At 35.3% G+C, this 552134-nt stretch overlaps 39 protein-coding genes and 1 non-coding gene across 61 annotated transcripts; 17 read left to right on the forward strand and 23 right to left on the reverse strand.

Moving 5' to 3' along the window:
• Nucleotides 1–65920: 65920 nt before the first annotated feature.
• TRNAP-AGG (transfer RNA proline (anticodon AGG)) lies at nt 65921–65992 on the forward strand. The gene has a single exon. It is a non-coding gene; the product is annotated as a tRNA-Pro (tRNA).
• Nucleotides 65993–69644: 3652 nt separating this feature from the next.
• On the reverse strand, nt 69645–102563 carry Cht5 (chitinase). Its single transcript, XM_073077270.1, has 11 exons — nt 102474–102563; nt 86747–86810; nt 85426–85595; nt 82606–82771; nt 79140–79362; nt 77777–77900; nt 76956–77153; nt 76228–76524; nt 73587–73778; nt 72142–72219; nt 69645–69860 (listed from the first exon to the last, which is right to left on the reverse strand). The coding sequence occupies exons 2-11, from the start codon at nt 86802–86804 to the stop codon at nt 69744–69746; spliced, it is 1623 nt and encodes a 540-aa protein (XP_072933371.1). The 5' UTR covers nt 86805–86810; nt 102474–102563; the 3' UTR covers nt 69645–69743.
• Nucleotides 102564–118331: 15768 nt separating this feature from the next.
• Nucleotides 118332–213575, reverse strand: kmr (pleckstrin homology domain-containing family A member kramer). 3 transcript variants are annotated; one of them, XM_073077273.1, is made up of 23 exons: nt 193501–193655; nt 140556–141835; nt 140262–140469; nt 139885–139930; nt 139563–139654; nt 138635–139454; nt 137853–138560; nt 137559–137754; nt 132838–133067; nt 132577–132693; nt 131952–132122; nt 131393–131637; nt 131058–131215; nt 130546–130664; nt 130150–130288; nt 129409–129531; nt 128951–129175; nt 128118–128830; nt 127586–127750; nt 127173–127268; nt 126408–126504; nt 125124–125389; nt 118332–124685 (listed from the first exon to the last, which is right to left on the reverse strand). In XM_073077273.1, exons 1-22 carry the CDS (start codon nt 193623–193625, stop codon nt 125352–125354), a joined length of 6111 nt encoding a protein of 2036 aa, XP_072933374.1. In that variant the 5' UTR covers nt 193626–193655; the 3' UTR covers nt 118332–124685; nt 125124–125351. The 3 variants fall into 3 exon arrangements, with proteins under 3 accessions (XP_072933374.1, XP_072933372.1, XP_072933373.1); XM_073077271.1 differs by lacking the exons at nt 118332–124685; nt 125124–125389; nt 126408–126504; ... (9 more) ...; nt 131952–132122; nt 132577–132693 and adding exons at nt 133426–136824; nt 213088–213575 and having other exon boundaries at nt 132926–133067; nt 193501–193706; XM_073077272.1 differs by lacking the exons at nt 118332–124685; nt 125124–125389; nt 126408–126504; ... (10 more) ...; nt 132577–132693; nt 193501–193655 and adding exons at nt 133426–136824; nt 176249–176832 and having other exon boundaries at nt 132926–133067.
• A 3946-nt stretch (nt 213576–217521) lies between these two features.
• Nucleotides 217522–220492, forward strand: aurB (aurora kinase B). Its single transcript, XM_073077276.1, has 6 exons — nt 217522–217731; nt 218065–218256; nt 218740–218896; nt 219263–219399; nt 219608–219839; nt 220277–220492. Exons 1-6 carry the CDS (start codon nt 217622–217624, stop codon nt 220364–220366), a joined length of 918 nt encoding a protein of 305 aa, XP_072933377.1. The 5' UTR covers nt 217522–217621; the 3' UTR covers nt 220367–220492.
• Nucleotides 220493–220721: 229 nt separating this feature from the next.
• On the reverse strand, nt 220722–223874 carry Gip (hydroxypyruvate isomerase-like protein Gip). Of its 2 annotated transcripts, XM_073077277.1 has the most exons (5): nt 223790–223874; nt 222887–223021; nt 222097–222381; nt 221178–221308; nt 220722–220904 (listed from the first exon to the last, which is right to left on the reverse strand). In XM_073077277.1, exons 1-5 carry the CDS (start codon nt 223857–223859, stop codon nt 220848–220850), a joined length of 678 nt encoding a protein of 225 aa, XP_072933378.1. In that variant the 5' UTR covers nt 223860–223874; the 3' UTR covers nt 220722–220847. The 2 variants fall into 2 exon arrangements, with proteins under 2 accessions (XP_072933378.1, XP_072933379.1); XM_073077278.1 differs by lacking the exon at nt 223790–223874 and having other exon boundaries at nt 222887–223239.
• A 540-nt stretch (nt 223875–224414) lies between these two features.
• On the reverse strand, nt 224415–303742 carry shd (cytochrome P450 family 24 subfamily A member shade). Its single transcript, XM_073077274.1, has 9 exons — nt 303307–303742; nt 254920–255133; nt 253500–253698; nt 248954–249144; nt 236137–236332; nt 233948–234110; nt 232588–232821; nt 229276–229473; nt 224415–228776 (listed from the first exon to the last, which is right to left on the reverse strand). The coding sequence occupies exons 1-9, from the start codon at nt 303355–303357 to the stop codon at nt 228672–228674; spliced, it is 1551 nt and encodes a 516-aa protein (XP_072933375.1). The 5' UTR covers nt 303358–303742; the 3' UTR covers nt 224415–228671.
• A 3434-nt stretch (nt 303743–307176) lies between these two features.
• LOC140745429 (pseudouridine-5'-phosphatase-like) lies at nt 307177–309766 on the forward strand. Its single transcript, XM_073077279.1, has 4 exons — nt 307177–307356; nt 307437–307655; nt 308157–308389; nt 309317–309766. The coding sequence occupies exons 1-4, from the start codon at nt 307293–307295 to the stop codon at nt 309491–309493; spliced, it is 693 nt and encodes a 230-aa protein (XP_072933380.1). The 5' UTR covers nt 307177–307292; the 3' UTR covers nt 309494–309766.
• Nucleotides 309767–310617: 851 nt separating this feature from the next.
• On the reverse strand, nt 310618–312571 carry LOC140745432 (pseudouridine-5'-phosphatase-like). The gene is made up of 4 exons (XM_073077284.1): nt 312287–312571; nt 311576–311794; nt 311085–311317; nt 310618–311001 (listed from the first exon to the last, which is right to left on the reverse strand). The coding sequence occupies exons 1-4, from the start codon at nt 312339–312341 to the stop codon at nt 310822–310824; spliced, it is 687 nt and encodes a 228-aa protein (XP_072933385.1). The 5' UTR covers nt 312342–312571; the 3' UTR covers nt 310618–310821.
• A 323-nt stretch (nt 312572–312894) lies between these two features.
• Nucleotides 312895–326960, forward strand: asl (chromosome segregation ATPase asterless). Of its 2 annotated transcripts, none has more exons than XM_073077281.1 (19): nt 312895–313241; nt 313348–313456; nt 313645–313866; nt 314147–314223; nt 314560–314704; nt 315342–315499; nt 316192–316241; nt 316339–316405; nt 316631–316849; nt 317572–317710; nt 318093–318195; nt 318593–318815; nt 319902–320072; nt 320503–320767; nt 321172–321282; nt 321687–321886; nt 322209–322784; nt 323468–323641; nt 324106–326960. In XM_073077281.1, the coding sequence occupies exons 1-19, from the start codon at nt 313122–313124 to the stop codon at nt 324187–324189; spliced, it is 3213 nt and encodes a 1070-aa protein (XP_072933382.1). In that variant the 5' UTR covers nt 312895–313121; the 3' UTR covers nt 324190–326960. The 2 variants fall into 2 exon arrangements, with proteins under 2 accessions (XP_072933382.1, XP_072933381.1); XM_073077280.1 differs by having other exon boundaries at nt 312896–313241; nt 318090–318195.
• A 10-nt stretch (nt 326961–326970) lies between these two features.
• Nucleotides 326971–328528, reverse strand: LOC140745431 (aminomethyltransferase, mitochondrial). The gene has a single exon (XM_073077282.1). It carries the CDS (start codon nt 328195–328197, stop codon nt 326971–326973), a length of 1227 nt encoding a protein of 408 aa, XP_072933383.1. The 5' UTR covers nt 328198–328528.
• Nucleotides 328529–328674: 146 nt separating this feature from the next.
• LOC140745433 (protein Abitram) lies at nt 328675–329261 on the reverse strand. The gene has a single exon (XM_073077285.1). The coding sequence runs from the start codon at nt 329259–329261 to the stop codon at nt 328728–328730; it is 534 nt and encodes a 177-aa protein (XP_072933386.1). The 3' UTR covers nt 328675–328727.
• Nucleotides 329262–329282: 21 nt separating this feature from the next.
• LOC140745434 (COX assembly mitochondrial protein 2 homolog) lies at nt 329283–329829 on the reverse strand. The gene is made up of 2 exons (XM_073077286.1): nt 329625–329829; nt 329283–329468 (listed from the first exon to the last, which is right to left on the reverse strand). Exons 1-2 carry the CDS (start codon nt 329703–329705, stop codon nt 329283–329285), a joined length of 267 nt encoding a protein of 88 aa, XP_072933387.1. The 5' UTR covers nt 329706–329829.
• An 823-nt stretch (nt 329830–330652) lies between these two features.
• LOC140745436 (uncharacterized) lies at nt 330653–342614 on the reverse strand. Of its 5 annotated transcripts, none has more exons than XM_073077288.1 (11): nt 342495–342614; nt 342083–342237; nt 338115–338201; nt 335539–335886; nt 334762–335414; nt 334346–334667; nt 334084–334256; nt 333637–333828; nt 331878–332141; nt 331473–331636; nt 330653–331377 (listed from the first exon to the last, which is right to left on the reverse strand). In XM_073077288.1, exons 2-11 carry the CDS (start codon nt 342162–342164, stop codon nt 331167–331169), a joined length of 2496 nt encoding a protein of 831 aa, XP_072933389.1. In that variant the 5' UTR covers nt 342165–342237; nt 342495–342614; the 3' UTR covers nt 330653–331166. The 5 variants fall into 5 exon arrangements, with proteins under 5 accessions (XP_072933389.1, XP_072933390.1, XP_072933394.1 ...); XM_073077289.1 differs by having other exon boundaries at nt 342083–342269; nt 342495–342600; XM_073077293.1 differs by lacking the exon at nt 342495–342614 and adding an exon at nt 342397–342414.
• A 2431-nt stretch (nt 342615–345045) lies between these two features.
• RpII18 (RNA polymerase II subunit RpII18) lies at nt 345046–346779 on the reverse strand. The gene is made up of 2 exons (XM_073077287.1): nt 346430–346779; nt 345046–345892 (listed from the first exon to the last, which is right to left on the reverse strand). Exons 1-2 carry the CDS (start codon nt 346638–346640, stop codon nt 345705–345707), a joined length of 399 nt encoding a protein of 132 aa, XP_072933388.1. The 5' UTR covers nt 346641–346779; the 3' UTR covers nt 345046–345704.
• A 359-nt stretch (nt 346780–347138) lies between these two features.
• Nucleotides 347139–350709, forward strand: RpS27 (ribosomal protein S27). Its single transcript, XM_073077295.1, has 3 exons — nt 347139–347264; nt 347589–347808; nt 350391–350709. The coding sequence occupies exons 1-3, from the start codon at nt 347196–347198 to the stop codon at nt 350417–350419; spliced, it is 318 nt and encodes a 105-aa protein (XP_072933396.1). The 5' UTR covers nt 347139–347195; the 3' UTR covers nt 350420–350709.
• Rfk (Riboflavin kinase) lies at nt 350591–353490 on the reverse strand. The gene is made up of 3 exons (XM_073077294.1): nt 353070–353490; nt 351629–351780; nt 350591–351338 (listed from the first exon to the last, which is right to left on the reverse strand). The coding sequence occupies exons 1-3, from the start codon at nt 353152–353154 to the stop codon at nt 351135–351137; spliced, it is 441 nt and encodes a 146-aa protein (XP_072933395.1). The 5' UTR covers nt 353155–353490; the 3' UTR covers nt 350591–351134.
• Nucleotides 353491–354107: 617 nt separating this feature from the next.
• LOC140745439 (uncharacterized) lies at nt 354108–368401 on the forward strand. 4 transcript variants are annotated; one of them, XM_073077299.1, is made up of 13 exons: nt 354109–354520; nt 356204–357825; nt 358259–358375; nt 359409–359569; nt 360546–360811; nt 362296–362385; nt 363341–363429; nt 364406–364516; nt 365103–365149; nt 365282–365381; nt 366926–367143; nt 367547–367675; nt 368088–368401. In XM_073077299.1, the coding sequence occupies exons 1-12, from the start codon at nt 354394–354396 to the stop codon at nt 367668–367670; spliced, it is 3072 nt and encodes a 1023-aa protein (XP_072933400.1). In that variant the 5' UTR covers nt 354109–354393; the 3' UTR covers nt 367671–367675; nt 368088–368401. The 4 variants fall into 4 exon arrangements, with proteins under 4 accessions (XP_072933399.1, XP_072933400.1, XP_072933397.1 ...); XM_073077298.1 differs by lacking the exons at nt 367547–367675; nt 368088–368401 and having other exon boundaries at nt 354108–354520; nt 356204–357660; nt 366926–367173; XM_073077296.1 differs by lacking the exons at nt 367547–367675; nt 368088–368401 and having other exon boundaries at nt 360546–360739; nt 366926–367173.
• On the reverse strand, nt 367922–369578 carry LOC140745440 (uncharacterized). The gene is made up of 4 exons (XM_073077300.1): nt 369205–369578; nt 368961–369106; nt 368426–368537; nt 367922–368187 (listed from the first exon to the last, which is right to left on the reverse strand). The coding sequence occupies exons 1-4, from the start codon at nt 369468–369470 to the stop codon at nt 368034–368036; spliced, it is 678 nt and encodes a 225-aa protein (XP_072933401.1). The 5' UTR covers nt 369471–369578; the 3' UTR covers nt 367922–368033.
• A 1071-nt stretch (nt 369579–370649) lies between these two features.
• Nucleotides 370650–374656, reverse strand: LOC140745442 (F-box/WD repeat-containing protein 4). The gene is made up of 8 exons (XM_073077301.1): nt 374363–374656; nt 374147–374222; nt 373617–373852; nt 372862–373103; nt 372197–372320; nt 371641–371782; nt 371153–371287; nt 370650–370888 (listed from the first exon to the last, which is right to left on the reverse strand). Exons 1-8 carry the CDS (start codon nt 374548–374550, stop codon nt 370718–370720), a joined length of 1314 nt encoding a protein of 437 aa, XP_072933402.1. The 5' UTR covers nt 374551–374656; the 3' UTR covers nt 370650–370717.
• A 213-nt stretch (nt 374657–374869) lies between these two features.
• l(3)05822 (SH3 domain-containing lethal (3) 05822) lies at nt 374870–396117 on the forward strand. 2 transcript variants are annotated; one of them, XM_073077302.1, is made up of 4 exons: nt 374870–375166; nt 377613–378547; nt 382107–382355; nt 393795–396117. In XM_073077302.1, the coding sequence occupies exons 1-4, from the start codon at nt 375145–375147 to the stop codon at nt 394107–394109; spliced, it is 1521 nt and encodes a 506-aa protein (XP_072933403.1). In that variant the 5' UTR covers nt 374870–375144; the 3' UTR covers nt 394110–396117. The 2 variants fall into 2 exon arrangements, with proteins under 2 accessions (XP_072933403.1, XP_072933404.1); XM_073077303.1 differs by lacking the exon at nt 374870–375166 and adding an exon at nt 375323–375633.
• Nucleotides 396118–396746: 629 nt separating this feature from the next.
• LOC140745444 (cysteine-rich hydrophobic domain-containing protein 2) lies at nt 396747–402522 on the reverse strand. The gene is made up of 3 exons (XM_073077304.1): nt 402275–402522; nt 399224–399434; nt 396747–398831 (listed from the first exon to the last, which is right to left on the reverse strand). Exons 1-3 carry the CDS (start codon nt 402391–402393, stop codon nt 398664–398666), a joined length of 498 nt encoding a protein of 165 aa, XP_072933405.1. The 5' UTR covers nt 402394–402522; the 3' UTR covers nt 396747–398663.
• Nucleotides 402523–406411: 3889 nt separating this feature from the next.
• Nucleotides 406412–408842, forward strand: LOC140745450 (larval cuticle protein A2B-like). Its single transcript, XM_073077311.1, has 3 exons — nt 406412–406554; nt 407201–407468; nt 408318–408842. The coding sequence occupies exons 1-3, from the start codon at nt 406549–406551 to the stop codon at nt 408518–408520; spliced, it is 477 nt and encodes a 158-aa protein (XP_072933412.1). The 5' UTR covers nt 406412–406548; the 3' UTR covers nt 408521–408842.
• Nucleotides 408843–416171: 7329 nt separating this feature from the next.
• Nucleotides 416172–419480, reverse strand: LOC140745453 (cytochrome c oxidase subunit 5B, mitochondrial). The gene is made up of 3 exons (XM_073077313.1): nt 419325–419480; nt 416980–417153; nt 416172–416408 (listed from the first exon to the last, which is right to left on the reverse strand). The coding sequence occupies exons 2-3, from the start codon at nt 417140–417142 to the stop codon at nt 416233–416235; spliced, it is 339 nt and encodes a 112-aa protein (XP_072933414.1). The 5' UTR covers nt 417143–417153; nt 419325–419480; the 3' UTR covers nt 416172–416232.
• Nucleotides 419481–420062: 582 nt separating this feature from the next.
• On the forward strand, nt 420063–421121 carry LOC140745448 (cuticle protein-like). Its single transcript, XM_073077309.1, has 2 exons — nt 420063–420151; nt 420484–421121. The coding sequence occupies exons 1-2, from the start codon at nt 420140–420142 to the stop codon at nt 421036–421038; spliced, it is 567 nt and encodes a 188-aa protein (XP_072933410.1). The 5' UTR covers nt 420063–420139; the 3' UTR covers nt 421039–421121.
• A 2803-nt stretch (nt 421122–423924) lies between these two features.
• LOC140745454 (uncharacterized) lies at nt 423925–429190 on the forward strand. Its single transcript, XM_073077314.1, has 4 exons — nt 423925–423943; nt 424333–424860; nt 427883–427909; nt 428493–429190. The coding sequence occupies exons 1-4, from the start codon at nt 423932–423934 to the stop codon at nt 429132–429134; spliced, it is 1209 nt and encodes a 402-aa protein (XP_072933415.1). The 5' UTR covers nt 423925–423931; the 3' UTR covers nt 429135–429190.
• A 384-nt stretch (nt 429191–429574) lies between these two features.
• Nucleotides 429575–431809, forward strand: LOC140745445 (outer dynein arm-docking complex subunit 4). Its single transcript, XM_073077306.1, has one exon. It carries the CDS (start codon nt 429686–429688, stop codon nt 431465–431467), a length of 1782 nt encoding a protein of 593 aa, XP_072933407.1. The 5' UTR covers nt 429575–429685; the 3' UTR covers nt 431468–431809.
• On the reverse strand, nt 431810–432646 carry LOC140745449 (larval cuticle protein A3A-like). The gene is made up of 2 exons (XM_073077310.1): nt 432619–432646; nt 431810–432376 (listed from the first exon to the last, which is right to left on the reverse strand). The coding sequence occupies exons 1-2, from the start codon at nt 432628–432630 to the stop codon at nt 431873–431875; spliced, it is 516 nt and encodes a 171-aa protein (XP_072933411.1). The 5' UTR covers nt 432631–432646; the 3' UTR covers nt 431810–431872.
• A 1207-nt stretch (nt 432647–433853) lies between these two features.
• On the reverse strand, nt 433854–436419 carry CPR69 (cuticular protein RR-2 motif 69). The gene is made up of 2 exons (XM_073077312.1): nt 436378–436419; nt 433854–434394 (listed from the first exon to the last, which is right to left on the reverse strand). The coding sequence occupies exons 1-2, from the start codon at nt 436387–436389 to the stop codon at nt 433948–433950; spliced, it is 459 nt and encodes a 152-aa protein (XP_072933413.1). The 5' UTR covers nt 436390–436419; the 3' UTR covers nt 433854–433947.
• A 2872-nt stretch (nt 436420–439291) lies between these two features.
• On the reverse strand, nt 439292–440984 carry CPR68 (cuticular protein RR-2 motif 68). The gene is made up of 2 exons (XM_073077307.1): nt 440468–440984; nt 439292–440260 (listed from the first exon to the last, which is right to left on the reverse strand). Exons 1-2 carry the CDS (start codon nt 440477–440479, stop codon nt 439307–439309), a joined length of 966 nt encoding a protein of 321 aa, XP_072933408.1. The 5' UTR covers nt 440480–440984; the 3' UTR covers nt 439292–439306.
• Nucleotides 440985–453637: 12653 nt separating this feature from the next.
• LOC140745636 (uncharacterized) lies at nt 453638–454912 on the forward strand. Its single transcript, XM_073077572.1, has 3 exons — nt 453638–453868; nt 453971–454147; nt 454889–454912. Exons 1-3 carry the CDS (start codon nt 453638–453640, stop codon nt 454910–454912), a joined length of 432 nt encoding a protein of 143 aa, XP_072933673.1.
• Nucleotides 454913–457650: 2738 nt separating this feature from the next.
• CPR67 (cuticular protein RR-2 motif 67) lies at nt 457651–458510 on the forward strand. The gene is made up of 2 exons (XM_073077308.1): nt 457651–457741; nt 457827–458510. The coding sequence occupies exons 1-2, from the start codon at nt 457730–457732 to the stop codon at nt 458385–458387; spliced, it is 573 nt and encodes a 190-aa protein (XP_072933409.1). The 5' UTR covers nt 457651–457729; the 3' UTR covers nt 458388–458510.
• Nucleotides 458511–460620: 2110 nt separating this feature from the next.
• On the forward strand, nt 460621–479069 carry msl-3 (male-specific lethal 3). Of its 4 annotated transcripts, none has more exons than XM_073077318.1 (14): nt 460621–460650; nt 460909–461084; nt 461602–461780; nt 462787–462911; nt 464000–464114; nt 464831–465025; nt 467380–467505; nt 472960–473123; nt 474064–474400; nt 475449–475550; nt 476230–476341; nt 477836–477926; nt 478013–478097; nt 478246–479069. In XM_073077318.1, exons 2-14 carry the CDS (start codon nt 460983–460985, stop codon nt 478316–478318), a joined length of 1806 nt encoding a protein of 601 aa, XP_072933419.1. In that variant the 5' UTR covers nt 460621–460650; nt 460909–460982; the 3' UTR covers nt 478319–479069. The 4 variants fall into 4 exon arrangements, with proteins under 4 accessions (XP_072933419.1, XP_072933416.1, XP_072933420.1 ...); XM_073077315.1 differs by having other exon boundaries at nt 460630–460818; XM_073077319.1 differs by having other exon boundaries at nt 460630–460818; nt 476233–476341.
• Nucleotides 479070–480648: 1579 nt separating this feature from the next.
• On the reverse strand, nt 480649–492288 carry Hat1 (histone acetyltransferase 1). Its single transcript, XM_073077320.1, has 8 exons — nt 491969–492288; nt 491721–491890; nt 483562–483733; nt 482931–483090; nt 482494–482659; nt 482031–482179; nt 481532–481700; nt 480649–481212 (listed from the first exon to the last, which is right to left on the reverse strand). The coding sequence occupies exons 1-8, from the start codon at nt 492027–492029 to the stop codon at nt 481042–481044; spliced, it is 1218 nt and encodes a 405-aa protein (XP_072933421.1). The 5' UTR covers nt 492030–492288; the 3' UTR covers nt 480649–481041.
• Nucleotides 492289–494527: 2239 nt separating this feature from the next.
• Nucleotides 494528–504565, reverse strand: Kcmf1 (Potassium channel modulatory factor 1). 5 transcript variants are annotated; one of them, XM_073077325.1, is made up of 9 exons: nt 504358–504565; nt 504021–504188; nt 503102–503238; nt 501781–501900; nt 500369–500463; nt 498423–498597; nt 496177–496333; nt 495170–495411; nt 494528–494596 (listed from the first exon to the last, which is right to left on the reverse strand). In XM_073077325.1, the coding sequence occupies exons 1-9, from the start codon at nt 504371–504373 to the stop codon at nt 494543–494545; spliced, it is 1164 nt and encodes a 387-aa protein (XP_072933426.1). In that variant the 5' UTR covers nt 504374–504565; the 3' UTR covers nt 494528–494542. The 5 variants fall into 5 exon arrangements, with proteins under 5 accessions (XP_072933426.1, XP_072933423.1, XP_072933425.1 ...); XM_073077322.1 differs by having other exon boundaries at nt 498423–498621; XM_073077324.1 differs by having other exon boundaries at nt 503090–503238.
• Nucleotides 504566–505026: 461 nt separating this feature from the next.
• LOC140745460 (SAP domain-containing ribonucleoprotein) lies at nt 505027–506305 on the forward strand. The gene has a single exon (XM_073077326.1). The coding sequence runs from the start codon at nt 505152–505154 to the stop codon at nt 505956–505958; it is 807 nt and encodes a 268-aa protein (XP_072933427.1). The 5' UTR covers nt 505027–505151; the 3' UTR covers nt 505959–506305.
• Nucleotides 506306–507269: 964 nt separating this feature from the next.
• On the reverse strand, nt 507270–508922 carry Samtor (S-adenosylmethionine sensor upstream of TORC1). Of its 2 annotated transcripts, none has more exons than XM_073077327.1 (2): nt 508825–508922; nt 507270–508379 (listed from the first exon to the last, which is right to left on the reverse strand). In XM_073077327.1, exon 2 carries the CDS (start codon nt 508299–508301, stop codon nt 507342–507344), a length of 960 nt encoding a protein of 319 aa, XP_072933428.1. In that variant the 5' UTR covers nt 508302–508379; nt 508825–508922; the 3' UTR covers nt 507270–507341. The 2 variants fall into 2 exon arrangements, with proteins under 2 accessions (XP_072933428.1, XP_072933429.1); XM_073077328.1 differs by lacking the exon at nt 508825–508922 and adding an exon at nt 508563–508581.
• Nucleotides 508923–508954: 32 nt separating this feature from the next.
• On the forward strand, nt 508955–511308 carry LOC140745464 (abasic site processing protein HMCES). Its single transcript, XM_073077332.1, has 5 exons — nt 508955–509084; nt 509158–509398; nt 509751–509951; nt 510301–510513; nt 511010–511308. The coding sequence occupies exons 1-5, from the start codon at nt 509065–509067 to the stop codon at nt 511271–511273; spliced, it is 939 nt and encodes a 312-aa protein (XP_072933433.1). The 5' UTR covers nt 508955–509064; the 3' UTR covers nt 511274–511308.
• Nucleotides 511309–512145: 837 nt separating this feature from the next.
• Nucleotides 512146–514670, reverse strand: LOC140745462 (uncharacterized). Its single transcript, XM_073077330.1, has 5 exons — nt 514360–514670; nt 514097–514285; nt 513270–514022; nt 512726–512957; nt 512146–512367 (listed from the first exon to the last, which is right to left on the reverse strand). Exons 1-5 carry the CDS (start codon nt 514486–514488, stop codon nt 512267–512269), a joined length of 1404 nt encoding a protein of 467 aa, XP_072933431.1. The 5' UTR covers nt 514489–514670; the 3' UTR covers nt 512146–512266.
• Nucleotides 514671–514994: 324 nt separating this feature from the next.
• Nucleotides 514995–518234, forward strand: LOC140745463 (uncharacterized). Its single transcript, XM_073077331.1, has 4 exons — nt 514995–515462; nt 515643–516031; nt 516212–516302; nt 516943–518234. The coding sequence occupies exons 1-4, from the start codon at nt 515208–515210 to the stop codon at nt 517288–517290; spliced, it is 1083 nt and encodes a 360-aa protein (XP_072933432.1). The 5' UTR covers nt 514995–515207; the 3' UTR covers nt 517291–518234.
• A 384-nt stretch (nt 518235–518618) lies between these two features.
• Nucleotides 518619–535579, reverse strand: LOC140745465 (uncharacterized). Of its 2 annotated transcripts, none has more exons than XM_073077334.1 (17): nt 535287–535579; nt 534781–535194; nt 534447–534474; nt 533694–533814; nt 533137–533171; nt 532905–533050; nt 532452–532569; nt 531737–531867; nt 531163–531279; nt 530750–530827; nt 528953–529113; nt 523601–523714; nt 522772–522898; nt 522135–522264; nt 521423–521507; nt 521120–521232; nt 518619–520459 (listed from the first exon to the last, which is right to left on the reverse strand). In XM_073077334.1, exons 1-17 carry the CDS (start codon nt 535404–535406, stop codon nt 520251–520253), a joined length of 2247 nt encoding a protein of 748 aa, XP_072933435.1. In that variant the 5' UTR covers nt 535407–535579; the 3' UTR covers nt 518619–520250. The 2 variants fall into 2 exon arrangements, with proteins under 2 accessions (XP_072933435.1, XP_072933434.1); XM_073077333.1 differs by having other exon boundaries at nt 521120–521235.
• Between the last annotated feature and the right edge of the window lie 16555 nt (nt 535580–552134).

Raw genomic sequence — 552134 nt, forward strand, 5'->3', positions numbered from 1 at the left:
GAACAGAGCGAAATCGGCGAACAAGTTGAACATTTCCGAGGCTTTGCTTCCAAGCGAGTTTTCATTCGTATTACCTGATATTTTGCTTTGACAAAGTTCTCGGAAGTTGCGGCGACTCATAATCTAGTTGTGATAAGCCGTGGCCGCTAAAAGTCTACATAATATGTGGTCATTTTTGAACGAGTTACTCTTATAAACGATATCTAAGTTTCTCGGAAATGGTTTTCAATCATTTAGATTTGGGTGGTAGAACTCGTTGCGGTTCGTCTCCGGCGGTCACAGATGCGCCACTAACCCTGAGGACTAAGCTGGAAGGCCTCGGAAAAGAATGTATCACTTGTAACACCCTTCGAACCAGAACACAGCAGCCCTTAACAATGCTGTTTTTAGGAAGAAATAGGTTTGACGGTGGTGACGCCGGAGTTTAACCACAAAGGGTTCTACCACCTTTGAATGAATACTTATACAAAATAAGTATTTCATTTCAACTATTTATACTTGTTAATTCAAATAATGTAGAGGTAAAATATGATAATGAAATAAGATTTTCATAGATATCGAAATTAATGAAATGTTTCATACACCTATGGTAGTGTAGTTTGCAGATACACATAGTTCAATAGACAAAGCGTCGATAATAATTTCGTGCCTTATCTAAACCAAGTGAGCACCGCGTGATCTTCACACTAAGGGCGTGCTAAAAGGGACTCTCGTTTGCATTCTGTTATTTGGCGTGTGACTTCCAATATTTGTAATTTACTGTATAATTCTGCTTACGTAGACATTATTTTTGTGATTATTAGACTTAGTTGTTACCATATAAAATAAATCGCTACTGATATTGTTGAAAGTAAGTAAATATTATAATCTTCATTTAAGTAAAAAATAGTAGTAACCAACGATGATCGAAAAAGTATTATCATAGGTTACTAAACTCTTTGGTAATGTTTTCTGATTTATTCTTCTTGTCAAATATTTGAAGAAATAAAGATGTGTCTGAGCTAAGAAAATAAGATTTTATTTAAATAATTTCACGATCCTATATTTTAACAGATATAATTATGGTCATATTATTTTATATACTTACAATCTATTTTTTGTTGTAACCATTTTTTTTGGTTAATAAATAGATTCGGCGTAAAACCAAATTATTTTACAGTAACAATGCGTTTTTTAAGATTTATTTCTAGAAACATAATACTGTGTTACTAATTCGATGTGAGGTTGTAAGGGTTTCTTATGCTATTATTTTATAACGTATTTTTTTTTCTTTTCTTTTATGTTTGTACCGCTTTTATTATTTTCTGCACAGTCCAAAGGTTGGCTGGGAGATAATGATTTTAGCATTAAGCCCGCCTTTTGTTCCATAATTATGTTTTGGTTCAATAAAGTATAAAAAAATGTATGTTTTATTGAGAAAAGGAATGTTCTATATATGTAGATTATTTTTCTATTTTTTTATTTACAGCGTAAAAGAATTAAACGATGCATTTCCATATTTTGCATAGTAGCTCTAGTAAAACAAAGCTCGTCCGCATAATACTTCAAAAACAATCCCACATTAATACTTACTAGTAAATTGTATCGTGAATTACGTTACCCGTCGGTTGCCGGTATCAAAGCTTTGAACACATAAATCGTGTTCCGGAAGTTAGGATACAAATGATCGAAAATAACAAGCTCGCTCCGGACTACCTTTTGGACACTTTGTTACGATCGAATGGCAGTTTGTGTATTACAATTTTAAGTCGAAGCCTCACGCATTGTATTAATTGAACAGATTTTTAAATCCTAAATATATGGCTTCTCTGTGTTTTAATGTGTGGTTTAATCAATAAAATAGTTCTGAAAAGCAAAAAATAAGCTCATTATTTATTAAGCTTTGAAAGTCTTTTTTAATTAATCCGATGTGTCATCCTTAGGTCGAAGTTTTATTTCTCACGCACCTACGGTTTTTTGGTAAAAAAATTCAGTGTTGGAAGTAGTCCAAAAATCCAGGTTTTTTAACCCATATCAAAATTAAATAATGTATTAGTTTGTGTACACTGACTCATGATAATTATTTAATTGTATTACACGCATATAATTCTGCTGTACTTAAAAACAATGCCAAATCATTACTTACTAGTAAATTGAATCGTGAATTACGTTACCCGACGGCTGATGGTATCAAAGCTTTGAACGCATGAAACGTATTCCGGAAGTTAGGATACAAATGGTCGAATATAACAAGCTCGCTCCGGAGTACCTTTTGGACACATTGTTACGATCGAATGGCAGTTTCTGTATTACAATTTTAAATTGGAGCCTGATGGATTGTATTAATTGAACACATTTTTAAATACTAAGAATATGATGTCTCTATGTTTTAAATTTTTGAAGTACAAAATATTTGAAAAAAAAAACTACAATGTTAGTTAAGCATTGCAAGCCTGCTTTAATTATTTCCGATGTCCCAAGGGTACAGGTCGAAGTTTTAACCACACGCACTTTCGGTATTATTTTATTAGTAAAAATTTCAGTGTTGTAAATAGGTAATTCCAGTATTTTGTTTTTACGCATATCAAAACTAAATAATGTATTATTTTTCAGCACACTAACATTATAACAATTATTCAATCGGATTACAAGCACATAATTACTCTACTTCAAAAACAAAACGTCAAGTCAATAAGTGGTAAATTGAACAATCGTGAATTACGGTACCCGTTGGCTGCCGGTATCAAAGCTTTGAACACGTAAATCGTATTCCGGTAGGATACAAATGGTCGAAAATAACAAGCTCGCTCCGGACTACTTTTGGACACTTTATTACGATCGAATAGTTTGCGAATTAGAAGCCTCACAGATTGTTTCAATTGCACATTTTTAGGTCCTTATATAGGTTATCCACGATTTAAGAGGCATCTGCATAATAGTTTCCTCTATTACCTACATATTAAACAATGAATTACATGCCCATGAGGCAACGGATTAAGTAACTGGATAGTAACTTGAGCGAAAACAATAAATACCTTTTTTATAATATTAGAGTAGCAGACAAAAGCATGCAGTCCACTTGATGGTAAGTGCTTACTGCCACCCATGGACATCTGTATCCATCAACACCAGGTAAGATCAGGCTTTTACCCGAGGTCGGCCACAGATGCGCCGCTACCCCTGAGGACTAAGCTGAAATACCTCGAAAAAGCATGTCTCCCTCCTTACCACACCCCTCAAATCAGAACACAGCAGCGCATAACACTGCTGTTATTAGGCAGAAATAGTTGCGGTTGTGCCGCCGGAGTCGAACCACAAAGGATTCTACGACCTGGTAGTCTACCATCAGGTGGACTGCATGCTCGTCTGCTACTCCTATATTATATAAAAAATGAAATTATCGCCTACGCGATGGTAGTCAGTTGGCGGTCAGCCTAAAGATTCTGAGCTAAGAAGTTCAAATAATGCTAACTAAAATGCTAATCAATGATGAGCAAAAATATAATACCGGATTAATCTAGATATTGGAAAATGCGTGGGAAGCTTTCAAATTCAAATCAATTTCACATAAAGAATTCTATTTCTCACCCGAAGTATCAAGTATTCCATTTTCTTTTCAAATAACGTCACGTCACTACGGATCAGTGTTATTAAAAAGTATATTTCTTGTAGGCATAATAATTTCTCTCGCGCGAAGGTAACAAATTACTCTTGAGGAATAATGCGAGCTAGGAATTGTTCAGTGCAATAGTAATTTCGCTTGAGACATGTTATGAATTTTATTTTAAGCTACATATTTTAAGCTTAGGAGCTACAGTAAATATCATATTGGTAATGTAATTAGGGTTTACTTTCGCGTGAACGGTGTTTGTATTAAGGCAAGGCGTTTCCTTAGCAAGCATTTAATTGCGACTGTTTTTACATTACACAAATCGTCTAAACACATATGAAAAATATAATCATATGTTAGTTTCAGTAGTATATTTTAGTGCTCCTAAGAAAATAATAAATGTTATTATTAACTTAGAAAAAGTGGGACTTAGATTAAGACATATGACGTACATGTAATCAGTCCTTTATTCAATAAAAAAGATTTACTTAAATAATATCCAAATAATTAATTAATTAATTTAATTGGTGAAAATCGGTAAAGCCGTTTCGGAGGAGTACGGTAAGTAACATTGTGACACGAGAATTTTATATATAAGATTATATTTATCATACGTCAATGTTTGTATAAAATTTTACAGTAAATACTGAAACCACTAGATACAAATGACCACAAAACGTATTTAATATCTAGTTTACCGATCTTAATGTTAAACGTTTGTACAAAATAAGTGTTTAGTACGAGATAAAAGAGCAATAAAATAAAATCTAACATCACTTTATCATTCTATTTAGACATTACGCAAATGAATGGATATTTGATAAAGGATCAAATCAAATCAAATCATTTTTTTTAATCAAAATAGGTTCTTTACAGAGCACTTTTTGAATGTCAATATAACTACCACCACTTCACAAGGTGTTTCGTTATGGAGAAGAAGCGGCGAAAGAAACTCCATAACACACATCTTTAAAAAAAAAAAGTTTTTGACAATGTCAACTTAACGTAATGGTACATGTGGAACTGGAGCTAATTCAGACCACACCGTTTTGTCAGTCAAATAATCACTTAGTTTATAGTAAGCTTTTTTACATAGCTTTTGTTTAACGACATGTTTGAACTTTTTTTCTGTGAGATTCAAAATGTGGTCGGGGATAAGGTTTAAAACCATGTACATAATATTTTTGCAAGTTTTTAGTTAACTTGCTATGGTCGTTCGTATGTATGTGAGGGTAAAGTCTTTGAACTAAAAATAAAATAAACCAGTTAAGGCCAATGAAGCAGACATTTTGCAATCATTCCGTGCGCCATTTTAAATCCAAGATGGCGGATCAATTATTATTATCACTTAAAAAGTTATTCTGCGAAGAATTCTTACTTGTTTTTCAACATTTTAATTATAGATATTTTTTATTTGTCAACTCTATAACCGCAAAGATTTTCATTTCACAGATTTTTGCCACATTCCTTTTTGAACTTGCCGTTTTTACATACAAATGTGAATGTTATTCTGAAATTATGAGTAAAGAGTAATCTTTTTCATGTTAAAGAAAATTTTAGTCCCAGTGAAATATGTTATCGGAAAAAATAAATTTATGCCGATAGAAAAATATATGACGTAATCACTTTTCGATGTTTTCATAAATTCTTTAAATGTATATTTTTCATGTTCTTATTATGAATGATAAAATATAAATTCTCCGTTTTAGATTGTTACGAAATATAAAAGTATTGTAAGCAAATGTATTCATGTAATTCTAAAATCATTCCTATTATCTTTTCCTAACAAAAGGGCAAATCTTTGCCTAGATTATTTCAATAATGACGTAATAAATGTATTTTCTTGTATCAGCCAGTCTTTTTGTCAAAGTAAAACGGCAAAACTGTTCTTGTTTAAACATTTATGCTCCAAAAGGTCATAGTCATGCAGATACTCGTAGTATGGTAATAGGATTACGGATGTGTACTACTCCTGCATCGTTAACAAAGCGTCCGAACGTTAATTCTTTTTTTTTATAATATAGGAGTAGCAGACGAGCATGCAGTCCACCTGAGGGTAAGTGGCTACCGCCGCCCATGGACATCTGTAATCAACTCCAGATAGGATTAGATATTCCTATCTGAGGTCGGCCACAGATGCGCCGCTACCCCTGAGGACTAAGCTGGAACGGCTCGGAAAAGTATGTCTCCCTTACCACACCCTTCAAAACGGAACACAGCAGCGCCTAACACTGCTGTTATGAGGCAGAAATGATTGTGGCCCACGAACCACAAAGGGTTCTACCACCTTCAATTCGATTCGAATTCGAATTCGAATCGGAATGCACCCGTCTCCTACGTGGCTTATACCTTATAATAAGAGCCTGTAAAAATTCAATTTATTTGTGATAATTATTGTCAAAAACCATTTTACTAACTAAGTAAAAGTGTTTACATAATAAGATGTATGTACAAAACGGAATTTATTGTTTAAGTGCTTTTAACAAATAAAACCACAACATTGTACTTGTTCAAAGCTTTACGCTTCAAAAAGTTAATATTCATGCAGATATTACAGTAATATGATTACGGATATGAACTAAACTTGTATTATTACTTCTGCATCGTGAACAAAGCGTACGAACCATTAATTCACAGTTTTTCGCTTTAAAACCGAAACGGAACGGACCCGTCTCTACGTGGCATCCGTTGTGTACAAAATTGCAAAATTATTTCATTGCACATTAATTTTGTGCTTATGCATACAAAAGCTTAAAATCCGCATAATTTTGAGTAAATGTTTCTTAATAGACATTAATTATGAACACCACTTGGTACAAACACCATCTTTTTTGTACTAAATGGGGTTCATAATTTAACACAAAATTATTCTATTTCAGCGAGAAATTTGTTTTTTAGAATATAGGTATTGCTTTCAAGATTTAGACAGACAGTTGGATAAATTGGACAGATAGAGAGATATATCGGGAGAGATATCAAAAATACTTTGTAGGTTTAATTAGTTCTAGTTAGTTCTAATAGCTCTGTCCCTTATAGGACATTTGTCTATGTAACATGTAAGTAAAATGAAAAACGTGCATGTGTGTGTCAATGCGCTCGCGTCTCGCTCACTTTGTGTTGTTTAGTGGTCATATAACGTACCTATCGTTTTATATATCATTGTCCAAGAGTATATTATTGTTCTGACAAAAACTAAACGCTTATCCCGAACAAAAACTAAGAGACAATAGTGCTGAGTCAGAAAGTATGTCATTTGCGATATACGCATTGTTTAGTATCCCTCACTCGCTATAAATAGGATATGTTTAGGGTTGGCGATTCTTTCCAAAAATATCGATTTAGAAATCATTTCGAATGAAGTCTAAAAGATCAATAGGAGTAGGAGATCGATTCCTTAGAAATCGATTTCTCCATTTATTTTTTATTTCTGTTCAGATAATCGTCGAAAACTGTTTTTTTATATTAAAAGAGTAGGAGACGAGCATGCAGTGCAGCTGATGGTAAGTGGCTATTGCCGCCCATAGACGTCTGTAATCAACCCCAGATGGGAGTTCGTGAGAGATATTCCTATCTGAGGTCGGCCACAGATGCGCCGCTACCCCTGGGAATTAAGGTGCAACGCTTCGGAAAAGTATGTCTCCCTTACCGCACCCTAAAACACATAACACAGCAGCGCTTAACGCTGTTCTGAAGCAGAAATAAGTGTGGCGGTGGTGCCGCCGGAGTCGAACCACAAAGAGTTCTCATACTAGTTTACCATCAGTTGGACTGTATGTTCGTCTGCTACTCCTATATTATAAAAAAAATATAAATAAATTGCAAGAAATTGGTCAGTCAGGCTTTGAAAAAACAAATGTGGTGGTAGATGTAATGACATTAAAAAATGCTGTCCAAAGAAACTATTTTTAATAAAAAAAAATGATTTGTTTTGTTTTGATTTGATATATTCGACAGCCATGATACAAAGAATATGAGTATTGCCGGTAGAAATATCCCATCGTTCTCTAATACGCCGACGCAAATATTGTCTAGGAGACAGAGTCGATACAAAAATTGGTCAAGTGCGAGTCGAACTCGCGAACGCACGGTTCCGTACCATCAACTTTTTTTTTATAATATAAGAGTAGCAGACGAGCATGCAGTCCACCTGATGGTAAGTGTCTACTGCCGCCCATGGACATCTGTAATCAACCTTAGATAGGATTAGATATTCCTACCTGAGGCCGGCCACAGATGCGCCGCTACCCCTGAGGACTAAGCTGGAACGCCTTGGAAAAGTCTGCCTCCCTTACCACACCCTTCAAAGCGGTACACAGCAGCGCCTAACACTGCTGTTATTAGGCAGAAATAGGTGTGGCGGTGGTGCCGCCGGAGTCGAACCACAAGGGTTCTACCACCTTCAAATTGTTATTTGTTATTATTTTTTATTATTTGATATCATAGCTAGTACTACTACTATGACTAGTAGTAAATGCATTTTGAAATTTGGACTGCCTATCTATTACATTTCAATAGATAAAACGCCGAAAAACAGTAGTTTCTTATAACGTGACTTCTTTTTTTATTTTTTTGTATTTTTAGTGTTTGTTGTTATAGTAGTCACTGTAACATATTTTGTAAATAAACCCTGTGACAGACGGACAGACAGCGGGCGCTTAGTAATAGGGTTCCGTTTTACCCTTTGGTTACGGAACCCTAAAAATGTTCACGTAGGCAAGCGGTTAACCTTTCAGCGCATATGAGTATTTTTATATGAAGGACGGATGTACTGGGCCCTACCGAGTTTTATGAAATACGATCGATAATATGAGGGTTATTGTATTTTTATTAATACATAATATATACAGTGTTTTATAAATTAGGAATGAGCTGTGATTATGTACTGTGCATATTTGTAATTTTACATCATCATCATCAACCCCATTTTGTCTCACAGCTGGGCACGGGTCTCCTTTCAGAATGAGAAGGATTAGGCCACAGTCCACCGCTAGCCAAAAGCGTATTGGTAGACGTCACATACCTTTAAGTTTTTAAATAAATCCTCTCAGGCGTGCAGGTTTCCTCACGATGTTTTCCTTCACCGTTTAAGCAGGTGATAATTAATTTCTAACACGCACATAACTTTGAAAAATCAGAGGTTGGGTTGAGCCTGGGATTTGAACCTCGGACCCCTTAAACAAGAGCCCGAGTTTATTAACCATTCACCTCACCTCACTATAAACGCTGCTGTGTTCTGGTTTGAAGTGAGTGGTAAGGGAGATATAATTTTCCGAGGTGTTCTAGCTTAGTCTTCAGATATGATAATATCTAATCCTATCTGGGGTTGATTACAGCTGTCCATGAGCGGCAGTAGCCCCTTACCATCAAAAAGACTGCACGTTCGTTTGCTACTTTTAAAATAAATCTACATCTTATGTTATATACAGGATATTACGTGATATAAAATTATGGACTTTTAAGTGAAGCTCTAAAGCATCTTGCTCGACTGTTCTTAGAAACTTCCAGCTACGAAATTGTGTTAAATATTTCTTAGAGGCATTCCGCTAACTTTGTAGCTCATACTATATAAAGTACTCACATTTTACGTAATAGTTCTAAATCTCTTAAGTGCTCTGAATTCGTCATTTCATCATCAACCCATTATTGTCCCACTGCTGGGCACGGGTCTCCTCTCAGAATGAGAAGGATTAGGCCATAGTCCACCGCGCTGGCCAAGTGCGTATTGGTAGACTTCACATACCTTTAAGATTTTTTTTTTTATAAATCTCTCAGGTATGCAGGTTTCCTCACGATGTTTTCCTTCAACGTTTAAGCAAGTGATAATTAATTTCTAATACGCACATAAATTTGAAAATCAGAGGTGGGATTTGAACCTCGGACCCCTCGATCGAGAGGCCGCGTTTCTTAACCATTAGGCTATCACTGCACCTTTCGTCATTACTTCATAAAAAGGCTTTTATATTTCCGCCTTGCAATTCAAAATCTTCTGACGAGAGAATAAAAATGTATTTACTACTTATACCTTATCTTTTTCACATAATTATACTAATGATTTTGTGGCGACTTCCGCCTACTCGTAAACAGATGGCGCCACGAGTATTCTGAATCACGCTATCGAAGTTTTATAAATATCTTGCATATATACAAGCTCGGAACTGAACTTGGAGCACGGCCGTTTCTCGGGCATGATTACCTAGTCCGGCGGGAGATCTCCCTTTGCCAAAATGTATTCAGACATTCGTTTTGCACATTTATATTGTAATAAAAATCATATTATTTATAAATCCACACGATAAAATATCAGCCGAGTACAAAGTATTATTTAAACATGGTAGGTGCTTCATGTAAATGTTTCTCAAAGTGAGCGATAACGCAACTTTTGAGCGCTGTAGCCCTGTAGAAGGGCGAGGAAAAGGCTCAGCTAAAAAGTTGCTGCTTTCGTTTTTTTAGCTTTGCAAGGCACGAAAATAAGCGTTTCGCCAAAATTTTCAACGAGATAATACTTTTATAGAAGTCTTCTTTTTTGCCAACCTAAAGAGCGAGAAAAGAGAGACGCTTGAATTTAAAAATATTTTGAAAATATGTTTTTTTTTATAATATGGGATTAGCAGACGAGCATGCAGTCCACCTGATGGTAAGTGGCTACTGCCGTCCATGGACATCTGTAATCAACCCCAGATAGGATTGGATATTGCTACCTGAGGTCGGCCACAGATGTGCCGCTACCCCTGAGGACAAAGGTGGTACGCCTCGGAAAAGCATGTCTCCCTTACCACACCCTTCAAACCGGAACATAGCAGTGCTTAACACTGGTGTTATGAGGCAGAAATAGATGTGGCGGTGGTGCTGCTGGAGTCGAACCACAAAGGGTTCTACCACCTTACGTGATAAACGATACAGGTTTGACAAACTCTGGACTAGTATTTATTAGTACCTTCCTACTTAGTAAATTAATAATTTTATACAGTCTAATATTGGATATGAAAGGCTATAAAGTAAGCTGTAAATGTATATTTAAAGTGGCTATTTTACGTAATAAACTGTGGTATATATGGTTTTTAGGTCTGATAAATCGGTCTGAAAAGATCAAGAGGGAATCCTTTACCGGGTCATTAAGTATTAAGTGAATGTATAATTCGATTCAATAAATATTGTATATAAAATAGCAGCATGTGTTTTAACTCTGCCTTGTTATTTATAATGTCTGAGGGAGAAGATTAAAAAAGAAGCTGTCATTTTGGATTTTTTTTTTTACTGAAACAAGTAATACGTATAATTGTCTTATAACAGTACTTAGCTTAGTCTAATTGCTAAGCTCTCAGGTAAATAAAGTACGTTTAATTACGTACAAATTAGGACGAAGAAATATAGAATGTATTTTTCGCGAGACACAAGTAAATAAGTAATTCTTTCTTACGGTAAAGGTATACAATTGGAATCTCAAATTTGCCATTTTCATTCCTTTGCTGGGCACGACTCTCTTCTCAGGAAAGGGTTTTAAACCATAGTACACGTTATTCTTATAATATAGGAGTAGCAAACGAGCATGCAGTCCACCTGATAGTAAACGGCTACTGCCGCCCATGGACATCTGTAATCAACCCCTAATTGGTTTAGATATTCCTACATGAGGTCGGCAGAAGCACCGCTACCCATGAGGACTAAGCTGGAAAGCCTCGGAAAAGTATGTCTCCATTACCACACTCTTCAAACCAGAATACAGCAGCGCTTAACACTACTATTTATAGGCAGAAATAGGTGGTGGTGCCGCCGAAGTCGAACCACAAAAGGTTTACCACTTCACTTATCTGAGGCATTCCAATTTGGCCCTCACGGATAGGTGGTAACTTACAGGTAGGAATCTAGTCGTTTTCGGGTTTATTACAGATCTCCGTGACTAAGTAGCTAAATATCAAGTGGACTAAAATAAAATGTACATGATATAATTAACAGAATTACCGATGTTACTATGGATGAGGTGTGCCGAGAATACGCACAGAATTATTCGCTCGAGTGAACCTTTTCTAATGAGCGTCGGAGCTCCCCGAGGACATTAGGAAAGTCGATAACCCTCGTTACGGTATGATCCTAATTACGTCAATATTCTGACCGCGGAGAATATTGAATGTTCTCCAAATACCAAAGTGTAATAGATCGAGCCGTTAGTCATAATCAATCTTAACCAACTTTTGCCAACAAAATCAGACAATTTTGTAGACACAGACGTTGCCACAAACGCAAGACGTGGAAAGAATTTCCTTCTGAGGTATTCCTGGAGCGCTATGCCTTGGGGCTCTGCAGAGCCCGTCTCCCGTGGTAGCACGTCTGCTTTATAGTTAGACTTAAATATAAAAAAAAATGAACAAAAAAAGACAAAGTTATTGATAATTAGTAACGAATTCCATTGATTTCTAAAAATACTTTAATGGTTAGTTTAGTTTCGTTCTGTTATAATATAATGTAGAAGCCACAAATGAGCAGCCGGTATCTTTTATTCTAAGTGGGCCTCCCATGGATATCAGTACTCATCCTGGATAGGAAGATAAGTTTAGTCTTATGTGAGGTCAGCCACAGATGAGCTGTTAGCTCTGAAGACTGAGGTGGACTTGTATAAGCTTTCGCTTACCACACCCTTGACATAAGAACACAACAGTGCTTTTCCTAACACCAGGCGGAGAGAATTTTTTTTGGGCGTATGTATGTATGTATGTCATTCCTTAACACATCCGATTTTAACATATGAACTATCGTTGGAATTGTCTACACTTTAGGAGCGACTTGAAGTATATTTTTGAGCAATCAGATTTTTTACTTTTATCAACAATAGCTAGTTATACGTAAAATAGATATAGCGGTGGTCTAGGTCTAAATAGATATAAGTGTGGAGCTAAGGCGTCCTAATATAAGATAGGTTTACAGTAATATTAAGTTAGTTACAATAAAGCTGTCACCCAAGAAATAAGTTCTCCTTTAACTCGAACCTGCTTGCAATATCACTATAGTGGTTCCTCCGATTCGAACTACGAAAGGTTTTACCTCCTTCAAGGGGTAATATAGACGGTTTCTGGGTATTATAATGCGGAAGTTTTAATTTGTTCGTCCTTCCTGTTCATATTCTGATTAAATCGTATGAGGGTCGAGGTTCATTTTAAAGCATACGAGCATGCAGTCCACCTGATGGTAAGTGGCTACTGCCGCCCATGTACATCTGTAATCAACCCCAGATAGAATTAGATATTCCTACCTGAGGTCGGCCACAGATGCGCCGCTGCCCCTGAGGACTAAGCTGGAACGCCTCGGAAAAGTATGTCTCCCTTACCACACCCTTCAAAACGGAACCCAGCAGCGCTTAACACTGCTGTTTATTAGGCAGAAATAGGTGTGGCGGTGGTGCCGCCGGAGTCGAACCACTTCTTCATAATCCAACTAATTATGTCATAAAATATTTTAAAATAATTCACCTTCATTTTTATTACCCCCAAACAGTTTAAGTAAAGTTTAAAATCTCAAGTTCCCGTTCGTAATAGAAAATAATTGCTTTCATTCCACACAAACTTTCGCCTATGCACCCATTTTCGTAGCTAGTAAAATTTAATTGTTCAGATTTCGTTTTATGGCACATGGCAAAACGCCAGAGCGGAGTTTAGTTGCAAATCGTTTCAATAACGAAAGAGAAATTATGGAGTAATTAAAAAAAAGTTATGAACGAAGGCTAATAGGGCAGTGTAGTGCTGGGTCAAAGTTAAGTTATTGCCGATAACTGATATTTTAATTACGTACTACAAATAAATATTATATTATTACATAATAAGTCAATATCATCTTAATTCTATCTTCATAGTGTATTTACCTAAATACAATTTGCCTATTTTTTTTTTTGTAAAATAAGGCAAAAAAATCAAAATAACCTATTATTTAACAAGTACAAAAATATACGATACTAGTTTTTGCCCGCGGCTTCGCCAGCGTTTAAAAGAAAATTATCTTTGCTAAAGATCATCACTTGATCAAATGCATAGTTTACGATTCTCAATCCTTACTAATATCGATTAAAATAATCGATGTTTTGGGTCCAAAAGATCGATTCTCCGATTAATCGATCTTAGATTCCCATTCCTAGTTCCCGTGGGATTTCCGGGATAAAAACTATCCTATGTCCTTTCTCGGGTCTCACACTATCTTTGTACAAAATTTCATTAAAATCGGTTCAGTGGTTTGGGCGTGAAGAAGAGACAACCAGACAGACAGACAGACAGAGTTACTTTCGGATTTATAATATTAGTAAGGATTATACTATAATACATCGAGATACATGCAATAGATGACGATATTTTGTTGAGTTCAGTAATTTAAGAAGGTTATTAACGAGGGCTAATAGGCTAGAGATATTATCAGTCGGAGTAAAGGACCTAGTGTTGGGTGAATGCTACTTTTTTGGTATTAGGACACACGGTAGTGCTCGGTCAAAGGTGAGCTGATTGGTATCACAAACTATAAATATTTTAAAACTAGTAGTGTCCATGTCTTCACCTTTGAAAAACAACCATGACATACATACGAGTATAACTGAAAATTTGGTTGAGTTGGTTAAAATGTTACAAATTAAATAAATAAATAAATAATGATTTTCTATTAGTACTATATGTACAATTAAATGTTAAATGAACTATCTAATGTTAACGATACTTCCCTCCAATCATAACAGAAAAGTGAAGTCTGTATTCCAATATTTACTCATATTCATATTCAAACTAAAATGTAAAAAAAAAACATGCTTGTTAGTAAAAAATGTGTTTCAACAGAGAATTAGGAGTATGACAGTTGTCTGTGATAAATAATATGTCATAAAACTGTGTAAAGAGGCCGTTTACAGCGAACCCTTCAAGATAAAGAGTCGTAACAAACAATAAATTTCTAGTTTTATTGCCTACAATAAATAAAGATAAGTAGAAAGACTTTTAAGAAGTTTAATAAAAAAAACTTTTTACCCGGAGGGTAATGTTTATCGAGCGTATTTGTGTTTTCTTTGACACGCCCTTCAGCGAAAACGGCTTGACGGATTATAAATTTAATTTTATATAATGTAATTTCATTTCATTTAATTCAATTCGCATGCTTGAAAAGGCTGAATAAGAGACTATTAATATTGTATGTAACAACTTTTCTCACTGTTCAAAGCAAATAAATTATCTTTATCTTTATCTTTAAAGTATTACAGGTGAGTTGCATCATGTAACTTTAATATTTACAGAAGCCTAACCAACCGTCAAATCAATGGTTAAAAAAATTATTCGTTGCACCATTTTAGTTGAGGTTGAAATTACGTCATAACTAATACTTAACTTTAACTGCTCGATTTCGATCGGTTAAAGTTATTGTATTTGTCAACTTCCCCATCTGTCAATTTCGACTAAAAATTGCGGTGACAGCGACACAAATGACTTTAATGACAAATTCATTGGTGCAACATAGAATTCTTACATTCCATCGCTACCGTCAATGTTACTGGGGGGCTAGCCATGTTACAAACTTTGCATTCTATTCGTTTTCTATTCTATTCGTTAGCAAGTTTCATTCTACATATACGATAAGTCTATGGTTAGCGATCACATTTAATATCAATGAGCCGTCAAATACAATATCGTCTGGTTTCTACACCAGCCAAAATACCTACATGGTAATGATTAATTATTCAATAGTAATATTAAAATATAACAACATAATATACATAAACAATATACCATATTTTATAGTACATGTATTTTGTTAATTAAAACTATTTGCAAAAACTAAACTTAATAATGTCTATGAACGGTAACTATGGTGATTGGTGATTGTTTACAAAGAGCATACAAATTATTGTTTATAGCGATATTACTAATGACAGTAACAGCGATTGCATGTAATTTGTGATGTGATGTGATGACCAAAAGAAAATATCTGGACGTCCAACTTCGTAAAATTTACTGGCTCATGGCACGAATGTCTCTCAGCAACAAACTTGACTACTACAAAGTCATACTAAAACCGATATGGTAATATGGATCTAAGCTTTGGAGAACCGCATCCAACTCAAACTTGGACATCACACAACGCTTCCAATCGAAAATGCTTCGCATAATAGCTGAAGCCGCAGAGACAACAGGGAAAGAGGAAGTGACAAATAAACTAAAATCATATACTCGTCATATAAGGACACCCCAATGGGCTTGCTAGTGAGCTTATGAAATCCACCCGCACTTTTAAGCTCATCAAAAGGAGAGCTACTCAGGATCTTCTCCCATCGTAGGAGCGGCTTCCAAGGAGGCAATAATTATAAATGGGTATGTCACTGGGTGTATACCATACATGCCATCTCAACAAATAAACCTCATAACCACCAGCGTTATGCCTAGACAGGGAGATTGCAGGGAAACAGGAGATAATAATGAAAAAAAGGATACGGATATTAATATTATATTTTTCTTTTAAGATTTAAATAAATTGTTTAGTTACAAGTAAAGTTATTATGAGAAGGATTAATAATGATTCAATAAAACAGTTCAACTGAGACAATATTTTTATTTAAGCACTGGAATAACTCTAAGTTCTATCCTATCTACTTATCTATTACATTATATGTTCATATTAATTTAAAATAGAAAAACGGCTGTGCAATTCATTTCTATAATATTTTAGGATACACTAGTTATAGAGAGCCATATTCAAATTTCAACAAATTTAAAGTAGGTATACATTTTCAAATGATCAAAAGTAATTAAAGTCTATAATGCAGTGATAGCGCGTAGTGAAGTGACAAACAGCTGATACAGAATTCGCCATTTTATTAGCGTTTACGTTTTCTACAGGGTCGGCGCGATCGCTCACTATGACATTTATCTTAGAATACGCTTCGCTAACAAATTTGACAAAAAAATCAAAAGGTTGTCAAAAGGTTGTCAAAGGTTGTCATTTGTATGGAAAAAAGCAATGACATGGGCATTGTAGAATCGCTAGCGTTCTATTCTATCGTGTAACTTGGCTACGACTTTTCTACTTCGCTATTTTGATCACGTGATCATTGATAATTTCATACATTTTAGCGTTTCTATAGCGTTTCTACAGCGCAAGCGACTGTAGAATGTCAACTTGGCTAGCCCCCCTGTTATATTTAACTTTAACGCAAACTTTAACCGGGCTTTCGATGCAACGCACCCTTACAAAAGCCCAACAGACCGTCAAATCCATGGTTAAAATTAATAGTCGCACTATTTTAGTTGAGGTTGAAATTACGTCATAACTAACTCTTAACATTAACCGCTCGGTTTCGATCGGTTAAAGTTACTATATTTGCCAACTTCCATATCTGTCAACGTCGACTAAAAATCGTGATGACAGCGACACAAATGACATTAATGACAAATAAATTGGTGCAACAAAGAATGGTTACATTCAATTGCTACAGTCAAAGTTACTGTTACATTTAATTTTAACGCCTGGTTAAAGTTTTAACCGGGCTTTCGGTGCAACCTACCCTTATAAGTTATCGATAGCGTTTAAATTGAAGGATTGTTAAAGCAAAATATTTACGTAGTCGTTTTTTTTTGTTTTTATAACAAATCTCAAATTCAATCTCACTCAATTCAAAAAATCAATTCTCAATTGTCAAAACAAAATATTAAAAGCATTTTTTTTTTGTATTTGAGTGCGATGCTCACATTATAAGAATAGTAACCCTAAATGAAAGTCTTGAAAGTATAAAATATTACTGTGTAAAATAAAAATTGATTAATTGTTTTAAACTAGAAAAAATGAACTTTTCTTTATATATTTTTAACATAATTTATTATATCAAAAATTACCTAGGAATCCCTGAAGAAGTTACAGTAACAATCAGTAACTATGTCAATCTCATAGCTTAATAGACATTTTAAATCAAAATTTCTGTGAACTTTAGCTACCTATGACCTTTATAAAGAGCTGTCGATGGATTCCTTATACCTTTACACTTCTCGATTGAATTATTATTCTTTTGTTATAAAAGTTTCATTCCAAAATTTGCCTTTAGCCTGAAATAATGCTGACTAAAGGTCACTGGTATATTTATTGTCACAATTGCCGAGCCTAAGCCTCTGACCCTCTTTAAGATCCTATCGACGGCGTCCCGGAGACCTTATTTGAGTCTGAAAAATTACGCCTATCTAAATGGATTACGCTTTTAATCTTATGTTATATAACTATTGGTAAAGATAATAAAGTTTTATTATTTTATTACCGATAGCCAAAAATGCTGAATACGATTATTGATTTGTGTTACGAATCCATTACGTTTTAATAAATTCAAAGCAAGAAAAACACACGTAAATTAGACAAAAAGAGGGAATGTACTTAATACTAACTCAATCGTAGTCAGCAATTAATGATTATATATAAATTTCTTGCTTACCAAAGATCTAAATTTGACCATTTCTAGAAGGACATTTGAAGGTGGTAGAACCTTTTCTGGTTCAACTCCAGCGGCACCTCCGCCACACCTATTTCTTCCTATTAACAGTAGTGTATTAAGCGCTGTTGTGCTCTGGTTTGAAGGGTGTGGTTAGGGAGACATGCTTTTCCGGGGCGTTCCAGCTTAGTCCTCAGGGGTAGCGGCGCATCTGTGACCGGCCTCAGGTAGGAATATCTAATCCTATCTGGGTTTGATTGCAGATGTCCATGGGCGGCAGTAGCCTCTTACCATCACGTGGACTGCACGCTCATCTGCTACTCCTATATTATAAAGACGGTAAAACATTAAACAGTTCATTTGGTTGCTAGAAGTATTGGTTGGTAATATATCAATTGGATCGAGAATGACCTTTATGTTTCAACTTAAGGCCTAAATGTATATTGAACAATTCGGATTGTCAGATACAGATTGAGATTAGATGTTCCTGATTGATAGATGTCTTTAAATCGAGATAAATTAGGGGACAAAATACTAAAATTTACGTTGTTCATAAAATTTCATATAGCCGTCTACCTTGAGATGTCCATGTGTGGCTTCTGCCGCTCATGGATAACTGTAGTTAACCCCAGATAGGATTAGATATGCCTTCCTGAGGTCGGTCACAGTTGCACCGCTACCCTTGAGGACGAAGCTGAAACGCCTCGGAAAAGTATTTCTCCCTTACCACACCCTTCAAATCAGAACACAGCAGCGGTTAACACTGCTGTTGTTAGGTGGAAATAGGTGTGGCGGTGGTGCCGCCGGAGTCGAACCACAAAAGAGTCGCACCACCGTCAAAACTGACATAAAGCTAATAAAATGGGATGAAAATTTTCTGGGCAAATCGGCCACGTGAAGCAGAAGTAGTTTTTGCCGATCCGGGCCGGTTGGCCGAACACATTTCACTTATCAGATCCCCTTCTGGCTATAAGGCTAGCGTACACTTTATTCGTTTATCAGTGAAATATTGGACAGTCAAGTAGTTTTTGCTATTTTTGTGGGTTATTACTGTAAGGGTATATTTTCATTACAACGTTTTTTAGTTAATTTACGTTAATAAGAGTCTATTTAATTGCTGGTGTGAAGCAATGTAGCGGGGACTATATAAAAAGAAAGAAGGATATTATGTTTTTTTAGAAAAATAAGATGTTATGGAATGAATTGTCAGAGAAAATAAATAATGGAGTTGTAATTGAATCTTGTGTTATATAAAATAGTATTTCAGGAATAAAGAGCTTACATTACTAACATTACATGTGTTATTAGGGCAATTTAGTTTTGTTTGATTTTTTGATGTGTAACATTAATTGGCGCGTCTTGATGGTATGACCGTTATGTGTGCGGCAGCAAACGGCATGATGCTTTCTTACTCCCTAATTACCTTCTTATATTAAACGAGCTTTTGCCCGCGGCTTCGCTCGCGTTACGAAGTAATATTTTCATACCCTTTTTTATCCCCTTGGGGGTAGAATTGATCAAAATCTTTCTTAGCGGATGCCTACGTTAACATCTACCTGCATGCCAAATTTCAGCCCGATCCGTCCAGTGGTTTGAGCTGTGCGTCGATAGATCACTATGTCAGTCAGTCACCTTTGAGTTATACAGGGTTACTGATAATTCGATACATTCCCTTGGAGGGGTAAAAGTAGAGCTCATTTGCAATAGGTTTTGTCATTAAGTACCCTAGCCGATAGTGATTTGTTTTTGAGATATTCAAGTTTTTGTGTTTCTATTTCTAAGTACCGATTTCAGGCAAAAAATAAAATGCTCCTAAGTGAATGTCCTATTTTGATCCTATTTTTGTGCATAATCTTATACCTAACATCGCAACACTTCCTTAAAATGACAATACGCTGTAATAATACCCTTAAACTTTACGTTATGGAGGTCAATTTGCTAGGGTTCAATAAAAACACCCTTATTATTTCCACTTCAGAGTGAATTTGGAGAAAAAAGATGTATGGAATGTATTGTACAAATGATTAAAATAATAGCCCTATTTTAAACGATTTTTATCAACTAACTTGTAATACACCCTTATACAGTTGGGTGTTTTTCAGCAACATCCACGCATGAATTGGCAATATCTGACGCGCACGATTGCGAACTCGCCGCAAAATTGCGAATTATTACTGATGTTCCACGGGAACATATTGGGTATTAGAGGAATGAGTTTGTCTTTCGTGTATGTACAACGCTTTGCTGGTATTATTTCGATGATATTTGACGTTAGCACTTGTTAAAAGTGAATAAAATTATATTTGTTTATTTGTAATTATCGAAACGATCGAACATGATGAAAGAAATAATAAATGGAGTCATGAGATTAGTCATATTTTTCTTCATAAATAAAATTTTACCGCTAGCCACCTTTTTTTTCGAGGGGGAAGCCTTCAAAAGGTACCCGACGACGTGGGAGCGACGCCGGGTTATGTGGGATTTTTACCGCTCATAAATGCCCCCGGTGGCCGTCCTCGGCGCTGCGTAGAGGGCTCGGGGATGCCCCGTCGGGCTCTGCCCAGGTGAGCTCCAGGACTTACCACACCGTCTGGTGGTTACGACGGTATGCGACCACACACACCGCAGTCCTTCCCGGAGTTGCTTACCGGACGGCTCGACCTCCCAATCTTGCCGCCCGCAACCCCAGAAGCTTCCTTTTAGTCACCTCTTACGACAGGCAGGGGATACCGTAGCCCTATTCTAGTCCCGGAACTATAGGAACACCAGGGCCACCTCTAGCCACCTAGCGTCATGTGGATTGCTTACTCGTAAATAAAAATAAACAGATCAACTACTTAAAAATTCGTTCTAGAACTATAAAACGTATTTTGCTCTCATTTTAGGCATTTAGATAAGACATTAAGGGCAGCCCTTGTTCCGTCTAAAATTGGCCGGCCGTTACTCCGTTTATGTTTGTCGAAACGATCCGACATGAAGGAAGAAACGACGAATTGAGGCGTTCCGTTAACGTTCCAGATCGGAAAGTTTACGAGGAGGAGGATGTTAACACCATCTGACTTGTTCAGACAACCTTGAAAGTTAGTATCTATACGTTTACAAAAACATTTTTAAAGTGAAACCTTCTACAGGCGCGTGGGGCGTTTTTTGAGATGGGAAAACGATTGAACTCGCGATACTGTTACCGTAATCGATACATCTATATATCTTATATACAAATTCTCGTGTCACAATGTTAGTTACCGTACTCCTACGAAACGCTTTACCGATTTCCACCAAATTTTATATCCATACTAGTTTTTGCCCGCGGCTTCGCTCGCGTTTAAAAGAAAATAATATGACATACTAACATACATAAAACTGATAATTCGTACCTTCATTGGAATGGCAGTGGCGCCACCTGGCGAAAATTGTTCGTACCAACTATAAAACCTTCGTGGGCTCATGGACAACAACTTTGCTAAAGATCATCACTTGATCAAATGCATAGTTTACGAATCAATTTTTACTAATATCGATTACAATAATCGATTTATTTGGTCCAAAAGATCGATTCTCCGATTAATCGATTTTAGTTCGCCATCCCTACTTCCCGTGGGATTTCCGGGATAAAAACTATCCTATGTCCTTCCTCGGGTCTCAGACTATCTTTGTACAAAATTTCATTAAAATCGGTTCAGTGGTTTAGGCGTGAAGAACAGACAACCAGACAGACAGACAGACAGACAGACAGAGTTACTTTCGGATTTATAATATTAGTAAGGATTCAGTAGGTCTGATAATCGGCTACTATCTATTTTTCACACCCCTTAGTGATAAGGGTTGTTCACCCTTAACATTTTTTTATTTATATGGCAACACAACGTTGGCCGGGTCAGCTATTAACAAATAAAATTTAATTAATTAACAAAATAATAAAAATCAAAAAAATATTAAATTAATTTAATTCCTTATTAATTATTGACGATTCGAAAAATAGACACAGAATTGTTCAAGTTTTTACTTCCGTCGGCACTTCCGGAGAGTCACCGGTTTTTGCAAAATTTTCTATCGTTTTCTATACGGCTTTTTTTGCAAATGTTCATAGGTGGCAGTGACAGCTTGTATAAAAAACTTAACTAATATAGTATGAAAAAGTTAATTAATATTAAACCAAAGGAAATGATTAATTCAAGAAAATTTCGTCGAGCGTAAGATTGCTATCAGGATTTGAATAAATTGTGAGACAAATTGTGATATAAATGTATCGCACCTTCAATCGTCCCTCGATTTACATAATACTAATTATATTTATGAACTATGATAGCAAATTGAGGTCACCGGCGGTATAAAGAGTCCAAACTTTGAGAATCCGTTGCTTAATAAACAAGTATAAATAGCAGATAGTTAAGTGGTTTAAAATTTTGTCTCAATTTGGAAATTGGATTCAAATTCATGGTGCCAACTGTGATATTTTAAAATTATGCCTGTATTATAAATTAATTATGACTTGCTTTAACGGTGAAAGAAAATCATGAAGAAACTTATACATGACATATGATTAAATTAAGAAATTTCTAAATGAAGAATTTTAGATACACGACAATTTCGTTTAGTACTTATCAACAGAAATATTTTTATACTAAGGCCACTTAATTAAAGCGCCGTTTTTTTACTAAACTTAAAATTTATGAACAGTACTTATAGTTCTAAGTTATAAATCAGTTTTGAGTATCAATCTAATACCAATATTTAAAGTTGCAAAGTCGTAAAAATATTTTGTCTATCTATTACGGTTCCGGAGATATAGGCATGTGACAGACGAACAGACGGACAGACAGCGAAGTCTTAGTAACAGGGTTCCGTTTTTACCCTTTGGGTACGGAACCCTAAAAATCAAAGGACGGTTTGAACGAGAGTGGACCGGTTCTAGAACGACATAAGTTTCAAAGTAATTAACCTACTGCTTAAACAGAGATATTAACCGACATACAGTTTGGTAAGTGAGGTTCATTAAATTGTATTACATCACTTTATAAGCACGTATATGGGCGCCTAAACCAGAATGGTTAATATAGTAAATTTATCGCGGTAGGTGGAATGCCGCGAGCTTATCTTCATTTGTACGACACGACACGGCACGACACCGGCAGACGTTTTGTCATTTTGGTCGACATCGACACAACACGACAGGATTTTGACTCGTAATTTTTTTTTTTTATACTATAAGAGTAGCAGACGAGCATGCAGTCCACCTGGTAGGTGGCTACTGCCGTCCATGGACATCTGTAATCAACCCCAGATAGGATTAGATATTCCCTGAGGTTGGCCACAGATGCGCCGCTACCCCTGAGGACTAAGCTGGAACGCCTCGGAAAAGTCTGTCTCCCTTACCACACCCTTCAAACCGGAACACGGCAGAACCTAGCACCGCTGATATTAGGTAGAAATAGGTGTGGCGGTGGTGCCGCCGGAGTCGAACCACAAAGGGTTCTACCACCTTCAAACCTTAACATATTATTAAATAAAGGACAATATATTCATTTTGTTTTGTGAATTTATTTACTACGTACCAAGTTATATCCTCACACATGGTAGCTAACATGTGTAACACACTCATTCACTGTCCGTGTAGGAGTCGTGATCGTCGTCGTAGGAGGGCTAGTGAAACCGCGTGCCCCCTCATTCTTAGATACCCGTTCCCAGCAGTCGAACAATAATGGTTGACGGCAGTGACATTGCCGTTGTCGTGCCGGTATCGTGACGTTTAAACGAAGAGCCCAAACAGGGAGGGTCACATTGAAGGTAATTAATGAGGTCTTTGAGGATCCTCACTTTATTGTAGCTACATCACCATTTCCATAATCGAGTTTCCTCAATCTCGGGATACATTGAGGAAGGAAAATGTGCTTCGTAGATGACAGGCTATGATACATTTTTCAAATTAATTAACTTCGTTAATCTCAACCATCTTTGTGCATTTATGGGATGTTTCCTTTTTCTTTTTTTTATAGGAAAGAAAAGATCATTTACCTACTCGACTGAGGAGGGTAATCTTTTTGAGTGTAGGAATGTCTAATTCTTGGCCCCTACAGCCTACGCCGTGCAGTTCAAACGGCTTGACACATTTAAACACATAGAAGTGTCGTTAAAGTCGTCTACATTTTTGTAAAGATCGCTCACTACACGCTCCATTGCTTGCCTTTTCTGAAATTTGTTTTTAAGCAGCCGTTTGTTTGTTTTTATGATAATAGTTAGTAGTAATAATAGTTTTCTACCTGTGCCTCCACGTGTCTGTAAAGTCATATAATTATTTTTGCGTACCTTAATACCTTTCTACAGCTATCTCTTACTAGAAAATTGCAGTTATTTTGAAATTTAGTGTAGAATTTCCTTCAATTTTATTTAATTGACCTATCACTCTTACTTATAAATATAGTAAAAATGTGTATTTTTAAACTTGATATTGTTAGTTGGAAAATCAGAAAGTTCCCACGTACGGAAAGTTGACGAAACTTTAGACAAAGCTTTTAGGTTTTTAACTTTATATTATAAAGTTATGATAGCTAAAAATAACTGACCTTTTAAGGGAGACACTGTCTTCACCCACGCTAATAATAAATATGTCATGGTTACTTTTGACACTCATTTTTCTCGAAGGTCCAGGCTCATTCAAGACATGGGCGGTGAAGCAGATGTCACTTGCTTCATCTCACACTAAATTGTTTTTTTTTTTGTGAATATTCCTTTATTTCAATTTATTGAAAATATCGGTGCCATGCCGTGATGTTATCGTCCCAATAAGTCCTAGTGTGGGTGTGAGGTTTATAAGTGTAGAATGATAGGCTTTTTCACTATTGATTACAGTGATAGCCTAATGATAAAAGCAGTGGTTAAGAAACGCGGCCTCTTGATCGAGGGATCCGAGGTTCAAATCCCAGGTACGCATCTCTGATTTTTCAAAGTTATGTGCGTATTAAAAAATATTTATCGTTTGCTTAAAAGGTGAAGGAAATCATCGTGAGGAAACCCGCATACTGAAGAAATCTGAATTAAAAAAAGTTTTCAAAGATATGTGAAGTCTACCAATTCGTCTTGGCCGACGTGATGGACTATGACCTAATGCTTCTCATTAGAGGAGACCCGTGCCCAGCAGTGGGACAGTAATGAGTTGATGATGATGACTATTAAGTATATTGTTAAAGCATTGTACATAAAGTCAAAATAACGTTTATTGTAACTTAACTTACCTACTTTTAGTGCTGTAAAAGTCCCACATAACCCGGCGTCACTCCCATGGCGTCGGCTACCTTTTGAAGGTTTCCCCCTCGTCAACAAAAAAAAATAGGAATCTCTGATCCTATTTGGAGTAGATTAAAGATTCCCAAGGGCGGATGTACCCACTCACCATCAGATGGACTGCATGATCGTCTACTACTCCTATATTATAAAAAAGTATCTAATCCTAATATTTGTTCATATCATATTATACATTATTTATACATATAATCATATTAAAAAATAGCAGTTTGTATACGGACACAACTAACATGAATCTAGAAGCAATAAGAAACTTTAAGCCTCTTGTTCATTAAAATATTGCAGTACTAATACTTATTGCGCAGAAGAAATAAACTCGGTTCTTGTTTATTATTATATAAATGTTGATTACAGGTATTCCTAGCGTGAAACTTTTAAGTTCAAAGAAGTGTACGTTAACAGAGCGCATTTTATTTGAAACTCGTCGGAAATTATGAAAAGCTGTTGAAACTAAACAGTACAGAATAATTCAACATTTATGTTGCTATAAGGAAAGAATAAAGTGAATGTGAGGGTATTGAACACTATACACAGCACCTCCGCCACATCTACTTCTGCCTCATAACAGCAGAGTTAAACGATACTGTGTTCTGGTTTGAAGGGTGTGGTAAAGGAGACATACTTTTCCGAGGCGTTCCAGCTTAGTCCTCAGAGGAAGCGGCGCATCTGTGGCCGACCTCAGATAGGAATATCTAATCCTTTCTGGGGTTGACAGATGTCTATGGGCGGCAGTAGGCACTTAGCATCAGGTGGACTGCATGCTCGTCTGCTACTCCTATATTGTAAAAAAAAAGAATCCAATGGTACCTTGGTAGAGAACCTTGGTAGATTCCTTCCATATTAGTCCATACAAGGATATACAAATATTTTCGCGTGTACACATATTTTCTAACTTTATTATAGATACCAATTTGTAATTAAGCTCGTATTAACAGTATTATCATTATATTTTGGCAACAATCACCCACAAACCTCAAAGCATCCTATTAATTAGTGACAAATAATATAATTAGGGCTCTATGGTAGCCAACTTTGTAATCACTGTACAGTTAATATTGTTATTGAGTGTGTTTACAAAGTAAATATTAGGTTGACGACGAAATAATTATATGTAAAGAGATTGTTCATGAAATAGTAGGCAGAAATTGTTACGAGTAAAATGTGGCGCCAAGATTACGTTTTTCCGCTTTCTACGAGTAGGTAGACGTAGTCGTTTTCAGTTTTATTTTAAAAACGGTTACGCTACCGATATTCGGTTTAGATATCGATATAAAAACAGTTTCGTTATAATATAAGAAACGGATTGTAACGCAGTGGTTTAACTGTTAACTATTTAATTGTTTGAAAGGAAGATTATCGTATAATCGATACATCTTTCGATATATCGATTGTATTGTATTGTATTCTAGCTCAATCGTCTGAAGTAGTTAAATTACGTTTTATAATACACGATAAGCAAGGGAATAAAACAATACATTTTTTATTACTTTAATGTTACAAATACATACCTATATCGCACAAGATATTGTTTCTCGAAGCTTTGATCCAGAAAAAACACGCGTATCTTCTCGATAATTCCAAAATTTATCTTTATTCCATGTCATAACTCCTACGCTTCAGAATCCAAAAATATTCAACAATTTTCTTATAATAAATTGGGTGGTTGTTATATTATTCAGTGGATATTATTGCGGTTAACCGGTATTGACGTCATCATTATAATTTAGTTACGAAAATAATGTTAATACGTACACGGTATGAATGTACCGCCTACGGTGTCCTAATTTCCTTTCCTTTAAATAACTTTCTCCTGAATAACAAGCTTCACCTTTTGTTTGGTTTTATTTACGGATCTCTCTTAGATACTTGAGGACTAAATTGGAATACGTCGCTCCCTTAATTCACTATTATTATAGTAGGTTTTTTATTATAGCAGTGGTTAAGAAACTCGGCCTCTTGATGAAGAGGTCCGAGGTTCAAATCCCAGACGCACCTCTAATTTTTCAAAGTTATGTGTGTATCAGAAATTAATTATTGCTTAAACGGTGAAGAAAAACATCGTGAGGAAACCTGCATACCTGAGAATGTTTAAAATAAAGTTTTATAAGATACGTGAAGTCTACCACTTCGCACTTGGCCAGCACGTAGACTAGGACCTCATCATCAACCCATTAACGTCCCACAGCTTGGCACAGGTCTCCTCTCATAATGAGAAGGATTAGGCCATGGTCCACCGCGCTGGCCGTGTGTATTGGTAGCCTTCACATTCCTTTGAGATTTTTTTTATTTTTTTCCAAATCTCTCAGGTATGCAGGTTTCCTCACGATGTTTTCCTTCACCGTTTAGCAAGTGATAATTAATTTATAATACGCACATAACTTTGAAAAATCAGAGGTGCGCGTGCCTGGGATTTGAACCTCGGACCCTTCGATCGAGAGGCCGAGTTTCCTAACCACTAGGCTATCACTGCCACGACTATGGCCTGATCCTTCTCATTCTGGGAAGACACCTGTGCCCAGATGGGGGACAGTAATGGGTGATATCATATACATGCATGGGTGCACTTTACATATGGAAGCCGCATAGCGTTACAGTGTTTTAATTATTCAGCCTCCACTCCCGATGAGATCGATTGCCAAACTATAGTTCATCACAGCTGTAGGAGGCTATTGTAACTATAAAGTGAGCATAAATTGTTCTAGCTATATCCACCTATCCAGCTAGTCTTAGACATAAAGTTAAAGCCTTAAAATAGCTATGAATTCCTTATCTAGGTAATGTCCATGGACGGATTTATGAACAGTCTTCTACCGATAACTGTCCAACTGAAAGGTACGGGTGTCCTCTCAGGATAAGAGGCGTTATGATTATGGCTTAATCGTTCTCGTTTTGAGAGAAGATCCGTGCCCAGCAGTGAGACGGTAATAGCTTATATACGATGTATGCGTTGTGACATTTTCATGTTTCAAACATTTTTACAATTTTTATAATATAAGAGTAGCCGCCATCTGTAATCAAACCCAGCTAGGATTAGATATTCCTACCTGAGCTCGACCACAGAGGTCCATCCTTGAGGGCTAAGCTAAGACACCTCAGAGTACGTCTCCCTGACCCTTCCCTTCAGACCAGAAGACAGCAGCGTTTAACACTGCTGTTATTGTAGAAATAGTGTGGCGGTGGTGCCGCCGGAGTCGACCGTAAAGGTTTCTACCACCTTTAAATACGTTAACACAGTGGGCCAGTGACGAATTAACGGCAATTACATAATAACTAAACAGTTATTAGGTATATTAACTTAATCACAATACCTTAGTCATCACTTTTCGTATCAAAAACTAGATTGCGAAAGTTTGAAGTTGAAAAACCTTTTTGTGGTCATGTCTTGAAAAACTTATATCAGTTCTGATGCAACACAACTGCATTATGACCGCATTCGAACTGCAATCTCTTGAAGATAATTATTTTATCACACGAGTGTCTTTACACAAATTACCATGTCTTAGATAGGAAGGGATATAGGCCATTTTCTGGTCAAGTGCGATTTTTTTTTATAATATATGTATAGTAGACGAGCATGCAGCCCACGTGATGATAAGTGGCTACTGCCGCCCATGGACATCTGTAATCAACTCCAGATAGGATTAGATATTCCTACCTGAGGTCGGCCACAGATGCGCCGCTACCCCTGACGACTAAGCTGGTACGCCTCGGAAAAGTCTGTCTCCCTTACCACACCCTTCAAACCGGGACACAGCAGCGCCTAACACTGCCGTTATTAGGTAGAAATAGGTGTGGCGGGGTCGTCGCCGGAGTCGAATCACAAAGAGTTCTACCACCTTTGTTAGACTTCACACATTTTTGAGAACTTTTTTAACTTTAGGGCGGGAACTTTACCTCACAATGTTTTGTTGTACCTTGAGAGTAAGTAACAATTATTTTTGCAATACTAACATAATATTGAAAAATCAGGTGCTTGCCTGGATTTTGAACCGCCGCCGCTGAATTTTGGATTTTGAATTTTGGATATTTGGATTTGAACCTGGGACTCATTAATAAGGCCGAGTTATAACCAGTAGGCTATCACTGTATTTTTAATACATTATAAAAAATTTTATGTTCGTGTCTGATATTTTAAAGGTCTTAAAGCTTAACTTACTCGTATCATTAAGCTTTGCTTTATTATAACCAGAATAATTATTCTGTAACAAAAGTCATGAAGAATGTGACCTTCAATTTGACATCCAGCACTTAGCGTCCCTTGACAAGTAAATTTCTAAAAAAGTTCGAAAGGCTGCCCCTAATGGCTCGCCGCTCTAGGCAAATCTTGGTGGCCCTTAGGCAAATACGCCAGAGCCTAAGCCAGTTCAAAAGGATCGCTTGCAAACTACCTACTCTAGGAAAATTGCAAACTCGGTCAGTTGACTTATCGGAAAAATATGCTGAGTGTAAATGTTGTCCACACTTTCGTCCCCTACTCTAACCCATTAGGGACGGAATATTTTAAAAATACTTTCTTAGTGGGTGCCCACGTCATCAAAGAAACCCACTTTTAAGAGATTTTTTATATTATTTACGAACATGTTGTTTGAACAATTTGTTTTTCTTTTTTTAATTTGTATTTTTATTTTTATAGGCCTATAGTACCGGATCGAAACGCGACCTCAACTGAGAAGACCCGGTAAGATAAAATGATATGATAATAGATTCTTCGCAAAATTATTTTGTTACCGACAACTTCTTTAAGTACCTATTAAAAATAAGCTGCAACAGCACATTACTATTTACCACACAGGCCAAGTGCGAATTGGGCTCGTAATTTATAATCAATCTATCCAATGTTTGGCGTATCATAGATTGACATTTGACATTTTCTTCCTGCTAGGAAGTTCGATTATTAATAGGCCTATAATGAACACAATGAATATGACTTCAATCTTTAAGAAAAATATATAGATAACAGTAACTCTTAGGCGTGTAAGCTTCTTCAAGATATTTTCTTTTACCATGAAAACATTTTAAAATTGACATCAAATAATAAATATAACTTCATGACATCTCTCAACATCTTGACCTGTCTGAAGTAAGGCTCAAACTCCAAGTAAGTATGTACGAGTAGTAATCTTTCATAAAATTTCAGAATTTCATAAGTAAGTCACGTACCCACTAGACTAGACTTGGGCGTCTCTAGAAATTCTTGGTCGTGTTTTAATTTATAAGTACTCTTAATCATACCTCGGAATGGAAAATGTCCGTTTAGATTTATAAAACATTATCGTAATTTAAGAAGATAAGAAGGTGGTAGAGAATCCTTTGTGGTTCGACTCCGGCGGTACTACTGCCACACCTATTTCTACCTAATAACAGCAGTGTTAGGCGTTGCTGTGTTCCGGTTTGAGGGGTGTGGTAAGGGAGACAGACTTTTCAGAGGCGTTCCAGCTTAGTCCTCAGGTGTAGCGGCGCATCTGTGGCCGACCTCAGGTACGAATATCTAATCCTTTCTGGGTTTGATTACAGATGTTCATGGGCGGCAGTAGCCACTTGCCATCAGGTGGAGTGTATGCTCGTCTGCTACTCCTATATTATAAAAAAGATAAAAAATAACTTCATTAAAAACCAAGCCTTACGCGTTATTTTTTAATAAATATATTTATACCTAAACGACAAGGCAGACGAGCTACAAGCAGTCACCGTCGCCTATGGACATTTGCAACACCAGAGAAGTCGCCAATGTAGCGTGGACTTTGACGAGTGTTCTTTTTGCACCTATTTTGAAGAGCCCCATGTCATAGTGATCCGGGAATACCTCAGGAGGAAGTTAATTCCACACCTTTCACGTTCGTGGCAAGAACGTCCGTGCAATCGTGCAGTCCTTTTGATCTTGGGTCAAAAATTAAAACGTCAACGTAGTGCTATATACTCGTATATACATTGCTAGCTTTTGTTTGATTTTTTAAAGCGAGAAAGTAACATTGTAATTCCAAAAGCAGAAGCTGTAATAGCCTAGTGGTTAAGAAACTCGGCCCATCGAACGAAGGGTCCAAGGATTAAATCCCAGGCACATACCTTTGATTTTTCAAAATTACTTGCGTATTGGAAACTAATTATCACTTGCTTAAACGGTGAAGAAAAACATCATGAAGAAAGCTATAAACAAATCTGATAGGTATGTGAAGTCTACCAATACGCACTTGGCCAGCATGGTGGACGTGGAGAGAAGACCCGTGCCTAGCAGGGGGACAATAATGGGCTGATAATAATGATGATGAATTCCAAAGGTGCGATAATTCTATTGAAATTATAGAAACTAGGTATTATAAAAACGCCAAGCATAGCATAATAAGTAGCAACAAAACCAAGGCAGATCTATTTTAGTATTCCCAAGTCTTCAATCATAAGAAAAATAATAGAAGTACGTTTTTAATCAAGATGTGAAACTCAGTGCTGTGTACCGCCATGACCCCGTTTTCCCCATCGGCGATGCAAAATGAGAAAAGTCTGTTCAAATACCTATTAAATACCATGTGCTTAAAACGGAACAGTTTTGCATCCATAGTTTGCATCGTACCAAAAGGTATTAACTAGTTTTTATCTGACCGCGTTGGGTAATGTTTCTTTCTACTTTTTATAGGAGTAGCAGACAAGCGTGCAGTCCATCTGATGGTAAGTAGCTACTGCCGCCCATGGACTTAATGAACCCCAGATATGATTACATTCCTACCTGATGTCGGCCACAAACGTGCCACTGAAGGCTAAGCTGGAATGCCTCGCAAAAGTATGTCTCCCTTACCGCACCTTCCAAACCAGAACATAGCAGCGCTTAACACTGCTGTGTTCTGGTTACGCAGAAATAGGTGCGGTGGTGCTGCCGAAGTTGAACCACAAGGGGTTCTACCATAAGATATAATAATTATAAGTAGGCTACCACTACAAAAGTTCTTAGAAATGCCATTGTAAGCACCCTACGTGATATCGATTATATCATTTCTTTCTTTAGTTTTATCTACAATAATGTCTTTCACTGTGAATTATGTAAGTGCTAAAACTATTTAAAGAAGCCGCAAGATTTTCTTTATGCAACGATAAGTAGTGATTTATTCTGAACTTAAAAAGGCATACATTATGTAGAGTGCGAAGTGAGTCTTCTATTTTTTGGTGACCTTCAAGATTAAAAGACTGAAATTTCAAAGTGGAAAAAATTCAGTACTGTATAGACTCAGTAGTGTGACAATGGTACCAAATTCTGATTAGATGTTACAACTATGTTTATAGAAATTCCTTGATTATTTTTAATATTTCTTAAGTCAAAATTTCTGTTAATCAATGCTACAATAATTTGTCTTGTCACATTAAAATCCCACTAGTGGGCACAGATCTCATATTTGAGTGTAAACTTAAGCCTAATCTTCCACGCTGGTAAATTAGAAAGGTTCACACATCTCTGAGTACATTATGGCAAATTCAAGCACCGAAGGTTCACTCCGAAATTCAAGAGAGGGCGAGTTTTAGTCCTCTTAAGTTTTTTATCTTTCACTACTTCATCTTATTTATTTTTTTGAGAATATTTGCACTACTTAACAGAAAACTAATGATTCAACTAACGTAATCAACATTTGTAAAAGCACATTTACGTAAAGTTTTGCAAAGGTTTTTAAAGTTATAGTGGATTTTATTTAAATGTTTTAAAATAGTGCTTCAGTTTTATCAGTAGCATAAATGTTTTGATGTTTTCACAGTTATAAAAATAACTCTTTTGACTTACATCTCAAATAGGGTTCTCTATTTGCAAAAGCAAACTAATACATACATAATTTGCATGTACAGAGATCAGATGCCAGATTTATGTTGTTTATTTTCTACAGCTATACCAAACAAAGCTCTTGTTTAGTAGTAAGTATGGGAGCTGGGCGTCGAGGAAAGAATCGAAATAGTCTGTTTCGCGAACGAATTAATATATTTATTTAATTTTTTACACAACTTGTAACAAAAATTATATGATGTGATAGGTAGAGTCACTTTCCGCGATGGAGGTGAACTGTTCCCATGGCGGACGGTTACCTGCACGTGAGACCGCCTCGTCAGCGTTGACCGTTCCGCGAAGGCAGTGCAGCGTGAGCACGGTGTAGGGCTGGCGCGATGCAACCTTAACTTTTAGGGCTGTCCCTTACACGTAACTAGTATAAATAGTGTCAACAATATTGTTTTTTACTCCTCTAGTATCCCTTCTTTCATTCGATCCACAAATGTGTGTGTAAGTGTCTAACTATTACGGTTTAGATATTACGGTTTAAGACAGACGGACAGACAGCGGAACCCTAAAAACATAATCCAGCTTTCTTGACCTATCATACATATGACACTAGATACTATAGACAGGTCAAGTTGCTTCTCCCGTTTCAAAATGACAATTTTAGTTAATTATACCCTCAAGCTTTCCTAGGTTTCAAGAGAAGATTTCTTCAAAATTAATAAGTACTTTCACTTTCGTGTTCAAAGATTCCATCACCCTAATAATATTACTACTATATAAAAACAAACCTCCGTAACTTCTTTGTTTGAATGACATTTAAAAATATTTCACAACTTCTACTGCCTCTAAAATAAATTTACATACTAAGTATAGGGTGGATTCCCGAAATAAACAGCAAAAGGTTACACGTGGCAAAGTTATATTAATAACATGCAAGTTTATTTTACTTTTACGAGTTATTTTTTTACTTTTCATAAACAATTTGAGGATTTATATATGTATATCACGTCTTAAGGGTCATATTTATAAGCCATCAAGGACATAAGGACATACGAAGAAATAAAAGCAAATTTTGCTTACTAATTTCATAAAAATGTTATGTATCATTTGCAAAATCGAGGGGTCCGAGGTTCAAATCCGAGACCTCTGATTTTTCTGAATTATATGCGTATTATAAATTAATTATCACTTCCTAAAACGGTGAAGGAAAACATCGTGAGGAAACCTGCATTCAAGTTCTACCTGAAGACGATCAATTAAATGTCACAAATATGGTATTTATTAAGTCAATTTTTAACCTAAACATCACTAAAATGGGCGCATGATTGTAATAACATTTGACTGCGCGCGTATTTTTAGTTCATAAATTAAAAATGTACAGATAAATTTCCGGATCAAAAGGTAGACGAAATAACTTCCCTGTACTCGTTATACTAAGCCCTGAGGTGTGTCTACTATATGTATAATGTATATTATTAACGGCGCGAGTCATTATTTCAATTAATTTTAGTTAATTTTGAGTTGAAGCTATTCAATTTTATTTTATGATTTCCATTTAAATTAGTTCCTTAACAATTATTTTAGTAGACTATATTTTTGGAGCGGGTAATTCCAGATGGGGTTGCAAGTGTCGCCTTTTTATTATAAGAACTATGATTATTGTCTCGTTTTTTGAGAGTGAGTTGACAATTGACGCGGATTGCGTGTCGACTTGTAAGTCCATCGGCTCCGAATTTATTATTTTCTTGTGTAGGTACTTCTTTGTTGGCACTGAAAACAGGTGCACTGTGGAAGAACGCCATCTGGCGTTTCCATATCGTGCAGACGCGAGGCTCGACGATCTGACGTATTTATTTTTTAAATATGTAAAAAGTAGCAAACTTTCATGCAATTAACCTGATATTAAGCAGCCACTACCGCGCAAGGACATGTATGACCAACTCTATATAGAGCTAGCAAGTCTACTGAAGACACTCCTGAGGTCTAATATGGTCATCTCCCATGTAAGTAAACCAGAATCACACTCTTCCACCCAAACGTAGAACTATATTACGCTAGAAATAGTGTGACAATGGTACCTCCCCGATCAAACCATACGGGCTCTAACCACCTTTCAAATAAATCTATGCATGTGCCCAATTAGAAAAAACTAGAATTATGTGACACAATTTAATAGATGGTTACAATATATTATTATTTTCTGTCCGTCTGACATAAACTTTAAACAAAGTTAATATTTTTCCTAATAATATTTACGAATACACTTAAATCTGTATGATATGAATTTCCAAAAAACAGCGAAGGTAAATGGAACTGTATAATTAGCAAATCCTCTAGGCTACAATAACAAAAGTTAAACTCGGGGTATATTTGGGGCAAACCTGTAAAAATATAAACCACATAAGCCGACCTTTTTACTGGACCGCCCACGTTAGAAACTTAACATAGATGATGTTGCTTTGGTCCATTTTATATTAAGATTAACGAATACCCGTGACTTTGTCTGTGTATTTCAGATTTGTGTGCAGAAAAATTAAAAATGTACAAGTAACTAGGAAAGTCATTAGAATACATAGTTTTAATATTTTCCATAGTTATCGTAAATAAATATATTTGTAGAGTAAAATAAATACTTGAAAAAATGGTAATTAAGTCTTTAAAAAATAGTAAAAACAAAAGTCTCCACTGTTTAAAAATATAGCATATGTCACTCATACTAACATTATGAACGATTCCAACGACACCTCATATGTTAAAATCCGTTCAAGCTGTTTGCGCTGCAGCCTCAAAAAACATTACCCCTCTAGAGTCGGGTTATAAAATAATACCTAATCACAGTGTTATTATTATGATCACAGACTACGGTATCCTCTGCCTGTCGTAAGTAAGATATCAGTATCAGTATAAGGATCAGATATATAAATAACAGTTATTTCTATATATAATTTTGATAAAATAATACATTGGTACAGTTTTCATACTTACCAATAAGTGAAATCAGATCATAAATATATTTTTATACGATTTGAAAAAATATGTATAGAACATGGTTCTTGTAACATTGGTATGGAATTTTGTTTGTTTTTCTGTAAATACATGAAAATTTTGTTTCTAGATTAAAATTTATCACATTCTTAACTCTACTTACTGGATCAAACAAAAAAATTCAAAGTAAAATAGGGACCGGATAGAACATCGTCTTTAGTGTTATTCGAATTTTTTCACATAGGTATAGATTAGTAAAGATTACTCACTCCTAACAAGAAAATGTAACCGGTTTTGACAATTGAAATTGTCACTGTCATCTATTTTCGCGTTTGAAAAATATTAAGTAGTTTTTAGATCATTTACGAATGAAACGATATTTCTCCGCACTTTTTCTTCGATTTCGTGTCTTATGACAGCCATTAAATAGCTGACACATTTGTCAGCCGTTTAAACCATTTAATGACTTCTTCGATTTACAAGGCGGTGATATATATATACTTATCTATGCACATAGGTATAACATATTTTATACGTAAAACAATAATGACTAAGCAAGCATATAAACTTAAAACCAAATCAAAAATACAAACAGAACGAGCAAATTAAAACGTTCAGCGGAAAACAAAAAGATAAAAGAAGAGCATTATTTTCTCGCAAAGATAATTAAATCCTGGCCAGATACAATCTTTTATACCCTGGGAAAGGTCTGAATTCGTTCCAGAGAATTAATCTTTTACAGTATTAACTAACATTGAAACAAAGCTTGTGTCATGACTAAATTAATTTGAAAATCTCTTTCAATTTTATTCGTAACAAGTACTTTAAATTGTAATAAGCATGAAATAATTATGGTTTTACATGTACCATAAGGACCTTAGATTAAAAATAAGCTTATGGTGAAGACCATTGAGAGAGTTTCAAGAAACTCTCTCTCGATCATGTCACCTTCCAAACGAAATAAGTGTAATCAAATTAAGTTCAGTCGTTTCAGTACCATTAGTATAAGATTTTACGTTTTTAAAAAAATTACGGTTTTGGTATTTTTTTACGTATTTCCCACACTATTCCAATCAGTTCTGATACAATCCGCTAGGGGCGCTGATTGGAAATATATGGGCAAAAACGTAAAAAAATACCAAAACAGTAATTTTTTTAAACGTAAAAACTCATTCTAATACACATACAATACCTACATCTTATGTTCATAGATTATATCGATCATATCTGCTTAATTGATTATGAAAGAGAAATCAGACTCAAATATATACTTATCTACCTGTAAGGCCGAGAACTAAGCCTAAACTTTGCAAATAAAAGTCTGTTAAACTTGTATGGTTTGCCTGAGGAGGGACCACTGACATACCTAATTCTAGACTAGAACATTTCGTGCTTTTCGACCATCGACTAGGATGGTTCAGGATTTTTTTTTTATAATTATACCTAACGACAGGGCTACCTGATGGAAAGCAGTCTCCGTCGTTTATGGACATTTGCAACACTAGAAGAGTCGCCAATGCATCGCCGGCTTTGAAGGAGTGCACTTTTTGCACCTTTCTTGAAGAGCCCCATGTCATAGTGGCAACGCAACTTCAATCGGTTTCAGATAATACCCCTGTTCGAGATGAAGTTACTGATCATTACCCTTACCATGAGTGTTCAAAACATCCCACAATTTTACGTTACGTTTACTCAATCCAATATTCTATTCCGTTTGCTTCAGTAGACTGAGTAAAGGCATCAATAAGTAGGTGTTCAAGTCTTTTTGTCTACCTCACATGTTCGCAAAAAAGAGAAACAAAACATAAAGCGCCTTTTTGGCAATTTAGACATTTAATGTTACGTTACTGACACTATAGTTCTGATACAATCCGCTAGGGGCGCTGAGTGGAAATTGTGTGGGCAAATACGTAAACAAATACCAAAACAGTCATATTTGTCAAAATGAAAAACTCATGGTAAGGTTACAGGTAGACTGCCTACTCGTTTGTTAATATATAATATATTATTTATTACTGAAAAGTACTATAGGTGGAGGAAATAATTGGATAAAAAGCTGTAATCGGGTATTCTTTGTTCCTTTGTCCGTCATTACCAACAATTATTCTTTTAAGCTCCTATTTAACTTTGCTTTTAAAGCTTTTTTAACTTAATTTATATGAATACAAATAATTTATAGGGAAAGTTGGATTCGACTTTGGAATTCTATTCGAATGGACTAACAATAATATCTTCTTTCATTCATATTTTCAGTGACTCCGGTTGCGTTCCGTCGGAGATCCCGGAGTTCTCCAACAAGCGTTGAGGATGGCCACTGGGGGGGTTTTAGTGCGGTAAAATCCCACATAACCCGGCGTCGCTCCCACGTCGTCGGGTACTTTTTGAAGGTTTCCCTCTCGGAAAAAAGTATAAAAGTAGTAAATGAACATGCATGCATACCTGATGATAAATGACCAACGTAATCTACGCCTGAGGGCTAAGTTAGAACACCTTGTACGGTCACTTTGTCCTTACACCCCTTAAACAAAAACACAGCAGCGCTTAACTCTACTGCAATTAGTAGAAATAGGTATTCTACTGCCTTGAACAATTCATAATATTTTAAAGTATTTTAACAGTACCGGTACTAGATCAATCAATCAGTTAAAAGTTGAGCAAAAACCTCCTGAAAAATGTACACACTAAAATAAATTGACGTGTGGCGGTGAAAATAAATCTCCATAGAATAATGTCCGGAGCCATTCCGTAGCTGAGCCTAGGGCTGACGATCTGAGATCGATTGATCAAAGAATCGATTTTTTGGATCAAGAAAATCGATTATTTTAATCCAACTTCAGTAATGGAATGAAATTCTATTTTTTCGAAGTTGATTGAACATTGTTATAGACATATTTTGCTGATACGTATTTTAGTGATTATTTGCACCTGATGACCTTTTTTCGCTGGCTTCGCTCCTTTAAACTAAATAGATCCAAGATCGAAGTTTGAACAATCGATTCTTTGGGCGTCGATTTTTTTGTAAATTGTTTTGTCACACTTCGATTCGATTCAAGAATCGATCTTTTTGGAAAGAATCGCCATCCCTAGCTGGAACGGACTAGTTCGCTATTCAAAGTTCGACTGCAGATCAATCGTTCAATTGAACTGGCCACATGTTTTCGGTTTTGGTAATCGCCTGACGTATGGGCATTCATGTAGTTAGTTTTACGAGTTACTTCCAACGTTAAAATGTTTGGATAGCTTTGGTTAGGATTTATTAACAAAGTTTTACAGCGAAATGTTACGTGTAAGTTGTTATGGCACTTAATCGTTGCTATTTTACTAGTGGGAGAAATTTATAAAATATGGTTCAAATGAGGGGTTTCCTTACTTATTCTTACTTATCTAAATATATATAACTCAAAGGTGACTGACTGACATAGTGATCTATCAACGCACAGCCCAAACTACTGGACGGATCGGGCTGAAATTTGGCATGCAGGTAAATGTTATGACGTAGGCATCCGCTAAGAACGGATTTTGATCAATTCTACCCCCAAAGGGATAAAATAGGGGATGACAATATTACTTCGTAACACGAGCGAAGCCGCGGGCAAATGCTCGTTTTCATATATAACCGAAATATGACCATAAGTAAAAAGTATACGAATAGGAAAAAAAATAATTTGACAAGACAAGAATAGGCAATACTTTAGATAGATTGATTATTGAAAACGGTCGTTACACAATATGAATGACATGTTTTATACTTTTAAATAAAATATACCAACACAATTAATGAACAGCAAAGTTAAGTAGAATATGTTAGGCTTTTTTTAAGCTATTGCATAGCTTTTATCGCGGGCTTTGAGCGCGGCGACCGAATCGAGAAATTCCGTAACGAAAATAAGTAACACCTTTCAACAACTCGGTTGCCTGGAGACTTGATATCCAACTATCAAGTCTCCAGGCAACCGAGTTGTTGACTGTCAATAGAAAAATATGGATATAATTGAATAAAGTATTATTTTACATTCCTTATTATTTTATTTGATAACCTTAATTCGTCAACTTGAACACAGATGGCAGTAATACACATTTTTTTATAATCCGTGCAGAAATCTTAAAATTGCGTGAAGTATATTTTATATTCCCATTATAAAATTCAAAATTATATTACCATATTATCAAAATAATATGTTTTATCAACATAAGCTATGTTGAATTCTGGATTGATAAAATAACGTAAAAGAGTGTTTGTTATTTTTAAACGTACAATTACAACTGACAGACTTGACAGCACAAAATCAAAACGCCATTATGATTTATGGTACAAATAATTTGTGTACAAAGTGTTTTAAATATGAATAAACAAAGTGCATTTATTAATGAAAAATGCGATGTACCTGTAACATTCGGCCAAATGTCACAGGCACATCGCATTGATCCATTTATATTGCTGGTTGTTAATACTTTACGTCACTTATTAAATACTTTTCTATTTTATATTTTAGAATGTTCAGTCTTGCTTGGAGTTATAAAATGTTAGCTGATATTTGCAATGTCTTATATAATGGAGATATGATAAAATAGTGGATAAAGATGTATTAATGTAAATGTTAATGATTATGGAAGAATAAATTGTATTTCTGGAATTCCTTCTGAGCGTTTTCATAGCATAAAAAATGCTATGCAATAGCTTTACCGCGGCAGTCTCCGAGTGCCACACGTATTTTTTTTAAAATGTTTTCTATAATTTGAACGAATATTTTAAACATAAACATTAATAAAGAAAAGAAAATAAAAAGTAAGAAATATTAAGCTATCTGCCTATATAATATACGATCTCATAAATATTTCCTGTTTCAAAATTTACTTTAAAAAATTGCAATGCCGATATGGGTAAACTGTTATGACGCTTTGTATCACAAATGTCACCATTGTATTATAATTGTAACAGTTATGGCAATAAATATTATTATTATTATTAAATAGTGATAACTGAACATTATAGAACACAAGAACAATGTGTCCACTCCCTTACTTGATAGGACAAAGAAGTGCAGTGTCGATTATTTAGCAGTTTAAGTTAGCGTAGAATTACTCATTAGTCTTAAATTAGGCTAGATTGTAATTAATATAAAGTACCGTACTCCCTTGGTAATTTATATAAACAAAAAAAACTAAACAAACATAAAACAAGGAGCTACATAACTAACACCAAACTACCAAAATTAAGATTCCTTCAACTATTAAACCCGGGATCAATACGTCTTTCTACGACATGACCATTGAACTATAGGGGTCATATTAATGGATTTAATTATTCCCTATTGTATCGAAAGAGGCGAATTTTGGGACCATTAAATCTAAGGAAAGGTGTGTTATATGTCTATTTCTTTATAACATAGGAGTAGCAGACGAGCATACAGTCCACCTGATGGTAAGTAGCTACTGCCGCCCATGGACTTATGTAATCAACCCCAGATAGGATTATATATTCCTAAATGTGACCGGCCACAGATGCGCCGCTACCCCTGAGGACTAAGCTGGAACGCCTCGGAAAATTATGTCTCCCTTACCACACTCTTCAAACCAGAAGAGAAGAACTTTAGCGATGTTTTTATGAGGCAAACGACCAAAAATTAAGATTCCTGTTCATCTATTAAACCCGGGATCAATACGCCCTTCTACGACATGACCATTGAACTATAGGGGTCATATTAATGGATTCAATTATTCCCTATTGTATTGTAAGATAAAAAAGCAGTGATAGCCTAGTGGTTAAGAAACGCGGCCTCTCGATCGAGGTGTCCGAGGTTCAAATCCCAGGCACGCACCTCTGATTTTCAAATTTATGTGCGTATTAGAAATTAATTATCACTTTCTTAAACGGTGAAGGAAAACATCGTGAGGAAACCTGCATACCTGAGAGATTTATAAAAAAAAATCTTAAAGGTATGTGAAGTCTACCAATACGCACTTGGCCAGCGCGGTGGACTATAGCCTAATCCTTCTCATTCTGAGATGAGACCCGTGCCCAGCAGTGGGACAGTAATGGGTTGATGAAGATGAAGAAAGAAGTATTGTAAGAGGCGAAATTTGGGACCATTAAATCTAAGGAAAGGAGTGTTATAATTTATTATTCTGTTGGAAACACAGCCTACATCGATTCGCAAGATTCCGCGAAAGCCTTCGCTTGGATTTATTGCCTTGCGATTGCGATTCTAGCATATTTGGCAAAAATAATTTGGAATGCGGCCAAAATTTAAGCCTATGCCGCCTACATCGATCGGCGATGGAATAAATCTACGTGACGTAGAACATGTGAGCAGTTTGAATAGGAGGACCAAGGTTACATAAGGTTTACATTCACATATCAGAATATGTTATATGTGGTGGTTTGAAGGTGGTAGAACCCTTTGTGGCTCGACTCCGGCGGCCTATCTCTGTCTAATAACACCAGTGTTAGGCGCTGCTGTGTTCTACTTTGAAGGGTGTGGTAAGGGAGACATACTTATTCGAGGCGTTCCAGCTTAGTCCTCAGGGGTAGCGGCGCATCTGTGGCCGACCTCAGGTAGGAATATCTAATCCTATCTGCGGTTGATTACAGATGTCCATGGGCGGCAGTAGCCACTCACCATCATATGGACTGCATGCTCGTCTGTTACTCCTATATTATAAAAAATATATTTGTTTACGTATTTGCCCATACATTTCCAATCAGTTCTGATACAGTGCACTAGGGGCGCTGATTGGAAATGTAATGGCAAATACGTAAAAAAATACAAAAACAGTCATTTTTGTAAAAACGTAAAACCTCATACTAAGGATACAGTTTGAATAGAAGGACCAGTTATCTGGTCCTTATGGTTTGCATTCACATGTCAGAATATGTTATTTGATCTTAGTTTGTCGAATTAACACAGGGAGGTAACTCATGAGCGATACTGACTTACTACCGCCGGTCATAAGTATCTTTTTGTTAACAATTTAATTTTTTAGGATTCCATACCCAATATGAATTAAAGATATGAATGAAAGATATGTGCCGATCGTGGATGGGTTTGTGACCCACGTTGGCATGCTGTATGTACGAGTTAGCTGACAACGGATCACACGTCCAAAAGTCCGTGGTCGAGGTCCACCAGACAGCCGCCCGCTACTTTGCTATCTTGAGAGACGGCTACTAGCGTCTAGTAGGTCAAATACTGCAACGTCGCTCACAACAGCCAGGAATACCGGTAAACATCTTACTAAGGACAGACTCCTCAAGGCTCGTACACCCTTTGCCTCAATAAATTAACTATTCCTTTAAATACTTAATACATGACCAGAGACACACACATTATATGAAGGTACATTTGAAAGTGGTAGAACCCTTTGTGGTTCGACTCCCGCGGCCTATCTCTGTCTAATAACACCAGTGTTAGGCGCTGCTGTGTTCTACTTTGAAGGGTGTGGTAAGGGAGACATACTTATTCGAGGCGTTTCAGCTTAGTCCTCAGGGGTAGCGGCGCATCTGTGGCCGACCTCAGGTAGGAATATCTAATCCTATCTGGGGTTCTAATCCTATCCATGGGCGGCAGTAGCCACTTACCATCAGGTAGACTGCATGCTCGTCTGCTACTCCTATATTATAAAAAAATATATATTTGTTTACATATTTGCCCATACATTTCCAATCAGTTCTGATACAGTGCACTAGGGGCGCTGATTGGAAATGTAATGGCAAATACGTAAAAAAATACAAAAACAGTCATTTTTGTAAAAACGTAAAACCTCATACTAAGAATACAGCTTGAATAGAAGGACCAGTTATCTGGTCCTTATGGTTTGCATTCACATGTCAGAATATGTTATCTGATCTTAGTTTGTCGAATTAACACAGGGAGGTAACTCATGAGCGACACTGACTTACTACCGCCGGTCATAAGTATATTTTTGTTAACAATTTATTTTTTTAGGATTCCATACCCAATATGAATAAAAGATATGAATGAAAGATATGTGCCGACCGTGGATGGGTTTGTGACCTACGTTGGCATGCTGTATGTACGAGTTCGCTGACAACGGATCACACGTCCAAAAGGTTCCTCATCCAAGTCCGTGGCCGAGGTCCACCAGACAGCCGCCCGTTCCCTTGCTATCTTGAGATTCTGCTACTAGCGTCTAGCAGGTCAAAGACTGCACCGTTGCTCACAACAGCTAGGAATACCGGTGAGCATCTTACTAAGGACAGACTCCTCGAGGCTCGTACGCTCTTTGCCTCAATAAATTAACTATTCCTTTAAATACTTAATACATGACCAGAAACACACACATTATATGAAGGTGGTACATTTGAAAGTGGCAGAACCCTTTGTGGTTCGACTCCGGCGGCACCACCGCCACACCTATTTCTACCTAATAACAGCAGTGTTAGGCGCTGCTGTGTTCCCGTTTGAAGGGTGTGGTAAGGGAGACAGACTTTTCCGAGGCGTTCCAGCTTAGTCCTCAGGGGTAGCGGCGCATCTGTGTCCTCACGTAGGAATATCTAATCCTATCTGGGGTTGATTACAGATGTCCATGGGCGGCAGTAGTCACTTACCATCAGGTGGACTGCATGCTCGTCTGCTACTCCTATGTTATAAAAAAAAAGTGGAATTTCAAGATCTGCAAGAAATAGCCGAAGAAGATGTCAATAACATTGGTCATCCTAAAATTAATACAAAAAGTAATTGCACCTTAAGTAACGGTAATTAGATACAAGAAGACAAAAATAAGACAAAAGTTGCCTAAATATTACAAAAATGATAAATCATATCGAAAGATTTATTTTTCTAAACAGATCTTGATACAACATCGTGATTAATCACACATCACACAATTGGAAAGGTCATGCTGATATTACAATGCGCCGATATAATTGAAATAAATGAATCACAGCAGAATAATAAAAACTGGCCAAGTGCGAGATTTACTCGCATACGAAGGATTCCGTACCGCTAGACGTTTGTACGAGTATTACGAATTACGATCGACCAACAGCAAAAAGGATAAAAACTTGTGTTTTAAATTAACTTTTATCATTGTTATTCTGGCAATTACTTGATTTTTTATAGTTTGTATAAGAACAAGAAATCGCTATAAAAACAATTATTTATTTTTTGAGTGTTTATTTCTTATAGTGGCCATAGTTATCCACACTATGTAATTCCAAGTGTCTCGTCATCAACCCATTATTGTCACACTACTGGGCACGAGTCTCCTCTCAGAATGAGAAGGATTAGGCCATAGTCCACCGGCGCTGGCCAAGTGCTTATTGGTAGACTTCATATACCTTTTTAGTTTTTTTAACACGCTTTTATTAGCTTGGGTTGTATGTATGTATGTATGTATGTACGTAAAAGTAACGGAATCATTGAACCCGATTTCAAACCTGATAAATGGAGCACCCCACGCTTTTTCCACAAATATACTATTTACTGTACCTTAATTGATTCTTAGATTGAAAATTATTTTCTACTTTTTAGTTGATTTTCTCATAAAAGCGTTTTTTTAGTTTTTTGAACTATAATTATTCTTATTGTTATGCAGGTTTCCTCACGATGTTTACTTCACCGTTTTAAGCAAGTGATAATAAATTTCTAATACGCACATAACTTTGAAAATTCAGAGGTGCGTACGTGCCTGGGATTTGAACCTCGGAGCCCTCATTCGAGAGGCCGAGTTTCTTAACCAGGCTCTAGGCTATCACTGCTATCTGTCTACATATTTAAAACAAAACCTTCGCAATCGCTTAAGTTGGCTCCGTTTACTACGGAATCCTAAAACATAAGAAAATATTTCTAAAACTTTCTTCCAAAGTAATCGCTCCCACGACGCCTGTGATTTTGATATTACAGCAGATAAAACTAAACTTTTTCATGTCTGATATAATATCGTTGAATAATACAGCTGTAATACTAACAGCTTTATGATTAATATGAAACAGATTCAATTTGTAACCTGACTATTATAAATTGGATTTGATACCCACAAAATCCCTTTGTGATCAAAATACATGAATGAGATACATTAGTTATTTTTATAATATAGGTGTAGCAGACGAGCATGCAGTCCTGACAGTGAGTGGCTACTGCCGCCCATTGACATCTGTAATCAACCCCAGATATGATAAGATTCCTACCTGAAGTCGGCAACAAATGCGCTGCTACCCTGAGAACTAAGCTGGAATGCCTCGAAATAGAATGTCTTCCTTACAACACCTTTAGACCAAAACACAGCAGCGTTTAACACTATTGTTAAAAACAGAAATAAGTGTGGCGGTGGTGCCGCTGGAGTAGAACCACCTTAACAGTCAGTTTATTTATTAATAATATTATTAACAATAATTTTATAGGGAATACGTAATATACGTATAAACTATAAATAGACATTTTCAATCCGCGGTATTTGTAAAGAGCTTTACTATAATTCTGTATACCTAATTTACGCAAATTTGCCATAATCTGTGGGAGTTATGAATTTACTTCCTACAAAATTATAATATTTATCAAATATGCAAATTTATAAGTCTTTGTTGGTTAAACAGGTAATCATTTACATTTTAACATACTGTTCCGAGGCGTTCCAACTGAGTCCTCAGGGGTAGCGGCGCATCTGTGGCCGACCTCAGGCAGGAATATTTAATCCTATCTGGGGTTGATTACAGATGTCCAGGTGCGGCAGTAGCCACTTACCATCAGGTGTACTGCATGCTCGTCTGCTACTCCTATATTATAAAAAAATACTTTTCAGAATAGTCCGAAGTATTCACAACGTTTCTATCTCTAGAAACGAACAGTAGCACTACCATGAGTTTACAAAAGTATTACTCGCTAGCGACTGCGTAAAATAAATGTATGAAAAATTGTACAGCGCCTCTGGTGGTTACTCGTAGAACTAAAATCCGTAGTGGCGTAACTCGATACGTAAAAAACCTATCGAAATCAAATCGCTAGCTAATGTCATTATGATCTATTGCCATACAAATTTGGTCCCATGAGTCATTAGTTTGACAGACGCTCTCAAGAAATACCGTAACGATAGAAGTTATGTTATTCACTAGCAAAATGACAATAGTTTTCTATTTACAATTTCTATAGTGGCGTTTCTATGCCAACTCATGGTAGTGCTACAGAGTTCTAAATGAGTTTCATAATTACTAAATGACATGTAGAAGCCAACGACTTTAGGGTCTAAATTATTGTTTCTAAACTGCGAACTAATAGGCCATTAGAATCACTTTGAACTAAACTAAAACTCATTAGGGCTCAATAACTCGAACATTTCGTTACCAAGACAGATAGCGGGCTCATTCGGTTTAATATATCACACCTGTAGAATTACAATGCGTAAAAGCAAAGAAACTTATTTATATACATAATAATTTGAAGGTGGTAGAACCCTTTGTGGTTTGACTCCGGCGGCGCCACCGCCACAACTATTTCTGCCTCATAACAACACTGTTAAACGCTGCTATGTTCTGGTTTGAAGCGTGTGGTAAGGGAGACATACTTTTCCGAGGCGTTCCAGCTTAGTCCTCAGGAGTAGCGGCGCATCTGCGACCGCCCTCCGGTAGGAATATCTAATCCTATCTAGGGTTGATTACAGATTTCCATGAGCGGCAGTGGCCACTTACCATCAGGTGGACTGCATGCTCGTCTGCTACTCCTATATTATAAAAAAATATCTTGGTCGACCGATAGGTTTCTTTACCTTGTCCCTGTAGTTCCGGGACTAGAATAGGGCTACGGTATCCCCTACCTGTCATCGGAGGCGACTAAAAGGGGGCCTACGGGGTTGCGGGCGGCAAGAGTGGGAGCTCAAACCGTCCAGCAAGCGACCCCGGGAAGGACGGCGGTATGTGTGGTCGCATACCGTCGTAAACACTACATGGTGTGGGAGGAGCGAAATCTGCTCCCCCAGGGTAGAGCCCGTTGGGCATCGCGCTTGGAGGGCTCCGGTTGTGTTCCGTCGGAGATCCCGGAGTTCTCCAACAAGCGTTGAGGACGGCCACCGGGGGGGTTTTAGTGCAGTAAAAATCCCACATAACCCGGCGTCGCTCCCACGTCGTCGGGTACCTTTTAAAGGTGTACCCTCGAGAAAAAAAAAAAAATTCTTTACCTCTACTTTACTTACTTGAAGACCTTTAAACTAATGGAATATAAATCTAGAAAACTAAATCAAAGATGCGATGATTTTCTTCGACATTTTTACATTTACGCAATCCAATCCTAAGCGTGAATAAAATCTCAAGTCAATTCAAAGTTTTCAGAAGTTTCAGAGGAAAATTAGAGAGGAATTTGCTAAAGGCGTGAAGTAGATGCCGAGTTACTGGAGTTATTTGATAGGTAAAACTTTACGGTACTTATTATTTCATTATTGCATTTATTTATTTCTTAAATCGTGGATTTCGATAACTGGATGGTAAAGTTAAAGGGTTTGTAGATTTATTTTCCAAATCCAATAACAGCTTTAAAGACAATATGTTAAGGGAATGAACGAATTGGAAATTGTAATATCATTATATCATTGTAATATTGTAGTATCAATTACATGTAGTTTTCGATCGTTGTTGAATTATTAGGCGGAATTAGGTGTCGCAGTAGTGTCCCCGTGGTTTCGGGACCAGAATAGGGCTACGGTATCCCCTGCCTGTCTTAAGAGGCGACTAAAAGGGGGCTTCCGGGGTTGCGGGCGGTAAGAGTGGGAGCTCGAACCGCCCGGTAAGCGACCCCGGGAAGGACGGCGGTATGTGTGGTCGCATACCGTCGTACGCACCAGATGGTGTGGCGAGCGTCAAGCTCACCTGGGCAGAGCCCGACGGGGCAATGCGCTAAGAGGACTCCGGTCGGTTCCATTGGAGATCCCGGAGCCCTCTACGCAGCGCTGAGGACGGCCACCGGGGCGGTTTTAGTGCGGTAAAAATCCCACATAACCCTGCGTCGCTCCCACGGCGCCGGGTACCTTTTGAAGGTTCCCCCTCGTGAACAAAAAAAAAAGGTGTCGCAGTAGTGCCTCCGGAGTCGAAACATAAATTTAATATTGTTGATTAGAAGGAACGAAGGAAGGAACGGTCTAAATTTCTTTGCTATCGTATATTAAGTATAGACAAAATATAAGTAAGTACATTTTATTTTTAGTATCGTGAAAATAAATCTATTAAATTCTGAATAGTCTGTTATCCCAACAAACCCGGTATTTTATGCTCACATTACCACGTTTTTAACAGAAGTCACAAATACTTCTTTTTTATTGCCTTGTGTTTTAAAAGTTCGAAACATTATGTGTTTATTCGCATTTTGACACAACAATACCAGATGACCGCACTGTAAATCATCAACCCATTACTGTCCCACTGCTGGGCACGGGTCTCCTCTCAGAATGAGAAGGATTAGGCCATAGTCCACCGCGCTGGCCAAGTGCGTATTGGTAGACTTCACATACCTTTAAGATTTTTATAAATCTCTCAGGTATGCAGGTTTCCTCACGATGTTTTCCTTCACCGTTTAAGCAAGTGATAATTAATTTCTAATACGCACATAAATTTGAAAATCAGAGGTGCGTGCCTGGGATTTGTACCTCGGACCCCTCGATCGAGAGGACGCGTTTCTTAACCACTAGGCTATCACTGCTTGCACTGTAAATATAAAACGATAAATGTAGCATAGAGTGTGAATTTATCTGAATGGCGTTGTGGATCGCATAACAGCCTGAAATATGGCACGCTCGCCGTGGAGACATTCTGTCGGGAATGTTGCTGTACAAAACAATGTGGATTAAAACGCTTAATACATGTTTTCAGTGCCTATTTAGTTAAATGGCTATTAAGTGTTTACATTTTCAAAAAATCTTTGTTTCTCTTGTAATTGTAATGGTTGATGAGAAGTCTTTATTGTCATTTTTAATCGAAACCATATAGAACATAGGTTCTCCCTGAAGTCAATCACAGATGCTTTCCCACTCTCACATGTTTTGCTACTGAGCACTGAACTTTCTGGATTTAGTTGGAACTAATTCATAGCAGCACTTAACACTGTTATTATAAGGAATAAATAGACATAACTGTGATCCCTTCAAAATCAAAAGAAATCAAATAAAAAATATTTAATGGAAATCTCATAATTAGGAAATTAATTGAGACAAACTATGAAGGATTTTATTACCTTGTCTTACAATTTACATATCATACTTTCAGGCCCAGAGATTTAAGCTGTGCATTGTCCATTACAGTCAATCTGGGTAACTTAAACCTTCGATATAACATTGGCCCGATTTTTTTTCGGCGTTTTATTTTTTTTTCGCTTCAATTTTATTTATTTCAAACTAACTACCTAAACACTATGCAAACACCAACTTCGTAAATGCACCAAACCCGCGAAACAATCGACATGTGTCATTGTTTAGACGTCAGATGTCATTTTTAGTTGAGAGTAAATTGGTGCGTAATCGGAGTGCTGCAAAAAGTTATTTGCTGTATCATTATTTTTAATCGTTAGAAGGTAAGTGTTGTTTTAATTGAGTAGTATATGTTTATCTGTAAATATAGATCAGTTTTACTCAGTTAAGTTAACTTATTTCAACGATATTGTAATAAATTTGGAACAGTGAAATATTTATCGGTAAATCAGGGTAACTTTGGCCCGCGGGCCAAAGTTACCAGGATATTTATAACTTTCAAATAGAAGTGTAATATTGCTACATCATCAATCATTGTTACAGTTTAAAGTTCATTACGGACGCAGTTGCGTGATTGATACCGTTTATACAATGCCTCTGAAATATACTACCAAAATGTTTTACTACTAAACAGTGAGTGGTTTGAATTATTAAGGTATCTTGTTACATCGTAGTTATTTTCCAATACATAAAAAACCGAAAAGAAAACCTCAGAATTCGAACCACAAAGGGTTTTACCGCGTTCAAGATTTAATTAATAACATCTATTATAGGGTAAGTAGTAATCTTTTAAGCAAACACCAAACACAAAATTTAATTAAAATAGGATGAACGGTTTCAAAGATTAGCGTGTACGAACACAATGACACGTGATTCACGTCATCATCATCATTATCAATCTATGAATGCCTCACTGCTGGGCACGGGTCTCCTCTCAGAATGAGAAGGATTAGGCCATAGTCCACCGCGCTGGCCAAATGCGAATTGGTAGACTTCACATAATTTAGAGATTTTTCTGTGTCTCACGTATACCTACGGGTTTCTTCAAGTTTTTCTTTGCCGTTGAAGACAGAGATAATCAATTTAAATATATACATTTATAAGTGACTGTGAGTTATATATTAAGATAGACATACATTTAGGGAGACATACTTTTCCGAGGCGTTGCAGCTTAGTCTTCAGGGGTAGCGGCACATCTGTAGCCCACCTTAGATAGGAATATCTAATCCTATCTAGGGTTGATAACAGATGTCCATGGACGGCAGCAGCCACTTACCTGCTAGTCTGCTACTCCTATACTATGAAAACTGTTAATGGACCTATAATACCATGTTACCTAAAATAGCATAAAATAGCAAGCTTAGTGATATATGAAGACAATCAGCGGAATGGTAGTTATCTAATCTGGGCTAGAGCGGCTAAATCTAAGCTGACAGTAAAACCTTTATATAGATCCCTTCAGCTTTCCAGATTTATATCCGATCTATTCCGGGTATCTGTACTATTCTATAAAACTATCGAGATTAATGACGCAAGCTGATATAAGATTGGTTTTAACTTGTAACTTTTTACAGTATAGTAATTTAAGAAAGCAAGAAAATTACTCTTGTACTTTGAGCATTGTAATAGGTTTCATAAAGGTTAAGAATTATTAGTTTGACCCTTCCCAGGATGTCCGAAACATGGAAGGAATTGTGGCCTAGAGAAGAAAAAATACTACTGTTGACCTTAATTCTCTCCATCGCAATAGATAAATAAAAAAATCAGGGATATATTTTAGGGATAATATATTTTTCTTACCACCTGGATCCCTGAATCCAATCCTTTGAAAGATAGAACAAATGTAGGACTCCCATCTTATCTGGGTTTGACTACAGATGCCCATAGGTGGCAGTAGCCCCTTAACATTATGTGGATTGCATGCTCGTTTGCTTTTACGCCCTAATAAAATACTACGATATACATGAAATGAAAGATAATGTACTAATCCACAATCTCTACCACATTATATAGCAGAATTTCCTTCACAATCCTCTAGCCCTCACTAAGTTAGAGCTTATCAATGACCACCACACAAAAGCCTTCAAACATCGCTTTAAACAGACGTCAATAAGGCTTTTACTTAAGACGAACTGCACACTTTCGGCACTAACCTAAGAATAGTATACTTCTACTTTATTTTTATTGCCTTACGCTACTTACTGACCACACAGTTCGAAATTGTGCACACAATTGTAATGTTACAATGTCGAACATAAATGACATAACGTAACATATTTCTTTTTATAACATAGGAGTAGCAGACGAGCATGCAGTCCACCTGATGGCAAGTGGCTACTGTCGCCCATGGAAATCTGTAGTCAACCCCAGATAGAATTAGATATTCCTACCTGAGGTCGGCCACAGATGCGCCGCTACCCCTGAGGACTAAGCTGGAACGCCTCGGAAAAGTCTGTCTCCCTTACCACACCCTTCAAACCGGAACACAGCAGCGCTTAACACTGCTGTTATTAGGTAGAAATAGGTGTGGCGGTGGTGCCGCCGGAGTCGAACCACAAAGGGTTCTAACCACCTTTACAACCTTTACCTAACATAACATAACGAAACATCGTAACATAATGCAACGTAACGTGACAAAAGATAACATAAACGTAATGACTGTGACAGTAAGCCCAGTGTGATATAAAACATTATTTTTGTATTGTGGACAAAATGTTAACTTAAATAAAAATCCATATAAATGTTCGCCGATTAGTACATGTCAGCTACATGTAAGACTCGAAGCCAATCTGTCACAAAGGCAAATGTTTTCCCAGTCAGTAGCTTCCATAACACTTATTTTTATATTGTAGAAGTAGTCAATGAGCATGCAAGCCGTAATTTCGCAATCGTTAATGGCCACTGCCCATGGATATCCATAATTGATCCAGATATGACATTAACCCCAGATAAATTCCTCTTGAGGTGAAAGAAAGAAAGAAGAAAGAAGTGTATCTCATTTACCCCCTTCAAACCAGAACACAGTAGTGCAGAACTTTGCTCTTATTAGGCAGAAATACGAGTAGGTGTGGTGGTGGTGCCACCAGAATCGAACCACAGGTCTTACCACCACATTTGAGATCTTTTTAAAAGAACTCTCAATATGTATGTTCCCTCACGAAAGTTTTCTTTCACCGTTATAGCAAGTTATAATAAATTAAAATCAGTATCCTTTATAAAACGGTCGAACGTTGACACAACTTGCCTACTATTTAAACCAAGATTTAAATAACTTACCCGACTTTCTTAATTATAATTTTATTTACTGTCGCTTAATATTTAATTATTGTATCCAAGTATTTAAAACGATCAAAGGCATTTTGAAGCTTCGCATCTATTTGAGCAAGTAACCGATCCAGATTAATTACTTGAAACTCGTTTATCTTAAGCTGTTAATTAATTTTGGTACATCTTTCAATGTATCCGACCCTTTATGGATCACGGCCGGATATTCAACATTAAATAGCTGTATATAAGTGTTATCTTGAATATTTTTTGTTAATTAATCTAGCTAGGTAATGGTTAATCATTTACTAACCTATCATTAATTAAAAATATCAAAGTTAATTTAATGTTAAGTAAATAATATGTTGCCATAACATATCATTAAGTGTTGCTTTAAAAATATATTTTAAGTATCTTAAATAAAATCTTTATATTTTCACACTGATAATCCCACGAAAGGGATTGATATTTTGGGGACACCTTAAACACACCCAAAAACACCCAGTCACCCATGCTCTAAAAAGTATATGTATATGTATATGTTATATTTATATACATTCATGATTAGGATAATAAAGAATTTATTGAAGGTTTTTTTTATTTCAATATTTAAATTACGAAGAGAAATACAACAACTATTACAGAATAATAATTATTTAACAATTACGGATAGAGTAACAAATATATACAAATCATTTCGATTACAATATACCAATGAGTAGGGACATATTTCTTTTAGTTTGACATTAAAACCGCAAATGATCGTTGTCGCGCAATTAGATCGTCTAACGGTCTAATATGCTTGCTATCTTACTAATGCTATTATTGGGCAGAGTTCCATCTACATTCTACAGTAAAGGCCTGAATCACACTTATTTTATATAATATAAGGGTAGCAGACGAGCATGCAGTCCACCTGATGATAAGTGGCTACTGCCGCCCATGGACATCTGTAATCAACCCCAGATAGGATTAGATACTCCTACCTGAGGTCGGCCACAGATGCGCCGCTACCCGTGAGGACTAAGCTGGAACGCCTCGGAAAAGTCTGTCACCCTTATCACACCCTTCAAACCGGAACACAGCAGCGCCTAACACTGCTGTTACTAGGTAGAAATAGGTGTGGCGGTGGTGCCGCCGGAGTCGAACCACAAAGGGTTCTACCACCTTCAAAAACCTTACTTACCTATGCTTCTCCAATACGTAGTAGTCATCTTATATATTTAAGTTAACTCTGAATTAGGGGAAAACTCACATCTCCCACACACGTATTAAAACGTGAAATTGTGAAAAATTGCCACCAATCCAGATGTGATCTTAAAGTAATGCGTTGGAGGAAGATCTGAATAGAACGTTCTTTAACGCGTTGGAGGATGACGTACGGTAAGATATGACGTACCTAGCTACGTCATCCTAGCTACGTAACAGCTTACGATAGTCAATAGGGAGGGAATTGAAGGTCTAAGGTCTACTTGTGTCTGCCCATGACTGTCACTACACAATACATAAAAAACTGATACAATACATAACGTAAATCAAAGTATACAAGCATAGATTAGTAAAGATGCTTCGCCGCCTTGAAATTGAATGAAGCCCCAAACGGCTTATTAGTAAGTTCTTTTTTTGAATTCTTGACAAATAAAAACATTTTAGAGAAAATTTACGAATAAATAACTAATACTGCGTAATTTACATAATAAATAAATAAGTATTTCAAATATTTTAGGGACATTTTAGCACGGAGACGTGGCAAAACTTTTTTACGCAACTATTTCAATTTTTAAAACTGGGTACATTTTCTTATTAGAAGTGATAAAGCAAATTTGATAGAAATTATCTAACTCACGTATTTCCATAAATGTCACTCATATTTAAATCTTGAAAGACTAATAAAATAATCTCTCTAGTAATATGAAGTTAAAATAGGTAATCTCTACTTACCTTAAGGGATTTTAATAGGAACTTTTATAATTAGCTGGTAATGCTTAAGATTTTGCACTTGTATTCATAGATTTTCTTTAGAGACCTAATTTCTTGTAGACATAAATATTAAAAAAAAGAATTTGCTATACATAAAAACGAAATCGATTTAACTAGATTTTAAGAGGCATTAATAATATACATGAATCTTAAGCAAGAAATAAAACCTTATACTACAAATCCGCCTTCTTGTCACAGGATCTTTCTGCGTTCTTATGTACCCATCCTTTCTTACGTTTATACTTAAAAGATAATAATAAATTATCGTAGTCATTTTCTACCACTAATTAGACGTACATGTACACATCTATGTAATGTATATACGAATTAAATCAATCTTATATATAAAATTCTCGTGTCACAGTGTTAGTTACCGTACTCCTCCGAAACGGCTTTATTGATTTTCACCAAATTTTATATGCAGATTCAATAGGTCTGAGAATCGGCTACTATCTATTTTTCATACCCCTAAGTGATAACATTTTTTTATTTATATTTGCACAACATTTGCCGAGTCATCTAGTTATAATATAAACTCGCAAATATCTTGAATGAAACATCAATATTAATCCTTTTACGCAAAATTTATAACTTTTATTAAAATTTTCATTTATAATAATTTGGTATGTCTTTTCCTGACAAATCCCAGAGGAATAATCTGAACATATTCTTGGCAGAATTTTGGCGTATGTTTGCCAAAACATTCCTTTATTTAAATTTGAAGACCGTGAAATTGATCTAAACTTGACCTCAAAACACGCTGTGACATGCCATATGTTGTTATTAAGCCTTTGTTTAGTATTACATTTGATCCTTGCATTTTATAGAACACTAGCTGACCCGGCAAACTTTGTACCGCCTCAAAATCTATTTATCAAATATATTTCATATAAAAATAGCCTAGTTACTCGTGGATAATGTAGCTTTCGAATGGTGAAAAAAATTTTAAAATCGGTCCAATAGTTTTTGAGCCTATTCATTACTAACAAACATACAAACAAAGTTTTCCTCTTTATAATATTAGTGTAGATTGTGGTGAACCCAAAACTGTCCCGTTTCTGGACACTTATCTCATAGGGTTAGGGCTTTTGAGAACTTATTTTAAAGAACCCTTTCGTAAGCTGTGTGTTTCTAAGGAACTGCTAATGTACATTTCCTTTATACTACCTATCTATACTTTTAATAAATTTGGATAGGAGTCCTAGAAATATAGGACAATCAACAGTGGATTCTAGATAATCTTAATTTTTATAGTTCAAGATTTTTGGCTTGGTCAGTACATAAAAGCGTTAAAATTGTTTTTTCTTACTTACTCTACTTCCTTAAATTTATTTTTAATAATAATTATACTATAATAAAATCAGTAAATACTTTTATATCACGGCGTGCGTAAATGGACGTTTTACGCACGCTTCGCGTGCTCAAAACCCCCATTTCCGACCCCGTAATATAAAATTTTATACAACACGCGGACGAAAAATGTTTTTCTGACTCGTGTGATTGCAGTCCTCGCCTGCGGCTCGGCCTGCAAACTCACACTTGTCAGAAAAAAATTTTTCGTCCTCGTATTGTAATGTACTATTTTTCATATTCATATTCATTTATTTGCTTTTAAATGTGGTAGAATCTGGGTTGGTAGGAATATTACAATTTTTCTCACACTTAGCATCAGGGAAACATGCAAAATTTTAACATTACATTATAACTTGAGTCCGTACAGTTTATAGGACGCTTATTCAGCTCAAGAAAGCTCCCTTGTTCAATTCACCTACGTAGGTAATTTGTTTTAAAAACAATATTACATTTCCAAAAAAGAAAAATTTACTTACCTTTTGTTACGCACCCTTACACCATCAAGGTCAATTATATAAACGCACTTTTTCAGTACAAAACTACATACACTCACACAGCTTTCAATAGAACTGTAGATTTTGGTTCCACACCACTAACTATATAAAAAAATCTGTTAGACACAAAACCTATTAAGATATTTTCATACTACTTCACTCTTCTCAACCCATATTTTCATTTTCTATCATCTTTCTACTTAATGTTTATGCAATAGTTTACACAGACACTTATCATTGTTATTACTTTGGTCTATTTAAATACTGTTTTAATTTATTTATTTTTGATAATTATAATTTACTTGGCTGTATAAATCTTACGGCTTTGGCCAACAAGTTTTCGCGCGAAAACGCGGGATTTATGATGGCATCGGGCAGTGACGCTTCGACCGCGCGTTCTGTAACATACTAGCGCGGCAAATACTCCGCTGGCGGTCGCCTAGTGCGCCGAAAGATGCGCAACGCATAGGACATCTTGGGATTTTTGTGGAATAAAAATCAAATTAGTAATGAAATTATCTGAGTTATTCATAGATTAGTAAAGATTACTCACTACTAACAAGAAAATGCACCCAGTTTTGAGAATTGAAATAGTTGCGTAAAAAAGTTTTGCCACGTCTCCGTCCTAAAACGTCCCTAAAATATTTGAAATAATTATTTATTTATTCTATAAATTACGCAGTATTAGTTATTTATTCATAAATTTTGTCTAAAATGTTTTTACTTGTCAAGAATTCAAAAAAAGAACTTACAAATCAACCTTTTGTGGCTTCATTCAATTTCAAGGCGGCGAAGTATCTTTACTAATCTATGGTTATTGTATAAGATTTTTTTGCATTCATAACCGTTGTTATAAATTGTGCAATTCATAGGCATGGCATAGGAATGTGATTTACGCGCAGTAAAACTATTCTTACACGTATGTACGTCGTATCGTATCTATGTGTACAGAATATTTTGTTATTAATAAAATGCAGTTTTAGGATTTCCTGCGTTGTGGTTGCTATGACTGCACAAAAAGGCTGAGACTAAAAATTTCAATCCAAAATTATGATTTTGCCAGTGGATCGAACTTCAAGATGTATTGGAGATTTCTCTCCATGTGAGTATTGATATAGTAATCACTTATCGCGGGTCTTTAATAATAAATAAAAATTTTCGAATAACTCATAAGATCTTCCGGATGAAACATGACCATGAGCTTTATTGTATAAATACTAGACAGGGCTGATCCAAGGAATTAAATATGCATAAAAATATGCTGTGTTAATATACCTAGTTTACTGTGTTGTTATAAAGTAGGTACATGATGACTAGTTGTTCTTTATTCGCTTTACGGTTAAACTGTAAAAGGGTTAAATTGTGTACCTTTTTTCGTGGGGAAACCCTTCATGGATTTCTCTGGGCTGCGAGGTAGTGGATATACCGGACTCTTACCGGCTAAAACCCCACGGTGTTCCTCTGAACACCCTTTGTCGGGACCACGGGTATGCTAATAGCACTCGTCCAGGGTCCTGACAAAATGATGTACCTAAATGCTGAATTTAAATTTCTGTCTTAAGATTATTTATTTGAATCTATTCGTCTATATGTACGAAAAACAACTACTATGAAGAGGTTCTTTAGCGTGGAGTTTCCAGTATTAGAGGACGTTATTTAAAAAAAAAGCAGTGATAGATAAATAGATATTCTTTATTGCACACATCAATAGATCATAACAATAGTACACAATTATATAGGTTAATTGTATGCAATATGCAATAGGAGTGAGATAGCCTAGTGGTTAAGAAACTAGGCCTCTCGATCGTGGGGTCTGAGGTTTAAATCCCAGGCACGCACCTCAGATTTTTCAAAATTATGTGCGTATTACAAAATAATTATCACTTGCTTAAACGGTGAAGGAAAACATCGTAAGGAAACCTGCATACCTGAGAGATTTATAAAAACAAAATCTCAAAGATATGTGAACTCTACCAATTGGCTAGCGCACTTGGCCAGCGCGGTGGGCTATGACCTAATGCTTCTCATTCTGAGAGGAGACCCGTGCCCAGCAGTGGGACAATAATGGGTTGATGATTATTTATTTTTGATTAATCCTATGCAGAGCGCCGCAAATATAACTAAATCAATCATTAAATTTTTGCTGAACATTTTAAACCAAAATTCAATCTCAAACTTAACCTACGCCTTTGTAAACAAACTCGAAAAGCAATTTTCATTACGGCCTCTTACAATAATAGCTAATTAATTTAGAACTAAAGCGAGTTCAACAAAGAGATGATAAGAGCTAACTCAGGCCATCGTCGACTTGTCGTATGACATTTTCAATTTCACTCAAATATTAGTTTTAGAACGAACATGTTTATCGAAGTTAAGCAATCTGAATCAATTTAAATCAATTATCTAATATTAACCTCTTAAAACCTAGACATTCGATTTATTGAGTTAGACCGACATATTATTTGATGTTACAGAAATTTAATTAAACGTGCAAAGAAAATACAAAACGCATTATGTGAGATGATTTCTATAGTATAATTTTATTTTATTTTATTTATTTTATTGTGTAAATCATTTAGTACAATAGGTCAATAAGGATACATAAAGTTCAGTTAAATGCTACCTTTACAGCTTCAACGTCTGACGCAAGAATAATAATAAATTTATAATATTGCTGCCTACAAAAGATAGAAAAGTGGATCTTTCGGCAAAACATTGGATAGATTAGTAATAATAAGGGTTTTAATGCCCTAACCAAACGAGATATTGTTAAAAGCAGACGACAATTCGAAGCACAATATGTTAATCTGTTACTTTTCACATTTATTTGTTACGCCATTCACCAGATTGCTCTCCGAATAAAAGGATCATTAAGATCAGATATCGTTCCCTCGTTCGAGATTTGATAAATCAAACAGTTACGCCGTATTGTTTTCCCTGCATTTATTATTGAATACGACAGAAAAATATTTGTCTTTCGCTTTCGAAGAACTCATTCATAAGTAAAGTAAATAAGTAGAATCGTAATCGGTAAGAATATTCCGTAACGTGGAGTTTGGTACAGAGTTGTGAACAATATTTGTACAATTGTACATGTTGGAACTTTTTATTTCATTTAAGATTTACTCTACCAGTGTTATATAAAGTGTATGTCATGTTAATTTTTTTTTATAATAAAGGAGTAACAAACGAGCATGCAGTCCACCTGATGGTAAGTGGCTACTGCCGCCCATCCTGTGATCAACCCCAGATAGGGTTAGATATTCCTACCTGAGGTCGGCCACAGATGCGCTGCTACCCCTGAGGACTAAGGTGGAACGCCTTGGAAAAGTATGTCTCCCTTACCACACCCTTCAAACCGGAACACAGCAGCGCCTAACACTGCTGTTATTAGGTAGAAATAGGTGTGGCTGTGGTGCCGCCGGAGTCGAACCACAAAGGGTTCGACCACCTTCAAATTTATGTTTGTAATTAAAAAGAGTTCATCAATGAAATGCTTATATACATCCAGATCACTATATAAATAGTGTATGTCTGGACCAATCCAACTACATACATGTCATAAGTTAAAATCTATTAGCCGTTTGGGCTGTAGTTCGTGCCAAAGAATGAGACATACCCCCCCCCCCCCCCAGTTGGGTAACAACACTAAAGACATACGTAGTTGGGTAAAAATACTAAAATTACTCTTTTAATCCATATGTATGCAAAGGTAAATAAATGGAAAGAACCCATTAATTTTATCCAGATTCAATAAAGAACTAAAAAATCAATTTAAACACAATTTAGTTACCCCAGTAATGACATAAAAACACGCATTACTTAATAGATAATAAACTATTATAAAGCCGTAGGATATTTTCATAAAATATTATAAAAGCACATGAATTACCTACGTTTCATTATACTCTCCGAATATTGCAGTTCCCGTTCTACTACCCTCGTAACCTAAATCGTATCTACAGTGTACTCCCCTACTTAAGGGAGACATTGTGGTCTTATCAGAAAGTTCCACCAAGAGCGTGGTATAAATGGGATATTATCTATGTATATAAAGTAAGCTTCTATCTCGTTGATTTGTTCATATTATTAATTTTATAAAAAAGGTATTTTTATCAATGAAGATCTTTTTATGGGAGGTCGTTGAAGTCTCTGTGGTTCGATTTCTGAGGCACCATAGCCACACACTATTTTAGCTGAATAACAGCAGTGTTAAGCAATTCTGTTCTAGTTTGAAGAGTATGATAAGGAAGACATACTTATCCGAGGCGTTCCGATTTAGTCCACAAGGGAAGCGATGCATTTGTAGACGACGAGGGGTAGGACCAGAAGTCCTCAAATCAAAACATTTGTGACCGAAAATAAAAATAATCTTTTTTTTTTTTTAATAATATAAGAGTAGCAGACGAGCATGCAGTCCACCTGATGGTAAGTGGCTACTGCCGCCCATGGACATCTGTGATCAACCCCAGATAGGGTTAGATATTCCTACCTGAGGTCGGCCACAGATGCGCCGCTTCCCCTGAGGACTAAGGTGGAACGCCTCGGAAAAGTATGTCTCCCTTACTACACCCTTCAAAACGGAACACAGCAGCGCTTAACACTGCAGTTATAAGGCAGAATTAGGTGTGGCGTTGATGCCGCCGGAGTCGAACCACAAAGGGTTCGACCACCTTCAAATTTATGTTTGTAATTAAAAAGAGTTCATCAATGAAATGCTTATATACATCCAGATCACTATATAAATAGTGTATGTCTGGACCAATCCAACTACATACATGTCATAAGTTAAAATCTATTAGCCGTTTGGGCTGTAGTTCGTGCCAAAGAATGAGACATACGTAGTTGGGTAAAAACACTAAAATTACTCTTTTAATCCATATGTATGCAAAGGTAAATAAATGGAAATAACCCATTAATTTTATCCAGATTCAATAAAGAAGTAAAAAAACAATTTAAACACAATTTAGTTATATACTGTCCCTCGAAACTTCCATATTTTTTACGACTTGAAGCGACTACTTTTCCAAGACTGGCTATTTAATATTTTAAATTTTATATTTAAAATCATTTCTTCGAGAATCGGGGGACTCCAGTAATGACATAAAAACACGAATTAGTTAATAGATGAGAAACGATTATAAAGCCTCTTCCGTAGGATATTTTCATAAAATATTATAAAAGCACATGAATTACCTACGTTTCATTATAATCTCCGAATATTGCAGTTCCCGTTCTACTACCCTCGTAACCTAAATCGTATCTACAGTGTCCTCCCCTACTTAAGGGAGGCAATGTGGTCTTATCAGAAAGTTCCACCAAGAGCGTGGTATAAATGGGATATTATCTACATATGTACATAAAGTAAGCTTCTATCTCGTTGGTTTATTCATATTATTAATTTTATAAAAAAGGTATTTTTTATCAATGAAGATCAATTTTAAAATTGTCTTTTTATGAGAGGTCGTTGAAGTCTCTGTGGTTTGATTTCTGAGGCACCATAGCCACACACTATTTTAGCTGAATAACAGCAGTGTTAAGCAATGCTGTTCTAGTTTGAAGAGTATGATAAGGAAGACATTCATATCCGAGGCGTTCCGACTTAGTCCACAGGGTTGGCGATGCATTTGTAGACGACGAGGGGTAGGACCAGAAGTCCTCGAATCAAAACATTTGTGACCGAAAATAAAAATAATCTTTAATACAATAATGAAAGCAATATATAATAATACTCATAATAGTGATATTGTTATTTAGAAAAAAAAATACGTGGTTGGAAATGGGGAATACATTTATTGTGTTTTCATATTTAAGTAGGTTTAGTTGAAACATTAAAAGCATGTGCCGCCAAAAATATTTGAAAGGCACTTATAAAACCGTTAAGATTTTATCGGTTATAATTTGGTGACTGGCGAACAATATTATATGTCATTACACGCTTTATATTAGCTTCACTTGTATGTTTGTCAGTGAGTAACTCCATTTTTCAGTAGAAAGAGATCAACATACATCCTTATCTTACCCTGCATGTATAAAAGAATGAAAAAGAATACCGAAAGCTTTTTAGTCAATTTTATCATAAAAGCGTGTTTTTTAGTTTTTTGAACTAAATTTATTTTTTATTTTTGTCTCTAAACCCTTTAACTTAGAGTTATTGAGCTATTATGGAATTATTTATATTTGTTTTCGTAAAAAAATACAGTGATAGTCTAATGATTTGAAGTAGGCCTCTCAAACCTGGGTGGTCCTAGATTCAAATCCCAGGCAACCATTTCTGATTTTTACAGTTATGTGCATATTTATTATATTTTAAAATTTATTTATCACTTGCTTGATTACGAAGAAAAATCGTACGAAAAAACTTTTTTTAAACGTTCGGACGTTTAAAAAAAGTTCTCCAAATTGTGATGTTTACTAATCCGCAGTATACGCCGTGCTGTGCTACGGCGTAAATCTCTTTCAGTGAGAAAACCCAACAGGAATAATCAGTTGACGATACCAAAACTATTTTTTTTTTGTATATATAAAGTACTAAGTGAATAATGAGGTACTTTATATTAATTACAATCTAGCCTAATTGTAGACTAATGAGTAATTCTACGCTAACTTAAACTGCTAAATAATCATATAATGAAGGTATCGTCCTCTGAGACTGCACTTCTTTGTCTTATCAAATAAAGAAGTAGACACATTGTTCCTGTGTTCTATAATGTTCACTTATCACTATTTCACTAACACTACACTGTGTCATGTCACTAACTCAAAGGGTTTAGTCCTTTTGAGTATTCTCACTAGGTCCGTCGTATCGAGGAGCTGGATCGCCTCGATATTGTCGTGATGATGGAGTCTTTTTTGATGACCTTCCGCATAAGCATTAATCACTTTTTTAACAAGTTCTACTTGAAAGTCCCGATGTAGATCTTCGTTTCTTATATACAAAGGTGCATAGGCAATACCCCTAAGTACTTTAACCAAGACTATATAGCAAAAGAGTATTATTAACAGATATAAACAAACACAATTTGATATAGTAACCAGCTAAAGTTTACGAGGGTGTAGAAGTGGGAATTTGTTCTAGTTTGGATCACTTTTGGAGCCGCGGGCGGACGGTGCTTTCGCAAGTTATTTGGGTTTCAACAGTTTATTGGAATTTTCGCGCAGAATCTGTTTAATAAAGTAGAACTTTTACGTCTATTTTGTGACCTCTGTGATCGGATACAAAATACTTAAATAGATACAACTTTCGAAATACATATTTTGAAAACAGGTTTATTACAATGAAAGTGTCATTATAATGTTTACATATTTCTATTCTCATAAATACATTTCAAATCATCATAATTAAGTTTATTTGAAACTAAGAAAATTCAAATAATGCTACACCACGTCCTAAATTATGTTGTCGTTGTAATTAACATATTTTTGCAATGAATAATGTACACGAAAATGTCATATTCAGTAATAAATATTTACTTAACAGAGCTCAACGTACTATTAAAAGCGCTATTGTCATGCAATTCTAGAATATGTTACCTATTTTAAAAGATGGTAGAACCCCTTGTGATTCGCCACCACACCTATATCTGCCTTATAACAATACTGTTACGGACATTGTGTCCTGGTTTAAAGGGTGTATGTAGTAAGAGAGATATTGGGCATTCCAAATTTATACTTTGGTCATATTTTATGTGCCCGTCTTTAATTAGGACTCAAACTATCTCGTGTCGATTAAACATATCCTTGAACGACAATTGCTACATTCCATCAAGTATCTGTATACTCGTTTGCTACTTATATAACAATAAATATGCTAGTCTGTTCGCAGTCTAGACAACATAAACATGCTATTTATTTGCTGTGAGAGCATTTCCTAGGTCAAGGTGAAACTGTAATTCAACATCTACCTAAAACGAAGTTTTGCTTGTTCGCCAAATAATAATAATAATACTCTTTATTGTAGCCAGATATTGAACAAAAATAAAAAAAAATACAATTTAGGACGACACAAAAGGCGGTCTTATCGCTAAAATAGCGATTTCTTCCAGACAACCTTAGGGTGAGGAGTTAAAGAGAGTATGAATTACAATAAAGGTAGGGTGCAAAATAATTAAAATTTTAACTACTAATATGTAAAATGAAGTGTAAATTAAGGGATAGCATATAGTAGGAGAAGAATAAATAAGTAAAAGGGAAAGAAGCTAATAATTAAATTTAGAAACAAAGTAACAGTTTTTTTTAGGTGTATGTAATATGTAGGTATATGTAATAATCCACACGTTTGAAAGTTTTATTTAAAAGGCATAATAATTATATTTTATTTACTTATATATATATTTCATTACTTTATTTTGAGTAAACTTCAATAGCAAACGTATTTGCAGTCCGACTGATATTTTGTAGGCGAAATATTGAATAGATTTATTATTAATAATGTCATTTAAAGAAATAAATAGTATCTTTAATTTATTTTACAGCTTTAGGCCTTACTATGCCAGCTACCTACATAACACACTTCGTGCCTTTACGTCACGTATTCACGTACGTCACCTTTCACTGCCGAATAGAAACTGAACTGATCTATTATTTCGACGCTAACTTCAACCGGCTCGTTGGTCTAGGGGTATGATTTTCGCTTAGGGTGCGAGAGGTCCCGGGTTCAAATCCCGGACGAGCCCTTTCTTGTGATGTGGCTTGTTTTATTATTTAGTTTTTACACAAGTATTTTTATGAGGTAACAAAAGACGTGAATAAAATTATGGATACTATCATTTTACTTTTTTTAAATAATAAGATACTTACATAACACATTTAAAAATAAAAAAATTGGCAAAAGAACAACATTTCAAAATAATTTCAACAAGCGTTGATAAAATTTACCTAAATTTGAAGCGCCTTTTATTTTTAGACGCTCAAAATTTCTCAAGCACGTAATTTATTAAGAATGCTCAGGCATTTAGGTTTAGGCAGCCTTTACCAGGGCAGTGTTTTTCTTAACGGGCCGTGACCCCCTGGGGGGTCGTAATGACTCTATATGCTTCGAACCCTCAATAAAAAGAAAAAGCAGTACCTAATAACGATGTACGATTGTAGGTACTCATTAATCTTATATATAAAATTCTCGTCTCACAGTGTTAGGTACCGTTCTTTTCCGAAACGGCTTTACAGATTTTCACCAAATTTTATATGCATATTCAGTTGGTCTGATAATCGTCTACTATCTATTTTTCTACCCCTAAGTGATAAGGGTTGTTCACCCTTAACATTTTTTTATTTATATGGCAACACAACGTTTGCCGGGTCAGCTAGTTGTTTCTAAAATAATAAACTATAGGTTTAAGTTACAAAAAATATTTTACAAGGAAATTTGAAATTAACGGAAATTGTGTAAATATAAAAATAAATAAAAAGTGTAACATAATAAAAAAACAGGTTATTAGTAGGGCATCGAAAAATATTGTCACAAATAAGGAGTCATGCGATGAAATAGATTGACAAACACTATATGAGGCATATAAGTACTAAAAATAACAGAGACCATATAGAATTATTATATTCTAGATCAGAACATCCTCTCAAGTTGTTATAACATGTTTGCTCGACCAACCTACCTCGCTCGTATGGCAGGGGTTACGATAACAGTCATGTTATGATAACTCCTTTAGTTTGTATTCGTCAGTTAAATAATAATCCAATTATTATCCACTTATCCAGCTGTTCTCATAATAGTGTAATTTTTAGGGTTCCATTCCCAAAGGTTTAAAACGGAACCCGTTTAGTAAGCCTGTCTGTCTATCACAGGGCTCTATATAAACCGTAATGGGTAGACACTTTAAATATATATTTTTTTAATGTGGAAGTAGCAGAAGAGCATGTAGTCCACCTGATGGTAAGTGGCTACTGCCGCCCATGGACATCTGTAATCAACCCCAGATAGGATTAGATATTCCTCCCTGAAGTCGGCCACAGATGCACCGCTACCCTCAGGGACTAAGGTGAAACGCCTCGGAAAAGTATGTTTCCCTTACCACACCCTTCAAACCAGAACACAGCAGCGCTTAACACTGCTGTTATGATGCAGAAATAGGTGTGGCGTGTGTGTTTATGTATGAAATTATACCTGCTATGATAACAAACATTAAAATTAAAAACTATAAATTGGTGGCACAGAACCCTTCTTTAAAAAAAAACAGAGATACATCCAGTGGTAGAGCCGCTGCCGTCAGACTCTTAAATCTTTGGCAAAGGGAGATCTCCCGCCGGCTTGGTGACCATGCCCGGGGAGCGGCCGTGCTTCGACAGTCTCACTTCGGAGCTTGTATATATACCAGATGTTTAGAAAACTTCGATAGCGTGATTCAGTAGCGCCATCTCTTGACGAGTAGCGGGAGGTCGCCGTAAATCTTTAATGCTCTTAAATCTTTATCCCCTCTATTAACTACGTATCGTTATTCAATAAATTAAGCCTTACATTCCATTGCTTTAAAAATAGAAAGCAATTGCATGTATTAGTCTATTAGCTTCGTTTATTTAATGAAATGTTAGAACTGAAGGAGGTCTGACGTTCCGCGGGAAACTAAGTCAATTTAAATTGATTGAAAACCGATTTATAGGAAAAGAAGTTGTTAAGTGGAAATCAATTGCTCTACTTTAAATACTGTTATATATTTTCTCTATCTATAAATAACTTAAAAGAGCGCTCTAAACAGTAACACATCCAATGAGTTATCTCCAAAAAAGAATTATTAAAATCGGTCCACTAACAGCGGAGTAATTCGTGTACATACATAAAAAATATATATATACCGGCCGAATTGATAACCACCTCCTTTTTGAAGTCGGTTAAAAACATAGACAATTAATGTTGCGTACATTACATTTTAATACTATATAGGTACTCTATTTTTGTCTTCTGTTTTAATTAAAAAATCTTTGAGAATCAAACTTTTTTTAGGTAAACATTCTTACTAAGAAATATGAATTAACTTCAAATCAAAATACATTTTTTTTATTAATAAAGAAATAAAATTTACTCCAGATTAACCTGTCCTATATTAAAGCGATTACTTTATTAACTTTGGGTTAACTGAACTGAACCCATGTTGGGAATTTAATTTGCATTATTTTTTAATATATCGGACATAAAAACAGTAAATAAAACAGCATACATTTTTAACTGATTTATTAGCGTTGATTAAAATAAATAAAATAAATCTAAGTTCGTATGCCGGTTAGCTCAGAAGCCGCGAAGTCATCTAAATCAACCGGAAGCCGAGTTTTAATTGGCCAGTGATTGAAAATAAATTGCTTTACAAAAGATTGGATATAACTTTCCAAAATCCATATTTCTTCCCACGACGAATGTCTGGCAAATAAAAAATATTTCATAATAAGATATCTTTCAATGCTATAGAAGAAATATTTTTCTTGAAAAGCCAATTTAACCTCATATGTTTATCAATTTTTAAACTTACAATATAATATTTTTAAACATTTTTTTCAGTCTCTTCACACATACATTTCCGATTGAGTATTTTCTATTCAGAACATTCAATATAAAACAATTCCAAAAATGCAAAAATGAACAAAAAAATCCAATTTATGTAACATGATTGAAACTGTTTTAGACTATTATTTACATTAAATAACTTATGTAATAGAAAAAAGAAAATGAAAAACATATGTGATGCTTAAAATAACTTTTAGGCTGATCGCCCAGTGGCACACATGTATCGCGTGATAGCTGCATAGTCCACCATTTTGTCGTTTAAGCTACTAAGCAGTTGCTTAAGCCACTGCCGCTCGGTCCCATTTGTTGTTTGAACAACCAACAAGCGACACTCATTTCTTATTGTTAAAAAAACTGTCACAAATTGATGGTCTCCGCGTCTGTAAAGATAAAACTACTAAATTGTTTGTCTTGCAACTTTTGTTCCAGTGATAGTTGCTCGAGCGATAGTAGCCAATGTGTGATCAGCCTTAAATGCACACATATTAACTTAATCAGTTCAAATGTACATTCTTTAACAATGTCCCTATAGTATTCCAAACATTTTCTGTACTTATTTTCTAACTTACATTACTAAACGAAAGAAATGAACTCTGCCATTTACTGGACCATACGTTGCCATATAACTAACCATTTTTTTTCTCTTACTTCGTATAATATTATTTTGTACCAATTTCTAATAATTAATTCTTACTCGAAACCTTAACAAAGTAAGGTGTGCTAATTATAAATGTCTTTTTTCGCGAAGGAATAGTAAATTTATATTAAGTTCTTGCTGCAAATAAAACTTTAACTATCTTCAAACAGGCAAGAGTTCCCAAGAAAATTCCTTTCATTTACTAAGCTTCCAACTATGTTATAACTGGTTTAATCCAGTATGATCCAGTACAGCAGCTTCATACACAATAGGGATGTGGACATCAGCATTCATCCCGATCAGCGTTATCGGGCCAGTCGCACACATTCAGCTTGGTGTTAAACACGGTACCATGTTGGCATGTGAACTCCATCGCCTCTCCGTTCACGCATCGCCAGTACTGTAAAAAATATGCGTGTAAAAATATGCATGTAAAATATGCGTGTTAAAATACGCGTGTAAAAATATGCGTGTACAAATATGCGTGTAAATATATGTGTGTATTTATGCGTAGGAAGTTATTATAGTTCAATGTTTGTGGGTATTTTATTGTACTTTAAAAAAAGTTAGTGATTGTTGTATTACTAAATTGAATAATATTAAACGAAAATACAGTGAATACGGAAATAAATGCATGACGACGTGCGTGCTAACATTAAAAGTTCAACCTGCATTTTCTCCATGGCAACTAAAAAACTTTTAATCTTCTAATGAAATTGCTTCTAATGAAACCATAACATGAAAAAAAATGAATACATAACTTAAAATACAATAAAAATAAACAAGTAAAACTTAATCAAATATGCGTATAACATTTTTATACGAACAGAAAAAATCATATATCTAAAATGAATACAAAAAAATATGTGTTACATTTCAATTTTTCCAAACACGTCGTAAAGAGGTATAACTCCAAGTCTTATATTTTGCATTAAACGTGAAAACAAAATAAGTTTTTATTCAGTTTTGCGTAAAGAGCATTTAACAGCACACCCACAGACATGTATACTAGTATAGTGGTATATTAGAAATAGCGTTAACGCCTAATGATGCGTTAACAGCAAATGGTTCTCGAAACGCGTTGCTCTCATCAATTAGAGCTCTGCTTAGCTTCTTAGGGAATATGTTTAACTACTGAGACTCTATGCTCTCTCTGCTCTACGTTATCTGCATAGAGCACAGAGAGCATAGCTAATTGAAGTATTAGAAAGCATTTATAAAATTATTGTTGAGGAAAGAAAATTTATGGGTTTATCTTTTTTATGTCTTTTTATATACTTTATAAAGATTCCGCTATTTTTATAATAATCAATTTTACCCCATCAAACATCGAAATTGAACAATTTATAGATTCTTCTTGTATTTTCGAAATTCTAGTATTAGAAAATCTATTGTTAGTATGTGAGTTTTACCACCTTTTATTCTCAAGAATTGAAAAATGATTAAAAGGATTTAAAATAATTTCCTAAATAAAGTACGTTCCTATGATTAATTAAATAGAACTCATTAAAATCCAGAGGCTGTATCATTAATTTTAATGGACTGTATAAACATGGCTGCTTTTTTAAAATAAATTGGATAATTATCGGTTTTAGTGGAGGAGTGCTGGTCTAATGGGAATCCATTAGGAGCCAATTTGCGCCAACGTTTGCGCATACACTTGGCGATCGTAACCAAATAGTTCCATTAGGATGTATAAAATTTACTTAGTTTTGTTTATACTTATATTAAATAAAAAACTTTTTTAATGTTTGTTAAAACTACTCACTTTTTGTAATAGTGGTAGCAGAATAACTTACAGTCCGGGAACATTTCAACTACAAATTATAGTAGAACTAGCTGACCCGGCAAACGTTGTGTTGCCATATAAATAAAAAAAAAATGTTAAGGGTGAACAACCCTTATCATTTACGGGTTTGAAAAATAGATAGAATATTTGAAACTGCGTTGGTAGCGAAGTCTGTCGAATCCAATGTGAAATATTCCAAAATCAACAACTACTTACGAATTAAAAATTAATTAAAGAAACCTTTTCCCACGCACTAAATTGTGAATCTAAACCATTCTCAAGTCCCCGTGAACACACACAACAAATTTCATCAAAATCAGTCCAGTCGTTTAGGAGGAGTTCAGTGACATACACATGCACATAAGAAATCTAATACATAAAATTCTCGTGTCACAGTTTTCGTTGCCATACTCCTCCGAAACGGCTTGACCGATTTTGATGAAGTTTTTTGTGCTTATCCGGTATCTATGAGAATCGGCCAACATCTATTTTTCATCCCCCTAAGTGATAAGGGTTGTTCACCCTTAAGATTTTTTTATGTATATGGCAATATAACGTTTGCTGGGTCAGCTAGTATATATATAAAGATTTACTACCGGAAATCGGTCGATTGAAGGACTTATACCCACGCACATTGAACGATATCTAAGGTTCTATGACTGAATGAATACGTTCATACACATTATATAAGAATATACAATTTTGCCTATATGCATTATTATTATTATTTTGTAAGTGATATCGTAGTATAAGTAGTTTAGTTAAATAGTAAACCGGAATTCCTATTATCATATTCGAATTTACTATTCCAATTACCTATTTTTGTAGTATATGGATACATTTCGTCATGTTTAATAATTATTTTAAATTAAATGTAGGATATTAATCTTACCTTATCACATCGCTTCTTGTCCGCCATGTAATCTCCTTCGCTGGTGCACCTGGGCAGCTGACTGTCGACTTCATTTTCCTAAAAAAAATATATATAAATAATGAATTGACATGACGCGATTTTATTAGATAATGTCACATTATTCCACCTCACCTCATTCGAAAATGTCACATAATTCCACCTCTCATTCGAAAGGTTGTATATTTTATAACATATGCCTCCAAAACAAAAAGTACATAGCTTAGGTATCTTATATGTACCACCAAATACTTAGCCATCTTAAAGAAAAAATATTGTCACCTTCATAGATTAGTAAAGATTACTCACTCCTAACAAGAAAATGTACCCAGTTTTGAGAATTGAAATAGTTGCGTATAAAAGTTTTGCCACGTCTCCGTGTTAAAATATATCCCTAAATTTGAAATACTTATTTATTTAGTATGTAAATTACGCAGTATTAGTTATTTATTCGTAAATTTTCTCTAAATTGGTTTTTTAATTGTCAAGAATTCAAAAAATAACTGACAAATCAGCCGTTTGTGGCTTCATTCAATTTCAAGGCAGTGAAGTATCTTTATTAATCTATGGTCACGTTAATAAAATATCTAAATATTGTGTATTTTATACCACCTTTTAAAAAAAATAAAATGTATAAATGTCAATATGTTTTCGGCCTTATCCTTCTCATTCTGAGAGGAAACCCATGCCCAGCAGTGGTACAGTAATGGGTTGATGTTGGTGATAAACTCCAAATGGGTTGTCAAAAATAAAACGTCGAAAAATATAATAATCCCCATGTCTTTACGCACTAACGTACATACACAAAATTGGCTTTCAGACTTCAATTACCAATTCGCTAAGGTGAAGTTCAGTTAGTGATAAAAATCACATCACGACTCAATATAAATGTCAATTCTAATACTAAAACCTGCCTTTTACTGGAATTACTAAAACACATTGTCCTAGCAGAAATTTATAATGTGTATTATTGTCTCTCAATTTGAAAAATAATTTACGAAGGACACTTGACAAACTTTTTGATAAACCGCTAAGTATGTGGTCACGCCGTCCACTCATATTTGTCGTAAATTAAATATAAGTTCAATGTCCTATCAATAGTCTTGTCTCAATAATATTGTCTACCTATTTTAATTTGAAACCAGAAGACACCATGATTTAACCCGGCATGTTAATAGTACCAAGAATAATCTCGGTCGTGAGATCTGTGCTGTTTACACTCAAGGGATTCCACGAAGAAGATACAATTTTAAGTCAAATACCTTTCTCACAATAGTTGGAATTGATTAGTAAAGAATTGTACTAGACATTAAGTTAGTCCTTAGTAATCTTAAGGTGTACAATTAGTTTAATCATTCGGTTGAATTTCACTTCGGGAACGATAAGAAAACGAAGAAAAAATATAAAGAAATAGTTCAAATACTTACCGCTGGTGGTTCTTCAATGTCTGGTTTCGAAGGCTCTGCAGGGGAAGGCTCTTCTACGGAAGCTGTAGTCGAGGTCTGTGGTTTCCGTGTAGTTGTACTTGGACGAGGTGCAGATGTCGTTGTAGTTGTTGTCGGGATTGGGGACCCCTCGGACGGGTCAGCGGGTGTGGATGGTGGCTTCGCCCACTCCGGCTGTAAAAATCGTGTAATTAAAAAATGGAGAGCTATTTGAAAATATGGATAGTCCGATAATATAATTTTTCACATCCTTCGCTGATATAGTACATAAATGTTTATGTATTATGATTATGTGTATGAACTACTATTTGTGTAAAAATACAAAATATATATGTAAATAAGAAATGCCAACCAATCGAGGTAATATGTTACGAAAGTTGAAAATACATTTTTGAGTCCCCGCGAGGCTGCAGTTACTATACCACTTTGCCTAAAAAGTTCTGTCTCAGCCTGTCTAAAAGGCTCTGTCCTCAGCCTGGTAAATGTGAATAAAAAATTAGATATTTGCTATTTTAGGTATTTTAACAATTTCGTATGTAATCACTAATCATTTATTGCACCTTCGATAATGAAAAATGCATTTGTGGGCAGGTAATTTTTGAGCACACCAAATACTCCATATTTCTTTCTCAAAATTTATTTATTTCACAATTCACTGTTGCTAACGAATTTCCGTACATTTTATTTATTAGACTAACGACCCACACTAAAAGTAGCTCACGTAGATAATCCAAGGTAAGTTTTAGCCGTAAACCTTACTTTGACGTCATAAGTAACTTTGCGAACTTGTTAGAAACTAAATAAATCTTAGTGTCGTCAAGTTTGGCAATATCGGTTTATGGGACCTAAACTTTGCGGATATTAGGGCCTTGTCGCGTAAGTGAGTGGAGAAATATAAACAGACCTAAACAGAATGACAGTACGTAGTATGTATCTAATTTACACTATGTAGCTTTTCTATTTGGTCAAACTTTTGGTGGTTTTACAGTGAGATATCTCCAGTCAGGTTAGGTGATCTTACGGGGTTATTCTTTAGTTTTAGGACCAGTACCCTTACCATGAGTTTTCTAAACATCCCACAATTTTACGTTACGTTTATTCAATCCTATATTCTGTTCCGTTTGCTTCAGTAGACTGAGTAAACGTAACAATAAGTAAGTGCTTAAGTGACGATGAACTTTTGTCTACCTCACATGTTCGCAAAAAAGAGAGACAAAACATAAAGCGCCATTTTGTCAGTTTAGACATTTAATGTTACGTTACTGACACTATAGTTCAGATACAATCCGCTAGGGGCGCTTATTGGAAGTTGTATGGGCAAATACGTAAACAAATACCAAAACAGTAATATTTGTCAAAACGTAAAAACTCATGGTAAGGGTACAGAACTATAAACTATTTGTTGTAAAAGGTAACTATAAAGGGGCTTCCAAGATTGCGGACGACAAGTGTACTCCTGAGTAGAGGCCGTGAACTCCGGAATAGCAAATATTTACGTAGAGTATCTTTAAAGAGTATAGAGCATATAAATTGTAGAGACATTTGAAGTTGAAGTTTGAAGGTGGTAGAACCCTTTGTGGTTCGACTCCGGCGGCACCACCGCTACACCTATTTCTACGTACTAACAGCAGTGTTAGGAGCTGCTGTATTCCGGTTTGAAGGGTTGGGTAAGGGAGACAGACATTTCCGAAGCGTTCCAGCTTAGTCCTCAGGGGTAGCGGCGCATGTGGCCGACCTCAGTTAGGAATATCTTATCTTATCTGGGGTTGTATACAGATGTCCATGGGCGGCAGTAGCCACTTACCATCAGGTGGACTGCATGCTCGTCTGCTACTCTTACATTATAAAAAAAAGACAAATATTATACACTAATAATATATTTGTGTTACTTTTTCCGCGAAAAACTCCTTTATCACTTGCATTTTCCTGCTCGTATCAGGAGAAGGGTGCGTTGAAATAACTCAAACTTCTTTATTGATTGTACGAAGACATAGTATGAAACAACGCACAAACATCACGGCTAATATGGAAACGTATTGGTTAAGTTTTCCCCTTCACATTACTTTATTATTATTTAAGTACGAGGAGTATTTTATTTTATATTTATTGCATTTTATAAACAGTAAGAATATAAAAACTTGCCAGTTCTAACAAAAAAGTACTAAAAGTTACATAGTTAGTTAATTTAAAGAAAATGCATAAATTTTCTTTAAAATTCTTTAAAAATGCCTCAAAATTTAAAACTTACTATTTTTTTTTTTATTTTTGACAAGTTTAAAATAGAGGGCTACTCACTTTTCAAACCTACGGACACAACAGAAACGAATGTTTATTTTTATAAATGATTGGAGGTTTTTGTACAGATTTTCGTTTATATTATAGAAACAAACAAGTATGAGATCTCCTGAACATCTGTAAATAAATAATCAACCCTACATAGAATTGCAATCCTACTGACGTTGGCCACAAATAAATGGCTATTCTTCAAGCCAAAGCTAGACTGCCACTTATAAATGTCTCACGTTCTTCAAATACAGCAGAGTTTAACTAGGCTATATATGTAATTTATGTATTTAATTAAAACTAATTATCCATATTCTATAATCTAGATGATTATACGTACCGTTGGTGTAGTATTTCCAGTCCTGGGTGGAGGCACAGTGTACGAGCTCATGTGCTTATGCAGCAGCTTCATCAGAGGGTTCACTTCACCGCACAGGCCCTTGAAGTCGTCCATGTCGATAGCCCAGGTCATAGCTCCCAAGTAGCCCTTCTCCTTGATCCAGTTCATCTTGATCTCAACACTCTGGGGGTCCTCGTAGCCGACCCATTGAGTGCCCTTGTATGCGTAGGGACACTTGCCATGCTCATCCCATTTCTTGGTCCAGGCGGATTCCTCTTTGTCTACTTCAGTGCAAATCTGCAAAGTGAGTAAACTTAATAAATGTGATTCTTCAGGCGAACAGCAATATTTGCATATATTTAGGACCGTTAACAATTTATATTTCGATATAAATAAATTAGCAAATATTGAAGAATATTTAAATATTTATTCGTATTATAAAACTATTTGTAAAGCTATCAGGCATGGTATTTTTTATATATTCACTTCTAATATCTACTAATACAATTGCGAACAATTTTCAGCATTCTATGCCTATCAGCCTTGAGCAAATTTGATCAGTCAATCACAACATGGTGATTAAACATTCAATAATCAATTGCTGTCAAAACCGATGCAACATTGTGAACTGTATAAATAGACAATAATATTTTCTGATCAACTATTTTAACGTTTCATATTTCAAAACACAATTTACCTACGGTCAGAAGCTTAGAAACAAATCTTACCTCATAGTACGCCCAGAAACCAGTAGCGTTCGTATACGGCGCAGGGTCCCCACCACCTGCTTCCTTATTGATATAAGTTCCCAAGCCATAGTTATTGTTCCCGGCTGACAGAGTGAAAGACCGCCCATAGAACGGTATTCCAACGACCAACTTGTTGGACGGGCAGCCCTTTTCTTCCCAGAGGTTCAGGCCGTCGTTCTGAAAGTTTTAATTTGACACCGGATGTGGTGATAAATTGGATTTCGGATGTTGTGTAACAAAGTATTGGGGACATTTCCGGGTAAAGTGATTTGTTTGCGTATTTTGTACGTTTACGACGGGTTGCTTTCCATAATAAGTGAACAATAATTGTAGAATATTGCATATAATACTTTAGTTATTCTAGTATGAGAATAATAGTAAACTATATTGTAGTTAAGATCAGTAACACCCAGATCGCGATTTAATTTTTTTTGCTCTCCATAAAACGCCGCAATATTTTTTAGTATCTTCAGCACTAATATAATAAATATAGTAATTGCCAGTCGCCATAGTAAAGTGACAAATTAGATAGGAAAAACGCAAATAAGAAGATATAAATACGTTCATTTATATTATATAGATTATGCGACTAGCTCAAATTTGTCAGTTGCACTGTCATGTGTCTAGATTTTCTTACATTTCATTTAACGTTACATGTACAAACACGATAGATATAAATGCTCATTACTAAAATAAATGAAATTTTGCTTAGGCCGGTGTAGGCACTAACAAACTGTCACTTAAAATTTTATACTACTACCGGATCGGTAGTATAACTAATATGAATATAATGTACATACCACATTAAGCTTTTCATACGCCCACTGGTCATGAGGACGCTTGTAAAGCGGGGAGTGGACGTCAGCAAAGCCAGCCCAGTTGCCGCGGAGATCGTATGACATCACGTGAATAGCATCCAGTTCCCTGTAAACAACGTTCAATATTTCAGAACCAAGTTAATAATTGGCCAAGTGTGAGTCGAACTTGCATTCGGAGGGTTTACCACGATTTTTTTTTTCTATTTAGTACTTTTTATCATAGAAGCCATAGAAGTGGCATTGTGAAAAATTGACTACATATTACGGTTCAGTAGATACAGCGGAAAATGCCAAAAAATAAAGGTTTATCATATTTATTCACTATATATATCAGCTCCATTTATTTTCAAGTTTTTTAATTTTACTATTAGTTGTTATAGCGGCATTATTCACTGTAAAAAGTTCACCAACTACGTTTCAAGAGATTGGACCTCAGGGTTCCATTTTAAACTTAGGGTACGGATCCTACGGAACCTTAAAAAGGAATTTATTTAATATTTTATTATTTATTTCAACAAACAAATCAAACATAAAGTCTCATAATTCAGTCAGTAAGGTTCAAAATTGTCAAAACTTAGCCAAAGAGTTGGCGGAACAGTAATGAAATATTTACAATCAATTGATTCAGAATCAAGATTCCCCTCCGACGATAAAATAATCCATCGCCTCGAATTGTGTAATTCAATGAAGGCGTCGCATTCCGGTTCGATCGATAGCAAATATTCTCGATTGCACTGAACTTTACGATGGCAATAACTGAAGTTTAATGGAACGTTTTAGTTCTCGAGTATTTTGCTAACGCACATCGTCAATATGCTGATAATTTAATACCAATTCGGCTTACTTACACATGAAGCGAGCATCTTAGTCTTTAGTGATCGAATGATCGAATCGATCGAGTATGGTCGAATTTAGGTAGAATCCCTATTATAAATGTAGCTTGGTAGAGATGTCCATGAACGCATGTTTGCTATTTAATTTTCATTAAAAATGCCAGACAAACTCATGCAGACATGCTCCAACCATTGTAGGTTCAAACGTCTCTAAGGTATTGACAGTCTCGTAAATATTAGCGATTCAAATCTGACGGTATTTTATGACGCAATAAGTTTGCTGTGGTAAAGCACACATACTATTCCGAGACGTTGAAACGTTGATTACAGATGTCCACGGGCGACAGTAGCCACTTACGATCAGGTGGACTGCATGCTCGTTTGCTACTCCTATATTATAAACAAAAATGACCGGATATCTTTAGTATTTAAAAAGAAATTCGACTCCAGATATTACTCTACTAAATGCAATGAGACATTTCCACGAAAAATCTGTTTCATGGTCAACTTACTGGCAAAGATCAGGTACATGGTACCCTTCCATCAGTCTGAAGTTAGCGAGTGGCACGGCGGCGGTAAGCTCCCAGTTCCTTCCAACTCTGATGAAGGCTCTCCTGAGCTCTTGGACGAAGTACAGGAACCGGTCCTTGTCGGAGAAGGAACCGCCGCGGTCTGCAGCACCAGGGTACTCCCAATCCAAGTCAAGACCGTCAAAGTCGTACGTTTTCATAAAATCTGTAACAAACATTTTTTTATGTTATTTATGCAATCTATTAGATGTGAACATTTAGCTCATGGTTATGAGTTTATGGGTTTGTCTTGGTGGGCAGTCAGTCCACGTAGCCCCTCGTGTTTACATATACATATTCTGTGAAAATTTCAAGTGCCCTATGACAGACGGATAGACAACGGAGGCTAAGTAATATGATATTTTCGTAATTTACACAAAGTCTAAGCTTCGTGCATAAATCATTACATATTCAATAGTTACTAAATGTTCTAGATGTATGCAATAAAACCAACATTTATCTCGAATAAGGGAAGCAACACACCAGCAACCCTGCGCTACTAGTGTATTTACTTACTGTCGCTCATCTGTACCCGCCCTTAGCCATATTTCATGTTTCGGTTCGAATTACATACGGAATTCTGTCAAAAGATACGATGGTACGGCCTTCGTCATGACCGCGAAGTGACCTACTAAACCCTATGAACGACGTGAATGACTTTCAAAAGCTACTGATAAATACGTTTGTAGGAATCAAATATGTACGAGTAATTTGACAATCTATACTAATATTATAAAGAGGAAAACTTTGTTTGTTTGTTTGGTTGTAATGAATAGGCTCAAAAACTACTGAACCGATTTTAAAAATTCTTTCACCATTCGAAAGCTACATTATCCACGAGTAACATAGGCTATATTTTATATGAAATAAATTTGATAAATACAATTTAAGGTAGTACAAAATTTACCGGGTCATCTAGTAATCTTATAAAGGGTCGAAAAATGGCAATAAAGTTTTTATTTAACTTTAATGCATGAGAATTTATTACATTTAAGCATATTGTCAACCGATTAAATGCTTTAAAGTTGTTATTAATCCATTGTTTTACCTATCATCCATCGAAATTTAAATTTCTAGTATGAAAAAAATCTATGTTTAGGAGGGAAAACTTGGATAGAGTATTAGCAACGGACGAAAATCAATTTGAGACAAGTCTTAAACTAGATTTAATAATCTACTTACTAACTCAAGCAATGTTTTAACCCTACCCCTGAGGATTAAGCTGGAATGTCTCGGAAAAGTATATCACCCTTACCACACCCTTCAAACCAGAACACAGCAGCGTTTAATACTACTGTTAATAATTAATATAATACCTACACAAGAATGCCATTATTACAATTCATGCCGACATTATTCAAAATGGTGCGATGTATCCCTTGAAAATATTATTTGCATACTCGAAGCCGGCTAACGGAGGAATATAATATAACTCCCGCTATACTAACGGGGATCGCCACGTCTTAATGCAAATTCTATCAATATTTAATAATCATATTAGAAGTTAATTTATCCCTTCAAAGTTCTAGACTACAAATAATGTAGGTATATGAAATGCACTCTTCTAGAATTATTATATTATACTAACTGACCCGGTAAACGTTGTGTTGCCATATAAATAAAAAAATGTTAAGGATGAACAACCCTTATCACTTACGGGTTTGAAAAAAAGATAGAATATTTGAAACTGCGCTGGTAGCGAAGTCAGTCGAAGCCAGTGTGAAACATTCCAAAATCAACAACTACTTACGAATTAAAAAAATATGAAAAAAAACCTTTTCCCACGGACTAAATTGTGAATATAAACCATTCTCAAGTCCCCTTGAACACACAACAAATTTCATCAAAATCAGTCCAGTCGTTTAGGAGGAGTTCAGTGACATACACACGCACATAAGAAATATATATTATAAAGATTAGCTGTTAAGTACACATATTATCCCATTACTCTCTCACAGCTGGGCACTGGTCTCCTCTCAGAGTGAAACAGTTTTTAGGATATAGTCATCACGCTAGCCAAGTGCGGATTAGTAGACTTCGCACACCTTAGATTTTTTAAAGGTGACAGAACGCTACATGTTTGTTTGCTATTTGTTTCAGAAAATACTTATTTTAGACAACTCGTTGACGTGTAGAATTTTCCCTCGATGTTACTGTCGCCATCAAATCATATGATGATTAATTTATAATACGCAATAACTTATTGAAAACAAAAGCGCTGACTTGTATTTTGTGTACCGAAACTGTGTAGCTAGAATTCGAACCTTGGCCCTCTTGACTGAGAAGCTGAATTTCAACTACAAAGCCTCTATTATAAAACAAAACAAATGACTCGTCAGTGCCACCGTATTCAATCTCCTATATCCTCTACCACCTTCAAAGCTACCTCGAAAAACAGTATCTTATTTTATTGATTCTATCCTTCTATCCTATCACTAATTCTATATTACAATATGTAGATAGTACCTTTGTTTAACAGCGATAGTTGTATTATCTTACACGGTACCCGGAAACGCCATTACAAACTCTTTTCACGTACTCGACACGTAACTCGATGTCAAGGGTTCACCTTTGTTCAATATATTAGTTCAAGAGCCTACACATTTGTTTCCCTGTCATAGTACACGTATGTACGATATTTAACGAAAATAATCTCTTTAAAATAACTTAATGTAAAGGTAATGTATTTACCTTATAGTATGAACAACATTTATCGAAAATAATCTATTAAATTAACTTAATGTATAAAGTACACGACAAACATATTTGAATCATTAAAATATGCTCGTTATGTTTTTTAATAATTTTGAATTACCAAATGACATCTCAATGCATATGATGGTAAGGGGAAACTACCATGGAAATCTACAATAAGAATCAACCCCAGAAAGGCTCTTAATCTTACCTGACATCGACTTCAGATAAGTTGTTACTCCTGAAAAGAACCCTTTAAACACACCATAGTTATTAGCCAAAATTGGTGTGGCGGTGGTGACTCCATCGAGTTAGGAAAAATCCTCTTAAGAGTATATCAATCCATCCATAACTCAAAAAGTAGTACCACTATTGCTAAGAACATAGCCATGCTAACACCGATGGTGTTACACTATAGTTAGTAACCAAATCAATATAGTTTAAAAAACTAAAAAACACGCTTTTATAATAAAATCAACTAAAAAGTAGAAAAGTATTCTATTTCATTCTTTAACACATGTAGGGTAAGATAAGGATGTATGTTGATCTCTTTCTACTGAAAAACGGAGTTACTCACTGACAAACATACAAGTGAAGCTAATATAAAGCGTGTAAAAATAGGTGTGGAGGTGATGATTCCATCGAATCACGAAAGGTCCCGTTAAGAGTATCTCAATCCATCCACAGCCCAAAAAACTAAAACACTATTGCTTACCAACAACACTGTTGACGAAGATCATCCTAGTGGACTTCTGAGCGACCATCTGGGAGTACTTGGTACCACCCTCGGCCCAGCCGCCAACAGCCACCATAAACTTAACGTCAGGATGTTTTGAACGCAGCGATGTGAAGTTACGGAACCCATTCTGTTCTACGTCCAACTGTAAGAGAAAATATTCGTTTTTATATGTATTTTTTTTCTTTCTGTTCAAGGATGACTATAATCTACCCTAGATACGATTGGATCCTATCTTAGATCAGACACAGTTGTATTGCCGTCCTTAGGCCTTTATTTTCTAATATAAGAGGAGCAGACGAGCATGCAGTCCACCTGATGGTAAGTGGCTACTGCCGCCCTTGGACAACTGTAATCAACCCCAGATAGGATTAGATAGTCCTACTTGAAGTCAGTCACAGATGCGCCGCTACCCTTGAGGGCTAAGGTAAAAGGCCTCGAAAAAGTATGTCTCCCTTACCACACCGACCATGTATTTAATAACCACTCTACAATTTAAAGCAACAGTTTATAATATAAATAATATCTAAAATATATGTAGCAAATGAACATGCAGTTCACGTGATAGTAACTGACCACTTAGTTTATGGACGTCATTAATCTACCCTGAATAAGATAAAAGTCCTGCCTGAAGTCACACACTGGTGTATTGCCATTCTTAGTACTTAACTAAAGCGCGTCAAAGTGCCTACCCCTTCCTACACCTTCCAAATTCGAACCAATTGTAGCATCCAGTAACCTTAGTATGAGTTTTTACTTTTTTACAAAAATGATTATTTTTGTATTTGTTTACGTATTTGCCCATACATTTCCAATCAGCGCCCCCAGCGGACTGTATCAGAACTGATTCATTTATGTAAAAAAGTAAAAAATCGTACTAAGGGTACAGTAAACATTTACAGGGAACAAAAGTTCTGACGTACCATACCAAACTCAAAAAAACACACATAAATAATTTAAGGAATATTTATGAATATTTTTTGCATGTTTACACAGCAACCCCAAATGATTTACAAGGTTAATGCGCATAAAACATCCCTCTGAGACAAATCACAAAAACAAAAATGTCTACTCGAGGGAATGTTTTGGGAATTAGTTTTCCTCATTCCCTTGAAAGCGTAGACGTATTTTTTGCAAAATCATGGAACAATCTCTTTGGTAAACAATCAATCAAAGAGTGTCCTATCCTAGATAAGGGCAAATCACGATTCACGGAAGATATGACATTTAAGAATCACTCTCAATGTTCACTTAATTGAAATATTATTGAGTTATTTAACTATTTTTGTTTATAATATAGGAGTATGGATGGAAGTGGCTACCACCATGGACATCCATAATCAACCCCAGATAGAATTAGATTCATACCTGAGGTCGGCCGCAGATGCGCCACTACCCCTCAGGACTAAACTGGAACACCCCGCATAAATATGTCTCCCTTACCACACCTTTCATTCCAGAACACAACAGCGCTTAGCACTGCTGTTATTAGACAGAAACAGGTGCGGTGGTGCACCGGAGTCAAACCACAAAGGTTTCTACCACCAAACCTATTTATTTGTAAATAAACCCAATTGTTACGTTGCTACCAAGTCAATTATCTATGGATTAAAAATCTATTGTCACATCGATTCTTCTCTAAATATTAATTCTTTTGTTATTTTTTAGTTTTAGTTAGTTTTCAATTTTAATATTAATTCTTTAGCCAATGGATTATTTTCAAATTTCTTTGCTAATGAACCCTTTCCAAAATCAAATTGCCAAAGGATTCTATACAAATTCAGGTTGCTAGAGGATTCCAAAAAAATACACAAATCTATCGGCATTCCAAATTCTGTTATTCACAACCCATTAATAATAAACATTAAGGTTAAAATTAATTAAAATTTCAACTATAGTTTCATAGCAATGTGTTAAACATTTTAACATTCCACTTATCACTGGGAGCTTATGTAAATGTTCCCGACGGCATATGAGCGGGGAGTGTACATAATATTTGCATTCGTTTTACCACCTCCGCGAACAACACATTTACCCTCTTAAGCTTTTACGAGGAAACTATTTGAACATATCTTAGTTAAGTTCGTTCGTTTTTTAATTCCAACTTAGATGTGATATTACTAATTTGATATTTTCTTTTTTTTTCATTTCTTTTATTTTATGTAATATTTTAACCTAACCTAACCTACACTTTGTTGTAAAGCTATAATACGATGAGTGTTGTATATATGTGTTGTCCTGTAATGGCGAATCCCACTGAACCAAACATATTGTAATATTCATATTAAGGAATGTCTAGTGATAAGTTGATGGTGTATCTAAATAAATAAATAAATAAGTTTTGGGTAAAAATATTTTTAACCTACGGTCTAGAGTCTAAATAATGGCAAATAAAAATTTGATTAGTAAACCTGTTTTAAGGTGGTAGAGCCTTGTGTGCTTCAACTCCAGAGGCACCACTACCACACCTATTTCTCCCTTATAACAACAGTGTTAAACGCTGCTGTTTTCCAATTTTAAGGGTGTGGTAAGGAAGACTTACTTATCACAGGCATTCCAGCTTAGTCCTCAGGAGTAAAGGTGCATCTGTGCCCGACCTCAGGTAGAAATAGCTAATCCTATCTGGGGTTGATTACAAATGTCCATGGGCTGCAATAGCCACTTACCATCAGGTAGACTGCGTGCTACTTGCATATTATAAGAAAAAAAGAAACAAGGAAAATATAGCCCAATTTTACAATCCTCATCAATCCTATAATCCTATAAACTAATTAAGACAATTAACTGCAATTGACTTACCTCTGGATCTATAATAAGGACTTTGAAGGTCTTCTCTTCAACGCCGATGAACGAATAGATGATATGTGTACACATGTCAGCCGGAATGTCTTCTATGCCATAACGCCCCACACCAGGTCGGTAGACCGCCCAGTTGCTGAAGTAGCATACTGTACGGGATTTTGTGTGCGCTGAAACAAAAATATTTTGTAGTAAAGATAGATATGGACTCTATTTTGTAAGTTGGTGTTATATCTGATGACGTAGCTTCGATAAGCAGATTCAACTAAAATAGTGTGTAATTTTTTAATCTCTTTGAGATTGATTAATAATTTGGTACTTTATTGACATTCGGAAGCAAAAATATTACAAAAGTTGATATAATATAAAAAATATATTAAATATTTTAAATCATATAGGTATTCAAAATTTCAATTTTATTTTTTTAAATATTATACATAAAAATAAGTGTACCTATATATATTTGTCGAAATATAATATTTTAGTAAAAGTACTAATTTAAATAAAATTCTCTATCTAATGCACGAAAAAATCATTAAAAAGAATCGAATACAGCAAATGTATAAAACCAATATGATTTTAAATTCAAATACAAAATTTACTTCATATTATTGTACATAGTAATACCATTTTGCCAAGTTTATTTTCTACTTAAAGTGTAAATTTAAATTCACGTTTTACCTTTCAAAACGTTAACAAAATTATAAAAGGAATATTTATATTTAATAGCATCTTAGTATGAATAATCCCAGTGTTTCTCAAAGTATTATATTACCGCAACGTTTTATTTGTTTAACGATCCCGGCTATTCCGACTGCGGAAACAATTTTATTCACCAGTTTTATCCATATTTTCCTTACTTTTCTCTTGTTTTCGCATTTTCACGAGAATTTCATAGTAAGGATAATAACTGGAATACTTTGGGTATTCTTTTAGATTTTAAAAATATATGAAAAAAAGAATTTAAAAATACAGTGTGAATTTGTGATTGTTTCAAGTTTTAAGCAAAGAAAGACATAATTAATTTTATAAATATGTATTTTTAGAAACCCATCACTGTCCCACTGCTGGACACTAGTCTCTTTTCCACTATGTTGGCTAAGTGCTGGACTACACGTATCTTTGAGAACTTTTTATGTCTTAAATATACATATACAAGTTTCTACACATGTTTTCCTTCACATTATGCCATGTGAATATTAACACACATATTAGAAAATCAACGGTGAGTGTCTGGTATTTGTACCTTTGGCATTAGAGAAATTATCCCTAAAGACAGAAGCTAAAAACAATATGTAGGATAATATTATTTCATTCTTACATTGCACTGTAGTTAATGTGACTGCTAGGACAGCCAACGCCGATAGAAGCCCTCGCATTTTGACCTGAAACAAAGAAAATAAATAATTAAAAATATAGATAAACATACGATGTTTTAAGCTTGAAAAAATGAAGAAAAGAAACTTTTTAAAATATCTTAGGCTTGTCAGTTTCCTTACTAAGTCCTATACCTTAATGAAGACTAGTTAATTTTGAATCCGTACATTACTTCGAAAAACCTTGCCAAAAGCCTTGAATTCAAATCCTGTACGCTTAACGTAAAACCCTTAGAACAAAAGGAGAGTATTTCACCCCTACAATACCTTCATTAGAAGATAATTATTGTTGAAGAAAAAAAGTATGTAACATTCGTCATGTTTTGTTGTTAAATAGACATTTTGTTGTTCAACAAATTTAATACATTTCATTCATTCACGCATAAAACTTATCGCATCGTAAAACTGAACAAACTCAATTTGAAACACATTCGTGAACATATTCCGCGAATTTGGTCTGTATTTGTTTTAAAGTAGAAAACAAATACACTTGAACATTCGGAGTAAATCCTAGGAGATAGAAGATTAAATTCCAGAGGAAAGCTCCTCCGGGACGCAGTTTAGCAATATTTGCATCTGGATAATACCGGTTTTCTTTCTTAAGCTCTGTTTAAACTTGCTTCGTTTTATGAAGTTTGTGGCTTGAAAATACGTAAGTTAAGATATATAGCTCAAGTTCTAGCTCACTATTTTACACGCCTAGCTCAGCTCATACAGCATTTTTTATTATTATATTTAAAGGTGGAAGATCTCCTTGTGGTTTGATTGGAAGTGGATGTGGAAGCACCACCGCGACACCTTTCAGCCTCTTAACAGCAGTATTGAGCACTGCTGTTCAGCTTTGGAGGGTGCAGCAAGGAATACATAATTTTCCGAGGCGTTCCACCTTAGTCCTTAGGGTAGCGGCGTATCTGTGGCCGTGGCCTCAGGTAGGTGTATCTAATCTTATCTGGGGTTAATTATAGATGTAAGCCAGTAAGTGGCGGCAGTAACCACTTACCATCAGATAGACTGCATGCTCGTCTGAATAAAAAATTACTATCAGGTGAAGTGCAAGCCCTTTTTTGCTTCTATTTAATGAAAATAATATCTCGAATCCTTCAGGAAGTCGCGTAATATTGTCTAAGAGGCTTAAATATAATATAACAGACATTAATAACTGCCTTAACATATTTAATTCTCCCATTAACATACCTTAAGACTTGTCTTAATGAAATGAAGTATTGGGTTCAAATTGCTTATAATAATTTATAAGATCTTGGAGCTAGGTGAGATGAATTATTCTCTTAAAAGTTGTGTACGATGTTAATATTTTATTCGTGTTCATTCAGTAATCAATTTAAAAGATAAAGACTAAATGTACTTAATTTACAGTGATTTGTATAAAATTGTCCTAAATATTTATAATTATAAGTATTCATTACGAGCTTTTGCCCGCGACTTCGCTCTCGAAACAGAATTAAATATAATATCAATGTCATTAATATTTCATTTCATTCATTTGGAGTATATTCTAGTATTTCTATATTCATAATTAATTCATGGGATTTGGAACCCAAAGCAAATCAAGCAAATATGTTAAATAAAAAGGAAAGTGAATAATTAACTTGTTTCGAAAATAACAGATAAAGAACGATTAAGGCCGAGTTTTAATCTGTCAACATGTCGGTCAAAATTATTTTCTTTACAATACTTTGCCCCTGACTCCACAGCTTTGTTATGGTAGAAATAAATACATTAATACTCATTGTATAGTAAAATATTATTTTGTCTATCATGGTGCACGTTTGATACGCTATCTGTTAATTTTTATGATTATGAGAGTTGCAGACGAACATGCAGTCCACCTGATCGTAAGTGGCTATTGCCGTCCATGGGCGTCTGTAATCAACAGATATTATTAGATTCCTATCACCCACAAATGCCCCGCACCTTTGCGGACTAAACTGGTATGCCTCGGATAAATATCTTCCTTACCATACCCTTCAAACCAGAACACAGCAGCGTTTAACACTGCTGTTATTTAAGGCAGAAATAGCTGTGGTGGTGGTGGAATCGAAGTACCACCACAGCCCACCACCGGGTCCTACCACCTTCAAACCTAGATGTGAATTGACCTTAGTGCATCTACATGCATTGTACGAGTCAGACACGATTCGTGCCAAATAAAATCATACTATTGTATGTATGTACGCATTTATATCTTCCGTAACGCAACCCCACAGACATGGGCAGTTCCAATCAATATATTGTATAAAAAATATATTTTTTTTAACACGACACGTTCAATATCTGTAAGCACAAACGCCTCACAAGCCCGCTTGTGATATTCGCACAACTTTCTGTATCTTCCTAAAGATGTCACCTCAACCTTGGCCGAGACTCGAGCTTGGTTTTGTCGCGTTAAGAGGTTTTTTGCATCAACACAATAGAGGCATGGGGTCAGTGGGCGACACAACTGGAGCGGGTCCCGTTAAAGATTCGATGCCGTTACACGTTATGTGACATCTCTTTCACATAACTAGTTTTTAATCTTCATCTCAATATCGTGTGTAATTTGCGTTCGAGTTAGTATTGACTTTGAGCTGTCGATTGTCATTTGTTTTTATTATATTGAAGTAGCAATTAAGCATGAAGTCTACCTGGTAAGCGGTTTCTGTCGCCCATGGATATCTGTAATAAACCCCAGATAAGATTAAGTCCGTAATTCAGAGTCCTAACTGAGGTCGGCCACAAGTGCGTTGGTACTCGTGAGACGTGGTTGGAACGCTTCTCTTGCCACATCCTTTAAATAGGAACACAGCAGCACTTAACACAGCTGTTATTACACATAAATAGGTACGGCGGTGGTGCCTCTGGGGTCACATGACAAAGGATTCTACCACTTTCGACTACCAAAAGACGTTATAGCAGCAAAGTGACATAGATTACTATTAACTACGTATTAATGTTATGGTCCGCACTAAACTAATATATTGTGTTTTTTTATACATTTCTAGGAATCCTAAATATTAAGTTCTATATAAATAGTATGGACAATAGATTATAAATATAAGTTATAGATTTGTTATGCATGAAAATTTGAATAAACATGTAATCTAGACAAATAAATGGTGCTCTGTAATCTTAAAATAAATGGCATCTTGCCAAATATTTAGAAACAAATATTATTTCTAATTTTGTATTGTTTTCTATTTGTTATTTGACAAGAACTGAGGCAATACTTTACCCTCGGGTTATTTAAGATTTCATCATAAAAGTCAAAAGACTGGGTAATGACATAACTAAAGAAAATAATCCCATAGACTTTATAAGTTTGCTTACTTTTTACAAGAATATTTAATTTCGCTAGTTCGTATGTATGTAAAGAACAACTCAACTGAATTTTAAGCAAGTTAATAGGAATGGCGATCTGGGATCGATTAATCAAAGGGACGATCTTTTGATCTCCAGTAATGGACCGATTCGGTGAATCGATATTTCATACTAGATTTAAATTTGATTTTATCGAAGTTGATTGAATATTATCAAATGTGTTATAGACATTTCTTGCTGACGGATAAATATTTCATGTTTGGCCCTTGTTTTTCGCTAGCTTCGCCCCTAAATAGATCGAAGGTCGATGTTTGGAGAATCGATACTTTAGGCATCATTTTTTTTTTGAATCGATTTATCACACTTCGATCCAAATCGATTAAAGAATCAATCTTTTCCAAATGAATGACCATCCCTACCAGTTAATCCCAACTAATTAAGCTGAAATTTCGAATACACATTTGGTTCTGATGATAAAGCGTGATTGGCTTAGTGACGTCATTCTAAATCCACTATATCTGACGCCCTATTATTTTGGACCAATTATTTAAGCGTAATAAGCCCTTAAACAAAATGACGTCTAAAATATTGATTAAAAAAATATTTATCAAAATATAATAAATTCATTATTTTTATTACTGACATAAATATTATAAAATAAAGAATTAAGTGTTGTTAATTTTATTTTTGAGTTTTTGACCTTTTTGAACTTTAGATTACTTATCTAATAAGTAGAATAAGGAATTCATATTTGACACTATACCCTACCAAATGGCGTCTGAATCGCGCAAGGCATTTTTCTATGTACACCAGGAAATTGGAAACAAAAATGACCGCGTAAAAAATATGATCAAAGTTTCAGGAAATTTAACCAAAAACAGGTGTAGGCATAACATTTTTTCAAGAATATTTATTTCTTTGTTTTTTTTTACATTTCTTTTCAAGACTTGCGTCATCTATTTTATAAATAAAAATAAACAGGTAATCAAATGATTTTACATAGATCTTTAATTGATTTGATAAGAATTTCTGCAAAATACATTGTGTTATAATACTATAGTTGTATATATTAAATAATTCGCGAAGTACGAGTCGAACTCGCACATGGAGGCTTCCGTACCATCAAATGTTCACTATTTTTACTTGTTTTTATTCATTTTAATACTTTCAACAATACTTAGTTATATGAAACAACAATAGATGGCGTTGAGGTGATGATGAATGATACGTAATTTTTCAAAAAATATGTTTTCAAGAAAATTAATGAATGATACGTAAAGGTACTTGTAAACCTTCATAAATTGCTTTAAACAGTTCAAAATAATAAAAAAATGTTTAGGCACTATTACTTAACGGGAAAAACCTACTATCACCTATATTGTCTAATCTACCCTTGATAAAACATTACAGATTTTCCTACACATAGGTATTTGCAATGAAAACAACTAGATAATCGTTTATGCAAATCTGTATGTAAACTAAGAAATGCTGTAATTAATAAGCAAACCACGTTATAATGCGACTTGTTATCCGTATTAATTAATTTATGTTTAATGAAGACGTTTATAGTAAATAGAGACGTTCCATTTGTAATGGCTGGCAATCCTTGGGAAGCTGTTATCTGAACATCTTTTCTGGGTTTTATACATGTTAATAGGAAACGATGATAAAAATATAGCTAAAAGTGTGTACTCATACCAAGTCATGCAATAGTGATGTAGTCAAAACATTTTCCTACGATGGTTTTCATTATAATGTTTACTTTTTAACTAAAAAAGAAAGAGAGTAAGCCTCGCGAAATAAATATTGAGGCAAGCCAAATTTTATAATCAACCCCTTACTCTACATAAGATGATTTAACTTTACTTTGAATATATCTATACCTATTTATGTTATCTTTTATATATCATAACTTAAAATTAACATCAGAAACGGTGCAGTTAATGATAAATTTTGTTATCAATAAAGAAATATATGATTATGGTCGAATATCGATCAGTGGTTAAATATAACAAACGTAATGTAGAGAATGCTCTACATAAATAGGAAAAGGAAATTATTCAGTAACGGTCAGTAGAACAAATTCAAGTTACTGCGTATTGCCTAACAATAACGCATTGCGTTTCCGGTTCCGATGTATGACATGAGTTATAACTTTTTTAACATGAGTTATATCTTTTTTTTTACAGTTATATAATTTTTATTTTCAGTTATTTTGTAATGTGTGATAAGAAGCTAAATACAAGTATATTTTATTGTGTAGTATGATAATGCTAAAATATTTAAAAAAATGTTGATTCTCAGAAGAAACATGGGATACATTATCGCTAAGGAAGCGATGTAGTAATAAAAGTGAAAAGAAGTAGATATTAAATATTTATTCAAGATTTGAATCATGGGCATGTACTTTTGATTTTTCAAGGTTATTTGCGTGGAAATATTATGACAATAAATTTTCATAATTTTGATTCTTTTTGGCTTTTGAAAATGTATTATTATTTTCTTACTTGAGAAAAGACACATCGTAAAAAAATAAAAACAACCCCAGTCATATTGTAATTATACAGATAATATGATGTAAATAATATAAATACTCGTACAGTGCAGTGTAAATGTACATAATATAGATAAAGATAATATAAATAAATACGGTAATGATAACTTAATCATTATTATCTAATAAAAGTAAATCTTTACTTTTATAAAAAGTCAAGTAAAATAACAGTTTATTAATTACAAGTAATAATACATATTTAATAATTACAAGTCACTTACCTTAGCCACTACAATAACATACAAAGTAAAAATAGATTTGTCTTTTTATATATAAATAAACAACAGTTTCTACAAAATAAAAATAGTGTTTCCATTTTAACAAATCAATTTACTGTTAATACTAAGCAACACATAATTACCATAACAGAAGATTTCTATTTAGTTCACTTAAGTTTCATCCGAAATATGCCATAAAAACGAATTGTGACAGTTTTAATTTATTTCTCAAGTATTAGAAACTGTTTTTTATAAACAAAATGAACAAGAAATGTTTGTTTTGCGCAACTTTCACGATACATTTTTGGATAAAGAAGCCACCGAGCTGTTTTTATTTAACCCAAATTTCACAGTGAATTAATTTGAGTTGCTATTGAATTGCTATCATTGGCAGTAAAATGTACCTCTTTAAACTACAAGCTCAGGAGCTTGTAACTTAAAGAGGCAGATTTTACTCAATAACAGGTTATTGTGCTGATGGACATAAATTACACTGAGCATGCAGTCCTGATGATAAAAGATTCCTAACACCAATGGAAATCTGTCGCAGATAGGATTGAGATCCAACCTAAGGTCAGCCACGGTTGCGTTCTTTTTATAATATAAAAATAGCAAACGAGCAAGCAGTCGACTTAAGAGCACGTGGTCAATAATTGACAAATGGACAGTATTTGTCGTTTGTGATCATTACAGACATTTGTATTTCCTATATATTATTTTAAATAATATCTTAAATAGAAGTCCTAGATACGGTTAGCCACAGGTGCATAACTATTCCTGATAACTGATAAAGTTAGAATGCGTCGTCTCATAGTCTTATCATACCCTTCAAATAAGAACATTGCAGTGCTTGATAACTGCTATTATTAGACAGAAATACGAGTATATGACGGCAATATTAATAAATCATAATGAGAAGGATTTGGCCATAGTCCACCGCGCTGGCCAAGTACGTATTGGTAGACTTCACATATCTTTGAGAATTTTACAAATCTCTCAGGTATGCAGGTTTCCTCACGATGTTTTCCTTCACCGTTTAGCAAGTGATAATTAATTTTTAATATGCACATAACTTTGAAAAATTTGAATTGCTTGGGATTTGAATCTCGGACCCGTCGATCGAGAAGCAGAGTTTCTTAACCACTAGGCTATCACTGCTTTTAATAAATCCATGGTTCTAATTAGAAAGTATGTATAAAGCTAAACCAAATTAGGTGAAGATATTACCGGGATCGCATAACTGACTCAATATAATTCACTATCAATAACAGTCGATACGCATGACGTCATTAATGACATTGGGTTGAAAGTGGGTACCCAAATTTGATTGGCGTTGCCTTAATTGCATCCTATTATAAAGTTGGTCGCCATTTCGGTTTTAATTTTCAGACATCAATAATTAAGAAGAGTTTACGCTCCCATTATTCCAATTTTAATTACGATTGTACCTCCACGCAATATTTATTTTGTTTGCTGTGTAATTAAACTTTATTTCGTAGCTGTAAGAATATGGTTGATTGCTGTAGGCACATGCTATCGCCCCATAATGTAAAATGTAAAGTAGGTATATCCGGAGAATTGTAGACAATTACAAGAAGACCGCAATAGACACATAAATTACTAAAGATTACTCACTCCTAACAAGAAAATGTACCCAGTTTTGAGAATTGAAATAGTTGCGTAAAAAAGTTTTGCCACGTCTCCGTGCTAATATGTCCCTAAAATATTTGAAATAATTATTTATTTATTACGTAAATTACGCAGTATTAGTTATTTATTCGTAAATTTTCTCTAAAATGTTTTTATTTGTCAAGAATTCAAAAAAAGAACTTACTAAAATAAGCCGTTTGTGGCTTCATTCAATTTCAAGGCGGCGAAGTATCTTTACTAATCTATGAATAGACACAACAGGAGAGAATATTGGTGTATTAATAATCGGCTGAGTGACATATTAGGCGACCTTCCACAGGATTGGTAACGCTTCTGTTAGCGGCTTCAGAGCGTACCTATGTACCTTATAGAATTATTTACAGATATCCACGAGTGGTGGTGGCCACAATATTACAATAAGGACTGCAGAGTTGCTTCCTACTTCGATATTATACAAAATAGAGATGTCGAGCCTCTCTACATGTGATTGGAACAATAATAGGAATAATAGAGTATTGTAGGATCCACAAAAAAACAATGTATTTTACCTAATATTTTAACATCACTGATCATTCAAATAAATCTATAAGACCTGAACTTGATTTGAATTACCTTACAACTAAACCGTGCCTTGAAATCAGAACACTTTAATTGGATCTGGACTACTAGACTTAAAACTACATAATTAGAACATAGCTTTATAACTGTAGCTATAAAACAGAAATAAATGTCTAGTGAATCACAAAGCATAACATTAAGTCAGTAACAAGTGATTCACAAATACCTACCTGTTTAAGAGTATTTTGGTATATGCAAGACGAGCTTTTACCCGCGGCTTCGCTCGCGTTACGAAGTAATATTTTTATCCCTTATTTTATCCCCTTGGGGGTAGAATTGATCAAAATCCTTTCTTAGCGGATGTCTACGTCATAACATCTACCTGCATGCCAAATTTCAGCCCGATCCTACCAGTGGTTTGGGCTGTGCGTTGATAGATCACTATGTCAGTCAGTCACCTTTGAGTTATATATATTTAGATATACAGAGAAAGCTTTAAGAAGCCGCTTTTTACGCATTTTTATGGCAATTCAAATACCGGTTAGACATCTGCGAATCTGAATCCATTTATTTTAATATATTGTGTAAATATTTATAATCTGATTCTCTTTATTTAAACCACATTAATGATGAATAATTTATTTGGTCTCAAACGTGACTTACATTAAATATTACCTATGTATTTTCTTTCATGTTTCCTGTGAGATCGCTTAAAACTTGGAAGACTAGGAATATATCGCCTTATATTCTTATATCTAAATTTTAAATAATTTATAACTTTATAACTTTTTAAAGTTTATAACTTTTTGCACTTGTTGTTATTGTAGGGGAGCCCAAGAGGGGCTTTCGCGAGTGAATCGAGCGCGGCAGATTAAGATATGGAAGATACCTTAAATCCTCTAGAGTATCATAAACTATATAATAATATGAGCTTTCTATATAACGGGGTTTTCAAACGGGCTCCCCCGTCAGATTGGTAAAAAAGTCGATGACTGGATAGTAGATATGCTCCGGCTTAGTCTTCAGGGGTAGCGGCGCATCGTCAACCTCAAGTAGGAATATCTAATCCTATCTGTGGTTCATTACAGATGTCCATGGGCGACAGTAGCCACTTACCATCAGGTGGACTGCATGCTCATCTGCTATTCCTATATTATAAAAAAATGCTCAAGCGCGTCAAATTAAGATATAGTAGGTAAGGTATGGTAAGTGGCTACTGCCGCCCATGGAAATCTGTAATGAACCTCAGATAGGATGAGATATTTCTACCCAAGGTCGGCCACAGATGCACCGCTACCTTTGAAGACTAAGCTGGAACGCCTCGGAAAGTATCTCTCCCTTACCACACCCATGAGGCAGAAATAGGTGTGGCGGTGGTGCCGCCGGACTCAAACCACAAAGGGTTCTACCACCTTCAAAAACCTTCGTATATTTTATTCAATTCATTGAATTCAAGTCTTAAATGTTTGAACGTGACATCTAACGGATCTGCATCAGTCCCACTGAACTTTTGAAACTTTATGGTTAGCATTTAGGTATTCGAATTAACAGAATCTCAATGTATCTTTTGTGGCTAAAACTAATCGAAAACAGAATTGAAGACACGAATCTTATTATCCACGAATCTTATTTGCTTAAATATAGAAATATCGTACAGTATTCGTATTACTCGATGAATGAACAAGTAATTTTCGCCTAATGGTCGAAATTCGACCATAATCTAATAATAAATAATAATAATAACTTGCTTGTTATAAACATTGTCCTTTTTTATATAGAAACAATCCATTTCCAAAACTTTTATTAGTAAAGGACTTCGTTACCAAACACCGACAAAAAATAAAAAGTTTCTGAATTATTTTATCTTCGCATATTTATATTACTTTGATTTAGTCTGCTGTATCACAATCACATCTTTAAAATATCATTGCTGTATTTATGGTTTATGGCTAAAAGAAGTCATTTCTTTAGTCGGCCTAAAGGTATAATTAATTATGCTACTAGCCAAGTTAAAGTTTTTCTTTATAACATTGAGGTAACAAAGGAATATGGAGTCAGTGTCAGCATTTTTAGCGGCAGTGTCACATTTGTAACCAACTCCATTAAGATCATGAGGTCTACCTGAAGCCAATCATAGATACGTTGCTATTCATAAAGTCTAAGATGGTCAATCAGCGGACATAGTAGACATCACATAAGTATTCAGCCACGTCACTTCCCTCATAACGTTTTCCTTAACCAAAACAAATGACAATTAAATTCCTCAAACATTTACGTTATTAAAACTGTTCATCAAGACATCCATACCAAAGAATAACCGGTCAGTTAGAAACACTGAACGTAATTCCGCGTGTGCGAGACTCATTGCGACTGTCAATGAGTTTTGCCGCGTTGCAGTGAGACTCACTAGAATACTAATAGCCCGATGAGTTCACCGATAGGTGTCGTTATCCTGTCAGCTAAGGTCACCGCCCGAAAGTGAAATCTTGTTGACAGTCTCATCACGATCGAAATGTTTGATTTTTAAGAAAGGTCAGCTTAATTTACGAGGGGACTGTACATTTTTTTGGATTTTATTGATTTAAAGAAAGTGCTGACGTCTGGAAATTCATTTGAAAAGTAATGATAGCATGTAAACTATGATTAGATATTCATTTCTAATTAAACGTATGCGTGTTGATAGATTGTTTAAGAAATTAATTATCACTTGTTATAACGGTGAAGGAAAACATCGTAAGGAAACACACACAAACACACTTGAGTTCTTAGAAAGAAATATTAGAACATTGCATGTGAAGTCTACCAATTCATACTTAGCCAGCGCGGTGGACTATGGCTTAAACCTCTCTCTCTCTTAAGAGACCCATGCCCAACAGGAATGGACAGGAATAGATTGATGGCGTGTTAAAAGTACCAAATGAGGTCTAAAATCTAATAATTATGCACGTTACTATATTATCAGCAAAAACTATCTATTGCTTCTATTGTTTCCCTAAAAGGAACCGTTTGTTTTTATATTTTAAAATAATATTTTCTATTAGAATTTTTTAAGATATTTCGTTTGCATACTTAAATATTTAAGTTATTAGCAATCATTTTCAGTTTAAATTAATTTGCGTATAAAACTTAGGTATAACACGATACACCTAAAATTTAATAACTTCTTAAACAAGATCAGAATTATAATACTCTTCATTTTAAGTTGGTTAATTAACAATCTACTTTAGGTAAAGTTTCATAACTCCGTTATAGAACTTTAAATTAGTTTTCAATCAGATGACTGGCATAGGTCATTGATCTTGAGTTATAAATGCAGTAAGTGTGCGGTCAGGACAACAAACAAATGCATTTTTATGTCTACGACAAATGGTATGACGTCACGAGGAAAAGGTCACATTAAAATGTAACTTACAAAACAATATATTAAAATAAAATGTCAGGTCGATTTAGATTAATTCACAAAAAAAGATATTTGTCTTGGAACTAGAACTTGATCGTTTTGTACTAACTACTAATAATCGTATAATTTAATATAATTTCATTAAAATATATTTTTATACAGTACTTTGCTGCAGCCGAAATAAAATTATTTATTATTGAATAATTGCCAAAATAAACATTCTCAAAGTAAACATATTTTTTCCTTTTTTAGTATCATATTCAAAATAGGAACACGTTTATCCAAATAAATTAACAATTTCCATCAATCTTAAATTCGAACACGCGACAAAATCAAAAGAATAAGTCAAGAACAAAGACAAATCGTGACATTTGCGTGATCTGTCGCGTGACATGCGACTCTTTCGTCGATGTCACGTTAATGACTGCGGATTTTTGGCTATCATTAACTTATGACATTTTGTAAGCTGACCTAAGTGAGAAATGGTAAAAATTCTCAATTTGGATGAGATATGCGTATTGGAAATTAATCACTAGAAAAAACTTGTGCTCCTTAGAACCCTATGAAATAAAATCTCATTAATTAGTTCAACTTTGTGATTTTTACAATCCGACTAGCGCGATGGAAACTGAACTAAAATCCGAGAGAAGACGCATGCCTAGCGGTGGGACATTTATCTATGACGATATTGTTGAAAAGCTTAAAAGAAAAAAGCTTAAAACAAAAAAGGTACCAAATATCTAAGCAATATTTTCTTTCTTCTAACATATTTTTTACAATCCGACTATCATTCACACATTCATTTATACATGATTTTCATTTCCTACTTAAATATTAGTTTAAAAATGTTACAACCACCAAATTTAATGTCATTCGCACCTATAAATATATGCTTACCTAATTAAAATTCATAAGAATAAATTAAAACAAGAAATGCAAATAGACCGATAGAGTTTAGAGGCTATCATTAGATTATAAACCATTTTTAAGAAGCAACTTTTGTGATGAACAGAGAAATATTGAACACATTCATGTTAGAAAAAAGTTTACTCCATTTTTTCTCCAATTTCCCTACATATGTAAACTAAGTATATTATTAAATATAAATAAGGAAAGGTATTTTAGTTTTTTCTTTGTCAACAGATTTTCTTTTAAATTAGTAGCTAAAAACGAGGTGTAGTGTTAACATTAAAAATATTTGTATACATGCATCTTCATGTTTTTCTTATGTTCGAACTTCGACCATCAGGCGAATACTAGTAACTATTAATCTTCCTTTTTTATGATTCTTATAGTTTCTAGCTTATTGTTGTTTACAGAATCATCTGTCTCATAGTCATCATCTCTATTTATTCTTATCAACTTTAGAGATGTATAATTTCTAATTCGATAAATACACGCCTACTATAAAACAGAGATCTATAAAATATTCTGCGCGAGAAAAAAATAGAAATTAATACTGATCATCATAATATCAAAATAATAAAATAGATTTGGTAGAGATAACTTAAGATCAAAAATCTAATAAACACGTGCTACAGAACATAAATTGTCTCCGAGAACTTTAAATATTAATTAGAAATGAGGGCACACGATTTAGTTATCAAAATTCTCGTGCCTATATTAGTGCCTGAGTAATTAATATCAGATAGCTCGCATTAATACGAAATACCCAGTACGTATCGATTTTCATTATCAAGGTAAGTCAGACGTTGTGGAGATGAAATATATTAATAAGAACATTCTATGAAACTACGAGTATTTTAATTGATGTACTATCAACTGAAAGCTTAGTTCGAGAGCTTATTGCAATTAAAAATACGATTTATTAAATCATACTGTGAATGTGAACATATAAAACGTAACCATGATTTTAATATGACATTTACAATATATCTATGTTTTTCTTTTAATCTTTAGATAAGAATCAAACGAACATTTAATTCCCATATAATACTAGCTGACCTGGCAACGTTGGGTTGCTATATAAATAAAAAATGTTAAGGGTGAACAACCCTTATCACATAGGGTATGAAAAATAGATAGTAGCCGATTCTCAGACCTACTGAATATGCATATAAAATTTGATGAAAATCGGTAAAGCTGTTTCGGAGGGGTACGGTAACTAACATTGTGACACGAGAATTTTATATATACTCGTAAGATTATGATAAATGATATTGTCCCTATGGACATCTGTAACTACAGATGCGTTCCTATCCCTGATGACTAAGTTAGAATACATCGGGTAATCTCTCCCTTACCTACCTTGAGACTAAAATTCAGCGGGGTTTAATACTATTATTATTAGGTAGAAAAAAGTGTGTTACCTCAAAATAAATAAACAAACAGATATCAGAGACTTCTTAATAAAGTAAATCACGATTAATATTGTCTCATAGTAATTAATGAACTTAATCGACGGAACTTATTAATTCGGCTACAGACCAAACACAACGGGGTATTTATGAATCCTTATCCTTACTAATATTATAAATCCGAAAGTAACTCTGTCTGTCTGTCTGGTTGTCTCTTCTTCACGCCCAAACCACTGAACCGATTTTAATGAAATTTTGTACAAAGATAGTCTGAGACCCGAGAAAGGACATAGGATAGTTTTTATCCCGGAAATCCCATGAGAACTAGGGATGGCGATCTAAGATCGATTAACCGGAGAATCGATCTTTTGGACCCAAAACATCGATTATTTTAATCGATATTAGTAAGGATTGAATCGTAAACTTTGCATTTGATCAAGTGGTGATCTTTAGCAAAGTTGAAGGTACGAATTTTCAGTTGTATGTTAGTATGTTATACTATTTTCTTTCAAACGCGGGCAAAGCCGCGGGAAAAACTAGTTTACTAATAAAACACATATTATTCATTCCGTCCGAGTGAATCTTATTCAGAATGTTTTTGTCAAATTTTCCTCGATGACCTAAAAGAAATATATTGTAACTATATAAATGTGAATCATGTAACTATGATTAATCCGAACACACACAATTGTTATTACTGAAGGCTGTTACCGTTGTAAAACAATGGTAACACACCATCACAGGACTTTTTATACAGTTACTGGGTTGATTATAAAAAGTAATAATTTGTAAACTATGAATGTTAATAAAATTACTGTAAGCCTTTATTTAACTTTACACGAGGATATTTGGTTTTGGAAATAACATTGAATATTTTAAATGAATGTATTGTTTTTAATTCTAATTAAGGGTCCAAGATTTAAAATTGAAATCATGTAAATGTTTTGTGTCCAGAATTTTGGTATGGATAGCTCTAATTTTGTAATATTTTATGTTCATACCTGATATTTCTGGCAAAAATGATTTTGTGTAATTATTTTAAATGAACTCATGCACAAAAACATCACTCGTTTTCGTTCGATTTTGAATTTTCTTTAAAAGCATTAAAATTAAAATATTAATAGTCCACGTGATAGTGATTTAAAAAATATAACTATTTTATTTTTCCTAATTTTGGAATCCTGATTTAATCACTTTAATATTTAATGTCGATTGTTTACTAAGTTTTTAATAATTATTGTATTTTCAATCTACTGCCTATGTCTTAGTTATGTAATATTTATTTTATAAATTACAAAAAATATAACAGTTATATATCATATTATTTATGTTTTTACACACACAATAAAAATTCGTACTTACGTGTGCAACACCAATTCACTTTTTATGAAAAATCGTTCGACACTAATATTATCAATAAATTGCAGTCAATATTGCTCTTATATTTACAATATATCAATAAATTTCGATCAATATCATAGTATATTTTTTACGAATAAAATATTTATCGTTAAGGTAATTAAAGAACTTAAACTAAATTAAAAAAAAAAAAACTAAAATTATAAATAAAATAAATGAGCCAGATCGCAGCCCCGCGGTATATATGTATTGTATATTTGAATAAAATCGCGTGTTTTTAAATATTGCAGCAATACTTACGTGTTCCGCGGCGCCGTGCGTGCGTTTGCGCTGGATCGTCGGCGGCGCGCGGTTTTATGCGCGTGCGCACTGTGCATAGGGTGCGCTCAATTCACAAACTGAAACGCTTCCGTTACCTCTTATCGGTATCTTTGTCACAGCAATATAGGAGTATGGTTGTATTGACAGCAAAATAATTGTACAATATCAGATATAATTGTGTTGACTTATTGTCTTAATAGAAATTATCTCAATTAAAAAAATGTGTGACAAATTCTTATGTATTTTTTTCATGGTAAGAACACGTACTCTGTTTGGAATAAGTCTATCAATATAACATTTACATGACTATGTAATCATTTTATTTTAATAGATATAATGGAATTCTTCACGCAAATAATAGATAAAATGATTGGGTTACTACGTTTGAAATTTGTGTTGCTATTTAAATACAATAAAAATTTGGAAAGAATTAGGATGAAAAATATTTTTGTTTGTATACTAGAACTTGTACGGAAACAAAAATATTTTTCATTCAAAAGCTATTTATGCAGATAAAATGAACCTAATATCCGATATATAAACAGAGTCTCTATGGAGAGCTAGAAAAATGCAACCCTATAGAGGCGATCAAGATAACGCTAAGTTAACATCTAAGATGTCCCCTGTAAGATGTTACACAAGCTTGTGTTCTTTATTGTTCACAAGCGGATCGAGCAAACACACAACTTAGACAACTTTTGCATGCATCATGATATGCAAAATTACAAGCAAAATAGCGTAAATTTATGCTGGTCGTATACATTTGTGGTTCTGCAACACACTAATCAACCCGATATTGAAGTCAACACCACTCCCACAGAGAAACAATAAAAAAGGAAAAATAAAACTTATGATTCAATTTAAAAGGAAAAATAAAACTATGGAAATGTCTATATATAAAAATATACTGATGTAAAAATTGAATTGTCTGAAGTTACATACATTTGAGAAACGGTTGTTATATGTTATTAATTTATTTTCACTTGTAGTGATTCTGTTATATTAAAATCTAAAACTATAAACGTGTGTTGAATACGATTTTTTTCTACAATAAAGCTGTTAAAATAAAACATTTACCATATTTATTTATCTGTTACTAATGTCATAACATTACTAAATCTAATCGACTAATAACATAACATTACTAAATAAATCATCTTTCTTTCTAAATTTATCCGTGTATCCTTGTGGTATCATGGTTCCATCAATATTAAATGGATTCGTGGCAGTCATGAATTCTTTTACACGTATTGCTTTGTACGTGTAAAATGTGGAACGATTTTCCTCCAGAGTACCTCCCTGCCAATAATAGCTTACTTTAAAAGCTTGTGTAGAAAATATTTTGTGAAACCTTAAGGGAACATCTTGCTCGCCACTACCAAAATATTTACTACCAGTTATATCTAATATAGACATATTCAAACTCGAATACGGAGAAGCCAAAAGAAGAATTGTTTTAAAGTTTGAGATAAACTAAATAAAAAGTATAATTTTTTTTTCAATTTTCAATATAATAATGTTTTTTACATATTTTCTTCAATATTGACGATGCACTGATGACTGTCCGGTTTTGAAAATGTCCATATATGATATTGACTAACTACTGCTATCAAAAAGTCCGTCTGCGTTATCTTTAAGCACTCATTATTTAGAAATGTCTATGAGTTACATTGATTACTCAGCATTAGGTATGTAAATTCTATACAAAAATACATAAATCCTTATTAGAAAACGTAAATTTTTACTCAAACTATTTCATGGCTAACTAATTACCGCTTTGATTGATGTTATCTCGAGTTTTTCAATAGTAACACATTTAGCGGCATTACATAAGTACCCGCATCATTTCTATCATATCTTTGCGATGTTTTGTATGCATAACTATTGCAAATACATTTTTGCTCAGAATATTCTAGCTTTTAGATGATTTGTGGCTTAATTAGGTAAATACCGGCGCGTGCCTGCTTTTCAACGGCATAACTAATATAGATATGTAGACATATTTTGTTATTCCACAAACGTTTTACCATTTAATTATTTTATTTTCCTGTTCATTTATAACAATGATAAGTAGAAGATATCACTACCTTTTGTTTGATAGAGATACGAAGATGTATATTGTATATATTATGTCACGTAGGTACCAGCTTTATTCACTTCTTGTGAAAAAGAATCGCTGTGACTTTTCTCGTCTCCTGTATATAAAATATTACTAGAGATAATTTCTATAAAGTTTATACTCACGAAAATGTATAGGTATATACCTAAATAGACAAAATCAAAACCATTTCATACCTATTTCTTTTTTGTTAATAAATTGTTTTTTTTTTATTTGGTAGCAATTCACGGGCTTTAAATAAAATGAAAACATTACAAAATGTACATTGAATTAAAATTTTTACTACTCGGTGTTCAATTCGTAATCACAAAACAAAAATAATTTCTGTAAAAAATATACCAAATTGCGAAATAAAATACTATTTCGTTTACATTTAACGCCACTCTGTATACAGATCGCTGATCAATGACAGTGAGCGAGTAACAATCCCGAAAAGTGCACCGCGTCAAACAATGAGATCGGTTGGGGTCGACCAACGGTCCGGAAACCTGTATGTGTGGGGAGATTTTAATTTCTTCGCGACATTACAAACAACTCATTATCATTCAAATCTTATTCAGTACGAGCGTTTACCCGCGGCTTTACACACGTGTTTATACTGTTGTGTACTTTCCAGGACTACTTTAATTAATAGGACGACTAGAACTTTAATTAATTTAATTTAGGTAGTGTAGTTTAATTTAATTTGGTTCAATTTAATTTAATATAATCTGATTTGATTTAATTTAATTCAATTTGCAAGCTTATGGAAGGCTGAATAAGAGACTATTAATATTGTATGTAACATCTTTTCTCACTGTTCAAAGCAAATAAATTGTCTTTATCTTTAAACTTTTATAACTTTAATAGAAGTACCAAATAAAAATGCATTTCACCAGATGGTAAAAGGCAACTCCCGTCTATGAACATATATAAATAAACTTCACACAGCAATTCTACCAGAGGTCAGCCATAAATCCATTGTCCTAAGGACTAATTTGAAACACCTCGTGTAAATGTCTCCTTTACCACATACTTAAAAGCAGAACACAGCAGCGCAACATTGTCCCTATGTGTTGTTGTTGCTTAAGTTCTTGAAATAAATAATCTATCTATCTATCTATCTATCTATCTATCTATCTATCTATCTATCTATTTATCTATCTATCTATCTATGAAACAGATTTACATTTGGCAGAATTTATCACCTGTTATTTCTTTTAATACTTTAGGGAAAAAATAATATAATATTAACTAAAACAACATAGTCTCAAATAGGCTGCTACTCCATAAAAGTATTTTCGAACAATTTCGATTTTACATCAAAAAAGAAAAAGAAGGACAAACATATGTAAACACATACACAAGACAGACATAAAATTGACTTTTATACATATATGTATTTGTATTGTACTAATAAGCTTAGATATTGACAATTATCTTGTAGACATCTCACAGAGCACAGACCGATTTCGATCATTTGAGCTCATAGTTTTACCAAAACTTTGTCAAATATGTAAGAAACTCTACAATTTTTACCATCGTAAATCTGTCTGTCTGATCTGCCATCATTTAATTGTCTAATATATACTTCCTAACCAACACCAAATAAAATAGCATTTCTTCATAAAATCCGCCACAAATGCGTTACTCTACGGAATACCACCTCATAAGCTAATGAGTTCTGTCTACAATATGGTTCGAACAAAACATTAGCGGTAACGCATAGAATAAGATAACGTTTTAGCCGCGATTCCACAGCTCAGTGTGGTAAGGGAGACATACTTTTTATAATATAGGAGTATTAGACGGGCATGCAATCCACCCGATGGTAAGTGGTTACTGCCGCCCATGGACATCTGTAATCAACCCCAGATAAGATTACATTCCTATTTGAGGTCGGCCACAGATGCTACCCTTGAGGACTAAGCTGGAACGCCTCGGAAAAGTATGTCTCCCTTACCACACCCTTCAAACCATAACACAGCGCTTAACACTGCTGTTATTAGGTAGAAATAGATGGGGCGGTGGTGCCGCCGGAGTCGAACCACAAAGTGTTTTACCATCTTTAAACCTACTGACTTATCCGATCCGGTAGGACTCTTATCTTGTCTAGTGTTGATTACAGATGTCCATAAGCTTCAGTAGCCACTGATCATCAGGTGGAATGCCTGCTCATTTACTACTTCTATATGAACCTATTTATATGAATATTCTATGTGAATCCATAGATTAGTAAAGATACTTCGCCGCCTTGAAATTGAATGAAGCCGCAAATGGCTTATTATAGTAAGTTCTTTTTTTGAATTATTGACAAATAAAATCATTTTTAGAGAAAATTTACGAATAAATAACTAATATTGCGTAATTTTCGTAATAAATAAATAATTATTTCAAATATTTTGGAGACATTTTAGCACGGAGACGTGGCAAAACTTTTTTACGCAACTATTTCAATTCTCAAAACTGGGTACACTTTCTTGTTAGGAGTGAGTAATCTTTAATAATCTATGTGTGAACCATGCAGTAATTCTGGTACTTGTCCCCAATCCCCAAAACCCAATCTTATAATTATTTTGTGGATTCTATGTCTATATTCTGTTCAGCAAAGCACAGTGCTCAGTTCAAAGGTCTGATTCGTAACTTCCAGGTTCGATCTCTCGTGAGACAATGTGATGTAATATAAAATATTTTATTTGAATTTGAAAAAAAATTGTAAATTAAAAAATGATTTATAAAATTTAAAAATTATGCCAAAGGGTCCAAAAGGGTCAAAAACCTCTTCGAAGCTTCAATGCTTGGTTACACTCCATCAAAGTTTAATAAATGTCACCTTATACATGATGTATCATTATGACTGTTTATACGCGATATAAGTTGCAGAACAAATGTGTAGGTTCACGAGAGTTTAAGACAGTGTTTCTCAAAGTGGGTGATATAGCCCTTAAGGGCGTTAGAGGTCGGCAGGGACAGTTAAGGGCCTAGAGAAAATATATCTGTAGTAGCGCTTTAGGATGAGGTTGGTCATTTGTGTTTTTTACCAATGTTTTAAACTAAAATCAAAACCTACGTACAAATTGATTGTTTCATTCTGATTCCTATCCTGTTGAAAATGTTTCATTCTGATTCCTATCCTGTTTAAATCAAAAATTGAAATTGTTAAGTTTGGGAACGGGGGAGCACTAGAAAATAGTTCACGATGTTTTCCTTCACCGCTGCAAGTGATAAGTCTAATACGCACATAACTTTGAAAATTCAGAGGTGCCTGGGATTTGAACCTCGGATACCTCGAACTAGGGGCCGAGTTTCTTAACGATTAGACTATCAGTATCTATATATTTTTGATATCTTTATAGACCTGTAACCAGTCCATATAGAACAGGGCTTCTGAAGTCTACCACAGTTGCGTTACCACTTCTGACGACCAAGATAGCTTAATTTGTACGTCAGTGTCACTCACACCCATCCAACAAAATAAAAAGTCTGCTTTACGCTAGGTGTTTCGATCGTGAGGACTCCGGTTGCGTTCCTTTGGAGATCCCGGAGTCCTCTACTCAACGCTGAGGACGGTCACGGGGGAGGTTTTAGTGCGGTAAAAGTCCCACATAACCCGTCGTAGCTCCCACGGCGTCGGGTACCTTTTGAAGGTTTCCTCCTCGTCAACAAAAAAAATAATAATAAGGTGTTTCGATGGTACATCACCAGCCGAACCATACCAGTTCTACCTTTCAAAACTATAATGTTTAGCCACAAACCATTAAATTTTGTCATAAAACTATACAGCCTCTTGTTTATTAATTAGCATAAAACTTTCTGACAAGCTAGACCACTATTTCTTGCCTACTTTCCTTTTTATATTTTCTATGTCTGATTAATGACAATTTCTATGTTGTTATGTATATGAAACTATTTGCTTTCGTGTTCCTACTTTATTTTTAACACGGTTTTATTATTTATTTTATCATTTTTTTGTTGTTTAAGTAATACATTAGTCAGTTATACTTTAATTATACAAGATTAAAACAAAAAAATAGGTAACTCAAAAAAAAACAAATTAAGTTAAAAACAGAGATAGCCTAGTGGTTAAGAAACTCGACCACTCATTCACGGAGGCGAAGTTCAAATCCCAGACGCAGCTGTGATTTTTCAAAGATATGCACGTATTATAATGAATGGTGAACAAAATCGTAAACCTACACGCCTAACTTTTTTCAAAAAAATCTCAAAATGGAATAAGTCTACCCAGTCGCACTTGGCCAGTGTGGTTTACCCTGGCCTTACCCATAATTGGACGTAGTTATTCAAAATGGATCCAACCCACAAAAACCATTTTTTTAGTTTCTATCACAATTGGCATCTCCACATCAACTTTCGTATATGCAATAAATATTCAAGCTGCATGGTACATTTTATCTTTTGAAATATACAGATATTAGTGATACCAGCCATAAATTAAGCAATTTAACTTTTACTAAAACACCTATTTTCACAAAAGCTACTTTTTGTGGTTGGATCTATTTTGCATGACTACGTCCAATTTTAAGAGAAGATCCATATCCAGCAGTAAGGTGATGGTATAGGTGTAGGTTAATAGGTTGACGACATAGATTAGTAAAGATACTTCGCCGCCTTGAAATTGAATGAAGCCACAAACGGCTTATTTTAGTAAGTTATTTTTTTGAATTCTTGACAAATAAAAACGAATTTACGAATAAATAACTAATACTGCGTAATTTAAGTAATAATTAAATAATTATTTCAAATATATTAGGGACATTTTAGCACGGAGACGTGGCAAAACTTTTTTACGCAACTATTTCAATTCTCAAAACTGGGTTCATTTTCTTGTTAGGAGTGAGTAATCTTTACTAATCTATGGTTGACGACAACGATAAATAAATAATTAATTAAAGCACAAATAACTGCAATGTAATTTAACAATGACACTGTTACAATCATGTCAACGAACGTTTAAAACCGGTTTATTATGCGGAGAGGGAATTAAATTTCTTTGCGACACTTATAAACGATCCGATATTATCTGATTGTATCTGTTGTAATAAAAATACAAGCCAATAAACATACAAACCAGCTTTTTGGTAAATCAACATTTTCCGTAATATTTGCACCATCAGAGAAGTCGTCAATATATTGCTCTGAGATTTTTTTCTAAAGCTTTATTTCTGGAAAATATAGAGCACATAAACATGCGATTTACCTGAAATGGCTTCGCCGCCCATGGTTGTCAATCAACCCCAGATAAGCTTACCCCCTAACAATCCCTAGTTGAAAACAAATTAATACCTCATACCATTAACCCATCTCATAAAGTCTATCGGCTTACTTAGGTTTTAATGCATACAAAGGGAATAGGCATTTGTTATATATACCTACGTTCGTAAAACATTTCTTTCCTAAAGTAACCGGGTAATATTAGTGGATGAAAAATATGAATACCATTGCGTCGCGCGGCTCATGCAATAAAACAGTATTATAGAGATATTTTAAAGAAATTGCGCACCTGAGATAATCTTACAAACTACTAGACAGATACTAATAATTCTTCCTCTAAATAAAGCTATAAACAGATGGGATAGGCTCAATATAAGTTATTACTTAAGTTAAATCGCGGGTATGTATTTTTAAAAATAACAGTGCAGGTCAACCAACGGTTCGGAAACCAGTATAAGGTTTAATTCGGTCCTTCGTAACATTTCGTTGCACCTGACGTTTTATCCAATTTATACTGAGACTAGTGATGCCCGCGGCTTCGCCCGCATTTTAAAGAAATAATATGACATACATAAAACGGAAAAATTGTACCTGCATTGGAATGACAGTGGTGCCATCTGTTGAAAATTGGTCTTACCAACTCCCAAACCCTCGTGGGCTCTTGGATAACAACTTTGCTAAAGATCATCACTTAATCAAATGCATAGTTTCCGATTCTATAACTACTTACGAATTAAAAAATAAATAAAAAAACCTTTTCCCACGGACTAAATTGTGAATCTAAACCATTCTCAAGTCCCCTTGAACACACACAACAAATTTCATCAAAATCAGTCCAGTCGTTTAGGAGGAGTTCAGTGACATACACACGCACATAAGAAATATATTTATGCTGAGATAAAAATATCCCGTTTTAAAACCATACACAGATTTAAGCGTTTTTAAATCCGAAATGTGATAACGTTACTCGTAAAATTAAATATCCCATTCGGTCCTGTCTTTTAAGCCTAAATGAATAAAATGTAAATTATGTATACAATTTAACTTCGAAATTTATGAATATTTTAATGAACACAATTAAAGTTGAATGCAAAGGAACTCACAGCATCCAGCAGTATAAAAGTACATGACAAGACTTTGCATCTTTATTTTTTATGATTTAGTAACAGACGAGAATGCAGTGCACCTAAGGGTAAGTGGATATTGCCGCCTATGGACATCTGTAATCAACCCCAGATAGGATTAGATATTCCTACTTGACGTCGATGCGCCACAGATGCGCCGCTACCCCTGAGGTTTAAGCTGGAACGCCTCGGAAAAGTATGTCTCCCTTACCACACCCTTCAAACATGAACACAGCAGCAATTTAAAATTAATAACGTTGAAATTATTATAATTATTAACTTTTGTGTTACTTTAGCGCTACAATGATTTAAAATTGGCAACGTTGTTTTCTTTACGGTCAATGTAACAAAATAATTTGGCAATCAACTACAGCGGGTGTAATCCATAACGTTAATCTGACGTTAGTGACCACGACGCTGTTGGACATCCACGAGCGTGAAGTTGTTCGAGGTTAATCGCTTTCATTGCCCAAAAATGCGTATCTACTTTCATACTATCTTTATAAAATAAGAGGTATTTTGACCGAGTTCCCAAAGGAGAGAGGCTCTTCATCGTTTGTATTTTGTGCAATGAAAGTGGAAAATAGGTATGTTATCCGTTTCTTTTATGGTCACTGCGGCACTTACACACCTTTTGCTATATCTAAAGCAAAAAATAGTTGAAGGCAAATATCTTAGACCCCAGGTCTGGAACCCGTCTATACTTAGCTTCTTTCTCAAAAAAAAAGTGGTGACACCAAAAATTATATAAAATTTTACAAAATGATTATGTAGCGTAGGTATGTAATCATCTATTATTGTATATAAACAACTTGTACATTTAGCAAAACTTGGTCGTCTTTAATAACAGATAAAATATTTAGGTTAGCCAAACAAATAACATGTTAAACACATACGGATATTGTGGTCGCAAAGTGTTTGCGGTTGTATTAATGGTACCGTTTTTAACACGCTTTTATTAATATAAAATTTTGAGGCTCTGATGATTCCATATGTATAGTAACTCAATGAAAATAAATTGGAACTAATTAGCGAAAAACGTTTCACATACAGATAGTCATTAGGTTTCATATATACGAGTAAGTTCTTAATCTTCTTAAAGTTTTATCGAAAAATCTTTTCGTCTTCTATATTCTATCCATTGGCGGCAGCAGCCATTTATCTACCACCAGCTGGATTGAAATGCATCTTCGCTTCTTCTAAAGTAAAACTTAATATTTGAACATTACCTATTGTATTATTAAGCTTTTTGTTAAGTAAAATAAAAATTAAAAACAAAATACCTCTCAATTTAGTTGTTTCCATCAAAGCTATAATATTTAAACGTGCTAACAATTCATCATCATCATCAACCCATTACTGTCCCACTGCTGGGCACGGGTCTCCACTCAGAGTGAGAAGGATCAGGCCATAGTCCACCGCGCTGGCCAAGTGCGTATTGGTAGACTTCACATACCTTCAAGATTTCTTTTTTTTTAATAAATCTCTCAGGTATGCAGGTTTCCTCACGATGTTTTCCTTCACCGTTTAGCAAGTGATAATTAATTTCAAATATGCACATAACTTTGAAAAATCAGGGTTGCGTACCTGGGATTGGACCTCGGACCCCTCGATCGAGAGGCCGAGTTTCTTAACCACTAGGCTATCACCAACATCTGTCCCTGTAGTTCCGGGACCAGAATAGGGCTACGGTATCCCCTGCCTGTCGTAAGAGGCGACTAAAAGGGGCTTCCGGGGTTGCGGGCGGCAAGAGTGGGAGCTCGAACTGCCCGGCTAGTGACCCCGGGAAGGACGGCGGTATGTGTGGCCGCATACCGTCGTGCCCACCAGACGGTGTGGCGAGCGTCAAGCTCACCTGAGCAGAGCCCGATGGGGCAACGCGCTAAGAGGACTCCGGTTGCGTTCCTTTGGAGATCCCGGAGTTCTCTACGCAGCGCCGAGGACGGCCACCGGGGGGGTTTTAGTGCGGTAAGAATCCCACATAACCCCGTGCCGCTCCCACGGCATAGGGTACCTTTTGAAGGTTTCCCCCTCGTAACCAAAAAAAAAAAAAAAAAAAAAAAAGGCTATCACCAACATTGTCGCTAACAATCATTGTACACATATTATTAGACAACTTCCGAAAACGTGTAATAGCAAAATTAATACGCTTAGCTTAATTAGCCTGTCGTGACACAAATTAATGGATAGACCTTCGATTAACCTAGTAAAACTAAAGGGGGTTAATATCTTACATCTATCAGAATTAGGTTGAAGACATTTCTCTTGCAAATCGTTTATTATATTCTACACTTCGAAGATACTCGTATATTTCAACAGTAAACTATCTCAAAATTGTTTATTATATTTTACACGTCGAAGACATATTTCTACAGTAAACTATATCATAAAAGTGCAAAGTACCATGTTTGACTCGTTGTAAATGTATTTAATATAGCATTTTCAATGTTAATTATTTTTACCTTAATACATGATGTGGTCGGCATCTTGAATCTCACAGAAAAAAGTTTCAACTTGTTAAGCAAATGCTATGTAAAAAAGAGAACTGAGCTGAGTGATTATTTGACTGATAAAACGGTGTGGTCTGAAGTAGCTCCAGCTAATGTACCATTAGGGTTAGTGCCATTAGTATAAAACATTTATTTAAAACAAAAGATGTGTGTTTTGGAGTTTCTTTCGCCGCTTCTTCTCCATAACGAAACACCCTTTGAAGTGGTGGTAGTTGTATTGATATTCAATAAGTACTATGTAAAGGACCTATTTTGAATAAAAAAGATTGATTTGATTGATTTCTATTAATTCAGAGAAGCTTTATATAGTACGTATATAGAATATGCATTGTGAAAATTTCAAGAGTCCACCTATAGGTAGGTATAATAGATAAATCGAAAAAGAACAATTTCTTTTTCATGTTAACATTTTCCTTATTTAAGTATTTGTTCTAAAACTCTGTTAAAATTATTCTTCGAATTATTATCGAGCGGTTATGAGATAGAGGTCTATGACAGAGGGTTAGGCGGCAGAGAGACAAATAGAGTCCCGAATTTACTTAGGCAAGGATCCACAGACCTGTATTTGTACCCGGTATGTCCCAAGGAACCCTAACAACATGTTATTATGCACCGTTAACATTGATTTTACACAAATATTTTGCTCTAAATCAAAATAAAACAACTTTATTTAAATTATAGGTATCTTTTCTACTAAGTTAGCATATGATTCATATGTTCTATGAGGAATGTCCCCGTCTTCCTCAGTATGACATTTTAAAACAGTATTTTTAGGTATAAACTAGTTTTTGGGGTCAAGGTTCAGGGTAAACATAACCACCTGTATTTATTTAGCTGTCTACTTTCCATAATATTAATAAAGGTATAAATCTTGTATTTGAAATAAGTTATTAAAATTTTATAAGGAGGACACATATAATAATATTATACTACATCACTTTGTACAAAAGAGCTATATATGTGTTGTTGAAAAAATACATATAGCCGAACATTGTATGTATCTACTCCTACTCCTTCTATTCGAAGTAGGTATAGTCCGCGCTATACTGCAAGTCCGCTCTGAAGTTGTTGCGCACAACTATAAGCATATACTCCGTAGCAACGTAAGGGGCTAAGGCGTATACTAAGGTAGCTAATAGCTATGTACCCTTTGGCGAGAGCGGGCAGCGAACGGCTGCCTGGAGGGGGCCCGCACTGTCTTCGTCCCGCTAATATCTTCAATTTGCTATTCGACGCGATTCGTTTCTATATTCAGAGCGGACTAGCAGTTTGGCGCGGTCTATTCATAGATAAAAAGAAGAATTCAGCCAAAGGATCGTAAGGTAAAGTTCCGTGATATGCGGTGAGTTTCTAAGAATTTCGGAATTCTACTGAAGTCCTATATTTTGGCAGCTAAGTTAAACATCCGATAATTATGTATTTACATATAGTACTTTGTTCTTATATTTATTTGTTTATTTATTGCATCAAATATAGTACACTAGATGGTATACTTTGACAATGTTCTGAACATTTGGCCAATATCGGCATGCAATGATATAAAAGTAATGTTAAATAAACTAAACATAAATTTAAATACAACAATTAAAAATATAATAGATTAAATTATTAACTTTTTTTAACCAAAAGTTTTAAAGTAATGAAACAACTTGCTTCTCGTTATATCAATAAAACGCTACAGTAGTATATTTAAGTTGGAATTTATAACTTAAAAGATTTGGACTGTGGGTGTATAAAGTGCACGATCAATTCGTCTTCAATTTTATTATCTTGGCATCTCCAGATAAGCCTTTGGCACCGCTGTCAGCATGCATTTCGGAATATTATTGTAACGGATTATTAAATTGATAATTTATTTAAATTTTAAACCGGTTGATATTAAATTGTTTGGTCGCAATTTTTGGACTCTTAATCAGATTACAAAAATACTTGGTAATGCTAAATGAGAACAAATAATATTACAATGTATGCATTTCACTGTAGCAAGAGAATTATAATATCGATAGATATACTTAGAATGCCATAGCAAAAAGTCTTAAGTCTATGATAATACCTCATACAAACAGACAGACCAACATATTTATTATAATAAAACATATGTGTCACGGACAGACAGAAAAACGAACACACAAACACCACGACCCAGATTTATCATCATTATGATATCTGTCTAGCCGGGGATCGAACCTGGAACCCACTGACTGCTGAATCGATATGGTAACTCTCTGCCCACGTAGTTCAATAGAACAGCGTAACGTTTACAGTCAGCGACTAACAATACAGTATACAACTAAAGCTTAGTCACATACACAAAAAAAAACAATAGTAAAAAAACATAATTAAACCAGATAATTTATAAACCGGTTTGGAGATGTCAAAGTAACGGAAGGAACTGATCACTGATGTAGAGCACGCGTCGAATACCAATTATCCTCATCACAATGGATGCAGGACAAAGATCGGCCATTTGCATTTTATTCGTGTCAACGGAAACGTTCGAATAGATTCTGGTCTTCCCAGAAGCTTTATTGCTTTTATTATTACGTATAGCGCATTTTGTTTGTCATCGAAAATGTTTCCTTTATTTTTGTTACATATAAAGCGACAATTTTTGTCCTTAGGAGTGGCAAATCGGCTTTAGGTAAAACCTTTGTCACACTTACGATCAGGTAGACGTATCCTCGACTGCTACTCCAATCTTGTAATAAGCATTAAGAAGTTATTTCATTTTCTAAAGTTAAATTACTCATTGTGTACTATAGGTAAATACCAATACTAATTTTAATAATTATTAGCACGTATATCTGAATTTAATGACGTTAATGGCACTAGTAAGTTCATCGCTAGTATTATTTAAAATTAAATAGAAGGTACCTATATGTAATATACTAATTTTATTATTATATTGTTTAGTAAACGTAATAAAATACTGTCCAAAAGGCAACGAATGGGTTTAAATTACTTTTTAGTAAACGCAACTGCCCAAAATGCAACGAATGGGTTTAACCCTATACTTGACATTGTGCACTTAAATGCACATTCAAATTAGATATTTTTTTTCGAAAATGCAACATAGAATCTTATTAATAATAACTCAAAGCGACTTAGCAAACGTTTCTTTATGTCAGAAAATGAAATCTATATCTGTCTCGTTCGCACACTGTCAGTGGTAAACAAAATAGCGAGCCGTCGGTCAGCGCCTGCACAACGCTCTCTAAGTATCTTATGTTAGCTGAATGAAATTAAGTTTTATGTACGAAATTTATATAATCTTACTTTCTGCAAGCTTTATTCAATGTTTTAGTGATATTTTTTTGGGATATAATGGTTTGAATATATAGTAATTCATGACTTTTGTTATGTGTGCATTAAAATGCACACTGCCAATGACATACAATATTACTGTTTGTCAATATTGTGTCTTTAAATGCACGCTGCCAACTTTGCTACTATATACTAAGGTTCTGCACACAAGGTAGGGGTAGCGTGAACAAAGTTCAAACAGAGTTTTTTTTTATAATTCATGACTGAAATTAATATTTCCCCGTTTCCACTAAATTCCCAGTCCTTAGCTTGCAATATTTTTTTCGGATGACTGGAGGCCGTAAAATTCTAGCTTTGGTATCTAAATTGCGTAATTAAATCTGATGTAGAATCCAGCAAATCTTAGAAAGATGAATTCCAGATGTCTAGGGCTCATCAAGACGTCCCTGAACTCAAGTCCTGTCCAATCAATAGCGTCTTCTGTCAAAAATGTAAACATCTCCAATAATGACGATTCCAGAAAATCTGCAATATCAATCCCAGATAAGACCAAATTCCCACTTGAGGTCGGGCATAGATGCGCCACTAGCCCTGAAGACTAAGCTGAAATGCCTCGGAAAAGTATATCTTCTTACCACATCCTTCAAACAAGTGTAATAAAGTCCAATCACATGCTTAAATTTAATACAACATTCTAACGGAAACATAGATGAAGGTCTAAACAGACAAGTCGCTTTATAGCGTACAAATATGATAGGCCATCGTTAGTATTGTCTTCACAGATCTTGGACATCTTCGTTTGCAATTCCTGGTTGCTGTTTCGTCATGGGAACAGCGGTAAACAAAAATTATTGCCACTCAAAAAGTTTTGAGTCGCTTTATGTGAGAACAGCTTTTTTTTGGGAGGAGGTCTTCTAATCTCTGAACTCAACTAAAATATCTCAAAACTTGTTGACATGTCATAACTTCCGAGACTTTTATCTTTAGTATTTTCAAAATGTATGATATTTTTTAATTTTTTTTATTTTTTCTTAGTTTAGTGAGTACTTGGTGGTGTGCATTTAAAGACACATATTTTTTTCTTGTGAACCTGGCAGTGTGCACTTAAAGACACTAAAGACACTTAAAGATACTATATTCTGAAAACTGAAATTCAGAGATTTTTATTTTATTTTTCCTAATATCCTTGTAACCCAATTAACGCAGGGAAGTAGCAAAAGTATATTTTTTTTAGGATAAAATTCTCTGCCAAGTATAGGGTTAAATTACTTTGGGAATTTCTGTAAGTACCAATGTCTGTAAGTCTATAATTCGAACGACGTAAATAAGAATTCAAAAAACAAGTAACCACATGCCGATAATAAAGAAGTCATAATCTTTGTAATTGAGTGTCTAATTGCGCTTTATGCAATTTAAGCTCGAAAGAAATTCGTCGAAAAGCAATTATTGTACTGGAATCATTTATAAAAATTTAAGCAAATTTGAGTTTTGAATTCTTTATGGACTATATGGTCTATATGGACTAGTAGTTAACGAGTACCAGTGATTTAGAAAACTTAATTGAATTAAAGAATTACTTAACAAAAAAGGAACGAAATGAGACACATAATGATATAGCACGTTTTATTAGTTTTGTTTGTGAACAACATACACTCTATAATTACAAGGTTTGCTGTGTATAAAGGATAGAATTACAAAATATGAAATAAATTATATGCACAATTCCCTGTAGGTATTTACGCAAAAACTCATTGAAGGCAAAGTCAATATCTCAGAGTGATAAAGTATAGAGCGAGTTTATGTCGACAATGTATTGGTACGACTAGTAGGCAAAGTTGCGTTATTAAATATTATTTAAGGTGTGTCATATATAGTTTTATAGCAAATTTTACCAGAATTTCAATATTTAATTTAAAAACACCTAGTTCACTCAATTTATGCTTAAATGATTATTTGTTCTATGTCTACACATAATGCAAGTGTTCTCATCTGTACCTTATGTTCGTACCTAAAGTGGCTCGCTCTATACTTTTAATTACTCTGAGGTCAACATATTTGTGTAGGACCTGCATATATAAGGGGACCTACAGATTAAAACTTGAAGCTCGAGTACCAAGTTCGATAGGTTTAAGGGTATTACTAATACATAGGAGATTAAACATTCCTTATATAAATCGATTTGAATTGACTAATCGTCGTAACATATGTACTTATTATTATTTGTTCATATGGGTAATATAGTATTACAAACTTTTATATTCGTAAGTAATATATTTAAGTTTTTGACAATTTTGCTCCAAACTTTTGTCGTAGCTTTTTTATCAAACTTTTATATCATCAACTTTATCTTCTACATCAATATACTATCCACGCAATAAAGAAAAGCTAAATATCTGATTTTTTTTAACATTGAAGCGTGCAGTTTACCTGATGGCAAGTTAACTACCTCTCACGGACCATCCAATCCAACCATCTCCATATAGAACAGGGATTTTCTACCTGAAGCCGATCACAAATGCGTTCCCTGAGAACTAATATGGTCGATTCATAATATGTAAGTCGTATAAGCAGTGATAGCCTAGTGGTTAAGAAACTCGGCCCCTCGATCGAGAGGTCCGAGGTTCAAATCCCAGGCACACGCACCTCTGATTTGTCAAAGTTATGTGCGTATTAGAAATTAATTATCACTTGCTAAACGGTGTAGGAAAACATCGTGAACCTGCATACCTGAGAGATTAAAAAAAGAAAATCTCAAAGGTATATGAAGTCTACCAATACGCACCTGGCCAGCGCGGTGGACTATAGCCTAATCCTTCTCATTATGAGAGGAGACCCGTGTCCTCTGCCCAACAGTGGGACAGTATGTTGAAGTCGAGCATCCTAAAAACCTGAATACATGACTTATTTTGTTTAGTATTTCTTTAAACCCTCCCTAAAATCTCCCCTACTTATTCCTCTAACTGGAACAATTCATGTCATTTGCTTTATTTTTCCCCACACTTCAAAATCAGAAACACCGTTTAGATCCATATTATCGTTATAATAATGGGGATAACACCACTTAAGAATTTTACATCAATTGTTCTATCATTCATATAAATTTTGAAACACAAATAAAGGATTAACATCATGAACACCTTTACCATTAGATAAGTTTCGAAACGTGAGTTACCCGATTCGGAATAAGTTCTAAGTGTATTGTCGACCTTTGAAGATCCCGAGTTAACGGATCGAATATCGATAGGTATTTAAGGTCGCGTGTTTGGTATGCGTTCATTTCTATGCTCCCTTCAGCGCCCTTCACATGTACCATAACTATACTTAACTATAAAGTGCATGATAATATAAAAAATAATGAATAATGTCTTCGTGGTTGAAATTTGGTCTCCCAATCGTGGGGTCCGAAGTTCGAATCCTTGTAACGCACTTCTCATTTTTGAAAATTATGAGCGTATTAGAAATTAATTATTACTTGCTATAACTGTGAGATAATATGGAGAGAAAACGTACAAGCTTAAGAGTTCTTAAAAGTTTTCTTGTAGTTGTGATACGTGTGAATAACTTTATTTTACATAATGTCAGCCGTAGATTGCAACATAGTACAAATTGTATAAAACTGATGATTGAACACCAAGTCAGTATTGAGATTATAGAGTCGCATATCCCCACTGTATTTACCGTTAACCTGCCGAAGTAGGCATCTATATAATTATATCATTTTCCAGCTTAAGTATGGCCGTCTTTGTCACGACTTTAAGTATGGAGACAAGTCTATAATAATTATAAATTTAAATGTAAAGTTTGAGTCACATTTCATCCCCTACACACTAAATATCAAACAATGTTTTAGTTATAAAGTTATTAGTTATTACCAGTTTATTTTATCTAGAACCTAGCCCAAAATTAAAGGTAGGATTAGTATGGTTCCACTGAGTAGGTAGCACCGAATACCTTTTTCTAGTTTAAAGTAGTTCTTTTGTATCGGTGAAAAGGTGTGGATGACGGCTGACTTAAATGTGAGTCTCACTCTTCAGGAGTGGTAACGTTTGTATGATCGGCTTCATACAGAACCCCTGATCTACATATCGATACCTTAATTCGCAAATCAACCAACTTTTTGTCAAAAAAAATTTTTGATACTAAATGGTGTTGAACAAAATCAAAATAAATAAAAAAAACATTTTGAAAAAAGTGGAGTTGGCTAATTTGCGACTTAAGGTATCGATATATGTAATTGGGTACAGATGTCCACGGCAGTGAATGACTAAAGTTGATGATATAGGATACGGTTTTATTTCGTACAAACTTTTAAATAAGTGAGTTATGGTCAATATAAATAGAAGATAATATTTTAGGATACAGATGATTAATATTTTGGTTGCCCAGTTTACCCATAGATTTCTTTTGAAAACAATTTATATATAAAACAATGTATATATTTATTTAGGACAGGTTAAGTACATAATTGACTATACAAGATTAATAGAAAGTTTAGTAATCCGCTGAGAGGACAGACATAAGGCAAAAACTAACTCAGTCTATAGTTTCTAGAAAATTATAAATTATATACGTGTACATAGTATTCATATAAGATAGTTGTCTAATCTAATTGGTATAGTAAATATTAACACATTGAAGTCACAACTAGGTAGGTATATAAGTAATATATAGGTGATAGTCATAAGTTTCTCTAAGTAATATATTATACATGTTTTCTAAGAATTTGATATACAATTGTATTTACTACGAAAATTTAAAAACTAAAGGCGATATTTCATATGGCGTCATAGCTAAACAAGGTAGAAATAGTAAAAAATCGCATACTTTCTATAAATGCAAAAAATAATGTCGACTTTTTTTATGAGACGGTTTTCTTTGCACAAGGAACAGAAATGGGAACGTTGTTTGTTTCCATGGTCATTATGTTGTTCTTAACCAACGCCTAACTCAATTAATTAACTATTTTGTCAAGTAATGTAGCAATTATATAAAAAAAATATATAAAAATCCATCAAAACAGAACTTTTGTACGCTTTTTCATATTATTTTGAGAGCAAAGCATGTACGACGTACGTTTATAAAAAAAGGTGCACGGCAGAGCACAGGCCAAGTTAACACGCACAAACTTTAGTGCTCATTTGCAGATTTTTTATTTTAGGCTTTTTGGTAGGAACAACACCAATTTGTTAATAACAAAAACATGTTAAACGTTAAACAAACTCACATCTTAGAGCGATTTTATATTTAAAGCTTTTTATAGGCAAAGAGTAACAATACTACCCTAATACCACATCAAAATACACTTTAAATGAACCAAACTGAAGTAAGCAGGCAAATATTTACGAATAGATATATCACAAACGTTACCAATTCGTTGCTTTCACGTCTATACTGTGAAGCATCCAGTCAAACCTACATACATACGACAGTGTAAACTTTTTATAATATTCATAAGAAGATCTAGGTTATTTGTACCTACAATTGACAAACTATTTACGTGCATTATATACTATTTTGTACAAAACGAAATTAACAATCAAATCATGTAACTTATAGTGTTATTTAAATAAAATACTATAATACAAAAAAAAAACGAAAAAATACTAAAACGCATTGTAATTCGTTTCAAAATTAATCTCTATATATTACAGTAAATATAATAAAGAATACCTCTAATTTCTAAGTTACTTGTTTATCATGGCATCGTCGTATTTAAATCTATAAGAAAGTGCTTCGTCAATTGTTTAAATTTTCCTCATAACATAATCTTCTATAATTAAACATTAATTTAATTAACACATAGTTTTGAATTCAATTAATAATAAACATTTCACAGACAATTCATTAATCATACATAATTATTTTTCATTAACTGGCCATACATTCAAAGATCATGTTAGAAATAATAAAAAATAAATAATAATTACTATCGATGTTGCAAATAATTATTTAAAAATAGTAAATTGAATCAATTCTATTTCATTTTATATCTAACAAGGAATGTTTTTCATTGAGCAAAAAATTTCGAAAGAACGTATTTGCAGAATATAATTATTAACAAATAATTTCAAATTTAATTAAATTATTTTCGAACAATTCTAATAACATTGAATCATGGCTACAGGACACACATAGAACTCAAGCCAAAGTATTTGCAAAAAGTATACCTATCTTAACTTTGTTTCTATACTGTTCAACAATTTATATTGAAAGAAAGGTTTTGCATGAACCAACAACATATTATGACAATTAATTCTCAGACGCTATTTATTTTTTAATCTGGGGGCACGGCTGTGCCCCCGCCAAGTCGAATTTTAATATTTTTTCAACCAAATAAAATAAATACTTTCTGCAAATACAATGACACATAATCTAATAACAATCTACAAAGATATGATATTAGATATGCCAATACAGCGTTTTTACCCAGAATCAGAATTCTTCTAATTGGCAACTTGCCGACAAGAATAAAACATATGAAAAGCAAAGTTTTCAGGCACAAAACAATTGAAATTTACACCGATCGGCTCATTACAAAATATAACGATTAAAAAAAACAATCACTTTATACGAGCAAATGAACGAAACATCACATCACACTCATCCGTTCGTTCGTGAACCTTTTACATCATCAAACATAAAATTACAGTTAAAAATCTTGTCATATACTAGTATAACTTCTTTAACGAGTACATGATAAAGCTGGTATACTAAAACTAAGGAGTTTTAGTACATAAGACAGTTCACTACTTCATTGGAATCTACGCATAAAGCCCATAGCATTTGATTACACTCAGTTCTATAACAATCCAGTAAGAGTTAGCGATTCTTTCCGAAAAAGATCGATTCTTGAATCGATCCGACTCAAAGTATGATAAATCGATTCACAAAAAAAATCGAGGCCTAAAGAATTGATTCTCCAAAAATCTATCTCCGATCAATTTAGGAGCGTAACTAGCACAAAAACGGCGTTAGGACCAAACAATCCGTATAAATATCCGTCAGCGAAAAATGTCTATATAACAGATTTATAAAAGTTTGTAATACTCAATCAACTAAGAAAACATCGAATTTCGATTTTCTATGATGAAATATCGATCGATTACTGGAGATCGATAAAATAATTTTTCGACCAAAAAAATTGATTCTTCGATTAATCGATCTCAAACCGCCTTCCCTATCCAGTAATATGCCAAAGAATTTGGCAAGCCATTTATTCTAATTAAAAGTCATACGTTGGGGCAATCCTTTGCACAATTGGCAAGTACATATACAAGCAATCAACACAAATCCAAAAATCCACTTAGAATAACACACGATAGAATAATTAGAAAACCTTAACTTTAGATAATTTATTTGTAGGTCCAAATGTGCGAATAGGTATCGTAAATCTAGTAAAACCTATAATATTATTATGGCAAATAATAAAAGTGTTTATAATAAATTTATGTACTATAAAAAGTATAACATTATTCATAGTAAAAAGTTGCTCTTGGCAGTTGTGTTGTACTTCGATAATCGTCACGGAAATTTCAATTTTAATTCTAGTCCAAACAGTAATATTATTAGTGAATATTCATATGTGCGCGGATATCATTAGTATTCAAAACTAAAACTAGCATACAGGTAGATGATCTACCTCATAATATATGGTCAAATTTCGATATTAACAATGCCAAAGCAAGTGTTAATTCGTTACCGTCATTATAAGGTATTTCGGCCTTCAAGAGCCTCATACAATTGTCTTTTCAAGTATTTCACGATTTGTGCGTTCTCGTAAAATGCATGTTACAATATCAATTCTTCTTTATACTTTTACAAGTATGTAGATAGCGTCATTTCCTGTTAAGTTTTTAAGTGAAGAAATTGTCTCTTTGTTGATATATGGGTAACTCGACGTCTGGAGAGCGGTCATCATAGTCCTCCGTGTTGTTCTGCGTCGGCAGCTCTTCTAGTGCTTTAACTGGCAAATAGAATTAACAATTACGATTCATGTAATAAATACTTGAATATCATGTTTTGAAAACGATACCAATACAATAAATATTCAATTTAAAATCTGGCGTTATTTTAGCAAATTTGTATTTTTTACGATTTAGGTGCGCTTAGTAGTATCTCGTATATGGGGGCACGACGGTGCTCCGCCAAGTCGAGCAATTCATGATTTTATGAAATTATTCAATAGATAAATTTATACATTTTATGTACTCCCTTTTAGAAATGATTTCATAATATCATTAGTTACAACCTAAGTGTAAAATATTTTAAAATTTGTAAAAAGAAAATAACGACGATTATAAATAACATTTAAAAAATAAAAATGCAATCAAATAGCAAAAGAGTAAACGTTAATCAAACAACAGAAAAAGTATAAAATAAAATAAAAACAATTGCTACTCACAACAAAATGCATAAAACCAAATCATGCTGCACACTTCATGGAAGACGTCTCAAGGGCCGCCGTGTTGGCTATATTACTTTGTTCAATGATATTTCTAACATTACTGAACAGTGATCGTGAACTAGAGAATTTGATTTGGGGAATGGTAGAAATTGTCGTGGATGTTGCTAAAACAAGCTTGTGAATGCTAAAAAACAGTGTGAGGGATATAATTTAGTAACTAGCCAATCAGTTGTTCGAAGACGGCCCTTGCTCAGTGTTGGTTCCTGCAGAAGAGGGACAAACGACTTCAAGCATTATTGTTACATGCGTGGACACACGTGATCGTTAGTTACAATTCATTGTTAAAATAATTGTCATAGTAGGAATGAAATAACATTCGAACAGAATGTATAATATAACTCAAATCGATTTGAGAATATAAGATACGTTGTTATAATTATTGCCAGATTTTTAAATTATACTGACCTTATTCATCAAATTGACAATTCTCTTAACAAAGAAAAGTGGAAACGGGTAAGGTGTGCAAAACACACAATCACAATAAAATATGTGCACTTTTGACTAACCACAAGTGTTATCTAAAAATATTTATTGTACATTAAAAAAAGATTGACCAAAATTATAATAACAATCACAATTCTGAAACTAAAGAATTCTTATTGTAAACACAGGTGCTTAACCAGAAGTGCCATTAAAAAAACGGGGTATTTAACAAAATTGGAAATGCTGCTAAATAAAGTGAAGTTAAAACTAGCAAGATAAGGTAAACGTTAAAACATCATCTGCATTAAGTTCGACCGGTGTATCAAATTTCAGTATGTACGAGTACGAGTACTTTAATCGTACATTTATTATTTTATTTTTTGGGAAAATAAGAACAGGTGTTCAAATATACTATTAATTATAGATATTTATTTTAGAAGGCATGCTAGAAACTTCAAAAATAAAATAAGCAATATTTTATAATTGTCGATGTAATCAAATACGAGTAATAATAACAAAAGACAGAAATCTCCAGTCATAAGATTTGAAATAATTAAAGAAATAATCGAATTGAGTAATATTAAAGCGAAACCTTTGGATCATTTTCACGGGAAGTGTAAAGTTAAGCATAATTAAGAAATTTACAAATCACTCTAAATTAACACAGACGTAGAAATACATACGCGTTTTTAGAAAATAAAACATTAATAATCAATCATTATCCTAAACAATTTGATACATCAGTCAGTTTGAACTAAACATTCAAAGGGAATACTAGCTATATTAGCAAGGTCTTACCGGCTATGATTTTGCTCATCTCGGTGACTTGTTTCGCGAGTATCTGGTTCATCTGCAGCAAGTGTTCCCGTTGCCGCTTCTCTTCGCCGTCCGGGCTCTAATGTGTAAGCACACGTATGACTGTGTTCTTTACATATGTACAGCCAACATTCGAAGCTGCTATTTCGAACTAAGTTTTATGGTGTGTTTGTAGATTGTTTCTTAACTCTTTATTAAAAGTAAGATCTCTAACAATTTTTGTTTTAATATTTATATCTTGATTTATTATTTTCGAATCATGATCAAAAAGCTACAGACTTCCTGGTTTAAGAATTTTGTTATATCTTAAATTTAATATACTTGTATAATGTTTTATTATTTAATCTACAAACACTGGTTTCTATTAACAATGTACATATTTTCATGATAGAAGGTTTAAAAGTGATACAGAAATTGAAAAAGCCATGCAATATGATAAATTATGTGAGACATTCAAAACAATGAAAGCAGATCTAGACCAAGATGCAAGTGTTTATGACGGATTTAAAGATGTGCATTCAGATATGAAAGATTGATTTCATGAGATAGGGTAGTACTAATTTAAAGAACTTTTTGAAATTTCTAAAGATGAATTAAATGGCGCTGAATTAGTATTTCCAAATATGATTTTAACACAGTGAATAATTTCTCATGATGGCCTTAAACTTATCTTCGTGTAAATCGGTAGATACGATCAGTGACTTAGAGATTCTATAGCATAAATAATACCATAATAAATTAGCCCACCTTATTTGGATCTGCTGAAGAGCTGGTTAGCATCTTCTTGATCGATTCGACTTTCTCTTGTCGTTTCTGCTGTTCTTCAGGGGACAGTTCAGGTGGCTATAAAACACAATAGGGAAATTGACTTTTGATGTTAAACATAATAACATAAAGATTCATCTTTAAAAAATGTATTTCATTGTAATATTATAAGTAGCAAACGAGAATGATGTCCATCTGATGATCGGAGACCAATAATCATTGCCCTCAATGTACATTTCTAATCAGCCTCAGAAACGATTTGAGTCCAACCAAAGACCGGTCATTGACCACCACCAACCCACCAACCAACCAACTAAGTCGGAATGCCTTAAATGTCTTTCCTATGTTCGCTCCTCGTAAAGTTAGCTCTTTGAAAGCGAAGCTAACGAATTTACCTTTTCCGGGATATATCTCTCAGGGATGACGATCTTCTGGGGAGCAGCTAGCAGTTGATCGATGGAATCCGGTCTTCGAGCTGGTAAAGCTGAGCGCACCACATCTGGCGCAGCGCCGCGTAAAGCTCGCTCCATATCAGCATCGTCTAAGGAACGACCCATTGCCTGAAAAATATATTTTAAATTAGATATGTTTCACCCGCTTATAACAACAGAGTTCAGACAGGTTTTTCAAATATTTCACTATCCCTACTCGGCCTTGATCTATTATCTAAGCTCTATTTAAAGAAAAAGCTAAATTACCGATTTATATTGATCTCCCGTGTATAGGATGACGCATACTCAGGGATAGGGAGATCAAGACAGATAGATACTTCCAATCCGCAAAATATCAAACCTTGGTCACGTTTTTCGTCCAGAGTTTAACTTTCAAATATAATATATAAAAATCAGATAAAAATGTTGGATTACACAACTACCAACAAAGCTACTGTAAATTACGTGCCATGCAATGCTATAGAAAAATACTCACGTCCTGATTATAAGTTTCCTTGGGTATTTCGTTGAGTGTCTTCGCGCTCAGGTGATGGGGAGCGGTATAGTGCCTTCGCTTTTCTTTTGGAACTTGTCTTCTATGTAAGGAACCATTCTTCGGTCCATCTCCAGACATCTCAGTTATTATTTGTTTAGCAGCCTCGCTCTTGAATATTGGCGACAACTCCATATGAGATCGGGTCAAACTAGCAATGCTACTAGTTTTAGATATCGGATCATTGGTCAAAGTTCTAGAACTGTCGGTGGGACTGTTCAAGTACTGTGTGGATAAAGACATGGTCTTATCGTAACCAGATCGATCATAACTCTTATGGTAACTGCTGCTTAGAGACGAAATGTCGCGCGAGTAGTCATAGTTGGAGAGTGACGGACTAGATGGGTACTTGGGACTCAAATCAATATTTTTGTCGTTCATTCGCAAATAAGTAGGATTTTCCGGAGCTTGTGGCTTTGTGTAGTATTCTTCAAATTTGCTGAAATCAGTTCGTGGCACGGATGACGCTCTCGCGTAATTTATCGGTTGTACTAATTCCTCCTCTAAGAACTGATCCAAGTTGGCTGTGATGTTGTTTGTCGTCCAGTCCGTCATTGGTTGCAATGAGCGTTCCCTATCTCTTTGACGTCTCTCGCTTTCTCTCTTCACAATTCGAACAGTTTTGATTTCTTGCTTCTCTACATTAGACAAGTTACCTAAAACAATTGTTTTAAATTCACACTTTACTACATTTTGATATATCACAAATATTTACAATATATTATAATCTAGTTCAATCGTTTATTCGTCTTAAAACAATATAATATTATACATACCGAAGGCAGAATGTTGTAGATCCTCACTCGTTAAAGGCGAGGTGATATCATTACCAGTAGGTCTGGTATCTACATACAAAGGTGTTTCAACATTTGTCTGTCCATAGTGACCAGGTGGCAAAACTTGCCCAGTGATGTCATAATCATACTCTGAATAACCATGGTCAATTGTATGTCCAGTGTCTAAATTAGTTTCTTGCCAAGATGAAGTTGGACGACGTTTTCCTGGAAAAATTATAATGATTGGTAAATTTAAGTATGTTGTGGATGAAATCACTACAAAAATATAGTATTGATTATACTGGTTGTTTAATCGTTACAAAATCTTTATGAATTCAAACGACCGAGTTTAATAATATTATTACGAGGAATTCCATAAACATAATCTGTTAAGCATGTTCCCCCAGCACTCGGTAAAAGTATATTTTTCTACTGGTGTAGAAAATTTTTATACATACCAGGCATGGAGTCATGAGTAATTTGCAAAGCTTGTGATTGCTGCGTTAGATGCCTAACTGCGCGACTTAGTTCTTGACGCTGGCGCTGTAAAGCTGATACTAGTTGCTGAACTCTGGACACTTCTGGAACGATGAAAACAAATGACGATTATTAAAGGCTTGAGTTATGTTTTGAGACAAAAACATTGAGTAGATACGAACATTATATTCGTTAATTAGACGAATATTTTAAGTTATGTAGTTAGAGACTTCCATATTTACTAAATTTACAAAAAAAATCGCGCTCCAAAGGTTGTGCTTCAATTCTTCAATTCAATCAAAGTAAGTCACTCACACGTCCTCCAACAGAGTAAAAGTATGTGAAGGTGGCAGCTGCTGCACCTCACATTGTCCGTCACTACTGCAGCTGCGTCATCCTGCGTGCAGTGCTCACCGTCCTCCAGCGTGCAGTGCTCACCGTCCTCCAGCAGTACCGTGCGGCAGCGCATGATGCGGCGCGGGTTAGGGACCCTGTAGCACGCGCCGCAGCTGCTGCAGCTCGCGCTCCAGTCGCGCGTTGTCTGCTACTGTCTGGTCTAGCTACACCGGCGTGCGGTACTCACAGTCTTCCAGCGTGCGCAGGGTGTGGCAGCGCGTGATGCAGTATAACGCCGCGATCCGCTAGTGCACGCCGCAGCTGACGCTTTAAGCGCTCGTTGTCCGCCCTCGCCTATTGCATATGCACCAGCGTGCGGTACTCACCGTCCTCCAGCAGCGCGGTGGCGTGCGCGGGGTGCGGCAGCGCGTGGTGCGGCGCGGAGCGGCGGGCCTGCAGCGCGCGCCGCAGCTGCTGCAGCTCGCGCTCAAGACGCGCATTGTCCGCTACGGTTTGCTCCAGCTTCTGCACCAACATACAATGCACGTACAGGTTTCGTACACGTGGAGTGAATTACAGTAGATTTCGGAGATAAAAAAGTAAAATTAAATCTTAAGATGATCGAATGGCGATAAAAGGGCGGTTTTATAGGACCTTTTTTTTAATGGGAGAATTTAGGGAAACTTTCAATGAATAGGTGCTCAAAGTTAAAAATCCTATTTCAAAATTCTAATACGATAAAAAAATAAAAAGTGCATGATATAGATGAAAACCTTATAAACCTTAGAATTATGCGCCAGCATTGCGTGCACACGCGCTAATTCTGCTTCAAGAGCGTCACCCGAAGACCGCGTCGTGCGCTGCTCGGCCCTGTTGACGCTGTCGAGTTTCCCTCGTACACCTTAAAAAAAACATTCGTTATGTAATATGCATGTAATGCTATAGTACCTACACTCTGTAGTACTTGTCCCACTCCTTTACTATCCCCACTCCCACTCTCATCAATCTCCCAGCGCGACAAATGCTTATACCCATTTTCATTAACCTCCCACGTATAAGACACATACTAGAGGGGTTAAAGTATATTAGTTGGTTGCTATTTCGCCGATCGTCAAAACTTCGCCGATTTTGTTCTCATGGGTTCACTAGGATGGTACTAACCTATCGTTGGATCCGGTAGATTGAACAACAGTTTTTTAAATTTTTACATAGATTCGATTTTTTAATTACTTAAATTTTCTTAAAATCAATTTTAAGATATTCATCTTACAACCATGAACCCATAATGACATACCCGTAAGCAATGATTCGATAGCATCTTTGTCCGTCTTCAATCCTTGCAGAATAGCTGCCTCATCAGCCAATTCTTGTTCCAGTGCCCAAAGTTCAGCCACTCTAACTCTAGCTGCCTCCGTTTCCAAAGGTTTCCCTGCTGCAGCGCTTTCAAGCCACCTAAACATTTTTTTTTACATAATTTTCAAATAATCATCAACTACTTCATCGTATTTTTATATTTAGACACTCGCTAAGTATCTTTTTTTTATTTACATGTAAAAGCAAATCCATCGGTAAATATCGATGAAAAATGTAATTTGAAATCCAGTTTCCAGAACTCAGTCATTTCTTTACCTTTGCTGCTCCAACGCATGCTCCGCCAAAACTTTCTGCCTGAGCCTCTGGTTTCTTTCCAAACGTTCTACTGTAGAACCTGGTCTATTGTACAATGACCCTAATTTCACCATATTGTCGACCAATTGCACCAATGGCTTGCTCTTCTCATATTGGTGTTCCAGATTCATTAGTTGCATCTTTAGCTGTTCTAACCTTTGGAGACTTTCCTCACGCTCCATAGCTTTTAGGGAGCTTAGACAATCCTATAAATAATACAGACTAATTTGATTAACTTGTTAAGAATCATCCGTGATATTTTTAACAATATATAAGTTTTTAAATTACATCTTAATAATTTTAAGAATTCGATAGAACTTCTAAGTAGTATATAGATTGCCAAATTATTTATAGATGACTAGTTGAAGTACGAGCAAACATAAATAATGTGGTTGCAACAAAAAATTACATGTTTTCAACAAAAATGGGGTACACTACTAGTGCAAACATAACGATAGCAAAAAATATAATGAAGCAACTAAGACAATGGTACAAAACGAAAAAAAGCTTAAACAAGCACCTCTATACTATTGATTTGCGCACAACATTGCTCTATGGATCGATGTGTGGCTGCATGACGACGCCTCAACTGTATAAGAAGCAACACCAACTCCTCGTGACTTCTACCAAGAAGCTCTCCAGCAGTTGGTACTTCTTCCATCTCTTGACCGGACTGCTGAACTTCCTTAGGCTAACACGCAAGAATGAACAAAAATCAACGCAACATAAAATGATAAACCTACTGCTGTAGCGAATATGGGTGACTATCCACTATAATCAGGCAAACAGGATGGAATAGTTGGAAACAGGAATGATGGAAATAATATATTTATCTAGACTAGCGAGCACACACATCAAAAAGTTCCATATCGCCCGTTAGTTACAATCAATCATTGGTTAAATGTTTCCTTAGAAAATTTGACAATTTTTCTATGCAAAAATCGAAATAGTTAAGATAGATTATTACTAACCGGAGCGTATTTTTTTGTTTCGTTCAAATTTAAAATATAACTAATAACACAAGCAAATAAATCACTATAAACAATTGACAGTTTTTGAAATTCTCATGCTAGTGCTAATATTTACTAAAAACTACTTATACACAAGCAATGTTTATTTTACTATTCTGCGGTAATAGCACTTACCAGGTCGTCGTTTTCTGTATTCCTTCGTACTCTTGGACTTACAGCTCTAATAGGCTGTTGCATAGCTCTCGATGGAGATCTAGCCCATGTCTCTTCATTTGTTGATAACGCATGAATCTGTTAAAAATAAAATAATCAAATTAATAAACATCTTCCTTAGGACCCAAATCACATAATTTTATATTTATAAAGTTAAATAAGACACTTTTATGTCACATAATAAGAAACAAATGAAAAAGAAAATTATATAAAAATCCTTACGTTTTGTTGTGATGTCATAATCTGCTGAGTGCCATAAGGATCATTATTAGATTTATCCTCCACCCATCTCACTCTTGGACTAACGGCCCGAACTGGTATGTTACCCTCCCTATTGCTACGTCCGATTGAAGTATTACTTCCGAGAAATGCTTTCTTTGACAATGATTGTTGGTTTTGTGTGTTATTGTTTGTGCCTGATTCAATATTTGTGCCTGACATTGACATTGAAGCTGAAAATAATAACAATATAATAAGTAGTTACTAAAATTATGAATGTAATCAAATTAATGCAGCACTTTAATTTAAATATAAAACTTTATAATACTAGATGGTAAACATGATAAAGTGTGTTCTCGGTGATTAGTAATAAATTAACAGTTGCATTCAGTGTAGCATACTATATACAATGTATAATCCATGTTAAGTTTGTGCATGCTTAACAATTGTACACCTTATCTTGTTTAAACCCATCAATCAGACCGAAATTTTAAACAGTATTTATAGATTGCACATAAAAATGCCAAATTATTTACAAAAACTTAAATAATGACTTTGCTTTGCTGAAATTTTAGTAGAAATGGAACTTACATAGTGTACCTTACGGGACCATAGAATGTTAGATACCTTCATTGCTTGCACTGTCATTCCTGGTGTCCGTACTACAGAGAGAGTCGGCCGTCCCCACACCCACACCCCCACCCCGCACGCAACCTGCACCACCTTTCATGAGACCGCTAGACATAAGATCCCACTGTCTAAGTTTTTCCCTATCTATCTCAAACTGTTTTTTGTCAATTTCTTTCTTCCTACATTTATTGTTACTTGTATCTAGGGCAAGTGAGTTTTCTGATGACTCAATGGTCAACTGTTCATATACACCTTCATCTGATTGATCCTGAGGCACGTCGGTTGTATTAGCTAGACTTACATATACATCGTTCTCATCTAGTTTCTCATTTTCTTCATTGAACGCACAATCATAATTAATACTGTTTTCACGACGTCTTTGTATTTCACTTTGTATATCACAGTTTATATAAGTTGGAGTCCTGCTTATTTTTCCAACAATATTTTTCTTCACTCTTTTTATACTATTAAGACAAGATTTATCGGTTCCAGGTCGATCAGACATCGAAGGATCAGAAGGTCTAGCATCCAAGTCATCCATGGATCGAGCATGCCGATGAGATACACGCCTTAAATTATCCCTCCATAAAGCATCTTCATCCCAATGTTTTTCCCCTGGACAAATAACATTCTCATATGCACTTGCTTCAGCTTCGGCATCATAATACACGGTATTTGAGGAATTACCACTACAATGTGATGACATACTCCCAGTAGAGACTTTCATCGTAGAACTGACATTTAAATTACTACGGTGAATGCTATTGGAATCCGGTGAAGAATTACCTTCGCTATTATTAAGATTACAGCTCCTTTTACAGCCAAGGCCTGGTATAAGATTCATTGATTCTGGAATTTTAGAACCTTTAAACCCAGTTGACTCGTATATATTTTTAAGGTCTATATCCGGGTCTTTTTCTGCCGCACTCAAAAATTCAACTGATACACTTCTTGCTGATGAAGCAAATTCATAAGAGCGGTCAGACATTAGTACGTGATTATTTCTTATAGGATTATGAATATGTGAGATCTCGTTTTTCTTATGTAATGGACCCTTACGTCTTTGGTTATTCAATTTACGGTGTAGATTAGTATTCTTTAGGAAATGAGATGTAGGCAATACATTAATATATTCTTGCGATGAAAGATCTGAATAATAATAAGGGGCACTATGTTCTGCAGAACTTTCTCTACTATGAAAACCTGTCGTTGAAGAAGAAACGTTAGTTTCATTTCCAGATTTAAGTGTAGATTTATCACATTCAAATTCTTTTATCTTGTCGGCCAATATCTCATTATTCAGATTCTTTCTTAAAAGCGTTCCTTCGTTATTTTTAGTGTAAAAAGATATAGGAGATCTTGCCATACCCACTGAACTACACGAACTCTGCGAGTCCATATAGCATGACACTTGCGCATTCATTCTATTTATCGGAGATGATATTTTATTTTCTAACGTGACGCCCTTCATTGCGTTATTAATAGGAGAACTAGAACAATGCCCGTGTGCATCGAGCGACAAATAATTCTTGCTTAAAATGTCATTATGGAAAATTGATTCGAGATGAGGAAGACAAATTTGTGAATTTTCATAGTTACCACTACATAGTACTTCACTCGTGCTTGGTTGTGACAGCTCCAAATACCTACTTATTTCTTTATTAAAGCCCTCTTCGTTTGAAGTTTGAATATCGGTTTCAGTAAACTCGAATAATGAATCGTCTGATAATGGTCGCCTTTTCAACATGTTCTCCAAATCTCGATAACTCGAATGCCGTAAGTCCACAATAGATCCAGAATCCCTCAAACTGGTGATATCGGAAGATATGTTAGACACCGCCATTTCGAATTTACTGCTTAAATCTGATTCTAAGGATAGTCTAGAAGATCCTCTGTCGGCATTATAGCTTTGGAGAGAGTCGGTCTCAATACTACTACAGTTTTGTAGTTCTTGTATAGAATCATGCAAACAGTTTGATGTATCATTTACCTTATTTTTATCATTTACTAAACTTGCTCTATTATTACGTACTTTTTCACCCCTAGAAAGAGTATCATGTATAGAAGTTCTACTTCCATATATCATTAAGGAAGTAGTCTTCTTTTTTCCAAAATTCATTTTTTGGTTTTCACTTGTAAGCATTTTTAGTATTGAATTATCTTGAGGTATATCCGATTTATCCAATTTGTCCAAAATATACTTAGATAAAGCTTCAGCTGATAATTCATGATCAGGTGGTGAAGTGTCTGGTACAGGAGGAGGTGGTAGTATTTCACTATCAGAACTATCTTGTCGTTCTAAAATAGTTCTACTACCGCTAAGATAATACGAAGCTGGCCTAAATGTATCAGATATACTAAATCTACTAAATGGCGCATCTACAAGTGAAGTTTCCTGTAAACATTCATCGTCTACATCCGAATCTAACTTATCTTTTACTGATTTTTCAGTCTTTGATGCCCTTTTAACAGTTTGGTCTTTCGTTTCTGCAAAATTTGAAACAGTGTCAGACAAAAATTTCGCTTTTGTTGCCGCATCTTCGGATTCTTTTTCGTCTTTTTCTGTAATATTATTTAATTCCATATAAACGGGTTCCACTTTACCATTATTCACACACACAATCTCATATGTCTGCATGTCTTCATCATCATTTCCTAAATTCATTTCTACATAAGGGTTATCTTCATAATGGTGTGCTGCTAAATTACCAAATCCACTTAAATTTTTCAATATTGTTTTATGTGCAGGTTCAATAATAGACGTCTTACGTGGACTCATGGGCAAATAATGATCTTCACCCAATTGTGGTAATGGTGGTGTTTCAGAATCAATGTCGTCTAGCTTATCGCCTTCTACTTTAGTAGGATTTTTCAGATCTTGCTCTTCAGAAGCCTGAATTTCGTATATTTCTTTTCTTTTTTCAACTTCACTGTCTGATTCTAACAATACTTCATCTAGATCATAATCAGTATATTCCAATTGTGTTTCAGATTCAGATTCGCTATCATGAGTTTCATAACCATCAGTTGTTTTACATTCTTGTGTATCTAATTCAGCAACGCTCTTTGATACATGTGAGTTTTCTAATTCTCTTAACTCACAATCCACGTCTTCGTTTTCACAGTGTACTTTTGGTATCGATATAGTGCATAAAATATTTTCATAAGTATTTTCTGTAGGTTCATGAATATTTTTATTTCCTGCCTCACTGTTGATGTTAGTTTTTTCGTCTGATTGAGGGAAACAGTGTGCGTGCGGGGTTGTTGGTCGCATAACAATAGGACTCGTTATGTTCACATTATGGGACCTTCCTGCCTGCATATCTCTCGGTTTTTGCAGATCAGTGTCCGACGTTTCCTCTGAGGTGCAAAAGCGAAACCAATGTTTTATTGTCTTTTAATTACAAATATCGAAGTAAAATAGTTTTACGTAAAGGTTATAATTATTTTGTTAGTAATGTTACTTATATTCTTTAAAATTTATAAAATGTTAGAAGTTCACTAAACCATTATTCCCAAATCACCAGAACATGTCGAACTAAAACCCACCACCGATAACTAAATGAATCTTATTAGTAATACAATGTCCCAGCAGGCAGGAAGGTACCTTTCCGCAAAGCGAAGTCGTCATAATGCTACTGCGAATTTTGAATATTAAAATATACAAAATAAATAAAATCGTAATAATTAATGATGTTATATATATGGCATTTTTATATTTTACAATAATGATACACACTTAGAAATAAAAAATATATTTCCCAAATTAATTTATTAATTATAAGAGTGTTGATGATCCACGAAAAAAATATGAAACCATTATTTTTAACTGAGCTACATACATAAAACATGTTTACTTATGATAAATATATTCTTAATTTTATTATGTAAGACAATATGGAATCTATGTCCATGCAATTCAAAAATTTATTGATCAGCATGCTTAAAAAAAATTAATCTCTTTATTTTTGAGCCCTTAATGTACGTCTTATAATTAAAACATAAAACATAAACTAACATAGAGCTGAACTAATCCTCATGCTATCCAATCTACTATGTATTATGTAGTTTCTCAAAATACATAAATCTCATACCTTCGTCATCAGAAGAGTAGCTATTGTAGGATGCATTGGTGTAAGTTTTGGATTTGTACTGTTCGGATCTTAAAGACTGCCGACTCTGATTAAGTGAACGTGCAAGAGATATAGCAGCTGGTGTACTTTTGCGTGTCAAAGGTGATTGCAGCATTCTCTGCTTCCATTCAAGTAACCTTTTCATTGACTCCTCACGCTAGAAATAATAGAATACAAAATTTTCACAAATATGAAACAAAAATATCTTATAATTATTGACATAACACTGGTATTACATAATCGCTAGTTTTATACCTGCTGAACTTTCTTTTCGCCCTCTCTTTCATTATTGGTTGAAGGCAATCTTGCACTTGCCGACCGCATAAAACTATCAGCGTTCTGCTCAAGTCTACTCATTTCCTTAACGTAAGCACTAACATTTGAGCCGTCGCTCATTACACTACCACTTCTATTTAACTGCTCTTTTTTTGTTTCTAAAGCTTTTTCTCTAAGAGTCCAATTAGAATTTAAACCTTCTAGATCACTAAACTTTGAGTGGTAACTAACATTGTCACGATTATTTCTATTTAAATTGAATTCTGTTTCATAATTGTTGTTAGTAACTTGAGAATAAGGAGAATGTAATTGTTTTTCAGCCAATCCACTTGCATATTTTTCCAAAGGAATTTGAATGTTCCGAGGCCCTACAACTTGCTTTTGTTGTTGTTGTTGTTGCAAGTATTGAGCAGACTGTCGCATCTTTTCGGCATAGCTCTCTTCCGAATAATACCGATCGGAGCTTGGATCATAATACGAATTAATATCAAGACTGGATTTAGGTCGCTGCGGTTGCTTAGGAGGTGCAACATTTCGAACTGGCATTGTTTTATTTAACGCCTCGTTTTTCGACTCATACTCAAGAAAATCAGCGCTGTGTGGTCGTGGCATTGGCGGTTGAATACCACTTGATTGCATTTTCTTCCTTCTTAAAACAGACGGACCACTGAAATGTTTTTCTGGAACCTGAAATTGATTGATTAATGCAGTATGTTCTTAATAATAAAACTTTAAAGAATAATTTATTATGTGAGACTTACAGGGTTGGAGATGTGGTCTTGAGCTTGCTTGTGACTGGAGATACTAATATTGTCTCGAGATTGAGATGCATTTGGAGACTTCGGATACATTTTCGTGTTGTCAGTATCATTCGTGTATGCATTGTAGATATCTTCGTAATCTCCTATTTTCCCTTTACCGTAACCAGACGCAGTAGTTGATCTACCATAAGCATCTGGAGTACGTCTTTCTGCCATGCGATCGTTTGTAGTAGTCCTAGTATTTCTGACATTAAGTTCACCATATACGTTTTTGTTATAAGCAGTTTGTTCTGCATGAGTCATGGTGTTTGTACGGGACTCAGGATAAGATTCATTGTAATTTTGCTTAGGAATATCTTGCTCTGTCGCTTGACGATTTTTCTTTCCTTGAACTTCATTCGTTTTCGGAGATATATCCGTCGGAGGTGAAAAGTCTTGTAAAAAGGGATTACGTTGTGGCTGTCGCTCGTATGCCTGTTCTTTTGGAGTATTTGGCGTTACTTTTTGTTCCTGTTGATTTCTATTCCTATTATCAAAATAAGGAGACTGTGGATTAGACTTATACATTAATAAAGAAGCGGACTGATCTAGGTTATCGGTGTTTGTGTTTGTTAATGGCAGAGAAAGATGGTGCGTATCGTACGATCGTTTCGTCTGATATTGTGACTGCTGTAAAGATGGTGACTGCGGACTGCGAGTGTATGTGCCTTCCAGATTTGTACTGCTTTGGTAATTCATGTGATCCTGATAACGAGTGTGATTAGTGCCTTGACTGTAGTGTGATGCTGGTTTTTTGAGTAGATCGTAGTTTGGATCGTACCTGCAATGTTTTAAAATGGTAATGAAATGACTTTTAAGTATCAAATCATCGGTCATCATACTAAAATATATGTAAAAATTTAATAGTAAAATATTTTGTAAGACTTACATATCAGGACTTGGTGAATTGTAACCATCGTTTGACCGTCTTGGTTTAGGTGGAGCATTTGCATAAGTTGGGCCAGGAACTTCATCAGAATCCTAAAACATGAATCAATTTATATTAAATTAATAACTAATTTACAAAGAAACTTTTCTATTATAAATTGATATTGATTATAGCTAGATGGTAGACCTATATGATAATAGCATACGTTTTTGATACGAGCAGAACAAGCTACGTAAAACTGTCCTTGGTTCCGCTCTGGCACACTAATTGTCGGTCACCTGCACCGCTACAGTAATACGATCGTGCACACAATAATACCCACCTCTGTTTTTGCAGCTGGCCGGTCGCTCTGCTTTTGCGGCTGCTCACTGAAAATAGAATGCATAAAAATTAAATGCTTGCAGTTTATTATTGAAATTTATGTTGGTATATTGAAGAGATAAATCAGTAAGGTCGATAGGGAAAGTACCACAGCTACACTAATCTAGTATGAAACAGCTCTGCATATATGTGGACGAGTGTAGATGTAGGACACATATCATCTTAGTCCTCAGAAGCAACGCATCTGTAATCGACATAATTAAGTAGAACTTGTTATACCTATATAGTGACCACTTGCCATCAGATGGAATGCAAGCTCGTTTGCTACTCCAATCCTTGAACATTCTAAGTTAAAATAATAGTAAAAATATATCTTACGTTTGACCCTGCATGAGAGCGGCCATTGTAAGCGCTTTGACCCATTTCAACATTGCTTCCTGATCTAAAGCCGCTAGAACGTAAGTCCTCATATTTGCATGTTCCAATTTAAATGCAAATTTCCGCATTACTTTATCTTCGGCAGTGCATGCAGACACCTTGTATGATGGTAGAAGCACAGAGCCTAATAGCTTTTCTTCATCTTGGCCTAGAAGTCAATAAAAGATGACATTACATAAAAGTAATATAAATGTGTTTTATATATAAAAACTTTACATTTTAATTTTTACTTACTTTTATAGTAAAAGAGACAATACTCCGATAACACAAACCATCTCTTTCTCCATACTTTTAGGCCATCAGATCCCTGTTTATAAAGTATTCCGGCAATCGTAACAGGAGCTGAAGGGATCCTCTGCGCTATCGGTGAACGCAGTGCTTGATTTCCACCGCTATTCCTCCGAGTCTCTGATGATGGAGATTTCATGCTTGGAGTACTCGATTCACTTGACTTCATCGGTGACATTACGCCAGTGCTAGTCTTCTGCGACTGATTACTAAAATCGGAAGGCGGCGATTGATTCTTTGCTTTATCTTCATCAAGTTGTTTTCTATATCGTTCAATTTCTCTAGCATCAGCTGCTTGATTTGCCTGCCACTGCGCTTCTTGATATTGTCTATTTTGCCTTTCCATTTCTTTATACTCATTGTTTTTAGCATACCTATCAGTTTCTTTCTGTATATCTGACATAGAATAATCTTTGAAGTCATGTTTGCTACTGTATCGATCTAAATCTCTGTAAGATCCATCCGAATAAATACTATTTTGTAGATTCGGGGGCGGCTGAACGCCATGAATTTGCTGGAGTAGAAGTTGTCGTTCAGCGAATTTTTGCTGTTGATGCATTTGAGCTTGGTTCTGATAGTGCAGCTGCTGTTGCATTTTCATTTGCTGAATTTCATTGTATTGTTTTCTTAACAATTCAGTGTTGCTCTGAGGTCCTATTCTATTTGAATATGGAAGATACGGTTTTGAACCATATTGATTTACATTAGGCCTATACATTGGTTGATGATTTTGGTATATTTGATTACTATCCTTCGGTGGGTTACGTTTAAGATAGTCGTGATAGACTTCAGCATTATATCCCTTTGGAACGTTGTGTAGTATTTCATGATTAACGTTTTGGTCTGGAGGGAGATCCGTTCTTTCTGTGCGAGTTGGAGACTGTGGATAATTATTATAATTATCATTAGTTCCGTAATGTCTCGCATATTCATGGTTATGACCGGTACCATACACTTCATGTCTATTTTCTAACAGCGGCGATCGTGCGTTCATGTTCGATTGATATTGGCTTTGTAGTAGTTGATGCATGACACCATTTGGTTGGATTTGGTTTGGCTGAGCTGAATTTAGGTAGGTAGTTATTTGAGGATGTTGTGGTGAGTATATTTGGTCTGGATGGACATGTTGTGCCATAATGTGTTGCTGGGTGATCGGCTGTTGAGTAGCCGGCGCTGTCTTTTTGTTCTCCATTGGAAATTGGTCTTGAGAAGCGGGTGGATCAAGCCTGAAACAAGAAAGATTAATTCAAATTACAATTCGTAACAAACTTCTGTAATATAACAAAGTTTTATAATGTACATAACCATTTTTATTTATTCACAAATCGCGTGTTCGTCACACGTAGACCGAAACGACTTAATTCAAATTGCTTAGTCGAAGCAGCGTTATCGTCGACGGTTTGATAACGTGTGTATTTGAAGAACTGAGGGTAAGTTAGCATTGCGTACTGTCACGTAACGTAAGAAATGTTATATAAAATAAGATTACGTTTTCATTATCTTTAATTTCTATGAAATAACTTAAACAAAGGCTGTACTATGTAAAGTTTTTGTGTTTTGTTAATTTCATAGTTGATCTTAGATTAGCAAAATACATATATTGATCACTCCTAACAAGAAAGTGTAACCAGTTTTGAGAATTGAAATTGTTGCGTAAATAAAGTTTTTCCACTTCGATGTTAAATGTCCCTAAAAGGTTTGTAATACTTATTTATTTATTACGTAAATTACGTAGTATTAGTTAGTTATATGTAATCCTTATCTGAAAATGTTTTTGCTTGTCAAGAATCCAGAAAATAAATGATAAAATCATCCTTTTGTGGCTTCATCCAATTTCAAGGCGGTGGCAATATTTTTATTTTACTTATCAATGTAGTTGATATTAACTCCACACGAGAAATAAATTCTGTATTCAAAAAAAAAATCTTACACCAACTTATCAAAGAAAACTATTTTCCCACAAGAATAATCTTAAAGAAATAATTATCTAATACAAGTTATATATAAGTGTAAGGAACAAGTTGCTTACATCGTCTAACGAGCAAAAAAGTATTAACTTACGCGAAGGGAAATCTTGTTGTAACCTCATTAAAATGTAATTGCCTTCTAAGACCTATAATGGTGGAATATGATGGGAGCCATCTTAGTTCTTATTAACTTTCTGACGCATGGTCATCTTGGATTATGCTGTCAGTGCAAACTTTATGATGATAGATTTGATGTTTTATAGTAGAAAATAATGTTACACATTATATTAAGTTATAATTTGTTACATCTGAAAGATATATAAGTATACGTTACCGTAGCCAGGGCTGAAAGTTTTGGTTGAAAATCAAAATCTTCGTAATCTCATCTGAAAATCAAAAACTCGATATATGTAGCGAAAAAAGTTTCAATTTCCTTTTATTTCGATATCTTTCGAGAAAACAAACCCCTGTGCACGAAAGGAATAAACAGTTAAAAAAAATTATAAATGTAATGAAGCTGTAAATTCGATAAATTCAGCAGATAATTCTATCATAAACATTGCGTTATATATAAGTGGTAGAAAGTTTATTAATACTGATGAGTATACACATTCATTGAATGTAATTTAGCAGTGCAAAGGTTCGTAGGTCATGAATGTATTATGCTTGCACTGCACAATAGAATAACATACATAACATCAATATGAATTTATTGCGAACGGCTAATGTTTGCTTCACACGAAGTTCCCACGCATATCGTTGTCGGAATTATGTATAAAAAGAAAGACTGTCTAGGCGAATCGAATATATTTTAGCAAAATAGCCTCTCAGAAATTAATTTTAATCTAGGTAATCCCAAGCTGTAATCATTAGTAGAGTATTTGGTGTAAAACACTGCTGTGTTCAGGTTTGAAAGATGCATGATATTTTTAATCGAGTCGTTAACTTATTAAGTTATCCAACTTATTAAGTTATCATATTGGATAGCAATGTATCTGTGATCAACCTCAGGAATTCCAGCCGTCCATGGGCGGCAGTGGCCACTTACCATCAAGACAGCAAATACAAATAACAAATACAGAGAACTTGTTATGTTTCGGTTTGTATAAATTAGAATAACCGACAAAGGAATTTATTTTATTAGAAAATTCTATTAGTCATTCAAGTGATTCATTGAATCGGTAATATTTCCTTCTGCGGCAATGACACGGATGTAAAAGTGTATTAAAAATTACGTAGTTTTCACAATTTTACATAATTGATTAGAGAGAAGTGTAAGTATTTTTTAGGATATTGGAGGATATAGAAGTAGCAGATGAGCATGCAGTCCACCTGATGGTAAGTAGCTACTGCCGCCCATGGAAATCTATAATCATCCCCACATAGGGTTAGACATTCCTCTCTGAGGCCGGCCACAGATGCGCCACTACCCCAAAGGACTAAGCTGGAACATCTCAGAAAAATATGTCTCCCTTGAAACCAAAACTAGAAACCAAAACCAACCACATACTTGAAACCAAAACACAGCAGCCCTTGACGATGCTGTTATGAGGCAGAAATAGGTGTGGCGGTGGTGCCGCCGGAGTCGAACCACAAAGGGTTCCACCACCTTCACTTTAATAAAAACAGACGTAGTTTTCTCAATTTTGCATAATAGATATATATAATGTATGGTAATGACCGGAAAACTCGATATAAACACAAACTGTCACTGCATCCGTCTGTCCGTCGCGACCACTTCCTAACACGGTAATGAGCTCAATCATTAGGTTTAGTTCCACAACGGAAACGCGCTAATGACTATGTTATTTTCAACTTTTCTTAGAACTACCAATGCAGTTCACAGGAAAACCGGCAATAGGCGGTAGATCAATTATTCCTAATTTCTTTACACACGAAGATATGGCATTTTAATATGTAACTGGTATCTACGGTTTTTTAATTTTTTTTGAGTTCCGCCCTAACCATGAATCATACAACTAGTACGAAATAGAAACTAAAAAACTGTGTATCGTAAGTACCCGTTACATATTAAAATATCGCAATGCAGTGATAATATTAGTCTAATATCAAATATCCCAAATTATATACATATATATACAAGTATTTATTCTTAAAATAAAATAACGAAGCTATAGAAATAATTATATTATTGATTAATGTGCTGCGCACCTTAAAATTTTCATACGTAAACATTTCTTACATAATTACCATAAAAATAAATTAAAAATTGCTATAACCAAAAAGAAATTGAAAAGTATCCATATTGACTTAAATGTCTCTCTTTAAGTTTTAAAATGCTTTTAAAGAACACTTGTTGCTTTGTCACTCACAAAAATCGAAAATTGTTCATTTTTACTAAGATTTATGTTCTTAATCAAACTGAACAAAAACTGTACCAAGAGCACGTCCGCTTAAAAATAAACAAAAGAATGTGCTAAATGTGGTTTAAACGCTAAATTATCCATAAAACAATTGACGCTTCGCCAACAAATACCAGACTTCATAAGCACAAAACCAACCTCAAAGTCCTCGATTTCACGGAAATTTCAAGCATTTTTTTTATAATATAGAAGTAGCAGAAGAGCATGCAGTCCACCTGATGGTAAGTGGCTACTGCCGCCCATGGACATCTTTAATCAACCCCAAATAGGATTAGATATTCCTACCTGAGGTCGGCCACAGATACGCCGCTACCTCTGAGGACTAAACTGCAACGCCTCGGAAAAGTATGTCTCTCTTACCACACCCTTTAAACCAGAACACAGCAGCGTTTAACACTACTGTTATGAGGCAGAAATAGGTGTGGCGGTGGAGCCGCCGGAGTCGAACCACAAAGGTTCTACCATCTTCCAAAACATTTGGAAGCCGCGTGGCGGAGCGGCCACCATACCGGTCTGACGCGCAAAGGGTCCCGGGTTCGATCCCCGGCCAGACAGATATCTAAATGATGAATTTAGATTTCTGTTTCTGAGTCTGGGTGTTTGTGTATTTGTCTATGTGTGTCCATGGCACCCACGACACAGGGAATCCTAGTGTGGGGCTGTGAGTGTAGAAGGCGTTTATTCATTTATTTATTTATTTATTTATTTAACACGGACATTTCAAGCAATTACCACTATCGCGATGTTTAGTCTGGATCGTTAAAAATATAATGCGATAATACATTACGATTTACGAAGCACTCGACCGAAGATGGCGGTCTACTTGGCACCCCGCCAGAACCCAGCACACATATAGACCACAAGACGTCCCAATGTCAATCTACAGTGGATTGACCTACATTAAACCTAAATGAGTTCTAGGCGGTGCTAACCGTAATGCGGCTTGCCCTCGTTGACAATACGATACTTAGTAAGATTTGGTTGCCCGAAGATCTGAAACCTGTGGTGAGATACGTAACACTTTGAAGAAGGTGTCAGTTTTATACCTATAGGGACCTATAGGAATCGAGTCGAAAATCATGAAAAAATATTGTATATGTTGTATATTTTTTAATGATTTCTTAATCTTATCATTCATTCGCGCATATTAGGGCAATGAATTCTATAGGTTAACGTTTCAAAAATATCGTACATGATGAATAAACACATTTATTATATTTTTTTTATAGTTGATAAACATATTTTTATACATGGTTTAAGATTGCTCACACAAATTATATAAAAAGAACTTTCCATTAAACTTCAAGGTGGTATTCTAAATTACATAACCTTATCACGAATGAATGTTGATGGCGAAATAAAAATCAAAATGTGATTGACAAACCATTTTACGAAAATACTTTCGGCTTACATAATAATCTCTTAACACCTGACTCGATCGAGTAGCCATTTTATTTTTACGATCCCTTCACGACATCCACAACCTACTTAAACACTTGCTTAATGGAATTAAACTACATAATATAAGCAATCGCGGACCGGCTTTAACTTAGGATAAAAATTGGTGACATTTCATATTTATGGAAAATTGGAAGACCTTTTTTTCGTTGACCTTTTTCTCAAGATATAAGATAGGCGGCAGAGATTTCTTTTTCATCTACTTCATTATTTATTGCAGGGTACATCTAATGCCCTAACATTCTAAAAGGCTCACAAAATTAAAAAAAAACGATACCTGACTTAAACATTTAAAACTCGAATTCACGAACCATTAAAAACTTTCGATGTGAAAATACATATGACGATAAGACAAAAATAGCACTTGAATACGTAATAAGGCAAAAAGCTTGATTATCTACATCTTAGATCAACACACGAGTACACAAGATTATGTTCAAAGATAAAACAAGAAATAACCATTACTGCGGAAACGTTCAAGACAGGTGAGAAACGTGCAGTTAATTTATGCACCAAGTGACTCCTTATGTTAATATGAGTTTATCTATATCATCTAGCATTAACTACGATATAACCGATTAATCTGCATCGGTGGTATCCAAGGAAGGAAAACGCTAATTAAAGTAGATTACAAAGTAAATGTTTACTCAACGCTCGAGCGCACGACTGCATCAAAAACAATATCAGATGAAAAGAAGACAAGTTCACACGTTTTACGAGCTATTTCTAAGTTATCTAATGCTCTGAGAGTGATGATGTATGTATGATGTGGATATGGGCAAAACGTACTAATTATAGCAGACTAGTTTTTGCCCACGGCTTCGCCCGCCTTTAAAAGATAATAATATGACATACTAACAATACATAAAACTGAAAATTCGTACCTTTATTGGAATGAAAGTGGAGCCATCTGGCGAAAATTGGTTTTACTATCTCTGAAACCTTCGTGAGCTCATGGACAACAACTTTGCTAAAGATCATCACTTGATCAAATGCATAGTTTACGATTCAATCCTTTTTATATCGATTAAAATGACAGACAGACAGACAGAGTTACTTTCGGCTTTATAATATTAGTAAGGAAGTAAGGATATCGTTGACGAATTACTCAATCCGTTGAACAATTTAATGAATTTTGAATTGTTATTTTTTTTTTATAGATAGTCCTAAGCCAACAGACTCATTTATGAGGCGACCTTACTAGTGTATGACCTTATCACCTGAGGGGTGACTACGCAAACTTTATTTATAATATAGAAGTAGAAGACGAGCATGCAGTCCACCTGATGGTAAGTGAATACTGCCGCCCATGGACATTTGTAATCAACCTCAGATAGGATTAGATATTCATACCTGAGGTCGGCCACAGATGCGCCGCTACCCCTGAGGACTAAGCTGGAACGCCTCGAAAAAGTATGTCTCCCTTACCACACCCTTCAAACCGGAACACAGCACCGCCTAACACTGCTGTTATTAGGCAGAAATAGGTGTGGTGGTGGTGCCGCCGGAGTCGAACCGCAAAGGGTTCTACCACCTTCTAACCGTCTTCAGGTAGAACCAACAGGGGTTCTGTAAAAAGATTACAGATGTCCAATGTCTATAGCCGGCAGTGACCAACTATCATCAGATGAACTATATGGTCATTTCCAACCTTAATGTTATAAAAAAATAGAATCGATATACGAGGTCATAACCATAAACATACAAAGAGATCTTGAAACCACAATATAACATGAGCTATTTAGGTATAAAGCCTGTTGCATTGAAATGCATGCAATGCTTTGAATATTTATGTATTATATAAAATGAAATATGAGCAATGTCGCTTTGAAATAAATACTTATTTGTATGAAACTTCGTGTTAATAATATAATATCATATTTGTACATTATTCTAAAGTTGGTAGAACTCTTTGTGGTTCGACTCCGGCGGCACCACCGCCACACCTATTTCTACCTAATAACAGCAGTATTAAGCGCTGCTATGTTCCGGTTTGAAGGGTGTGGTAAGGGAGACAGACTTTTCCGAGGCGTTCCATCTTCGTCCTCAGGGGTAGCGGCGCATCTGTGGCCGACCTCAGGTAGGAATATCTAATCCTATCTGGGGTTGATTACAGATGTCCATGGGCGGCAGTAGCCACTTACCATCAGGTGGACTGCATGCTCGTCTGCTATTCTTATATTATAAAAAAAAAAGAGTTGGTAATATCGGCTTCAGTACAAAATCGGGTATATGAAATTACAGGTTAATTTGATATTTTTTTAAACTTAACCTAATATACGCTTTTTAACCAACTGCCGGAGAATAATGTTAGGTAAGCGTATGTATGTAACTAAATTTAAATTATTTAATTTTAATTAAAAATTATTACCAATTTTGTCTTATTCTTTTGGCCCGCCTTGCAGCCCAAACGGCTTAACGGTTTTAACATATTTGGTATTTAAGATGTATTTTTTGGAAAAAAATCTAATATCCATTAATATCAATATCATAATGTCAATCTTTCGAACAATGAACTAGTGATTTTAAGAAATAGAGATAACGATCTGTTTGTCAGCCCACAGAATAGTTCTATTTCATAAGTCATTAAGGCCTTTGATATCGATTACACTTGCACCGAATTTCGACATATTGGTCTGTGGACACAGATCTTACTAATATAGGGTTGCCTCATGTAGTATTATGTACTGTGTCTTAATATGTTTTGGTAAATTGGACTATTAATTGTAGAAAAATAATAAAGTACGCAAAATTCGATAATTCGATTCCTCTTCGGATTCGATTCCTCTTCGGAATCAGGAAAAAATAATACCCACACATTTACATAGTAATATTTTTACATTTGTATTACTTTTTCATAGAGATCTCATAAGTAGGTACTGCACTTAATCAACAATTTGGGATAGAATCTATTTATTGAATTAAAAAGTGGCAACCCTACGCTCATATTACGGGAATATAAAAGTAAGTATTGACAACATAGATTAGTAAAGATACTTCGCCGCCTTGAAATTGAATGAAGCCACAAACGGCTTATTAGTAAGTTCTTTTTTGAATTCTTGACAAATAAAAACATTTTTAGAGAAAATTTACGAATAAATAACTAATACTACGTAATTTACATAATAAATAAATAATGATTTCAAATATTTTAGGGACATTTTAGCACGGAGACGTGGCAAAACTTTTTTACGCAACTATTTCAATTCTCAAAACTGGGTACATTTTCTTGTTAGGAGTGAGTTATATTACTAATGAACATACAAACTTCTCACAGGATCACCTGCATTTAACTAATTCACGGTTTTATGTCTTTGCGTTAAAGGCTGAGTTTTAGTCTGTATTAGTAAGACAACAATTTATTTTTATTTTAGACCTAACGGAAAAAAATCTTAAAAATAAAGCTCTTTAAATTTACAAACACTTAAATTTTATACACTCATTTGTATAAATGCGATTTTATAATTTGGTGACATTTCGTTCTTTACAAAATCATTTAAAAACATTTGAAAAAATTCACTCGATTTAAGCAACCATCAGCTGTTTTCAATTGCAACGTTAACAACATTATGATCACTTACCCATAATACCTACGTTAGCGTTATTGCAAAAAGAAAAATCTCGACCTCCGCACGGCTTACTATATTCACATACAAACAGGTTCTCACATGGGATGCGGTGTCGCCTTTTTATGGTATTCTAATAGGTATTTCATGCGATTCACCGCAGCTGACACCGGTCCTGCGACCGTATTAGGGATGCTAATTTTACACGATATCGATATAAATATCGGTAATTATTGAACTCGAAAAATTACATAGATTGCTTGAAAATTTTGAATGACCAATAATATAAAAAAATCACGCAATATTGTCGATAATTCATAAATTAATCGAGTAAGCCTTTGTTAATGATTTGACGACCTTTTTTTGGACATCATTAATCAAAACAAATATTTTTTTGCGTAAATACAGCTGTTACAACATAAAATATCTTCTATTTTCCCCCTATAGAGCGACATAAAATATTTAAAAACTTCGATATCCATATATCAATACTTTCGATATGATAATATCGTATTGGCATCTATATCGATATTTACACCTGATGTTATCGATATATCGTCACATCCCTAACGCAGTTCCCTGTTCCCGCGCATTCTTGTGCGAGGTGAACAACCCGCGCGCACGCCGTCGTCCTTGGAGCCGCGTGCTCCTTTCTAGACTCCATCTCGCATGGACCCTGTTCACACATCCGACACCGTACGTTTACTACGCACCTACTATTCGAGCCGGCAATTTTATTAACCGACTTCGAAAAAACGAACGAATAGATTACCTTCTTTGGGAAGTCTGTTAAAAAGAGGACATTCTATGTACGTTGTAGACAAAATCAGCAACAAAAGAGCGGACAGTCTGCTACGATTTCCGTTTTACGCGTTCTGATTCAGTTAACCGACAAGAAATTAGTTATTTGGATAAAAACGATATTACTTAATAGTTAATTTATGAAATGAAAACCTCTTTAAAATGTCTTTTGCGAATAAAACTATGGAAAACATCTTTGAAAAAAAAAATTAAAAACAAACAACTAAATCCGACATAGCCGAAATGTAAAATTTACATTTTTAATAACATACTTGATTGGTCGCTTTTACCTGTTCCCGTTATTCGCTACTAGATGTCGATATACACAGATAAAAATCTATTATCTTACCTATTATTGCCTATTATGGAAATTCACCCTTCTATCTTTATGAAATGACTTGTACTGACGCCTTATCAGTCAGTACCTATGATGTCATAGTAGGTACGATTACTATCGGAAAAGTAATAGGCAAACGCAATCAAGGCTGTAACAGGTTGCGCATGACTCGTAGGTACATAACTGTCGTGTTTTCCTATAAGGTTTTTACGCGATCGATCATATTGACTTACTGTAATATATGATCGATCGTTGAAACGAAAAGTTTTGTGATTCTAATAATGTAGTAAAGTTTTTCTGATTGATTGTACCCACCCACATGCTTTTGAATGTTTAGATGTTAGGATCCGGATTCGGTTCTGTGTCGCATAAATTATCACTTATCTATCGACTTACATATAAGGCAACCATCCTAAGAGTCCTTTTTTGTTGACGAGGGGAAAACCTTCAAAAGGTACCCGACGCCGTGGGAGCGACGCCGGGTTATGTGGGACTTTTACCACACTAAAACCCCCCCGGTGGCCATCCTTGGCGCTTGGTGGAGAACTCCGGGATCTCCAACGGAACACAACCGGAGTCCTCCTAAGGCGATGCCCTTCTATCGGGCTCTGCCCTAGGGGAAGCAATTTACGCTCCTCTCACGTCCCCTGGTGACTACCGAGATATGCGACCACACAAACCGCTGTCCTTCCCGAGGTCGCTTGCTGGACGGTTTAAGCTCCCACTCTTGCGTCCCGGGAGCCCCTTTTAGTCGCCTGTTGCGACAGGCAGGTACGGTATCCCCGTAGCCCTATTCTGGTCCCGGGTCTACAGGGACAATCCTAAGAGTCCTAACTCTCAAAAGTGGTCATGCATCTGTAATTGACTTTAGATAGAAACCATGTTCTATATGGAATTGGTTATTCTTGTCCATGGACGGAAATCACCACTTACCATCAGTTGAACTACATGCTTGTTTGCCATTTTAATCTTACAATAATTATAGATAAACAAATTAAAAACCACGCTTACGATCGCACAAGGAAATTAATCCTGATTCTTGACGATCCTGATAAGGTGAATGGTATAAAATTATTAAAATCGTGTATTTTCATGAGCTCTTGATAAGTGTTCAAAAATTTAATTCAATCGGATTGTTGAAAGTGGGTAAAAATCGAGTTTAAAGATTCCGTTACATACATACAGGTCAAGCTAATAAAAGCGTGGTAAAAATGCGTTTTATTGCACCTATTTGTCTTTATATTTGTCTACAACAAAATGTATTCTAGTGTAGATCTACCGTGCATCAAAGATTTATGAACAGGCTATTATTAGAACCACACATTAGTAAGCCCTCAGAACCTTCCATTCATTAGAAGGCAATTCCCGCAGGTTGCAATGGGCCGACGTGCAGGTATGCATTCGAATCTTTTAACGGACAATGATCACTACCGCAGCGGGTTTCAACTTTACTGCTATTTCTATACAGTACCGACAACATACTATGAATTGATTTTAAGTATGGAGAATACATTATAATAATAGTATTTAACACCGAAACAAATGTGACATTGAATAAAAAACAAAGCAATACACAACGAATGTACTATATTTTTTCTTACGCACTTGTTAAATGTCAAAGCAAATGTTTGTCATTTAACAAGAAAGTAGCTAACGAAACGTTTAGCACAAGTGTTTAATAATGAATCATCTTTTTTTTTATAAATTAAAAAAATTTAAAAAATCGATAAATTTTATGCAAAGTAATTTGTTAACTGATCTCTTTTTGGACGTCAATAACCTGCGACCACTTCGCAAGATGTTTCGTTTGTGGAGACTAACCTTCAAAAGAAACTCTATAAAACACATAAATACGAGTAATTCCTACTTGTAAAATAGTATGAGACTTCCCATAACATTCCCCTTACCAAAGCTACCATGGGGTTGAATAATGTTCACAAACGTTCAGCAGAGCGTAAAAGAGTTCACAGAGAATAGTTTGTTTCTGTGGTAAGGACCTGCACTCCAGTATTGAATTACGTTACGGATGGTAACATCATAAAACAACAAGTTAAGTTCGCTAAACGAAAGACAAAAGCGGTCTAGTAAAACAACGGTTTTGTTAAAAAATGAAAATAAATGTAAGTACGACACCACAAAACGTAATAACAGATTACGGTTTTATAGAGCGGAATGTTTCTTCCGGAAACTTGTCAATTATTCTTGGAAAGCAATGGTCCATGGTTAATGGTAATAGTAGATTCGGTAAAAAAATCAACGGATTGCACTCCGGGAGTGCCCGCGAAGTGAAAACTTTCGAAACCTAATCCGAATAATAAAATATAGGAAATAAGAATGAAACTGACGACCATTGACATATTTTTTCTATGCTGACACCGGATGACATCATGACTTTTGCAGTTTGCGCTGCCGTCTTACGGATTTTCGATCAGGTCACGTGTCCTGACGCGAGTTTAATATTTTTTACGCATCTCAAAAAGTGCACAACGCCGCTAAAAAGTTTTCACTTCAAAATTGTACTGAAAAAAACTGCTACGATTTCCCTTGTATTTTATTTGATAAATGTTCTGTAGCTTGTTCATTAACAGTGTTTTTCAGAATCACAGAATAGAATTGGAAAACAATAGACGCGTGTATCCAATCTAGATCCATTATTCTGTTTGGAAAAATGGGTTTGTACGTATAAAAATTAGTAAAATTTTATCTACACGATTATTACTCTACTTATTAATCTCTTTTACTGTTGACTCGATTTTGAAAATTATCACCATGTGACACTGTCCTAAAGGTATTTTTTCATGAAGAAAAAATCTGTAAGAAATTGCAAAAAGTGTCGTCAAAATCAGCGTAACTTTGAAATCCGTTAAAAGTTTATAATTTACATAGATACTCTTAATAATAATTTTGATAAAATATATTTAGCAAAACTTAACTAGTTTTAATCTGATTAGTTAATCTTTACCTACATTTATGCTAAACAAAGATAATTTGTAATGTAACTAGCCGTAACGCATTATGAGCTAGTAATTTGAATGCGAAATTGTCTTAAACTACGCTTTAACATAATTTTGACAGCTGAGATTTGCTATTGCTTAAATTTATCAAAAATCCTAATAAGCAAGCAAAGCAAAAGCAGAATATTTCATCCGTATATTCTTAAGTCCGTGGTAAATGGAACACATCTCTAAGTTTTCAGAAATATGCGCAATCTATTTATATTCTTTCTTTGAAGCTTTAAAACGGTTACGATTTTAACCGTAATTGCCTCCAATCGTAGAGAATCTTCCGAATAAATTTAGGGAACCAGTTTAAAAATACCTCGGCATTGAACCTCAAACCCCAAATAATAGTTCTCCCTAAAGTTACGGTTGCGTTACCACCCCCTGCACCCTGTTAGTCGCATTCTCATACCAAAACAAACTAAGTATTAAGTATATAAATAAGAGATAGTATAATGAAATTGCCACACCTGTAGTCTCTGATGCTTGGGTATTTTGGGGTTGGTTTACAGATGCCCATAAACGGTAGTGACCACTTAACAATCATGGAGTGCTTGTAAGTTTAACACTTATGTAAAACCGTGCATAGATTCAAAAATTGTGTAGAGATCGTAACTGTACAAATTCCAATCAGCGCCCCTAGCGGATTGTGTCCGAACTAGAAAATCCTATGGGCCAAGACGTAAACAAATACCAAACGGTCATATTTGTCGAAACGTAAAATCTCCTGGTAAGGGTACTGATGTACAATGTAGAATAACATCGGACGCGGTCAGGAGCTAGTAGAATGACCAGTAGTGGTTAAATTTCACGCGCACTTTTCAGATAGTTTTCTAAACCATTGACCCCCTTGTTAAAGTTAAATGTAACAATCTAATAGGAGAATTATAGGTAGTTCGAAAACATACAAATTCGATGCCTGCTAGGCCAAAATACGCATGAGTTCTTTACGCGATATCTCTATCATAAAAGAAACATACATCGATTTTCCTTGTACCTAATAAACAAAGAAACGAGATATTTTATTCTGTACATTTTTACCTCCCAAGTTACGAACAAGTTAGTCGAGTAAAGTTCAAACAGCGTCCGTCCTCTTATCCTTCTTTGAAGGGCATTGAGGACGCTTAAAGAATTTTAAACGCATTTAGCTTTAGCAAACGTTTATCTAAAGGCTTTTTGTGTTATTAATCACATTGCTAACACACTTCTGCCTATTAACAGCAGTGTCAAGAGCTGTTAAGACTTGAAGTGTACTAACACTAAAAAAGGATATACTAACACTAAAAAAAAACACTAAAGAAGGTTATGGGTATTAAGATCAATGATATTAGGAAATAATTATACAAAAATATAATAAAAGTGTTAGAATCCTTCTTGGTTCGACGTCAGAGGTACTACTCCCACGTCTATTACCACTACAAAACATCAGTGTTAAGCGCTTCTGGTTAATCTGGTTTGAAGGATGTGGTAATGGAGAGACACTTATGGAGGTTTTCCTTACTTAGTTCTCAGGCGTAGCACCGCATCTGCGATCGGCCAAATATAGAAATCCTATCTGGAATTGGCTGCCCATGTACAGGTTACATGTATCAAGTATAGTTCGCGCCAAACTGCTAGTCCGCTCTGAATATATAAATAGGTCGCGTCGCCATACAATATTGCGGACTAGCAGTTTGGCGCAGATTATACTTACATAACAGAAGGTATTTAAAAATACCTATACTAATTTTTGACAGATTTCTAAAATTATTATACATTTCCAGAAATATATAAACGGTCCGTACTTATATCACTGAGGAACCCTCATTATTTTAGTCTGTACAAATGCCGGGCAAAAAAGTAGCCTACACGTACACAGAGACCCAGATCAGATAACAAAATTCACTTATAAAACCAGAATGTTTGGTTGGCAGCCTGGACCGTACTTAGAAACGTACCTAAGCCTAACGATATATGTGAAATATATAACGATTGTCGTACGTGCTCTACATAACTTTTAATATCACTCGATATCTCGATAATCTGAGTTCTAATTAATTTGAATACGTACCTGCATAAAGTAATTTATTAATGTAGATTAAATTTTACGCTGATTTCTGATTTTTATCGGCACTCTCCATCACTACACTTAATAACCACTAAAACACAGATAACTCTTTAATTTCATTTCCCGCCAAAACACTACGCCGCCATTTAATGGCGTTGCAAAACAGATAATAATATAGGAACGGCGGCGATTCATGGGGCATTTAAAATTCGAATAATAGCTGCGTGGGATCCAACCGTTGATGCATTCCATTCCCGCCTGCCTGATGTCACGTTCCAGAATGTCAATGGATCGAACCTCATAAACCCATCGCATTAAATTATTTATGTAGACCTTCTTTTGATATTACATTATTCGCCTCTCTTTATACAAGTAGAATTTTATTTTCATGAAGCTGTTGTTTATTTTTTTTAATAAAAGAAGTGTGATTGTTACATCAAAAAAGTATAGAGCGCTATCTGTCATCATATTAAAAATAAACTAAGTATGATCACTATTTTTGTTTTGAATCTTTACCTGTATAAGCGAGAGGACAGAAAAAACTAAAAGTATACAAGTGGGTAAAATACAGGTTTTTATAATTTAAATATTTTTGCAAACCATAAATGAACAAAATGTTCCATGATTTTTTTACCTGCTACAAAAACATTGCGTTCTGGGGACACGCACAAGAAAAGCCTATAGTTTTGTTGAAAAGAGCACTATTGTAGTACAAACAATACAAGTAAAAAATATAGTAGCACAGCCAGTAGTTTTTCTACAAGAGAGCAAACATTTTATTATGTACGGATATTTCTTTTGAGGGTCATTTTATTTAAATCCAGCGGAATACTTAACTTAATGATCTTTGGAAATACTTTATTGTTTGTCCTTAACATTTCAATAATGTAGGCATTGACACGAAATACACTTGAACGCTAAATATATAGACACAAATTTGTTTCATTATTACATGAGCATTTTAATTAAAATTTATTTGATAAGACATTATTTACAATTTGTTTTATTTGGAATATAAAAAAATATCATAGTACGATATTAATAGATATATGGAATCTATAAAACATGTACTAAAACTGTTTATGGTTCCCATTTTTGTCTATGCAATAAAAATAAACAGCTAAAATAAAAAATCACCGTGGCATTCACAATTACGTCACAATTATGTAATTGGTTAAGAAATTAAAAATATTATATATTTTTTAAATTACGTTGTCTGTGCACGTTTTATACTATAATATTTATCTTTTACTACGCAATATTACTATTTTCTAGGTATTTGTCACACTATTCTGTAATGATTAGACACGTACGCCAGGAACTTGTGTCACTGAGTAATGCAATATAGGTTTCTATGGTTATTTACGACAACCATCGCCTCGAAACGTGATTGCGCGGTTAATGGAACTTTACAGTTAACTCAATTAAATTTCTATATTAATTTTCTCATTTACGTTCTGTACTGGATAGTGGATCTTCCTGGTACTTTGAGAAGCTGTTTTTTAATAATTCAAATAAGATCACGGTGTCTGGATGGCTATAAAAAATAATTATATAGATATTAATGGTACTATAATCCTTTCACATACCTAGGTAGCATAGATTAGTAAAGATACTTCGCCGCCTTGAAATTGAATGAAGCCACAAACGGCTTATTAGTATGTTCTTTTTTTGACTTCTTGACAAATAAAAACATTTTTAGAGAAAATTTACGTATAAACAACTAATACTGCGTAATTTACATAATAAATAAATAATTATTTCAAATATTTTAGGGACATTTTAACACGGAGACGTGGCAAAACTTTTGTACGCAACTATTTCAATTCTCAAAACTGGGTAAATTTTCTTGTTAGGAGTGAGTAATCTTTACTAATCTATGCTAGGTAGAAGAAAAATTGGCACGAGGTATGCATGCACTCATTTTAAAATTTCACAAAAAAAGCAAATATTTCCTGCAACGTCATAAGCTTAAAAAGTTAAATCTAGTCATTTCATAAAGTTATCTGTAATTTTCAAAATGGGTGTCTAGGGTGCAAATTAGGTGATACATGTTAGTTTACCTTCAAGCAAACACATTTTTAAATATTTTGAATCCATTATTTAGGTCACATGTTTTTTGAGTCAGTATGTTATTTTGAGTGTGCGATTAAATATAAATTGATAAAATGATGACCGACTTTGATACGATCTTATCGTTTTAGTGTGTAAACATTAACTAATTTAACATCGACAGAATAAATATGGAAGAGAGCGGCTCTTCCTTTTGGCTTTTAACAAGCTTTTTTATAGTCATAGATAATAAAATGTCTATTTTTGTAATTATATCTCTCGCTAATATATAAACATTTTTAAATATAGGACAAACAAACATACATTCCACATGGTAAGTGGAAACGGATGCCTATAGACTACTATAATCAACCCCAAATAAGATCAGAGTCCTACCTGACGTCGGTCAAGATGCGTCGGCCGTCGCTACTAAGGACTGAATTGGAACGCCTTGTTCACACCAACACCTATTTCTACCTAATAACAGCAATGTTAGGCGCTGCTGTGTTTCGTTTTGAAGGGTGTGGTAAGGGAGACATAGTTTTCCGAGGCGTTCCTGCTTAGTCCTAAGGGGTAGCGGCGCATCTGTGACCGACCTCAGGTAGAAATATCTAATCCTATCTGAGATTGATTACAGATGTCCATGGGCGGCAATAGCCACTTACCATCAGGTGGACTGTATGCTCGTCTGCTACTCCTATATTATAAAAAATGTAACCTTTCAAATCATAATAAGTACACAGATATAAGGCAGAAATAGAATAATAATACTATTAAAATTAATATAGCAACTTAACTAATAACGGAGTATGGTATTAGCGCTAAATGACATCGTAAAGGAATTTACTATTAGTTTTTCATCTTAATATACGTGTAGCACATGAACAGTTAAAATTGCAATATAACAGGATCTTGGCTACTTCATTACTGATCAATTTACTATTTTATGTATATGAATATTAACTTATTTCATGCCAGTCAGGGTGGCCATATTTAAATCCTTACTAGTCCTTACTAATATTATAAATCTGAAAGTAACTCTGTCTGTCTGTCTGTCTGGTTGTCTCTTCTTCACGCCCAAACCACTGAACCGATTTTAAAGAAATTTTGTACAAAGATAGTCTGAGACCCGAGAAAGGATATAGAATAGTTTTTATCCCGGAAATCCCACGGGAACTAGGGATGGCGATCTAAGATCGATTAATCGGAGAATCGATCTTTTGGACCCAAAACATCGATTATTTTAATCGATATAAGTAAGGATTGAATCGTAACCTATGCATTTGATCGAGTGATGATCTTTAGCAAAGTTGATGATACGAATTTTCAGTTTTATGTATGTTAGTATGTTATATTATTTTCTTTTAAACGCGGGCGAAGCCGCGGGCAAAAACTAGTATGTAATAACGAGTTGTTATTCGAGAACATCTTTCTTATTGTTATTTACATATTTTTAGTATTACCTATAAGTAATCTGTATACATTTTTTTATTTTATTTTAAAGTAACAAAACAATTGAAACATATTTAATTTATTTGTTTTTAGCTAAAATTGTCATATTTTTTTTCTTATTTCACATAGAATTAAATATTATGTACCTAATAAAATACCATTTAATAATAACAAATACGACAATAACATAAACGTTTAAGAAAACATTTAGATGCAATTAAGTAACTTATTGCATACGGCATTGTGTTGGAGAATCAAGTTTTTAAATTTGGCAATTGTACTAACCTATTATTTTATAGATGTACCATGACCCCACCACAAGTGTATATGGTGGTAGCCATTTACCGTTTCCTTGACCTATATGGGAGAGGAGCAAAACTTGGCAAGTGCAGCCGCAGACACACTTTGCAGAATGCAGTAAAAATAAACCAAGCCCCAAATAACACAACATACTGTGTTAACAGCATACTCCGATACACGTGGAACTAAAAAGAATAATTTCTTATTATTATTTTCATGATATGAGTTCAGAATCAGCAAATTTTAAAAAAATAAATAAATATAAAAAGCATATGCAATATGCATCCCATCGTATTTGTTTAGTGAAGTCCTTGACTTTTGGAGACGACTTCTAAAGGCAAATGAGTCCGCCTGAAGATTATAATATTATGCCTTGTTTTCCCATGAAACTTAGACGAAACCGAAACTTCTTTTGGTCTCTATTAGTTCCTATAACAGTTGAGAGTGTGAATTTACCATAAAAAAATGATGATTCTTTACCTCGTTATCGATGTCGCCCGTATCCTTTAGCGAGGACACAGAGCTAAAGAATAGATTATTAAAAAAAAACCTAGCCTAACCTAACCTACCTCGTTATCGACTAGGTACACATCTGTGCTACTTTTAATTAAAAGAAATGCCCAAAAATCGCGAACTTTGTCGCGGTTATAAACAATGGAATGGGGTTATTAAACCAGTGCTTGCTTCTCAGCTGTTATACGCACTCGTAATTACACTATATCTTTATTTTACATCTTATTAGGGTTCAGTAGCCTGATGGCAAAACGAAATAACTATAAATGCATTGTTTGTACGCTCGTTTATCTGTTCGCTTGTATGTCTATATGTCACAGCTATTTTACTTGACTATTGACATTTTGTAAATGAAATTTTATATTTTGCAATGAACAAATATACATAATATACATACTATACTCTAATGAAACAGCGTTTTATGTAAAGATATTGTATTAAAACCCATTTTGTGGCGTAAACCGGTATAATGATGCGTAGTTTTCGAAATATGGGATATCCTCGGTTAGGCACTTGCAATTTCAAGATTAATGACTGTACTGTTTGTTTTTCCTAATTTTCAGAAAATACTACAGATTAATAACTTATTTCCGTTACCGATAAAATTCTAATTTCATCTGAAGAACTCCTGTACGTAGCCCGATACTCACTTGGCCGCTTTTTTATTTTGCAAGAGACCTGTGTCCGCTAATTCGTCTGATTAAAACAAATGATAATGTGATTATGTATATGATATTACATAACAATATAGTTTTATACTTCGTGAAGAACTATTACTTAAGTGATAAATCATCGCGACCTCAGAGTTGTGTCAAGGGATTTTATTATTTTGAAATATTTTTTTAAAATATGATTTTTAACTATTTCGAGAAAAGACTTTTAATGTAAGCCACCATCGATTTAAAAACTAAGTAAAAATGAAAAAATAAATGATCATTATAAATAACAATAAAAATTGAACACATTTTCAAGAAACCTATACACATAAATAATATATAAAATTATTGAATGTTATGTCCGAATACAGTACAAATTACATCGAAATATCCACAAAGAAGTAAAACATCACAAACACACATTAAAAAGTAATTCATACATCACACACACATCTATAAATCTAAATAAAGTAAAATCTGCTTTCTATTAAACAGAAATAGTTAAATTGGAACAACATTATATTATTGGCTATTAAACATGAACTAAATGTCCTCAGTGTCGTCTGTACCCTTACCATGAGTTTTACGTTTTGACAAATATAACTGTTTTGGTATTTGTTTACGTATTTGCCCATACAATTTTAAATCAGCGCCCCTAGCGGATTATATCATAACTTGGAAATAGTATGGGCCAATACGTAAACAAATACCAAAACAGTCATATTTGTCTAAACGTAAAAACTCATGGTAAGGGTACTGGGTACGTTTTATCTCCGATCGCGATTTCACGACACGACGCGCCTACTGTGTTAACTAACCTTGAATTAAACACTTAGGTATATGGGTACATTATGCAAATTCAATGCAGGTTTGCAAATAATGTGGCAAACGGTTTGAACGCGCTTGAGGTGACAATGGATCTGTATGACATTATACGTATTTATAAAAATAAATGAAATTGTCTGCAAATAAAGTGTTCTTTTAAATAAGTACATTTGTACAATGCAAAAGCATTTTGAAATCAGTATCTTTTTATTATTTAGTTGTCTAAGTATGTGTACGAATTTATGTTAGAACTAGAATCAGGTTCAAGAAATAACGTAGGCTACTTATCCACATTTTAAATTTCTACATAACAGTTACAATTCAAAATCTGTAAGTCATTCGAACATGAATTGAATGAATGAATCATTCAAACATTCAACTTAGGTATAGCATATGAACTGGTAAAAAACTGCGATATGACTGTCTAGAACACAGTCATATAGTCCTTTAAACAAATGATAATCAGTTTCTAATAGGCACATAACTTTGAAAAATCAGAGGACCGGGCCTAGAATTTGAACCTCGGACCCACCGTTTGAAAGGGCAAATTTCTTAACCACTAGCCTAGTTGCATGTTAATTGAATAAAAAGCAAATAAAATAATGTTTAGGTTTCTTTAAAATAAAAATATAAACAGAAAATAGGTGAAAATGTAGCAGTAGTTGGCAGAAAAGGCACATTAACAAGTTGAGAGTAAGCATTTCAACTGAGAGAGGAGAGGCCTTGGCCTTGCTACATTATAATTGGCTACTTACTCCACTTTTATATTTTTAGCTGTGAAAATGCAAATAATGCATGTTGTCTTTCTGCGAACGTAGTCTACAACAGAGGTTCTCAAATTTCGTATTATATTGTATACCGCACTTTTGGATTGTATTATGATTAGCGTCCCCAAAACAAAACAAACAGATTTTTCTATTAAAATGTCTCCGAAATTTGGCGCAGAAGGTATTGCTATTTCTGGCTCGGAAAAAATTCCTCACAAGTCGACGTTCACATATGGTCTATTTAATAAAACAAATCAACTTTCGCACCTAACCCACTTCAACGCCACCCGATTTCCTGTAAACCCTTCTCCCTGTACCCCTCCAGCGCCAACAAGAGGACATTTTCGCTCACTTTGAGAATCACTAGCTTACAATATTCTAGTTGTAATACTTCTGACAAAGACTTTCTTTTCCCACGGCGTCTCTCGCACACCCGCGCTGTCTTCTGATTAAGACGTTAAAGTATTACGATCTCAATGATCGCATGATCAAACGAAAGTTCACACTCACTCTCAGTCAATAAAAATACGCTACTGTATACAAATACACACACCAGTACAGAGGTATGGTATAAAAATAAATAAAATTGAAGAGTCTTTGAGGTAAAGGAAATGCCAGTTTCTATACTCATATTCCTATATCTACGTTAACCCATAATTTTTGTGTCTGTCTCAAGAATAATGCTGGACTTCCGAAGCAATGTGGACAGCACTTTTAAGCGAAAATACAGATATAAAATACTTATAATAAAGATGAATCTAAACGCCTTAAACATATTAATTAATTGATCATTAATAAACTCTACATTATTACCATAAACATTCACCCATAAACGGTTCAATATATATGTTATTAATTTTAATATACATTTTTTAACAAGTAATTCCTATACCGCACAAATTCGGCACCGCATTCGATCTTTGGTACGCAACATTGCACAGATTGATTATTGCTAACGGGCGTAAGTGATAATAGAAATTACTGTCATTAAACTCAAACTAGGTCATCTGTCTACACTTGTAATAGTTCTGTAACTTTTTAAGATAACGTAATTTAATCACTTCATGCGTTTAAGTCGCAGCCAAGTATGTGCGACCCAAATACCTAATCACGGATCGACCTTTTTGGAGTATTGCAAGATAAATCGAGTATCTGCGACATAATTTTTGGAATCGCCGTATAATTAGTCGATTACGCTCAGATTGGAAATTTGACCGACATTCTTTATCTTCGAATTAGGTGCGTGAAAATAAATACTGTAAATTAAAATTCGAATAGGATTGCGAAAGGTTTAATTGAAAAGCATATGGCCTACATAAATGTTAATACTTCTTTCAAATGACAACAATTTGAACATGAGTATCTCGTTGACAAGTCCTACTTAATTTTTTTAATGACATTGACTAAATCGATTATTTCTATTATTTTGTCTGTTTTGAGTATAGGCCATTACAAGAAAATATTTTTATTAGTGCTGTCATGCAATTTTATTATATAATTATTAGATTAATATGAAGATTTAATGTTATTATTGTATCCTTTGTCCTGTTTTAATTTAAATAATTTAGGTTAATTTTAATTACAATTTATGTAATTTATATACTTATGACATATTTGCATACCCTTTGGGTTAGGATAGGAGCACAAAACTTATGTATTTCACGCATGTACACCACCTTATCCTGCAATAAATGAATTGAATTTGAACTTGAATGGTGCCTATTATATTCGTATTTAACAAATAATTAAATTGTCATTTTAATAAATGTTTGATATAAACTACGTATGAAATACATGCAAAACTTATTCATACATAGTTTTGAATACACTATGTAATTTACAATACAATACAATACTCTTTATTGTACACCAGATTTATAATAACAAGTACAAAATAAACATGTAATTTAATGTTAAAATAAAATTATTAAAAGAAAGAATAAACTCAAATATAAAGAAGATCTCACCTAGCAAATATGTACACAACAATTAATGAATAGGCATTTGAAAATTCATATGAAGTGAACTATCAATATTCAGGCTTGTTAGAAGAGCTTGTAAAAGCTTTGTAGACTTAAGAATGTGCTTGACTTAAATGCAATATGGATATGAAGTATCATATATTATAACACTGAGAACAATATGCCTAACTTAAGCATAATTAATATGCAACCATAGCTAGAAACGGATATCTGAAATGGCTGAAAGCGAAACTTAGTTTCAAATAGAAGCACCGCATACGTTCATTGTACCCTCCTGTTGTTCATTGTAGTGTTGTGTTGTAGTATTGTTGTTGTGTTCATTGTAGTCTCCTGTTCTACTTGAATTCACTAACTTCAATCCGTAACTTCATGTAAGGTCGTTTATTACTAACATCCATGGTTTAAGATACTTTTTTCTTCACTTACATGAGAACTTATGTTTTACCCTTTGTCAATTATATCATCATGGTATATTAATGTTGCATTCATACCCCTCACACGAACACCAACATATACGAGTACTAGCGGTGCAAACTATTAAAGTGTTTTACTACTTTGGTGTCTCGACTATTATGTATACATAAAATTACGATGTAGACTTTAAAAAGTAACACCTGTTATCGAGTTTAGAGTAATATCAACAGACAACATAATTACAAGTTACGGCGAAAAGAAGCGGCGAGCGTTTAAATGCAAACTAGGTTCGATATCCCGTTATTTACTAAGCAACTAGTTTTATTTCGATAACATCTTGTAACTCGGCTCTAACCAGATGTTAATCATCTCGATTAATGTAGGCATATCTTACTTTTTTTATAATATAGGAGTAGCAGACGAGCATGCAGTCCACCTGATGGTAAGTGGCTACTGCCGCCCATGGACATATGTAGTCAACCCCAGATAAGATTAGTTATTCCTACCTGAGGTCGGCCACAGATGCGCCGCTACCCCTGAGGACTAAGCTGGAACGCCTCAGAAAAGTCTGTCTCCCTTACCACACCCTTCAAATCGGAACACAGCAGCGTCTAACACTGCTGTTATTAGGTAGAAATAGGTGTGGTGGTGGTGCCGCCGGAGTCGAACCACAAAGGGTTCTACCACCTTCAAATTTACTATAGGTATCGTGTTTTTATGCGTGCGACTAATATTGTGAGAACGAAGTTCCTGAATGCCTACAGTAGGAGTTGAATGATAGAAAATACACGTAAGGAAAAAATATTATACATACTTCTTAACTACAAATAAATATTCACACAAGGAAAAAACGTTATGCTTCTACAGTAAACCTCTTGCTAATTTCTCTCTTTGTTTTTATCCCTTTGTATTAAATAGGAGCGTGTGTGTGTGTGCGAGTATCGAGATTCAAGTAGACGAGCATCGTACGCGGTCCGTTTTCCTAGCCTCTAAATTAATCGCAAGATCTCAAGTTATAATGTTTCATTATTGCAATTTAACAATGAAGATGAAGAACTTCGTTTCTCATAATAAACGTATTACAATTCGTTAGCTCTCTGAAGGGTATAACATGGGTATGATCATAATAAAGAATCTCTTTTAAAATCATTAAAAAGAAATGTTTTTCCAACTAATACACAAGATTTTTGTACATACAAATGTACCTGTTAGGATTCTGTGTTTTAGAATACTTGTTATTACGAATTGCAAAAAACATTTTACATTTATTACTCGAAGTTTATTACGGTAAACAAAATGAGTAACAACTATATAGTAGACTAGTTTTTGCTCGCGGCTTCGCCTGCGTTTAATAGAAAATAATATGACATACTAACATACATAAAACTGAAAATTCGTATCTTCATTGGAACGACAGTGGCACCATCTGGCAAAAATTGGTCGTACCAACTCTGGAACCTTCGTGGGCTCATGGACAACAACTTTGCTAAAGATCATCACTTGATCAAATGCATAGTTTTCGGTTCAATCCTTACTAATATCGATTAAAATAATCGATATTTTTTGTCCAAATATGAATTCTCCGATTAATAGATCCCGTGGGATTTCCGGGATAAAAACTATCCTATGTCCGTTCTCGGGTCTCACACTATATTTATACAAAATTTTATTAAAATCTGTTCAGTAGTTTAGGCGTGAAGAAGAGACAACCAGACAGACAGACAGACAGAGTTACTTTCGGATTTATAATATTAGTAAGGATATTAGTATCATAATACTTAATATTCTTTCAATGACATCAATAAAACAGCTACATTCCATTACAATTATTTCATCGCAATTAGTCTTATACAAGGCGTTTAGTTTCAGCATAATCATTAGATTCCGGGTCAAGTAACCGTGGTTAGCAACTTAAGCCGTGTTATCAAGTACTAACCATCTCCAAATGCGTAAGCTAAGAGCTTTAAAGCTTTATTATGGTAAGTAATGCTTGAGCCGATCTTCCACGAAATGTCTTGTTGATTGTTAGAGACTTTGCCGTCATAATTCCTCAAAGTGTGCACCCCCTGGGGTACGTTTGTTAATCGTAGGGGCACAAAAAGACGTAGTAACGGCTGCTTAGCTAAATCTTAATCTGAATTGAAATTAAGCAAAATTGCTCCTAGAATCGATTTATTATTTATTTTATTACTATATGAAACAAGACCAACCATTGCATTAATTAATAACACATACATACATATATTGCTTTTTGTGACTGCATTAATTTTTAAGAAAATTACTAAAATTAATTTGTTAAGTTTGTAGCCGATGTTGTTAAAGGGTCGGCTATTGTTTTGAAAATGTTTAATAGAGGTACTACGAAACTATGTGTAACTTTGAGAAACTGTGACTTAGCTGACAGAGGTAGTACCAGGAATTTCACTGCTGATTTTTGATACGTGTACGAAATTGGAGATGGAATTAGACGGGATTAATGTGTTGAAGCCCTAAAGTTGGTGTACATTTGAGTGGACAAAGCCTAGAACAAATGCTTAGGGTGTTAATTGGTACTTTAATTCATACATTTTCATGGTACCAAAGCATTTTAATAAAGTAATGACTAACTATATATTTTTTTTATATGTAACCTAACGATAAGACAGACGGGCAGCCTGATGGAAAGCAGTCACCGTCGCCTATGGACATTTGCAACACCAGAGGAGTCGCCAATGCATCGCCGGCTTTGAAGGAGAGCTCTTTATACACCCCTCTTGAAGAGCCCCACGTCATAGTCCTGAGGGAATACCTCAGGACTAACTATATGAGGTTGCTATCTTAGTCCACAAGATGGTCTATATGGAGTCTATATGGGTCTTGGTCTATATGGAGTTCTAAATCAGCAATGTCCTCTTACCTTGACATGAGATGCATGCCTGTTTGCTATTTCAATCTTATAAATACAGATAAAATCACGGATAAACATAGGTCAATAAAAACTGAATTTTCTTTATCATCAAAGTAACAAAAACCAAAGAACATTCATCTTAAAAATCAAACATCTCCAGTTGCAGACGATTTCTAAAAGATAAATAGTATTTATGAAACTTAAAAGGCAAAATCCATTTAGTGACACGAAGGGAAAGTTAAGACAGAAACGTAAACATATTGATTTACACCGGCGTCAAAACCAAATAACACTACATTAAACATTACGTTAACTAAAGTTCAAACGAAGACACGAACGCCAACATCACGACGTGAAGAAAAAGAGTATTAATGATCCAATATGCAGGAGTACTTAATTACAAGAGAAAAATTCAACACAAAGTCGGCGCGACTGAATAATTGATTCATTTATCTGATAGATGCGACGCGACTGAATCTATTGCGGCTCGTAAGCGTATTTTGAACCCAAATCTTCAAAAACTAAAAGGGGATGTGCAAGTTGTTTGTCAACAACATTGGCTTCGTTTTAAGCGAAAAAAGCGCATCCTGTTTACAAAGGAAGCTATTCGCCCGATCGGCACGTTCTGCCCCTTATTGAACTTAGGTTAAGCGTACAATGCAGGATTTAACAAAAAAATCTCTAGCGTCAAATTGGTGCCAAGTGACATATTGACTTGGTTAACATTATCAACCTATTACTGTCCCACTGTTGGGCATAGGTATCCTCTCTGAGTGAGAAGGTTTAGGCCAATCGTCCAGCCTGCTGGCCAAGTGCATATTGGTACTAATTGGTAGACTTCACACACCTTTGAAATCATTTTGTTTTTAGATTTATAAGGTATGCAGGTTTCCTTATTATATTTTCCTTGAACATTTAAGCAAGTGATAATTAATATCTACATAATTTGAAATCTAATACATAATTTGAAAAATCAGAGCATCATGCCTAGGATTTCAACCTCCGACTCTTCGATCGAGAGGTCGCGTTTCTTAACCACTAGGCTGCCTGCTTTTACTTATTTATGACTTGGTTAACAAATAAACGCACATTCCAATCTTCGCTCAACTTTTGTCAACAGTACGCAATGCCCTAGAAAGTTCGACTCATCGGATCCCTTGCCACGTGTGACCGCGGAACCTAGTTCGGTGTTTGTCTGTAAACAAGCTTGTTAGTGGGTGTGAAGGCACGCTCTAAATGTTTCGATACACCTAGAGCCCTCTAGATGTCGTGCAGGTGTTACGCAAGCGAATGCCGCAGCCTGCAATCTATCGACCGGTCACCTAACTGCATAGCTCCTCAATTCTCTATGGCTTTGCGTTCAAACAAATGGGCGTTTGGCAGGGTGATCTGGTTAGGCCACCCGTCAGTGTACGGCGACATTTTTCAATACATTCCGAACGCGACCTACATTCGACAGGCTTATTTGATTTTTGTATTTGAAATTGGATTTTGCAGTTTGTAAATTTAATATGAACGAGTACTTTACAAGAACTTTAGCATGAGCTATAATTGAAAAATTGGGCAGGATTTTTTATGCATAAAATTTCCAAAATTCTTCTCGCGTAAAGGCAGCCAAATTCTATGTTATTCCAATTTAATTTTACCCAATGCTTTTCAAATATATTTATTAGAATATGTTAGGGTCGGAAAAGTGGGTCACTTATATTTTAGAAGTATGGGTTTACTTCTAAATCTTATGCTAGACTTCCTCACAAACTTTTCAGCTCATATCAAAGCGAATTATTTAGCTTTCGATTAAAAACAGCAGTGGCCATTAAGCTCGAAGGAAGTCATATTGCAGAAGTTGCACAAGTCTAAGGTACGGACGGAAACCTCACATTCCGTACTACCTTTCACAGCGAATACCTCCTCACCTTTCCAGAACGTAGTTAAATGTCGATGAGCGGTTGGTTCGAGTGGTTTGCTCATATTGCAACTCAAACGTCGGAAATTCATGCATAGCATAGCTCAATTTGCCTAGTATTGCTTAACGTAGGCATATTCTCAGTAGCACCGCGGTTTCTTAACGTAGAAATACTCGATATTACATCGGTGAGCGAGCTTTTCAAACAAAAACAAAGGCATACAAAGGAAGTTTTGTATAACAGTAAGGCTAAGGAGGATCAAATGTGTAATTAGGTTCTGTTCCGTAAAAATCACATGTTTTATCAGTGAATGAAAACTTTGATTAATTAATATCATGACGTTCCCATATTGTAAATGCTAGCTACATGATTCAGGCAATATGACACACGGTATTGTATCGCCAGTTCTTGTTTTCCGATATTTTTCCTGACATGCTGCCACGTGCTTCGATCAACTCTTACTTGGCAAATTTGACGAATGACGCCTGAATAGAAAATCGTTATGAGAAGGGATGATCAAACTACGCTTCTTGCTTCCTTCAGCAGTGGAGAAAGGTCCAACGATTGGACATAAAAGGATTGCGGCCGTGATAAAATACTTAAACCTAAACTGCAATAGCTAATGCTTTTCCCAGAACGTAATTGCGTGTCGATGAGTGGTTTGACCGTTTCTCTCACATTGCAACGTAAACGGGTTAAAATTGAACCATTTTGCGTAGCATTTTCTGCATGCAAATGACACTACGTAGCGGGTTTCTCACGTATACATTACGTAAAAGAAAATAATACTTACATAGTTATTTGTACTAATAATGGGTCAGAATGTAGTATAGTCAATTCAAAGGGGAAAAGGGAAAATGATAGAATACATAAAAAACTTAAAGCACACTTTTAAAGCTTTATCCATAGTATGAGTTTTTACGTTTTTACAAGAATGACTGTTTTTGTATTTGTTTACGTTTTTGCCCATACATTTCCAATCAGCACCCCTAGCGGACTGTATCATAACTGATTGGAAACGTATGGGAGATACATAAAGAAATACAAAAACAGACATTTTTGTAAAAACGTGAAAACTCATACTAAGGGTAGTAAAGTCACTAATGAGTAAGAAATGAAATGCCGCAATATTGTAAGTATGTATGTACGTAAGTATTATCCAGATTGTAACCGATAAAAACTTCAATAATGCTTCGAAAAATTATAGAGAAGTCAGTAAAACATTTTTCTCTAAAATGTTATACGAGTAAAGTTTCTTCCAGTTTTAGTAGTAATATATTACTCCACATAATATTACCAGGCTGTTACCTCGTTTATACTGCACTTGAGAAACTTATCTAATATTTTATCAACTATCTCGACGTCGATGAGCGGTTGGTTCGAGTGGTTTGCTCATATTGCAACTCAAACGTCGGAAATTGATGCAAAGCATAGCTCAATTTGCCTAGTATTGCTTAACGTAGGCATATTCTCAGTAGCACCGCGGTTTCTTAACGTAGAAATACTCGATATTACATCGGTGAGCGAGCTTTTCAAAGAAAAACAAAGGTATACGAAGGAAGTTTTGTATAACAGTAAGGCTAAGGAGGATCACATGTGCAATTAGGTTCTGTTCCGTAAAAATCACATGTTTTATCAGTGAATGAAAACTTTGATAAATTAATATCATGACGTTCCCATATTGTAAATGCTAGCTACATGATTCAGGCAATATGACACACGGTGCTGTATCGCCAGTTCTTGTTTTCCGATATTTTTCCTGACATGCTGCCACGTGCTTCGATCAACTCTTACTTGGCAAATTTGTAGAATGACGCCCGAATATAAATTGTTATGAGAAGGGATGGTTAAACTACGCTTCTGGCTTCCTCCAGCAATGGAGAAAGGACTGTATCCAGCGAGTGGACATAAAAGGATTGCGGCTATGATAAAATACTTAAACCTAAACTGCAATAGCTAATGCTTTTCCCAGAACGTAATTGCGTGTCGATGAGTGGTTTGAGCGTTTCTCTCACATTGCAACGTAAACGGGTTAAAATTGAACCATTTTGCGTAGCATTTTCTGCATGCAAATGACACTGCGTAGCGGGTTTCTCACGTAGACATTACGTAAAAGAAAATAATACTTACATAGTTATTTGTACTAATAATGGGTCAGAATGTAGTATAGTCAATTCAAAGGGGAAAAGGGAAAATGATAGAATACATAAAAAACTTAAAGCACACTTTTAAAGCTTTACCCATAGTATGAGTTTTTACGTTTTTACAAAAATGACTGTTTTTGTATTTGTTTACGTTTTTGCCCATACATTTCCAATCAGCACCCCTAGCGGACTGTATCATAACTGATTGGAAACGTATGGGAGATACATAAAGAAATACAAAAACAGACATTTTTGTAAAAACGTAAAATCTCATACTAAGGGTAGTGAAGTCCCTAATGAGTAAGAAATGAAATGCCGCAAAATTGTAAGTATGTATGTACGTAAGTATTATCCAGATTGTAACCGATAAAAACTTCAATAAAGCTTCGAAAAATTATAGAGATGTTAGTAAAACATTTTTCTCTAAAATGTTATACGAGTAAAGTTTCTAACAGTTTTAGTAGTAATATATTACTCCACATAATATTACCAGGCTGTTACCTCGTTTATACTGCACTTGAGAAACTTATGTAATATTTTATCAACTATCTCGACTTACGGCGAGTTCAGAATTTCGTCCCTAAACGTTATATTACACAATTTGAAGATCTTAATGAGTTTGCATACTTATCTTTAGCTTATTGTTCGATTATGTTTAACAATTTCCACTATTCCTTCTTAAAAAAAAAAGGTCGATTGCACCATCATCAAACCCATTATTGTCCCACTGCTGGGCGGGGCAGGTCTCCTGTCAGAATGAGACGGATTAGACCACAGTCCACCGCGCTGGCCAAGCCAATCGATTGCACCAAGATGCGTCAAATAATTTAGCTTTTACAAAGAAAATTGCCTGTAATATTGACTAAGTAATAAAATATACGCAACGAATAGATAACCTCTCTTCTTTGGGAAGTCTGTTAAAAATTAAGAGATTTAAAGAAAAAAATAAAGCGATTAATGTTACTTTAATCTTTGTAGTCTTCCTTTTTTAACCGCAAAACTGTTCTAACTTAAAAGAACTAAGCAAACATTTTATCCATTTATTTCTACAAAAGAAACCGTTAGAACGTCTGTTCAAAGCGATAATCCCAGAAGTAAAGCTGGATTAAGTATATCTCGAAGCGAATTTCAAAAAGATTTCTTATTACTTTTCCAGTGTTTAAACATAGGGAAAGAGCTAGAAATAACATAGCAATCTAAAGTAGCGGTATTAAGAAGTAACAACGGTAAATAAGCGACTGAAAGGTTTCAGATTTTCCTTTGACATCTCCAAGCGATTCCCATTCAACTGTAACTGACGGCTTTTGAAAAGCGATAGGAAGATGATGAGAAATAGAAAATGCCTTTGAATGCACAGACCATTTTGGAAGTAGATTCTTGATAAGCCGTCACAAATATCTATAAATAAATCGCTTCAATCTATTTGATGTTATGTTGTTGGAACCTAGTGTTGCTTTTGTTTAGCACCGAAAGAGAAACTTTTCATATAGTATCATGCAAGTTTGTTTTGAAGAGGAGGGCAGTTTATAATGTTACAGCAGAATTCCTTTGTGAATCATACCATTTTAACAAACTTTACATAATGTTACCAACTCAATATTGACGATTTGTTTTGACTCGCTTCGCATACCGATTGGCATAATAATTATGAAGTGCATACGTCATCTATGAGTCAGCTTAGCTCTCTAGTCATCTCTATCAACTATCGCCCATTATTAATACTCAATCTATCCAAATTTTGCCAACCAATGACCTAAATTTGACTATTTGTAGTATCAAGAAATTTTCAAATTTTTGATTATTTGGTTATTATTAATAACGGATGGGTAACTAATGAAGCCGCAAAATCAAATAATCTATGTAACAATTATTTTCTAATAACAAGAAAATTTCTTTATACCACAAAACAAACTAAGATTCTACGAAACAATTACCGTAATGATAAGAATACTATTTACGAGAAAGCAACAAACAATAGTTCGACTTTAGTAATAAAGCTACATAAATATATAACTGGAATGAAAACAAAAACTAATCTTCTAATCCATTGTTCAAATTGGAAACAAAGTGAAACCGTAACACTAACTGCAAATAGATAAGAGAGTATAAGCCCTATACAATAAACAATAAAATCTGTCCATTGAATCATAAAAGTATTTACATAATTAGAGATTGTAAAAATTCAGTGCAGCTAATCTTTTTACCCGTAATCCTAAACCAAATTACAGTTGTCTGACAATAACTGTAGAAGAATGAAAGAATATTAAAAACAATGGAAATATTACCCCAATTAACAAGAATAAAGGACCCTAATCCCTTTCAAAGTTTTTTCAACATTAGCCATAAAAACATGGGTTTTGGCGATCAATGCAAGAACTTAAGGGCTCTGAACTCAATAGCAACAAGTGCTTGTAGCTCTTTGTATAGGCCTACCACATTTTGAAAATAAACTCGGATATTTCTATGAAATATAAAACTTTTCTAATATTAACATTTAATACGCTGTACGTCCTAGTTTTCACAAAAGCATATGATTAAGAACTTATTCATAACATTTTATATAACGTTGTTGTATCGACATAGAAATTCCTTTTGCAAAGAGAATGTTCTGATTAAAAATGGTTATTTACTGTAGAAATGTTTTGAAGTATGCTTCTTAACAATCCATGGAAACAGGGTTCAAAGAATATATTGTTTTACATATACTTACTGCAAAAGTAGATCTTATTACATAATTATCATCTTCAAAATTAATCAGTTAAGACTTTGATTTAAAAACATACGAATTATTTTACACTTATGGACATGAGACTGATATTAGATTTATAAAATGAGACATGATGGTTCAAATAGAATTCTAATTTAAGTAAGCCATCATGACATTTAAATAATTCTTCATAAAAGTAAACAAAAAATAAAAATACAAAAAAAAATGGACAGTCCAAGCTTCACACATGTGCATGGAAGTCCTATTTTTTCTTGAACGACCATTCAGCTTCCCTACCACAAGACAAAGGCTCGGACAAAAAATATTCTTTACGGAAAGGTTCGGCTACCTGACCAAAGACGGGTCGCAAAGCCTCGCCGAGGATTTAGCGATGTCGATGACACATCGCCCCCGCTCTCGATGTATATTGTAAATCTCATAACAAAGAAAGATTTAACCAATTTCAAATCTTATAGTGATATTTATAAAGATAACGAAACGATTCGTGATGTGAAGAGCGTAAAAATCGCAACTATGTTTATTTCTGCAGACGATCTGTCACGATATATGACTCATGGATTAATACATTGGAATATTAAAGTCCAAACAATCCGGTCCATGAATGGCGGTGACATTAAACATGTAATAGATTTAAAGATGATGCAAATAAACCTAGTAATTAGTATGAGACATCAATTAAATTGTAATTCAAATGACCCAATTAAAAGGATTGATACAAACATTGCTTAATTAATGATCGATGTAATTAATTTTAAAGTAGTTCTGTAATCGAACAAACAGTTGCAAAACTACTGTTGTCATTACTATTTACGTGATGTATTATAAATAATGTTATTATGAAACTAAAAAAATACTCATAATATTATTAATATAACAGTTACACGTGCTAGTAAAAGAAATAACATCAAAAATATAAAATTAAAGTTAAAAAATGTCGTTACTGATAAAACTTACTACTTATGAAGTTATTATTAACGTATAAAACGTTCATGCGTTATCTTCACACGATCTCAGACCTCTCTTGAAAGATAAAGCTAATAAAATAGGTACATCACTATACCTAAGTATTTTATATCACGAAAAATGTACAAGTGAAGTTATGATAACACGGCGTCGATTCAAACATTCATGACCTGCTTTCGTGTATATTCACTTGGTAGGTACTTTAGTACCAGTAAGGATCTAATTAAAAAGTAAACTTACGTTTACGTCCACCTGTTGATTTACACCTGGCCCTAGTAAGAAGCGTGCTACAGTGATCCCACAATGTTTATCCTCAGCCCCAAATATTTAAATCTTGCGTGACCGCCCCAAGACGAATAGCCTTACAACTTTTTACAGTCCATAACGAATAAAGAAACCCTCTTAAAGCTCACCTTTATTACACTTATCTATAATTATAGAGCTTAAACTAGTCAAACGACTGTCTAGTACAATATCCGGTTTGTCGTACCTTATTCGTTGGCAGCTACCAATCCTCTTCAGTTGCACTTATCTTGTCTTAGACCTTTGTATCCTATTCTGATATCATCCAATAAACTCAATTGGACCACAATACACTTTACACAAAACACAAAAACTTTTGTACAACTTGGATACATTGAAATCTAGGGAAATCGCTAATATTGCTACTAATTTTCATTATAAAAGTTTTAAAATTTAGTTCGTCAACTTTCAAGGGTATTGTAATTCAGAATTTTCACTTAAGTCTAGTTTTGTGTCGGTGGTAAGTGTTAACGTTAAATTTGGACCACATCGAATATCGAAGCACATGACCGACCGTTCGTCGACGACTGGTACAGTAGTAGCATACCTACATTAACCTAGCGCCGAGCGCGCCTGCAACGCTTGGTGGGAGGAGGCACGCGCGACAGACATACGAAAATACTAGAGTGCAACAGAGACGGAATTTCACGTCATCACCGGTACATGAGTTACTTCTATAAAGCAGCTAATGAAAACTGTCTCCTGAATCAATGAATCTGCCCACAAGCCACGGTGTTCGTATTTTCACAACGTAATACTGGTTTTACCTGTACACGGCCGCGTGCCGATAAGGTAATTTGAATTCCTACGGAGTGAAAAAGACGGAGGTTTCTGTCAGAGGCTCTATGCACATACTTATAAGTTGAGCGATACGCAATACGAAAAGAAAACGTTAAATTTAATTTAAATACTGGACGTGGTAACGGTCGTCACCGGTCATTCGACCCAAACAACTTCTACAACTGTGTACAGGTGAGCTTATTTTATTCGCAATAGTATAAAAGCTGATTGGAAAACTTTCTAATGCGAATAACAAAAGGGAGACTGTATTAATATGCGTAATTGAAAACTTAAACGCTTCCACTGTTATTCATTGAGTAACCGAAATGCGTACTCAATGCGTTATTACTAGTGATTCAGAATCGGGGAACGCGTTTAGTCTTTTGTTTGGCTTTCTTATTCTCAGTGGACAAAGAGAAGCTACACTTTTACCAATTAGCTGGCTAGCGTAGTCAGTCGCCGACAGAGCGGCATTGTTTCCCAAAACAAGTGAAAATAGTTACTCGATATCGACACACTTCCACACCTGTGGTTCCGTCTTCGAAACTGGGTACTTAGAATTGACAAAGAGTTTATTCACCTCTGACTTGAAAACATCCTCTTATTTCGTTAAAAACAGCTTTAAACGGAAGTAGTGACCTAGGTTTTAAAAAGACTTAATGTAAGATAAGATAAGTTATAAAATAAGAAGAAATTAAAACTTAAATATATGTCGGCGCAAATACGGCAGTTCTCCTATTATAAAATGAAATGATTAAACACCTGAGGTAAACTACCTGCATCTTAAAATAGGAAAACAAGTGCACTTGTTTGAACTGCCGTATTTGCTCCGACGTACATAAATAAAGTGAGTAAGTGTAACACATAGTTGAGTTATATTTGATAGCAGGATAGGTAATTTTACGTTAGACGGCCATAATATTATTTCTGGTGACTATATTGGAATGCCTGACGAGCCAGCACGTCAACAACCTTCACATAAAAATACCACGAGGACGATTAAAATTCGAATCCTAGCAAAAACACTTATGTCGATAAGGGCCAATTGAACTTAACTCGTATCGTATAATACATATCTTTTTTAGAAGACTATATTGGAACGCCTGACGTACCAGTACACGCTACCTTTAGATAAGTTACTGCACAATGAGTACAACGAATTAAATTTTAATAGTAGACACTCGATTATCGGGACCTCGATTATACGGATTCGCGATTATCCGGAGTACCAATTGCAACCAATTACATATGTACCTATGTATATAATCTAAGAAAGTATGCATGAAGAATACATTTGTAAATGTAGCTTTTAATAATTTCTTAATAAACGTTGATTTTCATTAATATGTAATTGTTTTTAGTAAACACGTGACCTACTACATGTGCTCAAAACCGGCTGTTTGTCATACATTAGATTATCTGGATTTTTTGATTATCCGAATGCTTAACAGTTAGTTTACTCTAATTTAAGTTATACAACGAATATATATGTGAAGTTATTACTATTATTTAAACAGTAAAAATGTTAGTTGCACTTATGAAAACAAAAACACAAAAGAATAAAGAGGAAAATTAAAATTATCACCAATTAGAACTTCCGAAGGAGAGCGTGCTAACTCGTTTTACGCTAAGTAGCGCCATCTAGGAGAGCTTTCATGAACTAATGAGGTCATTCGTCAAAATGAGAATTCATTTACTTTTTGCTAGTGTGTATTAGGCTTTATTTATTTGGAATGTAAGTAGGTTTTAATAATAAATAGTAATTTTATAATATAAACTGTGTATAAAATATTTATTTTGATATTCTTGTAATATATATTTCCTGAAAATAAAATAAAAAATATGGGCTTAATTTTTTTTATTACTTAATATGTTACCCAACCACCTACACTATAAAGCTTAATTACATAATGCAGTTATTACCAATGTTTAAAGAATTTGTTAAATTAAAAAAAAATGGAATTAATTAATTTCCGCCCTTTCAATGAGGCTCGCATCATAAACACCTTTCATTTTTCTAAATTATGTGCGTATACGAAATAAATATATCACTTCTATTAATAGTGAAAGAAAACCCTGCGAAGAAACTTACTGGGTTATGAGTTCCTTAAAAAAGCTCCCAAAGGTATATCAAGAAATCCAGCAATCCAGTATTAACGACAACTCATTAATCAACAAAAAAGCACATTTAAACTCTACAATAAAAATACGAGGTAGTAAGTAGGTTAGTCCTAATTATACATGTCCTGTGGAGCCTTAGCCTCAAGGACTTGGCACACTCGTGGAAATTGTCGGCAATGGAACGAAGCGGAAGCTGGAGGGCTCTACACCTGGAATTTCACGAGAGGAAATAGGCCGTTGGTACGGAAATTTCACAATTTCTCTCTACAGCTGTTTTTCCTGAAAATTTCTACCTGGTTTGTTTATTCAACTCTAACATGTCGTGTGTAAATTTCAAATTAGTAAATTAGGTGGTAGAACTCTTTGTGGTTCAACGCCGGCGGTACCACCGCCACACCTATTTTCCCTATTAACAGTAGTGTGAAGCGCTGCTGTGTTCTGGTTTGAAGGGTGTGGTAAGGGAGACATTCTTTTCCTAGGCGTTTCAGCTTAGTCCTTAGGGGTAGCGGTGCATCTGTGGCCGAAGCAGTAGCCACTTACCATCAGGTCGACTGCATGCTACTTCTACTCGTATATTATAAAAAAAATAGGGTTGTTTAGTAGTAATGATCGTAATGACCACATGTTTATAAGGAAATTAAACGTATTTAATTAAACATATATGTTATTTTGTACTTTAATTTTATGCCGATTTGAACCACGGACCCGTCGATCAAGAGGGGATTCTTAACCACTAGGCTATCTGAGAGATGCCATGTTAAGAACATAGACTACTCCTACTACAGGAGCTACGCGCGAAAGCTTCATCGCAAGCAGCTGAGTTCCGTGTGAAAAAGTGAAAATAATTTTCGTGTAATTTTGAAAGTTGTTTTATTCGCTGTGTGAGCAATACTTCCAGTTTTAACTACCAAGCCAGTTTGTTTCTGCTGCATAATGAAATTTAAACTTTCACTTGTCCGCTTAGAAAATTGTCAATAAAAACACACCATAAACATTTACATTTTATAGTAGTTTTTGTTTGATGTTTTGATAGTTTTTTTGTGGACAGTGACACAATTGTTATGGGTTTGCGATCGAATAGGTTTATTTTTTAGCTGTCTACATTTTTTGAAACAGTAGTAGTTATCTGGGGTGCTATTTAACTGCAATACGACAGTTAAAGTTACAAAAAAGTTTGAAGGTTGAAGGATAGAACCCTATGTAGTTTAACTCCGCAGGCACTACCGCTACGCCTATTTCTACCTTATTACAGCAGTATTAAACGCTGCTGTGTTGTCGTTTGAAGGGTGTGGTAGGGAAGTCATACTTTTCCGAGGCATTCCAGCTTAGTCCTCAGGGCGGCGTATCTGTGGTCGACCTCGGGTAGGTTAGTTTTAACTTATGTAGTAATAACTTATATTATGTAGGTATTTAATCTTATCTGGGGTTAATAACAAATATCCATGATTGGCAGTAGCTACTTGCCATCAGGCGGACTGCATGCTCGTGTTACTCCTATATTATAAAAAAGGTCTATTATTATTACTGCAATTCTATCATTTCCCATATTATTTACCAATTTGACTCAAAAGTAAAACAAAGAAAGTAATCTCTACCAGATGTGGCGGCGTGTCTCGAATGGCTTAAGACAGTAGAAATCGAACCAACAACTGACCCCTTTTTACGGCGAATAGTAATGACCCTACTTGGGCCGTACCCCGCACGACTTACAACGACACATTGTCAAGGCTACGGTGACCATCTTTCGAGAAACCGAAGTGGGACATGCATAAATGAATAAAGCAATTTCCTATTAGTTTGTGTCTGTACCTAGTGTACTATTCATGTTTGCTATAAGGCAATCTAGTTATAGCAGCAAAACACATAGTTAACTATGGATTTGTTTTTTTTTTTTGCTTTTTATGTTTCTTGACTTACATATACCTAAGGCGATCATCTTAACCCTTAGGAATGGCAACACATCTGTGATCAACTTCAGGAAGAGCTCCTAGTCTACACTGAGTTTTTCCATCAAAAGTGTTGCACGCTAACCTGTTACTTTAATCTCATAAAGTGAAATATAAGTTTACTTATAAAATATCATTAGTCATTAAAAATAACCACTGAGACTAAACCACGAGCCTCATCACCGTAATCAGCATGACTATCTGCGTTAAATAAACTTACCATAAAACGTGAATTTTAAATTAAACGAATCTTTTTCACTAACCTTTTTTTTTAATATAGGAGTAGCAGACGAGTATGCAGTCCACCTGATGGTAAGTTGCTCCTGCCGCCAATGGACATATGTAATCAACCCCAAATAGGATTAGATATTCCTACCTGAGGTCGACAGATGCGCCGCTACCCCGGAAGACTAAGCTGGAACGCCTCGGAAGAGTAAGTCTCCCTTACCACACCCTTCAAACCCGAATACAGCAGCGCTTAACACTACTGATAATAGGCATTTTGCATCACATTGAAATCATTAGGCTGAAATTTTCATCTACCTACTCGTAACTCCTACTTTTTAAAAGCTAAAAGTAACACACAACGTTCATTCAGTGCACTTGATGCTAAGTGCCAATTCCCGATAGAAATCTCCGCTGAACTCGACTGCAAATACGTTGCTACCCCTCAGGAATAAGTCTGGAATTATTGTGTATCTGCCTTACCAACCTTCAGTCTAAATAAGCACGATTTTGAACTACGGCCTTTAAAATGTTTTTACGATATTTTTTTACAAGATTTATACAGCAAACGAGCTTGCTATCTTAACAGTAAGTGGCCTCTGCCGTCCACGGCCATCTGCAATGTACATAAAGAATAGGAGTTCTTCCTGAAAATGTATTGCCTCTAAGGAGTTCATATGGTCATCATAATCAACCCATTACTGCCCCAATGCTGGGCTTGAGTCTTCTCTCAGAGAATGTACGAGCTACCACATCGTATATGGTGGTATTGCTGATGGCGCATTTCTTACTGCATATATGTACGTACATATGTATTGCGCACACATACCTACTCATTATTTAGAATAAGCATTTTACTTAATAAAATTTTGTGTTCAAACTGCACTCGTTGGGTTTGGTTATTTTTAACGACTTTACCTCACCTCTCAAAACTGTACACACACACTACAGAGAAGGATCGGGGCATAGCCCATCGCGATGCCCAATTGCGAATTTGTAGACCACACATACCTTGAAAACTTTTTTTAAGATTTCTTAGGTATGCAGATTTCCGTGCGATGTTTTCCTTCACCGTTTAAGTTAGCGATAATTAATTTCTAATACGCACATAACTTTGAAAAATCAGAGATACTTGGCATTTTAACCTTTGACCCCTCGATCAAGAAGCCGAGTTTTTTAACCACTAGGGTATCACTACTTTTTTAGTAGATGGTCGCATCATAATTATATGAAAGTATAAATCATGGTGATCATAGTTATAGTAACAGTAGATCATAGTGTCGTGCGTATGAATTCGTCATCGGACCCCGTTGAACACTCATAATCGATTTAGTCCGATTGATTCATCCACATTAACTTACCTCTACTACTACGCTCTACGAATATAGATATATATACTCGTACTTCATAACTTTTTTTTTATAATATAGGAGTAGCAGACGAGCATGCAGTCCGCCTGATCGTAAGTGGCTACTGCCGCCCATGGACATCTGTAATCAACCCCAGATGGGATTAGATATTCCTACCTGAGGTCGGCCACAGATGCGCCGCTACCCCTGAGGACTAAGCTGGAACGCCTCGGAAAAGCGTGTCTCCCACACTCTTCAAACCGGAACACAGCAGCGCCTAACACTGCTGTTATTAGGTAGAAATAGGTGTGGCGGTAGTGCCGCCGGAGTCGAACCACAAAGGGTTCTACCATTATCACGAACTTAATTAGCGTATCACAGAAACGTATGTAAATATTTGCTTGGTCGGGTATCGAACCCAGAACCGCGTGGCTGAATTCTAAGGTATCACTGCTCTACGAGAAATGGCTCATCGATCCTCACATTGAACGAAAATTGCTTTTTGAGAATATTTTTAGAGTAACCTGTCATTTGCCTATTTTTAAATAGGCACTGCCCTTAACAGTATGAGGAGATGCAATTGAGGAAAGATGCAATAATGACTTATACCTTTCAAGAATAATTTGATGACGGTTCCTTTCGATATACTTCAAACCTGAATTCAGCTGTGCAAGTAAATAAATAAAAATGGCATATTAGTAAAACTTTACCAGGGTTGTAATAACAATAATTCACTCTACCATTATTTATATCACATACGGAAATAATCGATATTGATTAACAGTTCCATCTGATAACAAATGAACCACAAAAGCACAATTATAATGTCATTATCATTAGTATAAATATCATAGACAATTTCCCGTTATAGCCAGAAAGCCACCAAGTCGTCATTAAAAGAATATTACAGTTAATTAATGAAGTTTTACGACTTTTTGTGGTTTCATTATTATTTCGTGTATACATTTTGAAAGTATTCGTGTCGTTTAGTACATTATTAATTACATAAGTCGCTATTTTCGAGACATATATTTTCAACGTTTTCGTATACATATACAATAAAGCATTTTTAATATGATATAAAAACAAAATCTTTACTATCCCTAATATAGCAGACGAGCATGCAATCAACCTGATGGTAAGTGGCTACTGCCGCCCATGGACATCTTTAATCAACCGCAGATACAAACCCCTCTGAAACCCCTTAACTCTGCTGTTATGAGGTAGAAATAGTTGTGGCGGTGATGCCACCGGAGTCGAACCTCAAAGGGTTCTACCACCATAGAAACTTATTCCTCAGATGTACACATCTGGCTGAATTTAGGTAGAAATCCTAATTTGGGGTATCATGAAGTACAAGAACATGTAGTACCTACTTATTAGGTACAAGCTCATTTGCTTCCTCCATTTGCAAAAAAAAGAAAAATTATGTTTCACAAAGACAAATTTTTGATAAACCTTTAACTTTTGAAAAATTATCGAATATAACCGATAAATTTTAAAAATAAATCTTTTTATTTTTACCTAAATTTGTTTTCGCGACATTATAAAATGACTGGTTAGGTAGCGGCGCATTGACGTAAACGAAAGCAAACTGCGGTCCGTTGCCAAAATCTTTCGATCTAAGATTAGATTAACGGCACCCAGTGTACCAATTCAAGATGTGATTGCTGGGATACGAATAAATGTCGTGAATAAACCAGCTGTACGTAATTACAAAGTAAACGCGTAAAATTTAATTTTAGACGCGAGTTACTGTTTCTGTTATCAAATTTGTGTATGGTGAAATTTTGATTTTATTTTAGTGGGTCTGATAAAATTTATTCGTTAAATTTTTTTAATCTTCTTATATTGATTACGTTAATTCTTTCCCGGGCATACTTGTATTATGACAAAGTCATCATGATCAACACATTACTGTCCCACTGCCGGGGACGGGTCTCCTCTCAGAATGAGAAGGATTAGGCCATAGTTCACCTCGCTGACCATGTGTGTATTAATAGACTTTACATTCCTTTTAAAACATTTTTTAAGATTTCTCAGGTATGCATATTTCCTCACGATGTTTCCTTCACCGTTTTAAGCAAGTAATAATTAATTTCTAATACGCACATAACTTTCAAAAATCAGAGGTGCCCGGGATTTGAACCTTGGACGCCTCGATCAGGTTTTCATTATAACAAAGTATATTATTATAATTAGTTACTACAAAGATATGGAGCTATATACAAAAGTCAGCTAATTATTTATATTACCTACCTCTTTCCCGCTATTTAAGTAAGACTTGGTAGCACTTATGTCTGAAAATTAATAACCAGAAATCACGAACTTTAACGCGATTAAAATAGTACCTACGTATACGGAGATTTAATAAGAATAATTAATAATTAAAGGGCGTAAACAGTGGTGGGTTAAAAAAAGCTTTCACTTATAACTTTTCTCAATTGCAAAATAACTTGTGTTCTAACCGCCTTAATATCTAATCATCTAATTCCACTGAATAGTTTATTTAAAGGTGGTAGCTAGTGAGTATGGTTTACCCAATTCAATTCGTTTTTTACTATAAAAAATACGATTGGAGTCGTAGGTAATAATTGTCAAATAATTAGACAAAACATTAGATAGATTTATTATTAATAACGGTGATAGTAAACATTGTCAAATTTGGTAATCTTTGGGGAGTAAAAAATGGATAAATTATAATTGCCCACCTAATAACCGGGCGTTGGTCAGTGGATACATTGCGTGAACAACTTCATGTACAACACCTATCATTCAAAACCAACATCAATTTCATGGCATACATCCATGGGGTGCAATGTCCACTTATCTAAGGTCCACTTATACATTCCGATACCTTAATTCGCAAATCAGCCAACTCCACTTTTTATCAAAATGTTCTTTTTTTATTTATTTTCATTTAACGCCATTTACTATCAAAATAAATAAAAAAAAACATTTTGACAAAAAATGGAGTTGGCTGATTTGCGAATTAAGGTGTCGATTTGCTACTTTCGCTATGAAAAACCTTTTGCCTGACAATAGATGGCGCTGTATACTTAAAACTACATTTATGAATAATTATAGCTAATGCAGTAATTACTAAACGATGAACTAGCAACCTTTGCAAGAACGAGAAAGTTTACAAAAATCGTAAAAGGTTTTTAAAATTGATCGTGATTCAACTCCAAAGGTACCATCGCCACACATATTTCTGCCTTATAATTAACAGTGACACGCGATGCGGTGTTCTGTACCCTTAGTATGAGTTTACGTATTTGTTTACGTATATGCCCATACATTTCCAATCAGTACTGAATTCCTGATAGTCCGCTAGGGGCGCTGATTGGAAATGCATGGGCAAATACGTAAACAAATATCAAAACAGTCATTTTTGTAAAAACTTAAAACCTCATACTAAGGGTAGGTACTGGTAGAAAGTCTTGGTAAGGAACAGATGCTGACAGGGCGTTTACAACTTAATCCTCAATGGTAGCAACTCATCTGAAGCCGAAATCAAATAGTACCTACTCCACTCCAATCTGGAGTTGATTATTGATATTCATGGGCGGTAATAGCCACTTAACATAAGTAGAATGTATGCTTCTCTAGTACTAATTATAAATCTAGCTGACCCGGTAAACGTTGTGTTGCCATATAAATAAAAAAAATGTTAAGGGTGAACAACCCTTATAACTTAGGGGTATGAAAAATAGTAGCCGATTCTCAACCTACTGAATATGCATATAGAATTTGGGGAAAATCGGTAAAGCCGTTTCGGAGGAGTACGGTAACTAATATTGTGACACGAGAATTTTATATATAAGATACACATAGTACGAGAATTTTATATATAAATACATAGTAAATCGTATGTCCAACAATAGATGGCGCTGTATGTACAATGCATATTTAAAACTACATGTATAAACGAAAACCTAATGCAGTAACTACTAAACGATTAATTCACAAACTTTATACGAACCAAGGTTTCGAACAATCACAAAAGTTACATTATGGAGTGCAGCGACTCCATATTGTAACTTTATTATCGCGAGGGTGATTAATTTTACAGCATTTTCCTTGTGACTTTCGTTAAAGCGTCAGTATATTAAGTAAATTATTTCTTATTGTGAAAAAAATTATTAATTAATTACCCAGCGAATAAACCCTTTATAAATTAAAATAAATAAATAAATTTTAATGTACCTATAGATGTGCCTGACCGAGGATCGAATCCTAAACTATGCAAACAACTAAATAACACGATCATCACCGTCTTACGACTAATGAAAGTACCATTACTTTATTTTTATAATATAGAAGTAGCAGACGAGCATGCAGTCCACCTGATGGTAAGTGTTTACTGCCACCCATGAAAATCTGTAATCAACTCCAGATAGGATTAGATATTCCTACCTGAGGTCGACGACAGATGCACCGCTACCCCTGAGGACTAAGCTGGAACGCCTCGGAAAAGTATGTCTCTCTTACCACACCCTTTACTTTACTTGATAATGTAACTCGAACATATAGTACATTCTGTACAGATCTCTTTTTGCACGTGTTATAGTGATGTGTCAGTGCGTATGTGTGTAGTGCATAGAATAAGAACACTCTCGGACTCGCTCTCTTACTGTCAATACATGTATTAAATTGTGTCAAGTTACAAGTAATAAATACCACATATTTCTACATATCGTCTTTGCATCTTCGTCGAAGGACCCCAAAAATCTAACACAACCATAACAACTATAACTCACGTCAATAACTGACCACAGCCTGGAAAGGATGTAAGATTTACATACCCATGACATGAATGTTATTGAGTATTTTATAATATAGGAGTAGCAGACGAGCAAGCAGTTCACCTGATGGTAAGTGGCTACTGCCACCCATATACGTCTGTAATCAACCCCAGATAAGATAAGATACCCTGAGGTTGGCCACAGATGCGCCACTATCCCTGAGGACTACGCTGAAATGCCTCAGAAAAGGTTAAGTAAGGAATCCTGTCCATCTAATGGTAGTTATCAACTGCTGCGCCTGGACAGAATAGAAACATCTTATATACGACGATAGATGGCGTTGTATGTGCATATCTAAAACGTGCTGTCAAAGTCTTAGGAACCTTGCCCAAAGACAGCGATGGTGACAATTTTTTATGGTATTGTTTTTTCCTTTTTTTGCAAATGTAAATTTTGTAAATAAGTTATTTTTTATTTTGTAGTTTTATTTATTATTTTTAATTTTTAGTAAGTAAATGTAATTATATAGAGTCCTCAGAAACTACATTCATAAACGAAAAGGTATAAAGTACCTAGTACTAAACTCGCACTTCCTAACAGTTCGAAACCATCGCAAGTTACAATATGCACTCGTTGCATGAGAGTGGTTAATTTTAGAGCGTTTTCCCGTTTCCCACAATACGTCTAGACTTTCAATCAGCGCCCCTAGCGAATTGTATCAGAACTCATTGGAAATATATGGGAAATACGTAACTACAAATACCAAAAATTTTTGTAAAAACGTTAAAACTCATACTAATATAAGGGTACAGTACGTTCTTTATGGAACCTTTTTTACGACAATAGCCTGCCACCGTTTCTGTTATCTTATATCTGACAATAGATGGTCTTGTATGTACTACCTTTATTGCTACATTACAAACCTCATTCATAAACAAAAAACCAGAATATAGGTACATAGTATAGTTCGCGCCAAACTGCTAGTCCGCTCTGAAGTTGTTACGAGCAAGTAGTCATACAATTTGCTATGTCGACACGATTCATTTCTATATTCAGAGCGGACTAGCAGTTTTACGGCTATACTAAACTCGCACTCCTAACCAAAAGCTCGAAACAATCGCAACTTACAATTTGGAGTCGCTGCATGAGAGTGGTTAATTTTAGAGCGTTTTCCCTGTTTCCCACAATACGACTAGACTTTCTATCAGTGCCCCTAGCGGATTGTATCAGAACTCATTGGAAGTATATGGGACATTAGATGGCGTTGTATGTCCATTTAAAACTACATTTCAAACTTCATTCATAAACGAAAAGCCAGAATGTACATACTATAGTTCGCGCCAAACTGCTAGTCCGCTCTGAAGTTGTTACGAGCAAGTAGTCATACAATTTGCTATGGCAACGCGATCATTCTATATTCAGAGCGGACTAACAGTTTTACGGTTATACTAAACTCGCACTCCTAACCAAAAGTTCGAAACAATCGCAACTTACAATATGGAGTCGCTGCATGAGAGTGGTTAATTTTAGAGCGTTTTCCCTGTTTCCCACAATACGTCTAGACTTTCATTAAGGCGAACGTAACTAGCTAGGTTTCTTTTCAAAGCCGCTTGTTTACAAGGTGGACAATGCTTCGCGACGTTTACCGTAAGAAAAGTTAAGATACACGATATACCTAAGAATATGTTACTACCAACATACGAAAGTTTTAATGTGTTGGTTAGATTATATTAAATTAATAAATCACTACATGGAATTACTATTATTATTTATTACTATTACTACTACTACTTCTAAGAATTACTATTACTACTTCTACGGATGATAGAACTCGATGTGGTTCGATTCCGGTCACACCTTTTTTGCCATATCGCTGCAGTACCAGAACATAGTTTTGAAGGGTGCGATAAGGAAGACATACCTACATTCGAAGAGTTCTAACTTAGTCTTGAGGGGTAGTCACGTGTCATGAGAAAATGGAAGCCATGAAAAAACCTGGACGACTCACAGTTCATAAGAAAAATCTCAAAGCCTACCAATTTGCCCTTGGTCATCTGATGCGCATTCTGGGAGTCTCCCAGAATGCGCATCACCCGTGCTTAGCAGTGGGACATATAATTAATTTTATCTTGACTATGTTACGATTGATATAATTATAACTATTAATTTTAAAATATTTATTTAATAATGATAAAGACAATTCGTGTTAAAAAATAAAATAGTAAATATTAAATTGCAACCTGCTATGGCAGGTAATTGCACCCTGCTAGGGCAGGGTGCATGCTTGCACTATATTTAATTTGTAAGACCTATGATGATAAGCATGAGCAACAAATAATTTGAATTTGAATTTGACATAATAGATTGAGGACGATATTTTTTCCTGCACATACAACACATAAATGTTCCTATATTACATACGTATTCAGGTAAGGTTCCTATTATGCTCACCGCAAAGCAAACTCGGTACAATGTATGTACATATTTCCCTGGCACAGGAAAAGCTTTGTGGGGTGGCATTCATTTTAAATAGCCCAGGTACAAAGGAGATTCTAATGTCTACCGAGTTTTACGCGAAGCATTTCCTAAAGGTGGTAATAATGAATCTCCATAGTTATCCTTTATACAAGTTATATGTATTTTTATGTTATAAAAGTAGCAAATGAACATGCACTTAATACTAGATAAGTGACAACTACCGCCCATAGATATTTAGTAATCAAACCTGGATAGGATTAGAGTAGTACCTTTTTTTTCTCGAGAGGGAAACCTTCAAAAGGTACCCGTGGCCGTCCTCGGTGCCGCGTAGAGGACTCCGAGATCTCCAAAGGAACGCGACCGGAGTCCTCTCAGCGCACTGCCCCGTCGCCGCCGTCCTTCCAGGGGTCGCTAGCCGGGCGGTTCGAGCTCCCACTCTTGCCACCCGCAACCCCGAAAGCCCCTTTTAGTCGCCTCTTACGACAGGCAGGGGATACCGTAGCCCTATTCTAGTCCCGGAACTACAGGGACAATTAAAGTAGTACCTACTTGTGATACAGCATTATTGTTAAGTACTTGTGTTTTCTTAATTAAGAGTATTTGAAGTGTACGAGGCGTTCAAACTTAGCCCTCAAGGGTGGCAATATGTATAATATTATATGTATGTATGTATGTAATACATCTGTATGTACATAATATAGATGTATTGCTACTATAAATGTATGGCTACAGTACTAACCTCTGATAAGACTATTTTATCTTGAATTGATTGTAAATGTCCATAGGCGACAGCTGCCACTTACCACAATATACCACTCGTTTAATAGTAACATAACTAAAAATTGGTTTTAACAATCCGCATGGTGGAGCTATAACCGATTTAACACGCAAAGGATTCCGGGTTCAGTCCCCGGCCAAACAGATATATGAATCATGAACTTAGATCTGGGTGGTGGATATGGGTGTCTGTTTTTTTTTATAATATATGAGTAGCAGACGAGCATACAGTCCACCTGATGGTGGCCTGATAAGTGGCTACTGCCGCTCATGGACATCTGTAACCAACCCCAGATAGGATTAGATATTCCTACCTGAGGTCGACCACAGATGCGCCGCTACCCCTGAGGACTAAGCTGGAACGTCTCGGAAAAGTCTGTCTCCCTTATCACACCCTTCAAACCGGAACACAGCAGCGCCTAACACTGTTGTTATTAGGCAGAAATAGGTGTGGTGGTGGTGCCGTCGGAGTCGAACCACAAAGGGTTCTACCACCTTCAAAATACGCCATGTTTTTTTACAACATTAAAGGAAATCCTAGAATGGGGCTGAGCTGAGTGTGACTTTTTTGCCAGTATGCCTGTAAAGGCTAATCTTGTAACCTATTACAATAATCCTCAGTACTTGTTCCATATAATAAGGAAGCCTGTATAATAGAGATATCCTGGCAATGCTTACATTGTTTTCTATGCAGTGACTGACCTGACAATTATAAGCATTTATAAGTACCTTGTTAATATAATTATTAGATCATATGGCTTTCGTTTTGCAGGAAGCCAATTGGCGCTAATTCTTAATAGTTTTGGTCAAATGGATCGTACAATTTATATTAAAAGTATTTGATTTCTAATTTATGAAAATAATTTGATTGTCTAATAACAATACTTTTTATACATTATTTTATAATATAAGAGTAGCAGATGCATGCAGTCCACCTGATGGTAAGTGGCGACTGCCGCCCAAAGACATCTGTAATCAACCCCAGATAGGAAAAGATAGGATAGATAGGATGAGATTCCTGTGAGGTCGGCCACAGATTCTACGGTACCCATGAGGACAAAGCTGGAACGCCTCGGAAAAGTATGTCTCCCTTACCACACCCTTCAAACCAGTAGCGCTTAACACTACTGTCATTAGGTAGTAATAGTCGAGGCGGTGGTGCCGCCCGAGTCGACCCACAAAGGGTTCTTCCTAGCACCACCTTCAAAATGTCAACTAATATATCAATGCTACTTTAAAAAATCTTAATTAAATTCCATTTCAGTGTTACTTTCTTGAAGAATATTGTTTCAAATTCATCTGATATTCCATACATCTAAAAATAACTTAAAACAAGCCGGAATTGCTAGCCGTCCTTCCTCGGACGGATATTAAAAATGCAACAATTCATAATAAATCCGCTACGTTATAAAGAGATTTGTAGTTTCACGAAGCGCTGTCGACAACAATAGTCATCGCTGGCGGACGTTAACAACTGACATGTTAGATAGTTAACAACTGACATGTTAGATATTCATATTTCCTACGAGCGTTGTGATAGTTTTAATACTAAAACTTTTTCCATATTTATAATGAATGTAGCTTATTTGTTTTATAGACAGAATACACGTGTCCCTGTAGTTTCGGGACCAGAATAGGGCTACGGTATCCCCTGCGGTATAAGAGGCGACTAAAAGGGGGCGTCCGGGGTTGCGGACGGCAAGAGTGGGAGCTCGAACCGCCCGGCCAGCAACCCCGGGATGGGTGTGGTGAGTTCCAAACTCTCCTGGGCGGAGCCCGACGGGGCAACGCGCCAAGTGGACTCCGGTTGCCTTCCGTTGGAGATCCCGGAGTCAGCTACGCAGCTCCGTGGACGGCCACCGAGGGTGTTTTAGTGCGGTAAGAATCCCACATAACCCCGTGCCGCTCCCACGGCATAGGGTACCTTTTGAAGGTTTCCCCCTCGTCAACAAAAAAAAAGACAGAATACACAAATAATCACTCATTTATTAACAACATTAAGAACATGACTGAAGTCCACTTGTGTTTTATCAAAGTTACATTGCTAATATTAGTTTCTATACCTATCACCATCATAACCACAACGCAGACAAAGTCGCGTATTTTTATTGGTGTCAATAAATCCGCTATCTTATAAAGAGACTTCTAGTTTCACGAAGCGTTGTCGACAACACAATAGACATCGCTGGACGAAGTTAACAACTGGCATGTTAGATAGTTAACGACTGGCATGTTCAATGTGCAAGCAGTGATAGCCTAGTGGTTAAGAAACTCGGCCTCTTGATCGAGGGGTCCGAGGTTCAAATCCCAGGCACCTCTGATTTTTCAAAGTTATGTGCGTATTAGAAATTAATTATCACTTGCTAAACGGTGAGGGAAAACATCGTGAGGAAACCTTCATATCTGAGAGACTTAAAAAAAAATCTCAAAGGTATGTGAAGTCTACCAATACGCACTTGGCCAGCGCGGTGGACTATGGCCTTATCCTTCTCATTATGGGTGGAGACCCGTGCCCAGCAGTGGGACGTTAATGGGTTGATGATGATGATGATCAATGTTCATATTTCCTACGAGGAAACTTTGTGATGGTTTTAATACTGTGCTCTGAAACTATTCTCATATTTAGAATTAAAAGGATCGCTACATAATTATATTAAACTTTTAATATTTTCAGCTGCTTTCAGAGTGCTTGTCCCGTAACACATGTTTAAACACGCACGCATGTTTTACCATTAATACATGCGACAAGATAAAGATCCTAAATGTCTTTTTTTTAATCACACGCCTTATCTAGAATTTTCATCAATTGTCATTAGCGCAGTTTTGTGGCGTACCCTTCAGTCTCCCCCGGTTACCTAATTTCTGCAGCCATTTATGCAATTCTTCTATCTTCGATCAAAATTTTTGAAGATAAAGGTTAGAATCCAATAAAACTTTAAATTGGATTTATAAAACAAACGAAACTCACTTACGAAAGTGTGACTTATAAAAATAAGTAGAAGAAGTATGACTTACCACTCCCAAAGATGTACAAGACAATCGAACATGACGCAGCCATGCTCCGTGCTGATGCACGACGCCGCTGGAGCCGCCGCCATCTTGGAATCCTCTCCCTCGTAGTTGTTATTAAAGAAGTACATCCAAATGTCCAATCTTGTACTTCGTGATCAAATATCTACGCCATTACAGCGAGCTGGTGACCCGCGAGTAATCGAAGGTTACTGGAAAGAGAAAAGTGCCAATTAAAGATTTGATAAGGTGTAGATCAACTTTTGAGTCGTACTAAAACGAAAGCGAAAATGTTTATTAAAACGGCCTGGTCAAACTGACTTAAAGATGAGGCGGCCATTAGTCCTTGTGAGTAGCAACGGACGAGCAGCTTCTGCTAGAGCCTGATCCATATGGATTTGATCACAGACTTACATGGGTGGCAGAAACCATTTATTTATTAAAAAAATCAAGATAACAGACACTGAAATACAGAGCTAATACATGCTAGAAACATACGTGGCGGTGATGACGCCGTGGTTGAATTATACGGTCTGTATATACAATCGTACATAAAATGTAGTAGAGCCAAAAAGACTTGACTCAGATTTAGCCCCTGTTCAGCGTAGTCTTATATATAAAATTCTCGTGTCACAATATTAGTTACCGTATTCCTCTGAAACGGCTTTACCGATGTTCACCAAATTTTATATGCATATTCAGTAGGTCTGAGAATCGGCTACTATCTATTTTTCATACCCTAAGTGATAAGGGTTGTTCACTCTTAACATTTTTTTATTTATATGGCAACACAACGTTTGCGGGGTCAGCTAGTAATATATATTAGAGTTGGTTACAGATGTTCATGGGCCGAAGTGACCTCTTACCACCAGGGTGATTGTGTGTTCATTTGGTACTTTATTCTTTGAAAAAACTGCAAATGTACCTACACAAACACAGTTACTTCGACATAGAATCATATTATAGGAAACATCCGTTAATTTCGATTACGTCTGAAAATTGTCAAAGCGACGGCGCTACGGCGCCGGTGTAACCGTTTTCACCTACTACTATATTATTACTATACACCATTGATCCAATAATAGGTGTTCGCGTGTGGAAAATTGTATGTTTTGGATCTCAAACGTGGTTTTTAGAAACAACATGGTTTCAGAAAAAAATTGTACTTGGTGAATCTTGGGATACAAAGGTGTCTTATAATTTGTCTGAATTATACAGTAGGTGGTGGTGGGTTTGGAGGTGGTAGAACCCTTTGTGGTTCGACGCCAGCGGCACCACCACCACACCTATTTCTGCCTAATAACAGCAGTGTTAAGCGCTGCTGTGTTCTGGTTTGAAGGGTGTGGTAAGGGAGACATACTTTTCCGAAGCGGTCCAGCTTAGTCCTCAGGGGTAGCGGCGCATCTGTGGCCGACCTCAGGTAGTAATATCTAATCCTATCTGGACTTAATTACAGATGTCCATGAGCGGCAGTAGCCTCTTACCATCAGGTGGACTGCATGCTCGTCTGCTACTCTTATATTATAAAAAAAGGTATGTTTCAAAAATATATAACTTTATCAATTTTATCATAACACTCAAAGTAATACTTGTTTTACAAACATACATCGCAAGAAATGCAATATTTTTATTTACGGAAATAATCGAGTACGATATGTCACTTAAGATAATATTTAGAACTTATTTGCATTGTAATAATTCATTGAAAATAAATGCTAATTGATATATTTAATGAGTATTGTTTAAGAAAGAAAAGCCTGAAGAAGTATGGTATATAAATTTTACTGCCGTATTAATTAATAAGAATTATCATCTTAATCTTAAAAACCCTTGGGAACATCATTGACAAATTTCAGGATAGCTTCCTTTAACAGGTTTCTTCGTAGAACAAAGACGCGCTGGGGATTTGAACCCAATTTAGGAATACGTGATTCATGAAGCAATCACAGCTATTAAATTTAATTATCAAATCAGATTATGGAGATAGTAAAAATGCTAAGTCTAAGTAAATAAGGTGTCGAACTCTACATATGGAATTCACAAAAAAATGATGTAAGGTATCTATGTAGTATTAATAGACCGGACACAGGAAGCAAATGTTTTACTTATTACCAATTGGTAATAAGTCGTTCTGAAATATATGTCAAACAAAATCAATCAGAGATTGAGTCTATGAAGTGGAAAAAAAAGCTTTTGTATGAAAATTGTAGCAATGGCCGCTCTACATCCCTAGTATTTAATCTGCAAAAGCTTATAAGAAAATATATAAGTACACTAGTGGTGCCCGCGGCTTCGCCCGCATTTTAAAGAAATAATATGACATACATCAAAAGGAAAATGTGTACCTGCATTGGAATGATAGTGGTACCATCTGTCGAAAATTGGTCTTACCAACTCCCAAACCCTCGTGGGCTCTTGGACAACAACTTTGCTAAAGATCATCACTTGATCAAATGCATAGATTCCGATTCTATAACTACTTACGAATTAAAAATTAAGTAAAAAAACCTTTTGCCACGGACTAACTTGTGAATCTAAACCATTCTCAAGTCCCCTTGAACACACACAACAAATTTCATCAAAATCAGTCCATTCGTTTAGGAGGAGTTTAGTGACATACACACGCACATAAGAAATATATATATAGAGATTTCTACTTCAATACATTCCACGTTATTACAGATTGCTGAAATAATTGCGCCGGGAACGATCAAAGTTCACGTCTCGACGTTGAAAAGTTCCCGCTCCCAAGAAGTTTTCCTTTGATAACGAATTCTCAGATCTACGCAATTACGACCTTATTTCTACTTAATAATATCTTTGAAGTTACATTTTTATGTCTTCTAGTACCACGTAACATAAAAAGGAAAAACATTTCTATGTATCTTATGAAATAATATTTCCATGTTTACCAAATGTCGTCGTCTTTGTCGTTAACCTGTTTGTCCCACTGCTGGGCATGGACGTCTACTCCACTCAAAGTGCGAGGAGTTAAGACCGCACACGCTGGTCAAGTACAAATTACCTTCTTGAGACATCTTTTGAGAACTTTTTATTTTAAAGGATTCTCAGACATGGAGATATTTACTATAATTATAGATTACGTTACTATCGTTAATACATTTATATATATATATATATATATATATATATATATATATATATATATATATATATTCACTCTTCCTAAACGACTGGACTGATTTCGATGAAATTTGTTGTGTGTGTTCAAGGGGACTTGAGAATGGCTTAGATTCACAATTTAGTCCGTGGGAAAAGGTTTTTTTAATTAACTTTTAATTCGTAAGTAGTTATAGAATCGAAAACTATGCATTTGATCAAGTGATGATCTTTAGAAAAGTTGTTGTCCAAGAGCCCACGAGGGTTTGGGACTTGGTAAGACCAATTTTCGACAGATGGCACCACTGTCATTCCAATGCAGGTAGAAATTTTCCGTTTTATGTATGCCATATTATTTCTTTAATTTGCGGGCGAAGCCGCAGGCACCATTAGTTATATATATTAACAAAAATCCCTATACACATACCTATACTTTCTTCAAAAAATAGAGGTAGTATCCGAGATTCGAAACCCCGGATTTCGTTTAAAAAACAGCTTAAAATTCAACCATACGTTCTATCCATCATAACCCATCCATTATCATCCAGACTGACGTGGTAGTGCCTATAGACATATGCATGAGGCTTTTATCTTCGGTATCATAGGTGCGTACTACCCTGAGGACAAAGTTGGAACGACGCATACATTCCTGTCAGCGTAAGTACTCCATGAAAGCATACGAGTAATAAGGCATCACAAGCACTTCTATTTTACTGCAGAAATGACTAGATAAGGCGACGGTATATTCGCTTAAAATCTTATGAAGAGGATTTGTTCAAATTCAAATCAAATTAATTTATATAATGTCAAGAAACACGGAGTTATCCAATTCCAAAAATATGTATATTTGAATATACTACACGAAACGTTTCAGATATTTTCACCTGATATAATTTCATTATGATCGCAATTGAAGGTTGAAGGTATGATATTTGGGATGAAAATTCACGTAGATTATTTACATAATTCTTTCTGAACATTAATAACCACCACCTACCACACCTTTCAAGGTGGTAGAACCCTTTGTGGTTCGACTTCGACGGCACCCCCGACACACCTATTTCTGCGTAATAACAGCAGTGTTAAGCGCTGCTGTGTTCCGGTATGAAGGGTGTGGTAAGGGAGACATACTTTTCGGAGGCGTTACAGATTAGTCCTCAGGGGTAGCGGCGCATCCGTGGCCGACCTCAGGTTGGAATATCTAATCCCATCTGAGGTTGATTACAGATGTCCATGGGCGGCAGTAGCCACGCAGGTGGACTGCATGTTCGTCTGGTACTCATATATTATATAAAAAAATACCTTCACAAGTTTCGTTTATATAGAGAAGAAGCGGCGAAAGAAACTCCATAACACATATTTCCCATTAAAGATTTTTCATAGGCTACCTCAGTCCTCAGGAGTGGAAACGCAACTGAGAACGGCTTCAGGTAGTTCCATTGTTATGGTATATGTATATTTTTTTGTTAACGAGGGGGAAACCTTCAAAAGGTACCCGGTGCCGTGGGAGCGACACAGGGTTATGTGGGAATCTTACCGCACTAAAACCCCCCCGGTGGCCGTCCTCGGCGCTGCGTAGAGGACTCTGGGATCTCTAACGGAACGCAACCCGAGTCCTCTTAGCGCGGTGTCCCGTCGGGCTCCGCCCAGGTGAGCTTCTCGCCACACCGTCTGGTGTGCACGACGGTATGCGACCACACATACCGCCGTCCTTCCCGGGGTCGCTGGCCGGGTAGTTTGAGATCCCACTCTTGCCGTCCGCAACCCCGGAAGCGGCAGTGACCACTTACCATCAGTTTAACTGTATGCTCGTTTACTATTGCAATCTAATAAAAATATCTGTAAACACACCTACAAATTTTCTTCACATTTAAACGAAACAAACAGCGATTTAAATAGTAACAATATTACTGATAGAGCGTTCAGCAAGATCTTTGTGAAATAGCTCCGAGAAATGAAATTCTAGCCAGGCCGGAGTTATTTCAGAGGTCCTTTGTATTGATCAGACACTAACGGCCGAGACAAAATAGGTCATCCTCCCTGCTGGCTACACAGTATTTAATATTTACTAGATTTACATAGTCGACAGTTAGTGGATACAGTGATGTGTGATTTCTTTACATATTCGACACTATTACTGCCTTATAGCAGCAATTTGACGTTGTTGTATTTTGTTTTGAATACTGTGGTGAAGGTGGTAGAACCCTTTGTGGTTTAACTCCGGCGACACCACCGCCACACCTATTTCTGCCTTATAACAGAAGTGTTAAGCGCTGCTGTGTTCTGGTTTGAAAGGTGTAGTAAGGGAGGCATACTTATCCCAGGCGTTCAGCTTAGTCCTCGGAGGTAACGGCGCATCTGTGGCCGACCTCAGGTTGGAATATCTAATCCCATCTGAGGTTGATTACAGATGTCCATGGGCGGCAGTAGCCACGCAGGTGGACTGCATGCTCGTCTGGTACTCATATATTATATAAAAAATACCTTCACAAGTTTCGTTTATATAGAGAAGAAGCGGCGAAAGAAACTCCATAACACATACTTCCCATTAAAGATTTTTCATATACAATATTGACTTATGAACCATTAATCTACATGTTGGCTTACATTATAATAACACATCATAATCTATACATAACGTGTATTTAGTAAACAAAATTTGATAAGTGATAGAACCAGTATGTTTCGACCGAAGAGGTACCTACTTCCGCCACACCTATTTATAGCGAAAAACATTTTTTGCGTTTATATGCAAGGTCGAGAATGCCGGATGACTTTTTTTTATAATATAAGAGTAGCAGATAAGCATGCAGTCCACCTGATCGTAAGTGGCTACTGCCATAGACATATGTAATCAACCCCAGATAGGATTAGATATTCTTACGTGAGATCGGCCGGCATGCGACGCTACCCTTGAGTACTAAGCTGAAACGCCTCGGAGAAGTATGTCTCCCTTACCACACCCAGAATACAGCAGCGCTTAAGACTGCTGTTATTAGGTTTCTAACACTTTCAAATACATACATACCTATAAGGCTACCTCAGGAGTGGCAAGGCAACTGTGAACGGCTTTAGGTAGTTCCATTGTTCTATATTAATTTCATAGATAAGTATAGATATCTCACCGTCTTGTAATTGAAGGAAGCCATTAAATGGCCTAAACGGCTGACAAGTCTGTCAGCCATTTAACGGCTGTCATGGTGTAATTTACGCGGAACAGTGCCGACATGCGCAGTTATTAAGTATTTTATACAATACGATAAACGCTTTCTACACTCACAGCCCCACACTAGGATTCCCTGTGTCGTGGGTGCCATGGACACACACAGAGACAAATACACAAACACCCAGACCCAGAAACAGAAACCTAAATTCATCATTTAGGTATCTGTCTGGCCGGGGATCGAACCCGGGACCCTTTGCGCGTCAGACCGGTATGGTGGCCGCTCCGCCACGCGGGTCGTCAAAACCAAAGTCGTCAAAGGCAAAGTCTTCGTCGTCAAAGTTATGTGGTGCAAAAACACGAAATCGAAGAAAAAATACGGAGAAAAATGCGTTTCATTCGTAAATTATCATAAAAAAACTAAATTTTTTAATAGATGCAGTTAGAATTTCAATTGTCAAAACTAAAAGTAATTTTTACTAATCTATGATATGATAAGTTGAACTACATCCTCGTTTTCTATAGCAATCTAATAAAAATATCTGTAAACACACCTAAATACTCATTTCTTAAAATTTAAATGAAACCAATATCAATTTAATAGTAACAATATTAGTAAGCGCAAGATCTTTGTGAAACAGCTCCGAGAAATGAAATTCTAGCCAGGCCGGAGTTATTTCAGAGGTCCTTTGTATTGATCAGACACTAACGGCCGAGACAAAATAGGTCATCCCTGCTGGCTACACAGTATTAAATATTTACTAGATTTACATAGTCGACAGTTAGTGGATAAAGTGATGTGTGTTTTCTTTACATATTCAACCCTATTACTGCCTTATAGCAGCAATTTAACGTTGTTGTATTTTGTATTGAATACTGTGATGAAGGTGGTAGAAACCTTGTAGTTCGATTCCGGTAGCACCACCGCCACACCTATTTCTGCCTAATAACAGCAGTGTTAGCGCTGCTGTGTTCTGGTTTGAAGGAAGACATACTTTTTCCAGGCGTTTAGCTTAGTTCTCGTAGGTAGCGGCGCATCTGTGGCCGATTTTAGGTAGGAATCTAATATAATCCTATCTGGAGTTGATTATAGATGTCCATAGGCGGCAGTAGTCACTTACCATCAGGTGGACTCCATGATCGTCTGCTACTACTATATTATAAAAAGGACTACTATATTTATAACGGAGGAACCTTGAAAAGATTCCGGTGCCGTGGGAGCGATACTAGGTTACGTGGATCTTTTTCCTCCTAATACTCCCCCGATGCTCGTCCTCAACGCTCCTCTCTTAATTTTTTTAGTCAGTAGTGATTCATATCGTTTAAAAATCGACGTGAATTCTATCGTCACTCGACGTAACCGGTCGATTGGTGTGGTAACTGACGATCGACGTTAAATAGTCGATCCTAATATCAATCGATAACGTCAACGTAGTGTCAAGGGATGACATCGATGCAAAATCAATTAATTTGTGTCTGTACCTAACATGATTTAGCAATAAGCCAACAACCGGACAAACAGACATTTTTTAAAGAACTTTTTAGCATTGAAATACCAAGAAGCAGCTTCGCTTACAAAGATTAAACATCGCTACAACTCAACATACAACAATAGTCGCTGAGATTCAACGGCAGACGCCATCTGCAAGTAAAATTGCATTTCCTTACCAAAGGAAAAGGTATACCTATGTTTCACGACATCTATTACATAAATGTTTATCAAGGAAGAAGGCAAATCTCTGTCTAGCTCTCTTTTTAATATGTTTATACAATATAGAAGTAAGTTTCAAACCAGCATGCAGTTTATCTGATACAAGGTAGTTACTAGAGTACGTAGTTAAGGACGTACATTGTTTTTTTTTATAATATAGGAGTAGCAGACGAGCATGCAGTCCACCTGATGGTAAGTGGCTACTGCCGCCCATGGACATCTGTAATCAACCCCAGATAGGATTAGATATTCCTACCTGAGGTTGGCCACAGATGCGCCGCTACCCCTGAGGACTAAGCTGGAACGCCTCGGAAAAGTATGTCTCCCTTACCACACCCTTCAAAACGAAACGCAGCAGCGCCTAACACTGCTGTTATTAGGCAGAAATAGGTGTGGCGGTGGCGCCGCTGGAGTCGAACCACAAAGGGTTCTAACACCTTCGAAGTACAATTTGTAGTAGATTTTAGAATTTCAGAATATAAATGTTATAAAATTTCACTCATCATTTTTACGAAGCGCCAATTTATAACTGCAAATTCACGTATTCATAAGTATTCATTATAAAATATGCCAAGGGCGGTAATGCTCGCCAAATGTTGCAAAACTTTTTAATCACTCAGCGCGACTGCACCGGCGCTGGTACGGGTGACACTTGTGATAAATGGACGGCCTGATACACTTCGACGGTATATAAATCGATATATGAAACTTCCATTATTAACATTATTTTTGTGAAGCAAAATATGGTAAAGGATTTTGAGGAAAGATTACGATATGTCTAATGTCTATACTAATATTATAAAGAGGAAAACTTTGTTTGTTTGATTGTAATGAAAAGGCTCAAAAACTACAAGACCGATTTTAAAAATTCTTTCACCATTCGAAAGCCACATTATCCACGAGTAACATAGGCTATATTTTATTTTATATGAAATATATTTGATAAATAGATTTTGAGGCGGTACAAAGTTTGCCGGGTCAGCTAGTTATAAATACAGTGATAGAATATATACCTTTTATCTAAAAATAACAAATGAACGTACAGTACACCTGATAGTACTCGTAAGTGACCACAACTTCCATGGACATCTGTAATAACTAGAAAAAATTAAATTCCTACCTAAGGTTGGGCACAGATGCGTCATTACCCCTGAGAACTAAGTTGGAACGTCTCGAATAAGTATCCCTCCCTTATTCTTCAAAGCAAACTGCAGCAGCTTAACACTATTGTTATAAAGCAGAAAAAGATATGGCGGTGGTGCTTCTGAAGTTAAATTAAAGAGGGTTTTACTACCCTCAAATACCTTCTTTAAAAATATTACCAATAGACATACCCTTCAAACCAGAACGCTATATCAATAAATTCACTTTAATGTCCAAGGTTAACCTTCCAACTCCAAATCAAGAAGAAAATCTGAAACAATTTTATATTATCTCTTTTAAGATATTCCCACGACGAAGTCTCTTCGAAACTGTTTTCCGATACGTTAAAAGTATTTGCAAGAATAAAATTTAGTAGAGATTTTTGCCTAAAAGTTGTAAAAGCGGATCCCAAGCTGAAATAGAATCACTCTCGGAAATTCCTGGAAATGGGTCATAGAAATGGGCGAACATTTCGTTCATCTGAATTTTCAGATGTCCACAACGAAATGTTACGTACATTCGTATATCTGTCTGCCATACAAACTCATACTATATGTAGGTGTTGTATGCCTAAAACGTTTTAAAAATTGCATTTGATCATAAATGCAAGTCGGTACTTTACACTTATCGTCATCTTCATGTTACTGTCTCACTCGGAGCCCGAATTTTTTTTTCGAATGGTTTTTATTTTAGTCTACCACTCAGTACCCTTACCAGGAGTTTTTACGTTTCGACAAATATGACTGTTTTGGTATTTGTTTACGTATTTGCCCATACAAATTCCAATCAGCGCCCTTAGCGGATTGTGTCAGAACTAGGAAATCGTATTGGCCCATACGTAAACAAATACCAAAACAGTCATATTTGTCGAAATGTAAAAACTCTTGGTAAGGGTACAGGCCATGTGGAGTGTGTGGCATACGTCGACACCTTGACACCGACACACGTCATATTCGATCAACAATACTAATGTTGATCGTAGGTCTTCATACACCTACTAAAACTTCAAAAAAAACTTTTGGTATGAAAATGTCGGTTTCCTCGTGTTGTTTTCCTTCACTATTTAAGGAAATTTAAATTCCGAATCCTTTCGAATAATCAGACTTTAATAGGTTCAAATCCCGGACTCTTGGTTGCTGGATTCTTAGAGACGTTCATAGAGACGGTATTGAAGAAATCAAAGACGCCATTTTAATTTTTCGAATTTATGTTTAGTCCATAGAGTGTGCCAAACATAGATATATTATACTAATCAGTAGGATAATATATCTATGGTGCCAAAGAATTGGACATACATACATACTCGAAAACATTACTCTCCTTCTGTGACAGTCGGGTAAATACAATTTTTTTCTTCGTAGCTATTAAAATACCTTAAAATCGGTTCAATCTTCGTTGATGCGTTACGATCATTATGAACGGTACGCACCCCACTGTGTACAAAGGGCATTACAGTTAAGCAGTGAAAGTGTCCCTTCCGGTTGCTCTCACTACCGATCAGACGATCGATCTCTGACAGCTTCGCACGTGGTACCACAATCTTGTATTGGATTAAATAAGTGTGACGGGACGTCATAGAAATCATCGTGAGATCGCTAGTGTCGCTGATATGATTATGACGCCCCGTCAAGAATTTATGCATTACATTCTTCGATCACTATCGAAGATTACATTAAATAAATGAGCTTTCTATTCATAGCTTTTATTGTGAGCCACACAAACACCATTATATCAAATAACATCCAAATTAGTTTTATTAATAATATAAATAATAAGTATAACTTATACATTGCATTGAATAAAAGAGCTTTCTACACTCACGGCTTTTATTGTGAGTCACATGCAAGGCACAAATACTCAATATGTAAAATAATCCAAATTACTGTTATACATATTTAGCGGGAATCGAATCTGGCAATCTGGGAACCTTCAGCAAGGTTTTTCACGAGTATTATAAAGGCTCAACATGTAGGCTCAATTTTTATTGTTATTTTTCAGTTTACATTGGCATCAAAAAATGGTGTTGAAATTACAACATAAGTTTATTAACATCGCTTTATCAGTTCAACAAAGGGTATCCTTAAATAAATTCGAAAATAAAGTTAATTAACAAGGATTCCATAGTTAGTCCACCGCGCAGGCCAAGTGCGAATTGGTAGAGTTCATACCTTTGGAAACTTTGTTCTTGTTTTTAAGATTTCTCAGGTATGCAGGTTTCCTCACAATGTTTTCCTTCACCACCTAAGCAAGTGATAATTAATTTATAATACGCACATAACCCTAAAATATTTGAGATGCATGCCTGGGATTTGAACCTCGGACCCCTCGATCGAGAGGCCCGTATATTTTATTGCAAAGTCATCGAAGCGTCGTTCACAGAAAAATATGCAGTGAAAGTGTCCCTTCTCAGTTAGGTACTTCAACTCACACCCACATATCATTAGAAATGACGAGGACCGTGACGAATTTACACACAATAATGAATATGAGTGATTGTGATTGTGATTTATGACAATTTCGGTTTCGTCATGTAGGTAGCTGTTGCAATAAGGTTGGATGCATGAACTCTTGCACCTTCATCCAATTTGAGTCACATTTTGCTGACTTAGCAACAAAATATGGATGTAACAAGAAATACTGAATAAATCGCTCAGTTGTTACTTAATCGTCTAGAACACTTTAAAATGACATCTCTACACAAACGTCGCACACTTGCAGACATATTATTTTTCAAAAAACTTTTGAGTGGAGTCATAGTTTTCAGCAGTCTACTGAACGAAGTTAAACTGAACGTCCCATCTCGGTACCCACGCCATCAAATTAGTAAACTTTTCCACATTCCTGCGTGTAGAACAAACCTCCTCAAACACTCCCCTCTTCCTCGAATTTGCGCCGAATACAACCGACTGCAATATAGATAAGGAATTCGACATTTACTTTGATACATTATCTTCTTTAAAAAATAAAATGTTAGCACATAAGTAGCACTTATCATCATCATCAGCAACCCATTACTGTCCCACTGCTTATATCACTAGCACTTATATCATAGTTAAATGGTACAGATGGAAACTAGTGGGCAACAGTTGCGGTTGTTTCATTATTACCATGCTCAGTCAGCATTATAATGGTTGCGTATGGTTCGATTTGTTCCATACAAATTAAAAATACAGACTAATAGGGGAAACTGGCGACACTTGATCCTTACGGGAGACTTGGTACACTGGATTTACAGAGCTTCTGTGAACACTATATGATTTTAGTGTGGCGACATTGGTTGTCTATGATACGTTATAACTTTCTAAACATGGTACTCTTGTCCAATTTTATATTTAAGCAGATGGCGGATGATTGTGTGTTTCGTGTCGCAGGAAAATAGTTTTCGTAAGTTTTTATTTTGATTAAATAATTGGTTAGTAAACTTATTTTGGGTAAATAACACTTTTAAACTATTCATTATCTATGTTTTTAAACGTCTGTTTCATAGAATAGTGTTAATAGTAGTCGATTTTTTTACAATATATTTTTATAACCACAGTATAGCTAGGGTACACTTGGTACACTTTCTTATGGGAGATATGATCCCCCCGCATCAAGCATCCACTAATGTTTATTTTTGAATAATTTCAGGGTTTAATATGCCTAGAGTATATAAAACAATAGAAGGTGCAAGAAAAAAAATAACAACCATAACATTCTGTGATAATAGGAACATTAACTAATGTTAGCTGAAAACATAGTTACTCGTATATGTGATTTATCAAAACAGTGGATATGTTGTTGTTGTTGTTTCTACTTTATCTAGTAAGCAAATAAATCAATGATAAATCAGTTTTAACATATTTTTTTTTTCATTTTGGTATCATATGAAAATATAGGAGACTTATTTCCCTCGGGATCAAGTGTTCCAGAGGGGGGGGATCAAGTCAGACATATATATGGGACACATGGTATCATTCCCTATACAAAGTTTTCGTGGACTGGTTTCAAAATTTATATACCGATATCTTTAGCTTTTATACTTAGTATAGCCAATGAAATTCCACGTATTTCAGTACCAATATATCTAAAATCGGATCAATATTTACCAAATAGTTGTCAAAAAACAAAAGGGGGGATCAAGTGTCCCCAGTTTCCCATATATAAACGTTGTTCATGCCTATAATTGGCACTCATACGAACCTTATTATTATTAATACTACTATAGTGTACTTCTAAGTACTATATAATGTATTGTATGTGTTGCTGTTGGCATGTAAATAAATAAATAAAATAAAAATAATCACAAATATGCCACGTTCAAAGATGAGAACTTTAAAAAAGCAGCCGTTTCATCATTGACTTACTACCTATTATTTCGTCCTACTATATATGTATTTACAGTATATTTTAAAAAACTATCAGGATTCAAGGGAATTGAACCTTCCTTAATAAAAGAAAATAATCTAACCTTATCACAGCAATATTACATGCTACTGTGTTCTGTTTCGACGGGTGTTGTAGGAGATACATTTATTTGAGACATTCTGACAACAAGACAACTTAGTCCTTAAAAAGTTCAACGTGGCCGTACGAAGGTAGGACTAATTCTAACAGAGATTTATTACAGATGCTGATCATCAGATAGACTGCTTGTTTAATAAAATTATAAAACTAAACAAAACTTGTAACTCCATTAGCAATTACGTACGTCCACATAAGCTTTCTACCATAACTTATAATTGCTTAACACAGTACGAAGTTATTTTACACGCTCATTTCTTCTGGCTATGTCGACAAACTGCTTTCCAGCGATTATACTTAGTGGTTACCACCATCGCTGCTTTCGATCATTCTTTTTTACGAGTGACATTTTGGTACCGGTTTATAAGTGAATGTAATGAATTACGTGACCGCTGCCGATCAGAAAGGTTCTGGGATGAAAGTGCATCTAATTATGGAGTTATGGGGGAACTAATGAGTTTTCTTTATTAAAGTGCAGTAGCAAACTAAGGTGTAGTCCATGTGACGGTGAGTACTTCTTTTTTTTATAATATAAGAGTAGCAGACTAGCATGCAGTCCACCTGATGGTAAGTGGCTACTGCCGCCCATGGACATCTGTAATCAACCCCAGATAGGATTAGGTATTCCTACCTGAGGTCGGCCACAGATGCGCCGCTATCCCTGAGGACTAAGCTGGAACGCCTTGGAAAAGTCTGTCTCCCTTACCACACCCTTCAAAACGGCACACAGCAGCGCCTAACACTGCTGTTATTGCGCAGAAATAGGTGTAGCGGTGGTGCCGCCGGAGTCGAACCACAAAGGGTTCTACCACCTTCTCAAGCCAAGTTCTGTAGCCAACCTGGATTTAGCTTTGCACGAACCCCTCGACGTCAAAAAAATAAAATTGCGTCCTTAGGCTATTGCAACTATTCATAATTCATAATTCTTTATTTGCAGAATAAGGTTAACAAAGGACTTAAAGCTAAAAATCTTTTCTCATTATGCCGTACATTTTGTATCTTCTCTCATCCTACCGTGTCGGCGTGCAAATTTTGTACAATTAGTAAGGAAAAACAATTTACTAACATTGTTGCTACGTGATTGCAACCCAAAGTATAAATTCAACAATTCAACAGACTATAAACAATTAGTAAGGAAAAACAATTTACTAACATTGTTGCTACGTGATTGCAACCCAAAGGATAAATTCAACAATTCAACAGACTATAACCGTAGGACGGAAATAAGTAGTGAAAACAGTACACAATCGCGATTCTACTGAAATAAATCACGCCTTAAAACGACATTAATGTAAATAGTAGATAATGCTAGCTGACCCGACAAACGTTGTGTTGCCATATGAATAAAAAAATGTTAAGGGTGAACAACCGTTATCACTTAGGGGTATGAAAAATAGTAGCCGATTCTTTGACCTACTGAATATGCATATAAAATTTGGTGAAAATCGGTAAAGCCGTTTCGGAGAAGTAAGGTAACTAACATTATGACGCGAGAATTTTATAAATATGATGGAGATATAGATAAAAATCTACATTTTCCAACTTCTAGGCATGTTGCGGTTTTGCGTCGGTATCCGTAGACGAAATAAAAACGCTCCATAAGTTCTAAAAAGTGTTAGAACTGCAAGAAACTATAGTCCGATTCATAATTAGGTGTCCAAAATGTAAACAAAGAAATGTCACTGTCAAAATTAACAAGAAACAAAAACTTTAACAAACTCAACAAAAAACTAAAACTAAAAACGCGTTATGTAAACGAGAAAACATTCGAGTTCGATCACAGTCATGAAAATGAATAATATCAACTACGAAACTTAAAAATGACGGCGCAAGAAATGTTTTGGATTCCGATTGTGTTACCATTATCACATTTTAATTTTCTACCATAAACTTTGTTTTTTATTATTATTACTGTATGTAACGAAATTGAGGTGATATAAATATTAGAAAATGTCAATTAATCTTAATTTACTTAAATTACAATTTTATTATTGTTGTATTATTTTAATATCGACAAAAATAAGAAACTACCATTTGAAACATATTTTCTTGATAGGTCAACACCTTTTTTTACATTTTGGACACCTAATTATGAATCAGACTATAGCATATTAATTTGTAAGTTACAAAATGATGTAAGCAACTCTGACAACATTACGTTACTATTCCTTATGTCGCGCCTCTAGTTGCCTAATCTTTCAAATAAATCCTTATGGCATAGCGTAGGGATTTGGCACGCACCCTAAGCGTGTTTCGTGCCAAACCGAAGGGCAATGACTTTATCAACAACTAACTACTATTTCTTTATTTGTTTAAATCTTAAATGTCACAACTCTGTTAATCATTATTCCTTCCTTCTTTAATTTATTCCTAAATTTGTATTTAACGGCAATCTTAAATCTGTTATATGAACCTTACCTATCATTCTATTTTTTTTTACTTTAACCCCGCACCAGGTTTTGTTGAAGAAATCGCTGCTTAGCGATAAGACCACCTCGCCTTTTGTATTTTAAAATTTTATATATCCGTGAGTATATTTCTGTTTATGGGTACAATAAACTATATTATTATAATCGTTCACTACAGAATCTACGTAGAATTCAAAAATTTATAGGCCTTTTCATGAATAAATTAGATTTATAACAACTACTCATAAACATTGCCACCGATTTGAAAATAAAAGTCCGTAGTAGGTAATATGGTCGGTGTAACATCTGTAGAAGTAGATTTTGAGTTCAAATTTAAACAAATGACATCGTTGGCCTAACCGGTCGTAAAAGAAAATATTTGTGAAGAAAATTTACGGAAAATGTAAGTGGTCCGTACCGCCCTTGGAGATTTATAACTAAGTTTATATAGAACTGAGGTTCTACCTGATAATCTCAGATGCATTGCCAGACTTATCAACCCTGTATCCTATGATGGTCGAACGATATGTAAGTCGGCCGGTAATAATAATCTTCCACTAAAATTTAAGAATCTAGATGCTAGAAATACGTAGGTATAGCAGTGGTACCTCCCCAAACGAATCCTACTAGTTCTACCTTCTTACAAATATCGCGTACCATTTCCAGGTACAATTTCCAACTGGGTAACCTAATAGATAAATTTATCATGAATCTGGACTGGAGTATTTGTATTTTGTATGTGTTTTTGATCTCCATTAATCAGGAAACCTCATACAAAGGGTTATAAGTGTAGAAAAAGTTATAACGTAGCTCTTATTAATGCTTCATCGCATAGATATACTACTAATCGTCTTTATTAGTAGTATATCGATGCTTCATCAGCTTTATACAGGTCAATTGAAAACGGTTTTCCATTAACACTGCAATGTCTAATCCTTGGATATGCACAAGTTTATCACGTTTCATATCGTATCAATGAATTTATATGTGTATCTATGTGTATAATGTATGTATCTTCTAGCTGACCCGGCAAACGTTGTGTTGCCATATAAATAAAAAATGTTACGGGTGAACAACCCTTATCATTTAGAAGTATGAAAAATAGATAGTAGCCGTTTCTCAGACCTATTGAATATGCATATAAAATTTGTTAAAAATCGGTAAAGCCGTTTCGGAGGAGTACGGTAACTGACATTGTGACACGAGAATTTTATATATGTATTTATGTACGTGCGTCTGTTATAAGTGCTATGGAAGACAGATGTGGCAATGCGGTCAATCAATATACTCGTAGCAACAAAAACAGAGAATTCTGTTTCTAAATAACTCAACACGTTTCCAGCACTAGGCACGAGCTCCTAATAAAATAGTAATGAAATAAAATATAATAATGACATATTAAAAGGGTATAGACTTCGATCACTAAGTTCTTATTAGTGATCGAATGGTATAGACCTAAAATTAAGAAATGAAACCATTGTAACGATCTAACTGCGCAATAGTAGTCTTCATATTGTAAAAAAAGATCCTAAACAGCTGACTCTACATGTATTCGTAACAGATTTTCTGTAAAACTGTAAAGGTATAATAAATTCCATAGATCCGAATAGATGATATCGTGGTTCATAATATAGACCCGCGTTTCCCAACCTGTGGTCCGCGGACCCCTGGGGGTCCGCGAGTATATGTATGGGGGTCCGCGGTGTCATCTCTGGACCATACATAAATCGCTGATTAAATGCAAAAGGGCCGCTTTACTGCTTTTTTCAACCACATACCTATGTGAAAAAGCATTCTCTACTCTTGTTTATACAAAAAACAAATACAGAAACAGATTACAGCTTAGTACCAACATCAACCCGAATATCCCTGATTTAGTTGCAAAAAAGCAACACCAACCTTCACATTATTTTTTTTTTCATATTTTTCGTAATAAACAGTTAAAATTACCTTTTGTATTGGCTGTTTTTTGCATCTGTAATAACTAAAATAAATACCTAATCCGTTTTTTTTGCTATTTATTTTAAGGGAGTCCGTGAAAACTGTGCTTGATTTCGTAAGGGTCCGTGGACTGAAAAACTCTGATATAGACGCTATATTATAGGCCTCTGAAGTTTTTTGTTATTAGCATAGATTAGTAAAGATACTTCGCCGCCTTGGAATTGAATGAAGCCGGCAAACGGCTTATTAGTAAGATCTTTTTTTGAATTCTTGACAAATAAAAACATTTTTAGAGAAAATTTTACGAATAAATAACTAATATTACTAATTTACATAATAAATAAATAATTATTTCAAATATTTTAGGGACATTTTAGCACGGAGACGTGGCAAAACTCTTTTACTCAACTATTTCAATTCTCAAAACTGGGTATATTTTTTTTGTTATGAGTGAGTAATATTTACTAATCTATGGTTATTAGTAGGTATAAAGAAAATCATACGTAACTAGAAACCAAGAAGTTAAACTGTCGTGCTTTATAATTAAAACGAAATAAAGTGTCTATTAAAGTGAAAATTCGTGCCTCCATAAGCCTTCTCAGCCGGCTTCTTCAAGACGGAATAACGCGTTGGCACGAAGGTGGTAGAATCCTTTGCGGTTCGACTCCGGCGGCACCACCGCCACACCTATTTCTGCCTAATAACAGCAGTGTTAGGCGGTGCTGTGTTCCGGTTTGAACGGTGTGGTAAGGGAGACAGACTTTTCTGAGGCGTTCCAGCTAAGTCCTCAGGGGTAGCGGCGCATCTGTGTCCGAACTCAGGTAGGAATATCTAATCTTATCTGGAGTTGATTACAGATGTCCAAGGGCGGCAGTAGCCACTTACCATCGGATGGACTGCATGCTCGTCTGCTACTCCTATATTATAAAAAAAAATAAAACGCAATATATTGCCAGTCTCTGAAAGTGAAAATTCATGCCGCCGTAAGCCTCTCAGCCGGCTTCTTCACGACGGAGTAACGCTTTGGCACGAACTACTTTATGTGCCATTTCTTAGGGCACAGTAATTCAATTAAAAAGCAATATTGCGTCTCTGAAAGGAAAATTCGTTCCGGCGTAAGCCGTCTCAGCCGGCGCCCTTAAGGAGAGACATTTTGGCACGCACCACCCTATGTTATGAGCCAAACGCAATGTCAACGACCACTTGAAATTTTCTCCAAAATATCAGAGACAGTACTGTGCTTTCAAAAGCACGGGTAAGTTCCGCGGATGCATGTTTTTTTTTTTAAAGAATATTCCCCGATTTTACTATAACGTGAGTAGAAATACAAAACGTAATAAACAACTACTAGTTTTACTACGTTCTTTATGTGCCAGTATAATAGTAATAGTATACGTAGTATTTATGTAGAACGGCTACTATATTGGTAGTAGCTTCGTTTGTAAAGACCGGAATCAATAACATATAATTAAACCGAACCATAAAAGCGATTTAACAGTAAACTGAAACAAAACCTGCTAATACAATAGACGGCAACCCTTCCTCGGAAATCAAAGCGGTAAGTAGGTCATCACTACGTGCCAATAATTATATATTACACTTACCTATTCCTAAAACTATTGCGTCGCACTTCGTTCGCAACAGTTACGTTTTACTTCACTACAATGTCACGGTCACGAATCTAGATGCACACCCGTTGGTTGTATCATGTATAAGTGTTTTAAGAGGTTTTTGATTTAATTTATAAAGCCGCTGTGTATCGATTGAGCGGCGCGCGGCCGCGCGCTCCACCACGGAATGAACGCCACCCCGTGTGCGCGCGTTTTCCAACATTTCCCGCCACTGACGAGCTCGCACAGGGGTTGTTCGGAAACTCGTTTCGCGTTCCGCTGCGCTGAACTTGTACTTTGCTTGTTAAACGATAGCCCAGCGTCACGTTACATGAATTACGTCGACAAACAGTAAACTACTTACAAACGTGTCTCCGATCTACTAAGTACTCCGATACTTGTGATTCAATAAAAAAATCAAGGTCAGAAAAATGTAAATTTTCTTCGTCAACTCATAAATCTTTACTTAGTTTTCTCTCGTTTCTTGACTATCGCGTTTCTTATTCAGTTTCTGCTCTTGAAGTAGTTTCGAACAAGCTCTCGACTACCACTTACCTGAAGTTGATACCTGAAACTAAAATGTAGAGCCAGTTTTTGTAATAAACTTACTAAGAATAAAAAAATGCTTAACAGACTCATATTTCTTACCACGTCAATTTTCTTTTACACAAATCAAATAAACAATATCTAAAATAAAAGCCAAAAGAAAAGCAGTAGGCTGAATGTAATGAAAACAAACTCCTTCATACATAGATACCTATATCTACATATGTTCGTATTTCTTGAACTTGCCGGTATAGATCGACCCTTAAAGTTGGGGTTGGTTAGGGCCTGGGGTGCATACCCCCGCCCACTCCACCGGAGTGTTTCCACAATGTCGCTCCCAGGACACTATAATACGTTGATATAATCACGTAACCAATGTACTTAAGTATTCAACTCCTTAATTTTCTTGATAACTAAGTAGACACTTAACATGAAGTGTTAGAAAAACAAACACATATTTTCTAAGGACAGTACGTGTTTAGTCATTTAATCTTTTAAAATAATATTAATTTGCATACTGATATTATTTTTTGTTATATGAGTAGGTATTAATGGAATTATCTTTTACACACATATAGATTAAAGCATATTCAGATCAAATTTGTAGATAGTCAATCGTTCGTCAAAGGTTGTAATGGTATTTTAACCTGATGGTTGGCACTGCCGCCCATGGATATCAATAACCAACTTCATGTAGATGAAGGTTCCTATCTGAATGATGATAAATGCATTGCCACCTCTGAGAACTAAGTTGCTCGCCTCATATGTAAATTATTTGCCTTTCACACCCTTTTATACTATACGAGCTTTTGCCCGCGGCTTCGCTTGCGTTACGAAGTAATATTTTCATCCACTATTTTATCCCCATCGGGGCAGAATTGATCAAAATCCTTTTTTAGCGGATGCCTACGTCATAACATCTACCTGCATGCTATATTTCAGCCCGATCCGTCCAGTGGTTTGGGCTGTGCGTTGATAGATCACTATGTCAGTCAGTCACCTTTGAGTTATATATATTTAGATTGGTTCCTCAACCCTTCAAAGTAATATAAGAATATTAATGTGAGTCTCCTATAAAAGTGACATCGATTTAGGCTTCAATATATAGCAATGGCCAAGTGCGAATTGGTAGACTTCATATAACCTTGAGATATTTTTCAATTGTATTATTTTAAATTATGTTTATCCTTCACCGTTTAAGCAAATTATAAAGTTTTAAAACGCACATAAGTACAATTTAAAGTTAGGAGAAATCAGAGGTGTGCCTGGGATTCGAAGCTTGGACCCCCGATTGAGAGGCCGTCCTTTTAACCACTAGGCAACCAAGTATCTGGGTATTATGGACGATACTTTAATACCAGTTTAATACGAAGGCGGATTACGACCTAGCACAAATAATTGGATTTGAGCCAAAAGATCTTAATTACAGATTATTAAAACTTAATTAACTTTTACATTATGTCGCAGACAAACTACAGCTGTAGATTATTTAACAATTGATTGTAAGTTTAGAAACTAAATCTCATTTACAGTCTGTTTACCTTAGCCCAAAAATACAAGAACAAGATCTTTAGAGAAAAGACATTTTTTTATAATATAGGAGTAGCAGACTAGCATGCAGTCCATCTTATGGTAAGTGGCTACTGCCGCCCATGGACGTCTGTAATCAACCCCAGATAGGATTAGATATTCCTACCTGAGGTCGATCACAGAGACGCTCCGCTATCCCTGGGGACTAAGCTGGAATGCCTCCGAAAAGTTTGTCTCTCTTACAACCTGATATTAATTTCAATTTCAAAACGATATTATTGTTCCAGATTCCAGAACTTTTTAATTTGAGGTTGAGGACATTAAAAATTTAGTTACCCTACATTAAAACAGTCGTAGTAGCGTAGCTACTTATTAAAACTCAAATAATTACTTGATAGAGCAATACTGTATTCTAGTATTAGATAGATAACAACACTCATAGTTACGTAGACACGTCTAATGTATCAAATATTTAGATTCGCCTTTTTTTATGAATTTATTCTTAGGTACACATTCGTCTGTCCCTGTAGTCTCGGGAATAGAATAGGGCTGCGGTATCCCCTGTCGTAAGAGGCGACTAAAAAGGGGGGTTCCGAGGTTGCCGGCGGCAAGAGTGGGAGCTCGAACCGTCCGGAGAGCAACCCCGGGAAGTACGGCGGCATGTGTAGTCGCATGCTGTCGTAAACACCAGGTGTGCGGGAGAAGCATGAAGCTGGGGGAGCCCAGGGCAGAGCCTGACTGAGGCATCGCGCTCGGAGGACTCCGGTCGTGTTCCATCGGAGATCCCGGAGTTCTCCACCAAGTGCTGAGGACGACCACCGGGGAGGTTTTAGTGCGGTAAAAATCCCACATAACCCAGCGTCGCTCCCACGTCGTCGGGTATCTTTTGAAGGTTTCCCCTCGTAAAAAAAAAATAGGTACACTTTCGTTACTCTCCTATTTCAGAAAGTTACTAAGTATTACAATAGAAGTAGCATTCAAAACTGAATATCGCCCTTCGTTCTGGACTTGTGGACTTATCCAATGACAAATCCGTTGACCAAGCGGGTCAAAATGGACTGTGACCTTGGAAAATCATGATTTAACATATTATGATAAAATAAATAGTTATTTGGTTGTTACCCTTTGAAATAATTAAGTAAAAAATATTAATTAGTATGTTAAAAAATATACCTATATAAGTCATTTTTGCTCCAAACTGGCGAGCCATGTTATTGCGCTATGGTTATTGATAAAATAATCGAATATACTATTTTTGAACAACAGAGAGCTTGTAAAAGTAGATATAAACATAACTGTTGATACTTAACCATGCAAAACTATGAACAATCTAAGTTGTTATTTAAAAATTGGATAAGAATGACGCGATATGTTCAAAGTATAGGAGGACCTGTGCTTGTGTCGCCGTCGTCAACCCATTACGCTGTTTGTCCACCGCCACCGTCACCGAACCGATACCGACGGCGCCGAAGTAGCGTACATACATTTACTATAGCCGCTTGTCCACCGCACGACCTCCACCCGAGCAGCGTCATCCCAGCCGCCGCTATTTTGAGTAGATCAGCGTTACCGCTAGATCAGCACCGAGATTTTGACGGGCCGATGTGCCGGCAATATAAAACACATTGGAACTTGTCCACCCACACTGCCGTCAGACGCGTGACAGCTGGAACACAATAAAACGTCGATACCGGTCGCAGTGGACAAACTATTGCTGTCACAACATATTAAAATCGGCCCGAAATAATCTCGTTCTCGGTATCGGCTCGGTGACGGTGTGGTGGACAAGCGACCTTACTGTCCCATATTAAATTATTATTGCATTTAGCTAACGATAGTATCGACACTATCGATAGTCCTATTCTCAATATGTCCTAGTCCATGTCTCCATATTCCTTACCAAAGAGTATAGTAACCTATAAAGGGTCCTAAACTCCTAATCCTAACTCACGGAACAAGAAATTTTTTTTTTTTGATCCGTGTCCTAAGTCTTATGCAATATTAAAATTTGATAATGAACATATGTATTTATTATTATAGTTTACTAGTACAGAATATATTATAAGGTATGTTATACATATATAATAAAATATACATAGATGGTGTTGATGCCTAGGGTACACATTTCATACTTAAATGACATAACGTCCTAAGTTATTTACTTAGGACATTATAATAGGATAATTTTGATGATTGGCTGTATGAAAAATAGCGAAGATCAATAATATCTATTTTTCAAAATATTTATTATACTTCTCATTGGCTGTATAGATTCATATCTTTGCCGTAGTACAAATTTATAACGAATTATATCTGTCCATAGACATTTAAATTTGAAGTTGTCTATGGTATGATAGATGAGAAACGGTTTTTGTTTGATTTCATCGTATTCTACTTTGGGCTACTTGTGTTGTATTTACTGGAAGTATTGCTAAAAATAGTAAATATACGTATGAGTAAAGTTATTTTATCGTTTTCAAGCATTTCTAACATGCAGACTGATTTAAATGATGTGATAGATCTTGAAACAAAAATAACTAATCATGAAGCCTATGGAAAATCGTAAGTGTTTTTAAAATAATGCTTTAGTATCAATCGTATTTGTTTATAACTTTATATATATATTCTGGAAGTGGCAATATGAGCATGGAGCTAATGGTAATTGCCTACTGTCGCCTTTAGTTTGTAATCAATCCAAAATGGGACTAAAATCCGTTCTAAAGTTCGCCACGAATGTCTGGACTGCCTTACCACCCGCTCAAACAAAATCAAAACACAGCAACACTAGACTCTGTTATTATCAGACACAAAAATATACACCAGTTGTCCTTTGGGAGTAGAACCACAAAATTTACCACCATTTGTATTATGTGCATTAATTAATTAAAATTTCAGATACAAATGGTCTCCAAGAGACTTTGAACTGGGATCAGCCCTTGGGCAAGGGAAGTTTGGCCATGTACACGTCGCTAAGGAAAAGAAAACTGGATACTTAGTAGCTATAAAGACGCTATTTAAATCTCAAATCACAAAATCAAGATGTGAGCGGCAAGTCATGAGAGAGATTGAGATACAGTCACATTTGAAGTAAGTATAACATTCTATAATATAATGTTATTATATTACAATAACTTGCTGTACTGTGTACTTTCATCAGTCTATGTGTAAATCTTGGACCTATCTTGACAGTATAGTAATGTTTGTTACCCATATCCTACCTTACATCCTGAATCTAGAACCCACTGTGTGTTATGTCAGCTTGGTGACCACTCTGGCACGGTGTTTGTCAATCATCAACCCATATCTCTTCCAATACGGGGCATGGGTCTGCTCTCAGAATTGCTAAACTTGACATACCTTTAAACACTTTTTTTTTAAGATTTCTCTAATTACCTAACAATATTTTCCTTCACCATTTAAGCAAGTGATAATTAATTTCTAATGCTCACATAACTTCAAAAAATCATAGGTGCATGCCTGGGATTTGAACCTCGGGGCCTTCGATCAAGAGGTCAAATTTCATAACCACTAGGCTATCAGTGGCAATAAATTGTTAATTTTATTACACAGACACCCAAATATACTGCGACTCTTGACATGGTTCCATGATGAAAGGCGAATCTACCTGGTTATTGAGTTTGCTGCTGGCGGAGAACTCTATAAGCATTTAACTAACTCACCAAGTGGCCGATTCCCTGAGGCTAAAGCGGCAAAATATATTTATCAGGTAAATTGCTCAACTTTTGCCTATCTTATTACTCATTATTCTTATAATATAGGAGTAGCCAATGAGCATGCTGTCCACTTGATGATAAGTGGCTACTGTCGCACTTGGAAATCTGTAATCAACCCTAGTTAGGAGTACATTCCTACCTGAGGTCGGCTGCAGATGAGTGGCTACCTCTGAGGTCTAAGCTGGAATGCCTCTAAAAAGTATATGTCCCTTACCACACCAAACCATAACACTGCAGCATATAACTCTGTTGTTATTAGGCAGAAATAGGTATGGTGGTGGGTTTGAGCCACAAAGGGTTCTACCATTTCCGAAATTCATTTAAAATGTGGCCACAAAATTATTATAATATTTTTTTAGGTTGCAGATGCTGTGGAGTACTGCCATAAACACCATGTGATACATAGGGATATAAAGCCTGAGAATATCCTAGTTGCGTTCAATGGAGACCTCAAATTGGCTGATTTTGGATGGTCAGTGCATGCCCCTTCAGAAAGGTATAAAAAATCATTTTATTTATGATGTCCAACCACTCAAGTTTTGATGAAATAATATTTCCTATAATTATAATTATTATAATTAGCTTCCTATATTATAATTAGCTTTTTTTTATGTTAATTTCTGCTCACGTAATTGTTAAATTACCTTAAAGTGCAAAACAATAATTACACAAGAAATTGCATTATAAAACAATTAATTTTCTAGACGAAAAACAATGTGTGGAACACTAGATTATCTCCCACCCGAGATGATAAAAAGGGAAGTTTATGATGTATCAGTTGATCATTGGTGTATTGGAGTCTTGCTTTATGAATTCTTGGTCGGTAAACCACCTTTTGAGAGTGAAGGGCAAGATAAAACTTATGCAAGAATTCTAGCTTTGGATATGACTTATCCTGAGTATGTACCTGAAGGAGCCAAGGACCTTATTTCTAAGGTGAGTTTTTTTATATCAAACTAGTTTTTGCCCGCGGCTTCGCCCGCGTTTAAAAGGAAATAATATAACATACTAACATACATAAAACTAAAAATTTGTACCTTCAACTTTGCTAAAGATCATCACTTGATCAAATGCATAGTTTTCGATTCAATCATTACTAATATCGATTAAAATAATCGATGTTTTGGGTCCAAAAGATCGATTCTCCTTAATCGATCTTAGATCGCCATCCCTAGTTCCCGTGGGATTTCCGGGTCTCTGACTATCTTTGTACAAAATTTCATTAAAATCGGTTCAGTGGTTTGGGCGTGAAGAAGAGACAGACAGACAGAGTTACTTTCGGATTTACAATATTAGTAGGGATTAGTAGGGATAATGAATTTACAAATACTATAAACTGTGAGGTGACATACTTATTGATTTGGAATTTTCAGCTGCTGCGGCATTCAAGCAAAGACAGATTATCACTGGATGCTGTAAAGAAACATCATTGGGTGCAAGCATTCCAAACCAATTTAGCATAGGTTTAGTTTTATTAATGGAAAATGTTAAATTTTTGCAATTTTATTAAATAAACTGACATCATTAACATAATATATACATACATAAACAACAATAGACAATTTTAATAAATAATTGACAATTGTAAATTTGTTTCATTTTAAATATCAGTTTTATTTCTGTTGGGCGTTTGAGAAAAATGGTGAGGGAATTTTGCAAACAGTAAAATGGATAAGTTTATTAATAATAATAATAATATTGCAAGATTTGTAGAAAACTTATTCATGTTTGTATCATTTTGTAGTAATTCATTATGTAATTGTTCAGCTTCCTGCATTTGTAAACATTGAAAAACATTTTTGTACATTTTTTTTCATATTAATATCAAAGTGTGTATCCATAGTTATTGATCCATTTAAGGCCCTCTGCACTTCCTCCAGCAGGTTTATATTCGAGACCAATCCAGTCAGTGTAGCCACAGTTTTCTATGTGCTGCAGTACATATTAATAATTGATTTCTCCTGGTGTATCTGGCTCATTACGATTTGGCACTTGGGCTATCTAAAATGACAAAAACAACACTTGTAACAATGCAATAAGCACTTATGATTAATCTTTGATAATTACATTACTGAATAATTCTAGTGAGTAAGTCAGTACTTTAACATAATGGTCAGAATTGGAATTATGGATTGTTACCGTCATTACGAGCAAATTTCTTGGTGATAGATAGTATTCATCAACTACACAGATTAATAATTTTGTCTGTGACTTTATTTTTTAGTTTTCTTGCTATTCTTATAGCATTATTATTTAAAAAAAAAATGAACATACCTGAACATGACCCACATAGGGCATAAGATTCTTGATATTATGTGATAGATCACCACAGATATGTTGTAAATGGAACACATCAAGTTGCAGCTTCAAATGTGAGCTGTCGATTTTTTTTATAATATCCACAGCTGAAAAAAATTACCTGTCATATTTTTACAATAGAAAAGGTATGCATTTCAACCTTCGATCACTAAGATTTCAACTGATGAAAAGTGAACTATACAAACAAACATAATCTAATTTCAAATTCATTTTCATTATCTTCTTCTTAGTTGAATCCTCATGGCTGAGGGTCATGACGATCAAGAACAGCCTTGTCTACAATAGTCTTCCAAGTATTGCGATTCTGTGCAATGTGTATGGAATAATAAATAATGGTTCATTATCTTATTAATTCATAATTTATGACAATGGAAGTTTTTTTTTTTTTTTTTTTTATAATATAAGAGTAGCAGACGAGCATGCAGTCCACCTGATGGTAAGTGGCTACTGCCGCCCATGGACATCTGTAATCAACCCCAGATAGGATTAGACATTCCTACCTGAGGTCGGCCACAGATGCGCCGCTACCCCTGAGGACTAAGCTGGAACGCCTCGGCAAAGTCTGTCTCCCTTACCACACCCTTCAAACCGGAACACAGCAGCGCCTAGCACTGCTGTTATTAGGTAGAAATAGGTGTGGCGGTGGTGCCCGCCGGAGTCGAACCATAAAGGGTTCTACCACCTTCAGAATATCTAGTCTTCTATATATCAACAATCTATCACCACTTCAGGTGTTTCAACGCTGCAGGAATAAAGACAGCTCAAGAAACTTCATACATGTGAATAATTAAAGAATATATGTTTATGTTTACATAAGCTGTAAAATTGTTTGGTAGATTATTAATGTAGGTTTTACAAAAAACCTGATTCTCACCTTTTCCAAAATCACTCAGGAAATATTTGGGAACAGAATGTTGATTTATCGGTTCGATTACTCCAAGCAGATCCTCATTCTTAAGCACACCGGCTGCATACTTCAGGTTACTTTCGTATGTCTCCCAATTCTTTGGTGTGACAGTCTCCAACTTCCCAGCCATAATGTGGATCTTCCGAGCTCCCACTGCTTTTGCATAGTCAATAGTTACATGCAAGTTGTCCTTGAATTCATTCTCTTTGCCTGGTACTGCCGTCACTCCTAATTCTCCTTTGCTTACATCTCCTGTGAAAAAGTATAAAGAAGGAATTTAATTTGTTAGTCTTATAGACTATAAAAGTTATAATTGTTGTTTCAAGCCCTAGGTTTCTCACACACTTAATTCAATCTGTCCGTAGTAATTTGGCATAATCCGTCTTGATTATGCCAAATTACTTAAGTCTATTTCACATTCTTGCATTTTCGATTCTTCCTAATATTATAAATGTGAAAGTTTGTGAGGACGAATTTTTAATACTGTTTCACGCTAAAACGCCTGAATGAATTTCGATGAAATTGGAACACCTACAGTTTCTGACGAGAACACATAGGTTACTTTTACCTTGGAAAAAGAAGCCCACACTGACACAAAAACTAGTAGTAGGTAAAAGCTATTACTAAAACGTTATGTAATATACATTTCGTTTAAAGATACCGGTTTGCAAGTCTCCGATATGTCCTTAAAATAGCTCTTAATCAACGTTTAAGACTATTAATATTTACAAACAATAATAACATTTAATAAGCTTACCGGTCTTCAAATTAATCAAAACCTGATCCACTCCAGCCTTTTCTTTTGCCTCTTTCACTTGTTCCAATGTGTGACCAAAGGGAAATCCTGTTTCAACAGCTTTAAATCCCGCACTTTTAGCCAATGCATATCTCTCTAAAATTGAAGAACCCTCCGTAAACATAAACGCAAGATTTGCACAAAACTTCATTGTGTACAAGATTCTACCTCTTCAGTAAACGAAACGATGATATTTCCTATCAAATTTTACTTATATAGTTACCACTTTACCAAAACAAGTGTATGTAAATGACATTTTATCTTATCACTTTGACAAATTGATAACACCATTTTTAACATAAATATATAATGTCATTTATGTCATGTCATTATCAGTAAGTGCCAGTTCAGATTAGGTCGGCCCGACAATTTTAACTTTTAGCCACAGAGTATTTTAGACATATTATAATGAAAATACTAATGATAATGAACGGAAGTTTTAACGTTCTCCATAGGTTACTCTTTTGTTCTCCTGTTGCCGAAATGTGAACAAAACTCGCTTATATCGCATATTGTAAACTGCAAAATCCGGCAGTTGGGTGAACCGTTGTTTTACTGTCGGTCCAACCTAATGTGACGCGACTAAACGCGCGTAAAAACGTTAAAGTTAAAAAGGAATATAACTAGAATTTAAAAATTACATCTTTTTTTAGCATTGTTCAGTAAAATTACATTAAAGTAACCCCAATTGAAACAAAGTAACATATAAACATACTTATTTTTACGAAGAAACAAAATTTATGTGAGTAATACTCGTAATTGCAAAAAACAAACACACGCATCTCCACATCACACTGGTGATGGTGATGGTCATGGTGATAATGGTCACGGGATCTGGTGTTTCAACATGTTACGACTACTTACTAAACAGCCCTCTACAGGTTATTGTTAGAACCAATATGTATGTAGTTTCATAGAAAAGCGAGTGTGTCATTTTGTACGCCTTTCCCCTATAAGAATATTCCGGATGCCGATAGCTGATAATATTCAAGATAAGTAACCAAACCACACCAAGTAACCACAGACGCCAATAAAATAACATAACATAATGATAAATTTAAAGACGGTCCCTGCCAGAATGAGAAAACCCACAAACATTAATGAAATTAAATTATAATTGCGCTACACTTGACACATTATTATAGTCCGCGTAAAACTGCTAGTCCGCTCTGAATATAGCATTGAATCGCGTCGCCATAACGACAACACATGCTCGCAGCAACTTCAGAGCGGACCTGCAGTTTGGCGCGAACTATACCCAGTAGTACGGTAATGGCATAAAACTTGGTTAAAACTTCAGTACCATACGTATTGCCAAAAAGATGGTGCATCAAAATTTCTCGCAACTCTACAGGCAGACTTTCAATGGAAACATCCATTGAAAGTCCATAACTAGATATAACAATATCTAATCATGAGATATCGTCTTAGTAATTTACATAACTTTATTTTTCGGTGCGTTATAATATTAACAAAATAAAACACGGAGAACTGTAATAATTTATATTATAATAAATTTAAATGTAATTACAAAAGTTATATCACTATATTTTCCCTGATTACAGCTTAATATTATTAACAATAAGTAAGTTTCTTAAAATCTAATAAAGTTGGGACTTTGTGGATTACCATAAGAGGAATGATAATTAATAATTATACTTGAAAAAATTAAAATTGCTCCACAAATAGCTAACATTGGATTTATGACTAAAATAACATTTGATTACAGTGGGATTACATGACACGAAATGCAATTTACAATAATATAAAGATAATTAACAATAAAACGGCTAAGCTCGAAGCCGAAGTAATAGCACTTAAATAATATTTTAAATTAAAATCTATAACAAACCAACACTGGTAGGTATTTTAATTATATTTGGATGGAGCAGCACAAATATTAGGAATCGTTTTGGCTGCTAATATGAAATACAAAATATTAATAACTAGTAATATGGATAATCACTGAGTGAAGACAAATTAACCTTAAATTGATTTAAAAATGGTGTCACCATTCATATGTGAAACTTTTTTAATTTTTTAAACTTGAGGATTTATATATGTTTTTTTTTTGTCTTATTTTTCAATATCAAACAAAGATTTTGTATAGTCCAGATTCTACATTGAGGAATAGTATTAATATACTTGACGACATAAATAATGCTAAATGTTTAATGATATCTCTTATTTATCAGTTTATTATGTGTCTGTCTTTGTGTTCGAGCGTTGTAAATACTAGTTAATCCTAATATTTCACCTAGACATGTACAAAATCTTTGGTCTTAAACTATAATGGAATGATATTTCTAAAACCGAGTTCTGATGCTTTAATAATAGGTACTAAGTTGTAAGAATGAATTTAATATAGGTATAAGGATGATAAAGTTTCACCATCAAATACACAATAACTTAACTTGAGGAAATAATTAGATTTGTCGAAATGCTGACTGGGTAGGTAATAGGTATCTATGACCTACCCGCATATAGTACATATAGCATAATAATTATCATATCTTCGCTTATAGGGCTCGTACACAAAACTGCGATGCGACGCGATACGAATTCGCAACACAGAAAATTGCGACACGAATTGCTGCGATGCGATATCGTGCGGCATAGCGTCTCCCAGGGTGACAAACAACAACAACAACTGTGACGAAACATCGCAAGAATGCACGATGCGAATCAATTCGCAAGTTCTTGCGATGCATTGAGGGAGCTCGCAAATTTTTACGATGCCACGACGCATCGCAGTTTTGTGTACAAGCCCATAATTATAATGAAATTTTGAATACAGACATAATATAAAATATTGAGATAGGTATACACTTAGGCTTGAGCTCACGGAGCGTTTTTAGGGTTCCGTACCCAAAGTGTGAAAACGGAACACTATTACTAAGACCTGTCTGTCCGTCAGTCCGTCTGTCACAGGGCTATATCTCCAAAACCGTAATAGATAGACACATGATTTTTTTACAGATGATGCATAACGGTGGCCGCTATAACAAACAAATACTAAAATAAAGTAAAGTTGAATATTAAAGGGCGTCTCCATACAGCAAACCGGATTTATTCGGCATTTTTCAATCTAACTGTTAAACCGTACTAGAAAGACGGTTGAAATGTTTACCACCGTTTACTACTGGTATAACTGGTATTATAATAAATACAAATAAGAACCATAAAACATATTAAAATATAGTTATTTTAATATTATTATACGTTGTTTACGTATCATTCATCACCACCCCAACGCCATCTATTTTTATGTGACATAATTAGTAATGTCACACAAAAATAGATCGCGTTGTTGAAACTGACAATTATCTGTTTTCATTCCCTACGCGTGCACGTTTTTCAAAACAAAACGCTGTGGGTTCTAAGCCTTAAGGTACCTACGATCCGGAACAGTATCAGTATATTAAAGCATCAGAATCCAAGAAAACAATGTCTCCCACAATACATTCGTTAACTATAATAAAAATGCGAGCGATTGCGTGTGCGTGCAGTCTTCATTAGAAGGAGGTATTCACGGTTCATAATATTTATATAAATTATGATTTTTGATATTAACACAGCCATATTTTACTACGATGTAAAGTTATAACTAACTCTGCTAGAGTTACTACTATGTACTCGTAAATACAAAAATACTTAACTATGAAAATAATTTGTGAACAGTTCTTTCAAACGTGGAAAGAAGTGTGCATATTGAGCAGACTGTGCCAGTACCCTGTAAGACTTAGGCTATTCACACACGGAGCTACCATATGAGTAATTGAATACTTCATAGTGCGCCAAACTTCCGCTTTGATGTTACAAATGGGTGTTTCCATAACTCTTAACAACCCAATACAGTTAATACAAAATTAGGATATTATAAATACTGAAAAACTGTAAATATTTCGTTTTAGTTAAAGTTTCAGTTTCTGTTATAGAAAAATAATGGTTTTGTTTGTATTTGTAAGTAAATTGTAAATGAGATACAAATTATACACCAGATTAAATTATAATTAGTATTTTACAGTACAGTACAGTACAGGTTAACTACAGTAAATAAGAAACATCACAAAGCGATCCTCATTTTGCACCGAAAAAATTAGCGTTACAATTAAAAATCATTTTTTATTTCTTTGGAGCAGATATTTGAACCCATATTCATAACTGCGCCAGTCAAAATGCTAAGTATTATATTTTAATTAAATAGCAATAAAATATTTATTAATGAAGTAAATGATTTACTGATTACATAAATAATAATTATTATCTTGTCCCTGAGAGCTATGAAAGAAATATGTTTTGGTAATGTAGCTCTGTATGTGAATCGCCTTATTCAACCTAAATCGAATTCTGTCATGGCAACCTTCGATGGCATCATGCTATACAAACATTATTCATATAGTGACAACACCTTTATCTTTTCTTAGATCTAAATGAAAAAGCATGCGGAAATAGTATACTGACCAGAAACATGTTTGTTATGAATAGTGTCAAAAGATATTTTTAACTGATAATTCAAACGCAATAAAAAACAATTCACTATTAACATAGATAAGTATAGATATCTCACTGCCTTGTAATTGAAAGAAGCCATTAAATGACTTAAAAATGGCTAGTAACTGTCATGGTGTAATTTACGCGGTAACAATGCCGACATGTGCAGTTAAGTAGGGCAAAATCACGAACTCGAAGTAAATGATCTAAGTAAACACTACATTTTTTTAATATTTTTTAAACACGAAAATAGATGACAGTGATAATTTCAATTGTCGAAACTGGTTACATTTTCTTGTTAGGAGTGAGTAATCTTTACTAATCCATGACTTTTAATTTCTACGCGTTATATAATAGAATCCTTCGTGAAAAGGCGCCACGCCATTTTGTAAATATTGTCTGTGCTTATTAAAAAAATGAAACTGAAATATTTTCGACACTATTCATAGCATACGGGAGACATAATACATTACTTACAAGTTAACAAACTCTAGTTTAACCATTAATACATGTATTTTAAAATAATATGCGCTGAGCCACAGATAATGTATCTAAAGCTGGAGCCATTATGAATGCGACGTACCTAATCAGTTCAGCAGGGACGTATCTAGCAAATATTGGCAAAACAAAATTTGTTAGGCGTCCATCGATTGATAAAATATAATTAAAAATTGTATGATTACTTTATTTAAACTACTGACATTGAATTGGAAAAATTGCTATGTGTATCAACCACTTTAAGTTTATGTATTAAAGTCAAGATTAGTTAAGATAAAGTATGAAACAGAACAATGTCATAAAATGAAATAGAGGTTTGGCAAAGGGAGATCTCCCGCCGGGCTAGGTGATCATGCCCGGGGAGCGGCCGTGCTCCGACAGTCTCAGTTCGGAACTTGTACATATGCCAGATATTTAGAAAACTTCGATAGCGTGATTCAGAATACTCGTGGCGCCATCTCTTCACGAGTAGGTGGAGGTCGCCACAGAGGTATCTTTTAACAATGTGTTTTTTTCTTTTAAATGTTTTTGTATTAATTGTCTTAACCGTTAAACCTTTACAGGGTGTATGAGGATTTTGCGTTTAAAACTAAGGATTGCGCGAATAAAGTAAAAATCGTGCACAAAAATAGCGAAGAGAATTTCATTGAAATTAAATATTCAGTTAGGTATATTATAATGTACGGATTTTATAATTCGAATTTCAAAAATGTTCTGTTCAATCGATGCACGCCTAACTTAGGGACTGCAACGACTACCACTCGACTAGTCGCAAGGACACTGGTAACTTTGGCGATAGCAGGAAGTCGAACTGTATGTCCAGTTCACCGTCGAACTCCACTCGCCATTGTTGCATTATCTGTAATGAATGACAAGAAAGTTACAATAAGATTTAAATTGTTTTAACGCTAAAGGAAAACATCGGGAACAAACAGATCTGTGGACTAAACCTTAAGATTTATACATGTTGCCTAAGATGTATGTCTACCATCTCCACATTGTAGCCTGGTGGATTATAACTCTTCATGCATCCCTTCATAAAAGTCCGCAGGAGAAAATAGGCTTTTCGAAAGAGAGATTTCGCCTAGTTATCCATGTCAATGACTAGATTTACTGTCCTTTACACCAAGCATATTGTAGCCGCTGTCTGTGAGCGACCGAGAGAATTACGCTATAATTTTCTGCGTTCCTACAATATTGAACTTTGTTCATACTTCGTTACCCATTTCACTCTAAAATGGACGATGACAACATGTTTCATTTGAACGCACACCCAAACTTCTCCAACAACTATGCTCCTAGCACGTTTCTCTCTCGCAAGACTGGGACGATTGAAGATTTTTAATAATACACCGTACCTTAGCAAGAATCAAGTGCAATTCGAGTTCAACGAATCTTTTCCCCGGGCACATTCGACGTCCGCGGCCGAACGGCGCCACGAGCGACGCGGCGTGCGGCTCGCGGACGTTCGTCCACCGCTCCGGGAGATACTCTTTCGGCCGCCAAAAGTTCTCTTCACGACGACATGCGGCCCCCATGTGTGCTAGCACGAATGTCTAGAACAAAATATTAACGCTATATTAACGTTATATTAACAACGCCATATTCCACGTGTTTAAATTAAAACCATAGATTAGTAAAGATACTTCGCCGCCTTGTAATTGAATTAAGCCACAAACGACTTATTTGTAAGTTCTTTTTTTGAATTATTGACAAATAAAAACATTTTTACGAATGACGAATAAATAACTAATACTGCGTAATTTACATAATAAATAAATAATTATTTCAAATATTTTAGGGACAGTTTAGCACGGAGCCGTGGCAAAACTTTTTTACGCAACTATTTCAATTCTCAAAACTGGGTACATTTTCTTGTACGGAGTGAGTAATCTATGATTGAAACTTAAAGAAACAATTGAAGTCGGTCTCAAAAAAATTAAATTAATGGATATAATGCTTAAAAATTTTAGTATGTATAAGTGCTGATAAAATACTAATATTAAATAATAATAATAGTCTAATTTAAAAGTTGTTTTGAAAAACACAAAATTGAAAAGTTTTACTGAATAGTACTAACTGCAGTAGTAGTTTACTGAGTAGTAACTAAATCATCGTACCTTATTTATTTTTTAACATTTTGGTTAAAGTTTTTTTTTTCACTTTTTTTGCCACAGAAATTTTACTAGGCGTTTTCGAATTAAACAGTAACTTGTGTGGAATTTAAATTGTTTTAATACCTCCAAAAATCAAAATGAGTGTAAAATATTGTATTTTGATAATATCTAAACAATATCCACAACTTCCAAGACACGTTCCTCTTTTCTTTTAACATTTTATAAGAATAATTAGGAAGACCGGTGTGGTCATAATGACCACAATGCGAGCTCCAATTGTCGGTTAATTTACTCATCAATGTCTTTCATTTCGACACTCTTGACACACATATTAAATCAACTTGACACACATCTGTTATCAAGTACATGTTTTGTACATCTAAAAATCAATTGGAACCCATCTGTAATGTTTTAGTCTAAGTGAATCACTTTCGTCACACTTTTTATTAATATTATGAATGATTAGACTTACATATTGTTCGTTGTTACGAACAAGTTTTTAGAAAATATTAGATATATCTTCTTCTAGGATAAGAAAGATTAGGATAAGAAGGATAATATATTTTAATAAATTAATTGTAATAATGATGTTATTTTGTAAGAATATAATGATAATTTGCACACCTTATAAAGGTAGAATAAGAGACGATGTAATTTATAAATTTAGATCATTTTATGTACCTTATCCTTATGCAAATAAAGAAATTGAAATTGAAATTGAAATTGAAATAAGGTTTTTTGGGTAATGTCGAAACTGGGATGGGGTAAAGATTGACATAATTTTAAAAATTGGCGCCACCGCCCGTAAACATAATATACATGCACAATGTTGCCATTTGCTTAGTGCTTATTTGCGTTAGTTTGCCAAAATTCCTTTCTGATATTACCTTAACTGACTTTATCATGGCCATGGTAATGACTACTTAGACCCTGTTGATAAATTATATATAAGTATTTGTAAACTATTAACTTTGCTTACTTCTTTCCGTGAAGTTAAAGCAAATGATAAATATTACAAATGTATTCGATAAAGTCCGAGCAACAACGTCTTAAAATTGAATTATGACTCTATTCGTTCCAGTAGGCCAGGCACAGTAAAATACACATTCAACTCTAAAATACCGAACATTTAATTTTGTCTTAAATAATTAAGCAACTATAGTAAGAAACTACAGAATAGATAAAACTGTTAGTTTAAATTTCTACTTCTATTATAAAATAAAATATTATCGTATTTTTCAATAGTCAAACCATATTAACCACCTTAAACCATTACATATTATTATCTATAACAAACCTTTTCTAGAATTTCCTACTCGTATGACATAATATTATAATATAGTCATTTCATTATTTCCGTGAATTCATTTTGTCATGGCACACGGAAATGTCATTAACTGCACAAATAAATTTCGTTATGAGTAACAGTGTTCTGTAGTTAAAATGACTTTCAGGGGAACAGTAGAGTCATGCCTCCATCATATCCCTGCCACTGCAAATTCTGTATAGATAGGATCAATTGTGAGTATTTATGCGAATAGGGATGAGGATACTTTGTGAAGAGGATCGATTTTAGAATCGATTGGAATCAAAGTCTAAAGAATGCCTCTTGACCTTGGGATTCGAGGTTCAGATCTCAGACACGCCTCTGATTTTTCAAACTTATGTGCATATTACAAATTAATTATCACTTGCTTAAACGGTGAAGGAAAACATCAGTGAGGATACCTGTATACCTGAGACATATTTAAAAAAAAGTTTTCAAAGTCTGTCAATTCGCACTTGGCCAGAGCGGTGGACTATGGCCTAACCCTTCTCATTCTAAGATGAGACCCGTATCTAGCAATGGGACGGTAATGGGTTGCTGATGATATCTTAATATAGAATAAAAAAATCTACGTTTATACTATAAAAAAATGTTCTTTGATTTATTAGATCTCAGATCGCAATCTCTGAATGAGATATTATGATAACATTTTGAATAATCTTAAAAAAAGCTACCTTTTAGTACGGTTACATTAAATAAAAAATGACTATTAATAAACTTAAATAATAAATAATATTAAATCGTAATAATTATGAACAAGGCCACCAATTATCACGATGTTTCCCTTATTTTGTTGAAACTATAAGATAATCTGTACAAATAAATTGAAGTGTTTGTCTTTGATTATAAAATAACTGTTATTTTGTAGTTCATGATACGAAACAAAATAAATATAGTTACAATTATTGAAATACGTATCGATATCGTCACCTTTTTTATCAACGCCACGTAGGACTACCTACGGTCTACCGTGGGTCGGCTAAATGCGTTACTACGTGAGGACTAAGTTATAACGCCTCGGACACAAGCCGAACCCTTCAAACTAGAACACAGCAGCCGGTTTATTGCCGGTCTACGACAGAAGTGTTGCGGCAGTGCTGCCTCCGAATTTGAACCACAATAAATTCAACCACTTTCAAAATACTTTTAACTATAATATATATCTATATGTATATATACTTCCTTATAACTACAATATTTATTATTAGGTAATTAATAATACATACCCCAGCCGGCAGCCTGTGACTTCCAATCATCATTGGCGCATCTAGAAGTCGGGCTAAGAACGGTGCAGTTGGTAACAGTCTGAACGCTTCATTTGTGGCCGCTTTGATAGACGGCGCGGTGGCTAACTCCTCAATACGCAGCTCCCCACACGATGGCAACTCCGACCGGATTCTCTGTTGCCAGTCCGGTCTACCACTCAACAGGTATAATAGAAAGACGAGGCTATTCGCCAACTGTAAATAAATGATAATATATTGATGAATATTAATTTTAAGGCAGCTAGAATAGAGCTCAAAGCTCTATTCTAACTTGAACCAAGTGAACCATTTGAGCTTTGAGGTAACTTTTTGAGATATCAAGTAGGATATGGTTTATTTAAAGTTAATCGCAGTCGTATCGGCACCTGTTAACTGATATCGAGAGCATTCTCTATTTAATAGTTTAAGCCTACGCATTTAATAAATCTCAAATTTATAACTACAGAAAACAATAGACTGCAAGTATTCGGAAATCATGGATAATAATAATAATATAATATTAATCATTCGAACCGTATACCAAATCATACAATATCGGTTCATTTTTTATGTAATTTATTCAAAAATTCATCAAAATGAAGTCTAAATTTATTATGACACTAATAATCATAATATGCGCAACATCAAATAAATAATAGGCTTATCATTAATTTATAGATTTATATTAAAAATCAAACAATAAAAACACGGAATCTCCGCATTATCATACAACTGCCTAATGTCGAACTTGCCAAGGTAAATGACGTCATAGGCCATGTTACGGAATCTATGAGGTCAGTATAGCCGACTTGAGGTTATCCCCGAAATTATGGGTAACCTATTATTTATAGATTATAGTAAAAAGTTTAGTTTACACCATCATGAAAAACTTTACTATTTTATTTATAACTAGCTGATGCGGCAAACTTTGTACCGCTTCAAAATCTATTTATCAAATATATTTCATATAAAATAAGCCTATGTTACTCGTGGATAATGTAGTTATCGAATGGTGGAAGAATTTTTAAAATCGGTCCAGTAGTTTTTGAGCCTATTTATTACAATCACAGAAACAAACAAACAAAGTTTTCCTCTTTATAATATTATTATAGATAAAATACCTACTTACAAAAAGAAGGGTAAAAAATAAATTATAAAAATCAGACTTTTGATCTAACAAAAATTGACATCTGTAAAAAGACGACAGAAGAAAATTTCTGAGCATATGTAACTTTTACATATTTTTACTTTGACACTAATTTATTATTTTAGGCAGAAACAGCTGATGTAGTTGGCAACCCTGTTTGCCACAGAATTCATAGCACACTCGTATCATACTGACCGTTTCAATGCCGGCGGTGATGAAATCAATGACTGCTGCTTTTTTATCGCGAGTATCAAGTTCAGGGTTGGCAAGTATTTTGAGGAAGATCTCTTGCATGCCGTCGTCTTGCGCGGAGCCTCGTGTCCTCGACTTGGCTTCTTCCATCAACTCCGAAACTATCCTACCGGAACATAACTATAAATATTATCAATACAGATAAGTTAAACTCAAAATTACAGACAGATAATAAAAGTAAGGCTTAAATAAAGGGGCTCTTGTTAAATTCTGAAATAGTAAGGTAGGTAGGTAAATGTAACACATGATGAAGTTCGTCTGTAATACCCGTATAATTTATATTAGTATAGGTATATAAAGAGAATTACTTTTGACTAGTTAACTATTTCGTAAATGTTCTTAGGACATAACAGATGACCATAGAAGGTCTACGTACATGTACTTAGATTTAAACATTGTAAAGATGAACAATATTTTAAAATTCCTATTCCATTTCGATTTCCTTGAACAAAAATTCATAGACACACCTACGATCTACTTAATTTCCTTACAAATTTTCAAACTCCTTAAATTAGGAATGTAAAGTAATTTGATTACTTATTCACTTTTAATAACATTTTGTAATATGTAAATGTTTCTAATTAAAACTGTTTGCAAATCTCGGTAGTTTAAGATTGCTACTTTATAAAGGAATAGGAACAGCCTAATTAGTTAATACTCGTAAGATTATATATTAACTGGTTTTATGTATGTATATATGTTAATTTCTCATAAATTAAAGTAGGTTTTTACAGAGATTATTATTAAGTCCCTACATGAGAATAGATTATAATTATTATTGCATATTTTTTCCATAGCTGTTTTAGCCTATTGCGTAAGCCTATGTTTAGTAGTATCCATTTTAAGACTTTTTATTAGTTTCGTCCTCATAAGTAGCAATACCACACATTGAGTCAAGTCTAAAGAGTCAAATTCAAGAAAAAAATAACACATACTACCTACTCCTAGATTTCCACGCCCCGGCGTCGTAAATTTACACGACGTCGCAACGTGCTGCGATACGACGTCGGATCGTAATTTGAAATTGACTACAGATGTAGTAATAGATACAGTACATAACCATAGGCCGTAGTAACTACTTCACATCAAGACCACACGCCCGTGTGCTAATTCTATCTATTCTATTACAATAAATTAAATCATACGTTCCGATTTAGCTTCCAAGGGTAGCAACTCCTTTAATATGTATGTATACGAATATCTACACATATATAACTCTGGTTAGGAAATATTAAATTTCAAAATGACGGTTTTCGTATATGTTTCTCACTAATTTATAAATAAGAAAAATGTTAAAACGCCGCCATATTTGAAACCCTATTATACTTGAATATTAAAACAAATTTATTTAAACATATCAAAAATCGTATTTTTTGTTTTTCCTTGAATTAACTGTGGTTTGCTTGGTTATGCTTAGACAATGAATTTAACTTTATGATATTACCCGTAAGGTCTTAAATACATATGGTGGGTTCAACGAGTTTTTTTAGAGTTCCGTACCCAAAGGGTAAAAACGGAACCCTATTACTAAGACTTCGCTGTCTGTCCGTCTGTCCGTCTGTCACATGGCTCTACCGCTTAAACCGTAATAGATAGACACATGAAATTTTGACAGAGGAGGCATAACGGTGGCAGCTATAACAACAAATACTAAAAAAAAAATAAAGTTGAATATTAAAGGGGATCTCCATACAACAAACCGGATTTTTTCGGCATTTTTCGATCTAACTGTTAAACTGTACTAGGAAGACGGTTGAAATTTTTATAATACGTTTACTACTATAACTGGTATTATAATAAATACAAATAAGAACCATAGAACATATTTTAATATACTTATTTTAATTTTATTATACTTTGATTACGTATAATCGTTGTCCCATTGTCACCCCAACGCCATCTATTTGTGTGTTATATAACTAAGTATTGTTGAAAATTTACGTATCATTCATCATCACCCCAACGCCATCTATTGTTTTTTTCATATGACTAAGTATTGTTGAAAATCATAAAATGAATTAAAATAATGAACATTTGGTAGTACGGAAGCCTCCATGTGCGAGTTCGACTCGTACTTGGCGAATTATTTATTTTAAATTTGAATAAAGAAAAAAAATTAAAATTTAACTCACATATGAATAGTCTCCTCACTTTTAACGAATGTTTTGTATAGCGTCGTAGGTAGGAACTTCCAGAGTGGTGCACCATAGTACGAGTCCCTTTGAGCTCGGAAATGGGCTTTTACCGCCGACGCGAGGGTCGCCGCCCGCCCTGACATCCAGCGCTCGAGGAAGCCGAGTCTTGTACCTAACATTAGGCCACAGACCGCTGAAAAAAAAGGAAATCTATATAAATAATTTAAATTGTAGTGTATATTTATAACACAAAAGACACGTCTGCAATTCCAAAATAAAGTAGTAACGTTTTCATTATATATGATAACATAATATTTTACAGCTGTATTGTACGAGCATTACTATTTATATAAGATGATCGTTGTATAAATAACAGTGCTCGTCCAATACAGGTTCATATTATCTAAATATTTTATATATATTTGGATAAAATGAACCGATTTAAATAGAAGTTTTGGTTAAAATTGTTTCTGAAGCTTTATAGTGAATACCGTATCCTTATAACTTCATATCAATGTCAAGCAATGTCATTGCTTCGAATTAATATTTTTTTACAGCTTATTATCGTCACAAACTCAGTATTGACGAGCTTTAAGCTCATCAATGACTACCAAACAAAACAAAAACGAAGAAAATCGTTCTAAACCGTTTTGAAGCCTATTTATATCATGATGATAGTAAGGTGCCTAATGTTTAAACCATAGATATATTATCCTACTGACGTAGGGGTTAAACCAATTAAAAGACTTTTTATTATAATGTCTCTTACTAATTAACTCCCCCTTCGAATAACTACCTATTACATCACATCTAAATATTATACATCCTTAATTCCGCTGAATAATGAAATTTGGTATCGTCATTAACCATAAGTAACTTAATTTTCTACATATTGCTACAGTCCGCTAACTTTACTGCACCCTATATTCCAGTAAGTTTGTCCTATTACCTACTCTAGGCGGCCTTGTTATGTAAGATAACCCTATTTATAGATATAGAACTGGCATATGTTGACTACACTCGTAAAGGTTAATAATTAAAGTAAAATATTTATAATTAGGACAAATATTTTGATCAGCCTCAATTAAAACGAAAATAATGAATTAATTTAAGAATATTTTTATTGTATTTAAATAAAACAGTATTTATTTTTATAAATAAATAAATAAAACTGCAAACGTATTCAGCTACAATTTCGAAAATAGCCAAATTAATTTGAACAAGCCATGTACGAATATGATGTAGGTAATTGTACAACTTTTTACCCAGAAAATATGAACGGATTTTGCGTTAAAAATAAAAAAAGTGCAATCATAAAATAAATACTAATTTATTCGTACTAAATCATAAATTAAAATAGATACTAAAAGGAAAAGGATACAAAATAAATTCTTAACGAATAGAAAAGCCAATTGCATCATAACTAACAGGACTTGAATACCAAACTTGATTTTCTTGCATGTACTCAATTCACGAACTTAACCTACATTATTACCATGTACAGATATCGGCCTCGACACACATAACTGCTTATGTATTATATTTATAGGCGACCGAAATAGACACATTCATAGTTCAGCCTACAAGAGAATCGATAAGTTATCAGTCCGCATTTTCTAAATTGTTGGTTTAATTTGTGCTAATTGGTCCTTATTAGTAGAATAAACAAATTGTCTATGGTATTATGAATTGAAGAATATATTTACGACTTAAAAAAAACAATGTGAGCCGTCACGGGACGCCTGGCAGATGTGAAACATCGACATTATTTTGTAAAAGTAATATGCAGAAAAGAACATATTGTGATAGGAACTAAATATGTCATAATGATAAAATAAAATATTACGATTTTTGCGCATGGCGACGCGTCGCCACACCGTACACACTACTGCATATAGACTGTATATATATACCATCGTATAGCGTGGCACGGCACGTACCACGGCATGCGTCGCCACGCCAGAAATCGGTTTTACGTGCGGCTATAGATGTTTCACATCAAAATCATACCAACCATAATTTTAAGTAAATACAAATAAAATATTAGTTGGTATCTAATATTTTAAAAGGATGTTAAAAAAAATACTGCTAGAAATTAAGTTTTTTTTACAATATAGGAGTTGCAGACGAACCTGAAGTCCTGGTCTAACATAGGATTAGATATTCCTATCTGAGGTCGGCCACAGATGCACCGCTGCCCTTGAGGACTAAGCTGGAACGCCTTGGAAAAGAGTCTCTCCCCTACCACACCAAATTAACCCAAGTCTTCTTTAGAATAGATATATGTAGATCATAGATTAGTAAAGATTACTCACTCCTAACTAGAGAATGTACCCAGTTTTGAGAATTGAAATACTTGCGTAAAAAAGTTTTGCCACGTCTCCGTGCTAAAATATCCCTAAAATATTTAAAATAATTATTTATTTATTACGTAAATTCATGTAAATTACGCAGTATTAGTTATTTATTCGTAAATTTTCTCTAAAAATGTTTTTATTTGTCAAGAATTCAAAAAAAGAACTTACGACAATAAGCCATTTGTGGCTTCATTCAATTTCAAGGCGGCGAAGTATCTTTACTAATCTATGATGTAGATATAGAAATCTTTAGAATTCAGCGTTTCTGAACGTCCGCGGACCATAGAGGTCCACAGCGGCATAAAAAGTATTGACTAGAAATGACTACTTGTATTTTTATACTAATTTGGATGTCGGCGGATCGACGGACCTTTTTTGCCGATTAATTTAATGCTAATGTAAACGTAATAAAAACAGGAGGACCTTTTTACAGGCGTTTTTTTCAAGCTGCAAAAGGATTTGCTAAATGGCAGGGCAATAAAAAAGTGTTAAAAAGTCTATTTAATAAGTAAATATAATGGATATAAAAAAATGTCTTAATTCCATCATTTCAGTCTGAAAAGATTCGTGTTAATGAGAATAATTATTCTAATAATGAGTTTTAAGTCGTCTTTTTACAGTTTTCCATTATTTCGCTTAAGGAATTATTTTGCTACTAATCGAGTTTTATAATAAAAAGGTTTACTTTTTGTCTTAGAAAAGTCGCAAAGGTGTAAAAGTCAATTGATCTTTTCTACAAGCACAATAGAATTAACAACTTTTTCTTGCACACTTCAAACTTCTATGTCATTTGATAAGCAGGCATTTTTTTCAGTACTTATTGAAAGTATCATAAAACCTACCTTTTTATAATATAGAAGTAGCCAACGAAAATGCAGATCACCTGATTGTGAGTAATCGATGCCGCCTATGGAATAAATCCATCGGACTCTACCTAACTTTTCAAAGCAGAATACAGCCACGCTTCAATTGCTGTGTGATGATGATGATATATAAGTTCAAAGGCGCTATATGCGTTTTTTTATTACGGAATTAATAAGAAATTTCACATGTTTAACGTCATTAATATACGTTAAACAAAAACCCATACGAATTGACTTAAGCTACCCCGACTTACGCGAATTAGGAGTACCTACGCGATTTTCAATCTCGTCGATTTGTCTTTTGTTTGAGCGTCCTGCAATTATCAGCTATGGATAAAAGCTTGCTGACCCCTATTTGTTGCGCAGTGTCAATACATGCGAAATCATACCATACGATGTTATTTACATGTGTTCCCCTAATTACGCGAATTCGACTTACGCGGTTATCGCTCGATCCCACCTATCGCGTAAGTCCGGGGTACAGACTTCGAAGTGCAGATCAAAAGCGTGTCAATATTGCAATGTTATCTGATCGTATGTGTGCCAAGTTTCAGGTCGATATGATATGCTAAATGGGCCTTTATCTCACAATTAATTTGCCCTAAATATCAAGTGTCGGAAGAGTGACATAATGAAGTTATACTCGTATCTAACGTCAAAACCTAAATTTAGTTTTACATCTATTATTACTCTAATTAATGTAATTTAATTAGTAAAATTATGCCATTGTCTTAAATGAAGTAGGTATGATTATTTCTTAAGTTATACTTATTTGAACGTGTTTTATTAACCGACTTCAAAAAGGAGGAGGTTATCAATTCGGCCGGTATCTTTTTTTTTTTTTTTTTTTTTTTATGTATGTACAGCAATTACTCCGCCGTTAGTGGACCGATTTTAATAATTCTTTTTTTATTGTGTAGAGACGAGCTGCGAATTGGTCCCATTTAAATATGGTTAGGATCCATCGATTGGTTCTGGAGAAAAAGAGGGGAACTCCTCCACCCAAATATAACAGCCATAACTTCGCCATTTATGAACCTATTTTAATGCCTTTCATTTCGTGTGTGGACAATTGCTACAAGTTGGTCCCATTTAAATATGATGAGGATCAGAGTGGGTTCTGGAGACAAAATATGTAACTCCTCAACCGATGGGTATAATTGAGTTTTGTTTGAAGATATTTGGTGTAGGTTCTAATGAAATTGAAAAACCAGTTTATCTTTGACTATTTAAGGGTCTGATAATGTGGCTCGGAGTCAAAATATGTAACTCCTCAACCGATGGGAATAATTGAGTTGTGTTTGAAGATATTTGGTGTACGTTCTAATAAAATTACAAAGCCAGTTCATCATTGACTATTTAAGGGTCTGATAATGTGGCTCGGAGTCAAAATATGTAACTCCTCAACCTATGGGAATAATTGAGTTGTGTTTGAAGATATTTGGTGTAGGTTCTAATGAAATTACAAAGCCAGTTCATCATTGACTATTTAAGGGTCTGCTAATGTGGCTCGGAGTCAAAATATGTAACTCCTCAACCGATGGGAATAATTGAGTTGTGTTTGAAGATATTTGCTGTAGGTTCTAATGAAATTGCAAAGCCAGTTCATCATTTACTATTTAGTTAGGTTAGGTTGGAACATATAAGACAATATAAAACTAAGCGAGCAGGGCGCGGTAGCGCCCTGCGAGCGGGCGGTTCCAATCAATGTAAATTCAGACCTTACTTTCATTCATGATCACGTTTATACAATTTTATATTGTATTAATGTAAAAGTTAGTATGTCATCACTAAAAAGGGTGAAAAAAAATTTTTAACAAAAAATACAACCGACTTCTATGTCACTACAAAGTAAAAAATAATTCAAATAAATGTTGGTTTAGTACATATTTCTGAAGTCGGCGCTCAAGATATTTCGTTGGATAACGATGTAAACAGCGTGTCTAATATGTGTGCGTGTCTAAGTCGGCGCTCAATATATTTAGTTGGATAACGATGTAAACAGCGTGTCTAATATGAGCGCCGACTTCAGAAATATGTACTAAACCAACATTTATTTGAATTATTTTTTACTTTGTAGTGACATAGAAGTCGGTTGTATTTTTTGTTAAAAATTTTTTTTTAAAAAACTGTCGTTCAGATTCGATCTTTCGTATCATAGAAACGACGTATATTCGTTATAAGTAAAATGAAACTTTCCATTTTTTTGCCAAACTGATAAATTATTTAAGAGAATTTTTTCTTTACTTACGTATTTATATACAAATTATGGACATGAGTGTCTTTTTATAAACGACCTTATCCCGAATTCCCGAATTGAGAAATACATTTTTAAATTAATAACATTCGATTTAATTTTCCATTTCACACAGTATCCACACGTAATTTCAAATCCACGCTGTATATTATAAACTTTGAGACATAATCCACATCATACATTATTAACTGATTGATACCTAAGATTAGAACTAACTATGGAAAGAAAACGATACTATTTGAGGGAGTACAGCTACATAATAATTTACCTAACCAAATAAAAAATTGTGAAAATATAAAAATGTATAAAAATAAACTGAAAAAATTTGTATTAACTAGAAAAAATATATAATAATGTATCCTAAGTTAACTTACTACATATAGGTAAAATTTACTGCTCCAGAGGCAGAAGCTTTTTTGTAACCAGTTATTTCTTTTTGTATCTCATTGTTAATGAAACTCTGTTTTGTATAAAAAAAATCTTTAAACCTAACTTTATAAAACAGATGGAGTCACGTCACAGCTTGCATTAGTGCATTTCTTGCATACAGTTCCAGTGCCAATTATAATAGTTTTATAACTGACCTAGATTGTGTTATCAGCGCGTCATATTACCAAAGGCTGCTGATTAATGTTTACGTTATCACCCTGAAAGAAATAGCATTATTATTTTTCTATAGAATTCCTTACCACTTGTTATCCGTCGCGCACAGTCACTAGATTCTTTTAAAAGACAAGTGAAGGAATTCTACCTGACACATTAACCTGCTGCATATATAAAACATTATTATTATTTGTATGTATTTACTTTATCGTTCTTTCCTATTCTCTGTATTACCACTATTTCTATCCCTTACTTTCTTCACCTTCTACACTAGCTGTTGATATGTTCAAAGGTAATTTTCGAGTCGGTATGTATTACATTTGTACACCTCTACCTGTATTTCTTGCATCTATATTGTTTCTTTCAACAACTCTAAGGTTGTCTGGAAGAGATCGCTTTTAAGTGATAAGACCGCCTGTTGTACCGTTCATTAGGTTTATGTATATTTTTCATGTATTCTTTGGTGTTCAATAAAACATTTTTGTATTGTATTGTATTGTATTAATATTTTTCAATGGATAATTGTCTTATCTTGGAATTTGTTCATTCTTTATTAATTACCATATGTATATAATAGGTATATTCTAATTGTAGATATATATCTACCATACTAACTTAGGAAGTACGTCTCCTTTGTCTAGAATCTAGATTAACTCATTTGTATCTATATTTTTTGCCTAGATTTTAATTTTATGTCTCACTACAATACAAGCAAATCCATAAGTTATTTAACCCACCAAAATGCGATCATTTCTCATATTATTTATTTATTTATGTTTTCATTTGGTAAAACCAAGAAATTGACTCAGTTTTTAAGTTAGAGGCTTTTACGTAGATGACGTTTTTTATATAATCTTATATATAAAATTCTCGTGTCACAATGTTAGTTACCATACTCCCCAGAAACGGCTTTACCGATTTTCACCAAATTTTATATGCATATTCAGTAGGTCTGAGAATCGGCTACTATCTATTTTTCATACCCCTAAATGATAAGGGTTGTTCACCCTTATTTTTTTTTTTATTTATATGGCAACACAACGTTTGCCGGATCAGCTAGTTGTTATGTACAAGATGCAATAACTGTTATCTACGATGGCAAGCACAAGTGTGCATAGGTGGCCTAAATGAGAATGTATGGCCTAAATGAGAATCACTCTTTAAAGTAGGTATGCCTAAATATCTTCTTAAGTATACCTAACTACCTAGCTACATCTGTATTAAGATTTTTGTCGATCCTGACGTAATCATCTCAAACTATAGGTCGACCTCGACAGATATAATTGAACAGAACATTATCAGAAAACAGGAAAACGTAGAGAAAATTGTGAATAATATCTGCTTATGTTCTCCTCTTTGCGAATATGAAATAAAAGTTATTTAATCAGTATACATTTTATATAAGGTATAGAAATAGGAATCAAGTATGCATTCTCCTGATGACCACTCCCGCCCATAGATAACTGTTACCACTATGTAATTTAGCATCCCCGAAGTCAGTGAATATGTGATCAGTGATCACAGATGCATTATTTATCATCCCCGATGACTAATAATTACGACAATTCACTCTTAAAATTTTTGTGCTAAAAGTATAATCGAGCCAGTAAACTCCACAAATATGATTGCATATGATTACCAGTAAAAAAATGCATAATAAAATGACGTAATAACACTGAGTTTCTAACGTTGCATGCAATGCGGGTGCAAGCTATTTCTACAACTGACCTACATCGTTATCAGCACGTCATATTTTAACCGATGCACCGTCTTCTATCACACACGGAATCTACTTGGCACCAGGAGTCTTCTCATTTAGACGAGACGAGACCGGCACGACACGACATCATTAGACACATTCTATGAAATTGTACTCAATGCACGCTGTTTCGCTTGCACGACACAAGACCGATACGATTATTGCTGCTGACGTCATTTCACGTCTTTATAATATGTGTTGTATGCATTTGTCAGGATATTAGTTGACATACGTAACTCTTTATTAAATACCGTGCCGGTGTCGTGTCGTATCGCCCCAATGAAGAAGAGCCCTATGACGCAAGGCCGAGATATTATGACTATTGTCATTTTAAGTTATTGCTTTCACGATAACTGCTTTCTAATGTGACGATAGAATTTACGAAGTAAACATTAAACGGACCTTATTTTAGATGCTCAGTGACAGTGGAGAATTAAATAATGTGGTCACTGACCCTCATCATCAGATAGTGCGTAATTAGTAACTGTATATCGATCTGAGAGCGTTCGTAGTAAGGACTACTTCAAATATATATGAACAATGCAAACCTTTTGTCATAATCCAGAAATAGAAATAGTGATGTTGCTGCAACAAAATTACATATCTACCTATGTATTGTCCCCAAAATTATGGGGTCATTCTATAGAGGTAGAAAGAATCCCTGTATCCAATTATTCAACCTAGGAACTTGACTCTCGATGACTTCCTAACTCATAGATTGCAAAAGTAGAGTCAGACTCAGAAAAAATTAAGTTAGTTTCAAAGAGATATGTGCACGATTGACGGTTAAATGAGCGAGTCTTTATAAAAAAGTAAATCTATCAATTTCATAGCCTACTCCTTTTTAATCTTTGCTAAAATACAGTAAATCTGTTCACGTATAGGCATAAATAAATACAAGGTTACAATATTATTCTGCACATAGGAGATAAGGACTTATACAATGAATGTGTTATGCCTTATTAATATTCATTCATCCATGTTACCGGAGCCGTATCTAAATGTTCTGACATATAATATAATCGATAAGTTTATTTAAATAATCAAAACATAACATTCGCGAACAGCTTAACCTAAAATATATAAATTTAGATCCAATGGGCATTGAATACGGAACTGGTTTTAAACACATATTTTTTATAATTAGAATGAATGATAAGGCAGATACGCTTACTGATGGAAAGTAATGGTCGCATACGAACATTTGCAATACCAGAGAAGTTGTCAATGCGCTGGCTTTGAAAAGCTCTTTTCGCCTTTCTTTTTCTCTGCCATCATCTAGTACGCAAATTGCTTTAATGATCAACCATTTTGATTTTGATGATCAAATTACTAACCCACTGGACACGGATCTCTTCTCAGAACAAGAGGCATAGTCAACATTTTCCGTTAACAGACTTAATACACATTTGAGAACTACGGAACTGTCACGGATAAAGGATATTTCACAATGTTTTACGCCATCAAAGCCAATGATAACTAATTTTAAATACATTTTTTATGGAGATAAAATTTCCTCAAGCCAATCAAAATCTGTAGGTACAACAACTATTTAGCTAGTTGTAAAAAAATTGGTCTGTGATACCCTGACTAAATCGATAATTAAATCTGCGATAATTTTTTTGCGACCAAAAGAACAATACGCTAACTATTCCAATGTTATTTTATATTAATACGTGTAATTTTTTATCCAAATGTACTGTGCCCCACAGTTTTACTCGCGTTTCGGTGTTTTTGACGTCACTATATTATAGATATGGGTAACTCATGCTTTATTTTCTTCAATTAACGATCATTTTAATGGACCTCACTCATGTATCAGACTCCGTGATTCAGAGACGTCAAGCTGAATCACTAGTTCTAGATTACTGATTGTTATACACTATTACTTAAAACCTTCTTCAATTAATAGAATATGAAATTCAAAAATACTTTTTCAAAACAGTCTTATATTTGCTAAGATAATCACGATCAAACATACAATCATTAGATGTAGAATTAAAACGTGATGAAATAAAAAAGTCAAACAATGAACGACCAGCGGTAAACCATTATATATGGCCTTCACCTTGTCAACACCAAGGCCACCATGTTCAGCTCCATTTTAGATCTCGCGAGCTTATCTGACATTTAATTTTATACTAATAATGTTATCACAGCAATCACGTTTTGCGTGTGGAATATTTATTCTAAGAAAACTATTTGACGTAACTTATATTTTACAGAATGTTAGTTACTGTAACACCTACAGTGTATGAATTTTGAGTAAGAGGCACACAAAATTCATACACTTTCTTTTCAAAAACATTTTTTTTAAATCTTATAAGAAAACAATTGTCACTTATTCTTATGATGAAACAAAAACATCGTGAGGAAAGCTCTCAAAGGTGTGTGAAGTCTATCAATCTATCTATTATTCTATCCTAATTGACTAGCGTGGTGGAGCAATGAATGGAAGAGCAAGATATAGTTAGTATAACGGAGAAGACTTTTGAAACACTGTCGACCTGTGAGGTATTACCGCCACACTTATTTATAGGGTGAAGCAGTTATTGCTTTTTGGTGCCAGGGTGTCAGTAGATTTACATATGAGACAACAATCCTAGTCCTCAAGAGTAACAATGCATATGGTTGAATTCAGGGAGAGCCCATATTTCAAATGTTAGACAATGTTACTTTATTTATATGTGTATATTTGAGCCTAGCGATAAAGCAGGCGTGCTACCTGATGGAAGGTAGTCAACGTCGCCTGTGAACATTTGCAACACCAGAGGAGTCGCCAATGCATCGCCGGCTTTGAAGGAGAGCTCTTTTTGCACATTTTTTGAAGAGCCCCATGTCATAGCGCTCTGGGAATACTTATTATAATACATATATACAACAATCACAATATAATAATATTGTGATTGTTGTATATATGTCCATAATAATAAGCATTCTTAATATTAACACGTTCATTTATCACTTCAATAACTTTTCAAATAACACAAAACTAAGTAAAGTTCGTACGTTCTTATCTGCACGGTATTAAAAAGTTATTTACAGTATTAATCTAGAATAGCAAGTAAGCAACAACATTTGTTTCCGAGACTTATCGAGTAATTCATTAGACTATTAAGATAAGTGAAAAAGTCAACAGTCGTTAGGAGTTTATCTGACTACAAAAATGTCAAATAAATACCAAAATATTGAGCACTGTTAATTGTTGTTTACGTAAGTTTATCAGAAAAAGTGATAGTTTGTGATTTTGGACATCCGGTTATGTCACGTAGACAATGAAAAAATACGCATTAAGAACACGTGTATAGATAATTTAACTAATATTATACTCTGTTGAACTTTTCGATTCGGTCAAGGCATCTTCGCCTATTACTTGGTATAGCCATAGAGTAACCGTCTTTGTTTTTTATTTTACCTACGACATATTGTAGAGATATTTACAACTATGGATACGTATTTACAACTATTTATGGCTTGCATATTCTATGACTTTATCAGTTATGTCATCAATCTTAGCCAATTTTTGCCTACAACGCACTGCACCTACGACACAGTATCACGGGTAAATAAGAAGTAAATGATTGCACATGGTATGCACGTGAATGAAAGCATTATCCGATTGAGTAGGTATTGACCAACTTTTATCGAATGTTTTAAGTTATCAAATAGGTACGAAGACAAAAGTAATAGCAACAAGCACATACTCGTAACTACTTTATTTCTTTATAAATACTTAGTAGCAACTGCCACCCAAGGATATCTGTAATCAAGCGCAGATAAGTTAGAGCCCTACCTGAGGTCGGTCGCAGTGACTTTTGTGACAATTTGGCTACCCCTTAAAATTAAATTGCCTCGAATAACTAGGTATGTTTCACTTACAACACCCACCAAACTAGAACATAGCAGCGCTTAACACTGTTATTTGACAGGTCTGGCGGTAGTACCTATGAAGTGGAACAACAAACGATACTACCACAGTCAAAAACACTAAAAAATATTTCTTATAATCGACACTTTCGTACGACAAGTCTACATTAGGTAGCCTTGAGTAGCAGATACTATTAATTACAATGGCTATATAAATACGTATGATACTGTCGGCCAGACACTCCTCTGGATGGATTTATTTACCTAGTAAATAAAAACAAAGCGGTTACTTGAGTGTTGTTTACTTATACTCATTCTAAAACCATTCACAGGCAAGCTAGTCGCATTTACCGCAACGATAGGAAAAAATCGACGAGCACTGCTTTATTTTATTTGTGTCTCAAGAGGCAATGCGAAAACAGAAATAAATAAACCACTAAATTAAATAAAACCGATTGTGCATTCCGGATCAGTTCAAAAAGAAGGGAAACGCATCTGTTTCGAAGCTAACTTTGAACGATTATTTTAGTTCAGCTTTTTGGACTGTTAAGGATTTCAAGGCACGTGTTTCACAAGGCGATACGTTAGGCCACATTTTTTTCCTAGATAGCTAATTGAATGGCGATTATTAAGCTTTAATGAAATAGGTACCTAATTATTTTATTTTCGTATTAATGAAATAATATCTTCAAAGTCTGATTAATGACGTTATTAAATACAAGTTATTATAGGAAATACTTAAAAAGTGAAGATTGTACTGAAATAAAAAGGTGTTTTACAGAATTTCTTAAATAATATGATTAATTTTAGTGCCGCAATAGGATGAACATTCATTCTATTACACTATTTTGTTTTAAATTCCTAAAGCATTTAAGCTTTAAGGGCCCAATGCGCCTATATTAAATTATCATAACCGTCAAAATATATATTGTTTTTAAATAAAATAAATAGGTTTTTCATTTATATTCCAGACTTCAGATTCCAGCCTTGTTAATTAATTAAATATGCACAGTTGAACACAAATAAACAGTTTAAAGATTTTAGACATAAACAACTTAAAAACGGACAACAAAATCAAAAGTATTTTTAAGAAAATCAAAATACTTACATTCCAAGCCCATTCTATTGGTGAGCTGGTCAAAGCCGTAGACGGTGCCATCAGGCTGTCGACAGGAACTTAGGAGTGTTAGGAAGTCATCACAGATGCTGTTGAGCTCCGGAATGAACCCTTGGATGGTGTTGGGACTCGTCAGGTCCGCTGTGAGGTGACGACGCAAGTGGTGCCATTTTTCGCCTTGTCTAGAACAAATAATAGTTATCGTTAAGTTTGAAGGTTAGAACCCTTCGTGGTTCGTTTCAGAGGCACCACCGTCAGACCTGTTCCGAACTTGTAGTCTTATATATAAAATTCTCGTGTCACAATGTTAGTTACCGTACTCCTCCGAAACGCCTTTACCGATTTTCACCAAATTTTATATGCATATTCAGTAGGTCTGAGAATCGGCTACTATTTATTTTTCATAAGTTCAGTGATAAGGGTTGTTCACCCTTAACATTTTTTTATTTATATGGCAACGCAACGTTTGCCGGGTCAGTAGTGTTATAAATATTAAGAATAATAAGTGTCGCTGATTTAGTTTGATGAGAGATAGATGGTAGAGATGTGTCAATGCGTTACCTCTATTGAACTCATTCATTATTTTATTCTCACTGAGTATTATCCTGATAAGAGCAATGCTAGCCTAGTTTATTGCAATTCGACCTCACTGACCGGGGTCCGAGGTTTGACTCTCAGTCCCACCATATTTGATTATGTGCATGTTTTCGAAATGAGCACTTGTTTAATGGTGAAGATTAAACATCGGGAAACTTCCACAGCCGAGAGTCATAGATCTATCACAAAATGTCATTGCCGGGAGTGCTTTAAAAAATTGCGTGTAAAGTCTACAATTCGTAATTGGCCCACCTTTGTCCGGCGAGGGACAGTGTTGGCTTAACGATGATATTTTAAATCATAAATGTAGAGTTTATTCAGTTATAACATTGCCGTAGAATCAAGAATAAGTTTTTCTTTTACTTATTAAGTTAAGTGCGCCGTATAAAATTACAAAACCACAAAAATATGAAGTACAAACAATTTGTCTAGGTTTATAAATAATTCTAAGGTGCACTAGACATAGCAGGAAGTGGTTATTCGCACAAAAAACTAGTAATCTATTCAATGGCGTTAACCTACGTGACCAGACGGTATAACGAGTTGTCAAAATATCTAAATAGCGTTACCATATCATTTTCCTGTCCCAAATATAAGGACAAAGCAAATATTACCGTCAAAATGAACAAAGCGCCTAATAATAGATTGCCTATAACAATACACCTAATATTTCAATGCATGTCGCGATAACCGATCGGTTTTGGATAAGGTAGCGGCGGTCTACTCGTGGATTTAATTTTAAGGGTATTTACACATGAGTTAAGTTGATGTATGTGTGGCCTGTCACTTGTGATAGTAGTGAGAAGCTACGGTAAGCTGGGGTAAACGCATCTTTATGAGACTATATAACTAAAATAGGCTAAAAGTGACGGAATATGCGGATAGGTGATATATGGAAAACAAATATTATTTTATCTGAAAAAAAATATATAAAAAGAAAAATAACAACGCAAGACCTGTACCTACTATAAAAATCATACCTCCAAAACCTATTACAAACCTGACTTTCTCTTTCATCTATTAAAAATCAGCACTGATAGTGTCGAAAGACAAACAAATTGTTAAACTTGGAGCATACATGTCAATTAATTTCACGCGACTAGTTTTTAAAACAGCCAGTCTAGACTAGACTGGCTTTCACCTATCACGGAACTTTGTACGAACAAACCTTAGATGAGTAAAATACATAGATTGATCACTCCTAACAAGAAAGTGTAATCTGTTTTGAGAATTGAAATTGTTGCAAAAATAAAATTTTGCCACGTCTCCATTTTAAAATGTCCCTAAAATGTTTGAAATACTCATTTATTTATTACTAAAATTACGTAGTATTTGTTATTTATACGTAAACTATCTCTTGAAATATTTTTTATTAGTCAAGAATTCAAAAAATAAATGTAAAAATCATCCTTTTATGGCTTCATTCAATTTCAAGGCGGTGAAGTATCTTTCTATTTTACTTATCAAAGGTGCTAGCCCGATAAAAACTAGCTCATAAACATTAAGTTTTTTCACCATAGATGCGCAGCAATAAAAACGGGTCATTATCATTTATGATACTGTCGAGTAGCCAGTCGGCTGCACCACTGCTCTCAAGTTAATGACGTAACAAACGCCCATAGTAAGCGGTCTGTATATAATAAATCTGCACGCATTTTTTGTGTTTATCCTTGTGTCTGTCTATGAGGTGATTTATGTTATTTTATAAGGTTAAATGTTTATTAGCATAATATGGCAACTTTAAAAAACAGTTTTAGAATTATAGTAATTTTCTTGTATTTTTTTTACTGTAGCCTTTTTTTGCGATATCAGGTGTATTGAAAATAGTAGAAAATGTTTTTTTTCTGTTTTTTTTATTGATATTTTGTATTCGTCTAACACTTAAAAATATTAAATTCAAGCAGACATCCACTTCGTCGTTTTTTTTTATAATATAGGAGTAGCAGACGAGCATGCAGTCCACCTGATGGTAAGTGGCTACTGCCGCCCATGGACATCTGTAATCAACCCCAGATAGGATTAGATATTCCTACCTGAGGTCGGCCACAGATGCGCCGCTACCCCTGAGGACTAAGCTGGAACGCCTCGGAAAAGTATGTCTCCCTTACCACACCCTTCAAACCGGAACACAGCAGCGCCTAACACTGCTGTTATTAGGTAGAAATAGGTGTGGCGGTGGTGCCGCCGGAGTCGAACCGCAAAGGGTTCTACCACTTTCAAATCGTATTTTTAAATAGACCTTTAACTCACTCAACTCATGTATTGGATATACGGAACTGACTTTACAAGCAAGTGTAGCCACGGGCGAAAATAAAGTTACAATTATAAACAGAAGTGTATTAATCGTCCAATAAGAACGCCGATTTTTCATAAAATTCCAACGCCATTGTAAATTCTTACACGTTTTTACACGGTAACTTTATTTTGTTTCTAGTATAACATAAACAATAAAAAATCTTATCTAAAGAAACGTTTTTATTTGCAGTAGATGTAATAGAATTTAATTGTATCTAAATGACAATAATGCAATGCAATTTATAATGCAATTTACAATGAAAGATCCTTGTCCTTGTCTTTCTCCGACTGACTAGACTCTATCTTTTTTACGCTTAATATTAGAAATAAGATAATGTTAAGCGTCTCATTTATTTCATGATTCGTGTAGAAGCTCAAATATTTATTTGCTTACAATTACCACACTTTTATTAGCTTGACCTATATGTATGTAACGGAATCTTTCAAGTTATTAGAATCGTTTAATTTTTTTGGTACTAGTAAATCTATAAAGCTTCGTGAAATACTATCGTACGTATAAATGCGACGGCTCTACCATATTCTGACGTATAAAAGCGGCGCTCGCGCCGTCTGCATTTGCTGTTTAGGGCTGATTTATTGATATAAATTATTCCTTGCAACGACTCTGTAATTGTTTCCTAATACGTAAGAGTATTTACTTAACAACAAATTTACTGTACACCTCTACGAGTATTAAGAAGTAGCAAAGAAGCATGTAGTCCACTTTATTAAGCGGCAAATGTCCTTCATGGACATCTAATGACATATTCTTTGAATACAATAGAACAAATGGTACATCCATTTGTCAGTCGCTCCAGCAACAAACTGGACGATCGAGCCGCAGCAACATAAGCAACAGCTTAGTTTAAGAGACAAAATCGCCTGCGCAACAATCGCTCATACGATAGTAGCCAATGGGCGGTCACCTTACTGCCATTTAATTTAAAGCTATTTCAATTATGAACTATTATCACACGTTAACGTTATGACATTGCGCCATTCCACACGTCGTAACGAGCCAAGAACACACTTCCTCCACTTAGTGGAGTATCCAGAAGATGTGAGCAGATCTCTTGTACCCGTGTGAAAAATGCAATCTATTTTTATGTGCATGTAACACTCTGAAATAATTTACTTTTTTATCTTGAAATGTGGACTACACAAATGTATACGAAGATACAGGATGTCCGATTATTTATTAGCGATCACGAAACCTTTAATAAAGTGAAATAATATAAATTTTATCGATATATCATTCTTTACTTCTCATTTTGCTATAACTATAATGAAATGGAAGGATTTAAATTTGTATGTTACAAAAGTGTGAACATGTGATTTAATTTAGTACAATCTACCAAAATAGAAGGACTTACAAACACAATAGAGCGAGTAATAAATTAATGTTGAATACCATACCAAAATATTCCAATTTCTCACAATAAATAACTGACGATATCATTTTTATACCCATTGTTAATAAAAACAAACTATCCAATTTACTTACCACAGATCGAATTTTGTCAATTTTTAGTACTTAGGCAGAAATTATCAATTTAATAATCAAAAAAATATTACGATTGATTAGTAACTATTTTTTATTGCTTACATAATATAATAAATAAAAACGAATCAAAGAATAACTTACTCATTAACAAGTCCAGTAGAGGCATATCGGTCCGGCCTGCTTCTGCGGTAGACTTGGACGATTTCCGTCGGGGGTCGATACGGCCTCTTGGCGGGGGTCCGCAGCACCGCTTCGAGGGCCACCCGCTCGGCTATGGAGACCACCGCCGCGCCCCCTGGCGTCGTCTCCACAAACACCGGCCCGTAACGCCTGAACATGTCTGCGTGCAAATCTCTCATTGTGACAGCGAGGGTACGGTTGTTACAATTGGGTTGGGTTAGGTTAGGTTAGGTTATATGTGCAATTCATTTAATGTTTTTATGACAGATAGTGAACACACATTGCACAAGGAGCAACCTAATGATAAGTAGTTACTGCCGTTTATGAACTATTTTTACAGGGATTCTATCTAAAGCCGATCACAGATGCCTTGCTGCTCGTGAGGATTATGATCGCCTCATGTAAGTCAGCCAAAATCTAGATCACAGATGCCGCTCCAAAGGTCTAAGATGCCCCCTTACGTAAGCCAGCCAAAATCTATACCCTTGCATCGAAACACAAGAACTGCTTCGCTAGAACAGGTACGGCGGTTGTAACTTTTCGACAATAGCATTTACCATAACAGAAGTCCCAAATGAAATCATAAATTTTAATGTCTTGCCACCTTTGAAAACTGGAATGCCTCTGGTGAATGTGAATTCGCAAAAATATCAAATGATTTTGTGTAAAATTGCTAATATGCAATGTCAAAAGATTCAAAAGATTAGTGTCGCTCTCGCAACCACACGGTCTCAAGGAGATTACAGAATCCCGCGCAATCGGAAGTATTTTAACTAGTACAAGGCCACGAATAACGTAACATCTTTATCTAGAGTAAGTTAATGAAATTCTCTAAATCATTTCCGAAAATATTTCCAAGAAATACATTTTGGATATGTTTTTTATATTATTTAGACAAACGAGTATGCAGTCCACCTTATGGTACGTGGCTACTGCCACCGATTGAGATTTGTAATCAAACCTAGATGAGATTGTATTCCTACCTAAGGTCGGCCACAGCTGACGGCCTGAGTTAGAACGATTCGGATAAAAATGTCTCCTTACTAAACCCTTCAAACCAGAACACAGCAGCGCTTAAAATCGCTGTGTCAGACAGAAATAGGTGTGGCGATTCCTCTGGAATCGAACCACAAAGGCAAGCGCAATTTACTTTTATTGTAATTCTTAAAACATTTGTTAAATTGTTCCTACGTACATATATAAAAGTTTTGTAAAATATCTAGTCCAATATAAGAATAGTTTCTAGAAAAATGAAACAAATCTTTTGGATCAAGCATTTTCCTCTCAATAATGATATTCTTAGAAATTAATCAAATGCAAATAAAGAAAGTTACTTAAAATACAATAAAGCAAAATGGATGGAATCTTACAGCGCTCTCACCTTCGTAAGCTTCGTGGAGCTTGTTCATCCGATACCGACTCCAGAACAGCCACCTGGTGCCGAGGAGTGGCAGCGCTGGGGGGCCAGGGAGCCGGCTTGGACGTTTGCTATCAGACGACCGCGCCAGGAGTGCTGTGGCCGCCATCACCAGCGCAACGATGGCCAGGATCAGTGTCGGGACTCCTGACCAGTCCACGAGAGGCGGCGGCGTGCTCTGTACAACAAAAGAATTTACTTATGAACGTTTTTTTAAATGTAGTGTATTAAGCGCTGCTATGTATAGCTGTATAGGTTTGAAAGAAGATAGGTGTATCCGCCAACTTAGTTCCCAAAAGTAGCAACTCATCTAAGACTAAGCACAGATAGGAATGTAGTCTTATCTGGGGTTGACAGATGAGATTTTGTTACAGATTTCTATAGGTCGTAGTTGCTATTTAAGTACCACGAGATTACCTACATGCTTGTTTTTTACCTAAATATCAAAAAGAAGAACGTGCAGTCTATCTGAGTCGCTTGCAATTAGACACCAATGACTGACATAATGTCCACTCAACTTAAGCACACACTCCATAACCAGAAAGAATTTGAAAATACTAGAAAAGAGAAATAGGCGAAAAGGCAGCCGTAGTTTATAAGGTTCTACGTCCTCTGTTCACCCTTTAAAACTAAAGCCCACTGGTAAATTCCTGGATTATATCCCTTAGCTTATCTTCCTTATCCTACAGCATAGAAAGATAGGAGTTCTATACATACAACAAATTACAATGTAAATAATGTGCTACTTATTTTAATGAATCCATTGACAAGGTTCTAAATCCATTAATTAAGAACTCAAGCAGTAATAAACAAACAAGAGAATGTGAAAGTCAACAACTTAAAATTCCGTCATAAAGCGATAATTACTGTTGACATATAAATACATTTTATTGTTTTTACTTGAAAGCATTATCGAGTACTTCGGATATTTGCAACTGTTTAATAGGTATTTAAGGAAGCATTGCTTTTTGTTTAAATAATAAAGTTAAGATAACACATAATTATTCGGCCAATTGTTTTAAATAAATTGAGACTATAATTAATATTATGTTGTAATAAATCACATAAATAAGATATGCAAATATGTGTGAAGTTATATGAAATACAATACTTTGGAATGGAAGTATATTGTAAAAAGAAATGAAGACTTTTAGATTGGTGTTTTTTAATGCGCACGTAATTTTGAAAAATCAGAAGCTCCAGAAATTTGAATCTCAGACAAAGTTTGAGAGGCCAAGTTTCAAACCATTATAGTACAGTTCATTAGCTGAATGCAATTAAACGTTAGGTTATATGACATATATTTAAAAAAGCTTATCGGCGTATCGATCGAGTGGTCCGGTGTTCGATTCTGATGTTTCAAAGTTATGAGCGTATTGGAAATTAATTACCAAGAACACGAAGGGAAACATCGTGAGGAGCCTTCATATCAAAGAGATATTTAAAAAAATCTCAAAAGGTATGTGAAGTCTATCAATTGGCCAGCATGGTGGGCTATAGCTTAATCCTTCTCATTCTGAGAGGAGAACCGTGCCCAGCAGTGGGATAGTAATGAGTTGAACGGCAATGGATGCAGTCAAATGTAAAGTACAATCCCTTATGCAATCAGGTACAATGCGGAATGCAATCAGGTATAAAGTACAATGTTTGGCAGCGGGCGTCGACCCGCGAGTTGACGCGGCGCTCTTGACATTGGCTTTGCGTAACTGTTACGTAACGCCGCACCACACCGCACGCATGCGGCAACTGATAGGGTTGCTACGTTGTTATGAGGTTTATTACTTTTAAAGCTAATTCGAAACATATATGATTTTAGAATTATATATCGCGAATGGTATAAAATTGATAACTGATAGGGTTGCTACGTTGTTATAAAGTTTGTTAGCGTTTAGCTATTTTTAAATTTAATATTTTTTTATTTTGTTATTTATTTTCTGTAGGCTTTTCTTATATTTTGTTTAGACTTTTTCTTATATTACACTAAAAGCTATTTTAAATGTAATATTTTTTATAATTGGTTACTCATATTTCTATAGGCTTTTTTTTTATTTTGTTTAGACTTTTTCTTATGTTATACTATTAATATAATACTTTTTATAATTTTTTATGGTTTAAAAGCTTATAAATATATAAAAGCTTATAAAATATATATAAACTTTATTTTTCTTTCACGTACACATCCAATTCCGCGTACAATTTAGTTTTCAAAATCTTACTTTACTCACGTTTAAAAAGTAACACAAAAACAAAACAAATATATTTTTTCTTCTTAAGTTTACAATTAAAAGTTTAAAAAATAATTAAAATTAAAAGTTTTTGTTTATACACAGTAATGTAAAGTAAACACAACGACGTTTTTTCATTTCATTATGGTAGTCCATTATACCTAATGTATTTAAAACAGAATAAAAACAAACTAAAATACCTATTATAGAATGTAGACTATTTTAAATAATTGGAAGTAATTAAAAAGAAATGCGGTTCGTGGGTTCTGGTACATCAAATAAACAAATTATTCGCGAATCTGCTAACATAATCATTTACTACACATAAATCTCGTTTGCGACTGCCCTTTGATTTGATTATCCACAATCCAGCCACACTTGGCAACCTTCACTCAATTTCTTAGCCAATCCGTCAAACTCCTAGGCAGTTGAAGCAATAAAAAAGTTTTTTTTTGTGGAGCCATTTGATCGGACATCGACCTGGCGTTCACATGTTTGCGTAACCGTTACGTAACATAGCAACGCCCACATGCACATGCAATGTATGGAAAGGGAAACTCGATTCTATTTAGGCTTTTTTCAGGCGGTAGAATACTTGTAACGATCAAAGTTGATAATTTACGCGATTGGTCACGCCAGTGCATTAAAAGCCAATGCTGGAATAATTGAGTGTACCTACGTGTTAGGCTTATGAATGACAAATTGTTTGTCCGTTGGTGAGTAAAATTGTCTGTATTAATTGTTTTGTATATTAATGATACTACAACACTGGAATTTAATGAGTTGGTAACTATTTGTGACGATTCTAGAAAAGACTTGGTATAACCTTTAAAGTTCGACTCCGGAAGAAACACCGCCACACCATTTCTGTTTTATAACAGTAGATTTAAATGCTCCTATTTTCTGGTATGGTAAGAGAAAGACACTTGTTCTTACGTGGTATCACAACTTAGTTCACGAGGGAAGCAACACATCTGTTGCCAATCCGAAGCCGTATTCTAATTCTATCTAGGGTTGATTATGGGCATGACCAGGACCATGGGCAGCAGATACCACTTATCACTTGTTAACTGCACGATTGATTCTTCTACTGTACTGTTGTATTATAAATAAAAGTACTATAGCTCTATGTACTTGTTAAGATATGTATATACATATGTATTATGACCCTTTACGTAACGAAACATACCACTAAACTGGGAAGTATCGCATTTCGGTGAAAGTAGGCAACCCTATTCCCACCGCAATGGCTCGACGGTTGCCCGTCTATAGGGATGCAAGTTCGTTATATGAAAATCGATATAAATATCGATATTTATATCCATGACCTAATACGTGGATTTACGGATAAATAAAAAAAATCAACGCGGGAATATCGACAACGTAACATTTCTAATATTTCACAAAATATTCAAGTCGCAGGGCCTTGCTTCCGTGACAAATTTCAAAAATGTATAATTTTGACGACCTGTTTTCACGGACCTATTCCTATTTAAATACGATATTTTAAATTTCCAATATCGATATTTCCAATTTTAAAATATGATAATAAAGTTTCGTATTTGTTGATGACGACTTGCGTGGCGGAGCGGTCACCATACCGGTCTGACGCGCAGAGGGTCCCGGGTTCGATCCCCGGCCAGACAGAAATCTAAATGATGATCTAGGTTTCTGTTTCTGGGTTTGGGTGTTTGTGTATTTGTCTCTGTGTGTGTCCATGGCATCCACGATACAGGGAATCCTAGTGTGGGGATGTGAGTGTAGAAAGCGTATATTGATAAAAATAAATATTGTCGACTATCGATATATCGTCCATCCCTACCCGTCGACACAATTCAAGATCTTGCCTGGCGCTCGACATTACTACCGTTTTTATTACCACTACGAGCCCTACGCCTCCCAGGTGGGAGTTATTCAGGACGAATTGGAATTTAACGGGATCTTATTTGGAACCGTTGGAAAAGGCTTGCAAATCTCGTTTGTGGAATGCCGCTGTGGCATGCGCGAACATTCCGCGCATATCCTCAGATATAACGTCAACGTTACTGTCTCACAGCTGGGCACGTGTCTCCTCGTAGAGCTTAGGCCATAGTCCATCGCGCCGGCCAAGTAAAATTCGTTCGACTTCACAAACCTTTGCGATTTGTTTATAGAATTCTCAGATGTAGAGTCCCAAAATGTTTTCCTGTACATCTTTAGCAAGTGATAATTAATGTTTAATAATAATATGCACATTAAAATTGAAAAATTAGAGGACCAATTCGATACTCGAACCCAATGAATAAAGCCGAGCTTTAATTTTTTCATGGAAAGTCGATGGTCCACGCTTTTCTATTTTCAGTAGTTTAGGCTTTGCGATGATGAATCAGGCAATCATTCTTTCAATCAGGCAATCAGTCTTGTCATTAGTATAGATTTTTCCACAGCTATTTCCGTTCTTTTAACAAAATACATAGTATAACAATAAAAGCATTTTTTTTCCTATAAAGAATACTTTGCTAACGGAGATAATGAAATAAATAATCAATTATAATTCAATATATGTTCTCTATATATTTGTAACAGACAAAATAACAGTTTTTAAATCTATGATCCAATTAAACTTTTCCGGTATTTTTAATTTCATCAAGGCCATGATAATAAATATTTTTAATACGCACATATGTATAAAAGCCGCATACCATTTGCCATGAATAAAAAAAAGTTTTAAAATATCTCAATAAAATATATTTACGACTCCAGTATACTTCGAATAATTATCAAGTTTATATTTAATAAATCTGTCTATTAAGAATGATTAGATCAAATACTGGTCTGTGGATTAGATCATATCATTTGAACATCAATAAAATTAAATTTACGACACTATAACATTAGAAACATAACATTTCCTTCATCGTATTTTTTTTATTTATACACCTGTTATGTTTGTACATACATACATACACATATTACATACATACACACTTTGACGTCGAATTAATTAACAAGTCCATAAAATCCCGAAAAGGATATGTCTTTATATCGAAATTACTTTAAAAGCTTTTAGTATTTACATTAATTAATTTTGATTCACTTCTTGTTTTGTTTTTTTTTCTTTATTTGGATACACAATCATCCTCATCCGGAATTAGGCTTTTCCATAATCGGATGAAACTCAGTTTAGTCGAAAGATTTTATTTATTTACGTAGTAGGTATTTGTTTTTTTTATAATATAGGAGTAGCAGACGAGCATACAGTCCACCTGATGGTAAGTGGCTACAGCCGCCCATGGACATCTGTAATCAACCCCAGATAAGATTAGATATTCCTATCTGAGGTCGGCCACAGATGCGCCGCTACCCCTGAGGACTAAACTGGAACGCCTCGGTAAAGTCTGTCTCCCTTATCACACCCTTCAAACCGGAACACAGCAGCGCCTAACACTGCTATTATTAGGTAGAAATAGGTGTGGCGGTGGTGCCGCCGGAGTTGAACCACAAAGGGTTCTACCACCTTACTAAACGAATATGCAGCACATCTGACGGTAAATAGTCACTACGGCCCATGGACATTTGTAATTAAGACCATATAGGAAATGGGTTCTACCTGAAGCCTATTATAATCCGCGGTAAACTGCTAGTCCGCTCTGAAGTTGTTGCGAGCAGGTGTAGACAGTTTGCTATGGCGACGCGACTCATTTCTATATTCAGAGCGGACTAGCAGTTTGGCGCGGACTATACAGATAAGTTGCCACTCCAGCGAACTAAATCGCCTATACGTTAGTCAGCGTCAAAATATCTAAAAGATTTTAAATAGTAACAAACAACAAAGTTGTAATAACATGTTATTTATTTTACGAGTGATGTGATAATAATCCGTAATTGTCCGTAGGTATAAAATTGTCTGGGTTCACGGCTAACCACGATAAACTTTATTAATGAATTCAAAGCGATATTGAAGATAATGCTTAACAAATCGTGCGGCAGACACGTTTGTTAGTCCCGAAATAGTTACATGTTAAGTTTTTGCAGATTTGCTACGGGTTCGAGTTGCTAAATCGATTCTATTGTGCCCATTGTGACCCTGACTGATCCTATACAATCTCTGTTTGTGTCTATTAGCGATCTGCACTGACTCAGCTGAATCACAATCGAAATATGATGTATCAATGTTTCATGTACAGTCAGCACCAAAAGTAGATTAACAGATTCACAATTTCAAAATATAAGCGCGCGTCTAATGTATAGAAAACAAGTAGAAGTTAACTACTAATAGTTAATAGGAGCTAGGCGAATATTTAGTTGCTTTTTTTTACAATATAGGAGTAGCAGACGAGCATGTAGTCCTCCTGATGGTAAGTAGCTACTGCCCCCGTGGATATCTGTAATCAACCCCAGATAGGATTAGATATTCCTACATGAGGTCGGCCACAAATGCGCCGCTACACCAGTGGACTAAGCTGGAACGCCTCGAAAAAGTATGTCTCCCTTACCAAACCAGAACACAGCAGCACTTAAGTAAATAGGTTTAGTTTAGTTTTTAACTTGTTTTTTCTAAGTTTCTATCCGAACTAATCTTATAAATTTTAACCATAGCAGACAACCAATTTCGACGGGACTCATAAAGACTATACGAGGAATAACCTTGACTTACCCCGAAAATAGAGGGTTCGTTCGTAAAATTGAATAAGAGGGGAGCTACGAAGGGGCGCCCGTATTAAATAAATGATCGGCCCTTTTATGTATACATACCTATAGTATACATATTACCGATTATTTTTTTGTTTTATTATTTAACTTCACGAACCTTAGGTTTCCATGATATCATTTTTTTCATAATAATATTAAGAACATTAAAGGTGGGTTGCATCAAGAGCCCGTTTAAAGTTTGTTTTAAATCTATACTAATATTATAAAGTGGAAAACTTTGTTTGTTTGTTTGATTGTAATGAATAGGCTCAAAAACTACTGGACGGATTTTAAAAATTCTTTCACCATTCGAAAGCTACATTATCCACGAGTAACATAGGCTATATTTTATATGAAATATATTTGATAAATAGATATTGAGGCGGTACAAAGTTTGCCGGGTCATCTAGTTTTAAATATAAGAAAGAAGAAAATAAAGAAGTAAAAGTAGAAAGAAATAAATAACTTTATTACGTAATGCATTGTACACACATAACAACGACAAATTAACTTAATTATTTACAAAATAGTGGTATATAGGTAAATAGAAAACTTAAAATACATAAAATGGCAAACATAATCGAAAAAAAAAGGTTAATAAATACGTTACAGTATATCTCTATGCTTGTATATATACATTCATACGGAAAAGGTACTCACTCAGCATTAATGCCATGTTGTGTTGCACCACGGGGCTGATTTTCAGTGAGCCCTCAGAGTGACTCACGGATATGCGTATAACGAAGAGAAGTAAGGGGTAACACGTGAGCAGCTGAGTTCCAAATAATAAAGCTGAGTTATGACGTGTGTACGTACACGCATTTTGTATTTACCACTAGGAGTGTTTGGTATTGCTCCATATAAACTGTGCTTGTGAATGAGATAAATTATTATTAATAGCATATTAGTGGTGGTATCAATGTGATTTATGTATTTATATGGGATTTCGTTTCATATAACAATAATTTTAAACTAAATATCTACCAAACGAACAAAAGTAAGTCAGTTATCAAACATAAAAACTAGCAAACTATGATAAAAACAAAAAAATACGGACTGATTTACGGAAAATATATAACCTATAATACTTTCAGGCGAATTCTACGACACCTCATATGACTAGGATTCACAAGGATTCAAAAGTCTAACAGGCAAAGAAGACTTTTAGCCTTTCCAGTGACTTTAAATTTACATCTGTCAAGCCCTTTGGGCTGTAAGTCGTTTCAAAGAATAAGACATACACACATACAAACATTACCTGCCACAGTCGGGTTAAAAGGTACTGAACTATTTTCTATCTATTTAGATATATATAACGTATAACGTATCTATGTATAACGTATATATAGATGCGTGCCGGTCTTTCTCAATAATCACATAACAAGCCTAATTGAAGCTTGGTAGTTTTTCACTCAGCAATCTTGATACGCAACAAAAGTAACTCCGTAATCAACGCCTCACTGAAAAACGATGAATTTAAAATTGATTTACCAGTTTTTGTGTCAGAACTATCATTACAGCGATGTGGGGTAATTGTAGATATCCAGGTAAATTGCTGGCAACAAAAAGTGAGTTTCTATCCTACTTTCCGATGTGTTTTGAAGGATATGTCCCGTTTTAGTATGTTTTGATTTACGAATGGGCTTTAATACTCAATCTATCCAAATTTTATCTAACTAAGATCGAAATATGAAAAAATATTTTATGCAGAAATCCCAGGCACGCACATCTGATTTTGCAAAGGTATGTGCTTATTAGAATTTAATGATCACTTGCTTAAACGGCAAAGGAAAACATCGTGAGGAAACCTGCATACTCAAGGAATCTAAAAAAAAAGAATATCAAAGGTATGTGAAGTTTACCACTTGATCAGCGCGGTAGATTATGGCCTTATCCTTCTCATTCAGAGAGGAGACCCGTGCCCAGCAGTGGGACAGTAATGGGTTGATGATAATGAATTTTGGCAAGGGAAATAAGCAAAACATTAGATAGAGCAATTCTTCATAACAACCTTAGAAGATTTTTAATAAAATAGATTCAGAATCCATCTGGTGGTAATATTTCGACTTATATACATTTTAAAAAGTGGATCTTTACACGCTTTATATTAGCTTCACTTGTATGTTTGTCAATGAGTAACTCCGTTTTTCAGTAGAAAGAGATCAACATAAATCCTTATCTTACCCTGCATGTATGAAAGAATGAAATAGAACACCGAAAGCTTTTTAGTTGATTTTATCATAAAAGCGTGTTTTTTAGTGTGACGTAGAAGTGACGTAACCTCGCAAATAATTATTGATAAAACGAACTTACCTGTATGTGAAGTTCTATCATAATTATGCGAGCTGCTCAATTCGAAGCGATTAATATTAACATATGTAGTACTGTTTCAGTTCTACGGCCATTTACACGATGAGTTTAAAAAAAATAACGATAATATTAATCTGAAAACAGATAAAAAACACAAATAAATAGGTTTTACTTTGATATACATCACATTTTTTCCTTAATGACAGGTTGACATATATAGCTTCATTTTGTTTAAAGATTTAGGATACAAACTAGAAGCATACCACGAGGGGGGGGTTTTGGGAGGGAGACCATATTAATCGCTTCGAATTGAGCAGCTCGCATAATTATGATAGAACTTCACATACAGGTAAGTTCGTTTTATCAATAATTATACTTCGCTGCTCAATTCTCGCGATTAATATTAACATATGTAGATGTTTAGAGACAATTGAGGTTTAGTTTGTATCCATCGTAAGTAACTTTTCAATGATAATATAAATAAACAGTTTAGGTTTAGGATCCCAAACTATCCAATGAAGTACAAAATAATTAAAGGTTAGGTTAGGTTACTCTTAAGTTAATCAAGGCATCACACTAGAATTTAATATATTATAATGATAACTTTATTTAAATGTAACTTAATTCATTTTATTTAAGAACGCCAACGTTTGATTTATTTTACAATTAACTTATACTATTACATATCATAATATGCCAAATACTTTATTGCGAATCGAGTGAGCAAATAATAAATGTTGTTAAGGTACTCATAACCTTCTATTATTTAATTTTGAAAATATTAACGAAGTCGAGCTCCATCAAGCCGTCTTTCGAATAACGTGAAAAGTTAGACCGATACTTAGGATTTGAAATAGACGCGTGGCGTATGATATAAGACACAAGACGATAATTTATAAAAAGTCATTAATTATTTATCAGAGTTGGTGAAACATACGGATATAAAATTATGTGCAATTAATTTCCTAAAAAACATTAAGATGACGATGCTAGCAGTTTTAGAGTTAAGCATATTGAAATAATGCCCTTTACCCAAATTTTACCGAGAGTAAAGACTACCGAGTTTTCAAAAGTAATAAAATAGTGATCACGCTATAATTTGCGAACTGCATTAGTTGTTAATTAAATTCTGATATTTTAGTAATTACCTACGCAATAATCTGGACATACTTTTTGAAAAACTGATTTTTATAAATCTTTGCGTTCTATGACTGGTAACAAGCGCTAGCAAATTAATTTCCTTAATAGCGGTTGTAAACTTGACTCTACGTTCGGAATCAGGTAGACTAACATAAAAAAATATTGTTACATGTCACTTGAGATACAAATTGTTCTAAGTGAAAGTGTATTTTTGGGTACGGCGGACGTGATCTATAATGATACCTCTTTCATAAATCTTACGATTTTTACAGCCGTTAAGTCTACCATGTTTGCATCCTGGGGGCCTTTTTTTTTTTTTTTTTTTTTTTTTTGTTCACGAGGGGGAAACCTTCAAAAGGTACCCGGCGCCGTGGGAGCGACGCAGGGTTATGTGGGATTTTTACCGCACTAAAACCCCCCCGGTGGCCGTCCTCAGCGCTGCGTAGAGGACTCCGGGATCTCCAAAGGAACGCAACCGGAGTCCTCTTAGCGCGTTGCCCCGTCGGGCTCTGCCCAGGTGAGCTTGACGCTCGCCACACCATCTGGTGCGTACGACGGTATGCGACCACACGTACCGCCGCCCTTCCCGGGGTCGCTTACCGAGCGGTTCGAGCTCCCACACTTACCGCCCGCAACCCCGGAAGCCCCCTTTTAGTCGCCTCTTACGACAGGCAGGGGATACCGTAGCCCTATTCTGGTCCCGAAACTACAGGGACAGCATCCTGGGGGCCTACCACCATCTTTTAAAAACATTATAGTTGAGTACTGTTGACAACTGAAAATGCCATATTATGCTTAAAAAGTTAACTTTCTTTAACGAGGTCGTGGTACGAAATTTCAATGTATGATTAAAATAATATTGTTTTAAGAGATGGTAGTAACCTCCGTGAAATATAAAGTTTTGTAAAAAAACTAGTACTTATAATGTTTCAAACTTATGCATGAAATTAAACTATATTTTGCGTTACACAGTGAAATAACAGCAGCTATATAGTTGTAACAGTTGCATTATTCCCGAGTATTCGGGACAAAAGTATTAATACGGTGTGGTCTGAAGTAGCTCCAGCTACACGTGTATCATTAGGTTAAGTTTATCATAGTAAATAACATTTATGTGTTATGTGTTATGGAGTTTATTTCGCCGCTTGCACCTTGCGAAGTGGCGGTAGATGTATTGTCATCGAAGGAGCTCTAAAGAACCAATGTTGAATAAAAAAATATATTTGATTTGAAAAACATTATATCAATTGTAGAGGGTGCAACAATTCTTTTTACTAATTATTCCCGGATAATATGCATGTCACCAGGATAAGATTCTTGAGGGAGCTGTTTGAAATAGGTAAATGGAAATTAATAAATCATTAATCCGAATAAATGCTACGATTTAGGAGCGACAATAAGGTACCATGGTCGAGTAGGCCAATTTGGTACCTCCAGTTACAATATATTATCCATTACTAGATCGGTTATAATTTTGTTCAACATTTTGTAAAATAATATCGAATATGAAAATGCATAGAAATAATAAAATTTGATCGAATTGCTATGAAAGCATCAATGTAATACGCGTATGGATCAATCAGGTCTCCATGACATATATTTATCACACTTAGCGTCTATTACGTCTAAGTAATTGCAAACAATTCTATTTCTGGAACTACAAAAATTGTAATTAAAAAATTAGTTCAGTCATGTGTAAAGTATTATATATAGATTTACTAGAATGCTAGAAAAAAACGTAAGTCGCTTACTCCCATTCCGAATCGATTTTGTGTTTTCGGAATTCAAAATCTGCAATAAAATTATCATTAGATTATATATAGTAAGCAAAGACATACTTGACTTTTATGGCAACAGAAAATGGGGAAATTGTAAATTACCCATGTGATTAATGTATGAGATAGCTGTTAAGTTATTAATTAATTATCAATAAAAAAGACAATTAGGAATGTTTTATCCAAAATATTAAAGGTAAATAATGTTATTAATAACTCTAAAACATTTATGTAATAGCAACACTCTTCATTGTTCCAAAGAAACCATAACCTCTTTTACCATTACCTATAGGTCATTATCCTATCCAGTTTTGGAAGTATCTGAAAATATCAGTATTACATACATTGTATTGCGAACGCAACTAACAGAAGAATATATTATGCAGATTATATTATGTATATTTATTATACCACCCATATCATACTCAAGTTTTTCGTTACATAATTTAAAAAAATATCCTTATAATTCCGGTAACCGACATTTTAAAATCTTCCGAATGCATCCATCCATATACTACAGCATAACAAACCAATATTGAAATTCTTATAAATCTAACAGAGACCAACTTTTTTCCAATATGCGTCTTAACTTCAATTATGCTCTCCTGTAAGTAGACTTACGTAAAATATAATATAATATATAATGTTCATATGCGGATTCAAATAACTTTTGCTATTTAAGTGATAATTAAACCGAAATTACTTTGTATTGAATAGTATTTATTACGTTTGTTTTATATTCAATAACAGATTAGATCAGTTTAGTAAATACCAGTGGCTCTACATTTTAGCCAAATGTAAATTACAATTCATTACATACATCTCGAGTATCAAACTTCAAATATTTTTCCGAATAAATGGAAATGCGTCTTTTACATTCTACAGAATATTATTAAAATAATAAGTATGGATTATTATTCGCATTTATAACAATTAAGACTTATTGTTAGGTTTTAATATGTTCACAGGTATGTTTATCTTTTGAAATGTAATGCATTAAATAAATTAGTTGAGTGTTTTCAAACTTAAAATAAACCTAAGGTCGTCATTAGGTTCATGATTAATTAAAAATGTAATCGAAACAACAAAGTCACCATCTACTCGGCGACATGGAGACATCGCGTCTTTATCTAATAAATTATTTATTGTGATTTTATCTAAGATGGATCATAACGACCCGATTGGCAAAATGGTTACCGGTCTGATGCGCAGAAGGTCCCAGGTTCCATTCCTGGCCAAGCACATATCCAAAGGATGAACCCAAATTGACGTTTTGGATCTAGGTATTTGTATATTTGTCCATGCCTGTTCATGTCATGGTTCCCCTGCACCTAGTGCGGGGCTAAGGCAAAAAAATCCTTTTTTGCGTCCCGTAAGGGACATAGCTGAGATTGAAACCTATTGCAGTCTCTTTGCGTGAAAGTCCTGTCGATGCGATGGAGATGTCGTCTCCGCCGCCAAATGAACCTCCGGTGCTATTTTTCTACCTTAGTTACTTCTAAGACAGGATAAGGCTTCACCAAATAGAAAGAATGCCTTTTGGTCTCCTTTAAAGTCCTTTAAATTTATTATTTAAAGTGGAAGTAAGAAATAACGCCCCGCATTTTTGTATCGATATAATGGGAATCGCATATTAGCCTAGAGGCGTTATATATGCTTCCTTAATGTTAACTAGTGTCAGATTTATCTGACATCAAAAAAACTGCATGGCATAAAGTACGCTTTATGAGTTTGTTAGGTATGACACTATGAAGCCCTTTTCCAATTACAGGTTCCAATGTTCAGTAGGTGACTTGTTTAATAAGGGCAATGTGCCATAATCAAGAGGAGATTCCTCTACAGTTGAACATTGACTGTCATTAGTACCAGGTACCGGACAGGTGCAGGATGCAGCATTTTTTCCGATTGTTTTGACATTTTATTCGATTTCAGTAATCCTAGTACGGATTTGTGAAGGCAATGATCCTATTATATCATTCGCATCACATTACTGTATACGACCAATAAACCATTAAGGTTTTACCATGGAGGTAGCAGTCCCCATATGTACTGCTCGCACCATAAATAGTCGATACAGAAAAAGTAAGAATTTGTATTTCGTGAAGGTAACAATCCCAATGTATTGTTCGCATCATTTTGAAAGATAAGACTTCAACATTCCTTCCATTCCTCAAAACTCTTGAACACTTACCAAGTGTGTATCAGTTATAATTACTATTTTTTGTCAGCTTGCGAATCTTTCTCAATGCATATCCATCAGTATCCAGGTATCTTCCGTGTTTCTTCCCCACGTTTAAAGCACTATTACTTTTTTGCGTGTTGAGGCCGCGACACGAAAACAGAATATGAAGCTATATATGTCAACCTGTCATTAAGGAAAAAATGTGATGTATATCAAAGTAAAACCTATTTATTTGTGTTTTTTATCTGTTTTCAGATTAATATTATCGTTATTTTTTTTAAACTCATCGTGTAAATGGCCGTAGAACTGAAACAGTACTACATATGTTAATATTAATTCCAATAAAGCAACACAAACTCAGCATGATAAAATTATTCCGTAGAGATAATCAGTTATGAAAATAGATGGAATGGAATGGTCTTCATCTGAATCTAGAAATTTTGTTTTTCATGATGATATTGATATTGAGAGTGCCAAATGTAATCTGTATATCTAATATTATAAAGTGGAAAACTTTGTTTGTTTGTTTGATTGTAATGAATAGGCTCAAAAACTACTGGACCGATTTTAAAAATTCTTTCACCATTCGAAAGCTACATTATCCACGAGTAACAGGCTATATTTTATATGAAATATATTTGATAAATAGATTTTGGGGCGGTACAAAGTTTGCCGGGTCAGCTGTAGCAAAAACTTTGTACCTACCCCTTTTTACGTCAACCTTATTTGTTTTTTGTCGTCAAATTTCACAAGACACAGTTGTCAATTTTTTTATTTATGTTCTTTTTATTGTTTTTTTTATCGATATACATTTTTACCTAGCAACCGAGCATGTAATATGTCTAAATCATAGTAAATATGCCGCTGATAACAAGTTTTATGTAATTATAGTCGAATTTCGACCACTGGGCGACCACTAGTATACCTAAATATTCCTAAGAGTAAGATTAAGTGGTAAAAAGAAAAAGAAAAAATACAAAAGAAACGTAGATCGTTTTACGGCTCCGTGGAAAGGACTAAAAGTACTAGAGAAAACCGGGACATTCTGTAATAATGCCAATTGAAAAAACCTTTATTCAGCAGTGTCCATAATAACTTTGAATCGTATTATCTTTTTTTTAACTTTGCCGTACAATTTAAACGTTTCTTAACAGTTTTTTATCGGGTGGATTTTTTTATAACATAGGAGTTTTTTATAACATAGGTGGACTGCATGCAGACAAGCATGCAGTCCACCTGATGGCAAGTGGCTACTGCCGCCCATGGACACCTGTAATCAACCCCAGATAGGATTAGATATTCCTACCTGAGGTCGGCCACAGATGCGCCGCTACCCCTAAGGACTAAGCTGGAACTTCGGAAAAGTCTGTCTCCCTTACCACATCCTTCAAAACGGAACACAGCACCGCCTAACACTGCTGTTATTAGGTAGAAATAAATTAGCAAATGTTAATTCAGGCCTCATGGATATCTAATTAAGAGACGTGAGATCGGCCACATACGCGTTACTCCCCTTGAAGAATAAGTTGGAATGTCCCACTTTAGTACTCGTACGTCTCCCTTTAAACCAGAATACGGCAGTGCTTAACACTGCTGTAATAAGGCAGAATTGGTATAACTATAGTGTTGAACCTAAAAGGGTTCTACCATCAATAACCTCACTCACACTTGCAGATTCAACTTGAAATGCTCGCCGCTTTATATAAATACTTTTCTTACCCATTAGTTCATTATAGGTACATTATCCGTTAGGCATAGAACATCAACAGAGAGAGGTAAACATTGTGAGTACGCAGATAAGATAGCATGAAGTAAATATCTCGCAGACCTTGTCCTCACCTATCTCCTACATATTCGATACTTGTGTCACAAGGGCAGTTGATCAGTAGGTCTCGTTAGTAGAAGTCCCTTATCTGTAAACTAACTCGACGAATGCTAAGGAGCTTTTTGAATAAGATGTTGTTTTAAATCGAAATAAGCAATTTGAAACATTATTTTTATTAAACAAGAGCGTAGCTTTCTTAAGAAGGTCCAAGGGCAAGGACGTCCAGGTCAGCGAAAAAGAAGGTCAGCTCGGCTCTTAACATTATTCTCACGGTAAGGTTAGACAAAATATCAGGCTATTGTTGGCTACTACAGTTATTAGTCTCTGAAACTTGTCGGCGGAAAATCAGACAGATCCTCCTGTATGAAGAATGTAGCCATGAAGAGGAGGTCTGCGGCCCATAATGTTCCGTCTTATGTATGCCCAAGTTATTAACCTATTGTCCCTTCTCGGAGTGAAGAGTTTAGGATACATCCATCGCGTTGGTCAAGTGTAAATTGGATGTTTTCCTTCACCGTTAAAACTCTCCCGATATACATACGAGTATATACACGCCGTTCCAAACGACTAGGCTATCTCCACTTTTACGTGTACTTTCCCAACGCAGGTAATTTTGAAAAAAGATATACTTTTCAATTTTAAATATAAGATAATATGTTATATACTTACTAAAAGAATAAAACACACAAAAATGTAACGAAATCAAAAATTCAATGTGATTGTGTATCATTGGGATTAAACGCAGTAGTTTTAGCTATTGTTCTGTGCCCCAAAACGAGGAAATGACAAGATCTGCGACCGCCGCAAAACATAATCTAGATTGTAGACGTATAGACTTAGTGAGACCAGGGCCGGATTTGGAAGTCTGGAAGCCCTGGGGCAAAGAAAAAGCGAAGGGCCTTAATTGTTTTTCCTAATAATGGAACATTTTTCCGTCAAACTTTTTAAATATTTATTGCTAACTTTTAAACTTCAATATGTTTAATGTTTTATTAATTACAGTGTATATATAGTATGTGTATATCCTAGTAGTGGGACCATACAAAAACCATAAATACAAAATGTAAAAGTAGATATACTTATTTTGAAAAAACGTAAAGTTGCTTATACGTCAAAAATTTGGATATTTTTTATCTCAATTGTGGGGGCAACTTTCTTGTGAAGGCCAAAATCCGGCCCTGAGCCATGACCTCCATTAGGTGGTCCCACGATACAAATGGATTATATGTCCTAATCGCAAAAGGTATGTAGTGGGTTAATGTCGGCTGAGATAAAGCTGTTTATATCGTATTTATTTGTTCAATAAACATATTATTATCTACACTTATAAATAAAGTTAAGTGTTTGTGATTTCAATGTAACTGTCATTTTCTAAGGTCATATGCTTATTCGCACAATTAAAATACATGTACCGTTTCAGCCGGCAGTGATAGCCTAGTGGTTAAGAAACTCAGCCTCTCGATCGAGGGGACCGAGGTTCAAATCCCAGGCACGCACCTCTGATTTTCAAATGTATGTTGCGTATTAGAAATTAATTATTACTTGTTAAAACGGTAAAGGAACACATCGTGAGGAAACCTGTATTCCTGAGAGATTTATACAAAAAAATATCAAAGGTATGTGAAGTCTACCAATACGTACTTGGCCAGCGCGGTAGACTATGGCCTAATCCTTCTCATTGTGAGAAGAGACCCGTGCCCAGCAATGGGATAGGTAATGGATTGATGATGATGATGATGATACGTTTTATTTTTGTTCGTTTGTCTTTCCGCACGAAGCCCACATACATATAAAGTCACGGCGTGGTCAGAAGTAGGATGGATGACCGCTAGTGGCTTTCATGCGCGCATCGGTGCCTTAAAGAGCATGTTAATCCGTCAGTCCCGGTTATTTATCATAGAATAGCAATCGGCCTCGCTGAAGGCCTTGTGAAAAGTTTGAAAGGATCTTGGATTGGCTACCTACCCTTATCTTCTCAACCATTGGAATAACGGGGTGTATTATGCTCTAGGCCTCTACCAACTATAGGGAGGGACAATGCCCAGCAGTGAGACATAAAAAGGATCACGTTTAAAAGAATTTACAATGTCTATCATTTGGAGCAAGTAAGACATACCTACTGAGAGACATACGAGTACTTTTCCGAGGCGTTCCAGCTTAGTCCTCGGGGGTAGCGGCGCATCTGTAGCCGACCTCAGATAGAAATATCAAATCATATCTGGGGTTTATTACAATTGTCCATGGGCGGCAGTACCCACTTACCAACTGGTGGACTGCATAATCGTGTGCTATTAATATATAATAAAAAATAGATAAATAAATAAAACCCTGTTTTACCCCGAAAATTCTAGATTCATACTTGAAGATTATAGGTACTGATGAAGACGGAATCTCGTTATTAAAACAATAATCTCAATCTATTATTTATTATATCATTAACGCTTGGGTTATTGCCAAGTCGTAAAGAATGTTGTTTACATATTTTAAAATGTCCCATTAATATTGTCGTACGGACGTCAACATTTGTTGCGTAGTTCATTCAAGCATTATAATACGATCAGCAAATATTATTTTAGTAATATGACCCGCCTACATAAACACCTAATAGGGATGTCGAAGAACGAGTAATTGAAAAATCGATTTTTTGGGACAAAAATATCTTACGGCTGGTATCAATAACTTCAGTTAGCTACCAGTTTTTCTGTGACATTCAAACTATATGTTACTGTCGTCACAATAATAAAATTTAATAATAAATTTATTCAATCTATCTTTTCAATCGATACTAAGCAACTGATAAATCGCAACCACCGGACAACCGACATGCGTATTTTTATCTATTGTAATTAATTATATAAGACTTCCTACTCTTTTCTTATTGTTTTTTATCTCCTCTTATCGTATAACTTTATTGGCAAAATGAAAGACGAAAGTCCATACTTTATTTTAACCGATATTTTGTGTATCGATTCTTCAAACGGTTCGAATCGATTTCAAAATAATTTTCTGGAGAATTACCATTCCTAACACCTACTTACATATAAGTTTATAATAGTGTAAGCACAAGTTCAGATTTCAATCCTCAGATTAATGAAGTAGATACTCTAATTAGAGACTTATTAATCACATAATTAATTTCTGCATCTTCAAGAATAGCGTAGTTTGAAATTCACCATTTTAATCTGGACGTCTGAAGTTTGAATGAAAAATCTACACGCCTAACAGTTCTGGTAAAAAAACTAAATTCTTCTCACTTTGAGAAGATCTTTCCCAACTGTTAAAGGAAAACATGATAGTTACAAACCTATTGATACCACATGTGCACATGAATATCACTCGCCGTCAAGTCAAACTTGATTTGATCTCGTCTATATTTTTTTATATTAAAGGCCAACAGATATAATGACATTATCAATACCAGATTTTGACCAGACCTGTAGCCTATTTCTACCATTCAACTCACATATCGTTATAACAAAAGCAAAATGTAACAGCAATTTGAAGCGATGTTATCTGGTATAAGGGTGCGGTAAAAGAGACATGTTTTTCTGAGGTGTTCCAGCTTAGTACTCAGGGTTAGCAGCGCATCTGTGTCCGACCTCAGACAGGAATGTCTAATCCTATCTGGGGTTGATTACATATGTCCATGGGCGGCGGTAGCCACTTAGACTGCATGCTTCTCTATGTTATAGAAAATAAGGGTTAAATAATATAATAAAAACAATGTTTTTTTGATAAAATATACGATTCAAAAGATAATGGACAAACGGATAAGCCAATTACTTAATTATAATTTACATCGTTAATTCAATTATCCGCATTCAATATCAGTTTTCTTTTAATAGTCAAAACAGTTTAAATTTTTAAAATCATTCACAAGTGAGCTTATTAGAGCTTTAAAAGAGAGCTTTTAATCACGTGACTGTCATCTAGCCAGAAGCGTGACGGGGGCGCCACGAGACACGACGAGATTTAGAGCTTTTTTGCGTGAATTGCTCACAATGTTTATTTACGGAACAACGATACGTAGGTATTATACCTTTTTATTTGAAGACTAGTTTCTAAGAACATTATCAGTGGACTTCTCGGAAATTTAGAAAAGAAAATTTTCTGTTCAGAGGATACAATACGAGTATATTGTCTTCAGAAACATGATTCAAATTATAATAGTTAGAAAATTCAGTATAAAGGCTCAGATTATAATAACAGAATCTTAAATTATAATAACTTCAAATCTTAACCTTGACAAACTTTAAGTTCTCGAATTAGTAAAAAGTTCAAGTTCCCTTAGGATGGTTGATTGTTTCTGTTCACATTTTTCAAGATTATTTTTTTGATATCTCTAACTCTTTACATTTTTATCATTCTATCTAAAGTAAGATAAAGCAGTTATTTTTGTGTTTTTATTTAATCTGGAGCTATATATTCACAAGAAGATTTTGATACTGAAACTGATTTCGTTTTAAAAAATAATCCTTGTTATAATCCTAATATAAGGATGATTTTTTAAACATTATAAATTTCGCGTATAATACCATTATCTGAAAAATCTAAATATATATAACTCAAAGGTGACTGACGGACATAGTGATCTATTAACGCACAGTCCAAACTACTGGACGGATCGGGCTAAAATTTGGCATGCAGGTAGATGTTATGACGTAGGCATCCGCTAAGAAAGGATTTTGATCAATTCTACCCCCAAGGAGATAAAATAGGGGATGAAAATATTACTTAATAACGCGAGCAAAGTCGCGGGCAAAAGCTCGTATTACATATGACTCATAGGGACTGAAGTGATTTCATAAGCGTCACTTTTATTACTTGTAAGTAACACTAAAAACCAAATCCATTAACACATTTTGCGTGGAACATACAAAAATGAAATTCGCAGAACAATTTACACTTCGACTTTCTAGTATTAGATGTTACTTTATTGGAAATGAATTTTTGTTTTAACATTGAAACAGAAGCTCGAATTTACGCTTTTACAAAAATGACTATTTTTGAATTTTTTTACTCATTTCCCATACATTTCCAATCCGTTCTGATACAGTCCGCTGGGGGCGCTGATTGGAAATGTATGGGCAAATACGTAGACAGTATACGAAAAGCAGTCATTTTTGTAAAAACGTTACAACTCATATTAAGGGCCTCTACTATACCACATCTATGCCTATAATTTTGTATCCTAAAAATAATTAGATCCTTAAATTTACATATCTTTTGAGAAATAACCCGTTTGGAAATTTAATGATATGTTTTTTAATTATTATTACAATTACTTTCAGGTAGTTCCTATCTGTACCCTTACCAGGAGTTTTTACGTTTCGACAAATATGACTGTTTTGGTATTTGTTTACGTATTTGCCCATACAAATTCCAATCAGCGCCCCTAGCGGATTGTGTCAGAACTAGGAAATCATATGGGCCAATACGTAAACAAATACCAAAACAGTCATATTTGTCGAAACGTAAAAACTCCTGGTAAGGGTACTGGTAGAAATTGTAATACAAAGATATTGAATACTTAGAGCTATAGAGCGGACATTGTCAAGATAGTTCATACATCTCGCATCATACTAACGCCATCTCGTATTACGTAAATATTTCAGAACAACTACAAAGTAATGGTAATTACTAAGTAATAAGTCGTGGTTGACCCTTTTCGCCCCTATATCCGACCTATACCTGTCATAATAATATGGTTCAATGTATGTAGTTTCATTACATATTGAAAGAAATGCAGACAATAAAACTACATACACAAACTTCGAGACAGTTAAATAAATAAGTTCGGTTCTCACACATTGACAATACTCGGAGGAACTGCATTTTTGTGTGCTCTAAACACAGATATACAAAAGGACAGATAGCGTTCACCAATAAATTTACTGCACGTCGCAGTCCAAATTAAATCTTCTTTCTTTTTTTCTTTCAAATTTGTTGTCCAAAATTTGGCGACTTTTATTTATATTTGATTTTATTATTGTTGTTTCTATATCAGACCTTCCAAATTCATTTAAAAAGATGAAATCCTTACAAAAGACAAATGATAAGAAATAATTTAAAAAGGGCAAAATGATTTTATTGTCGAAATCATGAAGGTTATCATTTTTATCGAGATAATATTAATGATTTTTTATTGATTTTAATAGCTTTTGTATCTTCACGTATATGTGTCGGATTTGTGATTTTTTTTAAATTTTATTACACTATTTTTTAATTGCATCTAAATATCAATGGTTGCTATTTATGGTGCAACATTAAAAATGAGGTATCTGTAGTTTTCTATAAATCTACGTCCGTAGGTATCTATACGAGGTTACACATTGAGTGTATCGATTTCGCCGAGACCTGTTTTGTGGTACCATTCCCAATTTAGCTTTCTGGTCCGAATATTGACGAATATACTCGTACTTTACTATCTTTTGCCCACAACTTTATACACGTAGAAGACGCACAATACAGTAAATAGAAAGATGAGTATGTTTGATCAACAAAATAAATGGAAGGAATAAGGTGAAGAAAATGGAGAGGTGTGGATTCCAGCTGACTTAAATATGAGGCGACTATCTTACTCGTCAGTGCCCTTACCACGAGCTTTTACGTTTTGACAAATATGATTGTTTTGGTATTTGTTTACGTATTGCCCATACAATTTTCAATCAGCGCCCCTGAATATGTCAGTTTATTTATGAAAATCTATTTAACCGTTTTTAAGTTTATCACGTTGAGACACACAGACAGACGTAGCATGGTTTACATCAATAAGAAAGTGTATGTTTATTTAGAGAGGAAGTAAAATACGAGGCTTGTTACACGAAATTCGCCATATCATGCTAGATTTCAAAAGCTTATAGAACCGCGCAAAAAACTCCGAACGGAACGAACTCGCTTAAACTTGATAAAGATCTGTTTGCATTTTTAAATAAACACGTGTATATTATACCTAAAAGTATTTGAGGAACTGTTTTTTATCTATTTGACAATTCACGTGTATCTTAAATTATTTAATTTTTTTTGGGTAGTATATAAATTACACACACAAACACACCCGCACACACGCACACACACATGCAAGCACGCACACACACAAACACACACACACACACAATTATTCACTAGTATTCACAAACATATTTATTATTTTTGTTTCAATGTCTGTTTATGTAAGTGATATATTACTCGATAATGGGAGAAGACGCTGGTTCTTGAAACACAGTTTCGACTAACTCAGGAACCAGAGGCTTCAAACTTCTGAAATGTACTTACATTTTTTGTGTCAATAAAGTTATTATTATTATTATTTGAGTACGTTGTTTTTATTCTCCCTTCAAAGGGGTATAATCCATCTGCGCGGGCCTTAGCCAAGCGTAGAAGGAGGAGACTTTTACAAATCTAAGAACTTACGCGTGATCCGACAGGTATTAAGGATGGCGGCTTTTTGTAGAAGTGATTGTGTGTATGGTGGCATCTGTAATGTGTTGAGACTGATGTGTAAAGTTTTGGGAATGACACCTGTTGTCGAAATTATAATTGGGACTGTTTTGACTGTGTTGACTTGCCATTGCCTTTTTATTTCTATCGCTAATTCATTGTATTTGGCCATTTTTTCTGTGTGTGTACTTACTAAGTTGTGGGTGTTACATACAGCAATGTCTACTATGAAAACCGTCTTATTAATTTTATCCAATAATGTTATATCCGGTCTATTGAAATGTACTGTTTTGTCGGTGATGATTGTTCTGTCCCAATAAATTTTATAATTATTATTTTCTAATATAGTGTCAGGTATATATTTGTAATATGAGATTTTGTGTGGTATAAAATTATGTTTGTGTGCTAGGTTTTGATGAATTATTGCTGCTACTTGATCATGTCTGTGTTTATAATCTGATTGAACTATGGATTTACAAGCGCCTGTAATGTGTTGTATTGTCTCAGGACTGCTCTGACATCGCCGGCATAGATCATTTAATATGTTAGGGTTTTTGATTATGTGTTTCTGATAATTTCGAGTGTTTATAGTTTGATCCTGAATTGCCATCATGAAAGCCTCTGTTTCGGGGAAGAGCTCACCACGTCGCAACCATTCATTTGATGCTGCCTTATCAACGTGTGGCTGTTGTAGATCTTTATAGTGCCTTCCGTGCATAGACTTTTTCTCCCATGTAGCAAGTTTGTCTGATATATTTACTAATTGTTCATTGTGTTGAGGTGTTCTATCGCAAAGGTTGAGTGGTGTCAGTCCAGTATCTGCTGCAGTAATTACTTTATGTAGATTCGATTTTAGAGTTTGGTCAAAGAAGAAAATGCGTAAAGATGTTATTTGTTTATTATGTAAATTAACCACGTCTATAATTCCTCTTCCGCCTTCAATTCTGGGTAGTGTTAGCCTTTGTACACAGGATCTGGGGTGATGTTTTCGATGAGTTGTTAAGGACGTGTTAATGTTCCGTTGAATATTCTTGAGTTCTGTCTGTGACCACCTAATAGTTCCAAATGAATACGTTAATAAAGGTATAGCATAAGTGTTCAGTGCTTTAATTAAGTTGCGCGCGTTAAGTTGAGAGCGAAGGACGATGTTAAGCCTATGTTGAAATTTCTTTAATATGTCCTTTTTAATGACTTTATGATTAATTTTTTGATTTTGTTGAATTCCTAAATATTTATACGAAGTGTTATGATCTAGTGATTCTATAATTTGTCCTGAATCTAAAGTGTAATCATTTTGTACTATTGTGCCATTTTTAACTGTAAGGGTTTTACATTTATCTACACCGAAATTCATTTGGATATCTTTTGAAAACGTCTGGGTGGTGTCTGCTAAAGCATGCAGAGATTTGGTGTTATTACTGTATAGTTTGATATCATCCATGTACATTAGATGTGTGAGTGTTGTCTGACTTTGATTGATTTTAACGCGGAACCCGGCTTTTGATTTGTTTAACATATAGGAGAGAGGGTTAAGGGCTAAACAAAACCACAATGGGCTAAAAGCATCACCCTGGAAGATGCCTCGCCGAATAGGAATAGAAGGAGTATGCGGTGTGATTTCAGTTTCATGTGTTTTTAGTTTAGTAGACCAGTGACTCATGGCTATTTCTAAGAAGGTTATTATTGTTGGGTGTATTTTATAATGATTTAATATGTATATTAACCAGGAGTGCGGTACAGAGTCAAACGCCTTTTGATAGTCGATGTACATTATACTAATATCCTTTTTCTGTGTATAAGCAGTGTTCATGACGACTGCGTCTATTACTAGTTGTTCTTTGCAGCCTTGGCTCCCTTTTCTACACCCTTTTTGTTGCTCTGCTAGTATGTTATTTTGTGTTATGTGTTGGTAAACAATGTCTGATATGCACCCTGTAAGTATTTTGTAAATGGTCTGTAAGCAAGTAATTGGGCGATATTTTGAGGGATCTGCGGTGTTTTTATTTTTAGGAATCAAGTAAGTGACGCCCTGCATTATATATTCCGGTATTGAATGTGGATTACTTATGAAATTGTTAATATGTTTGTGTAATATAAGATGAGTTGCTGTAAACTGTTTGTACCAAAAGTTATGAAGATTATCGGATCCTGGACATTTCCAGTTATGAGATTTTTTAAGAACTTTCAAAAATGTGTTTTCTGGGATGTATTCATAAGACATTGGACTTATACTTTCTAGGTTTTCTAATTTAATCCATCTAGCAGACGCATTATGCTCAACAGAACTGGCCCAAATTTTGGACCAATACTGACACATTTCTTCTTCTGTTGGTTTTACATTTACGTTTCTATTATTAATATTAGTGTTTGATGAATTAATTTGGGGTGTGTTTAAATTAAGCTCTCTGTAAAATACTTTCTCGTTATTAATGAATTGATTATTTTGTGTTTTTCTTAAGTTACAAATCAAGTACCTTTTAAGTCTACTCGCGAACGCATTAAGTTTTTGTTTCATTGTATCTAAAATCAATTCTGGTGTATCATTGGGACCTTCGTGCTTGGAATGAATTATATATTTATTTTTTATATCCTCTATCTTTTTATCTAGCTTTCTACTTCTATTTCCTTTTATGTATTGTGTCATTCTTCCTATCTCTTTTCTGAGTAGCTGTATTTTATTTTCAATTCTTCTTTGCCATGATGGTATGTTTTGCTTGCCATTGCGGTGTAGTGTATTTGCAGTTTCCCTAATTTTTGTACCATTACAAACGGCAGCTGTGTAAGCTGCACTATAAATTATCGTCTGTGTTAATGTGAAATCATGCTCAATTGATATATATTTTGGCAGTAAGTTAGTATTTATATAACGAACTATAGAAGATAATATTTTACAAGGTTTTTGCTTAGGTATGCGGGGTCGATTAACTGGGTTAGAATTTTTAAACCGGTCTAATGTTTCTTTGAATATATTATCTATGTTTGTGTAGTTTAAATTTAGTGTAGATGAGTTGAGATAACGAGAACGAGATACATTTTGGCAATTACGTGAGGTATTTTGTGTATTTGTATGACTAACTTCCGTTTCTTCGTTATTATATGTGTTATTTAAATTGATATTATTTTCTGATGTAGTTACATTTATGATATTTAATTGCTGGTGAGTTCTTCTTGAATTTTGTATCTCTTTAGCTATTTCCTGAAGTCTACTTTCCGGTATATATTTATTGTGTATGATAGATCGTGTCTGGTCTGAGATATGTTGTTCAGAAAGATCTGAAAGTTGGGGATATATATCAAGAAATTTGTTCCTAAGCTGAGATCTATAGGCAGTCCTGTTTGTTTCACATTCTGTTATTTCGTAATAACATCTTATTAGGGTCTCATTCATTTCGTTGGACCACTTCATTCTTCTGCGTTGTGTGTTTTGGCTACAGTGTTGTGTTTGTGATTGCAGATTGGGATGAGTTTGAATGTATGTGCTAACTTCTGACTTTATTCTTTCTAAGGTTTCATGGTCCAGTAGCTTGTTTCTTACGATAATTCTTCTTTGATCTCCCACTCTTTGCTTGGAAGAATTCATGTGTGGAAATTTACTATTAAATTCGGTGTGTAAGGTATCTAGGTATTGCCGCGTATTTGTCTCCATATTTGTTGCTATTAGGTAAGTGCGCCAAATAAATTGGTTCATCTCTGTTGTCCACTTTTTTCGCGCACATTTGGTGTCAGCAATGGGTACGGGATTACTGGCTTGCGCCTCCTGTACAACATTCGCTGACAGAGGTGGGGTTGAAGATGGGCTGGTATTAACTGATTCAACCACAGACACTAAGTCGTGATTAAAATCTGCAACAGTACTATACTGGGCAGAAGTTTGCGACACGGTGTCCCCCCCAGAATACGTGGGACTGCCCGAGCTTGATGGCTCGGGGCGGGATTCTCCATCGCGATTCGCTCCGGTACCCGCCTGGGGTAGTTTATTACCGCTTCTTAGACGCATCGCATTCTACTGTTTTACTATTGCTCCGTTAGTCTTAGGTAAGTATTTAGCTGAAAGCTGCCTAAGTCCGCCCCTCACGTGGCCACTGGTGTTTGGGCCGGACGTGGAGTTAGGTTTGTGAGGGGCTTATTATTATTATTATTAATCACAACCGTTATAATTATGCTAATAGAGCAGTAAACTGTAGCTTGATTTCAATTAGCCTCTACCGTTTTATAGCCTGTAAATAAATTTAAATAAACGAATCTTTCGTAGAAGGACTCCAGAAGCACCATCGCGATATGCTTTTTTTTATAATATAGGAGTAGCAGACGAGCACACAGTCCACCGGATGGTAAGTGGCTACTGCCGTCCATGGACATCTGTAAACAACTCCAGAAAGAATTAGATATTCATACCTGAGGTCGGCCAAAGATACGCCTGAGGACTAAGCAGGAAGGCCTCGGAAAAGTTTGTCTCCCTTACCACACCCTTCAAACCAGAACACAGCAGCGTTTAACACTGTTGTTATGAGGCAGAAATAAGTGTATTTCTGGCTTATAACAACAGGTTTAAGCTCTGCCGTATTCTGGTTTGAAGGGTGTGAAGGAGAGACGCATTTGTGACTGGCTGAAGGACCCCAATCCTACTTGGAGCTGATTATGCATATTGATAGGTGGTAACGGCCTTTTAACAATAAGTGAACTGCATGCTCGTTTGAAGTTAATATAAGCTTCTTGAACGTAGGAAAAAATGTAGCAGTGTACCGCCAGCACTATCGAAAGAGTTAACACCTTTAACATTATACATTAACAATGAAATATAATACGTATACACAAAACTTGATCACACCAGTTCAACAAAATAACGTATCGGTATAACAAAAAAGATTCGAATATATTGTGGGAAAATCTCAATACGTGACATTTTACACGTAAATACATTCAAGCTACGCAGGTTACTCGTATTGATTTATGATTATTATTTATATTTAAATTTATTATACCTAAGTAGGATACTTTTTGCCAAACTACATTCTTCCTGGTATATGCATATTATATTTATGATGTGGGTAGTAAAATTTAACGATTCAAACTGTTCATAAATACATTGAATTATCTTAATAAAATCATTTTTTTGTGACTAAATTAAATTTAGGCATAAGGCAGCCATGCCACTTAATGGACAGTCACCGTCCCCGCTGTCGCTGAGGACTAAGCTGGAATGCCTCAGAAAAGTCTTCCTTACCACCATCAGAATACAGCAGCGCTCAACACTGCTGTTATTAGACAGATATAGGCATGGCGGTGCCGCCGGAGACGAAACACAGAGATTTCCTTTAGTTTGATTGCAATAAATGCAATGTTTTTTTCCAAGTCATAATTTAAAGTATACTGCACAATACTTTAATGGTCTCAATGTTACATGTTATAACTATAGACTTGTAGAGACCCTTTATTGTGGGTTCGATTGAGTGGTAAACGTGGTGTTTATGCCAATTAGATCTCGTTGCGCAGATTCAATGGTCAATCCCTTGCCCAGTGAAACAAACGTGATACTTTCATGTCTATTATTGTATTTATGGCTAGCTTTATATCATTTTATGAAACATTGTTCATTCCAAACATGGAAACAATCCATCTGATGGTAAGTGGACTTTGCTGCCAGTGGATATTTGTAACCTACTCCAAATGAGACTGGGATTCTACCTGAAGCCGGTCATAGATGTGTTGCGACTCCTGAAGACTAATTCACCTCATTTTTAAGTCAGTCAACACAGCTTTCCATCAAAACGCAACAAGGCGAGGCGAGGCGTTCCAGCTTAGTCCTCAGGGGTAGCGGCGCATCTGTGGCCGGCTGTTCCTACCTCAGGTAGGAACATCTAATCCTATCTGGGGTTGATTACAGATGTCCATGGGCGGCAGTATCCACTTACCATCAGGTGGACTGTATGCTCGTACTATCGCCCCAAAGTATACAGGTTCGGCCAGCATGGTTCAGCCTGGTCTTAAAAATATCTTATAGAAGGATTTGCTGTGATGTTGTCTAGTATCATCATATATACTGCATGCTCGAATGCTGCTACACTCATAGAAATAAAAGAACTTAAGAGTATTGGAAGAGCCCCAAAATCATTTGACAAAATTAAATTTCGAAGACATTTATGCTTATTGTTAAATGTTGATGTTTTCAGCTTAGAGTTATTCATATTTGTAATAGTTTACTGGTATCATATTTTTACAAAATATATCGTAATATTTAACCATAGATATATTATACTGTAGGATAATATATCAAATATTCGAAAGCAAAGTGTACCCCCTTTCCATTTTCTTTTCAAAATATATAATTATATATAACTATCTACACCGTTATATAGCTAGTTTTTATATTGCCCGTTCAATACTTCATCTAATGTTAATCTAACGCTCATCTAAGAATAGAACCTCATTTAAATTTCTTGCGTATTATGAGTATCTATTTAACCCTGGGTGGGCTAGTTTAGGTTATCATTATAAGTATTAAAAAAATATTATTCTTTATGCTGTAATGTGCAATGATATCCATATAGAACAGAGCTATTATAATTTACGAGGTTTGAAGCTAGAACTCCTTGTATTTCGACTCCGGAAGCATCACAGCCATACCTTTTTCTGAACAATAGTAAAAGTATTAACTCTAAAGGGAACGCTCCGGAGGGAAGGAGCTCCAACCTCGTCCTCAAGGATGGGCATCCGTGGTCAAACTCAGATAGGACTACAATCCTATCTGGGGTTGATTACGGACGTTCATGGGCGGTAGTGTTAATTTGCCATTTGCTTGTTTGCTACGTCTATACATTATAGAGAATAATAATTGTACTACTATTATAATTGAGTAATTTCTATAATTATTTATAAATACATATATTTATAAAATAATAAAAAAAATATATTTTTAATTAGCAAAATCAAAATGCAATTATTTTGTTACCGCGCCCAATATTTGCGGTTACGATGTATTTATGTCAAGTAGTTACATTGCTTACATGGCCAATGGGCGTGGGTGTTTGTCCAGTCACTTGAATAATCAACTGATATCAACCACATAAAAATATCATCCAGGTATATTAACATACTTGCAGCTAGAATTTTCCTTAACTCAATTTTAAGAGGCATTTTTGTATTATATAAGTAGGAATAAAACCCACTTGATGGTAAAGGGTACGGTATTATTGAAAAAGAACTATAATTAACCCAGAGGATTGAACCTTTTTTTGTTTACGAGAGAGAAACCTTCATAAGGTACTCGACGACGTGGAAGCGACGCCAGATTATGTGGGATTTTTACCGCACTAAAACCCCTCTGTGGTCGCCCTCAACGCTTGTTGCAAAACTCCGGGATCTCCGACGGAACACAACCGGAGTCCAACAAGCGCGATGCCTCGATGGAGGAGGCTGACCGGTTCGAGCTACCACTCTTACCGCCTGCAACCCCGGAAGCCCCCTTTTAGTCACCTCTTACGACAGGCAGGGGATACCGTAGCCCTATTCAAGTCCCGGAACTACAGGGACAAGGGTAGGATTAAACCTACGCTGATAGGTAAATACAGAGGGCTTTAGACGCATTGCTATCTCTTAGAACTAAGTTGAAACGCTTTCTACACTCACAGCCCCACACTAGGATTCCCTGTGCCGTGGGCGCCATGGACACACAAATAGACAAATACACAAACCCCCAGACCCAGAAACCGAAATCTAAATTCATCATTTAGATATCTGTCTGGCCGGGGATCGAACCCGGGACCCTTTGCGCGTCAGACCGGTATGGTGGCCGCTCCGCCACGCGGGTCGTCAAACGTCTCGTAGGTTTAAATATCTATCTATTCCTTATACACTTCAACCAAATATACCACACCCTTCAAACATTAATGCTGAACACTCATCATCATGTGCATGTGTGTGCTGATCATAAGGCAGAAATAATAACTAAATAATTATACCGAATTACTAAAGTAATATTAAAAACATAATCGTTTCAGGCAACACACACGCAGTGATAAACACACACAATGCTAAATATGATAAATTTAAGAAGTTTCTTTCCCGCATGCGATACAAGTCATTGACATCAAAATAATAGTCAATTCCGGCTGATATTTTGACAACATTTTATCTGTAAAAGCAACTAAGATGTGTAGGTTAAAAACCTCGTAAAATTTCGTGTTTTTATTATTAATTCCGATAACGGGCTATGTATAGTAAGAATAAGTCCTTCCTGCCGCTTATGATAAGGTAAGAAAGACTCTTTCTCGAAAAATCTTTAGCGATCTTATATTTATAAGTTTTTTAAAGAAGAATACGGAATATTACACGCAACAATGCATAATTATGTTGTAAATAATTTTGGAAACGAGATATCCGTTAATATTATGACAATTAAAGATGGTTGAAAGAACTTTTGAATGAAGTTTCTAGAGATAAAATTGTTGTCCGAAATACTAGATTGAATTAATTAGTCACTGATGTAAATTTTCCGCGTATTTCGCTTGGGGAATTTTCAAACATCAGTTATTATTGTATTTCGGTATAATTTTGTGAGTTGACTAAAACAGATGTTGTTTTATTTAGTTATCTAAATTACTTAGTAATGTCCTAATAGTGTAATAACTATAACTACCTATCGTGGGCAATTTTCGTAATTACATATTTAGGGAAAATTGTCACAATACTCATGTGGTTCTTTTTATAGCGCCGTACAGTTCGATAATGTCATCATCATTAACCATTATAAATTAATGAACACTTAGTTCAACTTGTGATTAAAAACGTTTTAAGGAAACGGATATATTTGAGAGTTCTGAAAATCTCAAAGATGCATCATCAAGGCCGTCATCAAGGTTTAGCGAAAAAAGTTCGTCTTAAGTCTGATTTTTTTTTTACCCTATTGCTAACGGAAGGGGGGGGCAATAAATAGTCCCCGAAATTTGTCCTCATGATTGAAAAAAAATCTTGGCAATGGGGGGTTGGGGTTTGGGCCCCAAAATCATTCCAAAATCCCCGGTACCCATACCCAACAATGAGACAATATTGATTGACAACGCGGATTGAGGTAAGCTTAATCCTTATTTATTTACAGGGGTTTTTAAACTTGACATTATATCTGATATTTGTCCGCGATAAAAAACAACTTTATTTACTAAAGCAAAGTTTAAACATTGCAAAACCTTAAGAAATACAAAGTTTGCATCGCAATTTTACCACGCGTGTTATAACGACCTGACGACAAGCGTGGCAGAGCGATCACCACACTGGTCTGACGCGCAGGGACCCGGATTGGATCCCCGGTCAGACAGATACCTTTTTTTTTTTGGTGACGAAGGGGAAACCTTCAAAAGGTACCCGACGCCATGGGAGTGACGCCGGGTTATGTGGGATTTTTACCGCACTAAAACCCCCCCGGTGGCCGTCCTCAACGTTTGTTGGAGAACTCCGGGATGTCCAACGGAACACAACCGAAGTCCTCCTAACGCGATGCCCATCTATTGGGCTGTGAGAGGAGCGTAAATTGCTCCCTGGAGGGAGCAATTTACGCTCCTCTCACATCCCCTGGTGATTACAGGGATATGCGACCACACAAAACCGCTGTCCTTCTCGGGGTCGCTTGCTTGACGGTTTGAGCTCCCACTCTTGCCGCCCGCAACCCCGGAAGCCCCTTTTAGTCGCCTCTTACGACAGGCAGGGGATACCGTAACCCTATTCTGGTCCCGGAAGTACAGGGACAAAAAAAAATGAACTTAGATTTCTGTTCTGGGTCTGGGTGTTTGTGTATTCGTCTATGTATGTTTGCATTGCACCCACGACATAAAGAATCTCTAGTGTGGGACTGCTAGTATCAAAAGCGTTATTAATATATTATAAAACCGTCGATAAAAAATAATTGCGCAATCCATTATATTTTTAAATTTCAATTGAATAATGTTATTGTAAGAAGCTGCTCTATTATCATCATGTAATGATAGCGTTATGTGTACTTGTTTTATCATTAATGATATTAACTTATTAATCTCTAAAGTAACTCTACAAAGTGAGATTGAAACTGTAAAATTTTATTCACAGCTATTTTCAAACACTCACATATTTTCAAACACGTAGCATTTCAAAAACTTTAGTACAAATTAAGTGATTCATAATAAAATAAATAATTATTTGTCTTAACGTTGAAGGAACTATCAAGGTTAAGGGTTCATTTTCATGTAGAGAAAGATAAATTATTCTATAGTAGTATATAGTAGATATCTTTACTTATATTATAAAGAGGAAAACTTTGTTTGTTTGTTTGATTGTAATGAATAGGCTCAAAAACTACTGGACCGATTTTAAAAATTCTTTCACCATTCAAAAGGTACATTGTCCACGAGTAACATAGGCTATATTTTATATGTAATATATTTGATAAATAGATTTTGACGCGGTACAAAGTTTGCCGGGTCAGCTAGTAGTGGTATATAGTAGATAAATTATTCTATATGTATTGAAGTATTTATATTTACCGTAGCACAGTCGCACAGACACAGGTCATGCCCAAATATTTTATAGAAACATATGATTTTGTCTGCCACGGCTCGTGTTTGACACGTTCAATGCCTGTAAATATTAACAGGGCCTAAGAGTTGTCGATCGTGTCCCCGCGATGCTTAGAGTCCAAAGAGTTACAAAGAGTCAAAGACAACGTGGAGATTTTTTTTATTAAAATAAAATTCTTTCAGTGTAATTCATTGTCAAAATCAAAATTTTGGTTAACTCTGGAGACTTTTGAACTTCTGAACGTGGAGTAGGTACTATTGACCCAGAGATCTTATTCTGAGTAAATCAGTCCCTAGTGCAGCACACTAATGATGATCTCAGATCGGTGTTAAGATATCTCAATAAAGATATCTCGTGTGCTACAAATTTCTACAGAAGACAATCAGCTACTACGAGGCCCTAATTGATAGTTCAGTTTAAGACAGTGGTTTTCAAAGTAGGCCGCGACCCCCTGGTTCTCATAACCTCTATAAATAGATCTGGGGATCATGAATCCAGAGAAACAAGAAAAAAACATTATAATGATTATTAATTGTGTTAAATAACGTAATCAATCTAAAATGTGTCTATTTTAGATTTTATTTATTACATACGACTCCTTGTTATAAAAATTATAAAATTTGCACGGATTTTATTTTATTATTTGCAACATAAAAATAGATTAGAAAGAATGGAGGGTTATTTATAACCCAGAATCAGACTTATTTCGTCACTAAGGAGATCGTGCCTGAAAAAGCTTATTTTAAGAAAATTAACCTAACTAGTTCGTTTAGAAAAAAAAACGTTACAACAAAAGTACTAGATTATTCCAAGCAGAGTTCTATGACTAAAAGACAAACGAGCTTGTAGTCGAATGGCTTACTATGACGAGACGATAAAACATAGTACCTATGTTATCGTGCAAGGACAAGGTTGAACAAGTCCATTAAATGATAATACGTAGTATGGCGAATTGGCATACAATTGACAAACAGCAATTTGTACTTAACCTTGTTGCTTCTTTGTTTATAATTCCTTTTTTTAAAATAGGAATTGCAGACGAGCATGCATTCCACCTGATGGTAAGTAGCTACTACCGCCCATTGACACGTAATCAACCCCAGATAAGATTAGTTTCCTACCTGGGGTAGATCACAGACGCGCCGCTACCCTTGAGGACTAAGCTGGAATGCAGCGTTTATCACTACTGTTATGAGGTAGAAATAGGTGTGGCGGTAGTGCCGCCGGATTCGAACCCCATAAGGTTCTACTACCTTCACTTGTTACTACTATGATAATAATTCCAGATTGTAATACAATCCGCGTGCTTGTGAAGACCTGGACTACCCCCAATTCAGTCATGATGATCCTATAGTCAAATTTAGTCAAAAAACGGCTTAAAAGCGACCTGTCTAAGAGCATTTCTTAACGCGTCATATTTAAGGTTTATTTCTTGTATCTGGATAAACGTGCTTACAAACTCTGTAGCTTTGCTCCCGATGGTCACCCATCCAAGGTGCATCATTTATGTTACAATGACAATAGAAATTATTTTATGATTGATCTGTTAGCTATACTTGTATATAACTTTGTTAGTTAGTTGTTGCAAATAAATGTAGGAATTTCATACAAATATATCTCTTGATTGACTTGAGAATCAAGCAAGATGGTAGAACTTTTTAATAGCTATGAAAAAACTCAATGGAATAACTGAGTTATTTTTATGAGTCAAATACATTATGCCTGGTGTTAATGACAGACCCAGGAGATGATTTTTATGTCCACACTAAGTGTAGACGTACAACATTGTAAGCTCTTAATTTCACTACTTTGTATTGGGTGAAGATCACAACACTTACATTAGGTAATTAATTTTAATGGAGAATGGATTCTGGGTTACACATAAGAGGCCAAAGAATTAACACATCTTAAATGAGAGATCGTTACAGTTACGTTACCATAAAGTCAGATGTGAATATCGTTGTAAAACCAAGTTAAATTAAATTACTTGTAAAAATAACTATATAGGGGCTCAACCCTACTATTCCACCCTCAACCAAAGGCATGTACCTGCCTCCATCCATGTCCTTTTAAAAGGACCTTTTTTCATCGACATTCGTCTTATCGAAGACGGCATGCTTATATTTCGTCCTATAACTCGATTTTTTTCGATTTATTGCTATTTGGGGCGACAAATTCTTTAATAAAGCCATCTACAATAAATATCCTTGTCTGATTGAAGCCCCTATTAATCAGAAATCTTAGATAGTACAGGCTGCTCCCACATTACAAAGCCAGTTGAAGCTATTTTTTTTTTTTTTATAATATAAGAATAGCAGACGAGCATGCAGTCCACCTGATGTGGCTACTGCCGCCCATGGACATCTGTAATCAACCCCAGATAGGATTAGATATTCCTACCTGAGGTCGGCCACAGATGCGCCGCTACCCCTGAGGACTAAGCTGGAACGCCTCGGAAAAGTCTGTCTCCCTTACCACACCCTTCAAACCGGAACACAGCAGCGCCTAACACTGCTGTTATTAGGTAGAAATAGGTGTGGCGGTGGTGCCGCCGGAGTTGAACCACAAAGGGTTCTACCACCTTTAAACATATCAACATATTTATTTAGTATCAACATATTTATGGTAATATAATTAAAGTGGCGTATTACAATCACAAGGTAGGATATTAAATTATCGTTGGCTCGTATGACTACCGCACGATACTCTTCCGCGTATATCGAGGCCGGTTCAAGCGGGTCTTCGCCAACTTAATTGATTGCAATCCTTATTGTACTGTAGGGTTGGCGTCTGATACTTTTTCTGGCACTTCCTGGTTCAAGGTAGAAGACCTCTTTTCATCTCAATTGCCTTCTATCAGAACAATAATAGCCAGTTTCGGTCTCACATTACGAAAATTAAGAATTCAAGAAAAGTTTAAACCCTAAACGTGCAACTCCACTTTTTCGAATTTATTTGTCTATAACAAATAAATTACCAGTTGCTTTAATTATATATAACATCGTGAGAAACTACAAGCGTAAGATATTTTCATATTGTTCTCAAATTGTGATCTACTAATCGACATTTGAGCAGAATTGAGTACTAAAGCCCAAATCTATCTCATTCTAAATGCCGCGCCAACCAATGGGACAATTATGTACAACGATAGGGAAGCCATTATTGCACACTAAAGTGTCAAAATTTAAAACTGGTAAAACTGTTTCTGATGGACACCACAACTATTTCTTCCCTGTAATAACAATATTTGTAAATTGTGATCTGGTTTAAGAATTGTGGTAAGAGAAATATATAAAAGAGGCATCCCAAGTCATCGGAGATCCTCAACCTTCCGATATATCTATTTTTAAAACGATGTTGTTATTTACGTTCATGTCATATGTCGTCCAGTGTAATAAGAGCCCAGAATAATAAATAATATAGTCATAAAAACACGTATTTATATTAACTTACTTATAATGACAATTTAATAATACTAAAAACAAATATATTTTTCTGTATGAATCCTAAAATCTTTATCAACATATTTTTATTTCTTTATCATTTTTCTAGTAAATACTTTCTAATTTTATTTTCGTGAATTTTTCCGTGAAGGTTCCGTGAACTTTCCTATATGTTTTTCCTAAATTTGAATAAATTAGTGAAGTTCCTGATTTAATGATACAAAAAATATCCAAAAATAAATCAAACGCTATGGCCCATACAAATTTTACTTCAAAAACGTTGTCGCGCGTATTATTTCTTTCTTTTCTTAACTTTTTTCAAGTTCAAAGTCCGGTGTATTGAGCTTTTGTGTATTGAACTTTATAAATGGCAGCCCTAACTGAAGTCCGCAGACGGCCATTCAAATTTATTTGTACCGGCTAAGCCCCGCTACTTCGTTCACGAATACCTTAATTTATCAAACTTGTTTTTACGCGAATTTTCGAAGCCCTTAAGTTTTTTCTTCTTTGTGTTATTAACTAAATGTGTTTATTACGAGCGCTTCCTGGCAAATATTATTCATAACAGTAATATCATCACGTAATGTGTTGATTTCAACTTTTACAGTTTCCCATGCTGCGACCAGCGATTAAACCGATAGATAAATTCTTAAAATGTTCTTTATTTTACCACGCTTTTATTAGCTTGGGTTGTATCTATGTATGTGTGTATGTAACGGAATCTTTGAACTCGATTTTTACGCACTTTGAACGATCCGATTAATTTAAAATTTTGAACAATTATCAAGAGCCGATGACAATACACGATTTTAATAATTTGATCACATTCTCCTCATCAGGATTGTTAGGAATCAGGATTAACGATTTTCCTTGTGCGATTTTAGCACGTTCTTTTTAGTTTTTAAACTATAATTATTTTATACTAAATGCAATACCCACTCAAATAGTATAAAACCATACGAAAGAAGTTTAATAAAAACGACTACTGAGCCGAGTAGACATTGTAATGCCACACAAAACAAATACATTTCAACATAGCGACACCTATCATCGCCACAATCAATCGTCCAAGCTGGAACAAACCACACACATTCATAAATTTTCATTGAAATCGGTTGATCTGTTTTAAAGATCAGCGTGTGTAAGACATTGACACGTAATACTTATATTATGGTTAATTGAAAATAAAACATTCGTTTTCAGGCAATCCACTAAGCCGAAGTAAAACAAAGTGTAATAAATAAGAAGCAGAGTTTTGTCGTCCGTTCTATTTAAGACGAATGATTCCCAAAATACTTTCATGTGGAAAGCGCACGTAATGTGACGTAGAGAGCTGTCTGAGGCGGATTTGCAATAAGAATTGATTATTCGCCGCATCGCACGTAGCTATAGCTGCTTCCCTGCAGAAAGGCGGCTCTGGCCCGCCACGATGCTCGTTTTGCCTCCCGAAGGCCGCCCGGTTCGGTCGTCTCGCCACATCGGATATGTGTCACTATAACACTACACATACGGCTGCTTCCCTTCGTATAACCTTCAGGCCAGACGGGGACGCGCCATTAAAATAAGACGACACTCTAATTTATTTCACGGAGCGAACATTATTCACGCCTTTTTCATCGGTCGCATTCTTGTACAATGTTAATTAATGTGCCTCCAAAATATTAGAGCGATCGGAGATCGGAACTTATCTCTGATAATTCTATTTACGTCCCAAGCTTTTAGCTGAAACGTGTATCACAGACTAGATGATTATCTAATTCTCTATGATGGCTGAGCTAAACTGGTTAGATGGATATACGCAGCTTGTTACTGATTATGCAAATTTTATGAGAGGGCAATTGCACTGCTTATAAAATTGGTACCAAAATAAGCAAATAATAAACCTTGTTTGTCCTTGAGAAGGGTTCAAGGCGAGCCGTATGATGCGTAGTCGCCGCCACGAAATTTCGTATCAAGAAGGTTTACGACTGGTTTGCCAATCCATTATCATACTAATGGGGTAGTTTTGTCAACTAACCAGTTACTACAACCGTCAAAATACAACTGACAAAAACAAAACACCTTGGTTGATAATGAACTAATTTAGTATGCGATTCTGCCTCAATGTAATTTATTAAGGTTTTGGATAACACATACATTAGAGACGCGATTTGTTTTCATGACGTCATACAAGACACGGACTTATTTATCGCACGAGTCCCTTAGTAGGTATATAAAAATATTTCAGGACGTTAGGTGTTTCTCACCTGCTGCTATGTTTCAAATCCGAACAATATTTTTCTTTTCCTAACTAGGTACTTAGGTCCGTTAAATACATAATTAAATACCTACAAATGACTATTAACATTCTTAATATATAAATCTTTTAGAAATTTGTATTGTTAGTGTTTGTTCTTTTTTATCGAGGCTTCATGACTCCTTACGACCCCTTGTAGACTTTGCGATCCCAGGGGGTCGTGACCTTGATTGTGGTTTGAAAAACACTGGCCTATGAGCATGACGGAATTGTAAATAGTGTCATCAAACCTTTAAATAAATATGATAATCCTATCATCAGCAGGTCGAGTTGTCGCATAAACTTTGTTATTTTCATTCAGTATTTGTTTACTAAAGTTTCTACGAATCTATTTTCCCTCTAATTTTATACGAATACAATTATTTCATTTATTTACAGACACGCTAATTTGACCTTTTATAAAATAGTAGAGAATAATCGATGATTCATCATTCCCTTGTGATCTGTATCTGTGGGACCAAAAGTTTATATCCTGTGTTTGTCCGTGACACAGATAACATATGTGCCAAAGCTTATAAAAAAGGATGAGTAGTGAATACAGATCGTCAAACAAATACACAAACTTGTTTATCTACAGTCATAATCAGGATATTTGTAACTCGATGACAAAGCTAAAAGTTTTATTATTCCACAATCCCGTCTATAGAGTGAACGTATTGTAAAACCAGTCCCTTAGCCGTGGGGTAGGACACCGCATAATACCCTCTGCAGAGGTCAAGTCTTAAAATTAACGGTCAGATGAACCCGGGCCGGAAGATCGCCGACCGATTTTGCTCCATTTTTATTAAAACTATCTTAAGCGTAACCTTATATGAAACAATAGATTCACGCGATATTTTTGGACATACACGGGGTGTAAAAATGTATACAGAGTTGCAGAGATTTTGTAACTAAAAATAATTAAATTGTAAGTCTACTTTTGATAATAGTAGCGTAAAACGAAGGATAGAAATTTAAATAGAGCAAGCGGCTTCTTGAAGGCTAACGCCGTGACAAATTTATCTATTATTATTATAATTATTATTTATTTTTCCTGGAATAAAAGGTATGTCGACCACACCCGAAAACACTTAATCATCGCATTGAAATTTAAAACACTTAAGATTTCAATTATTATGTAGCATTAGCAGAAGATGAGGTAGCGAATGAGCATGCAGTCCACCTAAAACTAAAAGCTCACTGAAACTTATGAAGGTTTTATGATAAGCTAATGAGCATGTAGTCTGCAGTGTATAGTTGCTAGTAGGATTAGAGACTGGCCACAGACGCGTTATATCCCTGAAGACTAAGTTCGAACGCCTTTTTTTGTTATCGAGGGGGAAACCTTCGAAAGGTACCACGTGCCGTGGGAGCGACACAGGGATATGTGGGATTCTTACCGCACTAAAACCCCCCGGTGGCCGACCTCGGCGTTGCCAAGAGGACTCCGGGATCTCCAACGGAACGCAACCGGGCTCCGCCTAGGTGAGCTTCAGGACTCGCCACACCGTCTGGTATTTACGACGGTATGCGGCCACACACACCGCCGTCCTTCCCGGAGTCGCTTGCCGGACGGCACGACCTCCCAATCTTGCCGCCCGTAACCCCGGAAGCCCCCTTTTAGTCGCCTCTTACGACAGGCAGGGGATACCGTAGCCCTATTCTAGTCCCGGGACTACAAGGACAAAGTTCGAAAGCCTAGGATAAGTAAGTCTCCCTTACTTACCAGAACACAGTGCTTAATTAACAATACTGTTATAACACAGAAATAGGTGTGGCAGAAGTTCTTCCGGCGCCGAACCACAAAAAGTTCTATCATCTTCAAATAAAGCAAAATACATAAGTGTAACATAAAATAGGAGTACTCTTATAGAGGCTCAATAACTTTGTCTACAAAAAACAACTACCAACACAAAATATTTTTAAACAACTTAGTTTTGGGGTCTTTAGAACCGACTTCAAGGAAGAGTTATATGAGATTGGTTTGGTTTTCGTGCTGTAGTATTCTTAAGACAAAAGATGTCTTGGTCACTTGTTAGGGATATACTCGTATCTTGCATATTAATATATCATCATAAATACTCGTGGTAGATACTAAGATAGAAAAATAAGTAATATCTCTGCTCTCTGGGGTCAAAGATTAATTAGTTGTTTTTTAGAACTGCCGTGCACGCTCGCCACAAATTAAAAACTAATGGAATATAAAACACAACTTTTTAACTTTTTATACAACGAATAAATAACATTTAATGGAATCAATGAAAGATACCTTTTAAATCGATAAATGATATTCTTGGTCTAATTGGACGCGTTCTTTAAATAAATCACTGATATGCTCGTTTTTCTCTTTTAGATATAAATATAATCTTACATTGGTATCTACATATCAGGGCTTCGCAAAGTGGGTTTAGAGCACCTCTAGGGGTACATCAATTAGTAGGGGGTATACGACAAAATTTACGTAACGATGCCTATTTAGCTATACCTGAAATTGAGCAGATTGTTCTTAAAGTCGACTTAATTCGCGCTAAAAAACATGCCTGCTTATCATATTAATTAATACCATATGCTTCTTTTTCAATGAATATAATATAATCTTTTTACAGCCTGTAACCAGTTAAAAAGTTTGCCGTTGCTTTTGAAAATCTCGTAGGGGTACGTACTGCTATAAGTTTGAGAATCTCTGCCACATATCATTGCCAAATGACATATGTTTTGGCCAGGCAACAGCCTCAGGTATGTGAACTCATTAGTTGCATAGTGAAATTATCTTATTGCTATTTTTAATTAAAATAGGTATGGCGCACAATAAACAAGATATTAAATAGTAAATATTATTATGATAGGGCTAATTATTCACATGATAAGTAATTATAACTAAACCTATTTTTTTTTTCAAATACGAGTATTTAATTGATTTAATTTAATCAATTTTTCGAGGAAAAAATGATGACTCTACATCATAGTTACTCATTTTATCGGCCAATTTTTTTAAATTAAATGTCAGTAAAAATAACACAACGCAACATTTATCGACTTTTGGTAGAGCAATTATATCTACTTGTTGAAGTTTATTTTAAACTACAACTAAAGCCTAAAATTCCAGTTTCATATTGTTATCGATTGTGACATTTAAGTCTTCAGTCTAAAAAGTTTATTGAAAAAGTAATTAAAATAAACTTCGTCGTTTTCAGATCATAAATAGAACTTACACATGGTAATGTAGCCTACCTACGTAGTGCTATAATTTCTACGCCTTGTTATCAAAGGTTTCCACCAGGATCGGATTGCACAAATGCAATCTCATTGCACAGACAGCAGTAATACGAGAATGTTTTATTATAGAGCTTACACGCGCGGCGCCGCTGCGTGCGACTTTGCACTAGGTTTTTACGAGTTTTAAATGAATATTAGACTTCTTGGAGGCAAACATATATTGCGTAACATCCTGCAAATTCCTTCATCTTTATGTGGAAGTCTTAAATTGATACAATAGTTAGTTTAAGCTCCATTAGAGAGATCATGTTTAAGTATAATTCTAAGAATATGAGCTGAGAAATTGTAGTTTAAATAATAAGGCAGATACACAAACGAGGAGCTCCAACTTAGTCCTCAGGAGGTTCGGTGAGAGCAACATATCTGTGGCTAACCTCAGGTAGGACTCTTATCCTGTCTGGGATTGATTACAAATGTCTATGGGTGACATTTATCACTCACCATCATGTGGACTGCATGCTCTATTCCTACTACTATAATAATAAACATAATTTGAAATAAAAGAGACACGTTTAAATTTTATTTGTAACTAGCTGAACCGGCAAACTTTGTACCGCTTCAAAATCTATTTATCAAATATATTTCATATAAAATATAGTCTATGTTACTCGTGGATAATGTAGCTTTCGAGTGGTGAAAGAATTTTTAAAATCGGTCCAGTAGTTTTTGAGCCTATTCACTACAATCAAACAAACAAACAAAGTTTTCCTCTTTATAATATTAGTATCGATATACCTACTTATAAACAATTATGGCACACGTTACGACACAACTGCTAATATAATATATTTATGACTAACTAAGCTATTTCATATGTCCGTATACGAATAATATATTACAGGGCGTACCCCTCGAAAGCACGTTTTCGTGAACATGTCATTGCAAAGATAAGCATCTCGATAAGAACGAGGGGATCTATATTAGGGGACTCGGGCCCTATTTCGCAGTAACCCGCTGTAAACAGTGTAGACTAACTTTTATAAAATTGAAGGAACAAATGAGCAAATGAGAATTGAAGTAACAAGATGATTTACTTGATGGCAAATATTTACTGCCGTCCATCGACATATCGCTTCTTTGCAAGAATAATGGCACAGCTCAAAATTAATTTTTCTGTTAAAAATACAACTTTATCCCAAATATTTCCTATTTTAATGTGTGCTAACAGTACTGTGATTATACAAATACTACAAATACTACTACTTTTAATTGTATTTATCAGTATTTTAATTCTCATTTAAATAAAAGATTTCGAAACAAAAACATTCTTTAATTTTAAACTGGCTCTCCTGGAAAATAACCTTTTACTTGTGCCATTATTCTTGCAAAGAAGCGATATGTATCTTAATCCTTATAGATCAGGTCTCCTATCTGAAATCGATCAGTGATCAGATGTGTTGCCAATCTTAAAAGAAAGAAGAGAAGAAAGTAAGTCGTCTAATTATGTAAGATAGCCGGCACCCTTCATCAAAACGAAAGAACTTAAGCTTCACGCTAAAATAGCTGTGGCGGTTGTACCTACAGTCAAACTGCAGTTTCTACCACCGTTTTAATCAAGCGATTCGAACCGATTATTACAACAACTCACTAGATGCGCCGAGCTCTAATCTATTACTTAATCACAAGCAATCAATACGCTTAAACGACCAACAGATCAGCATCGCTAAATTATTCTTAATTATATAGAGCAAAAAATTAACCTTGAATCAGGCAAAAGTAAGTGACCGTTTGAATATTAATAAATCGCGATGAGTGAGCAAATACTGAATATTCAACGTTACGGTTAAGTAGTCGCACGCATTCGGTTCTCTAGTACGTTGCACGGAACTTGATGCACTATGTACACGTAACAAAACTACGAAATCATTCAAAATGTTTTTACCTTATAATCGTTTGATTTATTTTCTATTTATACGAATCGCGGTATTGAGAATATTTTCGATTAAGTACTTGAAATTACGTTTAAGAATAACGTACACGTAACAAAACTACGAAATCATTCAAAATGTTTTTACCTTTTAATCGTTTGATTTATTTTCTATTTATACGAATCGCGGTATTGAGAATATTTTCGATTAAGTACTTGAAATTACGTTTAAGAATAACGTACACGGTAACAAAACTACGAAATCATTCAAAATGTTTTTACCTTATAATCGTTTGATTTATTTTCTATTTATACGAATCGCGGTATTGAGAATATTTTCGATTAAGTACTTGAAATTACGTTTAAGAATAACGTACACGTAACAAAACTACAAAACCATTCAAAATGTATTCACTTTATGATCGTTTGGTTTATTTTCTATTTATACGAATCGCGGTATTGAGAATATTTTCGATTAAGTACATAACGCTTGAAGAATAACATACACGTAATAATAATACAAAACCATTAAAAATGTTTTCACTTCATGATCGTTTGGTTTATTTCCTATTTATACGAATCGCGGTGTTGAGAATATTTTCGATTAAGTACTTGAAATTACGTTTAAGAATAACGTACACGTAACAAAACTACGAAATCATTCAAAATGTTTTTACTTTATAATCGTTTGGTTTATTTTCTGTTTATACGAATCGTGGTATTGAGAATATTTTCGATTAAGTACTTGAAATTACGTTTAAGAATAACGTACACGTAACAAAACTACAAAACCATTCAAATGTATTCACTTTATGATCGTTTGGTTTATTTCCTATTTATACGAATCGCAGTATTGAGAATATTTTGGATTAAGTACATAACGCTTGAAGAATAACGTACACGTAACAAAACTACAAAACCATTCAAAATGTTTTCACTTTATGATCGTTTGATTTATTTTCTATTTATACGAATCGCAGTATTGAGAATATTTTGGATTAAGTACATAACGCTTGAAGAATAACGTACACGTAACAAAACTACAAAACCATTCAAAATGTTTTCACTTTATGATCGTTTGGTTTATTTTCTATTTATACGAATCGCAGTATTGAAAATATTTTGATTAAGTACTTAAAATGGCGTTTTGAAGAATAACTGGAAACTCTTAAGTAACTTTTGATAACTTGATAACTGAGAAATGTCAATGTAAGAAAAAGTCGAAAGAATGAAGGTCATTATTTAAATAGAGAAAATGTTTAATTTAATCTTAAAATAACCCGTTCAATGGGAATATGTACATATACATAAAATTAACTTAGGGAGAGACACAGGCATGCTATTTAATAAAAGACGTGTATCATCGTAGATGGAATATATACCTTTGCTGGACAACACTGTCCTTTCAACAAACAACTAATATTACACTGGATGGTCTGAATGAGGATTAGTGAAGATAACAAGAGCTGACCCGACAATCATAAGCATTTGGGCCGGCCTAAAGCCCCCCGATAACGTTTAATGATCGTTACTTAGTAATAACAACAGTTTTTATGTCATAAAAATAGTAAACGAGCGAAGTCCGCCTGATGTTAAGTGTCTCCCGCCCATTGATATCTATAATCAATCCCAGATAGTATTGGAGTCCTGCCCCTGAGGAATTAAGTTGTAATACCCCGTATCTCTCCATTACCACACCCTTTCAAATTATGTCCTAATGTTGAAACTATTAAATATGACAACTTTGAATCATGCTAGAACTGGTATTCGACCGGGAAATACCACTGCCACGCCTATTTCTAGCGTGGAGTTCTTTTTTGTGGAAGGATATGGATGCCGGATAACTTCTATATGAAGAATATAGTCCTCAGGATTAGCAAAGCATCTCTGCTTGGTTTCTGCATAGATTTGTAAAGATACTTCGCCGCCTTGAAATTGAATGAAGCCACAAACGGCTTATTAGTAAGTTCTTTTTTTGAATTCTTGATAAATAAAAATATTTTTAGAGAAAATTTAGAAAAATAACTAATACTGCGTAATTTACATAATAAATAAATAATTATTTCAAATATTTTAAGGACATTTTAGCACGGAGACGTGGCAAAACTTTTTTTACGCAACTATTTCAATTCTCAAAATTGGGTACATTTTCTTGTTAGGAGTGTGTAATCTTTACTGATCTATGGGTTTCAGGTAAAACCTTTGTATAAATTTCTGTATCTCTATATAGATTTACTTTCATATGTCTATGAGTGGCAATAACTACTTTTCGTCAGGACAGAATCCTCCTTTATTGCTCTATTCATATAAAAAAAATTAAATCCACTGCAAGGATACACTCTTTTTGGAAATACGCCAACGCCATCCCAAATGTCTATCTGTATTGTCACTATTGCCATTACAAAAGTCGTAAATGGGCATATAATTTAAAGTTAGTCCTCTTTCATGTATTTTATGTCTGTAAATAATGAAAGAGCAATTCATAACTTAGTATAATCAAATCGAAACAATCTCATTCTTGGTAATTGCCATAATGTTATCACTTCATGGTTCATACTATTTTTAACCGCAACCCGGAAGTCTATTTTCATATCTATGAAAGCTTAATTATGTAGTCAATTTGTGAATGACGACAAAACGTATAAATAGAAAAACATTTGAACCATAAATCCACAAAATAGGACATCCGTTCACACGTTAAGTTCGCACATGTGAAAATTTTCATGGTCACAAACTATTTAATAAACAAAAACAATGGTTACAATAACTAGTAGTATTGGTCTAACATTAATTGACGATTACAATGTATAAATGTAGGGTAAGACTGATCTATCGATGCAAAGGTCAGGTGTAGAACAATTGCCGTATTCGCAGGAAGTTGTGAACTTTAAAGAAAACTCTTCAACCATAACTGAAGCCACGGATGACTTGTTTTCGAAAATTTGCTTAATTATGACCACATGACATAATGGTTTCATATCCTGATCCAAAAATACTATGCTACTATTAAAATATTATGTTTTAACGTAAAAATAATCTTTAAATGATTTAATAACGTTTTTGCAAGGGATGAAGCAAAAACATTAATTTATTTACTCGTATTGGATGAAGCAACTTAGAATTACCAGTTATTATGAACCTCATTACTTTGTAATTATTATCCGGCAACCTAGAAATTAACCACGAGTAATTTCTTTAAGCTTACATATTTCTAATTTTCTTGTGTCTACAGTTTACTATAGATATTAAGTACTCACTTATAATAAGCAGGTTTTATTAATGATAAAATAAATTAAGTAACAAATTATTTCTAAAATTATTTATCAAAACAATTTTCAAATCAATTATCAAACTGCAAGTAATTTCAGTTTCGAACTTACCCAAAAGCTTTCCACGTAGTGAGAAAAGAGGAAAACTCCCGGAAGAGACATCGTGACCAATTAGAGTTCACTGGAAGACTGTCAGATTGTACACGTCGGTCTTTTTATTTATACACTTTTTGTTTACTAACATCACATAGGAATTTGTTTAACTATCGATAGCGTAAGTACCGCTCACGGGAGCCGGCGGTGAGGGTCTCGTCGTAAACGTATAGCGACTGAGGAGCGGCCGGCTCAGTGCGCCCCTATATACCTACAACTTGCTTTAGCCTGAACGCTTGATTTCACGCTCTATATCCACGAATTAATAACTATGGATCTTGGATACCAATCGAGCACCAGCCTGCATCGCAAGACACACGTGACTGAGAATCACTGTGCCCGACTTTCTTCTGGTGATATGGTGTCATAATTGTGATTGACCCATTATTTAAAGGGCCTGCTTGGGCAAAATTGAACGAATTAGTTCAAGGCTGAGTAACGTCTGCCGGAATATTAGTGAGATATGCCATGTCTAGGTCAATTAGTTGTTCAGTTAATTGACGGATCATTATTCACTATTTTTCATACCAGTTGGTCTGGTTAACCCAAAAAAGTAAGAAAAATAGAATTTTTGAATGTATACTTCCTTTAGTCCATTTGAGAAAACAGATCAGTGATTTTTTTGCGTAAAAAACGTAACACATTTTTTTTAGCGGGGGACAAAGTTGCATACTCCGATATTCCACATAATTTATGAAAAATAGAAAATTCTAGGAGTTAATAATCTTTTATTTGTGCATATGTCACACTTTTGAACGCATATTTACGCGTTTTGATAGTACATGTGAATCATATAATCCAATGTAGAGTTATTATCACTTATCAAGATCAGAATTTTATCCAAATAATGAAACATAATGATGACATGTCAAATCTATGTAACACGTGGTTCAGAAAAACTCCGAGAATGTTATTTTATTTTTTACATACATAAGTACTTTATGTTTATAAAAATACTTTTAATTGGCGATTAAAGATATTTAGTATGACAATGAAACCATCCATTCAAACAAATTGATAACAGAGTCGACGTGATTGATATCAGTATTTGTTATAAATATAACTTATTATACTTACAATTCTTTTATTACTGTTACATAAATAAATTGCGTAATCATTTTATAAGTTACAATGTATATTACATCGTTGGGGTCCGCACCCAAAGGGTAAAAACGGAACTCCATTACTAAGCATTCGCCATCCGTACCTTTTTTTTTTGTTTTCGAGGGGGAAACCTTCAAAAGGTACCCGACGACGTGGAAGCGACGCCGGGTTATGTGGGATTTTTACCGCAGAAACTCCGGGATCTCCAATGGAACACAACCGGAGTCCTCCTAGCGCGATGCCCCGGTCGGGCTCTGCCCTGGGAGGAGCACTTTTCGCTGGACCCGCACATCTGGTGTTTACGACGGCATGCGACCACACATGCCGCCGTCCTTCTCGGGGTTGCTCTCCGGACGGTTTGAGCTTCCACTCTTGCCGCCGGCAACCCCGGAAGCCCCCTTTTAGTCGCCTCTTACGACAGGCAGGGGATGCTGTAGCCCTATTCTAGTCCCGGAACTACAGGGACATCGCCATCCGTACCTACGTCTGTCGCAGGACTCTATCTCGAATTGAACCGTAATAGCGTAACACGCGATTTTTTTACACAGTAGGTATGCACTGTGGCCGCTATGACAAATAACTCGACATTTTTTGTTTTATCTAATGAACCGTAACTGGTAACAGTTTAAATTTTCACAGTGCATTAACTTCTATGGCTGCTATAATAACAAATACTAAAAATAAAAAATAAATGAAAATTTGGTGGTACGGATACCTCCGAACCTTCGGGTGCCAATTCCACTCGCCTTGTCCAACTTGCCCAATTACTAAGGTGAGTTGAGCTGAGCTAAATTGAGATGAGCTAAGATGAAACAGGTGACTTGAGATGAAATGAACTTAAAAGATCAGGCAAGAAACGCAGATCCTTGCCTGCCAGTGGGACAGCAGTGGATTCATAGTAATGACTAATGAGCATTTTACACAGTTTATATACAAACTATAATTAAACTTCACATTTTTACATTTGACTTTACACAATTTGAAAGCATATTAAACTTAAAGTCAAACTATTCTCAATAAATCTTTTTTTTTCTAAATGATATGAATGAATGTCTTCAACCGCTTATTCTTGTTGAAAGTTGCCCGAAAGTTAATAATTATCCGGTATATTCCAAATGGTTCAAAACTTATGACTAGACTTACTCTTCCATTCTCGTTAGCCAAGTTCCAAAGAGTTTTATTATTAAAATCAACTTTGGCCTATGGGATTGATCACGTGAAAATATTTTAAATCCAAGTAAGTAGTTCTTTTTATATAAGGTATAATCGCAAATGTACCTTTAACTCTCATCTCAGATTAAGAAGGATTAGATCATCCACCACGCCGGCCAAATACTTACACAGATTGTTAGACTTGATACTATTATTTTTTAAGATCTCTCAGACATGTAGGCTACCTCATGTATTCCTTTACCGTTAAAACACGTGATAATTAATTTAAAAAACGAAATACTTTATTATAAAATATGATTGATAATATGGAATTAATTAACACAAACAAAAAAGGTAGTTCGAATTTGGTTCCTATTCAAATTAAATGAATATAAAACCCATTTTTTATTTAATTTTATTCTCCTTAGCGCCTGTATATATTGAAAACGATTTCACAGAACTTACGAATACGCAACAGATTTTTTAAATCCCATACTTACGTACGAATATAATATTTTCATTATGTTCTGCCATTTACGATTGCACCTTCGATTTCGCTATGATATCAGGAAAAAACAAAAATTAAGGAAGTCCATCAATATATATTATTGGCTATTTTCATAATATTGCATTGTATTATTAATTTGAAGGTGGTAGAACCCTTTGCAGTTCGACTCCAGCGGCACCACCGCCACACTTATTCTGCCTCATAACAGCAGCGTTAAGTGCTACTGTGTTCTGGTTTGAAGGACGTTGTAAGGGAGACATACTTTTCCGAGGCGTTCCAGCTTAGTCCTCAGGTATAGCGGCGCATCAGTGACCTAACTCAAAAAGGAATATCTAAACCTATCTGATTGATGATTACAGATGTCCATGCGCGGCAGTAACCACTTACCATCAGGTGGACTGCAAGCTCGTCTGCTACTCCAATAGTATATATAAAAAATAACGTTAAACTACTTTAACCATTTATAAAATAGGCTGCACGTTCCTGTTTACCTATACAGAACATAAAAGGGGTATTAAAATGCATGAAATACTGTCCGAAATGCAAATATGGATGGAGTCAGTGCTCTATTTGCCTAATGTATGTAGTATGTTTATAAAAAAAAACTCATAATTAGAGTATGATGAATTAAAACGCGTATGCGTGCATTGCGTGATGTATGTTAATTTTTCTAGTTATATTACGGGACCTTCCACTGTACGACCAAAATTATAATATATCATTATAATATGTTTGTAAATGCAAAGCATAGAATGTAGAATAATACATACAACATTGTATTATTAAAGTTATTTTATTTTATTGTGCGCAATACAAGATCTGATCTACGCTTAATCATTATATGGACATAAATTATCAAATTATTATGTATCAAAAAACATTTCGGATTTTAAAACAATTACACATTTACCTAAATATTTCAGTGCGAACAATGTTAGTTAGCCTTTTATCTGAATAAAAATAATCATAACATGACGAATTGAAATAATTATTATGTACTTTAGAATTTTATATCTATGGAGAGTGACATTAAAAATTTGACTTTGACTGTTTGACATATTCAATTATTCACTCTTCCTCTTCCTAAAATGTCAAAAATGATATAAAATAAACTAATCTAGGTATTAAGGACATTTTTCTCAATTTCGTACAATTTTCTATTAAGAATTCGTGTTTAAAAATGGTTAACCTTAAATTTGACAAAGTTACCCATGTACTATTTGATTTGGACGGTCTTCTATTAGGTAATATGTATTGTCATAAATTAAAAATCATCTTTTTCAAATCTTGTTTTCTTTGCTAAGATTTTCAATGAAATTTTCAGATTCAGAAGGTCTATACGGAGAGGCATATAAAAGAGTGTGTGCTAGATATGGTGCGGAATTTACGTGGGAACTACATGCTAGTGTACTAGGCTTTCAGGGGCAGGAAGTGGTGGCTAAAATAATAGAAACCTTTAACTTACCTACATCTAAAGAGGCCTTCCTTCAAGAGGTTCAACAGGAGTGTAGTATGCTGCTACCTGATGCTAAACTAATGCCAGGTAATAATTTAAAATAATTTTGTAAATACTCATAATACAATATTTATTTATATTTCTGAATGGTACAATTCTAGAGCTAGATACATAAGTATAAGAGGGACACATATAAATTTTTCATTTATTGCCCATAGAAGTAGCAGCTGTATCCAATTCCTATGAGGGTTGATTACATATCTAGAAACAACTATGGCCACTTACTATCAGATGTACTACATACCACTGTACTTTGAAAAAAGTACACAAATATGTACAATATTATTATTTTATAATTATACCTGAATGATGAGGCAGATGGGCTACCTAATGGAAAGCAGTCACAGTCGCCTACGGAAATTGGAACACCAGAGGAATCGCCAATGCATTGCCGGCTTTGGAGGACAGCTCTTTTTACACCTTTTCTGAAGAAACCCATGTCATAGCACTCTGGGAATACTAATTATAATTAAACGTTTTGATTAAGCTTACGTTCATTTTAATAGAAAATTACATTTAATTTCATAGGAGCGGAGAAACTCGTAAAGCACCTACATAAGCATGGAATACCCATTGCTTTGGCCACTAGTTCCAGTGAGGACAGTGTGAGAACAAAAATGCAGAACCACAAGGAGTTCCTGGGCTATTTCCACCATCTTACCATGGGCTCTACAGACCCTGAAGTAACCAGGGGGAAGCCGGACCCATCAATATTCTTAGTTTGTGCTTCAAGGTTCCCTGATAAGCCAAAACCGGAAGATGTGAGTCATTATTTAATAACATTAAATTATTTGACGACCTGCGTGGCGGAGAGGCCACCATACCGGTCTGACGCGCAAAGGGTCCTGGGTTCGATCCCCGGCCAGACAGATATCTAAATGATGAATTTAGATTTCTGTTTCTGGGTCTGGGTGTTTGTGTATTTGTCTATGTGTGTGTCCATGGCACCCACGACACAGGGAATCCTAGTGTGAGGCTGTGAGTGTAGAAAGCGTTTATTTTTTTTTTATTTTTTTTATTACTTCTCAACTTACTATAAAAAGCAAATCCAAATATTTCAAAATGAACAATATCATAATTCAGTTTTATTTCTAAGTGACCAAGATTCACTTTTTATCTTTGTCTTGTCATCAAAGCTGTATTTCATAATGATTCTAATATTAGTAATTATGTAATAGTAGTATAAATGCTGCATAAATGCAAATTAGAAGGTAGTTCTGGGTGGTTGAAGGGTGTGGTAAGGGAGACATACTTTTCCGAGGTGTTCTGTCTTAGCCCTCAGGGGTAGCGGCGCATCTGTGGCCGACCTCAGGTAGGACTATCTGATCCTATCTGGGGTTGATTACGTTACCATCAGGTGGACTGCATGCTCGTCTGCTACTCCTATAATATAAAAAAAAATTTCAACAGCTAATATTTGTCGAACTTGCAGCTGTGCATTTCGATAATATTGTTTAACATGTTGTAACATTGGAGTAGAAATATGTGATATTACATACCCCAATCATTGGAGCCCAATGTACGAAATGACAACAAATTTATTTTATCGTCATGTGTGAAATCAAATTAATTCCTGTTTATGATACCTAAAATGAGAATTGTAACTCATCATACAAAACTTAAATTCTCAGATTCAAAATTATTTGGCCCAAATAATACTTATTTGTATTTTAAAATTAATTTTCCAGTGTCTAGTATTTGAGGATGCTGTGAATGGTATGAAAGCAGCAAACGCAGCCAATATGCAAGTGGTAGTGGTTCCGGATGCTCGCATTGACAAGAATCTGTTTCAATCTGCTACACTAGTCCTAGATTCTCTGGAAGAGTTCAAGCCTGAACAGTTTGATCTACCTGCTTATGATTGATTTATTAGATGCACTGCCGATCTCTGCTGGTCAGTCAGTCTTTTTTGTTAATTTTATAAGAGATATAAATATTCAAAATATCATGTTATGAAAATGGGCTACATTATTAAATTAAACTTTATTTTGTAAAGGATATTTTATCCATTTATATAATGGTTTATAGTTTTAATTAAAAATCTGATTTTCAAAAAATATATAAATGGCAATGGTTATTTGTTGGAAATGCTAGCATGGATATGATGTTGTAAAAATAAGCTATTTACACATAATATATTGAAATAAAAGTGGGAATTAGTTTATTTCATCTCTCATCAACTTTGCTATTTCTGTTTTACATGTACTTAATGCCCATTAAAATCAAATAATTGTTGTCCTCCAATCAAATTAATCTCTCTTTAATATTTAGTTATTTGCTAAGAATCTAACATGCTGTTGTTTTTCAAATGTAATTTGATTTGAAATAATTCTATGGTTCTTATCAAAACTATGCTTGTTTTTTCAGAAACATATTTCTATATATAAAATTTAAAATTATTGTTCTAATGCATTCAGTAATATGTATATGTCTAGTTTAATTTATGACTTGCTTAAAATTATATATTTTTAAGTATGTTAACTATTATTGTGATGAAAAATATGAATGACCTTTTTACAAGGCAATATGAAGTGTTACAATTGTTACCGAGAGTTTGTATGTATATTAAGATCTGATACTAAGAAAAGTGCTTTGTTTATAAGTAAAATTACCGCAGAGAAATGGCGAGTACTTACCTTATATGCTGAAGTTATATAATATACTTTGTACTATAATAGTTAAGTAAATCGCAAATGATACCTCAAAATCTAGTCACAAAAGCTTCCTAAACATATATGGAACTTCATGTTCTAAAAATGGAATAAGTTCCATTTTATTGTACGTTAATATTAAGATATAAACCAACAATTGCTTTTTATTAAGAAATTACTATATTCATTTAAAAATTAGTAATTTTTAGATAAAAACCTTACATGAATGTCATGTAACATTCTATGTTACACAAATTCGTGTTACATATGCAACAAGTTATTAAAAAATCACAGTATTGTGTTATGGGTAAGAATAAAATCCAATATTTATAGCAAAATAATTTATTATTTTCGTGATATATTACTTTTAATGTATTTTATTTATATTATGTTTGAGTAAATAAAATATATTCGCACAAAAAGTATTTTTAATAACATCCTTTCACACGGTTTTTGAAGCGTAAAATGTTAAAAAAAATACAACTGAATATAGATCTTCCTCCTTCACAGAGTTATTGAGATTACGATAATATTTTAGAAAACTAGTCATCATAAGGTGGTAGTCCAAATATCTCCGGTCGGAAGTCCTCCATAGAGTTTAGTATGAGCGTCGCATCTGGTACCAAAGTTTTGTCGAGGCGTGGGTCTGGCACCATCACGACTTGCATGCCTGCGGCGCGGGCTGCTCGAACTCCGTTTATGGAATCTTCGAAAACCAAACACTAAAGAAACATTTTTTATAATTTAAATATCGAACATTTATATTTCATAAAAGAAATGCAATAATAATTACACATTTAATTACCTTTTCCGGATCAGGATGGTCAGGAAATTTAGCTGCAGCTGCAAGAAATACGTCAGGGTAAGGTTTCCCCTTCTTCACAGCGGGATCGGAAGAACCCCATGTTTTATACGGCAAGAGTTCGAAAAATTCTTGATGATTAGTTACTTTTAAATCATATGTTTCTTTGCTACTACTTGTAGCTAGCCCGATCGGAATATTATGTTTGTGAAGGTGGCGTAAAAGTTTCTCGACACCTGAAAATAAACAACACCTAATAAATGTTTTCTATAACTTTTCTCTTTATTCATGAAACCTTGGAACTAACAGGAATAACTGCTATCCACGGGCTAGACTTCATACACAGTGTAAAACTGCTAATCCGCTCTGAATATAGAAATGAATTGCGTCGCCATAGCAAATTGTATGACTATACATGCTCGCAACAACTTCACAGTGGACTAGCAGTTTGGCGCGGACTATACTAAGTTTTAATCAAGTACTATGTGATTTACCTGGCATTATTTGACATTGTGGGAATAAATCATTAAAAATTGCTCGTGTTTCGACTAAAAATTCATCTACCGTCATTGGTAACTCGAGTGCTTGTATTATAGATCCTGCGAATTCTCTACTTTGTTGACCCATAATTTGACATTTTAAGGAAAACGGAAAATGTTTTCCAAAACGAGATGCGACTTTTTGAAATCCTATAGTATATAAGTCTTCTGTATCTGGAAATAAATAAAAATAGTTAAATACTCGCACCTTTTCAGGAATAATTATTCTACAACTTAATTGTACACGTCATTGAAGTTTTTTTTACGATGGAAAAGGGTTCGAAATAGTTAAGTATTATCCAAGCAAGAGGACACAACAACGATATCCCGAAAAACATGGCATAGATTTTTATTTCCCAATTTCTTGATTGGGAGTCGAATACAGAAATACTATGTATTGCAAACCAACGTAATATAACAATGGCAAATAATTTGTTGCATATTAATCATGTTTATGAGTTATAATGATATATTTAATTTATAGTTCATAAAATCGTTCTCATGTTTTCTTTCACACACTGTGCTCATGTGCTGTATACTTTTCGCCATTTAAAAATTCGCGCGCAATTATGTACTTGTAAAGGCAGAGACGATCAACCTTGCAATTGAAACTTTCCATAGAGGTTGTTATTTATAAAATTTTACGGAAACTGTAATTGAACTTACTTAAAATTAATCCATCCATATCGAATAATGTATGTGTCACAGGTTTGTAGTTCATTTTGTTAAAATAGTGTAAGATTTAATTACTGTTATACAAATTCAAAAGTATCTATCCAGTTTAAATTAACACAATTCGACTAAGTATGTGTCGACATGCGTAGCTGTGACTGTTTAGGATATACTGATCTACTCTTTACGAATATTACGTCACATGAAACTATCTTATCAAAGACCTTATGTAATTATTAACTAACATGAAAGGAAGGCCCAAAGTTACTGCCACATAATGTTGACTCTTTGTAAACTTGTCTTATGTTGTTTGAAAAATAGTCTCTTAACGTAAGATGGGATTAGTTATTTTTATTATATAGAGTCGTATATAAATCTAATAATATAAATATCACAGTTGTACATTATTTTTATTTTTCTCGGGAGCGTATCTAGATATACTGTAATCTTTGGGAGTGTATTTATGTACAATGTGGAATGCAAAATACTAAATACAGAGTACCTCAACTTATTTACTACGTGGGCTTATGGTACAGAAAAATGTATAAATATACAAAGTTGTCTATGATATTATCTATTACCTGTGACATTCGAGCATTCTATTTTATGCTATATTCTATACTCTATGTTCAACAAAAATAAAAAAACGAATAGAAATTGTGAGTTTGTGACAACAAACTTGTTTTTTACCAGAAAAACGAATACAATGACTTACGTAATGAGAATTTAGTGTATGTTGTGTATGACTTAACTTGCATTAGGCCTCAGGACTGTAAAAAAGTGTTGTTAAGTGTTGTTTCGATGCCTTCAGTTTTTGTTTACAATTACGATGGAAGGTCCAGGTATGAGTTTATTTCAAGGTGGTCCGAGCATTCACATAAATAATAGTGCTCAAGACAGACTTGAGGAACAAGAGGAGCTTGAGGACCAGAAACGACGAAATGAAGAGGTAATTCAATTTACAACTATATAACCTACAAAAGTTACAACAACAACTTTTGTTTACGTTGTAAAGATTGCCTTTATCTTTATATTGTCGATGTATCTTTTTGCAGTTACAACACGAGCTCGCTAATGCTTTCGACGATTTTTTGGATGATGATGAAGCCAGCTCAGTGAATAGCAGTGGAAATTGTTCACGAGATGTATCGAAAACTAATGGCGGTAAGTTGAAATAAAGTTCCGCCGGATGTAGCTTGAAATATGTAAATAATATATTTATATATTATGTTAAGGAATTTAAATAATACTATTATATTACAGTATTTTACTTGGTAAATGAATACATACGAAAAGTACGCTTAAAAATGCTGCCAGTACTGTGTTCATACATCAAAGGTTTTCATTTTCAGTCCGTCAACACACACGAACAGGCTTGCCCCCAACATATGTGGAATCCCTCAATCACTTAAAAGAGGGCCAGCCAATCTGTGAGTCCCCCAAGCTGTACTGCGAAACTCCAAAAAACCACCATGGATTACACAGCAGGCATCAAGAAGAACCCGTGAAACTTCCATTTAACCCATATGCTGCTGGGGATGCTCAGAATCATTACTTCCATCAAGAATTTAGAGGTATACAGAATTAAAAAAAAAGCATCTTCATGTCCCTTTGTACAGAATTTTCACTTTAAACTTAATTTAACAAAGTAGTTAGCTGTATACTTACATGAAGGAATTGGAAATGTAATATAGAAGTTATATCATATATAAGTAATAAACTAAAATAGCTATTTTAATTTTAAAATCAATAAAATCAGTTTTGCAATAATCAAATATGCAATTTCCAATATTAAAGTATTTTATAGGATTCCTATGATTTATAATTATTATGATGCAATCGTCTTGATTTTAGGACATCACAATGGCATCAATCAATATGAGGCTAGGCAAGAGTATATGGACCATGAACAATTAAAAGTTATGTATGAGGTAAGAACTGTGTTAATCATTTCGTCCCTGGAAAGGCCAAAATTTTAAAATGCAAAGAGGCCACTTTAAAGAATATACTTAACACTAAAAAAATGTATAAATAAAAAATTGTATAAATAATTTAAAGTTATGTATTGTTTGGTTCTACCTAGCTTACTATTATAAACTTATAAAAAATACATGTTGTTGTAATACGACTTATTCATAATTACTCATATGAATAAGTACCATGGTAAGAGTATTTATTCATAACATTTAAAATTACTTATACTGTAAATTGCTAGAACTTAAACATTTGGTTTATTGATTTGAACTATTGATATAATGTTTTTACAGATGCGCATAAAAGAGTGTCAGGAATTAGCATCCCAGGTAGAAAAATCAGACAAAGAAATAGAAAGCCTCCGAGCAAGGCTTGCTGCAGCTGTACGTGATAAGGACAAGGCGAACCTGTCGCTGCAGGAAGCTCATGAGTTGCTTGGTAAGTGATCTCTAAAAAGATAACAAAATATTTTTAAAAAGAAATCTAGTTGAACAAAACCTTTTGAGTGAAATTGTATTATCTAACTACCTACCTATAGCTCCATCTGATCAACTCAACATACAAATCGTACGTGTCGTCATTGTGAATTCGTAACACAAGAAAAAAAGTGGATCTAAGAAAGTGTGCGTGTTCGAGGGTTAAGAGCAAATATGTGGATGAATTCCATCCACCATTTCTTTTTCCATCCAATACCTGCTAGTAGCGTAAATGCTCTGTAAATATTAGTAAATGTAATGCTGTGAGAGTAGCACGGGGTTATGTGGGATTATTACCGCATTAGATGTGGCCATCCTCAACGCTGTGTAGAGGACTCCGAGATCTCTAAAGGAACACGACCGGAGTCCTCTGAGCGGCTGCCATCGCCACATCTGGTGTGCATGACGGTATTTCCTGTCAGTTCACACGTTCTTTCCTGGGGTTACTGAACGGGCTGTTTGAGCTCCCACTCTTGACCGGCAACCCCAGAAGCCGCTTTTAGTCGGCTCTTATGACAGGCAGGGGATACCGTAGCCCTATTCTGGTCCCGGAACTACAGGGACCTAGTAATGGTACAACAAATGTGTACACGTTGCAGCTCACAGCAAGCACGCAGCGCTGGAGCAGGAGCAGCTACGTGCGGCGCGCGCGGCGCAGCAGGCCGCCGCCGAGCAGGAGCGCGACGCCCTGCGTCTGCAGCTGCGCGCCGCCGACGCCGCGCTGCAGGACGCACAGCAGCGGCTCCACACCGCGCAGGTACACACACGCACACACCGTACAAGTACACGCATGCACGCGCACATACACACACACACACACCGTACTGTTACGCGGGTCCCTTCACGAGGGTTTTTAAAAAAGGAATTTTCGTAACTCAAAGAGCACTGGTTTATTTAATTAAATGAAATATAACAATGAAGTGAAAATACGGAAATTAAAAGACGTGTGGCCGAAATGAATGATTAGATCTGACTCCCCGTGTGAGAGCCCACCTGCCCTTTTATATATTAGATAATGTATGTGCAGCACTAGGCATTGCACTCTAGCTTACATAGGCCGGCCGTAACAGTACAAGTACACGCGCGCACGCACATACACACACCCACCCACCCACACACACCGTACAAGTACAGCGCGCGCGCATGCACGCACACACACACACACACCCACACACACCGTACAAGTACACGCGCGCGCGCACGCACACATAGGTCACGCACACACACACAGGTCACGTGCACGCACACACAGGTCACATGTATACATATTTACATAGTACAAACTAACCATGCAGCCTCCTTCATACTCATACACAAGTCGCGAACACGTACACACCAGCACAGTAAACGCAGCCACCTCCCAAACACACACTCACAGGTCACATACATAAACACGCAGTCACAGTTCGCAGATCTTCTTACAAATACAAATATAAATATATTTTACAGGTGGCGCACACACATGACACCGATGCACTGTTCAGAGAACAGCAAGACAGGTAAATATTAAGACCAACCTTAAAAAGTACGATATACCTTAAAAGCTAATACGAGTATATTAATTACTGGTTATATTATATTTAAAATTGTTTTCAGGCACAGAGAGGAAGTTGACAGGCTGCAAAACGATTTAATAAAAGCGAAACATAGACTAGCTGAAAAGGTAATTATTGTGTAGAAAGTGATGTTTTTTTTTTAAATAAAACAAAAACCAAAGTGCAAATTAGCTTTTACCTTTGCTTTAATGATATCAGCCCAAATTAAAGTTTTTTGCCACTGTCAGCAAAAGGCTGGAATCTGATTGCCCACATTATGTTTCAAAATTCCATAGTCTTATATACTTGTAGCAAAGAGAAGTTCAATTTGGGGCTGCCTTTGTGTTTTACAGGAAAACGAAGTGAAAATGCTAGAGAAACGATGTATGGAACGAGATAAAGAAAAAGAAGAAATACTAATAGACAAAGGGGCGACAATAAACAGACTGGCGAGTGAGTTAGAAGCGGCGCAGAGCAGACTGATGAACGGAGAAACTACGCGCTTGAAGGAGAAGGTGTTGCAGCTGACGTCGGAGAGGGGCGCTGCTAGAGAGCAGGTTAAGGAATTGGGGGTAGGTACATTAAGATAGGTAGGTACAATAAGACAGGTAGGTGCAATAAAGTAGGTACAATAAGGTAGGTAGGTTTTTTTTATAATGTAGGAATAGCAGACGAGCATACAGTCCACCTGATGATAAGGCTACTGCCACCCATGGACAACTGTAATCAACCCCAGGTAGGATTAGATATTCCTATCTGAGGTCGGCCACAGATGCACCGCTACCCCTGCGGACTAAGCTGGAACGCCTATGAAAAGTATGTCTCCCTTACCACACCATTCAAAACGGAACACAGCAGCGCCTAACACTGCTGTTATTAGGCAGAAATAGGTGTGTGCCGCCGGAGTCAAACCACAAAGGGTTCTACCACCTTCAATCAAGGGACAATTAGGTAGGTAGAATAAGATAAGTAGGTACAATAAGGTAGGTATTTACCATAAGATAAGTAGGTACAATAAGGTAGGTAGGTACAATAAGATAGGTTGGTTCAATAAGGGAGGTATGTAAATACAATATTATTTTACTTATCCTGTAACAGTTAAACAGTAATGTGTCAGAGGTTTTAAATTGGGCTTTATTATTTGGTCCAAACTTCATTTGCTAGGCATGCAGCTCTGACTTTTCAAAATGTGCATATTAGAATTTGCGCATAATCTAATTTTAACACTCCATTGTTTAGAATGTTTGTAAAGAATAATTGTATAAAATCTGACCATTAATAATTTATTTTTCAGTCAAAATTAGAAATAACGGCGCACGAATTAGTACTTTGTCGCAATAAACTGGCAGCGAGTCAAAAGGAATACGAAAACTGGCGGACGACACTTAATCAGATACTGATGGAGCTATTCCCCGACAATGCGTACAATATAGGTAAATGTCTTATTATTACAAGCTTTCATTTAAACTGATTTTGTTAGTTTGTATGTATGTGAGGGTTAAATCTTACAACTGAATTTTAAACCAGTTAATTGAATACATGTTTGATTTGGATATCATTTGGGTATCAATGCATGATTAGCACAGTGACGTCATTTCATTTCAATATGGCGGAAGGTCCAAGATGGCGGAATAAACATTTTATGCAACTTCATGATATATGTATGTAAATGATTTTTTTTTAAATAGTGAAACACGGGCGTAAAAGCTTGTGTTTATTAACTTTTTAATATTTCATATAAATTTATTATTTACTAAGAGCACTGCGTATTAAATATGTAGTTATTTTTTATTATTTACGATTTCTTTACAGTAGAACCACCTTCACCAGGGAAACTGGCGACGCTAAAAGACGTTTTAAGTCGGTACAAACAACAGAGCCAGAAATTGTCCACTCTACAGGAGGAAATAGCAAAACGGTATAACATTTTAAAACATAGTTTAATAATATAACTTGATTTAAACTAAAATAGAAATCGCAGAATTATACATTTTATTATAATTTGCTATTAGACAAAAATAAAAATAATCGTGTAATTTATACATTTTCCAATGTTATTATAATGTTTTCGTAGGAAACATGCAATTTGGGTAGCTGATGATGAATGGTTGGTTAATAATAATAAAATTGAAACAGAGTTCTATGGTTGTTCCCCGTGAGAAATAGTTTAATACGCCTCAAAAAACAAACATTCTTTACTATATTATTCTAAGCAAGTCAAATTTTTATATGCTAACATACCTACAGTAGTATTTAATTGAATTCGAATATATTAAAAACCACGTTTGTATGTTTTTTTTTATTATTTTTTCCAGCGATAAACGTATAGAACAGCACAGGAAACAAGAATCGGAGTTGAGATCGAAACTAGAAGAACAGAAAGGTCTAGAAATGCAACTGAACTCGCGAGTCGCCGTACTACAAAACAAGCTGGAGTTACTCGGTAGCAACTCTGACAGCGAACTCCTTGAAAGTTACAAACAGCAGAATGAACAGCTGAGAAACGAATTGGAGGATGTTAGGACGGAACTTAAAAATGTAAGATTTTTATATTATTTTATTGTATTCGAGATTATTATTGTTTTAAGTTTGAACTTACAGATCGTTTTTGCCTTCGTACGCAGACGTGTAGAAATAGAAAAATATGAAGTCCACGGTTTGTACCACAACTTGGTTTTGGTCAATAAATATTTGGCAAAGGGAGATCTCCCGCCGGGCTAGGTGATCATGCCCGGGGAGCGGCCGCGCTCCAACAGTCTCAGTTCGGAACTTGTATATATGCCAGATATTTAGAAAACTTCGATAGCGTGATTCAGAATACTCGTGGCGCCATCTCTTGTCGAGTAGCGGGAGGTCGCCACAAATAAATGAAATAAGACGGTTTCCGTTTTCGCAACGCGACTATTGTTTCAGCTTTGATAATGGGAACAGAATTATTACGATTCCTATTACTACGGCTACTATGTAATCGTGCAAAATTAAAAGTTACTACTTTTAAATTAAACTGTTTTCCGCTTTCGCTGCATGAGTGGTTATTACTGTTTTAAGTCGTTTGTTCTGAATCAATTGTAGTATTCATAAATAATTCGGTAATTATAAATATTTTACAATTATATTTATTAGTTTTATTGATTGATTTTTCCAAATCAAACATTACTGCAATTTTATAGTGATTAATTATAATTATTTCACAATTACATTTATTAGTTTTAGTGATTGATTTTTCCAAATCATACATTACTGTAATTTTATAGTGATGATTTATAATTATTTCGCAATAAAATTTATTAGTTTTAGTGATTAATTTTTCCAAATGAAACATTACTGTAATTTTATAGTGATTAATTATAATTATTTCACAATTCCATTTATTAGTTTTAGTGATTGATTTTTCCAAACCAAATATTACTATAATTTTATAGTGATTAATTTTATTTCACAATTACATTTATTAGTTTTAGTGATTGATTTTTCCAAATCATACATTACTGTAATTTTATAGTGTATTGGGTCACAAGACTCACAAGGCATTTAACCCGATATATGTTTTTTTTTATTTAAAAACAATGCTATATGTGAGTCGTAAAATCCGATATGCGAATGTTATCGTTTATTACGTTGCAGAGCGAGTTGAAGTGCACGGAGCTGGAGCTGGAGCTGGAGAAGGGGGTTGCGAGCCGCGCTGCGCAGGTGCAAGCCGCCACCACTGAGCTGCTGCGGGAGCTGGAGCGCTGTTCCGCGCAGCTCAAGGACACCTTGCGGGAGAACAGCGAGCTCAAGACGCTGTACCTACAGGTTTTAACATTATTCAGATGTCAAAATATCACATAACTTAATTACTCAACAATTGCTATGCTGTTACCTGCTGACTTTGTATAAGACAGTTAATTTAAATGTTTACAAGAGCTACAAGTAAACCTGTCTGTTCCCATTATGCCCGATTCCCTGCTGAATTGAAATATTCCCATCCGGACTATGTATATTAGTATCAATACATCTCAACATTCTCAACAAAAACATTGAAATGTTGTTTAACAATTTTATTTGTTTCAATATACTATTATTTAAGTATTAACTCAAAAGGAATGCTCGCAAAGTTCAGGCGTTAATGACATTCATCCTGAAAATGAAATATTTGTACAAGCAGTAAACAGCAGCATAATAGCAGTGGGTTACAGTTGGCAGCGTCAAAAAGCGTCATTCACAAAAATCTTATAAATTTCAGGTATGTAGTACCCGCGACGCCGTAAACCGGGAAATGAAGGACGTACAAACAAAAATGCAAAAGGAGAAAGAACTGTACAGATCCCAGGAGCAAGATTACGTCGAGAGGATTGAAAGGGAGAAACGCCAGGTGCAAAAGCTGACGGTAGATCTCGCTAATGCTAAAGAAGAGTTAGATAGCGCTAATAAGAGGATCTCGGAGCTGCAAAAGGACTTCACGGATAAACAAAAGGAGTTTAGTGATAAGCTGAATAAGTACCTCGAAGGTATGCATTTGAATCTCGTTGCTATTTCGCGAGTTTCAGCCTTCACAGTTGTTTTTATTATAATTATAATAATAGGTTGTAATGAATAATAAGGAGCTCTCAATATTCCTTGTCAAATTTACCTTTCCTGTGAAAGTTAAGAGTCAACCAATTCAACGGTTTCCAAAATTTACTTGTAAAAAGAATGACATTTTAAATGCGTTTTTGAGTTGTTTTAGTATGCAATTATTCATTCAACTACATAAAATATAACTATTTCATAATAGTGGCTTTAGGGCCAAATGTCACATTTTATATTAGAGAAAAAGATCTATTAAATTATTGATCGTCATGAGTTCCAAAGAATTCCTAATAGATAATAGAGACACTCAATTTAATAAAAAATCAATTGATATTTGTTTCAGATGAAAAAAGTGCAATGCGAAAAGAGATAGAGCCTTGCGCGCAGTGTGAGAAGCAAATTAAACATATCCGTTACTTGGACGATCAACTTAACAAATGTAACGCTAAATTAAGTAAGTCTAGTGATGTGCCGGATATGTTTATATCCGAGTGAGAAAAAAATCTGTATTCGTATCCGTCATTTTTGGCGAATCTCGTTCGGATCTTTTTCATTTCTAAATTTCATTATAAATGTAAAGAAGTGTAGGAAGTAATGAAATACCATTTAAATTATTTTATTAAAATCATTTATTTGACAAATTGCCCTAATTAATATGAAATCTTTTATTGTGACCCACGACCAATATGGTAACTTATAAGCCATGGTAAATTAATTACTAATGCTAAGAGGAAATAAATGTTTCAAATCGTTTTCATGCTCATCAATATCCTATTAATAAAAAGTCGAGATCCGTAACCGTATTTGCGGATCTAAACACCAAAATCTTTATTTTCTTTTCTATCTTTAAATCAATAGGTACTCAGGAAAACAACGAAACTCTAATGAAAGAACTTAAAGGCAAGGCGGAGTTCTTCCAGAGCTACATAATGGAGAGGTACAAAAAACTCAAAGAACAGAGGTCAGTGGGTACAAACACGGAGGAATCCAATATTCCTCACGCCACAGAAAGTGCAGAGCCGCCTGTAAATGATAATGATGAAGCGTTGGCTGCTAAGGTATGTGGTATTTTTGTATAAATTTATATAGAACAAAATATATAAATGTTAGGAATACATTAAGCATATTAAATTTTATGTATATTAATGTATACAAAATATGTCTGAAAAATTATTTGTGTTAATATTTTAACTATAAAAAGACCTTCATGCTGGGAAACACTGTAAAAATAATGATATAAATGTGTGTGGATGGTCAAAATTCGATCATAATCATAATTTCGAAAATCGTTGCGAAACAAAATAGACACTAAACTGTTTTATTTATCCATTTATAATATGCATATAGATTATTATAAGATTGTTTTTGTTTATTACACAGACTGCCCTAATGATGAAAGAGAAAGCAATAAGGGACCAAATCGCGGAAAAGTTTACACTAGAAATGAAAACAGTGGAAATGAACTGCGCGCGACGTCTCAAGGAGATGGAAAACGAACAACTGACAGCCGTTAGTAAGCTAAAAGATATGCTCGAAAGAAAAGCTCGCGAAGTCGAAACGTTGAAGGAATTCATCCTAGCAGAGAGGTCAAAAGTAACTCAGATACTAGAATCGAAAGAAAATGAGATATCTGTACTCATAAAGGAACACAATGAGCTACAGTTGGACTGTCAAAAAGCGAAAGATAACGTGACCGATTGGAAATTGAAAGCAGAAAGATATAAGGAGAAGTTATCCAGATTGAGCTTGTTGGAAGACATGCTAACAAAAGAGAGAGAGGATTGGAAACAAAGGACTAGCTCTTGTGCAAAGGAATGGCAGTCGTTGAAGACTAAATCGGTGGAGTTGCAAGGGCAGTTCGCGCAGTTGGAGCAGAGGTATACGAAATTACAAATGGAACATCAAACGCTGCAAGAAAAGTACAGGAATGCGAAAAAGACTGTTTTTACTTATAAGGTAAGTGTTAATAGCACTTCGACTGAATTATCTTCGCTCACAGGACATCAGTATATACCATCAGTAATTTGAAGGTGGTAGAACCTTTTGTGGCTCGACTCCAGCGGCATCACCGCTCATATATTGCTGCCTAATAACATCAGTGTTAAACGCTGCTGTGTTCTGGTTTGAAGGGTGTGGTAAGGGAGATAAACTTTTCCGAGGTTTCAGCGTAGTCCTCAGTCATAGCGGCCGATCTCAGGTAAGAATATCTAATCCTATCTGGGGTTGATTAAAGATGTCCATGGGCTGCACTTACCGTCAGGTGGTCTGCATGCTTATCTGCTAATCGTATATTATAAAAATAACCCTAATCTGTTTGTCCCAATAGGATCAAAGTACAAACTGAATACTATTGAATTCTAACTGTAACATAGCAAGCAGTGCTTCACACGGTTACAAGACAGAAATACGAGCGCCCTTTGTGCTTTTGAAACTGAACTATTATAGGCTATACGACCTTCATGACTGTAACAAAGTACATCACCTGGAAAACCACAATTATTGATTACGATTGGTTTTTCTTAAACTTAGACAAATACGGTAGTCATTGAATTAGAGACACCACCGCATGTACACTATTTTCGTGTTCTGGTTTGAAGGGTGTAGTAAAAATATCACATTAACTTATTAATTTATTTCAGGACTATATGTCAAAAAAAGACACGCACATAAACAACGAAATAAATCGAATACAGGATGAATACAGGAAAATATTTCTTAAGTTACAAAACCAACTAAACTACTATGTCAGCTCTAGACAACAGGAGGAAAAGAAAGGAAAAGCATCCCAATCGCAACAGTATCAACAGTTTGATGTAAGTTGCATTCAATTTGTATTAATTAATTATCTCCATGGTTTGATTATTGCATCATTTCAATTATAATTTTGTTTCGTAATTTAAAATCTGTGATTTCATCTACTTTAAACATTAAAATTGAAAAAAAAACATATATACGGTCGGATTGAGAAACCTCCCGCTTTTTTAAAGTCTGTTAAAAAGAATGTGTCAACCACAGAAGGAACACAGTATCTTAATTTTCAATGTTTAATTAAAATAACGTTTATCACGTTATTTTAACGCATATAAAACAAAAACAAATGAAAAATAAGCTTGATATAAGTAATTTCGCTGCGTTTAGCACATACCAGCGGCGCACGATGCTTCTTTCCTCAAAACACAATATTCTCACGCACACTCTCATAATAGTCTCTATTTGAATCGCTTGGATTAAAATATAACATTCTATGCATTAAAATTATATTTATATTCCATTTCAGTTTAATGAAAAGATGAACAGGCTTAATGAAGAGTTTTCACGGCTGGCGCAATCAGATTTTAAGGACACTCAAGACCCTAATTGAACGGAACAAATTTATGCATATATAAAAAAAGGTCACAGACAAGCTTGAAGCTCTACCAAGATTTTTGGTATGAGGTGAACATTTCTCGCATAGTTTTCTTATTTTAACTAGAACCCGTCTTACAACTTTTTCTTCCTTTTTAAACTTTCATTTTACTTCCTTTTAAAAGACTGTTCTATTTGGGTATTTTACTTTTTTTCTACTGTGTCCTCTTTTTTCGCATTTTATTTGCTGCATGAAATTTGAATTCAATGGCTATTGAGATATGATGACTGTATTTAAAAATCGAAGAATTTTTAAAAAGTGGCCCAGTTTAATATAAAGATGATAATGATTAGATTTTCCATGAGCCATATTAACTGAAATACCAATACCAACGTCTCCAAAAGCGAATAATGACAATGCCAGAGTACAAAAGATATAAAATACAAAATCTTGTTGACTTTTTTTGGAGCATAAAGGCGTGACGTCATCAGCCACGCCATGACATCTGTGAGCGACTTCGCGCATTTTTCAAAATCTGTCACTATGAATATTAGAGAAATTCTATATCCAGCAGTGGACCGTCAAAGGATGATGGTAAGGGAATAAAATTTACCAGGGTCAATTTTGAGTTAAAGTATAAAGTATCGAATATTTTTGTAAATATTTTTTATGAAATTTCTTTATAATTTTTTTAGGTAAAATTATGTAAAATGGATGATAATAATCTGTTGCTCGTTATTTTTAGTAACTCTATTGTTATTTGTCCCATTCCATTATACTGTAAATATACCTCACATATATCGCATCTTTACAAAATCGCTAACGTCGCATTGGAGAAAAATGCATTTGAATCAAGCATTTTGTTTCCCATTCCATTTCAATCCGCCATCGACACAACTTCAATATATTATCTGAATTTACAGAAACTCAAGGAGATTTAATGTTGCATTCGATATATATTTTTTTAAACTGTTTTAAAACATTGTAAAACTGACTTTTGTACAAAATACATAAGTCAGTTTTACAATGTTTACAGATGCTTCACTGTTAAAATGAATGCGATGTAATAATATGTAGATTAGGTGTTTAGTTAGTTTTAATTTTCGTGTATAATTAATGTACTTAATCTTATTCTTAGGTTCTATGTTTGTACATTAAAGATTTAGTTAACCGTTATTATTGAAACAAAAATTAAGTACAAGTTTTGTTGTTTAGTTAATTAATGTAGAGAATAATTTTATTGTGTTGTTTTATTACTATGTTATGTCTTCTGTCTTCAAGATGTTTGTGTATGTTTTACCTAATATTCATATTACCAGACAATTAAATACTAAAAAAAAAATGCCCCAATAATTGTAAACGTCATTGAAGGAGACATTTCCTGTATGTGTGCTATTAAAATATAAAGTCACCAGTTCGACGAAAAACGTCAAAAAATGGCAGCATTAGCCAAAACCGCCTGACAAAAAAAATAAAAAAATCTCAATTTATTATTGGTCTTAGAGCAGTTTTCCTGTCTCGTAAGTACTCCAACACGCGTGTCAAGACTCAATGTAAGCTCTTTTGCGTATCTGCGTGTGCGTATATAACGATAGGATGCAAGTAGAGGTGCGCAAAATATATCACTAAAGTGAAAAGAGAGAGATATATCTTTTGAACTCAGTGATATATATCACTCTTTTAGCTCAGTAACTCACTTTAGCACAGTAGCTCTGTAACGATATAAGCGACATTTATATCAGTATTTCAGAGAATCAGATCAAAATGTTTTGACAACATTTTTGATTCCTATAATTAATACAAAACTGGCAAGAAATTATATATGAATTTCACAGCCAACACTTTGTATATCCCTGTTTTCATATTCTTAGCAAAGAAAAAAGATTTTAATTTAGTGTTTAATACGTAATGCATTTGACTCAAATCAGACTCTCTCAGTCAGTTTGCTCGCTCATTTGACTCATAACTCACTCGCGAGCGAGTTTAACACTATTGAGTTGAAGTAGATCTTATATCCGGAATCGTATGCACCTATGAACTCAACCATGTGACGCGGATATAAAGATATAATTCAAAATCGTCGGAGTTGATGAGTGATTAGCTCTTTGGTGAAGATATATATCTTTTATATCACTCACTCTCGAGCTACTCAATTCTAGATGCAAGTGACACGCGTGTAAAGTCATGCATGCGGGGCGTAAACGCGTGACAGGAAAGGCACATTTAATAAATGTATCACATATGACGTGGTTCTTTAAGCGCTACCAGCTACCACTGTTGAAAAATAATAGTATAGCTTTTTTTTTACGAAATTCGAATAAAAAAGACTTAATTATTTTGTAGGAAAGAGACTGTAATTCCTCGATTATAAACCTGTGATAGTTTAGTACAGAAGTATACAAATGGCAGTATTATTAAGACAATATTCGAACATTCCCTTTTATTCCGCAAAAACATCTGATTTCATTTTGTAGAAATGTAAATAATCATATTTGAAATTAATTTATTGCTCAATTGTTAAAATTTGAATAAGTGAATATATGTCGTAATATTTTTGTATAAATTTATTTCTCTGTAAGGGACATTATATAATAAAAGACATCGTTTCATTCTTCTTAATATTTTACTTAGAGTTATATTAGGTCAGCATGTATATATTGAGCCTTCATTTGTTATTCGAATTTACTTTTGACACGCCTAATTATACAAAAATACAATATCAATAAAGGAGATGATGTATTACTTATTATTTTTATAACAATTGTAAATAAAGACATTATGTATTACACGTATCTTTTATTTCTTAACATAATATTTTGATGGCACAAAGGGCATCTTAGCCACAGTACACGGGATATCTTTTCCTCTAACATTAACACACAATGAAGTGCCAGCTTTCTTTAGTTTCTCAGCGACATATCCCATAGCGACGTTGCCTCCGAGGGATGGGCTTGGACACCCGCTTGTAACTTTACCCACGATCTCTCCATCGCACTTAAGTACTGCGTCCTTACGCGCAGGAGCGCCTGTTTCAATCCTTATTCCCACCCTTCGCCTATCTACGCCCTCTTTAATTTGTCTCAATATAATGTCCCCTCCCGGAAAAGTGCCCTCACCTCGCCTCCTCTTCGAAATAAGCCATGTCAAATTTGCTTCCACGGGAGTAATGCTTTCGTCTATATCATTTCCGTAAAGACACAATCCTGCTTCCAGTCGTAGAGAATCGCGAGCTCCAAGTCCAGCAAGCTTAACGTGTTCGGATTTTAGCAGAGCCTCAGTCACAATATTCGCCTTGTCGGCTGGTATGGATATTTCAACGCCGTCTTCGCCCGTGTAGCCGCATCGCGTTACCCGACATTGAACTCCCGCGACAGTACCCACGCGTGATGTCATAAACATTAAATCTTGAAGAGGAATATCCGTTAACTCTTGCAAAACAGATGCAACTTTCGGTCCTTGTACGGCTATTAGAGCTCTTTCACTCACGTCCCAAAATTGAACAGTAACATCTTTACCAGCTTTCCGAAACGCTGCTGAGGTATCTATCATGTGCTGTTTGTCGACATCCAGGCGGCCAGCGTTCGAAACAATGTAAAGCTGTTCATCGCTAACTTTGTTTACGATTAAGTCGTCAATAATTCCCCCTTTATTATTCAAAAATACGCTTAATGAACCACTTCCATTAGGCAATCCTTGCAAATCTAGGGGGCATATCGACTCAAGCCACGCCACACAATCTTTACCAGTAACGTTAGTTTGTAGCATGTGAGATACATCGAAAATAGACGCACTATTTCTAGTAAATAAGTGAGAAGCTGATACACTTAGATCGGAGTATTGCACGGGTAGAAGAAATCCGGCGAAATCCACTATTTTCCCACCATACTTCTGGTGTAAATCGTACAGCAGTGTTTTCTTAGCGTTACTTGCGTCACTATATAATCGAACTTGTAATATACGAGACAAAACTACCCTATTAGATTGGATTGCACAAAAAACTTTTCCAATATTTAATGAACACATTTTGGTGGCTCAATAATTGTGTTAATTGTGATGTCTGGTAACAGTGTAACATCTTATCAGTCACAAAGTGAAAGGCCAAAGGTCGGTTCTCAAGAAAACGTGGTTATCGTTATTAAACGGTAGGTTTGTAAGCCAATAATAACTATGGATTTATAAACAGTCCACAATTTTATTTAAAAGTTCCTATTGTTTACTAACACATTATGCTGCTGTAGAATCATCAATAGCTCCATAGTTGTCTTCCTTAGCTTCACATCTCTAGATCTAGGGTTCGAATCTTAAACACATCTATGATTTTCTTAAGTTATCTAAAAATAATAATTCCTCCTATCAGAAGAAAAGCAAAACGTCAGTTAATAATTTTAACCCATATAATATCATTTTTATTTTTTAAATTTTTATTAAAACATATTGTTCTCAATCTGAATACTTACTTTATATATTGGGTAGATTGTATGGTTATAAAAAACAAACAAATTAAATAAACTAAATTTATTTATTAAATTTCATTTATTAACTTTCTAGTCATGTTAATCTGTGCTATCTACAGCCTTTAAATAATCTTCAGGCGTTAACAATTCATTTTTAGTAGCATCTGAAATTGCTATAGTGGACAACATAATAGCAATAAATCCGTCAGCATCAGGATATAATTTCAGTAGTTCTGGATTCTTCACCAGTTCTTCGTTCACTTCAATTAACTTCCCCTTCATGCAACAGGGAACTTCGAAACTAGTGCCATCTGTGTATTCTATCTTACATATAGCTGACTTTGGGTTCAATGCTTGCCCGCCTTTCTTTCCTTTACCTTTCACAACATTGCTTAATCTGTCTACATTGCCTACAGAAAAATTGATCTTATATTCTCCAGAATTCTTGAAAAAGAAGTGGCTTGGAGCAAGGCTGAGCAGAACAATCCTGTTAGAATGGAACATTAACATAATGTCGTTATTCTTTATTCCGTTGGCATTCAACACATAGCGCTTACTGAAATATATGTCGGTAAAGGACTTTGAATAATCTATTTCATTTAAATCTATAGACTCTAAAATGCTTGGATACATCTTGAAGTGTTGTTGTTGTAATTATTGAGCACTTTGTTGCTGTTGTTCCCTTTGTTGTTGAGCTAATATCCGGGCTTTGATAGCAGCATGCTTCTTTATAGATTCTTCGTAATTTTTTTTCGTTCTCGCTAAACGTTCGGCTTTCAAACACTTTCTCATATCCCTGTCATAGTCATTGCAATATCCCATGAATTTTCGGAAAGGATGCTGAAATGGTACAAAAAATAACTTAATTTTTTTTTTTAAATTCGGTTCAGAGCACCAACGGATCGCAATTATCATTGTCGCCCAAGGACATTGTAACGAGATAAGCTTTTTATTACATCAGATATTTATTTAAATGCATTTTATTTATTTACAAACCTCAACATGACAGTCCAGCAACTTTCTTATTAAAACATTGCACTCGTCAGTGTGTAAATGAGCAGACAAATCTGTGTGCATTACGTAAATAATGAGTAGCAACTATATTAGAACTTATCCACAAAATATGAGATTAGAATAGTCTAAAATCATACTATCGATAGATTACAGCTTAGCCAGGCTAACCTCAAAATAATTAATGTCAATGTCAATATTGTCAATGGTCACATAATCATAGACCTAGATTTTTTAATTTGATAGCCCTACATTAAACATAAGTTTCAGCCAATATAATAGTAATAACCTTACACAACATGTTGCCTGTATTATTCACAATAATCGTCGCAATTGTATCTAAATTCATTACGTACATGTCTGCCTAGCCTGACCGAATCACACTATCTGCCTGTCAAGAATGTACGGTGACTACTGCATCATGCGAGGTTGATAGGGATGCTTTATAAAGGTAGAGCTTGATTTAAAACACGTTTAAGCTTATATTTATAATAACAGAGTAACTAGGCAGACCGTACAAAGCTTAGCTTTTAATTATCTCCTTTCAGCTGTAATTTCTTACCTTCTTTATAGTTGCAGAAGCAATCGAGATGGAACTGATAGGCAAAGCATTTAATTTCAAAGTATCTTATGACGCTCGAAATGATCTTACTAAACTATAATAATTAATGTTTAGTTAAGAATCTATATAGGTGAAAGTAGCTAGTAGTAGGTAGCTACATTCTAGTTTCTGTTTACTGCATAATATATTCCGCCACATTGCTCCAAAGCTGATTGATAGATGAGGTTGCAAATTTGAAATTAATAGAAAACTTATCAAATGTTTTGAGCCCCCGTGGAACTAATATATGCCCTGCATTCCGATGATAATAACAGACCGGCCTATCTTAACATACCTCTTAAACTTATATGGGTGCATTACACATCCAACTCAAAATCGCATCAGACTTTGCTTCACTATACATCTTGTTTAAGGTTACTTATTATTAAGGGATTGCTAAATGAAAACAAACTAAAAACATATTTTATTTTATTATTTTTATAGTCACATTGTGTCTCATTCTAAAATAGATAACAATCAGGGTAGAGACCGCTTATGTTGTGTATTAGGTACTTAATCCTAGTTTTCTAGGAACTCACCTTCAATAAATAAAATAACAACTTTACTATCAAACTTTAACGTAATGACTAGAATTATTAAAAATATATTCTTCCGCATTTGTATAAAAAGATAGGTTAATTAGGAAATTGGAAATATTGTCTTGCATTTTCTAAATTCACTAATAAACGCATAAATAAAAAAGTCTTAAATTAATACATAAATCATCCGACACGACACCATTCACGCCAAAAACAGGAATAAGCGAATGTTTAAGCAAAATAAATATAACAACGATCGATTATAAAATGCTTTTTTTACTGTATTTCGACGCCCAATTAGAAAAAGAAATGCATAATGTGCCCAAAACAAAAATCATCTAATCCAATTGACTAAAATAAAAAGCGGGTATTTAATGGATAGGGCTCTCAACTTTTAGGCATGCCTTGGGGCGTGGCGGTCTCCACCATCTTTTTGTATTTGCCAACGAGCTCTGGGAAGTCGTAGGCGATAGCCACGTCGAGCTTCGTGATGGGACAGCCGCGGAAGTAGGTGCACGTCGCCGACAGCTGTTGGAACTCATACAGAGGGTTTAGTCTGAAGAAATCTCTATAGGTTTCAGGGTCAGGAAGATCATACCTAGGGAGAAGAAAAGTAACATTTTAGAACCAGCTCAGAAAACCATGAAATAAAACATCTTATGTAAGGGATAGTATAAGGGGTAGTATACGAACCTAGAAATATTAGTGAGAGTGCTGAGACCCTCGTAGATGTGATAGTTCTGTGGATTTTCAATAATTGCGTCAGCAATAAGCTTTTTGTTTCCGAAAATCGTCTTGTGGTTGTAGTAGGTCGTTAGATAACAGTCTACCATTTTAGCATGGTTTCTAACGCGAACCTGTAACACATAAACATGATGAACATGATTATCGCGTAAAACTTTTTCCAGAATTTTCGAATAATCAACCTTCACTTCAGAAAATTCGAACTTTCGAAATAACATTTACTTACGTAAGGCGAAAACAATCGATGACAATTTTATTAATCATACTAAATTCTGAGACGTTTTGGTAGCCTATAAGAAATGCTAAAATTTATGAAGACTAAATATATTTTGCAATATCTACGATTAGCCTTACCGCAAATCTTCTAGCGCTGGCGATTTTGTTTTCAATACGCTTGTCTATAGCATGTCGCAGGTCACGCAGGAGCTCGCGTTCCTGTGCCTGCAGCAGGCGGGCGGGCGCGCTGGGCTCGTACGGCATCGACCACAGCGACACCGTGTACATCACGGGCGGCTGGGCAGAGCTCATCAGCGGCGAGATGTTCCAGATGAGCGCGCTCTGAACTCGCATCAACTCCTCCGGCTTTACGGTGTCGGCCTTGTTCAGCACGATACGTGTCTGTCGAATTAATATTTTCAATAAGTGGGGACGGAACAATACAGTTCTATGGATTAAATAGTTATTTTTTGATATCAATGGATGATAGCTCGCTTGAGACGCCAACTTCCACGCTACGTGAGAAATAGCGTGGTGGTAGGAAATGGTTCCTCTAGTCTAGTACAATGTCAACTCTTGTCCAAAATAGTAAATGAAATATAAGATATAGCAGCTAAATGAAAAGAGAGCGATCTTCTTATTTTTGTTGTCGACCCAAAGGAAGATGGGTAAAGAATATTCAAGTTTCAGGGCTACGCTCTTTGCTGGGGTGATACTGGGGAAGTTAAATACTTCATCAATTATTAATTTCGTTTCGTAACAATAATTATAATATATTGCGATTTTATTATAACATTATAAAGTAGCTATAATGCGAGTTATCCCTACTTTACGTGGGTTGCAGCTACGTAAGAAGAGACACATTACATCGTACAGTTACAAAATGCATAAGAACTATAATGAAATAATTTTGAATGTTAACGACCTAAAATTAAACATTGGGTAATTGAGATTATATAATCCTTATCCTTACTAATATTATAAATCCGAAAGTAACTCTGTCTGTCTGTCTGTCTGTCTGTCTGTCTGGTTGTCTCTTCTTCACGCCCAAACCACTGAACTGATTTTAATGAAATTTTGTACAAAGATAGTCTGAGACCCGAGAAAGGACATAGGATAGTTTTTATCCCGGAAATCCCACAGGAACTAGGGATGGCGATCTAAGATCGATTAATCGGATAATTAATCCTTTGAACCGAAAACATCGATTATTTTAATCGATATTAGTAAGGATTTGATCAAGTGATGATCTTTAGCAAAGTTGAAGGTATTAAGTTGAAGATATTATTTTCATTTAAACGCGGGCGAAGCCGCGGGCAAAAACTAGTTATAAATATAGTAGAACTATAACCATACGTATGCATAACAATTTATTTTTGGCGTATTTTAATTCTTATACAATGACTTACTACACTTGGCAGACGACACACGAAAGGAATTACTTACGATGAATTGAGTGACATAGATACTATAAATAGCGTTTCTTCCGGTATTGTTTCATTTACTAACAGTAGCTATCCAAATAATGCACTCTTTCTATTTTTGGATGTCATGTATTTATGAGCTGTTAAATCATGTAGAGGAGATTGCCAATTTATTTGTAATTGATATGCTTATGTAGGTAGATGAAGAATGGATGACAATAGAGATGAAAAAAGAGACCCGCACTTCCGATTATTCAAAGTTACGTGCGTATTACACATTTATTATCCCATCATGAAAATATCGTAAGAAAATCCACACGCGTTAGTCTTTAACATTAACATTTTTCAAAGTTATGTAAGGTTTACCAATTCGTTCTTTTACTTGTGATTCTTAGTAGAGAATAAAGCAAGAGGACAATAATGGGTTGATAATGATGCTAGAGTTAAAATATAGAACAGTCATTAAATCTTACCTGAGACTCTCTGCCTTTAAGCTGATCAAGAATAGCCTCCGTTTCGGGTCCAACGTCCAGTTTAGAAGGATCGTACACCAAGAAGATGATGTCCGCGCGATCGATGAACCATTGGCAGGCATCGTTGAAGGGGAACACACGGGATACCTGCTTCCTTACTTCTAATATTCCGGGAATTTCTACGATATTAACCTAAAAATAGAAAAATGGCATAGAACAAAATTCTGATAATAATTAGCTTATTGCGTAAATAATAATTATTGAACGCTGCGTTGCATCCAGGAGGCCCGGGAGAATCTTTTAATGTTGCATTTAATTGATAATTATGTAGTTTTTAAAATTCTTAGCTTCTCCTACACACTAAGAGACGGTAACTGTTTTGTAATATGTACAAAAGTTTCTTAAAATATTATAATGTAGCGACACTGTAATTAAAATATTTATTACTTTTTCGAGTATCTTGCTCGGGTATCTGAGCCCCCGTAAGCGTTCTTCTAATCCTTGGCCAAACTTCTGCAATCCTGAGAACGTCCAGTCAGCTGCCAGCTGGGTACCGTCCAGAACTTGCGGGTCTTTGCCGTGCATCAAAATATTGAAATAAGCTGGAGAAGGTTCCGCACCTGCGAAAATAAATTAATTGATACCAAAAACTCCTCTATTACCTAACAAACTGAAGAATAAAAATAAAAATGTCATTTTGAAATTTTACCAGTTCTTAGAGACCATTCAGTAAATTCCAAACCAGTCAGATAATTCAAAATACTAGATTTCCCGCCGCTCCAAGGTCCCATAAACAATACTAAGGGCTTAGAAAATATTTCAGGATCGCCAAAGTGCCTGTTACTCAAGTCCCGGTATTTGTACAGAGCTTCTAAGGGCTTTATTGAGTTTTCATACAGCCTCTTCAAATCCCTGAGAACTATATCAGCTGATCTGTCAATTATCAACTCTGATTCACTTGCATCTTCATCCAGTCTCAAGATTTGAACGATGTGGTCACGCGATCTTAGATTTTCCGGGATTTCTAACGTCTGTAACAAATGCAAATAAAAAGATAAGCTCTGCTTCTCCAATACCAAAAAATAACATAATAAATGACATTCTTATTGCTATTAAATAATTCACCTTTAATAAATCTTCTTCAGGTGTTCCTTCCTCTTCTTCTTCACCCGATTTTTCTTCAGAACCAGTTTCTTCAGATTCTTCTTCACCCTCCTTAGCTTCTGCCTCTTCAGAGCCATCAGCTTCTTCTGATTTTTCATCTACCCCTCCTCCAGCGGCATCAACCTCGGCAGATTCTTCTTTTTCTGCAGATTCTTCTTTAGCCTCTTCAGATTGTTCTTCAGATTTGTCTTGACCGTCTTCCTCTTTGGATGCAGCGTCATCTTTTTCTTCTTGGGAGCCACTGTCTTCTTTGTCTACTTCAGCAGCTTCTTCGGAATCAGCCTTTTCTTGAGATCCATCGTCGTCTTTGTCTTCTTTCGTGTCCTCTTTACTTTCTTCGGTGTCATCCTTTACGTCTTCGGTGCTTTCTTCTTTAGATGCATCGGCAGCTTCCTCTGATTGATCTTCTTCTGCTGCGCTTTGATCAGCTTCTTTACTGGCATCTTCATCTTGACTTTCAGCTTCTACTTCTTTACTGTCTTTATCTTCTTCAGCGGATTCCTCTTTGCTATCCGGAGCTTCTCCGCTATCTGCCTCATCTTTCTGTTCATCTTGTGCTTCTTCCTTGCTACCGGATTCATCGTCGACTTGTTCGGCTGTTTCTTCGCCACTTTCTGTAAATTATATTTGAAATTACTATGGTTTAAAATAATTTTACCTCAAACTACACTAATTTTAAATTAAGATTCGTTAAATCAAAATTAGTTTAACTGATAATTAATGTATTTAATTAGGTACCTTGTTCGGTTTCTTGTTCATCAGCAGATGCGTCTTCCTTACTGTCTCCATCAGCGTCTTCTTTGCTGGTATCTTCCTGTTCTTCGGCACTTTCTGCAGTTTCCTCTACCGTTGCATCCTCTTTCGAGTCATCGCCTTGACTTTCTTCGGGTTCAAAAGATGCTTGAGACACATATGACTCGTCAGCTACTTCTACTGATGGGACATCCTCTTCTTCTGTATTTTCCTTACTATCTGCATCTTCTTTACTCCCTTCTTCTGCTGTTACGTCCCCATCTTCTGCCGAGGTCACTTCTTTGCTATCGTCATCTCCACCCGCTTCAGTAGATTTGTCTTTTTCTGCCGAATCTGTAAGTTATAGTTATTAAATTAACACTTAAGAAATCGTTTAACATTATTATTACACAACCCAGAGCTTACATGGTTTACGTACCCTATAGGTAATGTCAACAATAATGGTATACAACAATATAGGTAATGTAATTGTCAACATATGAACAACTCAATTTTGTACTTATTTAGTAGTACTACTGATGTTTGACTTCAATGATTATTACCACCCTAACATGTTATTCTTATTACTTTCAACTTAATAAAACTCTGTTACTGGCGGACTATCACTTTAACCGGAGAATCCATATACAAAATTCTCAGAAATTCCCGAAATAATATTGCAATGTTTAAACATTAAAGATTAATTTAAGGAATCGTAACGGAAAATGAATACCACTTATAAATACATAAATAACATTAATACTTGACTATATCTTCATACAATCAATGACGCTAGACTCTTTAAATAAATATTTTAACGGACGAAATAAAACTTAACCTAGGAGACGTCGCCCAGCGTTTATTAATAACTTTGTTCCTAAAAATAACTGTTAAATATTGTAACCGTACTTCGAAGGGTACTTCGAAGGTACATCAGTTCCGGTTATAATTATTGAATAGTAATCGACAAGTCATGTTAGAGGCCTTGCGTGCGATTTTAAAGTAATACGCGACTGTTAAAATAACTGTTAAATGTTGTAACCGTACTTCGAAGGGTACTTCGAAGGTACATCAGTTCCGGTTATAATTATTGAATAGTAATCGACAAGTCATGTTAGAGGCCTTGCGTGCGATTTTAAAGTAATACGCGACTGTTAAAATAACTGTTAAATGTTGTAACCGTACTTCGAAGGGTACTTCGAAGGTACATCAGTTCCGGTTATAATTATTGAATAGTAATCGACAAGTCATGTTAGAGGCCTTGCGTGCGATTTTAAAGTAATACGCGACGTATAGATAACCTCTTTCTTTTGGAAAGCCGGTTAAAACCATCGCACACGGATTTGCCAAAGATCCATTCTATATTCTATCTGTCAGTGACTGAAGCAGCTAGTTGATGTATGCCCCAGGGCTTCCCCAGTTGTATGTTAAGCCATGTGGCCAAAAAAGTCAGATACTGAAACACGTGGTATAATATGGGAACACAATTAAATCTGGTCAACAGTCATACTTGTACAAATAAATAAAATAGGGATGTACGATTTGCCTTTTTAAGCTTATATAATTATTTTGAATATACCAAATCGAAAATCTTAAACACCTCATTACTTATGTACTTAGGTAAAAAATATTTGCATGTGACAATGCGCAATGCTTCAATGCACTTCAATTTTATTTATTCAAATTCAAATAACACGGTGACCACGTAATGAATAGTGGCACTGGCAATCGTCCCCTAAGAGCATCTCTAATCAATCCGTAGCAAAAAGATTCGGAGTTCTATATGCTATGTCACTGAGACAACATATGCCCATATAGGACCCAGTAAACGTTATCTCCTTAACACACCTTTTTAACCCAGCTCACACCTTTCCACTATTAAAAAACTATATAATTAGACTCACAGATTAAAATCTTTTACTTGTTGCTATGTGAACAGCTTTTACAAAGTTATTATAGCTATTATGACAAAAATAGATAGGATGACACCACTAATGAGAATAATAGGTTGTGTAACACCTCAGATATTTAACATTACACGTGTAGAGACATAAAACTTTAATGTAAAGGTTTCTTTGATCAATTAGTAACTAATTGTAGTGAGTAGTGAATTCATCAGTACCTGTTAATTATTTAAATATTTTCGTACTTTTGTTCCCTAATTTTATCTATCTAATGCAAATTAGAAACCAAAAGATTCTCTAGTACATTTATTACAGGTCCATACAATACATAAATCCTATATAAACGCAAATTATAAACTTCTTGGGTTTTGAAATATTTCTAGGGCTAAAATATCCTATAAAAAAAGCAAGCCTTATTTACTTAAAACATTCATAAAATTTACATAGCTTTCTTAAATTGTGTGTAATCTTTAATGAAATAAGTCGAGGATGAAAATTACAGGCAAGCTTTAAAGGTTTTTGGTAAAAAAAAAAATAATGTGGAAACCTAAGCACACACTCGTTCGTTAAATGTTTATTTACCCGCATAGTGTTTTATGGTTACCTTCCTCATCCTATCAGGCCTCAAGACCAGTAAGGTGACAATAATGAGTTCAAAATGTTACCAAAAATACATACCTGTTTCGTGGTCTCCCGATTCGAGTTCTTTTAATGCTTTTTCGATGTATGGACGGCATTGTGACTCTGAAGGTACGTCGTCATCAGCTGAAAATATAAACATAAAAATTCATGTAATATTTATTTGCACTTTACATATCAATGATCATCCCAATTAGTCTGTATCGGTAATGTGATAAAATTATTAACAAGTAGATTTGAAGGTGGTAAATCTCTTTGTGGTTCGACTCTGCCGGCACCAGCGCCACACCTATATCTGCCTAATAACAGCAGTGGTAAGTGCTGCTGTGTTCTGATTTGAAAAGTGCGGTAAGGAAGACATACTTTTCCTCCTAGTCTTCAGGAGTAGGAGTAGGAGAGGAATATCCTATCTGGCGTTGATCACAGATGTCCATGGGCGGCAGTAGCCACTTACCATCAGGTGGACTGCATGCTCGTCTACTACTCCTACATTATAAAAAAAATAGTAACATAGTTATAGACTTAGAGTTTGCAGCTAATCTCAAAACAAAAATAATTTGTGGACACTGAAAGCATCTCTAATGTAGGTGAATACTTTCATGACTGAAAAGCATCTATGACTAGTGCAAGCTCATTCAAACAACAGTGACCTGACGAGTAAATGCCGACAATAATAGAAAGCTTTGCGAGCGAATGCATAAATTATACATGGGAACAGTAATCCAGGAAAATCGGCTAATAACACGTTTGAAAAGTAATTATTAGATTATTCACAACACAAATTAGATAGAGTTGGTTGTAAATGTTGAATTTAAGATATAGTTAACGCATCTATTAATCTTCGTTATTTCTTTTCATGTATAATAAATCCAATTAGCCAATTTACAATCAAATCGGTCGTTGTGCTAAATAGCCTAAATAATTACATTTATTTCAACTTAAAGTTTTTATTCTCGCGTAAACCCTAATATTTGGGAATGCCTTTAGATATTACCTTGTTGATAAGAAAGGGTTGATAAGTAACTACGATATTTCACTAGGGGACTTATCTCCGAAATTTATGGGAGGCAGAGGTGTAGCGTCCCTTCCTCGTCTTATTATCAGGATGACAAATTTTAACCTACGCACAGGTATAAAAAAGAGACCAATAGTGGTTGGTATCTTAGAGTGCTGAGTCCTTTAATCTGAAACTCCTGCCTAAAATTGTAATTCCAGCTTTATGGGTAAGGTCATGACAGTGCCCACCGAGGTTTGAATGTTGCGCCCTCGAGTTGAAATTCTTGATGAGCTTTTTGTGACTTATTTCAAGGACTAATATTACGCATATTTATACCTGGTAACTTGATTTACGACCAATTTTTCTTACACTGACTCAGTACAATATAGGTTACATAGTTTTAATTTATCACGTGGTCGGACGGTCAGATGCGCCCTCAACGATGCTCTCCTGGCTCTTCATGCCAGAACCTATGAAGCTTTACTGGTTGACGTAGAAATAGATGCTAGCTAATCCTCGGGTATCTTGTTTATCTACTAAGTATTGACTAATCCGGGGTGAACATGAGTCACTCGATTTAGTTACGTTAATAAAATCTTTGTTTATTTTATGCAGTGCTACATTGCTGCCCACTCATAAATTCTTCATAAAAATATTCTCTTCATAATCATAACTTTTCGATCGGACTACAAAATATAGATAGTTCGTCTGACACACAATAATAAACAAACCTCAAGGTGAGATGGGTATAAACACTGATATTTTTATTAAGTAATATAACATCGTTTATAGCAACAATGGCTATTTCCTTAGCTCTCGAGTCGTTAATTGTAAATAGCCAATAAAGAAAAAAAATCTAAGATATGTGAAATCTACCAATTCGCACTTGGCCAACGCGGTGGACTATTGCCTAATCCTTGTCACGTTGAGAGGAGACACGTCCAGCAGTGGGACAATAATGAATTTGGGCATTACTATTGAAAATAAATGTCGCTATATGTCAGCATGCTCGTAAATTGTTAAAATGAAAGAAAATTGACTATTCCTTAAATACGTTATGTAGTTAAGTAAAACAATGAAAGCAACATATAAGTGAGCCTATTTATCTAACCAATAGCAATAACGATACGGATATTAATGAAATATTACATATACATAGGTACTTAGGTTATTAAATCATTATAATAAGCTGGAAAACTTGTGTCCACGACAGAAAATGGGTAATAGAAAACTATTTCTTTGTTATTTAATAATTCTATATCATGTTACCAACTCGTCATTAATTTAATAAATAGATATGAAGTTTTATCTAAAACAAAATAAATTAAACCTGTTTCATAAGTTTAAGTAAGTTAAAATGAATCTACATTGGATAAATTATTTTTTATGAGAGTTACAGTTTACAATACAACAAATATCTGTTTATAATATATCTTCATTGACATAAATCCCGAAGACTGATAGTCATTGCCACGAACGTCCCAATTTTGTGGCCGTTAAGAAACCTTGACGGAAACGGAAACAAAACAATGACGTCAATTCTTTGATTCAATGACGTCCCATCAAAAAAATAGGTTTCTGTGAAAAAATATAGTTCTTCTATTTTTCGGACTCTTCTGCGAGTTAAAAGTGTAGTTATCGTATTAGAAATAAATTAACATTTGATTTAAGGTTGAAGCAAAACATTATGAGGAAACCTTCATGTCTGAGACTTATTTGAAAAAAGTTTTAAAAGGTACATGTAATGTACCATTTCATACGTAGCCAGCGTGATGGACAAGGGCATAAATCCTTCCCATCCTGAGAGGGGGGGATCTATGAGACGATGATTGGTTGATAATGATAATTTTTATGTTGTTAACAATGCTACACGGTATCGTCCTCGAAAAGTATTCTATCTTTTCCCTCAAATATTGTAGTAAAGCGACTTTGTATTCAATCCAAGAGAAAAGAGTATCAGCGTCTTCCAGCAATATTATTCTTCTACCACAGTCACTAACATGCAATCACTTCTAAGGTTTCACATGACACATTCGGGTGGGTGAAATTAGTAAATCACAAAAAAGTTATGCGTATAAGCGTAAGGTTACGTATAGACCTTATCAAAAATTTTGTTTGTTACAATTTGGTCACTAACAATAATTAAGTAACAGGAGGAAATATGTATAACAAAGTATCTAACACGTTCAATCAATGTAGCTGTCTTATTCAAAATAGCTGACCTAAAAGTTCAACCTTGGTACATTCTGCGCTATAATCTCTGTTTCTGTTGAAGATTACTTGTCATTGAATTAGCGGACTAATTTTAAATATGCTAAATCTGTATGCAGGGTAATAGTTACTAGGTTAACACTGTTTATGAATGAAATAGGCGCGTTAGATATATAATTATAAGCTTAATTAGTTATACTTGTCTTTTTGGTAACAATAATTTATTTATTTCATCTAAAAATCAGTATAAATTTCCTGGTCCTTGGAGCCGGATTTTCCGACCTTGTCTCGAATTTTATGCTAAATATACAAGTATGTCGTAAAAATGTCACAGTAATGATTTAAGTACAGACTACGGAGTACATGTTACATACTATTACTAAATCCCAAAACCTACATAGATACGTTATATAAAAGTTATGATGTGACCTATTTCCGTTTCGCGTTTTTATAATGTCGTCACTATCCTATCGTTTTTCACAAGATGGCGACGCATAACGACAAATCCCTGTATTTCTATTTGTGTAGCTTTGCTGCCTTCAGTCTGGCTGCTAATGACCTGCGTGAAACTACTACTAATACACCCAAACTCGTTAGATCATGCCTGTAGCGTAACAATCAAAACTAGGCAACTAGAGTACTGTAATTTAAATTATTGCTTAAGGTTATCGCCAAAAATAGCAAACAAACGCGCTTTTTACATAATTTCATCGCAAGTAAAGCTGAAAATAGCCACGACGTAATGACGCAGAGCGGGTGCAGATCGCTCCCACTCGCGCGTCGCTCTCACCGAACTCACCTCTCGCCGCGAGCGCGAGCGCCGACACGGTGAACAATACACACAACATAAACCTCCATAATGTTAATCTCTTGGTCCACATTCTGTTGAAGTCCAACCCGCTAAACCGGGCTATCAGTCATTTGCACTCACACTCGCGCACTCGATCGGTCGATCTACGGACACGATACACATCTATCTAAGAGCACTGGACGGAAAAAATCACATCGGTGATCTAACGCGACTTACACTCTTGGAATGCAACTCGCGTCGATCACCAGCCGTTAAACTGTGGTTAAAAGCGTTTAGAGAGAGAAATAATTTATGGGGCATACCGGCCGCCAGTTTAATGAAAGGCCACTGCGCTATTTAACCACAATTTGAACGGTTGTAGAATGCGGTAGGCGACACTGCAAGTGGCGGTCGAACGTACTCTATTTCCGGAGACAGCACAGCATCGCTGGTCGGAGGGGTACTGGCGCGCGAGCAAGGCGCTCCCCGCGCGGAGCTTTCAGTGATATTCAGTTGCGAGCCCGTGCCAAGCGCAGCGGACGGAGGGGCGCGGCGGGCGGCGTGGACACTCGGCGCATCCGCATCAAGACCTCATGCACCTTGCGGATTACGAGGCTTCCAATAAAACCGTACACACATTGTAAATCAAAATACTCTCATACGAAAGTCATTTTTGTAATGGGTAACGACCCATCTTCATATTTAAAAATAGAGACTATAAAAACCACAATTTTATTCCATTGCGAACTCATGCGGCTGCGCCTGCGTTCGTCCACATTTTGCGCACACGCAGATATTTTCGGGATTAGAAGTAAATTCTGCTACTTCTATAATATCTTTAAAAATATGCGATATAGGTATCCTACCTAAAAGTATAGGAAAGTTATATATAACATCAAATAGCTCATCACACGTATCCATATCTCTTCACCATCTACGTATTATTGTATAGTTTCCGCTCAGAATGAGAAGGAATTTTAGGGCACATAATATGGGCAACCACTAGCTCCCAGGCAGTCGACTTAGGAATAGGATCCTGCCTACATGTGTTTTAGGGACGGCAAAAATCAACTCTCGTCCGGAACGGCATATTTGAAGGTAACAGGCAAACTTTTTTATTTTTTGCCAGCTGTCTAAGAGGCATATTCAATCCATGTTATAGCTTTTTAAAATATTGCACCCACTGCTCACAACTTCGCGTACATGCTTTGGCCTGTAAGTTAAAAGCTCATACCTACATGTTTAAGCCTGCAATAAAAAAGCTGCCCACACCAGATTTACGCCATAATCCATCAATCATTCTGGCCGGACGTGGAGTGTTAGACTTCACACACTTTTGAGAACATAATATGGTACTTTAAGTATGTTACCCATCGTAACATTGCCATGCTGCCTATCGTTTTATGATTCAAACTAAGTATCTATGCGTCTGCATTCTTACACTACACCAGGCATTCTAAAACTTACACTTCCACCTGTCAATATATCACTATAACGGTGAACCCCTTCAAAAAGTAGCTATATAGAACAAAATATGGTGTTAAAAATTAGTGAACATGTTTTTGGTCCTAAGTTTAGGAGCCTTACTTTTGAGTCAGCTAGGTGGCACCTATTCGCCTATTTCGTCACGTACCCCCTACTATTAGCTGGCCTATACCATGGGGTACGTGTAGTCTACTTTGAGAAACCCTGTACTAGACTCTAGACCAGTTAGTTATTGGGCTACAAATTTTTAGTAATTAATTAGCCAAGATAAGTTGCTCGTTCGAAATTGATTAATACTGCTGGCGTTCAGTATTAGTTGGCACGACACGCATAGCTCTGACCACTTGCGTAAATATTTCAATCTGCCATTCTCTAAATTACTACATCTCTTTTTCTTTTCTCTATAATGCGTTCCTGACATAGACGAAACAATTGGCATCAGGTTAACATAACTATGTCTACCTATAAAAATCCAATGAGATAAATACGTATTGCATCAAATCTACTTCTTAATTAAATATGAGCATTATAATGGATTTTATTACGTGTGTAGGCCTTTATTTGCAATGATATAAAAAGTAGATTTTCAGAATCATGAGTTTGATTAACTTATAAAAATTTTGGATTCCCATACTTAATTCTTGGTATCCCTCGTTGAGTGGTATTTTTATCGTGAAATTATTGAAGGGGATTTAGTACACAAGTGTAATACTTACCTAAAATAGATCTTACTCTAATAAAAATAAATTATGAAAATATACTACAAACGAAAACGTAAAACTCCTATGTCTACTAGTTTGTTACATTTCTATGTTAAGCACAGTACAGATTTTACTGATTTGTAATGTACATAAAAAAGGGGGTATTTGCTGCATTTTTTTTAAGGTGCCTTCACCCTATGGAAATAATATTTTAAATTAGATTAGACAACACTTAAGTTGGTTGTTTAACTTTTTATATGACCCTTGTTGTTACCTAACTATACATAAAATATGTTCATTATATCATTTTTTGATAGTAGGCTAGTATGTACTAGCAGCAATAAAATACCATAGCATATTTATACAAAATTGAAATATTTAAATTTCAAGTATACTGGTGTTGCCCGCGGCTTCGCCCGCATTTTAAAGAAATAATATGACATTCATAAAACGGAAAATTTCAAAATTTGGAATGACAGTGGTGCCATCTGTCAAAAATTGGTCTTACCAACTCCCAAACCCTCGTGGGCTCTTGGACAACAACTTTGCTAAAGATCATCACTTGATCAAATGCATGGTTTCCGATTCTATAACTACTTACGAATTAAAAATTAATTAAAAAAAACCTTTTCCCACTGACTAAATTGTGAATTTAAACCATTCTCAAGTCCCCATGAACACACACAACAAATTTCATCAAAATCAGTCCAGTTGTTTAGGAGGAGTTCAGTGACAGTCATATAAAGATTATCAAGGTCATAAAATTAAAAAGCATCATTGTACATTTTAATACAAATATATTGTAGTTATGTTACAAATGTCAGGTTTTCAACTCTGGATCTACTTAGTGTAAAGAGTAAACTAATTAAAATTACTTATTTAATATGCACTTTATAGTCTTATATTTAGTGAATCAATTTCTTTGTTACACTCTATTTACCTTGTTAATAAAAGTAATCAAATTTGCTATCTATAAATATGCTTCAATTCAACACAAATAGTTAATAGTCCAAAATTTTTCAGGTTACCTCGAAGAGGTTTATTAAGTAATTAAAAACCTTATTATTTTTTCATACTCACTTTAAGTTAATTAACTATATTAATTATACTTGGATAAAGGAAATATGTTTATATGCTTAAGTAGAAAGCACATAATTTCATTTAATAATTTATATTTTTGTTTCTAAGAAATATTTTTGATACTTCCTGATATTATGTAAAATGATTTAGATTTAGTTTGACATGTTAACTTGTATTTATAATAATTAAATTTAAAGAATGTCACAAAAACAAGTGAAATTCATGTCAACTGCTTTAATATGAGTGCAGTATAAACTCCCATAATAGTTCCTTCAAAATTCAAAGTTCTAAAGAAATTTTCTAGAAAATACTTTTCTTTCTCGTGCATATTACCTAACTTAAATTCTAGTTAATTAAAACTTAACCTAATGGTCCACGATAATAAGTTCATCAATACCCCAATCTTCATAGGAATGATCGGGGAGATATCTTCTGATGATAATGGGAATTTTTCTTTGTTTCAATTCTTTCATGGCTATCTGCAAAGGGTCAGTTTCACCTTCCAACTCCACCATGACTGGAGCACACATAGCTATTTGTAACGCTCTTGTTCCTGAAAATTAATAAGGAGTACATTTATTATTTGGTACATTTATTATCATACCATCAATTTCTGCGTGCTCTTGTTCCTGAAAATTGATAAGGGATTCATTTATTATTTGGTCTAATATCATCAATTTTTGCTTTTCTTGTTGTTGAATTATCAATTATAGATCTTAAGTATTCAATTTTACTATTATATTTGGGGAACATATTGTGACATTTGACTTTGCAAATGACTCAGACTTTGGGTCCTTGAACGATTGGTTCGTTAGGCAGCATTAAATGTGGTTGTAAATTTTTTGGAGGAAGTCTTTTACTCATGAGCAGTGTAATCCTTTACATATGTATCAACTATGCTTCAACTTGATGATAAAATGTGTTAAGTGGTCCATAACGACAAGAAGGTTAAGAACCTCTGGTTGAACTAGGAAAGTGGGAAGCAACTTTTATAACTAGAGTCAATTAATATTTATCAACATTTTCGCGCTTTGCTCTAAACTTCCGACAAACCAAAACAAGTAAATATAACCTATAAACAAACAAGCACCTAAAACTCGCGCTCTTTCGTATTTCGTCATATATCGTGTGGTGATCCGCTTGGACTTCTCCACGCCGCCGCCAGCCTGCCCCGGCGCGACGCACTGCACGTTGTACCCATCCTCTTCCTGCTCCTCAGTCTCTTCAATATTGTCGTCCTCTTCAGCAATGTCGTCGTAATCCGCACCCGCGTCCTCAGCCTCGTATTCCTCGTCGGCCATTCTTAACTAGAGGAACTAAAACGGATTCTTGGTAAAAGTATGTCAGACACTTATTAAATACGGAAATTAATTTGAAAAATAGTTTTTCTTTTTAATCGACACCGCACTAAATGTTTGTGATCGACTCAGATACTCAGATCGTCAGACACATTGACAATTGACAAACAGACGAATGACAATTTGACATTCAAATTTTTTATATTCTGATTTCGAAAAGAGGTTTTGAAAACTATTATCCAACTTCGTTTCTTGTATGTATCAATATCAAGGTTTGCATCGAAAAAATATAGCATTACAAATAATATTATATTTTTATCATATGACACTGAATTTATAATTTATAAATTTACCGTGAATATAATATTCTTTTGTTGACGTTAACTATTATAAATGAAAATATTTAAACTATTTTTAATTTAAAATAAGCCATAAAATTGAGAATTAATAATTAGTTTAAAACGAATAATTAAATAAGAACAGTGTATTTTTCATAGTTCATGTCATGTAGTTACAATATTGCAGTATCGAAACGCACTAGCTCTATATTAGTTTTGAATGCTCTTGTCTTTGGCACACAAAACGTTTTTCCTTTTCCGGTTCTGCATCAAAGCTGTAACCATGCCGGTGTGTATTTTTGTGGAAATATCTCAAGTTTTAACATTTAAGTGTGATATTATTGTGTTATTCGTGGTTTCAAGATGATATATAATTCAATATGCAACATACCATTATTATTCGAAAACGCGAACTACGCACAAAACAAGATAAACACATGGCAGGACTTGACGTCTTCAATGTCTGACACAAAACCTTATCACCCATGTGCTTGGAAGTGACTAAATAGAGATATAATGTGATATTACAAGGAAATATTAAGTGATGTGCAGTTAGCGAAAAAAATGGATGTCGAAATTGAAAGTGTGACAAATAACCTATTCGTGATTCCAGCTCGCCATTGACTTGCTGCACCCGACGCCCGTGTCCGAGAGGAGGAAGCACAAGCTGAAGAGGCTGGTGCCGCACCCCAACTCCTACTTCATGGACGTGAAATGCCCCGGCTGCTACAAAATCACGACGGTATTCAGTCATGCCCAGAGAGTGGTGGTCTGCGCGGGATGCTCTACGATCCTCTGCCAGCCTACAGGTGGCCGCGCTAGACTAACCGAAGGTATGATTTTGTTCATTTCTGTTGCTTTCTAATCATGATTCCAAATAAAAATATCATACTAATTTCATCTTATACCCTATAGCTTTTTATAGTAACAATTTTTTATTAAGGTTTCCTTCGTATGTTATGTGTGTTTGTGTAACAAGTGACTATGCTGCAAACATAAAAATACTGCTCTTTGTATGTCAAAGGGGAAAGAAAGTGTGCAATAAGTGTATAGAAATAATGATTGAAATTATGAATTCTTATGATTTCCTCAATGATCGGTAAGGAAGAATAATCATAATATTATGTACTATAATAAGAAAAAAGATTATTTTTAATCTATGTAATGCATGCAATTGCACAATGTTATTTATGTACACACTTGTTGCACCATATTATTGTTTCTCTACTGCAAAATATTGTGCAACCTATTAAGATTTTGTGAATAATTACAACCAAAACAATTTTATTTCTAAAACTATAAACATTTGCACGTTTATATATTTGTATTATTTTGGAAATGTACATTTACAAAAAATTGTTGCAAAATATTTATTCCTTTCTCAAACATATTGCTTAACAATTATGACATACCAGCTTGTACCAGCAGCTTCACTACGGCCTTAGGGTTTTATCCATCCCTCGGGAATAGTATTTTTGTTTTCAAGATTAAATTTACCCTATGTAAGGATATTCACGTAGCCCTACAAATCAGATAAGGCCTGAACCATTGACAATATGTAGGCATACAAAGGTGTGTATCTGTTCAAAATATTTTATAAATGGCAGCTTGAAAATAAAAGGATAATTTTGGAAAGATGATGCTTTTTTAGGGTTCTGTCCCCAAAGGGTAAAAATGGAACCCTATTACCAAGACTTAGCTGTCTGTCCGTCTGTCACAGGGCACTATCTCTGGAAAGGTAAAAGAAAGACACTTGAATTTTTACAGAGGATGCATAACGGTGGCCGCTATAACAACAAATACTAAAAATAAAAAATGTCTAATACAAAAAGGGGTCCCCCATACAACAAACTGCTATTCAATATTATTCCAACTAACATTTGAACCGTTATAGCTAGACACTTGCACTTGGCCAATTATTCAGGATTTAAAAACATTTTTTCGTGTCTGTTTCTCTACTACTACTTGCTTACTAATCTATTTACAATACAAACTGGTAATAATGAAGGACTAGTTTTAACAACATCAAGATTCCATCCAAATACCTAAGGATCCCATATATTACTTTGCTTATAATAACAACAGTAATAATAAATATTGATCATACATTTTCTTTAAAATAAAGTACTTCTGTAACACTTATAAAAACTAGTACATTTGTGTTATTAAATATGAAGTAAAACTTGAAATATATTATAATTGCTTACAAGAACTTTTATATCATCTCCTACACCTATTGGACCAACATCTGTAATATTTCATCATCAGCAACCCATTACTGTCTCACTGCTGGGCACGGGTCTCCTCTCAGAATGAGAAGGATTAGGCCATAGTCCACCGTGCTGGCCAAGTGCGAATTGGTAGACTTCACATACTTTTGAGACTTTTATTTTTAATAAATCTCAGGTATGCAGGTTTCCTCACGATGTTTTCCTTCACCGTTTAGCAAATGATAATTAATTTATAATATGCACACAACTTTGAAGAATCAGAGGTGCGTGTCTGGGTTTGAACCTCGGACCCCTCGATAGAGGCCGAGTTTCTTAGCCACTAGACTATCACTGTTTAATATTTACATAACAATGATATTGTGCAACAAGTCTTCCATGTTCTTACACCCACTTAGACTAATGCTAGAATGCTATTTAATTCAATTTTCTTAAATTTGTTTTAATTAATACATTTTGATAGTATATGTCTCAAAGATTTTTAAGGAAGTAGACACTTTTACACTATTGTAATTAAATTATGAAAAAGTAAAAATTGACTTTATGTTCAAATGGTGTATGTTATATAAAGTATTTTCCTCTGTAAAGAAAAGACTAAACTTTTTGTAGTTTCATTGAGGTGGCATATTTGCCTATTTCTGCTTTTTAAAACCAAGATTTTAGTGCTGTTATGTTCTTTGTTGTTCAAAGCAAAAAAAAAGTAACACAAAGCAGTATAAAAAAGCCCTAATGGGGAATGAGGCCACTGTAAAACCTATGCCCACTTACTAATTCCATCAAATAATCTCAAAATGAAAATATTGTCCTTGAATTGGCAGATATTTTATACATTGTTCAACTTTAAATGTATTATCAAATGATGATAATACAGGCTTTTTTCAACCCAGACATTTCCAGTTTAGTCACTTCTTGAAAGTGATAATTACAAATATGCCCTGAAATGTACTAACAGGTTTTTTAGTAGTTTTTATATAGCCTGATAGCAAATATAGCTTCCACAAAATACCAGTGTTGCAGTTGACTATGGTTACCTGAAACATTAAAACTGAGTGGAGACCTTTTAAGCTTAAATTTTTTATTTTTATGTTATTGTGTTTATGACGAATAATTATATTTCTTTCTTACTTTAAAATACATACTATTTGATGATACCAATAAATTAATAATATTATTATATTTTGTTTCAGGATGTTCATTTAGAAGAAAACAACACTAAGTAAACCTGGAGAGAGAGCCGTAATTTAAGATTGCATTTTATTTCCAATTGTATGAATAAGTGATATTACTAATTCATTGGATTTGTTAAAGCATTAAATAAAGGCTTTTTCAAAGGGATAACATGTTTCTTTGGACCTACCATTTTGATACTTATTGAAAAGAAACAAAATTTACTGTACAACATTCATTTAATTAAAGTAACATCTATAAAAATATCACATGATCAAATTCTTGGAATTTTTCTTATTGTAACAAATTATTTACAGTAATACAGACACATTGAAAATATGCAGTGGTTTCTTTTCACCCACTTTCATTGTATTCCACTATCATTTGCATAAATTTGAATATATTATACTATCTATAAGAATAAGTAGCTTATCTTTAAAATAGAAACATAACATTCAATATAATATATTATATTTATTTAAACAACAAAACATATTCTGTAACAAAAAAGTGTGCTTTATCAATGCAGCATATTATCTACAATAAAATAGAACTCATTTATACCTATATACATTATAGGTGAAAATAATATTACTCATATTTTCTATAGAATCTTTTGACAGACACAGCTTGTCTATGTGGTTGTGTTACAACAGTAGACACAATATGGTATACCCATTGTATAGGAGAATATTATTTTGTATACTAAGGCATGTGTCTAACTCTGACACTCTGTAAATATAAATGAACCCAAAATACTAATTTTAATCAAAAAATACGTCTGCTTTTAGCTTCATTGCCTCATTTTCATTCAGTCTAGTTTCAGCATTGACTATATCCTGTTTTATTGCATCTATTAAATCATCTAGAGAATTGAAGTTTTTCTCTGGTCTTAAATATCCGACTACACAGATTTTCAAGTTTGATTCATAGAAGTCTTTTTCAAATTTGTGCATTATATGAGTTTCCTGAAAGAAAACAGAATACATAAGTCATAGAATACTGATTTGTTAATAATAAGCATTTAAGAATATAACATGTATAAGGACAAACTTAGTTTAAACATTCAATCTATCAATACATAATGAACATGAGTTTCCACAACACATGGCATAGAAACCAGTAAATACTGGTGACTCTTAACACGGGTAGAAAATTTCAGCCTGATAGCATTGCAATACAACTCTGCAGAGATTTTTGAGATTTAAGGAGACCATTGCGATACATACAGATTTAATTTTTATACATTGTAACTTACCACTGACATTTGTTTGTTCTGATAAAAAGGACACCAGCCTATGTTAGCTACCATCTTGTACACTGGTTGGGAGTCCACTTGAGCCCATCCATAGTAAACTCCTGGATCTAAATTTTTTGGCAGTGACTGTACTACTTCTAAAGGATAATTTGCTGAAAAAAAATCAGATAGGATTATCTTTTTTTTTTAATAATTTTGAGTTAGCAAATGGAAAGTGGCCATTGCTGCCAATAGTGCCAATAGACATCTGTAATCAACCTTAAGTAGAAATAGTTCTGCCAGAGGTCAGCCACAGATATGTTGCTACCCCTGAGGACAAATTTGGTATTCACCATATTCCCCAGTTGTTGTGGAGGGGAGGGTGAGTAAGTTGAGGGTGTGCTCTCAAAACCAGAACACTACTGTAATAAGAAAGAAATGAGTGTAGTAGTAGTGCCTCTAGTATCAAACCACAAAGGGTTCTACCACCTTTTATTTACTATAATTCTTAAATAAATCAAATGTAACAAAGTATAATCTAACAGAGTTTTAGACAAATATGTACAACTGCAAAATTGTTAGATCTAAAATTACATAATTATCATTAATAAAACAACTATTCTATTATTTGTTTGACACAGAAAGCAAATTGTTATCATTATGTACATCTAAACAGGCTTTGTCAATCTAATGTGAGGTGGTCTCCGAGATTATAATGAAGCTATTCATTTGCATAGTTTACTTCTAGCTTATCATTATTTATCAAATCATGAGAGATACTAACATTCTATTGAAGAGTAGTTAGTAGTTAATAACTTTGTGTGTCATTCATTTTGCATACTCTACAAGAACCGTAACTTTATATTCCAACTAGCTGACCTGGCAAACTTTGTACCGCCTCAAAATATATTTATCAAATATATTTCATATAAAATATAGCCTATGTTACTCGTGGATAATGTAGCTTTCGAATGGTGAAAGAATTTTTAAAATCGGTCCAGTAGTTTTTGAGCCTATTCATTACAATCAAACAAACAAAGTTTTCCTCTGTGACAAAAAAAATTGGGAGTCCATTGAAAATAATTTTAAAACAATACTACATTAGTATAAAAATTCGTGTGAATTTATTGAAATAGTTTATTTATCTTAAGAATGACATTTTATGATTCCTGCCTTGCATCACTTTATGGTAAAGATTGTACTTTATAATTAGAGAAAAATTTACAAGTACTCTTGAGGAGTACAAATACAAGAACTGTTGCAGTCATGTACAGATGTAACTGTTTCGATATACTTGCTCATTACAAAGTACATTTGAAATGTGTAAAATGATGCAGTTAGTCTAAATGGCTCATTGTTAAACGACTTCTATGTGACCACTTCTTTTATCCACATTCAATATATTCATAACTATTAGACCTTTACTAACTTCGTAAATATTTAATGAAATGTTCAGTCTTACCAGTGGGACACCCTAAGTCTTTGGAACCCCTTCCAAAACCCTTAACAACTTTGCCTTTCAGAAAAAGTGGCAAGAGTGAAGACATGTTGTATCAATGAAACGAATAGAACTAAATTATTGTATTATACTTTGAGCGATAAGGTCAAATAGTCCAGTCTTCGGTTTCTTATCACATCTATAAACATTTATCTTTGAACCGAAATAGAGTATGTGAGATTCGTCTATTTTATTACATGAACTAAATTATTTACATAATGCAGTGTTAGGTATTCGAACGAAATAATAACTTTTATAGAGAAATATTAACGCCAAAAGACACTACCAACTTCGAGAAACTTGAAATGACAACTAAACTAAAATATTAATGGAATATGTAAATGAAACGTAACATGACATGATTGACATGAATTGACTTTGATCACGTTGATCACTTTGACAACCATCATTCAAGACATTATAGAGTTGTCTTTATTGTTGTCTCTGTTGTTGTTGCCGTTGTCTCTGGCGTAAAGTAAGGCTTGCCACTATTGTACAACAAATTTTAAATTGGATAAAATAGTTTTACATCTGTTTGGATCATACTCCTCTTGCTTTGAAATTTAATTACTAACGGAGGATCTATTGAAAGCTTAAGCAGTAAATAACACAAAAGACCCCTTCCAAAATGGCGCTTGTGACCAATCTCAGGTAGGAATTTAATCTTATAAAGGATTGGTTCACTATTAAATATTTATTCCTAAACAATCCACATACTCTGTATCGAAAATCGACTTGACTCGATCAGTCGTAAAAAAACTCATACTAATGCCAAATGAGTAAAGGACATTAGGATTCTTCTAAGGTTTGCTATTAGACAGAAATAAAAATTAGATTAATCTTAAAGATCATTTATTTATATCCTACACTACAATGTTAAATGCGCCATCATTGGTCGTACAACCGACAACCCACATATAACGTAGTCCCATAGTCATCATAATGTATTATGTGATACCGGTTCAAATTTCAATTAATTATCTGTGATTTTATGCTTACTGTGTGTATACTATGTATGTGAATGTGAAAAAAAAACAGGATAGATAGAATAGGTCGTGATGTCGCATTATTTATTTCTGAACTATTTTATACTATTGAGTTAAAAATAATGAAATTAAACAATACAACAATGTCCGATTATTCATAATGTGCTAATGATAAAACATATTTCAATTTTCCGTGTACTATGTTTTAATTGTGACAGTTATGTGTTGACAAGTTCTGGTGCTCAAGTGTAAAGGAAAATAATGTTCATTTAGAACAATATGAGACTTAAAAATAATTTATAATGGCTGAAAAGGGGTTCGAGGAGGAACAGGATCAGCCGGCGTGGGATCTGCCGGGGCCATCTTCATTAGGAGCTATTCTGGATACAGCCTTCACATCGACAGCATCTGATAATCCGCCAAGAAATGGTATAATATTCTACAATCGTTACCCTTCCATATTTTATAATAATATTTAGTTTGTGTATTAATATGTAGGACAACATGCTCTTAATAGGTTTCGTATTTGTTTATTATTTTAGAATTTGCCAATGCGATTGTGTTTATATTAACAGTATTTGTGTAAATCAAGAACCCTGCCACTTTGTTTGAAAGCCAACCAATTAACCATGCCTTTTTGCTACATACTTCATAAAATAATGCTAAATTTTATAAGAATAAGGAGTGTAGCTTGTGGTTAGTAAAAAAAATATCAAGAGTAAGTTGAGTACTTTCAGAGACTACACCATGTATACTATAAAAACAAATCCTCTTTATAATAAATGAACTATAGATAAAATTTTCATGAATTAGATTCCTTGTAATTTAAAACTGACTGTAAATAATTAAGTTCTAACTTTTCTGTCACCTCATATATGTATATAATTCGAAATCAGTACATATTTTTATGTAAAAAATTCGAAACAATATAAAAAACATACCTTTTTATTTTAATAAAGTAAAAAATTAGCATGCAATCCACCTGTGGCATCTAGTATATGGTGGTATAAGCATTCAAGACAAATTCCTGTTTATAGATAACACTGGTCTGCAAAAAAAAAATTTTTCTTCTCCTCATTGTTTTCATGCATAGAAACAACATATTTGGTACTCTAAACATGGAATTTAATGCGACAAATAAATGCAGCAGATAGATTTCAAATATACTACCAATTTATTTCAAAAATAATATTATCAAAATAAAAACAATTATAACAGTAAAACAAGATTACAGTCTAAGCTTTACAGCGAAATATGTTCTTTTTACAGGCACAAGTTGTAGAAATATCAGTATGTTTGTCTCAATATGATAATATAATTCAAGCTATTTTGTAGAATTTTTCTTTTCATTGTTTCCATGGAAGTTTCTCGGCGAATCGACCAACAAAAATCAGCAAGAATTGCTGCTGACCATTTTCCATTGTAGCGTCTTTCAATACGTATAATATCCTGATAAAACCTTACAACATTCTTATCTGATACAGCACCGAGATTTTTCAGAGAGAAAGCTACTTGCGGGTCCAAAAAATGAATTTTGAGTGACATATTGCATACTAAAGCTTTATAAGCTGTCAGCTTTTGTATTACCTAGAAAATACTATACTACAAATACTCGTGTATACTACTTATAGCTAATACGACGTAGAATTACATTGAATAATAAAAAAAATTAAAAAGCCTAGATTATTTTGAGGAAATTACAATTACTGAAATTTAACCTAAAAAAATTACATACTGTCTTTACACAAATCTGTTTTTTTTCCTTAGAAGATGACTTCTTTGTTTTTTTTTCATGGATCAGTACGGCCTATTATTGGCAATCATTTTAATTTTTGTTTGAACATGATAACCCTCTATGTTCACAAGTTATAGCGATTTATGTATGATATTTTGGAAAATACTTAATTCATTTAAAAAAATCTAGACATGATAGAAAAAATCTGCCACCGGGAACCGATTCAGAGCATCAAAATCTTCTTATTTACGGCCTAATTTTTTAAAGGAGGATTTTTTTTTGCAGACCAGTGTAATTAAAAATACATATTGATTGTTGTTATTGCTTAGATATTGTATAAGAGTTCATAAATCATTATGTATTATTTCTTCTTTCAGAGGACACAGAATGCGAGCCTCTGTTTGCTGAGAGTGATGATGATGTAGAAATGTTATCTGCAACTTCCGAAGCGACTTCAACTGATAGAAGTGCACAAACACCAAAGAATGCCATCTCCTCGAATTCAGTTAATTCAACTTCACCTGCACAGTTCTTTGAAGTCAATTTGGCACCACTCGAACAACCGGGTACTTCACACACACCTGTGCCTGAGGAGTATCAGCCTCTACCGGATAGCTCCAGTTCCTTAGATTATGCCCTTGGAAGGAATAATCCAGATAGTACAGATGGTAACGGTCAGAGGCACCCAGATGTCAATATTCGTTACCAACCAAAACCACCCCTACCTATGCACGGAGGGTACTATTTTCCTAACTATCCCCACTACCCTCCACCTTTGAGACATGCTGGAGTCTTCGGAGTAACCCCTTTCCGGTTCGGAGAAGATAACTATTTACCACAACCTGTTAATTATGATCTCAGCAATAATCCAATGCAGGTTCAAAATGGCGGCATAACACGTATGTCATTTGAACTGCCGCCCGCTATTGGTGTTCCATATAACCCTATCACAACTATGAATGGGAGTACTACTAATAATTTAGAAAGACCTAGTCGCCGTTTAAACATATCACCTAGGAGAAGACAATCGCGAGAGAATGAAGGTAATTCAAACCTAATAGAAGTCAGTTCCGAAGAGGAAGACAATGGATCTACTACAGGAAAACGACAGCATGAGAGTTCTCCTGGCTCATCTAACTCAAATATGGATGTTTCAAGTAGCAGATCTCATTATAGTCATCCCGTTGGTAATTCTAGGGTAGGTATCAAAACAGAGCCTCGAGAGAATGGCGACGTTACTGCACAAAGGGACAGCAACTCTGAAGGTGGCGACACCATGCAACAAGAATATGGTTGTTCAAGGTTACCAAATACCTCAGGCATGCAGCAGGCCTCCACGACAACGGCAATGCCTCGCAACAGCACCTGCACACAAGTCAAACAAGAGACCACAGGCTCCAGTTGCACTAACTCCCATAACAACCCAACATTCAGAGCAACCCCACAGAGAAGCTGCATACATTCCCAAGGGGACCAAAATACTGATTGTAATTCCAGCCCAACTAATTATAGCTATCTTAATGCACCGCATCCTCACCACCATCACCACTACCACCACCACCCGAGAGTCAAGAGGTGGGCTGGACGGTCCACAACCAATGGCGAAAATGCTGGGGCGGGATCATCGAATTCTACACCAGCAAGTTCTCAAATAAAAGAAGAGCCTGGTGCTCAGCCATCTGTAATTAAAATTGAAGGTGATTCTTCACCGCAACGGCCTGAAAATCCTCAACAATCAACTTCTATGGCGCCTGTAAAAATCGAAGTATCGATACAGAGTAATGTGAAGACAGAACCCAGTAATAGCCAACAGATTTCTCAAGTGAATGCAGATGTAAGTAATATTTCTGTGAAATTGGAAGCTCGGCAAGGAAGGAAGTGTTGTGTCGTTAACGCTGAAGGAGACTGTCAGGTTAACCAGAGGCCTTCAGAACCACAGCCCGGTACGAGCTCAGGCTCACAGGCAGAAAATTATAATGCCATTAATATCATATACCAGGTAAAACTATACTATAACAGATATATCTAATTAGAGCTTCCATTTACATCCCTTTATTTTAATCAAAAATTAGCAAATGATTACTTGATAATGTTTTTTCCTTGTTTACAATTTCTTTTCAGCATTTAACATGGTTTTCAATATTTCGTTTTCATAGAAACAATAGCAACTTGACATTTATAATCTAAATTGACTCATACAAGAACCAAAATACATATATTCCGAAAGAACAAAACATATTTCGAATCATTTATTTAAAAAATACAGCCAAAAATATTTTAATGATATGCTATATTGTTTGTATTAAAAATTTGGCGGTAACTTAGCCAACGTAGCATAATATTATGTGGGTATTAATCTTGTAAACAAATTATTATGTTTTATACTAATATAATGTAGAATATTTTCAAATTGTTTTGCAATTCTGTTTCAGTCTGACTCCCAAACGCAAACGGAGGGCAGCTTGCTGTCCGCGCCAGATCTGCAGCTGGACTGGGTGTCTGACAGTTCTGATGATGATGTTCAGGTGCTAGGGGAAGAACAGAACACTGTAAGTTTTATATCTATACTAATATTATAAAGAGGAAAACTTTGTTTGTTTGATTGTAATGAATAGGCTCAAAAACTACTGGACCAATTTTAAAAATTCTTTCACCATTCGAAAGCTACATTGTCCACGAGTAACATAGGCTATATTTTATTTGAAATATATTTGATAAATAGATTTTGAGGCGGTACAAAGTTTGCCGGGTCAGCTATTTATCTATTGATCCGTAATAGGTAGAGTTAAAATTTTCACAATGCATTTACTGCAATGGCTGCTATGATAACAAATGCTAAAAATAAAAATAAAAAGTTGCCGTTACAGAACCCTCCGTTTGCGAGTTCGAATTGCACTTGGCCGATTATTTCTTGGCTATTCATGTGCCGTCTTTCCATTGCACCTATAAAAGGTGACCGTAGCGCGAAACAGTCCATGTATAACGCGTTATTTATTAATTCATCATCATCAACCCATTACTGTCCCACTGCTGGGCACGGGTCTCCTCTCATAATGAGAAGGATTAGGCCATAGTCCACCGCGCTGGCCAAGTGCGTATTGGTAGACTTCACATACCTTTGAGATTTTTTTGTTTTTATTCATAACTCGTTTTTGCCCGCGGCTTCGCCCGCGTCAAAAGAAAATAATATAACATACTAACATACATAAAACTGAAAATCCGTACCTTCAACTTTGCTAAAGATCATCACTTGATCAAATGCATAGTTTACGATTCAATCCTTAATAATATCGATTAAAATAATCGATTTTTTGGATCCAAAAGATCGATTCTCCGATTAATCGATCTTAGATCGTCATCCCTGGTTCCCGAGGGCTTTCCAGGATAAAAACTATCCTATGTCCTTTCTCGGGTCTCAGACTATCTTTGTACAAAATTTCATTTAAATCGGTTCAGTGGTTTGGACGTGAAGAAGAGACAACCAGACAGACAGACAGACAGACAAACAGCATAGTTACTTTCGGATTTATAATATTAGTAAGGATAAGGATTCTAACAATATTATCCCATCATTGTTAACAGCGGGTAGTGATAGACCTGACAACGGCGTCGCCGGAGCGCGCGCCCCCCACCACAACGAACGCGGCGACGGAGACCGCGCCGCCGCCCGACAACCGCCCACATCGCTATCACGAGCCGCAGCAGGCCACCAACCAGCCCTTCAACCCCATGCTCAGGACTAGGTACTGTATACTTTATAATACAGGAGTAGCAGACGAGCATGCAGTCCACCTGATGGTAAGTGGCTACTGCCGCCCATGAACATCTGTAATCAACACCATTTAGGATTAGACATTCCTAATGCCGTCGTCAGGTCGTGATAGTCCTGACGACGGCGTCGACTAGGTATTTATTTATTTATTTACAAGTTCTTGTACACGGAAAATAATAATAGCAAACATTATAGCAAACATTATATATATGATTTTAGACTAAAATAATCGCGGAATTGACACATTTTATTATGTAACGTGTACTCACGATATGCGATTATACATTACACAGGACTGTTTATTTCAAAATGAAACCTCTTCCAGTGTCCTGAGATAGAAATGCGCATACGAAAGCAAATTCATCGTGCAAAAACTAAAATAAAGTCTAAACTATTTTTATTTAATGATAAATATATAAATATGTATGATACATGTATATAAATTTTAAGTCATGTAGGTATGTTACAATTAATATCAAAATAATGCAAATTCAAATATTAGTGCCATCTGCTGTGTACAGGAAAATACACTGTCACTAATTTGTATGTGTCTAATTTGTGGTTTCCAACAAAATATAGTGTCTATGCCTTACCATTATGCATGTTTCTTAAGGTATTGTTAGATAAAGGTAGGAGCTTTTTTTAATAAAAACTAAAGATGGCAAGTTATCAGACGAAGTCTTCTATTATTTATGATCTATGTACATATGGCCCCAATGATTACTAGGCTATTAAAGTAATGACAAGCTACATTGCGCTGAATGACTAATTAATAATTGTCTAAATCTTACTATTTGAGTGCTGGAAATCCCTTAGCCATCGCTCAAACATTTAATAAAAACATAGTTAACATACTTTTTTAGTAACTAATCTAAAATAAAAACAAATGTACGTAAGCAATCAGAAATTGTTTAGCGCAACTACTAACAAATAATTCAATTGGCCAGGGTCCGTTGCGTGATGGCGTGCCGCGGCTGCTGCTGCGGGCCGCACCCGGCGCACGCGCACACGCACGCGCACAACCACGCGCACGGCCACACGCACGCGCACGGCCACACGCACGCGCACGCGCACGGCCACACACACCCGCCCGCCTCGCACTGCCTGCAGCCCGCGCACGTCACGCCGCCCGACGCGCACGGTCAGTATGCGATACGCGCTGGCGTTTACGACCTCTCGGAGCGGACAGCGAGCACGCCGCCCGACGCGCACGGTTAGTATGCAACCTGTACTTAACTTTACGTCTTGAAACCTATGCTAATTTTAAATGTATGTAGGGCTGCATTTGGGGAATACCAGGCGGGGCTTCCGATCCGGGGCCACCACAAGAACAAGGTCCATAATAGAAATAAAAAAAATGTCTATGAAATATTGCAAACACTACTAATTATACAATACGTGTAGGTTACACTTTTTGTGATATCAAGAAACTATAATAAATGTAAAAGTACATATCCTTGCATATAAAATATATTTTACAAATTTTATCAATTTCTCCAAATCCAACCCTGGCTGTGCTCCTCTTCCTATATCAGGATAGTTGTATCATATGTATAATATAGTTGTTTACATACAGCGCTTATCTAGTGAATAACCTTGCTATATCATAGATGAAATAACCAAATAAACTCTAATTTTTAATTTGTATTTTTTAGTTTAAAAATATTTATTTAGTCATGTGCAGATTACACAGAAAGAAGAGCGCAGATTTTTAGCCAAATTTAATAGGAGAATAACTTCTTTGGCAGATATTAATACCATAAAGTCTACTGAATAATACGGAATACGAAAGAATACGGAGTCTATTTGGTTATTTCGTCTACGCTCAACAGAGAATTTTTACACGTAGGACTAGGAAAAATATCATGAAAACTAGGGATGTTATGGAATTGAAAATTATGAAATTTCACATTTGAATATTGAAACGGATTTATTGAAATAGATATAACGGTTTTGGATATGGAATTTTCGGATCATCCGATACTACCGGATTATTTTACTGATAATTTTAAGGAATTATAATGTGAATAAAATACATATAAGTAATGACTTGATTATATTCGTACAGTAATAAAACAGCATCGGATTGTTTTAGCGAAAACTTTTCATAATACTTTTTCATTTATCTTCGCCCTTATCCAAAATTATTGAAAACTTATATCGGAATCGATCACAGTGGGCATGATGACAGTATTAAAAAATCAAAGAATAAATGATTTAATCAAAAACATTGTTTTAAGCATTCTCAAAAATGACCTAGTTTTAATAACAACTAAACAATAAAATAAAAGTATAAAATACTGCAATCGGCCATCTTGTCTGAAACACTAATCGGGGCGAAATGAAGTCATTTTTTTGGCGTGTCACCGTATTGCTTGAACTTTTCTATGGGATATCCAAACGTGACGTCACATGCGGACGCCATGACAACCGTGAGCGTCTTCGCGTTTAATTCAAAATTTGTTTTAAAAATGCTAATATTTTCGTTAATACTGAATCTACCGCCAAAATAATACGATTTTTAGAATCAGTAGACATGTACCTACATTATAGAAGGGGATTTCAAAATTTGTCATCATGCCCATTTCGAATAACATATAGTTTCGATTATTTTACGGAGCTCCATAGCATCCCCGGTGTAACTAACCCGCGGTATATGTGGTTGCGTGCTCACGTGAATGTTGTCCGCCGGCGCAGTGGGCGAGTGCGAAGCGCCCGGCTACATGCACGTACCGCCCGCGCACCCCCCGTTCATCCCCATCCCCTCCACGCCGCCGGACGCGCATGGTGAGTTGGATAAATATATTTTATTATTTATATTGGTAAATGTTTTATTGAAAGGTGGTAGAACCCTCTATGGTTCGACTCCGACGGCACAGCCGCCTCACCTATTTCTACCTAATAACAGCAGTGCTAGGCGCTGCTGTGTTCCGTTTTGAAGGGTGTGGTAAGGGAGACATACTTTTCCGAGGCGTTCCAGCTTAGTCCTCACGGGTAACGGAGCATCTGTGGCCGACCTCAGGTAGGTATATCTTATTCTATCTGGGGTTGATTACAGATGTCCATGGGCGGCAGTAGCCACTTACCCTCAGGAGGACTGCATGCTCGTCTGCTATTAGTATATCATAAAAAAGAAAAAAAATCGGATCATTTGAGTTCATATGCATGGCGCATGAATTTAGAGAGATTGTAATCTTAACATTATACATCACCACCTTGTTTTATCATACTCTTCAAACCAAAATACACGTGCTCATAATTTCTACAAGACAAAAATATGTATGTCGGTTGTAACGTCGCCCTCAAACAAAATAAATTATCGTATACATAGACATACCTTAAACACATTGATAAATAAATTGGCATGAACATGGATTGTCAGTACTTGTAAGTAAAATTTGTTTGTTTCAGTCATTGATTAGTAAAGATTACTCACTCCTAACAAGAAAATGTAACCAGTATTGACAATTGAAATTGTCACTGTCATGTATTTTCGTGTTTGAAAAATATTAAAAACAATGTAGTTACAATTTAGAGCATTTACGAATGAAACGATATTTCTCCGCACTTTTTCTTCGATTTCGTGTTTTTGCACCACTTAACTGCGCATGTCAACATTGTTCCGCGTAAATTTCACCATGACAGCCATTAAATGTCTGACAGACTGTCAGCCGTTCAAGCCATTTAATGGCTTCCTTCAATTACAAGGCGGTGAGATATCTATACATGTCTATGGTTTCAGTGAGTTGGAGACGACGTGACGCGGTGCCCATCGCGCCGCCGCCCTACCTTGTACACGAGCGACTGTGGCGGCGACAACAGCATATGCTTGTGAGTTTGTTATTTTAATTTAACAAAAATGTATTTTCACAAAACAAATTGGAATTTTGTACAAAAAGGTAACATGGCTTTGAATATGGTTTATCATCTGTAGGTTGAAGAACCAGACTTTATCATTTTTAGCGTTAACAAAATGCGTTTTTTATTTTTAAATCATATTATTTTCCATTTTTGTCTACAATGAAGTTTATTATACCGTGCGAAGTGCATTTTCAAACAGTTACAATAACTTATATACAATTAGAATAGCATAATTTGGTCTTCCATTATTTGGTCGCCCTTTTGGCATCGCAAGATTGAACCAATGACAACCTGAAAAACTATTAATATAAATGTTTAAAACGTCAATAACTCTGGCTCGTATAGAAGGATCAACCAATTTATCACAGATTCAAATGGTTGTCGTTGCCATTATATATTTACTGTACCACTCAGTTCAAACTTTTTTTTCGTTCACGAGGGTGAAACCTTCAAAAGGTACCCGATGCCGTGAGAACGACACAGGGTTACGTGGGGTCTTAATGCACTATAACCCCCCCTGGTGGCCGTCCTCGGCGCTGCGTAAAGGAATCCGGGATCTCCAAAGGAACGCAACCGGAGTCCTCTTAGCGCGTTGCCCCGTCGGGCTCCGCCCAGGTAGCTTGGCGCTCGTCACACCGTCTGGTGCATACCATGATATGCGACCACACATACCGCCATCCTTTCCGGGGTCGTTGGCCGGGCGGTTCGAGCTCCCACTCTTGCCACCCGCGACCCCGGAAGCCCCCTTTTAGTCACTTCTGTCGACAGGCAGGGGATACCGTAGCCCTATTATTTGTGCATGAACTACAGGGACAACTCAGTTCAAACCTATAGCCCAAACTTAGCACAACTTTTACTAACTAGTGAAATAACCTTGTGAAAAAGGTATAACTTCTAAATGCGAGTTGTAGGGTGTTTCCTTTTATTGTGGTATTTGTCTGTTCAGGAGGTGCAGCGGCGCAGCATGATGAGCGAGCTGAGCTGCGGGCTGCCCGCCGCGCTGCCGGCCTTCGCGCCGCACCTGCCGCCGCACATGCCGCCGCGCGCCAACGTCTTCGTACGTACACACACGCACAGACACACACACACAGGCTTGCACGCTCTCACACACACACACACACAGGCTTACACACTCACACACATACTCAGAAACGGCACACACGCAGACAAATACAGACTTACACACATACTCATACGCTCGGACTCGGCACACACGCAACACACACAGGTTTGTACACGCACACATACTCGGAAACGGCACACACGCACACATACACACGTGCAAAGACAAATACACGCATACCCACAAAGAGATAGCTCACATACTTTGCAGACACACGGGGACAGAAAATCTCAGACACAAACCTGAAATATTCACATAAACAAAAGGTTATAATCCTTATATTAAGTTTTACTGTTAGAAAAATCGGTCTCCCTACTAGAACATTGTTAGTGACATATGTAACTGCTATTTTGCTATAATTTACTAACATTTTAAACAAACTAGTTGGAAGATAAATTGCATGTATAGTGACTTAACTACATGATTCTAATTATTTTGAAACCACAATGCGACGAAAGGGGTAACTGACTTGTATTTTTTATATGATAAATAATTAATTGATTACTTTCATTTATTTCAGTACCCTGATGATATTGAACAACGTGATATGCAAGGGCATATGTTAATGTAAGTGACCCTATGCTTTAATTAAAAAACTACTTTCCGACCTAAACTTTTGCTTCGGCCAGCAATAGGCCTTCCGTCGGACACAAATTATATCGAATGTTTCTTATTTTAAAATTAATAATTATTTTTCAGGGAAGGACAGCACATTCACCACCATATGCATCACTACTTGCAAATGCATCCGTCACACCTGCATATCTCTATTCAACCGTCGCTTCAACCATCCCTTATGGTGCGTATATAATTAGATAAAGACTTATACAGGGTGAATTTTTAAAACGGGCCTTCAGGGCCAAATCCGAAACTATAAGGATTAGCGAAAAATGCTGAGAGGAGTTACGAGGCCGATTTTGATAAAAACTAAAACTGCATCATTAGTTTTTTAAAATATCTTTTTCCCTAGCCGGGAATCGAAAGAGTTCATTTTAAAAAAAAATACACCCTCTATATTATTCCACCATCTGATAGTGTCGCTTATAAGGATCAAATTCTGGGAAGTAATGTTATGTGACAAATTAAAGGAAAAGGAAAATTTTGAAGAAAATACATATTTTTCCATACATTGCCATACTAATCCTTAAGGATTATACATAACAAATGATTTATGTGTAATTCTTTAGAAACATACGTAAGTCATACCATTGAAGAATTTGTTGGTTGATCAACTAATTATTCGATGTTATAACCGTGACATACAGCTTAGTATGAGAAAGTAATAGTTTGGCAAGTAAATTACCGCCGTTTTTAGGATTTATTTTTTAATAAAAATAGATAAGTGATTAAATAGTAAATTGTTATTGTTTGTTGTTTATAACTACGTTTCAACAGTAAATATAATTTTCTATATCTCTTTGTTTAGTTATCACTCGGATTTGACTCGAAAAAGACATTCTCGCAAATTGTCAATTTTACATCTGTATTAAACGAAACTCGGCCCATAACAAGTTAAATCTGTTATAATGGTCCTAAAAGTAACCTTAACTAAGTCGGACATAAAAATATAAATTCTTGAAGAACAAAACGTCCATTTCGAATGATTTGAAACATTGAGCCAAAAAATTGTTAATACGCGAAATGTTTAAATTGATGAATGGCGGGAACTTAACTGCCAAATTAGTATAAAAAAATATGTATTTTCTTAAAATTGAGGCTTTTCCTTTAGTTTGTCATTTATCATTACTTCCCAGATTTTGATCCTTATAAGCAACACTATCAGATAATGGAATAATATAGAGGGTGTATTTTTTTCAAAATGAACTCGTTTGATTCCCGGCTAGGGAAAAAGTTATTTTAAAAAAGTAATGATGCAGTCTTAGTTTTTATTAAAATCGGCCTCGTATCTCCTTTCAGCATTTTTCGCTAATCCTTATAGTTTCGGATTTGGCCCTGAAGGCCCGTTTTAAAAATTCACCCTGTATAGTAACATATGTATTTTTTGGTAATATAAAACATAAATAAATATATGAACAAGTATAAGGAAAATAGTCAACCTAACGTTTGCATATTCTATATGCTTCATACTTTTGATTGCTATGGAATTTGTCTAATAATTTAATTAATTAATTTAAAGTAACAACAAAAAAACAAAAATGAATTATTTTTAAATATATTTTTAAATTAATTTAAAGTATTAATCATATTTTTAATCATATTGGAGTGAAATTTTTTAGTCAACCCATTTGCAATATGTATTTTTACAAATTTGATATAAAAAACGTTTGTTGTAAAAAAAACTACTTGGTATAAAAAAATTAATGTGTGCGTCTATTTGCGCAGAGTCCCCGCGGTGCGGGCGGCGGTCTGGCGGCCGTGGGGCACATGGCGGCGATGGTGCGCGCGGCGGAGGCGGCGCGCCGGGCCGCCACGCGCGGCGCCTCGCGCGCGGTCATCGAGCGCAACACCTACCGCCACGCGTACGCTCGCCCCGCGCCGCACCACCAGGACGAGAAATGCACCATCTGTCTATCTATCTTCGAGGTGGACTCGGATTGCAGGTAACTGATGTTCTTCATCGTCAACTCATAACTGTCGCGTAAGTCACCGAGAAAGATTAGGCCATAATCCATGGTCTAACCACTAATGCTTGTCAGCCATTTTATCCATGCTGGTCAAGTGTGAGTAAGTAGACTTCGAGCACCATTGAGAGCCTTTTTTAAACTCAAGACGTGTCTGTTTCGTCACGAAGATTTTTTTCTGTTATAGCAAATGGTAATTTTCATTTCATACATGACTTTGAAATTTAGACATGCGTACCTAGGATTTTAGTCTCGGACCAATAATCTAGAAGTCGATTTTCATCTAAAAACACAATTATAAAAACACTTATCGTCATTGTAAAAGTTGATAATTATATGATACAATGTTACATGAGAGTAAATTGTAAATTTAAATTTACAGACGATTGCCGTGCATGCACCTATTTCACATGGAGTGTGTTGACCAGTGGCTCAGCACAAACAAACACTGCCCCATATGTCGAGTTGACATTGAAACTCATCTCAACAAGGATGCTACATTTTAATACAGGTACATATAAAATTATCTTTGTTATGCAGGCAATAGAAAATATATATTTTCAACTTTTAGAGTAGCTTATGGCTAGTCTTTTTGGTACAAACTTTTTTACTAGCATTATAAATATATTCAGTAACATTTAGCATACTTTCTTCAGACAGTAAAATAAGAGATTAGTGATAAAAAAATGAACCTTTAGTCTGCTGCTTTTACGTTAATAATTATGGATTGGTCATTAAATTAAATAAAAAACACACATTTACTGTTCTTACTATCTAATATATTACTGCATATTTACATTAAATTTATAAAGTCTATTAACTCTTTGAAATTGTGCATTAGAAATTTGACTAGTATGAATATTAATGACTTAAGGAGGTTGCAGCTTCGTTTTGTAAACTTTTTCACTTTGGTCTTTTTTCAGTTTCTCCTCGAGGTGTGGCGAACTGACGATGGCTTGCTGTTGGATCTCCAAACTCTCCTGCTGGAGAATGTGGGTCAACTGTTTTTGAGTGTTGCAAGTCCTGTAAATAAAATACTGCCATCATTTACGTAGTATGTGTATGATCAATATGATATGTATTATTTTGCCTAACTATGAATTTTATTTAATCTCTATTACAATGTTAAGGTGTCTATTGTTGTATAATATTTAGTTGAGTAAAACATTTGTTATTTTCATCACATTTGGCTTAATTTAAGAACATATTACACTTTATTAAAGATTTTTATATAACTGTATAAGGTTTTACTTTTACAAACCTGCATGCATGGTCTATCCTCTCACAGATGGCGTCCGATGCTGCAATGTTGCCAGATAAGTATGATATCTCTGCTGCTACGGTTGCTAATTTCTCTGCATAATCCATGTAACCTATTAATCAGTAAATATAACAAATATTAAAATATGCCAGAATAGTAAATTATATGAGAATCGAGTCTACTCTATCATTTTTTTACCATTATTGAGCAGGTTCTCTTCATTATGAGGGAGATCCACAGCATACTCAAGATCAGATTTGTGGTTTGAAAGTATACCTTAATGACGAAGTCACAATAGATGTGTTATCATGGGCACTCTGTGCTTAAGCCCTATGATATTATGTGTAATTAAGTATTATATACCTAACTAAACAGTATTCACATCTGGTTCAGTAATTTAGAAAACATATTTTCGGTGAGAATTGTTTCCCAATTTAAATCTATTTCTTATGTGATTTGAGAATTTTTTCCCTATAGATATGATACTCGAATCTATGATGGCATGTATGTTATTAAATGAAACAGTGGAACTTACTAAGAAGAGTCCTCAAATTGTGGTTGAGATCGCACAATGAGCCACGGATAGCGACTAACTCGTCCCAGTGTTGAGGTGGTGTCCCTTCACCCCATTCTAAAGCTTGCCTTATCAGACATATCTCTCTTGATAAGGCATTTCTTAACCTAAAATAAAAATATGAAATTTAGTAATTGAAGACAAATTATTAATACAATAATATAAAAATTGCAGATAATAATATAAAAATCAAATTACGCAGTACCTTTCGCTGGTATCTTGAATGGCTACAAGGGTGACAGTAAGGAGCTGCGTTGCTGCATTAACGTTTACAGTTGTCGCTTGCCGAATCAAGAAGTCGTGTTCTAAGGTTTCTTCATCCCAGGGCAATCGCATATCAACTCCCTCACAAAATACCGCAGTAGCAATTCCGAAGGTGATGGGCACAACATTACGAGTTTTCGCGACAAATGTACGTCTATTTAATGCCAGAGCTGATTTTAACACACCAAATAATCTGTTTCTAAACATTGTTCACGAAAGAATTAACGGATTTTGAATTTGTTTCCAGAATATTGGTTAATTCATTTTTGACTCGGCCCGGTCAGTCGGCCAAGTGTCAGTGTCAGATGAAATTAAAAAAATTAAAAAAGACAGGATGACAGTAGAAATGTCATAATCACTGATGACATTTATATAGGAAAGATGCACACAATTTACATCGATAACATACCTTACTTATGAAATTAAAATACTTAATTTTTTTATATTACTATTCCCGTTTGTACCTATATAAAAATAACAAGCTAATATAGGAAAGAAAACTTTTTGCGTTTGTGTAATGCACAACCATGAAGTTATAGGTAAATATGGAGAACACACTTCGAATACCTACTTGAAGCAAAACCTATGTATCACCATCTCGCTCTCTGTGGGCAGACTTTCTAGGAGATTTAAAGAAGAAGATAGCAATACTATAGTCCACACTAGAAAGAGAGGTCGGCCCACAGAAAGCGGGATGGAGATACGTAGGTATTTGCCTCAAGATTTTGTTCTAAGTCTGGCCTCCATATTTATCTATAACTTCATGTGCACAACAGCCCTTTCATAGACAACATTCACACTTCCGTCCGCCAACGATGGCCCTACCTCGTAAACGACTATGTATTTTATTTTCACTATAAGATTTCTCCTCTTAAACATACAAAAGGTATTCTATTTTATATACAGATTGAATCTTTATATAAGTACTCTACAATTTTTCTACGATCGACCTTTCTAAAAAAACTCATTGCGAATAGGAAAACGTAAGGTATGAATTCGCATCAAAGAGGAATACTGTACACATAGATTAGTAAAGATACTTCGCCGCCTTGAAATTGAATGAAGCCACAAATGGCTTATTATCGTAAGTTCTTTTTTTGAATGCTTGACAAATAAAAACATTTTTAGAGAAAATTTACGAATAAATAACTAATACTGCGTAATTTACATGAATTTACATAATAAATAAATAATTATTTCAAATATTTTAGGTATATTTTAGCACGGAGACGTGGCAAAACTTTTTTACGCAACTATTTCAATTCTCAAAACTGGGTACATTTTCTAGTTAGGAGCGAGTAATCTTTACTAATCTATGACTGTACATGGTTCGCATGCATAGAAAAAGCAGGTAGGCCATCTATGAAAGTTTATTAAATAGCATTTTGTAACAAAAAATCCAACATTCTTGTTTAGTTATTAACCTTTTCCTTATTATTTTTTTGTTTGTGTAATTATCTATTTTGTACAACTTCGAATGAATGAGAGTAGTCACGCACTTGAGTCGTAGATAAATGTACGTTGAAGTTAAGTGAAGCTGTACTTCGATCTGCTGCAGCAATTAATTTTGTAGAATCGAAGTCTAAACTATATATAGGCGAAGGCGTTTTCTGTGTGAAATATATCTGAAAAAATATTAAATTTCTTAGTTTAAATCAAACTTAAATTGTTCAATAATAATGTAGAAAATACTAAGGGTACCGAGATTAACATATTATTACTATTTTTTTACATGAATCACATACAAAGAATCAAAATATGACTTCATTCTTTGATCCATTAAATCTGGTCCTTCAAACCGATATAGTCATTAGAAATTATTCACAAATATTTTTTAAATACCAAATTAAATTGACTGTCCAGAAATACAATAAGTTTCGCATATATACCTGCACATGATTCTTAAACCTTGAATCGTAAAGAACACATCGCGAGTATTCAGACGACCCCACTACGATTGCATGATCTCCATCAGATTTTACGCAATATAACGATGACTGGAATGGGTCTGTTGTTTCATAAACCTGCAAACCAATACATATCAAAATATTTTTGTTAGTATCAAGAATATAATTACTTTCGCTGTTAAAGGATCATTCATATCTCGATGAAACTTAATTTAAAAAACTGGTTGCGTGTTAGAATGGCGTAATCACTTATATAAGTACGTCCTTCTTTGATGTAATCAATATTTTTATTTATTACAAGAAAATCTGATTAAACGATCAATATACGAAAGTAAATACTACAAATAAATTATGTTTTACATAGGCGCTTGCAACTTTATCCCACGCTAAAAATACTCAGATATTTTTTCCCAAATGCGCCAAAATAAGCATATCTTAAAAAAGACCATATAATTCCCTATGAAACATACAACACTATTTGTCCGGACATCAATAAGCTGCAGTGTTCCGAAGTGCGTTACAAACGCGATGGTGTTCTCATTGTGCCATTGAATATCGCGTATCACTTGTCTTGCATTTCTCGTGTCGTCTGCTTTTGTCAGGAGATAGCAACTGAAAAAAATTGATACAACATTTATGAGACTAAGAAATGAAAAAAAAAATAAGATAGATTCCGTATGTGATATATTTCTGTATAGTTCATTCTGAAGTGGCAACAGTAGCGCATGTACAATTGTACAGGAATAGCGGTTGCAGACAGGCCATGAATTCAATGCTTGATTCTTCAATCTTCCTTACAGGGCTGGAAAATCTTTTCCAGCCTCAGCAATATTGACAAGACTAACATTTATTACTTTTAATGAATGTTTTTTGCTATTTATAATATGAAATAAATTAGTTCTAAGATAAAAAGGGCGGCGCTAAAAGCAAAATTAAATTTATTAGCTAAATGAGACTTAGCAAACAAAATCATAATATTTTCTTCACGTCTGTAGAAATCTATATACGAAAAATAAAATTACGTACGTAGTGATGTCTAGCAAAAGAGGCTTACTATTTCTGTTGAGGCCTATTGCCAACTTATCTTGTGACTCGTTAACCGCAAGGCATCTTAAGCCCATACTAACAGGGTGTGAAGCATCTGTGTTACCTGGAAAATATAAAAACATATTCTTATGTACTTAAAAAAACATCATCATCAACCCATTACTGACCCACTGCTGGGCACGGGTCTCCTCTCGTAATAAGAAGGAATAGGCCATAGTCCACCACGCTGGCCAAGTGCGTATTGGTGGTAGACTTCACATACCTTTGAGATTTTTATTTTTTTTATAAACCTTTTAGGTATGCAGGTTTCCTCACGATCTTTTCCTTCACTGTTTAGCAAGTGATATTTAATTTCTAAAAAAACATCAACAACCTTAAAAATAAATTTTATTTTAAATAGCTGGAGCTATTTAAAATAAAATTTATTTTATGTTTCTTTTGAGATGTGTATGTTCTATGGAAGTAAAAAATCATGCACTATCATACATACTATGACATCAAAAAACTTTCAAAATATCTCAGACCTAATAATTCTGAATTTTGACTAAATACTTTTGTTTGTTATACAATTAATGGACTTTATGTGATTTTATTATTAAAAAATAAATATAATAAGCTCATATTATTAAATCAATTCAACTTACAATCGAATATATGGTGCTCCAGTTGAGGCATTGGATCCTGATCATTCTCTCTCCATTTCCAATACCACAGAGACAGTTCTGAAGTGTAACCTGATGATGTTATAACACAAGGATTGCTTTTACTACTAATAAATTCTACCGCCGAGACTTCCACCTCACCATTGTGGTGACAGTTTCTTATATGGTAAAGGAGATTTGGTTTCCTGTTGGCAGTGTAAGTATATATTGCTGAGCTTCCATCCCTGCAAAATTTATAATGATTATGAATAAAATTATTTTACTAATGTTGCTTGTGATCTATTTCTGCCCATAACTAAGATCTTGGTTTATGCCCATTATCAATCTTTGGTAAGCAAAACATTGGATAGATTGATCATGGGCAAAACATTGGATAAATTGATCATGGGCAAAATATTGGATAGATTGATCATGGGCAAAAACATTGGATAGATTGATCATGGATAAATCATTGGACAGATTGATTAGTAATGGGTATTGATAAACTTCACCATTTTCCTTCAATGTCAATGATTTGGAGATTGTTTGAGTTTAGTTTTATAAAATGATTTTTGAAATTATTGAATGAATTTAATTTTAATTTATCATATTTAAATATATAACATAAACATTCATATTGCATAATATCTGTAACTCAAATAAGGCAGGTCTGTCTATTACAAAGCTACCTTTATTACCTTGGCATTTTAGTTACTTATATGGCATTTCAAAATAACAACTTTTAAAACCAGTTATACCTGTTTCCGCAAACAATGACATTGTCTTTAACGATAAATCTTGATATGTCATTAGTGCGCACATCATTTCTCATCACCTTAGGTACTTCTATATTCCAGAGAGGTTGCCTACAATTTGGGAAGCCTTTTTTGTCCATCAGGTAACACTTGAGGTTGGACCGAAAAGACAAGAATAGAGCTTCTGAGTTGTGCAACTTAAGCCACGGCATGTAGTTGGCATGATGTTGAACTATTAACTGAAATTATAAGAAAAGTGTGTGAGTACTTATGTATGCGTGTAAGAAGTCTTCATTGGCTTAATTAACATTTTTTTTGTTATCAAACTAATTTTAAGTAAGCAATAAATCAGTAGACAAAAGATGATATTATGATTAAATTACATATTACCCACTCTGATTTGTTTTTCAAAAATGTGCCATTTGCCAAGATGTATAATTTCAAAAAACGTGGAAGACTACAAGTAATAAATCTAAGTAAGTAATCTATAAGTAAAAAATACATGTATGAAGAAACAAAGTTTAAGACATTACCTTATTCCTATAAATTCCTTTACACCAGTTGTTCGATAATCTACATTGATTGTAGTATGAGAGAGGCTGCAAGTTTCTACAAAATAATAATACATTTTTCATTTATAAAATAGTAACTGAACAGATTTTACATTTTAAATTCTTGAGTATAATGTAATATGTTACTTTAGTTGTACAATGTATAGTTTCCAATACGAACTTTAAGTATTTACTCACCTTTTAGAAATTACATTAAAAACCAATTTGTTTCTGAATACCCATTTCCAGATAGCACTTTCATTGATAATCAAATCTCTTAACGTTTTACATGTTATCATAAGATTTCGTAAGTCCTGTGGTCGTAGTTTCTTGATTATATTTATTAAAACATCATAAGGCAGACATAGTAATGAATATTCGATCATGTCATGAAATAATTATATTTTGTTATATTGATGTTTATTGAATTGAATACACCATTGATTTGGCTTGATTTGACAATTGTCATTTATCAGCTGTTCTCCTATTGTCACTTATTCCATCACAGATTATTATAATGTTCTACAAACAGTTTAAAATCTTTACTTTTAAGATCGATACCCAATATTCCTTAAGTTAAATTAAACAATGCGGATAACTGTATTATAATGATTATCTAACTCAATATTTATTTGTGAATTACAATATTCTGCATTAGCATATTTGCAACAATCCTTACATACTCTATGTAATCTGTGTATAACTGACATAAACGTCAACTTCCTAAAGCTGTCAACAAAACTGTTTTTAGGAAATTAAAAGCTCTTCTCAGGATAGTTTATATTATTTTTCCAACTGATATGCATAGGATGTAATTTCCTTAAAGGTGGATCGATTTTATCGCACTCTCTTCAATCCAAAAAACCCAGTTACTTATTTGTGTAGATGTAGATTATTCGAATGAATCATCGAACGGACGTTGCCACCAGTGCCTTGATAAATACGTTGCAGTGTGCATTGACACTGACGTCTGCGCAATAATGGATTTATTATTAAAACAGGGTGAGTATTTAACTGAATAAAATATGTTCAGAATTAAGTTTATAGTATGTTTTGTATGTATAGACAGATCTTGTAATGTTACAATATGGGACTTGCGAGTATTCGGAGAAGTTGCGCATTTGTAATGAAGAACTTTGTCAAGGCCGCGCTCCGTGCTGTCCCGTACCTGGCACTCGGTTGATGTGAAGTTAAACGTTTGTAGACGCCTCGCCCCTCGGTGGGTGGATCGCGATAAAGTTATCAATATTATCGGGTCCAATGTTGATATGTGACATGAAAGCGACAATTTGTGTCGGTCAGTTAACAGTTTAAGCGAGATCTTCCCCGCGGCAACATCCTGATTGCAATTAGTGAGGCAGTGTTTTGTTTGTCACAGTTAAGCGAATTATCAGTTGACCAGCTGATAAGTGTAGCATTTTTGTTATGGTGTTTTAGTTTTTCCTCCTGTGAAGTTGTGTTAATTGCAGGTTTGTAATATTTCAGTTTTTGTATAATTATCCTTATAAATCGTTTCTTTCAAATAATCAAGTACTTCAGATTGATTGTTTTTAATTTTTGCATAATAAACTCCACATCATTACAGGAGTGGATTATTTTTAAAATGAGCAAGAAGAGGGTTACTCATATTATGCATTTAAATTAAATTTACAAATAAAAACATTCAACTATTCTGCATTCTTAATTGAATTTTTAGGGTATCTGAATACGATTGAGCAATGATTATGATATGGTTTATTTTGACAATCTATCTATAAGATTATATATTAATAAATATTGATATATTTTATTTTTTATATTGATATATTATTATAAAGTTCGATTGACAATAAACAAATGGATTAATTAGTCTGAACTATCTAATTTATTTTTATCAATCAGCTGAGATTATGGGCCTTAATCTTGACAAACAAAATAATGACTAAGTTCCTACTTATATATTTATTGATTAGATTGTTCCATAAATTACTATATAGACTAGAAAGTAGCAAAATTATTGTATGACTCACAATGACATTGAAAATTCATATCAGACAATATTTTATAAAGTTTTTTATTTAGTAAAGTTTCTAATATTACTGCAATGACTATTGTTTCAATCTAATTGTTTCAGTAATTGGTAGCGTATTGGTAGCATGGTTACATAAACATTATTATGCAATGGTCTTCATTGCCCTTAAAGAATCAATTTATCTTACAGGGTATATAATTTGTATGGTTCCTCAAAGTGGGACATGTACTCTTTGGGGTATGTCAGTTTATCATAGTAGGTTCACAAGTAAATTAATATATAAATGTATAAAATCATGATAAATGGCTTGTCAATATTATAGAGTGACCCGGTAAACGTTGTGTTGCCATATAAATAAAAAAAATGTTAAGGGTGAACAACCCTTATCGCTTAGGGGTATGAAAAATAGATAGTAGCCAATTCTCAGATATACTGAATATGCATATAAAATTTGGAGAAAATAGGTAAAGCCGTTTTGGAGGAGTACAGTAACTAACATTGTGACACAAGAATTTTATAAGAAGTTGAATTGTGCATTTTAATAAACACAACCATAAATCCTCACTCTATTGTTGATTACATTTCTTGCATTTTATATTGTATTTTATAAATTTATATTGTTATGTACAGGTGAAAGACCTGAGAACAAATATTATTTGACTTTGATATGTAAATCTTGCCTGAATGAATCTGCCAAGAATCAAATTCTGCTCTGGTAGAATATTGTGTGTATAAAGCCACTTAATATTACTCCAGTTTCATGTTCACATCTTAATTGTTTTAATATTAATTTACTCATATATCCAGCATTAAAATTATTCATATCATTATTAAAAAAAATCATAAGCAATTTCATGTGGAAACTGTTTATATAGTAATTGATTTTTTTTAATTAAAAAAAAATATATTTTAAATCATACTTCAATTACATTTTTACATTACTATTGCGAAAGTGAATCTCAGTTCAGATAGATAATATTATTTTTAAGCAACTTGGCATTGTTTCAATTAGATGTGGCAATTATTTGTGCAAAAAGATATGCAGTCAATAATTGCTTTTGAGGTGGCTTCAGTGCGGTAGATTAATTTTATAGAGACTTATTCGTTTCCATTCTAATTGTGTTGTAGGATATAATTGTGTAATTTCAAACCTTACTTACGAAAAATATCAGACGACAGTATTTGATTTGACGATTTTATATAAGTAATGTTAAAAACTCGAAATCCACTTTCCTATCACGAGTGATCACCGTACAGGAACAATACTGTTACAGAAATATTTAATCAATAAATCCACGTATTTCCCTGACACATTTGCGACAGTAAAAACTCGATGTTTGTAAGTAACTGTACTCGCAAACAGAAGGTTATTAATTTAAAATTTGACAATTATATAACAAATTTGGCTTAATCTTACATGTTTTTGTTTGTCCCCAGATATGAATGGTCCATACATACCAGCTCTGAATGTTCCATGCAGACGAGCTCCGGCGGTGCCGGCGAACCGCGTGAACCGTTACTCTCCTGTTACGAATTGGAACGATGATCCATTTGGAGCCGATGTGTTCGAACCAACGCCACAATTTTCACAAAAGAAGAAGCCGCCGCCGCGTCCTCCGCCACCAAAAGTGTTCAAACAACCAGACGTCCCAGTGAAACCGTCCCATTTTATACGAAAGCCCACAGTGCTGTCTTCCTTATTATCCCGTAAAAGTAAGAATGTCGCGAATCAACCTCCCAGCCATCAACAAGTACAACAGCAAGGTTTCGCCGTCGATTTTGGTAGTGATGTGGACGCGAACAAAATGTTTCCAAAATGCGAGCGAGTGAACGTACAAACTGCTTCCTTAATAGACTTGTCTTCGCCTCCCAGCTCTCCAACTTTCACGACCAGGTCTAGCAGCGATGGTGTCAGCGTGGACAGTTTCGGCTCTGATGCCACAACGTCCACAAATCATCACAGTGCAATAAATGGTGGTAATGCTTCCCAAGCGGAGAGTGGTTTTGAAGACGACTTCGACCTTATTATACAAACCAGGAAACCGATAAACAAAGAGGACACATTGGACGATTTTGGTGTCATCGATCCATTTTCTCCTCAGCCACTAGCAAATAAGCCGCCAATTATGAAAAAGCCAGTATTGAGTATGAGTAAAGATATGTTCGATTCTTCGACCACTGTAAGCAATTACGCAACGTCAACATCCCTCAAGGGGCCCACGATAATTCGAGCGAAACCAGCGAGGCCAAAACCGCCAGAAAATTCAGCGCTTCTAAAGAACACATTTGGCAGCGATTTCCAAATGAATACTATGAATGTGAATACAACAACTCCGATTCAGAAAATTAGCAATGGTTTCGCCGATAGTTTCGTGAGTATATTCATTTTTATTTTAGTTTTAAACGTTCTAATAAAGATAAATCGAATCGTGAACGCTATAACGACAAATATTTCAATTGACTTGCTCAAGTTTCTTGGTATCAAAACAATAGAACGATTCGTGCGTGTTGTTATAAAGTCTATTTAATCGGAAGAGTGGCTAAGAAATTTCACTGTTTTTGTAATAAGAATAATATTATAGTCACAAATAGTTATTTGTGACTATAACATTAGCTATAATTACCGATAAGAATGAGCCTGCATTGCAAACAGAAACATGTAAAGCAAAGATAACACATAGTTTCAAAATGAAATTTCAAATAGTCATTGAAATAGAATAATTATATTTTAAAGCCTTTACAATACTAAAGTCTACCTTCTGAATAGTCTGTAGCAAAAACTACATAACTAAAAATACACTTAGTTTTTTGGTCAAATTAGTATTTGACTTCATTAGTACAATTGAACCAATTAAACTGTAAATGACGTAGTTTCCAGAAAGACCAGTTATTAAGCGAATTTAAAATTTGAGGAAGTAAAAACGTGAAATTTAATTTTTTACCTTCATAATTAAAAGAACGATGTTGTTTTTTTGTTGTTATCAAGAACGCTTCAGATTTTTTGACATGCATCTAAACCGCGAATTCAAGAACAATATTAATCATTTGGTAGGTAACCTTGAGTTTTATAATTACGTGAATAATCGAAATACATTCAGTGTGTTACGTAAGTACTAAGTATCATTAGTGTCTTGACTGTGTGAATCATGTTGCCATTGAAGATTTGAAATGGATTATTTAATATGCTAAGTTTGAATAATAGTAGGACCAGTAAGTATGGTTAGTAAATAATTGGCCAAGTGCAATTTGAACCCATAACTGAGGGTTCCGTACCACCATATTTTTAGTATTGGTTGTTATAGCGGTCACCATTATAAATACTTTATATATTTCAAGTGTATCTATTACGGTTTAGGAGATAGAGCACTATGACCGACAAACAGACGGACAGACAGCAGACACTTAGTAATAGGGTTCCGTTTTTACCCTATGGATACGGAACCCTAAAAGGTGCAACACCGCCTCTACGCCTATTTCTAGCGTTCAACGAAGCAATTCTACGCTTCAGAGAAAGGGGGTTGATCTAGGCTGACTTACATAATATGAGGCGACCATATGAATCAGGTAACCTATTGTATATGGTGTAGGTCACAGATTAAGTGAACTGCGTGATCATTTTCTACTTCCATCTTATAAAAAAGTTATTTAGTTCGAGGCTCTATCGTTGGTATAACACGAAGCGTTGCATGTTCATTGTCTATTATTCTTACTAGTCCACCGCAAATGTATGCTAACTCAACAGTGATACTTTGGTTAACCCTGTTATGAAACAGTGGTATGTAATGAGATTAGTATTTGTTCTCTGATGTTCTCATTCTAATAAGAAATGCGATGATTGCTTAGCTTACAAATTCGGCCTCCTAATTTGGGGTCCGAAGTGATAATCAACCATAGGCCCCTGTTATTTTTAGAGTTAATTTATTAAAGATATTTATAAGATATTACGGCGAGAGAGTAAATTTCCTTTACACACCTAAGAGTCCTTAAAAAATATCGATTTCATGTAATATCTACCAATTCGCACTTGGGCAACGTGGCGTACTGAAATGTTTTCCTCTTGTGAAATCAAAGTGTATCACCCGTTTTATCATGTTTGTTCAATAAGAAAATACCCCGGTTATAATATTCTGACAGATAAAACAGTCAGGCTTCATTGTAACATAATTAAAACATGCTTATCCTTAAATATATAAGAGCGTATATGTGGGCAGCACCGTATACAGATATAAGAAATATGTACATATTATGCAAACGTCAACGTAGAAATTAATTATCACTTGCTAAACGGGGAAGGAAAACATCTTGAGGAAAGCTGCATACCTGAGAGATTTATAAAAAAAATCTCATAGGTATGTGAAGTCTACCAATACGCATTTGGCAAGCGCGGTGGACTATGGCCTAATCCCTCTCATTATGAGAGGAGACCCGTGCCCAGCAGTGGGACAGTAATGGGTTGATGATGATGCAAACGTGAAGTCAGCTAGCTTAAAGTTCTATTTACAATTATTATGCATATTATTATGTTTTAGGATAAGATGTTATTTTCGCGTATAAAAATAATAAACATTAAACAATTCGCGCCTCGCCCTCGCCTCAATCATTTTCCCTGTTCCAAAAACGACGCTAAAAATAGTTGTTTTTGTAATATTCGCCGAGTTATTGTCATCAACCATGTTTTCTCTAGAAAGGCGATCTGTTTTTCTGTCGATATTTCCAGACAGCTCGCAAAAACTGTCCAAGAAAGTTTTTGAAGTATGGTTCATAGTATACGATTTGTTTTAGAATGACCCACCTTTTGAAGCATACCTGGAAAGTAATGGAGGGAAAAGGATTCGTAAAAATGTAAAATGTGTTCTTCTGGAATGCCTGTATAGATAATTTCATTCAGTTATTCGGCTATATGTGAATTAGTGTGACATTTGACGGGGACTTTTTTGTCGAGACACTTCACCATCAAAAGTTTTATCCTTATCTAAATTATTATCATAGTCGATATAAATAGGTACTTTTTTTAATGACTTTTGTAGAGACAGATATAATTATTTAATTTGTACAAAGTTACATATCTAGATTATACAAATGAAATGACGCTATCTATACTGTCGCGCGTAGACAAATTAAATGATTCATGAGTGATATGTAAATTAATTTTTGATTTACTACTGTGAACTATCTGTCATTTGTTATGGTTTTTACATACATTATATTAGCTTCACTTGTATGTTTGTCAGTGAGTAACTCCTTTATTCAGTAGAAAGAGATCAACATACATCCTTATCTTACCGTGCATGTATGAAAAAATGAAATAGAATACCGAAAGCTTTTTAATTGATTTTATCATAAAAGCGTGTTTTTTAGTTTTTTGAACTATATTTATTTAGTACTGATTAATGACCATTTGTTTATCCGACAATAACATGACTATAGTCTGATTCATAATTAGTTGTCCAAAATATAAACAACCAAATGTCACTGTCAAAATTAATACAACAACAAAAACTTTAACAAACTCAACAAAAAACGAAAACTTTACAATTATTCACAATTTAACGAACGCGCTATGAAAACGATGATATATTCAAGTTAGATTACAGTCACGAAAATGAATAAAATCAGTTACGAAACTTAAAAATGACAGCACAAGAAATGTTTTGGGTTACCATTATCACATTTTAATTTTCTACCATAAACCTTGTTTTTTATTACTATTACTGTATAGAACGAAATTGAAGTAATATAAATATTAGAAAATGTGAATTGATATTAATTTATTTAGATTATTATTATATTATTGTTGTATTAATTTAATATTGTCAAAAATAAGAACCTACCATTTGAAACGTATTTTCTTGATAGGTTGTTGACCTTTGTTTACATTTTGGACACCTAATTATGAATCAGACTATATATATAACTATATAACCATTGCAGGACTCAAAACCATTCAGTTGGGACGAAGGTTCTCCAGAACGGGAAAGCTCACCGCCGATGCCATCCATTCCTCCACCACCTCCACCGCCTATCGTGGACGAGGACTTACCAGTGGTGTGGTCCGAGGAAGTGCCAGACTTCGCCTTCCCCGAGGTTGCGGAGTCCCCACCGTCCGAAGAAGAGGCGGAGCCCTACGCCGTAGCGCTGTTCGATTACTTCACCGACCATCCGGACGATTTATGTTTTTCGGTGAGTGTTTTGCTCTTAACAACATTTCGACGTTCCTAATTGTGTAAATAATTGCCTTGTTTGTTTTTCGGTGCCATTTTAGTTAGCGGTACAGAATTTCTTCATAATTTTCTCAGTGCATGGTGAAGTAGATAGGCTATCCAATCGAATAAAATCACATCAATCAAAAGATATGACATCAATAATTAAACAAGACAAATATTTTCATATTTGAATGAGTTGAAACGTTATCATAATGTGGAAAATCCTTACATACAGACATTGTACTGTAAGAGCGCATTTGTCATTCGCCATTCAGTAAAAAATTTCAACGATAATAGTCTAGAGCTCGGAACGTCCGAGGCACCATTAGAGGCTAATGCCCTCAATTATATCGTAATTTATCGTCCTTAACTTTGATTGCTATAATTTATAAATAGTACCTATCTTCTTTTATAATACAGCAGACGAGCATGCAATCCACCTGATAGTAAGTGGCTACTTCTGCCCATGGACATCTGTAATCAACCCCAGATAGGGTATTCAGATAGGGTAGCAGAGGTCGGCCACAGATGCGCCGCTACCCCTGAGGACCAAGCTGGAACGCCTCGAAGAATATGTATGTGTGATTGTGTGTATCTTACCACACCCTTCAAACCAGAACACAACAGCATTTAAAACTGCTGTGGCAGAAATAGGTGTGGCGGTGGTGCCGCCGGAGTCGAACCACCAAGGGTTCTACCATCTTCAAACTCGTTGACTTATGAACGAAATAAATATGAAAAAAAAGTAACGCAATGAAAAAGTCCTTTGTCAACTCTGTATGTTTATTTAGTATTCCGATTGCGTTCACAGATAACCATATCTGTGGTTTACTTTCTATTTTCTTATTATCATATCTATAAATTAATATGTGTACATCTAAAATTGTTGCATGCTTTTTAATATTTAACATAAATGGAGTAGGGACATGGAATGAGTCATAATTATATCATTCAAATTATACTATACAATAGTTATATGGTGCATTGAAAAAATGCGTGGGTGTTGTCGTTTAGATAGGTAATACAAGTGATATACGTAATTTTATCCCAAAATATACGTTTTTAACCAGTAAAATGAAACAATCTTGATCACGTTCATGGCTGCATGAGCGTAGTTTCCTTTGTCTATCCTTCAAGGTAAAACAATGCAAAAATAAATACTTAGCGCTGTATGTTCATTTTCTGGTCGAATTTAGACCATTTTACTAACACCCATCATTAATAATGAACCTATGTAATGTCTATCCAATCCAATGTCCAATGTGAAATTTGTCTAGAATTTGACAAATATCTAATTTTGCTAGGCAAAAATTAGGTAGATTAATATGTTAAGCTTCTTAAGGAATATAAATTTTTGGACATTTTATTTACAAACTATTTTTCTTTTAACAAAGACAACTTTTTAACAAAAGGCAAATTCCTTTGCGACTATCGTAATGCACGTATCATTAACTCTGATTTTATTATCTTTGTTATGTTTAATTTGTTTACTAATCAATATATTCTTTACTGTATATTATATCATTATTAGTCTACATTAAATACGCAATAAGCAATCAATATGATGTACATGACCTATTAACATCGTTGAATTAATGTTAATAAACTCGGTATCGTTTAACGTAACCACAATGCTTTATCACCCGACTGCAAGTAACCGTTATGTTTTTCGCGCTTTATTTTTGTATATTTATTCTTAAAAAAAAAAACAAAATTCAAATCTAATTTATTCTAAACTAGCTAACTTTGTACCGAAATCTAAATCAAAATGTCAAAATCTATTTATCAAATATATTTCGTATAAAATATAGCCTATGTTACTCGTGGATAATGTAGCTTTCGAATGGTGAAAGAATTTTTTAAATCGGTCTAGTAGTTTTTTAGCCTATTGATTACAACCAACCAAACAAAGAAAGTTTTCCTATTTATAATATTAGTGTAGATTAATTAATATAGAACACTTTTTGAAAGTCAACACAACTACCACCGCTTCGGAAGCTGTTTCGCTATGGAGAAGCGGCGAAAGAAACTCTATAAATTTATTATATCATATTGTCCAAATCACTAGAGAGATTTCTATAATTAAGGTCTCGTAAGAGTTGTCTTAATAGTCCAAGTGTTCTTAGATAAGTGTCAAAATATAAACATGATAGCTGCGAGATGGAATTTGTTTGGAGATGTTTTTTAAACAGTGTAGTATGGTTATCAATTAAAATCACAGTATGTATCGTCACATGTATCATCTCAGTAGTACTATAAAGGGGTGCCCGCGCTTCAATCGATCGATAGTAGAATGGATCAGTCGACATAGATTTACGATCTAGAAGATCTACTCTCGCGGATACCGATCTATGGTAAACTGATATATCGGTCGACAATGTCTGAATCATTTACCTATCGTAGATTGACCGGAATGCATCGAATAGCAATAGCTACATATAGGTCGATCGATTGGGATCGCCGATTCACGATCGATTCGTGTGTGAGCTCCTAAAAACAATGTGGAATACGCGTTTTAAAATATTACATGTGTGCGATTCCTACCTACATTTTAGGCAAGCAATTTTTTTTTTATTATTTGCATTATTCTTAAGTTGTGTTATCCATTCCTGGTTTGTAGCTCCTGGGGTTTTCGTATGACTGTTTGTTTTTGAATGCATGGCATGTAGCCAAATGCTCTACTATTTTTAGATGATTCATATGAATGTTTTGTTTTGTCAATATTTCGCGTTTTAACCACAACTTAGTAAAAGTTCATGGGCATTTCTGGCATGGGCAAGCAATAAACATGCATGCAGAGCTACAGGCGTGATGCGTTGCATCTTTTAAGAGAATAGATTTAGATCTTTAAAAACCAAGGAATATACTATATTTGCTACTATAATATATAAATAAGTACAGATGCTACTTTTAATTTTGATCCTTATACAAATCTAGTTCATTAGGCTGTCCGAATATTATAGAAGTTAGCGATTTTCTATATTTTTTACACAATATTTGATTTATCCATAGCTTTATCTCGTTCACGGGCAAACAAAACAGTTTTAAATAATAAAAATGACCTACAATATGTTAGCCGCCATGACATTAATTACACGCTTGCTTCATGAAAACCGGGTGATTAGTTAAGCCGTAAAACTGGACCATACAAACATACTGACTTGTACATTAATAACGTCATTTTTTATTAAAAGCGAAGTAACCAACGAGCATGCAGTCCACATGATGGTAAGCGGTCACTCCCGCCCATGGACTCTATAATCAATCCATATAGATCAGGGGTGCTATCTAAACCCGATCTCAGGTGCATTTCTTGCCGCTCATGACGCATTTCCACTTTTCTATGTGTCGACCATGGACTATGGTTCGACCATATCTGATCCATTTAAATAGGCATTATTGCTTACCTTTTTGCTTCTTTTAAAACGTTCACATTGGTAGCATTCTTTGATTTTTTACAATAAAAATAGAGACCATCTGCAAAAGTAGCAAAAAAGTTCATACTTGAGTTCCTCCTACAAATATAATGACGGAAAAAATGCATAACTATCATCCGCGAAGTGGGAAAATCATACAAAGACTTGAATGTGTTGAATTGACTTGAATTTATTTTTGTGTCATATAAAATTAAAAATCATCCGTTACATACCTACTAAATATGTATTCAATATGAAATATAATGAGAACATTCTAGACAAAAGAACAATTAAAGAAAACTGTTATATGTTAATAACGGTTGCAAATAGTTATTTTAATGTTAAAACGTGGCAATTTTTTTCCGTTTCGTACACATGAGTATGACATCATGAAGGCCAGGTGTCTAGTTTAATTGACTGTATTATAAATATACATTCTTTGAACACTGAATTTGTGGAATCGTGCTATCCTAAAACTTTGACAGGATTGTTGGTTCGTTAATAATTCTTTACTATCGTAATGCTAGGCAGTGGTGGCCTCTCATCGTGTGGGGGGCTTAGGCTATAGTAAAAAAGGCTATAGTCCATCACGCTGGTCTAACACAGATTGGTAGTAGACTTCATACACCTTTGAGATTTATTTTAACGATTTCTCAAGTGATTCTCACGATGTTTTTCTTCGCCGTTAAACCCATACGCACGGCACACAAGCAAGTAGTAATTATAAGATTATAACACATACATACCTTCACGTCACACAAATCTTTTAAAAGTTTGACCCCTCAGATTGAGAGGATGAATTTTAAACCACTGTAGCTGATCGTTTGATGCGCAATATTATCTGAATACTAATCGTAGTATACCTATTACCTACGGTTCATATTCTTTAAGATGTTTGTATATACTTAGCGATATGCAACTCATTGTCACGATGATTTAACCCGTTGGATCTGTTGACTCGGCTTTATCTAAACAAGCATCAGTTTTGTTCATAAGCGCTGTATTACTCACGGACGAAGTTATTAGGATGTTTGAAACAGTTACGCCATTTGTAAATCAATTAATATATCACACGTGTTTTGTTATTATTCGTTTTATATATTTCTATGAGTATGAATACAAAAAATAAAATTCAGAAATAGCAGAAAACTGTTATATAGTATTTGAATTTAATTTTGTAATATGTGTTATTCTTTTCCATTCAATTTTTTTTTCTTTTTTTTTTTATAATATAAGAGTAGCAGACGAGCATGCAGTCCACCTGATGGTAAGTGGCTACTGCCACCCATGGACATCTGTAATAAACCCCAGATAGGATTAGATATTCCTACCTGAGGTCGGCCACAGATGCGCCGCTACCCCTGAGGACTAAGCTGGAATGCCTCAGAATAGTCTTTCTTCCTTACCACACCCTTCAAACCGGAACACAGCAGCACTTAACACTGCAGTTATTAGGTAGAAATAGGTGTGGCGGTGGTGCCGCCGGAGTCGAACCACAAAGGGTTCTACCATTGTGATGATTGAATTTCTTCAAAATTCAATTATCACATTTTCTTCCGGCCCCTTTGGGGTTCAAATATAAGAACAGCAAATTATATTGCTATACTATTATAGAATAATAAACCTATTTATTTACCTTAAAACTAACATCTGTTCCCAATTAAAGTTAAACTAGAATTTGCACTTAATTATTGATAAATAAACGGACAAATTATATTAAAACACTTGAATTTCGACGTGAATATAAACAAATATTTTTATAAAGTTTTATTCACGTTTTTCAAGCCGTATAAATTGTAATATACTCTTATAATAAGTACTCCTATGTACGTTCGTAATACAGGAACATTAGTAAGGAAACTTGTAGTTTTATTCCATAAATAGCCGGCCACGCTTGTCATTAGGCTCCGTGAATTGAACCTTGTAAATCATTTCCGATTACGCTCGATAGTGTCGCAAGTCTAATTTCTGTATATAATGTGATAGATGTAGGTTTAAATTAGCGCACTAGTATATGTTATATTATTATTTATTATTAAAATTAAATATTATGAACAATTTCATTGTACATTATAAATATTTATCTTTATAAAATCACTTTCTGTATGTATAGTATGTTTCTGGAGATAAAAACAATTGAAGTGATTTTTGGGGACTCAAACGGGACACCATTTATAAATTTTTAATTTCTAATGTAGTAAAAGATTAATATCCGTTAAAATACAATATTCGTTTGCTACGAGCATATAAAAAGTTACTATAGTTAAAGGTGTAATTAGAGAGATAAAAAGATGTTGACAGAAATAAACGTAAGTCTTATATTAATTTCGGATTGCTAGGCCTAAAATGTGTTTATTTCTTCCATTTTTTTCCTTGTGATCTCCACACTTTCTATTTCACACATAAATATATTTCTTTGTACATTATCTATGTATCTTTTCTCTGATATACTACATCAAAGCTATATTTCCCAAATATAACATTTTAATAAATAAATTTGGCGATAACTAATGTCGTCGAACTATTTAAAGGTGTTTTGTGAAGTGTACTTAGAATCATGCAGAGCCATTTATCATGTAACAGTGCAAATTTATCATAATTTAATAAAGAAAAAATTACAACTTCGAAAATCAAGCGCTAAATGAATTTTGCGCAATTAGCATGGTTACAATCATTTATTGAATTATAAACATGCTCAAACAAATAAAATGCTAAGTATTTTCTACCGCCTACCTTGACGAAGTGCTGAGTAAGAAGACAAGTGAACTAAATAAAGAGAAACCAAAATGATTGTCTATTAAGTAAAACGTGTCAAAAACGGTTTTTTTAGTCCCCATAACGTTTGAAAGATATCTCTTAGTTCTGGTAGGATATTTTATAAGGCGAGATTGATAAAGAGGTAAAGACTAGTGTCAAATGTTTGCGGTCAGGGTTATTTGAACTAGGTGCTGTTGCTGTGCAACTAAGTTATTGAAATGTAAACATTTACTTGAGGTTCACGGTCAATACGAAATAAAACATCCATCCATAATAGGATATGCTTAAGTGGAGCGGCGGTAAAACTTTTCATGGTTCCACTTTAGAAGCACCATCGCCATACCTACGTTAAACCTTATAACAGTGGTGTTATTTGTTATGGTTTGAAAAGTGTGGCAAGGAAAATACACTTGTACAAGGCATCCCAACTTAATCTTCACTCCTTAGGGAGTGTAACGGATCTGTGAGCGACATCAGGTAGTACTCTAATCTTATGTGGGGATGAGTACACGAATAGATGTTCATGAGCGGCAGTTGCCTTTTACCGTCAGGTGGACTGTCTGTCCACGTCTGTTAAGTTCTGTGATATACAAAATGTATGTTTTTGGCTTAGATATGTATAGATATCTCACCGCCTTTTAATTGAAGAAAGTTATTAAATGGCTCACTATGTGTCAGCCATTTAATGTAAAATGTCTAACTGTTTTCCCATTGCGTCTCCGACTGTCATGGTGTGATTTATGCGGAAAAATGCCGACATGTGCAGCTAAGTGGTGCAAAAACACGAAATTGAAGAAAAGGTGCTGAGAAATATCGTTTCATTCGTAAATGCTTTAAAAACTACATTTTTTTTATATTTTTCAAACACGAAAATAGATGACACACTATTTAATTGTCAAACCTGGTAACATTTTCTTGTTAAGAGTGAGGAATCTTTCCTAAACTATGGTTTTTGGACAGTAAATAATATAATTTCAAAAGTCAACAATACAATAACTTCGATTCCCAACAACATCTGCAAATATTGAGTTACGTATTGACGCAGGTTGTTTACGTCAGGTAATTGTATCGGGTCCGACACGAGCGTGTGACGTGCTCGCCACCCATCTGTGTTGGTACTCGGTACCTACGTAGTACGTGATCATAGATATATTATCCTACTGACGTATATATCTATGTACGTGATAGTAATCAATCTATTTGTTTTGGTGGTCTGTTGGTTGATAAAAATTCTGCGTAGTACTAACGTATGTACAGTCAATAAAATCATGTTGGCTTTGAAAGATAATATCGTTGTAGAAATAAATTTCAGATTGGATGGCAGATGATAAGTCAAATAACGGTTTTACGCTCATTGATCCTCAATAGGATTCCCTGTCTCGGGTGTCATAGACACACACAACCATAACTTACCTTACACACCCAGACATCTAAGTGCATAATTTAGATATCTCTCTGGAACACAAGAACAAATAATTTCATCATCCTGTGCCATTCAAAGCAATTTAATTTAATACATGTCAGACATGTATTTGGATTCAAAACCAGGCTACCTGTTTTTAACATAAGGTTTGTGGGATGTGAGATGTGATCAGCAGTGGGACGTATAAAACATTGCCGCATACCTTTCTCTGAGTTCTAGGTAACAGAGTGTTTTGACTTTTACTATTATTTCATGATTATTTACGATGTCTCCAATTTATTAATAGTGTCATTTTTAACAAGCATTCATAGAACCAATAGAATGGAAAAATAAAAAGTAACAAGTAATTAATTAAAAAAAATCAAAAACCCGACTGCACCAAAAAGGCTGAAGTAGAATTTCCAAAAGCAGTGAAATAGGCATTTCATTATTTTTATCCAGAAAGCCAAATACAAAGTTTCATAGTAGGTATCTGCTTCAAAAACAAAAAATGTTCAAACAATATTATCCTATTTTATTTTATCCTCGTAGTGTTCATTTACGCTATATAAAGAACCTATGTGTAAAATTCCAGCACGCTTAAGTTCAGCGGTTTCCCTTTGCGTTGATCTCTGGCACATCAACTCTCTCATTTAGTCAGACAGTCATCTCGATGTGTATATACGAGTATATATGTACTAGCTAACCCGGCAAACGTTGTGTTGCCATATAAATAAAAAAAATATTAAGGATGAACAACCCTTATCACTTAGGTGTAAAAAAAATAGATAGTGGCCGATTCTCAGACTACTGAATATGTATATAAAATTTGGTGAAAATCGGTGAAGCCGTTTCGGAGGAGTACGGTAACTAACACGAGAATTTTATATATAAGATATATTATATAATGTATGTGTCATCTCCTCTTAATTTCCTTTATTTTGACACCCTACTCGATAGGTTTGGTTAAATTTTTTAAAACGTGTTACTATTTCGCGAAAAAATTCACCATTTACGGTCTATAAAATATATAACTTCAGTAAATCAAAGTTTCGGTCCTTATTTTACCTCGTTAGAGGTAGCATTTCATTATTTTTATCCAACAAGCCTGATACAAAATGTCATAGTGTTTGCTTCAAAATTGACGATAGTTCAAATGAACTTTTAACCCTTATTTTACCCTCTACGGGGTTGATTCGGAGGGGGATAAATAAGTGCGTCCTTGTTCCTATCCAGAAAGCCAAATACAAAATTTTATAGTAGTTGCTTCAAAATTAAAGGATTTCAAAAAAACTGTTTTCCCCTATTTTACCCTCTTAAGGGTAGAATTTCCAAAAGGCCTTTCTTAGTACTTATTTACGCTATATAGCGAACCTTTGTGCAAAATTTCAGAACTCTAAGTTGAGCGGTGTTGGCTGTACTTTGATTTCTAAAAAATGAAAAAGTCATGTAGTCAGTCAGTCAGTCAGTCACCTTGCCGTTTTATATATATACAAATATGTTTTTATAATCTCCGTTTTATTTCCTTTCATCTGATACCCTACTCAATAGGTTCGGTTAACTTTTTTTTTTAATGTGTTACTATTTCGCGCCAAAAATCCGCCATTTTATTTATTTTTTTCTAACACCTATCTAAGGACAGTCGGGTCATTGAGACGTATATACTGACACCTTAACTGTCGAAATTCATCCAGCCGTTTGTTAGATCGGATCAAATAAAGAAAGACAAACATACAAGATACGCGCGAAAAACATAACCCTTCCTTGGCAGTCGGATAAATAGCCTTATAAACAATAAAAACAAGTAACAGTTATTTCCGTTGCTTTTTCCTATTTGTATATTATATTCGTATCGTTAACGAGGTTGTGCGAATGTCGTTTTAATTTGCAAAAGAACGCGTGTCCATACTCGTGTTGATAAATATGAATATCCATTGGTACAGCTTGTTATCATAACAGGAACTCGGTATCGAACGCCACTTCCATGCGTGTTATTGCATGCATGTTGTGCGAGTGTGAAGCGAACTTTTTTCTTTTATTTTTGTGCGTAATTTATATTATGTAAACCGAGAATAAATTTTGTACTAATGTTTCTTTAATAGCAACAGTACGTACCTAATTGCGCGCTATGTTATATATTAGGGATAGATAAATAATCACCGTGGTAAAGGAAATAGCGTAAATATGACAGAATTCCCGTTGTTTTTAACGACAGTAGGTATAGTTATCGCCATACTGCTAGTCCGCTCTGAAGTTGTTCCGAGCAGGTGTTCATACAATTTGCTATGGCGACGTGATTCATTTCTATATTCAGAGCGGACATGCAGTTTTACGCGGACTATACCTATTGCTGCGCGCTATTGTCTTTTTCTGGATAGGTAAAGGGGCGTGGATCGTGGTAAAGGAAATATGTAGTACCTATAATAATGAAGCGTTCTTAATTAGTCATCAAAGAAGTTTTGCCATTGAGCTACCTCTTGCGCCGCTACTGCGTGCGGTCACGTGCGCAGTTTTGCAATTTTAAGTTTGGGACTCTCTAGAGTTCCTCACGTAATTATTTATTGCAGCTGTCGGCAACCATTTTGGCAACTTGCGCCATATAGTAGCTACATGAGGTTTATCGATCGAATTCGTAAGTAATCTCTAAAGGTCGTCCAGTATAAACATAATTACTTTCTGAAATTTATCGGCGAAAAAAGGACAAAGGTCGTCACGAATAAATTGTCTCTATAATTTGAAGTAAGTTCTAGTTAGATACGCGGGCCGCATGGAGGGGGTTGCGGGCCTAATGCGGTCCGCGGGCCGCGGGTTGGCCAACCTATGATCTTATGTGACAGAGTAGGAAATGCCATGTGTTAAACCTTTATTTACCTATTTATATGTCTGGGTAAAAGTTGTGACCAAGTTATTAATATAAGTCATAATGCATAACTATAGATAAAAATGTAAATGCAATAAAACTGGTTTTTATGTTTTGGTATCATGAGCACTGACTGCATTTTTCCGTCCTTAGGTAAATGTTAGTTTGAAATTATACATAGAACTGCAATATTATTTGTTGAATAGATGATAGTTGAATAGTTGAGATATGGTAGATATCCAATTTATTATGTTCGCTATTGTACGCACGAGTCACCTTGGGCTTCAACAAGCTAATAATCTTATTTGCGTAAAAACGGTCATCTCTTTTATTTTTAACCTAGAAACCGAGTTGCTTTTTTCAATTACACTTGCTGGTTTCTAAAGGTAAAAGCGTGAAATACGATTAGCATTGAAACACAATCACACTGGCCAAAGTTACCAAACGTCGACAGATAACTAATTGTTTTCTATTTAATTTTAGATACGGTAGAACTTTTTTGTTATTGAGACTAAAGTGACCTTGTTTTATAATAACTAATGTGGTACTGATTAGGATGGGCGATCGTTAGTGGCGAAATGTTACGTTTAGTTTCCGTGTTACTGTCGTTAAGGAATCGGTGTTATCTTAACGTAGCTTAACGATAGCAGAGAAACATTTGTATGATTCCACACAATATACGTGGTTAAAAAGTTTGTTATTTTATGTTATAGGTACAATTAAGTTGCTAACTAGACTTCAGTATCTGATGGTATGTGGTCACTGTCACCCATGGACATATGTAACTAACTCCCTATACAACAGTTGTACATGTACATGAAGAAGCGTTGCCACAAAATGCAAACGAATCAGTGATACATCTTAAGATGTTCTCAAATAATGTAAATAGTAAAGTTCATTTGATAAGTAGGTCGAAGCGCAATAAATGGACAATAAAATTTGCATTTTCGATTATATTAATAGAGTTAATAATATTTCCAGGTCAACACGAAGATCAAGTTGATACGGCGAGTCGACGACGAGTGGCTGTACGGTAGCGTGAGGAGCGGCGCGCAGGGACTGTTCCCGTCCAATTACGTCGAGGTCAAGGTACCGCTGCCTAACGAGACCCCTAAACCACCGAGCATCGGACGAGCAAAGGCTCTCTACGACTTCGAACCAGTACAAACGGGAGACCTACGCTTCAGTGTCGGTGACACGATAAACGTCCTCACAAAAATCAACGAGGAATGGTACTTCGGTGAGTGTAACAACATGAAAGGTCAATTCCCCGTAAATTACGTACAAATGAGCTAATAATAACAACTTCCACTGAACCATAAGGAATTAGTTCATTGTTCGTATCATGCGCCCGTGTCGCTGTAATACGCCTTTATTAAATAAGGCTGCTAATGCGCCAACCTTGCGGAATTGTGAATGGCCTTATATGAGAGAATTATGGCGGTAGTGAATACGGCTAGCGAATTAGCTTCATTTTAAATAGCCGAAATTATAGTTTTATTCGAAAATGTTTGTGACGTAATTTATCAATTGTTTTATGTCCACGGTGTATTATAACTAAACAATGCCTGATCTGAATTAATTCTAAATAGTGAATTAGATCTAAATAGTTAATTAAACAATGAAATTGTAAACTTTAATGCTATCTTCCATTATGGTGGGTGTTTTAGTTTTTGATATTTTTCCCGGAATTAAGTTCGATAAGGTATTACAGTCGTGCGAATAACAATTACGCTGTAACAATTGTTTATGTAAATAAGATTACTAAGAAATAAGAATACTGATATTAAATGTGCGGAAAAAATCGGTAATCAATTATTGTACCGATTTTAAGATAATTAAAATTGAAATTACGATTGAGTTCTTTGAGACTGCTTTGAATTTATTACCGGCCATAAGGTTCATGGGTAATTTTTTACATGAACATTCGAGTGACGTATGCGGAACTTTTTATACGAGATTTCCATCGACTTTGTTTTATTTTTCTTACGGTTATATTGTAAAGAAATTTTAATATTCAACTTTATAAGCGATCGAGATTATATGAATGTCGATACGACTCGGAAGTCGGAAGTAATCGTGAAGCCATTGATATGTGTACAATTACTTATTCGCTCTAGTATTGCCATAATATATTAAGTATCCCCTAGTTAGCTTGTTTCATCCGAATGACCAAAAATCTGTATTATTTCAAGTGTTACTGTAAATAATACAAATATGATAATGACTGAATGTAAATTGTGCTTGTGAAAATAATGACTTAATTAATAGATAATGTTTAATATTTAGCTGGTAACTTTGTGTTGTATAAGTATGATCTGATTTATAACGTAAATGCTGTATAAAATGTCTATATTTCTATCTTTGTAATAAAATTGGAAGTATCCATATACTTTGATAACCAAAGTGTGGCTTACTATATTCTGATATTTTTCTTGAAATAATGTACGTATATAATAAAACTGTTATAAGCTTATTTAGGTTAATAAGATACCTGCAAGAAATAAAATATGTTTTGTGTCAATAATAATAGTTTATATTACCTGCTATCAATAGTAATATAAAACATAGAATTTATTAATACAATTAAAAATAATATTACATTTATGTCAATTTATGCAAGTCAATGCAAATAAATATGGCGATCTTTTTCATTTTTTTCTGTTTCAATGTTCCACCAAATATATTTTTTATTTTACTTTGTATCTTAATAACCTAAAGGTAAATGAAGGAAATGTCTCAGACAGTAAGTTGTTCAGATAAAGGAATATTATGAGGCATTTTCGCGAATAATTAATGTAAAAATAATTTTTCATACTTTTGTCAACTATTCAACTATATCAATGTCAACTATATCAACCAAAAATAAAAGTAATTCACGTTGAAGAATTTCCAATTAACACTGGTTCTGATAAACATGTGTTAGTCTAATGTCAAAATAATTGTATTTGTTGGTGTATCGTGTGGTGGTGTATTAAATATTATTTCTCACTAAAAAAGAATGGGAAACTGTATGAAATGCCTCATAATAACAACATGGTATCATTGTGGTAACATGGGTTGCTAGTCTTACAGTCTTGGACTTCGAACGCAATAATTGCATAATATTATAGTCGTTATAAGGTCTTATAGCTGTAGTTTTTTAGTTTAATTTTTATTTTGTAATTTGTAACTAATGTGTCATTTTTTTATTTTAATTACCTAGTTATATTTTTTGGTGGGACCATATTGTTAAGTGCCTTAGTATTTCAGAAATAATGATGTATTATGAAGTTATTTATTAATAAAATAAAATTAATAATAATATTTGTTTGGATTTTGTTACGAACACACATTGCATCTGCAATTTTTGCCCACTTATCAGTACCCTTAGTACGAGTTTTTACGTTTGTTCGAAAACGTTTAACGTTTACAAATTTGCGCATACAGCACCCACGTGGACCATATCGGAACTAAAATTTCGCATCATGTTTTAAATTACAAATATAAATGGAATGCATTTATTTTTACAATTTTAATTTACTTTTGATAGTGTTATAGTTTCGTTTTTGAAACTTATATTGCGAAATTTTAGTTCCGATACACTCCACGAGAGCGCTGTGCGATCGAATTCGTAACGTTGAACGTTTTAGAAGCAAACGTAAAATCTCATACTAAGGCTGTTTGTCCACTGCACCGTCACCGAGCCGATACCGATAATTAATCACGGCGCCGAAGTAGCGTACACATACATTTACTATGGGATGACGGTGCTCGGGTGACGGACGTTCAGTGGACAAGCTGCTATAGTAAATGTATGTACGCTACTTCGGCGCCGTCATTAATTATCGGTATCGGCTCGGTATCGTGTGGTTGGTGGACAAACAGCGTAAGGGTACTGTAAATAAGTAAAACCGTATACAATAAAAATCAGAATACGCAGCAATAAAAGTCTTATAGCATCACATAGTGAGATTTATTATTTGAACAAAAATAATCTATATAATATAGTTACTTAAAATATTTACATACACTTACAATTACAACTTAATGTCAACATACCCTGTTCGCTTTTCAACCGTTGTTTTAACAGAAAAACATTCGGTGGCAAGACGACGTTCCGAGTTGTTACAGTAATAATTTTAAAGTAATTCTCGTTCGTGCAAACGATTTTACATATATTGTTTAGAAATATGGCAATGACACATATGAGTATAACGCTCATTCACAACATGTTGAAAAGGGAAAAAAGGGCGAATTTAATTTAAACGTACAATTCCTATGTTAATTAAATGTCTAATAACACAGTCCCAAAATTTTCTTAAAATAATTTTGCGGCAAAACATTTTCGCTCCGATCTCCTTTCCAGTTTTAAATTCTTAACATAACATAATATTACACATTCATGTTGACATTCAGGTACTTAGAATACAAAATTAATTGCCTACCGAATTGAAAAACACAACAATACTTCAGCTTATTTGTTGTTATATGATATTGTTAGATTCACCAGCGACTACTTATAGAATATTCGAAAAAAGGTAAGAATTTTATGTGACATTCAAAGCTTTTTAAGCCCGTGCCAGACAGCACAAACATTTAAACACATGATTGAACACAGCGAAGCACGGGTATTTGAGTATTTGTTCAAAGCTTGCTTCAAATATTTGCACTTTGGTCTCGGTTTTTCGAGCGCACATCAAAGCGTTCAAACTTCAAATATGTGCGGAGCCTGCTGCACATGCGCAAAGTCCAGTTGCTAAGAGACGATGACACGAGTGACAGGTTAAAAAATTTACACAAATAAGTGTTCAAATGTGTGAGCAAAGTTTTTGTTCAGATATTTGTTTATGTCTGGCATGGGCCTTAGATTTTTAATCAAGTGAGTATTTGACACGTGCCTAAAAACAAACATTTTTTGATGTGATTTTTAAATCAAATGAATGTTTTAATTTGTACAAATGAGCAAAATAAAAGTGTAAACATAAACGTTCAGATAAATGATTATCTGAAGCAATGTTTTCGAATCGAAGTATTTATTTTGACTTACACATAATTTCTACTTGTACTGTAGAATGATATAAAAAACGAATTGAAATTTAATAATTAATTTTACATTCTACCAGCCTCATTTTACATAGCAAGTTCTAATAACAATTTCAACTCCACCGAACTAAGCAGCTCAGCCTGAAGATTTAGGGTCCGTTCACACAGACCGGCTCGGAGAGGAGAGCAGATTTTTATCACGTTGGAAATATAGAGTTTGGAGTAATTGTATTAAAGTTTATTTTTGCATGTGCACTTCTTTTGCCATTAAGAATGCTTGAACGCGCTTCGTGTAAAATAATAAAAGGAGCCGAGCGGCTCTGACTGCGTGCTCATTCTCCTTCGCGCGCCCGATTGGCTCCGATTGCGAGCGCATCCGCTTTCAAATCTTTACCAGCTGTTCTTTGTCAAATAGTTGGCGGCTCCGTTCCAGCCAATTCCAAGCGTATATGATCCGGTCTTTGTGATAAGAAAAATACGGTCCGATGCTCTCCGAGCCGGTCCGTGTGAACGGACCCTTAAGCTACATTACACATTAGATAACATTTCTGCTATTTTAAACCAACAAAAGCTTTCAATTCACATTGGGTAACATCTATATACGAAAGCGTGTAACAGTACCATTTACTAATCGTTAATATTAATACACAGTTACTTTTTTTATTTACAATATACAATTTGATGACATTTAATGCAAGTTTAAAAGTTCAAAGTAAATCTTCGGTATCTTTGATGAAAAAAGGTGTTAATATTGAGATGCATAGTGGTTTGTGTGTTAATTATTAAGTGTTATATTTACAGTTACGTGTGACAATATTTGGGTGTTTAGTCAGGCCTGTATATGGGTATTTTAGGTATGAATTCTATGAGAAGTACATACTCCATCATCGAGGATGAGTCGCAGTGTTGCTTTGTGAGTCGCCAGCGAAGGCCCAATTTATTGTATAGTCTGCTGTTTTCCCATTCCAGAAGCTTGTTCAGTGAATGTTGAGTCTGTAAAATTGCAAAAAAAATGTTTGTATAAGCAAAATAACTTATGCATAACTTTCAAAATATGCAGACAAAATATACATATACATTCGAATTATTTGAGGAGATAATTTTAATTTATATTATAAAGTAAGTAAACCCTAAGTTATTATTATTCCCACCTTATATTGTTGTGTTTTTTTTATAGTACTTTATAAATATTATTTAATACCCATTACATTATGACCCCCTTTTCCTTACATTACTCTTACCCACGATCAAATATACATATATTACATTTTCTCAGACTAATACAAACTATGAAAGAAAGAAACCTTTTATTCAGATAATTGCAACACAGATGGAATAACAGAAAAAATAATACTGTGATAAATTTTAATAAAATTTGATTTTACCCTTTTACTGAGACATATGACGGGCCATAGAGAGCATCCGAGTGTACAACAGCAGCACACGCAACCGCAGAAGAGCCACTTGACGTTGACAGGTAAGGTCTTCTTTAGCACGGTGTTGATGCGCGCCACCGTCGCCTGGTACTCCTCGGGTGCCACGCGGGACTGCAGGCCGGACGGGAACTCGCCGTTGAAACGGTTGCTTAGACCGAAGCTGGAATAGATATAAAATACATATTTACGGTGAGAGTACCGAGGAAGTTTTTGTCGAGGTTATTTTTATTTATTTATAATATAAGAGTAGCAGACGAGCATGCAGTGCACCTGATGGTAAGTGGCTACTGCCGCCCATGGACATCTGTAATCAACCTCAGATAGGATTAGATATTCCTACCTGAGGTCGTCCACAGATGCGCCGCTACTCCTGAGGACTAAGCTGGAACGTATCGGAAAAGTATGTCTCTCTTACCACAACCTTCAAACCAGAACACAGCAGCGCTTAACACTGCTGTTATAAGGCAGAAATAGGTGTGGCGGTGGTGCTGCCGGAGTCAAACCACAAAGGATTCGACCACCTTTAAACCTACATTGCACAAATTAAAGGATGTATAAAATTTGGAATGATTTTCCTCCCGAGGTATTCCTAGAGCACTTGCCTTTGAGTTTTTCTTTAAAGTCTCCTCTGGTATTGCAAATGTCTAAAAGTAGAGGTTTTTTATTCTCAACTTCTCAATATTTTAACAAAAATATAGTACCTACATGTACTACTAATAACTTCCCTCTTATCACAATGTTGATACAGTAACTACTTTATAATGAATTTTAACCGTTTATCCTTCACTACAATTTCCGCATGATTATGTCCATGCTGCCTATCACTTTACCTTGCAGAAGTTGCAGACTAAAACCACTTTCTTTAGGCACTTACCATACTTACCTCACAGAAACACCCTTAATCAAGTATCATATTTTAGGAAGCATTAAAAAAAATTACCATCAGTCTTTATTATTACTCTTAGTACATGCTGTAATTAGTGATATGACTTATTAATAAAAATATTGTTTATATAAATAAAAATTGGAAATACTTATTATTAAAGTTACTCTTATAATCCATTTACTAAACATTTACAAAGACGTTATAAGCCTAAACTTTAGTCAATAATGTACTGTCTCTCTCAGTACATAAATTATCATATAATATATTATTTAAATCTACTTAAACAACAAAAAATGTGTCATTAAAGTTTTATCTATTTCTTCCTTAACAAAAGAGTTTTTTATTTCCCTGATGTCTTTGAAAGTGGTAGAACCCTTCATGGTTTGACTCTGGAGGTACCGCTACCATACCTGCTGCCATATTTCTACTTTGAAGAACAGTGTTAAACATATGTATTTTGGAGGGTATGGTATGGAAATAAACGCTTAGTTTATTGTTTGTTTGTTGACAAACTGTCACAACTGAAATGAGTTATGGGAGCTGAGCGTCGAGGAAAGAATTGCAGTCTATGTCACCAACGAATTAATATGTTTATTTAAAAAAAAACACAAATTTTACATAATTTCTGACAACAAAATATATGGTGTGATAGGAAGAGTCACTTTCCGCGATGGACGTGAACTGTTCCCATAGCGGACGGCTACCTGCACGTGGGACGCGCCTCGTCAGCGTTGACCGTTCCGCGAAGACACGATGCAGCGTGAGAACGGTGTAGGGCTGGCGCAATACATCCTTAACGTGTAGGGCTGTCCCTTACACATAACTAATGTGTGTACAGAGCATTTGACTTTGTATTGTGTGTATTAACCTATGTTTTCAACCTTGTTTAAGTGTAAGTAACCCTCTCCTGACCTAGATACTAATGAATTTACACTATACTAGATTAAAGGGTAGCCTAGAAAAACTAGTTATAATGAAACATCTTTGTACCATTGAGAACTACTTAGTCTGATAATACCTATTACCTTCAGGGCATTTCAGGGCATTTTTCATTACATATTCAAATGTAATAAGAACAAGAGTAGGTATATAACAGTTATTGCTCTACCTTGTGGAATCGTCTTAGTGTATTTTTAAGGTTCTGTATCCTAGGCATAAACGGAGCCCTATTAATAAGCCTCTGCTGTCTGGCCGTCTGACCACCTGTCCATCTGTTACAGAACTCTATCTTCTGAATCGTAATAGAGAGACACTTGTAGTATAAGATATAAGGGTGGCCGCTATAACAACAAATAATAGAAATAAAAAAAATGGGGGTGACCATACATGTAACCACTATTTTTCGATGTTTTTTTTTAGTTTTTTCTTTTGTAGCATTTGTAGCTTTTGTTTTTGTAGTCTCTGTGCGAGTTAAGACTTGCACTTGGCTAATTATTTAAGATATTCCTTATTTGTAGTATAGAAGTAGGAAATCGGTAAGCTGTTTACTGGATGTGTGAATGATCATTGCAGCCATTGAAAACTTGTCAAATAAGAGATATTTTTAAAATTCCAATGTGTTCATTTTTTTTCCGATGCTACGGAATGTTGCCTAATAACTTCACCTATCTCTGCTTAAATAAACTGTTCTATTTTGAATTCTATATTCCTATTTATTGAAATAACCAATTAATATTTAACCTTATATTATTATATCTATAGTTAATTCATTATATACAAAACTAAGGTCAAAAGTCATCAGGTTATCAGCACTTATTAGTGTGACTACATGTGCTTTGTGTATGGAAATATAATGTGTCCTTCATAATAAAGGTTTCCATCATAACAAGAATACTAATAAAGATGTTTCTTACAAAATACTTATAATGCACAATTACGGAGTTTCACTCCATAGTGCTCTAGTGCCCTATAAGACGAGTCAAGCTTATATAAAAAACAGGCTGAAGTTATTGTCCCCGTCACAGAAACTGTTCAATGCCATCGTCCAACATGACATGACAAAGAGATGAAATGATTTTCGTGTGTGACTAACACGTGCATATTGCGTCTCCGATTTAACGCAAAACAATGCATTTTGAGTAAAATAATAAACAGCTGATAAAATGAAACCTTACACTGTCATGTTACCAGCTCCGCGGACGACGATCGGGTCAGGCACTAACGTCACATGCGTTTCCTCTATATTCTCCTCGCTGTCCGGCTCATCTGGATATATTGCGTCAAAGTCTGCCATTTTTCACGATTACTGACTTAACAACTTATAAATATTCGCGTTATCAAACACATAACAAAGCACAATGTTTGTTAAATATTAGACATTTCCATGAAAAAAGAAGTATGAAGTGACGTTTCATAAACACAAATCTATTATTGCCAGTAACGAAATAATACATCTGTGTTTTCTTTGTTCTTGTGTTAAGTTAAAAGAGCAATAATTCAATAATATATATTCTGCGCCTGTGCCTACAAATTTTGGCCAATATTTTTCTAATCTTCATTTATATTTGCGCTTTAAAATGATTTATTTTCAAATACTTAATGTTTATGGCCAAAAGACCATCATTCTAGCCTGTTTAAAAAAAAATGGAGTCTGAGACTTGTATTATTATTTTACTCTTTGCTTGTATTTATTAGTATATTCACTAGATAGCGTGATGACTATTTTAATTAAAAAAAATACGTGTGGCACTCGGAGACTGCCGCGGTAAAGCTATTGCATAGCATTTTTTATGCTATGAAAACGCTCAGAAGGAATTCCAGAAATACAATATATTCTTCCATAATCATCAACATTTACATTAATACATCTTTATCCACTATTTTATCATATCTCCATTATATAAGACATTGCAAATATCAGCTGACATTTCATAACTCCAAGCAAGACTGAACATTCTAAAATATAAAATAGAAAAGTATTTAATAAGTGACATAAAGTATCAACAACCACCAATATAAATGGATCAATGCGATGTGCCTGTGACATTTGGCCGAATGTTACAGGTACATCGCATTTTTCATTAATAAATGCACTTTGTTTATTCATATTTAAAACACTTTGTACACAAATTATTTGTACCATAAATCATAATGGCGTTTTGATTTTGTGCTGTCAAGTCTGTCAGTTGTAATTGTACGTTTAAAAATAACAAACACTCTTTTACGTTATTTTATCAATCCAGAATTCAACATAGCTTATGTTGATAAAACATATTATTTGGATAATATGGTAATATAATTTTGAATTTTATAATGGGAATATAAAATATACTTCACGCAATTTTAAGATTTCTGCACGGATTATAAAAAAATGTGTATTACTGCCATCTGTGTTCAAGTTGACGAATTAAGGTTATCAAATAAAATAATAAGGAATGTAAAATAATACTTTATTCAATTATATCCATATTTTTCTATTGACAGTCAACAACTCGGTTGCCTGGAGACTTGATATCCAACAGTCCTCCACCGCTATTTTCACTTACACCACCAGGGGCGCCGGCAGCATTTGGTCAAGGTGACGGCGCACCAGTATGCCATTTTCAGTTCTGACTTCATAATGGAGTCTACCTAATCTTCGGATGACGACTCCGAACTCCCATTTAACTCTTGGGTTGGTGTAACTGCGGACTTGTACCTTATCACCTTGTCCGAACTCCTGCGTTGGCGGTGCATTGTAATGTAATCTGGATAATGGGGCGGATTTCTTAAATAAGGCATGCATATAGGTTCTTACCTCTCTGCCGAACATTAATATATTTCTTCAAATTCGTAGCTGTATTTTATTTCCTCTTCTAAATTTTCTTCTTCTGTAAGCCATTCAATTTTTTCTTGAATCGCGTAGAATTTGTTCAAATTTTCTTGTAAAGAATTCAGTCGTATATTTATTTCTTCAATGTCAATTTTTTCTATTCCCAAAATGTAATTTTCGGTTCGTTTCATTAACCCACGTAATGTGGCTCGTATTTCCTTATTCTTTTTTAGTTCATTCGACATCTCGTCGCCAATATCAAATAAAATAATAAGGAATGTAAAATAATACTTTATTCAATTATATCCATATTTTTCTATTGACAGTCAACAACTCGGTTGCCTGGAGACTTGATAGTTGGATATCAAGTCTCCAGGCAACCGAGTTGTTGAAAGGTGTTACTTATTTTCGTTACGGAATTTCTCGATTCGGTCGCCGCGCTCAAAGCCCGCGATAAAAGCTATGCAATAGCTTAATAACAATAAATTCTATACATTTATTTAACGTGGTTTTCATTATGTAAAAAGTCTACTCAATTTACACTATCAAAAATATACAATAAAATATTTCATACTCGATGATAGAGCTAGAGTTCAGGAAAACGACGGCAGTGGATTCCGCCACTTCAATTTTCGCCATATACAGGCTTAACCGATACTACAGAGTAACGCGTAACCAGTGGTAACGCAAAGACACTCATGTACTAATGAGGGTATTACAGCCGTCAAGAGTAGTATGTAGAGCCAACCTCAGATAGAAATCCAATCTGTTCATCAACCAAGTTTATGGATAGTAGTAACCACTTATGATCTGCTGGATTACATGCTCATTTGTTACTTGAACTTTATAAATCATCTTTTTTCATTTTTATTTTATACGTGATTTTTCATAGTATCCTTACGAACCTATCTAATGTTTTCCCTGAATTGTTTGTTATATAAAAATACTTACAATTTATATTGGATAATATGTTATACATCAAAGTAGCCATAATTCTACATAGCATAGCATATTATCTTATTACATACTCATAAGAATCAACACTCGTAATAATTAAGTAGGTTAAGTAGTTAGTTAAGTAGGTTAATTAAGTAGTAATTTACATACATACCTTTTTGTAGTAGGTACTAAGAAATATCTATCTGTATTAAGAACTTGTTTATTTTAAATAAACATATCACCTAATGATAGCGTTCGTGTGAGCTAGCCAAATAAGGTCTTGCTATTATGAATTATCTTAGAGTGCACTAGGTGTCTACCTACGCAATGTGTCTAGTGTCACATATGCACTGATAATGTGCAGCTGTGACCCAAAAAGTTAACGTGTTCTCCCAGCAACATAATGTAATTATACCTATAGTTACCTATTGCCCGACTTTAAAGAAACAAGTTCACATTCAATAGAAATAATAAGGACTAGACATAATGTTTATTGCATTTTTTTCTTATTCATTCTAGTAGATTTGTTTGTTGGATTGTCGTAAGCACATACACCGGGCAGATGGGGAGGCCCGCGCCTAGCGGAAAAGTTCAATATTCTGCGCTTACCTACTACGAGTATGTTAGAGGGCACAATAATGAGTTTTTTCGTATCATATTTATATAATATTATAAAGAGGAAAGCTTCGTTTGTTTGATTGTAATGAATAGGCTCAAAATCTACTGGACCGATTTTAAAAAATCTTTCACCATTCGAAAGCTACATTATCCACGAGTAACATAGACTATATTTTATATGAAATATATTTGATAAATAGATTTTAAGGCGGTACAAAGTTTGCCGGGTCATCTAGTAACATATAAAAAGATTTTTCAAACGTTAACAGAGACTTGTTATTCCTTTTTCCGCCGATTTATTCTTGCAGGGGGCGGAAACGTATCGCTCCCGGTGGCGCCAAAATATAAAAATACCGATTAAATAATTCAGATGTATGAACACTATGAACGGCATCGGATCTCACGCATATTACATGACATGCTATTTCAATTTTGCAAATCGATCATGGAAAACTTGTAGGGCATGATATGTCGGTAGCATAGTAAATAAAGTAGTAGATATATATGACTCGAGTAACAAATAGTTGAAATATTATTAACGAATACCGTTCATATTCTAAAACATATATGCACATTATTAATTATGTATGTCAACTCAAAACGTATCTTAAAAATATATGAAAAGCGAGTTTCTCAGCAGTGAAAGTTTACAGATATGTATAAAGTACTCTGTGGTTGCAGTGGGCATTTTGGCGGAAAACGCAACGTAGGCTGTGCGCATCGCCAAATATATATTAAGTTTACTGTAATTGACAAATTCCAGCTGTTTAAAAACAATTTACATTAAGTTTATATGTATTTCATATTTTCCCACAATAATACATTTTGTCATATCTATAACATTTTATCGCTTCGTTGGTGTTACACATATGCATTATAATAAATTGAAAATCCGGTTTATTGTCTGACGTATAAATAATTCAAGTAACCGATAAAGGGTAAGGGCCGTGACAAATCGAAATGTTTTCTAGGGCGGGTTTTGTACCGACATTCAGCAATTGAGTATAAAAGAGCCGTGTATGCACCCTTAAGCAGTCACAGGCTCACCGAGCGTCAAACAGCCAACTTTAGGTCTGCAAAATGAAGGTATCAGTCGTATTTATAAATTGAATGTTAATTCTAATATACATATCCGTTTGTCTAACACTATAAACGCAATAACTGAGTTAAGTATACAATATAACCGTAGTTATTATTCGTTATCATAGGACGAATGTCACTGATGTAGAGTATGTACCTACATATTTTTAACCGACTTCTCGAAATTGCTTTTTAACGTAAAAGTTTAGCGACCGCACTGCCTCCACATTTTTTATTTCCTTTTGAAGACGGTGTAAAGTGCTGTTGGTACTCTGATTCCTGTAGATTATAATTATAAATTATTGGGTAGCAGTGGCCACTGCTGCTATGGTGTCTTATTATTATAGGTAGCATTTCAAAAAAATAATCCATTTATGATTACAATCTTTAGTTGACTCAAAAAGCAACTAAAGAGTGTAAACAGACACAAATTATATTTTACAATATCATCTCATTATATTACAAACTTTGAAATCTTGTTTTAGTACACTCATTTTTTTAATAGAAAGCAACAATGTCAATGTTTTTTAAGTGTGCTTTTATTTAGCTCTATATGCGCGGTTCCCACGTAATCTAAAAATCTATTACGAAAGGAAATCCTTAGGTATGTTAGGTTTAGCTGTCCACATTTAATACCCCTATCGAATTTTAGGTTGTAATCGTAGCAGCGTTGCTGATGGTGTGCCGCGGGGCGTTCGCCGGCCTGCCCTACGCAGCTCCGCTGGGTTACGCCGGGCCGCTCGGCTACGGAGCCTTCGGCCACGGTCCCCTGGCGGTAGCACGGCCTGCTATAGCGGTCGCTAGACCTGCCCTAGCACCATACGCTGTGCCCGCCTTGGCGAAGGTCGCGGCTCCAGTTGACGAATACGATCCCAACCCTCAGTACTCTTACGCTTATGATATTCAAGATGCTCTTACTGGTAAGTTTTTGAATGCTATTATATTACTACACTGGGTACGGTTCTCTCTCCACAACTTGGGGAGGTCTGGAACATAATCTACCTTGCTGGAAGTGTGTACTGCAAGTACTTGAAGGTGGTAGAACCTTTTGTAGTCGACTCTGGCAGCACCACCGCCACACCTATTTCTATCTCAGAACTGCATTTTATATTAGCGCTGCTGTGTTCTGGTTTCAAGGGAGACATACGTTTCTGAGGCGTTCCAGCTTAGTCCTGGCGGGTACGGTGCATCTGGGCCGACCTCAGGTAGGAATATTTAATCCAATCTGGGGTTGATTAAAGATGCCCATGGGCGGCAGTAGCCACCATAAGGTGGACTGCATGCTCGTCTGCTACCCTTATATTATTATAAAAAATACAATGAGTGTTTCAATATACTATCGTTGATTGTATACATTTGGATAATTCCTATTTATAAGAACTACTGCAGTATATTTATATCTTGTATTCGAAGTCTTTAAACATTATGCATGCATTCTAAATTGTCAACCAAGTCATGATTTAAGTAATTATATGAAACGTAAAAACCCAGTCGCAAGACCTTCTACCTTTAAGTTTTCTTAAAAATAGTGTACTTTTCTTAAAAGAAACATAAGGAAATAATATGCTGTAGTCTATACAAATAAAAAATGTCTGACTATGATTTCCACATAACTGTAGACAGTTATTCAATTAGGTACGTTAATAGAAATCAATGCATTTCCACTTTTTATTTTTGTCGTTTAATCATATTGTCCTTAAAATATTTTTACATAAATAAATGCAACATTTATATGTCAACATCAATTTCTAACTTCGTATTACCCACAGGCGATTCGAAGAGCCAGCACGAGACTCGATCCGGCGACGTGGTACAAGGCTCGTACTCACTGGTGGAGCCCGACGGCACTCGTCGTATCGTGGAGTACACCGCCGACCCCCACAACGGTTTCAACGCAGTAGTGCACAAGGAACCCATCGGTGGCGTTGTGAAGGCGGTAGCACCTGTTGCTGCCCACGGCTACCTCCACTAGTCCACACCAACGTATAAAACGGACTTTGTGTTGTGCTTGAAGACTTGCAAAGGATCAACATCTAGTATTTTACAGTAGCGTTATTTATCTTAAACATCAGTATTCATAGTGATAAATGTTATTCTTACAAATTTGTCTAACATCATCATGCGCTACATATCCTCCTCAAAGTCATCCGGTTTTCGTTTCTACACAAGTCCGTTTTTACCTTTGTTATCATCGAAGTGACCTGATCTTATGTTTTGTTAATGATGTATTTATGCTTAATAGTGTATTGTTTAAATAAGTGTTAATACTAAGGTAATAAATTTGAGGAATCGTACTTGTTTTTTAATATGTAAAAAGACCTTTATAATACATATTGATATCTTTATATACCTAGCTATCTTATATCATAAAATTTTCATGTAGAGCGGAGCTTGTAACTTAAATATTTTTGATGTTCTAACCAAAAATATAGAATAGGTATCTACTTTAAAATTAGTTTTCAAATATTGTTAAAACATGTAGGTTAGGTTAGTTTGAAGGTGGTAGAACCCTTTGTGGTTCGACTCCGGCGGCACCACCGCCGCACCTATTTCTACCTAATAATAGCAGTGTTAGGCGCTGCTGTGTTCCGGCTTGAAGGGTGTGGTAAGGGGGACAGACTTTTCCGAGGCGTTCCAGCTTAGTCCTCAAGGGTAGCGGCGCATCTGTGGCCGACCTCAGGTAGGAATATCTAATCCTATCTGGGGTTGATTACAGATGTCCATGGGCGGCAGTAGCCACTTACCATCAGGTGGAATGTATGCTCGTCTGCTACTCCTATATTATATATAAAAAAATGTAGGTACTCAAAGATTTCGTATCTTCGTAGTAGATGTCTTCTCAAAATAAAATAATTTGTAGTTACTTTAGTTATTAAGTAATGCAACTGTTTGATTGGTATTAATTTCGCACAATTATTCGCATCTAGATTCGCACTAATCTACCCCACATTAGTAACAGGCTCGCCGAATTACGCAAAATATCACATTACTTACACCTAGTAACTACTGTACGTTGTACTGCACAATAAGTAGCTATATTAATTTTCATTAGAAATCAATATAAGAAATTTAGCTCTTAATGTACTAAAAAATATAATTTGTAGCGAAAAGCATTATATGTAGCACAGATTTGTACAGGTTAAAAAAATAAATGTATAAACAGACACAAAGATAGTCCATATATATAATACATAGTCCAGTTCTATACTACTGGTGAATGTTTCTATTCGGAAACTGAATCCCTAGCCGATGCGGTAATAAACAACAAAACTTTTGTAGTTTTTAACGTCACGTGGAGAACATAATTCAAGGTATACGTCGTTGTCAGCCTTGTTTTATGTTGACGAGGGGGAAACCTTCAAAAGGTACCCGAGGCCGTGGGAGCGACGACGGGTTATGTGGGACTTTTACCGCACTAAAAACTCCGGGTGGCCGTCGTCGGCGTTTAGTGCAGCACTCCGGGATCTCCAACGGAACACAACCGGAGTCCTCCTAACGCGATGCCCCTGTCCCTGGGGGGAGCAAATTAATTTACGTTCTCACATCTCCTGGTGATTACAGCGATATCGCTGTATCAATGACACAAACCGCTGTCCTTCCTGGTGTCGCTTGCTGGACGATTTAAGCTCCCACTCTTACCGCCCGAAACCCCGGAAGTCCCTTTTAGTCGCCTCTTACGACAGGCAGGGGATACCGTAGCCCTATTCTGGTTCCGGAACTACAGGGACAACGTCGTCGTCAACCTAGGCACGGGTTTACTATCAAAATTCGAAAGATTAAGCCACAGTCCACCACGCACGCCAAGTGCGTAAGTTCATAGAACTTTTTTTAAAGATCTCTGATGTATACAGGTTTCCTCACAATGTTTTCCATCGCCTTTAAAGCGTAATCGTAATAAATACTTCTAGGTATCATATTAAAGCGATACGTGAACCAGTTATAATCATTATGGTCTCGATAATTGTTATAGGCTGAAGGAATTTGTGTCAGCTGCACCTCGTCATTATTTGCGCAGACAACATGTGATAATCTGACCCAATTGAGCTGGTTCTTACCCATGAAATTTTCGTTTGACACAGTAAACAAAATTGTGATTAAAAATAACAAAATAAATATTAGAAATACCTAAATTATAAAATATTCTCGGCATTTTAGGGGAAGTTTGTAAATAGCCCTGATTGAATACATTGCTGGAATCAAGTGGAACGGCATTGATCACTTATGGTATATCACCTGAAGTATATGATATATACTTATTTATATTACAACAAAATATCGCCGCTTTTAAATAAATAATCATTTAATTATCATGTTTTTGTTGTTGTAATCAAACTATGCAATGTTTTGCCCACCAAAGAAATTTCACAATGTTTAGTATGAAAAAAATGTCCAATGTCCATCGTTGTTGGATAGATTAATTATCAATAACGGGCGTATGTAGATACAGTTTTAGGATTATTATGACGCGATAAGTTAAAGAGTTAATAATTGTTCTTGTGTAGCGCTTTTAAAAGGTCTTTCAACTCGGATTATGATTCGACGGTGACGTTACACTTGGCCTTTTAAAAATAAAATTTCTTGCTCATAGACGGATTATTTTTTTAAGAAAAATAAAAAGTATAGTAAGTAATTAGTAATTCGTAAACCTTCACTTAGGTCGTTTAAAAATAAAACTTTAACCAGAAGTGGCAATGAGACAAAGGGTAAATTACGTGTTTTTGAAAATTATTTACCTTCATATTTTTAGTGTATTACTACTTTTTGGATTCTGGAATGTATTGTAATAAACTGTATTCCTTCGAGCACATTATTGTGAACATGTTTTCAATTAGCGAATACTAAAATCGTGAAAAATAATAATCCGAACTAATTAGGTACATTAAAAGTGATTATCTTTACAACATTGCTTTACAATTAATTTACTATCAATTTAATTGTATTTTCGTAACTGACAATTTATATAAAATACTGGTCGCAACACGCTACATAATACGTCTACAAAACATATACATTATACATATTTTAGTTAAATTACATAGCGAACGCGTTGATGTCTTTTATACTAAATGCAAAATTTAGTTCGTAAATGAATTAAGTGAACTAAAATATTTTATATTAGCAATGTAATATAACCATTCCCTGCAATTTTACAGCATATTATAAATGTGCGTGTATTGAAGGTGGTATAGCCTTTGTGGTACATCGGATGCACCATCGCCACACCTATTTCTTCTTTATGACATCAGTGTTAAGCGGTGCTGAGTTTCTGGTTTGAGGCATTGCAAGGCAGAAACATACAAGGCATACCAACTTAGTCGTCAGGAGTAGCAACACATCTGTGATCGATCTCAGGTAGGACTACAATTCTATTTGCGGCTGACCACACAATTCACATGTCCATTGGCGGCATTAATCTCCTACCATTCGATGGAATGCAAGGTCATGTGCTACTAAATTTCATAAAAATGCCAAATTTGGTGTTGTTTTTAGACAAATCAACTACAAGTCTTGGACGTAACAGGTGCAACTCCTACTGCGGTTATTCCGAGAAATAAGCGTGATCCGTTCGAGTTCGTGACAATATTCCAATATTTATAAATTGAACAAAGACAATATCTTATAATCTTGGTATATACAAGTATAACATGACAACAGATCCGGATTTGGGGGAGAGCAGACAGCCTTTCTACCCTGGGTCTCCACACGACAGGATCCCCCAGAATAGAAATAAAGAATATACATATGTAGACGTGCCAGCATCTATAAGGTTTTTACACGCTTTATATTAGCTTCACTTGTATGTTTGTCAGTGAGTAACTCCGTTTTTCAGTAGAAAGAGATCAACATACATCCTTATCTTACCCTGCATGTATGAAAGAATGAAATAGAATACCGAAAGCTTTTTAGTTGATTTTATCATAAAAGCGTGATTTTTAGTTTTTTGAACTATATTTATTTTAAACAGCCCATTAACCGGAAATACTTGCACTAAAATTATTAGAACATTCCTTGTTGATTTTTTTGCTACAAATATTTTTTTGAAAAACTAGACGGAAATTGTTCCCTTTATTTGAACAGGGACATTACATGAGAGAGACATAGTCTGGGGTATCCGTTCCTTCCTTGCCCCAAAGCCTCCAGCCCTCCAAATCCAGCCCTGCATGACAATATTAGGTATAGTTTGCTATTCCAATTGATTTCGTACTATTGATTATGTAAAGACTTAGCCAAGATAAACAAAAGCTAGTCCATAGCAATATAAATGTAACGTTTACTAGATAAATTAACGTTTCGATCGTTTAATTACATAGTTTCTAAAACGTAAGTCTGTCGTTGTAGTCATTTGACTGACATAATGTAAAACCACATCTCTTTAGCTCTTGAAATTGTTCCTATGTTCCATGGAATCTTGGAAAAAGAGAACTCAAGATGATTGTAGATAGCAGACGAGCATGTAATCCACCTGATGGTAAGCGGCTACTGCCGCCCATGGACATCTGTAATCAACCCCAGATAGGATTAGATATTCCTACCTGAGGTCGGCCACAGATGCGCCGCTACCTCTGAGGTATAAGCTGGAACGTCTCGGAAAATTATGTCTCCCTTACCACACCCTTCAAAACGGAACACAGCAGCGTCTAACACTGCTGTTATTAGGCAGAAATAGGTGTGGCGGTGGTGCCACCGGAGTCGAACCACAATGGGTTCTACCACCTTCAAACAACTTACAATGTTTCTCCAATGAGAAGTCAATAGGTTTATTCCTTCTACTATTCAGAAGTTAAAGCAGAAGCATGGTTATGTTCTGGTGAAGGTGAAGACTGGCGGCAATAGCAAATGCAGACTACCACATATTTTTGAGGGGTAACAATTCAAGAGATATCAGATAGAACTATATACGTATTTATGAACAATGACTGGGCATAATAGGAGCTAATTCATACATAATTAATTTCTATTTCTAACGACAAGCTATTCTTGCGATTCGATAGAAATATGTGGATGCTGGTGCACTTATACATGACATATTATAGTAGAGGATTGGTAAAACATCTGTGGCCAGGTAGAGGTCTCACTTCTGTACGGACTTGTGTATATGCTATACACAAGTTTATGGGCAGTAGTGACAAGATACCATCAGGGAGACGGCCCACTCGTTTGCGACTTGAATGTTAAAGCAACAATTAAACAATATCGAGGGGAATATAGGTATAGGTATATTGAATTTGTTGAAAGCAGCTTAGAACCGATATGACAAAATTAACATATCAGATAGCTTCTGATATTACCCAAGCCGTATTTAGTGGTAAGCACAGGCCGCTACTGTGTAACAATTCGAGAAATAAGTTCGTAGTCCGGAACCGTGGTGAATGCAAGCGCTTCTATAAATACGACCAATGTCGAGTTCGTATGCGTTATTTAGTTCCAGTACCTTTGTCGTGAACATTTAAACATGTTTGGGGTAATTTGTCCTTATAATTAAAGTGAATTAGTTTGAAAAATCAGTGACAGGTTTCTGTATTACTTTAAGTGTTCGAATTAATTAAGTGTTTAAATTTTGTTTTAGGTTTTGCTAAGCGTGTGCCTTGTTCCCGCTGCGGTGAGCATAATAGTGACGGACCCTCCACCCACGAGTACTGAATATAACTATTCCTACAACGTCTTGGATCCTCGAACTGGTGACACCAAAAGCCTGCACGAAGTACGACATGGCGACGTGGTTACGGGATCTTACACGGTAATCGATCCTGATGGTACGCAACGCATAGTTCAATACACAGCTGATTCGAGAAGAGGTTTCAAAGCTGTCGTCCACAGCCAGCCCGTAGCTGTAGCGCCCTTTCACCACGGATTGCGCGAACATTACATTCCCATAGGAAACAGTCACTATTTAAACCAATACTATTCTTCCCACACCTTGTACAGCGGATCTGTTCCTGAATCTCGCGTTATAAAACCATTACCTACTTATATGCGACAGAAAACTAGAAAAATAACTGATAATACACAGACACATTACTTCACTCCAGCTGATGATATTAAAATGAAACCTGTCATGTTTAAACACGGTGAATTCTTTGCGCCGAACAATTAATTTTTCATAACTTGTCAGCATTTCGTATATAAAGATTATTATGCACTATTTACTAAGACTAAGGCTATAACTAACCCTAGATGTGATATTAGTTTCATAGGAAATGTGTGTAATTGAATGATGATTGTGTCACGAATAAATATTGCTTGTTTCAGTAATTTAATCAATAAACAATTCAATACGTCTATTTAATTTTATTTGCAAAATCAAAAGTATGAAATATTATCTGCCCTCCGTTTTTGTTTTACCGGGTGTTTTAAAAATATGAATAAATATAAAAAAAATAATTCTTATTGCCTTTCGAAGATTAAAATTTGGGTTAAATTGATTATAATTAACGGGCATTAGTAAAATCGACTCTCGTTACCAAATTCAAAATTAAATTAATTACGATGTCGGGAACAAAAATATATACTGCCGAGCATAGGACCGAAGTCCCTTTTCGAAGTCGATTAAAAATATTCTGCCAAATTTGATTGTAAGTAGTTTTGCAAAAGGAAATATTTTAGACTTCATATAATTGAAACAGTTCAAGGTAGATGACATATTATGAAACTAAGTGCTTAACAAAGACAGAATGGCATGGAATATACCTATAAAGTATAGGCTGCTTGCCTGGTAAGGGACAAGTTGGTTCAAGGTCAACACAGGAAGTGGGTCGGCGAATGGGCGACACAGGTCTTATCTACGACAATTAAATGGACAATCAGCATTGTTGATTTCTAGATCATACTTATTTAAGCTTTAAAAAGGTAGTGCTTTAAAATTCGATCTCCGGCACTGGAAGTTCGGGGTTCGATTCCCAGACACGCATCTGAGTTTTCGAACTTATGTTCGTATTTGAAATTAGCGATTAGCTAGTATGGTTAAAAAATATCTAAGTAAGGTGTGTGTGAGACCCCCACTTGGCCAGTGTGATAGAGTAGGTATCACCATACTCAGACCGTCTCATTTTGAAAAGAGATCCATGCCGACCAGTGGGACAATAATTTATTATAAAGCTATATTTCTCGAGTGTATCACAATAAAAGAAACATTTAGAGGAAGATGATATATTTTCATAAATATTTTATAACAATGACGATTATGACAATTAGCTTCCCGCCAAAACTCAATTTCTCCCGCCACGCCGCACCGCGCCTCACCGCACCACAGATTAAAAATCATTCTGCCACATTATTATTGATGGTAGTTCACATATTGTGGATGATATCTGAGTATCCAATTTTTCATCAATGGGTAAGAACCTTCTTGACATCTTGGAATACACAATATACCCATGATATAATTATCACGTCATGTGCTAATGACAATGAGGATGTAACACTAGCATTCGTATAAATAGTGTGTGTACACTGTACCCACTGTAAAGAGGTTATAGCTCTTTAGCGTAAAAGTAAAATATAACAAATAATTCAAGTTTTACATCGGCGCCGCCACCAACGTGAAATTCGCCTAAAGGATTGTAACTGTGAATCATATCAGATATTTCAAAATACTACAGGACTTACTTAAGAAAAAACACTAATAAATCCAATTCGTTTATTATAAGTTAAAACTTTGACATAGAACCAAGAGCCCAAGATACACTAAAGGGGTGCGATGGGGCACAGTTCGAACCAGTAGCCACAACCGCAACGCTTGGGCTCGTTCTGGTGCAGGACCATGTACTCCGCATGCATGTTGTGCTCGTTGCATATGCAGCCTATGATCCGTTGGCTTAAGGTGCTTGGAATCAAGGTTGGACGCTCGCGGGTGCCCGGACCTGAATGAAAATAATCTATTTATTTATTGTGGTTAAACCCAATAATGTTTTTTTCGTATGTGGCCACTTCCGCCATTGAACTGTAATCGACCTCAAATAGGATAAGAATTCAAAGTGAAGTTGGCCACAGATATCTATTATATGAAATGTAAGTAACGGTTCGTGTAAACGTTGATCAAAATCTGGACCGTTTTTCAACAGATCCCCCATATTAAATGGGACCTTCTTACGTCTATAGTCCATACACTATGATACGTCTACATGTTCAATCCATTATTTACGCCTTATGAAAACAAATAGCATAAAAGTGTATAAATATAATCAGGAAAACTTGCAACGAACCTTTTGCTTTGAAATAGAAATAGATTTAATAATGTTGACCATTTCAGACAAATTCTTGCCCAAAATGTGCAGGATAACTCGTATATGATATTAAAATGGACACAAGGTAGATAATATCGCATAGAGGGCTTACTTGCATAGGGGACATAATGCTTAAGTTAGGTAGTATTGCTCTAACTGTTACCGCAAACGTTGAGAATATTCATACAGGAACATATAATTAGGCTACCTCTCTTAATGGGCATGATGCGGAACGGGTCACAGTCGCCAGCGAGGTGGGCCAGCAGCTCCCGTTTCTCGATGCCGGTCACATGCTCCAAGGGATCGTGCATCACTTCACACAGTCTCCAGCCGACGCGGCGTAGCGGCGCCACGGACCGCAAGCAAAACATCACTATACTTCCTATTACAATGTTTTATTAATACAAGCAGAAAAACAGCATGTCTCCATTTGATGGCAGTGGACTTTGACAATCAACCTCATATTTGATAGGGGTACCTACACCCGAGTCACGTCTACGTTTTAGATTAAGAATAAGTAAGAATCATGTGTTTATTGTTAATTTATTTTTAAAATCTTTTACAAGACTGATCAATATATACAAAACGACATGAATAGGGTGTACTCTAACATTTGGGAACATTTGGAAAGTTATGTTGCAGATGTAGACAGGGAGACAGATAGGGTTATTTTCCAAAAAATATGTGCCATAAAGTTAAGGGATGCTCAGCTAAGATAAGCGATTAAAATGTGCAATGAAAATACTTGCTGCGGTCGCGACTCGTGATCCTTAGCTCACATCCTACCATATAAAAACATAATTCACAATTCGTACTTAATTGCACGTACAAAACACAATTCGTACTTAATAGGTACACCCTATTCATGTCGTTTTTTAACCATTAAGTACCAACATGTATGCATTTTACCAGTATCGTGTGTTATTTATATTTACAAAGTAATTTAAAATATGGACTTGTGAAATGTTGGTACTGGTATTATCAACTTATTTAAAGATATAAGTTCAAAAGTCAGGTCACTGGCCATTGCTTAATAATACCATTTATGATTTAACATGTGCACAGAGAAATAAAATTAATTAATGCATTCGCCTTAAATGCTTATAAAACTAAGCGTTTCTTTCCACCGGAGATGTGAGAGGTAGCTAAACTCTAATATATCTCAAATCAACAGATAGGATTGCTTCATTTTCATTTATCTAGCTTGGTTTATCTTCGATAGCAAACCTGTTTTTAACACGCTTTTTATTAGCTTCAGACGTATGTATGTTGGTATGTTGGTATGTTAGTATGTTAGTATGTAACGGAATCTTTGAACATGATTTTAACCCCCTTCAAAACGTCGGATTAACTCGAAATTTGGCATACTTATTAAGGACCGATGACAATTCAATATTTTAAACATTAATAGTTTTGTACCATTGTCCTTATCAACATCCTCTGGATTAACGATTTTCGAGGCGAGATTTTTCAAACACCTTCAGCAAAGTTCATCGCAACTTTAGATTGCAAATAATTATTGCTATTTAGTTTCAATAGGCGTAACTTTTATATCGTGATTTTTAGTTTAGAAAATAATAATGTTATTTCCCTATAACTCAAATGTTCTGAAACATATCTATAATGCGCTCCTGTAGAATGATTTTTAGGATTCCGTACTCAAAGGTTAAAACGAAACCCTCTGCGGTCTGTTCGTCTGTCGTTGGGCTTTATCTCTTAAATCGTAATAGATAGACACTTGATTTTTTTACAAACGATGAATAATGGTGGTCGCTATAACGAGAAATACTAAAAATTAATAAATAATTATAGTTCAAAAAACTAAAAAACACGCTTTTATGATAAAATCAACTAAAAAGTAGAAAATAATTTTCAATCTAAGAATCAATTAAGGAACAGTAAATAGTATAATTGTGGAAAAAGTGTGGGGTGCTTTTCGAACCTGATAAATGGAGCACCCCACACTTTTTCCACAATTATACTATTTACTGTTCCTAAATTGATTCTTAGATTGAAAATTATTTCCTACTTTTTAGTTGATTTTATCATAAAAGCGTGTTTTTTAGTTTTTTGAACTATAATTATTTATATGGTAGGATGCGAGCTAATGATCACGAGTCACGACCAGTGCGACCAGTGCAGCAAGTATTTTCATTACACATTTTACTCGCTTAGCTGAGCATTCCTTAACGGGAAGGTGGTAGAACCCTTTGTGGTTCGACTCCGGCGGCACCACCGCCACACTTATTTCTACCTCATAACAGCAGTGTGAAGCGCTGCTGTGTTCCGGATTGAAGGGAAGGGATACTTACTTTTCTTTACTAGGGTAAGGGAGACATACTTTTCCGAGGCGTTCCAGCTTAGTCCTCAGGGGTAGCGGCGCATCTATGACCGACCTCAGATAGGAATATCTAATCCTATCTGGGATTGATTACAGATGTCCATCGGCGGCAGTAGCCACTTACCATCAGGTCGACTGCATGCTCGTCTGCTACACCTATATTATAAATAAACATTATAACATTTTATAAGATTGAAGATATACATATTTACCTGTTAAATAGGAATATAGGGCGAAAAATTATGTAGATACGACCTCGATATGGTTTACTGTGAACAAAATTAATAATTATTGGCAATATTAACACATTCGATGACAAACGTTTCGTTTTTTGACAGTGACGCTTAAATTTTTTCTTCGAAGTTCAATTGTTTGAGAAATAAAAAAGGTTAATTTTATATTTTTTACACTTTTAGTTTCAATATGGTCAATTTTGTGCAATCGAGTTCAAATATTAAAAAGCTTGGTGTTATTGGATAGAAAGAAATATTATTTGTACTTTAAAAGATAGTCACTCGGTAGAGATACATACGTAAATGTAGAGACACAGAAAAGGTGCACGAAAATGATTCAACAAATGTAGTAGAATGACCTATGAATTACAAGCTCCTTATGGAAATTATATTTATTTTTACCTATAAGTCACTTTTATATTTAGAAAAACAAATACATGGGTTCGTCAAATAAGTTTTACATCAACAAGTAGAGCGTCGCAAGGACGAGTCGCGCAAAGAAAGCGGTCTCCATTAAAATGCAAGTGATCTTTACGCTTGAGATCAATCATCTCTATATGCTACCTACGTACTCCTTACTTGTAATGCTAACAATTTCGGTAGGCTCCTGATATCATGATAACATAACAACACGTCTTAACATTCAAAAACAACCGGTTTATATCTTGTACCCGCGCAATAGTACAATGCAACGCCCGCGGCAGTTGTAAGCAATATAAAAAGTCTGGTTGATACTGTCACAGCACATTCAAATTGAGGCCTCCTCATAAAGAATTCACCAGTTATCCCTTAAAATGGCTTACAAGGTAGGTTTGGGTTTTATCAAGCCTGACATTACAATAAGGAAATAAGCCATTTTTATCCTATAGAAGAAGCAAACGAGCCTTCAGTACATCTGATGATAAAGGGTGGCTGCCGCACATGGACATCTATAATCAACATTATATAAGACTAGAGTCCTACCTGGCATCAGCCAAAGATGTGTTGCTTCCCAGAGGACTAATTAAAAACGCCTCATACAAGGGTGTCCATTCGAATCAGAATCAACATTAATACTTTTGTTATTAGAGTGAAATAGGTGTGATGGTGGTGCTGCTAATCAAACTTCAAAGGATTCTATCATGTATATTAATTTCAGTTGGTAGTGCTCGTGTGCGCCATCGCCGCAGCTCATGCTGGAATTGTCGCACCTGTGGCGTACACCGCTCACCCAGCACCAGTCGCATATGCCGCTGCACCCGTGGTGCATGCTGCTCCGGCTGCCTCCTACGTCCACGCCGCGCCCGTGGCCTACGCTGCTCCCGTCGCCAAAGTCGCAGCTGTTGCCAAAGTCGAAGAATATGACCCTCATCCTCAATACAGCTTCGCCTACGACGTCCAAGACGGTCTGACCGGAGATTCCAAGAGCCAGCACGAAACCCGCGATGGAGACGTCGTGCAAGGATCCTACTCTGTCGTTGACCCTGATGGCACGAAGCGTACTGTCGAGTACACGGCCGATCCCCACAACGGTTTCAATGCTGTAGTGCACAAGGAAGCGCTAGGTGTGAAAGCTGTGGCTCCCGTCGCTAAGATCGCCGCTCCTGTGGCCTACGCGGCCGCGCCCGTCGTCCACGCTGCCCCGCTCGTCCACTCTGCCCCTGTGGTCCACGCCGCTCCCGTAGCCTACCATGCTCCTCTTTTCCACCACTGAACATCTTGCCACTAGTCATTCTCCAACGATCAAGTATTAATTTATTGTAGCTATTACGAATAAAGATCTGTTTTGATTATAAAGTTCTTTTTTGTATTTGTCATTACTTGTGTTATATTATACCTACATGCTTCCGTCCATTGTAGGTACATTTTTTTAATTCTAATTAAATTAAGTTTAATAATATCCATATAACATCGCATCTTCTAGTGTGTATAGATTCTTTAAAATAAATAATGGTTTTTAAATCATAAGGTATTTAATACTGGCAAATTTTAATTTGGTACAAATGTAAGATTAAGGTACATTCATCAACTGCGGTTTTAAAAATAACTAATATTCCTACTCTCATTACTTAATATTAAAATTTGTACAAAATTTATAAATCGGTATAAACGCTTTTTACATTCACAGCCCCACACTAGGATTCCCTGTGTCGTGGGTGCCATGGACACACACAAAGACGAATACACAAACACCAAGACCCAGAATCAGAAATCTAAACTCATCATTTAGAAATCTGTCTGGCCGGGGATCGAACCCGGGACCCTTTGCGCTTCAGACCGGCATGGTGACCGCTCAGCCACGCGGGGCGGGCGGGTTAGTTATGCCTCAGGCAGTTTTCAATTAAGATTCAAACCAGTTTAATGAAGATTTCCCTCGAAATGAGTGGTATACCAGTTTACCTTTACATAAAATGTACCTTTATATAGAAGTATGAATTCCATGACATGGAAAGTGGCGTTCCCTGCATTGCTACCCATTAGTAAGTAAAAACGATTTCTGTTTGTGCCTTTCAACACCGTTTAAATTAGAAGACAGAATTCACTGCAGTTCAAAATACTGTTTTTATTAAGCAGAAATACATAGGTGTGGCCATGGCATGGCCAAAGACTTAGATTTTATTGGCTACGCGGCAGTGGCGCATCCGAAGCCAATCCGCAACCGATTCTACCATCATAAAGAGAGTTGTACTTACTATAATATAATATAATATAATTTTAAAATATGTCACATTCGAATAATACAGTATCACGATAGGTATGACTTTTTCAAAGATGTAATAATAAGTTATTACTCTTTTCTAAGTTACGATTTTACAATGCTGCATAACTATCGAAAAACTGTTCTAGGATGAGTAGAACCAATAATGAATAAAATATGTTTGTAATGTAGCTAATAGGTACATAATCAGTATAATATAATCCAGTAGCTTTTGTCCGCGGTTTCGCCCCCGTAGGCCATGCGTAGGCTTCATTCAATATTATTATTAAAAGCAGGGCCGGATTTAAGGGAGGGCAACTGGAGCGGCAGCCCCGGGGCCTCCACAAAAGAGGGGCCCCCACAATAGAGACGTCGGTTTTTTTTAAATTCCGGCTAGTGAACACAAGTAAAAAAAAATCTGTTCCTTTGATATTTTTTTTCGCTGTTTTACCTTTATCTACAGTACTTTGTACAAATATGAATACTAGAAGAATCTACCTGCGTTTCACAATAAAATATTTATTGAAAAACTCAACTGCAAAAATTGTTCATTTTACTCGGAAAATAATTTGGGGCCACACTTCACCTTCACTCCTTTGTTGCCCCAAGGCCTCTAGACCTCTAAATCCGGCCCTGATTAAAAGTACCTATCCTAGGTGTTAATCCAGGGCATAAGCTATCTGTTTGCAAATTTCGTTTAAATGTGATTCAGTGATTAACAAACATCGATCCTCACAAATGTTTATACTTAATTCCGTTCAAAACATTCCGTTTGTAATTAAAATTATGGAAGATTAACAAAAAAAACTTTTTTTTATTTTGTTGTTATTTTTTATATTAAAATTTGTTCCACGCAGTCTAACTTAAATAAGCCATCTTAAAAAAACTGGTACTGAAAATGGCTATACAATTTATGACTAATAACTTGCTCCAGTGATCTTTGTTTGTAACGTAAACTGGTTTTGGATTTTTAAGATAAATATATTACTGAATGTTTTGTTACATCATTTATCATTTACAATTCATTATTCAACGCTTATTTTTGCACGGGATAATGTTAAGTACATATGTGATAAAATAATAGAAATAAGTAAATTAAAGTGACTAAAGAACCTTAAAAATTGCATTTAGTGAGCTTCTTTAATACAAAAGAAAACTTTATGAATGAAACTATTACATATACTCGTATATTTCCTTCTTACCAACGTATTATATTTGTGATATAATACGCATCAAATATACGAGAAATAAATATACAACGTATTACAGTTGTGTATGTGCGTGTTATTGTAAGAAACAAAAACTTCTTTGAAACCTTAGCAAAGCTTTATAATGAGTAACATAGTTTATATTATAGATATATTAACCTACTGACGTAGGGTGACGTAATATAATATATCTATGGTTTATTTATTTTTATGGAGAACGGAGAAAGACATACGAGTATTTAAAACAATTCAAATAAATTAGAAAAAGTTATTATACCTCCCATCTATGGTACAAGAGCCGGCATTCGAAAAATAAAACAAATAAGGTTGTATCTCTTTTTTGTCGGCAAGTATACATGTCTTCAACTTCTTCACCGTATCGGCGAGAGCAGTCTAGTATATACTTGTACATATACATAAATAACTACCTTAACCAATTAATTACTACGCATAGTTGCAAATAGAGTCATAAAATTCGACGAAAAGGAGTGCACGTTGGCTTTCTTTAAGTACTTGACATTTACACGTTGTAGTCCTTGTGCTATAACAAGTGTTACAATTGGATTATTGATCGGACCATGTCATCGGCTCGGTGGGCTCCACGCTTAGTAGCTCGCCGCAGGCGTTTTGCGGACGATATAAAACCGTATAGCGAATTCTGTTACACATCATACGTTTCCCTTCAGTCGAAACAAGCAGCAATGGCTTTCAAGGTACTTACGGGTTATACGATAATATTACAAGAATATAATGTGGTGAAGTGTAAACATAAAAAATAATTATATTAAATGTGCTAAGATTATGTTTATACTCATTATTGAAATAAAAATAACACGTGATTTTTAACTATTGATTCGATCCGATTCAGATATAATTTGAAATGGCAAAAGGTTTTTAAGGATTTACAAATTAATTGAATTTTACATAGAACGAGTTTACTTAGCACGCCCAGTGGTCAAAATGCAATACGCCATCAACTGCTCTCATTGATAACACTAAAACTCGTCAATAGCAACAAAAAATCGTTTGACATACCAAAGAGCCACCACACGTAGTTCTTTGATAATTTACCCATATAATTTAATAATGCACGTTGTTTCAGTACGTCGTATTCGCCTGCTTGGTGGCAGCCGCCAGTGCTGGCCTGCTCCCCGCCGCCCCGGTCGCCTACCACGCCGCGCCAGTCGCCTACCACTCCGCACCAGTAGCATACAGCGCACCTGTTGCCTACGCTGCCCCAGTCGCTAAGGTCGCTAAAGTCGCTGTCGAGGAATACGACCCTCATCCCCAATACAGCTTCGCTTACGATGTTCAGGATGGCCTCACTGGTGACTCCAAGAGCCAGCACGAGTCTCGCGACGGCGATGTCGTACAAGGCTCCTACTCCGTGGTCGACCCCGACGGAACCAAGCGTACCGTGGACTACACCGCTGACCCTCACAACGGTTTCAATGCTGTCGTACACAAGGAGCCGCTCGGCGTGAAGGTCGCGGCCGTGGCCAAGGTCGCCGCTCCCGTGGCGTACGCTGCCCCTGTGGCGAAGGTAGCCCCCGTGGTCCACGCTGCTTACGCCAGCGCCCCTGTCTACCACGCCGCTCCCGTCGCGTACTCCGCCCCCATCTACCATCACTAAATTAAAATGTTAATAGATGACTAGCACTGGTTGACCTGTTTTGTAAATAAATAAATATTTATTGATTTAAAATATTACTGTGATATTATTTAAGACTATCCTATTTATCTATATTTAGAAAAGTTCAAAGACAAACGTAATTAGTTTTTTTATTTTATTAAGACAAGTAAACGTACAACATTATAATGAGACAATCTCATCAAAAGGGAATTGAAATAAATCAAGTTTTATTTCTTTAAATTTTAATATAACGCATCCGCCGCACAAAATAGCAATGACGACTCATGTTGAGCGAAACAATTTTAGCAATATGAGATGAAAAGCCTACAAAAAATGTGTCATTCGCATATAATATATGTACATACATACATACATCTAGGTAGTAATGTATTTGTATGTATTTTTTTTAACAATATAGATTTTTTCTTTTAATTTTCCGTTTTAAAAAGCGAATCACATTATTTTAATAGATATGGCTAAAGAATCCGGAAATTAGGCTTTTGTCGGTACATGTATGAATTATGTAAATTAATTTAGTGAATGAACCAGAGTAATATTATAATATTAAACTTTTAAATCACCGATCGAAATTATATGTTTTCTTTAAAAGTTTAAATAATTTAGTTTAGTTGATAACAAAGTTAGAATTTGTAAATAAAATCCTTTAAAAGTCTTTCCATTCAATCGTCATTAACGTTGTACGGATAGAATTTCAAAGTAAGATTTCATGTTTTGTTAATGTCCAAGTAAGCAGATGTGTTTAATAAGGGACTTTTCAAAAGTTTAAAGTTCAACAGTTGAAGTCTATGAAAAGATTTTGTTTCACTGGTTTCGGAATAATAAAAGTAAATGCACTGTAAAGTTTTTCTTCATATTATCTGAAAATGCAACATTAGCATTTTGGTCGCATGTATTACTTTAATTTACTACAAATTATTACAGTCGTTTACAGGTGTGAACATCTGAAAAGTATAGTGGTTAGATACTTCAGGAGATGAGTTTAGTGTCAGCCTACATACTCTTCTTATAAGCATATCTCGTTTTCCTTAAGTGTATTTTTACCCGACTGCCAAGGAAGGGTTATGTTTTTCGCGCGTATCTTGTATGTTTGTCTTTCTTTATTTGATCCGATCTAACAAACGGGTGGATAAATTTCAACAGTTAAGGTGTCATTATATTTGTTTCAATGACCCGAGTGTCCTTAGATAGGTGTTAGTAAAAAAAAATCAAAACGGCGGATTTTTGGCGCGAAATAGTAACACATTTAAAAAAAAAAGTTACCCGAACCTATCGAGTAGGGTATCAAATGAAAGGAAATTAAACGGAGATTATAAAAACATATTTGTATATATATAAAACAGCAAGGTGACTGACTGACTAACTAACTAAATGACTTTTTCATTTTTCAGAAATCAACGTACAGCCTAAACCAAGGATCTTACAGTTCTGAAATTTTGCACATAGGTTCTCTATATAGCGTGAATAAGTACTAAGAAAGGCCTTTTGGAAATTCTACCCTTAAGAGGGTGAAATAGGGCAAAACAGTTTTTTTGAAATTCTTTAATTTTGAAGCAACTACTATAAAATTTTATATAGGGACAAGGACGCACTTATTTATCCCCCTCCGAAAAATCAACCCTGTAGAGAGTAAAATAAGGGTTAAAAGTTCATTTGAACAATCGTCAATTTTGAAGCAAACACTGAAATTTTGTATCAGGCTTGTTAGATAAAAAATAATAAAAATTTTTCCTTTAACGAGGTAAAATAATGACCGAAACTTTGATTTAATGAAGTTATATATTTTATAGACCGTAAATGGTGGATCTTTTCGCGAAATAGTAACACGTTTTAAAAACAAGTTAACCAAACCTATCGAGGAGGGTGTCAAAATAAAGGAAATTAAGAGGAGATTACACATACATTATATAATATATCTTATATATAAAATTCTCGTGTTAGTTTCCGTACTCCTCCGAAACGACTTCACCGATTTTTACCTAATTTTATATACATATTCAGTAGATCTGAGAATCGGCCACTATCTATTTTTTTACCCCTAAGTGATAAGGGTTGTTCACCCTTAACATTTTTTAATTTTTATGGCAACACAACGTTTGCCGGGTCAGCTAGTACATATATGCTCGTATATACACATCGAGATGACTGTCTGACTAAGTGAGTTGCTGTGCCAGAGATCAACGCAAAGGGAAACCGCTGAACTTAAGCGTGCTGGAATTTTACACATAGGTTCTTTATATAGCGTAAATGAGCACTACGAGGATAAAATAGGATAATATTGTTTGAACATCTTTTGTTTTTGAAGCAGAAACCTACTATGAAACTTTGTATTTGGCTTTCTGGATAAAAATAATGAAATGCCTATTTCACTGCTTTTGGAAATTCTACTTCAACCTTTTTGGTGCAGTCGGGTTTTTGATTTTTTAAATTAATTACTTGTTATTTTGTTTTTGAGGGTGTTGTAGTACTTAGGTGATGATTATATTCAGAAGATAAGTACCATTGCCTCCCTGCGAAGTTATCTAGTGCTGTCACCATAATGCATAACAAGCAAGGGACCACACACACAATATCGATAAATGCTAGTCACGCGATTTTTGTATTAGTAATGCTGAAATAATAGCTTCTCTTTTATCTCTATTTAGTATGTTCCTGCGTAAACGGACTAAGTAGGATGTTCCTACAAAATGAAAATAAAGAAGCAAAGACCCTATGTCTTATAAACCTTATTTTTAACATTGACCCCTATATATGGGTCAGTATTGTCTCGATGGCCTATCCATAACATGTTACAATTTCATAACATTTGGCTTAAAGTCAAGTACGCGGACAGATTTTCCGCCATTGACAAATTGCAGCTAATTTTCATTGCGTGCACATCCATAGTGATGCGCCGGAATAATACTAAGCGCGAACTTGGCCCGGTGTCACAACTGTCCGCTACTATATATACCTCGAAGTCATCTACAGGAGCATAGTCAAACTTGGCTTCATCCACCAACCCAACCAAACAACAATGGCTTCTAAGGTAAACCATCGTATCACTTAAATGAGTTCGATCGTTATTTGTAATCACAGATTTAACTTTATCATCCAGATTTATTGCAATTAAAGTTTTCAAACATTTAGTATTTTTATCATAATAATTGAATTCAATGTTCTAATCAGTTCAAATTATCCCATTGTGGCCTTACAGAGTTTTGATTTGAATTACAAAGATGTTTTGCTCGTAATAAGATTTTTGTTTAGAATTGTTTTGACTTATGTAATACTGATAAGTGATAAGAAATAGTCCTGTAACATTATGTCTAGTAATGATCTTTCGAAGACATCTTATATAATTAGCTTGTCTAATTAACGTTAACTTAATGACCATTAGCATTCTGGAGACAACATTTGTCCTTGACTAGCGTTGTATCCTCGGCTAGTTAGTAATTTTTAGCACACATCGTTGCGCAATTGCACTAGTCTCGCCCTCGCGAAACCGTGTCACTGTTTCAAGTACGAATGTTGTGACGCATATTAAATGGTCTAACTCACATTGTTTTTATCATCAACATACGCATTTTGTGAGAAGGTCAAGCGTAACATTCATTGTAATCTTGTTCTAGATCATCATTGTCTCCTGCTTCGTGGCAATGGCCCGCGCTAGCGTGGCGCCCGCCGCAGTGGCCGCTCCTCTTGTAGCCGCACCGGTCGTCGCCGCTGCGCCGGTTGCGGCGAGGCTCGAGGAATTTGACCCCCTGCCGCAATACAGATTTGGTTACGATGTAGCCGACTCACTCACCGGAGACTACAAGAGCCAACAGGAGGAACGCAACGGAGACTTAGTTCAGGGCTCGTACTCGCTCGTGGACCCCGATGGCACCCGCCGCACAGTCGATTATTCCGCCGACTCCGTAAACGGATTCAACGCTGTAGTGCGCAAGGAGCCCCTGGTGGCCGCCGCTCCCGCTGTCGTCGCTGAGCCTGCCGTAGTACCAGCTCGTATTGCTGCCGCTCCCGTAGTTGCTGCCCCAGTCGCCGCTGCTCCTGTAGTAGCCGCTCCCGTTGCGAAATACACTGCCGCATACACAGCCCCAGTAGCCTATGCGTCGTACACGGCACCCGTCGCCAGGGTGGCAGCCTACTCAGCTCCAGTCGCATATACCGCTCCAATTGCTCGCTACTCATCCTATGTCTCCCCGGTTGCAAGGTTTGCGGCTGCGCCATACGCCTACACGGCTGCCGCTCCCGTAGTCGCAGTTAAATAAACCAAATCTGAACTAAAATAGGACTGCCATCGTTATTTAATCGACAATAAAAGCCTTTTTACATGTGACAAACCCCTTGATTTTATTTATCCTTTATTTTTTTCAAAACATATTTTCAATTTTTGAAGCGTATTATTTGTTCTAAAAAGTATTTTTTTAAATTAGTTAATTAATAAAATAAGGATTACAATAAATATTAAAATTAATTATGATTAATTTATTAATTAATACACTTTTATATTATTTTTGGCAACGCTAACCTAACTAACTTCATATCCTGAAAAAAATGAATAAGCCCGAATAGTAAATACAAATTTTATACCAATAGTATTCATTACATTTTTAATATAGGAGGCTATACCAAAACATCTTGAAAATAATAGAAAAACAAATAATTCCCTCATAACTATTTGTATTTACTCTGTGTTCTTGATGACATTTGTTATTTTTCAACTAAGCGTCAAATGATGCGAATTTGTAATCTTGGAAAAATATTTTACTCTTTTCGAACAACCCTATTTATGTTTTAGTTTCATTTTATTTATAAAACAATGGAGGAGAAACAACTATACGGTGCACTGACAGTGTATCGAGAACGTGGTGCATACTTGCGACGACTCGAACAATTTGAAAAGGCAAAAGCTTCGTACGATGAAGCCTACAAGAGCACTCCAGACGATGTGCGTATGCTCACAGGACGGAGTCAGGTTTGTGCTGATGCTGTGCAGCCAGTGCAGGCGTACTCTGATGCGGAGCTTGCCCTCAAACTTGAACCTGGGAACATGATAGCTCGCAATATGCAAGCACGCGCCATGTACACTATGTCAGACTTTGAGAGATCTGTCGTGATGAACTATCGCGGTGCACGAGTTCGTCGACAACCACCTTATTTCATAGAAGGAATTAATCAAGGCGTTGAAACTATACAGGACTGTATAGGAGTTAATGCTGGCAATGTAATGGTCGAGTTTTTACCTCTCATCAAGCAAATAGAAGCTTCTCGCACGGATGAGGATGAACCACAAAAAACTTTACGAGTATCCCGTATCCCACAACCAGAAAAAAAACGTAAGTTAACTCAAATGGAAGCTCGAAAACATTTAACATTAGCTCGGGTTCTTGCCATGAAATATCTAGGTCCAATGGCATACGACAAATTCTTCCTGCAAGAACTTATTGAAGATCCTCGTCTAAAATCTGCAAATATAGGTGGAAGTATTGATCTAAAGGCGATCGTAAAAGAAGCTCTTCGTTCTCTTACTGAAAGACAAGATATGTTGCGCTCACAGAGACCTTACTACACTATCAAACTAGCTGAAAAGGCTGAATCTAAGCATCAAAATAAGTACAAGGAAGCTGTATTAATAAAAGAGCGAGAAATTGGTGCACGCACTGCTGAACGTCTGTTGAAACAATTGGAGAAGAGTATGCGTGAAAATCGCATTATGGACCTAATCGCTCAAGCAGAGCGTATGCAGATGTTCTTAAATGGAAAGACGCCACGCACATTACCAGACAAAGAGGCGTATATTGATAGATTATATAGAGCAGTCGGAGAGGGATACCTGGCGCAACATCGCTTGTCATACACTCTCAGTGAACGTGGTAATCGTCGCCGTATAGCATTCCTAATGGGTCTACCGACGGGCCGACCGACATCATTCGATTCTGTAATGGCAAACTATCCTTACAAATTTATTGATATAAAACAAGCCACTGAGAGAGTTGTAGCAACGTTAGAAATGTGCGAAAATTCTACAATGAAATGTTGGTTAATGTATGAATTAGCTAGACTATTATGCACTCAAAAGAATTATGCTCTAGCCAAATTTTACGCAAAGCGATGTCAAAGGGAAGCTCAAGAGTTGGGGAACGTCACGTGGTGGCTTAATGGCTGCTTCGTGCTAATGAGTGGTGATATGCAACAAGGTAATGCGAACGAGGTCCGAATTCAGGTCGAAGAAGCGTATGAGTTTTCGAAAAAATTACAAGATCCAGAACGAGTTCAAGCGTTCCTGAGTAAATGCGCCGAGATGGCGTCTGAGACGATAACTGCAGATGAGAGGAAGGCTATTATACAGCGCGAGAGACAGATAGTGGGTGTTATGGATGAACCCCAGCGTATCGAAACCCAAGTGCTATTTAAGAGAATGTCCACTGTGCCACCTGGGCGTCGTTTCTCTGTGTTACCACGTAAGCCCGAGCCGGGAGAAAGTAAAGCGGAACGTCGGCGCAGGAAGCAGAGAGGACTCACTGTTATTCCGGGAATAGAGCGTGCTCTACCACCACCGCCCAAATCTGGTGTACTTGGATTCCAATTATTTGATATTTAATTTATGTGTCATTTATATTTAAAGTAGCGTTATAACGAAGTAACTAATCAATGACAAAGTTAGTCAAAGGTGAGAAAAAAGGATAGATTCTTAATGACCTATCCAAATGGACCTATTGAACATTAAAAACTAATAGTTATCGTAAAATCTTATTCGGAATGATCTTATTAGAAATCTTATAACAAACAGATTTTTAGGTTACAAATCGAACTTACTATTTTTTAAATTTATTGTCCTAAGTATTTTATAATTGCTCTGTCACGTTTTTAGCCTGTATTTTATATATCTATTAATAATTTTGTATTAAAATTAAAGGAATAATAAATCATAAAAACATAAGAGTAGTTTGTATAAAATATAATTAATATAAATTATTTACAACATGGCAACCAAGTTAGGTCTAACTTAGTGGTGGTACAGGGGAGCGGAGTAAGCGACGGGCGCGGCAGCGTAGGATGTGTACGCGGGGGCGGCAGAGTAGGTGGTGTAGGCGGGGGCGGCCACCTTGGCGACTACGGGGGCTACGGCTTTCACAGCAAGAGGCTCCTTGTGGACGACAGCGTTGAAACCGTTGTGGGGATCGGCGGTGTACTCGACAGTGCGCTTGGTGCCATCGGGGTCGACAAGGGAGTAGGAGCCGTGAACGACATCACCGTCGCGGGTCTCGTGCTGGCTCTTGGAGTCTCCGGTGTGACCGTCCTGGACGTCGTAGGAGAAGGTGTACTGAGGGTGGGCGTCGTACTCTTCAACGGCGACTTTGGCGACGGGAGCAGCGTACGCTACGGGAGAGCTGTATGCTACCGGGGCGGCGTGGTAGTTGAGAGGAGCTTGGTAGGAGTGGTAGGCGACGGGTGCAGCGGGGAGCAGGCCAGCGCTAGCGGCTGCCACCAAACAGCTCAGGACGACAAACTGAAAAATTATTAATACAATTAACCAAGATACATATTTCTATTCTATACTACTATATTTATATTTTCCTAATAATATTTAGGGCGACTCAAACTTATTTCTATGAGTCATTCTATTTTACAACGCAACCATGAACCACAAAAACGTGTGACTACCAAGTTTTGCCTTTCTGCACTTATGGTAATTTTTATCTAATCATAGACCTAAAAGCTGCATAACAAACTCAATATAACCACTTATACCTTGAATGCCATGTTTGTTGTTGTTGTATTCAACGGTCAAATCGAACTGCTGAAGTGTTTGCGAACTCTCTTTTTATATTCGGCGGTAATCCACTCGTGACATTCGCATTTATGTGACGTCATGCAATCTGGGTCAGTAATTGATCGCGTGCGAAGCTTTTTGGACTTTCGCTTTTAATTGCAACGGGTAAGCCAAGGTCATGATCGCTGCTGGAATGCGACCCTCATCCACATTATTGTCAGTGTCGTTATCCTCACACTTATGTAAATAAACCAATAACCTATGAAGACCTTCCGCAAAATCCAATTTACCAGTACCAAACAAACTTTCTAATGATTTGCTTATTACGCTAGGCGCGTTGTTCTCTAAAAGGTATGAATTAATAATAAATCCTTAGCGAGGATTGCTAGTTGTAAGTATGGTGTGTTTTAAAAATTCTATATAGATAATATATTATAACAAAGAAGTTAGGATATAAGGAGTAATATCTGGCGATCAGCCATAGCCGGACGCTACAGCTCTAACCTAAGGGACTCCTTGTTAAGCACGAAAACGATTTTTAAATAACTACTTACGACTTCTAATTTGCATCAAGAATAAATTTTTTTTAGATTCTTCTAATATTTTAACTTTATACTACTACTAAAGAATTAGTTATGTTTAGTACAGTAACTATCACAGTTATCATGTGCTATTGTTATCGTTTACATAATTAAGGTGGTTGTAATTCGTGCATAACAGGTTTTCATATTAACGAGTTCACATTTCAACGTATTCTGAGATGCTACTCTCATGCTTTTTACAGAAGCATTAAAAACTGTTTTTTTTATAATATAAGAGTAGCAGACGAGCATGCAGTCCACCTGATGGTAAGTGGCTACTGCCGCCCATGGACATCTGTAATCAACCCCAGATAGAATTAGATATTCCTACCTGAGGTCGGCCACAGATACGCCGCTATTCCTCAGGACTAAGCTGGAACGCCTCGGAAAAGTCTGTCTCCCTTACCACACCCTTCAAACCGGAACACAGCAGCGCTTAACACTGCTGTTATTAGGTAGAAATAGGTGTGGCGGTGGTGCCGCCGGAGTCGAACCACAAAGGGTTCTACCACCTTTAAAATATATTTATACATATTTATATATTTTTATAATCTTAATTATTTATATATTTTTTTAATCTTAATTATTTATTAAAATGAAACTTACAAAATTCCTTAATAAAAAACAAGATAAACTTTGCATCATTTTATTACATAAATAACATGAGTAAAAAATTAATTAATAGTAGATATCAAAAAGCAACACAACAAAATTGTAATAATTCACCTAGAAGTAGTAGGGGTTTGGTAACCTAGGAGCAAAAAGGGGGGCGGCAGCGGGCGCGAATAGTGGGGCGCGGGCAGCCACTGGGGCGGGGGCTACGATCGGCGCCCGGGCAAACACGGGGGCAGGAGCGATCACAGGGGCAGGGGCAACCACTCTAGCGGGAGCGGCGAGGACCAGCGGCTCACGACGGACCACAGCATTGAAGCCGTTGAGAGGATCAGCAGCGTAGTCTACAATCCTTCTCGTGCCGTCGGGGTCCACAACTGAGTATGAGCCGGTGACGAGGTCTCCGTTCCTGTGTTCCTGATGCCCCTTGTAGTCGCCGGTGAGCGCGTCCTGGACGTCGTAGCCGTAGGAGTACTGGGGGAGAGGGTCTACGCGGGCGACGGGCACTGGTGCCACTATGCTCGCGCTGACCGCGGCTATCACGCAGGTGAATACTACAATCTAGAAAAAAGTTTATATGGTTATTATGACATATTAAATTAATGGTCGGTGGTAGAGGTCTGAAATTCAGTTTTTAAAAGGTGTGTTCTAGCTGTGGACTTCTATAATATTCTCTTCTCTAGGTGGCAGTGACTACCTAACACTTAACAGAGTTCCACTCTCATATGCGCTGCTACAGAAAAGACATTTAGAAAAGAAGAAAAGAGATACTTATTGTTCAACAAAAAGTACACACACATGTCATCCTAACGAAAACAGGTTTGTGAAACGATTCCATTGATTCAATTGTAATTATTATCAGATGCTGTTGCTCTAAATTACACAAACCATTCCATTATAGAAAAATTATGCATACCAAAGTCCTTATTTATAACATTAGTTCCGGATATTATAATAAACCTATTTGTATAAACGGCATGTAATCCGATACAGTTTCAATCGATCGCGTAATAATTATAACACGTATTCTATTACACAACGAGTATCGTGGCGTAGTGGACTCTCCGCCCATTTGTATGCGGGACGCGCTACCTGAACTGAATACATACTCTACTTGCGACATGTTCCTGTTAAAAAGAAAGGGTTACTTTTCGTAACACATCCTACTCGGCATATTAAATTTTAATCGATTCCTCTTTCGAATAATAAAGAAAGAACTAAGTGGAATAAACTTTTATAAAATTTATTTTTGAATGTCATTATTATGTGTATATTAATACGAGTATCTCTATAAGTGATTTGTTATTAAACATGCATATAAAGGTTCTTTATATTACGAGGCTATGGTTAACAAGGTAACAACATTGAATAAGGGTAGAAAAGCCCCGTTTTTTTAATGTAGAGCTCACAGACATAGTGGTAAAAATGCTACATAGTGCACCCGTTGAACTCTTTTATAAGAAACTTCCGTCTAAAGCTTTCTTTGTACAATAATTTTACTTTTTTCGGTTAAAATACATTTATTTATACAATTAATTGTACAACAATAGGATCTCTTTTATTTAATCTACTTTTTACGTATTTTACGTATAAATTAGTAGGGACTTTAGACTTCAAGGTTGTAGCGTTTAGTAATAACACAATACTAAAAAGCGTAGTTAAACTTATTGTTATGTGTAGATAGTGAATGAAAGCCAGTTGTTAGTGTCGCAAAACGTCCTGATATGGCGGGCGTTGGTCAATCGTCGCGTGGACACGTGCGGCCCGAGTTAGAGCGATGGTTCTCAAACTTTACTCGTACAACCACAACACTACTACCATTCATTTTTTAAATTTTATTAGTTACTATATTTTTTACCGATAAAAACGTGATCCTTTTTCTGCTTGTTCCTAGATATTTTGTATTAAAAGATAGTTGAATTTAAAATGTTCAAAAATGGCTAAGCTGAGCAACTGCGGAGTCAATGACATTATTAACAGCTTATTACGATTATTTACTTCTGTTTTTATCGTATGTGGTAGATATTTTGTAGCCAAACCTTACCTTGTAAGGCACACATTATTTTTTCTTTTGTTGATACAAAGTTTGGGAACCGAGGGACTAGATGGTATCGTTACATATTGTAACACTGTCTGCGATAACTCGGGGAGTGATAGCACGATAAGAACACATTCGTAAGCTCGTATACACTTAAAACAAGTACTAAGTAGTGATTAAGATTTTAATCACTATTTTTATAAAAAAAGGTTTTCATGTTGATACCTATCAATGTATAAATTGGCAAATTAAACAGTTTAGTACCTTTTCTCTTTTGTATGTGAATGTATCAACGTGCTTTAGTGCTATAAAAATTGGAAATTTATCATTAATTACTAATATCGACCATTTTACAAGAATAATAAATACGAGCTTTTTGTACACATAAGTTAAAATTTACGTGTACATGAAAAATTACAATAGAATACAAAAATATATCAGAGTAAGTAATATTTATATTTTATCGCTTATTATTTTTTTATAAAATTAATTGTGGTCAAACTTACTTTGCTGTCCATGGCTGTGGGCTTGGGGTTGTTTGGGCAGTGTCCGTGGATGTACTGTGACTACCCTCGGAGCCACCTGCGTTATATATCGAACACTACGTAACGGAAGACGTGAGCACAATACATTGTGGCTCATTGAAGAAAGTGCTGTGAGTTACGCGGCGCGATATGTGTTTTGCAAAATTTCTTTAATGAATTCGTAACTATATTTAATTAACACATACCATCCCGTCTCACTTCATTATTAGTATATAGAAGTATGATAGGTTATAACTTAGAAACCATAAGTCTAGTTATCTATATGACATGAGCATAGTTATGTAAGCGGTTCCAAGAAAGTGGTTTCAAAGAAGTTAAAGTTGATAGAACCCTATGTGGTTTGCCTCCAGAGCCAACACCTCTACACTAATTTTAATAATATATAGGAACTGCAATATTTAGCGCTGCTTTGTTCCGGTTTGAAGCTTGTGTTAAGGAAGACATACACCAGGCATTCCAACTTAAACCTCAGTCCCAGTGAGATGTATTAATAGGCTTGTGTTCTTCAATGTTCACAAGTGAATCGAGCAGGAATATCAGAATTTTGGTCATACTTTTGGTCGTACGTCCCAAGCGAAATTACATAAAGTCGGCAAAAAGTTGTCGGCAAGATTTGAGTCTCAGTAACTATCGCGGTATTATGATGCACTAATTAATCCGATGTTGAAAATTTCCTTACACCTTTGACGTAGCGACGTATCTGTGGTCGACATTAGGTAGGACACTAATCTTTGTCCCAGAATAGGGCTACGGTATCCCCTGACTGTCATAAGAGACGACTAAAAGGAGCTTCCAGGGTTGCGGGTGGCAAGAATGGGAGCTCAAACCACCCGGCTAGCGACCCCGGGAAGGACGGCGGTATGTGTGTTCATATACCGTCGTGCACACCAGACGAAGAGGCGAGCGTCATGCTCACCTAGTCGGAGCCCGACGGGGCAACGCGGTAAGAGGACTCCGGTGGTGTTCCTTTGGAGATCCCAGAGCCCTCTACGCAGCGCCGGGGACTACCACCGGAGGGGTTTTAATGCAGTAAGAATCCCACATAAGCCCGTGTCGCCCCCACGGCATAGGGTACCTTTTAAAGGTTTCCCCCTCGTGGAAAAAAACGGACTCTTATCTTGATAACAGGTGTCCATCGGCAGCAGCAGCCATATAAAAGCCACGCTAAAGAATATACCGTCTAAAAGAAATGAATAAGGTTGATACAAATAGCTTATTCGTGTTACTAATGTAATATGTTTGTTTACATCAATTTAACCTTACGGCATTAAGCTCTTTACATATAATCATATAACAGTTCGACAATAGTTGCATTCGGCATTTACATGCGTATACATCCGCTGTGAGGCAACATGTTAAACTTGTTATATTAGTCTGCTAGTTATGGTATAAATAAGATGGTAGTTTAAAAGCACAGATAGCTTATTCACTAAGGCTTAGTGGTTTGAAATTCGGTTTTTCAATTTGGGGTGTAAGGTTCAAGTCACACGTGCACTTCTCATTTTTCGAACAAATATACATATTAGAAATTAATTATCACTTAATTGCTCTGATGATGAAAGAAAATATCACGAGGAAATATATATGCGCCTGAGTGTTCTTATAAAAAGTTGTCAAAGGTGAGTAAAATCTAAGTTTACCAGTTTGCATTTGGTTAGCATTACACCTATGACATAAACCCACCATCTGTGAGCGGAATTCCGTGCCCAAAAGTGGGACAGTAAAAGGTAACAGGCAAGAATGGGAGCTCGAACCACCCGGAAAGCTACGGAAGGATAACGGTATGTGTGGCCGCATACCGTCGTACACAGCAGATGGTGTGACGAGCTTTAAGCTCATCAGGGTGGAGCCCGACGAGGCAGCCTTAGAGGACTCCTATATATGATACACAGATTTTCCAACCTCCTTAATAAATGTATCCGACACATCGCGGATAATCCTACGTGTAGCAATGAATATAAGAACATGTTTCACAAATTTGGCGTCAGTTATAATGGGTTTACAATTGTCTCTGCGCTAATTCCACTTCTAAAAGAGTGTTCTTTCAGTTCTCAAATTTAATATTCTTCAGAATGATTGTATATTTTTTTTCTGTTTAGTATCAACGTAGGTTTTTAGAATGCATTGCGTTAAAGCGAGAGAAACAGGTGTAGTGTTTCATAAAAATTACGAGAAGTCAAGTGATGACTCCATATTCGCCATTGAATTGTATTTTAAGGCTTTTACTAATAAGTTAAGTGACGATAAGTTAAGTGACGACGTAAAGATTGAGTTAGCTAATAGCTACGATGCTCTTAAATGCTTGTCTCAGCTTTGAGTTCCTATGTTGCTTATTATATTCGAATATTAATATTAATAGATTTGCAAGTTTCATGCAATTTTTAAAAAGTATAACTTTATCACAGCGGCAAAATTATTACGATATTGATATAAGAGGTACATGTATGTACAAGCAATCTGTATTTTATAATTCAGAATATTACCATGACTACTAAGATATTACATTATGTTACGATTAGTCATAGTGGTATCTAAAAGAGCTTAATCACATAGATTACACAATTTTGGTCAATTGAATGACTAATTATACATGTTTTGTGAGTGTTACTGAAGAAATAACAAAGATTAATGATATAGAATGTCAAGGTTACTATCAAGTTACTATCGTGTAAATATCATAATAATTATTATGTTAAATTTAACTGTCATCTACTTAGGTAAATTATGGATATGGATGACAAACGAATTATAATTGATAATTATAGTTCTGGAAGATGGTATGTGCCTGCTTGTAATAATAAAAACAAAATGTAGACAAAATACATTTTATTATTTAACTATGTACAAAACAAGTCTTTTAAAATTGAGCCAACAAGTTGATGATCTTATTTCAAGGGTAACGGTATCCAGCGGCAGTGGTTTCCACAATTTTCGCTGGAGCAGCTGGAGCTACGGGCGCGGGGGCGACGGCAAGGCGGGCTGGGGCAGCAGGGACAGCCGCTACAGGGGCAGCCAAACGCGCTGGGGCCACTGGCACTGCAGATGTATAAGCAGCTGCTACTGGAGCGTACTGAGTGTAAGCTGCCGGGGCAGTGTACGCAGCGAAAGGCGCGGTATAAGCCGTCCTGTAAGCAGCCGCTACAGGAGCAACGTAACGTGCGTATGGGGCAGCGGCTACAGGGGCAGCAGCGAGGGGTGCGGCGGCGAATGGCGCAGCGGCATATCTGGCGAAGTAAGGTGCGGCTACTGGGGCGGCGGCAACTGGGGCGGCAGCAACTGGAGCAGCTGCGTATCTAGCGAAATAAGACGCAGCTACAGGAGCAGCGACGGCGGGTGCTGGGACTGCGGCTGCTACGGGAGCGGTGTATCTGGCGGCAACAGCGACAGGGGCGGCGGGTGCGGCGACTGCGTAGCGTGCGGAGACCACGGCTGGTTGAGCGACAACGGGAGCGGCGGCGACAGGAGCGGCGGCATAGCGTGCGGGGACCACGGCCGGCTGTGCAACCACTGCAGGCGCAGCAGCAACCAGAGGCTCCTTGCGTACAACAGCGTTGAAACCGTTAATCGGGTCGGCAGCGTAGTCAACAGTGCGTCGTGTACCATCGGGATCAACTAATGAGTATGAGCCTTGAACTAAGTCTCCATTACGTTCCTCCTGCTGACTCTTGTAATCTCCGGTAAGAGAGTCGGCTACGTCGTAACCAAATCTGTATTGCGGGAGAGGGTCGAATTCTTCAAGCCTTGCTGCGACGGCGGGTGCGGCGTACGCGACCGGTGCGGCCGCGATGGCAGCAGGGGCTACGCTGCCGTGAGCCAGAGCCAAAAGGCAGGAGAAGACCACCAACTGCAAAAAATATTACAATTACTATATGAAGAAACAATCACTAAACAATCCTACTATTAGTTATCCCATTTGGTTGATCATAGGTGTTCACAATCATAAATAGATAATCGAGAAATCCATTAAGAACATAGAAGACACTTGATCTTTTTGTAGCACTGTTATCACTATCACTTTGAGAGACACTTCACTTAAATCCATGCTTCGTACCTTGAAAGCCATTTTTGTTTGTTTGTTTGTTGTGTGCACGGGGGTGCTAGAAGATGAGAACTGTACCCCTTGTTAGACACTAACGGCATTTATAGTGGTCCGTTGCCAGCGCTTGCTTCATCCTGGTCGCATCTCCAAATTTAAATATATTCAAGTACGCACGTACGAGCCTGGCCGATGGGACGACTGGACAATGCCACGTAAACAAAGCGCTACTTGTGCAACTGGGCCGGGGCTATGAAGCGTCGCGGTCACACCGATTCTTCACTTGATTCACTAGACTTGTTTTTCAGATACACAATCTTCACATATCAGCTGTTCTTAATACAATATTCGCGGCGTCAAATACGCGAATTGCAAATATTCGCCTGAGGTATTCCAAGTTTATTTTAGACGGATATAATAAAGAGATCATGGAGTACGTAATTGATGTCTAAAATCAAGAGCTCTTTTAAAACATTACGCAAAACGTGGTCACATTTTGTTCAAGACCCGCCGACCTAGTTCGTTTGTAAAGATCAAGTGTGACATTTGCTTCGGTCAGACAGGTGCAACGACATCCCATTTCGAGATTACACACAGGCTTAATGTCATCGATACTTTAAATGTTCTTATAATTGCTTAAATGCTTAGCGAAATTTAAAATTATCAAATTATACTCATTAAAATACTACTCGTTGCGTATGCTGTAAAAAAGTAAAAAATGCCGTGGTATAATGGTAGTAGTATTATTTATACTAGTAGTACAAGCAATTCGATAACTGGGTAATGTTCGACCATAATTTATTGAATTTCTTAATATGTTTTTTTTTATGCAAGCAAGCCAGTAGCCAAAACCAATACTATATAAAAAGTAAAATCAATCAAACGAAAGAGAAAAGGTACTGAACTGTTTTGCCTTTGTCTAATTATATATATTTCCTATAAAGCTAAACATTTTATTGTTAACCCTTTACGGACGACGGTAAAGGTGATTTTACAACCCACCGTTATTACCAGAAAAAAAACAGTGGATAAAACTAATTTATTATATTAAATCATTAATAAGAACTTTATGTTTTCTATATGAAAATTTCCCTTCGAACATGTTTTAAAATGCAAAGAGTTCCTTAAAGGAACCAGTGCTCTAGTTTAGTCTCTTATAGAGCGGTTTCAATTTGAAACTTGCTGGTCGGACGTGAGACGAATTACTTGCGAAATGAGTAATGCACCTCGAGGCGTTTGCTTGTTTTCACATCGCTTTATTCGTGCTTCAAGCTTCATGGGTTGTGACAAAAGGAATATAGATAAAATATTAGGACAATGAGTCCTCAATCCATTACTGTCCCACTGTTGGACACCATCTCCTATTAAAATTAGATGGGCTTTAGTCCACTGCGCTGACCAAGTTAGTGAATTGGTACACCTCACAAACATAAGAAAACATTTTATAAGAACCCTCAGGCAAATTACAACGTTTTGAGGAAACCTCAGAGGTTTCTTCAAGATGTTCTAATTCGCCGTTTAAGCAATTGATACTTCTATATTAATACGCACTTAACGTGCGTTACGTTTGTAATATAAAGTATTTAGTTTGAAATATTTTTTATAACCAGCATGCTAAAGTTGTTTTCCTGTTACACAAGTAACAAGACAATGAAGTTGAACTGAAAGTGGTAAGAACCCTTTTTGTACAACTTTGGAAGTTCCACCAACACATTTCTGCCAAATAACAGAAGTTTTTAATGTTGTCGTCCTCCGGTTTGAAGGGAGTGGCAAGACATACTAATCCGAAGCGTTCCAGCTTAGTCCACAGAGGCAGCAACCTCAGATAGGGCTCTCATCTCATCCGAGGTTGATTATAGATGTCCATAGATATCAGTAGTCACTTTCTTACCAAGAGATGAATGTTCTATTGCGACTTCTATATTATTATAAAATCATGTGTCTTTGAACATGCAACAAGTATAATATTTAAGATTATTAATATGTATTTCACTTTCACAATGAACTAAAACCGTGTTGGTAAGGGAATATGTAGAGCATGAAAAAAGGGCTCGTTAGCTACTGATTGCGTTCCGCGATAAACCTGTTTAGCTGAAACCCTACACCAAATAGGCAGTTTTATCTAGATAACCTACGAAATTGCAATTGAATAGTAGATGTTGCATCAGATGAATTAAAATCTAAGAAATAATACAAATCATAGTTTGAAATAATTTTTTGGAGTAAGTAACAAAAAGTTATCTATCTATCATTCAAGCTCCTAATTCTTTTTTCCTGAGTGACTTAAAAACAAAAAGTTATACTCATTAACATAAATTCATCCGTTTACAACTCACGATAAGTCGAATTGAAACGTGGATTCGATTTTTAAAGCTGTTTTTTAATAGCCTTGACCTCTCTATATGTATTCCATAATGTTCGGTGATATCGGCAATGTAACAGTTATCGATTGTATTGGCAGAATGTTCGTCACGCATAGACATTTGTCCATACGTGCGTTACCCCTGCTATGGTGACAAGAATACTCGTCTTAATGAAGACAGTCTTAAATTGAGGTTATTTTAACTAACTTCATATGTCTCAAAAATAGTATTCGAAAAGTATACCTAAATTTTAATATTTCAACGATTGAAATAACTGTTTATCAATGAAATAAATACTATTAAAACGTGGTGCGAGTATGTGGGCAATAACGCATAAAAGTATATTGCATAAAATTTGTGATGGAGGTTCTATATTGATTAGCCATACTTTGTTTTATTGATTAGCTACTATTATACACATTTCAAAATACAACGTCTAAATTGTTTTGGTTTTTTTTTACTAAAAAGTTTCTACCATATCTAACTAACCATATCTGCGAAGTTATTGCCATGTCATGTATTACTTTAGACAAATATTTGTTCAAATCATAAGTTTTCCGTCTGTCCCATTTTTGAAAGTGAACTGATGGTCAATATAGTCGCCATTAGTGGGCGGGCCGCGTATGAAAACGCGCGGGCATTTTCCCGCGTTGCGCACGCGTCCTTCGTAAGGCTGCCAGCGGTGGCGCAACGCCGCCACGTTGGGAACATTAATGAAAATATTTGATAATGTCCACTATTATTTTAAGAATAACGTTACTTTTTTAAATAGAAGTAGCAAACAAGCATTCTACCTCGTGGCAAGGTTGTCTCTCAATCTCAAATCAATCCCATATAGGATTGGAGTAATATAGTACGTGCCAAACTGCTAGTTTTGTCTGAAGTTGTCGCGAGCAGGGGTAGTCATACAATTTGCTATGGCGACGCGATTCATTTCTATAGTCAGAGCGGACAAGCAGTTTTACGCTGACTATACCTGCGATCAACTTCGTATACGTCTCCTCCTTGTCATATTCTCGAACCAGAACACAGCAGTGTTGAACTCTGCTGGTACAGGGTAGAAAAAGGCGTGTGGGTATGCGTGGGGATACATCCTGAGTCAAACCACGAACGGTTCTAGCACTTCCAAGTTACGCAAAGCTTTCGTTAAATTAATTTTCCTCTAAAATGTCGTAATATTATTTTATTTAAACTTAAAAGCATATAAAATCCTATTAGCTAGTAATTTTCCTTATGTATTGCAAAATATTATGGAATGTGCTGCATTCAGAATCTGTTGTAACTCTACACAAACTGAATTTTCGTATTGAACGCGATAACATCGATGTACTCGTATTTCCAATTACACATTTTTCTAAGAATAACCTTACTGATTTCGTATGCAAACAGCGTATTCACTCTATTTTACTTACCTACTGTTAAAAATGTGTTCATTTGCATCACACCATAATATGTTTGAACTTTTGTAATAGGTTGGCAACTAAATTCGCGTCATTTTTTAAGGTTTATTTTTCAGTAAAAAATAACAACTGATTACTTAAAGTATTCTCTCTTGTCGTTCCAAACTTCTTTTCAATCCAATACTTACATGTAATGGATTGAAAAGACGTACAAATAATCTTATTTATTGTAAACTAAATTGTAAAATTTACATGTGTCAACATTTTGACATCCCATGTTAATGATACAAAATTAATTTAATACAAACAAGTCACTAAAACTCAAAACGTCCTCTTTCGAATGATTTAAATAGTGCTAGCCTAGTGGGTGAAATTCGGCCTCTCGGTCAAGGGGTCCGAGGTTTAAAATCCGCGGCACGCACCTCGGATTTATAATAATAATAATAATAATCTTTTATTTCGGATATGTCCATAGATGGGTTAGTAACAATTTCACTTATATAACTAGTGTTAGTAACAAATACACGAAATTAGTTAAACATAGGAATACTACTTTGCGCAAAAGTGTGACGATGCCATATGTAACGACATCCAATATTTCAGTATGGGCCCGTCCCACCTGTTTGCCACAGTTTGCAGCAAGGTATTTGAGCTTTTACGTGCCCTTGACCACAGGGATGCCACTCTTTTGCGCATTATAGCGTAAAAATTATCTACATTATGTTCCGTGAACATTCCTGAAGCACTGCAGTATTTAGGCAAACCCATAAGTGCTCTAAACGCGTTATTATATTGGACACGCAGGACACTGTAAGCCTTTTTCGTATGATCAATCCACAGGCTGCAGGTATAGAATGTTTGGCAATATGCCCTGAACAGTGTGACCTTAACGTTTTTATGGCACTTGGAAAACCTGCGGATCAACATGTTACTTCTGACTGCCAGCGCCCTACGCTCCCTCTCGATGTCTACATCGTCCCGCTGGTCAGCGGCGACCCAGTGTCCCAGATATTTAAACTTCGATACTCTCTTGAGCGGAGTTCCTTTAATCCAGACGGGTGGTATATACTGGTATCGCTTGTTACCTGCGCTGAACACAAGTAACTTGCTCTTATCGGCATTATACCTGAGACCGTGGACCTCCGCATACCGTTCACAAATACTGAGTAGTTGTCTCAAGCCTTTGATTGAGGGACTCAGCAACACCATGTCGTCAGCGTAACTTATGTTATTTACAAAAGTACCATCTATTGAGCATCCTACATTGGCATTGCTGAGCTCCTCAATCAGCCGGTTCACATACAGGCTGAAGAGTCTAGGCGAAGTCAACCCCCCCTGTCTCACTCCACACTCCAGCCTGTATGGTTCACTTAGTGAGCCCGCCCATCTTACCATGTTTTCTTGGTGTCCGTACCAGTATTGGAACAACCTAATAAGTTCATCTGGAAGCGTGGTATCCCTCTCTAACTTTTCCCATAGTTTCCTATAAGACACCAGATCGAAGGCCTTTGACAGATCAAGAAAGCACGCATAGATAGGTGTCTTTCTGTCTGTGTAGTATCGCACAGTATGCTTGAGACACAATATTGCTGATTCTGTGGATAATCCCGATCTAAATCCGAACTGTGCGTCATGCAACTATAAAAGTTATGTTATAAAAGTTATGTTCGTATTAGAAATTAATTATCATTTGCTGTACCGGTGAAGGAAAACATCGTGGAGAAACCGACATGTCTGAGAGATTTATAAAAAAAATCTCAAAGGTATGTGAAGTCTACCAATATGCACTTGCCCAGCGCTGTGAACTATGGCCTAATCCTTCTCATTCTGAGAAGGGATACGTGCCCAGCAGTGGGACAGTAATGAGTTGAAGACGACGAAATATTTAAATTAAGAAAACAGCGAGAACATACATACCCACATAATTTAATGCTACCCTGCATAGAAGTGATTTAACTAAATGTATAGATGTTACGCAAATGCCACTGTTTTAAAAATAATGGTCTCGGTCAGCTCACATGTGGCGGCGTGCGGGCGACCGGCCTCGCACTCGATTCTAGGTATTTCCGATCGCAGCTCGTGATAAAAGCTTCTGGAGACTAATGCATTGTAATATTAGAACATTTTGAACTATTGTAATAAATAATGTGCGCTTTCGTTACAAACAAAATGCGAATAGTGTTCTGGTAACAGAGCCGTGTTATGAGAAACGAATTATGAAATCTTGTACAGACTTAATATGCAAATAATCAGTGAAATAATTTTTACCTGAATAGTCTGTCTATTTCACATATTGTTTAGCGATGTGTAGCATTTTTAAAAAACCTTTTATTAAAAAAGAAAAAAGTATATAAAGAATTAAAATATTTTTTTAATAAAAATATAAAAATTAGAGATGGAAAATTTTCGACCTAATCATTACCAAGCGACATTTAGGCTATATTTGAAATTATTTTTTTAATTAATTAAAAAAGTCACAACGTTGGAAAGTGTAGGTAAAATAATTTACACACAATAAGTGGTGTTTGCCCTGAAACACAGCTGCTTCACGTCACTAGCAACCCTGAGCACCCAGTATTCATACACACACTACACGCACATTCCTAGTAACACAGTATGTGATCACGTTTGCTGATCACGACTTTACTACTCTCACAGTATAAGAATTTTAAGGATACGTTCCAATCCGCCAAGTTAATCCTATAAGTAATGCTCAGGATTAAATGTTTTAGTTAAATGGAAAGTTATACTACATTTATTATGGATATGATCAAAATTTACAGTCTCTACTGAATATAACAATTTTAAACCGAAAGCTAATGTAGAGATGTCTGACTTATCTGCACGACACGATAATGTCGCTTTCTTAATATTTATTTTATTTTTCGCATAAATTATAAATATAGGCAGCTTGTGAAAATATACACTGGAAATTTTCATAATATCTTCAGGTAAAAAAGTAGGTTTTGACACTCTATTATGGCTTGTACTTTTGCAGAGAGTCCTTAAAAATAATCTTCCTTTACCTGTTGCTCAGTTGTAAACTTTAAAAGGTGCTTTTTAAAATTTGACTTTTAATAAAAATATGAGCTTAAGAAGTAACAATTATCGCATGAAATCACTTTAACATATAATTATTTAACTTATTTACAGGTACTAACGAAACCCACAAAAGCTAAATCATCTTGCTCCACGGCATTCAACCAATTATTGGCAGAAAAATAAACAATGCAATCGACATCGAGGTTGCAATTCCCCGTATCAACGTGATGGCCGCACTAAACGTTAGCGCTTACATCGGATCTCCGGAGGCCATTTAGCGATGAAAACAAAAGTAGCCAAACGGGTGTGGCGCGGTCATTCGCGGCTACTGTTGCCATATCTCTTTTATTGTATGGATTTTCCCGAATAAATAAAAGAGTTCTGTAGCTTTTTTAGGTATTTACTTCGTATTCCTTTAAACGTTGTATGGAAATTAAGACTTATTTCCTTGCAATTATTTATTGTTAATAGATAATGCCGTCGTTTTTTATTAGTAATTTTTTAAGTAACACTTACGTTACATATTTTTAGATACTTCTTAAGTAATATTTTAAAATGTAGATGTAGAGATGTTTCTCATTTCAATTAGGATTGATAGAATACACGCACAGTGGTGCGTGTGTTGTAAAAAAACTTGAGTCCAGAAAAAATATAGTTCACTGTTCACATTGACATAAATATGGTTCGAATTGGAATGCAGTTTTAGGTGCTTATGTTCATAAATCTAAATAATTTTTTAAGTGTAGGAATTTGTGAATATGTATATGTAATTAAAATTTATTTATTTATTTATTTATTCACAACTTACATCTAACATTACAGGAAAAAAAATCCTAATGCGTTAGTGTAGCTTAAAAATAACAATAATTAACGTCCAAATTACATAAAATACATTAAATATTAAATAAAAGAAAATTTAATTAAAACTTTAAAAATTACAACACATTAAGTTAAAACAAATATTTTAAAATAACAAATTAAAACATTAAGTTAAAACAAATATTTTAAATGTCAAAAATAGCATTAAAATCAATAATAAAATCCAAATAAGAAATACAATAACAATCAAATTAAATGTCAAATAAAAACGAATAGGCAACAAATTAAACAGATTAAAATCAAATGACCATTACAATAGAGAATTAAAAATCAAATATACCTATAATTAAAGTATGTGTCGATGACATCCTGTAGAGTGTAGAAATATTAATATTTTTTTCATTTACACTTTATATATTACATTGTCCTCTTATGTACAATTTTGGACATGGTCACCCTTAACACGTTCGTACGAATTATTTAATCGTTAGTCTACTCTACAATATTACATCGTTAGGTACTGATAAGCAATATCTTGACAAATTCATATTTTGTACATTTCTTCACAAAAATAGTATAGGATTCTTAAAGATGAATTAGACATCTGAAATATACTTAAAGGTCAAAATACCAGTGAATTCGGACATTTACCCATAGGTATAGCTTTAATTTTCATACAAGCAATAATGGAAGGGATAATGAATAATAAGGGAAGGGAATGTAAAAGCAGTGACAATAGTTCAAAAGTAGTGTACAGATTGGTAAAAGGAAACAACAACTCAGATTGTTTCGACTAGAAATAAAATCCTACTCCCAAAACATTCCGGAATAAATAGCCAAATAGTTGACGAAATACAGGGTCCTCCGGTTCTAAGATTATTTTTATATCCCTACGAGCTTTTGCCCGCGGCTTCGCTCGTGTTACGAAGTAATATTTTCATCCCCTATTTTATCTCCTTGGGGGTAGAATTGATCAAAATCCTTTCTTAGCGGATGCCTACGTCATAATGTCTAACTGCATGCCAAATTTCAGCCCAATCCGTCCAGTGGTTTGGGCTGTGCGTTGATAAATCACTACGTCAGTCTCACCTTTGAAATATATATATTTAGATTATATACCGTTCATTAATACCGTTCCACAAAGCTGTAGAATACCTAAAGCTATCTATATAAAACTTTGCATAGATATATTTGATAATCAATCATCAATTTATTAAATAAGACCTGGTAGCGCATAAAATTGTTCAATAGAAGGCAATTACTGTGCATAATGGTCTTCAAACGAACATAAAGCATTGAGATACTCTTACTGAACGATACAATCGGTACTTAGTGCTTACTCTGACTTTTATTTTATAGCTCATGTAACTGGATCTACGTTTATAATGATGTAGTATAATGCCAAGGTGAAATTGATTAGTCGAATATGGCTAGGCTTAGTCCAAACTTTTACCGATTGTTACGACAAAGTATGATTTCAGTAAGATTTACGGTTGTTATCAATTATCTATCTATCCAATGTTTTGATGAAAGATTGACATTTAACAATTTCATCATTCTAGAAATTGTCCAATTTACTTATTCGAAAAGATTTACGTTTGTCTCTACAACAGTTTTACAGTGAATAAACGACTGAAACTTTAATATACCTACTTCTAAGAGGTTCTTTTGACGAAAATTACCCAAACTGATATTCTCCTCTGGGTGCTTCAATAGCATAATAATAAAAATATCCACAATTTATGTTTTTTACATTCTGATACCTAATTCTATTGCAATCCTTTATATGTCCATTATATTATACATATATATATACATTAGATAGATTATTCCAAAAAAATAACCACAACAAGGATTACATTAATAAAAGCTTACAAAAAAACTCCGGGTATGTTGAGAATCACTTTTTTATAATATAGAAGTAGCAGACGAGCATGCAGTCCACTGATGGTAAGTGGCTACTACCGCCCATGGACATCTGTAATCAACCCCAGATAGGATTAGATATTCTAAAGAAACTACTTCATTCCATGCAATTTCTCTTTGGGGCCGTTCAAGTATTACGTAAGCAGATTTATTACAATTATTTACCCCCCCCATCCCCCTTGTCAGCAAAAGTAAGAAAAGCTCTTACCCCCTCCCCCATGCTTATTGTTTTTTTATATATTATTATTATTATAATGTTCTAATTATAATTTTAAAAATGCCTAAACGTATGCATGATTTGCGGGAATCCCCGAAAATGCGTTTCGCTTTCAAGTAAAGACAATGTGAGGGTTGCTATTCGTCTAAACAAGTAACAAACTACCGATGACGTAATTATCATCTAGACACCCCTACCCCCCATGTCATGTAAAATAAGCAAAGCACAGACCCCCGCCCCCCTAAAGCGCTTACGTAATACTTGAACGATCCCTTTATAACGTTATTCTGACAGGCTCTTTATTAGGATAGTCATAGCCCCTTGTATACGTATAAAGAGCACATACAAGCTACATCGTAATTTCACTATACAGTGCAGGTCACGCTGACCGTGACTCACTACGGCCCACGCAAGCTAATCGCAACCACTCCTTATGTTAAGTTCATTACATTATTTCATAAGAAACATTACCTAAATTAAATCATAAAATCTAAATGATATTATTTGAATAAACATATTGGTTATAGTATTGAACATCGCAATTATGAATATTTGCACAGGGCGAGGTATATTGAAAATAGAAATATAGGTAGGTACATATCACCAACCCGTAAAAACGGTACCCTTTGTATGAGTTTTTACGTTTTACGTTTTGACAAAAAATACTGTTTTTTGTATTTCTTTACGTATTTCCCATACATTTTATGATACAGTCCGCTAGGGGCGCTGATTGGAAATGTATGGGCAAATATGTAATAAAAACTCATACTAAGGGTACGGAAGTCATGTCTAAAGTTTCTATTTAAAATATAACAAAATACAGTTTAACTATTGGACTATCTACAGGATACAAAACCTCTGCCAATTCGTATGGTAACGAACAGGCATTTATTTACATGATGATGATGTGCTAGCTTAATCCTCATGAGCAGAAACCCAAGAACCCTAACCAAAGAACTATAACTCTAACACCTATAAAAATCCACTAAAATGCGATGACGATATTGCGTCATATATGTGAATATCGCTCGATACTACATTAACTAGTACTCAATACTATATTATGTCTACATCTACTGTGTAGCTCTACACCGAAGTTTCAATCACAATATATTACTTATGCATTATGAGTTTTACTGCAGTCTCGAAATTAGAATTAGCCGATTTAATTAATCAGATGGGGAAAAAGTCTCTGCGTGACGTTTATCCACAGGTATTATAAAAGGAACGGTGGGCTTAAAGAACATAATGAAAAAACTCTTGTACACACCACAAGAACAGTTTTAGTACTCTTATCTACCATACATCCAACAGTGAGCTTTCAAAAAGTTAATAGCTGAATGGTGCGATTGGGAAATAATGTCAGACAGATTAGTTGTGATATATATTAGTCTGTAGCAGTATCTAAATCTAAGCACTTCGTATTCTACATGTTTTTCATAGTACACAAGTATAACATGCAACATTAAAAGCAATATACAATATTGCTTTTACTGTTGCATGTCACATGACATGCACCATCTTAAAGGAAAATATTCACAAAATTACATAGACCTTATCGGTACGAATGGAGTCGTGGTACCGTATTAAATCGCAGTCCTATGATGTTCTAATCAACCAATGTAGAGAAAATACTATCCTCACGGAGAAACAAGAAAATTACTATAAAGTGTAAATAAATCTAACTAGTAAATAAATAATAATGTTTTACACACAACACTACACTGAGTATTGTGTGCTCCAATACACACCGATGACATAGGTACACGAAATCATGACCTTGCGCTAAATTTTAAAGCCTTACATTATATAACGCTGGCAAATTCGACGAGTATGTTGCTTACATTATAATGGCACTTGAAATTATGAACTTTATCGAACTCTGTCCCTAAAAGTTAAACAAGAAATTAATTTATCTTATGTGAAAATACTTTGACTTTTGAATACAACTCGTAACTCTAAAGACTTTAAATTTTATTTAGTTACATATTAGGTATATGTGTAATTGTGTATGTTCTGTTTAGCTCTACCGAACTCTGTCCCTAAAAGTTGAACAAGAAATTAATTGATCTTACGTGAAAATACTTTGACTTTTGAATTCTAGCTATGAAGACTTTAAATTATACGTAGTTACTTATATGTCTATGTTATGTTTAGATCTTTACCGAACTCTGTTCCTAAAAGTTGAACGAGAATTTATCTCGTGGGAAAATACTTTGACGTTCGAATACTAAGTAAAGACTGTAGACTAACTTATTGGAAGTTATTTATCATATTATGTCTATGATCGGTCTATAGCTGTTTTATCATCGTTAGTTATTGATATTGCAAATAGCTATAAATCCATGTCATATTCCGAAATATTATTTTTAACCTTTCATAGCATTTTTTAAATTTGCAAAAGTAGTCATATTGCAGTAGCGAATCACATAAAAATCTACCAAGTGAGAGTTGAAACACGGAGGGTTTAGCAGCAAATTTAAGTTTTTTTTTATTAGGTATTTGTTAAATTATCGTAGATGTAATAGAAGTATATGCATCGTACATTTTAAGTGTTGGCCTAGAACGGTTTAATAGATAGAGCCTTATGAAAGACGGATAGACACCGGAAGTTTTGTAATAGAAATCCGACTGTGACCTTTGATAACTTACTTCCAAAAATACATATTTATAATATGCTAGTAAAATTGTATACATATAGTACATTAGGAAACTCGAATCCTATGCAACTGTATACAAACAAAGCGATGATATGAACATAAACCCACTATTATAACTCTACGAAAAGCTCGCTTGACGATACGTTAAAGTTGCAGACGCGTGGTGTCATGCCCCGTGCGGTAAATGGCACAGTAATAAGTTCACCAAGACCGCTTTGTGTGTTGATTGTTGCTTGATTATCTCTACTAATCTGCGCTATTGTTAGAAACTTACTTTAATGCTTTAATTAATCATAACTTGGTAACTTTTGAGAGCCTTGAACTGTATGTACTGACTTGGAGAAGTTGAAATAAAAATAGTAATGCTATATGTCTATGCTATTTGAAAAAGAGTTTAAGTAAATAACTCATACATCATTATATTGCTAAATTACTTATAAACGTGCGTCCTTTACCCTACGTTAAAATGTATACTCTCATGAAGTTTATAATAAATTGTGTCGTGGTCAGAGACTTGGTTCATGATCATTTATCTGTATAATATAGTAGGTACATAAAAGTATTTCCGTTTTATAGAACCACAATGTTTGAAGCATGTGGCTGCGGTCTTGTCATTAGTGGTCTTAATTAAGCCTATATAGAATGTAGGCCGTGAATTGTTCTTGACATAGACCAGATGATCAATCAAATTTCGCATCTGGCATTGTTCCATTGTTTGAACATGAACATGGTCTCCAGGACATGGCTGTCTGGCGGATATGACCGCAGAGATCTTTTTTGAGATCCGCGGTCTCCGCCAGAGTGGCCATCCTCCTAACGACGAGACGGTCGAAGTGCTCCGGACGAGAGCCAGCCGGCGCGCCCTAAGGCGCTGGCGTGATAGGCTCCAGGAGCCCCGGGGCGCACGCCAACGCGTGGTCAATGCGATTCTGCCCAGCTTCCGAGCCTGGCTACAAAGGAAGACACGCGTCACCTACCGGCTGACACAGGTGCTCACCGGACATGGCTGCTTCGGTGAGTACCTGCACAGAATAGGCAGGGAGGCCTCAGCGCAGTGCCACCACTGTGGACATGCCCAGGATTCTGCGCAGCACACGCTCGAGGAGTGCCCAGCGTGGCAGACCGAGCGGCAGATCCTGGTGCAGAACATAGGGCCGGACCTCTCCCCGGAGACTGTAGTTGCAGCGATGGCCCGTTCTGGCGAAGCGTGGGATAGCGTTGTCGCGTTCTGCGACCGAGTTATGCTCGCTAAAGAGGACGCCGAACGGGCCAGAGAGCGCGCCGATCCCGCGCGGAGAAGAAGACGCCGAAGGCGCAAATAGCGCTCCCCGGCGCGGTGTCCCTGTAGTTCCGGGACTAGAATAGGGCTACGGTATCCCCTGCCTGTCGTAAGAGGCGACTAAAAGGGGGCTTCCGGGGTTGCCGGCGGCAAGAGTGGGAGCTCAAACCGTCCGTAAAGCAACCCCGAGAAGGACGGTGGCATGTGTGGTCGCATGCCGTCGTAAACACTAGATGTGAGGGAGGAGCGTAAAGTGCTCCAGGGCAGAGCCCGACCGGGGTATCGCGCTCGGAGGACTCCGGTTGTGTTCCATTGGAGATCCCGGAGTTCTCCACCAAGTGCTGAGGACGGCCACCGGGGGGGTTTTAGTGCGGTAAAAATCCCACATAACCCGGCGTCGCTCCCACGTCGTCGGGTACCTTTTGAAGGTTTCCCCCTCGAAAACAAAAAAAAAAAAAAAGGACATGGCTGTAGTGAGGATTATTATTTGGAGGGTAGGGCTTAATTTTATAGGGCTTTTTTCTTGCCTAGAAAATTTGCCAACCCAATTGTATAGGAAGCGGCACAAACCCATTGGAACACATGAACTGATTATTTAGGTTTTCAACACCAGTATGACGCACAGAAGCTCCCGGGTTCGATCCACGGGCAGACAGACATCTAAATGACGAATTTAGATATCTCTTCTGGGTCTGGGTGTTTGTTTATTCGTCTTTGTGTGTGTCTATAGCATCCACGACATAGAGAATCATAGTACAGGGCTGTGAGTGTAGAAGGCGTCTTTTTTTGCGTCTTTTTAGGTTTGGACGCGCAAAATCCCTCGTAATTAATTCAAAGAGACCTAAAGTCTTGAACAAAGAAAGCAAGTCATCAAAGTGCGAAGTCGCAAGCAACTTAGGTGACTGTATTCATTGATCTACTTCAAATGAAGTTGTCCTGACGTGACTATAAATTACTTTAGAAACTAGCTGTAGATGAGTAGCCGATATATTGGATTACAAATGCCTAGAGTCATTGCTGTTTATATAACATGACGAATTGAACCAGTTAGAATACTTTCACAATAGTTTGTATCCTAGAATACCAACTTAGGTATTGATACACCGGTGTTTATTTATTAACGTAGTAACTCCTTCATAAACGGATGTTCCTTCAACAGCAGGCAATTAACTGGCATTAGGCATTTAACTGTCGATTCTTAAATTTTTAGACTCATAACACCTTGTTCACATGATGATATTAATTTACTTAAAGACGGGGGATTTTACGTGCCTTAACCTAAGAAATGTCTCTATATTCCTGATACTATCTATAGGAATGAGTTGGCAAATTGGCTAAGAGAAAAAACAAGGTCGAGGTTCTTCTATAATACGATAAAGCTCAACCCTCCAAATGATAATCGTTTTTTTTTTAAATGAACTCAATATAATTTTTAAAGGTAGCCATTTGCAGATTACGTTACTTACGTACATCACATTAAAATTTTGTTTCCGGCGGAAAAAAGTAACCAACTAAACTACTTAAACTACAACAAACTACAAAATACTACTATACTACTAAAATACAACATACTAATCTATGAAACTAAACGAATAAAACTATTTCTTGTAACCAACTTACAACCTTTATTATTCCCGCGCATAATAAAACTCAAGCGTGATAACGCGTTCTTTTTCTTTTTAACACGCTTTTATTTTTATGGTCATTCCATAGATTAGTAAAGATACTTCGCCGCCTTGAAATTGAATGAAGCCACAAACGGCTTATTAGTAAGTTCTTTTTTGAATTCTTGACAAATAAAAACATTTTTAGAGCAAATTTACGAATAAATAACTAAAACTGCGTAATTTACATAATAAATCTATAGGTAACTCATACAATCGTACCAGCCAGCGATTATTTAAATGAAAACGTAATATTATAAAAATAACACATCTTGAAAATAACACAAAATAATTAATTAAAATGATGCTATAATAAAATAATTTTAATCTATTTCTAATACACCTATTACAATTTTATTATTCCAAAACTACGAATACATTTTATCATTGATCTAAGGACACTAAAAAGTGCCTGTGAAACATATCTAGGACATACAGTTCACATACTCAGATTTGCCGGCTGATGAAATATTTGCTTCATATTAGGTGTGAACGGTACAATGATATTTGAATATATGTCACACTACATTTTGTAAAAAAGATGAGGTAAATGCTTTTAGATTCATTTTATTGCGGAATTGACACATGTTATTATGTAACAAATAGATAAGTATGTACCTAATAGGTTTAAACAAAATAATAGCACACTCAATTAATTTAATCGTATAGTACTTACAAACTTAATTTTTTGTGTAAAGGATACCTAGTAGCTGTAAGTAAAACAAGGAATATGTAGGAAAATGTTTTTATGTTACAGACAAATAGAATGTGACGAGGACTACGAAAAATAACAAAATACTTGCCTTTAAAGATCCAGCGTCTTCCGTCGATTCCTTTTTAACAGTAACATAATAATGTCATTAGGGAGGACCTTGTTACTCTTAGTTTAAGGTGTTTCAAAAATTTATTAAATAAAATAAATAATATCTGGTCTTCTTTTATGTATAACTATTAACTACTCAACGTTTAGCCGAGTTTATAAAGGGGTTTTTATTCATTTTATTACTTTTCACAATTTGTAGATTATTTCTCCATAACCTTGACATTGACCCATACAATAGAAGCCATATTAGTCAATTATTCACGTGAGACGTGTTCCAAATGCTTCCAAAATAAATTCAAGTAATATTTTTGGCGGGCAATGTAGTGTCATGCATATCTGCCTATCACAGGTAATTTAATATAGGTCGTCGGTCACCACATTCGCTCGGATGTCGTAAAGTTCAGTTACTTGGCAACATGTGTTGCTTATAAATATTGATAGTACTTATAGTATAATCTATATCAAATTGTAGCTTATTTAAAATAGGTACCAGTTAAGAACTTTGAAGAACATAAGTTTTGAGACTAGAGTTCACAATGTATGTATGATATATCGATGTAACACACGATCACATGTAAAGCAATTAAGTAGGCAAGATCTACGTAAAATCGAAACAGTTTCACGTTATTTTTTAAAATAACTTCAGTTGACCCTTTTAAAAACATTGTAATTTTGCGTTCTGTGTACATCATTACACAGTACATCATTGTAAACACTGTAATGTAACTATCATTGCAGCACTTCAAAAATAATTAAAAAAAATTGTAATTATTTCTAAGTAAATAGTATTAAAGATCAGATGCAAAAAATCCGAAGTTCTTGTAAACATAACGTAAACGGTACGTCACTAAATATAAGTGTTGACATTTTACAAAGTGCCAATACATTATACCAAGCAATTGACTTTGGACCTTTAATTTCGGGGCTGCACACGGGAGCTTTACAACGCCCCAGGGCGCGAACTCAAGGTCACGTGACGTAGCGCTGCTCCGCCGAGTGAAAGGGTGAGCCCCCGCCATTACTATAAAAGGTTTAAGCACTTCTCAACAGGCATCATTTGACATCCTAACAACTCCGATACACAATGGCATTCAAGGTAGAAATAATAATAATTCGATGCAATTCATATGTACTCTTTCTAACCAAAATGTGTTTTAATAAAACCATTAATTCTATTCCAGTTCGCCGTTCTTGCCTGCATGGTCGCAGCCGCCAGCGCTGGTCTGCTCCCCGCCGGTCCCGTGGCCTACCATGGCGGCCATGTGGCCTACGCCGCACCGGCCTACCACGCTGCTCCCGTAGCGTACGCCGCCCCGGTCGCCAAGGCCGCCGTTGAGGAGTACGACCCCCACCCCCAATACAGCTTCGCTTACGACGTGCAGGACGGTCTCACCGGTGACTCTAAGACCCAACACGAAACCCGTGATGGAGATGTCGTGCAAGGCTCCTACTCCGTCGTCGACCCCGACGGCACCAAGCGTACCGTGGACTACACCGCTGACCCTCACAACGGTTTCAACGCTGTCGTACACAAGGAGCCTCTTGCCGTGAAAGCTGTAGCCAAGGTGGCCGCTCCAGTTGCCTACGCCGCGCCCGTAGCCAAGTTCGCAGCTCCCGTTGCGTACTCCTCCGCTCCCCTGGCTTACTCCGCTCCCGCCTACCACGCCGCTCCCGCCTACCACTCCGCTCCCGTCTACCACTCCGCTCCCGTCTACCACTCCGCTCCCGTCTACCACCACTAGACTAATACCAAAATATAGTAATTAAATTATACGCTCCGGTTAACATTTTCTAATGTTTAATCGGATTTTGTATAGATATTTTTATATATTAGGATAGCCTAATTAAATTATTTTATCTATCCTGAGTATGATTTTTATTTGCGTGCCCATATTTATTTAATAATTAACATATTTTATGAAAAAATGAAATATTATGTCACAAAAATACATAGAACTTATCTACATGACATACGAGTATATAGCATAGATACCAGCATTGGCACTAAGGGCAGTATGGCATTTAAATCCATTTCAAATTAATAGGTAAATGCTTAGGTACTTAAATCATTAAGATTACATATGAATATGTTATATATTTGATAAAACCTCTGAATATAACGTCTGGACTTTCTAAATCAAAACAATATTTTACTGTGACAGCTATTTTTAAAATCGAAACATACAAAATTAATCAAGTTAATGGGTTAACTGGATACAACGATATATGATATGGTAGTCACACGGCCTTAACATTTTGGAAGTTCCCACAGACTACACGATAATAGTTGTCTAATTTATATCTAAGAATTTTGTACCTTAAGTACTTGTATAGTAGAAAGATTTTAAACAAACGATAAACTAGCGAGGTGAGCTCTTACTTGAAATAAATTACACCAAGTTTATTCAGGCACCTACGCTCGTAGAAGGGGTTAATGATCAAAGAGTATAGTAGCATATACAGGTTAATGATATTATAATTAATTATAGGTACCTACGTTTTAATGCAGGTATACTCGTATACTTAACGAATAGGTTTGCATGGCTTACGTTTGTTTAAATCGTCAATTGTAATAAACCTGTTTTAAAAAATAAAATCATAAACAGGTACCTACTTATAGGTCTTTATGTAAATATATGTATTTATGTTCACATATTAATGTAATTACGACAAAATTAAAGACAAATTAAGGTCGTTATTTTCTTTACTAAAAGATCTATTTTGAGTTTTAACCAAAAATAAAGTTACCATGAAAATCGAAAATCACACAAATACTTTATAGTTTAAGGCCTTTAACTTATCTAAGCTCCTATTGAACGCTCTATCTGTTTTATTTAAATAAAATAAAATGATAAAATATGGGTAAGCTTCCTCAAAAAGCTTCCTCTTCCTCATAGGCAGTGAAAGCCTAGTGGCTAAAAAACTCGGCTTCTCGATCGAGGGGTCCGAGGTTCAAATCCCAGATATGCACCTCTGATTTTTCAAAGTTACATGCGTATTAGAATTTAATTATCACTTGCTAAACCGTAAAGAAAAACATCGTGAGGAAACCTGCATACCTGAGAAAAAAAAATCTCAAAGGTATGTGAATTTTACCAATACGCACTTGGCCAGCGCGGTGGACTATGACCTAATCCTTCTCATTATGAGAAGAGACCCGTGCCCAGCAGTGGGACAGTAATGGGTTGATGATGGAGCAAAAAGTAATAGATTTTATAATTATACCAAGTTAAGAGCGTTGGGAAGAGCAGCGTGGTCATCACAAAGAACTTAATTAATTAATCATAATTGGTGGTAATTTAAAGAATACTTCACTTTATCTAATTCTTAAGCTTTTTTAGGAAATGAAAGCAGCAAAATTTAAAATTAAAATTACCATAATACAGTCCGCTATTCATAAGTAACAATTGATATCCATTGGATATATGTAAAAAATCCAAACAGAACAGACAGGAGGTCTACCACTAAGTAAGTAAGTAAGTCAATGTATCATAAACATATTTTTTCATTATAATATTCACATTGAGAATATAGTAACATAATGACGAAATCGCTTTAATCGTTTATAATAAATCTTATAAAGAAAGCTTAATAATTATTAATTGAACTCGATGTTAATGGAAAAATATTTGATGCTGCTTGGAGGGTAAACATGGCCACCATTATGTAAGAACTACCTAACCTATATTTAAGTATATTTCAAAGAGTATAGTAACCTTTACAGGAAGTATATTTTATACTCTGAGATTTAATCCATATCATATCCATATCATTTTTTTTAATAATTAAAAAAATTGTAAAACTTAAAAATATTCAATTTGCCTATTTAATTTACATTTACATTCACAATTTACGTTTAACAACATTTTTTACTAATATCCACTATATAAGACTAAAATCCAAGAATTCAAGGCTTAATTAACTCTCTTTTTATTATCTGTGCGTAATTCTGACATTTCTGACATTGTGAATTGTGACATTTTACATCTGATTTGTTTACGCGAGGTTTGTATACAAGTGATGCCGATACATTTTGCGATTTACTGTAAAATTTAAAATGTTGAAGAAAACTAAAAGTACAAAATGATTTTTAAAATACTTTGTAATTCAGTCGATGTTTGTATTTAGTGGATAAGTCTAGAAAATACGAAATAGGGTGTGTCTGTTTTTATGGTAATAAAATGCATTATTATTTTAATTATGACTGCATGAATTCAAAATAAGTGAAAAATAACGTATATTATTTTTAAATTACATTTTTAGGTTATAAGGACGCTGGCTGAACCCATGGTGGTTAAAAATAGTTTTGTTTACTGTAATACCGCGAGTAACCAGTTATGGTTTCGACAAGAGGAGTCCGGTATAAATTTAGCGAAGGAGAGCGGGTGCTGTGCTATGAGCCAGACCCCACAAAGGCTAAAGTGCTATACGATTCAAAGGTACTGTCTTCATTACCATTCTTCTGAAATCTCAGTGTTTTTTTGTGTAAACAAATCCTCAGGATAAAATCAATATGTATTTTTCTTTTATTTACTAATATTCAATACTAAACCAAATCTTACTGCATAAAAATTAAAGAAATTTTATATAGCAATTCTTTAAATATCATAATCTGTAAAATATGTTTAATAAGGACATTGATTGTATTGTTACCTTTTGAATATAGAATAGCAACATAATAAAATGTTATTTTGCTAATAATGATTATTGCAAAAATATATCCTAGTAATTTTGTTTTAAATAATTATTGTGAATAAAAGCAACATTTTCATTATAGTAAACAACTTCTCAATTTATATTTGTGAAGTCAAATTCGATTCAAGCATATCTTTGTATTAATTGTAAAGTGTACTTGTCCTATCAAATTTGTAATTACAATTAGTTCAAAACTCCACGATCCATTCTCATTTTAAGCAAAAAAATAGAACAATAACAATATTTTTTTAATTTTTGAAGGTTTTAGAAGTAATAGAAAGCAAAGACAAGCGAGGCCGGCGCACTGTTGAATACTTGATACACTTCCAAGGATGGAACTCCTCGTGGGACCGCTGTGTCAGCGAAGACTTTGTGCTGAAAGACACGGAAGAGAACAGGCAACTACAAAGAGACTTAGCGGAGAAATCACAACTACAATTGTAAGTTGTTTTTGAAAATTCTTTACAAAATTGTTTGAAAATTTGAATCATTTAGTTATGATATGTTTTTTTTACTTCACAATATTAGTAGTTTGATAAAGTGACCTATTTGGAATTGAAATATTTTGTCATTTTATCCATGTAATGTTAAATTTACTTTCTTTTCTATTCACCCTATAGACTTAATATGTATAATCTTTGAAACTGTCACTTTTTTCAGTTCACGTATAGCAATTAAAATCTTGTAATCATTTTATTTTTTCTCTATTATGTATAGATCAAGCAATTATATATAGATTGCATTTTAATACATAAAAATAATTCATCATCATCATCATCATCAACCCATTACTGTCCCACTGCTAGGCACGGGTCTCCTCGAATGAGAAGGATTAGGCCATAGTCCACCGTGCTGGACAAGTGCGTATTGGTAGACTTCACATACTTTTGAGATTTTTTTTTTTTATAAATCTCTCAGGTATGCAGGATTCCTCCCAATTATTTCCTTCACCGTTTAAGCAAGTGATAATTAATTTCTAATACGCACATAAATTTGAAAATCAGAGGTGCGTGCCTGGGATTTAAACCTCAGACCCCTCGATTGAGAGGCCGTTTTTCTTAACCACTAGACTGTCACTGCTAATTATATATAAGTTACAGAAATTCAAAATAATTACTGTAACTTATATATATAAATAAACGATGATAATCATAAGTTTTCTGTTGTGAGCATCAGCTCATGAGTTTTTTTTATTCTCATAAAACTCATAAAATATTATCTTTGCTTATATTAAACCATGTCTGTTGAAATGGTATTGCATATAGTGTCAATAACCTGTACTGTGTAATAGAAATACTTAGTTGTAGCTTGATATATTTCTTGTGAAATAAAACGATACATTTTCATTGTAACATAATATCTTTATAATTATAGTACATAAATGGACATAATACTCCTGAACAAACAGTTAACAGTCAGTTTCATATGTGTATGAATTATTATCAGAGGTGCATACTTGTACCGACGGGAGCGAAAGAAAGGCGCCAGTACGAGCTCGAGCGGCGTGCAGGCTAAGCGCGGGCGGCTGGGCTTCAGCGATGACGGCTCCTCTAGCAGCACCCAACCTGATGGTGAGATGCGTTTAAAGAAATTTTGCCATGCCAATTTTGTTAACTTGTAGATTATTTGTTAAAGAACCAACTAATCTACAAGTTAACAAAATTTTGTTACAAGTTAATAAAATTTTGTTAACTTGTAGATTATTTATTAAAGAACCAACTAATCTACAAGTTAACAAAATTTTGTTACAAGTTAATAAAATTTTGTTAACTTGTAGATTATTTATTAAAGAACCAACTAATCTACAAGTTAACAAAATTTTGTTACAAGTTAATAAAATTTTGTTAACTTGTAGATTATTTATTAAAGAACCAACTAATCTACAAGTTAACAAAATTTTGTTACAAGTTAATAAAATTTTGTTAACTTGTAGATTATTTATTAAAGAACCAACTAATCTACAAGTTAACAAAATTTTGTTACAAGTTAATAAAATTTTGTTAACTTGTAGATTATTTATTAAAGAACCAACTAATCTACAAGTTAACAAAATTTTGTTACAAGTTAATAAAATTTTGTTAACTTGTAGATTATTTATTAAAGAACCAATTAATCTACAAGTTAACAAAATTGGCATGCCGATGTGATTTCAAAATTACTTATTTTTATGATTTCAATACATTTTTTGTGCAATTTTAAGAGTATGTGAATAAGATTTCGTCGCTTTTGTGTTACATAGCAAATTTTCTATTTCTTACTTTTCTGAGCGCTGTATTCCGTCGTGTAGTTTCAATTTTAAAACTTATTGTTTTATTAGATTTGTTTATTTATTTTATTATAGTTACTTCCATCCGATAGCGTGTGAGCATAGATTATAATAGCCATTAACCACTCCGGGCAAATGAAAATAATCGTTGCATCTGTGCATCCACAATTTGCTCGTGCACATTTTTGCCGCAATGAACACCTATGACGCCCTCTCCTGACAAATCTAACCTAACCTAAATCGGGCTCTAGTGTGTGTATTGGAGGGTATAGTTATCGCCGAACTGCTAGTCCGCTCTGAAGTCGCGAGCAGGTGTAGTCATACAATTTGCTATGGCGACGCGATTATATTTACGCGGACTTATTACGCGGACTATACGTGTTGTGTGTGCAGAGGGCGAGACGGTGGACACGGACTCGTCGAGCGGGTCGGGCTCGGGCTCGGCGCCGCGCTCGCCGCCGCCCGCGCACTGCGGCCGCGCGCACATCGCGCTGCCCTGCGCGCTACGGTAAATATTATCGATCGAAATTCGAATGAGAGGATATTTAGGGATATTGATTAAAAAAATTACCAAACAAAAAAAAACAGTTAACAAAGAAGAAAAATACTATCATCACTACTAGTTACCGCCTAATGGTCAGTGTTGCTCTGACGATCTAAGTCCGACTATAACTATTATAAGATAATTAAGAATAGTTTTATTGATTACACTAAAGTTACCAAACAAAAAATATCCTGTTATTAAGGGACAAAAAATAAAAATACGGCCGTGCCGCTTTTTTTGGCTTTGGCTCGACTTGGCGGAGGCACTGCCGTGCCTCCAGATGTTCTTAACTGTTGTTTTAATCTATTTATATAATATCTTAACTGAATAACTGTAAAATTACACGCTTAAATGTTATAAAATAATATATGATTATGATTGAATTTCGACCACTATACATATAACATGTAAAAAAGTCATGTCATGCAGTCCATGTTACTTTAAAGATAAAGAAACCTAAAGTTACACGGTTGTGTTGCTATTACTTAGTCTAAGAGCAAAGTAAGGATTACATTTCTGTGTGCCCTTTAAAAAGAAGAGTAAACGCAATTATGTATTCGATTCTTTTTGAGTACAAATTATGTTATGAGTTCAATTAAACTCAAAATGTAATCTAATATTATAATGCATGATTATAATGAATGCATGCACAAAGCTGTAACATTAAATTTTATCCGCAGTGACCGTCTAACATTCGACTACCACCTGGTGGTAAAGCGCGGTCGGCTGTCCCAGCTGCCCGCTTCACCGAACGCAGCACAAATTCTAGAGTCGTTCGTGAAGTGGTTCGCCCGCGCCGGCGCCTGGAACCCCGCGCGGCCCAAGCACGAGCCCCACGCGCACCACAAGCCCGACATGCAGGACGTGTCGTGCAGGTATGTAGAGTCCGCGCCAAACTACTAGTCCGCTTCGAACATAGAAGCGAGTCGCGTCGCAATAGCAGGTAGATGTTAGCGGCACGAAGACAGCGCAGGACCACCGCGGCACCCACCGTCCACCGTCACCACCACCGAGCCGATACCGATAATTAATGACGGCGCCGAAGTAGCGTACATACATTTACTATAGCAGCTTGTCCATCGCACGTCCGTCACCCGAGCACCGTCATCCCAGCCGCCGATATTCCGAGTAGATCGGCGTGACTACTAGATCGGCACCGAGATATTGACGGGCCGATGTGCCGGCGATATAAAACACATTGAAACGTGTCCATACACTGCCGTCGCACGCGTGACAGCTGGAACAAAATAAACAGCCGATATCGGTCGCGGTGGACAAACTATCGCCGTCACGACATATTAAAATCGGCTCGAAACGTTACGGTACTGTCTGACCTCGGATCGAACCCGGGACCCTTTGCGCGTTAGTCCGGTATGGTGACCGCTCCGCCACGCCGATCGTCCTCAACAAGTCCACAGTGCAACAAGGTCTCACTTACAAAACACCCGAACAATTTGGTATCCAAAAACATCATACAAATGCACAACGAACATGCAAGGCCAGCGAATTATAACACTATTACACAAAAGTGTGGACATGCGTCCTGAGTACGAAATAACAATGCACGTAGCCGATCCGAATCACGCCGCGTACGTAGATTAATGGCACGCCTTATTCGGTGATACTGATAACCACGTAAGGCATAAGTTGACAAAGCAAAGTTGATCTTAATAATAAAATATTGCGAACTATGTCGCGAGATAACGTTTTGGATTGAGAAAGCTCATGTAGCGACGTGATATTACGATTATATGCTAATAAAATTATTATGTTTGTCTTACTTACTTTACTCTAAAGATTATTATTTTAAATTTAAGTACTAAATACAATTAAAAGTTATATACAGTAACTGATTCAAAACACAGAAACACGAATAAACGACTCTACGAATATTGTCATGTACTTAATTGCAAAATATAATGGGGCTTGCGTAGAAGAAAAAATGTACACAGATTGGAAACCGCGAAATCGCCAATGGAATCATTATACTACATTAAATCCATTCATTTATAACGTATGTTTATTATATTACATTAATTTCACTCTTTTATTAAGCGTGAAAACGAAATCAAAATTGAAATCTACATTTCGTTATACCGAGCCTAAACGGAACTACGTAGCATGTCACTAGATGACGGCTATAAAGATTACACTAATCGTGAATTCACCCCGCGCGCCGCTGGTCGTAATATTCCGACAGTGACGTGTATTTAAGTAAATTGCTTTCTTTCGACACCTGACTGGACTGAATGTGTGTAGTTCTGCTAGATTAGACATAACACAAAGAGTTTAATAGTGTTTTTAAAATCCCATAATGTTGTTCAAGTAGTGAATAAAATAAATTGCGGTGGACTTAAAAGTAATTACTTTTAAGTTTGAAGGAAATCAATACGCATATACGCATACATACAGATCCTACTAACAAAGAGAGACATATCGCATGTACACAAGCGAGCTATTAAATTAAAAAATATTATTTTTCTGTACAATAACGGGTCCAGAAACCTTCATTTTTTCCGTATAATAATTTGGATTTTGAGTTCCAGTACATCATCATAATCTTGATTGGAATGCCTACCTGAATGAATATACCTACGAAATCATAATTCTATCGTTTGTCCGTTTGTTCAGAATAGTAAAGCGTCAACCGTACATTCTTGGTATATTGAAAACTAGTTTTTGCCCGCGGCTTCGCCCGCGTTTAAAAGTAAATAATATGACAATAACATACTTAAAACTGAAAATTCGTACCTTTATTGGAATGATAGTGGCGCCGTCTGGCGAAAATTGGTTGTACCAACTCTGAAACCTTCATGGGCTCATGGACAACAACTTTGCTAAAGATCACTTGATCAAATGCATAGTTAAGATTCAATCCTTACTAATATCGATTAAAACAATCGACTTTATGGTCCAAAAGATCGATTCTCCGATTAATCGATCTTAGATCGTCATCCCTAGTTCCCGTGGGATTTCCGGGATAAAAACTATCCTATGTCCGTTCTCGGGTTTTAGACTATCTTTGTACAAAATTTCATTAAAATCGGTTCAGTGGTTTAGACGTGAAGAAGAGACAACCAGACAGACAGACAGACAGACAGACAGAGTTACTTTCGGATTTATAATATTGGTAAGGAGTAAGGATAATCTATGTTTCTTACTTACTGAGTTTATAAAAATATATGAAAATATTGCGTATTATATAATACAAGATTGGTTTACTTTCCAGATTAAACTTAGTGCGTGAAGTAGCTGACGGTCTCCGTGTGTACTTCGACTTCCTTCTCCGCGGCCACCTCCTGTACAAACAGGAACACAGCCAGTACGATGATATGTGCGGGATGTATTTTAATGAGTAAGTTACGTTTTATCTATACTAATATTATAAAGAGGAAAACTTTGTTTGTTTGTTTGATTATTTATTTATTTATTTATTTATTTATTTATTCATTCATTGCATCAAATATGGTACATTAGATGGTATATTTTGACAAAGTTCTGCATATTTGGCCAATATCGGCATGCAACAATATAAAAGTAATGTCAAATAAACTAAACATAAATTAAAATACATCAATTAAAATTACACAATATGATAATTGCTGCTCAATGCTTACATCAATTATATGGCGTGATAACATTACAATACTTAAATGAAATGAAAAATATTACATAATTATTATTAAATTATCGAAGTGAAAAAAACTCTTCAACAGAGTAAAAACAATGTAGGATTAAAAATTCAAATAACATTGTTTTGAATTTGGTAAGTGGCATGTCCTTTAGAGAATCTGGTAAGTTATTAAAAATACGAACACACATATAATAACAATTTCTTTTGAAGAGACCAGTCTTCATTACACTTTGTATTTGTAAAAGTTTATTGGGCCCGCGACACCTGTTACTTAATATAAATTTATCATTATGTTTTTTTACGAAATTAGCTACTTCATAGATATACATGCTGGCTAGCGGCAAGATACGGAATTTTTTAAATAATGGACGGCATGATTCCCAAGGTGGTGCACCAACGATGGCTCGGACACATTTTTTTGTGCCAAAAACGCGCTATTAACATATGTCGAATTACCCCATATAATTAGACCATACCTTAAATGGGACGCAACATAACCATGGTAAGCCATGAGCGAGATTTTGGCGTCAGATGTTTTGCTAAGTCGTCGAATTACGTAGACAAATCTGTTGATTTTAAAGCAAACATTTTCAATATGATGCTTCCAGTTACAATTTTGGTCTATTTCAATGCCTAGAAATTTTGTTGAGCTTACGGAATCTACTGTTTCGTCTTTGTATTTTATATTTAAATTTATAGGTTTTGCTCCCTGGTTAACAAACTGTACGACTTTTGTCTTCGTGAAATTAACAGTAAGGTTGTTTTGTTTTAACCATTCTATTATTAAACTTACAACACCATTGATATCTTCGTTGTGACGTTTTTCATCTTTACTGACAACACTTACACATATATCATCAGCAAACAAGACGCACTTGTGTGCAATAGCTTTAGGTAAGTCATTTATATATAGAAGGAACAGTAAAGGTCCCAGAACGCTACCCTGCGGGACTCCACATCCGTTTTGTTGATATCGAGACTTATATGATGTTAAGATTGCATTTCTATCTAGAGAAGAGATATCGACACATTGATGACGTTCTGATAAGTAGCACCTAATCCAGTCGTGAGCTATTCCTCTAATACCGCAGTGTTTTAATTTGTGCAATAGAATTTTATGTGATACAAAGTCAAAGGCGCGCGACATATCAAAAAACAAAGCTGTATTTTTGAGTTTTTTGCTAACATTGTGCGTGATATTAGTGATGAGATCAAATACAGCTGCTACTGTGCACTTATTTTTTTGGAAACCAAATTGTTCTTCTGCAATAATATTATGTTTATTGAGGAAGTCAACAAGTCGTCCTTGCATAGCTTTTTCGTAGATCTTTGAAAAAACAGATATTAACGTTATAGGTCTGTAATTTTTTACCAAGTTCCTGTCGCCTTTTTTATACAATGGTAGTATTGTTGACAACTTCAATCGTGAAGGGAAGCATCCCGTTTCGAAGGACATATTTATAAGTGCAGATAGAATGGGCGCAATTTCCTCAATACAACTTTTTAATACTTTTGTACAGATGCCATCATACCCTACTGACCATGTGTTCTTTAAAGATTTAGTAATTTTACATATTTCTGTACTATCACAAGGTCTAAGGAAAATACTTTTTACTACAGTAAGATTACTTGAATATATATTATTATTATCATTGTAGGAAAAATTAAATTTTGTCAAGTTTATATAGTAGTCATTAAATATTTCCGCAACTTCAGTTGGATCGTCTATAATCGTGTTGTTATTGTTAATATGTATTGGATTATAATTTTGTACCTGATCACACTTGTTTTGTATTATGTTCCAAGCTGCCTTGCATTTATTGTTGGAGTGAAAAATGTATTTTTATATCACGGCGTGCGTAAATGGACGTTTTACGCACGCTTCGCGTGCGCAAAACTCCATTTCCGACCCCGTAATATAAAATTTTATACAACACGCGGACGAAAAATGTTTTTCTGACAAGTGTGAGTTTGCAGGCCGAGCCGCAGGCGAGGACTGCAATCACACGAAAAATTTTTCGTCCTCGTATTGTAATGTAGTATTTGTGCATATCTTTTTTTGAAATAGCTACACATTTTTTTAATATAGATGCGTATTTTACATACTTCGATTTGTTCTCAAGGCAGGTATTTTTTAAATATTTGTATCGTAACTTCCTTTTAGTTGTAGAACTTATTCTTATACCCTTAGTTATCCAGCGCAGTCGCTTGTTACCGTTATTGATTTTAATTAAAAGTTTGGGAAAACATAAATCATAAAGCAAGGAAAATATATCATGAAACTTGTTAAAAGCTATATCCGATTGTTTTTCGCTAAGTACATCCGAGAAAGATAAACTCTGTAAGTGTCTTCTGAATAAACTAATGTTACGCATACTATAGTCTCTACAGTATTTGTGCCAAATTAATGGGGGTTTGGTCACTTTTTGAACCGGAAAATATAACATCTGTGCCGTGTTATGATCAGATATATCAAGATGTAGCAGCTCACATCTGGCACCAGTGATATTACTTAATATGTGATCTATACATGTGTGTTTTCTAGTAGGTTCTTGAACGTGTAATTGTAGGTAAAAGTTTCGTGTAATATCTTGTAAAAGTTTACTATCTCTCGTGTTTATTAATGTGTTAATGTTAAGGTCACCAGTAATAATGATTTTTTTCCGCTTTTTAGTGTTTGTTAGGGTATATAAGACCTTTTCAAGAGCATCAATAAATATGTTAATGTCTGCATCCGGCGTTCGATAGATACATACAATTATGATTTCGAGAGCTTCAATTTCGATTCCGCAACACTCAAAATGTTTTTCAATGGCGTATTTAGACAAAAATGTTATAGGCTTACTTTGAAGATATGTCTTTTTTTGCCATGATACATGTACCACCTCTTTTAAATTTGGCTCTACAAAAGGAAGCAACTAGGTCGTAATTATTAAGTCTTACAAGGAACTCTTCTCCAGCCCTAATGAATGTTTCTGTTAGACAAATTACATCAATACAAATATTTACTTGCTTAAGATCATACAGAGAAATTTCTAGACTATCAGTTTTACTAAGAAAACTTGCAACATTTTGATGCAACAACTTAAAATCACTTTCCTTAACGAAAAAGCTGTCTCTTTTGCTCATTTTCGGTTGTGTTTTTATCTATTTTGTCGAATGATCTAATCTGTTTGCAAAAGTAATAAGGTATGGTACCTGGTTTATAGAAATTTGTAGTTTTGGTTTGTGTCTCGTCATGTATTTTTTTGTTATCTATTTTTTTAAAGTAATAGGGAATTGTTCCCTTTGGAGCTGATTGTTTTTGTTGGACTTTGAAATTTCTAATGGGTTTGGAGAGATTGTTGGTTTTCACAAGTTTTAATGAAAGGTAATTCGACTCATAATCCAGCACATCAATGGCAAAATTCAGTGCGTTACATGTACCATTGAGAAACAAAGACTGGTCTTTTATTCTAACGTCAACAAATTTACAATTTTTATAATTACCACAAAGGTGTCGAATTGTATAGTTTAGTTTTTCAACATTAAGGTGAATATTATTGACTAAGCCTAATACAATAACTTTTGGTTCAGTTTTTATGTTCAGAAAACTAGTTAAAGCCGTGGTGATCCTAAAAGGGTTAGCATCATGTTCGCCAACGGAAATTATAATTTTGTCTTCTGTCACAATTCAGTCGTTTTAATTATTTCTTCCGTAGATGCATATGGCTTCAAAAAAGATGTGACGTTATACTTGTGATAAGGAGATGAACGTCGTGTATCTGCTAATCGTTCTGCAAGCCCAACACATTGTTCTCCACCAAAGATGCAGATTTTCCTTTTTTCAGTGGCTTTCTGCCCAGTTAGACATACGTCGTTATTTAGGGTGTTTAATTCAGATAATGGCTTTTTTTGCAGCGGCAGGGACATATGTTCCGCAGAGTCAATTTTGTTATTTACAATTGAAAGATTTTTTTGCTTAATATAACTACCCTTTGTATCTTGCAACAAGCTTTTTTTCGATTTTCCAGTTGATATTTTATACGGTGTCAGTTTATTTGGTGTCAACGTATTGCGTTCTAAGACTAGGTTTTTAAGTAAGTTAATTTTCGCTTCTTTTTCTTCAAGAAGTTTTTTTAGATTTCTTATTTCCAAATTTAGGTTATCTATTTCTTCATTTGCGCTGACTAGTTGTGTGGATAGGAGGCTAATATCTTCTTTCAAGATTGTAATGAATAGACTCAAAAACTACTGAACCGATTTTAAAAATTCTTTCACCATCCGAAAGCTACATTATCAACGAGTAACATAGGCTATATTTTATATGAAATATTATGATAAGTAGATTTTGAGGCGGTACAAAGTATACCGGGTCAGATAGTATTAAAATAAAATAATGGACGGGATAGACGTCTAGTCGCAAAATAGTGTACCTTTGTGTGTACACATAAGGAAACACGTGAGAAATTATGCTTCTTTAATTTATTTTAAAGAAATGTGTATATCTAAATATGTACACGCGCAAGAAGTGAAACTACGAACGCAAGAAGTAAAGCTTACAAAACAAAAAATATCACAAAATGATTGGTACATATTACGACATGTGGTACGCCGCATTGTATTGTATGGTGTCATATAAAAATAAAATATTAAAAAAACTTGCTTTGTCTACTAGGCAGCTCATAGTGTCCATTTTAGATTATCTCGGTGTATAAAAATTCACTCGTTCAGATCATCATTTTCATAATCCCAAAATGCATAAAAGAAATATAACTACAAAAATGTATCATGATAACAACATCACCTATTCGATCAAAATTGTATTTTTGAACCAGAATGCAACTATACATAATTACAAATTTTATAGGTATCTGCATTCTGCATAGCTATTTCAGAGATCGTCAATTACAAGCAAAATGACATATGATTCACAAAATGTACAGGGTGAATTTTTCTAACGGGCCTCCAGGGCCAAATCCGAAAATATAAGGATTACGAGGCCGATTTTGATAAAAATTAAAACTGCATCATTATTTTTTTTTAAATTTTTCATCCTATAGCTGGGAATCGAATGAGTTTATTTTGAAAAAAAATATTCCACAATCGCATAGGGTCGATCGATATAACGATTAAATTCTGGGAAGTGATGATAAATGACAAACGTATAATGTAATTGTGATTTACCTCTAACAGAAATGAAGGAGATATTAAGATTGTACCAGACGACGAGGGGAACCAATCGCAGGACGACGCGGCTGTTGAGTCACTAGAGGAAGACCTCAAGAGCCCAAAGATACCAGAGTACTCCCACCTACCCCCTGATCCCGTGCAACGAGAAGTTGTTATACAGCAAGAAGGTAACCAACAATTTTATTATGTTTTTATATATGAGGCTGTTAGCACCAGAGTAGCCTAACTAGAAAAAAACGATTTATAATATGGAGAAAAGTAAAAGTGTATAGTCCGCTCTGAAGTTGTTGCTATATTCAGAGCGGACTAGCAGATTTACGCGGACTATACAACATTTTTTGAAGCAGTGATAGCCTAGTGGTTAAGAAACGCGGCCTCTCGATCGAGGGGTCCGAGGTTCAAATCCCAGGCACGCACCTCTGATTTTTCAAAGTTATGTTCGTATTAGAAATTACAAATTATTTATCACTTGCTAAACGGTAAAGGAAACCATCGTAAGGAAACCTGCATACCTGAGAGATTTATAAAAAAAAAAGAAATCTCTAAGGTATGTGAAGTCTACCAATACGCACTTGGCCAGCGCGATGAACTATGGCCTAATCCTTCTCATTATGAGAGGAGACCCGTGCCCAGCAGTGGGACAGTAATGGGTTGATGATGATGATGATACAACGTTTTTAAATTACGAAAATACAGATAGGTCAAAAATCATTAAAATGCAGTTAGTCCGCTCTGGTTCTAGCAGCCTCATTTATAGCCCCACATTGAGTGCCTTGAATATACACGAAGAAAAATACATGAATATTCATACCCAACACTGAAAACTAATTTCATCGCTAAATATTTGTCTGGCCGGGAGTCGAACTCGGAACCTACTGCGTGTCAGACTGGCATAGTAACCGCTCCGCCAATCAGGACGTCAAAAACATATTATTATTTGCGTAGCTATTGTGATGGTCCGTCTTAAAATTTTTATTCACAGGTTACAAAAAATACGTTAAAACTATAACAGTAAAGACAGCGTTATAAATATATTGAAATTTAAAGTAAAACTCTCTAATCTATTACAATTCTTTTTACGACTACCGTCAACTAACCACTTCACAGATGTTCCTGACCTAATCCTAATAGAACCAACGCAAAATAAACAAGAAATCCACGAGGAAACAGGAAAACACATCGAAAACGACAGCGAAAAGAGAGTTGAATGTGAAGTAATAATCGAGCCCGTGGAAGATTTTCCCAGTCAAGGTGGCAAGCATGATATAACTGAGTTCACGATAGAAGTGAAAGTTGAAGTCAAGTCGGAGCCCGAGTCGCCGCCCGACGGCAGCCCCCCGGAGCCGCTGGAGCCCCTGGAGCCCCCTGAGCCGATGTACGAGATTGAAATAGAGAAACCTAAAGAAGTGCCTTTGGCGACTAGAAGTGCCAGTGTAGCGAGAAGGTAACGATATTTTTATTATGTTTACTCTTTAATAAAATTATTTAATGTTGAATATGTAGATAATGTAAGCGAAATCAGTGATAGCCTAGTGGTTAAGAAACTCGGCCTCGCCATCACACCTTTGAGATTTTTTTTAATCTCAGGTGTGCAGGTTCCTCACGATGTTTTCCTTCATTTTTCATTCATTAAGGAAGTGATAATTAATTTATAATACGCACATAAATTTGAAAAATCTTTGGACCCCTCGATCAAGTGGCCGCAATTCTTAACGACTATAGGCTGATTCAGAATTAGGTCTCCAAAATGTAAACAAAGAAATGTCATTGTCAAAAAAGGATTACATGTATTGTAAACCTTAATAAATTGACAAGAAACTAAAACTTTAAGAAAAATAACAAAATAGTACATTACAATACGAGGACGAAAAATTTTTTTCTGACAAGTGTGAGTTTGCAGGCCGAGCCGCAGGCGAGGACTGCAATCACACGAGTCAGAAAAACATTTTTCGTCCGCGTGTTGTATAAAATTTTATATTACGGGGTCGGAAATGGGGGTTTTGCGCACGCGAAGCGTGCGTAAAACGTCCATTTACGCACGCCGTGATATAAAATAAATATTTAATAACTACACACAATTTTAACATACGCGCTATGAAAACGAGAAAACGTTAGAGTTCGACCACGATCACAAAAATGAATAACATCAAGAACAAACTTAAAAATGGCGACACAAAAAATGTTTTGGATCCCGATTGTGTTACCATTATCACATTTTAATTTTCTACCATAAACCTTGTTTTTATTATTATTACTGTATGGATCGAAATTGAGTTAATATAAATATTAGAAAATATTAATTGACCTTAATTTATTTAGATTATTATTTTATTATCGTTGTATTACTTTAATATCGCCAAAAATAAGGAACTACAGTTTGAAACGTATTCTCTTGATAGGTCAACACCTTTGTTTACATTTTGGACACCTAATTATGAATCGGACTATAGGCTATCACTGCTTATGATGGCGTATGTTATGTGTGTCCCCAGGTTGCGGTCGCACAAGTCGTGCGTGTCGCAGTCGGAGGGCGAGGACGCCGCGCCCGAGCCGCGCGCGCCCGAGCCGCGCGCGCCCGAGCCGCACTCCTCCAGGTACGACGCCGTAGACAATAAACATGCATCATAATACAACAACATACATCAACATCGTCATACATCAACATATATCATTGTTTATTATTGTGGTATTTCCGTATCATTATTAAAATTCATCCTTCCCAATATTTATTATGTTAAAAAAGCTATATTTTATGATTGTAATTACTAGCAATTGTCAATTATTTTAGTTAGAAATAGTCAATTGTTTTGGACATAAAAAAGTAAGTAATTAATTCCAACACAAAATAACAAAAAGTGTTTGTAATATAGCAATGTTTTATTTTTATTTTTAGTATTTGTAATAGCAGCCATTGAAGTGCATATATTGAAAATTTTGAATTGTCTTCATTACGGTTCAATAGATAAAGCGAAAAAAGTCTATAAAGTTTCTTGCATGACAACTCTTATTTATTTTATATTTTCATTCATTTTTTTGTTATAGCGGTTGTTTGTTGTTATAACGGTCACCATTATACACACTCTGTTAAAATTTGAAGCGTTTATATATTACGATTCAGGAGATGGAGCCCTGTGACAGACAGACAGACAGCGGAAGCTTACTAATCAGCTTCCGTTTTTACTCTTTACCTCTTGCGCGTGGAACTCTAAAAACTAAGACAATGCAGTAAGTAATACATTAAGAAAGTTCGTGACGTGTGGTTGTGTGTTGCAGCAGCGCGGGCAGCAGCGGCGGCTCCTCCGTCGGCGAGGCCTGGCCCGCGCCGCGCCCGCCCGCGCCCGCGCCCGCGCCCGGCCGCACGCCGCTCTCGCTGCTGCTCGACAAGGTACACACACACCGCACCGCACACACCGCACACACACAGCGGGCGGGGCTGGCCCGCGCCGCGCCCGCCCGCGCCCGCGCCCGCGCCCGGCCGCACGCCGCTCTCGCTGCTGCTCGACAAGGTACACACACACCGCACCGCACACACCGCACACACACAGCGGGCGGGGCTGGCCCGCGCCGCGCCCGCCCGCGCCCGCGCCCGCGCCCGGCCGCACGCCGCTCTCGCTGCTGCTCGACAAGGTACACACACACCGCACCGCACACACCGCACACACACAGCGGGCGGGGCTGGCCCGCGCCGCGCCCGCCCGCGCCCGCGCCCGCGCCCGGCCGCACGCCGCTCTCGCTGCTGCTCGACAAGGTACACACACACCGCACCGCACACACCGCACACACACAGCGGGCGGGGCTGGCCCGCGCCGCGCCCGCCCGCGCCCGCGCCCGCGCCCGGCCGCACGCCGCTCTCGCTGCTGCTCGACAAGGTACACACACACCGCACCGCACACACCGCACACACACAGCGGGCGGGGCTGGCCCGCGCCGCGCCCGCCCGCGCCCGCGCCCGCGCCCGGCCGCACGCCGCTCTCGCTGCTGCTCGACAAGGTACACACACACCGCACCGCACACACCGCACACACACAGCGGGCGGGGCTGGCCCGCGCCGCGCCCGCCCGCGCCCGCGCCCGCGCCCGGCCGCACGCCGCTCTCGCTGCTGCTCGACAAGGTACACACACACCGCACCGCACACACCGCACACACACAGCGGGCGGGGCTGGCCCGCGCCGCGCCCGCCCGCGCCCGCGCCCGCGCCCGGCCGCACGCCGCTCTCGCTGCTGCTCGACAAGGTACACACACACCGCACCGCACACACCGCACACACACAGCGGGCGGGGCTGGCCCGCGCCGCGCCCGCCCGCGCCCGCGCCCGCGCCCGGCCGCACGCCGCTCTCGCTGCTGCTCGACAAGGTACACACACACCGCACCGCACACACCGCACACACACAGCGGGCGGGGCTGGCCCGCGCCGCGCCCGCCCGCGCCCGCGCCCGCGCCCGGCCGCACGCCGCTCTCGCTGCTGCTCGACAAGGTACACACACACCGCACCGCACACCCCGCACCGCACACACCGCACACACACAGCGGGCGAGGCTGGCCCGCGCCGCGCGGACTGAATGACATTAGGTTGCATATAATACAACCCAGCAATAAGCTACACACAACAAGCAAGCAAACACTAAACACACAATGCACCCTCACTTTATATCACCCATACAACGATGCTTCCATTCTCTACTATAATATCCAGCAAAAGTTAATCCTCCACATCATACACTTAAAGTACAACAACACTTTTCGAATTTTAGTACTGTACATCCAATACTTCAAAACACCATCTTATTACACGATGTACTAAGATTATCTCTTATTAGAATAAAAGTATGTAATACTGTTCAAAAATTAAATGCATTAAACTTTTATTACTTTTTTACAGGTTTCAAAGTGGCAAATAATCCCTCGCGAAGAATCAACTGAGCAACTTCCCTGTCGAATTTACGGTGCCATACACCTAGCACGACTTTTTGGTAACTATTTAATATACAAATGAATAATAATATTTCTTTTGTTTTGCCTCACTCAACCTTGTTTCATACTTTTACTTCTTTTGCAGTAAAACTTCCAGACTTCCTAAATGCAGCTCAAATGCCGGATTTCAAATTGAAGCTCGTCTTAAAATATATCGACATGTTCGTGCAGTGAGTATTTTTTTATAAATTTCATATGATAATGTACTATGATAAATAATGTATGATATATATAATAATGATATAAATAATGTATATATAACTATGATATATAATGTACTAATTGATGGTTTTATTAAGATTTGCTATATTTTTCCAGGTACTTAGATGAGCATAGCGAATGGTTTGGCGAAATGTACTACATAGCAGACAATGTGTCGCGGTCACATTGACGAGCGTGTTGTATCAGTATTGGACAATTTTAATTAAAAATGTGTACAGTAAATCACCAAAAGCAAAGCTTTAAAACGTTTCGTAACATTCCAGTGGGAAACAATCGCCTTCATTCGGAATCGTGTCAAATTTCAGATAGTATAATAAAATTCAATTAGAAACCATACAGTGGTGGATCCCAGATTTTCGTTTAACAGGGCCTTGACTAAGGTGATAAAATCAAAGAATTTACTGACCACGAATTGGCTGACAGGAAAAACTTTTATAAGGAGAAAAAAGAAGAAAAAAATTCCACCCCTTAGAAGGGCATGGATGGTCTCTAGGAGGTCTTGAGCCCTAAATCCTGAATTCGCGTTTGCAACCATGACTTTGCCGTACTTACATATTCTCAATATCATCAGCACATAGTCGCGTGATGACTAGAATATCTTTTTCAATTTGTGATATACTCCAATTTTAACACTGACTTCAGATGTCTACTGGCTGACACTGACCACAACTACTTCACATAGATATAATTAATTATAAATCTGACTAGCAAAATATCAATATGTAAAATAAGAATAAATGATGATGAAACTTCACAATTTTAATTATAATATTGTATTATTTGTTTCTACTATGAATTAAAATTGTTATACAATTGTAATGTTTTGTTGTTAATGGATCTCACAAGAGCTCACTATTTTTTTATAATCCTGTATCTATGTGACATGATCGATTGAGGAAATAAAATTTACTTTTATAGTATTTGTTTGTTTATTCGTTTTATTTACTTCATTCACAATGGTATTTGCTTCCTTTAATATGTTATGAAGGGGCACAAAAATAAACAAAATGATAATTTTATGTATTTTTTTTTATTAAAAAAGATACATTGAGCATAACTGAACTGAAAATTAATCATTAATCATATTATAAATCACAATTTAGGACCTTGGTACACATTGACTTTTTGCTCAATAAAGGTGCTACGCACGTTTACAGTGGTTATATCGACGACAAGGGTACTATCTAAACTAAATTAAAATTGGTCAGGAATGCCCGTTTAAGGGCGCCTTTCCACCAGAGATGTGAAAGCTATATGAGCTATGTATGTGTCTAATCCACCAATAGGATAGCTTAATTTACAATGCTTAGATACGGTCGCTAAGCTGTGTTCTTCATATGAAGCTATCCGAGCTAAAGATAGGGGCTACAGATATGAGCCAAGGATCGTGACCAGTACAACTATAGCATTTTCATAGCACATCTTACTGGCTTACATAAACTTGCTTTGCGGTGCAGCTCTACCTCGCACAACTCAGGTGAAAAGCCGTCCTTATACGCCGATGGCCAGCCTGTTAAAGGTTCATTAGAAATACTATCAATGTCCTACCAATCTATACTACCAATGTTGCACATATTCGATGAAATCATCGCACGACTTGGCTGAGTACCGTCTCTTCGAGAATATTCATTAAAATAAAATTATTCATACACAATATTGTTATTCATATGCAGAGGTTTACAAAAATACAATACGTCATCAATTACAATTATTTATTGAAAAGATCAAATTTAACTACAAAAAAGTTTGAACAGCAACTTTTACAGCGTGTTAAATCAAGACTAAATTATGCTCCTGTTTTGCTATTAGTATTATGTTAAGCACTTACAAAACATGTGTTTGCCAACTTCATATTTCATACATAACACGGACCTAGATTACCCATAATAACGAAATAGGATAAGGCACAATTTGTTAAAGATTTAATCAGACGAGGCGTTCATTGAGATCCTTTTGTACATTTATTGAAAATCGATAGTTCAGAGCTTAACAAATAAAGCCCAACTGAAATATTTGTATGTCGTTCAAAAAGTTCGCTAAGTATTATGTTAACGGACGGAGTTGAGCGCTGAGGTGAGGCAGCGCGCGCAATTCCAACTTTCCGTTACGAGCCCTGATACACTTAAACGCGATTTATGGACTTTACACACGATTAAGATATTAAAAATATTTTATGATTTTTTTTATATTAATTTATTATATTACACCAAGTGACATAGAATAAAAACAATGAAACTCAAGTATTTTTTTGAATATCGAGATCAATTCCGTATTTATCTTGTCTATCAAAAATATGATTGTGTAACTGTGGAAGATTTTGAAATAGCCAGCAATATATTTATAGTTTTTCATGAGTTTACATGAGCCTTAGAGGTAACTAAATTGTGTATGTGTAAGTTATCCATAGTGTCTCCTCTAAGTGAGATATTTCATTTGTGTGTGTGTGAATGTGATATATGTTCACTGTGTATGCATGAGAGTAACAATATGGTGATATTCAAATCACTTGCAATGTAAGTGTATATGTAAGTTAGATATTTATAGCATCTTCACCGTGTGTGTATGTGTGATGTATATCCTCTTTGTAAATGTATGTATCAGTTGTTAGTATTTTCATCATTTTGTATAAAATTTGTATGTATGTTCAAGGGCAGTGCTTGTGTTTACCCGGAATATGGGTTGTATAAATGTATGTATTTGTATATGTTGTATTAGTGTGTGTGTATGTGTGTGTATGTATGTGTGTGTGTGTGTATGTGTGTGTTATATCCCTCTATGCTGCTACTGAACCAGAATGCAGCACTCGTTTATTGCTGTTGTTATGTTTTTAATGTTTGTTTGTTGTTAGTTAGTGTGTGTGTATGATGTATGTATATGTGTGTGTGTGTGTGTTCAGGGGCAATGCTCCATCCTGTGTATGACGCGGCGGTAGTCCCGCTCGAGCGCGGCGTACTGCGCGGCGAGGCGGCCGTGCGTGTCCTGCGTGCCGAGCGCCACCGCCGTAGCCGCGAGCTCCAGCGGCTTTAGCAGTTTCTGCAGCTTTTTCATTTCCAACTTCTTTTTCTGTGGAATACAAAACGAACAGAGTTAATGGCTGAATGTAACTTCTTATTCTCTTTTATAGAAATATGTATATATACGTAAGTTAGTTAATATGTCTGCCAAAATGATAAGTCTGTATGTAAAACCAACTTTGTTAAATTATTTATTGTAAATCACAGTACTGATAAGTCGTCTTTATTCTCGTTTCAAAATGTTTGGTCACTATATTATCATCACATCATATTATTTTTATAAACACTACAATAATAAATACATCTTTTTGATATTCATCCAATTTTAATACTGCCCATTTTGTAGAAAAACAGAAATTAAAACTTACTTGAAATGGTGCATTGAGCCTATTTTTAATATCTAGCCTGTAATTTAGGTATGCAGTCTCATCAGATGTGTTGGTACATTTCAGGCGCAGTATCTCATACACCCGGCGCGCCTGTTTCTTATTTATCATATATTTACTCTGCGCTTGACTTGCCATTTCTGGTGAAAAACTGTAACAATAGTTTGAAACTGTTTAAAAAGGGTTCTGGCGTTTTTTTTTTAGAACAAGTACTTGTACAAAAACTGGCTTTGTAGATTAAACATTCCCTAATTTTGTGGTTAATTCTTATTTAACAATTTTTTAAGAAACATTAAAATAAAAGAGAATATAATTATTTAAAAAAATATAATTTATGCGTTACATCATATAAATGAGTAAATAAAACAATAAACATATTTTTTTAAATAAATTATTAGATGGTTTTATTAGTTTTTTAATATAGGCCATAAATTATATGAATAAAATTTGACTAACTGAAATATGTAGATAAATTACATACCCCTGTACAAGTTTAGCTGGTTGGAAAGCTGGCAGGTTACTGCAGTTTTTGGCATCCACATAATCTCGTATCCTCTGGAAGTCCTCTGAGGGATCCTCCACTGTTATATCAATTACTCCTTTTTGTGAAAGAAAATGGGTGTAGATGGCCTGAAAATAAAACAATATAAAATACAAACCTATAAAATTATAAACAGAATATACTTTGATATTTTTAATGTAACCCTCATACATTAAAAGTTAATTTGAGAATGTAATTTGGAATATCTCACATAAATTGTATATTTTATATCCTCCTATGCTGCTACTGAACCAGAATGCAGCCATAGTTTATCACTGCTATGTATTTAAATTCCTGTTATTCAACATTGTGATATGGTTAGCGAGTGGAGCATAATATCCTCGTCGTTATTTGTGCCTATACTCTTACTGTGCAACAAGTGTGCCGTAGGGCGCACACATACCTGCAGCAGCTGCGCGCACAGCCCCAGCTTGCGGAAGGGCGGCAGCACCAGCACCTGCGAGACGCGCGGCCGCGTGTGTCGCGGGTAGCCGTAGTAGCGGTACACCGTCGCGTAGCCGGCCGTCGCGAACGCATTTTCACCCTCGCTCGTGCGGTACTTCTCAAACCTAATGAATAATAACATATACTCAAAAAAATGCAATGGTAACTTAGTTTGAAACTCTTTGACTATGGGAATCAGATTTAGAAATAATTAACACTTCTTTCAACACAGATTTAATGCCAGGAAACCTAAGCAAATATGACCAAAACCCTCCTACTTCTAAGACCCGTGCGAATCAGAAATTCTCTATTTCCATGACATAAAAATAATTAAAAAGCACGTCATTTTATGATTAGTGATGATTTAGATCAAGATCATCAAATCATATTACTTACACGGTAAAGAAGGTCCACTGGTCATCATCAACATCTATAAAGGATGCCGCATCCACATACCACAGAAGAAAAGTCTGCAGGCGCTCATGGTATGCTAAGAAGCCAGGTGTTGATGTTTCACTGTAGTATACTTCAAATGTGCGTTTTTCGCCACCTTTTTCTGTCATAAGTGTTCAAAATATTAGGTGAAATTATCATTTTTTTGTATAATATAGGAGTAGTAGACGAGCATGCAGTACACCTGACGGTTTGTAGCTACTGTCCGCCATTGACATCTGCAATCAACCCCAGATAGGATTACATATTCCTACCTGAAGTCAGCAACATATGCAACTACCCCAGAGGACTAAGCTGGAACACCTCAGTAAAGTATGTCTCCATTACCACACCCTTAAACCTGAACATATCAGTGCTTAACACTGCTGTTTAAATTTAGAAATATTGGGCAGAAATAGGTGTGGCGGTGATGCCATCAGATACAATAATAAACAACAAAGGATTTTACCACCTTCAAGACTTCCTTGCTTTTGGAAAGGGTGACAAAATATACAGACCTCTAGTTGTACTGTACAGAGCCCAGAGACCTACAATTAAAGAAAAAATATGATATTAATAATAACAACAGACTTACCAGGCACAACTGAGAATGAATACAAAAGTGAACCATGTGGAGTGAATTGCTTGTCCTTATCTAACATTGATATGAAATTATCCAGATTTGTTGTGTATCCTGGAGCCAACACCTTTTTGAGAGCACCTTCCACATCATCAGGCTTCAATCCACCTGATTTCTTTGGTTCTATCTGTAAAGAACTTAATAATTTAATATGTACAATAAAAAAAATATATATTAAATGAGGTAAGTATGTATCATAAAGAAATAGATAAGTGCATATTTTTTAATGCTAATGATGTATTTATTTTAATTTAATCTATACATTTCAACTTACAATTTACAAGGAAGACTGAGAGATATTTTATATCACTTTATAGTGAACTAGCTGACCCGACCAACTTTGTACCGCCTAAAAATCTATTTATCAAATATTTTTCCATATAAAATATAGTCTATGTTACTCGTGGATAATGTAGCTTTCAAATGGTGAAAGAATTTTTAAAATTGGTCCAGTAGTTTTTGAGCCTATTCATTACAATCAAACAAACAAACAAACAAACAAACAAAGTTTTCCTCTTTATAATATTAGTATAGAAGTATAGATAACAAATCTTAAGCCTGCTTACTATTGCATAAGCAATAATTTCATAGGCTAACATCTTGTTCAATATTCAAATTTGTGTTCTATATTCAAATAATTTGTATGTGATAGTTCCGTAATATTCAACTAGATGGCGCTGCTAAAATAGCCGTTGAATCACGCTGTTGAGAACCTTTCGTAGATATTATAAGAGGCCGCTTGTAAATTTAATAAAATATATTCAGTGGAACATACAAGTGTGTTTTTATTACAAGTGTGGTTAGTAACAACCCCTCAACCCCCTCACCTCTCTCCGAGTTCGAACATGGTCCTTCGAGCCGGATCCATCTTATTCTATAAGATTGGACTGGAGGGTTTTTTGTGAAGCAACGGACTTGCGGGCAGCGGATTGTTGTCGCAAACGCAAGTCAGACGACCAAGTGTGGATGGTTGTCAATTCGGACGGTCTCCTGAGGAGGTGACTGTCAGGCGGAGCCAGCGGTGAGGTGCAGCAGGGAGCGTTGCTGTCGGAGCACTGCAACGACCACGGGCAGCGGAGCCCGAGGCAGTTCAACCTTCGACGGGCAGCGGAGCCCGAGGAAATTGAACTTCGGCGGGCAGTAGAGCCCGAAGCTACACTACGGGCAGTGGAGCCCGAGGCTACACAACGGGCAGCGGAGCCCGAGGCTACACTACGGGCAGCGGAGCCCGAGGCTACACTACGGGCAGCGGAGCCCGAGGCTACACTACGGGCAGCGGAGCCCGAGGCTACACTACGGGCAGCGGAGCCCGAGGCTACACTACGGGCAGCGGAGCCCGAGGCTACACTACGGGCAGCGGAGCCCGAGGCTACACAACGGGCAGCGGAGCCCGAGGTCGTGTGAATCAAATCACATGAGGTTAAGTAAAACCGAAGAAAATAGTGAGTAATTTACATTATAAAAAACTCTTTGGTGATATTAAAAAACTTTTTGATTTAATATTAGAACATAGAACATTACAAATTTAATATAAATTATATAAATCTATGCCCGATTTCTGAGCAATATAAATACGTCAAACACTTGTAAAATTTGAACATTCTGAATTTGCAATTCTGTCTGAAAGTAGTTTTTATTGACTTATGCTTATTACTTATTAATTATTATTAAGTTTAATACTTATTAATTTATGGTTATTGGTTCATAATGGAGTCAATTATAAATTTACAAAATGATTTAGCGGCACGTGTTTACAAAAGTAAATTGAATTATAAAAAGTCTCCTAAGGAAAGAATTACACTAGAATACGTAAATGGAAGGTTAGAGGGTTTAGAACAGTTGTGGTCAAGGTTTATGTTAGGACACGAGGAGTTAGCTAAGAATTATCCACCCGATGTATTAAAAAAGTCTATATACGTCACTGGCGAGATGTATGACAAGGTAGAGGAAATTTATTTAGACTACAAATGTGAACTGCAATGCCAGTTATCAAAATTCCAAGTAAAATATAGTACACCATCTCATACAGCTCCCCCAATCTCAATAGCTAAATTACCCAAAATAAATATTCCATCGTTCTCCGGAAGTTATTCGGAATGGTGTTCGTTTAAGGAACTATTTAAATCGTTAATTATAAACAACAGTACTATAGATAACATTCAAAAATTGCATTATTTAAAGGGCTGTTTAGTGGGTGAAGCAGAACAAATTCTTAGACACATTCCCATACAAGAAGAAAACTTTGAGCGATGTTGGGAATTACTTACAAAACGCTATGATAACAAACGATTTGTTTCTAATCATGCAATAAAACGATTGTTAAGTCAAAAGAATCTTATTAATGAGTCCGCAACCGGTTTAAAGTCTATTGTCGATACAACTGATGATTGCTTAGCTACCTTGAGTAATTTAGGGATAGATATTAGGAGCTGGGACATTTTAATCATACATATTCTTACTTTAAAGTTAGACCCAGAAACTCGTCGACAGTGGGAATTTAATATCGCTAGTTTATGTGAAGAATTGCCTACTTATGATCAATTTAAGAATTTCTTATTGACTAGGTTTAGAGCTTTAGAATTTCTAAATACCAAACCAACTCCTGCAGTTAGCCAACTTGTCAAAATTAAATCTTTACATGTAAAAAATGTTGTTTGTCCATATTGTACAAATGATCACAAACTGAGCTTTTGTAAAGAGTTCCAAAGAAAGTGTGTAGATGCCAGGCGTAAGTTTGTCTTTGACAATAATATATGTTTTAATTGTATGGGTGGTAGTCATTCGGCTAAAGACTGTCGGTCTCAGGTAAAGTGTTACATTTGCAAACGAAATCATCATTCGCTCCTGCATCCCAAGGGAAGGAGTCCTATGGTTACCAACAATAACAATGAAAATAACGGGTATGTTGCCTCTTCTTCAGGAAATGCTAATGGGGAAACCAATCCAACACCATTAGTATCTTGTTTTGCAAAGGATACAGTTCAGCAACAGGTGTTGCTCGCCACAGCACTAGTGGAGGCTACTTCCAGGAACGGAGTAGGATACAAGGTTCGCGCACTCTTAGACCAGGGGTCGCAGTCATCCTTTGTCACTGAGTCTACGGCACAGTATTTGGGTTTAAATAAAACTCTTATTAAAGGAAAAATAACTGGTCTTGGTGGAGATAAGCAAATTATTTCCAAGGCGATGATTACCATCGAAATCAAATCTTTGATTAATTCTGATGTCAGGATTCCGGTGAAGGCATATGTCCTCAAAAACATAACTTCTCTTCTTCCTACGAGAAAAGTTGAAAAATTGGATTGGCCAGAATTAAAGGAACTAGTTTTAGCTGATCCACAATTTGATGTTCCAAATCACATTGACCTTCTTTTAGGTGCAGAAACATACAGTCAAATACTACAAGAAGGCATGAAGAAAGGTCCGTTTGGTAATTTAATAGCACAGGCTACTAGTTTCGGTTGGATTCTCTCAGGTATGGTGAATCCATCAAATGATCCTATTTCGCAGATCCAAGTTATGCACTGTTGCACGGAAAGCAATGACATGCTCAAAAGATTCTGGGAACTTGAGTCAGACCAACGGCAACCTAAGGAAACCATGTTCACAGATAATGAAAAACGATGTGAACAATATTTCAAGGAAACAACTCAAAGGGATGAGGATGGCAGGTATATCGTACGTCTTCCATTCAGAAATGGTACTCCTGAAGTAACGGCTTCACGGGAAATAGCTGAAAAAAGACTGAAACTTTTAGAAAATCGTCTTAACAAGAACAAAACAATGAAAGCAACATATCAGGAAGTAATTGAAGAGTACTTACACTTAGATCACATGGAAGTGGTACCTAAGGATGAGATTGATAATGATAAATCAATTTATTTGCCTCATCACGCGGTGGTCAAAAATGACAGACAGACTACCAAAGTAAGGATCGTCTACGATGCATCATGCAAAGGGAAAAATAATTTATCATTAAACGATCAGTTGCTGGTTGGACCCAAGTTGCAACCAGAACTAAGGTGCATTGTGATGCAATGGAGGATTTCACCCATTTGTATGTCAGCCGACATAGCTAAAATGTATCGGCAAATAAAGGTCAACCAGCGGGATGCTGATTGTCAACGCATACTCTGGAGAGAAAATGATAAGGAAGAAATAAAAAGTTACCGACTTACCAGAGTCACCTTTGGTACGGCGTCAGCGCCTTATTTGGCAGTAAAGGCTCTTCAGCAAGTAGCACATGATCACGGTGTAAATTATCCTTCAGCAGCTGAAAATATACTCAAACATTTCTACGTAGATGATTTAATGACCGGTGTTAATAGCGTCGAGGAAGGAAAAACAGTATACAAGGAAATGAACGAACTACTAAGCAAAGCAGGTTTCGAACTACAAAAATGGCGCAGTAACAGCGATGAGCTGTTAAAAGTAATGAAAAGTATAGAAACAAAAGGGGACAATACTGGGAACCTGAAAATACAAGAAGATGATATTACAAAAATAATGGGACTTACCTGGGACCGAAGTGAAGACTCCTTTCGCTATGTTGTTAATCTGCCTGAGCTGAAAAAACCTGTAACGAAAAGAAGAATTATATCAGATATATCTCGTCTCTATGACCCACTAGGTTGGGTAGGACCAAGCATAATAATAGCAAAAATCATAATTCAAAAGCTCTGGCTAGCGGCACTTGATTGGGATGATAAGGTACCAGACAATATCTTAAATGAATGGTTGACTTACCGCGAAGAGCAGACCAACTTTAATAAATTACGTATACCTAGATGGCATGGCACGAACGTGAACGAGATTTGTCGTGAGATTCACGGTTTCTGCGATGCATCTAAGGTGGCATACGCAGCGGCAGTATACCTCCGTGTACTTGACTCAGCAGGAAAGGTGACTGTTACCTTGGTCACGGCCAAGACTAAAGTTGCACCTGTAAAAGTAGTTTCCATTCCAAGGTTAGAGCTATGCGGTGCCGTGTTACTTACCAGATTGTTGTTGGAAGTTGCACAGGTGATGAATGTGGAGAAGCACAACATTCATGCATGGACCGATTCGACCGTGGTACTAGCTTGGCTAAATGACCATCCAAGCAAATGGAATGTCTTTGTGGCGAATCGAGTGTCAGAAATTCTCAATAACTTGGAACCAACCACCTGGTGCCACGTATCTTCCAAACAGAATCCTGAAGATGGAGCATCTCGAGGTTTACACCCTTTGGAACTGGTGAACAATCAGTTATGGTTTCACGGTCCAGACTTTATATCTCGTGAGCCTATCATCTATCTCAGACCAAAAGAGGTTCAGACTGAAATGGAAGCACTTAAAACACACTGTGCTACGCTAGAAGAATCTACATGGGATAAATATTCTTCGTTAACGAAAACTGTACGAGTCATGGCATATTGCAGGCGGTTCATAGTCAATTGCAACAAAACAAGAGGACCTAAAATAACTATAAACTATCTTACAGCGAAGGAATTAAGAGATACATTAACAATCTGGATTAAAGAATGTCAATCGAACAACTTTAATGATGAAATTAAATTAGTAAAAGAAAATAAAAACTTACCTAAAGGCAGCAAACTTAAGACACTGAATCCATTTCTTGATAACGATGGTGTATTAAGAGTGGGAGGTCGACTGTCACACTCAAGGTTGAATATAAATAAGAAGCATCCAATAATAATACCAAGGCAGTCTCATCTGACGGAACTAATCATTTCTGATGCCCACAAACAAACACTTCATGGTGGACTACAATTGACTTTGGCATATATTCTAAGCAAGTATTGGATATTGGGCGGAAAACAATTAATAAAGTCACATAACAGACAATGCGTAACCTGTGTCAAAAACTCAGCAGTCACTAGAAATCCGTTGATGGGGCAAATGCCGGCCGCTCGTGTTACCCCAACTCGTCCATTTAGTCATAGTGGTGTAGATTACGCAGGGCCTATTCAAATCCGCACGACCAAGGGCAGAGGTCATAAATCCCATAAGGGATATATCTGCTTATTTATTTGTATGGCTACTAGGGCCATACATCTTGAAGTTGTGACTGATCTAACGACGGAAGGCTTCTTGCAGGCTTTCAAGAGGTTTGTAGCCAGACGAGGAAATTGCTCTCAGTTATGGAGCGACAATGGAACCAATTTTGTTGGGGCAGCAACCGAGTTACAAAAACGTTCTTCTGATGAGTACAGGCGTATGCATCAGGAGGTAGCTGAAGCACTGGCGATTAATCATTGCGAATGGCATTTCATACCGCCTCATTCGCCCAACTTTGGAGGTTTGTGGGAGGCTGGTGTGAAATCTGTAAAATACCATTTAAAGAGAGTCGTCGGTAATTCGACGCTGACATACGAAGAAATGGCCACGGTACTAGCCCAAATAGAGGCCTGCCTCAATTCTCGGCCAATGTTAGCTCTCAATGACCAACCAGATGATTTTACGGTATTAACACCAGGGCACTTTTTAATAGGTGAACCACCAGTGGCAGCACCTGATTATGATTTTGAAAAGTCAAATGTGAGCAGTCTGAGGAGATGGCAACATACCCAACGAATGTTACAAACATTTTGGCGACAGTGGTCGCAGGAATACTTAACTAAATTTTTACATCGGTATAAATGGACTGATCGCCAATCACAACCTTCCCTGGGCGATGTAGTAGTCATAAAGGAGGATCATTTGCCCCCATGCCGATGGCTTTATGGTCTAATAACTGCCACTCATCCAGGAGAAGACAAGGTTGTTAGAGTTGTATCTTTAAAAACTAAAACTGGAATTTTGAAACGACCTGTGTCGAAATTATGTTTCTTACCAATAGAAAAGTAAACTAATATTTTTTGTATGTGTAACAATATAATAAGTAAATTAGATTCTACATTCTAATTTTGCTGGACAATGTTTATGTATGAGCAAGTGCTTTAAAGGTACTCATTTAAGAAAGTTTTATGTAAATATTTAACCTTTGTATTTCCTAGATTCTCTATGGTGGGCGGTCGTAATTGTTGTAATATTGTTAATTTGTTATTAAAGGGCAAGGTCCATCTTGCCCTTGGTGGGCGGTATGTTCAATATTCAAATTTGTGTTCTATATTCAAATAATTTGTATGTGATAGTTCCGTAATATTCAACTAGATGGCGCTGCTAAAATAGCCGTTGAATCACGCTGTTGAGAACCTTTCGTAGATATTATAAGAGGCCGCTTGTAAATTTAATAAAATATATTCAGTGGAACATACAAGTGTGTTTTTATTACAAGTGTGGTTAGTAACAACCCCTCAACCCCCTCACCTCTCTCCGAGTTCGAACACATCTTGATGATTAGACTACAAAGCAGTTGTTTAATATGCAACCGCATGGGCGTCCAATTTGTCATTTAAGTGTTGATGAAGTAAGTTCAATTTTATTAATAAAATAGATCAACAGCTTTATTGTCCATGCATCTATATAGATACATTTTTAGCCTACTTAGCCTACTTAGCTTACTTAGCGTTACTTAGTATCCAAATGACACACTGATGGCTCATTGGCTGCCCAAGATGTCATAATATGCTTAAAAAACAACTTTTACAACCAAAATGCAAAATGACATCTTGTTGATATGGATACTTAATGTATGTCTAGTTAGCCGGCTTACCCAAGATCTAATATTCTTATAAGATCAAATACAATGACAATATTAATATGATAGTCATAATTCAAGATGAAAATCATAGAATTTCACACCTCTTATATCGTTTATACAGATAAGCATTTAAATAATGTAAAGATCAGAAATGTAATCATGCATATAAATTAAATATAATGTGAATACACAGTAAAATCTTAGACATAGCACAATTATTGTAAGGAATCACAGGGATCAATTATTCTAAATGTTTAAGTAGAGCCCAAGTAATAATTCTAATTTAATTTCACACTTAAGAAAACCATATATTAAAAATAAGCTACCAATATTAAACTTTAAGGTTAGGTTGCATCGGGTGTTTTTAAGATAATAAATCTACAGGAACACATCTTTTTAGCAGACAAACAGTATTTGCATACAACTGTTAATAAGTCAAATAATAATATTAGTATTTATTTAAACAAACCTTATCAGAGTACATAATTCCAAGGTAAGTTTGTAAGCTGCCAGCGCTGTAGAACAATTTGATATGTAAATCTGTGTAGCCAAATATGTTTTCATTCTCACCAAACACTTGGTGGCACATTTCTGAGGCGAAACTGCTATTTTCATTCTCAATATCATCTACGGACCTCACTGCAAAAAAATGTCTTTATGAAACCTGAACGAAGAGATATTAGAATATGTAATACTTGTTGAATTAATAGAACTCACCCAATTTTAGGTCTAATACTTCGTTTCCATCAACAACTAAATGAGACAATGTATCACTCATTTTTAAAAATCAGTTGGCCCGTACATACAATTACTGGCGCCTTCCCGCGCAAAACTCCGTCATAAACTTTACTGCCTGCGAATGTTAATTTCATTCACCGTGTTGCTTATTTTAGATCACCCCTTGGCACAGAAGTAAATGGAAAAATAAATTTATTCCTTTGTAACTCCAAATATCTAAATATCGCCTTTAGTAAAACAGGTTCAAACGTTTTTTTAATTTTAGCAATTGACTGTCACTGTCAACTGTCCAGCAGCTGCTCCTGTCCGATCGCCGAACCATTTTTTTAATTGTCGTGGAATCGCGTATTTCGCACATTAGAAAAAGAAACGGAAAGGAAAATAAATTCATTGATGGAATAGAAACATGGATTGATTATCAATATAATAAACTCAATAGTAAAACTTATTTTCTTATAGTCTTGTTATCTAAAATTGAAAGAGATTATAATAAAAGATACAGTAGTATACTTATTTCAAATTAAGCTTGCCATATGTAAAAATTAGATAAATAGCTTATTGTTGTAAAAACTTTTTTGTCGTATTAAAATAATATTGAAGGTGGTAGAACCCTTTGTGGTTCGACTCCGGCGGCACCACCGCCACACCTACTTCTACCTAATAACAGCAGTGTTAAGCGCTGCTGTGTTCCGGTTTGAAGGGAAACAGACTTTTCAGCGTTCCAGCTTAGTCGTCAGGGGTAGCGGCGCATGTGTGGCCGACCTCAGGTAGGAATATCTAATCCTATCTGGGGTTGATTACAGATTTCCATGTGCGGCAGTAGCCACTTACCATCAGGTGGACTGCATGCTCGTCTGCTACTCTTAGATAACAAATAATAATATGAAAGTGTTGATTTGTGTGTGCTATAATACAGTACTTATAAAAGCTACAACAAACTTAAAGCTAATTTCGGTATTAAGCTTCGGTATTTCTTGAATAAAACTCTTGAATGTTCATTTTCCTTCTTGCCAATTTCTTAATTTTATGTAGTAATAAAAAGTTAAATTTGTTATACCTCATTTTTATTTTCAATTACTTTTTATTGTCCTTAATTACTTTCAGTTTCACATTCTAGTGTAGTGTACGGCTTACTATACTCTTTGGTGTATGCTATAATTATACACTGTCCGTATACCATACTCTATAATGTATGGAAGGCAGTTAACCATAGAGTACAGTTAACCATGACCCAAAAATGACGATTGTTCATTCTTTTGCATCCTCTACTTAACCCTTACAGGTAGAGTTCCCAAAATTCCTTTAAAGCTGATTTACGTTACTGTTGCGTTATACTTAAATCTATAGGGTTCATCAAAATGCTTATTCTATATTATTAATTGATTACATAGTCATGTTTACAAAAAAACTCTCCAATGTCTTCATAATAAGAGTGAGGTATATAGTCTTTAGCAGCATCTGTAACTCATTGCACTATAAAAGTAATAGTTTGAGTGCTAAACAGGAATATATGAAACGGAATTTAAATAGGAACAAAGGGTTTGATGTAAAAGTTTATTATTCATAAAATTTTCAATGTTCAATGAAATAAAATACTATTAATTTAAATATCATAGAATTTAATTAGGGTACATACAAACATTTTGTAATGTTGGAGTATAATGATCAAACTAATAAGCACTTCTTTTGAGTAGCGAGTGACAATTTTAATTAAGTAGCTGTTTACCTGCTTTATACATGAGAGGAGTCAATGTAAAATTAGCATTGCATCGTAGCAGTTACAAAAATATATTTATCATAAATTATTCTAATCAATATATGCAATAAATAATCTCATAAAAAAGTATGACAATATTGTAATTGGTCTTCGTTAACGTTTCTAGAATAATGCAGTGTAGTAAGCAAGTAGAAAAGTTTACAATAATGAAAAGATCGGGTGACTCCTCCCATACTATAACAATAACAATCTATTCAATGACCATCATCCTTCATCTCATAGAGTTCGAATCGGTTAAAACATTCCACATAACTATTACGTATCTCTATTATAAAGGAAATCACACTGATATTTGGAAAGCCAACAAAACAAACATAAGCATCCACTAATAAGTGTTAGCGAAAACAAGGAAGTAAAATCCGGTTAACGTTCGTCACCGGTCTGACCCGTGACGGCTGCGGCGCGCCTGCGACTCTATATTTACAACGGATACTCTCTAACATCGACGGCCACAAGGTTCACCCCCGAGTGCGAGTGCGACTCGCCGGAATCGCTCGGACCCGACGGCTCCGGCTCCGGGATAAATAATAATACGTAGACTACCGTAATACCTAACGAATAAACATTAAATAGTTTTATCTACCGACGACTGTACACGACGCGGCGTGCGGCGCGTCACTGACGAGCGGCGGTCACTCGCGGGCGACGTCGCTCGGCGAGCGGCGCGACGCCATCGGGCGACACCGCGCGGCGGGCGGCGCGTCGCCGGCGGGCGGGGGCGGGCGCGCGCGGCGGCGGCGCGTGCCGGCGGGCGGCGGGCGGCGCCGGGCGGCCTCCTACCTGCCCTCGGGCAGCTGCCGCGCGGCGCCGTGCGCGCGCGCTGCCGCCTCCTGCCACACCACACGCGAGTTATGTTGCGTTCAAGGAAAGCTGTCACTGACGCGTGCTGCGCGATTCGCGGGCATGTCAGCGCCGCCGTTAGCGGTACAAAGATAACGTTGCATGATGTCATTTCGTGCCGATTCATTCGCGATGGATCCGGTTTTTACATGAAGCCACATACTTCAGACTCAAAATTGAATTCGTAGCTCGCGTGACTGACATCTAAGTTCATTATGTACATGTGATACGTGCACGCTTTTTCCATACACATATGAAGACAGAACTTATATAAATGTGGTCAAAATCATCAGTCTTCGGAACTTTGCAGTAAATAAAGATTTCTTTTCTGAGCTTCCGATCCAAATCTTGTAAATCAAATTCAATAGATGTTTCTTTATCATCGAAACTGGCGAAATTAAATTTTGGTTTTCACGAATTTTGACGACTGCTTAGCGCGGTGCATAAATGGTGCGTGTAGCACACTAGTCAACCGCGTCAACTAGCTTCACGAGCGGGTCCCGCCGCGCGGTGATGGTGTTGGTGTCGGCGCGGCGTTAGCAGTGCGCGAAGGGGGCGTCTACCTTGGTGCGCGGCTGCGGCTTGGTGCGCGGCAGCGGGTGTGCGGGCGCGGCGGGCGGCGCGGGCAGGGCGGGCGGCGCGGCGGGCGCACGCGGCGCGGGCAGGGCGGGCGGCGCGGGCGGCGCGGGCGCGCGCGGGGCGGGCGGCGGCGCGGGCGGCGCGCGCCCCAGCGACGCCAGCATCAGCCCGCGGAGCAGCGCCGCGCGGGACTCCGCCTCGGCGCTGTCGGTACCTTCCGTCGAACCTGTTCGATACAGATCATCTTATTAATTTAAAGTAGCTACTTAACTGCCTGTGAAGGTAGAGTAACGTCCTTGCGAAAAGCTCTCATGTTGTAAGTAGAATCATATCATCATAATCAGAATCACATAACATAATCAGAACCGTTTTTGTTCCACGATTATAACGATACGAATCTTTAATGCCCCAGTATGTCATTTTTTTGTTGTAAACAGAGTGTCCTTCGACCAATTTATGAAACAATTTACATCCACCTTGTTTTGCTACATATTTCTTTTTCTTGTAATTTTTTCCCAGTGTATTTTTTTTTTCATGAACTTGGTCGTTTCCCGACTAGATAAATAGATACTTTTAAGCTAATAATGCACTTTTTTGCACAAAATTGTCTTGATAACTCCTTTCATCATTTTTCATCTATCCAAGTCCACTTAAAAAAAATCATCCTGTAAGCATAGATTAGTAAAGATTACTCACTCCTAACAAGAAAATGTACCCAGTTTTGAGAATTGAAATAGTTGTGTAAAAAAGTTTTGCCACGTGTCTGCGTGCTAAAATGTCCCTAAAATATTTGAAATAATTATTTATTTATTATGTAAATTACGCAGTATTAGTTATTTATTCGTAAATTTTCTCTAAAAATATTTTTATTTGTCGAGAATTTAAAAAAAGAACTTACTAATAAGCCGTTTGTGGCTTCATTCAATTTGAAGGCGGCGAAGTATCTTTACTAATCTATGCCTGTAAGTAAGAGTGTGCGAGTGTTGTTTACCGAGGAAGCCAGCGAGGAGGAACTGCGAGTCGGCGGCGTCGGGCTGCGGCGGCGGCTGCGCGGCGGGCTGCGGCGCCGGCGGGGGCGCGCCGCCCGCGCTGCCCGCCGCGCCGCCCGCCGCGCGCCGCGGCAGCCGCTCCAGCTGCTGCCGGGCCGCCTGCGCACAAACACAATTAATGTTGCCAACATAACTAGAGTCGAACCATTACGAACGTGCGAGCTGAGTCATAAAAGATGACGTCAAAGGAATGTGACAATGCCGCACAACTCGATATAGATAAAGGGATGCTGCTCGGACGCAGGCAGCTATAATTAAAGGACGCTTTTTTTGATGACTAAAGAAATAATGCAAAAATATAAATATGGATGCTATTAAAATACCTTTAAAAATACACCCTAAAAATATTTTACATTATTTCCTTAACGTTTCCTTGATTACCTGCTACTGACTATCGACAAATCCGTTTGTTCTTACGCACAACACTAGAAGTGCGAGCGAGAGATGCGATATGCCCATAAGTGTGCACGAGACATGTGATAAAAATGATTTATAATTCACTTCGCACGTTCGTAATGGCCCGACTATAGTGGTGCCGCTTGATATGCTACTATTGATACACTATCGATAATCTATCGATAGTGTGTAAGTGAAAATATCGATAGGACTATCGGTATTATCAATAAAACCGATACTATCGACTATATCGATAGTAAAATATGTCAATATTATAGACACTATCGATCATATCTAACTTTGATAGTCGCTGTACTATCAATACTATCAATAACACTGTACTATCAATACGTATTGAATGCTATCAATACTATCGATTGTGTCGATACTATCGCTAGTCCAATCGATATCGTAACTGATTTTAGAAGTCAACCATCGATAGTGTAACTATCGATTGTTCGGCATCGCTATAAATGCTAACCAGTGGCGGATTAAGGTCGTCGGACGCCCAGAGCGGAAAATTGTGACCGTCAGAATGGCCGGTCACTACCCATATTTTACATCGAAATAATTACTAAAAGTTGCTACCTAGTTGCTACTAGTTGCTATTAATTGCTACTAATTGCTACCTTCGATAAAAAAAAGATAAACTACTTTTTAAGGTGACCGTCCATTCTGACATCAGGATGGCCGGTCACCTATCCAGTGAGAAGAAACTGCGCAAATGAATAAAGTTTTTTTGGAATCAATAGTTGCTACCAAATTGCTACCTTCAAATGCATCGTATTGGACTTCATAGCTTTTAAGGATAAAAAAATATTACGGATTTAATATAAGAGGTCTAAACGCCTGTATAATTAAAAGAGAAAACCCGAAATTAAATATATTACGCTTATACATTAGGTAGCAATTAGTAGCAATTAATAGCAACTAGTAGCAACTAGGTAGCAACTTTTAGTAATTATTTCGATGTAAAATATGGGTAGTGACCGGCCATTCTGACGTTCACGGAAAATTGCAAAAAGAAAAGTGTAAAAAGGTGATTTGATTTAACAAAATTACAAATGTGTCATAGACTTAGTCACCGAAAATTATGTATAATTCCGGTGACCTTTTGACAACCTTTTTTAGCAACAGTGATTGCCAAGAATCGGGGGTCCAATGCAGGCCGCTTCTTAAAGTCCGTCAGAGTTGCTAACACAACTACACGTTCAAATATTACACCATTCGAATGCAAATACCATGAACTCGAAACAAATGCATTTTTTAATCAAGCGTGCCTTCAATTCCCTCCTCCAACTGATATTGGTACTAATTGCATTTGGCGAAATTCACGGTAATTATATGTTTTAAATTGAATAGACCTTAGCATATCGAACCGAAGAAAGCAATAACAATCATAAAATAAATTATGTGTAACTTTTATGATAAAAATTGTTTTATTTTCTTTTCTTTACTAAAATACCACAGAATATCGTACAATAAAGAAAAAAAATTACACAATCTCTTTTACACCAATAGACAATAATTACGTAATTATTATTATTAATCGGCTAATGCCATTCAGGTATTATAAATTAATTAGTAGCAAATTTTAATTTATAAGTAGCAAGTAATTAATAGCAATTAATTAGTAGCAAGTTTTATATAATTTTGTTGAATTTTTTCAAACCTTATACAGGTAGAACACACTGGACTGTAATACATACATAATATCTGTGTAATAACTGCGTTCTAGCAAATAAAGAATATGAATTTGAATAATTAATATAAAATATTGGTGAATACTAACGGTGGCCTGCTGTCGTTCGAGCTGCAGTTGCATCTGCAGCTGCTGCAGCTGGCTGGGCGTGCCGGGCTGGCCGGCGCCGCGCCGCACGCCCGACAGCTGCGAGAGCAGCTCCGCGATCGGGTCCACCACCGCGTCGCGCGACGACGGCGACAGCGACGAGATGCCGCCGCTCGTGCTAGACCAGCGGGCGGAACGGACACTAACGGTTACACTTCGCTTACGACACATCCGTTATCTCTTTTTATATAATATAAGCAGTGGCGGCGTAAGACCTAAATTTTGTATGAGCAAAATACATTTTGCGGGGCCGTCTGCCACATACAATGTAAACAGTGACGGACTAAGGACGTCGAAGGCCCGGGGCGGAAAGTGGAATGGATGCCCCTAGTCTTAAAAAGTTGATTTGATTTTACAAAATTACAAATGTCACATAGACTTATTAGCCGACAAATACGTTTTTTTTTCGTTGTCCGCTAGAGAAGCTCCTCGTCTCCACGCATTACGCCGCCATTTAATATAAAAGTAGCATGCAGTCCACCTGATGGTAACTGGCTACTCTCGCCCGTGTACAGCAATCAACCCCAGATAAAATTAGATTCCTACCTGAGGTCGCCCAAAAATGCCGCTACCCCTGAGAACTAAGCCTCAAAAAAGTATGTCTCCCCTCAAAAAGGTGGTGCCCTTTAAACCAAGCAGCGCTTAACACTGCTGTTATAAGACAGAAATAAGTGGTTTTAATTCTGCCTTATTTGCATTAAGCATATTGTTAAAGATGGATTTGGTTGCTTTATTTCATACAAGGAATTCGTGCAATTTACTTAATACAAAAGATACTACATAGTCAATTATACGAATGTTTTGAGTTTTACTGCGTTTTCAGTTTGCAAATACGCAAATATGCATAATCAAAAACAGATGATGCGTAAGCAACTTTGTCCTTGTGTGAATCATCCCAGATACGGATTTATTTTTATCGAATCGTATCGTTTCTTTGTCCTTTAATTACTTTCTCAAATCCACCTGCAGCTTGTATGATTAACCAATTATAATAAGGTAAATATATTAAAATATTTTAATACACATACACGTAAATCATAATGAAATACAATTACACGCTATTGTTTCATAGATATTATGAGAACTAAGAAAGTGTTTGATTATATCTATGGTTTATATATTTAACTCTTAGTAGTTTATAATGCTCATCTCATGATAATATAATTATTATTGGAGACAATTGTTTTACTTATTGCGAGGGTTAAAAAGAATAGTTCTTATAGGACAAAACTGTACTATTTAAAAACAGATTATTTCGGGATTTTCGTAAAGATAAATCTTAAAAGGAAAAATAAAATAATATTATTTCTGACGTACGGAATTAAAAAAAAAAATGGAACGTTGTCTACTTAACGTAAAAGTAAAACAGAGTCTACTTGTTTACTTTGTAGTAAGTTCACAATAGAATATTGGCTAGGCAATAAGCAGAATCGGATACTAAGAACCGACATACATAAAAGCTGTGCGACGCGGTACTGCAACGCAAATCTTGTTGCTACAGAACATGCGCAGTTCATGGAAAATGCAATACGTTGCACGTCGCACATTTCTGCGGTGAAACAATTGGCGAAGACGTTTTGATGATGGCATCATGGAAGTACCACCGTATCAACCGTATCAATGATACGGGGCCCCTGAGTAACAGGGTAGTAACAGAGTAACGTTGTGTTAAATATTATACACGAATTTCACAAAAAAGTACTAAAGAAGTTTTCACTTAAAATTAAAAATGAATAATTTCTTGGGGCAACAATTGTCTAAACAGGGCCCATTTTTTTTACTTTTTTTTTAAGAAACGCCACTGGGCGACATCGCACCATTTTACGTATGCCGATCCCTAATCGCACACAAAGCACAGTACACACAATGTACACTAATATAATAGTTACCTAAACTGCATGTTGGTGCGGCGCGCGCGACTGACGCCGCGGCCCGACGGGGGCATGCGCCGCACGCCGCCGTGCCGGATGCCGCTCGGCTCGTCGTGAACATCAGTTACGGATAATCATTCAAATTACATGGAAAATCCCGAATAATAGGGAAAAATAGAACAGGAAATAGTTGTAATAATAGATAGATGACCCATACAAATTGGATGAGTCGTTTTTGAGAAAATCGCGACATACAAATATACATACATACATACATACAAAGCGATCGAATACAAAACCAGCCTTTTTGAAGTCGGTTAAAAATCGTTCAGATCCTGTTACAAAGACACTGATCAGTGTTTTGTAACAGGATATGATCGGATACTAAATATAAATAATGCATTTATGCATGCCCATTCATTACGAGAGTTGATTTTTGTAATTTTTCGACTGCCTCTTTATTTTGAGATTTGTCTTAAACTCAATCAGAATCACATGGCTTATACCGTTGGAGTGCAAAGTTAATATTATAAATTTCTATCTTCTAAAGTAATGTTATTTGTCATATCGTTTGAACAAAACATATTATTACTTAAAAAAATCTATATGATAATGTGTTTCCCCAATAGACCAGAATTTAGAAATTCTCAATTATTTTATGTAAATTTACACTAATATTATAAAGAGGAAAACTTTGTTTGTTTGTTTGGTTGTAATGAATAGGCTCAAAAACTACTGGACCGATTTTAAAAATTATTTCACCATTCGAAAGCTACAGGCTATATTTTATATCAAATATATTTGTCAGCTAGTTTTTTATAAACCAAATTATTTTTATTCTTCTGTTAAAATATGACTGAAGATTAAGTAACATAATTATTTAATAATTTAGTAAATATTGTCAATATAATATAAATAAACTACATTTATAACTCAACTTAACTAGTAAAAGTAAAAATCAAATTTAAAAATAAAATATTAAAATGTACTAACTAAATAACCTGACCTGTAGCAGATAGTAAGCCCAATACCCACAATGGTAGCATTGACCTTGCCACAAGATGCAACAATGACAAGGGAAGCCATATAACTCCCTACAAGCTTAATCACATCTACACTTTGGAAATATTCCCAGCATGATAAAATTACAACCTAATTGAACTTGCACTTTGAAATATATTCATAGAAATAGTTATCCTTGAATAATTTTCAAGTTTTTTTAAACCCATAAAAAGGTGCAAAATATTTTATCGATGATATTGTACAGTTCTGAAAAATATATTTAAAGCAAATAACTTGCAAAATTATGGCTTATCAGTGTAGTTGTAAATGAACGTTACTTTTAAATACTTTGCTGTGTGAGTTATAGAAATCAATAATATTCTAAACTTTTCATGCAAATATAATGATTGTTTTTTTTAAAAGGATATTAAAAATGATATTAGATCTCTGGGTCCAGTTCGGTGCTCGAGGGTGAGATGACCAGCAAAATCATCAGTCACAAAGTTTGGCTCCCCACCAGGCAAGGAGGCGCACACAGGACACACCACCTAGAATGATTATTATGTTCATTATTTGAATCATCTAGAAAAAATAAAATGTATTCCTAAAAAAAAACAAATAGATAGAAAGTACTCAAGGGTATAGTCTACGTAAAACTGCTAGTCCCCTCTGAATGTAGAAATGAATCGTGTCGCCTTAGCAAATTGTATGACAACAGTAGCTCGCAACAACTTCAGAGCGGACTAGCATTTTGGCGTGGACTATAATAATGATGAAAATAATTACTTTATAGAAAAATATACCCATCCACACCAGTCCAGAAATTAATATAAGGACTTCCTGAATTTCAGGACAGTATGTGATTGTGCCACATAAACTTATTTATAATGCGATTTTTTCTTACACTTTCCATATTTGTGGCAAGTAGGTCTACTTCTGGTGGGCAATAAATGACAGCCACAGTTCCAGATAAAGTGAATGAGTCATCAATCTTTTGTCGTGTGAAAGTGGACTCCATGATATTTATTGACAGTACTACCATAATAGAAATGTATTATTGTTCCTTTAGAGGAAAATGGAACATCTACGTAAAAAAGTGTGTTAAAAATAACTTGATATGGGCAGCTTATAACATATGGCATTAAAAGAGGTCAAATAATAATTTAATTTTGGTACTCTAGTCTGACGATTTATTTGTTTGGCAAAGTATTTGTGGATCTGTCAAATCATCCAGAGTAAGTGGCAGTAAGCTTCTTGAAGGCCCGAAGTAACAATGTTGAATGAGGGACAGGGCAATAATGTTGAATGAAGCGTGAGTGAAAAGTTGAACTACACCCAGGTTGAAAGTTGAATGAGTATAAGAGGTTGATCTAATTTTAGAAGCTTTTAACAATTTACAAGGCGAGTTGTACACATATGGAGGCCCCCAGGACCAGTGGCCTGGGGCAGACCTCAACCCTTAGTTGGTTAGTGCCCAGTATGATGGAATATATATATTATATATTATATAATATTCCATTCCATTATAATTTGTTGCTATTGTTTTTATATACAAATTGATCTACTAAACTGACCCAAATCAATTATTAATATACACTAACTGACTAAATTGACTCAATTTACTAATAATTATGTAAATATAATTTAAAACCAAATATAACATAAAAACAATAGAATTTACCTCACATACACTGACAATCATACATCACAAAAAAAGCTAGTCAAACTATGTATTACTTCAGAACTCACAGCGAGTGTGGTATCAGCGTGTTCCGCGGTAACATGCTCCATGAGGGCAGTGTCCGACAACCCCATGCGGTTGCAAAACGGACATGTGTAAGCTTGTGGTTGCTCCAAGGCAAGTGTCTCTCCGCCATAGTAGAGATCTAGAATTATACATTACAAAAACTTATTATTACCATGTCACACATTTTTCAAAATAATACAACTTTACATCATGTTTACAGCACAGTGTAGCTTGATTAAATAAACATTTATTTTAGTTCATCCCAAATACAAAGATTTAAATTTTATTTCGATGAATAATTCAGATGTGATATCTTTATTTCACCCTTTTCAGAATATAAATTACTCTCCCATCATTTTGGTCACACATTCTACTTATTTTTTGGTAAAATGGTGTAAGATAATTTGGATTTTCTATTAATCTTGTTCTTGTTTCTGATGCTTTCATATAAACACTAGTAACTCATACTTATGCATTATTCTTAGTAAAAATTTGACCACTTTTATACTGTTTTGAAGTAAATAGACGCAAGGAATTAATAAATTTTCTAAAATTATATTCAATATTAACATATTTGCATATACCTTTTATAAATTACTCTTCATTGAACCTTCAAATTAAACAAAGCAGGTACCATAGTCTAATAAGCAATATTTAATACAATTTGTATTATTATAATAACAAAAACAAAAACAAATGAATATAAGAAAATGAAAATGCAAAATTCTGTGATTTCACTAGTATCAATAATGCATTTATATTTTTAAGGAAATTCCATAAAATGGTATGATTACATTTTTTAAAAAACTTATTAAGTAAAATTTTAAAGGATTGCATTAATCTTGACCAAGCCCCAGATAAAAGCTTATGTGTCAAATGTAGGCCAGTTGACTGGGTGGAGGATAAACACAAAAGGCTCACCAAAATCACTCCTAGAAAGAATACATTGCATGGGGTGCTCTGTTGTATGTTGGTTCGTGGTGGCGCCGGACTCATAGCAAGCTGCGCACAAATCGTAGTCGATGCAAATCAAACATTTGTATCGTCGTCCTCTGAAGTTATTTTTCAAACAAGAATCACAGCTGATTCCTGAAATTATGTCAATAATAGTAAAAAAATATTGAAAATATACTCGGACAATGCGAGATTTCGAAATAAAATCGATAAAAACATTATTATTTAGCCTGTTTATAAGACTGAAAGTCAAGAAATTTACAATGACAAAAGCATCGTACAAATTTTGATTATCATTACCCACCTTCATGGCGATTCATTTTCGCCAGAAAACGTCGCCGAAACGAGCACTTCTTGGCACCAGAGTTACTGCTACTATTTGAGGTATTTTTATTACTAATTCTAAAATAAGTAGCACAACATATAATACACTAAAATACAAGATTTTAACAAAAATTTCCAAGCAAACCTAACCCAACCAGGCCATAATGACGTCACATAATGAATCAATGTTGCCATCTGCAAAATATACATGCTAGTTACCTTAAAAACTCTGAAAATAATATATTTTAATAGCTAAATTAAAATATTATTCGTATGCATTGAAATATAATAGAGATATACTTAAGAATGCTTAAATGCTTATTATGTGGAGAATGCTTCGATATGATTCGGATTTATTTATTTCCAATGATCATAAATTTAAAACAATAGACAATATAATCAAGTTAATTTAGGTGCACCGCATATTGTATAAACTTTTATATTATGACTGCATCCATCTGGTAAGACAGAAACAAGTCCCAAAATTATTTTCTTTTTTATGAAATTACTAAAAGAATATAAGCAAAATATTATATATAAAAATGTGTGCGTCATTTAATCACTGCCTTTTTTTTGTATTTTTTATCTGCACGAATTTTCAGTAAAAAAAAATATACTCTGTGACACAAGATGTCATTGTTTGACATAGACCATAGACAATTAGACATACATTTTGTGTTGTTGAAGCTTGAAGGTTTTGTTTTAGCGGTATTAGCGTATGAAATTGAGGTTTATAGTCTTGCAACTGGAAATTGATAAATTTAACGAGTTATAATGTCGGATACAACAAATACTGATGTAACTAAAATGAAAGTAGTGGACCTACGCAAAGAATTGAAATCACGTGGATTATCATACGCTGGTGACAAAGCGGAGCTAGTGGCTAGGCTCCAAGCAGCACTCGCTCAGGATGATCACGGTGATATTAATTTAGATTCAGACGAAATCGATTCTGACGGAGTTCTGGAATACGAAGACGAAAAGAGTCAAACAGATATATTGGACGATACGGGTGTAGATACATTAAATGAAGAAATGGCGCTTGCAGATCAGTCTCCCGAAAAACCGGCCAATGGACAACCTAAACCGCACAAAACACTTAAAAGGAAGCTGGTACAGGACACTAACAAGGAAAAGTCAGACGAAAAACTTGAAAATTCTACAGCCAGAAAAATTGTTTTAAACAGGACCATTTCATTATCTACTACCAACACTAAAACAGCGGAAGAAACCACAGAAGACGCACCAAAGGTGGAGACCACTGAAACTAGCAACAAAGTAAGGATAACTGCAGATTTGGATCCAAAAACAAGGTTGGAGATGCGGGCCAAACGTTTTGGTTTACCTGTCAAAGTATCAGAAGCAGATAGGAAGGAGGCGAGGAAGCAGAGGTTTGGCCAATCCGCCTCGAGTACCACTAGTGTCACATCTAGCATGCCCACTGGCTCCCTCGCCAGTAACATGGAAAAACTGAAGAAAAGAGCAGAGAGGTTTGGACAATCTGTCTCTGCCATTATGTCAGATATTGAAAACAAGGAGAGATTGGAAAAACGCAAAGCTAAATTTGCAACAGTAAAGTAGCTCAACAATATTGACTTCTTAATCATTGGATTTTTGTGACTATATATTGACTTTGTTATACATTCAATTCAAATTCGAAGCATTTTTCACTCTACTGAGAATTATTTACTAAAATATCATCTTTCTTTTAAATCTATACTTATAAAGACTTAATACAAATATAAAGATATAATATAAAGCAGGTTTTACGATTCAATGGAAGGGTGTAGAATTCAGTTGACTTATATGAGGAGGCCATCTTTATCTTAAGGAGTGATGAGGCATTTGTAATCAACTTCAAGCGGAATCCCAATTCTATATGAAGTTAGTTACAGGTGTCTATGGGTGGTAGAGACCATTTGCCATCAGATGTAAAAAAGTAAAAAAGTTTTGCCACGTCTCCATGCTAAAATGTCCCTAAAATATTTATAATAATTATTTATTTATTATGTAAGTTACGCAGTCATTTATTCGTAAATTTTCTCTAAAAATATTTTTATTTGTCAAGAATTAAAAAAAAGAACTTACTAAGATAAGCCGTTTGTGGCTTCATTCAATTTCAAGGCGGTGAAGTATCTTTACTAATCTATGGTTTTTCTATATATATTAATATAAAAGACACTGTCTTATATTTGTATATATATAGCAAGGATATGATTGATATCTTTGTATATATAACAAGTATACCTATCTTTATTGTGACTAACTTTAAGAATATGTTAATATTAAGTTTCATTTTGTAACTAAATGTAGGGGATATAAAAATAATAGTTTTGACTTGTAATTAGCAAATAGAACTTAGTTTAAATTAATTCTTCTAGTATAGAAAATAATGTGACATTTTTAAGTGTAAAAGTAATAAAAAACATGTTTTATGAGTATTTACCAGTCTATGACATTATTGTTACCTTACAATTTGTTCCTATCTCCAACATAGATTAGGAATCTCCAATGGTAATTCTAGTTTGGTTCAGATTAGGTACTTTGAATCCTTTCATATTTTTGTTTTTAAATTGAATTAAAATGTTACCCTACACAATATTTTTAATTTTAAAGTTAATATAACAAACCTCAAACCTAATTTCCTTCCCATATTTTATGAAAGTAATAAAATTGATCTCAATTTTATTTTGAAATATAACTATCCCATAGGCTCAGGATTTTGTGAAGGGCTTGTAACAAACCACAGATTCCAATAAAAATAAGTCATCATTCCTACTTCTGAAAGATTTTAGGGGCCCCTCTATATATCTCCCCAGAGTCATAGGTAGATATTTATCATACATGACAAGTCTTGATTTCTGGTACTAATATAAAAAATGAAAAATGATATATTAAAAAATAAATATATTTGTAGAAGTTTAATAGAAATCATTTTTTCTTAAATATAGCTTATCACTTCTACTACTCTAGGTCACAAAAAGGAAGCTCATTAAAATCTTCAGGAGAAACATTTATTTCTGGGTAGGATACCAATGCCTCAGGTTTCTGCTCATGGAAATCTTGTGGTATATGCATGCTATACTCCATATAGGGTTCCTTGTGCAAGAGTGCCCATCTGGTTGCAATATCCTTATGTAAACATTTCCTAAATGCCATGCAATGCATATATTTCAATTTCTCATATCTTATTCGAGTAAAACCTATATGTGCAAGAGTATATCGCCAGCATTTCATATGCTTACTATTTGCACCCACATGCTTCGAATCAGGAGTATTTATTATAAGTAAACCTCCAGGTTTCAAGATGCTATAGGCTCTTTCACACGCCTTTATCCTTAGTTCTGAACTTGGAATATATTCTAGTACAAAACAGAATGTAACAATTTCAAAGCTATTCTGTTTGATTTGTTTCAACTTTCTCCCCTCCACAATTGTTTCAGATCCTATTGGAACATCTAAAAAATCACACTGCAGTACAGAGCCATTTGCAGGACACAGATCAATAGCTAAAACATCCATAAATTCATATACTTTAAAAGGATTGTAGCAACTGCCAACATCTATAAGTTTTACAGGTTCAGAAAAGGATTCATATTTATCTAATTCTATCGACATTTTAGATCCTATATCTATTTCTTTCTGTCTAAACTTTAGGTAGGATTTATTTACAAAATAGTCAAAAGACAAGTCAGCGGACCACGTGATACGAGATGAGGCGGGAGACGTTTCATCAGAACAGTTCTCTTCCCAGTGCTTTGTAGCCAATGTCTCCATGGTCCGCGCATATTGTGATAAAAGTTCATTATTTTGGCAATGCGTCTGCCAAGCTTTACCGGCACCTAATTTGGAGGAAGACTTCCGTAATGATGAGTGAACTTCTTTTAGAAAATCGGCTAACTGCTTATGTTCATCGCATGCCATATTTGTGAAAATAGTGCTATGTTGGTGCTCCACATGTGTTTCTTTTTGTTTCTCAGTCAATGTTTATCGTTATGTCGACTGAAATAAATAAAAGTATCTTCATAAGTTGAACGTTTGTCGGTCAATAACAAGAAACTAAACTTAAAGTCTAAAACAATAGCAGCAAAGAATTGAAATATAAATATTTAAAAACATTTAAATAAGGTAATAAATAAATAATTATAAATGTCAATTCAATTCAATTCATTCATCAGTTGTCACTTGTGACAGTTGTATTGTAGCGATGGCGATTCTTTCCGAAAAAGATCGATTCTTAAGTCGATTCTAATTAAAATCTGATAAATCGAAGTATAAAAAGTCTACCAAAAATTTTATTTTCGATTTGATTAAACGATAGAAAACAAAAAGGCCACTATAATAAACTTTAATCTATAAAAATCTTTTCTAGTTTTTAACGTTGTTTTTGTAATACAGAAGTGTGTTTATATGTTTTAAAGTAATTTATTTTATTTCTTTTACATACCTATGTTCATTTTAATATAATATACCCATCGTTATCGTGGTTTTTCAATATAATATGTTTGAAAAAGTCAAATTGTCAATCTTATTGAATTGAATGTCAATGTCATTTTTGTCTTATAGATTGCTGCGATATGAGCGCCAATATAATTTGAATTTCTTATTGTGCTTGTTTATATTTATGTTATTATTACTTTAAAATTTTGTAATTATTAAGTAAAAACTATCATATATAGAACTCAAAATGTGCGGTCGCACAGGCTTGTAAGTATTAATGTGCAAATATTTACACAAATGCTTATTACAAATGAATGAATTTTCTGTTTAAAAATTTTAGATCTCTTCATAACAATGCACTTCGTTGCGCTTGTGCTTATAAACCTAAAGGTGCGGAGACGTACACAAAACCCGATTGGCTAGATGAACATAACGATGGCAAGAAATATGTACCTTCTTATAATATAGCGCCAACCGATGTAACTCCAGTGATGGTCTCCGCCAGCAGGTATAAGAACGCGGCGCAAACAGACAGAGTATTAAAACCTATGATGTGGGGAATAATACCACCGTGGCATAAGGTTCTTTTAAATTACTAAATTCTTTTTATGAAAGTTAGAATTAGATTAATAAGTTTCATTAGTATGTTTGTTTGTTAACCCATTCCTGTACCATTGCTAAAAACGAATTTTCTCTCAGATCGATTTCTCACGATGTTTTGCTTTCCAAAAAAAATAAGTGAACATTCAATTCTGGTATTTCCATAACTTTGAGATCTTAGAGGCTTGTGTCTGGGATTAGAACCTTGGACCTCTCCAATGTGAGGCCTAATTATAAATCATAAGGCTACCACTAGATCACATATTTCTTACAAGTTACAGGTATTTCAGAACTGTTTAACCTATGTTTTAACTGTATTTATGTATTATTCAGGATGATTATAGAAAACATAACTTATCCACAAATAATTGCCGTTTAGAAAATATAAAGAGTTCAAAGTTGTACAGTCCAATACTGAACAATGGAGGTAGATGTATTATCATTGCTGAAGGGTTTTATGAATGGCAGACCACTATAAAGTCAAAAGTTAAGCAACCATACTACATATATGCCAAGCAGGATGAGAATACTAAGGTAAACTGGAATTTTCTTTTAATGTATGTCAGTAAATTTTCTAAAAAAATGTTCTTGGTCCAAAAATGATCTAAGATGAAAGGTTGAAAAAGGATTGGATCAGCTCCTTTGTGTTCACTATGGGTACTTTCTAAGGAATGTATATTGATACATTCCTTCTATAATCTATTGCTGAATAAATTTTACGTTTCATACATTTATATAAAAATGTAAACAAAAAATATACCATAATGTTCCCAAAGAATTAATTGAATAAATTGTAAGTTGTATTATATGAGTATTAATTTTCTTAACACCTAAAACCTTTAATTTATGCTTTGAAATAATAAATACCACCAACAATTTCCAGATGGATGAACCTCAAACTTGGAGCAATGATTACAATGAGTTGGATGGTTGGAAAGGAATTAAACTGCTTTACATGGCAGGCTTGTATCATGTGTGGCAACACAATGACACAATAATCTATTCATACTCTGTTATAACCATGGATTCTAACAACACTATGGACTGGCTACATCATAGAATGCCTGCCATCCTGGACTCTGAGAGTCAAATTGAAGTAAGACTTTTAATTTTAGTATAGTGACGACCCGCGTGGTGGAGCGGTCACCATACCGGTCTGACGTGCAGAGGGTCCCGGGTTCGATCCCAGGCCAGCCAGTTTTCTAAATGATGAATTTAGGTTTCAGATTCTGGGTCTGGGTGTTTGTGTATTTGTCTCTGTGTGGGGCTGTGAGTGTAGAAAGCGTATAGTTGTAAAGCCTTTCATGATTCTACTCCAGAAGCACCACTGTCCCTCCTTTTTCTGCCTTATAAAAGAGGTGTTAAGACTACTGTGTTATGGTTTAAAGGGGGTGACCAATGTACTTTATGGCTAAGTCCTTAGGAGGCCCAAATCATCTGCGGCAAAGTTTTAGTCCCATCTGAGGTTGATAATTGTTGTTCATGATGAACATATTATGCCACTTACTATCTGGTGGACTACTTTTACAATTTCATATACAAAAACTGTTTATAATTATAGAAATTAATCTTATAGTACTTGTTTCTTCCAGGCATGGTTAGATATTGACAATGTTAGTCCAGATATGGCTTTAGCATACCTTAAACCTGTCAAGTTATTATCCTGGCACAAAGTATCTACATTAGTCAATAATTCACGGAATAAGTCCCAAGATTGTAATAAGGACACATCTCAGAAACCTGAAAATAAACCATCACAAAAACCTTTAACAGCATGGTTTACTAAATCAGAAAAAAGAAGATCAACAGATGAAAATAATGATAATTCTCCAACGTCTAAGAAAAGTAAACAATAATGTATGGGTTTGTTAAATAAAGCAGATAAATATTTGGTAATGTTTTATTAATAATAATTCTTCAACAAATGTTTCGTTGCACATACTTATGAATTAGGATATACCCTTAAATTAATGGTCAATCTATCTAATGTTTAGCCTACCCATATCGAAATTTGACAATTTCTACTTTCTAAGACTTGTCGAATTTCCTTTGTAGGCAAAAGTCTGATAGATCGCCTATAAATAACGGACATATCTATCGGTCCTCACTACACCATATTAGCTGAACTATCAAACTCAACTTAAAGCTATATCACTTGAATCAACAAATTTTAATCAATAACAATACTAGAATACTACTTTTTCCCACTACTTTATCTGCACAGTTGCGTTTATACAACTGTTATGGGTACAACTATATTAACCATGGCTTTGCTACATACTAAATAAAATAATGACTGAAATTCTTAGTCTTATTACTGTCTATGAATACCATGTTTTTAGTTTTTTATTATTGCTATTTGTCATTTATTACTTAAAATTCCCTTTATTTAGCCTCACTTTATCAGAACTTTGTAGTCTTTGTAATGCATTCGGATCTCATTATTAAAAATTATATTTTTTTTATTAAAATTAGTCTCATTGTTTTTGCTTAATGCTTATTCACACATGAAAAAAGATACTATTGTATACTCAGTTTATATTTTATTATGTATATCAGACATTATTTTCTTCGGACCATGAACTGTTATGAAGGCACATGTATTTTGTCTATAGATTAGTACTTATCTATGACATAAACATAAAAACTACACCCAGATGTTTAAAGAACAAAATTAGATTTTTAATATAATTGCAGTGTGATATGATGATAATTTTTTGATTATTCATAATCATAATCCCGCTAAAGCAGAAAACCACAAAAAACAATAAACCTAATATCTTACGAGTTGTCAATCTTACTATATTGCAGCTGCGAATATTAGTAAATAGCTCTTCACATACTCTATATCAAATATTCATAATTCTGAATTCCTTAAAATCAGCTTCACACCTTATCACTTTGTGCGTTTTTAGGAAATCTGATACAAAACTATGCACCTCATATTGCTCTGTAAAATAAAGTACCATTTGAAATAATAAAATTATTAATAATAAATAGGCTTTATGTTTATAACAAAAGTCAAATGCTGCTGTGTTCTAGATAATCTAGCTGTCTAGGGTTGATTATAGAATCATAAGTTGCAAATGGGTGGCAATTGCAACTTATGATCCTGAGGTAGGAATCTAATTGTATCTGGGGTTTATTACAGCTGTCCATAGATGGCAGTAGCCACTTAGCATCAGGTGCACTGCATGCTCATTTGGTACTCCTATATTATTAAAAAAAAGGTAGACTCATGTTCTTTTACCATGATATAAAAATGATATGATATTTAAAACACAATTTAGAAAATAAACAATACAGACCTGGGTATTGACTGCACTGGTATATAAGCTTTATAAGATGTTTAGCCAGTGCTTTAAATAAAGCCTTTCCTTTTATACGGCCCTTTATATAGTATGGTGTTAACATCTTCACTACCCAAGGTGCAATGCGTTCCTTGCAACTCAGTACAAACTCTGGTGTCTCCTCCATTGGTGACATGAGGTCTTCCTCATCGTCATCATCACCAAACAGTTCCACAAACAATTGTTTTACCTAAAAAAATTAAATAAAAAAATATGAGATTTCCAAAGTTTGTGTTTGGATTCTGTGGTTACCAAAAAGATATAGTTTGTATTATATGTTACATCCATATAATAGGAAAAAACAAAACATATGGTTATTCATCAATATTTTTTAGTTTGATACTTTTTGACGAGCATATTGTTTTATCAATAAAAAAAATTAGAACATTTATGATGAGAGTGAAATATTGTATAAATTACTTTTCAATATAAAATAATGAAACAGATTTTGGTGGCGAGATTTTAAAAGAAACTAAAATCTATATTGGATATTCAAGTTTACCCCTCTAAGCCTGTTCCTATTGGTATCCCTGATATGGTCAAGCAAATCATGTAATTTCATCTTCAGAAAATATTCCTCACATAGCCATTTGCTTGTATTAATTTTTTTTGGTTTTTGAACGGGAGTCTCTATCTCTTTGTCTTTGACTTTGTCTGGGACAGACTTATCAGTGTTAACTATGAGACCAGCTAAAGTCACCAATCTTTCATCCAGAGACTTGATTTGTGCTGAATGAGCTTCTATTATTGGGCCTTGCTTCTCAGCCTCTTGCAAGCCATTGCTGCAATTTACGGTACTTTCGTCTTGGAACTCATCGCATAAAACACTTTCAAAGATATCATCATCATTGCCATCACCTTCAAACAGTTTCTCAAGCTGTCGTACCAATTCATCTGAAGTCTGTGATGAAGATACTTCATCTGCTTTATTAGGTACATTTGGTATTTCGCCAGTTAAATCTAACTCAAGCTGAGATATTTCCTGATCAGGAATATGCGATTGTTCACTTGAGTAACTTAAGCCTGTAGTGCTATTTATTCTTGGCAAATTTTGATCCTTTGTGGTCTCAATACATGGTGATTCTGATGTTTTTCTCGATTTCTTTCTTTGGTTACAAATACATTGGCAGTTACAGTCATTAAAATTGGATAGTGTAGTTTGAGTTCTCTTTTCATTTGAAGGTGGTCTGTATAAGCAATCATATAATTTTTTGTTCAGTTTTCCAGCTATAGTGTCTTTTTTTAATTCTTGTATCTGTAATGTAGTAATTATTGTGTTAAAAATTAACCAATATTTAATTTTTTTTTAAACAAAAGTGAATAGCTTACCACAGTGAGGATGTTTCTTCTATATAGTTGAAGCACTATGGAGGTTTGAGCAGCCGACATTTCTATGCTCTTCGCACATCTCCAGATTGCACTCGGTAACCGATATAAACTTTTACTAGGAATCCTCAGATTACGTTCATAATTCGCTGATAGTAGTTTTATTATATACTCCATGTAATGCTTCCGAACCTATAAAAATAACTATTGTTTACGAGGTAAGTTGTTCCACACTGTTTAAGATTTGAATGGTAGATGCTTCTTACTTTATTCAGAATAATATACGGTTCAAATTCAATGTCAGGAGTGGGCATTACAGTTTTGTCATATTCTCTTATATTATTTTCCATTAACAGATCATCATCCCATTCATCTAAAGGTAAGAACGAATTCATTGTAATTGGTGCAACAATTTATAAGATTAGGAATCAGGATATAAATTATGAACAAAATCGTATTTGTTATTAACCGGCTCGCGTATAAACAATCACAAATTGTGAAACAAAGAATATGTAAATAAAATACACTGTCGATAGTGAGGTGTTCTTGTTTTGACACATTCGTCACAGACTACATAAATACCTATATAGAAAGAAATATAGACACGAGACAGAATAGTCTGAAAAACTTTTTTGTGCGTCTGGCAGGAGTCAGGAGTGCTACTGGCAATCATAATGTTGCCAAGTTGTCAAAATTACCTAAGAATTAGAATATAAATGGAACTTTATTTACATGTAATAATTGGTGATGAAGCTAACAACAAACGACTGTTTCCAAAAACCGAAAAAACAGAAAAGTTTGTTGGTCTGTATCGCTAAAATGTTGAAAATCTGTACTCATAGCGTAGTGAAAAATATCTAAGTCTGTGGTAGTCACTATGGACAAAATTTAGGCAGTGACAGTGACAAGTTTATGTCAAATAAAGTGTCGCTTTAGCCTTCAGATTAAGGTTGTATTTTATTGGTCTAGAAATTATCTAAAATTTAGAGGAAATAGTAATAAAATTTAACATATTATCGTGTAGGATAACACGTGTGCCCATGTTTATTTTGGTATACCAAAATGGGAAATGCTTAGGATAGCTACACATACTATTATTTAGGGATTAACCATCATGTGGAAATATGTGACCCGTCGTATCCGAGACTCGTTTGAAAGGAGTGTAAATCATTTCGACAAACGAAGTTCAACTGGTGTTGTGAACTCGCCGAGTGGTTTGTCTGAAGAGAAGGACAAGCGCGTAGCGTCGCCTTGCAGCTGGTTCGCCTCGCGAAAGTGCTGGAACTCGTACAAAGACGACAACGATGCTAAAAGTAAACGATTTAACTTCGAACATTTGAATCGTACTTGGATTGGTGCCATAACATGGGTAAGATAACGTTTATTTTTAGTTTGCCTTTTACTAGGTCCTAATTTTCCCTGTATATGTCTATATCTTTGATAATAATGTTATGATGTCTATCCTTACGCAATTACGGATGTTTATCGATTGATAAGTGTTAAACGTTATCTAAACGTGTAGATTTTAGTGTTTATTTACTGTTTACAGAGTAGTGCCTTACTCCTAGGCTGTGTATACCACAGCCAGCTTCTTCATCTCAAGCTCAAGTGTACTAAAGAGAATTCAAAGAAGTACACTAGCTGTCTCCTTACAACACTCCATCCCTATGTACAATTTATCAACAAGAATGCAAATGCCTTGAACCCAATATGGAACATAGATGACTCGCCCAAGCCTATTCTATCTCCCATAGTTCATTTGGTGACAAATGAGCAAAATGGGGTGAAAATAGAAAGGGCAGCTGGGGGCAGTGTAAGCTCCAGTGGTACTGACAGCTCTCGGGATGATTTAGGGGAGGTTCTGAACTCAATCGAGAACAGACTTGGTTTAGCTGCCATAGAGAATGGCCAGCATCAGGATGGGCTGAATTTACTCAGGTAATTTCTAATGAGTCTTTTTGAAGTGCTTGTAGATGTAACTATATGAGAAATATCCTAACTGTACTTATTAGATCAGTTGAGATATATGGCCCTAGAAGATCTGGTATACTGTATAATATAATAAAATGATTGTCAATATTAGTTGGCACAATGTTAAAATTGTGTGTAAAATTTCAGATCAGCTGCAAATAGGAATCATCCACCAGCTCTTTACAATCTGGGTCTTTGCTATGAGAATGGTCTGGGTGTTACAATTGATGAGAAAATGGTAAGTTCTTAGTATTCTACTCTTACCAAAGCAATAATAATCAGCTTCAGTAGTATGCTAAGTTTGTCAATGAATTATTGAACACAGTTCTACAAATTGACAATCATATTTTTTTAAGTTCTTCTCCTAATTGATATGTAAAATATATTGTAACCAAGTTTTTTAGATTTATGACTTGCATGAAGAAAGTATTTATAAAGTATCACATTTAGAAAGCTTTATGTACATTATAACTAGATTTAGGATGGCTGGTTGAGGACTGCCTACAACAAATATTTCATCTATATCTTTTTGAAGTACATTTTTTTATATATAATATAGGAGTAGCAGACGAGTAGCAGTCCACCTGATAGTAAGTGGCTACTGCTGTCCATGGACATCTGTAATCAACCTCAGATAGGATTACATATGCGCCACTACCCCTGAGGACTTAGTTGGAATGCCTCGGAAAAGTATGTCTCTCTTACCAGACCCTTCAAAGCAGAACACAGCAGCACTTAACACTGCTGTTATGAGGCAAAAATAGATGTGGCAGTGGTGTCGCCGGAGTCTAACCACAGAGTGTTCTATCACCTTCAAATATATCTATCATTAACAATACCATTGTAAGGATGTTCAAATTCAAATGTTTGTTTTGCAGGCAATGGAACTGTATCGCTCAGCTGCTGCTCTGCAACACCCAGGAGCTCTGTATAACCTGGGTATTTACTATGGGCAAGGACGAGGTGGCCTCACCCAAGACACTGTGACAGCAACTCGCCTTCTACGTTTAGCTGCTGTGCAAGGCCAACAAGATGCCATTGACGCTTTAAAAACATTAGATCTCGAGACTACTGAACCTCAGAGAGATAACACAGGAAATTGGATGGAACAACACTTACCATACGCACAAAGCCATAACATAGTCCCAACACAGTCAGTGTTGTTTGTCGACAATGCAAATACTCTGCACTCCGAAGCCTTTAACTATGAATCTGTAGTATATTGATCATTTTTTAAAATATATTGTATCTAAACATGGTGGTGGTGTAAATTTGCTTGCAATTAATTGCAAATAATTTCAATTTGCATTTACTTTTATAATCAGGTCAAATTATTTCAACGTTACTGCAGATTAATACCATCAGACAATATTTTCAGGATTGCTTAGTGTTATAGATATTTCTACGTTAAATCTGACTTCATCACAAGGGTGCTATGAGTGTCAAAACATGTTTTCGAATAATCAGACATGCTGTGAATATGTGTATTCCTTTGCATCATTACTATTATATTTTAGACAATATTTGTCGAGAATGGATACATTGTAATATGTGGCAGTACTTACGAAATTTAAGCGTGTTTTTTTAGTGATAACCTTTAACAATTAAAATGTAATGTGGTTGTAATAAAATAATGCAATGACAATTGTGTAGTAGACAATGGTTTTAGTCTAGTAGTAAGTTCCTTGGTTATAATTTGACTTTATTCAACATTGTTATTCTTATTGTGCCTAGATGATAACAGACTCCAAAGGGGAGGTACCGATTACGTCACATAATCTTTAAATTTAAAGTCAAAATTGGTATTTTAGCTCCGACTATGTGATTAGTTACTAAAGAACAAAATTATCATTATAGTCATTTGAAATGTAATTTCGTGTAGATGTAAGAATATATTTACGAAATTTAATTTCGTAAGTTTTGTAATTCCTCTTTACTCTTCCTTATTTCGGCTTTTTGTTAAAAAAAATAAGAGATAAATAAAAACAGTCCTATATAACGTAATAGCATTCTGTTATTTTTATTGTTCTTATCTGACATGCCCCTATGATTGATATGATGTTTTGCACGTTTTATTAAGGATCTGATAAACATATTTGTCGTTGGGCCTGCCAAATCAGGCAAACAATGCTATGTTGTATAATAAAGAAAGTGATAAATTTTGCTTTTATTTTTTGTATCCATTGATAAACATAAAATAAACACTTTCTACACTCACAACCCCACACTAGGATTCCGTGTTGTGGGTGCCATGGACACACACATAGACAAATACACAAACGCCCAGACCCAGATGTAGCCCAAATTAATTAATCTTATATATAAAATTCTCGCGTCACAATGTTAGTTACTGTACTCCTCTGAAATGGCTTTACCGATTTTCACCAAATTCTTATGTATATTCAGTAGTTCTGAGAATCGGCTACTATCTATTTTTCATACCCCTAAGTGATAAGGGTTGTTCACACTTAATTTTTTGTTATTTATATGGTAAAACAACGTTTACCGGGTCAGCTAGTATTTACATAAATTTATAATATACGAAAACACGACATTTAAATTTGAAATTCTTTATTAGACATTTTGGTTACTACTAATGCACTTCACAAAATAAAATCTATGTTACAGGGATTGCAAGATCAGATGGTAGTGGTTCTATTCTTAATATATCAAAATAAAGATTAACATATTTACCTCTAATATATCCTGTGGATACAATAATTAACTCATTTCTCGAGTAACCATCCAGTGTCGGATTAATTAATAATCAAACTATATGTCGCATGGCATCCTGTTTTAGCAGGCAATAAACAATATTAAAAAATTGTTTTGTTGCTTACATCGTTACTTTCAACAAAATATACAAACATTTTCCCTATAGCGACATTTACAATATCACTAGTAAACAATAGCAAACTTTACTCGTGATTTAAGTTTACAATAGCAAGAATTTAATGAAATCCTTAATTAAACACTTGTGTTATATTTTCAATGATTACCCCTCCCATGCAAACTAATTTAACCCTTGTTTAAATGTAAGTATACATTACAGAAAATAAATTGTCACAAATTAACAAAAGTTCATGGCATCAGTTAATCCGACACTGTGAACTATCTTAACCTATATAAAAAGAAATTGGAATAACTCACTCAAGTCAGTACGTAAATATTGAAATAATGTGCCAAGAAACACTATAAAATGCAACATTTAATTCATTTTAACTATATTTACATATTATGCGTCCCGCCAACAAGTCCTGAAATTTAGAAAAAGCCCACTACAATATTACAGTAGGGCTTTCAATAAACCTAGTCACTCACTTTGAGCTTTTCTATAAACTTCCATGCTTAAGACTTATTCCTAAAAATATGTCATTGTTTTTTTTCAAAATACCTAAATATTTTGGAAAGATTATTTACAATATGCTATTACAACTATCTGCCTTTCTGTGCACATAATTATGAAAGTAACTATGGATTATGAATTAAAAAGAAAATTATTCAGATATATTTGTATTTATGCTGCGACATTGAGATAAAATAATAATCAGTGCAATTGTAAAAGAAAAATAAAGGTCTCTCTCTCAAATGACACATTTCTAATGTAACTTTTTGGAGAGAAGGTAATTCAAAAGTTAGCTTCACGAATTTAAACTAAAAACATGTAGGCAACTCCCACCACACTTTCACGTGTGTGATAACAAAAGAATAGTCATTTTTTACAAGTAGAAACGGTCCTAAACGCAGGCGGTGAAAGAACACGAGCACATGTAGGCACCTTTAGTAAAGCTTGTTGGTCAAAAAAATATAGTATTTGTGCACGTAGTCGAGAACACGGTGATAGTACAAGTTACATGTACACGACACCCATAGATTAGTAAACTCACTCCTAACAAGAAAATGTAACCATTTTTGACAATTGAAATTGTCACCGTCATCTATTTTCGTGTTTGAAAAATATTTAAAAAATGTAGTTTTTAGATTATTTACGAATGAAACGATATTTCTCCGCACTTCTTTTTCGTGTTTTTGCACCACGTAACTGCACATGTCGACATTGTTCTCCGTAAAATACACCATGACAGCCATTAAACCGCTGATAGAATGGCTTCCTTCAATTATAAGGCGGTGAGATATCTATACTTATCCATGACGACACCGTTCAAGACAGTGAAGCTCGTCGGTCCTAGTACTTGCGCGCGTAGTCCCGCGTAGGCGGTCCGTAGCGGTCCGGGTAGGTGGCGCCGGGCGGCGGCGGCTGGTAGGCGGGCGCGTAGCGGGCGTCGTAGGCGCCGCCGTAGCGCGGCTCCGCGCCGCCCCACGCCTCGCCGCCCGCGCCGCCGCCGCCCGCCTCGCGCCCCTCGCGCGCCGACCGACCGAGCGGCGCCGCTTGACCTGGCAACCGGCGGACATTTAATTGACTATCTATCCACTGCCTATCTCTTATACCTATTGTTTATATGTAGCAAACGTGCTTGCAGTCAATTACATGACAAATGGTTACTTCGGAATATGGACAAATAGACACTTCTTAATAACTCCATATGGAATGGAGGATTCTACTTGCAGCTGATTACACATGCGGCGCCACTCCTGAGACTAAGGCGGTCGTGTTGAATGTAAAGCAACTTATGTTTCTTACATCATGGATAGTAATTCTTGTATTATATATTTTTTTCATAATATGGGAGTAGCAGACGAGCATGCAGTCCACATGATGGTAAGTGGCTGTAATTAACTGTAACCAACCCCAGATAGGATTAGATATCCCTACCTCGGGTCGGCGACAGATGCGCCGCTACCCTCGAGGGCTAAGCTGGAACGCCTCAGAAATGTATGTCTCTCTTACCACACCCTTCAAACCAGAACACAGCAGCGTTTAACACTGTCGTTATGAAGCAGAAATAGGTGTAGCGCTGGTGCCGCCGGAGTCGAACCTCAAAGGATTCTACCACAAATGTCAATATGTTATCCATTTCTCTATTAAAATTCCGTGTTTCGATAATCAAAAACATATAATATAATATTGTATTTAATACGGTAAAATTTAAATACCTTTAGATGTTGGTGCAGATTCGGGATACCGGTTTGAGGTACTCCAGTTTCTTGGCTCTGGCTTTCCAGGTGGCGACGGACGATACGACCGATTATCGCGAGATTCGTACGTCCTGCTAGAGAATGATAATATTTAAAACTTAAACTTTTCACACACTTTTCTATCTTAACACTTTTCTATCTTTATTTTAATATATAGTACAAAATTAAAATTTTGTTTATTAAAAAAATATATATACGCGTCAAATAGACAACCTTTCTTCCTTGGGAAGTCAGTTAAAAATAATTAATATCTTTTAATACCTTGGTTCCTTTCTTGTGCCGGGCGGCATTGGTTGTCTATTATCTTCATTGGCATTACCATTGCTAGGATACTTCATGTTTCCAGCTGAAACCAAAAATACAAAGCATGAGATATGAATGAAGCGCATATAGCCACACGGCTAGTGTAGATCTCAAACTCTTTACAAAGTTAAGTAACGTCATGGGCGGTAGGAATGGAATGGTCTCCACCAGTGGTTAAGTTTCATGCACGTATATTGAATAGCAACTGTTCCCCTGATAATAAAGGCCACCAATCCATACTCTTTCCACGAATCTGTATTGAATATGGCGAAGTACTGACCCAGTTGATGTGGCCCAGTTGTGGGGACAGACTTATGCTTTCAAAGTAAAACAGTGAAATATAAATTGTGTTACAAAATACCATAGATTAGTAAAGATACTTCGCCGCCTTGAAATTGAATGAAGCTACAAATGGCTTATTTTAGTAAGTTCTTTTTTTGAATCCTTGACAAATAAAATCATTTTTAGAGAAAAATTACGAATAGATAACTAATTTACGTAATAATTACGTAATTTACGTAATAAATAAATGATTATTTCAAATATTTTAGGGACATTTTAGCACGGAGACGTGGCAAAACTTTTTTACGCAACTATTTCAATTCTCAAAACTGGATACATTTTCTTGTTAGGCGTGAGTAATCTTTACTAATCTATGCAAAATACGTACATGATACGTGTCGGGGGTAGTCGCGCTTGTACTCGCGGTCGCGGTCGCGCTTGTCGGCGCCGCGCTCGTAGCCGGACGCCATCTCGAAGCGCGGCGGCGGCGGCGCTTCGAACTGGCCACGATTCGATGCCTGAAATAAAAATATGTTTGTTACCTAGAGTTACGATTAATTATAGATGCATTTATATAATATGTTGACATATAATAATATAATTTGCGCAAGTGTGATAGGAATTTACTTATTATCTGGGTCTACTCGTCTTTACATTCTTAAGAATAAAGAATAAGTTAAATTAAGCGAATATTTTCCTTAAATGTCATTGTTTATATTTAATTTAAGGTAAAAATAACATTCGTAATAATTAATCACTTGTGGTTGAAAATCAACCACTTCAGTTCAGGTTGTCATTATTGCTCATGTAGCATAGTACCTCTCAAATCCTCCTCGCATAAAAAAAATAATAAATGTGTTTTGAAGTTCACACATTAAAATTATCGCCAAATTGCTAGTCCGCTCCGAAGTTCCGATATACAATTTCCTATGGCGACGCGATGCATTTATATATTCAGAGCGGACTAGCAGTTTAGTACTAGCGGATTATACAAGAGACCGTTAAAAATAAAGCTAGATGCTGACCATGGGCGGCGGCGGCGCCCGCTTGTGCCTTGCGTCGCGCTCGTAGGGCGGCTCGGGCGGCGGGCTGCCCGCCTTGCGGTACGCCGCGCTGCCCTCGTAGCCGCGCTTGCGACGCTCCTCCTCCAGTCTGCGGAACACATTACAGATATACACTTCAAGTTAATTCAAACTGGAACTTGAATTGCCTGTGGGGATGATAAACAGATATACAATTCAGACGTACGTACAGTGGCGGACTAGGATCGTCGGAGTCCCGGGGCGGAAAGTTGAATGAAGGCCCGTGTAAAAAGTTGATTTGATTTTATAAAAGTATCATAGGCTTATTTTCGTATGACTCTGGTGGCCGTTTTTCTCGTTGTGTTATACACATAACAGGTTTTTTTAGCTAGTTACCGAATGTACTTTCTGCCCTAATTAGTCCGCTAGAGTGTACCTGCGTTGACTTTTTTTTTCTCACGACTGAACGCAACCCTCTCTTCACAAAAGTAGGATGAATATACCCCAAAAGGATTGGTGTAGGGAGGTATAGTTCGCGCCAAACGGCTAGTCCACTCTGAAGTTGTTGCGAGCAGGTGTAGTCATACAATTTGCTATGGCGACGTGATTCATTCCTATATTCAAAGTGGACTAACAGTTTTACGCGGACACTAGAGATTTAATTAATTTGCTAACCTGAGACTAATGTTTTCACACCGCCCCACATGAAATAAATGATATTTTAGTATTTTACACAATGTAAAGACTCCAATAATAATAAATGGATTAGCGAGTATGCTACTATATAACAGTAATTTGTTTGTTAGTAAAAATGAAATATTTTTTAACGTACCTTAATTGGGCTCTCTTCAGTTCTAATCTTTCCAGCTCTAATTTTTCTCTTTCTAATCTGTGCCGTTCACGTTCTAGCCGTAACAGTTCATTCTTTTCACGTTCGATTTTCTCTCTAAAAAGAATAAAATGTTTACATTAAGTAAAAGCTATAGTTCTTTTATTATTTATTTATTTCTTTTGAAAATCCTATATATCCTGTATAGAAATGAACTACCAATCATGTATTAAAAAAAGGGAAGCATGCGTACACCGTACTGATTATGTTATGGTACTCCATAACCATTTCAAAGCCGCGGCTTTGTGCGGAGTACACACATGACCCCACTTACTCCTGAATTCCCCTTTGTCGCGTTACAATATTATAGCGATATCTTTACAATTTTCTATGAAAACTATATAAGAGACGTATTTTTGTAATCTGGATATGATAAGCTTCGTATACCACCTTATTTACTGTAAAGTATTGTTATTTCCAATATAAAAATTAAAGCTACTTTTTTCAGGACTTTGTATAAAATAGGTGAAAAGTAAAAAAACACTGTTTAAAATTCATTGTAAGTAATTTATTTAAAAATTAAATTCATATATATACATACTTTATTATTTACACTTAGACTATACATTTATTTATAAATAACATTTTATATATCTATTTACACCACAAGCCTTCAATAATATGCATATTTTTGTGAGCGCGTCATAGAAATGGGTTTATTCAAACTTCGAGAACCTCGGGGGTTAAGTAGGTCAGGATAAAACTAATTCTTTGGTTTGGTACAGATTCTAGTGCTTCTAGAGTTGCGTTTAGTTCTTGTAGACATAAATTTTCAGCTGTTAGGCTTAAATCATAGTGCCATACAAAATCATATCACACTCATCGAAAAACAACAATTTCACACTAAAATTGCCAAGCATTGATACATTCATAGTATGGAATATGGATGTGGCAATACCACAACATTATGAAAGTTGTGAAAATGAAATAAAAATAAGTCATACGATACAAATAAAGACAAAACATACAAAAATGTATCTGCCTAGTACTGTCCATCTTAACGAAAAAAAAAAACAATAAACACTAAAAAGACGCGACAACATAAAAAAAATAATGAAAACGTACGAGGGTGTGGTAAACATATTATGAGTGTAAAGTTTTGAAACAAGGCTCTATGCAGACAGTTTTGCTACACCCGACACACAATGTGGGCACCTTCTTTTTACAGATGGTGCACAGGCGCCGCTGGCGACGGCCCGCGTCTGACCTCGGGAACAGCGACAAGCGGTGTGTGAGGTCAACCTTTGCGTTCTGGTTCGGTACACTTGGGATAGTAATACTAGCATTAGAAAATTTTGAAAGAAGACTTCTGACAAGAGTCATGCGGAAATTCCGATGCGGCGAGGTCAGAAGTTTTGAAGAGCTGCGGTGAATGATGTATGCGTTAAGCACAGAAATGTTTAGTAGTCGCCGAAAAAGTTTTTTGTACCAAATCCGCGTACGTTTTCGTTCCATGGGATACATGGAGAGCATCTGGTCTTTTTTGTCCACCCCACCCATCATAATGTTGTAATCCATTATCATGCAGGGTTTGGTGGACACTCGGTCTTTCGTGACGGCGTTGCCATGGTACGTCGAGATCATAGAAACTTTGTTCCTGTCCATCCATACCATAATATCGATGTCGCCCGAGGTAAGACCTGTGATCTGGCCAGAACCCATATTCGCCCGAGTTAGGCTGTGTAGTTCCTGTGGAACAAACTGACGATTTGTCCGCAGGGTTCCTGCACAGTCGAATCCCAGCGACTTTAGTCGGCGAGCGAGGCATGGGGAATTATAAAAACTGTCCATCCACACCGTGTGCCCTTTGTATTCGAGGCCTCGTATGAGCCTTAACACCAGGGCAGGCGTGAATGCTTTTAATGGATCATCCAACTCCTGCGGTGGAGATTTCTTATGGGTGTGAATCTCAAAACGCCATAAATAACCGGTTTGGGATTCACAAATCTCATAAGTTTTAATTCCTACTGTGGCAGCTTTACTAGGAATAAATTGGTTAATATCTAACCAACCTTTCCACAGCAAAAGAGACTCATCAAGGGCAATATTTTGTCCCAGATTATACAATGTTTGAAATTTGTCGTTTAGATGTGACAGCACTGGCTTTATTTTAAATATTTTCGCTTCAGACTGCTCCAGTTTTGACGTACATATATCCTCATTATTGTTGAAATGTATAAAAGTACTTAATAACCTAAACCGATTAATTGACATGTATGCGCCAAAACCCGGAGTTTGAAATATGTCGTTGGAGGCAGACCAGTATTCACTTATACAAGACTTAACAACTACACCCATCGCAATGAGCATCCCGAAGTACACATATAATTCACTAGAAGTAGTGTCTTGCCATCTGCTTACTCTACTACTGGGACAGAGTTTGCCGGTACGGAGCATCTGGCTTGCCACCTGCTGAACATACCTATTGGTCTCTGAGGCAATGTACTCCATAATCTGCTGATCCCATATATCAACGAAAATGTCACATGGGTCAACACGTGGAGTCGTCGGACCTACATTTTTGTCTGAAAAACATTCCCTCCTCGATGTGGGTGGTATCGGGGGATCTGGAAACGTTCTCCAATTAAACTCATATATATCCCGAGGCTGCTCCGTAGCGCTAGGAGTTAAATTGTTGGGGCGGACTTGCGGAGCGTCACGAGCCACGGCGTCACTGATATTTTCGTCCAATGGTGTCTCCAAAATACTTGCAACCACTCTCGGCAAGAATGGCGACACCGTATTGTCATCGTCACTCTCATCAGAACTTTCCTCGCTTCCTGTAATCAATCATCAATAACAAATAAGTAAACAATCTAGCAGTAACCAAAAATTGACAATTGCCTTCTAGCCCAATCCCAAGCTTTATAAAGCTGCATCTTACCATAGTTGACGTTGATGGAAATTTCGTCTTCATTTAGGGTCTGACTAGAATGAGGAGGCGTACTAGGAGGCCGCTTCGGTGACGCGTCTGGTGAATCCGGCCTGAATAATTTATATTATTATAATATACTCGCAAACAAAGTAAAAGGGTCATTGTAGTAAACTAAAATTACTCTTAAAACACTATAGCTCCATAGCTAGTGGAACGAAAATTGTAGATAATTTAGCATTTAATAAAATAAAGATTTTCAATTTTTTACTGTATTTTAGTTATGTTTTATTTCAATCGATATTAAAAATCTCTATAATATAAATCATTTATTTCATGCATGCACCATCATTACTTTGCGAATTACAGAGACTTTCATCATTGACCCGTTTAATTTGTCAGCAAGTATATTCATAACACATATACAGTTACTTACGGTGCCCATGAGCGTATGCTTTTCGCGTGGAGCGGTATCTCGAGGGCCGGGCCGACCGGCATATCCTCAATAGGCATAATGATAAGTCTGAAATTGAAACCATTATAATACAATTATAGTCCGCGCCAAACTGCTACTCCGTTGTGAAGTTGTTGCGCGCAGGTTTAGTTAGCATACACTCCGTAACATAAGGGCACACTAACGCAGCTATGTACCCGCGGGCATGAGCGGGCAGCCGAGGGTGCCGGGGGGTACCGCGCGGTCTTGATCATGCTAATATCTACAATTTGATATTGCGACCAGACTAGTTTCTATATTCGGAGTGGACTAGCATTATGACGCGGACTATACTAATGATTATAAGCAGCGGCAAAGTAGTGGCTGTTAAAGGGGACTTCCCCTTCGTTTGCCACGGCTCCCCTCCGCCACAAGCGCACGCAGTACCCCCACCAGCATGCCTGTCCCCACCAAACTGGACACCACTATTACGTAGGGGGCCACTGCAGATTCGTGGACGTACAAAGACGTATATTGACAATAAATATAGGCCATATAAGGCAAATATAAAAAATATAGTATTTTGTTTAGGTACAATAAACACCAAAAATATTCAAAAAGGTATTAAAATTAACGTTCAACATGCACAAACAACACCAATATTTTTATAAATGCAGATATTATGAATAAAATGGCTGTCGGGCAAGGTAGATTCGAACAATCGACGCATTGCTACAAGTTCGAGTGAGTAACATTTCTATTATTATTACTATTCACACAAAATCAAATCGAAAATGTACAATTTATGTTACCTACGTATGTAGGAATATAATTCTAAATTATTTCAATGACTATAGTTGGTTCAGAATTGCGTGTTTTTATTTAATTAAGCGACATATATACACGTCCGAAAAAGACACTATTCTGCGAGAACCATGAAAATGCTAAAACGAAACACAAACCAGCAAGTACAAAACAGTTTAATACTTACCCATTCTTGCTGTTTTTTTATTTATTTTTCCAATATGATTAATTACTTCCGGTGCACACAACTTTACGCAACACTCGCGACGCGGAATGCTTTGTCGTATCGTAGTGTGAGTAAGCTTTATATAGTAAGCAATATTACCCAACCTTGTCATGTTCTGTATAACGACAGTGACAATACATATTTTGTTTAGAAATCAAAAATCTTTCCAAAACCAACATATAAAGTAACACGTTACAATAGGTTTTCGTCGAGACAAGATTATAATTTTATTACAGTGCTAAAGGATAGATAACAAATAAGTACCTAGTAACTTAAATTTACCTATTTGTATTTTATTTACTTTAAATACCTTAATAATCGAATATATGTAACTGAAACGGATCGGCGTGACCGCTATACCGGTACCCTAAATTTTGACGGTCCGATGTGCCGGGAATATAAAAAAACTTTTGAACTTTGAATTTGTCCACACGTACGTGCATCGTACACGTTAGCTCGGTTATTATTTGGTCTATCATCAATTGTAGTCATTTTTATAAATATTTTTTATTATCATTTTTAATGTCCGTATTTCAATAGTAATTTTTTTTTGTACTCTTAGTTTTTAAACTGAACCGGCGATTTCGGTCGCAGTAGAGAAACGATCGCCGTCACGTCATATCTACGGCGGCAAAGAAAAAACGGGTACCTACAAAATTACTGCTTGTAGATAGCCGTTCGTTTTTTTTATGCCGTCGTCGATATTAAAATATATCGATATTAAATATGCTGTAAGAGCTTCAAGCAATTGTTTTTGATAAATAAATGTTCTTCTTCTTGTGGTACCTCTCCAACTAGTGAAGGTCGGCTATCAGCTGTCTAAATCCCTCACGGTTTTTTGAGGCGTAATAGTTCAGCTGCGCTTGCTATCCCCGTCCACTCTCGAATGTTCGATTAAATAAAAAAATATATATATTAAAGTCAGAGCCGTAACAATATCGTCGGTGGCGTGTAGCGTACCTCTCGGCGCGCAGCTTCTCGCGCTCGACGGCGAGGCGGTGCTTCTCCTGGCGCTGGCGGCGCTCGCGCTCGCGCAGCGCGTCCTCGGCCGCGCGCCGCCGCCGCTCCTCCTCGCGCGCCGCGCGGGACCGCTCGCGCGCGCGCGCCACGTCGCGCTCCTTCTGCAAACGACGAGTAGCGAGGGTTACAGTGGTTTTATATCAGTACTATTACAGCACAGAAGTGGATCAGGGATGGCCAATAAAACTCCGGGATTCCAGTATTTTATGTCATTATGTTAATTATGATAACACAAATCACTGTTTAATTATAATACAAACACATTCGGGCAGCGTAACTCCCCAATTCAAGTCTTGTATCAATCTGCAATTAATTTCGTAATTACCCTCTTTATATAGGGAATGTCGGAACCGATACTAAACAGATATTATATATAATATATGTAAAATTAATATTTGTTAATATTTATACATATAATATATTTAAGTATCAATGTATTATTATTATTATTTTAACTATTAGTAACTCATATTTAGTTATCATATTATTATAGTATGATTTTTTAACGTAGTGTTGCCAATGGTATTTAACAGTACCCTTCTTACCGTGAGTTTTCAAAACATCCCACAATTTTACGTTACGTTTACTCAATCCATTATTCTGTTCCGTTTGCGTAGTAGATTGAGTAAACGTAACAATAAGTGCTCAAGTCTTTTTGTTTACCTCACATGTTCGCAAAAAAGAGAGACAAAACATAAAGCGCCATATTGTCAATTAAGACATTAAATGTTACATTACTGACACTATAGTTCTGATACAATCCGCTAGGGGCGCTGATTGGAAATTGTATGGGCAAATACGTAAACATATACCAAAAAAACAGTCATATTTGTCAAAACGTAAAAACTCATAGTAAGGGTACAGGGGTGTTGTGGAGCTCCGTAAAGGTATTCGAATGTATGTTATATGTTGGTAAGAGTAAGAAACTTGTCAAATGCGAGTATTAACTAAAAGTGGGCGTATAAAAGGGCACTAAATTGTCTACAGAGTAGTTATTTTTCGATCTTTGTAAAGAACGTTACTCTGCCAGTTTTGTTGCTCAAAATTGCTTTTCTGTTCATTTATTTTGGAAAGTTAAGGTTCTCGACTTGTAAAAAGTTGATTTTCAAATAATTCCTGACGAGGTTCTTAATTATATCAGAACAGAGTGCAAATGATAGACAATTATAAAATGTTTTCGCCCGACGATGACCGATTCTATATCAGTAAATGAAACGGAAATCAATATTATTATTTTAATAAATCTATATTCTCCCTCCTGTATCATATAGTTCCCAATTTATATTTATAGACATCGTGCGTGTAAGACACGATCCATGACAAAACAAAATCATAAAATGTGTATTTATATCTTCCATAACGTCGCCGCACAAACACGTGTCCTGCCTTTCAAAATACTGTATAAAAATATGGTTTTGTCTGACACAATACGTTACTTATCCGTAGATATAAATGGGCTTAGTTTGATGACGACTCTTCACTTGACCTATATATTTAAGGACTTTAGTCCTCCCGCCGTAATTATGAATACTCAACTCAATAATTATGAGATGTCTAAAACAGAGTTGAATAGAGATGGAGTCTGTCACAGTGACTTATGTATGCTGTATTAACCAATACGCTTATGGCTAAGCAAATTTAAAGTATTAACTTTAATTTCTGTTCTGAGTTTAAATATTTATGTATGTATGTATAATGTATTTTTTCAAGAGAGTAAATAAAACTATATTCACTTACCCATATCTTTGAAAATGACAGGACTTCACGAGGTGATCGCCTTCTTTCCCGACTACGGGTGCTACGCCTAATTCTATCCTGTAAAACATGTAATTAGTTTATGAAATGTGAAAAAAAAAATCATTTCTTTTCTTTAGTATTTCATTTCATGTCTTTAGTATTCAAGAAATAGCTAAAAACCTAAACCTCCTTTTTTATCTGCTATTATAAACATAATTATTAGCTTTTGTTAATGAATATTAATAAAATATTATGAGTATATTTTTTTAACTACCAAGTATTTCATAATGTGAATAGTAACACGTAAATCTAGAGTACATAGTTTTATTTCACTGGTAACATAAATATACTTATAAAACAACACATCAATATCTATTGATACCATCTGGTAAATATATTGTTTATATACTTACTTTATCAGATCGATGGGACTTTTCTCGGGTCCTGGAAACTGACCTAGCACTCTCTTCACCAGACACTTCACCTTCCTTCTTTGGTTTGACATCATTCTTCTCCAAGTCTTTTCCATCCTTGCAAGGAAAATATCTTTTGAGTATTTTATTACAAAAAATATCAAAAACATTTTATTTCTTAATCTATACATATAAATAAAATTGGAGTCTGTTTTTAATATTGAAATAATCGCTTTTTACTACATGCATATAGATATGGATATATATATAGATATGGTACATACACCAAAATTATATATTTTTTTAATTATGTCTGTTTGTTTTGGCTAATCTCTGAAATGGCTGAATCGGTTTTGACGGGACTTTTATTGGCAGGTAACTGATGATAAAGGAGGAACTTAGGCTACTTATATTTTAGAACTAGCTGTGCCCTGCGGTTTCACCTGCATTAATTTTTTTTAACGCGGGTGAAACCGCGGGGCACAGCTAGTATAAAATAAAGAGTTAGGTCAGAAATTATAATGAAGAACAAAGGGTTAAAAATCTTGAAGAGACCAAGTGTATAATTACTTACTTCATGCTCTTTCGCTTCATCCTTGCGCTCCTTGCTGGGGCGGCGTTCCGGCCTCGACGACGACTGGCGCCGGGAAGCAGACTCCGACTCAGACTTCGCCTTCTCCACGGATATCATACGCCCGTGCAATTCTATTATCACACAAATAAAATGACGTCACTTAACATGTCGGGTTTCGATCTAAACGATTTGTAAGAATAACGAATAATTATACAAAAAATAAGACTGATAATTAGCTACTGACTTGTTGCAAAAGATACTTAAATAATTCTATATGTTTAAGCTAAAAACATTTCTTGATTCTACAAGTCATCTCATAAATTCCATTTAAAATTTATACAAAAAATGTTTATTATAAGGCACATTACTTGCAATAATATAGTCCGCGAGAAACTGCTAGTCCGCTCTGAATATACAAATGAGTCGCGTCGCAACAGCAAATTGTAGATATTAGCGGGACCCCCCGGCACGCTCCGCTGCCCGCTCTCGCCCGCGGGTACGTAGCTGCGTTAGTGTGCCCTTACTGTTGCTACGAAGTATATGCTTGTAGTTGTGTTCGACCTCATTGGCTATCTAACTATACCAGCGCGCGACATCTTTAGAGCGGACTAGCAGTTTGGCGCGGACTATAATGTTCTTTATATTTTTGTTGCGTAATATAATTGTTTGGTGATTTTTATAAATTGACAAGATATTTATTTTATGAGGTTCTCACCAGTTCTATGCAGATTCTTAATGCAGTTTTCCGCGTCTACCGCGCTAGCCATCGTCACATAGCCGTAGCAACGTGATCCCGGCGTGCGGGCGTTAGTTACTACTTTTGCACCAATAACCTGCACATAAGAAAAGAATATATAAAAAAAATACATAAAAATATTTGAAATAAGATATTATACTATTCATTTTTATTTTAGCAGGTTTATATATGAAAGTCAAGCGAAATACTACAATTCTTTATCATTGTACTAAATTATAATTAATTTCCAATAGGCACATCATTTTTAGAAATCAGAGGTGGTATGGTATTCCAACTTGAATTTGAGTATTTCGAACTCATACACATTGATTGAGTGACCGAGTTTTAAATACTAGCGCCTAGGACTAAGGCCAGCCTTAGTAACAAGGCTAAACACTGCTTTGCATTTGAAGTGAAAAATAATATGCATACTTTTCCATGTTTACTGCACAGTTGTTTTAGGTCCTTAGCTCGCGTGTCACCTGACAGTCCACTGACCCACAGATTACGAGCACCACCTTCCTTGTTTTCATCTTTTTTCTCTTTTTTGTCATTTTCTCCTTCCTTCTCTTTGTCATCTATAAAATATGAGTTTTATTTAAATTTAAAAAATGATATTAATATAAACTTGTGTATTTAAAGAAATTGTACAAATGTATCTTACCTTTCGTGTTCTTGTCATTTTTATTAGTATCATTGCTGAAATAAAAGAATTAAGAATTAGTATTGCACATACATATAACAATGATTTATCGCACATTTATTGATCGACAATTCTTAATATAATTGACATTTGGTATAAATTTGCCATTTTAACAAGGAGCAAATCATCTACAAAGTTTTGCACCGTTACTCCAATCTTCAAATTCCGCTCTGCTGATGTCTCCGCGACTGCTGCTCGACGTTGCAGACACGACGTTGGAGTCCGACGATATAGACGCCCACTTTGTTCATCAAATTCTTCTCAGGTAGCAGTAGCTAGTCAGATCAACGAAGTCCACGGTGCCGCCAAACAAATCCGACGCACGAATACCTTCATCGCGAAGTCGTCATCTTGCATGCAGCGAAGGACGTCACGCCGACGCCGTCGTCGTCCAAGTGACGTAAGGTGCAAAACTTTGTAGCGATACATTGAAAACATTTGAAGTATGTTAACGTGACTAAACGTAGTTTATAGTTGCGCGTGGAGAGCGTCGCGACGGCCCTTCGGCGAGCACCAACCTAGTGGCGGCGGCTTCGGCGGTTACTTGTTGGGTTTCGGAAGGCGCAGCGTCAGTGGTCGCGGGGTCGTTGGCCGCCGCGTCGCCGCTCGCCGTCTCCGCCGCGTCGAGAGCCGCGACATCTACGTCAGTGTCAGAGATCAGCCGCCAGCCAGTACAGGGAGCTCGCTGGGAGCGCCCCGCCCTGTCTATCTTCCATCTTCATGTGTCACGCCAAAACCGACTATGTGTCTTGTTACTTGTACATAAATGTTGGTAAAATAAAAACCTTCACCTGAAAACTTGATTGGATATTAACACCTCAGCCTCAATGGCACACATGAAGCAATATGGGGCGCGAGCCAGTACTGTCAAGTCAATCATGATTAAACAATGGCTGATTACCGGAAACTTTAACTTAAGTAAGGAGAACCGCCTGTATTGTTTTTGGGGTGGAATCAGTTTGCACCTTTTTCAGTGGTGGATGCTCTCCAGCTCTATAGTATATTCCATCTTCCACATAATGAGTTTTGTCCATTTTGATTTAATTAGCAGCTGGTAGCACTGTATATCCTTTGAGGGTGCCATTTATCAATATCTTCTCTGGTAAATAAATTCACTTTGGAAACACTTCACATTTTGTAAATAAAACTTTTTGGCGAGTGATTCAAGTCAGAATAGCGACCGCTTATTACAGTACAGTCCTTGACAAGAATAGCCCTACAATGTTTATAGGTATTGTGCAATGGAAGATGTTTTTTGTTTTTGTACTTACCTTTTTTGTTTCTCGATGTGTTGTCAGTCTGAAATTAAGTTTAATTGCTTTAAAAACTGTAGTCGTTAGGACTGTTTTATTTGTAAATGCAAATACAATAATATAACCTGCATGTGTTTTATTATTATAAAAACAATAAATAAAATAAATAAATAAATATAATCAAACTTAATATAGTATAAACAAGGTAAAACAAATTATACTATGTTATCATAATTGAACAAATTTCCAACATTATGAATGTATCGAGCTAATCTATTTCCATTGCGAACCCATTAGCCATTGGACGAAGGAGAGGCAGTTTAACATTCACCTTGAAGACATAGAAACATACCTCTTCATTGAGTAATTCATCATCGCCAATATCTAAGTTAATGCTGTCTTCCGCGTCCGTGTTGTTCTCAGTTTTATGATCATCATCGTTTTTATCTTTGTCGATGCAAGCCTTCTTAGCTTGGGTGGCTTCAGTTTCATCCTTATTTTCACGCTTCCTCGATGTCTTTTCACTCTCGTCCACATCCATAACGTCTTTCTTGTTTTGATTTTTTTTTGTGACGCTCTCGGAGTCAGCATCCTCCTCCTCTCCAGCTGCATCCTGGACGATCATGTCCTCCATGGCGGGAGTCTCTTCCGCTTCCGGTTCCACAGAGCTCTCAATGCGTCTGGTGCGTTTTGCTGGGGTCTTCACTTCCGCTGAACTCAGTTCAAACTTGTAAGTAGCCGGATCGTGGCCCTGTTCTTCCAAATGCTACAAACACCATACGAGGTTATTACAATATCAACCCACGAGTCGCATCGTGCGATAAATAATAATTCTGATCATGTAATCACACTATTTACCTTTGATAACCGCTGTATTAGCACTACGCGTATGCCGCTTTTATCTAGGTTACGCTTTTCGAGCTCCGCCCGCAAATCTATCACTCTCAACTCTTCCAGTAATCGTTTTTGGTCCGACATCGTTCGACGTTATTTTCGACACGTGTCTAATAATATCCCTAAAGTTTTAATATATATTTCGGTACTAAAACGTAATAACCTAGTCCAAAGACAATGCCATGAAATAGAAATTACACAGCTGCACAGCACGCAATCACGCACATGAAGTCATCAAAACAAAATGGCGGTTATTTTATTTATCATTGTTGCACAGACTACATATAGCTACGTAATTTGTCACTCGGCCAGATTAGTGACTTTCTTAGCTTAATATTACTCTGTAGTATTACCATAAATAGTACAAGTGGGCTTTTTAAAATAATACGTGTAGTTGGGGTGTCCGTGAAACTAGCACAGCATTTGCCAGCAGAGCACTAAACAATAAGAGTTCTATTCGTATGCACATGAGTTCTATAGTTCCTGATAGTTTTCAGGAATAGTTCTGGCGATTTCACGGAGATAAAGCAGAATGAAATAATGCTCTGCTAACTTCACACAGCAGAGCATTTTCTACAAAATTGAAAAAAAAGCTATTGATTAGAGTAATTAGCTAATATCTGGAGTTCCTAATAGTTTTCAGTGATAGTTCTCGCGAAATAAACTTAAAAAATAATTTATAGATAAAATAAATAAACAAAAATTTAACCAAAAAAAAAAATATGGAAAAAGGTTATTTAAAAGTGGAAACTCGTCGATTTTGCAAAGACTAGTAATAAAATGATACATTTGTACAATAACTGACCCAGGAACTCACACTAAAGTGCCAGCACAGCATACTAGAAAAGTACAAATCGGAAAGACTTTCGACAAAACTTTTTTTAATATTATTTTCACGTAACCAGGGGGAAGGATCTCAGCGGTTTTACATAGGCTAGTACTATGGCTACAATTTAAAAATATAACCAATCCTAGAACTCACACTAAAGTGCCAGCAGAGCATACTAGAATAACAAAAATCGGATGGATTTTCGAGAAATATTTTTTTTTAATTATTTCCACGTAACCAGATAGCGGGAACTCATCGGTTTTATATAGACTAGTAACATAGCTACAATTTAAAAATATAACCAATCCCAGAACTCTCACTAAAGTGCCAGCAGAGCATACTAGAATAACAAAAATCGGATGGATTTTCGACAAATATTTTTTTTTTAAATCATGACCACGTAACCAGATGGCGGGAACTCATCGGTTTTATGTAGATTAGTAACATAGCTACAATTTAAAAATATAACCAATCCCAGAACTCACACTAAAGTGCCAGCAGAGCATACTAGAATAACAAAAATTGGATGGATTTTCGACAAATATATTTTTACAATCATGTCCACGTAACCAGATGGCAAGAACTCATCGGTTTTATGTAGACTAGTAACATAGCTACAATTTAAAAATACAACCAATCCCAGAACTCACACTAAAGTGCCAGCAGAGCATACTAGAATAACAAAAATTGGATGGATTTTCGACAAATATATTTTTACAATCATGTCCACGTGACCAGATAGCGGGAACTCATCGGTTTTATGTAGACTAGTAACAAACCTACAATTTAAAAATATAACCAATCCCAGAACTCACACTAAAGTGCCAGCAGAGCATACTAGAATAGCAAAAATCGGATGGATTTTCGACAAATATTTTTTTTCAATCATGTCCACGTAACCAGATGGCGAGAACTCATCGGTTTTATGTAGACTAGTAACATAGCTACAATTTAAAAATACAACCAATCCCAGAACTCACACTAAAGTGCCAGCAGAGCATACTAGAATAACAAAAATTGGATGGATTTTCGACAAATATATTTTTACAATCATGTCCACGTAACCAGATGGCAAGAACTCATCGGTTTTATGTAGACTAGTAACATAGCTACAATTTAAAAATACAACCAATCCCAGAACTCACACTAAAGTGCCAGCAGAGCATACTAGAATAGCAAAAATCTGATGGATTTTCGACAAATATTTTTTTGAATCATGTCCACGTAACCAGATGGCGAGAACTCATCGGTTTTATGTAGACTAGTAATATAGCTACAATTTAAAAATACAAACAATCCCAGAACTCACACTAAAGTGCCAGCAGAGCATACTAGAATAGCAAAAATCGGATGGATTTTCGACAAATATTTTTTTTTCAATCATGTCCACGTAACCATATGGCGAGAACTCATCGGTTTTATGTAGACTAGTAACATAGCTACAATTTAAAAATACAAACAATCCCCGAACTCATACTAAAGTGCCAGCAGAGCATACTAGAACAGCAAAAATCGGATGGATTTTCGACAAATATTTTTTTGAATCATGTCCATGTAACTAGATGGCGAGAACTCATCGGTTTTATGTAGACTAGTAATATAGCTACAATTTAAAAATACAAACAATCCCAGAACTCACACTAAAGTGCCAGCAGAGCATACTAAAATAGCAAAAATCGGATGGATTTTCGACAAATATTTTTTTTTCAATCATGTCCACGTAACCAGATGGCGGGAACTCATCGGTTTTATATAGACTAGTAACATAGCTATAATTTAAAAATATAACCAATCCCAGAACTCACACTAAAGTGCCAGCAGAGCATGCTAGAATAACAAAAATCGGATGGATTTTCGACAAATATTTTTTTTTCAATCATGTCCACGTAACCAGATGGCTGGAACTCATCGGTTTTATGTAGACTAGTAACATAGCTACAATTTAAAAATACAACCAATCCCAGAACTCACACTAAAGTGCCAGCAGAGCATACTAGAATAGCAAAAATCGGATGGATTTTCGACAAATATTTTTTTTTTCAATCATGTCCACGTAACCATATGACGAGAACTCATCGGTTTTATGTAGACTAGTAACATAGCTACAATTTAAAAATACAAACAATCCCAGAACTCATACTAAAGTGCCAGCAGAGCATACTAGAATAGCAAAAATCGGATGGATTTTCAACAAATATTTTTTTCAATCATGTCCACGTAACCAGATGGCGAGAACTCATCGGTTTTATGTAGACTAGTAACATAGCTACAATTTAAAAATACAACCAATCCCAGAACTCACACTAAAGTGCCAGCAGAGCATACTAGAATAGCAAAAATCTGATGGATTTTCGACAAATATTTTTTTGAATCATATCCACGTAACCAGATGGCGAGAACTCATCGGTTTCATGTAGACTAGTAATATAGCTACAATTTAAAAATACAACCAATCCCAGAACTCACACTAAAGTGCCAGCAGAGCATACTAGAATAGCAAAAATCGGATGGAATTTCGACAAATATTTTTTTTTCAATCATGTCCTGGTAACCAGATGGCGAGAACTCATCGGTTTTATGTAGACTAGTAATAAAGCTACAATTTAAAAATACAAACAATCCCAGAACTCACACTAAAGTACCAGCAGAGCATACTAAAATAGCAAAAATCGGATGGATTTTCGACAAATATTTTTTTTTCAATAATGTCCACGTAACCAGATGGCGGGAACTCATCGGTTTTATATAGACTAGTAACATAGCTATAATTTAAAAATATAACCAATCCCAGAACTCACACTAAAGTGCCAGCAGAGCATGCTAGAATAACAAAAATCGGATGGATTTTCGACAAATATATTTTTTCAAACATGTCCACGTAACTAGATAACGGGAACTCGTCGGCTTTATGTAGACTAGTAATATAGCTACAATTTAAAAATACAAACAATCCCAGAACTCACACTAAAGTGCCAGCAGAGCATACTAGAATAATAAAAATTGGATGGATTTTCGACAAATATATTTTTTCAATCATGTCCTGGTAACCAGATGGCGAGAACTCATCGGTTTTATGTAGACTAGTAATATAGCTACAATTTAAAAATACAAACAATCCCCGAACTCACACTAAAGTGCCAGCAGAGCATACTAGAATAACAAAAATTAGATGGATTTTCGACAAATATATTTTTACAATCATGTCCACGTAACCAGATAGCGAAAACTCATCGGTTTTATGTAGACAAGTAACATAGCTACAATTTAAAAATATAACCAATCCCAAAACTCACACTAAAGTGCCAGCAGAGCATACTAGAATAGCAAAAATCGGATGGATTTTCGACAAATATTTTTTTTTCAATCATGTCCACGTAACCATATGGCGAGAACTCATCGGTTTTATGTAGACTAGTAACATAGCTACAATTTAAAAATACAACCAATCCCAGAACTCACACTAAAGTGCCAGCAGAGCATACTAAAATAGCAAAAATCTGATGGATTTTCGACAAATATTTTTTTGAATCATGTTCACGTAACCAGATGGCGAGAACTCATCGGTTTTATGTAGACTAGTAATAAAGCTACAATTTAAAAATACAAACAATCCCAGAACTCACACTAAAGTACCAGCAGAGCATACTAAAATAGCAAAAATCGGATGGATTTTCGACAAATATTTTTTTTTCAATAATGTCCACGTAACCAGATGGCGGGAACTCATCGGTTTTATATAGACTAGTAACATAGCTATAATTTAAAAATATAACCAATCCCAGAACTCACACTAAAGTGCCAGCAGAGCATGCTAGAATAACAAAAATCGGATGGATTTTCGACAAATATATTTTTTCAAACATGTCCACGTAACCAGATAACGGGAACTCGTCGGCTTTATGTAGACTAGTAATATAGCTACAATTTAAAAATACAACCAATCCCAGAACTCACACTAAAGTGCCAGCAGAGCATACTAGAATAGCAAAAATCGGATGGATTTTCGACAAATATTTTTTTTTCAATCATGTCCACGTAACCATATGGCGAGAACTCATCGGTTTTATGTAGACTAGTAACATAGCTACAATTTAAAAATACAAACAATCCCAGAACTCATACTAAAGTGCCAGCAGAGCATACTAGAATAGCAAAAATCGGATGGATTTTCAACAAATATTTTTTTTCAATCATGTCCACGTAACCAGATGGCGAGAACTCATCGGTTTTATGTAGACTAGTAACATAGCTACAATTTAAAAATACAACCAATCCCAGAACTCACACTAAAGTGCCAGCAGAGCATACTAGAATAGCAAAAATCGGATGGATTTTCGACATATATTTTTTTTTCAATCATGTCCACGTAACCATATGGCGAGAACTCATCGGTTTTATGTAGACTAGTAACATAGCTACAATTTAAAAATACAAACAATCCCAGAACTCATACTAAAGTGCCAGCAGAGCATACTAGAATAGCAAAAATCTGATAGATTTTCGACAAACATATTTTTTCAAACATGTCCACGTAACCAGATGGCAAGAACTCATCGGTTTTATGTAGACTAGTAACATAGCTACAATTTAAAAATACAACCACTAGTCTACATAAAACCGATGAGTCCCGCCATCTGGTTACGTGGACATGATTGAAAAAAAAATATTTGTCGAAATTCCATCCGATTTTTGCTATTCTAGTATGCTCTGCTGGCACTTTAGTGTGAGTTCTTGGATTAGTTATATTTTTAAATATTAGCTATGATACTAGTCTACATAAAACCGATGAGTTCCCGCTATCTGGTCACGTGGACATGATTGTAAAAATATATTTGTCGAAAATCCATCCAATTTTTGTTATTCTAGTATGCTCTGCTGGCACTTTAGTGTGAGTTCTGGGATTGGTTGTATTTTTAAATTGTAGCTATGTTACTAGTCTACATAAAACCGATTAGTTCCCGTCATCTGGTTACGTGGACATGATTGTAAAAATATATTTGTCGAAAATCCATCCAATTTTTGTTATTCTAGTATGCTCTGCTGGCACTTTAGTGTGAGTTCTGGGATTGGTTGTAATTTTAAATTGTAGCTATGTTACTATTGTATATAAAACCGATGAGTTCCTTCATCTGGTTACGTGAACATGATTGAAAAAAATATTTGTCGAAAATCCATCCGATTTTTGCTATTCTAGTATGCTCTGCTGGCACTTTAGTGTGAGTTCTGGGATTGGTTGTATTTTTAAATTGTAGGTTTGTTACTAGCCTACATAAAACCGATGAGTTCTCGTCATCTGGTTACGTGGACATGATTGTAAAAATATATTTGTCGAAAATCCATCCAATTTTTATTATTCTAGTATGCTCTGCTGGCACTTTAGTGTGAGTTCTGGGATTGTTTGTATTTTTAAATTGTAGCTATATTACTAGTCTACATAAAACCGATGAGTTCTCGCCATCTGGTTACCAGGACATGATTGAAAAAAAAATATTTGTCGAAATCCATCAGATTTTTGCTATTCTAGTATGCTCTGCTGGCACTTTAGTGTGAGTTCTGGGATTGGTTGTATTTTTAAATTGTAGCTATATTACTAGTCTACATAAAGCCGACGAGTTCCCGTTATCTGGTTACGTGGATATGTTTGAAAAAATATATTTGTCGAAAATCCATCCGATTTTTGTTATTCTAGCATGCTCTGCTGGCACTTTAGTGTGAGTTCTGGGATTGGTTATATTTTTAAATTATAGCTATGTTACTAGTCTATATAAAACCGATGAGTTCCCGCCATCTGGTTACGTGGACATTATTGAAAAAAAAATATTTGTCGAAAATCCATCCGATTTTTGCTATTTTAGTATGCTCTGCTGGCACTTTAGTGTGAGTTCTGGGATTGTTTGTATTTTTAAATTGTAGCTATATTACTAGTCTACATAAAACCGATGAGTTCTCGCCATCTGGTTACGTGGACATGATTCAAAAAAATATTTGTCGAAAATCCATCAGATTTTTGCTATTTTAGTATGCTCTGCTGGCACTTTAGTGTGAGTTCTGGGATTGGTTGTATTTTTAAATTGTAGCTATGTTACTAGTCTACATAAAACCGATGAGTTCTCGCCATATGGTTACGTGGACATGATTGAAAAAAAAATATTTGTCGAAAATCCATCCGATTTTTGCTATTCTAGTATGCTCTGCTGGCACTTTAGTGTGAGTTTTGGGATTGGTTATATTTTTAAATTGTAGCTATGTTACTTGTCTACATAAAACCGATGAGTTCTCGCTATCTGGTTACGTGGACATGATTGTAAAAATATATTTGTCGAAAATCCATCTAATTTTTGTTATTCTAGTATGCTCTGCTGGCACTTTAGTGTGAGTTCGGGGATTGTTTGTATTTTTAAATTGTAGCTATATTACTAGTCTACATAAAACCGATGAGTTCTCGCCATCTGGTTACCAGGACATGATTGAAAAAAAAATATTTGTCGAAATTCCATCCGATTTTTGCTATTCTAGTATGCTCTGCTGGCACTTTAGTGTGAGTTCTGGGATTGGTTGTATTTTTAAATTGTAGCTTTGGTACTAGTCTACATAAAACCGATGAGTTCTTGCCATCTGGTTACGTAGACATGATTGTAAAAATATATTTGTCGAAAATCCATCCAATTTTTGTTATTCTAGTATGCTCTGCTGGCACTTTAGTGTGAGTTCTGGGATTGGTTGTAATTTTAAATTGTAGCTATGTTACTAGTCTACATAAAACCGATGAGTTCCTGCCATCTGGTTACGTGGACATGATTGAAAAAAAATATTTGTCGAAAATCCATCCGATTTTTGCTATTCTAGTATGCTCTGCTGGCACTTTAGTGTGAGTTCGGGGATTGTTTGTATTTTTAAATTGTAGCTATATTACTAGTCTACATAAAACCGATGAGTTCTCGCCATCTGGTTACCAGTACATTATTGAAAAAAAAATATTTGTCGAAATTCCATCCGATTTTTGCTATTCTAGTATGCTCTGCTGGCACTTTAGTGTGAGTTCTGGGATTGGTTGTATTTTTAAATTGTAGCTATGTTACTAGTCTACATAAACCCGATGAGTTCCCGCCATCTGGTTACGTGGACATGATTGAAAAAAAATATTTGTCGAAAATCCATCCGATTTTTGCTATTCTAGTATGCTCTGCTGGCACTTTAGTGTGAGTTCTGGGATTGGTTATATTTTTAAATTGTAGCTTTGGTACTAGTCTACATAAAACCGATGAGTTCTCGTTATCTGGTTACGTGGACATGATTGTAAAAATATATTTGTCGAAAATCCATCCAATTTTTGTTATTCTAGTATGCTCTGCTGGCACTTTAGTGTGAGTTCTGGGATTGGTTGTATTTTTAAATTGTAACTATGTTACTAGTCTACATAAAACCGATGAGTTCTTGCCATCTGGTTACGTGGACATGATTGAAAAATAAATATTTGTCGAAAATCCATCCGATTTTTGCTATTCTAGTATGCTCTGCTGGCACTTTAGTGCGAGTTCTGGGATTGGTTATATTTTTAAATTGTAGCTATGTTACTAATCTACATAAAACCGATGAGTTCCCGCCATCTGGTTACGTGGTCATGATTTAAAAAAAAATATTTGCCGAAAATCCATCCGATTTTTGTTATTCTAGTATGCTCTGCTGGCACTTTAGTGAGAGTTCTGGGATTGGTTATATTTTTAAATTGTAGCTAATTTACTAGTCTATATAAAACCGATGAGTTCCCGCTATCTGATTACGTGGAAATAATTAAAAAAAATATATTTCTCGAAACTCCATCCGATTTTTGTTATTCTAGTATGCTCTGCTGGCACTTTAGTGTGAGTTCTAGGATTGGTTATATTTTTAAATTGTAGCCATATTACTAGCCTATGTAAAACCGCTGAGTTCCTTCCCCCTGGTTACGTGAAAATAATATGAAAAAAAGTTTTGTCGAAAATCTTTCCGATTTGTACTATTCTAGTATGCTGTAGTGTGCTGGCACTTTAGTGTGAGTTCCTGGGTCAGTTATTGTACAAATGTATCATTTTATTACTAGGCTTTGCAAAATCGACGAGTTTCCACTTTTAAATAACCTTTTTGCATATTTTTTTTTTTTGGTTAAATTTTTGTCTATTTATTTTATCTATAAATTATTTTTTAAGTTTATTTCGCGAGAACTATCACTGAAAACTATTAGGAACTCTAGATATTAAGCTAATTACACTAATCAATAGCTTTTTTTTCAATTTTGTAGAAAATGCTCTGCTCTGTGAAGTTAGCAGAGCATTATTTTATTCTGCTTTATCTCCGTGAAATCGCCAGAACTATTCCTGAAAACTATCAGGAACTATAGAACTCATGTGCATGCGAATAGAACTCTCATTTTTTAGTGCTCTGCTGGAAAATGCTATGCTAAGTTCACCAACATGTAGTTGGGGAACCAAAAAAAAATTACAACTATAGTTGGCTGTATGTCTTGTTCTTCCTCAAAATAATAAATTGACAATGACAATGTCAGTAATGTCAGATTCAGATAGTATATTAGTCATGTGATAATCAAAGAGTGATAAAGTAGTTGAATTTTTAAAATAAATAAAAATACATATGATATTATCGTTTTATATCATAGTGGATATAAAAGTGGAGTCATATCCTCTGTAAGCAACGCTTGTGTATCATGGCAGACAAAACTGAAGGTAAACAAATTATTCGAATATCTTATTTGCAACATTTTGAAGGCTGAAGTGGCTTTATATTTACTATCTTAATTTACAGGAATATATTCACTTTTCTTTCTCTGGTTCTCATTGTAACTTGTTTCGGGTTTTTTCAGAAAATCATGCACACAATGCCCCAAAAATGTTGACCCTCACAATTGACCAAATTATTTGAGATCTACTTCCACTTTTAGTTGTATATTATTATTTCTATTTAATTATAAGCTTTTTTTTGCCAGCGTTTTGGGGACTCTTCCAAGAGACAACAATTTGGATGAAGCTTATTATATTTAACTATTTTATTATAAGTATTTTTATAGCCTGTTTCATATATTATTTTGTACTTTTTTTTTATTACGTTAATATTGTAAATAATTAAATGTAACTTGTAGGATTATTGAATTAATTATAAGCTTTTAAATTGTTATAATTTACTGCAAGTGCTACATACATTTTTGTATGTTGCACTTTGTCTGAATAGATGCTGTTTATTGTATTATTGTATCTCATATCAATTTTTTTACATTTTCAGATGTGTGCGATTTGGACACAGTCAGCAACTTGTTAGATAAAACAATTGTCAGACAACTGCATCTACTGGAAGACAAAATGATTTGCGAGTTGAATATAGAATCCAGCATCAACACTGGTACTATACACCTGGCAAAGTCTAGGTACATCATGGGCCACAGTTCAGTGAGTGGGTCCAGGTTGCCAACAGAATGCAGTCCAGAGTTCCACGCCTCAACCCTTTGTGATACTATAGAGGAGGATGGTGTAAAACAGTTTCAAGTTGTGGAAAATGATACTGGTAATACAGTAAATCCAATACATTGGTTTGGTGTTCTAGTACCACAAGACTTACACAAGGCCAAAAGCATTTTTCAAAACACTATCAACTTTGTTGTGGAATGTACAAATATTCAAATGCAAATACTGGAGAATTTTAAAAATATTGAAGCCCTATATAAGTATAAGCATAAATTACTTGAATGAAAATGAAGAAATAGCCTCTTATTTCTGTAGACCTAGGCCTCAAGTAAGATATAGCAACATATGTTGATTATCTTATTTTCATTTATGCTATTCTTATCCAACCACTACCTATCTAAACTATGTCTGTAGATTTGACGTGTCATTCAGGTCTGAAAAGAAGAGAAACAGTTAAACAATGTAAATAGTTGATTTAATAACAGTAATTGGTCTTGACTAAATGACTAAGACTTCTCTAGACGTGAACCAAGTCTGGCAAGCAGTGATGCATCATTTTGATCATTGGGCATATTTTTAATATCCTGCAGAAATGCCAGTATAATTAAATTATCAAAAGTGAGAAATGTATTTACTATTATTGTCCGTGCTCTGTGTAGTTTTATAAAAACTTCCTCATAACAATGTAATAACTAAAGAGGTAAAGGTGTCCTGCTGTAGTTCAACTGTTCTCAACGTCTCAAGAGATGCCACTTTGTGTACTCTGAACATTTATAGAAGTTTTATAAATATCCTTTATGTAGACAAGTTTCAAATAAGACTATTGGCGCATGGCCATTTCCCAGATTTGATTTCCCTTTGATAAAGCTGGTTTTGCATTTGGATTTTGTGACAGCTTTGTAAAAACATTCCATCACAAAATATCACCAATTAATTAATTTGCGGCTGTCTCCGTAGGCTACAAATGCCTAACTGTGAATGAGTATTTGATTAGAATAAAAATCATAAATGTTTGTTTTCAAATAATTTATTTATATAATAAAAGTGACATCGACACTTTGTTGGTAACAATTTATTTTACACAGTTGAAGCATGCATTTCTCAATTTTCCCTCATATTACATAGCAAATGTATCTAAATAACTTCTTTCTTGACAAAATTACTTTTCTATATTTCACTAGACTGCAAATGGGGAGCCTAGACTTAAAGCAAATTTTCTCAAATTTATTGTGCTATTTTCAGAGTTTGTTGTTTTCACAATTCCACTTGTAAGAGATTATACAAATACCTTATACTGTTAACTCTATGTCTAATTTGATGAATATGATTGGTGTTAATAGATTACACAAGGTTTTTGATGGAAGGTTAAAATTCAACCCCAATAATTTGGTTCAAATCTCTTAGAAATAAATGCTTGTATTACACAATTTAAAACCTACAATTCACTATAATTTTACATTAAATTTTAGTTTTGCTAAATGGAATGACTGCATATTTCTACTATAATTAACAGGAATTGTCTGCAACCCATTTTATGTTCCATTACAGGATGTCTTCCCACAAGTGTGGGAAATCTTAATTATTGGATTTTATTACATGTCTTATAAATGGTTCTAATAACTGATTTACTCATATTTTAATTATAAATTGGGCAATTAACGTAAAAACAAATTTAGTTGGATTAATATTGGAGCTGGGGTAAAATCCTATGATTTAAATTGTGGGCTATTTTGTTTTTTTAAAATTGGGCAACACCATACACATACATTATTTTTATATTATATGATGTTTCCAATGTAAAAAAATGACCATTTACCACATGATATTAATTGCATGGTTTTACCCCCGCTATCTTATCGTAACTAACCTTGAATATAAACAGATAGTTGTATTAAAAACTTTAACCAATAAATATTTTGTATTTCAAATTGCTATGGGGGTGTTCAAGTATTACGTAACGCAATTTGGGGGGGAGGGGGGTCTTGTAAAACGTTACGATGCGTTACAGGGGCGGGAGGGGATCTTTCTTAATACACGTTACGTAACATTTTTTAATAAAAAAAATAGAGAATTAAAACTCCTAAATTGGCAACCCTTTTCATTTACGTTTTACGGGGAATCCCTTGAATGACTGGGTTCAGCCAAACTAATTCCTGAGTATTCTGAGTTAGACTAAGTATAGTATAGTATAGCAGTATATATGCTTTGACTATACTTAAACTAACTTAGAATACACAGGACACCTAGTTCGGCTGAACACGCCTAAGGATAAAAACTATAACATAACTTTTTAGCGAGTTTAGGGTAAAAATTGACACTTGAGTGTTACGTAACGTTTAGAGAGGGGGAGGTATAGAAAAACGTTACGGTGCGTTACAAGGGGGGGAGGGGGGGTCAAAAATCTTCATAAATTGCATTACGTAATACTTGAACGGCCCCTATTAACTTATGATTAATTTAGAACAACATTAAAATACATATTATTATAGTGTAAATACTAAATTCTAATAACACAACAATGGATCTAATACAAAATAACTTTGGGCATTACAATCTTATATAAAAATAATGTCTACATTGTCTACTTTACAGTAATCAAAGTAACCCACAAATTTATTTGTGCATTAAGTTTCAAAAAGATTAATTAAATTGTGTATATAAATAAAATGATGTATAAAGAAGATTGGTTAAGGAGAATTGATTAAATCTACAAAAGATTAAAAATAATTTCATATTATTTACAAATGAAAACCATTTCAATTTTGAATATAAATAAGAGTAGTTTTGTTAGGCACAAAGCTACTCACATTTCGTAATATTTTTCGCAAGCAATGTTAAGTTCAATATTAATGTATGTGTAATTAGTAATTTTCCGATTAGTATATTCACTTTAACATAGACTAAATATGTTAAAACAGATATTTATACTTTGGTTAATATATTATGTTGTAACAATACTATACATACGTACCCTGATGAACAATGGTAAAATTAAATAGCTATATTACATAAACAATAATTTAAAAAGATATTCAAGTATTAAATAAAAATAATTACGAATTATAATTTATATCGCGATTTTTATGTTTTTAGTACGACTTACATAATTAAATACTAAAAAATACATACGTTAATAAGTACGTAGAATTTACTTTACGATACATAACTACATTGATTTTTAGTACCTAACAATAAATTATTTAACATCGTGGAATGATAAAACAATAGGTACATTGACAAAATATAAAATTAAATTAAATGCTTAAAATACTTTCGGTATAAAGGAACAATATTTTTGTAAATAAAACAATAAAACTTCATAATGAAGAGTAAAAAATACAATATTCAAGTAATTGCTATCTATGTAACCAGACGGAAACCGGGCGTAGCGACGTTAATACGTAATGGATGACTTTTAGTCATTGAGTGTATTGACTTGCAATATTTAAGTGTAATGTTACAGCTTGGGCATTACGCCAGTTACGGATTGAACGTTACACCAGTTACAGCTTGAGAATTACACCAGTTAGGTAATGCAGTTAGCCGAGCCGTTCGATGCGATTGAACGGCTCGGCTAACTGCATTACCTAACTGGTGTAATCCTGTTAACGATTACCTTCTCTGCGAGCGGAATAAGCCCGAGAATCGATTTATAACGCGATTATGCCTCAATATAATGCAATGCTCAATATAATAATGCATTAAAGGTAATTGTTGCAAGTTAATCATCAAGGTTTAACATTTTAAAGGTAGCTAGTAATAATTATGTGAAAACATCATAACGTATTTTATTTAACAATATACATTTGTTAGGTTCATTAAAACATGATAACTGAAATTATGATTCAATTTTCTATTCGTCGAGTAACATTTTAACGTATGGTTACGTAACACCGTCAGTGTTTTAAATTAAAAACAATTCATAAGTAGGTATGTGGTTTTTGGATAATAGCAAAAATCAAAAGGTACCTAATACTCATGAATGTACCTACATGTAGATACATATTAAAATTGCATCAACGTTGATATAACCGGTTTCATTGCATTATACAATACAATAATGCATAGAAATGTAATAAAAATAAATATATATTATATTTTAATTATATTGTGCTTTTGCAATGTGATGTATTTAATCTGTCTATCTTCGTGACTAGACATAGGTTGAGCGAGATTTTCATTGAAGGAAGCCTTCTAAAATTATGAAATTTCATTTATCGAAGCTTATATGATTTTCAGTAATGCGTACTCATCACATAATAATAATTATGATTCATATTTTTAATTCGACTCAATATAAGTATATGATTACCTACTGTGGTAAACAATATAAAAAATACAATAATTAAAATGTTTACATCTTTACACAATTGCGTTTACGGTAAAATGATCAAAAAGGTTTTGGTGCGAATACTTAAATTAAAAAATACTCAAGTAAGTGAATTATTCTGTGTGTAAAATACTAAAATATTCTTTGTATAAAAATCGCTAAGTAAATACACGCCGTTATATCTAAACAAAACATTATCTATATCAAATAAAAATAAGCGGCTCATGGACCAAACCATGGTGGGTAGATCTAATATAATATTTACATAATAAAATTTGAAAATAATAACTAATAAACAACGTAAAACACTTCTAAATTTAACCACTACACTATAATCTTAGATTTACAAACAGCAATAAATAAAATACCTATATTGCAACAATTACTAGAAATTAAGTCTACAAAAACAAGAATTAAGTATAACGTTTTACAAGATAAACACACTCAATATTTTAATCCATTTTTACCACGCTAGTATTAGATGGACCTGTATGTGTGTATGTAGGTATGTAACGGAATCTTTGAACTCAATTTTTATCCACTTTGAACGGTCCAATTAATTTAAGATTTTGAACACTTGTCAAGAACCGATGACAAAACACGATTTTAATAATTTTGTGCCATTCGGCAGGATCGTCAGGACTAACGATTTTCCTTGTGCGATGTTAGCGTGGTTTTAAGGTTTTTAACTAAGTATAATTATTTCAAATAAGATGCAGTTATTTTAATTTGCACGATACGCAAATCAGGTCTCGTTCACATATTATTTGTATAACTTTGTGCGTGTATGTTTACTTGATTGAACCGATGCAATTTACCATGCTATTTTCTACTGCGTTTCATAAAAAATGCAACAATGATTCATAGTATCTTAATTAATACACCAATAACTTTATAAGTACAATATCTATGGCCCTGGAGGCCTGCACACCAACGTTAAACTAACTACCACGACATTTAGTGAGCGATATTATTGCCACGACAAAAAGATATCTAACAAAAGAAGTAAAATGCAATATATGGCATTTGTTGCTTGATTATCTTTATATGTTCTCTAAATACCATGGTCTGTATTTTTAATACGCTTTTTACATTACTTTTTCATAAAAAGATGGTTTTGTGAAACTCATTAATGTTACCTTTGATTATTAATTAACTTTGATTATTCATAAATAATAATTATTCATAAATAATCAAAGTTACTGGAGTAGCGTAAATTATAATTGCTCGGGGCGCAAATTGATTTGCCTGGGAAGTAAGTTGGCAAAAATACCTTGTAAGATATATAAATTGTATACGAAACGTATAAAGTTTTTATTTTTAATATTTATCTTGTTAAATATTATCATTGAATTTTATGTTGACTTTCGCTTTATTCATTAAAAATGTAATTTGCTAGATTTTGCCGTTCCCCAAAAATTGCCGCCCGGGGCGGGATAAATGCACACGCCTTTGAATGCAGTAAGTATTCTTAAATCAAATGCATTTTATGTTTATGTCAAGGCGTGTTTTGTATATGGCTGAAAATATAATGTATAATAACAACCCGTAATATTTGTGCGAATTTTTGTGTAAAAGCATTATACTAAATATAATCCATTTTGTACACTAGGGTTACTGGGTGGCAAAAGATCGGCTGGCGCTAATCTGTGTCTTCTTTACTCTGCACGATAGATCGAGAAATATTTATAACTATTTTTAGTATTCCCCGTCCAGCGGTTATTACTTTCTATTCATAATCTTTTATTGCGCCACGCGCGCTATAGTGTCACATATAATTCAATATATTTAAGTAAGTATCTTTAGTTATTACTAAAAATCAATAACTATCCATAGGTACTAGTGATCTTTGGTTAAACGGATAGTTTTCTAACATTTCCATATCAGCTTTTAAAGTCCGGAATTAATACTGAATTTGGCCTACCAAAGATCGAAATTGAAAGATTTTAGTATCGCTTATTATTAATAATCAATCTATTCAATGTTTTTACCAACAAAGATCGTCAATTTCTTTAATAGAATTTGTCAAATTACGATCTTTGGTTAGAAAAAATGGATAGACTGAGTAGTAATAACTTAATACTTAAATTTATGTTGGATAAGAGAGACATAATATTATTGCTCATGGAGAACTTTATTGTTTTTTTTTCTCGAGGGCGAAACCGATGGAGACCTACCGATGCATAAACAGTCACGATACC

The sequence above is a fragment of the Epargyreus clarus genome, unplaced genomic scaffold (genome assembly GCF_041222505.1).
Source record: "Epargyreus clarus isolate Ecla_fem2 unplaced genomic scaffold, WU_Ecla_fem_2.2 ptg000010l, whole genome shotgun sequence".
Taxonomy (NCBI): Eukaryota; Metazoa; Arthropoda; class Insecta; order Lepidoptera; family Hesperiidae; genus Epargyreus; species Epargyreus clarus.

Excerpts from the sequence above, each read along its gene's own strand:
- LOC140745465 (XM_073077333.1), bottom strand. The coding sequence starts at position 535,406 with ATGTCGGACCAAAAACGATTACTGGAAGAGTTGAGAGTGATAGATTTG. Across the intron at positions 529,114-530,749 it reads TGTCATTTTCAAAGATATGG|AAGGAGCGCGACGTGGCGCG; the intron begins GTAAGTGAATAT and ends CGTCGTTTGCAG. Across the intron at positions 521,236-521,422 it reads GGCACAAGAAAGGAACCAAG|CAGGACGTACGAATCTCGCG; the intron begins GTATTAAAAGAT and ends ATCATTCTCTAG.
- LOC140745433 (XM_073077285.1), bottom strand. The coding sequence starts at position 329,261 with ATGTATCCAAGCATTTTAGAGTCTATAGATTTAAATGAAATAGATTAT.
- LOC140745432 (XM_073077284.1), bottom strand. The coding sequence starts at position 312,341 with ATGAACTACAAACCTGTGACACATACATTATTCGATATGGATGGATTA. Across the intron at positions 311,795-312,286 it reads TATGGATGGATTAATTTTAA|ATACAGAAGACTTATATACT; the intron begins GTAAGTTCAATT and ends ATTTATTTCCAG. Across the intron at positions 311,318-311,575 it reads ACAATGTCAAATAATGCCAG|GTGTCGAGAAACTTTTACGC; the intron begins GTAAATCACATA and ends GTTTATTTTCAG.
- msl-3 (XM_073077318.1), top strand. The coding sequence starts at position 460,983 with ATGGTTTCGACAAGAGGAGTCCGGTATAAATTTAGCGAAGGAGAGCGG. Across the intron at positions 461,085-461,601 it reads AAGTGCTATACGATTCAAAG|GTTTTAGAAGTAATAGAAAG; the intron begins GTACTGTCTTCA and ends TAATTTTTGAAG. Across the intron at positions 477,927-478,012 it reads ACACCTAGCACGACTTTTTG|TAAAACTTCCAGACTTCCTA; the intron begins GTAACTATTTAA and ends CTTCTTTTGCAG.
- LOC140745460 (XM_073077326.1), top strand. The coding sequence starts at position 505,152 with ATGTCGGATACAACAAATACTGATGTAACTAAAATGAAAGTAGTGGAC.
- Kcmf1 (XM_073077321.1), bottom strand. Across the intron at positions 501,901-503,089 it reads CACTCGCTGTGAGTTCTGAA|GTGGTGTGTCCTGTGTGCGC; the intron begins GTAATACATAGT and ends TAATCATTCTAG. Across the intron at positions 496,334-498,422 it reads TCGAACGACAGCAGGCCACC|GCGGCCCGGCAGCAGCTGGA; the intron begins GTTAGTATTCAC and ends GTTTGTGCGCAG.
- Gip (XM_073077277.1), bottom strand. The coding sequence starts at position 223,859 with ATGACACACTCGCTTTTCTATGAAACTACATACATATTGGTTCTAACA. Across the intron at positions 221,309-222,096 it reads CCTGAGTGATTTTGGAAAAG|CTGTGGATATTATAAAAAAA; the intron begins GTGAGAATCAGG and ends AATTTTTTTCAG. Across the intron at positions 220,905-221,177 it reads CCTATGTGGGTCATGTTCAG|ATAGCCCAAGTGCCAAATCG; the intron begins GTATGTTCATTT and ends TTGTCATTTTAG.
- LOC140745454 (XM_073077314.1), top strand. Across the intron at positions 424,861-427,882 it reads CCGCCCCCATCTACCATCAC|CCCAACCAAACAACAATGGC; the intron begins TAAATTAAAATG and ends TTCATCCACCAA. Across the intron at positions 427,910-428,492 it reads AAACAACAATGGCTTCTAAG|ATCATCATTGTCTCCTGCTT; the intron begins GTAAACCATCGT and ends ATCTTGTTCTAG.
- RpII18 (XM_073077287.1), bottom strand. The coding sequence starts at position 346,640 with ATGGCCGACGAGGAATACGAGGCTGAGGACGCGGGTGCGGATTACGAC. Across the intron at positions 345,893-346,429 it reads CGAAAGAGCGCGAGTTTTAG|GAACAAGAGCGTTACAAATA; the intron begins GTGCTTGTTTGT and ends ATTAATTTTCAG.
- LOC140745429 (XM_073077279.1), top strand. The coding sequence starts at position 307,293 with ATGGTTAACCTTAAATTTGACAAAGTTACCCATGTACTATTTGATTTG. Across the intron at positions 307,357-307,436 it reads TTTGGACGGTCTTCTATTAG|ATTCAGAAGGTCTATACGGA; the intron begins GTAATATGTATT and ends TGAAATTTTCAG. Across the intron at positions 307,656-308,156 it reads TGATGCTAAACTAATGCCAG|GAGCGGAGAAACTCGTAAAG; the intron begins GTAATAATTTAA and ends TTAATTTCATAG.
- LOC140745462 (XM_073077330.1), bottom strand. The coding sequence starts at position 514,488 with ATGAATTCGTTCTTACCTTTAGATGAATGGGATGATGATCTGTTAATG. Across the intron at positions 514,023-514,096 it reads GAAGAAACATCCTCACTGTG|ATACAAGAATTAAAAAAAGA; the intron begins GTAAGCTATTCA and ends ACTACATTACAG. Across the intron at positions 512,368-512,725 it reads CCAGTGCAGTCAATACCCAG|AGCAATATGAGGTGCATAGT; the intron begins GTCTGTATTGTT and ends TTTATTTTACAG.
- Rfk (XM_073077294.1), bottom strand. The coding sequence starts at position 353,154 with ATGTCTTCACTCTTGCCACTTTTTCTGAAAGGCAAAGTTGTTAAGGGT. Across the intron at positions 351,781-353,069 it reads AGACTTAGGGTGTCCCACTG|CAAATTATCCTTTAGAAGTA; the intron begins GTAAGACTGAAC and ends ATTTTTTTTCAG. Across the intron at positions 351,339-351,628 it reads AGAACAAACAAATGTCAGTG|GAAACTCATATAATGCACAA; the intron begins GTAAGTTACAAT and ends GTTTTCTTTCAG.
- Cht5 (XM_073077270.1), bottom strand. The coding sequence starts at position 86,804 with ATGCGAGGGCTTCTATCGGCGTTGGCTGTCCTAGCAGTCACATTAACT. Across the intron at positions 79,363-82,605 it reads CTTCGTCAACAGTGTTGTTG|ATTTTATGAAAACGTACGAC; the intron begins GTAAGCAATAGT and ends TGTTTGTTACAG. Across the intron at positions 77,901-79,139 it reads CATGTACCTGATCTTTGCCA|GGAACTGGATGCTATTCACG; the intron begins GTAAGTTGACCA and ends CGTTGTTTACAG.
- LOC140745434 (XM_073077286.1), bottom strand. The coding sequence starts at position 329,705 with ATGCACACAGATTTGTCTGCTCATTTACACACTGACGAGTGCAATGTT. Across the intron at positions 329,469-329,624 it reads TGCTGGACTGTCATGTTGAG|CATCCTTTCCGAAAATTCAT; the intron begins GTTTGTAAATAA and ends GTACCATTTCAG.
- LOC140745431 (XM_073077282.1), bottom strand. The coding sequence starts at position 328,197 with ATGTGTTCATTAAATATTGGAAAAGTTTTTTGTGCAATCCAATCTAAT.
- LOC140745450 (XM_073077311.1), top strand. Across the intron at positions 407,469-408,317 it reads TATTCAAGATGCTCTTACTG|GCGATTCGAAGAGCCAGCAC; the intron begins GTAAGTTTTTGA and ends TATTACCCACAG.
- LOC140745440 (XM_073077300.1), bottom strand. The coding sequence starts at position 369,470 with ATGTTTAGAAACAGATTATTTGGTGTGTTAAAATCAGCTCTGGCATTA. Across the intron at positions 369,107-369,204 it reads ATTCAAGATACCAGCGAAAG|GTTAAGAAATGCCTTATCAA; the intron begins GTACTGCGTAAT and ends TTTTTATTTTAG. Across the intron at positions 368,188-368,425 it reads AGGATAGACCATGCATGCAG|GACTTGCAACACTCAAAAAC; the intron begins GTTTGTAAAAGT and ends TTTTATTTACAG.
- LOC140745464 (XM_073077332.1), top strand. The coding sequence starts at position 509,065 with ATGTGCGGTCGCACAGGCTT. Across the intron at positions 509,399-509,750 it reads TAATACCACCGTGGCATAAG|GATGATTATAGAAAACATAA; the intron begins GTTCTTTTAAAT and ends TGTATTATTCAG. Across the intron at positions 510,514-511,009 it reads ACTCTGAGAGTCAAATTGAA|GCATGGTTAGATATTGACAA; the intron begins GTAAGACTTTTA and ends TGTTTCTTCCAG.
- RpS27 (XM_073077295.1), top strand. The coding sequence starts at position 347,196 with ATGCTCTTGTCTTTGGCACACAAAACGTTTTTCCTTTTCCGGTTCTGC. Across the intron at positions 347,265-347,588 it reads TCAAAGCTGTAACCATGCCG|CTCGCCATTGACTTGCTGCA; the intron begins GTGTGTATTTTT and ends TCGTGATTCCAG. Across the intron at positions 347,809-350,390 it reads CCGCGCTAGACTAACCGAAG|GATGTTCATTTAGAAGAAAA; the intron begins GTATGATTTTGT and ends ATTTTGTTTCAG.
- LOC140745436 (XM_073077288.1), bottom strand. The coding sequence starts at position 342,164 with ATGTGGACCAAGAGATTAACATTATGGAGGTTTATGTTGTGTGTATTG. Across the intron at positions 334,668-334,761 it reads CTGAAGAAGATTTATTAAAG|ACGTTAGAAATCCCGGAAAA; the intron begins GTGAATTATTTA and ends CATTTGTTACAG. Across the intron at positions 334,257-334,345 it reads TGAATGGTCTCTAAGAACTG|GTGCGGAACCTTCTCCAGCT; the intron begins GTAAAATTTCAA and ends TTATTTTCGCAG.
- LOC140745442 (XM_073077301.1), bottom strand. The coding sequence starts at position 374,550 with ATGATCGAATATTCATTACTATGTCTGCCTTATGATGTTTTAATAAAT. Across the intron at positions 373,104-373,616 it reads GTCATTGTTTGCGGAAACAG|GGATGGAAGCTCAGCAATAT; the intron begins GTATAACTGGTT and ends TAAATTTTGCAG. Across the intron at positions 372,321-372,861 it reads GGAGCACCATATATTCGATT|GTAACACAGATGCTTCACAC; the intron begins GTAAGTTGAATT and ends TATATTTTCCAG.
- LOC140745636 (XM_073077572.1), top strand. The coding sequence starts at position 453,638 with ATGACCGCAGAGATCTTTTTTGAGATCCGCGGTCTCCGCCAGAGTGGC. Across the intron at positions 453,869-453,970 it reads TCACCTACCGGCTGACACAG|CACACGCTCGAGGAGTGCCC; the intron begins GTGCTCACCGGA and ends GATTCTGCGCAG. Across the intron at positions 454,148-454,888 it reads CTAAAGAGGACGCCGAACGG|CATCCACGACATAGAGAATC; the intron begins GCCAGAGAGCGC and ends GTGTGTCTATAG.
- aurB (XM_073077276.1), top strand. The coding sequence starts at position 217,622 with ATGAGTAAAGTTATTTTATCGTTTTCAAGCATTTCTAACATGCAGACT. Across the intron at positions 218,897-219,262 it reads CGGCAAAATATATTTATCAG|GTTGCAGATGCTGTGGAGTA; the intron begins GTAAATTGCTCA and ends ATATTTTTTTAG. Across the intron at positions 219,840-220,276 it reads CCAAGGACCTTATTTCTAAG|CTGCTGCGGCATTCAAGCAA; the intron begins GTGAGTTTTTTT and ends TGGAATTTTCAG.
- LOC140745439 (XM_073077299.1), top strand. The coding sequence starts at position 354,394 with ATGGCTGAAAAGGGGTTCGAGGAGGAACAGGATCAGCCGGCGTGGGAT. Across the intron at positions 363,430-364,405 it reads GGCGACAACAGCATATGCTT|GAGGTGCAGCGGCGCAGCAT; the intron begins GTGAGTTTGTTA and ends TTGTCTGTTCAG. Across the intron at positions 364,517-365,102 it reads CGCCGCGCGCCAACGTCTTC|TACCCTGATGATATTGAACA; the intron begins GTACGTACACAC and ends CATTTATTTCAG.
- Samtor (XM_073077327.1), bottom strand. The coding sequence starts at position 508,301 with ATGGCATGCGATGAACATAAGCAGTTAGCCGATTTTCTAAAAGAAGTT.
- kmr (XM_073077271.1), bottom strand. The coding sequence starts at position 193,625 with ATGTACTTCTTTAATAACAACTACGAGGGAGAGGATTCCAAGATGGCG. Across the intron at positions 141,836-193,500 it reads CTTGTACATCTTTGGGAGTG|GCTTGATCCACCCGCTTCTC; the intron begins GTAAGTCATACT and ends TTCTTGTTTCAG. Across the intron at positions 139,931-140,261 it reads GCTCTCATGCAGGGTCAAAC|TGAGCAGCCGCAAAAGCAGA; the intron begins GTAAGATATATT and ends TTCTATTTTCAG.
- asl (XM_073077280.1), top strand. The coding sequence starts at position 313,122 with ATGGAAGGTCCAGGTATGAGTTTATTTCAAGGTGGTCCGAGCATTCAC. Across the intron at positions 313,457-313,644 it reads TGTATCGAAAACTAATGGCG|TCCGTCAACACACACGAACA; the intron begins GTAAGTTGAAAT and ends TTTCATTTTCAG. Across the intron at positions 322,785-323,467 it reads AGACTGTTTTTACTTATAAG|GACTATATGTCAAAAAAAGA; the intron begins GTAAGTGTTAAT and ends AATTTATTTCAG.
- LOC140745444 (XM_073077304.1), bottom strand. The coding sequence starts at position 402,393 with ATGGCAGACTTTGACGCAATATATCCAGATGAGCCGGACAGCGAGGAG. Across the intron at positions 399,435-402,274 it reads GGAGCTGGTAACATGACAGT|CTTCGGTCTAAGCAACCGTT; the intron begins GTAAGGTTTCAT and ends TATCTATTCCAG. Across the intron at positions 398,832-399,223 it reads TCATATGTCTCAGTAAAAGG|ACTCAACATTCACTGAACAA; the intron begins GTAAAATCAAAT and ends GCAATTTTACAG.
- Hat1 (XM_073077320.1), bottom strand. The coding sequence starts at position 492,029 with ATGAGTGATACATTGTCTCATTTAGTTGTTGATGGAAACGAAGTATTA. Across the intron at positions 491,891-491,968 it reads AGTATTAGACCTAAAATTGG|TGAGGTCCGTAGATGATATT; the intron begins GTGAGTTCTATT and ends ATTTTTTTGCAG. Across the intron at positions 483,091-483,561 it reads TTCATTCTCAGTTGTGCCTG|AAAAAGGTGGCGAAAAACGC; the intron begins GTAAGTCTGTTG and ends CACTTATGACAG.
- LOC140745463 (XM_073077331.1), top strand. The coding sequence starts at position 515,208 with ATGTGGAAATATGTGACCCGTCGTATCCGAGACTCGTTTGAAAGGAGT. Across the intron at positions 515,463-515,642 it reads GGATTGGTGCCATAACATGG|AGTAGTGCCTTACTCCTAGG; the intron begins GTAAGATAACGT and ends TACTGTTTACAG. Across the intron at positions 516,032-516,211 it reads GATGGGCTGAATTTACTCAG|ATCAGCTGCAAATAGGAATC; the intron begins GTAATTTCTAAT and ends GTAAAATTTCAG.
- shd (XM_073077274.1), bottom strand. The coding sequence starts at position 303,357 with ATGTCTCTTCCGGGAGTTTTCCTCTTTTCTCACTACGTGGAAAGCTTT. Across the intron at positions 249,145-253,499 it reads TCTACTGGACTTGTTAATGA|ACAAGGCGAAAAATGGCACC; the intron begins GTAAGTTATTCT and ends TATTTGTTCTAG. Across the intron at positions 234,111-236,136 it reads AGTGAGGAGACTATTCATAT|GATAGTTTCGGAGTTGATGG; the intron begins GTGAGTTAAATT and ends ATGTTCCGGTAG.
- LOC140745453 (XM_073077313.1), bottom strand. The coding sequence starts at position 417,142 with ATGTTTTGCTTGCGGTCCGTGGCGCCGCTACGCCGCGTCGGCTGGAGA. Across the intron at positions 416,409-416,979 it reads CATCATGCCCATTAAGAGAG|GTCCGGGCACCCGCGAGCGT; the intron begins GTAGCCTAATTA and ends ATTTTCATTCAG.
- LOC140745445 (XM_073077306.1), top strand. The coding sequence starts at position 429,686 with ATGGAGGAGAAACAACTATACGGTGCACTGACAGTGTATCGAGAACGT.